Raw genomic sequence first — 576,716 nt, 5'->3', positions numbered from 1 at the left:
GGCCAGGTCAAATAATTATGCTCCCCGGACACAGTCTCTATACAAATAAAGTGGAAAATCACAACATACATTTTTTTCTCCCCGATTGATTTATTGATTAATTAATACAAATTTCAAAGTGTAAACGGCCATTGTTCAGGTAATATAGTTAAGTTATCACAGGTACTGTCTGTGTCGAAAGGAAGTGAAAAAATACTAACATATACTTTTGTGTTTCGGATAGTTCACCTGGACATACGTTTTACGTGATACAATAGAGACAGTTAGTAACTGTATGCACGTCCAGTCCTTGTCCCGCTTCTGTACGGGGTCGAGTACGAAGTGAAATGGATCTTCGAAGACAGTTTTATGACCGGATGCCCTTCCTGACGTCAACCTCATCAGAGGATTAATGAGAGGAAATGAATGACGTGATATATGACTGTATAAAGGGAGAGGGTGAAATCTGGTGCCGGCACATAGCCTACTCCTGTCGAATAGCACTAAGGGACCTACTCAAGGCTTAATGTCCCCATCCGACGGACGAATCACCAGCAACAGCGGCATTCACCCTCACTACACATGAACACTACGAAAAGTTTGGGAATTGAATCGAGGCTATCTGCACGCAATCTAGTGATCTGAAATTGAACATCACCACCTCCCCTACTCTGCCGGCCAGCATACCGATGGTGAAAATACTTTCGACCAATGCGACTCCAACCAGCTCACCACGGTGTCAAAACTTATAGACCTCCCGCTTTAACAATCAGACACCGGGCTGGCTAGAGATACTTAGTAACTAAATTATATATTAATTAATTTACTCAGGGTACAGTCTGTATACAAATAAAATGGAGACACACCACATATCTTATATATCCGGGACAAATTTCTTAGAAATAAGCTTTATAATAGGGATACATAGGGGTCACGTAGCACAGTAAGGTTATTCAAATACAGTCTGCACACAAATAAAATGAATACTCGAAACACACATTTTTCACTCTCAGGTAATTTACGTGGGAGTGTGGTAGCCGAGTGGCATTGTCACTGACTTAACAACAATGTGGCAGTCGTTCGAATGCCGGCCAACGCAAGTGGGATCTTTTTAATGAATACGTACGTCGTTGCTGAAAATAAGAGGCTCTACGAACCATTCTTTAAAAATCTAGAGAAGAAATATAAAATCCTGTTTAGAAATTAGGAGGTGACTGGACTCCTGTTCGATGTACAAGAAGCTATATCTAAATTCTGGGTGAACTTCTTTCAGAGTTTTTGAATTAATTTGTTGGAACTAGAAAAAATACCATTAATATTCTCAGGAATTCTCTCCAAATTGTAAATCACCATTAGCATAGTATAAAAAATCACTAATGAACTAAATGTTTCCATTTAGGGATAGCTGCCCCTTTATGAGAATCTTGAAAATATCTTGAATCAATAAATAAGACACATAAAATCAAAATATTATTAAAATATTGCCTAAAAAGCTAATTACAAGGCTGTATCCTGACAGTAAGCCTTATGTCAGGGTAGCTGACCTATACTGTTTGATTGTTATCTTTCTCTAACTTCAAACACTTAAACTGCTCTGAGTTTTATGATCTTGTTTTAAAAAATTCAGATATTGCGGAAAAATATCAGTCATCATCATCATTACAAAAGGCTTCACCATGTCTCTGAAACTCATTTCGAATCTGCGTAACCTTGGCACCCCATGATCTCCACTGTCCGTTCTAGGATATTCTTGCGTGGCTTTCCTCTGCCCTTCTTATTCAGTGCTTTGCTGTTGACAGAAGAAGGCTCGGAGTGTTTATTTCTTTACGCACTTCATCTTTGGTTTTTCTATCGTCATCCTTCTCCATAGCCACATTTTCATCGCCTGTACTCGAAATGAATGTCTTAACAAAGTTTTCCTTTTGACAATGCTCTTTAATGTGAACGAGGTTTTACAGTAAACGTAGAACTGATTTTGAACTGGGTGAAAATGACATGATTTAAACGTTGCTTATTCCTATAAATTTCTGCTTTCGATGTAAAATGTCACTATGTCCTGCATTTTATGATTGATTTGTTATTATTTTCTTTACGTCGCACCGACTCAGATAGGCCTTATGGCGACGATGGGATAGGAAAGGGTACAGCCTCAGCATTTGCCTAGTCTGAATATAGGAAAGCATAGAAAACCATCTTCAGGGTTGCCGACAGTGGGATTCGCACACACCATCTCCCGGATGCAAGTTCCCACCTGCGCGCCCCTAACAGCGTAGCCAACTCACTGGTGTCCTGAATTTTAGAACATTAAGTCGTACATCCCTTTAAAAGCATCTGGTAACCCTACGAACATCCCACACTTCCTTCTTGACGTCGGGCAACGGTGGGTTGCAGAGCACGCTTTGAATAGCTGGACGTAATTGCTAATGAAGTACTGTACTCCAGGCAATCGAACTTCTCAGGACTAGATCGCGGATGTTCAGACATTTGTAGGTTAGAAAGCAAACTTAGTGAAGCGAGTAACCAGTATACACTACCCTGGACACAGGCTGTGCTATGAGGTTTACATAAACATTAGGGGTACGGCCTATCAGAACACCTAGAATTTATGTTACTCTCGCTACATTACGGAAAAGCATAGTAGACGACACTTCCTAATAACCAAATTAGTTTGTATTCTGATCTATTAAACCAAACCCTATGGCGTAACAGCCCCGAAGGGCCATGGCCTACAGATTACCAGGTGTCGTGTGGTCAGCACGACGGATCCTCTGGGCCGTTATTCTTGGCTTTCTAGACCGGAGCCGCTACCTCACCGTCAGTTAGATCCTAATTGTAATCACGTAGGCTGAGTGGGCCTCGAACCAGCCCTGAGATGCAGGTAAAAATCTCTGACCTGGCCGGGAATCGAACCCGGGACCTCTGGGTAAGAGGCAGGCGCGCTACCCCTACACCGCGGGGCCGGCATTCTAACCTATTGCTGCTTAAAAATCCAGGGTCTAGCTATTGAACGAAGCTTTCTCTTCGGCTGCATCCTAAACGGATCCCATTTTACCCACTCGACTCCTAGATATAAGGTTTTATAACATTCCCGACAGCTCCAGTCCACCATTACCAACAAATCTCCTGTTTTTGCAGACTCAATGCTACTGGTCTCAACTAATTACACATCAACACTGACACTGAGAGACAGCGGCTGATAAACATACGAATGGGCTCCTTGTTCAGCGCAGCTGTCAGAATGGTAGTGGATATATCGTCGAAGAGCAACCTGAATACTTGTAGACCAGATGATAATATTATAATTATATAACGTTTTTACACACATATTTGACAAACGATCGTAATGATGTTGTTTGAACCAGTTAAAAATAAAATGTAGCATTGTTTTATTTCAGAGAGAAAGACAGAATTCGAATCTGACAAATCGTAATCCACATTCCACATTATCACTCTAGTATCTACTTCTTCTTTCGAACAGGCTTACTTGGGACCACGCTTTTTTAACTCTTAGGCTTTCATCTTTGCCCAAGTATTGTCGCATCTTTTCTCGACGTAACTCCTGTTCCCCTTTCGTTCTTTAGTGATTCTTTTCCCTGAAAGTCACGGACGTTATTTCGTATTCATATATGTCTATTTTGAAATTCCGACAGCTCCAGTTCGTGTATGTCCTTCTCAGTCTACGTAGGGCAGAACTTCTTTAGTACCTATTATTATAACCCTATATTTATCTGTAAGCACGAAAGAGAAGTGATCTTAATTTAGAAAGACAGTCTAATTTATAATCACCTTGGCCTTGACTGTGCAGGAGCCATCAAGGGTGTGAAGGATTCACCTCAATACAGGGGTCCATAAACTTCTTCTCTCCTACATCGTGAGGTTTGCTGTAAGACCAGTGGTCCTGAACGTGGCGAACAAACTTTCGGTCAAACGAATATCCATAATTTTCATTGTGATTAGTGTTAGCACAGGATGGTTGCCAAGTTGTACTTCCTCTCAAAACAATGATGATCACCTACGGTCTTATCTCCGAATTTCACTCCCAACCATCATAAACGAAGTAATGTGCTCCATCTCTAGGTTGCAGATGAAGAGTCGGTTTCGGCGCACAAGTTGCCACGGCTCCGCCACTGCATTCGGAAGCGAAGAGGGGCTGGTACCAACCATCCGCTGTCCTGAGAATGGTTTTCCTTGGCTCTCCACTCTCCTGCACTAAGGCGAATGCCGTGAGGGTTCCAATTATAGACCACCCTCTCACCTTAATCGCACTTCTCCTTCTTCGATACAAATCTCCTGATCTGAGAGACAGCGTCACCGTCTAGGAGGCCCGCATCTCCCCTTCAGGGAGATACTAGCGAATGAAAACTATTCAGCATAGTCGTCCTATAACAAACTAATTGGTTTCTGTGCCAAGCCAGATGCGAGATCTAAATAATCTTCCTCCGTCACCATTAGTGTGTGCGTTTTGCTTAGAGAAAAGCAACACTTATAGAAATCGAACTAAGATCTTGCGTTCTTCTAGCAATGTATAAATTATGCCACTGAGCTATTATTCCTTGCATAACGAACACTGGTTACTATGGTTATAACTGTATTTCCACTACCACCTTTACAAGAACCAGACGGCCGGGCTCAGTGGCTCAGACGATTGAGGCGCTGGCCTTCTGAACCCAACTTGGCAGGTTCGATCCTGGCTCAGTCCGATGGTATTTGGAGGTGCTCAAATACGTCAGCCTCGTGTCGGTAGATTTACTGGCACGTAAAAGAACTCCTGCGGGACTCAATTCCTGCACCTCGGCGTCCCCGAAAACCGTAAAAGAGCAGTTAGTGGGACGTAAAACAAATAACATTATTATTAAGAACCAGGCGGCACTGACAGGCAAACAAAATAGTGGATGCAAATATTGAAAAGGGCGTAAGACAAGCATATGGATTATCACCGTTATTATTTTTTTTGCTAGGGGCTTTACGTCGCACCGACACAGATAGGTCTTATGGCGACGATGGGATAGGAAAGGCCTAGGAGTTGGAAGGAAGCGGCCGTGGCCTTAATTAAGGTACAGCCCCAGCATTTGCCTGGTGTGAAAAAGGGAAACCACGGAAAACCATCTTCAGGGCTGCCGATAGTGGGATTCGAACCTACTATCTCCCGGATGCAAGCTCACAGCCGCGCGCCTCTACGCGCACGGCCAACTCGCCCGGTCCGTTATTATTTAACATTGATAAATGGAATAAGGAAGACTCCGTGGCTCAGGCGGCAGCGCTCCGGCCTCTCACCGCTGGGTTCCGTGGTTCAAATCTTGGACACTCCATGTGAGATTTGTGCTGGACAAAGCGAAGGCGGGACAGTTTTTCTCCGAGTACTCTGGTTTTCCCTGTCTTCTTTAATTCCAACAACGCTCTCCCATATATTTCATTTCATCAGTCAGTCATTAATCATTGCCTAGAGGAATGCGACAGGCTTCGGCAACCGGCACAATTCTTATCCTCGCCGCTAGATGGGGGCTTCATTCCATTCCTGACCAGGTCGAATGAGTAGAAACAGGCTGTGGATTTTCATTTTCATTTTCAAATGGAAGAAGTCATAAAGGGAATTTTAGCTATCGACAATCATGGCATACATAATGATTCCAAACCGTACAATACCACACGACCTACAGATGATACAGCACTGATAACGGAAAGCAATGGTTTTTTTTTTTTTTTTTTTTTTTTTGCGTCGCACCGGCATAGATATGTCTTACGGCGACGATGGGATAGTAAAGGCCTAGGAATTGGAAGGAAGCGGCCGTGGCCTTACTTAAGGTACAGTCCCGGCATTTTGCCTGGTGTGAAAATGGGAAACCACGGAAGACCATATTCAGGGCTGCGGACAGTGGGGCTCGAACCCACTATCTCCCGATTACTGGATACTGGCCGCACTTAAAAAATATATGGACAAAGCACTAAATCACATGAACGAATTGCTAAAAGAGAGGTGCAGAATGAGAACTGACAAGAAAGAATACCGAGATAATGTCATCTACAAAGGATAATTACCAATGTGCTGATGGTTGGAAAAAACTAGATCTAGTAAAGGAATTCAAATACCTAGGAAGTCTGACCACATCTGGCGGAAAATGGCCTGGATTTCACAGGCGAAGGGATATAAAGGAAAGCAAGGGATATGAGCTAAACATTTTAGGATATATTATTTATTTATTTCTAAACATTAAACTCCTTTTCTTAATCATCGTTATCCGGTCGATTATATTAGCAGTATGCCTTATTTCTATCACTATGAGCACTAATGTGATTCAATGTATTGTTTCACTTAAGCCCTTGTAACTACATTCGGTGTGGACATTTTCAAAAAATGAAAAAAAAAAAGCGAATGAGGGCATTGAACCAAGGAACATATTACAGAAAGAATTATGTAAGTAAGTTAATTTCTCTAGGATTTGAACCAAAAAGGAAACGAGGAAAGAAACAAGAGATTTTAGGCGGGTTTTCCGGAACTGCATTTAGACCGGCCGTGATTTTCGAAATTGTATTTTCTTTAGCTTGATAGAGCTACCGAAGACTGACAATTTGAAATATTTCCCGGCCCTTTAATCCTTCAACTTTCGGTACAAGTGAAGAAATTGCTTAATTTTCCGTTTTCCCCTACTTTGATAAGAAATGTTTCAATATTAAAAACACATCCGTGATCAAAGGTTTCTTTTGTGTCTGCAGCCGCACTGACAAGTATTCGCTAAAAATTAAGTGTTAGGTAGATGTAATTTGGACTTTAATGGGTTTGATATCATTTAATTTTTTGAGGCAGCCGGCTTAATGAAAATCATGAGCAGTTCGGAGGATGTAATTAAGCTGACCTGAGGAGAGTTATTAACGGCGAAATATTGCAGATGTTCATTTGAGCCATAAACTGGAGTAGTTGCAAAAACGATTTTCTAGTTAGGAGGGTCACGCGATCCAGCGAAGCTCGCGTGTGAGAGATGTGCAGAACCAAAAACTTAAAAAATGAAAAATAAAAATCTGCAGAAGGTCATCTTCTCATTTGAGGCCCTCGACAGACGAACAACAGATATATACCTATGTTCGTTATTCGGAGACAAGGCTGGGTTGAGTAACACGGATGTCTGCCTCTTACCTGGTTCGATTCCTGAGAAGTTCACGGATTTTTACCTGGATCTGTGCTCTGCTTCGAGTATACTCATCCTGCGTGAGAAAGACTGAGAATCTATCTCATGATGGGATAGCATTCCATGGCGGAAGACACGCGTTTTACAGTTTTATTTTATTTTCTTGCAATTTGTTTTACGTCGCACCGTCTTAATAGCGACGATTGAATAGAGGAGGGCTGGAAGTGGAAAAGAAGCGGCCGTGGCCTTAATTAAGGTACAGTCCCAGCATTTACATGGTGTGAAAATGGGAAACAATGGAAAACCCTCAGCAGGGCTTTCGACAGTGGGGTTCGAACTCACTAATCTCCCGGATGCAAGCTCACAGCTGCGCGTTGTTTATGCTTTGCAGTGTCTACATTTAAAATGGTTGAAAACTTTCAGAAGACAACGCATGTGAAAAAAATCAGTTTTTTAAGAAGTGGTACCGCTTAATAAGAAAATTATTGGTAACCAAATATGATAATATAAATTATTCCTTTGTCCTTCCCTAAGCTCAATAACAAAGTTGCAAACCAAAAAACAAACAAAAAATGTTATGGCTAGACCATTTTGAAAATAGACCTTAATTTTGAAAATAATTGAGGCACTGACATGAGAAAGGTTGTAATAAGCTTGCCAGCATTGTGAAGCAGATGATATTGAACAAATTTCATGTAAAATCAAGGAGTTATCCATTTATCAGTTTTTTCCTATTTGCTTTACGTCGCACTGACACAGATAGGTTTTATGGCGACGATGGGATAGGAAAGGACTAGCAATGGGAAGGAAGCGGCCTGGCTTTAATTAAGGTACAGCCCCAGCATTTGCCTGGTGTGAAAATGGGAAACCACGGAAAACCATCTTCAGAGCTGCCGACAGTGGGGTTCGAACCCACTATCTCCCGATTACTGGATACTGGCCGCACTTAAGCGGCTGCAGCTATCGAGCTCGGTCATTTATCAATTTAACACATAACGTTATGCTAATTATGTTTCAGGCACAAATAGTGCGATAAAACACATTGTGAAATATCACTGTCTAATCAGTTTAAGCACAAATTTCACGGTAAAACGCAAGATGAGTCTCATCGAAGAAAAACGGCCTGGCCAATAAGTCCTTTTCTTCCGTTCACTGATGGTTGGTCTTCTTCCAAGTGGTTGTAAGTACTCTATGTTGTTGATCCCGTGACAGGACCGCCCTCTTTTGAGGATGTTGTGCCGTTTCCTAGCTTCTCTTTGAATGATTGCCTTGTCTTGACTGATGGAAGTTCAGCTCCTGAAATCGTTATCCAGTACGCAGTCCTAATCTTAAACCCCCCATGGCACTACAGCCCTTGAAGGGCCTTGGCCTGCCAAGCGACCGCTGCTCAGCCCGAAGGAGTGCAGATTATGAGGTGTCGTGTGGTCAACACGACGAATCCTCTCGGCCGTTTTTCTTGGCTTTCTAGACAGAGGCCGCTATCTCACCGTCAGATAGCTCCTCAATTCTAATCACGTAGGCTGAGTGGACCTCGAACCAGCCCTCAGGTCCAGGTAAAAATCCCTCCGGGTAAGAGGCAGGCATGCTACCCCTACACCACGGGGCCAGCCCTAATCTTAAGGTGTTGAGTATTTAAATATCTCTTGCCTCTCTGATCATTTCCCCAACCTTTTCTGGGTCCATTGTTGGACACACGTGATAGCTAGGTTTCTGGCACCTGAAGTATAATTATGAAATAATAGCTTTAAACAAGGTTTACACGCAGTTGACTGTCAACAAATGGCGAGCAGAGGCACGGGCTGACTTCTACCTCATGGACTCAACACAGGTTCTATCTTACGTCAATCCTAGGAGCAAATCTATTCTATCAGTTGACTTGCTACCTTTTCCATTTCATTGGCGTGATCGTTTATTAAGTTCTCCATAAAAATTAAATGTCTATGTTTTTAGAGTTACCACCTTTCTCATGTCGACGCCTCAATTACTCAATATTAAACAAATTTGTAATTGTTCATCGTTTACACAATATTTAGGGGCTGCCTGGCCGAGGCGGTAAAGGCGTGCTCGGTTCGCCCAGAAGGACGTGGGTTCGAATGCCCGTCAGGAAGTCGTAAAATTTAAGAAACGAGGTTTCCACTTCCGGAGGTGCATATGGCCCTGAGGTTCACTCAGCCTACACCAAAAATGAGTACCAGGTTAATTTCTGGGGGCAAAGGCGGCCGGGCGTAGAGCTAACCACTCCACCCCATCACGTGCCGTGGTTAACAATGGTGGAAGCCTTTACCTTCCACTCCTCCAAGGGCCTTCATGGCCTGTACGGAGGTGTCTTTGTCTTTTGTTACACAATATTTATTGTCTCACAATATTAGGCATAAATCAGGCTAAGATTGTCAAACAGAGAAAATTTAGCAGGCCACGCCTTTAACATAGACATATTTATTTATATAGAGCACGACAGAACTACCAGCCACCACAGAAATACGCAACATTTCGAAATATCCCTGCTCATTTTGTGTTTTTCAAATTTTAGGTTTCCGAATCATGTTAAAAATTCCTACCAAAATCTTCTCACCACCAAGAAATAGTACTGTCATTACTTTTACGAGTACTGCTCGATGGAAGTAGGAGAGGGGAGAATTTAGTGTGGGGAGGAAGAGGGGGGGGGGGAAGTGGGGAACATAAAGTTAAAATAAACTTGTTCGGTGAACGTTTTAGTTTTGTTGGGTACTTAACATTTAAATGGTAGTGGTGTTGAGAAAGACCTGCCCAGGTCTCGTAAACAAGACTCCACGCCCATCAGACTGAACAATTTGACAACACACGGGTGCACATTAACAGAGCATCTCACCGAACAGAACGTCCTTGAAGAAAGAGGGGCGGATCCGGCCAAAAAATATGTCCCAGATTTACAGCAGAGTCTGCTACCACACACTATAGCTTCGCTCCTCGTCGGGGCCAGGCAGCTTCAACTCAACGCCCTATGACGTCGTAATGGAGCGGGCACAGTGAGAGCAGTGCTGACCCTTTGCATTTCTCTTAATTGCTGTTACTTGAGCAAAATTACATTTAATATACCGTATGTTCATTTCACAACTTCAAACCTTGAATTAATTTCTTTCTTTCTTGATCCGTTCACAGTCGAGGGTTGATTTTAATTTTGAAAGCATTTCTTCTTCTTCTTCTTCTTCTTAGTCTGTTTTCCCTCCAGGAACGGTTTTTCTATCGAACTCAACGAGGGATCCCACCTCTACCGCCTCAAGGGCAGTGTCCTGGAGCTTCAGACTCCAGGTCGGCGGATACAACTGGAGAGGATGACCAGTATCTCGCCCAGGCGGCGTCACCTGCTATGCTGAACAGGGGCCTTGTGAAGGGATGGGAAGATTGGATGGGACAGGCAAGGAAGAGGGAAGGAATCAGCCGTGGCCTTAAGTTTGGTACCATCCCGGCATTTGCCTGGAGGAGAAGTGGGAAACCACAGAAAAACACTTCCAGGAAGGCTGAAGGGGGAATCGAACCCACCTCTACTCAGTTGACTTCCCGCGGCTGAGTGGATCCCGTTCTAGCCCTCGTACCACTTTCCAAATTTCGTGGCAGAGCCGGGAATCGAACCCGGACCTCCGGGGGTGGCAGCTAATCACACTAACCACAGAGGCGGACTGAAAGTATCTCTTGGCAGACAAAATAGGGGTCCACAAACCACGAAAAACGTAAAATGAAGCAATTTCCTGAATTGTGTCGAAAGTAGAGATGCTAAAATGCCGGGAAAGGTTCCAACTTCTGAGTCTAGGATAGCTCTATCAAACTAAGGTAAGGTAAGGGTGTATTCTGCCCCAAGGCAGGTTCGAACCTCCGCAGAGGTGTGCCTGAGCCGGAGTTTACGTACGGTACAGTGGCCAGTTCCTTTCCGCTCCTCCGTTCCCTTACCCCCCATCAATAGCGCGTGGCAACCCATCGAAATCTTGACCACGCCCAATGTTGCTTACCTTCAGAGATCTCACGGGATCCGGTGGTTCAAAACGGCTACGGCCATTGGTGCTCATCAAACTAAGAAAACGAATTTCGAAAATTACTTCCGGCCTAAATGCAGTTCCGAAAAAAACAGCCTAAAATCACTTGTTCCCTTTTTTTTATTAAAATCCTAGCCAAATTAACTTAATCATTCTGTAATGTGTTCCTTAGTTCAATGTCCTCATTCGTTTATTCACTTTTTTGAAAAATGTCCACAACGAATGTAGTTATAAGGGCTTATGTGAAACTCTGCATTGACTCATATTAGCGCTCGTAGTGATAGAAAAAGGCAAACTGCTAAATCTAATCGAGCGAATAAAGATTATTAAGGAAAGGATTGTAATTTTAGGAACAAATGAAGAATATATTCTCATACTTAAATACATTTTATTTTCATAAAATTCGTACGTCATATCCCTAGGATGTTGCTTAACTGAAGGGCTGGAACTGTGTTTTCTTTTTCCTCATATACAGCGAGGGATTCCACCTGTACCGCCTCAAGGGCAGTGTCTTGGAGCTTGAGAGATTTATCGGGGTACAACAGGGAAGGAGGGCCAGTAACTCGCCCAGGCGGCCTCATCTGCTACGCTGAACAGAGTCCTTGTGGGTGGCGGGAGGGAAGATGGAAGGACAGACAAGTAAGAGGGAAGGAAGCGCTCGTGGGCTTTAGTTAGGTACCATCCCGACATTTGCGTGGAGAAGAAGTAGGAAAACCGCGGAAGACGACTCCGAGGATGGCTGGGATGGGAATCGAATCCGCCTCTACTCAGTTGACCTCTCGAGGCTGAGTTTATCCCGTTCAGTCTTCGCACCACGTTTCAAATTTCTTGGCACGGCCGATAATTGAACCCCAACCTTCGGGGGTGGCAGCAAAAAAAACACTAACCACCACACCACAGAAGTGGGCCTTGAATTAAGCGAGTAGTTATTATTTTGTTTTTGTTTTTCTTATTGAGGAAAACACACCAATTTTGGGATAGTGCATAAAATGGCAACCACCAGTGGTTTTGAACATCCCCTCAAAAATAAATGAGTGGCCATGCGCAGCTGCTGTGGTCACGTCTCGTGCATTCATCTGGCTAATTTAAAATAATTTTCACTTCATCATTTTTTTGTTTTGATTTCTTTGTTTTTAATGGTTTACGTCGCACTAACACGTTTAAAGTTTTCGGCTACGGAAGAATGGGAAAGAGGTACAGTTGGGAAGGACGTGGACACGGTCTTAATTAAGGTACAGCCCCAGCACATCCCTAGAGTGCTCGTGATGGTGGGAAAACAGTGAAACCCGGTGACAATACACAGCTTACCCCTGTCGAATAACACGAAGAGGTCTGCTCAAGACTTAACGTCTCCATCCAACAGCGCCATGTGTCCCCACTGTGGGAGAAGTTTGCCATTGAACCCGCGCCTTTGACACGCTAGTAAGTAAGTAAACTCGTGTCCTCATCCTGAGGTGGTGCAGCTCTTTTCAGGCACACCCCCATTGGAAGTGAGCTGCATAACCACGTACCAGCCCTCCTGCCAGTTTTAAATTTCTGGCAGTACGGCGAATCGAACCCGAGAACGACAGCTAATAATACTAACCGTTACGCCACGAAAGCGGACTTTGGAACGCTGTCCAGTGATTAGAAATGGCGTAAGTTACCACCATCTCTCCCATCCTGTCGGTCAACATTCTAATGATGAGAAAGTGTTCCTTCCAACGGGAACCTAAACTAACCACAGTGTCAGACCATATTGACTTGACCCCTTAACGATCTTTGCCAAGAGGAGTGCCTCCTGCACCGGCTGAAAATTTGCTTATGCCGGCATGTTTACTTTGCTTTGCCCCTAGCCCCAGTTTCGCAAACCATCCCCCATTCCTCAGCTCATCCCCTAGGGAAATTTTAATGATTTCTATTTTTCTAGATATCTTAGAATAATCAGATCCTCTGCTACCGAAGTACAAGTTCCTAAGGTGCTAAGAAGTACCACATAAATGTATGACCTGTACTAGGAAGTTTTTGCCTTTTATTTCCTTTTTATCTCTTCTTTCCACTTTGGATTTGCTGGAAGAGATTGTTGCTGGGTTGAGTGCCTCAGACGGTTTAGCACTGGCCCTCTGACCCCGACTTGGCAGGTTCGATCCTGGCTCAGTCCGGTGATATTTGAAAGTGCTCAAATACCACAGCCCCGTGTCGGTAGATTTTCTGGCACGTAAAAGAACTCCTGCAGGACCAAATTCCCGTCTCCAAAAATCCAAAGTTCTGACACTTCAGGGAGAACAACTCAATGTTGAAAACATCCTAGGGATATGAGGTATGAATTTTAAGTATTAAATTATAATAAAGTATGAGAATATATTCCTTATTTATTCCTAAAATAACTATCCTTTCCTTAATCATCGTTATCCGGTCATTTAGATTACCTGTTTGCTTTTATTTTTACCACTAGGAGCACTAATGTGAGTCATTGCAGAGTTTCAATTAAGCACCGCTAGGAGCGCCAATATGAGTCATTGCAGAGTTTCAATTAAGCACCACTAGGAGGGCTAATGTGAGTCATTGCAGAGTTTCAGTTAAGCACCACTAGGATTGCAGAGTTTCAATTAATCATCACAACGAGCGCTAATGTGAGTCATTGCAGAATTTCAATTAAGCACCACTTGGAGAGCTAATGTGAGTCATTGCAGAGTTTCAACTAAGCACCACTACGAGCACTAATGTGATTCATTGCAGAGTTTCAACTCAGCACCACTAGGAGCGCCAATGTGAATCATTGCAGAGTTTCAATTAAGCACCACTAGGAGCGCTAATGTAAGTCATTGCAGAGTTTCCATTAAGCACCACTAGGAGAGCTAATGTGAGTCATTGCAGAGTTTCAATTAAGCACCACTAGGAGAGCTAATCTGAGTCATTGCAGAGTTTCAATTAATCATCACAACGAGCGCTAATGTGAGTCATTGCAGAGTTTCAATTAAGCACCACTAGGAGAGCTAATGTGAGTCATTGCAGAGTTTCAATTAATCATCACAACGAGGGCTAATGTGAGTCATTGCAGAATTTCAATTAAGCACCACTAGGAGAGCTAATGTGAGTCATTGCAGAGTTTCAACTAAGCACCACTACGAGCACTAATGTGATTCATTGCAGAGTTTCAACTCAGCATCACTAGGAGCGCCAATGTGAATCATTGCAGAGTTTCAATTAAGCACCACTAGGAGCGCTAATGTAAGTCAATGCAGAGTTTCAGTTAAGCACCACTAGGACCACTAATGTGAATCATTGCAGAGTTTCAATTAATCATCACAACGAGCGCTAATGTGAGTCATTGCAGAGTTTCAATTAAGCACCACTAGGACCACTAATGTGAGTCATTGCAGAGTTTCAATTAAGCACCACTAGGTCCACTAATGTGAGTCAGTGCAGAGTTTCAATTAAGCACCACTAGGTCCACTAATGTGAGTCAGTGCAGAGTTTCAATTAAGCACCACTAGGACCACTAATGTGAGTCATTGCAGAGTTTCAGTTAAGCACCACTAGGTCCACTAATGTGAGTCAGTGCAGAGTTTCAATTAAGCACCACTAGGTGCGCCAATGTGAGTCAGTGCAGAGTTTCAATTAAGCACCACTAGGTGCGCCAATGTGAGTCATTGCAGAGTTTCAACTAAGCACCACTAGGAGAGCTAATGTGAGTCATTGCAGAGTTTTAATTAAGCACCACTAGGTCCACTAATGTGAGTCATTGCAGAGTTTTAATTAAGCACCACTAGGAGAGCTAATGTGAGTCATTGCAGAGTTTCAATTAATCATCACAACGAGCGCTAATTTGAGTCATTGCAGAGTTTCAATTAAGCACCACTAGGAGAGCTAATGTGAGTCATTGCAGAGTTTCAATTAATCATCACAACGAGCGCTAATGTGAGTCATTGCAGAATTTCAACTAAGCACCACTACGAGCACTAATGTGAGTCATTGCAGAGTTTCAACTCAGCACCACTAGGAGCGCCAATGTGAATCATTGCAGAGTTTCAATTAAGCACCACTAGGTGCGCCAATGTGAGTCATTGCAGAGTTTCAACTAAGCACCACTACGAGCACTAATGTGAGTCATTGCAGAGTTTCAATTAAGCACCACTAGGAGCGCCAATGTGAGTCATTGCAGAGTTTCAATTAAGCACCACTAGGAGCGCCAATGTGAGTCATTGCAGAGTTTCAATTAAGCACCACTAGGAGCGCTAATGTATGTCATTGCAGAGTTTCAGTTAAGCACCACTAGGTCCACTAATGTGAGCCATTGCATAGTTTCAATTAATCATCACAACGAGCGCTAATGTGAGTCATTGCAGAGTTTAAATTAAGCACCACTAGGAGCGCCAATGTGAGTCATTGCAGAGTATCAATTAAGCACCACTAGGTGCGCCAATGTGAGTCATTGCAGAGTTTCAACTAAGCACCACTACTAGAACTAATGTGAGTCATGCAGAGTTTCAATTAAGCACCACTAGGGCCACTAATGTGAGTCATTGCAGAGTTTCAATTAAGCACCACTAGGTGCGCCAATGTGAGTCATTGCAGAGTTTCAACTAAGCACCACTACGAGCACTAATGTGAGTCATTGCAGAGTTTCAATTAAGCACCACTAGGAGCGCCAATGTGAGTCATTGCAGAGTTTCAATTAAGCACCACTAGGAGCGCCAATGTGAGTCATTGCAGAGTTTCAATTAAGCACCACTAGGAGCGCTAATGTAAGTCATTGCAGAGTTTCAGTTAAGCACCACTAGGTCCACTAATGTGAGCCATTGCATAGTTTCAATTAATCATCACAACGAGCGCTAATGTGAGTCATTGCAGAGTTTAAATTAAGCACCACTAGGAGCGCCAATGTGAGTCATTGCAGAGTATCAATTAAGCACCACTAGGTGCGCCAATGTGAGTCATTGCAGAGTTTCAACTAAGCACCACTACTAGAACTAATGTGAGTCATGCAGAGTTTCAATTAAGCACCACTAGGAGCGCCAATGTGAGTCATTGCAGAGTTTCAATTAAGCACCACTAGGAGCGCCAATGTGAGTCATTGCAGAGTTTCAATTAAGCACCACTAGGAGCGCTAATGTAAGTCATTGCAGAGTTTCAGTTAAGCACCACTAGGTCCACTAATGTGAGTCATTGCAGAGTTTCAATTAAGCACCACTAGGAGCGCTAATGTAAGTCATTGCAGAGTTTCAATTAAGCACCACTAGGACCACTATTGTGAGTCATTGCAGAGTTTCAATTAAGCACCACTAGGTCCACTAATGTGAGTCATTGCAGAGTTTCAATTAAGCACCACTAGGAGCGCTAATGTAAGTCATTGCAGAGTTTCAGTTAAGCACCACTAGGACCACTAATGTGAGTCATTGCAGAGTCTCAGTTAAGCACCACTAGGACCACTAATGTGAGTCATTGCAGAGTTTCAATTAAGCACCACTAGGAGAGCTAATGTGAGTCATTGCAGAGTTTCAATTAAGCACCACTAGGAGAGCTAATCTGAATCATTGCAGAGTTTCAATTAAGCACCACTAGGAGCGCTAATGTAAGTCATTGCAGAGTTTCAGTTAAGCACCACTAGGTCCACTAATGTGAGTCATTGCAGAGTCTCAGTTAAGCACCACTAGGACCACTAATGTGAGTCATTGCAGAGTCTCAGTTAAGCACCACTAGGAGCGCTAATGTAAGTCATTGCAGAGTTTCAGTTAAGCACCACTAGGACCACTAATGTGAGTCATTGCAGAGTTTCAATTAAGCACCACTAGGAGCGCTAATGTAAGTCATTGCAGAGTTTCAGTTAAGCACCACTAGGACCACTAATGTGAGTCATTGCAGAGTTTCAGTTAAGCACCACTAGGACCACTAATGTGAGTCATTGCAGAGTTTCAATTAAGCACCACTAGGAGAGCTAATGTGAGTCATTGCAGAGTTTCAATTAAGCACCACTAGGACCACTGAGGATATTGAATCAAGGAATGCATTAAAGAAATAATTATGTAAATAAGTTAATTTGGCTAGGACTTGAATCGTAAAGAAAACGGGTAAAGAAACAATCGATTTAAGGTTGTTTTTACTGAACTGCATTTAGAACGGAAGTGATATTCGAATTTTTGTTTTGTTTGATATAGCTCTCCAAGACTCATAATTTGAAACCTTTCCGGGCCTTTTGGCCCTTCAACTTTCGGCACTATTGAGGAAATTGCTTAATTTTACGATTTTCGTAGTATGGGGACATCTTCTTTGTCTGATAAGAAATATTTTCAATATTAAAAGCGTAAAAGTTGTTACTGAGACGTAAAGTGAATAACATTATTGAGAGATTGTTTGTGCTTTCCCAATTCAAACTGAACAATGCCAACACTTCGGGTCAATCATATCTCCTATATGTTAGTCACACGAGAATGTTAACCACCGTATCTCAAGCATCTTGCAGTGCATCACTTGTTCAAGAAACATTCGGTCAGGTATTTTTGTACCACCGTCCTAAATAAGGCGACTGCATCTAAGAAGGATCTCCTTATGCACGGCCAGTAAGAATTATCAATGAAGCAGACCTGTGTTTACGTCACTCTATCGTTGCTGTGACGTAATGTGTACACCTGCATGTTTGCCTCGCCCCCATGGCCGTAATAACCTCCATTAGGAAACAGGTGAGCGGCTCAGAGCACAACACAGCTTTCCCCTCCCACAGACACAAAATGGACCGTCAATATTCCTCGTGCTGCCATAAACCTTAATAGAATTACTTGGTGTTTTCACTCGATTAACACGTGATAACTTACTAAATTAATTTAAGACAAGAAATCTAAGTAACTCTCGTTACAAACCTTAAATGAGGTAGTCCAGTTTCACCTACAAGATAGCTTCAAGACTTCGCCCAGAGAGGCTTTATTATACTGGCAGCTGTAAGAATAGCCGCCTCTGTGGTGGTTAGTATGAATAGCTGCCACCCCTCCCCACCCACAGACCCGGGTTCGATTCCCAGCTCTGCTACGAAATGTGAAAAGTGGCATGAGGGCTCGAACGGGGTTCATTCAGCCTCGGGGGATCAAGTGAGGAGAGGGAGATTCGAACCACACCTTAGCCATCCTCGAAGTGGTTTTCCGTGGTTTCCCACTTATCTTAGAGGCAAATGCCAGGATGGTGCTTAACTTAAGGCCATGGCCGCTTCCTTCCCTACCGAGCTCGATAGCTGCAGCCGCTTAAGTGCGGCCAGTATCCAGTATTCGGGAGATATTAGGTTCGAACTCCACTGTCGGCAGCCCTGAAAATGGTTTTCCGTGGTTTCCCATTTTCACACTAGGAAAATGCTGGGGCTGTACCTTACTGAAGGCCACGGCCGCTTCCTTCCAACTCCTAGCCCTTTCCCGTCCCATCGTCGCCATAAGACCTATCTGTGTCGGTGCGACGTAAAGCAACTAGCAAAAAAAAAAAAAAAAAAAATAGCTTCTTTCCCTCTACCTTGTCTATCCCTTCCAATCTACCCAACCCCCCACAAGACCACCTTGCAGCATAGCAGGTGAGGCCACCTGCGTGAGACACTGGTCCTCCTACCCAGTTGTATCCCCAACGCAAAGTCTCACGCTCAGGACACACTCTTTCAGGCGGTAGATGTGGAATCTCTCGCTGAGTCCGAGGGAAAAAATAAACCCTGGAGGATGAACAGATTACGAAAGAGAGAAAGATAAAAGGATATGCAGTCTCAAGCACTGACAAACAATGTCATTCATTAGAATCGTGAGCAAGGAGACGAGCTGCTCGACTAAGCGGTCTGTTCCTATCTGTCAGTAGAGAGGTGGCGCGGAATAACATTAGTGGACGAATTAGTTTGAGTTGTGTTTTTGAAAGTATGAAAGATCACAATATGAAGATAAACTTGCAATTCAAGAGAACAAACTGTGTACCGGTGAAGTTGAAGTGCGGTTTGGTTCACGCAGCTGTGAACTTGCATTCGGAAGCTAGTGAGTTCGAACCCCAATGTCGGCAGCCCTGAAGATGGTCTTCCGTGGTTTTCCATTTTCACACCAGGCAAATTCTGGGGCCGTATCTTAATTAAGGTCACGGCCAGTTCATTTCCACTTCTAGCCCTTTTCTTTCCCATCGTCGCCAGAAGACCTATCTGTGCCGGTGCGACATAAAGCAAATTTTAAAGAATTGATTGATTGATTGATTGATTGATTGATTGATTGATTGATTGATTGATTGATTGATTGATTGATTGATTGATTGATTGATTGATTGATTGATTGATTGATTGATTGATTGATTGATTGATTGATTGATTGATTGATTGATTGATTGATTGATTGATTGATTGATTGATTGATTGATTGATTGATTGATTGATTGATTGATTGATTGATTGATTGATTGATTGATTGATTGATTGATTGATTGATTGATTGATTGATTGATTGATTGATTGATTGATTGATTGATTGATTGATTGATTGATTGATTGATTGATTGATTGATTGATTGATTGATTGATTGATTGATTGATTGATTGATTGATTGATTGATTGATTGATTGATTGATTGATTGATTGATTGATTGATTGATTGATTGATTGGTCATCATTCTTGTTCAAGCACTTGTCCAAACGGTACATCGAAGCATCGAATCCGGCATGGAAGACATATGCGTCCAGTCCTAGAAACCACGACCTGCTGAAAAGCTGCGTCGTCGCTGAGACGCTTACCACCCAAATACTTTTTCGGCAGGCCGAAGTCTGGGCTATAGGTAAGACAGTGCGGTACTTCTCCCCCAAAGCGCCGTAACATTCACGCGTGCTATTGGCAGCGTGTGGCCTGATACTGTCGTGCAGCATGAGGACGCGTGTTGAGGAATGTCTATGTCATTGCCTGAGAAATACTACCCGCAACGCTCCAGTGTGTCACAGTAAGTGACAGCATTCGGTAAGGAAGTCAACCAGTCTGACGCTTGGTTACCTCAACTGAGGTAGCCCAGTCTTATCTGTACTAATAAACGGAAATCGAAGTAAAGCGAAGTATATACAGATATTTACGCAAGAATGTGGGATCTGCCAGAAAAATGAATGTATACAGATGGGAGTGAAAGGCGTGAGGAACTCTAGAATGTATAAATAATGCCGAGTAGGTTTAACAGGTGTAAGATATAAAACGAGGAAATCGCTAGCCTTGTGCTAGATAATCTTCGTCAGAGAGTACAGTAATCTTTAAGGTACACGCTCAAAGCAGTCCCCTAGATTGTCCACAACACGTTGCTAGGGAGACCTCAGATACTAGTCGCCTCAACATGTGTGAATTTTGCAGTCCCATGTTTCACAGCGTTGGCAATGTCTTCTCGTGCCCCATGAAATGGTTCTTTAACTTTGAAATCGAAGTCAAAAATCGCCCGGAGACGAGTCCGGTGAGTATGGGGCTTGTTCCATTATTCCCATCCTCAGCGCTGAAGTTACCTCCGTACAGGTTCTGCTGCATGCGGTCTGGTGGTGATGGTTCGTTTTTCAATGTCTGTTTCGACTTGTAACTCTCGTAATGTCCACGTCCATGCACTGGGAAATTACTGCACGTGACACATCAGTGCGGACAGTAATAGGTTTGCACGTCGCTGAAATGCTGCTCCCCAACTCGCAATTGTTCGGTACAGAAAGGCATCATTCCCGAAAGTTTGCACAAGCTCTCGACGACATTCCCTGATATTGGAAACCCGCCGAACGGCCAGTCTGATTTAGGCACGCTGGTCTTGCCTCACCACATCCATTCTGCATGGAGCCTGACTCACGTCTGGAGTACCATCGTCCTGTGCATGGTACATGTCCGACACACCGCCATCTGGTGCTGTGTACGAGTGTCATGCTTTCCAGGACTAAAAATAAAAATAAACTACTTTTCCCTCTGCGAAAATCAAACAATCATAAATGTGTCTCCCGGTTATGGCCACCAATCAACGGCTGCCAATTCAGATTGCAACCAGCTATAAGACATAGCCTACATGGTTGCTAGGTAACATTACCTTACATCACTGCCTTGCCGGTTGCTAGGTAGCATTACCTTACATCACTGCCTTCCCGGTGGGTAGGTAACATTACCTTACATCACTGCCTTCCCGGTTGCTAGGTAACATTACATCACTGCCTTCCCGGTTGCTAGGTAGCATTACCTTACATCACTGCCTTCCCGGTTACTAGGTAGCATTACCTTACATCACTGCCTTCCCGGTTGCTAGGTAACATTACCTTACATCACTGCCTTCCCGGTTGCTAGGTAGCATTACCTTACATCACTGCCTTCCCGGTTGCTAGGTAGCATTACCTTACATCACTGCCTTCCCGGTTGCTAGGTAACATTACCTTACATCACTGCCTTGCCGGTCGCTATGGTTACACTTCCGTCACACATTTTGTCGCGTTACGTTACGCAGATGTTTCGGATCACCCCCAGCCATAAAACATATTTATGTCAAAATGGACAAAATGTAATGAAGTGCTTTCAGACACTAAACTCGTAAAACATTACACCTGACAATTTGATATCAACGAGATCCTAAAAATACATTTTTCTAATGTTGAAAATATTTCTTAGCAAAGTATGGGTCCCTATACTACGATAAATGGAAAATTAAGCAATTTCATCAATTTTTCCCAAAGTTGAAGAGGTAAAGCGCCCGGAAAGGTTCAATTGTCAGTCCTGGATAGCTCTATCAAACTAGAAACAAACAACATTCGAAAATCCCTTCGGCCTAAATACAGTTCCGAAAAAACAGCCTAAAATCGCTTGTTCTTTTACTCCTTTCTTTTTTATTCAAATCCTTGCCAAATTAACTTATTTACATAATTATTTATGTAATGTGTTCCTTGGTTCAATACCCTCGGGCGTTTTTCGAGTTTTTTAAATGTCCACACTGAATGTAGTTATAAGGGCTTAAGTGAAACTCGTGCCTTTGCTGGCAGGGCCTAGTGTTTACAGTGCACTATGTCTTCTGGTACAGGCTAGAGCAATTTTGTTACTTTCATTGATCCGTCTCAGTCTTATCCTTGGCTTTGACTAAATGAAAGTGACTGAGGTATGAGCGATGCTAGTAATGCCATTCTTTCTGCAGACAGTCCCTGCTATGAATGGTGTGAAAATGTTGCTCATAGGGTCGGTTGGTGCATGCATTTCAGTGGGCTTGGCAGACTGATATGTAATAGCAACTTCTGGCTCGGTGAAGAAAGCAATGGGAAACTACCTCACTCCTCATTTCCCTAGTACGCCTCTTCAGTGATGACTAGGCCATCTATGACAGCTGATGCCAGAGCTGTTGAGGATCCAACCAGCCTTAGGGCTGAAGACTGAACATACATACAAGTGAAACTCTGCATTGATTCACATTAGCGGTCGTAATAGTAGAAAAGGGCAAACTGCTTATATAATCGACCGGATAATGATTAAGAAAAGGATTGTAAATTTTAGGAATAAATAAAGAATATATTCTCAAACTTAATTATATTTTATTTACCCAAAATTCCTAGCTCATATTCCTAGGATGTTTTCAACATTGAGTTGGTTGCCTAAAGGGCTAGAACTGTGGATTTTTGTCTATTTATCCCGAGGCTCTTAAATACAAGGCTAGTAGCAAAACTCGCGGGAACCATGTCTGGAAAGAACCGATGTTCTTTGTGTCCATGAATCATGTTGCTAGAGTGGTTTCCACGTTCAATGTGAGCGGCCTTTATTGACCACACAACTATTTCGTGTTTCACGGCAGGGATGATCTTCTCAGAAATGTTTGAACACTCTCATTGTAAAATTGAGTATCTCCTTGTAGCTAGAGCTACCCATAATTTTAGAATAGTCTCAGATTTATGAACTCCTTAAATTAAAATATAATCTAATTTAATTATCACCAGTAAAATCTGACTCTGGTGATAGCAAGAAAAAGCTAAGCTATCATAAATTGTATTCCTTTCATCAGCACAGAAGAGAGTTGAACATCGTGCTCGGATCCTCCTTTCTCCTCCGAAGTGGATTTCCAATAAATAAGAACGATAATTGTGTTTCCTAGCTGTACATTGCAGAAAAATGTTGTTCTGTGCGAAGACTACATAATTACCCTCAAGATTTATGCCTCACGAAGCGAGGTATTGTCTGCAGTATGCTAATGCTCTCTCTTTTTCTCTCCCGGTTACCCATAATTCACAGGGAACCATTCACACTGCTGGCAGTGCAATAATAAAGTTCTCAAGATAACGATATGTTGCATAATTATATTTTCTTTCTCTTCTCTTTTCAAATATCACCGCAGGCATAAACTAATTACTTAATAGAGTCTGCATAACTTCAGAATAGTATATAGTAAGATATTAAATTACTACAGCTGCTGGGCAACTTAGTGCAGGTAACTCCTTATGTTAACCGAAAACAGAGAAAAAGGATACGTTTTAACAGCCTAAGTTTGGAGAAAATAACTATTCTATTTTTATAAAGGAATGTTGATCATTACTGTAGCACCATCACATCATTTGATACACTATTAAACAAATATTAATCATTGTATGTCAGACCCTCAGGTTTCATCAGCTCATTGTGAAATACCTTCAGAGCCAGCCTTCTCGGCGGTTTGGAGACGTGGGAGGAGTTCAGTGAGAAACGAAGGGAAAGACTGGGACGTCATGTGTACCAAACCTCAGTGGTGATCCACGTTATTCTCGCGTGGTTCGTTGTGAGTGATTGAATTAAATCGAACGCAAACACCCAGTCCCAAACGATAGGAATTAATGCTACGTTACTATAACCGACTGAGAGTCGGAGCCGGATTCTTCTGAACCGGTCACTACGCTGACCACTTAGCGAAGGTGCAGGACACAGCTACGTCTTCATTCACTTGAATTCAGCAGGCATTCGTGAGCGCGGAAGACCTCGGATGAGCTGGCTGGAAATTTTGGAGATTTGGCTCAATATTTCACGGACAGAACTACTTCAAACAGCACTCAACAAAAATTGTCATGCGGACATCCGATGACGAATTGGCACTCAAAGAGGAAGAATAATTTATATTCAGCTTCTCTTCTTCATAATGGTCGAACGCTCCAAAGATATCGTGTAACATAACATCTGTCCGAACAGTCCCAAGTAAAAACCGCTGCTACCATGGAGCATGAAGGATTATGTTCAAAAGATAAACTTCAGAGGAATTATAGACATCGTCGCGTACGAGCAGCACTAGCATCTTCACTGAGCTCCAGAAAGTAGCAAGTTTTAGAAGAGGTTCACTAAGTGTTGTGGCATTAAACCTAAAGTTGCTTATGGTCTATATGTTAGATCCAACTATCCGGTTCAAGAACTCCATCGAACAGAATGTTTATCATTACTGTAGCACCATCATATCCTTTGATACACTATTAAACAAATGTTAATTTATTTTAATATGCGTAACTTTCTAAGGGTTCATGGGGTAAAGTCTCAAACAAATGGGGAATCATTACATTCAATTTATCAAGACTTCATTATTGACAATATTGAATGATATCATATCGGGCAGTAAGGTTTCGTCAACTCATTGTCAAATACCTTCGGAGCAAACCTCGTCGGGGGTTTGGGCACGTGGGAAGAGCTCAGTGAGAAATGGATGGAAAGATTAGATTGATAGAGAGAAAAGAGAGATATACTAGTCATATCTTTCATACTAATGTGATCGTCAAAACATCCCATCATCACAATGGAAGGTTCATGGATTACTCTTCGGATTGAAAAAAATTATGTGTTGCCCTGTCAAAACTGAGTTTCTCTGCAGACTACCTGCGTGATATTTTTGTGCCTGTGATAAGGGACACTCTGAACATTTCGCATCACTATTTGTTACTGCGGAGTGCTTTGTTGTGCGGCTGTGAAACTGGGTCTTAGCAAAACAGGATATAAAACGCCCGGAAGCAATCGAAATGTGGATATGTACGAGGATGCTGAAAATAAAATGGACGGAGATAAAGTGAAACGAAAATTTCTTTAAGGAAGTAGAAGCAACAAGGGGGCTGATCAGAAGTATAGAAAATAGGAAAACCAAATTATTCGGTCACACACAACATAATAACAAATTCCTCACGAAGGGAAGATGAAGATCGAGGAAGAAGTATCTGGATTCCGTGATAGTCAGAAATATACTGACTTGAAACACTCAGCAGAGGAGAGAAAAATGTGGTTGAAGCAACAAAGCCTTACCGATGATGATGATGATGATGATGATGTTGATGACGTTTGTTTGTTATTTAAAGGGACCTAACAACTAGGTCGTCGGCCCCTAATTGTACGAGTTGAACGAAATGAAAATTAAAACTTCAATATGTATCCACTGACTAGTCTAAAACGAATGACAATCGGAGGATCTTATTCACAACGCCTTAAATACTGGGATGATCCTTATCTAGAGGGTCCAAAATCCAGGTCAGCGGTCCCTCATCATGGTACTAATCACAGGTAATGAAGACCCGTGGTAAGTCACACACAATGGCACCACTCACAGGTAACAAAATGCAATGGTGTTCCGCACATAAGGGTACTACTCTCAGGCAACGCAGACCCACTGTTTTCATCACAGTGGTACTTATCACGGGCGCCAGTCAAACCCGTGGTTTTTCTCACAAAGTGGTGTCAACCACATGCAACGTAATCCCATGGTGTTCCTTATTAGGTGGTACTACTCACAGGTGACCCAGATCCATTCTGAACACGATGACACTTATCACAAACAACGCCTAGACCCGTAGTGTTTTACGCATAATGGTACTACTCCTAGGTAACATAGACCCATGGTTTTCCTCGCAAGGTGGTACTAGTCGCAAGTAACTCGACCCTTGGTGTTCTACGCATAATGGTATTAATAACAAGTAATCACATGGTTATAATATCTTCTTTTTTTTTGCTATTTGCTTTACGTCGCACCGACACAGGTAGGTCTTATGGTGACGATGGGACAGAAAGGCCTAGGAATTGGAAGAAAGTAGCCGTGGCCTTAATTAAGGTACAGCCCCAGCATTTGCCTAGTGTGAAAAGGGGAAACCACAGAAGGTTACAATATCATCATCCCTTGGTCGCCCCTTTTAGTCACCTCTTACGACATGCAGGGAATACTGTGGGTGTATTCTTCGTCTGCTTCCCCGACCCATAGGGGATAAAGCCTTACCTTTAGAATATGAATGATTTTATATTTTTAGTATTAGAAAAGGTTTTACTTATTTTGAACTGATCTGACGAATTTTATTAAAATTGGTAATTATTTTATTTTATCTCTGTTCATGTTGGATTTGTTGCTCTTTCAGTTTCAGAGTAGCTTTATTTCTCTCTGTGCAGAAAACCAGCGGGGTTGTTTTGTGTGTGCGGTTTATTATACTTAAACCTCTCTCTTCCCCAACAGTATTAAATTAGTCAGATCATCATTATCAAAGCCCCTAGGATTATGTATTAATAGGTTGAAATGAAAACTTACTGAAGCGAGAAACAAGTATACCCTACCTGCACAACAGTTCTGCCATGAGATGTGCACGGACATTAGGGGGATTATGTTACTCTCAATACATTACGGAAGGGCGGGTTACGAGCCAAATTAGTTTGCATTCTAACCTATTACTGTCTAACATAAGGAATCTAATCATTATCACAAACAGAGAAAAAAGAGAGGATACCCATAAAATGAGAGAATAATGAACGTTTGAACATCAATTCTTTCTCCTCGCTGAAACGTGATACGTCGATAAAGGCGGTTTAAACATGATGCCTTACAAAGGAATGTTTTATTTAATCGCCAAAGACAATTCTGCACATTAATATTATCGTGGAAACAGACTGATAAAACTAGCCGCTGAGAGCTAAGGAATTCTCATGACAAATCCCACGCAATCTTGGGAAAAATTCCTGGTAGTTATCTTGTATTCTTGGTAAATTCGCAAAATATTTCATTTCACAGGTAGAATGTTAGGGCGAGTATACACCTGTTTTAAAGTCTAAAGTTTATACTCCGTGTATGTCATGAAATACAACAGTAAAGTGAGGTATTTGGAACTGTCTCGGGTTGGTATGCACGCAGCGTAAAATAGAGGAATGCCTGTCTAATCTGCACGCACGCTAGATACGAGTAAGGCTAGAAAATATTGCAATCCTCAAGCAGCAAACAATGAAACGATTCCCTCCTTATATACAAACACACATAAAAAGGAATTTCACCATCATAAATTCTTTCATATTTATTTATTTATTTATTTATTTATTTATTTATTTATTTATTTATTTATTTATTTATTTATTTATTTATTTATTTATTTATTTATTTATTTATTAAAGTCTGTCTTTAGCAGTAGCGAAGTTAGGACTCTTGGCACTCTCTTACACTTAAAAGTTTTATCTTACTTCTTTCCATATTCTTTATCAGTCTCCGTTGCTCATTGACTTCCTTTAGAACATCTCAGTTCGTCTTTTTCTTGAGTCCAGCATGTCGTCGTCATTTTCCTCCAAATCCACAATTCAGTTGCTTCCAATTAAACTATTACCTTTTTCTAATAGTCCAGCTCTCACAACCTTAAATTAGTACACTCCAGACAAAGTTTTTTACAAAAGCCTTTCTTTTTTTTCTAAACTTCTGTGGGTATTTGTTAGAACATTTATTTTATTTTGTGAGGCCTGTTTAGCAAGAGCTACTCATCTTTTCATTTCTTTGGTGCCTCTATTGTCTTCAGTTATAATGCTTCCTAAGTAGCAGAAATGTTGAACTTGTTCTACTTTAGAATTTCCTATTCTTATGTTTGTATTAGCTCTGCTGTCATCTTTGCTCACAACTAAAATGTTGGTTTTCATACTATTTATATTAAGTTAGTAATGTTTCAATGTATCACACAGAACATTCAACATTCTATTTAATTCCTTCTATGGAAACGTCATTTGAAATGTAATACTGTGTCCGTCAGCCTAACTCCAACATAGACTTTAGATCCAGACGAATATTTTCATCCTGGCAGGATGTTAACACTTGTACACAGAGGCAGTAACAAACTTCACTGCGTGCAGAAGAAATGGGACTCAATTTTAGGGTGTTCTATTGAGAACAACACACACAAGGAAGTTGACCTTGTTTTGTATTGTACTGTACCTCGTCGCAACCGGTCCGTGGTCCAGTGAGATAAATCACGGGAACGCGAGCGAACGCTATGCAGAAAGCGCTCTTGTATACAGGTGTAGTGAAACGGGTGGAGTTCAGTAACCTGGCCGCCAGACCGCGACAAATTACTATCACGGTATACCAACTTCCTTGTCTTCGTTCGGGTGACTCAGCCGCGAACCTTCTTACTTTAACACTCGTGTTGTGGAGGTAAACAAAACCCAGTGACAATATCAACAACACACTTGGTCTCCTCTAGACTCTCTCGCCTCCCACCTCACCATTTCGATCTTGTCCTTTTTTCTATAACAAGAACTACAACTAATAACCCTTGCATCTCCTTTAAGTTGACTCCACGACATCTAATCTTCCGTCTTTAGCTTTTTATTTCCGACTAAATTAACTGAAATGACCTTAATACTTCAAAAGGATCGTATTTCGATCACTTGTTCTACCTACACCAACGGCAATTAATAACATTTTTAGGAGGCTCACCGTTTAAATATTTAACGTCATTAACGGTAAACAGATCAACACTGTATCATTATCCGATTTTCATTTGGATGATTATTATTTTCCATTTCCAGAAATTAATACTCCGTAATTTTGAATTTCACTTCACTGTTATAGAAGTCTTCTTCCCAAATAACAATGCAATCATATACACTTATGATGAATGCTCAAAAGTGCTCCTCAAGGATCATACATTGGCCTCGTGGTATATCATGTGTATATATATTCTTGACACCATCAACGCCCTATATTATATCATAAGTATTTCTAATAAATTACTCTGTCATTTCTGTGCACAGAATGCCAGATTCGATCCCCGCTGGAATCTGTGATATTTGAAGGTTTTTAACTCCACATGTCCGTGCTGTTGAGCTCCAGCACTTTAATAACTCTTGTAATAGACAATTTAGGTTCCCCCTCACCCGTTACTTACAGTATTCTGACAAACGAAGTAAAATTAATCCATAAATTATATAACAACAACAAGGGATACAGCGAACATTCTCTTGAAAACCAAATAATAGAAGAAATTATAACGAAACAAGCATGTTATATAAGAAAAGAATAATAAAAAGGACGTACAAAAAACAAGAACAGAAAAAAGACCTAGGTATTTTAAATGACCTATACAAGTCATGCAGCATAATAATTAAATGCAATCGCAAAGATTTAATGAAAAATTTGCGTAAAATAAATTAAAATATTCCGTTACCCTTAGCGTAACGCGGACACTTAGAAATTCGCCCATAATTTACAAAATATTCAATAATAAAGGGTGTACCGCAATAATAGTCACAAGGCAATCACTACACCCCGGAAGTTTAGGCTGTAACGTAACAGTTTAGAATGCAAACTAATTTGGTTATTAGGAAGTGTCCACCACCCGGTCTTCCACAGTGTAGCGGGAGCAACGTAAATTCTAGGGATTCTGTTTTACATATCCCTAATGTCTATGCAAAACTCATAACTTAGCTGTTGTCCGGGCTGGACTATACTTGTCACTCGATTCAGTAATGTTGCATTCTAACCTATTTACTGCAAATAAATCCATGCTCTAGTCAATCACATATAAATGCACACAAGAATTAAATATTTCCACTGTAACTTACAGTAGGTTGAATAGTAGGCCTACAACGACTTTCTACTGACATAGCATTGTAAATAGAACACCGTCACATACAAATTCAGGATAACTGCGAGACAAAAGAGAGGAGCTGGTAGACGACCGATGGTATGACTTCTAAATATTGAAGACTAGACTAGCATCCATAACACAGAATAATTCTTTAGATTAGCCTAGGAAAATGGTACTTTCTCTGGAGTGATCGCCATTCTTTAGGCAACCATATATGCCGCCTGAAGAAGAAGATTCTTATTCAAATCTGGTATATGACAAAACTATTGGTAAAAGTGGTTTCTGATGTTTTATGTTCTACACGGCATTTCGTTGTGTTTTGACTTCTCTGATGAATTATATCAGGCAGTGTTTATCATTTCTGAAGATGTGAACGAAATTGATTAATTTCCTGTGTTTTGTGAAGGTGGGGGACTTCCAATAATTTCCCAACATGGTGGAGTAACTCCTGATTTATAACGTAATCTATGCATGGTAAAGTTCTTGGGTCCCATTCTGAGACACACCAGCTATCTCCAGAAAATCTTTGAAGGAACAATTTTGGGGAAAGTATAAGTGACCGATAAAGACATTCCTACTTCAGAAACACAACAGAAGAAATGAGGCCCACATCATATCGTTGCTGGGCAAAGGAAACCTCTTAACTCCTTCGGAGTGAAGTCTAGAGAAGAAGCCCAAAAGTGGGCGATCAGCAATGGCCGGAGAACTGTTGGTGGCATTTTCATTGCTTAATTATAGTCCAATTATTCGACCATTGGAGTCTTCTATTCCCTTCTCAGGCAACGCGGCAAGCCTTCGCAAGACAGATGCAAAAACGTGGTTTCACCATGAGTGGAAATTACGAGGTTTTCATTGCCTAGCAGCGATATGCCATGATGAAGCGAACTGGAGAGGACCGACGAATGTGATCTGGCGTATAGGAAATGAAGATAACCCATGGAATTTTCAATATTCTGCGTTAGGAACCTGCACTTCAAGTTTAGGGAAAGTTAACCGTTTTGAATTATTTTTCATGTAGTTACATGTAAGTAAAATAAGAAAACTGGAGGTAAATTACGAATCTACAAAGGCTAATGCATATTCTTTAAAGTTATTTGAAAGCACGAAGTAGCACATACTGTATCAAGTTAATAAAGTGATCGCCAGAAAGTCCACTCCAGTAAACTCAGCGGCTATTTTCTAGGAAAGTAGACTAATTGTTGGTTCGGATCACTAGTAGATTGACAGAAATGTAAGACCTGCGCTAGCATCCGGTGTAAATAACTGGATAAGTAAGGTGGTTAGACCTCATTCTGACGGTCTAAGTGACGTTAAGTGTCTCAATATCTGTATTCCACTTCGAAAACCACAGAAGGTAATACCTCTGGACACTAGATTAGGCCAATCGAACGACCTCGTTTCTGATTCGATTTGAGTCAAATTATCGCTCAGAGTGTTTGATGAGGATGTGGATGAACGGTCGAGTGGTTAGAAGAGAGACGGAACTAATTTATAATCCTGTTATTGACTAGTAAAAGAGTTTCTGGATTCATCTGGCTGAGTACCCGACCAACATGAAGTAAGAATACATCTCGCTGACAGAATCATGCTATACTCGGCTTTGGAAAGGATACTTATTTTGATTATTTTCCCGTAGAGTTTATGTAATGAACTCAGAAAATTGTAGGTTACTAAGAATCAACAAAAATTAGTGCCTGTTACCAAGGTAAGCAAGGTTTTACTGGGAGGAAAGAAAATTGAATGTATCAGATTTTCTGACGACATGGTGTTCTGAGCAGAAACTGAGAAAATGATGAAAAAATTGCTGGAAAAATTGAGCCGATCGTGTGAAAAGTTTGGTATGACAATTAAGAGAAATAAGACTAAGGCAATGATCATGAGTAAGAAGAAGGATGTAACAGCAAAGGTAGTTCTCTCAAGTGCAGAACTAGAACAAGTATCTGCATTCAGATATTTTGGAAGCACAATCAAAAGTGATCTGTATTGTTTGGGTGAGCTGAAGAGCAGGATAACAATGGGCAAGGAAACATGCATGAAGCATACTGATGAGTGGGGCGTGGAATATGCACCTTGAGAATAGGTTAGTGAAATGCATTGTATAGAGCGTTGCTCTTTATGGGTGTAAGATTTGGACTTTCAGAAGGGAGGAAGAAAGAAGATTGAAATCTTTTGAAATGTGGGTATGGAGGAACATGGAAAAGATCAACTGGCAAGACAAATTAATGAATGTAGTGGTATTGGAAAGGGTAGGTGAAGAAAGGACGAATATACTGCACACCATTCAAAAGAGAAAGAAGAATTGGTTAGAGCACTGTTTACGAAGGACATGTTTATTAACACAGCATTGGAAAGAAAAGTGGCAAAGAGAAGGTTGAAAGGAATAAAGGGGCATGGACAGTGTGAAAATTAATGGAATATATTGAAAGACTATAAGGATGATGGAAGGCAGATAGGTTTGAAAAATGCATGTGAAAACCTGCTGATAGGCAGAGAAACGTTGATGATGATGATCATGGTGATGATGAATATTAACTGTAATCAGTGTAGAACCCTGATTTTTATCCAGTAATGGGTTAAAATGCAAACTAATTCGGTTATTAAGAAGTGTCGTGTACCCGCATTTCTATAATGGAGCGATAGTAACATAAACTCCAGGGGTTCTTATGTATTACACCTCTAATGTTATTGCAAATCTCATTGCATAACCGTTCTGCAGGTAGAGTATACTTGTTACTCGACTCAGTTGCATTATAACCTATTACTGGCTAAGGATTCGGGCTCTAGAATTTTTAAGTAGTGACGAGTGTACGCAACAGCAAAGTGCGTCTAGAAATCTAGTCCTTTCTGCCCCACAAGGTTAAGTGTTTTGGAATAAAATAATATGAGGAAGGAATCGTCTGTGGCCTTAATTAAGGTACAGGCATAGCATGTGTCTGTTGTGAAAATAATGAAACCTGGTCTTCAGGTCTGCTGAAAGCTGAGTTTTCCCGAAAGGGAAATAAGGTGGTTAGACTCATTCTGACGGTGTGAGTTACGTTAAGCGCCTCGATATCTGTATTCCTCTTCGTAAACCACAGAAGGTAATCGCTCTGGACACTAGATCAGGCCAAACTGATGAACTCGTTTCACGATCGATTTGAGTCAAATTACGTCGAAGGCAGCGATCGACCGACCCCAGTGGGGGCACCAGACACATTACCTCAGCTGCTTAGAATACAGGGTTTGTTTAAAATTAGGCCGTTGGCTCCTGTTGTGCGGGTTGCGTACCTTACATGCGTTTATGGATATACCATCCGCACAGCATAGCCACTATGTATAAAATTATTATAGCGAAATTTTCTTAACTGCATGACCAGCTTTTTTCTTAATAATTTGCTTTAAATTTGTTTTAAAAACCGTGCCAGTAATATTCTAATGGAAATGTATTTTAATGTTTTTAAAGAAATTGGATGATTAGATGATACGATGTGGCATTATTGCATCTTTTATATCGTTTCTATGAATGATATCCTATAATCTTTTATCATACGTGTTAGCTCACGACAAGAATACTTTTTAATATCTGCGAAATTGATAACTTTATGTGTGTGTCAACAATTTCTGATGAAATTTAATATATGGTCACAGAAACGATATTTCTATGTTAAAGAATCATAAATGAATAATTTTTAGCTTTGTCTTGGTGGTTTAGCAGGGAATACTTGCCGAATTGTTTCTGTATCCACCGGAGAAAAACAGAATTCAAAATAGAACCTAAGCTTCTTGTATCCAGGAATTTTATTAGATTTTCTTTTCACCTCACGTACTTAAGAATAAAAGATCTGATTTTCAACAATTCCTCTTCGTTTCTCTGTCATTTTGCTGCTGTCTGTCTTCTTTCTCTCTTCTCACCAATCTCAAGAGGTCCTGAGACTGGACTGACTCCACATGTTCTACGCTCGAGTGATCCCTTCATCTTATCCTACTTGCAGCTTCCCTAATGCGCATGCGCCGACGCCATGTTGGAGGACGTCCCAGCGACGTCCGAGGACGACGAGGAAGAAAATAAACAACTACAAGATGTCACTAGAATTTGGAGCGAAGGTAAGCCTACACACAGTCCTGACTTTTGCAGTAGTTCGATGAAATGGAATGCAGAACTGCTTTGATGTAAACTACAATATTGTCTGTTTAACTTCTTTCATACAGTTGAAGGAGAAATGATTTTTCTGAAATAATACTTTAATAGCAATTTTTGATATAATCTACATTTTATCGTTTATGCTTTCTTTCAAGCAAGGTTAACCTCGAACTTGAAATTAATATTTGGAACATAATAATTGTTTTGCCATTATTTCCCCCTATTCCTACGGCTATTTATCTCATGGTTTCAAACACCAGGCCGCTATATCAGGGACTTCGACCAATCAACAGATTTCCATCATCACAATTTTGTCGTTTTCGTGTTATCACTTTCAATTTACCGATCCTGCGTGCATTTTTGTGTATAAATTCATGAAAATAAGCACTGAAACATTTTCTATAATCCATTTGATCGCAGGGTGACAAATAACTGCTTTATTCCTATGAAGCCGACGGCCGATATTTTTGGAGTCTGGGGCCCAAAGAAGTATTAAATACAAAATTAATACAGTATATTTCAGTGCTGAAAGTGTGACTCTCCATGGCACCTATGTATTTGATTTGTTTAGAGCTATACACTTTTATTGTTTAATTTGTACTTACTCGCTGAATAGTCAAAGAAAATTCACCTCGAATTCCAGACTTCCTCTAGCTTTCATTGTGTTACTACTGAAAATTTATGGTAGTAAAGCATTCACAAAAAGTAAGTTATCATTAGTGAATGAATATTGAATTTTCACAACCGCATTGTAATCGAAATAGACTTTCAACGTATTAGATCGTGTTACGTACTGGTCCGGTTGGCCACTTTTTGTTCTGTACTTAACATCTCTTCAACACGTACTAAATGTACGTAACACAACCTAATAGGTTGAAAGTCGATTTCAATTATCACTGGTACATTCCAGTGTAGCTCAGGGTAAGATATAATGACAAGTGTCTGGATCCTGTGAAGATGTACGGGGAATAGGCCTAAGAAGTTACTGAGAAGCTTTAATGGGAAAAATGAAAAGTTCTGCCAATGTGACTTGATGGTCCAATTAAGGTTTAAAATTCGGCATGACGAATATGACTAATCGAGTGCCAGGTAATATATATCCGTGAGAGAATTGACGAGTATAGTAGGGGTAGTATCAATAAACTTAGGAAAGTTTTTAATCAGTTTAATGATAGATTTATAACTCTAAAATCAGGGTCGAAAATTGATTATTTACCATGTTCAGTTTAAGGACTTTGTTTTAATGAGGTTTTATCACTCAAAGTATCGAATATTATAATTGAAGATGTGATAATTTATTTATACTATCGAATAGAATGAGAGACAAGTAAAGTCTTTGTAACCACAGTTTATCAGATGCAAATATACGCGGTCATTATACTCAGTTCAATTTTCGAGCAATGGTGTGAGTGTATGGATTATTGTATTCTTGCAAAAAAATTGCAAATGTATTTTGATGGATCTTGACATATTTTTCATGATCAACAAACAACAGCAAAATGGGTTTCACAACATAGATGTGATTTAACCCTTTATAGGTCACTGGTAGAGTAATTCTTCACTGTTATAACTTATTGCAAATTCTGTCAGTATCCAAACTATTTAGATCCTAAAGAAACTGCCACCTTTTTTAATGTGACGTTAATAACACTGTTATTATTATTATTATTATTCTCTGTGAATAGATTGGTTTTTAAAATAAACACATCAAACTTTATTTCTACGTAAATATAGATTTAATTATACGGATATGGTGGATCAATCCTTCAAAAATATTAAAATGTTAATAATAAATAATGTCATTTCTTTCATGTCCATTCAAATGCTAGAACTTTTACGAGATCTTAATAATATGTCTTAATTTGTTAATATGTTAGCAATTAAGAATACTGCAAACATTTTGATTTTATAGATATATTTAATAGATAAACATTTCAGAAGTGTTGATCTATACCTGCGGCCATAGTATATTTGAACAACATAAACCCGCAAATAACTGGGTAAATATACTTGTAAATGTGATATGGGCTTTCGGGCGTATGCCGTGTCAAGAGAACAAGGTGCGAAAGCAAATCTCGACTGTTCACGAGAAAGACTTCTTCTTATTCTTCTTATTCTTACTCTTCTTCTCTGCGAAACGTAAAGCGTTGCATCTTGTTCTCTTGACACGGCATAAACCTGAAAGCCCATATCATATCTACAACTGGATTAGAAATCATACTGCTTTATCAGTCGGTGAACGCCGTGAGGAAATAGAAATGATTGACAATGTGTGCGCTGTTCGACCTCTTCCTGGCACGTCCAAGAATGGAAACGTCTGCCGAAAACGGTAAGCAGTAGGAGAATTGACATCATATCCTACAAGGAGTCAGAGGGTGTTGAAAATATAATAGATCCCACAGTTCGTTTTGAAATCTGCACGACCAACCAGAAGACGTTGATAGGGAAACGAAGCTTTTCTGAGAACTGACCATAATTTATTATAAAGATACATTTTTATTGAAGGACATTAAAGTGATATGATTAATGATAGGAGCTCGAAAGACTATTCCTCGGTTCATTGTGAATATTTGGAAGGAGTTGAATATAGAACTTCCGGAACTACAAACTATGTCTCTGCTAGCTTTTCCAGGTTCAATTTCGTTACTGAGAAATCACTGCTACGTGGTATAACTCATAGTTTAAAGACATTATGAAAATATTTTAATCAACAAAATTAATGTAAATCAAAATTATAATTTAATTTGTTTCGTTATGCTTTGTCCATTGTGGCAAATTTCAACTGAGGGAAGTTTTGTAAATAAAATGAACACAACTATTATTTAAGAGAAAAGAATTTATCATGACAGTAATCAATTAATATTTCTTAAACACAGTGACAGGTTTATTTTTCCCTAAAGTGTTAAAATAAAGTGGGCGCTACTTTCGAGGTATTTGGGCCATAATCTCGCCTTGTATTGTATTAATAGCCTCATTTGAATCTCGACGCTACTTGAGAGTTAAATGGTCAGGTCCAATTCTCATTTTCACTGGACGGCATTATCGTAAACCCTGTTATTATTATTATTATTATTATTATTATTATTATTATTATTATTATTATTATTATTATTATTAATAATAATTAATACTATTCCGTCAAGCCATCCGACACGGTGTTTTCCCAACGTCCCTTACAAGTAAAAAGATTACAGGAACTAAGTGGACAGAGGAGAGAAAGCTGGCTCATAGTCAACAAATGAAGGAGTATTGGAAGAAGAAGAAAGCAACAACTTTACCGAAGAGTAGATACGAGCCCCGTGGTCCTCACTAGGCCTAAAAAACAAAGGAAAATTATTATTATTATTATTATTATTATTATTATTATTATTATTATTATTATTATTATTATTATTATTATTATTATTGTGCTTTCACGGCCACATTGGACCACTGTAGTCAATTTCTGTCCGGTTTTGTATGATTTTTATGTTTTCTTCTTTTCTGTTCTTCCAGTACTTCTTCATTCTATCTGATCTTCGTTGTCGTTCTTCTTCTGAAAATACCCTTTTAGTTGTTTCTCTATAACCACATTTTGGTAGGAATCTAATTTTACTATTCTTCAATTTATTTACTTTGTTTGATTTATTCTTTAAATCCTCCAGCATTATGTCTAGTTCTTTCAAGTCTTCTTTTATTTCCCTTATCCGGACAGGTTGTTGTTTTTGTTTCCAAAAATTTTCTAAAATTCTGCGTATTAACCTGTCTTGAGGGGTTCTCAATAGATGACCAAATAATGACATTCTCTTCTTTCTTATGAAATCCGTTATAAGTTATATTTCCTGATACACTGCTGCATTTGGGATGATACGCCATTCTGCTTCTTTTTCGTACACCCTGTATAACATAAGTAAGTTGCATAATAACAATCAGTTAAATAAAATACTAGACTCCCTCTCAATTGAGAACACAGCATCTATCTATTCAAAATACGTAGAGACTTCAATGAGTGGTTACATGAGGATCCTTTGAGATCAAGATTATTCAATTCCATTTACGAAACAAATACCCTTGTGAATCAGCATTGGAGTATCACCCTCTGATTTTCAAGATCAAACGTTAAAATCCGAAAAAGGGAGTCGGATTTTCTAAGGACAGAAAAAAAGGTTTCATCCAGCTGTCCATGTCGAAGAATATGGGCATGTAAAAGGTATCTGGTCGCCCAGCGGGAATTAATTTTTCAAGATACGGGAAGAGTAAAACGGAACGTTAAAAAATACCACGCAGGCAGCCTGGACGGCATCATATCAAAATACCAGCACACAGTAGCTGAGGTCTTACGATCATTCGAACTGAGCCTTAGTGGACTGCGTGTTAACAACTAATGTCATTTTCAGCGTTTAGATCTTGTTCCTCTGCCTTCGCTGGCAAGACCTAGTATTTACAGAGCACTATGACATCTAGTGTGGACTAGAACTAATTTGTTACCTTCACTGATCTGTCTCAGTCCTATCCTTGGCTTTGACAATATAAAAGTGACTGAGTAAGGTATGAGCGATGTCATTCCTTATTCAGCCAGTCCCTATTATGAATGTTAAGATATGTGTCACTTAAAGGGTCGATTTGTGTGGGTATCAATCAATCAATCAATACTGATCTGCATTTAGGGCAGTCGCCCAGGTGGCAGATTCCCTATTTGTTGTTTTCCTAGCCTTTGCCTAAATGATTTCAAAGAAATTGGAAATTTATTGAACATCTCCCTTGGTAAGTTATTCCAGTCCCTCACTCCCCTTCCTATAAATGAATATTTGCCCCAGTTTGTCCTCTTGAATTCCAACTTTATCTTCATACTGTGATCATTCCTACTTTTATAAACGCCATTCAAACGTATTCGTCTACTAATGTCATTCCACGCCATCTCTCCGCTGACAGCTCGGAACATACCACTTAGTCGAGCAGCTCTTCTTCTTTCTCTCAGTTCTTCCCAACCCAAACATTGCAACATTTTTGTAACGCTACTCTTTTGTCGGAAATCACCCAGAACAAATCGAGCTGCTTTTCTTTGGATTTTTTCCAGTTCTTGAATCAGGTAATCCTGGTGAGGGTCCCATACACTGGAACCATACTCTAGTTGGGGTCTTACCAGAGACTTATATGCCCTCTCCCTTACATCCCCACTACAACCCCTAAATACCCTCATAACCATGTGCAGAGATCGGTACCCTTTATTTACAATCCCATTTATGTGATTACCCCAATGAAGATCTTTCCTTATATTAACACCTAGATACTTACAATGATCCCCAAAAGGAACTTTCACCCCATCAACGTAGTAATTAAAACTGAGAGGACTTTTCCTATTTGTGAAACTCACAACCTGACTTTTAACCCCGTTTATCAACATACCATTGCCTGCTGTCCATCTCACAACATTTTCGAGGTCACGTTGCAGTTGCTCACAATCTTGTAACTTATTTATCACTCTATAGAGAATAACATCATCCGCAAAAAGCCTTACCTCCGATTCCACTCCTTTACTCATATCATTTATATATATAAGAAAACATAAAGGTCCGATAATACTGCCTTGAGGAGTTCCCCTCTTAATTATTACAGGGTCAGATAAAGCTTCACCTACTCTAATTCTCTGAGATCTATTTTCTAGAAATATAGCAACCCATTCAGTCACTTTTTTGTCTAGTCCAGTTGCACTCATTTTTGCCAGTAGTCTCCCATGATCCACCCTATCAAATGCTTTGGACAGGTCAATCGCGATACAGTCCATTTGACCTCCAGAATCCAAGATATCTGCTATATCTCGCTGGAATCCTACAAGTTGAGCTTCAGTGGAATAACCCTTCCTAAAACCGAATTGCCTTCTATCGAACCAGTTATTAATTTCACAAACATGTCTAATATAATCAGAAAGAATGCCTTCCCAAAGCTTACATACAATGCATGTCAAACTTACTGGCCTGTAATTTTCAGCTTTGTGTCTATCACCCTTTCCTTTATACACAGGGGCAACTATAGCAACTCTCCATTCATCTGGTATAGCTCCTCCCACCAAACAATAATCAAATAAGTACTTCAGATATGGTACTATATCCCAACCCATTGTCTTTAGTATATCCCCAGAAATCTGATCAATTCCAGTCGCTTTTCTAGTTTTCAACTTTTGTATCTTATTGTAAATATCATTGTTATCATATGTAAATTTTATTACTTCTTTGGCCTTAGTCTCCTCCTCTATCTCGACATTATCCTTGTAACCAACAATCTTTACATACTGCTGACTGAATACTTCTGCTTTTTGAAGATCCTCACATACACACTACCCTTGTTCATTAATTATTCTTGGAATGTCCTTCTTGGAACCTGTTTCTGCCTTAAAATACCTATACATACCCTTCCATTTTTCACTAAAATTTGTATGACTGCCAATTATGCTTGCCATCATGTTATCCTTAGCTGCCTTCTTTGCTAGATTCGATTTTCTAGTAAGTTCCTTCAATTTCTCCTTACTTCCACAGCCATTTCTAACTCTATTTCTTTCAAGTCTGCACCTCCTTCTTAGTCTCTTTATTTCTCTATTATAATAAGGTGGGTCTTTACCATTCCTTACCACCCTTAATGGTACAAACCTGTTTTCGCATTCCTCAACAATTTCTTTAAACCCATCCCAGAGTCTGTTTACATTTTTATTTACCGTTTTCCACCGATCATAGTTACTTTTTAGAAACTGCCTCATGCCTGCTTTATCAGCCATATGGTACTGCCTAACAGTCTTACTTTTAAGACCTTCCTTTCTATCACATTTATTTTTAGCTACGACAAAAACAGCTTCATGATCACTAATACGATCTATTACTTCAGTTTCCCTATAGAGCTCATCTGGTTTTATCAGCACCACATCCAGGATATTTTTCCCTCTGGTGGGTTCCATCACTTTCTGAATCAGCTGTCCTTCCCATATTAACTTATTTGCCATTTGTTGGTCATGCGTAGAGGCGCGCGGCTGTGAGCTTGCATCCGGGAGATAGTAGGTTCGAATCCCACTATCGGCAGCCCTGAATATGGTTTTCCGTGGTTTCCCATTTTCACACCAGGCAAATGCTGGGGCTGTACCTTAATTAAGGCCACGGCCGCTTCCTTCCAACTCCTAGGCCTTTCCTATCCCATCGTCGCCATAAGACCTATCTGTGTCGGTGCGACGTAAAGCCCCTAGCAAAAAAAATGTTGGTCATGCTTCCTGTCGTTCGCATTTCCTTCCCAATTGACATCTGGCAAATTCAGATCTCCCGCTACAATCACATTTCTTTCCATGTCGTTTCCCACATAGCTGACTATCCTATCAAATAATTCCGAATCCGCGTCAGTGCTACCCTTTCCCGATCTGTACACTCCAAATATATCAAGTTGCCTATTACCTTTAGAAATGAGCCTTACACATAGAATTTCATGTGTCTCATCTTTAACTTTTTCGTAGCTTACAAATTCTTCTTTCACCAGAATGAACACTCCCCCTCCCACCCTTCCTATCCTATCTCTACGATACACACTCCACTGCCGTGAGAAAATTTCTGCATCCATTATATCATTTCTCAGCCATGATTCAACTCCTATTACAATATCTGGTAAATATATATCTATTAAATTACTTAATTCTATTCCTTTCCTTACAATACTTCTACAGTTCAACACTAACAATTTTATGTCATCCCTACTTGATTTCCAGTTCCCTGTTCCCTTATCACCGCTCCCTAGGCCATCCCGTTTCCCTGAATGTACCTCCCTCTTACCCTTCCAAACAAATTTCCTAACTTATACGTACCACTGCGGTTTAAATGAAGGCCATCGGAGCGCAGATCCCTATCTCCTACCCACCCATTAGGATCCATTTCAGTGGGTTTGGCAGACTGAGATGTAATAGCAACTTCTGGCTCGGTGAGGAAAGCTACGAGAAACTACCTCACTCATCATTTCCCTGGTACGCCTCTTCAGTGACGCCTGGGCTGACGGTGTTCCTGTTGAGGTCAAAACAAGTCTCCGAGCTCAGCACTCAACATACGTACGTCTGCCGGCCTTGACATATCCTGCCGGTATCCCTTGAGCCCATTTATTAATGGCTTATTATGCTCTTCACCCAAATGTGCCGTCAGTTTTCTGGACTGTCTCTCCAATTTAGACACCTCATAGTTTTTTATTTCTCGTCTAATTCAGCTTTGATTTTATTTACAGGGGTATTGAACTCTCTCAGATCTTGCTGATCTTTATTTAGAACTGTCGCCTAGGTGGCAGATTCCGTATCAGTTATTTACCTTGACTTCTTGACTTTATTAAATGATTTCAAAGAACTCGCAAATTTATCAAACATATCCCTTGATGATTTATTCCATTAACTAATTCCTCTACCTATAAATCCCCTTTCTGGCAACTGTCTCTGCTGCATAGATGCATTAAGGTTTGACGACGGTATTATGGTGTGTGAGTCTGGCTTGATAGGAGTGGGATTTGGAATTAAAAGTTTCCTGCCATAGTCTGAATGCAATCTTCATCTTCTGTGCTCTTTTTTCGATACCTGGCTTCTTGTTGTTGTAAGAAGTCAGAATCTGCGCTAGATATTTGATTTTGTGGACTCTCTTTATTTATGTCACTATACTTGGTCTTCATTGTCCATGTTGGTTATTTGGGATCTATGTTCATGTACTTAGTTTTATTATTATTATTATATTATTTCGATTAGGCTGACTAAGGAACACGATATTCAACTATTGCGTTAGGGGTGGGTTGTGACGTTTGCCCAGTAATTGCGCATCATCTGGCTCTGTTGTTCTTTCCTCTCCTTCGTCCTGGGGTAACCTGTCTTCCTTCTTGGAGGTTTGACCTGGAACCTAAGCATCCCCCTTGTCCGGTCTTGTAAGTCTCTTTCTGTTCCAACCAGTTCCTGAAGATCTTTGCTTACTTCCATCAACCATGGTGAATTGGTCTTCTTCTCTTGCCAGTAAGCGAGAATCTGGTTGGTCAATCTGGCATGATACATTCATTAGACGTGTCCATAAAATGCTCGGCGTCTCTTCCAGGCCACGTCCGTGATTTCTTACAGTATTTGTAGAGCTCTTGTTTGTGTCGCCTTTTGTATTCGTTCCTCTCCCTGACTGTTACTAATATCTTCCTCAATATATTTCTCTCCTGAGTTTCGAGCTTGTCCGTGACTCCCTTCCTGTTGATTATCACACATTCTCAAGCATATAAGTCTTCACGGCGGATGACTGTCTGGTAGTGCTTCATTTTCAATCAATCAATCAATCAATCAATCAATCAATCAATCAATCAATCAATCAACTAATCAATCAATCAATTAATCAATCAATCAATCAATCACTACTGATCTTCATTAAGGGCAGTCGCCTAGCCGGCAGATTCCCTATCTGTTGTTTTCCTAGCCTTTTCTTAAATGATTGAAAAGAAATTGGAAATTTATTGAACATCTCCCTTGGTAAGTTATTCCAATCCCTAACTCTCCTGGCTAAAAACAAATATTTACCCCTGTTTGTCCTCTTGAATTCCAGCCTTGTCTTCATATTGTGAACTTTCCTACTTTTAAAGACGCCACTCAAACTTATTCGTCTACTGATGTCATTCCACGCCATATCTCCACTCACAGCTCGGAACATACGACTTAGTTGAGCAACTCGTCTCGTTTCTCCCAAGTCTTCCCATTCCAAAGTGTGCAACATTTTCTAACGCTACTCTTAGAAACGAAGTTTATTAATTTCAATGAATTTGTGCTTGAACTATTTGTTGTTGTTGTTGTTGTTGTTGCTGTTGTTGTTTGGGGTATGATTCCGTAGACTGGTTTGACGCAGCACTCTATTTCACCCTATCCTGTGCTAACCTTTTCATTTCTACGTAATTACATTTTTACCGTCTACACTGCCCTCAAAAACTAACTCAACAAATGCAGGATGTCTTCAGGTGTGTCCTAACATTTTCTTTGGATTTTTCCAGCTCTTGAATCAAGTAATCTTGGTGAGGGTCCCGTACACTGGAACCATACTCTAGTTGGGGTCTTACCAGAGACTTATATGCCCTCTCCTTTACATCCTTACTACAACCACTGAATACCCTCATAACCATGTGCAGTGATCTATATCCTTGATTTACAATAATATTTATGTGAATACCCCAATGAAGATTTTAGTGTTTCAGGAGAGACACATTTTATCGTAGTTGTTTTTGGTCAGTTGGTTAGCCAGTTCTAGCTTATTAACTCGAATTAATAATGCTACTCTTTCAGAGAGATTACGTTCCAGCCATTATCTCAGGTACTTAAATCTGTTGGTTTTCTTGATCGTTCCTTGATCCAGAGGCAATGTACAAGGAGATTATTATTATTATTATTATTATTATTATTATTATTATTATTATTATTATTAAGGGGTATCAGAATAATGATTGCATTTAGCTAAATATTTTTTTAAATCCGTATAAGGAACAATTCAGTTAATTTGCCGTCATTTCCCTTAGAAACGAAGTTTATTAATTTCAATGAATTTGTGCTTGAACTATTTGTTGTTCTTGTTGTTGTTGTTGTTGTTGTTGTTGTTGTTGTTGTTGTTGTTGTTGTTGTTGTTGTTGTTGTTGTTTGGGGTATGATTCCGTAGACTGGTTTAACGCAGCAGTCCATTTCACCCTAACCTGTGCTAACCTTTTCATTTCTACGTAATTACATTTTTACCGTCTACACTGCCCTCAAAAACTAACTCAACAAATGCAGGATGTCTTCAGGTGTGTCCTAACATTTTGCGACTTCTTCTGGTCAAATTTCACAAAATCGTTCTCCAATCAGCAATTCGATTCAGTATATCTTTATTCGTGATTTGATCTATCCAGCTCACCTTCAGCATTCCTCTGTAACACCACATTCTATTGCTTCTGTAGTCTGCATTTTATATCCTCCTTATTTCTACCATCGTAAGTTATTCTGGTAACCGAGTAACAGTATTCATTCACTTCTTTTAAGACTTCATTTCGTAATGTAATTATTTCCTGCATCACCTGACTTCGTTCGACTGCAATCCTTTACTTAAGTTTGGACTTCCCTATTTTCATCTAGTACTGCTTCTCCAAAACTTTGTCCATACCATTGAGCAATATCTCCAGATCTGCAAACTCGGATAAAATATATTTGGACTCTCACAGCTTTGATTTACTCTCTTTGGATTGTGATTCATTTTCCAAAGTCCTCTTTGATTTACTTTACCACTTGTTCAATAGTGAACATTGAGTGGACAAACTGCAGCCTTGCCTCATTCCTTTCTGGATTGTTGCTTATTTTTCATAGCCTTCGATTCTTATCACTGCAGTCTGATTTTTTAACACATTGCAAATAATTCTTCGTTCTCGGTGTCTGATCCAGAACACCTTCAGAATCTCAAATAGCTCGGTGCAATCAACATTATCGAATGCCTTTTCTTGATCTACGAATTGTGTGTACGTGGGATTGTTTTTCTTAATTCGATGTTCTAAGATCAGACGTAAAGTCATCATTGCTTCACGTGTTCCTGCATTTGTTCTGATCGTCTCCCAACTCAGCTTCAGCTTCTTTCTCCATTCTGTAAATAATACGTGTTGAAATTTTGCAAGCGTGAGGAACTAAACTGCTATATTTATCTTAACCGAATTATTCAATCCTGCCACACATTTATCAAACAAAATCATGATATTCTTCATTTGCGAGATTCTGATGGATCAACTTGTAAGTTATTCTGGTCGTGTAGCACTCAAGACATTGAGATAAAGAGCGGGGTTGAAGCAAACTAACATTATGAGTGCTACTCGGGACCAGTTCGGTTGCTATGAAGAAAAAAGAACCTGTCTTGGTATCAGCCACCAATCTAGCAAGTGTTTGTTTATGTAATCAAAAGGACCGTGAATGCTTCATTAGGTCTCATCGAGATGTCGGCTGTGATAAAATCGCTACAACTTGGAGCAGGAAACATTATGGGCCCAGAGATTGCTATACGAATTACTTTATCATGTTCAAGAAAATTTTCCGCTTGTCCGTCTCTGCAATGTGGTTAGTTTTATTGAACCCTGTGTTGTGTTTCTGAGTGATTAACCAACCAACATGACGGTCGCAATTCACTCTGGATGCACTTTGTTAGAACAAGAAACGAAAATATATATCTTTGTCTGCCAGACACCGTCAAATATAGAGTGTATGTGCTATTAGTTCACAAGGTTCACAGTATATTCTTCAAATAGTGGCGAAATAAATGTTGCAAAGTTGCCCATGGCGCAGACAAAGAAATCACTTCTAACTATTAGAAAGGAGGTATTTGAAGTGTTTTATTACAATGACTACTCATAAATTATGCAGTGAATGTACCTTAAACTCAACAATAATAATAATAATAATAATAATAAGAGGAATTTTGATGATAAGGAAGTCTCATGACCTGTACCAATACTCAGAGAAAACCTGACACATTTAGGAAAAGACGTTTAAAATTTTGTGGACATATTCTCAGAAGGAGTAATCAGAGATCGACCAAAAGAATTCTGAACCCTGCCCTATCAATGAAAGTAAAAAATAAATTGGCTGCTCGAAGTTGGAAAAGATCTTCAGGAAATAGGCATCACAGATGACATTGTGTTAAACAGATCTAAGTTCAGAAAATTAGTTGACAATCATCGCTGTAAACACCATCCAAGCTCTACCACCAACAAAACCTGATCAGGAGAACGCAAGAAAAGCCACAGCGAGAAGATAAAGAGATTTTGGGAGAAGAAAAAGGCAACGACATCAGGTAAATAAAACAGCGCTCCTTAGTTGGGCATAACGAAGAAATAAATGAAAATAATAATAATAATAATAATAATAATAATAATAATAATAATAATAATAATAATAATGACATGAAGAATTCCGTATACGGCACAATTCTGAGCTCCACGAACATATGGAGAGCCTCTCTGATTGTGCTGGGAAAAGGAGATTAGCTTTCTATCGTCATATAGTAAGACTCCCTCCCAAAAAACTGACCAATCTCCTGATCACCTTTTGGCATAACAAGAAAACTCGTACCACTTTTCTGACAGAAACAGAGAAGGACATTGGAGAACTAGGAATATCAGATCTTCAAGATATACGGTCTGTACGGCATGCCCTGAAAGAAGTCCATGGATTTCAGGAGAAACTCCGGAAGTAAAGTACCCCCTGGACAAATGAAAGGAAGGCGTTACACCGGCAGGAAATGAGAGAATGCTGGACAAAGATCAAAGCTCAACACTTGAACAAGCGTAGTCCAAAATACGCCCATTCGAACCAACAAGAAGACATTACAATACTACCATTAATCCAAAATGTCTTTATGGGTGAGAAACGCTAATTTTGAACAGGAAAGCAGTCACTGAAAACATTAAGAAAAAGGAACGTAAAATCATAAGGAAAATTCTAGTCCCAAAACTCGCCGAAGGACAATACAGACTCAGAGGCCGACAGGAGACCAAACAGTACACAAATATTGACAGTGACATTAGAAAACTCGAGTTAAGATTCGATGGATATATTTAAAGAATTAATCCAGACTTACAAAGCCAATAGTCGAATCCTACAGAAACAGGAGCAATGCCAAAACAGGCACAATGAAATGGATTGGTGAAATCAAAACCGATTTGAAATAGGCAGGAATTACACCAGCAGATTTGCAAGACAGGACTGGTCATGGCAACAAGTAGACTTTTATTTTAGAATGCTTTATAACCTTGTCTCCTGGAATATCTTAAGTACATTTGCGTACAGAAATGTAACTTTTAGGGAATATATTCTTCTTTTTACATTCAAAGTCAGTTAACATGGAAAGACCTAAATATACTCTAGCCTGCAAAACCGTTCTGCTATGATATTTGCATATTCATTAGGGGCACTGCCTATTAGAATCCCTAGGAATTATGTTACTCCCTCTACATTACAGAAGAGAGGGCTAGAGGACAATTCCTACTAAACACATTAGTTTGCATTCTAATTTATTACATCCTGAACATCGGTGCTCTATTATTATTATTGTTATTATTATTATTATTATTATTATTATTATTATTATTATTATTATTATTATTATTATTATTAATAATATATAATATATAATATATATATTTGAAACCAGAATGCCTTTATGCCAGCGAATGCCTAGCACTGCACTACAAGCTTGATAAATTAGAAATATTAGAAAGAAGAATTATAAGGAAAATATTAGGTCCTCTAAGAATTGCAGAGTTTTGGAAAAAAAGAAGTAACAATGAAATTTACCAGAACGTAGAAAACATATCAGAAACAATAAGAAAAAGGAGATTGCTATTTCTTGGACACATTTACAGAATGGATGACAAGAGACTAACTAAACGAATCTTCAAGTACCTTTGGGAAAAGAAATAAACTACCACCTGGATTCAAGAAGTCAAGAAAGACCTGGAAAGGAACAACATACGAGAAGAAGAATTATTGGAAAGAAAGATTTTTAGGAAGAAAGTCTTACAAATCGAAGGATTCCAAGGGAGGAAGGAAAAGAAGACAGGCACAAAGTGGACTGAAGACAGGAAAAAGAAACACAGTGAAACAACGAAAGAATATTGGAAGAAAAGGAAAGAACAACTAAGGAGGAACAATTGAAATTGTAACGTGGTCCTTAGAAGGCCGGAACGCAAGAAGAAATATATATATATATATATTTATTAATAATAATAATAATAATAATAATAATAATAATAATAATAATATCACGTTTTCCATATCTGAGAGTCCCTTTTTGGCAATTTTGTCTCAGCTGAATATAAACACTCAGGTTTGACTACAGTTCTGTAATACCTAATAGGAGAGTGTTTTCGATTTTTAAGAGTTCTGACGTAGTCTGAATGTGGTGTCCATCCTTCTTGCCCGTTCTTCAACAGCTTTCTTTTCATTGGTCTTTGTAGTCAGAATGTCGCCTAGGTATACGAATTTCTTAGCCCTTTTGACGTCACCATACCTGGTCTTCATGGTCCATGACGGACCAGTGACATGTTCACACACTCTATCTTCTCAAAATATATTTGCAATCCTGATTTTCTTTCTGCTGATTTCTTGAGAACTTCAATTTGCTTAGTTGAAATTTGTAGGGTCCTTGCAAAAAAGAGTATATCATCAGCAAATGCGAGGCATTAAAATTTAAATCCGGTTCTTCTGTGAATTTGGAAAGCTCAACTGACTCATTTCTTTTCACCAATTATTATTATTATTATTATTGTTTCGTATAGGGCGCCTATGGATCACGATATTCAACTCTTGCGTTTGGGGACGGTTATAATGTTTGCCCAGTAATCGCGGATCTTCTGTCTGTGTTGTTCCTTCCTCTCCTTCGTCCAGAGGATACCTCTCTTCCTTCTTGGTGGTTTGTCCTGGAACCTAAGCATCCTCCTGAGAGAGGTCCGGTCTTGTAAGTCTCTTTCTGTCCCTCCAGTTCCTGTAGATCTTTGCTTACTTCCTTCACCCATGGGGACTTGGTCTTCCACTCTTACCAGTAAGCGAGAAGCTGGTTGGTCATCTTGGCATAATACATTCTGTAGACGTGTCCATAAAATACTAGGCATCTCTTTTTGGCCACGTCCGTGATTTTTCACAGTATTTTAGAGCTCTCGGTTGGGTCGCCATTTTTATTCGTTCACTTCCTAGACTAGTCCCAATAGCTTCCTTCTTCGTATAATTCTCTCCTGGATTTCGAGCTTATCCGTGAGGCCCTTCGTGATAAATATTAGACATTCCGATGCATATCAGGCTTCAAGGCGAATGACTGTCTATTAGTGTTACGGGAGAAGCATTCTTTTTTGTAGTTGTTCTTGGTCAGTTGGCACCATTATTATTATTTTCGTTTCTTCTGTGCACGGACCACGTGTGACAATCATTGCAGTATGTTTAACCTTCTCTGCTTTCACTCTCGGCCACTTTCACCTACTCCCTTCTTCTTCTCTTCTGTATAGGACCGTCATTTTCTCACTAGTGTTTCCCCAGTCTCCTGGAAACCGCGGGACTTTTTGGCGAGTTATCTAAGTTGATTTCAGTCCGTGATATAATCTTCATTGTCCCCTCCCCCCATATTCTTCAAGTCCAACCTCACTTCTCTAAACCATTTCAGCATTGTCTTGCTCTTCCAGAATATTTCAGAAATTCTCTTCGTCAGTCTGTTATTGTCCATCTTCAACAAGTGTCCATAGAACTGTAACCTTTTCATTCTCACCAGTTCAACGATTACTTCAATTCTTTGATGCAATTATTTGCTATATTTGAGTCTTCTCTCCCAATTTTTTACACTTGGGCCCAGAATTTTCCTTAGCATTGACTTTTATCATCATCATCATCATCATCATCAACATCATCATCCTGATCAAATATGGTAAGATTGAAAGTACGCCCACTTAGTAAATTATAGTTATACTCCTAACGCTGAACGTATACCCATGCGGCAGCTTCTGATCCCAAAACTTGACCCACCCTCGTGACAATGAGTGTTGTCAGTCGGTTTCTTTACTCTGGACACAAGGGGCGCGTGTCGTTCAAAAGGCAAGTGAGCGCCTTCAAATGCATGGTTGTCATATTTTGTGTGATTATTTAAACATATTAGCATTTAATTTATTCTTAAGATAATATAAATATAAAAACCCGATCATAAACCACACTAATATTTGGTTTCGTGCATAACCCGTGCAGTGGTCGCAGATGTTAAAAGGAAGAAAGAAAGAAAGAAAGAAAGAAAGAAAGAAAGAAAGAAAGAAAGAAAGAAACCAACAAACAAACAAACAAAAAAAGAAGGAATTGGCAAATAAACTCGACAAGGAACTTTAAATAGCCGTAAATGATCCCCATGAGGTATTTTAAATACAAATAGCAGGTCTTCCTAAATACTATGCTTGAATTCATATCAAAGTAAACCTATTAAAATATTTATTTTATGCAGCTAATATCTTTGTCTCGCTTTCAGTAAAGAAAGAAAAAGTAAAATCACGAATTATGGACAGGGGTAATAATAATAATAATAATAATAATAATAATAATAATAATAATAATAATAATAATAATAATCCTTGCCTATGTTGTTCCTCGTAACGTATTCGTATGCATTACATACCAGCCGTTGACTTTGCTTACTAAAGCACTATCGTTCGTGTGCACTGGCAAATTTAATTCAGGATCTTCTAGGGCGTCAATTTCCAAGTTTGATTCCCACGGTGGCCTCCACATTATCGCATGAAGCTACGTGAAAAACAATACACTTTTCATATATGAATTAATGGAGGAAATATTGCAAGACTTTCAAACAGCGAACAAAGCACGTGCCAATTGTCTGAGCGAAAAAAATACTGACTTCTATTTTGAGAGGTACATTGGCATCAAAGCTATAAGGATTTCTGCTGGAGAATGAGGACTTCCGTTTTATAGTCCACTACCGTCATAAATGGCAAGCAAATGGCTGAGAGATGAAACGTTTGCCGAACTGTTTGAATGCCATGGGTATGCGTTGTCCATCTCAGCTATATTCTCATGAGAGCTTTAATCTACAACACTGCCATCTGTAGGAAAGAAGATGAAGTGAAAATATAATTCTAATTATTGTGTCATGATTAGCGGAAGTATGAAGAAAGCGCTCATTAATGTGACGCTATTCCAGATACTGGAAGCCTAATGGCATACGTTTAGTATTTAATACACATAGCATGTGAAGAAGGAGTTTGCCGTGTCCATTCGAGTACATGTTGTTGATGAGAAAAATAAATATGAGCAATGTTACGGACGCCTTTGCGGCTAAATGCCTCCATGTTTGTCAATATTGGTCTAATACTCTTCATATCTCTGTGATGCATAATAGGCAGTGTCAGTGAGGGCCGTTAAGAGGTCTAATGACCATATCTTCAATTATGAATCTAGTTCAGAAACTGTGCCTTAAGTAAATATCAGATAAGTTTACAGTTGGCATCTAAACAAAGCTGCGTAAACTTAGTATGCATACTGGAACGTCGCTCTAAATGTTAAGTATTTTACTGAAGTTCTCAAGCATCAAATATACAGTGATAATTGCAAACATCCCTGTTTATCGGCGCATCACCGTGTTTCGTTGTTCCAGACTTCCATAGTTGTAGCTCAGACAAGTGCTATTTCTGGAGCGCGCTGGTCTCAGATCGAGCGGCAGGTAGAGAAGAGGGAAGCCAGTTCAAGGCCACCTGTGTCTGTCGGTTACGGCGAGAGATGAGACGAAAGCTCGTCCGGTGAGTCATAACCCTCTCTTATAAACTATGTGGGCCATGCTGCGGTTTCCAGAACAACTTCGACCAGAAACAAACAAAACAAGAATAATAACGTTGTTGTGTTCTGTTTGAACGCAGTTTCGGAAACAGGAATGGAGTTCTGTTTGTCTTGAGATTCATGGGTAACAAAAATTCTCCGTTGGCGAGGTAGAGAATTGTAAGTTAAGACCACAGTTATCCGAACTTTCGTCCAGTGTTTTTCCTCCAGTTTTACCGTAGCCTTACGTTCCTCGACAAGGGGTACATGTAAAGAAAAATTTTAAGACGGTTTTAGTGTTCGGGTAGAACGCTTATATCGCCGAGAATATTTAACTTACGATCTTGTTTAACGTCTCAATTGACAGATACAAAAAGAGGCTAACTCTTGTAAAAAACAAAGGTAAATATGCAACGTAGTTTACATGAAATAGCGCTTCAAAGTGAGGCAATATGTGTGCTAAATATGTGACGTCACACACATACTCTGTTAAAAGATGGCGCTGTGTTGACTCGTGCGCTCAGTTGGAGGTTAGCTGTCGTTGTGAATACATCGTGATCAGTTGTATGAAATAACAAATTTAATAATGGAAAAGAAAGATTTCATTAGGATGCGGCAAAAAAGGTGCAAAAGGAAGACTTGAAACGAGGGAAGTGAATGATGAAGAAATAAAACAAATGAAACGAAAAGAGCATAATATGTAGGCGTTACTATGAGAACTTGAAACAATGAAAACAATTTACAATAAGCAACTAGTTTGAAGTACATGAAGGTGCATCTACATCAAGTGCGAGTTTGTTAGATGACAAGAAAAGTAAATTATTTCTAATAAGTAAAGCCCAGATTTTTATGCAGTAACAGGTTGGATAGCAAACTACAGTAATTTGGTTAGTAGGAAGTGTCGGCCACCCGCTCTTCCATAATGTAGCAAGAGTAACATAAATTATAGGGGTCCTTATGGGCCTTACCCCTAATGTTTATGCAAACCCCATAGCATAATAGTTGTGAAGGTAGATGATACCTGCTACTCGCTTCAGTAAGTTTGCATTCTAACCTACCAGTGCATCAAAATCCGGGCTCTACAAGTAAGTGTATGGGACCCTCAAAACCCTGCGGCCTACCGCCAATTTCTTTTGTCCAATTATCATAAGTTCAAAATATTTTATGTGTGTAATGTCCTTAACCATATTATTTTATCCATGGTCCATGGTGTCCAACATCCACTGACACTTCTGCATTTCAAAATTGAAAAACATAAAGGAAAAGTGGGGATAATTTAATTAAACATTATTTAATCAGCACAAAAAAATAGTGGCAAATGCAATGAATAGGGGAAAATGTTGTACATTGAAACAGTTTCATTATCTTTGATCTTATTATAAATTCTTTGGAATAGTGGAGCTGAGTTGATTACTTTGCCACTCTGGGCAGCACAATTTGTTTGTGTTTTCAGTCCCAATTTAATTAAATATGAAATGTTTTGTTACTTGAGTGTACTTTGGAAATGCTTTCAAATAGGCGTATTAGTAGTTCTTACGGGTACAGGGTATTTGAAGCATGGAGAGCGGCGCGCTTCCGCCTGTGCCATGAAGGCTTTGAAATGTCATAATAAAGGGAAATTCAGAAAGATAGGAAACCAAGAAGTATACTGAAGATGGAAAGGATTTAGATACCGTCCGGGAGAGGAGAGCCATGTTCTTGAGACATATCTAGAAGGAACCCGGGAAGACTCACCAATCAGATAGTAACATTCTTTCAGATCAGGAAAACTACTGTGCGCTGGTATCAGGAGGTGAAGAAGGACGTAGAAGAAATTGGAATACAAGGAACGGAAATAAGCAACAGATATGCTTACAAGTCGAAGATCAAGACCACCAAGAGGTTTCAAGAAATAGTTACGTCCCATAGCCAAGCGCCGTGAATAGAAAAGAGGAGGAGATTGAAGAGTGAAAGAATGAAGGACAACTAGACGCGGAATAAAGGCAAGAACCAGATGAAGCTGAATTGGAATTAACGTAGTCGACAGTCGGCCAAACGAAAGGAGAAGCAGAAGAATGAAAAATTCTAAGTTAATAACTTATTTCCGACGTTCTGTGACCAGTGCAGATTAATGATCAACGACCCATGGTTTATTGAAATAATATTCAAATTATGTTGAAATAAGTTGAAATAATGGCTGAATGGTCAGTGTTCAGGCCTTCGGTTCAAAGATTCCCTGGTTCGGGGATTTTAAAAGTGTTTGATTAATTCTTCTTGCTCGGGGACTGAGTGTTGATATTCAGACAACACACTACACTACCAACCATCACAGAAACACGCAATAGTAATTACATAATTCCATATAAGGTTGGCGTCAGGAAGGGCATCCGACCGTAAAACAACAGGACCACAGCCACATGTTCTACACAGTTCGCACGCGCGACCCCACAGATCTGGGAAGAACGGTAGAAGAAGAACGTGCCTTATTATTTTTAAATTAAACTTCTAGGACATCTGTCTGGAAATGTTTGACAACAATTTTGATATATTTAGTGGTTTTCCAGGAAAACTATTATAAAAAAATATTAAATCAGCCTTACAGTTGCTTAGAATGGATTGTGACAATTCTCACCCGAAACTTCAGTGATGTAATTGTGTGTGGTAGGTATTTCTTGTTGACGCCAATGAGCGACCTGCGTGTATAGGGATTAGTTTTTGTCAATGGTTTAAGCCGCACTAACACACGGAGATTTCTCGGCGACGCAAGAAAGGGAAAATGATAGGATTGGGAAGGCACAGTCCCAGAATGAGCCTGGTGTGAAAAAGGGAAACCACGGAAAACCACCTTCAGGGCTGCCGACGGAAGAATTCGAACCTACCGTCTACCGAATGCCAACTCGCGCGACCCTAACCGCACGGCCAACTCGCTCAGTGTGCGTCGGAATGTGAACCTAGGGAAGGTTTCCATTCCCGGGCGGGCCACCTAGAAGGTAACGCCTTCTCTCTGGCTCGGAATGTGGTGCTGACGAAGATAATAAGGAGGTAGGAAGAGCGTGAAATCCGGTGTCGGTACGTGGCCTGCTCGTGTCGAATAACACCAGCCATTCTTGACCATACACTCCACCTTTACAATACAAAGTGCCTGTCGTTATTAAGATAACATTAAAATTCGACACATGTTTCTTCCTTTATCAGGACATCCTTAGTCAAAAAATAAATGTACAGACCTTAAAATTATTGAACATACTTTTAGACATCCCCAGTCGAAGAATAAAACTACAGACCTCGAACATGTTCAATATCCTTGTTACAATTTTAAGGTCTGTACATTTTTTCGACTGAAGATGTCCTGATAAAGGACGAAACATGTGTCGAATTTTAATGTTATCTTAATAAAGACAGGCAATGTATATTGTAAAGGTGGAGTGTATGATCAAGAATTGCACAAATAGTTACTTACGCCAATACGGGCTTTACGACGAAGTTTATTTCATGTAACCAAGGGGTGTGTTCAATGCTGAATGTCTCCATCCGACGGAGGAATCACCATCAACAGCGGCATAGGGCCTCACTCCCAAGAACACTGCAGAGAGCTCTTAGAATTGAATTCAGTTTTCTGTCACGCAATCTAGCGATTAGAAATGTTATACCACCGTCTTTCCTGCCAACATTCAGGTTTGTTTACCCCGCCAACGGGATTCGAATCTACTACCCACGGCGTCAGACCGGAGAGACTTCACATCTCAACACTCATAGCCACCAACCTGGACAAAGAGTCAGTATATGGAAGAGATACTTCCTTTAAAAACCTGTTCCAAATTAATCGCAACTGAACTTGTCACCAGACCACTCGTGATATAATAGCGAGGAACAATATTTCAAGCTTGTTACCATTTCAAATAAGCCAACATGACATGTGTACGTTTGCAAGTAAACATCGAGCTATTGCATTGTATTTTAATGATCGAGGGAAAAAAATATGACATAAACCAACTGCCCGCCTTTCTCTTTCTTTTCTTTCTCTTTTTTCTCTCAGTCAGACAGCAGCGATGTTGTGGTAGGCTCTGGACCTTACGCAATGGGCGGTAATTAGAGGGAAATGGTCAAGTAATGCGTTACTTCCTATTGAAAGTAATAGAAGTTTAGTGTATACGTCGAGAACAGCATCTGGTCGTAAAGAGGATAATAATAATAATAATAATAATATAATATAGCTCTCACAGAGAAAAGATCAGACACTCTACCACGGTTATAAAGCCAGGGGGACTTTGCAATTCAGAATGTCTAATACTGAATAAGAAAGGAGAAATGGATGAGCTAGAGAAGAAAGAAAGAAAGAAAGAAAGAAAGAAAGAAAGAAAGAAAGAAAGAAAGAAAGAACAATCTTGATAAAGATCTTAGGATGCGAAGAAAGAAGTGATGGTACATGGAGGAACAGGAGAAATGAAGCTCTATAGAGACACGAAACGTAAGAGGAGATTTAAGATTTATGGACACCTCACAAGAACAAACGAGAGTCGACTAACAAAGAAAATATTTAAGTACAGCATCAAATTAAAAGCAATTGCTAAGTGAGTAGAAGAAACAAGAAAAGACATGGAGGAAGTTGGCATCAGTCTAAAAGAAATCTTTAATAGAGATATGTTTCGAGCTAAAATAGATAAATCCAAGGAGTTTCAGGAAAAACAAAATGAAAAGTCCAAGAACCACAGTGAAACGATGAAGTCCAGGCAGAAGAAAACAGACTAACCAGCAAGTTTACCGTGGTCCAAATTAGGCCCAACTCAAAGAAATTAGAAGAAGATTATACCATTAGGGTACACATGTCACTTGAAAAGACACAATGTATAACGAACATCATTGAATCTCCCTTTGCACTACATTTGCAGCAGCGAAGGATCAGGATAACCATCAGGTTGAAGCACCTGGGAGAATCGCTGGAACCCAATTCAACTCAACTCAACTCAAGTTAATAAACTAGAACTGGCATAACAACTGACCAAGAACACCTACAATAAAAAGTGTCTCTCCCGTAATACTCAAATCAAGCACTACCAGACAGCCATCCGCTCTGAATCCTTATACACTTCAGAATGTCTAATATTCAACAGGAAAGTACTGACGGACAAGCTCGAAATGCAGGAGAGAAAAATATTGAGGAAGATATTAGGACCAGTCAAGTTAGGGAATGAGTATGGAAGACAACTCAACCAAGAGCTCTACAAATACTGTGAAAAAATCACGGACGTGGCTAAACATTTCATGGACACGTCTACAGGATGCAACAGGCCAGGGTGACCAACCTTTTTCTCACCTACTGGCAATAGAAGAAGACGAAGTCACCATGGTTGAAGGAAGAAAGTGAAGATCTGTAGGAAGTGGAAGGGCATCTCTCAAGAGGATGCTTCAGCAAATGAGGTTCCAGACAAACCACCAAGAAGGAAGACAGGTAGACTACCCTCTGGACAAAGAAGAGGAATAAACAACAGAGTCAGAGGATGCGCAATTACTGGCCAATAGGTGAAAGCCGTGGTCCTTAGTCGCCCTATGCGAAACAAGAAGAAGAATAAGAAGAAGAGAGAGAAAACTGTTTTACCACCATTCCTATCGCCATAACGGTCAACATTCTGATCGTGAACTTTTTTTCACCACCAGAAATCAAACTCGCTAACCACTGTGTCAGACCAAGGACAGATACTTCACTTCTTTACAATCATGGCCACAAAACCGTACGAAGAACGATTAATAGAGAGAGAGAGAGAGATTTTCTTTACTAACCCGTTCCAAATTAATCGCAGTTCAACTTGTCATCACTTATAAATTAATCGATATACGCCCAGATATTTTTGTGGTCCCTAAATCTATGAAACATTTTAGATTACTTCAATTAAACTTAATAGAGACTGGAATGAGATTGGGTTCCTTGGACAGTAAATAACGCCTGCTGCTAAAATACACCAGTAGGCAAATCCAGTAATAATTTAGGCTTAATTATCTTACGATTTATCTATATATTTTGTTACTGATTATCTTAATAAAACCAGCAACATGCTATCAAAGAAATGTAATCATTGTGTACACAAAATTACACTAATTGTGAAACAAGGGCGAAGAAACAATGAAAAAACAAAAGAATATGCCACTAAATACCTTCAATTCCTCATGTAAAGCCCGGATTTATATGCAGTAACAAGTTAGATTGCAAAACTAATTAGGTTAGTAGGAAGTGTCGGCAACCCGCTCTTCCATAACGTAGCAAGAATAATATAAATTATAGGGTTTCTGATGGGCCGTACCCCTACTGTTCATGCAAACCCCATAGCACGGTCGTTGTGAAGGTAGACTATACTTGCTACTCGCTTCAGTTAGTTTGCATTCTAGCCTATTAATGCATAAAAATCCGGGCTCTACTCATAAGAATATTCCATATATACCTTCCCTGTTTGAACACCATGTATCCTTTTTTCACCATGTGGCTAACACGGTCATCACTAGAGATGGGAATTATAGGCAGCAATTGGTTGGAATACAAACGAATTTAACCAAGGCGCAAGTGTCTACTACCCGCACAACAGATCCGCAGTGAGATTTGCATAAATATTAGCTATCTGAACTATCAGAACCCCTACAATTTATGTAAATCACCTACAGAACTATATAACGACTAGATGGTACTTGTTCAAATAATTCCCATCTCTGAAACATGAAAATGAAAATCACAACCTGTTTTCCAGTCATTTGGCCATGTCAGGAATGGAATGAATAAAGCCCCATCTAGCGTTGAGGTTAGGAATTGTGCCGGCCGCCGAAGCCTATCGCACTCCTCTGGGGCAATGATTAATGACTGACAGATGAAATGATATTGGAGAGTGTTGCTGGAATGAAATAATGACGGTAAAAGCCGAAGTACCCGGAGAAATCCTGTCCCGCCACCGCTTTGTCCAGCACAAATCTCACATGGAGTGACCGGGATTTGATCAACGGAACACAGCGAAATTTTTCAATATTTTTAAGCTAGTTCCATTAACCATGATGCTCCTGGTATCTGGAAAGATAATACTATGGGGATAAGACACCCCTATGGATGGGGTCGCTGGGATGAATAATTTCAGTCAATGTTCAGCAACAATAGACATGGGGTTTCAGAAAGGGCGATGAAAGAAAATGTCTAAAATAACCGAGATTCGTGTTGAATCTACAGTTTTCGTGGTCGCTAGATTGATCGGTGACTGTCTCAATGGCAGTTGGAATCATGCACGTCATACCTACAGGGCGACATGTAGATACATACACTTATATCTTATTTGTATTATTTATTTGAAAGGAATATCGAATTCCCAGACAATCTGGGCTGCCACAAGAACAAAATGTAACGCGAAACAAAATAATCTATAATTAAATCTTAATATTAAATACATAACATTAAGTATAAAACTACAAAATATTTCGTTAAAAATGAATCAGTCCGCCTTTGTGGTGTAGTGGTTAGTGTGATAGTGTGATTAACTGCCACCCTCTGAGGCTAGGGTTCGATTCCCTGCTCTACCATGAAATTTGAGAAGTGTACGAGGGCTGGAACAGAGTCCACTCAGCCTCGGGAGATCAGCTGAGTAGAAAGGTGTTCAATTGCCACCTCAGCCATCTTCGAAGTGGTTTTCCGTGGTTTCCCACTTCTCCACCAGACAAATGCCCGGATGGTGCACGGCCGCTTCCTTCCCTACACCTTGTCTATCGCTTCCAGTCTTCCCATTCCCGACAAGGCCCCTGTACAGCATAGCAGGTGAGACCGCCTGGGTGTGGTACTGGTCATCACCCCCAGTTGTATGCCCCGACCCAAAGTCTCATGTTTCAGGACACTGCCCTTGAGGCGGTAGAGGTGGGATTCTCGCTATGTTGTAGGAGAAAAACCAACCGTGGAGGGTTAACGGATTAAGGAACGACGAAAGGAAGAAATATGAATCAACTTCATAACGAGGAACTCTACAAAAATCCGCTTCACACATTATTTTTTTTTGCTAGTGGCTTTACGTTGCACCGACACAGATAGGTCTTATGGCGATGATGGGATAGGAAAGGCCTAGTAGTTGGAAGGAAGTGGCCGTGGCCGTAATTAAGGTACAGCCCCAGCACTTGCCAGGTGTGAAAATGGGAAACAACGGAAAACCATCTTCAGGACTGCCGACAGTGGGATTCGAACCCACTATCTCCCGGATGCAAGCTCACAGCCGTGCGTCCCTAACCGGACGGCCAACTCATCCGGTCACACATAATTTAAAGGTAATACAAATCTTAAAAGTAAACGTTAAAATGTACCCCGGCAGCGTCGTGTACTACAGCTAGTTATGAGTATTTTGATAACCATAAGAAAACTGCTTGCCAGATGCAAGGCTGAGAATCAACCAATCCACGAATCAAAGCCCATAGCCCCGAAGGGTCATGGCCTACCAAGCGACCGCTGCTCAGCAAAACGACGAATCCTCTGGTCCTTTATTCTTGGCTTTCTAGACCAGGGCCGCTATCTCACCATCAGTTAGCTCCTCAATTGTAATCACATAGGGTGAGTGGACCTCGAACCCGCCCTCAGATACAGGTAAAAATTCCTGAGCTGAACGGGAATCGAAGCCGGGGTCTCCAGGTAATAGGCAGGCACTCTGCTCCTACACCTCGTGGCCGGCAATCAATCAATCAATCAATCAATCAATCAATCAATCAATCAATCAATGAATCAAATACAACAAAACAAATAAATAGCACCGCAAATGATTGCAAAAAGTGAAGTTGTTTAGAAACGGTAAACAGGTCTGCACTCCTTTTTATTTTCACTTTTTAAAATAGAATTTACGGGATCGGCAGTGGGTCAGCGTGGGAGCCGATTCATTCGTCACACCCAGGGCGTAAAGAACTCCTACCGCCCGACACGACAAACAGGTGGACCTCGTGAAGATAAAAAAAACCGGAGACTGTTAGTCATGTGTCAGGCAGAGAAAGTGTTTCTTACTCACTTTTTGTCCCCCACTTTACCGATCAGTATCAGAGTAAAATGAGCTGATATCTGATTGTAATCAGTAACAGAAATGTCTGAACGCTACTGTGTAAATTAAATATATTAAGTATATCCGTTAGTCAAAGCATCACGCTTCGTTGTTCTGTAATCACGATTGGTCGTGCTCTGGGAAGACAGTGAACAGGATTTTGCCTGTCAAAATGCCTATCGCTGTCAATCTGTAACACGTGTCTTGTGTCTGACTAGTCATGAATGGCGGGGTTTCCCCTCGTTCACGTCACGAAATTAAATAAACACAAGTGAACAGAGTTTCTCGCTGTAAGCATCCTTATAACGAATTTACAACTTTGTTCGTTTGGACGTAAACCTTCGATTTACTTTCCTGTAGACACCAAAAGTTAAAATGTTCTTAACAAGATTAGTATGGGGCGGTTATTATTGTGAAAGGTCTGCCACTAATTAAGAGGAAAAAAATTGGCGCTAGGTTGTCACTACTGTATTGTAACGGCCGCAGCTTTTTCAAAATATCGTATACTTACTATTTGTTTTCGCTGTTTCAGCTAACCTCGAATTGAGCACGCGAATCAACACAGCGCCATCTTATAACAGAGTATGCGTGTGACGTTACGTTCTTAGCACAATGTTTGCCTTACTTTGAATCACTGTTTCATGAAAATTACGTTTGAAATTTTGCCCGCCTGGAATAAGCTTGATGTCCAGCGTCAAACAGAAGAGTGGAACAACCGACTAGCGCAATGCGGCCTGCGCCTCAACAAGAAGAAGACAGAATACATTGACATCAGATCCTCGAGAAGCGAAAACAGATAAAGAAGAAGAAGAATTTTGATTTTGAATCATGACAATTCCAAGAAAATCAATATAAGTCCGCGTCTGTGGTGTAGTTGTTAGTGTGATCACCTCCCACCACCGGAGGTGCGGGTTCGATTCACGACTCTGCCACGATATTTGAAAAGTGGTAAGAGGGCTGGACCATTCAGCCTCGGACGTCAAGTGAGTAAAGAGGGGAGGTTCGATTCCCACATCAGCCATCCTCTAAGTGGTTTCCCACTTCTCCTCCACGCAAATGCCGGGATGGTATCTAACTTAAGGCCACGGAGGCTTCCTTCCCTCTTCCTTGCCTGTCCTTTCCAATCTTACCATCCCCCAACAAGCCCCTGTTAATCATAGCAGAGAGGCAGTTGGGCCAGGTACCGTACTGGTCCTCCTCCCCAGCTGTATCCCAGGCCTAAAGACTCACGGTGTAGGACACCGCCCTTGAGGCCATAGTGGTAGAACTTCCCGCTCAGTCCGAGGGAAAGACCAACCCTGGAGGGCAAACGGATTAAGAAAGAAAGAAAGAAAGGGTTATATGAACGCTACTGATCCACGAAATATCACTGCAATATTTGTCACATGTGAAAGGTAATCATTGATTTACTCAAATAAAGTCTCGAATCCCAGGTAGATTAAGAAATACCGTCGTTACTAGCAAGAAATATGAATACGTACTTATGAGCTGTAAACAGGAGTCCATCATGTTGCATTCCGCTGCTCGCGCCGTCTTTTGTTTGTTTCTTGAGGTCCAGGGCTGGCACCGATGAATGGGAGTGCCATGTCTGTGAATTCTTATTATCTTTGTGCATTTGTCTAGCGCGGACAGTTCAAAAAGCAAAATGGAGGTGAACAACATTAAGGATGTTATCGCTTTTTTTGACGACAAAAATCACCATGTAATAAGGAAATTACAAGACCTAAATCTCGTGCCGAAGCAACCGGAAAATAGCATGATCCCTGGACCAATAGATATATTACTTTATTAAAGGAACAGCACTATTAGACAATTGACAGTTGAAGTGACACGACACCAAAGCATTACCGTGAGCAAAGACATGACACACGAAAGTGTTGTGTTACACATAAACAAAACACGGAAGCCCCGCGACGCAGAAAAAATTGTATATAGCTGTAAGGCAGTAAAGTATGTATTCTGTAAAATTAAATATTTCCATTATTTCTTAATCTACCTGGGATTTTAGACTTTATTTGAGTAAATCAATGATTACCTTTCATATGTGACAAATATTACAGTGATATTTCGTGGATCAGTAGCGTTCACGTAAACAAAGAAAGAAGATCATGATCAAAAGTGTCTACGTAATTTGGCATGTTTAGAAAATTATTTATTACGCTGCATCACTTAACTGTCTGTTTTTATCCAGTAAGTAGACAGTGTACCAATCAGTGCTGCTATTTCCGGAAGTGAGAGTAACTTTCACGCGAAACCATCAACGTAGAAACATTATATGCAATGAATAATTCAGATTTTGCACAAAGTAAAACCGTCTACAATATGCCAAAAGCAGCTACACGCACAGACCGTAGATAACTAAATGGATAGCCAAGAATATAAGGACATGTGTCACTTTTATCTTCTTTCTTTCTTAATCCATTTACACTCCAGGGTTGGTTTACCCCACGGATTCAGCGAGGGATGCCACCTCTACCGCCTCAAGGGCAGTGTCCTGGAGCGTGAGACATTCCGTCGTGGGATACAACTGGGGAGGATGACCAGTACCTCAACCAGCGGCCTCATCTGGTATGCTGAACAGGGGCCTTGTGGGGGATGGGAAGATTGGAAGGGATGGACAAGGAAGAGCGAAGAAAGAGGCCGTGGCCTTAAGTTAGGTACCATCCCGGCATTTGCCTGGAGAAGAAGCGGGAAACCACAGAAAACCACTTCCAGGATGGCTGAGGTGGGAATCGAATCCAACTTATTTTTATTTTATTTTTTTATTTTTTTGCTAATTGATTTACGTCGCACTGACACAGACAAGTCTTATGGCGGCGATGGGACAGGAAAAGCCTAGGGATGGGAAGGAAGCGCCCGTGGCCTTTATTAAGGTACAGCCCCAGTATTTGACTAGTGTGAAAATGGGAAACCACGGAAAACCATCTTCAGGGCTGCCGACAGTGGTATTCGAACTCACTATCTCCCGGATACAAGCTCACAGCTGCGCGCCCCTAACCGCACGGCCAACCCGCCCGGTAATCAGGTTATTTATCTTTGATTTTATAATAGACCGTAATGTTTCTTTACATATGTATTATCTTGTAATTTACGTGATGAAATGTAAGATAGGGCGTCGAGCCCTAACTTCGCAACTCCTAAAGTCATATAAATAAATAAATAAATAAATAAATAAATAAAGAAATACGTAAATAAATTAACAAATAAATAAATCCTTTAAAATAGCAGTCTATCGATACCTAAAAATATCGAAAGAAAAAATCGATACTGAAATATCGAAATTCGATAGAAATATATCGATATTTACTCAAATCGATAATATCGCAACATCCATAGTTGGGTTCCATATTTAACTGAAATAAACTCCGGCTCTTTTCTGTGGTTTCAAAAATAGCACAGGTGGAGAAGGGCACCCCGCTGGAGTGCAGGGCAGGCCCTGGAGGCAGGCGGCTCGCTGGAGCCAGCGAACACGGCCCCGGGCACTCAGCTCTACGAGGTCACTGCTCTCGTCGCCTCCAGACAAAAGCTCAGCGAGCGAGCGAGCTCCACTCTCCTCTCCATATTTATTCATTAAAGGAAGCCAGGGCGGGCGGAACGGGATCAGATCTAGCGTACCTGGTATTGTTCCTCAATTCTCCACTTTCAATCAGAGATGTGGCCACCCGTGTTCCTTCATCTTTAGCGGGACCGCCTCCCCGCACTGGCCCTGATACAGCAATCCGTGAACTGTATTCATGGCCAAGTGTTTTAGCAAATTCCCACTCGTAAAGATTCTCCGCTACACGGAAAAGCTAAGAATTATGGATATGTCTTTGGCTTAGAAGACAAAAGAGTGGAATGAACAGAAACGACGATAATAATAATAATAATAATAATAATAATAATAATAATAATAATAATAATAATAATAATAATAATTGTACCGGGTGGTACACCTCCACGCCGCTAATTCAAATATTGCGCCAGTTGAAACTTCTCTACAGGAGAAAGCCTGAACTTTAACAAACTGTATTAACTCAACGGTTTCTCGGAAGATGTCACTACTGTAAATTTGGTAATTTTGAAGTGTTCTGAACTGTGTCTATTTTGATTTGTGTTTGTTTGCTCCGTATCAAGAAGTTTGAACATTCTCTAACAGATGTCGCTACCCAAAACTATAGTAACACACTCTGGTGCAATGGAATGAACTTTCTTGAAGAAATATTGTATTCCTAAGTTTTATTTTTACTAAATTTTGTTCTGTGGTTTGTGGGTTGGCAATATAAATCCTTTCTTTCCGCCCGTTTTGAATGTAACCAATCAGGAATTTATGTAATTAATTTTCCACCAATAAGGTGTTTCTTCCTCGTCTTGTGTATTAGTTTTTGCTGTTATCCAATAAAAACGAAAGGGTATGTCTACTCATTCCTGAAAGGTCTCGAACGTTCCACGAGGGTATATAAACTGCTGATTTTCTTGTCTCGGGGCCACTTCAGTAACATCTTTCTTAGTGTCTGAATATGTAGCAGGGGGCGGGAAGCGCCTCTTTCTTCAAGCAGCAGTTCATCTACAAGGTAATGGCCTGTTAACATCTTCATTTCTTGCTAGCTCAGCAGTTTAACTCTCGGCGAGGGTTCGAAACCTTTAGTATGTAACCTACCTTTTAAAAATGTAAATTATTTTCTGTCTATGTAAAATCTATAAATTATAAATCTATAAATTACTGTAAAGCGGGGATAGAGAGTGCTTCACCCTCTCGAACTCCCCTTCATTTTTGAATAGGAGGTGACTGCGTTTTCATAACCGTTCTTCTTTAATGTAGTTAAGTTTTCTCATACATGTCACCTCCCTAGCTTGGGATTAGCCCTGTATGATCGGCCTAGCGCCACATAGGTTTTAGACAAAACTTGGTGTAGGAGTGCAAGTTATCGCCTCCATTTATTTTGTATTTTGGGCCATTTACTTAACCCGTTTTGTTTTCCTTCCTGCGAAGGCCCAGTAGATTGGGTACTAGTTACCCCTGTTTCCTTGTGTGCCTTAAGGGTAGATAGAAATGAAATTTGTTGTAGCCTTTGATAGGCTTGTAAAATTGAGAGTGGGTCTGCTCTTTTTCTTAACATTGTAATTAGGAGCAACTGCTCCTCGTACTTAGGGGTTTTCTGCCGTTCAGCAATTGTGGTTGTGAGCTGATAGCTCAGGAATTAAACTTGGGGCTCGAAGCCCAAATCTTGTAACGAACTGTAATTTGTTAATTTGTTGATCTGCTACTTGGTACCTGTTATACTCTGTTAATTGTTGATTTTGAAAAGAAAATATAACCTTTGTTAAAGTTTTAAATTAACTTTAATTTTGTAGTTGAGACCTATTCCAGCCCGCACCTTCTTTCACCTCTAACTACCACAGATACCTCCGCTACAATAATAATAATAATAATAATAATAATAATAATAATAATAATAATAATAATTAACCCCATGGCACTACAGCCCTTGAAGGCCTTGGCCTAGCAAGCAACCACTGCTAAGCCCGAGGGCCTGCAGATTACGAGGTGTCGTGTGGTAAGCACGACGAATCCTCTCGGTCGTTATTCTTGCCTTTCTAGACCGGGGCCGTTATCTCACCATCAGATAGCTTCACAATTATAATCACGTAGGCTGAGTGGACCTCGAACCAGCCCTCAGATCCAGGTAAAAAAACCTGACCTGGCCGGAAATCGAACCCGGGCATCCGGGTGAGAGACATCACACTACCGCTACACCACAGGGCCGGCTAATAATAATAATAATAATAATAATAATAATAATAATAAATTACACAATGCAGTTTTCAAATCCGAGGGAATAAAATTAATACATTCATATGGTACGAACACACACACACACACACACACACACACACACACGAGAGCAGCCATGCTCCCCGCCCCGCGGGGTCTGTGGGGTCCTTATTACCGCCACTGAGTGCTGATATTGTACTAACTCTGCATTGTTCGCGTGCACACACACACACACACACACACAAGAAATGAAGAAAATCCTCAGCCTGTTTGCAGTCAATCGACCGGGTGAGGAACGGAATTAATGAATCCCCCACCAATCCCCGGTTAGTTGTTTCCTTTTTGTCCCAAAGTTACTTGAAAATCCTTTTTGTTAATCTGGAACCGTCCATTCTGTAAATATGTGAAAAAATTGCAATTTCCTTTTTCTTATGGTTTCTGTTATGTTTTTGTAAGTTCCTGTATATTTCATCATTATATCTTAATATTCATACTTCTCTTGTCTTCACAAGGCCTAAGATTTCTCTTTTCCAGTACCTTAATTATTAATACAATTATTAGCGGAAATACGCTCAAAATGTCGTTCGTCGCGGCTAACAAATTTGTATAGCGCCACAGCAAGTAGCGGAAACTTTGAATGTACTGTGAGCAAGGGTATCAGGGGTATTGGTGTGTATTTTTTGTTTTTTTGCTGTTTTTGCCAAAATCATAGACAGTGAGGTATGATTCACCCGGTTGCCGCGTGCATTCGTCAGTCTGGCAGGCTCTTTAGTGTCTGTTAGTTTCTTAGTGTGTAGTCAAATACTAAATGATTCTTGATTTATAAGCACTCCTTACTTATATTTAATTTTAATACATGTGTAATATTATCATTTTGGTAAAGGTTTTAATTATAGTATTGAAGCAAAATCTCAAACTGATATTACCGCACTTAAGTTGGAAAACTGTCAACCTTTGCATCTCTATCAAAATTCGCTCAGAGAGCATCAGAAAACTTACAAGTTCTTTTTCAGTTTTGATGCGTACACACACCCTCCCCTCCCCCACTCTTCCAATTCCAAATCGCCACTACTGGTCCCTTAGGGAACGAAATGGAATCAATGTGCAAAAATAATATTTTTGATAGGGGCAAAATTTTGGCCACGGCGGCCATTCAGCGTTCTGGGGAAGATAGAGACGTTAACTTTGTTTTCTGTTTAGTTTGATCTTAAGGAATACAACAAGACGTACCTGTAAAACCAGCATTTTTGGATTTTTTGTGTGAGCTGATTGTAGGGTTATGTCTGGGATGTATAATATACGATACGTCCGGTACTATAGTGAGTTTTGACATTTATACGGAGCTGCCACCTATATCTTGCAATAGGAAACAACACAAACATAAAAAAACAAAATGTATCAAGTGTGATACAACAGGTCACCCCAAGTTACACTAAGTGCCTCAGTCAGAAAAAGATTAAAATACCTGACGTATCATGTGCGAAACTGAACCGCCTTAAATAAGCTACCCAGTAATATTCTGCCAAGGATGTGTGAAGTGATCTAGACTGAGCCTAGACGACGCCCAGCTACCACAGGAGTCGCTGTGCTTACTGTGATAGGAAAAAGAACAGACCTACCAGGAACAGCTGCATTAGGTTCGATAACTACTTATGTCTCGAACATGCAACTGTTGTGTTATCCGAATGCTTGGAGAATGGAGAAAGTGACTAAAATGTGGTGAGAGATGTTAATTCTTTATTATGTACAATATATTACGTGCTTATCTGTGACTGGCAATATTTATTGTGGCGATCCCCTGGGTCGTTATAGTGATTATTCCTTTGACATTGATCTATAACATTACGGCAGTTTTGGTAGTTGTATATACTTCCAGAATGATTAAATATACTATATTTTAAATTAGTTATTGTACCTCAAAAATGCATTTTCTGTGTTAGTTTTATGTTAACAACTCCCAAATCTATATATATAAAACAAGAGCTTTGTCTGTACATTGCTCAGAATTTTAAAATAATTCTATTTCTGTATAGCTCGTGTCCAAAGTAACAAGGAAATCCACTTTTTAATTTTCCGTAATGTCTGTCTGTCTGTCTGTCTGTCTGTCTGTCTGTCTGTCTGTCTGTCTGTCTGTCTGTACGCGGATCACGTGAAAACACCTGAAGATAATTTAATGAAAATCGATACGTAAAGTCGGGAAATAAGCCGCTACAATCTAGGCCTTGACTAATTTTATTCACGCTGAGTGAAATGGTAGTTTAGGGGAAGGCCTAAAATTTAATTCTGAAATATTTATGTTATTAGTGGGCCTACGGGTAAATTCTACATAACTAAAGTTACGTAGTATTAAATGTCCGATCATCTGTGTCTTACACATTTTTACCGCACCGGCTATGATAACAGAGATGTTCATGAATTTGTATTTTTGTTGCTAACTCCACATCAGCGCCGAGTCACGAGAAAATAAGTAAACAAAACAGATTTTGATGAAAATCGGTAGGTTAAGTCGAGGAATAAGGAAGTACAGTCTACACTATAATAATTTTATAAGATGTCCTAATAAAACAGAGTCGGAAGAAAACTAAATGTGAAGGCATACGATATAATAAGCTCATAAAATCGATCAACAATGACATAACATTAACCATGACAAATCTGCCTGTGGTCCTACAGTTAACGATGTTTGTTGTTTAAAGTGGCCTAACAGCTAGGTCATCGTCCCCTAACGTTACGAGGTGCATCGAAATGACACGATGATTAAAACTTCAAAATTTATCCGGTGACTAGAATCTGAAACGAATGATGATGACAAAATGACCATGGATCCAAAACAGTCAGTGGATTCAGTTCAGAATTCCTTATTTTCGGAGATGATGCTTGTTGTTCAAAGGGGTCCAAAATATAGGTCACCGGCCCTCATAATAGTAAACACTGGTAAAGGAGAACCATGGTGTTCCTCCTACAGTGGTACTAATCACACGTAATGTAGACCCACGGTATGTCACACACAATGGCACCATTCACAGGTAACATAACCCCATGTTTCACATATAAGGGTACTACTCACAAGCAACGCAGACCCATAGTGTTCCCCACATCGTGGAGCTAATAACGGGCCACGTATGCTCATGGTGTCTCTCACATAGTGGGACTAATCACAGGCCACGTATGCTCATGGTGTCTCTCACATGGTGGGACTAATCACAGGCCACATAGGCTCATGGTGTTACTTACATCGTGGTACTAATCATAGTCAATGTAGACTTATGGTGTATCACACATTATGGTAACACTCACAGGTAACACAAAACCATGGTGTTCCTCACATACTGATACTACTCTCAGGCAACGCACACCCGTCGTATTCCTCACATAGTGGTACTATTTGGGCGCCAACCAAAGACGTGGTGTTTCTCATAAAGTGGTACTACTCATAGGTGACGCAGCCCCATTCTGAACACAGTGGAATGCACACGCATCACAAGCAACGCCCAGACCCGTAGTGTTCCTCGCATAATGGTACTGCTCCTATGTAACGTACTGTAGATGCAATGATACTAGTCACAAGTAGTCTGTTGGTGCTTCCCTTTGTCGCCCCTTCTTACGACATACAGGGGATACCGTGGGTGTATTCTTCGTCTGCGTCCCACGCCGACAGGGGTGTGGTCCTACAGAGGCCTTAACGAAAGAAGAATAAGAAAGTAAAATACATTACTAGCTTACCGAACAAAAAACGTGTCACCCCTGGAGAAATCACTACAAGCATCATTTCATACCGTGTGACTCCGCCTCTGGGCTTGATAACCGCCTGGATTCGCTTAAGAAGTGAGTCCACAAGGTTGTTCAGGTACGTCGCATCCAGATTAAGCCACTCGCGCTATTCTACCACATTGCGGGGATGCTGATTTCGAGATGTAGTAGGGCGGGTGAGTGTTCATAAAACCAGTCACATATGCGTCCAGCCCGATAGACTTTGGTGTTGTCATCTTGAAAAATCGGGGGTTTCAGTAACACACTCATCATGTTGATGTTGACTGAAAGGCAACACCTGAACATCCAGAATGTGTGAAAATGGGAAACCACGGAAAACCATCTTCAGGGCTGCCGACAGTGGGGTTCGAACCTACTATCTCCTGAATACTGGATACTGGCCGCACATAAGCGACTGCAGCTATCGAGCTCGGCATGTTTGTTTGTTTGTTTGTTTGTTTGTTTGTTTGTTTGTTTGTTTGTTTGTTTGTTTGTTTGTTTGTTTGTTTGTTTGTTTGTTTGTTTGTCTCTGGTTCATGTCAGTGGTCACCTCAGCGAGCAGGCTCAACCATGATACGAAAAACACCCCCAAAACTTCGCAGACCCACCTCTGGCTTGAAGGTGACCTTGCACACATCAACGAAGAAATGCTTCATTTGGCCCTTCGGTGCACTCGATAACGTGCGTTATTGGAATACGTGCAAAAACGTGATTCGTCAGACCGCATTACGTTCCACCACTCAGCTACTGTGCACGTTCCATAATTTCAAGCCCATTGAACACGCGTAGCTTTGTGTGCCAGTGTGAGCAGTGGCCTCTTGAGAGGTGATCGACTCCAAATATTCAGACATGCAGTTCTCGTCTCAATGTTCTCTAGCTAACAGGTTGGGACGGACCTTCATTCACTGACGGCAGTAATTCCTGAAGCGATGTTGATTCAGAAGCCGTGAAACGCGTCCTCCAGTCACGATCTTTTTCCGACCATGATATTTTGACGTCGTATTCTGACACCATTGCGTGTAGACACGTTGAACAGTCCGCTGCGAAACACCAACAAATCCAACAACTTCACTCAGCTTATGTCCATGGGCACTGGAAAACTTTAGTACCCCTTTTTCCAACTCTGTCACATCCTTGCATCTACCAAAGTTAGCGTACTCTGTCCGCTTGAAACAACAATGTCTCACTGATCGCCACTACCTTGTGCTCACGTAGAGACTTTGCGCGTGCGCACGAGGGTCGTTCGCTGTGCCATCCGTACAGGCTTAACGATCCATCTGTGCTTGCCGCAGAGCTTATTGACACAAACGGTAGGGTGGGGTCAATAATGGCACCACTATTATTTCAAAACTGAATACGGTCAACATCATTGACCATCAGCTTCAGGTAAGAATTAGTCTTCGGCTGAGTGTAAGGTTCAAGGAGAAGCAACAATTAGGGTGTAAGACGAGGACTGTGTTAGAGGAGTACAGTCTGATCGGTCTCATAAACGACCCCAACTCGCCATCTGAGGGTTAATTCCTGCTGAAGCTCATACTGGATTCTCATAGTACCGTCTTACTAAGCCTGCTAGAGTCAGAAAAGAATTCTTCCAGTTCCTTGATGAGACAGGTCATTAATTCGACACATTCCAGTCCTACCAACGTTACCTGAGAAAGCACAGCCGCCTTGATAATGACACTTCAAAGACCATTAACACATTCTTTCACCCCGCATTCAAATCCATTTTAATCCAGATTTTGTCACGTCAAATTATTTATCGTTGTTACACTCCTCTTGGAGGAGAAGAACAAGCCCAAGAATCTCATACGATCTTTATCGGGAACTGTCAACTGCTGCCAGAGACGAACATTTCTAAGATGTTCCAGTTGAACTGAAATGACTGCAATATGTTATGTTACACGCCGGGAATACCTACACCTGAAATGATAGATTAACCATGTTCAGTGAGGAATGTAAGAAAGATTACCAAACAGTGGACGATTAATTTTTTAAAAGAACATTAGAAATTAGCGGGCGAAATAGCTTTAATTTGTAAAATCTTCTAATATATAAAAATTAATGTTTGTTTGTTTGTTTGTTTGTTTGTTTGTTTGTTTGTTTGTTTGTTTGTTTGTTTGTTTGTTTGTTTGTTTGTTTGTTTGTTTGTTTGTTTGTTTGTTTGTTTGTTTGTTTGTTTGTTTGTTTGTTTGTTTGTTTGTTTGTTTGTTTGTTTGTTTGTTTGTTTGTTTGTTTGTTTGTTTGTTTGTTTGTTTGTTTGTTTGTTTGTTTGTTTGTTTGTTTGTTTGTTTGTTTGTTTGTTTGTTTGTTTGTTTGTTTGTTTGTTTGTTTGTTTGTTTGTTTGTTTGTTTGTTTGTTTGTTTGTTTGTTTGTTTGTTTGTTTGTTTGTTTGTTTGTTTGTTTGTTTGTTTGTTTGTTTGTTTGTTTGTTTGTTTGTTTGTTTGTTTGTTTGTTTGTTTGTTTGTTTGTTTGTTTGTTTGTTTGTTTGTTTGTTTGTTTGTTTGTTTGTTTGTTTGTTTGTTTGTTTGTTTGTTTGTTTGTTTGTTTGTTTGTTTGTTTGTTTGTTTGTTTGTTTGTTTGTTTGTTTGTTTGTTTGTTTGTTTGTTTGTTTGTTTGTTTGTTTGTTTGTTTGTTTGTTTGTTTGTTTGTTTGTTTGTTTGTTTGTTTGTTTGTTTGTTTGTTTGTTTGTTTGTTTGTTTGTTTGTTTGTTTGTTTGTTTGTTTGTTTGTTTGTTTGTTTGTTTGTTTGTTTGTTTGTTTGTTTGTTTGTTTGTTTGTTTGTTTGTTTGTTTGTTTGTTTGTTTGTTTGTTTGTTTGTTTGTTTGTTTGTTTGTTTGTTTGTTTGTTTGTTTGTTTGTTTGTTTGTTTGTTTGTTTGTTTGTTTGTTTGTTTGTTTGTTTGTTTGTTTGTTTGTTTGTTTGTTTGTTTGTTTGTTTGTTTGTTTGTTTGTTTGTTTGTTTGTTTGTTTGTTTGTTTGTTTGTTTGTTTGTTTGTTTGTTTGTTTGTTTGTTTGTTTGTTTGTTTGTTTGTTTGTTTGTTTGTTTGTTTGTTTGTTTGTTTGTTTGTTTGTTTGTTTGTTTGTTTGTTTGTTTGTTTGTCTCGAATGAACTCAAAAACGACTGGACCGATTTCGCTGAAAATTTCACAAGTTGTTTTTTATTACTCCTGAGAGGGTTTAGGATGTACTTTGAACGATTAGTAATTTTATGTAATTATCCAATTTAATTTAATGACAAAGCTGCACCAAGATTTGGATTGACCTTGATGGACAGATTGTCGCTAGGTGACAGCGACCTACTCTGCATCATGACAGTCCGGTAGGAAATGCTATATATAGGAGGATGGGAACACGGCGCCATGTTTTATGAAGTACCTTTCTTGCGAGGAGGTTCGTGATCGTGACTGTATATAGGAGGATGAGAACACGCCGCCATGTTTTATGAAGTACCTTTCTTGCTAGGAGGTTCATGAGCGTGGAGGTATATAGGAGGATGGGAACACGGCGCCATGTTTTGTGAAGTACTTTTCCTGCTAGGAGGTTCATGAGCGTGACTATATATAGGAGGATGGGAACACGCCGCCATGTCTTATGAAGTACCTTTCTTGCTAGGAGGTTCATGAGTGTGACTATATACAGGAGGATGGGAACACGCCGCTATGTTTTATGAAGTACCTTTCTTGCTAGGAGGTTCATGAGTGTGACTATATATAGGAGGATGGGAACACGCCGCCATGTTTTATGAAGTACCTTTCTTGCTAGGAGGTTCATGAGTGTGACTATATATAGGAGGATGGGAACACGCCGCCATGTTTTATGAAGTACCTTTCTTGCTAGGAGGTTCATGAGTGTGACTATATATAGGAGGATGGGAACACGCCACCATGTTTTATGAAGTACCTTTCTTGCTAGGAGGTTCATGAGTGTGACTATATATAGGAGGATGGGAACACGCCACCATGTTTTATGAAGTACCTTTCTTGCTAGGAGGTTCACGAGTGTGACTATATATAGGAGGATGGGAACACGCCGCCGTGTTTTATGAAGTACCTTTCTTGCTAGGAGGTTCATGAGTGTGACTACTGTATATATATAAGGTTGGGAACACGCCGCCATGTTTTATGAAGTACCTTTCTTGCTAGGAGGTTCATGATCGTGGCTATATACAGGACGATGGGAACAGGCCGCCATGTTTTACATCTTCTCCTAAACCACTGGGGCAATTTCAACCAACCTTGGTACACCAGTGACTTACTATGTAAATACAAACTGTGGGGATATATCACCCCCTAACATCCCTAGGGGTGGAAAAGGGAAGCGGGTGGTATATAAAAATAATCCAGAGTTTTCGGGGTTGCAGAGAGGAACAGTGATACTCTGGACGCCATTTAAGTCAAAGTTCAGCCCCATCGGCATGGAAGTGGGAAAAAATGTCCAAAAAAAGACCAAGATTATGGATGTATGTGTGTATGTTCCAGCATAGCTCTCAATTAGACTTGGAAAACACATGACTTACTACCCGTAAAAATACTGTGGGGATAAGACACCGCTAGCGCCCCTAGAGGAGGGGTTGATATGTAAAAAATAAGCGAAAAGGACCGATATTATGTCGAATCCATGGCTTTCGGGGTCGCTGAGATGAATTCTGACACTCTGGATGCAGTTTAAAGCCAAGTTCAACCACCATAGGCATGGGGGATGTGGAGGAGTGAACAAGAATATGTCCAAAATGACCGATATTTGTGTTGAGTCCACAGATTTCGGGGTCTCTGGCCTGAATGGTGTCAGTCCCAGTGGGAGTGGAGTACGTACATACAATTAAAACGTACTTTTATTATTCGTTTAAAAGGATCAAGTAGTGATGGGATAATCTAATATTAATAATCGAATAACCTCTATCGGAAAAAGTAATCGATTGAGTTTCAAATACTATTCAGTTGTGTCGCATAGAATAATCGGATGAGACATACACAAAGTTCTAATTTCCTTGCAATGAGTTGATGACAACATTAATATTACTTTTCACTCTATTATTACGAAAGCATTCAATATTTAATTGCCCCAATCATTCGCAAGAAAATTCAAATGAGTAATCGAAAAAGTAATCGAATTGAAAAACTATCGAATAACCGAAAAATTCGAATGAAAAATAATAATCGAGTAAGGGTTTATTTTGTATTTGATTATCCCACCACTAGGATCATCTACTTCCCTGACAATCTGGGCTGCCACTAGGAATTTGTTTAACGCGAAATTATGATCTCAAAATAAAAATAAAATTTAAACACTTAACAATAACTCTAAATTTACAAAAGAGTTCACAAACTATCACTCAACGTTACAATATATAAAACTACAAAAAATCTCTTCAAACAGTTAATACAAATAATAAAATTAAACACTCAAAGAAAGTGCCGGAGCAGAACCGGGTACTGTCCCCAGAAAGTAATGAAAATGGACCTCAAAATTTCCAAACTGCTGTATTTAGCTGGAATAATAACATCTGACTCCTCGATTAGAATGGAGATGTTTTTCAACTGCTATAGTGCTGCTAATAACAATCATAAGAATATCCCCTCAGCGCTCGGTGACATTCAGTTTTTTCCAACACATGGCAGACTATTTAAATGAAAAACCTCACCCCAGTGATTTAAACCACGATCCATCGAGTCCGTGCTGTATCGTGTAGGCTGGAGTTACTCACCTGCGCAGGCCACTGCTTGTGAAACGTTGATCTTACAAGGAGAGGCCAGACTCTGCGTCCAACCGATTTCAACGAGCTTCGATTCGTCTGTAGGAGCACACTCAACAGTAACTCGCGTGGAAGGTTTTATATCAATCCCTTCCCTTTCCGAAAAATTGAGGTCAAATGTCTTGCCGAATGATCCGTTTCGGACCTAGAGGAGGTGATAGAACACTAAAAGGCGAACGCATTCCCCATCTATTGTTTCCTACCCTTTTCTTAAATGATTTCAAAGAAATTGGAAATTTATTGAACATCTCCCTTAGTAAGTTATTCCAATCCCTAACTACCCTTCCTATAAACGAATATTTGCCCCAATTTTTCCTCTTGAATTTCAACTTGATCTTCATGCTTTTAAAGAAACCACTCAAACTTATTGATGTCATTTCACGCCATCTGTCCACTAGCATTTTGGAACATGCCACTTAATCGAGCAGCTCGTCTCCTTTCTCCCAAGTCTTCCCAGCCCAAACTTTGCAACATTTTTTAAACGCTACTCTTTTGTCGGAAATCGCCCAGAACAAATCGAGCTGCTTTTCTTTGGATTTTTTTCCAGTTCATGAATCAAGTAATCCTGGTAAGGGTCCCATACACTGGAACCCCAGAACACTGTTTTTAAAATCTCTCTACATATAGTTTCTGTTATTTTATTTACCGAGCTCGATGGCTTCAATCGCTTAAGAGCGGCCAGTATCCAGCATTCTGGAGATTTAGAGTTCGAACCCCACTGTCGGCAGCCCTGAAGATGGATTTCCCTGGTTTCGCATTTTCATACCAGGTAAATACTGGGGCAGTACCTTAAATAAGGCCACGTCCGCTTCCCTCCCATTCCTAGGACTTTCTTCTCTCATCGTCGCCATACAACCTATCTGTGTCGGTGGGACGTAAAACAACTTGTGAAGAAAACGTATTTTATTTCTTTCTAATGTTTCTTGATCTCGTGTATCTACCTGGTTGTTCATTTTTTCTCGTAAAGATACTTCATAATGTTATTTGTTTAACGTCCCACTAACTACTTTTTAAGGTCTTCGGAGACGCCGAGGTGCCGGAATTTAGTCCCGCAGGAGTTCTTTTACGTGCCAGTAAATCTACCGACACGGGGCTGTCGTATTTGAGCACCTTCAAATACCACCGGACTGAGCCAGGATCGAACCTGCCACGTTGGGGTTAGAAGACCAGCGCCTTAACCGTATGAGCCACTCAGCCCGGCTAAAGATACTTCAATACTTGTTTTGTATTTAAATGGTATTGAAAATTATTGGCCTTTTTCTAAGTTTCCTTCGACTTTGTACCAATTTTTTATGCAAAACTTTTCCTTAGTTATCTTTTTGATACTTTATGCTCCAGCCAGGATTATACAACACGGTTTTGTACCTCGCATGACGTTTGCAATTGAAGACATGGATGGAAGAAGGGCGTAACTCAAAAAACACTCTTTTGAGATAAATGAGTTTAAAGAATTACAACATCAAACACTTTTCTCAGAAATACAAAATTGTGGTATTTTATACTTAACTACATTCTTGATTATTTCATAATATGTACATCAAAATTATTTATACATTTTTTGGTTTGTTGTCAATTTTGTATTTTGGAGTTACGCCCTTATTCCATTTTCAAGAAACATTTTCATTGAATTAATGTGTTTTACATTGTTGGAAGCATGTAGACAAGTTTTACAGGTTAGAACATTTGACAGGGCACAACATATTATTAGGGGAGTCACTATATCGAGAATTTCCTACTCCCACAGATTCAGCTCTCCGGAAAATATTTTCAAACCATGCACGTGCACCTGCGCGTACAAAGCTTACTAAATCTTTAACAACTTTTAATTTTCTGGGTTCAATACCTACACGAGGGACTGGAAAGCTATCCAAATTATCTTACAGACCATATATCCTTCAATAACTGAAACTTGTCATGAAACGTAATATTATAATTCTGGCTTCCTGATACAGCTCCTTCAGGAGAGTGACATAATATGACATACTTTGGAATTGAAAACTGAAGTCCTTTTGTTTGTGGTGTTGCAAATGACAGTGGGCTGAGAACGGCAGATCATTCTGATAGTAAGGATTTATTATCCGAATCATCTGAGGTTTTATTTGGTAAATATTCACTCTCATCTGCTGAAATATCAGATGTTTCTCCTCCTGACATTACTCCTGCGTCAGCTGTTTCGAGTCTGATGAGTGATAATTGCTGGATCGCCCTAAGTCAGCATTGGAGCGTATTTTAATTCGGGCATGAGTAATATTTGGAAGAACGGCGCAACTCAATACAGCACATCACACGCCATCTATTGACACTACCGATAAGCCATTTAGGTAGTATCTAGAAGAGCCTCCAAGAAACGTATATACGCAATTTACCGAATAACGCCACAACCTGACTTAAGCCCTTCTTCCATCCATGTCTTCAATTGGAATTACATTTACTCTCTGGAACAATGAATAAGCAAAATTTCAAGCCATTCTGAACACACATTTTATTACCTAATTGGATGATTGTAGAGAATTTTAATATGTTAGGTAGACAATTTAAAGGCTGAATCAAAATTGTGACAATTAATTAAAAACTGAATTATGTTAGTGTCGCGCAGCTGTGACCTTGCATTCGGGAGATAAAGGGTTCGAATCCCACTGTTTGCACCCCTGAAGATGGTTTTCCGTGGTTCTCCATTTTCATACCAGGCGAAGGCTGGGGCTGTACTTTAATTAAAGCTACGGCCGCTTCCTTCTCATTCCTAGCCCTTTCCTGCCCCATCGTCGCCAAAACAACTATCTGTGTCGATGCGGCGTAAAGCAACTTGTGAAAAAAAAAGTAGTGTATGTAATCCTTTAAGGACGAGAACTGACCGTCTCAATTATGCCGATAAATTCTGACTCGGTTTCAATTTCGTATGGATTGTTCCCTACAAATATCAATTTTACCTTCAGAGTATTGATTACTTTGAAATTTCTATCAAAATATCGTGGATATATTGGTAAATTTAGATTCGAGTTAACGTGTGGGGCGTTTTCGATTTCTCCTTTCGCTTGAAGCAGTGAGAGGTGGAAAGTAAAACCAGATTGCTCTTCTCATGGAATCCCTTGACATTCTGTGCGACTGTGTCTGGATGTCAACACTCAAGGTCCTTACCATAGAAGGAAACTGATACACCGCAGAGCGCTGTCCCGTGTCTAGCATATAATGGAACTGACCGGTGTGTCTGGGAAAACATTGCAATTCCTGGTAATGTGGATCTGTCTTATTTCTATCAGTGTAAGATGCCTGACGCCGTACTGTCTAACTCTGTCTTGGCTGTTCGTAGAGTAGAAGGCTTTGTAGTGCAGTGCGAGAACAGAGTATCAGTATACCAGCATAATCGTAGCGCCATAATACTACTTGTAGTTCGGACCAAACACTGTTTCAAGAATTAAACTTATGATTTACTGGAACATATTTCACTTCTAAATGGATTATTTATATAATACAAGAAAGAAGAATTTCACAGAAGGTTGATGTAAGGAAGAGCATTCTATTGTAAAACAGAATCAAGTCAACATGTGCGATATCACACGCGCAATCCCATCAGAATATAGCAAAAGCGGGAGAAGAAGAAGAAGAATTTCCCAAGCCATATATAATAGGCACCTCCATCAGGTTATGACTAAGCAAGTTACTGTGTGGTTTTGGTCACATAGATAACACCTTGCATTCGGGAGATAGTGGGTTCGAACCCTATTGTTGGCAACCCTGAAGATGGCTTTCCGTGGTTTCTTATTTTCTCACCAGGCGAATACTACAGCTGTACCTTAATTAAAACCCCGGTCCTTTCCCATCCCATCGTTGCCATAAAACCTATCTGTGTCGGTGCGACGTAAAACAAGTTGCAAAATAAAGACAATGGTAGGAAGGGTTGCAGTCGTGTGAATACTTGAATGCTTTTTTATTTTATTTCATTTTTGCTATTTGCTTTACGTCGCACCGACACAGATATCTTATAGCGACGATGGGATAGGAAAGGCCTAGGAATGGGAAGAAAACGGCCGTGGCCTTAATTCAGGTACAGCCCCAGCATTTGCCTGGTGTGAAAATGGGAAACCACGGAAAACCATCTTCAGGGCTGCCGGCAGTGGGGATCGAACCCACTATCTCCCGATTACTGGATACTGGCCGCACTTAAGCGACTGAAGCTATCGAGCTCGGTACTTGATATTTTGGAAAGTTTTGGAAGCAGCCTTTAGTTCGTAACGAAGTCAGGATTAAACCCAAAGCATTGCGCAGACAGCGACATTCGACGCTAATCGCTAAACCAGAGAGAAAGTAAGTAATAAAAATACAACTGAAACAAGTAATGTTACTGGCTTGTATTATTTTCATTCGCCTAGATACGACGTAGGTAATAATCGAGTTAGAACCGAGATTTGTTACAGCGTTGCTCAGAATAATACTGCCATAAATAACACTATTTAAGTTATTCCCACGACATATACATATACTTGTCAGTATATACAAAGACTGTATAGTAAATCATGAATTCCCCTGAAAGTTTTTTATACTGAGAATTGTTGACTACTGTACTGCGAGTGTATACGAGAAGATTATCTTAAGCCAATATCTTAGACATAATTCTTCTCAGAATTTTATGATCAAGTGTTAAGAGAAGCTACAACGATCGGAGTATCAGTATACCAGCATAATCGCAACACCATCACACTACTTGAAATGCGACTCACCGTACTACCGATACGTATGATGCCTTATTAGGTTGTATAATATATTGCACTAAGATAGAAAATGTTATTTTAGGATCATTTACTTTTACTCAAAGGGGAAAAATCGCTCTCGGTAACTCGTTCATTCGTATCCAAGGTTTGATGTCTGTGTTCCGGTAGGGGAAATCTTCAGCTGCAGATCACGGGCACTGAATTAGGTTCTGTTTCCTGTAACCTGCACCTGAAACAGTCAAATAGTGGAAGATTTGTTCTTGAAATGTAAAAATGGCCCTGACCGCTAAAGTAATTCATGTCGGGAGGGAAAGAGACACTGACAAACTCCCGACTTCAACGAAACTAAACGCAGCTGATGTTTGTGAAACGTGAATGACCTGCGCTGCGCTAGCTGGCATTTAGAGATGAAGAATGAGATCTTGCTGTTGAACATGTACTTGTAAACCAGGAGCTTGTCCTCACTGCAGCTGCGGTGTGGTCTTACTGATTCACTACCACGCCGGATTCAACAAACAATCTATGTGTATTGAACTCTTCTGGATCACATTACAAATACGTAATCTATAAGAATGATCCTGTAAATAAGGTTACTGCTTCTTATTAAACAAACTTCATCTTTCAATATATATTTTTAAATAAAAATAAGTATCAAATATTAACGGCCAAATGAAAATGAAAATACTCAGCCTATTTCCAGTCATTTGACAGGGTCAGGAATGGAATGGATGAAACCCCATCTGGCGGCGAGGATAGGAATTTTGCCGGCTGCCGAAGCTTGTCGTACTCCTTTAGGGCAATGATTAATGACTGGCAGAGGAAATGAAAATATATTGGAGTGTCGCTGGAATGAAAGACGACAGGGAAAACTGGAGTACCCGGAGTAAAACTTGTCCCGCCTCCGTTTTGTCCAGCACAAGTCTTACATGGAGTGACCGACATTTGAAGTACGGAATTCAGCGATGAGACCCCGGCGTGCTGCCACGTAAGCCGCGAATCAAATGCCAAATATTCAAACTTAAAAAAGATTGCAACGTTGCAAAGTTTTGGCTGGGAAGACTAGGGAGAAAGGAGACGAGTTGCTCAACTGTTCCGAGGTTTCAGTGGAGAGATGGCGTAGAATGGCATTAATAGACGAATAATTTTAAGTGGTGTTTTTCAAAGGTGGCAAGATAACAATATGAGGATAAAGTTGGAATTCAAGAGGACAAATATTCGTTTATTGGAAGGGGAGTTAGGGATTGAAAAAATTTACCAAGGGAGGTATACAATAAATTTCGAAATTATTTGCAATTATTTAAGAAAAGACTAGGTAAAAAAACATATAGGGAACCTGCCACCTGGGCGACTGCCCTAAATGCATATCAGTGGAGATTGATTGATTGATTGATTGATTGATTGATTGATTGATTGATTGATTGATTGATTGATTGATTGATTGATTGATTGATTGATTGATTGATTGATTGATTGATTGATTGATTGATTGATTGATTGATTGATTGATTGATTGATTGATTGATTGATTGATTGATTGATTGATTGATTGATTGATTGATTGATTGATTGATTGATTGATTGATTGATTGATTGATTGATTGATTGATTGATTGATTGATTGATTGATTGATTGATTGATTGATTGATTGATTGATTGATTGATTGATTGATTGATTGATTGATTGATTGATTGATTGATTGATTGATTGATAAAATATGAAATGCTCCGTTTAATGCAGCTCTCGAAGCCATACTATCCTATGGTAACCTACTGCACCCTACAACTACTCTAATCTGTTTTTCGTATCCCCCACCGTTCATGCCACACAAACTTCTCTGAGAAACTAAATGACCAAGTCCTAAAATCTCTTCTTCTGGTCACATTTTACCAAGTCGTTCTCTCCCAGCAATTCGATTCTGTATCTTCTCATTCGTGAGCTTCTCTTCAGCATTCTTCTGTAACACCACATTTCTAAAGCTTCTACTCTGCTTCCTTCTATGCTAGTTCTCGTTCACTTCCATACAATGCCACGCTCCAGACGAAAGCCTTCAAAAAACAATTTCTAATTCCTATATCAGTGTTCGAAGTGACCAAATTTCATTTCTGAAGAAAGGCCCTCCTTACTACTGGTAGTCTGTATTTTATGTCCTCCTCTTTACTTCTACCATCGCTAGTTACACCTCTACCCAAGAAATAATATTCCTAAATTACCCACATTCATTCGACTGCACTCCATAACTCTTGTTTTGGACTTATTTAATTTTATCTTGTATTTCTTCTCCAACACTTCAGCCACTCCATTCAGCAATTTCCCCAAATATTCTGCAGACTCAGAACAAAACAATATCATCGCCAAACCTCAGAGTTTTTAATTTCCTTTCCTTGGATTGTAATTCCCTTTCTAAATTCCACTTTAATTCCCTTAACCACCCGTTCTATATGGAATATAAAATATTAATATATATTTGACTTCTTTCTGGCCTTTTCCAATTATCTGTTGTTTGTACTTCATGTGCATTTGGGCTAGTTTTACTGGAGGATGCCCTTCATGGTGCCAATCCTATGTAGAGGGATGTATTTAACGTTGGTTGGTTGGTTGGTTGGTTGGTTGGTTGGTTGGTTGGTTGGTTGGTTGGTTGGTTGGTTGGTTGGTTGGTTGGTTGGTTGGTTGGTTGGTTGGTTGGTTGGTTGGTTGGTTGGTTGGTTGGTTGGTTGGTTGGTTGGTTGGTTGGTTGGTTGGTTGGTTGGTTGGTTGGTTGGTTGGTTGGTTGGTTGGTTGGTTGGTTGGTTGGTTGGTTGGTTGGTTGGTTGGTTGGTTGGTTGGTTGGTTGGTTGGTTGGTTGGTTGGTTGGTTGGTTGGTTGGTTGGTTGGTTGGTTGGTTGGTTGGTTGGTTGGTTGGTTGGTTGGTTGGTTGGTTGGTTGGTTGGTTGGTTGGTTGGTTGGTTGGTTGGTTGGTTGGTTGGTTGGTTGGTTGGTTGGTTGGTTGGTTGGTTGGTTGGTTGGTTGGTTGGTTGGTTGGTTGGTTGGTTGGTTGGTTGGTTGGTTGGTTGGTTGGTTGGTTGGTTGGTTGGTTGGTTGGTTGGTTGGTTGGTTGGTTGGTTGGTTGGTTGGTTGGTTGGTTGGTTGGTTGGTTGGTTGGTTGGTTGGTTGGTTGGTTGGTTGGTTGGTTGGTTGGTTGGTTGGTTGGTTGGTTGGTTGGTTGGTTGGTTGGTTGGTTGGTTGGTTGGTTGGTTGGTTGGTTGGTTGGTTGGTTGGTTGGTTGGTTGGTTGGTTGGTTGGTTGGTTGGTTGGTTGGTTGGTTGGTTGGTTGGTTGGTTGGTTGGTTGGTTGGTTGGTTGGTTGGTTGGTTGGTTGGTTGGTTGGTTGGTTGGTTGGTTGGTTGGTTGGTTGGTTGGTTGGTTGGTTGGTTGGTTGGTTGGTTGGTTGGTTGGTTGGTTGGTTGGTTGGTTGGTTGGTTGGTTGGTTGGTTGGTTGGTTGGTTGGTTGGTTGGTTGGTTGGTTGGTTGGTTGGTTGGTTGGTTGGTTGGTTGGTTGGTTGGTTGGTTGGTTGGTTGGTTGGTTGGTTGGTTGGTTGGTTGGTTGGTTGGTTGGTTGGTTGGTTGGTTGGTTGGTTGGTTGGTTGGTTGGTTGGTTGGTTGGTTGGTTGGTTGGTTGGTTGGTTGGTTGGTTGGTTGGTTGGTTGGTTGGTTGGTTGGTTGGTTGGTTGGTTGGTTGGTTGGTTGGTTGGTTGGTTGGTTGGTTGGTTGGTTGGTTGGTTGGTTGGTTGGTTGGTTGGTTGGTTGGTTGGTTGGTTGGTTGGTTGGTTGGTTGGTTGGTTGGTTGGTTGGTTGGTTGGTTGGTTGGTTGGTTGGTTGGTTGGTTGGTTGGTTGGTTGGTTGGTTGGTTGGTTGGTTGGTTGGTTGGTTGGTTGGTTGGTTGGTTGGTTGGTTGGTTGGTTGGTTGGTTGGTTGGTTGGTTGGTTGGTTGGTTGGTTGGTTGGTTGGTTGGTTGGTTGGTTGGTTGGTTGGTTGGTTGGTTGGTTGGTTGGTTGGTTGGTTGGTTGGTTGGTTGGTTGGTTGGTTGGTTGGTTGGTTGGTTGGTTGGTTGGTTGGTTGGTTGGTTGGTTGGTTGGTTGGTTGGTTGGTTGGTTGGTTGGTTGGTTGGTTGGTTGGTTGGTTGGTTGGTTGGTTGGTTGGTTGGTTGGTTGGTTGGTTGGTTGGTTGGTTGGTTGGTTGGTTGGTTGGTTGGTTGGTTGGTTGGTTGGTTGGTTGGTTGGTTGGTTGGTTGGTTGGTTGGTTGGTTGGTTGGTTGGTTGGTTGTTTGTTTGTTTGTTTGTTTGTTTGTTTGTTTGTTTGTTTGTTTGTTTGTTAAGACGGAGACACGCACCTTATCACCGAGGAATTAACCACATCCAACAAGACCCAAAACCCTTTGAAACAAAGGCTGCCACGCTGATTATTCGTCCAAAGATCCAAACTGTTTTTTTCCTATTTCGTTTTTAAACTTGAATTTGTTTCCCATACTTCGTCTTACATGCTTGCTGCTATTTCTTATTGGATGCAGCGTTTTTGCATTTGAAAGCTGCTGTGATATGTAATATTTAAACATACAAAAATGCCAATATCCTCAGTTGAGATCGAACCCACCGCTGTAGGAACAGAAGGCTAAGAATTTATCGACTGTATCACTGCGGTCCGCTAGTCTAACAACTGTACATCATTACTGTTTCAATTCAATGTATATCATGTAATTCCACATCACAGTCAAGCACATTTTCTATCAGATCACAAGGCAGTACAACCTGAAAGTTCTTCTTCTTCTCCTTATTTACGATGAGTCCTGCCAGGGACCACGTGTCAATTTTAATTCTTCCTTCATTCTTGTTTCCTCTTCCGTTCTTTTGAGTATTCCTTCATCATTGCACTACGCTTTATTCTTCCCTCCTCAGACCACTTTGGACCATGTTTCCTTGCCATTCTTCCTTGGCATCCTTCCATTCTTAAAATTTTCTTTTTTTATCTCTCTTTCAACAGTTTCCTCTTTTATTTTATTTCTTTCTACATCTTCCTTGATCTCTTGTATCCAGTTCGGTGTTGACTTTTTCTCCCAAAGCCTAAATTTCTATGTTAATCATTTTTCTTTCAATATACAAATATATACTCATACATATACCTTCCTTATAGACCGTTATGCCTTTCAGCGTTCAGTCTGAAAGCCTCTGCAAATTTACTAAACACCACCACAACCCTCTATTTTTATCTAGTTATGTGACCTCGTTTAGGTCTAGGCTCTTATCTTTAAATCCTCAGATATTTAGTCTGACCATCATCGTCTTAGTCTCCCCTACTTCTCTTACCCTACATAAAGAAGTCCATTATTCTCCTAGGTAACCTCCTCCATTCGCCCCACATGACCCCACCCCCGAAGCCGCTTTATGCATACAGCTTCATCCATTGAGTTCATTCCTAACTCAGGCTTGATTTTCTCATTCCCAGTACCCTCCTGCCATTGTTCCCACCTATTTTTACCAGCAAATCATTCTCACTACTTTCATGTCTGTCACTTCTAACTTATGAATAAGATATCCTGAGTCCACCCAGCTTTCACTCTCTTGGTCTGAAACATCCTTAGCGAAATTATTTATGTACTGCTTTATAATACAATAGAATCTCGTTTATCCGACGCGAGCAGGCCGATGAGACTCGGATTAGTGGCAATGTCGGTTAATACGGAAGAATAAAAAACCAACACCGCGAAGGTTTACAGATGTACGATTATTGATAGTGTTGATGTTCACAGCAAAATTTGAAATTTGAGAAAAAGAGATGTTGATAGAAATTTAAATTTGTTTTTAAAACTCTGTAGCAGACTTGCTTGCCGACTGTCAACGCATGCTCTGTAAAAGTAGCAGGTCAGTGTTGGGAGTTTCTTCTTGTTGCCGCTTTAGGTATTTCAGGGCTGTTTCCAGGGTTTTGAAACCTTCGCTCTGTGTTTTGCAGCGCCAACTTCATCAAATTTTTCTTCCTCCTCCGTTTCTTTTTCACCAATAATTAAGGTGACAATGCGACATTTAGTCACTTAAAAACTGGTCCTCAAGGGAAAACCGCTCATTGAGGTTTTCATCAGCCCCATTCATCAGAAACGACACACTAGAGGATAGTCTAGGACGGATATAAGTAGAACCCGGGCAGTAATAGTTTAGAATGAAACCTAATTTGGTTATTAGAAAGTACCAACCTAGCCCGCTCTTCCGTGGTATAGCCAGAGTAACATAAATTCTAGGGGTGCCGATGGGCCGCACCCCTAATGTTTTATGCAAAACTCATATCATAACTGTTTGCATGGTAGACTATACTTATTACTCGCTTCGGTAAGTTTGCATGCTAACCTATTTCTGCCTACAAATTCGGGCTCTAAATATGACTTGACCGGGGAAGAAATGAGTTTGTGCAAATTCTTGAGTGTAATCTTAGTTTTAAGAACGTGTAGGGTATAACAGAAAAGCGAAGGTCAGATGGGCAGGAATAAGCTGTAGGAAGAAACATCGCAACTATTTGCTTCTTACAGTTCGATAACATAAAATAAAAATAGAAAATACAATGTATTAACTTCCCAAAACAAGCTCCTAAGTGACATAAAATATTCGAATATCCTCCATTTTAAATACAAGTTGGTACATTTAAAGTTATTCAGAATTTAAAGTAAGGAAAAAGGGCAAAACCGTTTATATCTAGGCTGGGTAGGCTCCTGAAAAGATGGCAGGTAATAGTTTCGTCCATTTCTATGTCCACCTTTCAGTTCCGTTTCTTGATACGGGATCGAGAATGAAGTGGGGTGAAATTATATAGCATGTTTTACTGTTGGATGCCCTTCCTAACGCCAATCTCGGTTGAAAAGCTAATGAAGAAGTGAATGGAATCGGTTGCGCCCTATGAATAGGAGCTGTTCATACATTTGCTTGGAAGTGAACATGAGAACCGCTGATAAACATTCTCAGAACAGTCGACAGTGGGGCTCGATCCCAATGGAGAACTGGGCTTCATAGTCTTAGAGTTTAACATGTGCGGCCACTCCACTTTCTGTACGATTTTCAGAGACGATGGGATGCCCTAACTTTTATCCCCTAGGCGTTCCTGAACGTACCTGTAAATCTTTCGACATGAGAATGATGTGGGTATATTTTGAGCACCTTCAAGAACAGGAGATTGAGACAAGATCGTACCCATGCCTTCTACTCAGAAGACCAACGCACTACCCTGTGAGCCCAGGCCTACCAGACGACCTGTAGGTGATGATGGATAAAGCACGTTTCTAGCAAGCTCTATAATGTGAAAGAAAAATACATCGTCAAAACGTCACAAATCCTTGTCAAACAGACTATAAGTACCAAATCCTCTTGAGTGAATTAGCAAAAGCAACCAATCTACATAGTCAACGAGATTTCAATGCAGTGATAGGTTCGATTTCACCGAGTAAAAGGCTTCATCTCGCCGCTAGTAAGCTCCGTACGAAGAGTTGCGTAAATAATAGAGGTTTTAAAGGGCAATGCTCCTAATGATTATACAACTCTTTAAACAGGAACGTTGTGCGGCCTTGAGGAAGCTTCCTACCCGTTGAAATCTAAGCTATTACTACTTTAAAATCTGCTCCCTGATAATAAATTTGTCATTTTTGAACGATAATGTTTCTGACCTCACATCCCTCTCGTATTTTGCTGTTAGGTGTCAATCAGCCTGAAAATTTGGATCTTCGATACTAAATGGCACAGAATGTCCACCCGCAGGGTATCCATTTCCTAAGGGAAAAATTAAACACACGTGCGTCTAGATAACCAACTAACCTTCTAGAATTGCGTGAGGAATAATATCATTCCATTAAATTTTTCAAGACCGCAAATTTGATTAATTTTAATTTGTCGGTTAACTTGAAGTAATCTCTTGTATGGCACGTCCGGGGTCGTGTCATGGCACAGAGCTTAAAGAATAAGAGATAGCAAGTGAGTGTTGAGGTTAGGATACTTAGCCTCTCTGTTTTTGTTGAGTAATAGCTGTACAAGGTGATCAGCGATGAACCCTGCATGAATGTTTCATGCTCAGCACACAGTGTATTAATAGCCTCGTACTCCAGTCTAGACTCGATGTCAGCCGTGCAGAACGCCGCTGTCAGTTCTCACCGCGTGTAGCCAGAGGGAACTCCAACAAGAAACCAGCACTGCAGAGAAATGTTCTGCCAAAACAGTTTCTTATAAATGTGAGGGACTAAAGTAAACCGCGGATCGGAAAGAAAGATCACATTCCTTTGCATTCCTTTGACAGGTACTGTAACCTTTAGCTGATAACTAGAACTCCAGATGTTTAGGGATTAATAGTTCAGAATGCAAACTTACTGAAGCGAGAAACAAGCATATGCTTGTCCGGACAACAGTTCTGCTATCAGATCTGTATAAACATTAGGGGTCCTTCCTCTTAGAATACCTAAAAGATACACTGAGTGGCCAAAACTCACGGGAAGGGTTGTCCCATTAGAAAATGGGCCGTGTATGACCCCTGAGCGTTGCGGATACCTGCGGCGTAGCTGAGCAGTCTGTCACAGACACCAGCGTCGTGAAGATCGCAACACGTCTCGAGTTAACCGATTTTGATGATCATCGGCACACGGCGCATGGGTCATAGCATTGCAAAGATTACACGCGAATTCGGCATTCCGAGGGCAACCGTGTCGCGGGTGGATTTTCAATATTGCAGAGAGAATGTTATCAACGGCGTAAACCACCGCAAAAAGACCACAGGTGTTTAACGAACGGACATCACGCCACCTCCGCAGAACCATACTGGGCGCCCGACAGGCTACTGTGAGTGAGATCACCGCCCAATTGAATGCTGGGAGTCAGAAACCCATTTCTACCAGAACTGTAAGGAGGCAACTGCATAGCATAGGATTCACCAGCCGACGACCAACTCCCCTCCCTTTGCTGACACCTCGACATAGAGCTCGACGACGTGCATGGCCCCACGACATAGGCAATGCACCATGGAACAGGGGCGACGCATGGTATGGTCCGACGAATGCCGGTTCCAGTTGTATCGAGCTGATGGGCGCGTGAGAGTGTGGCATATACCCCATGAAGTTATGGATCCTGCGTGTCAACAAGATTGTGTCAAGGCGGCGTTCTCATGGTCGCAATTGTCCGGCTGAAAGGAGCGCTGACAGATGCATGTTATGTAGAAATTCTTTCAGCCCATGTGCATTCATTTCTAGCCCCAGATGACCCTGATGGAGATGCCACGTTTCAACAGGACAATGCGCCCTGTCACCGTTCTGTGGTGGTACGCAGTGAAGTTACGACTTTGGATTGGCCTTTCAGATCCCCTGATCTTAATCCATTCCAGCATTTATGGGATGCTGTCGATGCTGCTGTATGTTCGATGAACCCCGCATCAACTACACAAGTCCAAATGTAGGTAGCAATGCAAAATGTGTGGGTCCAGATCCCTCCAACACCTTGTAGATTCGATGCCTCGCCGTATTGCTGACGTTTTGAGGGCTCGCGGAGGAGTGACTCGTTGTAACATCAATTCAGTGTCTTCCGTTGACTTTTGGCTACTCTGTGTATATTACTAGCGGAAAAGTGGGGTAGATGACACCTTCTACTCGACAAATTATTCTCTATTCTAACCTATTACTGCCTAAACATCCCGGGTCGAATGAAGAACAGCATCCTTCACTGTAAATCTCAGACGGAGTTTATTTTTGTCCGTAAAGTCAGAGTGTTGCTACATGTATACATTCTTACTTCACTATCGAGTACTGGCGATTGTTCATAGATGGCAGAACAGCGTGATGGAATTGAGTTTTCTCTGAGTAACGTCGATAGTCCACTGTCTATGTTCATAATGAAAATTCTCTCGAGGAACCTGCGGCAATAAATGCCGGAGTAAAGACAAAGGAGGCCATCATTAAGATAAGTTACTGATTTTTAAGTTCCTAAGTATTAAACAGATATATTTAAAAGTTCTAAATATTTGAGTGTGATTTGATAGAATCTGATGATATTCTTATAAGAAGGAAACATGTCATTCTTTGTATAATAGTGTGTATGTATGACCGGGCTAGTTGGCCATGCGGTTAGGGGCGCGCAGCTGTAAGCTTGTATCCGGGAGAGAGTGCGTTCGAATCCCACTGTCGGCAGCCCTGAAGATGGTTTTGCGTGGTTTCACATTTTCATACCAGGCAAATACTGGGGCTGTAATCTTAATTAAGGCCACGGCCAATTCCTTTCAACTCCTAGCCCTTTCCTATCCTATCGCTGCCATAAGACCTATCTGTGTCGGTGCGACGTAAAGCCACTAGCAAAAAATATGTATGTTTGTTCTTTGTTTAATAATGTGTTGTTTTTTAATGTATGTTATAGTGTAATATTTATATTTAATGCTCTACGGCTATGGACCCAATCTCGGCATTCGGGAAAAGCGTGGGTTCGAACCCCACAGTCAACTGTCCTGAGAATGGTATTATATGGTATACCATTTTCACTTTCAGGGAAACTCTGGGACAGTTCCTATTCACAGGCCACAGCTTATTCCTTCCACCCCCTTACAAGGTTTCATTCGCCATCATTTTTCTCATCTTCATTAGCTCCTGAACTGAGGTTACCGTCAGGAAGGGCATCTTGACGTAAAACTACATCATATACATTCATCTCACATCATCTCCGAGCTCTATCAAGAAACGGAACTAAGGGATAGACAAACAAACAAACAAACAAACATTAGAGTCCATACACAGTCTCACTGTCAGAACTACAACTGAAAAATTAATCACGTTTTACCTATTTTTTAAGTTTCACGAGTAAATGAATCAATTTAGTGTCAGGATTTGCATGAACTTCTTGTTCTTCAGTGCAATGGTAATTTCTTTTAGGTTGGAAAAGGGCTAGTATTGGGAAGGTAGCGGCCATGGCCTTTTTTTTTTTTTTTTTTTTTTTTTGCTAGTTGCTTTACGTCGCTCCGACACAGATAGGTCTTATGGCGACGATGGGACAGGGAAGGGCTAGGAGTGGGAAGGAAGCGGCCGTGGCCTTAACTAAGGTACAGCCCCAGCATTTGCCTGGTGTGAAAATGGGAAACCACGGAAAACCATATGGCCTAAATTAAGGTACAGCCTAACAGTTATAACATGAATGGCCAAATGTGTATAATATTTATTTTCAACATTATATCCCAGTTGAGAGCCAGCACGATGACTGCGCAACGTACTAGCCTTCGGTTCAAGAGGTCCCAGCTTCGATTCCCAGATGGACGAGCAGTGGCATTTTAGAAAGGGTGTTTACCCTAAAATGGCAGTGGGCAGGCCATGTTGCTCGGAGAACTGATGGTAGGTGGACAAAGCTTGTGCTTGAGTGGAGTCCGAATGATCATCTGAGACCAAAGGGAAGTCCACCGGACAGATGGGATAAAGACATCCGGAAGATTACTCGGATCAATTGGCAGAACACCGCTCAAGACCGTCCCAGATGGAGAGACCTCATGAAAACCCACCATGCTTCGGACATAAAGAGGCCACATCGTAAAAACGATTGAATATGGCTGATAGTGATAGTTATTTTAATTCTTCTGGTTCGGGGAATAGGTGTTGCAGTATGGAGGAGATATACACTTGTTCTTTTAATGTCGAAAACATCTCTTAACAGACAAAGTAGGGGTCCCCATTCTACGAAAAACGTAAAATTAAGCAACTTCCTCAATTGTGACGAAAGTTGAAGGGCTGAAGGGCCCGGAAAGGTTTCAAATTGCGAGCCTTGGATAGCTCTACCAAAATTTGAAGAGAAAAGTCTAAAATCACTTCCGGCCCAAATGCAGTTACGGAACAACAGCCTAAAATAACCTGTTTCTTTACTCGTTTATTTTTATTCAAACCCTAACCAATTAACTTATTTACATAATTCCTTTTGTAATGTGTCCCTTGGTCGAGTACCCTGACGCGTTTTTTTTTATTTTTGAAAAATGTCCACACATGGTGTAGGCCACTTATAAGGGCTTAAGTAAAACTCTGCATTGACGCACATTAGCGCTCGTAGTGGTAGATAAAGGCAAACTGCTAACCTAATCGACCGGATAACGATGATTAAGGAAAGGATTGTGATTTTAGGAATAAACGAAGAATATATATATTCTCATACTTCATTATTAAAGCCCGGATTTTTATGCAGTAACAGGTTAGATTGCAAACTAATTTGGTTAGTAGGCAGTGTCGGCCACCCGCTCTTCTACAATGTAGTAAGAGTAATATAAATTATAGGGGTCCTGACGGGCCGTACCCCTAATGCTCATGCAAACCCCATAGCATGATCGTTGTGAAGGTAGACGATACTTGCTACTCGCTTCAGTAAGTTTGCATTCTAACCTATTAAAGCATCAAAACCCGTGCTCTATTTATTATATTGTATTCACCTAAATTTGGTAGCTCATATCCCCAGATTGTTTTCAGCACTGAGTTGCTTTGCCTGAAAGGATAGAACTGTCGATCTTTCTTTCTCTCTCCGAAAACCCTAAACTACTGTTAGTGGGATGTAGAGCAAATAATATTATATTATTATTTCGTTTTCTTTTCTGAATCTCTTTACGTACCAGGGGTGGTTTTTCCGTCGGACTCAGTGAGGGATCCCACCTACCGCCTCAAGGGAAGTGTCCTGGAGCGTGAGTATTTAGGTCGTACATAGAACTGGGGAGATCCAGGTGGCCTCACCTGCTGTTCTAAACAGCGGCCTTGTGTGGGGATGGAGAGATCGGAAGGAATAGACAAGGAAGAGGGAAGGAAGAGGCTGTGTCCTTAATAAGTTAGCTACCATCCCGGCATTAGCCTGGAAGAGAATTGGGAAACAACGAAAAACCACTTCGAAGTGGTAATCGAACACCCCTCTACTCACTTGATTCCCCGACGCTGAGTGGACCCCTGCCCAGCCCTCGTACCACTTTTCAAATTTCGTGGCAGAGCCAGGAATTGAACCCGCGCCTCTAAGGGTGGCTAATCACACTAACCACTACACCACAGAGGTGGACATATTTTTTCCCCTCGATCAAATTATTCCCATGTCGCAAAATTATACCTACATTCATAAAATAACTGAACGTCAACTTCGTTACTCAAGGAAAACATACAAACAGGTAAAAAGAATAAAAGTGGAGCTAGCTCTTGCAAGGTGAATCATCACAGGAGGCTTTGATTGGCAGCTTGTAAGCCTTCCTCATAGCCGGCGGCAAATCTCACTCGTTCGTTACTTGCCGCTAGAAGCCGCCACCAGATCTGCTAATTGCACTCGGGGAAACAAAGAAAGGTCACGACGCGCTTAGCTTCTTTTCAAAAGGATTCCTGGCTTTTAAAGACTGATTCCATCACTTTATTCTCCCTATTATATCGTTAATAACATACACACACACACACACACACACACTACTACTACTACTACTACTACTTGTACCTTCGTGCCAACGAGTCTGTGAAGCGAGGCAGACTCGCTGTACGAAGAATGTTTTATACATGGTGGGTTTACAAGATAAAGACAAAAACAGTTTTACGACTTTTTGACATTTTAACATGCTCTAAGCGATTTATTACGCTCTGTTTGTTGGTGATATCCACTGCGGTGAACGAGGTCATTTTCTAGACAATGCTGTGAGATAGATGGCAGAAAATGGTATGATTGTAAACGGGAAAAAAGGTTGGAAGTTTCAACAAAAGGAAAAATCCTCTCAGTTTTAATTACTGTGTTGGTGGGGTGATAGTACCTTGTGAGGATCACTGTCAGTACCTAGATGTTAATATAACGAATCTTCTGCTATTTGCTTTACGTCGCACCGACACAGATAGGTCTTATGGCGACGATGGGACAGGAAAGGGCTAGGAGTGGGGAGGAAGCGGCCGTGGCCTTAATTAAGGTACAGTCCCAGTATTTGCTTGGTGTGAAAATGGGAAACCACGGAAAACCATTTTCAGGGCTGCCGACAGTGGGGTTCGAACCTACTATCTCCCGAATACTGGATACTGGCCACACTTAGGCGACTGCAGGTATCGAGCTCGGTAAATAATAACGAATCTTCATTGGGGTATTAACGAGGTGGTTAAGAAAGGTTACAGATCTTTTCACATGGTTATGAGGGTATTTAGGGGTTGAAGTAAAGAAGTAAAGGAGAGGGCGTATAAGTCTCTGGTAAGACCCGAATAAGTGTATGGTTTCAGTATATGGAATTCACACCAGGATGAAATGAAATGAAATGTCGTGTGGCTTTTAGTGCCGGGGTATCCCAGGACGGATTCGGCTCGCCAGGCGCAGGTATTTCTATTTGACACCTGTAGGCTACCTGCGCGTCGTGATGAGGATGAAATGATGGTGAAGACAACACATACGCCCAGCCCCCGTGCCATCGGAATTATCCAATTAACGTTAAACTCCCCGACCCGGCCGGGAATCGAACCCGGAACCCTCTGAACCGAAGGCCAGTACGCTGACCGTTCAGCCAACGAGTCGGACTAACAGGATTACTTGATTCGGGAACTGAAAAAGATACCATGGAAAGCAGCAAGATTTGTTTTGCGTGATTTCCGACAAAGGAGTGGTGTTACGAAACTGTTGCAAACTTTGAGCTGGGAGGACTTGGGAGTAAGGAGACGAGATGCTTGACTAAGTGGTATGTTCCAAGCTGTCAGTGGAGAGAGGGAGTGGGATCATATTAATAGATGAATAAGCTGCAACGGAACTTGTAAAAGTAGAAAAGATCATAATATGAAGAGAAATTTGGAATTCAAGGAGAACAAATTGGGGAAAATATCCATTTATAGGACGAAGAGTAAGGGGTGGGTGTGTGGATTGATTGATTGATTGATTGATTGATTGATTGATTGATTGATTGATTGATTGATTGATTGATTGATTGATTGATTGATTGATTGATTGATTGATTGATTGATTGATTGATTGATTGATTGATTGATTGATTGATTGATTGATTGATTGATTGATTGATTGATTGATTGATTGATTGATTGATTGATTGATTGATTGATTGATTGATTGATTGATTGATTGATTGATTGATTGATTGATTGATTGATTGATTGATTGATTGATTGATTGATTGATTGATTGATTGATTGATTGATTGATTGATTTTCATTCATTCATTCATTCATTCATTCATTCATTCATTCATTCATTCATTCATTCTAAATTATGCTTTCTTGCTAAGTCTCAATAGAAAGATTCATGCTGATAAATTACAGCAAGTGACTCAGTTGGTTAAATCAGATTTAACTGTGATCTGAGTAGTGACTTATTTGGACTTAGTGCGTTTTTCCTGTTAAACTTTATTGTTCTTTGTGAATTACTCTCATTATGGCTTACCTTGAGGGCATCAGAAGACCGAGTTAACTTGGTACAATGAGCACTTTTTTTTTTTTGAACGTGTTTAAATTGCATAATATTGAAGATAAAATATTTCCTTTTCTGAGAGCAGGTTTACGCGATGAATTACTAGGTAAACTTTCAAAACTCCCTCTCAATTTCTTAAAATTGAATGCTGTACCGGATTTTCTTCTAGCTTTCAGACACAGCAAAACTTGTCTTAAACGGAATCGCAAGGCACCAGGACATTTTCTGCTAAGTCAGGTTTCTCTTTAATGAAGGTGGAGGATAACATAGTGTATATTCTCTATTTATTCGCTTGAAAACAAGTCAAACGTTATCAGAATACATTAAACTCATCCGCAATCTGAGCACTTTTCTTTCCGGTACAGTAGATACTCGAATACACGCCAAACACTATCAGAATACAAAACATTAATGAATTTTCTTCGAATGAAATTAATACATTTTAGTATCAATTTAGCGTGCCTAAAATATGGTTTATGATGCCTAAATACCTTCAGGTTATTAATAATAAGACCCAGACAGGTCTTCTAGAGCTATATCTCGCCGCCAAGATCGAACCATTGGCAAGATCTATTAGGGATTTATTATTATTATTATTATTATTATTATTATTATTATTATTATTATTATTATTAATAATATTATTATTTATTAATATTATTCGAATAACCCTTTTGAGTGTACGATAAATCAACTTTGGTTACTTTTATTTGCATTTAACTTTCTTCGTTTCCAAACTTCCTTCATTTTCTGAGAATGTTGTTCCTTCTCCTCTTGAGTCCATTTTCTTCCAGTTGTTAATTTCCTTCTCTCCTGAAATCCTGCCTTTCGTGTTACTTCTCTGAATCGTGTTCTGTTTTCTATTGCATCTTTTTTAATTCCAGCGTTTTTCATATCCTTTTCAATTTCGAAGAACCACCTTGGCTTCGATTTGTAACTGTTCAATAAGATGAAGATTTGTTTATTGAATCTATTGTTAATCATTCTATAAATGTGTCCAGAAAACTGGAGTGTTCTTTTCCTCATTACAGTTGTCAGTTTTTCAACTTTTAAATATAGCTTTCTGTTTGATCGTAGTCTAAATTTGGCATTGCTGTTTCTTATAGGTGCCAGTATTTTTCTCGAAATTTTATTTATTTATTTATTTATGTATTTATGTATTTATGTATTTATTTATTTATTTATTTATTTATTTATTTATTTATTTATTTATAGACATAAATCGTTGGGAAATTTTTGTAATGCTAGTATTTTATCTGGTGATTTTAAGCTTTCGCTTGATACTGCAGCAAGAAATTTATCTTAAGATACAGTTAAGAATTACTTACGCTTATGAAGTCAAATATGAAGCCAAAGTTTCGTCCAAAAAATCGTGGAGTTGGTGATGGATCATTGCAGGTCATCATCAAGACAAACTTCTGTTATTGGAAGAGCTAACTCTAGTAGTAAGATATTAAACAGGAAGAAGAGCCAGCATATGGACCTTAATTTCGTGTCAGAAGACCTGAAACGTGAACTAAATGACGTACAGTTGTCGTACAAGACGTAATCTCTGTGAATGGAAGTGTCTACCTTGTTCTGGAGATAAGACGAGCCCAATTAAAATGTAGCAGTAAGGTCTATGACCTCACGGACACGACCATAAATATGTGCTCTTGTCTTGTTATATGAGACTTTCCAACATTACCAAGCTCCACGTTATTTTAATGAGCTTGCGTCTTGATTATTTACTACTCTGCCCTCCTTTGTACGCCTCTTTAAACTCACATCCTACTTTTTTTTGCTGTTAGCAAAGTGCAAAATGTCATCTGATTTTTCAAAATTTAGAACGTGAGAAAGTGTACGTTTTTTCAGGTCTGAAAAATCTTTACACAGATCTAAAAAGCTTTTGGGATTGAGAGTAGGACCTTTTACCCATCTAGAATAGCGTTTCTTTTATGTTAACTAAGAGGGATAATTTCGTGGTTGACGGCTGTAAGAAATACATGCATTATGACTACAGAATGTCCCTCGATCCATTTCTAGACTTACAATAAGACGTTGATAATTTCAAAGTTGTAAATATAAACCTAAACCATCAGATTTTGTAAATATTCGCAGAGTTTGCTCTGTTACCTTCTGCAAGACAGTTTAACGAAATCTGTTCTATGCCGAGTAGTAAAAATTTCGCTAATCTTTTTGTAAAAAGTTCTTCAGTTTGCTAAGAAGGAAGACATACTTTCCATGTCGACTCAATCAAACGTAATTTAAAAGCTTTTCAATCTAACACACAAGTTAAATATGAATATCGTCCAGATCCATGGCTAAATGGTTACCGTGCTGGCCGTCAGTCACAGGAGTCCCGGGTTTGATTCCTGACAGGGTCGGGAATTTTAATCATAATTGGTTAATTCCTCTTGCACGGAGGCCTGGTGCATGTGTCGTCACCATCATCATCTCATCCTCATCACGACGAGCAAGTCGCCTACGAAAGGCCTGCATCTGGCGAGCCGAACTTGTCCTCGAACACTCCCGGCACAAAAACAAAACGTCATTTAAATATAAATATTACAACATAACACACCTGTAAATAAAACAAATCATTAAACAAGGAATAAAATTGGAAGACACTGAACTGGCAGCCGGTTGGAATCGAGCCCATGAAAAAGCCAACGGTTTTTCAAACGCAACGCAATGTATGCTGGAGTTGAAACACGGGAGGTCTTCACGAAGATAATTTCGAAATGTCAAATTCATTGTTGTCTGGACAGAAATAAACATAAATATTTCGAAATATTGAATGTGACTTGATAGAACCTGATGATGTCCTTCTAAGAACGAAACATGCCATTCTTTCTTTCATAGCGTGTATTTTATTCCTTGTTCAAGTTACTCGGCACTAAGTTCCTAGACAGGGAATGTGAGAAACGAGAGGAATAGCAAATCTGAGTAATTGTGTCATAGGAAAAGAAATCTAACAAAGGTAAAAACAGAAAGTATGCATTTAGCTAGTAGAAAAGACATACAAGGGAGATATTCCCGAATTCTTTGTTCCCTTTGTGGTGGTGGTGATTTTTATTTTCAGAGGAAGTGCAAATTAAGTGCAGACAAAAATGTGTTAAACGGGGGAATTTGAAAATGAGTTTTCTAATATTACGCCGAAATGGTCAGAAACATTTTAAAAGGGATCGTAAGCTCCCTGCGTAACACAATTGATGATGATAATGATGCTTGGTGTTTAAAGGGGCCCAACATCTAGGTGATCGGCCCCTAATGGTACGTCATAAGACGAAATGTAATGAAAAATGAAAAGTGTAAAATCCTCCACTGATCAGAATTCAAAACATGAAGAAGAAGAATGAATGGATGGAAATGAATTTAAAACAATCAGTGGATCCGACCCGCAATGCCTCACATTCACAGAAACTGGCGTAAAACAAGATTGTTACTGACCATGGGACTGCACAATCCTGAATCGATTATGCCTGTTGTCTAAAGGGGTCCAAAATCCAAGTCATCCGCCCCACATAATGGTACTTATCACTAGGAAAGTAGAACCATGGTATTTGTCATGTTACGATACTAATCAAAAGTAGCGTAGACTCGCGGTATTCCACACATTATGGTACTATTCACAGGTAATGAAATTCGCACATGTAATACAGACCAATGGTGTTTCGCACATTGCGGCGCCATTTACAGGCAACGCAAACCTACTATGGTATTCATCACAGAAATGTACTAACCACAGGGGCTCGTACTAGCCCGTGGTGTTCCTCACAGAGTGGTTACTAATCAAAGGCAAGCCAGAACTATGGTGTTGCCCATCCATGGTGTCGCTCATATAGTAGTACTAATCACAGGTACTGTAAAAGTCGGAAGCGCACTCTGTTGCTACTAATCACAAACCTATTGTGTACCTAACATAGTGGTACTACGCGCAAGTAAAAGCGACCCATGGTGTTCCCCGCGTGGTGGTACTAATTACAAGTAGTCTCTTGGTTCTAATCCGATCATCCCTTGGTCGCCCCTTTTAGTTGCCTCTTACGACAGGCAGGGGATACTGTGGGTGCATTCTTTGTCTGCGTCCCCCAGCCACAGACGTGGACAGAGAGAAAAAAGGAAAGAGCCGTCACTTCGAAAAATTAAGCAACAGACGAAGAAAGGCAAGGGCCGCGAAGGGCGTGAAAATGGAAGACTACCTAGCCCCCGGAAACCTAATAGCGCCAATGTAAAAGAAATGACAAATCCACTACACTCAGCGATAGAGCATCGGATGCAAAATATGAATACTGCGGGCTGTTTATGCAGAACTAACTCATAGCATAACCGCGGCGCGTCTGATCTTCCATTTCTATTCACTCATTAACATTTATTTGAATTGGTCATTTGATAAACAACGTAAATCAATTTTCCTTCAAAGTGTGTAAGGAGTAGATTCATATTTTATAGTCATAAATGCGCATTTTACTGCACATAATTCAGGCTTCATCTGCATTATTGAGTTAGGAATCGACTTATGTGTTTAAGTAACACTGTAAGTCTAAAATTTCAGCCGTTTCTCTAGAAAACAGTGCTAAACAGATTATTGCTTCACAATATATTCCTCCATGACTAGAACTCCTCTACTTATTTCTCCATGGCTTCATCAGCTTGTAAATGTATCAGAGGTTACTAGTGCGGTATTTTAGAAAACGTTCACATATGGATTGTTTCAGTTTATGAGACACATTGGAATTATCTGTTTGTTAAATGGACGTGTCTGAACTTGCTGTAATTAAACAGCCTGTCAGCAAGAAAAAGCACGAAAAGGTGTAACCAATAGATCACAATATGAATCGGAGTCACCACGAAGTTATCGTTGAAGCCGGGGATTCATTGAGAGACTCCAGGTGCATACCTACAATACAAGTCACAAATTCAGCGCATCTGTTGATGGTTCAGCTATTAGGGCCATCCATGAGAAAAAGACTGAGGACATACCGTATATAAATTTCAACCGTATGTACAAGAATATGATGTTCAGCTCTTTTACCAAGACATTTTTGCAGGACCAACCTTTAGTAAGGAATCTATTACAGAGCAAGAGATGTTAGGCTGAGAATATAAATGGTATTTACATGTTCTTTTTTCAATAAACCTGGTGCAGTGATCTCGACAAGTTAATTATCAACCTGAAACTTGCGAAACACCATAAGTCATTAATTTGAAAAGCAATTTCCTCTTCATTAGAGCACTGAATTGCTTTCTTATTCATATTATTCTTAAGGAAAAGGTATGAATCATGCTTTGTAATATTTTCACATTTTAAAAATGATATCGAAAGGAATCAGGAGGTTTCTTTAAATTTCCTCGAAAATATTAATTGTTGACATGTATTATTTCTCATGCTCTATATTCATTCACTAGCTTAAAATCTTTCTGATCAATCCAATACTTCACATTACTTACTCTGTCTGATATAAAAAATGAAATACTAGTTCAATATGTTAATGTGTATGCTTGTTTCATAGATTACAAAAAAAGCATTTAATTGTGTCAGGCATGAAAAGCTGATGGAGGTTCTCAGATCAATTGGTATTGACCGTAATGATCTACACATAATCAGTAAGCTGTACTGGAATTAAACTGCAGATGTAAAAACCGAGCAAGAAACTTCAGAAACATATTCTCTTGGATGAGGTGTCCCTCAGGGTTGTCTTGTCACCTCTTTTGTTTAACAAATTTATTCTGAGATAATTTTTAGGGAAACGCTGACAGAATATGGTGGAATCAAGATAAATGGGGAAGTTATATTAACAACATCAGGCATGTGGATGGCACTGTTGTCATAGCAGATGATTTACCCACCTTTCAGTGAATAATAAATCGCTTAGTTTGCAGCATAGTGAAGAATTTGACCTATATGTCAACCCTCCAAAACAAAAATTACTGTGATTTCTGAATAGTCAATACGAGCAAATCTCACAATGAAAGGTCATATAGTAGAGCAAGTGCCCTCCTTCAAATACCTGGTGCACCAGACTGAACGACCCATGCAATACCGAACGAGAAATAGAATTTAAAATTGAGTAGGAAACGGAGCAGTTCATCGCCATGAATAAATTATTTGTAAGCTCAGATCACAGTGCGCAGCTACGAATCCTCATGATTCGCTGCTACATTTCCTATGTGGTTGTGAAAGCTGGACCCTCGATCCAAACATTAAAAACCGTATAGATGCCTTGGTAAATATATCTGTATCGCCGTGTCTTGCGTATACCATGGACTTTGAAATTTTCAAATGTCGAGGTCCTTCGTCGGATAAAAAAACCTTTCTATGACACCTATACAGAATGGATCCTAATAGATTATCCCATAAGATCTTCAAGGTTGCTAACAAAGGTAAAGCTACTGGATTCCCTTGGACCAAACAAGTGGACAAAGATCTTGCAGAGCTTAATATTAATCAAGCCGCCATTACTGACAGAAATGCATACCGTTTAATGGTCAAAACTAAACCTCTCCTAACATCCCTTACATCAGCTAGCCACAAAGGAGCCTGGAATTGGTCAGAGGAGCGCAGGAAAGAATTCAGCAATAAAATGAAGGAATACTGGGCCAACAGGAAGGCTCAAGAGGCCACTAAGAACACAATCCAGTACTCTAAAAGGGGCAGACGACGACAACAAAAACACAGCTAGAACACAAGCACCGTGGTCCACAGATGGCCTAAACGCAAAGAAAAAAAACAAAGGAAAACGCAATAGCTAAGACAAGTCATGAGGGGCGAACGGTATCAGTTATTACAGCTAATTATTGAAGGAAAGATATAAGGGAAATGGTTCGTTGGTAGACGGAGAAATTCATAGCTAAAGGACATTCGAAGATGGCACCTATGAACATCAGAAGAAGCTTTTCATGTTACATTGTCAAGATCAGAGCTGGCTACTAGATCACCAACCTACCTTCTTCTTAAGAATAAGAAGAAGAAGCTCAATATTCAATAAGTACAGAGGCAATATTATGTATATATAACATTCCTCCACTCCGCCCCCCGCCCCACCAAAAAAGAATACAATAACAGCATTACCAATTATAAACTTCCATGTTTTAATATTTGTACATGTTATTGAAATTGTAACCTGACTGCATTGCGGACCCTCATTGGAGGACGGACGGTTTATTATTTCTCTTATAGATCTCTCTATCGCTCTCTCTGGAAAGAAATTTCACAATTTCATCACGATTATTGCTTTGTATCGTCGTTCCCATTTTCTCTACATACTCAGTACACAACCAGACCTATGATGGCGCCACCGTTATAACGTAACCTTTTTTTACAGGAAATGTTGTAAGTCTGGAACTATCCAACAAACCTGGTCAAGCCATCAACAGAACGGCTCTTCTCCTGAAATCATAAACTTGTCTTTCTGCAAGCCTGCAACAAGCCAGCTATCGTCTTTCATCTATTAATGCTCTGTTGCACTGCGGGTAATCTGATACTCACGTGCTCGTGCAGGCTTTAGTCCCGGAACCAAAGAGTTTACGTAACATAACATTTTTCGTTAAAAACCTTCTGAAAGAAACTAACTCTAGAATAAAGCTGTGTGCACAAGAGAGGGGTGATGGTGCTTGTGTTATGTTTCTACCGACAGCAGTCGATAACAACTCCGGAGGAGAACTCCAACCGTGTAATTGGCTATCGTGTACGATTTGTTCCACAGTTGAGCCAGAAATGCACTCCAAGACAGTCTGGTACACAGCACGGCAAGCTCTTTCTAATGCAAACTCAAGAAGTGAATGAGATTCTTATTAAAACTACTGTCTGGGAACGTATCACTTCCTTTTCATGAAGGCGATTCAATAAATAAAAAATTAAATTGACCTTTATATGTAAATATCCAGTCCCTTGGCTGAACTGATTTAGACGGCCGTGGGTTCGATTTGCGTTCGAACCGAGATTTTAACGGGTATACATAAGGGGAGTATAAGCGGCCATTTTGTTCAAAAATTTTAACTTTTTACGCAGAAAAATTATTTGGAATTTTCTGATTAATTCAGTGTGTGATTTATTCAATTTATTAATTTAATTTAATTACTTGCATAGGGCATTTTTAGGAATTCATAAACCATTGCTCAGATAAAGATGAATATCTCAAGAACCATAAGGCCTAGAAAGCTGTGGTTTGATTTAAAATCTAGTGCAAACCTAGGTGCATAAGTTGGTAGGACTGAAATAACAGTTGTTATTCATGTTTAAATTGTGCATGCGACATTCTGGTTCTGGAGCTGAAGTACTGGGTGAACTTTCATTTCTAACCTCACTGTAGTACCGATCTCCTTAGATTTTTACTCTCTTTAGTCCTCATTTTGCTCTTGCCATTATCAAATACAACAATTAACAAGATCAACAGCACAAACACGAAAAAATGCACACGTACGATTTGCACTTCTGTACCTTTCTTGCCACTTCGTGGTTTTCTTTTTTGATGTTTTCGATGCCAAAACTCTTCGAGGAGGAAGAGGATGCACTCGGACAATGTAGAAGATGATGAAGACTACAGTTCTGTTGTTCCTATTAACAAGCGAGTTTAATTTTAAATTAAATTTTCATTGCAATTTCTGGGAAACCTACTTTTTTTTTCAGACAAATAACCCATTTTCTCAGAAACTGTAGAAGATAGACTCCTGATTTTTCACAGTTCATTTAAAATGCCTTTAGAATGGTATAGATATCTTGTATATGTTCAGTAAAATGCACTGAAATGTAAGGAAAAACTGTAATAAAAAACAACAGGAAAATCTATCCTAATTCTTAGAATATATAGCCTACTGCAATCAATGGAGAGGAGTAAGTACATAAAATACGTATAATTAACCTGCAAAAGTTTCATAATAATTTTAATTTCTTGTGGCTATTTCTAGCCGAGTGCAGCCATTGTAAGACAGACCCTCCGATGAGGATGGGCGGCATCTGCCATGTGTAGGTAACTGCGAGTTATTTTGGTGGAGGATAGTGTTACGTGTGGTTTGTGAGTTACAGGGATGTTGGGGACAGCACAGATATCCAGCCCCGGGCCATTGGAATTAACCAATGAAGGTTAAAATCCACGACCCGGACTGGAATCGAACCCGGGACACTCTGAACCGAAGGCCAGTACGCTGACCATTCAGCCAACGCGTAGGACAAAAGTTTCATTAAGTTGCATGAAGTACGTCTTGAGAAACACTAGCGGGACAGGTCATTCGTACTCACCATGATTCCTATGGCTCTAGGACTGTGTATTTGTCTTAATATTCTTCCAACATCAGCACGAATACGCAATAGTGGATATATCCCTCTACATTGGGTTAGTGTCAGGAAGGGCATCCGACCGTAAAACTAAGCCAATTCCACACCCAGTTTCTACCCCCAAAACATTTAGGAATAAAAATAAGATCTTTCGTACGTAAAATGAATCCCCAACACGACTTTTTCAAGTCATTTTCTTGAGCACTTTCCTGTACGCTCAGCCCTACACCAGACATGAATACAGAGGTATTTCTCGGGTGAAAGGCTGCTGGGCAAAGACCTATCATCTCTATTCGATTATGATGCTTATTGTTAAAGGGACCTAACATCTAGGTCATCGGCCCCTAATGGAACAAAATGAGACGAGATGTAATAACAATTTAAAAGTCCAAAATCATCTACTGACTAGATTTCAAAACGTGATGATGAAGAATGCATGGATGAATATGAATTTAAGACAATCAGTGGATCCGACCCACAACGCCCCGCCTTCCCAGAAACTATCTGAAAAAATAGTATTACTGACCAAGGGATTACTTCTAAAGCACATTCTTTAAGCGATGATGTTTGATGTCTAAAGGGGTCCAAAATCCAGCTCAACGGCCCCTCATAATGCTACTTATCGCTAGTAAAGTAGAACCATGGTATATGTCGTGTTGTGGTACTAATCAAAAGTAGCGTAGACTCACAGTATTCCACACATTTTGGTACTACTCACAAGTATCGTACGTCACACAGGTAAAGCAGACCTATGGTGTTTCTCACATAATGCTGGGTACTAATCACAGGCAACGCAGACCCACGGTGTCGCTCATATATAGTGGTACTAAACACAGGTACTGTAAACCCATAGTGAATCCCCTCTCTCCTGCTACTAATCAGTCTAATCACAAACTTATTGTGTACCTAACATGGTACTACTCGCAAGTAAATGTGACCCATGGTGTTCCCCGCGTGATGGTACTAATCACAAGTACTTTCATGGATCTAATAAAATCATCCCTTGATCGCCCCTTTTAGTCCCCTCTTACGACAGGCAGGAGATAATGTGGGTGTATTCTTCGACTGCGTCCCCCACCCACCGGGGGTCATCTCTATTCCACTTACTGCCAAGGTTACTGGTGGAGGAAGGACTTATCTGGACCCCTCAAAGGACCTTCTAGTCTATTGGGAAATGTTGTCTTGATTACATGATGACATCCATCCTGGCATAAAAGAAATCAGTATCAAGCGCTTGAAACCAGAACTTCATTAACTTTACCGAGAGTTGCGATGATGCTTCATCAATGGCGCAAAGACAGGTCTGCAGAAATCACTCTGTGGTAGGTTAGGATTGTATGGATAATATCTGTTGTTGGAGCGAAATCACTGCAAGTACCTAGGTGTTTGCTTTTTATTTCCGAATTTAGTCAACTATGGACCGAATAGAACTTAAGGCTTGTTGGCCTTTCTTCTCTTTTCTCTCCAAAATCTCTTCATTCTTTCGCTTCTCATCTTTCTCTTCTCTCCGTTCGTTTCTCCGCTTTAGTGGTTTCTCTTTACATGATTTTAGACCGTCGACTCTTCTTATGAACTCTCTTCTATTGTGGATCGTCTCTTCCCATCAATTCTTCTTCTTATTCTACTACTACTTCTTCAAGTGCAATATCTAGTCCCCCAGACCTTGGCGATCACCCTGGAGAAAGAACGCATTTCCTTAGCCAACTTGAAGAGTTGTTCGGTGTTTGTTCAAGTCCAGTCTTTGATGGGTTGTAGCCATGACATCGATGGTCTACAAGTTCTTCATTCCTTGTAAAATGAGGTGTAGAAGCCCGTACCATGGCCTAAATAAGCTGTTTCCCTGGCTTTTATGATGTTTACCAGCTCATACTCAGCTCTAGCACTCCTTAACAGTTCATGATTGGTTACAAATACTGTCCAGCACTCTCCTGTGTAACCACATTTCAAAGCCTCCAATGTGTTCATGGAGGAAGCTTTGACAGTCCAGGTCTCTACTCCATAAAGTAGTGTTGACCAGAGATAACATCTCAACAGCTTTTGCCTTTGTTTGAGTTTTGGAATATCATCACAAAAGAATGACTTCATCTTTTGAAAATATTATCTGAACATCTCAATACTGCGTCTGATCTTTAACCGGAGGAAATACGGAAAAGTACCTAACATGGAAACATAAAGGTAACGGCTAGAGAAAGAACAGAACCATGAGGGCGTATAAATGAAACATTCCCTATGCCCCACAAACCTAATACCAGTACCGCCCTGGTCGGAATAGAACAAACATTCGGTACGGGAGATCAGATAAGAAAAGTTAAAGTGATGAGACTCAGCTAGATTCCCTGAGGTCACCATCCCACGCTTCGAAGGTCAGACTGCTTGTTGATTATCCTTCACGTAGGACAGGCGGAGGATACTCTAGATACTACTTTGTTAGGAGTACCACAGGTGTCTGTTCTGGGACCTGTGATAAAAGTAAGTTACTTTTTACACCCCTGAATGGGAGTGACGGGCAACCCACGTGTAGGCGCTAATTACGTGGAGCCCTCGTTGAAGACAAGAACATCAAAACGAGCGTACAGACCGCTCAATCTAACCACCGACATGTCGAGCCACTCCACGTAGCGGGAGAATTTTATAAATGAGAAGGGTAACCTTGTGAAAACTGAAGATAGCTTTACTACTCAATCTACAAGCAAAGAGCTCGTCAGTTCTACTTATTCTGGATTGACTGATTGATTCGTGGAGTACAATTCTCTCTGAAAGTCACCGTAACACATGCCTCCTAAATTATAATTGAATACCTTACAGTATACAATATAATTATAATTTCACACATTGTTTCCTACCATGATTTTCTTCAAACTTTCTTCTGAATCTCTATAATGCTGAAAAGCCACTATCCATGATCCGTGTATGGAAGAAAGTGAGAAATATTCACGTGAATCAAAACGCACAAATGTTCAAAATTTTAGATTAATAGCATTCAGAATAATATTTTTTAAAATGTGTATGTTCCTAAGAAAGAAAATGGTGTCGAACTTCCCTTCAAGAAAATCAAATGATTGTAAACATGTCGTTCAATAAATAAAACTCTAACTGGTAACAATTAATTTATTTACATTTAAAGAATCGTTTTTGGAATTTGGAGTCAATCGTTTAGTATAGAGGATGGTTGTCTAGTTGTACTTCCTCTAAAAACAATAATCATCATCACCACCACTCAGACATTTAGCTATGGCGTTCTATCAATACTTGTCATATCAACCTGCAAGATCACTTTCACCATCTGTACTCTAACGTCCCTCATTGAAAACATGTCTCTCAGTCATTACTTCAAATCACAGCCTGCACGATGTCTTGACCGGTGTCATTTAAACAACGAGTACTTTTGTTATGTTTAGACACAACGAATGCATTGTTATACAAAGTATTTCTGTTAAAAACTTGTTGTTTAAGAAATTCTGTTTTTAAAGGATGGATTTGGTACTTTTCAGCATTTAAACTCCAAACACTGAAATACAGGGTCTGCCTGGCCGAGGCGATAAAGGCGTGCTCGATTCACCCGGAAGGACGTGGGTTCGAATCCCCGTCAGGAAGTCGTAAAATTTTTAAGAAACGAGATTTCCACTTCCGAAGGTGCACATGGCCCTCAGGTTCACTCAGCCTACACCAAAAATGAGTAGTAGGTTAACTCCTGGGGGCAAAGGCGGCCGGGCGTAGAGCTAACCATTCTACCCCATCAAGTACTGAGGTTACAGATAGTGGAAGTCTTTACCTTCCACCCCTCCAAGGGTGTCCGACTAGTTGGCTGAATGGTCAGCGTACTGGCCTTCGGTTCATAGGGTCCCGGGTTCGATTCCCGGCCGGGTCGGAGATTTTAACCTTCATTTGGTTAATTCCAATGGCTCGGGGGGCTGGGTGTTTGCGCTGTCCCCAACATCCCTGCAACTCACACACCACACATAACACTATCCTCCACCACAGTAACACGCAGTTACCTACACATGGCAGATGCCGCCACCCTCTTCGGACGGTCTGCCTTACAAGGGCTGCACCCGGCTAGAAATAGCCACAAGAAACCAAAAAACCTCCAAGGGCCTTCATGGTCTGTACGCAGATGACTTAGCTTGCGTTGTATTTAAATACGGTAGGTCAGTTTTCCGATGATCAACATAGATAGATCTTATTGTGACCATGGTTCAGGAAAGGGTTAGGAGTTGGATGGAAGCAACCGTGCGCTTAATTAAGTTCCAGCTCCAGCATTTACCTGGTGTGAAAATGGGAAACCACGGAAAGTCATCTTCAGAGCTGCCGACAGTGAGGTTCGAACCCACCATCTCCTGAATGCAAGCTCACAGCTGCACACGGCAAACTCGCTCAGTTATTCTTTTTTATTTTTAAACTACAAGTTTTCACAGAAATACGTTGTATAAGAATGCATTTATTTTTCTAAACATAACAAAAGTTCTAAAAAGAATTTTCAGTTTAAATTTTGCACTCTGAGCGTGTATCCCCTCTCCTTTGGGATTTGTTACCTTCTGCAAATACACTCAAATCTCAGTCGGTCTTTTTCTGGAGCAATTACTTGATGATCATGTTGATGATGATGATGATGATGATGATGATGATGATGAAGATGATGATGCTTGTTTAAAGGGCCCTAACATCCAGGTCATCGACCCCTAATGGTACGAAATGAGACAAAATGCAATGACAATTTAAAAGTACAAAATTTAACCACAGACTAGAATTCAAAACGTGGTGATGAAGAATGGATGGATGAATATGAATTTAAAACAATTAGTGAATGTGATCCGCAACGCCTCACCTTCTCAGAAACTTTATCACTGTCCAAGGGACTGCACAATCCTGAATCGATTATGTTTGTTGTCCAAAGGGGTTCAAAATCCACGTCAACGGTCCCCCATACTGGTACTTATCGCTAGTAAAGTGAAACCGTGGTATTTCTCAAGTTGCAGTACTAATCAAAAGTAGCGTAAACTCACGGTGATCCAAACATAATGATACTACTCACAAGTATTGTATGTCGCACAGGTAACGCAGGCCTATGGTGTTTCTCACATAGTGGGTACAAATCACAGGCAACGCAAACCAATGGTGTCGCACGGGCAACACCCAGATCCGTGGTGAGTCTCACTATGGTACTAATCACAAATACTGGAAACCCACAGTGAATCGCTCTCTGCTGCTACTAATCACAAACCTATTGTGTACCTAACAGAGTGGTAGGTCCTACTACTCGCAAGTGAAGGCGACCCATGGCATCCCGGCGTGATGGTACAAATCACAAGTAGTTTCATGGTTCTAATACAATCATCCCTTTGTAGCCCCTTTTAGGCGCGTCTTAGGACAGGCAGGGGATACCGTGGGTGTATTCTTCGTCTGCGTCCTCCACCCACAGAGAGTAGAGAGAGAGGTAGAGAGAGAAAGAGAGGAAGAAGGTATTCGTCACTTCGGAAAATGAAGTAACAGATGAAGAAAGGCAAGAGCCACGAACGTCGTGAAAATGAAAGACTCCCTACGCCTTGAATGTTCTAATACCATCGGGGTCGGAAAAGAACAAGAATTGACCAAGGGAGATCGGTCAGGATAGATGAAAGTGAGGAGCCTGGTACAAGTAAGTGGAAACAATGCCAGGATTCAAATAACGGCCTGGTAGTCGCGAACCCACGCTCTCAAGTTGAGAGCCCCAGGGCCCCTTTTAGTCTCCTCTTACGACAGACAAGGAAGGAAGACGGAACGTGGGAAGGCAAAGAACTAGATGGGCAGACTGATTTGCGAGATGGGGAGGAAAACAATGGACAAGAACAGCAAAGATAAGGCAAGAGTGGAAAGAGCTGGGAAAAACTGTGTGCAGAGATCACTGACCTTACGGGATACACCTTTGCTCAAGCCCTGTGATAACATAGGTCGATCAAGACACATATTATAGATATTGTGCAGCAGTGAAATATGCAACAGTGCGCTTCCGCAAAGAGACCTGGAGATCACCTCTCTGATCACTACGGCATAATACAGTAAAATTGATAAAAATAGGTTTTTATGAAGTGGTGAATATAAAATTATCATCCTCGCGTACACTGCGGAAAGAAGCCGAGCAAGTGTAAAATATGTTGAAGTACGCTCTCAGGACAGAGGCGAAGAATACAACATACAACTGTACGCTTCGACGAAGAGGATACCGTGATGGTCATCTTCTGTGCACTCGGGAGAATAGCAAGACGAATGTCAGACAGACTTTTGCATGCAGTAGTGATTTAATAACTCATCACGTAACACATAGTGGAAGGAGGACATGCACCTGCAATGTATGTCAGGAGAATTTCAACTGAGGATAAGCTCAAGAAATTACAAGAAACGTCTACAACATTCGGAGAAGAAGCTATGCAGGAACGAAGAGTGCAAGTTAACGCTTTTACCTAGAAACAACCTGAACCCTCCCTGGGATAAAAGTGTACACGTGTCATTAATGCAACAGTGCGTTTTCGCGAATTGTTGTTCCAGAAAAACACAATTTCATTCACTCGGGGATGAGACTACACAAGTGTACAAAATGCGGTAATACATTATCATGAAAAACTACAGATTAACCAATATAATAATGCTTTTCAGGACCTGCTCACCTGATGAGCTAAACTGAGCACTGTCCCTGCATTGCAGGAGGCCATAGCCCTTAGGGGATTCATACGGCTAATTTATTTATTTTATTTATTTTACGACAGACAGGGGATACCGTCTGGATCCCCCACCCACAGGGGGTGGAGCGATTAGTTGGAGTGTAAGTATTTCAGTGCTGTACCTCCACGAACACTTGCGGTCACTTTGGTATCTTCAGACTCAGCAGACCGTTACCAGAATTACGTGTACGGGAGAAATATTAATAACGTTCTGTTGGTCACATCCACTTGCGGTGAACAGAAATGGAAAGTTAACTGCTTACTCTGACATAATTGCTGTATCAGGAACCACCGCACAGGAAGAGAACCGCTGCACCATTCTCATCTTACTTTCGTCCCATTCTGGCTTTTATGGCCTTCAAGCTCTTCGTGTGGTCACTCAGCCACTCTTCAGATGTCACGCTTAGCGGGAATAGTAACAAAGGAATGACCTAATTTGGAACGTTGACTTAGAACGTGATGAAATTTCCTCCCAAGTGGCCACAGCTTGTGACCACCGGACCTGGAACTTTGTACTAGTCTCCCTAGCTTAATCACTCCTGCCCGATTGCCCTTCACGGATCTGTATCTATTCCCAGCCTAAATCCAATCTGTACGAGCTGGCTTTCTGAACCAAAGTTCTTGGCTTCGATCCTGCCTCAAGCCAGTGGTAATCGGAAGTGTTCAGATACGCCAGCCTCGTGTCAATAGGCATACACGCATGTAAAAGAACGCCAGTCGGATAAAATTCGCAGGACACCAGTATCTCTGAAAACCGTGAGAGTAGATTTAACCCAAAGTGGACTGGTACGCGCTCGGTCTTAGGGGTAAATACCCATAAACGTACTGGTCCACATCTGTAGCCCCATTAGAGTATTCGAAAAGCGGTGGAGAAATGAAGAAATAGAGCAGTTCCTGTGGGCTTGCTCAATTAAATATGGCTTCTTTTTCTTCTTTTCTCATCCTCTTTTTCTTTCTCTTATTTTCTTCTTATTCTGTATTAGGAGAAACCGTGAAAAAAATGAAAAATATCAGTTGCTCAGGGCTTACTTGATCATATTCCTTCTTATTGTCTTGCTTTTTTCTCCCACTTCTTTCCTTCTCCTGTAGGAAAATCAGTGGAGAAAGAAAAAAGAAATGTTGCTAAGGACTTACTCGATCAAATATGGCGTCTTTCCTTCCTTTCATTCTTCCTTCTCTTTATTTTTTCTTCTTCTTTATACTATTATAATTCTCTTTTAAGAAAAACGAGGCAAAGGAAAAGAACAATGGCTGAGGGCTTACTAAATCAAATATGACTTATTCGTTTTTCCTTTTTTTCTTCTGCTTCTTTTTCGTCTGCTTTAGAATAAAGCGGTGGAGAAAGTCAGAAAAAGAACAGTATCAAGGGCTTACTCCATCATAATGGCTTCTTTTTCTTCTTTTCTTCTTCTGTATTAGGAAGAGCCGTGAAAGAAAGAAAAATAACAGTTGCTAAGGGTTTACTCGATCAAATATAGCTCCTTCTTCTTATTCTTCTTATTCTTCTTCTTATTCTTCTTCTTCTTCCTCTTCTTCTTCGTATTGCAATACCTTATTCGTTGCAGACAAGGCAATTTCAGACTCGTTCGCGGCATTTCGGAACAGTCCTGCTGAAGGCATTTTGACTCCAGTCTATTAACACCAACGCTGCACTTTAAAAATTTGGCGGATTCCTATGAATGCCAGTGAACATGGCAGTTGGATTCATATGGGTTAAAATTATTATTATTATTATTATTATTATTATTATTATTATTATTATTATTATTATTATTATTATTAGACTCAGGATTTTTACGCTGTAAAAGGTTAGAACTACACCTAATTTGGTTAGTAAGAAGTGTCGGGTAGCCTGCTCTTTCGTAATGTGATGAGAATAACAAATGCGAGGGGTTCTGATGGGCCGTAACCCTAATATTTATGGAAAACGCATAGCATAACAGTTGTGCAGGGTAGAGTATACTTGTTACTTGCTACCTATTACTGCATAAACACTTGGAGTCTAATTATTATTATTATTATTATTATTATTATTATTATTATTATTATTATTATTATTATTATTATTATTATTATTATTATTATTATTATTATTATTATTATTATTATTATTATTATTACATATCTTACTCCCCAGACTCCAGTTGCTGACTGGTCCTGAGACGAAGTGCAGGGGCATTTATGTTAGCTTAAATTTCACTGCCCCCTGCCTCACTAGATCCACGTACTTATGCTAGTATCATGTTATGACTTTTTGTGTCCTTTCTCCTTTCATCAAGTCTTGATCTCTCCTCTCAACGGAGTTTATTAGGCTTGAGAGTCGTCCACATTCCTTCTCATCTTCTTCTGCCCCGCCCTAATCATACCTTCTCATATCTTCCATTTCCTCTACGTCTTTCAGGTCACCTTTCCCTTCCCTTTCCTTCTTGATCCACCCATCCTCATCTTCCCTCATTTTCTCTTTCATTCCCTTGCTTCCCTTCCCTTACTTTCCCTTCTCTCCCTCTATCTCCCCTTCTCTTACCTTCTCTTCTGCTATTGTTCCCTTTCCTTCCCTTACGTTCCGTTACCTTGTCTTCAGCTCGCTTCCTTTATATTCTTTCCTTATACTTCCTCCCTTTCTTATGTTTCTTCTGTTCTCTTTCTTGCCTCTCTTCCGTTCTCCTCTTTCCTTTTATTTCCTACCTTTTTTATCTTTTTCCCAGTTCCTCTCTTTCTTACCTCTCTTCTTTTCATCCTTTTCTTTTATTTCCTCTCTTTCTTACCTTACTTCTTGCTCCCTTTTTCCATTTAATTCCTCCAATCCTTACCTTCCTTGTGTTATCTTTCGTTTTCTCCCTCCTACCTCCCTTCCTTCCTTCAGTCCTCTTTCTTCTCTTCCATCACCTCCCTTCTTTAACTTCCTTCTCTTCCCTTCTTTTCCCTCCCTTCCTTTTCCCGCCTTCATTTTCCTAATTTTCTCTTTCTTTTCTTCCCTTTGTTTAGTTTCCATTTCCCCCTTCCTTACCCTCCTTCTCTTTCCTTCCCACAAGTTGGACAAACTGTACACATCACAAGGTAAACAAACACCTGTGAGGGCAGCACACGTCCTGACGACAGAGATGTGGTCGTCCCTTCTCACCAGCCTGAGGGCCCACCTCTCGTCACGGCCAGCGCGCGCGGCCTGGTTCATAACCCGGCTAACTCCTTCTTGGAAACACTAAAAGAGCACTTAACTTCTAAAAGTAAAGAGGATAATAATTTCATGTTTTAACAACAAAGAATTAATGAGCTTTCAACTGGTAAGGCTTCACTTCTGGGATTATAATGTCGTGTAACCCCCACAGTCTGCATGTATTAAGTAGACACTTCCTTGAGAACAGGCAGAGTCCGTCCTGGAGACACTGCGGTAGAACTCTGTCCTTATCATCAGTGCAGGATTAGAATCCTGGGACGAGGCAGGAATAGAACCTGGCATCCCTGAGTATGGGACAAACTACCGCTACACCACGAGACCGGGACGCTATACAGAGTCTATCAAAAGTCAAAGGCAAAATTTCATGAATGAATTCCCCAAGAGAGAGAAGAAAAAACAGCGTATGACAACAAGGATTCATTATTACAGAGTTGCCCGAGTGTGTATTTACTGAGGGTACGCTAACACGTCCTGGAGACAGCACTTCCAATTAAATCGGCCGGATTGAATACGGCACATGTTTTTAAACATTGAGTATTCTGAAGTATTGAACCAAGGGCCTTCGAACGGCATAATGAAGAATTATATGATGATGATGATGATGATGATGATGATGATGATGATGATGATGATGATGATGATTACGAGGTGTCGTGTGGTCCTCTCTGCCGTTATTCTTGGCTTTCTTTACCGGGATACTTATCTAAAGGCGGTCCAAAATCCATGTCACCGGCCCCCCATAATGGTACTAATCACTGGTAAAGCAGAACCATGGTGTTCCTCCTATAGTGGTAATGATCACAGGCAACAAAGACTGTTGGTGTATCTCGCAAGGTGGTACTAATCACAGGTAATGTAGACCCATGGTATGTCACGCACCAATCGCAGTTAACACAAAGCCATGGTGTTTCGCACATAGAGGTACAACTCACAAGCAACGCAGACCCATGGTGTTCCTCACTTGGTGGAAATAATCACCGGCCACGTATACTCAGGGCGTCGCTCATATAGTGGTACAAATCATAGGCAATGCAGACCATGGTGAATCGCACATTATGGTAACGTCCACAGGCAACACAAGCCCATGGTGTTCCTTACATAATGGTACTACTCTCAGACCAATGGTTTTCCTTAAATAGTGGTAGTAATCACGGGGGTCAGCCAAACCCGTGGTGTTTCTCATAAAATGGTACAACTCATATGTAACATACCGGGCAAGTTGGGCGTGCGGTTAGGGGCGCGCAGCTATGAGCTTGCATCAGGGAGATAGTGGGTTCGAATCCCATTGTCGGCAGCCCTCAAGATAGTTTTCCGTGATTTCCCATTTTCACACCAGGAAAATGCTGGGCCTGTACCTTAATTAAGGCCACGGCCGCTTCCTTCCCACTCCTAGCCCTTTCCTATCCTACCGTCGCCATAAGACCTGTCTGTGTCGGTGCGACGTAAAGCCACTAGCATAGGTAACACAGACCCATTCTGAACACAGTGCAATACACATTATAACCTCCATCATAAGCAACATCCAGGCCACCGGGCGAGTTAGCCGTGCGTGTAGAGGCGCGCGGCTGTGAGGTTGCATCCGGGAGATAGTAGGTTCGAATCCCACTATCGGCAGCCCTGAAAATGGTTTCCCGTGGTTTCCCATTTTCAGACCAGGCAAATGCTGGGGCTGTACCTTAATTAAGGCCACGGCCGCTTCCTTCCAACTCCTAGGCCTTTCCTATCCCATCGTCGCCATAAGACCTATCTGTGTCGGTGCGACGTAAAGCCGCTAGCAAAAAAAAACAACATCCAGGCCCATAGGTTCCTCACATAACGGTACTGCTCCTATATAATAGACCCATGGTTTTCTTCGCATGATGGTACTAATCACAATTATTCTCGCGGTTCTAATTTCATCATTCCTTGGTCGTCCCTTTTAGTCGTCTCTTACGATAGGCAGAGGATACCGTGGGTGTAGTATTCGTCTGCGTCCCCCACCCACAGGGGGAAGAAAGAATTAAGTCGTTATACCCCCAACCACTCCTACGTGTAGCACAATCAGAGAAGGAAATCACATAGTCAACTACTTGCTACCTTTCAGCGCCGTATTCCTTACTTAATGTTCACCAAACTGCAAGATCACCACACTATTTCCTGCTTCGCCCCTTTTAGTAGCCTCTTACGATAGGCGGAGGATACCTAATTAGAGGAAGCGTGTGTCACTTGGGTGTTAAGTCTCCCAGAACGAAAGACAAGACAATCCTCACAAGTAAAACATCGTAAAAGACGTTAACATTTATCAGGATTCCCTTTCATTTGCCGTATTGAGTTGAACGAAATCAAGTGCTATGGCAACTATTTTCTCATTATCTTCGCATTAAGTTTTCATTCCTTGTAAACATGTATGGTGGACGACAGGTTACCTAGGAGAATAATGGATTATCTGATAGAGGGTAAGAGAAGCAGAAGGAGAGTGGTGGTGGTGGTGGTGATAATTGTTTTAAGGGGAAGTACAACTAGGCAACAATCCTCTATTAACATTAATCAAAGAGAAAAATGGAAGGGATCCGATACTTCAAAAAATGAAGGTATCGGCCAAAGGAAGACAATGGCCACGAAGGGCGTGACAATTTAAAACTCCCTAGGCCTCAAAACCTAATTAGGTCAGGGTCGGAAAAGAACAAGAGTTGACCAAGTGAGGTCGGATAGAATAGATGAAAGTGAGGAGCCTGGCGCAATTAAGTGAAAGTGACTTCAGGACTCAGCTAAGGGCCTCGCGGTCGCCAACACACGCTGCCAATGTGAGAGCCCCTGGTACCCCTTACAGTCACCTTTTACGACAGGCAGGGGATACCGTGGGTGTTATTCTACCACCCACATGGGGAAGTAGAGAGAGACCAAGACGAAGATGGTTACGCTCAGTTTCTAACGATTTGAAGATACGAGGTATAGAACTAAACGAGGCCATAGAACTAATTACAAACAGAAAACTGAGGCGGCGGTTAGTAAATTCACAGAGACTTGCAGACTGATCGCTGAAAGGAGTCTGTAAAGAAGATATGTATGCGTTAATTTAATTATTATCTATGTATTTATTTATATTTACTAATTTCATTATTTATTTATTCATTCATACGTATTCATTGTATGGATCCCATTCCTTGGCTGAATGGTCAGCGTTGAGGCCTTCGGTTCAGGGAGTCGCGGATTCGATTTCCGGCCGGTTCGGGGATTTTTAATCACGTCTGATTAACGTTTACGGTTCGGGGACTGGGTGTTTGAGTTTGTCCTCTTCATATTCAGACAATACACTACACTTCCAACCAACACAGAAACACGCAATAGTGATTACATCCCTCAACATATGGTTGGGTCAGGAAGGGCATCCGGTCGTAAAACAGAATCAGATCAACATGTGCGATACAGCTTGCACCCGCGACACCACAGGTGTGGAAAAAGTGGTAGAAGAAGAAGAAGAAGAAGAAGAAGAAGAAGAAGAAGAAGAAGATATATTCATGCTATGAATTATTTTTTCTTCTTCATCTACTTCTTCTTCTCCATTCTTTACGACGAGGCCTCCTAGGGACCACGTGTCAATTTTAATTTCTCCTTCCTTGTTGTTTTCTCTTCCTTTCTTTCCACTATTCCTTCACCATTGCACTATGCTTTATTATTATCTCCTCAGACCACGTTGGATCGAGTTTCCTTTCCATTGTTCCTTGAAATCCTTCCATTCTTACACCTAATTTTAAAAATATCTCTTCCCATAGTTTCCCCTTCTCTTCCTAAACCTTTCCTTTGATCTTGTATCCAACTTCCTGTTGACTTTTTCTCCAAAGGTACTTCAATAAGTATTTTGTCAATCTGTTATCATCCATTCTGTAAATATGTCCAAAACATAGCAACATTATTTTTCTTATCATTTATTTTCTTTCTTTCTTTCTTTCTTTCTTTCTTTCTTTCTTTCTTTCTTTCTTTCTTTCTCCTTTTACCCTCCAGGGTTAGTTTTCTCTCAGACACAGCAAGGGATCCCACCTCTACCGCCTCAAGGGCAGTGTCCTGGAGCGTGAGAGTTTTGACCGGGAGGATTCAACTGGGAAGAAGGACCAGTGCCTCGCCCAGGCGGCCTCACCCGCTAAGATTGGAAGGGGTAGACAAGGAAGAGGGAAGGAAGCGGCCGTGGCCTTAAGTTAGGTACAATTCCGGCACTTGCTTGGAGGATTGCTGAGGTGATAGTCGATCCTCCTACCCCCCCACCTCTGCTCAGTTGACCTCTCGAGGCTGAGTGGACCTCGTTCCAGTCCTCTTACCACTTTTCAAATTTCGTATCAGAGCCGAGAATCGAACTCGGGCCTCCCGGAGTGGCAGCTAATCACACTAACCAGTACGCCATAGAGGCGTTTATTTTATGAGTATTTTACTCACTTTTTGATGTGACGGGAGCTGCCCACCAAAATGCTATCCTCCCTTGCTGTAATAATTATCATTACTCACTTGTAACTTATTACCTAGCGTATCTTTCATTTCAGTTGATCAGACTTGCATCGGTCAACATTCTAGCGAGATGGTGCCTCACCTTTTACAACCTGTATTATTTTCACTGTTTAGTAGAATTGAAAATGCTAAATGTGATGCCTTAAAAGTGTGACTGCGGATAATGATTGCTTAAGACAGGAGCCACGAACATTAAGGTATGAAATTTTACAGTTAACATGTGTGTGTGTAAGTTAACGTTACGACATAATATATCCATGAGAGTAGTTTACGTGTCCCGTCTGCCGTCGTAACCTATCACGCAACCGGGCGGCTCTATGGATTATGACGAGTTCTATTACACGCTGCATCAGACGTTGGTAAAGAAGATAAATACAAATTGCATCCTCTGTTGATTTATTGACCAACATTGTTGATAACGAGACATTGCGCTGCAGATGAGGCAGTACAATAAATATACTCACCGACACTAAAGAAAAGTTAAGCAGCTAGAAGGAGAGGGGAAAATGAACTCCTCACATAACCTCTGAATACGTGATTTTACGTGACTGATAATAAAATCAAGTGAAACGAAAGACTAGAGATGGGATGATTGAATAACCTCCATCCAATTATTCAGATAATCGGATAAAATAATCGAATGAGTTTCAAATATCTTTCAATTGTGTCGCATAGAACATTCGGATGCGTCATGAATCAATTTTTCGGTTTAAGTGTGCCGGATGGATAATATATATATGCTATTTACTTTACGTCGCACCGACACAGATAGGTCTTATGGCAACGATGGGACAGGAAAGGGCTAGGACTGGGAAGGAAGCGGCCGTGGCCTTAATTAAGGTACAGCCCCAGCATTTGCCCGGCGTGAAAATGGGAAACCACGGAAAACCATCTTCAGGGCTGCCATCGAAAAATAATCGCATGGACAAAATATTTACTATTCGATTTCCTCATTCATTTGAATGAACAATCGAAAAATAATCGGATGGACAAAATATTCACTATTCAATTGCCTCATTCATCCGAAGGCAGTTCCGAATGAATAATCGAAAAATAATCCGATGGACAAAATATTCACTATTCGATTCCTTCATTCATTCGAATGGAGTTTCGAATCAATAAGCGAAAAATATTCGGATGGACAAAATATTCACTGTTCGATTGCTTCATTCATTCGAATGGAGTTTCGAATGAATAATCGAAAAATAATCGGATGGACAAAATATTCACTGTTCGATTGCTTCGTTCATTCGAATGGAGTTTCGAATAAATAATCGAAAAATAATCGGATGAACAAATATTCACTATTCAATTGCCTCATTCATTCTAAGGCAGTTCCGAATGAATAATCGATAAATAATTTAATGGAAAAATTCACTATTCGATTACACATTCATTCGAATGGAGTTTTGAATGAATAATCGAAAAATAATCGGATGGACAAAACATTCACTGTTCGCTTGCTTCATTCATTTGAATGAATAATCGAAAAATAATCGGATGGATAAAATATTCACTGTTCGATTGCTTCGTTCATTCGAATGGAGTTTCGAAAGAATAATCGCAAAATAATCGGATGGACAAAATATTCATTGTTCGACTGCTTCATTCATTCGAATGGAGTTTCCAATGAATAATCGAAAAATAATCCGATGGACAAAATATTCACTACTCGATCGCCTCATTCACTCAAATGGAGTTTCGAATGAATAATCGAAAAATAATCGGATGGACAAAACATTCAATTTTTGATTGCCTCATTCATTCGAATGAATAATCGAAATATAGTGTATAAACGAAGAAAATTAAATAATCGGATAAGCTATTATTTTGTATTCGAGTATCCCATCACTACGAACAAATGCTCCTTTGTCAGTACGTCGTTGCACCACCTTGTACGTGGATGCATGCAGTGATTCGGTTAAGAAAGATATCATACAGGTGTTGTGCCCTCTCCTGAGGCAAGCTGGCCCACAACAGTTGTAGCTGGACCTCCATATCCTGGATGTTGGCGCAGGGACGGAGTTGAGGTCCGAGCTGGTCCCACACATGTTCTATCGGGGATAGATCTGGAGATCTTGATGGCCAAAGAATTACCTCAACATCATGCAGGCAGTTCATAGATACGTGCCATATGTGGACGAGTATTGTACAGTATCAGTCAATTACTCAATCAGTCACCAATGATCTGCGCCCAGGTGGCAGAGCCCCTATGTGTTGTTTACCTAGTATTTTTTTTAAATAATTGCAAAGAATTTGGAAATGTACCGAACATCTCCCTTGGTAAATTATTCCAATCCCTAACTCCTCTTCCTATAAACGAATATTTTCTCCCAATTTGTCCTCTTGAATTCAACCTTTATATTCATATTGTGATCTTTTCTGGCGAGCTGGCCGTGCGGTTAGAGTCGCGCAGCAGTGAGCTTGCATTCGGGAGATAGTGCATTCGAATCCCACTGCCGGCAGCCCTGAAGATGGTTTTCGGTGGTTTTCCATTTTCACACAAGGGGTCTGAACCTCAGTTCAGGGCACAGGCTGTTTCTTCCCATTCCTGGCTCTAGCTCTTTCCTATCCCATCGTCGCCATAAGACCTATCTGTGTCGGTTCGACGTAAAAAAAAATTAGAAATAGTTCTAGCCCTTCTTAGGTAAATAAAATATAATAAAGTATGAGAATATATTCTTAATTCCTAAAATTTACAGTCCTTTCCTTAATCAATTTTATCCGGTCGATTAGATAAGAAGTTTGCCTTTTTCTACCATTACGAGAGCCAATGTAAGCCAATGCAGAGTTTCACTTAAGCCCTTATAACTACACCGGGTGTGGATATTTTTCAAAAAGTCAAAAAATACCTGAGGGTATTGAACCAACGAACACATTATAGAAATAATTATATAAATAAGTTAATTTGACTACGATTTGAATCAAAAATAAAACAAGCGATTTTAGGCTGTTTTTCCGAAAATGCATTTAGGCAGGAAGTGACTTTCGAAATGTGTCTTTCTAGTTTGATAGAGCTATTCCAGACTCACAATTTTAAATCTTCCCGGGCACTTTAACTCTTCAATGTTCAGGACAGTTGATTAAATTTACATTTTACCCATACTTTTTCGGCTACGAAATATTTTCAACATTTTAAAAAAACCTACTTCTCCTGCTTTCCTACCTCTCCCGAGAGGTTAATACATGAGAGATATTTGACCCTAAGTGAGTCTGTCTCCGTAATATACTTTCAACAAATGTGCTTTTCTTCTATTATTTCTCCACACAACAAACGACAGTTCTATTCATATTTATCCCTTTGACCCTTATTCTTATAGATACCTATTACACATCACACCATACCTCTTACGTATGTATACGTAAATGTTCATTTATTAACAAATTTTTGCTAATTCCGCAGAATTCCAGTAATATTATTTTGGTCCCACATTCTAACATGTCCGTCTGTTTCTCACCACCTAACACCCGAACAGCTAATTTCTTTTTCAGCGTGTCTTCTTCGTTGTGAATCTCATTGTCCCTCTAGTCTCCCATTCCTATTCTATTTTGTAACCCTGAAATGTTTTCATAAGGGAATTCTACTGACAACAGGCTTAACCTCGGATACCCTAATAACTTTGTCCCGGAAGAAGGCAAAATCTGACGGCCTACAATGTCGTAAGCTCGTAAAACCTAAAAACGCTGTCATTCTAGAGCCCAGATGTTTAGGCAATAATACGTTAACTTGTCGAGTAGGATGTGTCGGCTAGCCCGCTCATCCGCACTGTAACGGGAGTAACATAACTTTTAGGGGTTCTGAGAGACCGAGCCCCTAATGTTTATGCAAATCCCATAACATAACTACTGTTCGGGAACGGGAGTAACATAACTTTTAGGGATTCTAAGAGACCGAGCCCCTAATGTTTATGCAAATCTCATAACATAACTAATGTTCGGGAACGGGAGTAACATAACATTTAGGGGTTCTGAGAGACCGAGCCCCTAATGTTCATGCAAATCCCATAACATAACTACTGTTCGGGAACGGGAGTAACATAACTTTTAGGGATTCTAAGAGACCGAGCCCCTAATGTTTATGCAAATCTCGTAACACCTCTGTCGTCCGGGTTGGAATATACTTGTCACTCGCTTCAGTAAGTTTGCATTCTAACCTATCAACGCCTGAACATCCGGTCTCTAACAGTTAAACTCAGTGGCTATTGTTGTTAGTTGAAATGTGGTCCATCGCTTGTGCTACTACAGCACTGCAGCAATTACAAAAACTAAACCGTCAACGAACGCGCAACAACTATTAAATAAATAAGTGTATAAATACAAATTACAGAGCATTCACATGAATGAATGTTGTCGAAAGTTACCTTACAGTGTATTTTTCTTTCTTGAAGTACCATCTGACTGCCAGAAGAAGCTTCTTAACATTCATAAATTAAAAAGAAGTTGTTGAGTCAACATTTGCTTAAAGAGACGATGATTAACATTAAAAGATTACGGAACTCAAGTGACAGCTTACACACAAACCTTCTTATGGTTATTAGCAGAAATGATTTTCATAATTTCACGGAGAACGACTCCAACAAACCTTGCCAGCACCAGTGATAATCGCAACCAGCAAAACATCTGGCTCATGGCACTTTGCATAATACTGTACACACTGGTTTCTCGGAAAAGTTCCCTGTATTTTAATGAGTGGAAAGGGAACAAAATTGTACACATTTAAACCGCTTGGAAATAGAGGAGAGTCAATAGATAACTCAGGTAGGAGAACAGAAGAGTTATATGAAAAGTAATCGGACCCGCAATCCTTACTAATATATTGTGCTGGTCACTTTGTTTGTGTATCGTCCCCTCAAGTGATAATTCAATAGTTTCTTTGACGTTTCTTGGAAGATAATTAACTGTTTTCGTAATTACAGACGGGTAAACTTGGCATGTGTTGCATGTAAACTTCGGAAAAGCATTATTTTCAAGTTATATTAGACACATTTTTGAAACCAGCAATTCGTTTCACACAAGGAAGTTCCGGGTTACGAAAGGTTATACAAGTCAGACTCAAACTGCAGCTCCATCAAGATTCAGGAAGTCAAATGGACTGTATCGCTATTGACCTATCCAAGGCTTTTGACAGAATATATCATGGGACACTACTGACGAAAATTAGCGCCACTGGACTAGACAAAAGTGTGATTGTATGGGTGGCTAATTTTGCAGAATATCTGTCTCAGAGAATTAGGGAAGGTGAAACATTATCTGATCCTGTAATGGTTAATATGAGAGTTCCTCAGGGCTGTGTCATTGGACCTTTATAATTTCTTATATATAAACGATACGAGTAAAGAACTGGAAGCAGAGGTAAGACTTCTTGCTGATTCTGTTATACTGTATAGAGTAGTAAATAAGTTACAGGATTAAGAGCGGCTACAAATAAAATTATCGAAGAAGTTGTGAGACGGACAGCAGAAAAGGGTGTGATGGTAAGTGGGATGAAATGTCAGGTTGTAAATTTCACCAAGAGGAAAATTCCTCTCAGCTTTAATTACTGCGTTTACGGGATGAATGCACATCATATGAACCACTGTAAGCACCTAGGTGTCAATATGAGGGAAGGGATAGGACTGAGAAGGCACAGCCCTATCTAGTGTGAAAATAGAAAAGCACGGAAAATCCTCATTAGAGCTGCCGACTGTGCGATTCTAACTCACCATCTCCCGAATGCATGGTAATACCTAGTCGGCCGAACCCTGTAGCCAACTTGCTCGGTATTATTACTATTATTATCCATCCAGTAATGCTCCTTGAGCTGAAAAGAAAAATAATGGTGAACTAATTCTGTGATGGCTGCAAAATTGAACTCAGTTGTAATCACGATGCTGAGTACAAATGAGTTCCAGTCCTTTTATAAAGATTTCAATCCTCTGTAATAGAAGCGGGAATCGAATCTGGGTCAACCGAGTGAGATATTACTATGTTAACCCTAGAGGCTAATGTTGCAGCTAGAGACGATGAACAAAGTAGAATCACCAGCAGACCGCAGTTGTAATGATTAGCTCCAGAACTCAATGTCCTCGAACTAGGTCTCGAACCCAGGTCAGTGTCCATCGCCCACGCTCTTCGCCTAGCCAGCACAGGCTTGAGCAACTCATTCACTATGCTGTGCGCCCGTTCATGACAGCAGAACGTTGAGAAACAGAACTTACATAAGCTCCCGCATGGCGCACTATGCTAGGCTCTCGGCTAAACACAAAGTCGCATATTCGCTCGCATTATTCCAAAAGATGACCTCATCTGAGGAAGTGCTATCTCGAGGAACGCACCAGATGGGGAGGCTCAAGTGTACTTCTCTCAAAAGCTCGCGACACAGATGAGTCAACGTGAAAGTGTATTAAGTAAGTTCACCTCGAGACTGGAAGCCCGTCAAATGTTGAGCAAACAAAGTTTAGAAATTGTCTCCTTGAGAAAAATTTGGTAGATACAGTACAGGTCAGAGATTCAAACCACTAAATAAAATGACAAAAATTATGTAAAACAAAACCTTATACTACAGTGGAACCTCGATTTCTGAAATCACCTCGTGAACTAGTTATCGAAATTTTGAGATATAGTGAATACAGTTTTCGACCATGTATAACACATAATTGAATCATATGTATCTACGGGCTTATACTGAATACATTACTGTTAACAGGGTTTAAAAATATACAAAAAAAACTCTATTTTACGGCATCACATTAATTATAACCCTTATTATAGTAACTTTTTAGAAGACAAGTTAGAGTTCATACAGTAGGGAAACAAGAAACGTAAGTATGTCGGTTAACACCTTTGGAAAACATCCGTTAGTCTCTTCTGTTTGTTACTGTTAACCTTTCCTCCCTTTACGTTGAAACTTCTCGTCAATATCACGCAGTCGAGATTCGTAAATGGAGTTTGTCATCTACGACTTCGGAGGTTGCTTTCGTAATTAACTCACATCCGAGAAACAGCGAGGCTTCGCCAATTTTCCGATCACTGAGAGTTTTAATTTTTCGGTTTCCCGTCATATTAGTTCCCAGCATCACTCTACCGGTAACCCTTTCTTTATTTGTTACAGTAACCGTACCTCACAAACCACAGTTAATGTTGCACAAAATTCGAGTCACAGAGTATTTTTGGCTTCAAGGGAGGAAATGCTTGCTTCGAGATATCGAGAAATTCGAGATACTGAAATTTCGAGTAATGGAGGTTCGAGATATCGGGGTTCGACTGTACTATAATTTCTCAACAAATTATGTTTGTAAACAAATAAATAGATAGCGATCTCGTTAAGGGATCAGTCTTAACTACATTTAGGATTCTGAAGACCACAGAGCACAGTAGCGGTGATTAGTGAGGGCGAGAGGGGTGGTCGCCCCCCCCCTCCCCCTGCCACTTTGTAGAGAAAACAGAACATTTTTATTCCATCTCTCTCTGCTACAACTAGGAATTATTTAAAAAAAAAGCTCATTTTTACCCTCTTGTTGTGTCTTATCAGCTAAGTCTTTCCTTTTCTTTTATTAACACAATCATTAGCGGAAATACGCATAAAATATCGTTCGTCGCGGCTAACCGATTTGTTAAGCGACATAGGAAGTAGTGGAGACTTTGCATGTGCTGTAAGCAAGAGGAGCAGGAGTATACGTTTTTTGTTTTGTTTTGTTTTGTTTTGTTTTGTTTTGTTTTGTTTTGTTTTGTTTTGTTTTGTTTTGTTTTGTTTTGTTTTGTTTTGTTTTGTTTTGTTTTTGTTGTTTTTGTTTTGTTTTGTTTTGTTTTGTTTTGTTTTGTTTTGTTTTTCGCCAAGATCATGAACACTGAGATATAATTCACCCGCTTGCCGCGCGCATTTGTCAGTCTGGCAGTTAGTGTGCAGTCAACTACTAAATGATTTTTAATTGTATAATCATGCCGGACTTCTATTTAATTCAATACGTGTGTAATATTGTTTCTTTGGTAAAATTTTTATTGTAAAGTATAGAATTAAAATCTCAACAAACTATTATTATCGCGCTTAAATTGGTAAAATGGCAACCTTCACCTCTGCCGAAATTCACTCATTACCATTTTCTATTTTTTTTCAGTTTCGTTACCTTACATCCCCCCTCCCCCCTATCCTAATTCCCGAGTGCCGCTACTAATTCAGCAGAAAATTTCAGTTATTCTTTCGTTCTTTCGGTAATAGCAATGTGAAATTAAAATCGCATTTACATAGATCTAATAGCAAAATTATATATACATTATATATAATAAAATTAATACATTTATTTTAAATCGATATAAGGTAAAGCATTATATACATTTTGTTTGGGACATCAGTGCATGGTGCAGCTTCCCATGCCACCCCATCCTGTGCTAACCATTTCATTTCTAGGTAACTACTACATCTACTCGAATCTGCCTGTCATATTCACGTATTGGACTTACCCATACAGTCCTTACCATCTACACTTCAGTCAAAAATTAAGTGGACAAGTCCTGGGTGGTTTAAGATGTGTCCTATCTTCTGATCAAATTTCGCCATTTCAATTCAGTATCCCTTCATTGTGTGTCGATCGACCCATCTCACCTTCTGTGTCTTTCTGGATGCACCACATTTCAAAGGCTTGTATTCTCTTTCTTTTCCAGTTAGTTATTGTCTGATAATTATTATTATTATTATTATTTGGTCTGTTATATTTTATCCATCTAGTGTTGAATGGCCTTCTTCGTTTTGAACTACTCATTATCATTACTTCCCTGGTGATTTCGTGGTGTGATCTGCTATGTTTCAATGATGTACAGTGGTCAGTCCTAGATTTCTTGGTCTTTTGTCCAGAAACTCTAAATGAACAGAACTCAATTTCAATTCGGTATACACGTCACATAATGCACCGCAACTTACAACTTAGGCCTATACTCTCTTGTAAAAAAAGACCGCCAGTACAGAAACCCGGCATCTGCAGTTACACGTGAAATTTGAACCACGGGGATATTATATATCCTTCAAAATGTCCCACATGCATTGACCGGTTTCGAACCACGGCCGCAGTACTGAGAAGCTCATTACTAAGACACTCAACTATGACGCCCGCCCCACCAATCTAAGGAGAAGACGATATATCCTCCTTGAAAGAGTTAAGTCAAAAAAGTTAAAAAGTTCTCATGGGAAGCATTCTTTTTATAAACAATACGAAATCACTGATTCAAACCAATCTGCATTGTATGAAACATTTTAAAAATGGTTTTGGTCTGGTTTTTTTAAATTCAAAATATTAATGAAGGTTCTGCTTTCGATTTGAACAAGCGTTATTTTCTGATGTGGACCAGTCAAACCCCAAGTGGTGTAAGTCACATCCGTGTACTGTTAACTAGTAAGATTTAACAGTTCTCTTTAACAAAAGTAACTGTCTAAATTTACTACCAATCATGAGCGAAATAATTTCCACGTCCACAGTGCCAACGGAAATTACACTACACACAAGACAATCTGATTAATATGGTTGAAGCTATTATTAACAATATTTGCAATACTAACAAGGTTTAACTGATGACCGTTTTGTATTCTTAAATAATATGAAAGTAATATCTGGCAGTTACTTCAATATTATGACGAAATTACTTATCTTGTTAGTTTCAAAAGATAGAGAACATTGACCTTAGTAGGTTACAGAAAAAAAATTACAAAACTGAAATAATTGACTTATCGGGTTTGTTTTCGGGATGAGCGAAATAACGAGGGGGAGAATTAATGACGGTTATCAAACCCAGGCTACAACTGCTAAACAGTACCGCTCTGTGGTACACATACCTATTGCTTCCCGATATTTTAATACATTCCTTAATAGCTATCATACCGGGCGAGTTGGCCGTGCGCGTAGAGGCGCGCGGCTGTGAGCTTGCATCCGGGAGATAGTAGGTTCGAATCCCACTATCGGCAGCCCTGAAAATGGTTTTCCGTGGTTTCCCATTTTCACACCAGGCAAATGCTGGGGCTGTACCTTAATTAAGGCCACGGCCGCTTCCTTCCAACTCCTAGGCCTTTCCTATCCCATCGTCGCCATAAGACCTATCTGTGCCGGTGCGACGTAAAGCCCCTAGCAAAAAAAAAAAAAAAATAGCTATCATAAGAATTTAGCGAGCTCTACAGTGTATTTTTTTTTTTCCTTCAAAGGAAAACACTTAAATTGCAGACAAAAATTCCAAGATTAAGCGCAATAAAGCCGATATAATACACATTCCTCAGTAACCCAGTGTGTTGTTCTTGAATCTCGGTCTAAACGATCGAGGAAGCAAAGTTCTTCCTTAGTGGTCAATTTCATGGATAGGTGTATATCCCACGTAATCGCGTGATTGTGTCTTAACCACCTGCCGTCAGCTTCTTGGAAATCGCAGTCTAATATCTTGCTCGTTGCCAAGTACAGATATGCTTATCCTAGCTATTATCTTCCGAGAACTGTTCTTAAAATAAGAACTAAGATTACTGCTTGAATCGACCTCACTGGCGGTGCGTGTACAAGGTGCTGTAACTACAATACTCTGGGGCAGATCCAATTAAAAATATTTAAAATGGAACAATCAATAAGACAGGTCGTTCCAGGAGGGCAGTGCCGGATTCTAAGGTCCGAGAGAGATTGCAAGTAGATGGCAAAGCGACGGAAGGAAGTGAAGTGAAGTGTCGTGTGTGGATGAATTTTGTACCAGGATAGAGTCAATCAATCAATCAATCAATCAATCAATCAATCAATCAATCAATCAATCGATCGATCAATCAATCAATCAATCACTACTGATCTCGACATTTAGGGTAGTCGCCCCGGTGGCAGATTCCCTGTCTGTTGTTTACCTAGTCTTTTCATAAATAATTGTAAAGAATTGGAAATTTATTGGACATCTCCCTTGGTAAATTATTCCAATCCCTGACTCTTCTTCCTACAAACGAATATTTGCCCCCACCACCACCACCACCACCACCACCACCACCACCAATTTGTCCTCTTGAATTCCAACTTCATCTCCATATTGCGATCTTTTCTAGCGAGTAAGCCACGCGGCTAGGGACGCGCAGATGTGAGCTTGCATCCGGGAGATAATGGGTTCGAACCCCACTGTCGGCAGCCCTGAATATGGTTTTCCGTGGTTTCCCATTTTCACACCAGGCTAATGCTGGATCTGTACCTTAATTAAGGCCACGGCCGATCCCTTCCAATTCCTAGGCCTTTCCTATCCTATCGTCGCCATAAGACCTACCTGTGTCGACGTGATGTGAAAGCAAGTTGTGTTTTATGACACATAGAAAAATTCAAAAATTACAAAAATCAGCCTTTAAAAAATAATATATTTCGTTTTTATAATACATTTCATTTCTTAATCTCATCCTGAAGAGGAGAGCCATGTTCTTCGGACATATCTACAGAATGAGTTCGGGGAGACTGACGAATCAGATAATAAGATTTCTTGAGAACATGAAAACTACTGTACGCTGGTATAAGGAGGTGAAGAGTCCGACTCGTTGGCTGGATGGTCAGCGTACTGGCCTTCGGTTCAGAGGGTCCCGGGTTCGATTCCCGGTCGGGTCGGGGATTTTAACCTTCATTGGTTAATTCCAATGGCCCGGGGGCTGGGTGTTTGTGCTGTCCCCAACATCCCTGCAACTCACACACCACACATAACACTATCCTCCACCACAATAACACGCAGTTACCTACACATGGCAGATGCCGCCCACCCTCATCGGAGGGTCTGCCTTACAAGGGCTGCACTCGGCTAGAAATAGCCACACGAAATTAAATTAAAAAGGAGGTGAAGAAGAAGGACCTGGAGGAAATGGGAATACAAGGAACGGAAATCAGCAACAAGTCGAGGATCAAGACTACCAAGCGTTTTAGATCCCACATGGATCAGAATCAGTTCGGTTCCCGAAATGGCGTTGGTACACGTGAGGCACTCTTCTCGTTAAATGTGTTGTTACAGAGGTGCAGAGATATGAATGTTGATGTCTATGCCTGTTTTGTAGACTATAAAAAAGCTTTTGATTGTGTCAGGCACAATAAGCTGATAGAGATTCTGAGATGAACAGGTATTGACTCCGGTGACTTACGTATAAATGTCAAAACTGATCAAGGAACTTCAGAAACTGCTTCGATCAGGAAAGGCGTCCGCCAGAGTTGTGTACTGTCACCTCTGTTGTTGAACATTTACTCAGAGGCAATCTTTAAAGAAACATTGGAAGACTATGGTGGGATCAAAAATAACGGGAAAATGATCAACAACATCAGATATGCAGATGATACTGTTGTCATAGCTGATGACATGCCTGCCCTTCAGTGCATGATAAACTCCTTAGTTCAGCACAGTGAAGAGTTTGGATTATATGTTAACCCCTCAAAGACGAAACTGATGGTGTTCTCTAAAAAGACAATTCGGTCAAATCTCACAATAAAAGATAAAATAGTTGAGCAAGTGTCTTCTCTCAAATATCTGGGTACCATCTTGGATGACCAATGTAACTCCAAACGGGAGATAATATCTAGAATTGAGCAGGCCAGGGAACAATTCATAACCATGAAGAAATTCTTTGTGAGGTCAGATCTCAGTCTCCAACTACGAATTCGTATGATCCGCTGCTATATATTTATTTTCTGTTCTCCTATATGGATGTGAAAGCTGGACTCTGTATCCAATCACAGAAAAACGTATTGATGCCTTCGAAATGTTCCTGTATCGCCGTCTCTTGCGGATAGCCTGGGTAATGAAAATCTCAAATGCCGAGGTCCTTCGTCGGATGAAAAAGCAAAAAGAATTACTGCCCACCATAAAACAGAGGAAAACGCAATATCTAGGACATATCATGAGAGGTGAGAGGTATCAGTTATTACAGCTTATTATCGAAGGGAAGATACAGGGGAAGAGATCTGTTGGGAGAAGAAGAAATTCATGGCTGAAAGACCTTCGAAGATGGCACTGCTGTACTTCAGAAATGGCATTTCATTCTGCGCTGTCAAGATCAGAGCTAGTTACGTGGATCGCCAACCTTCGCTCGGAGACGGCGTCTTAAGAAGAAGAAGCCAAGCGCCGTGAACAGAAAAGGGGAGATTGCAGAGTGAAAGGATGAAGGAGAACTGGACGAGGATTAGAGACCAGACGAAGCTGAATTCGAAATAACGTGATCCATACTCGGCCAAACCGAATGAATAATAATAATAATAATAATAATAATAATAATAATAATAATAATATATTTAGGAGGTCTACACTGTCTTTCATTTTCTCGCAATCCATGAGCCTTTTTTTACTTTCGACTTATTGGAACTCTTTATCTCCCCTGTGGTTGTTGTAAAAGGCTACTAAAAGGGGTACTCACTCTCTCTCTCTCTCTCTCTCTCTCTCTCTCTCTCTCTCTCTCTCTCTCTCTCTCCTTCTAAGACCAAGAACAAATTCATCAGTCTATGCTTTTCTGTGTAGCAGAGAAAAAGTAGGCCTACGAGTGCGATGATTTGTTTTCTTGCGAAATTATTCTTCAACATTCTTACCATTATCATGTTGATGATCAAAGGTTCACGCTACTATACTTCCTGTGGATAATTGTGTGGTAATAAATTCCTCCGTCTCCTCATGCAATGTTTATATTCCGCTCACGCACTCGTTTTGGCAGAACGGATGAAGATGACACAAGACAAGCACTCCGCTGTCACACTGATGATGAGGTTGCTATCAGTGTCCGGAATGACCCCAGACAGAGTCGCTCTTCTGACCCTTGACGTCACATAGCACTCGTGTTTCCGGAGCGGCCGACCATCTAACAGACTATTCCGCTTGGGATCACAAGGAGAGATCAGGGATACAGCACCACTCACCATGTGTACGAGGGTCGGCTTACAGCAATAGAACATCAGGGGCGGAAGAGTCCAGCAGTTCCATAATATCAACAAGTATTCCATTAGATGTATTTAATAACATTGGTATTACCCGTGCTTCGAATGGATGCTTTTCTTACTTAAGTTTACTTTTCATTTGTATTTGAAAATGAAAATCCACGGCCAGTTTCCAGTCCAATCTAGCGGCGAGGACAGGAATTATGCCGGCTGCCGAAACCTGTCGCACTCGTCTGGGGTAATGACTAATGACTGGCAGATGGAACGAAATGATATTGGACAGTGTTGCTGGAAAGAAAGATGACAGGGAAAGCCTGTCCCGCCTCCGCTTTGTCCACCACTAATCTCAGGTAGAGTGGCCGGGATTTGAACCACGGAACCTAGCGGTGAGAGGCCGGCACACTACTGCCTGAGCCACGGAGGGTCTTCTTTTAATTTGAATATTAGAGATTCAATTGTTTCTTCTATTCCTTCTTCTTTGAGGTTTTCTGACACCTTTTTAAATCATATTATCCAGCTTTACGTCGCACCGACACAGATGGTCTTATGAATCATATTATCCAAACAAAATCAGTGGCAGTCTTTATCATTTCTTAATCTCAAAGCGCTACGCAATTTCCAAGTGAATTATTATTATTATTATTATTATTATTATTATTATTATTATTATTATTATTATTATTATTATTATTATTATCGTCGTTGTTGTTGTTGTTATTATTATCATTATTATTATTATTATTCACATCTTTATGCCCAACTGAGGAGCACGCTCGAAGTTATGATTTTGCCTTCTTCTCTTCCCAAAATATCTTTATCTTCTCACTGAAATTCTTCTTACGTTCTTCTGTCCAGCTTTTATTAGTTCTACCTTTTGGCTCCGCGAAAGAATGGTTATTAGTCAGTGTTCTGAAAGCAGATTATTATTATTTTTATTATTATTATTATTATTATTATTATTATTATTATTATTATTATTATTATTATTATTATTATTATTGCCTTGCCTATGCTGATGACCTTGCGCTGCTATCTACGAATACTGACACAGCAACAGAACAGCTGAATGTACTAAAACTACAAGCAGAAAGAGCAGAACTACAGATTTCTTTCGAAAAAAACTAAATATATAACAAACATCAAAATAGCCCCTCGGTACCTGAAGACAGAACTCGGTAAAATAGAAAGAGCTGATAGCTTTAAGAACTTGAGTGAAATAGTGCAATTGAAAGCTAATGAAAGAGAAGCAAGCAACACCAGACGGGAGAAGATGGCTGCGGCTTTTCGTAGGACATATCCTGTATACAAGAAGAAAACCATCTCCAGACGAGCTAAACTAAGGAACTACAATACAGTGATTAAAACGGAATGTCTGCTGTATGCTAGTGAATGCCTCCAAATGACAGGGAAAGCGGGACTGAGAGAAGCTGAGAAATTCGAAAGAAAGATCCTTCGCAAAATAATAGGTCCAAAGATTGTGGATGGACAGTACAGGTTGCGAGGAAGGGAAGAACTTTACCGTGACAATGAAAGGCTAACTGAGTCCATGATAAAACGGAGACCTAAATTCTATGGACATTTATTTAGAATGGATGAGAAGAGACTAACGAAAAGGATTTTCTCAATACTAGACAGCAGACCTAAAGTGTCGGACAAATGGTTCTGGCAGGTGAGGAAGGATCTCAAACAGGTGGGACTAAATTCAGAAGACATCTCAAACCGAACAAAGTTTAAGTCAGTAATCGACAAATTCCAGGGGATTCCATGACGAATCAAAACATAACCGTGGGTGGACGGAAGAAAGAATACAGGCTGCCAGAGAAAGGATGCTAAAGTTCTGGGCTGTGAAGAAGGCTTCCAGAAACATGTAACTGTTACCTAACGTGGTCTCTAATGGCCGTAAACAAAAACATATTATTATTATTATTATTATTATTATTATTATTATTATTATTATTATTATTATTATTATTATTATTGAGAGCATACTAGAGAACATCTATGGAATGTATTACAATTGTGGCTTAAACTCCTACAGGAAACTAATGAGGTGCTATATGTTCATTAGTGCTAAATCAAATTGGAAATTAATTTTATATTATGTGACCAGCAACTGACGAGATGGAGTTCTCTTCAAAGGATAAATAGTATCAAACTTCCTTTTGGGAAAATCAAATAATCCTAAATGTGCCTTTCGAGAGATACCTCTATCGAATTAAGAGTCAGTGCATCGAAACAGAAAAACTGAATCAGCGCCTATGAAACACCACGAATGAAATGATCAATCTCTAGAGTATGATGAGGTGAGGCCTCTTTGATAAGAGAGCCTTCTATATGTCTCTAAGTCATGGTCATCTATCAGCGCTTCGCATCACCGCCTACACTGTTGCTAGGTAACATAGCGTTACACATTTTGTATCCGTAGATTTTGCGACGCAAATTTTCAGATAACCGTAAGACATATTTATGACAAGCATAACTATTATTATTATTATTATTATTATTATTATTATTATTATTATTATTATTATTATTATTATTGCATAAAGGTATCAGCTTTCCACTGAAAGGATTAGCTGATAAGACAGCAGGGCTTGTACAAATGAGCTTTTTCTTAAATAATTCCTAGTTTCAGCCGGGTGAAATAGAATAAAAATGAAATGCAAAGTGGGAGGAGACAACTGCCGCCCCCCCCCCCCCCCCCGCTCGTCCTTACTGATCACCGCTACTGTGCTCTACGGTCTTGAAATTCCTAAATGTAGCTAAGACAGGTTTCTTAACGAGATCGCCATCTACTTATTTATTTATTTATTTACAAACATAATTTGTTGGAAAATTATATCTCGAACCTCCATTATTCAAATTTTCGGTATCTCGAAATAACTTAAATTTCCCGGCCTTTTGTCCTATTCTTGACGTATATTTACTTCTCTAGTACTCAAAATTAGGTTACACGAATTTCTCGATTTCTCGAAGCAAACATTTCCTCCTTTGAAGCAAGAAATACTCTGTAACTCTAATTTTGTGCAACATTAATTGTGCAATACGGCATTTGTGGTTTGTGAGGAACAGTTAACAAGTAAAGAAAGGATTACAGTGTTGCTTGGAGCTAATATGACGGGAACCGAAAAATTAAAACTTCTAGTGATTAAAAAATTGGCTTGTTGATACTCAGCTCAACCAAACCATGCGTTTAATATCAGGGACAATCAGATGCACTCCAACATACTGGCTGCCATCGTTAAGTCACATACCACCTCCATCCGTGTGAAGAGAACAAGCACTTATCAAGGTACACAATAATATGTGCAACAATTCTTCTCTTCCTGTACATCTTGACCTCCCTGTTATTAACAGGAAGATACTTCGCTCTCGCCACCCTCCATTGAATACTGCAAGGAAGCTTGCTGAAAGTAATTTCAACATGATTGACAGCTGGAAGCAATTATGGAAGACCTCTGCAACACCAGAACAGCAAACTATGCCATGCATCACATCTAAGCCACCAGGTTTTGAGCTCGCCAGAAAAATTTGGTGTACTCTAAACCGAATCAGAACTAATTGTGGTAGATGTGCAGACTCCCTTTATAAATGGAAGAAAACTCCATCTCCCGAGTGTAGTTGTGGTGCTGAAAGACAAACTGTTCAGCATATTATCCAAGAATGTCCTCTATCAGCCTTCTCAGGAGATCCTGATGGCTACTCAAAACGGCGTAAATTATATTAGACATACCAATCTGACATTTTGACTTAATGTGTTCAGACGTGAAAATAATTTTATAATACTTTTATTGTGATGTGATTGTAAACCATACGATAAATAAATAATCCCCGGTGTGAATTAATTACTGGTCACGTACGAAAGCAACCCCCCGAAGTCGCGGATGACAAGCTCCCTTTACGAATCTTGGCTACGTGATATTGACGAGAAGTTTCAACGTGACGGGAGGAAAGGTTAACAGTAACAAACGGAAGAGACTAACGGATTTTTTGCAAATGTGTTAATGGAGGTATGTTTCTTGTTTTCCTACTCTATCCTGTCTTCTAAAATGTTACTGTAATAAGTGTTATAATTAAAGTGATGCCGTAAAATAGAGGTTGTTTGTATACTTTTAAATACTGTTAAAAATAATGTATTAATTATAAGCGCTATACATGAGCAGAAACGATATTCTCTATCTATTAGGTCATCAGCCCATAGGCTGGTTGGATCCTCAAATACCACCACCAAAGGTTATGCAGTTATAAGGAAACCCCAAAAACCAATGGCAGCACCAAAATGAGGCGTACTAGGCAAGATGAGGAGTGAGGTAGTTTGCCATTGCTTTCCTCACTGGGTCAGAAAGTACTATTGCAGCACAACCGACACTATGAGCAGCACCTTTCATAACACTCAGATGCACTAGTCGTGCTCCGAATGTCATTACTCAGCACTACCCATACCCCAGCAACTTCCATATTGTCACAGCCATGGATGTTGACTGGGACTTCGGTGGAAGCTACACTTTACTCTGTCCTGTGCCAAGAGATGGATGCAAAAGTATTGCATCCATCAAGAAATGACAGCAGGCAGACGATATTCTCTATATCTCTAAATTTCGATAACTCGAAATAAAATTTAGCTCCCGAGATGCTTCGAGATATCGAAGTTCCACTGTACTTGAGTTAAAAGCAGACCTGTATGAAGTACTCTTTCTTCTTGGACAACTGCACATCTGTTTGTCATACAAGCAAGGAACGCAGCATCCTCCAGCAGAAGCAGATAAGAGTTTATCAATAGAAGGCTATGTCCCACACTAAGCCTTATCACAGCGGTACCGTCCTACATTGGTCGATTCGATCGACAGCGGCTCCGGTAAGTCGGCACCAACATTACACAATGCACTCACTGGCTGACGATAAAGGCTACAGTTCATACGTAACAGACATCTGTGTGCAGTTAATGGATTGCAAATACGTTCGACACCTTGGGGAGGGGGGCAGGTGTACATGAAATACAGTATAACGTGGAATGTCCAGCTTAATAATAACAAAACATCCAAACACTATGAAATAAGTAATGCAGAATACGGAAATGTTGGCAATATATTTGTCGACGTAACATACACTAACTGACAGAGCAAATGCAACACCAAGAAGGAGTGGTCAGAACTTTATGCCAATTGCAGGGTAGACTGACGTCACTGAGGTATGCTCATGATGTGAAATGCGCCGCTGTGCTGCACACGTAGCGAACGATAAATGGGACACGGCGTTGGCGAATGGCCCACTTCGTACCGTGATTTCTCAGTCGACAGTCATTGTAGAACGTGTTGTCGTGTGCCACAGGACACGTGTATAGCTAAGAATGCCAGGCCGCCGTCAACGGAGGCATTTCCAGCAGACAGACGACTTTACGAGGGGTATGGTGATCGGGCTGAGAAGGGCAGGTTGGTCGCTTCGTCAAATCGCAGCCGATACCCATAGGGATGTGTCCACGGTGCAGCGCCTGTGGCGAAGATGGTTGGCGCAGGGACATGTGGCACGTGCGAGGGGTCCAGGCGCAGCCCGAGTGACGTCAGCACGCGAGGATCGGCGCATCCGCCGCCAAGCGGTGGCAGCCCCGCACGCCACGTCAACCGCCATTCTTCAGCATGTGCAAGACACCCTGGCTGTTCCAATATCGACCAGAACAATTTCCCGTCGATTGGTTGAAGGAGGCCTGCACTCCCGGCGTCCGCTCAGAAGACTACCATTGACTCCACAGCATAGACGTGCACGCCTGGCATGGTGCCGGGCTAGAGCGACTTGGATGAGGGAATGGCGGAACGTCGTGTTCTCCAATGAGTCACGCTTCTGTTCTGTCAGTGATAGTCACCGCAGACGAGTGTGGCGTCGGCGTGGAGAAAGGTCAAATCCGGCAGTAACTGTGGAGCGCCCTACCGCTAGACAACGCGGCATCATGGTTTGGGGCGCTACTGCGTATGATTCCACGTCACCTCTAGTGCGTATTCAAGGCACGTTAAATGCCCACCGCTACGTGCAGCATGTGCTGCGGCCGGTGGCACTCCCGTACCTTCAGGGGCTGCCCAATGCTCTGTTTCAGCAGGATAATGCCCGCCCACACACTGCTCGCATCTCCCAACAGGCTCTACGAGGTGTACAGATGCTTCCGTGGCCAGCGTACTCTCCGGATCTCTCACCAATCGAACACGTGTGGGATCTCATTGGACGCCGTTTGCAAACTCTGCCCCAGCCTCGTACGGACGACCAACTGTGGCAAATGGTTGACAGAGAATGGAGAACCATCCCTCAGGACACCATCCGCACTCTTATTGACTCTGTACCTCGACGTGTTTCTGCGTGCATCGCCGCTCGCGGTGGTCCTACATCCTACTGAGTCGATGCCGTGCGCATTGTGTAACCTGCATATCGGTTTGAAATAAACATCAATTATTCGTCCGTGCCGTCTCTGTTTTTTCCCCAACTTTCATCCCTTTCGAACCACTCCTTCTTGGTGTTGCATTTGCTCTGTCAGTCAGTGTATTTAATTGATTAAAAGTACTAAATTACAGTTAATATCCGCGCGAGAAAAGCCATCCCAAATGTACCATGCTGGTCCGTTAATAGTTAGTTTAATCGCTTGACTGTTGAACGCAGGCATGCAAACTTGCATGAATTGTGTCGTACAGTTGCCGGATGTCAGCTTGTGGGATGCAGTTCCATGCCTGTCGCACTTGGTTTGTCAATACAGGGACGGTTAATGCCGGTTGTGGATGACGCTGGAGTTGTCATCCAATGATGTCCTATACGCGCTCGATTGGGAATAGATCGGCGGATCGAGCAGACCAAAGCAGAGCACGTTGGGTTACAACAGCGGAATGAGGGCGTGCGTTATCCTGCTGGAAATCACCCCCTGGAATATTGTTCATGAATGACAACACAATAGGTCGAATCACCAGACAGACGTCCACATCTGCAGTCAGGGTGCATGGGATAATCACGAGAGTGCCCCTGCTGACATAGAAAATTGCTCTCCAGACCAGAACTCCCGATGTGGGTCCAGTGTGTCGACGCCGCAGGCAGGTGGAATGCAGGTTCTTACCTGGCCTCCTAACCAAATCACGACCATCACTGGCACCACGGCAGAACCGGCTTTCATCGGAAAGCACAATGGACCTCCACTGCATCCTCCAATGAGCTCTCGCTTGACACGACTGTAGTCGCAGACGGCGGTGGTTTGGGGTAAGTGGAATTCATGCCGCAGGTGTCTGGTTCGGAGCTGTCCTTCAAGTAACCGATTTCGAAGAGTTCGTTGCGTCATTGTGGTGCCAACTGCCGCTCGAATTGCTGCTGCAGACGCAGTCCGCTCCGCCACAGCCACACGCAGAATACGGCGGTCTTCCCTCTCAGTGGTGACATGGGGACTTCCGGAGCCCGGTTTTTTTACGAGCGTACCTTCTCGTGACCAGTGCTGCCAGCACGAATGCATACTGGAGACATTCCTGCCAAGTCGTTCTGCAATAGCACGGAAGGAAAATCCACCTTCACGTACGGCCTCGTTCAACCACAGTGAGCTGTTGATATTGTCCTCTTGGTCGTCGTAAAAGCATTCTTGACCCACTCACGATTTCTCCGTCCAATCTCACAGGTAACTAACGCTCTCGCACAGTACAGCCCGTATTTAAAGCAAACCTGATGTGCAACGTCATGAGGCCGCTACTAGCGCCACGATAATGCGATTTTCGGGAAATTTGAATCAACGTCACATTTCAGATCTATACATACACCTACCAACGTTCGTTAATCTAGCACAACCCCTTCTTGGTTTTTGTATATTTATTTCCGCCAGTGTAATAATAATAATAATATAACAAGTCCAAGCACATTTCCATCCATGTCAAATTAAAACATTACTGCACAGTAGTCAGAACGGAGTGCCTCTATGGACCAGAAACACTGACACCTTGAAAAAAGGGGAAGAAAGTTCCTTCGAAAAGTATTGGGTTCAAAGAAGTTGCAAAATGACCAAAACACTTTCTGGTTGAGCTCAAATCAGAAACTCTATAAAAGTATCAAAAATATTACGACGACTAGGAGGAAAATAAGACTGATTTATTCATTCTGGACTGAGGAGTAGAACGGACTTCACTTGATACAAGCTCTTAGTTACAGGAAGAAAGCGCACAGTGAGAAGATGGCGCTACTGACCGAGTGTACATAGACAACACTAGTAGCAGAACGTGGTTCATTTGATACAAGCTCTTAGTTACAGGAAGAAAGCGCACAGTGAGAAGATGGCCCTACTGACCGAGTGTACATAGACAACACTAGTAGCAGAACGTGGTTCACTTGATACAAGCTCTTAGTTACAGAAAGAAAGCGCACAGTGAGAAGATGGCGCTACTGACCGAGTGTACATAGACAACACTAGTAGCAGAACGTGGTTCACTTGATACAAGCTCTTAGTTACAGGAAGAAAGCGCACAGTGGGAAGATAGCGCTACTGACCGAGTGTACATAGACGAACAGTAGTTGTCATGGTTACAATAGTTTCCAGAAATTGATGACACTAATTTCAGATAGTCCAAAAATATATCCATGTTAAGGGGTCCCAGAATGCCCTGCCTCTACAATGCTAAATTATCAATGTTTGATGTACCTTTTCTCAAAAACTATCCACGACAGACGTGTGTTTAGGAGATGTACCTTGAGTAGTTACTGAAGCGTACAAAATTATTTTTTTGCTAGGGGCTTTACGTCGCACCGACACAGATAGGTCTTATGGCGATGATGGGATAGGATAGGCCTAAGAGTTGGAAGGAAGCGGCCGTGGCCTTAATTAAGGTACAGCCCCAGCATTTGCCTGGTGTGAAAATGGGAAACCACGGTAAACCATCTTCAGGGCTGCCGACAGTGGGATTGGAACCCCCTATCTCCCGGATGCAAGCTCACAGCCGCACGCCTCTACGCTCACGGCCAACTCGCCCGGTCGTACATAATTATATATTTGCCTCAGTGTAAATATATATTTTCTAATGGGTCAAAAAACATACAGTTTACAGAACATAATTTTCATTAAGGCAGGGCCTCTCAAACGCCCAAAATCTCACGCGTGCAAATCGAGGCGCAAGAGCTCCGTGCACTGTGCATCGGTCGCGCTCGGCTTGTCTCGGACCAACGCTTCGTCTCTGGGCTACTCGACTAAGCTCGGCTCTACACGGCGCAACTCAGCTCGGATTTGGAGCGCAACGGGACAGGTGTGGAAGAGGGAGACAGGGGGAGCGAGCAAGACAGGCGTGAGGAAAGAGAGAGTAAGCGCTATCGCTCCAAATCGAGGAGTGGGGGGGGGGGGTCTGCACTCTGGTCAACCAAGCGAAGTCGTCTTTTGCACCGTGCACAGTGCATGCACCAAGCGCATGCACTCTGAGAGGCCCTGCATTAAGGTGACTAGACATTTGAAACCTAATTATTAGATACCTTTAGTACTTGTAGAACCCTTGAATAAACTAACTGTGAAAGTGTCAAGTTCCCACATGTAGTAGAAGCTGAGAAAAGTTATATTAAGTTGTTGAAAAAGCAAACTTTGGGAAAACAGCCTTCAAAGTTAGAATGTCAAAATAAGCCCCTCCTATAACTCCCTCCCCACATCAAACCGTTCGAGCAGTTTTCTTTTTCTAGCTCTGTTGTTTCCTGGCTTCCTTGCTTAAACTCTGGAAGTTTCGGTTAGCATTTCGGAGTCATTCCTTGTCACCTCGTAAAATGGTGTCAACGGTTCGACACCCGATACCCAATCCTAGCTTTTTCAAAATCGTACTTCTTGTTACATTTCCTTCAATGAATGTTGCCACCGCCATCAAATACTCCGAAGTGAAGGGTATAGATAATGTCTTGAGAATCCGACTCCAGATGACAATGTTTAAACTCTCGTTTGGGTTTTATGTCCGTCTTTGCATATTTTTTTTTTCAGCAGATCAGGGTGTGTTACGTCTCAGAAAGTTGGCTTTATCATTTCCATCACAACAAGAAATAGACAATGTGGATGGTTGTACCTTTTCCCAGCTATCAAACCACCGATTTCATTACTGAATTGCTACGAGCATTTGAACTCCGTCAGCTATGATGGCTAAACAGCTGACTACTTTTCATGCATGAGCTATTTTAAATATGTTTTTGAAGTACTTCCACTTATCATAGAACAGTGATGTATGTGGCATTGGATTCCAAAGTTAATTTTAGATTTTGCATCCGGGAGATAGTAGGTTCGAATCCCAATATCGGCAGCCCTGAAAATGGTTTTCCGTGGTTTCCCATTTTCACACAAGGCAAATGCTGGAGCTGTACCTTAATTAAGGCCACGGCCGCTTCCTTCCAACTCCTAGGCCTTTCCTATCCCATCGTCGCCATAAGACCTATCTGTGTCGGTGCGACGTAAAGCAACTAGCAAAAAAAAAAAAAAAAAGATTAAAGTACGAAAATTGATTTTGTGTCCCTAAATCTCAATTCCGAGTCCCCTTAAAGCAGAGAAACAGGTCACAGAAGTACTGACATGGAGATATAAAGTGTGTATAATGTATGAAGTATTAAACATATGTTATTAAATATCCTAGAATGTCATCTTTAATAACCATCATAATTATTGTCGCCATATTCACCATTTGCCTCGAGCACTCGTTTAAAAACGACATGTAATCATTCCTACGTAGTAACGGACTGGCAGCCTCAGAGGTCGGCATACCCGCTTTGTCCCACCGCTCAGTGCTGCACATGTTCACCGGGCAAGCTCGCGACATTGCACATCTGGACACGTCTGGTCTAGACAAAAAGGTAACAGGTAACATAGATATACGGTATACTCGGTCACCGAACATACACAGAACCTCGTATCTGGGACGTTTAAATTTACAGTTCCCATTCTTTCTTTGGACTTTAGATATTATTTCGCTTTTCCCACACCTGTGGGGTCAGGGATGTCTACTGTGTCGCACATGTGTTTTATGGTAGGATGACCTTTCTAACGCCAATCCTGTATGGAGGGATGTAATGACTATTGCGTGTTTCTGTGGTGGTTGGGATAAACAATAACACCAAGTCCCCGGCCCAGAAGACTTAATCACCCGCCATTAAAATCCCCGACCTGGCCTGGAATCGAACCCGGGATCCTCTGAACTCGAACGAGTGAATGCTGACCATTCAGCCAAGGAGTTCCTTATGTTGTATTCTTTTTTTTTCCTTAAAACAATTAACATCACCACCTTGTCAACCGCGTTTCTTGGCTCTTGTTTCCATCTGTACTGTTTTAACAACACATGCCCTTGGAATAAATTCCTTCTTCCCTTCGTTGCTGTTAGATTCTGTTAATGAGGCGTCTGCAAATTTCCTTCTCTTAATCAGAAACGTACCCACACTGCCTTAGAGTTTAGATACAAGCAAAATGAGCACATAGCACGCATTCATTCAACGTCTTCAAAATACTTGAAATTAAATGAAATGTCGCATGGCTTTTAGTGCCGGGATATCCCAGGACGAGTTCGGCTCGCCAGGTGCAGGTCTTTCTATTTGACCCCGTAGGCGAACTGCGCGTCGTGATGAGGATGAAATGATGATGAAGACAACACATACACCCAGCCCCCGTGCCATTGGAATTAACCAATTAAGGTTCAAATCCCTGACCCGGCCGGGAATCGAACCCGGGACCCTCTGAACCAAAGGCCAGTACGCTGACCGTTCAGCCAACGAGTCGGACGTCAAAATACGTCTTATGTCAGAACACAGACGAAATGACTTTACAACTGGAAGCCTAAAAACATCCCATCGCTGAATTACTATACAGACAAATTAATCTGTCCACTAACTACTTGTTTAATGAATTTCTTTCTTTCTATCTTTCTTTCTTTCTTTCTTTTCTTTCTTTCTTAATCCGTTTACCCTTCGGGTAGTTTTTTTATCTCGGACTTAGCGAGGGATACCACCACCTCTAGCACCTTAAAGGCAGTGTCCTGGAGAGTGAGATTTTCGGTCTAGGATACAACTGCGGAGGAGGACCAGTACCTCGCCCGGGCAGCCTCACCTGCTATGCTGAACAGGGGCTCCGTGAGGGGACGGGAAGATTGGAAGGGATAGACAAGGAAGAGGGAAAGAAACGGACATGCCCTTAAGTTACGTACTGTCCCGGCATTTGCCCGGAGGAGAAGTGGAAAACCACTTTGTGGACAGCTTAGACGGATCAGCGAATAATAATAAAAGTTAGAAGTAACAGATGTGAAAGTAGTTAGAATGATTGCTGTTACAATCAGGTGGGAAAAATGGTAGGAGGATGCTCGAAATGAGGAGATAATGGCTTGTGAGGAATAAGCATGATGGATAAAACTGTACGTATAAATCGGCTTACCGAGCTCGATAGCTGCAGTCGCTTAAGTGCGGCCAGTATCCAGTAATCGGGAGATAGTGGGTTCGAACCCCACTGTAGGCAGCCCTGAAGACGGTTTTCCGCGGTTTCCCATTTTCACACCAGGCAAATGCTGGGGCTGTACCTGAAATAAGGCCACGGCCGCTTCCTCTCCCATCGTCGCCATAAGACCTATCTGTGTCGGTGAGACGTAAAGCAAATCGCAAAATAATAATAATAATAATAATAATAATAATAATAAATAAATAAATAAATTGGAGGGTGGCTTGATGTTTGCCCGGTACTCGCGCAATCTCTGGCTACATTTCTCCCTTCTCTCCGTCCGGCTCCATGGCTAAATGGCTAGTGTGCTGGCCTTTGGTCACAGGTGTCCCGAGTTCGATTCCCGGTAGGATCAGGAATTTTAACTATCATTGGTTAATTTCGCGGGCACAGAGGCTGGATGAATGTGTCGTCTTCTTCATCATTTCATCCTCATCACAACGCACAGGTTGCCTACGGGCGTCAAATCAAAAGACCTATACCTGGCGAGCCGAACATGTCCTCGGACACTCCCGGCACTAAAAGCCCTTCTCTCCTTTGTCCAGAGGGCTCCCGTTTTCTTACAAGGTGGTCTGTCCTTGAGTTCTCTTTCGTTTCCAGTTACTCCCAGTGCCTGTATGTCTTTTTTCAGTTATCTTAGTCATTGTATCCTTATCTTCCTGTTCTTCCAGTAGTTGATTAGGTCATTCTAGTCGGATTCATTCTCGTGACATGCCCATAGAAAGTCAGACGCCTCATCCCAGCTACGTCCGTGATTTTTTTTCTTTTTTCAGTATAACAGTATAGCTCCTGGTTTGGTCGCCGTCTGTACTCGCCACCTACTTTGATCCGTCCTAGTGACTTTCTCAGCTGGACCTCCAGTTTGTCCAACAATGCTTTCCTGTTCAGTATCAAGCATTCTGTGGCGAACAGGGCTTCTGGGCGGATAACTGTCTGGTAGTAGCCAACCCAGTGATGTAGAAGTAGCGTGCTTGTGTCTTATCCCAAGGCCGTGGGTTCGTTTCCCGGCCAATTCAAGGATTTTAATTCTGGTCTGAGGAACAGAACAGGGTTCACTTAATAAGAGACTAGCTGTAGCACCTGCCGTCATATAGCATGTGCAAATTTAGCTAACTCCCCATCTATCGGAATTGAGAGGCAGCAGAAGAGACAAATCACATCACAACAATGGTCAATGTCATGTTATTGTTGATCAGTTTCTTTGAGCCATCGATATTGTAAGTCTTCACATTTAGTTTTCTCCTGACTCTGTGATATTAGGGCATATAATGTAAAGGGGGTCATTCCTTCATTCGTGAGTCCCTCTTGTCTTATCCTTCAAGCGAGCATTCCTTCTTGGTTTACTTCTCATTTTTTAAATCATTTTTCATGTCGAAGTGTGCGGTTTTACACCTTAAGACAATTATGACAAAAACCATCGCCAGTCAACACCACTGAAGAATATTTCCATGTTAGCAATGCTCGACGTTGATATGAAGCAACAAAAGTCTAAGTCGTGAATTCTGTTATTATAGCCGGTACGGTAAAAATGTGTAAGACATATATTATCACTATCACTATCAGCCATATTCAATCGTTTTTACGATGTGGCCTCTTTAAGTCCGAAGCAAGGTAGGTTTTCATGAGGTCTCTCCATCTGGGACGGTCTTGAGCGATGTTCTGCCAATTGATCCCAGTAATCTTCCGGATGTCTTTATCCCATTTGTCCGGTGGTCTTCCCCTTGGTTTGAGATGATCTTTCGGACCCCACTCAAGCACAAGCTTTGTCCACCTACCATCAGTTCTCCGAGCAACATGGCCTGCCCACTGCCATTTTAGGGTAAACACCCTTTCTAAAATGTCACTGACCTTTGTGACTGACCTGATGTAATCTGCTCTCTTCCTGTCTTTCTTCGTCAAGCCTAGCATGAACCGTTCCATAGCTCTTTGGGTTGTTCTGAGTTTTTGCTTAACAAACTCGCTCAATGTCCAGGTTTCACAACCGTAAGTCAGTACGGGGAGAACACTCTGGTCAAAGACATATATTATAGAAAATTAAATTCTATATAACTTTAGTTAGATAGTTTTTATCGATAGGACCAATATTAACATAAATATTTGAGAATTAAATTTTAAGCCTTCCCCTAAACTACCATTTCACTATGTGTTAATAAAATTATTTGTAGCCTAGATTGTAGTGCCTCACTCCCCGACTATGCATACCGATTTTCATTCAATTCTATTGAGCCATTTTCTCGCGATGGTCGTTCATACACACAGAGATAACGGTAAATTTAAAACATGTATTTTCTTGTAACTGTGGACACGACCTGTATAAACATACCATTCATTTGGAAATCTAAGCAATGTACACACAACACTCTTACTTTATATATATAATACATCCAGTATATAGATTTTCTCAAGTTCATAGTCACAGAAAGAAAGCGCACAGTGAGAAGATGACGCTATTGACCAAATGTACATAGACGAACAGTGGTTGCCATGGATACAATGGTATCGGGAAACTGATGACGTTACAGTCGTACCTCGATATCTCGAACCTCCATTACTCGAATTTTCAGTATCTCGAAATAACTTACATTTCCCGACCGTTTGTCCTATTCTTCGCGTGTATTTATTTCCCTATTACTCGAAATTCAGTCACATGAATTTCTCAATTTCTCGAGGCAAACATTTCCTCCCTTGAAGTAAAAAAATATCCTTGTAAGTAGAATTTGGGCAACATCAACTGTACAATATGGCATTTGTGGTTTGTGAGGAACAGTTAACTAGTAGAGCCTCCGTGGCTCAGACGGCAGCGCGTCGGCCTCCATCGCTGGATACCGTGGTTCAAATCCCGGTCACTTCATGTGAGATTTGTGCTGGACAAAGCGGAGGCGGGACAGGTTTTTCTCCGGGTACTCCGGTTTTCCCTGTCCTCTTTCATTCCAGCAACACTCTCCATTATCATTTCATAGCATTTATCACTCATTAATAAAAATCACCTTGGGAGTGGCGATCCCATTGTAATAACAGCCTATATATGTTTCATTCATCACATCCCTGACCCGGTCAATGACTGGAAAACAGGTTGTAGGTTATCATTATCAGTTAACTAGTAAAGAAAGGATTACAATGATGCTGGGAGCTAATATGACGAGAACCAAAAAACTAAAACTTCTAGAGATCGGAAAATCGGCGAAGCCTCGGTGTTTCTCGGGTGTGAATGAATTGACGAATTAATTGAATTGACGAGAAGTTTCGACGTGAAGGGAGGAAAGGTTAACAGTAACAAACAGAAGAGACTAACTTTTTTTTTCCAAATGTGTTAATGGAGGTATGTTTCTTGTTTCACTATTGTTTCCTGTCTTCTAAAAAGTTACTATAATAAGGGTTATAATTAAAGTGATGCCGTAAAGTAGAGTTTAATTGTATATGTTTAAATACTGTTAAAAATACAGTAATGTATCCAGTATAACCTAAGTCCGTAGATACATAAGATTCAGTTATGTGCTATACATGCTCAAAAACTGTAATTCCAAGTAGACCTCCAGCACAAAAAGTATCCATATCAAAAACGAATGGAACATCAAACAGAGACTGAAATAATCTGAAAGCAATAATGATTTTCACACGCCTAAGAATACAGAAGTACCAGAGATTAATTTTTAAACAAAGTAATATCGGCGAAACACTCAAAGCTGCATTGAGTCATGACTTTATACATTACTTAGCTTATCAAGACGGTTTTATTGTACGATAAGAGGCATACTCCGTTCCAGAAAGGAGTGCAGGCTCCTGCATGGCGGTGTGATAACAATAACAACAATGATAACCTTGAGCAGATACTGCCTGACAAGTAGTCTTCAATCGCCAATCTTACTGGAGCCGGGATTAAGAGCGCGACAGTTGATAAAGACAGGCTGCCCACATCGACAGCGATCACAGAACAGCTCCACCCATCCTGCAATCGCATTTAGGGTGTGTGGCTTGTGGTCGCAATTGTACACGGAGCGTTAACGAAAATTTCTTCATTCCGGCCTCTTTTTCAGCTTCTTGGAGACGGAACTTGGTAATAATTTGGCCCAGTTGTACGGCCGGATACCCTTCCTGAGCGACGCTTTGCATTTAGTTTTGTGTGTATCTGTAATAGTTCGCAGAGAGAGAGAGAGAGAGAGAGAGAGAGAGAGAGTGTGTGTATTAAGTTGAACACAAAACCATGCAGCCTTCTTCTTTGCTCGTACTGGCCTAGTAAGGACCTCTTCACTGAACTTTGATCTGTGCCCAGTGCTCCTTCACTCGTTGCTGGTGTTGCTCTTTTCTTTCCTCTGTCCACGCCTTTCCCGTCTTCAACGTTGGCCGTTCTTGAAAACCCTGGTGTTCTTTTACTTTCCTCCTGACCGAGCTCGATAGCTGTAGTCACATAAGTGCCGCCAGTATCCAGTATTCGGAAGATACTTGGTTAGAATCCCACTGTCGGCAGCCCTGAAGATGGTTTCCCGTGGTTTCCCATTTTCACAGGAAGCAAAAGCTGGGGCTGTACGTTAATTACGACCACGGCCGCTTGCTTCCCACTCCTAGCCCTTTCCTATTCCACCGTCGCCATACGACATATCTGTGTTGATGCGAGGTACCGGTAAGGAAAATTGTAAAAATACCAACTCCTGAGTGGGTTGCCTTCTTGTATATCTGCATAAGTGATCCCCCTCTCCTGTAGCTCCCTTTCCATCTCCTTACCTCCTTGAACCAAGTTGGCTGAGTCTTCTTATATTTAAAATATGCAACGATCAGTTTCGATAATCGTGATCTGCATTTAGGGCAGTCGCCCAGGTGGCAGATTCCCTACCTGTTGTTTTCCTAGCCTTTTCTTAAATGATCGCAAAGAAATTGAAAAAAATGTTGAACATTTCCCTTGGTAAGTTATTCCAATCCCTAACTCCCCTTCCTATAAACAAATATTTGCCCCCAATTTGTCCTCTTGAATTCCAACTTTATCTTTCCTACTTTTAAAGACACCACTCAAACTTATTTGTCTACTGATGTCCTCCCACGCCATCTCTCCACTGACAGCTCGGAACATACCACTTAATCGAGCAGCTCGTCTCCTTTCTCCCAAGTCTTCTCAGCCCAAACAATGCAACATTTCTGTAACGCTACTCTTTTGTCGGAAATCACCCAGAACAAATCGAGCAGCTCTTCTTTGGATTTTTTTTCCAGTTCTTGAATCAAGTAATCCTGGTGAGTGTCCCATACACTGGAACCATACTCTAGTTGGGGTCTTACCAGAGACTTATATGCCCTCTCCTTTACATCCTTACCACAACCCTAAACACCCTCATAACCATGTGTAGAGATCTGTACCCTTTATTTACAATCCCATTTATGTGATTACCCCAATGACGATCTTTCCTTATATTAACACCTAGGTATTTACAATGATCCCCAAAAGGAACTTTCACCCCATCAACACAGTAATTAAAACTATTTGTGGAACTCACAAACTGACTTTTAACCCCGTTTATCATCATACTATTGCCCACCGTCCATCTCACAACACTATCGAGGTCACCCTGCAGCCGCTCACAATCTTGTAACTTATATATTACTCTGTACAGAATAACATCATCTGCAAACAGCCTTATCTCTGATTCCACTTCTTTACACATATCATAGATATATATAAGAAAACATAAAGGTCCAATAATACTGCCTTGAGGAATTCCCGCCTTAGCAAGTGGCCATAATATGCCATTCTCCTTCTCCGCATGACATCAGAGATCTTATGGAGATGAATATACAATTCATGGTTATGCCGACGTCTATATTCATCTTTGTCTTTAACTGGGCCACGAATTTTCCTTAAAATGTTTCTTTCTTTACTTTCCAATATGTTTATCAGGCCTTTCTTGTTCATAGCAACGCATTCCGCTGCATATAAAGCATCTGGTGTTACGACAGTGCAATAATGTCCGAGTTACACGTTCATTATTATTATTATTATTATTATTATTATTATTATTATTATTATTATTTACGATTCCTCTCTCATCAGACCACTTTGGACCGGATTTCCTTTTCTTTCTTGCCTGGAATCCCTCCATTTTTAAAACTTTCTTTCTGAAAATCTCTCTTTCTACAGTTTCCTATTCTCTTATTTTATCTTTTCCATATCTTTCTTGACCTCTTGTATCCACCTATCCACCTTAGGCCCATATGAAACAGTTTACCTTCCTGTCTTCCCAAGACTTCTTCATCCTTTCTCGGTGTTCTTGTTTTCTTTCCTCCGTCTATTTACTGCCTGATTTCTTCTTGGCTTTCTCTAGAACTTTACCGTGAGATATTGCTTTCCTAAAATCAGGCGTCAGTAGCATTGCCAACTTCCTCAAATTGAAAAATCGTACATAAATTCAAAATAAACCATATTCTTTATCGTAAAACCGTACAGTACTAATATTCACCCAAATACACTAAGAATTCAATAGAATGCGTGCAATAATAAGAAGTAGCAATACTTTACGGAAACCTATTACTAGAAGTAAGAAAATACAATATATACACTTTTTCCTTTCGTCACATTTTGGATTAGGACGCAGCCACTTCCTATATTGTATATACTCTTCCACGACTGTCTGTACGTTTGTTTCCTTCTGGCTGTTTTAACCAAAAGTTTTAAAGTTTTGGGTGACGAAGTACCTGCTTTATTTTTAGAATCAGAAGTTAATTTCTCTGTACTTATTTAACATTCAAAATAAACGCCGAAGAAAATTATATATACTTAATTTAAACATAGTAAGTTAGTCAACAATAAATTGAAGCACTGCACTGTCACACAAAATAATTTGATGATGATGATGATGATGATGATGATGATGATGATGATGATGATGATGCTTGTTGTTAGGCCCCTAATGGTACGAAATGTTATGACAATTTAAAAATCCATATTCCTCCACTGACCAGATTCCAAAACGTGAGGACGAATAACGAATGGGTGGATATGAAGTTAAAACAATCAGTGGGTCCGACCCGCAATGCCCCACATTCCCAGAAACTAGTGTTAAATGATAGTATTACTGACCAAGGGACTGCTTATATAGCACAATACTGAATCGATGATGCTTGTAGTCGAAACAGGTCCAAAATCCAGGTCATCGGCCCCTCATAATATCGCTAGGAAAATAGAACCACGCTATTGGTCATGTTTCGGTACTAATCAAAAGTAGCGTAGACTCGCGGTATTCCACACATTATGCTACTATTCACAGGTAATGAAATTCGCACATGTAACACAGACCTATGGTGTGTCGCACACTGCGGCGCTATTTACATGCAACTCAAACCTATGGCGTTCCTCGCGTAAGTGGACTAACCACAGGGACCCGCACTATCTCGTGGTGTTCCTCACATAGTGGGTACTAAGCATAGGCAAGGCAGAACCATGGTGTTGCTCATATAGTGGTATTAATCATAGGTACTGTAAAATGCATCCTGAGCCACACACTATCCCTACTAATCACAAACCTCTTCTGTACCTAACATAGTGGTACTACGCGCAAATAAAAGCGACCCATGGTGTTCCTCGCGTGGTGGTACTAATCACAAGTAGTTTCATGGTTCTAATACGATCATCCCTTGGTCGCCCCTTTTAGTCGCCTCTTACGACAGGCAGGGGATACCGTGGGTGTATTCTTCGTCCGCGTACCTAACCCACAGGGGGTTCTGTGTTTGGTCCGCGAGAGGTATTTTATTTCCCTCAAGTCCGCCGGCAAGCAGGTTAGGAGCCCCCTATCCGCCACATGGGACGCGCCACGTGGGAGTATCACCTCTCCCCCTGCTGCGCCAGCGTAGTATGTTCGTGGTAAAAGAATTTGTAACTGCATCACAATATTATTCATAAGTTTGAAGAACATAAGATTTACAACTAGGCGCTGCACTGTTACATGTACAGTATAATGTTACACCACTCTTGACACTGGGTAACAACGATTGACGGAGTTCGGTATGGACCCATTCAAGAGTGTGATTGAACAAATATACGAGATCCACAGCTGATAAAGTTTAAAGTAGGGTAATCCCGGCCGCAAAATGAGGTCGGTAGATGCACAGTAGGTCTTGGCCCTCAGGTGGCCCCGGCTGGTCCGTGGTCCAACAGCTCTGCACTCTGACCGGCCAACCGAGCAGAGGAGGGGTGGCCACGGCTCTACCGTGGCTTTACGCCTCTGCATTCGGGAGACGGGTCAGGGCTGGACCCCACAGCAGGTTTTCCGTGGTTCCCCATTCTCCTGCACTAAGGCGAATGTCGGGACAGTTCCTAGTATAGGCCACGGCCGCCAACCCCCTCACCGTAACAAATCTCCCGGCCTGAGAGACAGCGTCACCTTCTCAGGGGCCCGCCTTCCCCTTCAGGGGAGGAATGAAAACGTTTTAGTAGTAGTAGCCGCAGAATGAGACCGAAAATTTCCATGTGTCAGACTATTCAGGCGCTTCATTGGTTGATCTGAAACGAGCTCAAAGGTGAATCACAATATTCAAAGCTTGGGAGTCCCCTGGAGAAACGGAGACCACGCCATACATGCCCAGGAAATGAAGTATGCTCAAACAGGAGAAAAAATAATTTTGCAAACAAAATCTGAACATTTCCAATAATAAAAAAATGTTCATTTAGAAATTTCGCTGAATGTATATCACGTTTACGGTTTGACATTTGAACCGTACACCTAACATAGACGGTTGAGAACCGTAAGTGTACGGTTCAAACCGTACGGTTGGCAACGCTGGGCGGCAGCGCGCCGGCCTCTCACCGCTAGGTTCCGTGGTTCAAATCCCGTTCACTCTATGTCAGAGCTCGGGTACGTTTTTCTCCGTGCACTCCAGTTTTCTCTGTCATCTTTAATTCCATCAACACTCTCCAATACCATTTGATTTCATCTGTCGGTCATTATTCACTGCCCCAGAGGAGTGCGACAGGCTTTGGCTGCCAGCACGTTTCCTATCCTCGCCGCTAGATGGAAGCTTCATTCATTCCATTCCTGATCCGGTCGAATGACTGGAAACAGGCTAAGAATTTTCATTTTTCATATTGCTTTCCTGAACTATTTTATATTTGACATTTTTTCCTTTTTAATGTTGAGTAGTTTCAAATCTTCGCCGGTTTCTTTTAAAAATACGGGTTTGAATTTTTTATATACACAGTATTCAAAATTTTGATTTGTTAATATATCTTTGCCCATTCTGTACAGCTGGCCAAAGAAACCCAGCAGTCTTGTTGTGATGCATAGCATCAAATCTTATTCTGGTCTCAATTTGTATTGTTTATGACTAGAGCCCGGATTTCCATGCACTATCAAATCTCAAAATATGCATGCATTCATGCACTATCATATGGCAAAACATCCACAATAAACTAGAAAATATGCACTATCAAAATTCAGTTCCTTTTGAAACATGAACAAAAACTACCCTAATTTCTTCAAATAGTCTTGATTTAAGCTCATCCGTTTATCATTCAGCACATACTTAAGCACAGAAAATTATCTTTTTAGGTCACGAGAAGAGATAGATGCATAATTCAATGAAGACATTTGGACAAAGTGAGGTCAAATTGTACATCTTTTGCATTTTCACCACAATACGTATAAGCTTGACGAATTCAAAATCAGGATTTGAACGAATTCGTTTGTTCAACTTCTCTATCTGCGGCAGCTGCTTCTCCATGCGATGATTGCAGACACATTTGAATGTCATCAATAAGTGGTAACGATTGCTTGCTGCGATAACACAAACGTGTGACGATTGAGAGTTCCGGGTAGGACATTCCAGGATATCAACGGTAGAGGGTTCAATGAAATACCAGAATTTGTAAGCTGCTATCCCAGTAACGCGGCGCCACAGAAGTGCGATACAAGGTTTCTTTTGTTCGTCTAACAGACGAAAAATGAGCCGTCAATAATTAATGCACAATTTACGGTTCATTTTATAGCAATGTACAACTGTAAAACTGGGACACCTTATTCCTAAGAATTAGATTTCGACGTGGGGCCTTCCGACTTACGTCATTGTTTACTCAAGCAACATATAAGAAAGTGTTTGGTTAATTGCATTATACTGTAGGACCTGTACCGTATGTAGGCTACTAACTATGGTTGTCACATAGGATGCCAGGAATACATTCTCTCCGTCTCTCAGTAATAGACATACTGTAGCCTACAACGCGGAAAATTGTCCCAAATTCTGCAAACTAACATTCAGAAAATGCACTATGATGCAAGTTAACAATATATATGCGTCAAAGTCAGAATAAAAGTCATATTATGCAATATTAAACGTCCAAATATGCATTATGCATGAATTTTCTCCGAAAAATGCCAAAACATGCAAACATGCACGGAAAAAGAAAGGTTATTTGGAATTGTTAAGCCGTAAAACGAATATTTGCAAAGTTTGAGAAGTGTAGCTAGGTTATTTAAAAACATGCATGTGCATGGAAATCCGAGCTCTATTTATGACTTTCTCCCCTTAACTTTCCTAAGGATTCTCTATAGCTTATTCTTCTAGTTCTAACTGGGACGGTATTCACTCTGTTGCATAAAAAGCTGCTGGAAGGTTTGTAGTGTCTCAATTTAGCATTCTTGGATACTGACATTTTGTTGTATATATTCGACATTGCGTGATGAGCTTTTTCCATTTCGTAAATAACAATTCAATGTCCGACTCCTTGGCTGAAAGGTCAGCGTTGAGGACTTCGGTACAGAGGTTCCCGGGTTCAATTCCAGGCCGGGTCGGGGATTTTAATCGCACCTGATTAATTCTTCTGACTTGGGGACTGAATGTTTGTGTTTGTGCCAACACTTTCCTCTTCAGACAACACACCACACTACCACAGACGTGAATACATCCCTCCATATAGCGTTGGCGTCAGGAAGGGTATCCGGCCATGAAACAAGGTCAAGTCCACAGGTTCGACACAGTTCACAACCAGGATCCTACAAGGTGTGGCAAAAGCGGTAGTATATATATTCACAGCCTGTTTCCAGTCATTCGACCAAGTCAGGAATGGAATGAATGAAGCCCCATCTAGCGGCGAGGATAGGAATCATGCCGGCTGCCGAAGCCTGTCGCACTCCTCCGGGGCAATGATTAATGAATGAGAGATGAAATGAATTAGAGAGGAGAGTGTTGCTGAAATGAAATATGACAGGGAAAATCAGAGTACCCGGAGATAAACCTGTCCCGCCTCCGCTTTGTCCAGCACAAATCTCACATGGAGTGACCGGAATTTAAACCACGGAACCTAGTGATAAGAGACCAGCGCGCTACCACCTCAGCCACGGAGGCTATCTACTGTATATATGCTCATTTTAAAAATTTGCCCTTTCAACACTTCCCCTTAAGTGGATTTTCAAGAAAAAGTTATGTGTGTTCCTCTACTTTTACATGAGATTCCAAATACCAATTTTCACTTCTGTAACATGTTACGTTTTTGAGATATACTCATTTTAAGAATTCACCCCCTTTGTCACTCCTGTTCACCACCCCATAAGTAGATTTTCAAAATAAGTGTTTCTTTATTTTTAAGGAGATTCCAAATACCAAATTTCATGACTGTAACATCTTTAGTTTTTGAGATATAAGTATCCTTTTAACAATGTATTTAACCCCCTTTTCACCTTTTTTCACCCCCTTAACCGGATTTTCCGAAAACAAAAAATACGTATTTCTTTATTTTTAAAGGAGATTCCAAATGCCAATGTTCATGTTTTTAAACTGTTCAGTTTTCGAGATAGAGATACACTCATTTTAAAAATTCACCCCCATTTTCACACCCTTAGCGACGAAATATCCAAAAATCCTTCCTTAGTGAGCACCTACATTTTAATATGAATGTATCTCCAAAATTGAATTTCTTTATGTTTAGTAGTTTTGACTCGGCGATGATGAAATAGAAGTTTTATTATTATTATTATTATTATTATTATTATTATTATTATTATTATTATTATTATTGAGTTAGGGCCTACTAGGGACTACGCTCCAATTTCAATTCTTCATCCTTTGCTGTTGTTCCTTCCACTATTCCTTCATTGTTTCACTATGTTTCTTTTTTCTTTCTTCAGACCACCTTGTGCCGGTTTTCTTTGCCTCTCTCCCTTCGAATCCTTCCATCTTTAAAACTGTTTTCCTGAAAATTTCTCTTTTCATTACTTCGTCTTCTCTGATGTTGTTTCTTTCCAAGTCTTTTTTGATCTCTTGACTGTGCCGAAAGCCTGCAATCTAACATCTTGGAACTTGAAAATAGGTGCAATGAGTATGGTATGAAAATTAGGCTCTCGAAGACTAAATTGATGTCAGTAGGTAAGAAATCCAACAGAATTGAATGTCAGATTGGTGATACAAAGCTGGAACAGGTCGATAATTTCAAGTATTTAGGTTGTGTGTTTTCCCAGGATGGTAATATAGTAAGTGAGATTGAATCAAGGTGTAGTAAAGCTAATGCAGTGAGCTCGCAGTTGCGATCAGCAGTATTCTGTAAGAAGGAAGTCAGCTCCCAGACGAAACTATCTTTACATCGGTCTGTTTTCAGACCAACTTTGCTTTACGGGAGCGAAAGCTGGGTAGACTCAGGATATCTTATTCATAAGTTAGAAGTAACAGACATGAAAGTAGCAAGAATGATTGCTGGTACAAACAGGTGGGAACAATGGCAGGAGGGAACTCGGAATGAGGAGATAAAGGCTAATTTAGGAATGAACTGGATGGATGAAGCTGTACGCATAAACCGGCTTCGGTGGTGGGGTCATGTGAGGCGAATGGAGGAGGATAGGTTACCTAGGAGAATAATGGACTCTGTTATGGAGGGTAAGAGAAGTAGAGGGAGACCAAGACGACGATGGTTAGACTCGGTTTCTAACGATTTAAAGATAAGAGGTATAGAACTAAATGAAGCCACAACACTAGTTGCAAATCGAGGATTGTGGCGACGTTTAGTAAATTCCCAGAAGCTTGCAGACTGAACGCTGAAAGGCATAACAGTCTATAATGATAATGTATGTATGTATGTATGTATGAATCCAGGTGGTTGTTGACTTTTTCTTCCAAAGATACGTTTTGATCTTTTTGGTTAGTCTATTGTGGTCCATTCTGTAAATATGTCCAAGAAATAGCAGTCTCCTCTCCCGTACTGTTATAGATATGTTTTTTTTTTATGTTCTGATAAATTTCGTTAGTACTTCTTAATTTCCAAAATTCTGTAGTTTTTAGAGGGCCTAATATTCTTCTTTCTAGTACTTCCAACCTTTCAAGTTTATAATCGAGTACTGAGCATTCACTGTCATATACGCATTCTGATTTCACAACTGTGTTGTAGTGCTTTGTTTTAAGATTTTTAGATAAACATTTTTGTTGTATGTATTTTTTGTTATACCATATGCTCTTTCCATTTTTTGTAGACCTATCCTTGCCTCTATAGCAGATTTTTCCAAACCATTTTCTTGGATTGTTTCCCCAAAATATTTGAATTGCTTTACCCTTTCGATTGAATCAACATCTGTTCTTAGCAATTTTGGAGCTTTTTTTTTTTAATATTCGTCATGAATTTTGTTTTCTCTGCCGAAATTCTTAAGCCTTCCATGTTGGCTGTCTCTTCCAGAAGATTTACTTGCATTGCTACATTAGTCAGGCTTTCAGAGAATATGGCAAAATGATCTGCAAATGCTAGGCAATTTATTGCAACAACTTTGTTCTTTCTCCCCAGCATAAGTGGTAATATATTATGGCACTTCAGTTTTTCGTTCCGAATTCTCACAACTTTTTCCAAGATACAGTTGAAAAGGAGTGGAGATAATCCATCACCTTGTCTGACATCTGTTTTTATTTTAAAAGGTCGCGATATCTCACCCACAAATTTAACTTTTGTGACTGGGTCTGTAAGGGTTTCGCGGATCAGGTTTGCCAATCTGGTTTTAACTCCAAACTCACTATATCTTTTGAGTTCATTTGTCTGTTACAAATTACTGACTTCAAGTTGAATATCTGTTCAGAGCAGGACGTGTCCTTTCTAAATCCAGCTTGATATTCACCCAGTGGACTGTCAAGTGGAGATTGTGCCCTGTTCATTAATATTGTTGTGAATACTTTATAAGCAATTCGTAGAAGAGAAATACCTCTATAATTGTCGACATCTTGCTTGTTACCCTTCTTATGTAATGGGTGTATTAGAGCCACTTTCCATTCTTCTGGTATCTTTTCTGTTTTCCAAATTTCTTCAAAAATTATTTGTAAATCTTCAATGACCATCTCAAAAGTTCAACTGTTATGGAAACTTCCCCACTAGCTTTATTACATTTAGAGATTTAATTGCATCTTTAATTTCTTCGACAGTTGGCGGAAAATCAGATTTTAGGTTTTCATGAATCTCTGGAAATTTTAATTTGTGGTTTGGCTACGGAATTTCAGTATGTTTTCAAAGTGTTTTATCAGTATTTCACAGTTTTCTGCATTGTTAAGGCCAGTTTTATTATTTTCATCTCTGAAACAAATACTTGGAGAAGGTTTGATAGAAGTTTCGTAAAAGTATTTTGTACGAAATTATCCCGTGTTTCCAGTAGCTGTGATTTTTCATAGGATCTTTTGACACTCTTTATAATTCTTGCTGTTTCCTTCCTTTGTAGTTTAAATAACTCATAATGTTCATTCTTTCTAGAACATTTCTATATTCTCCATGTTTTCGTTCTTTCCGTTAGCGCTTCTTTGCAAATGTCATTCCACCAGACCTTCTTTTTTGTTTTAGCTGACCCAAATATCTTTCTTGCTGCATTGCTAATTTTTTGACTCTTCTTGTCAATTACCACGTTGAGTTATTTTAATTTCTTTCTGAAAATTCGTAATTGCTTCTTGGGAAATGTTGAGTTTATAGTATTATATTTCATTTGTCTTTTTGGTTTCTTTTGTGTTTTGGTTGGTAACAGTTTCAGCTTAATTTTCGAAGGATAGTGGTCAGAGTAAATATCCCCACTTCTTATTACTTCAACATTCATGACTTCTTTAATATTCTTTTGAGATTTTGCTACATGGTCTAATTGAAATTCGCCTAACATCGGATTTGGAGATCGCCAGGTTTCAGATTTTCTTGGGAGTTTCTTGAAGAAGGTTGACTTTAACTTCAGTTGGAAGGATTTATACAGATTAATAAGCCTTATACCAATCGTGCTGGTTCTTTTTTGTGCTGGATGTTCCCCTACAGTTTTTCTGAAGATCTTTTCTCTGCCTATTCGAGCATTAAAATCACCCAGTATTATGATAACATTTGATTTGGGGATTTTAGATATTTCATTGTCCAGTAGATCGCAGAATTCTTTAGTTTTACTAGGATTCTTCTTGTTATCTTCGTTTATTGGTGCATAACAGTTGACAAATGAATACCTGCCGGCAAAAGCGTTGTAACCCTCACTTTTCTAGAATGCTGGGTTTCCGTGCATAAACGATGTATGCGGTCAAAGTAAGGCATGTAGGAAGTTATGTTGGCAAACTTGAACATTAAGCGCCTTTTTTCTTTTGTTTAAATTTCGCCACGGGTCGTGCGGGTGCAGAAACGTTGTATCAATGGACAAAGTTGCATTTTGAGGGTTACAACGTTTTTGCCGGCAGGTATTCAAGGGTGTACTTTTTGTTCTTGCACTTAATTGTGAGAAGAGATAACCTTTCTCAACTTGATATGAAATCTAATACATTATCAGCCATTGTTCTATGAACATAGAGATGGTGCCTAGTAGTGGCATTCCTTTCATAATTTTGATTGCTGGTTTACCCTTAAAGATTCTATACCTTTCCGTTTCAGTCACATTCTCTTCCACAAATTTTGTCTCTTGAACTGCTAGAATTTAGATTTCATGTTTATTTAACAATTTTTCCAGTTCTTTCTGTTTGCCAGTTTTAGCAAAGAATTTATATTCGGGGTTCCTGCAAAGAACATCCTCTGAAATTTAAGTCTGGAAGGATTCCAAGGATGCTCCGACTCATCCTCATTGCAGATGTTGGGACTCTTCAGAACCCTAAGTCCCGATGCATTGCATAGCGCAATGGTAGATTTCTCATTCGAGCTGCCACCTGGGGTAATGCTATCCTGAAGCGGCCTTTCCATTCTGCAATTGAAATTGTACACTGTACAGGGTGGGAGCCGAAATTCCAAGTTAAGATCGGATTGTTAGTCCGAAATGATTATTTTTTCGTATGGTTTACTCCACTAGGTTTTTCCCCTCTGTCTACCGTTGGGAACCGAGATTCTTCCTCCGCCTTCGATACTGTTGACCAGTTTTCACCTGTAACCCTAGGCAGGGGCCCTTTAACAGAGTGCCACCAGATGGTCCTTAGTTTTTTTCACGAGGCTGATACTCCTCCCCTTCCTCCTTCCCCATAACTTGCAAGATGAGGCCCCAAGCTTGGGACCGGTATAGCGGAATTATTTTTTTTATTATTATTAGGCTATTATTATTATTTCGTTATGCCCATTGAAAGAGCGTGTTTGAACTTGTTTGTTGGCTTAATAGTTTTCGTCTTCTTATCCTCCCAAAATCTCTTCATGAATGCATTGTGTTGTATTTTGCGTTCTATGGACCACTTCTTACCGGTTTTCTTTTTTAGGTTTCTCCATGAATTTGTGCTTGGCTACTATAGTACTTAAGGCTCCACGATCTTCTGAAATGTCGTCCGTGACATTCATTTCTATGAGGTTCGCTTTGGTTTCTTCTAGTCAGTTTATTTTGACTGTTTTTAGTTGATTACGTTAAATAACATTTTTATGAGTCTGTCGCTGTCCATTCTATAGCTATGGCCGCAGAATTTCAGGCTTCGCTTGCGTACGGCACCAGTGAAGCTGTCAGTTAAAGAGTAGAGGTCGACTGTTCTTTTAATCCACATTCCAGTTTCTCCCGTGGGACCATCAATTTTCCGGAGAATTTTCCTTTCTTGCTTTTCAGTTTGTATAATATTTTAGAGTGACCTCCAAGGGATGTGGTTTCTGAGGCGTATAAAGTTTCCGGCAAAACAACTGTCTTGAAATGTCCTAAGTTTGCATTACGCGACTTGACACTCTTGTTGTGGTAGAGCCTAATTCCACGTTAGTCTGCACGCCTTATGGAGTTCAGTGGCTCTATGTTTTCCCTACTGTGTAGGAAATCAAGGTATCTGAAGGACACCTGTGAAATTGTGCCGTAATCCATCTCTGGCGAAGTTTTCTTGCTATGCTGATGTAGAGTTTCCACGTACTGTTTTTTGTTGTTGTACGATATCTGGAGGCCTGCCTTTGATGCTATAATGTGTAATCTCTGCACGCTGTATCTGATGTATCTCTGGTCTTAGTAATGATTTCTAGATCATCAGCAAAGGCTACACATTTCACCTTAACCTGGCTTAAGTTACTTTCTGTTAGGACTTTAGGCCGGAGTCTAAGGCAGGCCTTCGTGACAGTGAGTAATTATTCAGGTAGATTATTCCACCCAGCACTCACCGGGAGTCGAGTCTCGGTTTTCAGGATGAGAACTTAGCAGGCGAGAGACTGTGGCAATCACTCCCTCTCCATTATTATTATTATTAAGATTACGGTATTTCTTCCTAATGAACCCGTTTGTCTGGTCTTAGTTGTACCTGTTTTCTACAATAAATGTTTGTTGCGTTCTCGGCGGATAATAAAATTTCGTAACAGCACTTGCCACTTGTTGGATTCCCTCGTTTGCTTTGCTTTCTTCTTTTTTTCTTTCTGAAATAAACATGTGCAGCTCATCAGTACAGATTGTTGAGTCGCCCGAAGGTCTGTCTATCTTCACCAGCACAGTGCGACGCACTCTCACAGGAGATAACTGTTTCGTGAATGGAAGACTTTTAAAAAGAATAAGAGACCACACGTCTCTTCTTCGTCTTCTACTGCTTCTTGGTTGCATTATACTTCTTAGCCGTAAGGAGGGATAAGGGGGAGGGGCACTGGCTGAGTGAGCCGTGTACGGAGGGGAAGTTTTAAGAGTGCGCGCTGTTGAAGAGAGAGGAGAGGGGGGCTTTGGAAGTTAGAGTGCGGCGGCTCAGATTTCAGTAGCGTCTTAGCCGGCAGTGTGGGTTGATGCGCTTTGAACGAACGATCGATCGAACGAACAAGTGAGTGTAGTGCTCTGCGATAAACAACTGTTCCAACAAGTGGTTTCTCTTCCTCTGCAATGAGCAACAAGTCTTGACCGTGTGCGAACCGAGGAATAAAAATAAGCAAGGCGAGTGGACTGAAAAGTAGCAATGGATACTGTCAGAAAGAGAGACCACTTGTGTTTGGAATCGCGCCAGGAGAATGCCCAGTTCATACCATTGCAATTTGCATCTCATAATAAGACACCATTAATCAGACTCTATTTTTCTAGCCCGTTCTTCAAAGACGTGTGAGTTAAACGGGGTCACCAATGCAATACATTCCTTTAAGTGTGTAATCATTCTCTATTTTTAAAAACAGTGCAATATATTATAACACAAAACTCTTCGAAATACTTTATATTACACGTGTGTAACGCTCAGTGACTTGAAAACAGGGCGTTCAGAAAGTAAGAGACGCTATGTCGGTTTGCCGGGGTAAACAGGCGTGTGAAAGAACGGATCTCGTTAATTGTATTCATCCGTAGTGAGAAAACATTATTTTCATTCCTCTATTTTTGTTTGTGTTTCCTTATTGAAGAGAGCACAATGCCTTCAGAGCTGGACGCACGCGCGGAAGGTGACCCTTGGGCATCCACCGAAGCAGGTGAGTCTGCAGTCGAATGAGTCACTTTTAAAAAGTCACTGTACTGGAACTCCACTTCCCTCATCCTCCCGCCTTACCGGCTAGCAATACCGCAGGTGTTTAGCAGAGAAATTTGACCGTTTCTGTGTGTGCAGGTGTATTGTGTTATTTTAAATAACATAAAGACAGCATTAATATGCCGAGTGTTGCGTTTTAAATTTACAAAATGTATGCGCATACGTGAACTCAGTGCTTCATAATTACTATGAATTTACTTAATATATCTATATTATTATTATTATTATTCGCTAATCGGCCAAGTAGGGACCACGTTCAATTTTATTATACGTTCTGGCGTTTATTCAAAAGTCACGAAGTTTGTTCTGAAAAGTCTCGTTTGTGGGAGTCATCTGGTCGTTGGTTCATTTCTTCGAGGTCTTTCTTGACATTAATGTACCAGGGACTTTTATTGTTACTTTTTTTGTTCTGAGTCAAAATTATTAAATCGTTTTTGTTCATCAAGACACGTCAATCCGTCGTAGGTGACCGTAGAAGCAAGCTCTGTGTTTGCGCACTATGTCCGTGATCTTCTCTGTCTTAGAGTAGAATCGTCTGGATTTTCTTATGTAGATCCCGTTTTATCTAGTTCGAGCCCAGTATGTTGTGGAGAATATTTCAGTCTTTTTCTTGCTCTAACTAAACGAGTGCACATATCCGAGAGAGGATGAGGCATTCTAACGCACACAGAAATAACAGCTTAACGATAGTGTTGTAATGACTAATTTTGGTATTTATAGAAAGAACCTTTTATTTATATACATAAATATATAATATAAATAAAGCTACCTCAGTAGTAGTATTAATAATAATAATATAATGTTATTGTCTTACATCCCACTAACAACAACATTTTAACGGTTTTCGGAGACGCCGAGGTGCCGGAATTTCGTCCCGCAGGAGTTTTTTACGTGCCAGTAAATCTCCCGACAAGAGGCTATCGTATTTGAGCACCTTCAGACAACCGCCGCACTGAGCGAGGATCGAATTAGGCTAATTGGGCTCAGATACCTTGAGCTCTGCATCTGAACCATTCAAACCGTCAGGCCATGAAAGGGATTGAACTTTATTAACAATACTTCTTTCTTTAAAAATAAATTTCCATTATATGATCATATCTGCTGAGTCTAGCGCACGCAGGTCGATTGGATCCTCAAAACATAACACCAAATGTTATAGGGAAACCAATTGCGATGCCATAATGAGGCGTTGAGTGAGGTAGCTTGCCATTGTTTCCCTCAATGTTACTTATATCATTCACAATGAAGATATCAGTGAGATAATACACAGTGAATTTTCAGATGTTCGGTCAGCTTCGTTTCAAACGAATTTAGTCAGCCTAGGCAGAACTGTGACATTCCAAAATGTTTAATACGGCGATATACATATCGATTAAAATGTTAAAATAATAATAATAATAATAATAATAATAATAATAATAATAATAATAATAATGTCCACTTCTGTGATGTTGTGGTTAGTGTGATTAGCTGCCACCCCTGGGGGCCCGGGTTCGATTCCCGGTTCTGCCACGACATTTGAAAAGTGGTCAGAGGACTGGAATGGAATCCACTGAGTAGATGGCGGCTCGATTCCACCTCCGCCATCCTCAAAGTGGTTCTCCGTGGTTTTCCACTTCTCTTCCAGGCAAGCGGGGATGGTACTTAACATAAGGTCACGGCCGCTTCCTTCCCCTTTCCTTGTCTGTTCCTTCCAATCTTCTTCCCATCCCCCCACGAGATCCCTGTTGAACATAACAGGTGAGGCCGCCTGGGCGAGGTACTCCTCGCCAGTTGAATCCCTGATCCAAAAGTCGCACGCTCCGGGACACTGCCCTTGAGGCGGTAGAGGTAGGATCCCTCGCTGAGTCCGAGGGAAAATCCAACCCTGGAGGGTAAACGAAGTAAAAAAGACTGATAATAAAATACTAATACGCTATTTGTAGCCTCTCGTATGGTTACTTGAAGGAGCGTTTTCAGATTCTTTGACAGCATTCTCCTTTTATCCATTTAATAATAATAATAATAATAATAATAATAATAATAATAACAGCTTTACGTCCCACTAACTACTTTTACGGTTTCCAGAGACGCCGAGGAGCCTGAATTTAGTCGCGCAGGAGTTCTTTTACGTGCCAGTATATCTACTGACACAAGACTTGACCTATTTGAGCACCTTCAAATACCACCGGACTGAGACGGGATCACCTGCCAAGTTTGGTTCAGCAGACCCGCGCCTCAATCGTCTGAGCCACTCAGCCCGTCTTTTTTTAAAAAAATCCAATTTTTGCCTGACGACATAATGTCAAAGCTGGTCGCAGTCTTTATTATTAAATGTTAATTTTCTTCGTCTTTCTCCCCTTTTCCCAATCTCATAGGGTTCGCACTAAATGGCCCCGTTCTACGGGGGGATGCTAACCCTATGGCGAGGGATGCATTCACTGTTACGGTGTTTGTGTGATGAGGTGTGAGTATATGAAGATGTGTATCATAAAACACACAGACCCCGAACTCGAATCTTCAACCAACCAAACCAAATCTTCACCCGTTAGGAATCGAAACAGACACAGTCTGAACCGCTAATCTGACCACGCATTCTAGTACCCGGCGTTCCTGAATTGTTGGAAAGATGTTTCACTTGTCTGGCTACATAGTTAAATCGATAGAATCTTAACAGTCTTTAAGTGTAAGTAAATTTACTGACTTCTTAGAAAACCTTATTAGACAGACAGTACTTAAAGAAACGATATACCGGTACCGAGCTCGATAGCTGCAGTCGCTTAAGTGCAGCCAGTATCCAGTAATCGGGAGATAGTGAGTTCGAGCCCCACTGTCGGCAGCCCTGAGGATGGTTGTCCGTGGTTTCCCATTTTCACACCAGGCAAATGCCGGGGCTGTGCCTTAATTAAAGCCACGCCCGCTTCCTTCCAATTCCTAGGCCTATCCTATCCCATCGTCGCCACAAGACTTATTTGTGTCGGTGCGACGTAAAGCAAATAGCAAAAAAACTATATTATTATTATTATTATTATTATTATTATTATTATTATTATTTAGAGTCTCCATGGTTCAGGCGGCTGTGCGCCGGCCTCTCACCGCTAGGTTCCGTGGTTCAAATCCCGCTCACTCCATGTGAGATTTATGCTGGACAAAGCGGAGGCGGGACAGGTTTTTCTCTCGGTACTCCGGTTTTCCTCTTTCATATTTCATTCCAGCAAGACTATCCAATATAATTTCATTTCATCTGTCATTCGTTAATCATTGCCCCAGAGAAGTGCGACAAGCTTCGGCAGCCAGCACAATTCCTATCCCCGCCGCTAGATGGGGGCTTCATTCATTCCGTTCCTGACCCGGTCGAATGACTGGAAACAGGGTGTGGATTTTCATTTTGATTGTTATTATTTACAAAGGATCATGTATAAACATTCCAACGTTGCTTACGGTAATATTAAAGCAGTGTTGCCAGGCATCCGAATTTTCGGTTGAGTTTCCAATTTTTAAAAATATTCCAGAACATACGAAATTAAGTGGAAAGCTTCCGATTTATCTCCAGTCTTCACTTCACAGATAACAGTAACCAGATGGAAATATTATCCGCTGTGTACGAATACAATACCGTCTTAAATTTTCCTTCTGCTGCTAATCGGATTTAAGAAAAGTTAGAATGCAGACAATACTCGTGTATTGTGCTGAAAACGGGTCATTAAGGCGCCAGTGGTATTACTACAGTCTCTCGCATGTATGTAGTCTTAAATGTCAGTTGCTCGAACCAAGGTATCAATACAAGACCAGTCATGGCATTCTGAAAGGGTTATCGAAGATCAAGGTTTTCAAACTTGTAGCAGAGTTTCTACGTCTGATGAAGAACAACATCGATAAAGACGGGGTGAACGAAAAAGGAGATACTGTATATTAATGAGTGAAAATGTCGTCAATATTTTAGTGTTGATTGTATGATCATTGGATTTTAAAGTAACCTTTCACCCTTAAATGCACAGCATTGCATATGTGCAAAGGATAACTTACTTGCTTGTTATATCAGCTTTACGATTTTACAAGCGTGCAGACGAACTCGCTAGAGGTCGCTAATGTTTTTAAAAAAACAGTCTTTAATTTTAAAATTTTTCTTGCTAATTAGCTGGAGTGAGTAGTTAGTTAAGGTAAAACAAATACAATGTTGTTTACCTCAGAGAAGTCATGAACAAGGTTGAAGTGTGGCAGTAGCTACAACAATATTACAGCTTTGAATATACTGGTACGTAAAATATTCAAAACTCTTAATATTTTGACTGATCCAAATAAATAAAAATGAGAATGAGAAACAGTCATATTTAAAACAAATAATAAATTGGGCATTTAAGGGTTAAGTTTTCCTGCCCACTGAACACAAAACCAAATTTATTAAACACTAGTAAATGCCTAAAAGAAAATTATTTGATTAAATTCCCTTTGAGAAAATCAAATATTCATAAATATATCTTGGAAAAAATGTGTGATACGATGTTACTTAGCAACCGTGCAGGCTGTGATGTGAAGGATTGATGGATGGCCATGATATACAGATCCATGGCCTGTGCAGCTAGGTGTGTAAGCCTACTGTACTAGTGTTTTATAAATATGTACATTATCTTGTGTTCTTCGGACTGGAAAATATAAATGTTATTTTAACTATTATGATGGGAATAAAAAGTGTGTCGTCCACCTTAATCAAATTGAATTTGGAACTCCATCAACAGCATATTACGACATACCATGTTTATTATCATCTTTCGAAATTTTGACGAAATATTCAGAAATTTTAGTAAGCCTCCGTGGCTCAAGCGGCAGCGCGTCGGCCTCTCACTGCTGGGTTCAGATCCCGGTCACTCCATGTGAGATTTGTGCTGGACAAAGCGGAGGCGGGACAGGTTTTTCTCCGGGAACTCCGGTTTTCCCTGTCATCTTTTATTCCAGCAACACTCTCCACTATCATTCAGTTCATCTTTCAGTCATTACTCATTGCCCCAGAGGAGTGCGACAGGCTTCGGCAGCCGGCACAATTCCTATCCTCGCCGCAAGATGGGAACTTCATTCATTCCATCCCTGACCCTGTCATTGACTGGAAAACAGGTTGTAGGTTCTCATTAATTGAGATATTTTAGAGTTAATCTTTAGAAATATTATTTTTTGGACCTGGCAACACTGCACTGAAGTAATGGTTTGCCGCTATTCATTACATGAGCATCATCAAACCACTGGGTGCTTTATGGGTTCCCTCCTAGTAACCTGAAATATTCTAGCTCGTGTGATATTGTGATTTATTTTCAGGTGCTCACTCTTGATTACAAATGTTCTTCAAGGCCTTTGTCGACGAGATATTTGACATGTTCCATCGATGAAGTGTCTTTTGATCAAAGGTGTATTTATTTTGCCATTACGATTAACTGATACTATGTGGTATAAACACACCTTTCTAAATTTTTTGGGTCAAGTTGTCTGTGTGACCTTATCTGTTAAGGATTTCGCTATAGATATCTGTAATATTCGCAAAGAAAAGAGAGAGAGGAACGGATTTTGATATGCTCTCTTATCATTACTTTATTACACTGGGAATGACTCACGGCAAATTAGATTGTAAAATATCCATACACTGCAGGTGTTTCAACCCTGCGCTGATATGTAGGGGCGATTGGGAATTGGAGAGGGGGTCGCAAAATATGTACAGACAACAGTTTCTTGAATATAGAGGGCGTGGGGGTGGGGGTGTAAAGGCCTATATATCAAAACTGAAAAGGAAAAACCAAAGCTACAAAATGGTAATTGTTTATGCTCTGAGGGAATTTCAATAGAGAAATAAGGATTCACAGTTTAGTAACTTAAGTGCAGTAATAATAGATTTTGGGATTTTGATGTAATACTCTGCAATAAAAGGTTCACCAAAGGAACAATAATACACATATATGACAATTCAATAGAAGTACGACATGATTATGCGATTAAGTCGTTTAGCATTTGACCACACAACAAGAAACTAACAGACACTAGAAAGACTCCAGACTAATGAATGCGCGCGGCAAGTGGGTGAATCACACCTCAAGTGTCCATGACCTTGGCAAAATAATAATAATAATAATAATAATAATAATAATAATAATAATAATAATAATACATCTGCTACTCTTCCTCAGAGCACATGCAAAGTCTACATTACTTGCTTTTGCGCTATACAAATCGGTTAACCGCGACGAACGATATTTTGTGCGTATTTCCGCTAATAATATTCAAACAAAATGAGTGTATCCGTGAGATAGTGGTTTTGAATCCCACCATCGGCAGCCCGGAATATGGTTTTCTGTGGTTTCCCATTTTCACACCAGGGGCTGTACCTCAATTAAGGCCACGGCCGTTTCCTTTCCACTCCCACGCCTTTCCTACCCCATCGTCGCCATAAGACCTATCTGTGTCGGTGGGAAGTAAAGCCAATTGTACAAAAAAATGAAAATGAAGATAATAATTAGCTGATTAGACAACGAGGGTTGTACAAACTGCTTGTTTTAATAATTCATATAATTCCTAATTTCAGCCGAATAAAATGCTATAAACATGTAATGTGTTCTCCACAAAATGGGGGGAACTGACCCCCACGCCCCCCGTAATCGCCGCTACTGTAAATATATATTATGCCTGTAGGGGGGCTACCGAGCTGGGTAGCTGCAGTCGCTTAAGTGCGGCCAGTATCTAGTATTCGGGAGATAGTAGGTTCAATCCCCATTGTCGGCAGCCCTGAAGATGGTTTTCCGTGGTTTCCCATTTTCACACCAGGCAAATGCTGGGGCTGTACCTTAATTAAGGCCACGGCTGCTTCAGTCCAACTCCTAGGCCTTTCCTATCCCATCGTCGCCGTAAGACCTATCTGTGTCGGTGCGACGTAAAGCCACTAGCAAAAAAAAAAAAAAGTAGGGGGGGGGGAGGCTCTTCCGAAAATTTGTGGAACGTAACGCGACAAATTCCGTGACGGAATTGTAAACATAGCAACCGTGCTGGCAGTGATGGAAGATATGTATGGTCAGATAATGTTACCTAGCAACCGTGTAGACTGTCTTATCGCTGGTTGCCATCTGAAATTAGCAGCCGTTGATGGAAGGCCACGACCGGGAGACATGTTTATGATCGCTTGATTTTCGCAACGGGAAAAGTGTGTGTGTTTTTTTTTTTTTTTTTTTTCGGTCACTTTGAACCAGTTTCTCTATGCTGCCTGGCATGACCATACTTAGTTTTCGGGTCAAGTATTGAACAGTATTAGTCAATGCACATCACTCTTGCACCACAAATATAAGCTCTGTGAGGTCAACAATTCGAACACCATTAGTAGTTTAATGCACGATTGTATGCTCTTGTTGGGTTGGTGGAGGTTTCTTGCCGATATATGAAATGTACCCCCTTCCCGATATCCAAAGCGTTGCCAAACTTAGACACCATACAGCGCATAAACAACACCTGTTGTGCATTACCAGACATGGATCATCCCTTGAAATAGCTGCCCTCTTCTTCTCCTACCTCTTTTCTCACACCTGTGGGGTCGCGGGTGCGAACTGTGTCGCACTTGTGGATTTGGCTCTGTTTTACGAACGGTGCCCTTCCTGACGCCAACCCTATACGGAGGAATGTAATCACTATTGCGTGTTGCTGTGGTGGTTGGTAGTGTAGTGTGCTGTGTGAATATGAAGAGGAGAGTGTTGGGACAGACACAAACACCCAGTCCCCGAGCCAGAAGAATTAATCAGATGCGATTAAAATCCCCGGCCCGGCCGGGAATCGAACCCGGGATCCTCTGAACCGACGGCCAGTACAATGACCATTCAGCCAACGAGTCGGACTTGAAATAGCTGCCCTACCGCACAATATTCTAAGCGTTGTCAAAGTTGTTTTGAACCACCCTGTATTGACTAATATGCCTGTTAGGTTATCAGCCCCGACTCTGTAGAGTAATGGTTAACACTGTTAGCTCCATGGCTAAATGGTTAGCGTGCTGGCCTTTGGTCCAGAGGGTTCCGGGTTCGATTCCCGGCCGGGTCGGGGATTTTAACCTTAATTGGTTAGTTCCAATGGCTTGCGGGCTGGGTGTGTGTGGCGCATTCAGCATTAGAAATCATCCTAGGTAGGGCCCTCATCTTGACAGACATCCAGGTCGCCTACGAGAAAAAGACCGGGTTCGATTCCTGGTACACGCAGCTCACCTCCATTGGGTGGTGTGCCTGGAAATTGCTGCACCAGCTCGGGATGAGGACACGAGTTCACTAGCCCGGAGGCTGGTTAGATCCTCAAAAAGCACTACCAGATGTTAACTGAAAACGTGAAAAAAAACGAAGGCAACGCTGAAACGAGGAGTGAAGAAGTTTACCATTGCTTTCCTCACTGGTTCCATTTAACTAAGTCAGGGTAGGTCCCAGAATTTTGGGACCTACCGGATTCTTGCCCTCTGTCCTTGTGTACCGGGATATACTGTATAAAAGTTCCGTATTTAAAGACAATATCGAAAACGTGTCCCATGCCTTTACGCACATGTTTGTTGAATATAGGTTGATGTCCAACTGTTGTCCCATTTCTCATTAGGGTCGGACATGAAGCGAGATGAATCTTCGTAGCAAGTTTTTTTTTACCGCCGGATGCCCTTCCTTATCAGAGAAGTAAATGAGATTAAATGAACGACACGATATATGACAGTAGGAACGGGGAGGGTGAAGTTCGGCGTCTACTGCTGTAAAATAGTAGGCTTAACATCCCCATCCGACGGATGAATCACCCTCTGCATCGTCATATGCCCTTACTCCATATGAAAACTGCGGAGAGGTTTCGAATTTAATCGAGGCTTTTGGCACGCAATCCAGTGATTAGGAACTGTATATCACCACCTCTTCTGCCCTGCCGGACAACATTCTAATGGTGAAAGTGTCTCCACCATTGGGACTCAGACCAGCCAACCACGGTGTTAAACCATATAGACTTGACGCCTTAGCGATCACGACCACCAGGCGAACTTATAAGACTACTGCAATTAATACATTCAAATTACCCCCATATTATTTTCTGCGGACTACTTACATTAAATGTCCTGCTTACCTTCATATAGCAGGGATTTTCTAGTCTACTGTTCAGTTCTCCCAAACCTAGCTTATCTGTATAAGCACTGTGCAATCGCTCAAGAATGCAAGAAAAAAAAAAATGAATATGTGTGACACGATGTCACCTAGCAACCGCGCAGGCTGTGATGTGAAGTATTCATGGCCATGACTTACAGATTCATGGCCTGTTCAGCTCTCAAAGTACTGTTGCTAGGTAACATCACGTCACACATTTTGTTTCATGACACGATTTGGTTACACAAAACTTTTCGCATGGCCTCCTAGCTTTAAGACATATTCATGTCAAAAAGTATGAGTGCATGTCATATTATAAGTTTCTCAACAACAATTGAACCAATAGATTTTATGTTTGTTATGAGTATCTGCAGAATTTGTATCTACATGAAATATGAATAATATTTTGCTGCATATAAGTTTTGATAGGTATAATGTTGAGAGATAATAGGCAAAATAGTGAGTCAGCTATCATGTGGTATTCAATGATGGAAGTACTACAAAATTATACGTCAGTTAAAATAAATCCCTGTAATAAGCTAGACAGAGTGCTTTCGCAGTGGAAGCATATCCTAAAAGGAACGACTGTTTATATTCCTAAGGATTATGGGTTTTATCAAATACAGTACTGTACTTGGTAGGATATGTAGTAGCCAGAACAAAGTTAAGTATTAGGCTAATGTTTAAGGAATAATCCAACAGATAGAGAATGTATTCTAAATTAATAGTACTAAGAGCATGAATATGTTTAGTTTAAGGCATTAATAACAAAATACTCTTCTAATGACATAGGGCCTGAACAGTCTCTTTAGTGTCAGCAAAAGGATTATGACTAAGTTACAATATCCCCTCAAATAACGATCTTTGCAAAATCAAGTAAAGTTAAATGACTGACATTACAGAATATTCCCGGATGAAAATAACCTCCAAACGAATGTCACTTCCGCGCAAGTAAATTTTCTATGAATTTAAATACAATAAAATACTCGCATCCCACGCCTGAAACTGGGGAAATTCATTAAATTCGATACTATTACATTCTACAATTATTTTGCACTAAATATTGTTTATTTGTCTTGGACGTTAGCAATGTTATATTCTCTAAGACAACATGTATCTTCCCCTTCCTAGGCTTATTAAGTATTTACTTTTGTGTCATAAATCTTATATAGGCCTAGTTATCCCATAATTAGGCCTACTATAGATTTTATGACTGAATTAGATGAGTGAATGACCGCATGAATTAGTGAATGGATGATTTCATAACTGAATTATTGTTGTTGTGCATGATTGATTGAATAACACTCTTCTGACACGATCACGGATAGAATTTAAATACCTGCAATTCATTCCGAAGAAACATTCTTTGTTCAAAAGGGAAGTTACTGTCATTCTTAATTAAAACTAATGTATACAGCACCAATAATTGGAAAAGCTTACATTATACTTCGCCTATAATGAGGCCGTAGATTTCCTTTTTCGATTAGGAAAAGAACTCACAGAATAAGACACCCATCTAGAGGAACAAATAAGTTCACCTAACGGATAATTGCAGCAATAGTTGAAAAGAAGTCGACACCACTAATAAAAGCCAATGTTTACATCGGGAGCCATGACACAAACTCAGCCGAGTCCAGTAGAGCCAACTTGATGACATACAATTAATGAGCTCCATAATTCATAGAATAAAAGGAACCCTATTGAAAGTTCAGATATTCTTTGGAAGCACTGATCACTCGCTTCATCGAGCACGACAGGTGCATAGCTCAAAAACAAAAAATACAAACCAATATGAAGAACAGATGTAAAAAAAAGAAAGGAAAAGAAGATGAATTTAATAATGCAAGGATCAGGGCCGCACATATGCTTCTCCAATCTAAAGTGTAGGCAAAACCCCATTGTAAATAAAATCGGCATACTTTGAAAAATATAATATGAAATGGAAAGAGGTGTCTCGCCCCTACCTGATAGTGATCCATTCAACAGAAGCTACCATGATGCACGACAGTGGCAGGCTTAGCCAACTTGACTTGGACAAGAGAGAGAGGTGTCCCCTCTCGGACAAGCACAGTGTAACATTTTTTTTTTGCTGGTTGCTTTACGTCGCACCGACACAGATAGGTCTTATGGCGACGATGGGACAGGAAAGGGCTAGGAGTGGAAGGAAGCGGCCGTGGCCTTAATTAAGGTACAGCCCCAGCATTTGCCTGGTGTGAAAATGGGAAACCACGGAAAACCATTTTCAGGGCTGCCGACAGTGGGGTTCGAACCCACAGTGTAACAGACCCGAGACTAGGGTGACCAACTGTTGAGGGAATTTTTTCTTTAGAATTGGTTTTACGTCAGACCGATACGCGTAGGTCTTATAGCGACGATGGGATAGGAAGAACCTAAGAGTGAGAAGAAAGCGGCCGCGGCCTTAATTAACGTGCAGTCCCAACATTTACCTGGTGTGAAAATGCTGAACCACGGAAAACCATCTTTAGGGCTGCCGACAGTGCGGTTCGAACCAACTATCTCCCGGAGGCAAGCTCACAGCTGCGCGCCCCTAACCGCATGGCCAACTCGCCCGGTAACTGTTGAAGGATGGAATGAGGAAAAAGACGTTCAAAAAGGGGGAACATTCCACAGTTCCACAATTTTGGAGAAGAGCTACATTTTTAGCTCTAAATGTAACGTTTTTCAAAGCATTTTGTTGTCATTTACCAGCCCCCACCCCCCTTTTTAACCAAAAGTATTCTTCTTTCTTCTTCTTCTTCTTCTTCTTCTTAATCTGTTTACACTCCAGGATCGATTTATCTCTCGGACTCAGCGAGGGATCCCACCTCTACCGCCTCAAGGGCAGTGTCCTGGAGCTTCAGACTCTGGGTCGGGGGATACAACTGGGGAGAATGACCAGGCGGCCTCACCTGCTAATCTGAACACGGGCCTTGGTGGGGAATGGGAAGATTGGAAGGGATAGACAAGGAAGAGGGAAGGAAGCGGCCGGGGCGTTAAGTTAGGTACCATCCCGGCATTTGCCTGGAAGAAAAGTAGGAAACCACGGAAAACCACTTCCAGGATGGCTGAGGTGGGAATCGAACCCACTTCTATCCAGTTGACCTCCCGAGGCTGAGTGGACCCCGTTCTAGCCCTCGTACCACCTTTCAAATTTCGTGGCAGAGACGGGAATCGAACCCGGGCCTTCGGGGTTGGCAGCTAATCACACTAACCACCACACTACAGACGCGGACCAAAAGTACACTCTCTGAAGTAATTACATAGAAAAATACATTTCAGTCATCGTTATTATATAATTTATTTTCCAGTCTGTGGCTTGAAGACCATTCATATAAATGAAAAGTCAACAAATTCCGATATAATAAAATTAATATTGAACATGTCCGCCTCTGTGGTGTAGTGATCAGTGTGTGAGAATATACAATGCCATGACCTGTCTCTTTTCTGAGCGAGTGGCATATCTTCTCCTCCTTTTTCACAACTTTATAGTGATGTATCAACAGCATATATCTTTCAAACTTGGTCGAGTGGATCGCCTTTTCTGCCCGATTCTTCTCCTTCCATTTCCCCTTCTTCAACTCACAAGGGGCTCATAAACTGTGCGACATTAAGTGGCGGCCACTCTGCCTCTGACGTCTGTCCCACTTAAAGTGCCTGCCTTCTCTCTCTCTTTTATTTCCTATCCGATCTTTCATTGATCATTTCTTATTCTTTTCCAATCCCAGCCGGGCTGAGTGGCTCAGACGGTTGAAGCGCTGGCCTTCTGTCAGCAACTTGGCAGATTCGATCCTGGCTCAGTCCGGTGGTATTTGAAGGTGCTCAAATACGTCAGCCTCGTGTCGGTATATTTACTGGTACGTAAAAGATCTCCTGCGGGACTAATTTCCGTCAACTCGGCGTCTCCGAAAACCGTACAAGTACTTAATGGGACCTAAAGCAAATAACATTAAGTTACCGGTATTATTATTCCAATTCCAACGTTATTGGGTGCTTCGTTAGGGAATCTCTCAGAGCTCTTGTATGACTTCAAAATGAAACTATGTTTGAACAGCTCCAGACAAGTTTCCTTTCTTGTGTAATGTTGACTCATTATTTGCGGCCGTCTAGTTCAGTTGAAACTTACCAGCCGCATCACTCATTCCCAGGCTGTGTGCAGGTTTCTCTGAAGAATCTTACCGTAGAGTAGCCTCCGTGGCTCAGGCGGCAGCAAGTCAGCCTCTCGCCGCTGGGTTCCGTGGTTCACAACATGTGAGATTTGTGCTGGACAAAGCGGAGGCGGGACAGGTTTTCCTCCGGGTACTCCGGTTTTCCGTATCATATTTCATTCCAGCAACACTCTCCACTATCATTTCATTTCATCTGTCAGTCATTAATCATTGCCCCAGAGGAGCGCGACAGGCTCCGGGAGCCGGCTCAATTCCTATCCTCGCCGCAAGATGGAGGCTTCATTCATTCCATCCCCGACCAGGTCACTGACTAGAAAACAGGTTGTAGGTTTACATTTTCAACTTTTCCGTAGAATTGGGCTAAACCTTAGACGAGTTATATGACATGCTTGTACCATAAAATTAAGAAAGATGATTATTAGAATATTTTCTTGCTTGTTGAGAAGTATATAGTTCCTTGAACTCGGTAACGTGTTGAAAGTAAGTTGCTATCATTCTTTGGTTATTTCTTAACGTAACCTTGCCTTTGACTTATCGGGTGTTATCACGGCTAACGTTAGCTGTGTTTTGTAAGTTCATAGTGATCGCAAAGTTGCTTGAATCACTTCTTGAGAAGTCAGAAAGGGTAAATGTTATTAAGAAACATGACACTAACAGGTCATGATGTAAAATTTACTCTTAGGAACTCTCAACTAAATAATAATAATAATAATAATAATAATAATAACGGCGCATGGCCTGGTGCAAATCTTTCGAGTGACGCCTGCGCGCCTGTGAGGACGTGGCCCTACATATGCTGAATTCTAATGCTGAAGACGGCACAAATACCCAGCTCCCGAGCTATAGGAATTAACTAATGAAAGTTAAAATCACCGACCCGGTCGGGAATCCAACCCGGGGCCCCTAGGACCAAAGGCCAGCCTGCTAACCCTTTAGATATGGAGCCGTACAATGTTCGCCTCTGTGGTTTAGTGGTTAGGGTGATAAGCTGCCACCCCCGGAGGACCGGGTTCGATTCCTGGCTCTGCCACGAAATTTGAAAAGTAGTACGAGGACTGGAACGGGGTCCACTCAGCCTCGATAGGTCAGCTGAGTGAAGGGGGTTCGATTCTCACCTCAGGCATCCTCGAAGTGGTTTTTACCGTAGTTTTCCACTTCTCATTCAGGCACATGACGGGATGGTACTTAACTTAAGGCCACGCCGTTTCGTTTCCTCTTCCTTGTCTATCCCTTCCAATCTACTACTACGCTAGTTGCTTTACGTCACACCGACACAGATAGGTCTTGTGGCGACGATGGGACAGGAAAGGGCTACAAGTGGGAAGGAAGCGGCCGGTGCCTTAATTAAGGTACAGCCCCAGCATTTGCCTGGTGTGAAAATAGGAAACCACGGAAAACCATTTTCAGGGCTGCCGACAGTGGGGTTCGAACCTACTATCTCCCGAATACTGGATACTGGCCGCACTTAAGTGGCTGCAGCTATCGAGCTCGGTAACCTTCCAATCTTTCCATCCCCCCACAAGGCTCTTGTTCAGCATAGGAGGTTAGGCCGCCTGGTCGAGGTACTGGTCCTCCTCCCCTGTTTTGTACCCCAGACCCAAAGCCTAACGCTCCGTGACTCTGCCCTTGAGGCGGTAGAGGTAGGATCCCTCTCTGAGTCCGAAGGAAAAACCAACCCAGCCGGGCTGAGTGGTTCAGACGGTTGAAGCGCTGGCCTTCTGACCCCAACCTGGCTGGCTCGATCCTGGCTCAGTCCGGTGGTATTTGAAGGTGCTCAGATACGTCAACCTCGTGTCGGTAGATTTACTGGGACATAAAAGAACTCCTGCGGGACTAAATTCTGGCACCTCGGCTTCTCCGAAAACCATACAAGTAGTTAATGGGACGTAAAGCCAGTAACATTATTATTATTATTATTATTATTATTATTATTATTATTATTATTATTATTATTACTATTTACAATCCCAACGTGAAAAAACACCCAACAGTGCCAAATGGACTTTTCTACGCTCTACAAAAATCCAAATACTTTTACTGGTTTTGAAGCCGTAGCCTTGGACGCGGAGGCCGAATTCTAATACTGAGATGTTTTCATTCCGTACGGAGGGCCTCCTAGAGAGTGACTCCCGTGTAAGGCCAGCTGTGTTGCGGTGATTTGAGGCGCACGTGTGGCTTTAGACTATACTTCTCCACGCAGCCTAAAACTCATTCGTACAATGCAACACCTCGTCTTGGGATTTCACAATATTGCCTTCTGTCCTGTAGGAGACGTGAGATCATGGCCCGGACATTCCTAGACTAGCCGGATGTCTAGCAGTGCCCCCGCATTTGCCACATACGGAGTTGTACGTGAATCACGATCCGAACATCTTGGCAAGAGATTCATGATGAGTAAGGGAAGTCTCCATACACCTGCTGGTGCCCCACATTTGGCGACTGCTGTTTACTTATATCTTGACCTGAAGTGGGCGCTATTTCTCTACGCAACTCGCTTCGTGAAAGTTGGACTTTGTCCGTGATTCAAGCAGTTCTACACTGTATAGATTTGAAGACTCAGCAGCTGTTTCGTGATTAATGTAGATCCTTGCACAGGCCAGGTAAAATGTAGCTAGCCTCCACCGAAGTCTCGCCAATCGTATATAGCTCTATATGGCTCTAACAGCACGGAGGCGCCGGGCGGAGTAGTTCAGACAGTAGACAACCTTGGTTGGGTTCGAACCCGGCTCAGTCCGGCGGTATTCGAAGGTCCTAAAATACGTTCAGCCTTGGATCGGTAGATTAAAAAAACTCCTCCTCAACAAAATTTCGGCACCTCGGCGTCTCCAAAAACCGTAAAGGCAATTACCAGGACGTAAGACCAGTACCGGTAAAATTATTATTATTATTATTATTATTATTATTATTATTATTATTATTATTATTATTATTAGAAAGATCTTTTTGAAGACTTTCGTCTGAAGCGTAACATTGTATGGATAGGAAAGATGGTTTTCAGAGACGCCGAGGTGCCGGAATTTAGTCCCGCAGGAGTTCTTTTACGTGCCATTATATCTACCGACACGAGGCTGACGTATTTGAGCACCTTCAAATACCACCGAACTGAGCCAGGATCAAGCCTGCCAACTTGGGGTCAGAAGGTCAGCGCCTCAACCGTCTGAGCCACTCAGCCCGGCATGGATGATAATAGTTGATAAAGAAAGAAAATTGAAGCTTTTGAAATGTGCTGTTACAGAAAAATGCTGTAGGTGGGATGGATAGATCGAATCACGAATGAAGAGATTCTGAATCGAATTGTTGGGAGGAAGTCGGTTTGTTTAAATTTCACGAGAAGAATAGACAGAATGAGAGGACACGTCCTAATACACCCAGAACTTATTCAAGTAGTTTTTGAGGGAAGTGTAGGCGTTAGGAACGGTAGGACTTATTATTTTAGTCGCACAGACACATGACGACGATGGGATAGTGAAGGGTTAGGAGTGAGAAGGAAGCAGCCGTGACCTTAATTAAGGTACAGCCCCAGCATTTAGCTGGTGTCAAAATGGGAAACCACAGAAAAACATTTTCAGCGCTGCCGACAGTGGGGTTCGAACCCACTATCTCCTGGATACTGGCCACACTTAAGCGACTGCAGCTATCGAGCTCGGTAACGGGAGGAGTAGACCAAGGTATGAATATGACAAGCAGATTAGAGCAGATGTAAGATGAAACAGTAATGTAGAAATGAAAAGTTGAGCGCAGGAAAGGGTGGCATGGAGAGCTGCATTAAACCAGTCTATGGACTGATGACTCTAAAAACATTATTATGATTATTGTAATTATTAAATACTTCTACAGCTATTAGAGACCACAATTAGCAACTGTTACGCATTTTAGAAGACCAGTGTCGTTGCATTCTCACTCTGGCAACCTGTCTCATTTTCGCTGTCCATCCTATTATTATTATTATTATTATTATTATTATTATTATTATTATTATTATTATTATTATTATTATTATTATTGTCATTTATTATTGACATAAATATATCTTGGAGCTTGTGGTCAACCGAAAAAGTGTGTAACAAAATATGTGACGGTAGTGTTACCTAGCAACCGTGCAGGCTGTGATGTAAGGTACTAGTAGACGGCCAGACAGTGTTCCCTAGCAACCGTGCAGGCTGTGATGTAAGGTACTAGTAGACGGCCAGACAATGTTACCTAGCAACCGTGCAGGCTGTGATGTAAGGTACTAGTAGACGGCCAGACAATGTTACCTAGCAACCGTGCAGGCTGTGATGTAAGGTACGAATGGATGGCCAGACAGTGTTACCTAGCAACCGTGCAGGCTGTGATGTAAGGTACGAATGGATGGCCAGACAGTGTTACCTAGCAACCGTGCAGGCTGTGATGTAAGGTACGAATGGATGGCCAGACAGTGTTACCTAGCAACCGTGCCGGCTGTGATGTAAGGTACGAATGGATGGCCATACAGTGTTACCTAGCAACCGTGCCGGCTGTGATGTAAGGTAGGAATGGATGGCCAGACAATGTTACCTAGCAACCGTGCAGGCTGTGATGTAAGGTACGAATAGATGGCCAGACAATGTTACCTAGCAACCGTGCAGGCTGGAATGTAAGGTACGAATGGATGGCCAGACAATGTTACCTAGGAACCGTGCAGGCTGTGATGTAAAGTACTAATGGATGGCCAGACAATGTTACCTAGCAACCGTGCAGGCTGTCATGTAGGTGTATGCATGGTCAAATGTTACCTAGCAACCGTGCAGGCTGTGATGTAAGGTGTGAATGGATGGCCAGACAATGTTACCTAGCAACCGTGCAGGCTGTGTTTTATGGCTGGCACTTATCTGAAATTAGCAACCGTTGATGGATGGCCATGACCGAGAGACATGTTCTATGATCATTTGACACCATTTTATGAGCATCTTCTCGGTTACATTGGTTAAAATGGAATTATTATTTCAATTATAAGAACAAGTTGCTGTTCGAGCTGTTGGAGTAAAATTCCAAATGATATAACGAAAACAATTCATTTGGAATAGTATCAAGAGTTGAGAAAGACGGGCCACATTGCCAAGAGACCGGATGTGCCGACTTGAAGAGGCTAGTCTTTTTTTCTTTTTTTTTCTGTCTCCGTCTTCCAAGGAGCGGCTTTTTAAAGAAGCTCAAAGACCTCTCACATCTTTGGAGGACCACTCAAGCGAAGTGAGAATCGATTCTTGACTCTCTGAACGAGAATCTTGACTGTCATATATTAAACGGAAGTAATGGTTGGAGGGGAAAGGAAGACAGGCACGTGGTATTATATATAACTCGACTACATTCTTCCTCGTCTGGGTGACTCTCCGTGGAACGTCCGGTTTAAACTTAGCTGGAACGACGACAGATCCTTCACCTCCTAGTCTGGAGCCTCCAATCTCCAGTTCTCATCTCCCCACGGTACAGGGAGTACACGGTTCTGCGTGACAATCAACAAGATGTAACCATTAAGGATTATCATCAACAATATTGCGAGGTATGTAGAGAAAACATATACAGAGATATTCACCATAAGTTTCCATCACTTAATAGAGATAATTTCTGTATATTATTATTCTTTTTCTTATTATTATTATTCGTATTCTTATTCTTATTATTATTATTTCGGACAGCGTGACAGATCATTGGTCTGGATTTTATAACGGTCACCGAGCCTGTAGCATAGGGCGCCTGCAGCGCATTCTACGTTCGACAGTGGCGGAAAGGTAAACTAATTAATATCCCGTATAGTGAGAAAGATATTGGTCTGGATTTTTCAGATCCGGCTAGTGACAGAACCATTGGGCTGGGAGAAAACCAAAGTTCACCAGGTTAAGGTCTAGCATTTTCTTTGGCGACAACAGCCCATTTTTTGTTCGATAGTGGAGAAACGCCTTTACAGCCTTGCCCAGGCAGCCTCTTGCTGCGTAAGTAACTAATTGAATATTGTGTTACCATAGCTGTTGGGGGCTCATTGGTATTATGATAAAGAAAAGAAAGTCGGTAAAAGGAGGGGAAGGGGTAGTTTTTTCTTGCGGGTATTTTGAAAATTTTCAGCTTTATTTACAAGTACTTCAAACAAAACTTTCTTTGAATTTAATTTTGTATGTATATATCATGCCAGATTTTTTATGGAGCCAACCTTAAAGGAGATATTCACTAATTCATTATTTCTATTGCCAGGTTCGCGGCGAACGTCGTTGACATGGAACTAGTGTTGTCATTGGGATAGTGGTAGTTGTAGGTGTGATTGTCTTTGTAAGGTGTTTAACCGCGTGATCGTGAGCCCATTTTAATCAAGAACATAATGAAGACAGTTGGGATGAGAAGAAACAAGTGATGATGCGTGGCCTCGTCATCAACAATGAACCACTCCCACTGGAACAACTACAGCACTATCTTTTCCAATGCTCTTGATAACTTGGACCTACCTGACAGACGACCTGAAGGTCTGAGCAACGATCCACGCTCGTACTGTCCTAGAACATTGTTATAGAGTTTATCTCCTAGCAACCACACCTGCACGTTACACTGGGATCTGATAATTGCCAGATTTGCGCTCATTTCAGATGAGTTGTGTCCGGCTGCATGGTTAAATGGTTAGCATGCTGGCCTTTGGTCCAGAGGATCCGGGGTTCCATTCCCAGCTTGGTCGGGGATTTTAACCTTCACTGGTTAATTCCGATGGTTCGGGGGCTGGGTGTGTCATTAGGTCTTCATCATTAGGACCCCATTCTCGTAGACGTGCAAGTCGCCTACGCTGCGTCAGCTCAAAAGACTTGTACTAGTCCTCTTCGGAGTCCACACCCCATTGTTGTTATTCAATCTATAACCTGAAGATGTCTTCCTTGACAGCCAATAGGATATAAAGAAGCTGAATGTCAACCAGCACAGGATACATCCGGAGAAAAGAGGATTTGAACTGAAATCACTGAGTGGTTTTACTTAAATATCTTAAAGCAGTGCCTTCATGTTTCTTTTTTTAGATCTGACTGCACTTTGTGGAAGTTCATAACTGTCTCGAAATGATGATAAACTATATCTGATTTGTGACGTGATATGCGGACTTGACGGCGCCATACTTATTATCCAACACCTACAATAACTGATAAATGTCTTTCGTGATAACTGTTGAGTCAATAGATATTCTTAATACCAGGAACTACCAGATAACAGTCCGATGGGAAGTTAAATGATTGAGCAATTATGATTATTTATTAAAGAAAACTAAAATCTTTTCTCAGTACTGGCCAGCAAGTGCCGTAGAGTTCATGAGTATACGTAGCCTCGAGCAGCTCATCACACTTCCAAGTGCATTCATTATAATTAATGATATCTTTCCGATCTTTTAATGTTTCACATGCTAGGAGTAGGCTAATAACGACGATCAATCGACCAATCAATCAATTACTACTGATCTGCATTTAGGGCAGTCGCCCAGGTGTCAGATTCCCTATCTGTTGTTTTCCTAACCTTTTCTTAGATGATTTCAAGGAAATTGGAAATTTATTGAACATCTCCCTTGGTAAGTTATTCCAGTTCCTAACTTCCCTTCCTATAAATGAATATTATCCCCAATCCGTCCTCTTGAATTCCAACTTTAACTTCATATTGTGATCTTTCCTACTTTTAAAGAAGCCACTCAGACTTATTCGTCTAATAATGTCATTGAACGTCATCTCTCCTCTGACTGCTCGGAACATACCGCTTCGTCGAGAAGCTCGTCTCCTTACTCCCAAGTCTTCCCAGGGTCAAGTTGCCAGGCTGAGTCGCTCAGACTGTTGAGGCGCTGGCCTTCTGACCCCAACTTGGCAGGTTCAATCCTGGCTCATTCCTTTAGTATTTGAAGGTGTTGGAATATGTCAGCCTCGTGTTGCTTGATTTACTGGCACATAAAAGAACTCCTGCGGGACAAAATTCCGGCACCTCGGCGTCTCCGAAAATCCGTAAGAGTAGTTAGTGGGACGTAAAGCAAATAACATTGATAAATTATTCAGCCTCAAGCTTACAGCGTCTATGATGAGGCTGAGACAGGTAAATAAATATCACAAACGTATTGTAGCCCACACCAGTTATTGCCAGATGTTCCCAGCGAAGTCGCACTAATCATCATCATTATAATCGGTCTTCTCCACGTTTCCCTGCCTTCAGCCGATCTTTTCGTGAGGTCATATCTTCTTCTCACGTTAATGTTGTCTACCAGTTGGAACCTTTTTCTTCCTCTCTCTCCCTTGCCATGTACCGGCCCCTCCACTGCATCTGGCAGTCTCTCTTCAGGCCAGTTCATCTTTCACCTTTCGTAGCATCTCTCTTCTTAAACTCTTCTTAGTGCATTTTTATTTTTCACTCTCACCTTCCAATTCACCCCTCCATCTTTCTCCATACCCACATTTCAAAGGCTTCTATCCTTCTTTCATCCTCTTTCCTACGTGTTCATGTTTCTGCTCCATACATTAGCACACTCCAACATAGAACTTTGTTAGTCTATTTTTTTATATCTTTATTTAGTGGCCCACGCGTCGTCTTCGTGCTCTAGCAGCTATAGTGATTATCTCCTTTGAGAAATACATATCTTTGGAAGGTATTTAAAACTGTCCGCTTGGTCGATTTCCTCATCCTCCAATGTAATGGTTATCTTTTCCTGTTTTCCTGCTATGATCATATCTTTTCAATAACAGTGCTAAGTAGGTCTACCTTGCAGGAGTGGGGTAACATGAATTCGACCCCGGAAGCAAACACTGGTCCCCGAGCCTTTCGGACTGCTACTACTAAAACGTCGGGAGATTTGTTACGGTGAAGGAGATGCACGGAGAAAGTGAGGGGGTTGGAACTGACCTGGCATTCGCCTTAGTGCAGGAGAATGGAAAACCACGGAAAACCATTCCCAGGACAGTCGACGGTGGGGACATGAATGGGATTGTAAATAAAAGGTACAGATTTCGGTACATGGTTATGAAGGTATTTAGGGGTTGTAGTAAGGATGTAAAGACATGTATAAATTCCACACCAAGCTTGTAGCTGTATTTTCGATTGTGCCTATCGCGTATCGTACTCAAGTCTATCTACGCAGGTAGCACACATACTGTGAATGAGGCTCTGATGATTGTAAACATTGCATCCAAAACTATTGAACAATGAAAATCCACAGCCTGTTTCCAGTCATTTGACCTGGTAAGGAATGGAATGAATGAAGCCCCCGTCTAGCGGCGAGGATAAGAATTGTGCCGGCTGCCGAAGCCTGTCGCACTCCTCTGGGACAATGATTAATGACTAACAGATGAAATGAAATCACATTGGAGAATGTAGCTGGAATGAAAACTGACAGGGAAAACCGGAGTATCCGGAAAAAACCTGTCTCGCCTCCGCTTTATCCAGCACAAATCTCACTTGGAGTGACCGGAATTTGAACCACGGAATCCAACGACGAGAGGCCGGCGCGCTGCCGTTTGATCCACGGAGGCTACCCAAAACTATTAATTAACTGTAAGACTTAAACAGCTACTCTAAAAGAAACACACTTCACAAAGTGAATCCTGTAATTTTGATTTGCTGGAGCATTTTCATTCTGAGTACTGTTCATTCGCATATAACTGTCTGTCTGTGGGCTGTGTGTTTTTTAAAAGGGGGATATATTTGGAAGCGAGGAAAAGCAGGAGGCATTAAATTACGAATGAAAACCTTGACTCGCATTGGTAGTGCACCACAGGGTAGTGAATCGCCTGATAAGTGCGGAGGGAAGATGATCCCTAACAATGTACTGTAACCAAACCAAACCAAACCCCATAGCACTACAGCCCTTGAAGGGCCTTGGCCTACCAAGCGACCGCTGCTCAGCCCGAAGGCCTACACATTACGAGGTGTCGTGTGGTCAGCACGACGAATCCTCTCGGCCGTTATTCTTGGCTTTCTAGACCGGGGTCGCTATCTCACCGTCAGATAGCTCCTCAATTCTTATCACGTAGGCTGAGTGGACCTCGAACCAGCCCTCAGGTCCTGGTAAAAATCCCTGACCTGGCCGGGAATCGAACCCGGGGCCTCCGGGTAAGAGGCAGGCACGCTACCCCTACACCACGGGGCCGGCTAATGTACTGTAAGGTAATCAGTAAAGAAGGTCAAATATGTGCTTGATCGTTGGATTTCCGTAAGGTCACAGAAAGCAATTTATTTTTCCTTCGGTCCGACGTACACAAGTCCAAGGCAATAAGTTACATGATTGTGAGCAACTGCGAAAAGACATAGACGTGAGATGGACAGTAGGCAATGGTATGATGATAAACGGGGTTAAACGTCTGGTGGTGAGTTTTACTAATAGTAAAAGTCCTCTCAGTTTTAATTTAATTTCGTGTGGCTATTTCTAGCCGAGTGCAGCCCTTGTAAGGCAGACCCTCCGATGAGGGTGGGCGGCATCTGCCATTTGTAGGTAATTGCGTGTTATTGTGGTGGCGGATAGTGTTATGTGTGGTGTGTGAGTTGCAGGGATGTTGGGGACAGCACAAACACCCAGCCCCCGGGCCATTGGAATTAACCAATGAAGGTTAAAATCCCCGACCCGGCCGGGAATCGAACCCGGGACCCTCTGAACCGAAGGCCAGTAAGCTGACCATTCAGCCAACGAGTCGGACAGTTTTAATTACTTCGTTGATGGGGTGAAAATTCCTTTTGGAGATCACTGTAAGTACCTAGGTATTAATATAAGGAAAGATCTTCACATAAATGGGATTGTAAATAAAGGTTACTGATCTCTGCACATAGTTATGAGGGTATGTATAGGTTGTACTAAGGATGCGAAGCAGAGGGCATATAAATCTCTGTTAAGTCTCCAACTAGAGTATGGTATGAGACCATCACCTTACTTGATTCGAGGACTGGAAAAATATCCAAAGACAAGCAGCTCGTTTGGTTCTGGGTTGTTTCCGACAAAAGAGTAGCGTTACAAAAATGTTGCAAAGTTTGGGCTGGGAAGACTTGGGAGAAAGGAGACGAGCTGCTTAACTAAGTGCTATGCTCCGAGCTGTCAGAGGAAAGATGGCGTGGAATGACATTAGTAGACGAATAAGTTTGAGTGGTGTTTTTAAAAACCTGGAAGTTCATAATATGAAGATAAAGTTGGAATTGAAGAGGACAAATTGGAACAAATATTCAATTATAGGAAGGGATGTAGGGATTAGAAGAATTTACTAAGGAAGATGTTCAATAAATGTCTAAATTCTTTGCAGTTATTTAAGAAAAGGCTAGGAAAACAACAGATAGGGAATCTGCCACCAGGGTGACTGCCCTAAATGCAGATCAGTAGTGATTCGTTGATAATTGAGCCACCTCTCTCTTGTACTCTGTGGACAGGCAAAGTAACTCAAAATGAAACTGAATGTTAACATCGCTTCGCCACTTTTTGAACTTGTAGGTTTCTTCAGATTTCGTCCAATCTCAAAGCGGTGTTTGTTTACTTGTTGCACTGCCTAGCTGTTGGGGTCGGAGGTGCATTCATGCTCCAGGATTGACAAACCGTTTAAGACCCTTTCTATCGGTCATGCTTTGCGGCCATATTCGTGTTTGCCCGCGAGAGTGATTAGTGTTAAAAATTGCAAGTTCTACCAGAGCAATCCTTAGATCATCATCATAGGAAAATGTCCCCTCTCTTAAGGGGAGGGACGGGCCATCTTGAAGGTTACGCCTTCATTTTTGCCAGGAGATTCGGCGGGGTTCAGGGAGAAGCGACGGAGTCCGGAAAGAGGATAAAAGTGGCTTGAGGGAAGGGGAGAATTAGGTAACTGCTTTATTATTTATGTATTTGGGGTGTTGCACGATTTTCTTTTTTTTTCTTTTCTAATTAGGATCATATTGGTAATACAGTGCTTTTTTAACAAAACTTTCCAATCTACATTTTTCTATAGAATTTTATACAAGTGTTGTTTTTATATTGGGAGCGTATTAACTACGTAATGTACATTTGTTTTTGGAAAAAAGATAACACAGATTTATACACAGTCTACATTAATAAATACAGATTAACGATTTTTCGCTAATTAAGGGCATATTGATGTTACAGTGGAACTGAATGAAACTCTACAATTTGTATACTTTTTTTCCATGTGAGGAACATATGGAGAACTAATTTTTTAGAACAGGACTTTAAAAGCATACATTAACACCTACTAGCTCTCATACATTGTGTACATTATGTTTTCTTAATCCGTTTACCCGCCAGGGTTGGTTTTCCCTCGGACTCAGGTTGGTATCCCACCTCTACCCTCACAAGGGCATTGTACTGGAGCGTGAGACATTGGGTCGGGGGATACAACTGGGAGGATGACCAGTACCTCGCCTAGGTGGTCTCACCTGCTGTGCTGAACAGGGGCCTTGGTGGGGGATGGAAGATTGGAAGGGATAGGGAAGGAAGCGGCCGTGGCCTTAAGTTAGGTACCATGCAGGCATTTTCCTGGAGGATAAGTGGGAAACCACGGGAAACCACTTCCAGGATGGCTGAGGTGGGAATCGAAGCCACCTCTATTCATTTGACCTCCCTAGGCTGAGTGGACCCCCTTCCAGCCCTCGTACCACTTTTCAAATTTCGTGGCAGAGCCGGCGGTGGCATCTAATCACACTAACCACTACACCACAGAAGCGGATTGTGTAGGCCTACATTATACAAGGTATATTAGACTTGGTAATTTTTTGTACCAACTCGAGGTATTTTGTCTTTTTATATAATAATGTTTCTAAAAAGTAGCCTACCCTACAGAGTACATTTTTAGCAATCCTTGACCTCTACAGACGAGTTTACAGTACTGCACATGTGATTGAAGGCTGTGTTGAGTTGCTCTTGACTGGCGTGTACTGCGTTGTCATAAACACCTTCCATGATTCCTGTCTACAATTATTTATATGACCTGTTACTTTCCTCTTTTATTTTTCTCGTACGCGAGAAAGACGCTGAGTGTTTCTGCTAAGGTTATACAATTGCCTATGTAAGCACTGCCACAAGCACGACCGGCGGTTCTTATCGCTTATAGCCTTCGTTACTTACCAGGCTACGCTCGTAAAGAATACAATAATGTCTGATAACGCGCCACGTCTGTTGATTGCTTACAAGCAGACTTGCAAGTTCTGAGTAACACAGTCAAGGTGTTAGCTTGAAGCAGAAGAGTCGAACAAGAATGAAACATCCCTCTTCTTCTCTTTACGCTGAAGCCACGGGTTGGATCCTTGGTCATTACAAGGATTTAAATTCTAAGGGCTGGGAAGAGATGCATTGAAGTGAGTAGCTGTCTGGTATGAGAGGTAGCAGATCTGGTGTAGCAAGCCAGGCAATACGGCTGAAGAAATGCGACGGTGTTCATGTGACATTGCATGATCTACACACTATCTGAATGGACAGCAGTCGCCTTGGGAGGTCAAGGCGTTTAATTGCCTGAATGTGTCAAGTTTTTGTTTCTTGTTTTTTTCATTCTCTATTTAATAAAATATAATGTTATTGGCTTTACGACCTACTAATTAGTTTTACGGTTTTCCGGAGACGCCGAGGTGTCGGAATTTAGTCCCTCGGGAGTTCTTTTACGTGCCAGTAAACCTACCAACACGAGGGTGACGTCTCAGAGCATCTTCAGATACCACCGGACTGAGCCAGGTTGGAACCTGCCAAGTTGGGATCAGAAGGCCAGCGCCTCAACCGTCTGATCCACTCAGCCCGGCTTTTCATTTCTCCTTTGATTACCGGTCGAGTTGGCCGTGCGCGTAGAGGCGCACGGCTGTGAGCTTGCATCCGGGAGATAGTAGGTTCGAATCCCACTATCGGCAGCCCTGAAAATGGTTTTCCGTGGTTTCCCATTTTCACACCAGGCAAATGCTGGGGCTGTACCTTAATTAAGGCCACGGCCGCTTCCTTCCAACTCCTAGGCCTTTCCTATCCCATCGTCGCCATAAGACCTATCTGTGTCGGTGCGACGTAAAGCCCTTAGCAAAAAAAAAATAGCTCTCCTTTGATTCCTTTTCTCCTTTTTCTTTCTTCTGCTTTTGTTCCTTCACCTCTACTCATACTCTTCTTCTCCTTCTCACCCTACTCTTCTTCCTCGTCGTTAGAGCCCGAATGTTTATGACAAGTCATATTTTATTATTTCCATGGAAAATACAATTACAGTGACTAAACTTATCTAATTTTCATGGGTCATATAATGTCATATGTTTGTGATATTCTGGTAGCTTTTCATATTATCTTCATATTTCCCCATGAATTTTCGTGTTTTTATCAAATTTTATCTTTTTATTCCATTTTCGCATACCTGCTTTCAGTTGTCTCAAAGACGGACTTTTCACATATCCTAATATTTGTCTGTATTTTTTTTACAATTATATTTCTTCTTCTTCTTTCGGTGCCTATCCGTTTCGGATGTTGGCGATCATGATGGCTATTTTCGTCTTGTTTGTGGCAGCGCGGAACAGTTCAACTGATGACATATTGCACCAGCCTCTACGATTGTCAAGCCAAGATATTCTTCTTCTTCCAGGACCTATTTTGCTGTTGATTTTCCCCTGGAGTATTTTTTGGAGTAGGTTGTATCTATCTGTGTTGCGCATAATATGTCCCAGATACTGCAGCTTTCGGCCTTTCACTATCTTGATCAACTGAGGTGTTGTGTTCATCCTTATCATTACTTCCACGTTTGTAATTCTCTGGGTCCAAGATATTCTCAGGATCCGCCTATAAAGCCATGTTTCAAAGGCCTCCAGCTTCTTCTCTGTGTTTTTATTTAAGGTCCGTGTCTCTACACCATATGAAAGAACAGAAAATACATAACAGTGCAGAAGTCTGATTTTAGTCCCTACAGTTAGATTGTGGCTTTTAAACACATTACTCATTTTCTGGAACACACTTCTTGCTTTTCCAATGCGTACCTTGACTTCTTGTGAGCAATCCCAGTCTTCATTTATTATAGTTCCAAGGTATGAATATTGTTTTACCCTTTCTATACTCTTTTGATTTATAACCAAGTTTATTCCGGAAATATTTTCCTTACTTATAACCATGAGTTTTGTCTTTGCGGTGTTTATTTCAAGCCCGTATTGGCTGCTGACTCTTACAATTCTATCCATTAGTGATTGTAGCGCTTGGATAGTATCAGCAAATACAATTGTATCATCAGCATACCGGATGTTGTTTAATCTCACTCCATTTATCAAAATTCCTTCTTCTATATCTTCCAAGGCAATTAGGACGGTAAGCTGTATAAAAAGAGACAGACGGGTCTAGAGCGACAGAAAGGTGTGCCTCACCTGAACTCTAATGATTTGCCGTACATCAAATATGGTCCAATAACATCCTGCGATGTTGAACGGTCTGTTTTTCTCGTTACAAGTCAACGTGGCGTGAAAATAGATCATTCCTATTTCAAAATTTTAAAATATACGAGGGTCGAGTCATAAGTCATGGCAACTCCTTTTTTATCTCGCGAACAGGAGACAACACGGAAAATCTAAGATATGCATTTGGAAATATAGGGCATGTACTTATGCATAGTGCCTGAAGACAAATTCTGACTTCAGGAGATTCTCGTAGGAAAGTGACAAAACACAGGCCATTGGTAAACATTGTTTTATTACGGTATAGACAGCAAATACACAAGACTACGTACAAAGGACAGGTCTCCACTGGTTACAGACCTTTGAAATAATCACCCAAGGTTTCTACGTGTGACACCTCTCTCCGAAATGCTGTTACGATGTCTTCTTTGTCAGCAAACCGTTGTCCACATAATGGCTTCTTGACTTTGGGGATTAGATCATAGTCACACACCTAATGCTTCCCGCAGCTCTGCATGGCATTGGCGTGCATTTCTGCCGCGGAGAACTGCTATTTTAATATACGATCGTTGCTCCTGCTTGTTGACTTCCATTTTGTGACGCTCTCACTCGCACACTGAACTTGGGGCCATTCTTAGACACACACTGCTTTTTACATACACCATCTAGTGGCATCATACGCAAGTACATACCGTACGTTTCCAAATGCATATCTGAAGATTCTCCGTGTTGTCTCCTGTTCGCAAGAAGAAAAAAAAAATAGTTGCCATGACTTATGACTCGAACTCCGCATATAATTTGCTATTGTAATTATTTCTTATCGCTGGTCAAAATGTGACATTTATTTCATTCTGCGCAGGGTCGAGAGTTACCTCTTGATTGAGTAATTAAATAAATTCGAAATATAATAATAAAATTTATATTATTACTTATTTATTATTGAATGTTCTAGATTTTTAAAAGCATAATTTCAATATAATGTTAATTTTAACAGCGGCAAGATTTTGAAGATTTTGAAAATGTGACCAAAAAACTTTAAAGATATTTCAATACATTTTTAGGTCATAAACATCCGGGCCCTCCTCATCATTATCTTGCTCTCAACCTGTTCACATTTTTTCCATTCTTCTGTTTTCCTTTCGCACCCCTTCATTAACACTATTTTCTTCTTCATCATCATTCATACTCTTCTTCTTCCCCACATTTTCTTCCTTCTTTTTTTGTACTTGTTTTACCAATACATTAATAGTAAGATTTACTATTTATTATGCCTGCTGAGTGGCTCAGACAGTGTGGTTCTGATCCGAACTTGGAAGGATCGATCCTGGCCCAGTCCGGTGGTACTTGAAGATGTTCAAATACGTCAGCCTCGTGTCGGTAGATTTACTGGCACGTAAAAGAACTCCTGCGGGACTAAATTCCGGCAGCTCGGCGTATCCGAAAACAGTAAAAGTAGTCAGTGGTACGTAAACCGACTCATTGGTTGAACGGACAGCGTGAGGCCTTCGGTTCAGAGGGTCCCGGGTTCGATTCTCGGCCGGGTCGGGGATTGTAATCGCATCTGATTAATTCTTCTGGCTCGGGGACTGGCTGTTTGTGTTTGTTCTGACACTTCCCTCTTCATATTCAGAAAACACACCACACTAACAAACAACCGCCACACAAACACGCAATAATGATTACATCCCTCCATATAGAGTTGGGGTCAGGAAGGGCAGCCCGCCGTAAAATAGGCCAAATACACATGTGCGACACAGTTCGCACCCGCGACTCCAAACATGTGGGAATAGCGGTAGAAGAAGAAAAAGGTAGTGGGATGTAAAGCTACGTTTTTTTTTTTTTTTTTTTTGTATTTGCTTTACGTCGCACCGACTCAGATAAGTCTTATGGCGATGATGGGAGAGGAAATGGGTAAGAGTGGGAAAGAAGCGGCCGTGGCCTTAATTAAGGTACAGTTCCAGCATTTGCCTGGAGTGAAAATGGGAAACCACGGAAAACCATCTTCAGAACAGCCGACAACGGGGTTCGAACCTACTATCTCCCGAATGCAAACTCACAGCTGGATGACTCTAACCGTACGGCCAACTCGCCCAGTATTATTGTTATGCAAAGAAAGGGACTTAATAAACTACAATTGACAGTAGATTGAACCGTGAAATGACGTACTTAACATGGTACATGCAATACATTATATAGAAATATACGTAAATTTTCAGGATATTGGAGTATTTTGAGTATTTTCTTGAATAAACTTACAGTTTTGAGAAAAGGCTCCAAGACTGTTGAAGGTAACACCAATTATGAATTTCCCGTTTTTTTTAAAATATGTACCACAGTCTATTTTCTGCGGTCTGCATTTTATTTTATGAACATGGTCTAGTTTTTCTTCTGAACTGTTCAGCTCCCCACAAGCTGGCTTGTTCGTCTAGGGATTATAAATGCCACCTAATCTGACAGTTTTAAGAAATGACTGCTTAGTTACGAGGGAAATTATCTCAACGGCGCTTTAAATACACAAATGGTGGTGTCTGACGAGAAATTTATGTTGTCTTGGAACAAACGCCTTCCACGCTTTAGTTTTATCAGTAGACATAAAAATTAACACTCCCTTCAGTGATAAAGCACAGACTTTAAATTTCTCCAAGCTCTTATATGCAGTATAGTAGTATTTATTACTTGATAACAGCCATACATTGCTGGAATTAGAACACGAAATTTATTGAGAGACAAGTTCGTGAGGTCATACCACAGACGCCAACCTTTGAAGCGAAAAATATTATATTAACATGGATCTTACGGAATAGTTTAGCATCGACAAAAAAAAAATAAAAAAAATGACCGTAACTAGGCAACCGTGTACGTCACATGGATTAAAGAACGACGCCATTTTGGTGGACGGAAATGCAAGTTTCTGGAACATGTCGATATTGGGCGTATTAGAGCTAAACAAAGTAATGAAGAATACTTTTAACGGGAAAACATTATTTTTTTTACAATTCTGAACCCTACGGAAGGAAGAGGAAATTAATTATTGGACATAAAATTATGCGCCCTGGTCCTAGTTCATTTTCCCATAATGACATAGTCATTTATTCTTTGCATCACTACCCTGAGCTCGTGATTAAAACCACCAAAATGGCGTCGTTCTAGCATCCATTGTTTATCATTGTTTATGATTTCCTTTTGTGTGCTGGTTAGCAACGCCAAGAATTTAGAAGAAGAAGATGAAGCGCAGTGCTAGAACTAGCTGCGGTCTCATAAATACTCTTTAGTCATCTATGTACAGGAGGACCCAAAAGTCCGTTAACATTTGAAGAGGCAATACTTCACGGAATATTGGACGTAGAGAGGTAATAACTGACGCACATGATTGGCATGACATAGGGTTTTATGGGCATCAACAACGAATGCACACACAGGCCAACAGATGGCGCTGGACAGCAACACGTCAGTGATACCGCATGAGACCCGTCCATGTGCGGTATAAGAGGAGAAAACTCGGCCACAAATTCCAAAACAATCCAGCCTAGATTAAAATTTCTTCCAGAAATAGCACTCAAAGTCTCAATAAGCTGACGGGCTAAAATTCTCAAGATGCAGGCGGGCGAGACGGTCCCTGCTGCGTGGCACGTTGACGTTATCATTATGGCACTGCTAGTGAAGCCTTATGTACTTGTTTTTTGGTGTCAATAAAACCCCATGCCATGCCAATCATGTATAACAGTTTTCACCTCTCTACCTCCAATATTCAATAAAGTAGTGCCTCGTCAAATGTTAACGGACGTTTGGGTCAGCCTGTATATTACAGGATGTAAGCAGCATCAGCTGTTTTAGCAACATAGGCTCTTAGTAACGCGCTGCTTGTCTCATAATATCAAACGCTGAAAAGTTTCTAAGTCTAAAAACATATCCGTGATTCGACGTTTCTCTGTGTAGCTGATAAAATAGTAACTTTTCTTTTAAGTTTACTTGCCCTATTAGAATTAAGGGGAGCCCTAATTTCTCAATGTTAAAAATGCATAACGATGTCCCTCCTGCATCATTAGAACTTCTGCAGCAAGAGTCATGAACTGTTTTGAACGGATTTTGAGTTCACTGAACCAGAATTCAGTTATTGTTATGATCTGAATAAGATTCTTCTCCTTCCACTATTTTCTCCCACGATTAGTACGATTGCGGGTTCAAATTCTGTTTCACGGCCGGATGCCCTTGTAAGAGTATACAAAACATAAGTTTTCCTCAAATAGTCTTAACAGTTTACAATAGCGATTCTGCTTCTTCTTGAGCATTATGAATGTTTTTGAACATTGAATACAAATTTGGTTAATGATTGACATACAGTATATAATGGAGATATTCTTTTTCCTCAATTTCGGCAGTGTAAGAAAAATACGTTTTACATTAAATACAAATTTGGGTCTTTATAGGCTACTGTCCTTTCGAGTTTTATTGACAACAGTAGAGATAACAATTAATCTTCTTTCCTCCGTGGGGGGGGGGGGGCGGTAAAATAAAACCCGCGATATTCTCTGCCTGTCGTACAAGGCAACTAGAGGAGGGAGGGGAGCGTAGGTTGGCGACCACGGGGCCCTTAGCTGAGATCCTGGCATTGCTTCCACTTACTTGTGCCAGGCTACTCACTTTCACCTATCCTATCCGACCTCTCTTGGTCAACTCTTTTTCTTTTCTGACCCCGAATGTATTAAAGCACTCGAGGCCAGCGAGTCTTTAATTTTCACGCCCTTCATGGCCCTTGCCTACCTTTGGCCGAAAAGTTCATTTTTTGAAGTGTCGGATGCCTTCCATTTTTTCCCCCTGATTAGTGTTGAACAGATGACGATTGCCCACTTGTACTTCCTCTTAAAACAATAATCACCACCATCACCACCACAGCCATGGCCTTTCAGGGCTGTTGCGCCAAGGGGTTTGGTTTACTTTGGTTTGCTTGGTCTCGGAGGGAAGGGGACCGTACCAAAGTGCCAACACTAACTTGCTGCCCTAAAGAGTAGGTTCTCGCCACGCAGCCGAAGAATCTATGTGCTTTTTCCTCAATTACTTTGGACATTTGCGCAGAAATTGAGTATTTTTTGATATAGAGCCAGTAGTGCGATGTGGTGCTGTCCATAGAGTACGTAGCATCCCTCTGTAGCACCACATCTCAAATGCTCATTCTTATCTACTGTCTGTGTGTCATCAGCATATGTGGCGACTGGAGAAAACAAATGGGTGAGCGATGACTACTCTCAATTTTAGCGACGTGGATTGGCAACAAATTCTTCATACGCAAAGTAAGGAAGTTACGCCTAACAATTCGTATGTTTCGCTCAGTCGTAGGATGTCTCTTCCTCCCAGTGATAGATGTCCAGTCGACTTGGCGTTCTGCCCGAAGTGCACATGACGACATGCTGCTATCGATATTGCTGAGCCGCTACATTCCACTTGCTGTGACATGCACTACCGCCTGTTTCATAAGGCATGACACCGTGTCACGTCGCGTTATAGGCGCCTCACTCACACCCACGTCCAAGAAATTAGGAACAAGAAACCTGTCGCAGTGTTCCACGAAAAGAATGTCCACATTGACTGTCAGAATTACTTCAGTGTGCCAAAGACCCCTAGCGCAAGCCTTGTTGAAGATACTGCCTTCCATTCTTCTTACAATTTACTTTTACGTCGCAAATTTCGTCATAAAGATGGTCCACTCCATTGTGTTCTCTGGTCTTATAACTAATATTTTACCCGCCAGTGAGGATGAGATTTCCATTTTTTCCGGAAGGAAACAATTTTGTGCGCCAGTCTCTTCGGGTTCATCCTCTTCAGACGACGCTCGTTTTTTACATAATTATGTCTTATGGTTGGGGCTTATACGAACATTTGTTTAACTTGAAGCGACAAAATGTTTGACGGAAATGTAACCTAGCAACCGTGCAGGCTGTGATGTAAGGTATGGATGCATGGTCAGACAATGTTACCTAGCAACCGTGCAGGCAGTAATGTAAGGTATGGATGGATGGTCAGACAATGTTACCTAGCAACCGTGCAGGCTGTGATGTAAGGTATGGATGGATGGTCAGGCGATGTTACTTAGCAACCGTGCAGGCAGTGATGTAAGGTATGGATGGATGGTCAGGCGATGTTACTTAGCAACCGTGCAGGCTGTGATGTAAGGTATGGATGGATGGTCAGGCGATGTTACTTAGCAACCGTGCAGGCTGTGATGTAAGGTATGGATGGATGGTCAGACAATGTTACCTAGCAACCGTGCAGGCAGTAATGTAAGGTATGGATGGATGGTGAGACAATATTACCTAGCAACCGTGCAGGCTGTGATGTAAGGTATGGATGGATGGTCAGACAATGTTACTTAGCAACCGTGCAGGTAGTGATGTAAGGTATGGATGGATGGTCAGACAATGTTACCTAGCAACCGTGCAGGCAGTGATGTAAGGTATGGATGTATGGTCAGACAATGTTACCTAGTAACCGTGCAGGTAGTAATGTAAGATATGGATGGATGGTCAGACAATGTTGCCTAGCAACCGTGCAGGTAGTAATGTAAGGTATGGATGGATGGTCAGACAATGTTACCTAGCAACCGTGCAGGTAGTAATGTAAGGTATGGATGGATGGTCAGACATTGTCACCTAGCAACCGTACAGGCTGTGATGTAAGGTATGGATGGATGGCCAGACATTGTTAACTAACAACCGTGCAGGCAGTGATGTAAGGTATGGATGGATGGTCAGACAATGTTACCTAGCAACCGTGCAGGCAGTGATGTAAGGTATGGAAGGATGGTCAGAAAATGTTACCTAGCAATCGTGCAGGCAGTGATGTAAGGTATGGATGGATGATCAGACAATGTTACCTAGCAACCGTGCAGGCAGTGATGTAAGGTATGGAAGGATGGTCAGACAATGTTACCTAGCAATCGTGCAGGCAGTGATGTAAGGTATGGATGGATGGTCAGACAATGTTACCTAGCAACCGTGCAGGTAGTGATGTAAGGTATGGATGGATGGTCAGACAATATTACCTAGCAACCGTGCAGGCAGTGATGTAAGGTATGGATGTATGGTCAGGCGATGTTACCTAGCAACCGTGCAGGTAGTGATGTAAGGTATCGATGGATGGTCAGACAATGTTACCTAGCAACCGTGCAGGTAGTGATGTAAGGTATGGATGGATAGTGAGACAATGTTACCTAGCAACCGTGCAGGCAGTGATGTAAGGTATGGATGGATGGTCAGACAATGTCACCTCGCAACCGTGCTGGTGGTTATGTCTTATGGCTGGTTGCCGTCTGACATTAGCAGCCTTTGATTGATGGCCATGACCAGGAGACACATTTAGGCTTTGATCATTTGATTTTCGCAAAGGGAAAAGTGGTTTACTTCTTTTCAACGATCGGTGGACCTGAGGTGGAAAGCAAAACCCTCAGATACTTTATTAGGTCTCATCTATTTTTGAGGAATCTGCTTTCGATTGTCTCATGACATATCTTCCTTTTTTTACGTCGCACCGACACAGATAAGTCTTACGGGGACGATGGGACAGAAAAAGTCTAGGAGTGGCAAGGAAGCAGCCGTGACCTTAAGAAACCATCTTCAGCGCTACCGACAGTGGGGTTCGAACCCACTATCTCCCGGATACCCCGCAGCCACTTGCTCGGCAGATATTCCAAAGATATTTGACGATCTGTTTGGTTAACCTGTTGTCATCCATTCTGTATACTGTAAATGTCCAAAAAAATATCAATCGCCTTTCCTGCATTGTATCTGTTATGCTTTCTATGTTCCGGTATATTTCATAATTACTTCTTGATTCCCGGAGTTCTGTAATTCTTAGTGGACCGAGTATGCTATTTTCCGTATAATTTTTCTTTTCAGTTCTTCTAATTTATTCAGCTTGTACTTCAGTACTGGACATTCACTAGTGTTGTGGTGTTGTATTTTGAGCTGTTAGATAAACACGTTTTGTTGTAGATATTCCTTGTTATTCCGTATGCTCTTTCCATTTTGTATCTTTTCTTCTACAGCGGACTTTTCCAAACTATTTTTCTTGAACTGTTTTTCCCAAATACCTGAATTGCTTTACCCTACTTATTCGACCAATTTCTGTTATTATAATTTCCGGAGCAATTTTTTATATTTGTCATAAATTTGTTTTTTCTACAGAAATTCTTAAACCTGTCCTGTTGGCTAGTTATTTCTTCCAACAGATTATTATTATTATTATTATTATTATTATTATTATTATTATTATTTATTATTATTTTACATCGTTATGCCCTACTCAGGAGCACGGTTGAACTTGCTTAGCTGATGTGTTGGTCTTCTTTTCCTCCCAAAACCTCTTCATCCTCTCGCTGAGCTTCTTCCTTCCTTCTTCTGTCCAAGTTATAGTAGCTCTGGTGTTGGGTTTGTCTTCAAAGTGGTGATTGTCGATTTTGGTTCTGAATTTACATCTGTCCTGTCCAGTGTCTTTTGAGATGTTGATTTCCTGGAGATCTGTTTCAATTTCACGAAGCCAGCTGTTCTTGGATTATTATTATTATTATTATTATTATTATTATTATTATTATTATTATTATTATTATTATTATTATTCCGACTTTCTTTTTCCTATGTGTTCAAGTTCATTATTCTGCACTGTAACCTGTCCTCATCCATTCGCCTAACATAACCCCTCCATAGAGTTAATTCCTAACTTATCCTTTATCTCCTCTTTGCGAGTGAACTCCAGACATTGCTTCCACCTCTTTGTGTCAATAATCATTCTCGCTACTTTCATCTCCGTTACTTTTAACTTATGAGTAAGATACGAAGAGTAATTCCAGCTTTCATCATTATATAACACTCGATTTGTACTCTATTGCAAAGAACACAACTTAAAACGCTGAAAGATTATTTCGAATACTCTCCAGCCAGATCAAGTCCTCGACATAAGTCCACAGCGATGCTCAAACTCAGTTTATCCAAGAAATTTGCAATTAGAATGTTCTTAACTGAAGTCGCTTTCGAACTGAGCTCGCTGTCACTGGGTTAGGTGCTGACACCTGCGGGGTGGATGTGGTAACATTCTACAGGAGCTGTTTTATTACATATTTTCTGCTACTGTTGCCTCATTCTGTTTGTCCAGCCAAGCTCTTAACTCAATGACCCAGCAGTAAAACTTGTTTTCTTGCAGATAAAAGGCTAGTTAACTGGGTTTCCATGCCTGCTATTGTTAAAGTAATATTACAACACTGTATTCAAAGCCATTTCACTAGCGAACGCTGTTATTACAGTTTTATACCGAGTTTCCGAGAAGAAATATGATCGCGTTTCAGCACGACTCGAAGCCTTTTCTATTATACTCCTGCTTCAAATGGAATTCCGGAACTACTGTACTCTGCAGTGTTCTCGCACGTGAGATGCAGAGATTGCAAAGTAAATTAAATCTAAACAAGGCCACCACTCCTGTTATAGCCTATAGGTAGGGTAGCAGATGTTTGCAAACATCATAATACCGCAGAGATCCATAAAAGTTTTACAAATTGTTTTACGTCGCACCGACACAGGTAGGTCGTACGACGGCGATGGGACAGGAAATTGCTAAACGTGAGAAGGAACCTACCGTGGCCTAGATTAAGGTACTGCCCCAGCATTTTCCTGGTGTGAAAGTGGGAACCACACAAAACCACCTTCAAGGCTGCGCACATTGGAATAATCACATAAATGGGATTGTAAATAAAGGGTACAGATCTCTGGACATGGTTATAAGGGTATTTAAGGTTTGTAGTAACAATGTAAACGAGAGGGCATAAAGTATCTGGTAAGACACCAACTAGAGTATGGTTCCAGTTTATTGGACCCCCACCAGGATTACTTGATTCAAGAACTGGAAGAGAAAAAAACCAAGAAAAGCAGCTCGATTTGTTGTAGGTGATTTCTGACAAAAGTGTAGCGTTACAAAAATGTTGCAAAGTTTGGGGTGGGAAGCCTTGGGAGAAAGGAGACGAGCTGCTCGACTAAGAGGTATATTCCGAGCTGTCAGTGGAGAGATGGCGTGGAATGACATTAGTAGACGAGTAAGATTGAGTGGTGTCTTTAAAAGTAGGAAAGATCACAATATGAAGATAAAGTTGGAATTCAAAAGGTCAAATTGCGCCAAATATTCGTTTATAAGAAGAGGAGTTAGGGATTGGAATAACTTACCAAGGGAGACGTTCAATACATTACAAATTTCTTTGTAATCATTTAAGAAAAGGCTAGGAAAACAACAGATAGGGAATCTGCCACCTGGGCGACTGCCGTAAATGCAGAGCAGAATTAATTGATTGATTGATTGATTGATTGATTGATTGATTGATTGATTGATTGATTGATTGATTGATTGACAGTGGGGTTGGAACCCACTATCTACTGGATGCAAGCTAACAGCCATTTCGATTATCTTTGAAGGCCATCATGTCAAATCGACTGGTGCTGCCTGCAGCAGAGAGACCGTGGAGCTCCCCGAAGATGTGAAGTCAGAGTCCCTTAACGCTTGAGCGATGGCAGATCGTGTTATATGATGGCTTGTATTTCGGAGACCTGGTCTTGGAAGCCAAGAATAACGGCCGAGAGGATTCGTCGTCCTGAACACATGACACCTCATAACCTGCAGGCCTTCAGTCTGGGCAACGATCGTTCGGTAGGCCATGGTCCTTCGGGGCTCTTGCACCATGGAGTTTGGTTTTTTGGTTTGTATGTCAGACAGCTTCGCCGTGAGAACGTGACCAATCATTCCTACCTCGTCATGCCAAAGCCGACCACAATCATAAATATTTATTTATTTATTTATTTATTTATTTATTTATTTATTTATTTATTTATTTATTTATTTATTTGCTGGGGCCATTCGAGTATCACGTTACATTTAGCAATGAACTTTGCTTTCATTTCATTTGAGTCCAGAATTCCCTCATTCACTGAGCGTTCCCGTGTCTTCTTTACGGTTTTTTTTCTCCATTTTTCCCGTTCGTCACTATCTTTTTTTCTTTCGAAGAAGGTATCTCTCAAAGAACTCCTTGTGTTTGATTTGTAGCATTTGGACGTCTTCTTTGCGGTTTCTAAACCAAAGTATCGTGGTTTTGGATTTTGAATAAAAACGAAATTGAAAGGAAGATAGTTTTTGTTGACCTGTTTCCATCCGTTTGAGGTCACCATAAAATTGTGCTCGTCTTGTCTGTAATTTTCTCTATTTTGTTACAGAATTCCTTGTTAGAACGTTTTTGGTGGATGCCATTATACTTGTAGTTGGATTCCATGATTCTCCTAATGATCCCAGATTCCCTAATCAGATTCAAAGAAGTTGAAAATGTATTGAAAACCTCTCTTGGTAAGTTATTCAAATCCCTAACTCCTCTTCCCGTTATTTGCCCCAATTTGTGCTCTTAGATTCCAATGTTATCTTCCTATTATGATCTTTCTTTCTTTCTTTATGTTTATTGTCCAGGGTTGGCTTTTCCCTCGGACTCAGCGAGGGTTTCCACCTCTACCGCCTCAAGGGCAGTGTCCTGGAGCTTCAGACACCGGATCGGGGGATACAACCGGGGAGAATGATCAGTACCTCTCCCAGGCGGCCTCACCTGCTGTACTGAACAGGGGCCTTGGTGGGGGATGGGAAGATTGGAAAGGATAGACAAGGAAGAGGGAAGGAAGCGGCCGTGGCCTTAAGTTAGGTACCATCCCGGCATTTGCCTGGAGGAGAAGTGGGAAACCACGGAAAACCACTTCCAGGATGGCTGAGGTGGGAATCGAACCCACCTCTACTCAGTTGACCTCCCGAGGCTGAGTGGACCCCGTTCCAGCCCTCGTACCACTTTTCAAATTTCGTGGCAGAGCCGGGAATCGAACCCGGGCCTCCGGGGGTGGCAGCTAATCACAGTAACCACTACACCACAGAGGCGGACATTATGATCTTTCATACTTTTAAATTCAATTCTCCAAATCTTCGAGGATTAAGAGATAGGGTTTCGGCTAGATACATTACTGCTGGCTTTGGGAAAGGCATTTTTTGTTGTAGATCGTGCGTTTGGTACGCTATTCCGAGTTTGCGTATTCGTTCCTTAAGTGCTTCCTTGTACAATCCATTTTTTTTAATTATGATCTCACGTAGGTACTGCCAACGGCCGTAGCCGTGTTGAAACACCGGATCCCGTGAGATCTCCGAAGTTAAGCAACATTGGGCGTGGTCAGGAGTTGGATGGGTTGCCACGCGCTGTTGGTGGGGGGTAAGGGAATGGAGGAGCGGAAAGGAACTGGCCACCCTACCGCACGTAAACTCCGGCTCAGGAACGCCTCTGCGGAGGTTCGAACCTGACAGCGGGCAGTATAACCCTTACCTGCCTACCTAGGTACTTACATATGTCCCGGTATTTCTTCCGGAGCTTTGGTGGTGCGCCTGCAGGCCAGTATTATTATTATTATTATTATTATTATTATTATTATTATTATTATTATTATTAGGCCTATTATTATTTGTTTTACGTCGCACCGACGCAAACAGGTCTTTTGGCGATGGTGGGCGTGGTGGTGGTGGTGGTGATTCTAAGGAGGAAGTACAACTAGGCAACCAGTCTCTATATAACACTAATCGGAGAGAAAAAATGGAAGGGATCCGACACTTCGAAAAACGAAGGTATCGGCCAAAGAAAGGCAAAGAGCACGAAGGGTGTGAAAATAAAAGACTCCCTACGCCTCCATACGTAATACTATGGGGGTCGGAAAAGAACAAGAGTTTACCAAGGGAGGTCGGATATGATAGATGAAAGTGAGGACCCCGGCACAAGTAAGTGGAAGCAATGCCAGGACTCAGCTAAGGGCCCCGTGGTCCCAAGTTGAGAGGACAGGAAATGGCTAGGAGTACAGTCCCAGTATTTGCTTGGTGTGGGAATGGAAATCTTCAGTGCTGCCAACACTGAAGTTCGGAACTAGCTCGATCTATGACTTCAGGTTTGCTTTGTACAGGTGATCTCCCCTTCTTAAAACAAAAATGACATCGACCTCCAAACCTGTGAACACTGTAGGTCTGCACGACTGTTGTGTTCAAGCCAGTCTCCATTCTGGAACTCGCATGTTCCATTCACGCTTACTCGAGTTGGTCTCTGGTCGTTTGCCCTGGAGGTTGATGTGAGGCGAGGCAATTCAGCTTGAATGGTCGGCCCACACTCGTCGCGCGTGATTCAGTCTGTGGACCCAAGTTACTACATCGAAGTAAGCTACGAAGGACAGACAGGTGACGTGTTCTACTTAGTGGGAAGCTGTGTGGGCTACCGTCCTAAAGAATTCCCATAACGGAGCGTTTCTCGTGCGTGATTCACCAACTATTTCACATCTAGTCGCAATAATTCTGCCCCTCCAAATATTGCCCTACTTTGTCAGCTCTTCCTGTTCAGTCTATAAGCATGCAAACGATTGCAATTTTATGTCACGGTTAATATTATGATAAAAACCATCCCGCTGTCTGGCTGAAGGGCCAATCAATCAATCAATCAATCAATCAATCAATCATTACTGATCTGAATTTAGGGCAGTTGCCCAGGTGGCAGACTTCCTTGTTGGTAGTTCACGTAGTCTTTTCTTAAATAATGTCAAAGAAGTTGACATTAATGAAAATCTCTCTTGATAAATTATTCCGGTCCGAAATTCCTCACCGAGCTCGATAGCTGAAGTCGCTTAAGTGCGGCCAGGATCCAGAATTCGGGAGATAGTAGGTTCGAACCCCACTGTCGGCAGCCCTAAAAATGTTTTTCCGTGGTTTCCCATTTTCACACCAGGCAAATGCTGGGGCTGTACCTTAATTAAGGCCACGGCCGCTTCCTTCCCACTCCTAGCCCTTCCCTGTCCCATCGTCGCCACAAAACCTATCTGTGTCGGTGCGACGTAAAGCAAGTAGCGAAATTCCTCTTCTTGTAAACGAATTGAATTCTACATTTACCTCCATATCGTGATCTTCCCTACTTTTAAAAATATCACTCAGCCTTATTCGTCTACTAGTGCCATTCCATGCCAGTGACAGCTCTGAGCATACCGCGTGGTCGAGCAGCTCGTCTCCGTATTCCAAAGTCTTGCCAGACCAAAGTTTGTAACATTTTCGTCACTACTCTTGTGCCGAAAATCACAAATAAAAAAACGTGCTGCCTTCTTAGGACTTTTTCCATTTTTCCAGTTCTCCAACCAAGTAATTCTGGTGAGGTTCGCAAGCACTGGAACTTTACTCTGATTGTGGTCTTACCAGAGACTTATACCTATATGACGAGACCTGTAACCTTTACTTAAAATCCCGTTTTTATAAATAGCCTACTCCAATGAGGATCTTCCCTTACATTAACCCGAGAATGGTGGCGCTGGGTCACCATGACCCAACACCACACATTTCTGCTTTTAATTCCTCATCCGGCCAGTGACTGCACTTCTTCTTCTTCCTCCTAGTACCTTCCTGGCGCCCCCCTCTCTACACAACGTGGCAACCATACCTCTGTTGGTGCCCATTCCTTGTGCACTGTTGACATGTCCGGGTCACAGTGACCCATTGCCACTAGTTTCGTGTGCACTTTGTATTCGCTATCATACTATTAATTTGTTCGTACATCTGTATTTTATCAAAATTGCATCCTTAATTTAACTGCAATCAGTGCTCAAGTAGTATGTTTTTCGTAATTACAAATATGGGAACAGGCGTATGGTTCGCAGGAATTTCCTGAAGTACAGTAATTTGGACAGGAATTTGTTGTGTATCTTAATGAGATTGAGACTGAAGCAGATGAGTCTGCCAAAGGGATTGAGGTCTGATTTCTTATTTATACTCGAAAAAGACGAGGGAACTTACACAAAGGGAACATACCATTCGGAAGGCTCTCGAAGAAGGAAGAGATGTGAGTTTTTTCCCAGCAACAAGAACACAAAAACAAATAATTCTTGTCCAGTTTGTAACAAACTTTTGTGGAAATCACAGGAAGTTGGTATGTAATGAGTGCGTGTAATGCACACAAATGGACGCTCTGTTGTCTAAATAAGACAACTAGGAAGGAAATTTGTATAACAGTATTCATGAACACCAAGCATTTTGGTAGTTTCTTGAGCTAGATCTAATAGGTGTAACTTTGCAATCCATTTCCTTCTCATTTAATACTGCTGTTGTAGATTAGTTAATAAACACATTTCATTTTTATTTTAATTTGAAAAATCTGTAAATATATATCAATTTTTATGCAGTAAGAGCGCAACTAGTGCTGGGTTAACACCTCAGTAATTAGAGAGAGTCCCTTGAGGTACTTTTCCCCCATCAACACAGTAATTAAATCTGAGAGGACTTGTCCTATTAGTGAAACTCGCAGCCTTCTCCTCATCATCGTCATTTTCTCGATGATTTAATAGAGATCCTGGTTCGATCTCAACCGGAAGATGTTGGTCATTTTGTGACTTGTTTGGATCCTAGATTTTTCGAATGAACTTCTTTTCTCTATTTTCAATGTCTGAGCCTGCCACCCTTGCCATTGTTTCTGGTCCATAAATCCAATCCGTTCTGACCACTGTGCAGTCATGCTTCCGTGGTTTCCCATTTTCACACAGGCAAATGCTGGGGCTGTACCTTAAATAAGGCCACGGCCGCTTCCTTCCCTCTTCCTAGCCCTTTCCTGTCCTATCGTCGCCATAAGACCTATCTGTGTCCGTGCGACGTAAAGCAACTTGCAAAAAAATCTACCGTCATGGCAAGGGTCCGGATGTTTATGACCTAAAAATGTTAGAAATATGCGAGCATGTATGGCCTAAAATGTATTAAAATATGACAATAAATGTGACTTAAAAGTTTTTGGTCACATTTTCTAAATCTTCAAAATCTTGCCGCCGTTTGAACTAACATTATATTGAAAATACGCTGTTAAAGTCTAGAACATTCAATAATGATAATAAGTAAAATATTAATTTCATTATTATACCTTTCTTAATACGTTTACCCTCCAGGGTTGGTTTTCCCTCGGACTCAGCGAGGGATCCCACCTCTACCGCCTCAAAGGCAGTGTCCTGGAGCGTGAGACATTGAGTCGGGGGATACAACTGGGGAGGAGTCCGACTCGTTGGCTGAATGGTCAGCGTACTGGCCTTCGATTCAGAGGGTCCCGGGTTCGATTCCCGGCCGGGTAAGGGATTATAACCTTCATTGGCTAATTCCTATGGCCTTGGGGCTGGGTGTTTGTGCTGTCCCCAACATCCCTGCAACTCACACACCACACATAACACGCAGTTACCTACACATGGCAGATGCCGCCCACCCTCATCGGAGGGTCTGCGTTACAAGGGCTGCACTCGGCTAGAAATAGCCACACGAAACTATTAACTGGGGGGGAGGACCAGCACCTCGCCCAGGTGGCCTCACCTGCTATGCTGAACAGGGGCCTTGGGGGGGAGGGGCTGGGAAGATTGGAAGAGATAGACAAGGAAGGGGCCGTGGCCTTAAGTTAGGTACCATCCCGGCATTTGCCTGGAGGAAAAGTGGGGAAACCACGGAAAACCACTTCTAGGATGGCTGAGGTGGGAATCGAACCCACCTCTACTCAGTTAACCTCCCGAGACTGAGTAGACCCCGTTCCTGCCCTCCTACCACTTTTCAAATTTCGTGGCAGAGCCGGGGGTGGCAGCTAATCACACTAACCACTACACCACAGAGGCAGACTCATTATTATTATATTTTGAATTTATTTAATTACTCATTCCAGAGGTACTATCGGCGATCAGAATGAATTACAACAGCAAAATGCATATATTTTATATATTTTTATATATATTTTAAAGTTTCGAAATGGGAACGATCTTCTATTTGCACGCAACATTGACTTGTAACTGGATAAACACCGATCAACATCGCAGGATGTTAATGGGTCATGTTTGAAATCATTAGAGTTCAATTAAGGCTCACTATTCTGTCGCTTTATACGCACCTGTCTCTTTCTATACAGCTTATCTTTCTAATTCACATATATATATGTGTGTATTTGTAAGAAAGATAATTGTAAGAAATTACAGACCACATTTCGGAGATGTGAAAAAACTGAAAGCAGAAATGCGAAATGGAATGAAAAGATAAAAATTCAGGGGGAAATTTGACCATGATATGAAAAATTAGCGGAAAATGACCAAAACTTTAAAAGAGCCAAAATATGACCGTAGATAAAATCATGCTTAACTTGTATTTTCCATGGAAATAATATAAGTAAATAAAATGAAAAAATGAAATGGCGTATGGCTTTTAGTGCCGGGAGTGTCCGAAGACAAGTTCGGCTCGCCAGGTGCAGGTCTTTCTATTCGACACCTGTAGGTGACCTGCGCGTCGTGATGAGGATGAAATAATGATGAAGACAGCACATACACCCAGCCCCCGTGCCATTGGAATTAACCAATTAAGGTTAAAATCCCCGACCCGGCCGGGAATCGAACCCGGGACCCTCTGAACCGAAGGCCAGTACGCTGACCGTTCAGCCAACGAGTCAGTAAATAAAATAAGACGTCATAAACATCTGGGCCCTAGTAATGGCATAGTCTGAAGACCATCTCTATCCTCCGCACCCATTTTTAAAATCTTAATGCCTTTTTTTCGTTTCCACTTGGAGCGAGAATTTCTCCCAGGTATTTACATTTATGAACGCGATGGATTATTATTATTATTATTATTATTATTATTATTATTATTATTATTATTATTATTATTATTATTATTATTATGATTATTATTATTATTATTATTCGTTTCGGCTGTCTGTGGACCACGTTATTTCAACCGTTTGCATCCTAGAGGTTTAATTCTTTGCCACTATTTCCGCATTCGCTTTCTGTGAGTCTCCTTTCTTTTATCATGTTTTCAACTTCGGCTTTTCTTGGAATCGCTGGTATGTTCGAACTTTCTTCTGAAGAAGAACACGTTCATGGATGTCTTCATGAGTGATTCCGTATTTCTTGAAGGTCCTTTTCAACTTCGGTGAACCAGGGTCCCTTGGTTTTCTTGTTTACAAAGTAGGATTAGATCCGGTTGGTCAATCTCTGCGAGCTCATACGTGTTATGTGGCCATAAAAATTAATCCTCCGTTTCCAAACGGCGTCCGTTATCATTTCCACCTGCAGGTACAGTTCATTGTTATGCCGTCTCCTGTACTCACCATTTTCTCTGATTGGTCCTAGGATCTTTCTCAGGATTTTTCTTTCTTTGGCTTCTAACTTTTCAATTAAACCCTTCCTGTTCAATAAAGGGCCTCTAGACGAATGACTGAACAATAATGCCTAAACTTGGCCTTGATGGACACTGATCTCTTATTGTAGATATTTCTAGTTATTTGGTATGCCACTTCCAATCTTGTTGATTCTAAATATGATAGCTAGTTTCTCAGAATTGTTAGGTTCTATCCACTCCCCTAAGTATTTACACTTTTCTGCTCGTTTTATTTTCCCCTGTTCTAAAATTAACTCTCTATGACCCGGTTTAATATTCGTTATAAACTCTGTTTTTTCAAAGGTGACCTGGAGGCCAGCCTTTACTGCTTGGGTTTTAAGTATGTTGATTTGTTTTGCAGCGGTATGTAGGGAATCAGAGAATATCGCAAGATCATCTGCAAAAGCTAGGCAATCTATCGCCAGGCCAGTTCTCTTGTATCCTATTTGAAGTCCTATCCCGAACTCTTCCTTAGACATCTCTTTGCGCCATTCGCGAATTATTTTCTCCAGTACACAGTTGAAGAGCAGAGGCGATAATCCATCTCCATGCCTTACACCCGTCTTGATTTCGATGTCCGAAATCTCTTCCCTGAATTTCACTCTAGAGGTTGTGTTGGTTAGAGTCTCTTGGATAATTATTGCTCTCATTATTATTATTATTATTATTATTATTATTATTATTATTATTATTATTATTATCATCGTATAGTTGTGGAGACTGGCAGGTACGTGAGAGAGAACTGAGCAGATTTTGTTTTAGACCAGTGGGAGCGGTTGACGGTAATGGGGGTCATCCTATCCCCGGACCCTCGCTAACTGTACTGTACCTGTTTAAGAGGCGGGAAGTCACAAAGAGAAGGATAATACCTGAGCTGACAAAGTACCTGTAGAACAGAACGGAATGTTTTCTCAGTCCTTTGAAGGAATGAAAGCAATGACTGTATTTAAAGGTATCTGTGTCGGAAACTTGACCAAGCGTAGATCCTTCAGACATTCCTGCTCTACTTTACATTCCGGCCCGTATTGTTAAACACGCCAAACAAAGAAACTGTGCAAACAAATTATGTTAATTTTCATTTATTTTGTATTTTTGTTTCATTCAATTCTTTTGCATTTCTTTTTAATTTCATTTCTTTGCTCTGCTGACGTGAACAAGCATTTCCAGTGAGGATATCACTAGAAATGAGAATTATAGGCACTAAAAACAGTTAAAATAGGCAGGCATATAGGCTCTTAAATGACCCAAAATAGGCATAAAAATTTCTTATAATTTAACAACACACTCAATTACTATAAAAGGAATTTACAACAAGCAACTTTTCCAAGTTTTCCGATAACAATCTTCTTCTCCTGTCATACAAAATACAACCTGTGTCAATGAAGTTCGATGAATAGTCCTGTACTATCAACATAGATGAGCAATGCACGACAGTGACCTTAGTCCCATCCCATAACTATGCACCGTTGAGATCGGCAATACATGTCCTGAAAACTTTGCAAGAAGGCTTCCTTTGGGATGGTGTTCAAGCCTCATCACGTTTCGTTGGATGTCAGGAATATCGTCAAATCTCTTTCCTTTCAATGCAAGTTTTTTCCGACGAGGGGATCCCGGAGAACGCCATTCCATGCTTTGCCGTTTCGTTTCAGGGTCGTACCTGAGACACCAGGTTTCATCCTCAATGACGATACAGTTCAAGAAATTTGGTGTCGCATCCGCCGTTTCGACAAAATCCTGTGAAGCCTGCTTCTGATCGTCAGTCAAGTGAGGTGGCACATGACGAGAGCACGTTTTCCTCTTCCCTAACTTCTGGGTAACGATTTGTCGCACTGATTCACGGTTAATTTGCAGTTCATCCGCTATCATGCGCACAGTTAATCGCCGATCGTTCGTGATTAATGTCCTCACCTTCTCAATGTTTTCGTCACTGACGGCGGTCGCCGGTCTTCCGATACGGGGGTTGTCAGAAACACTTTCCCGGCCTCCTAGAAAACGGGCGAACCACTCGTACACACACTTCAAGGACAGTACTTGATCTTCATAAACACGCACCAGCATCGCATGCGTTTCTTTCGGTGTCTTGCGAAGTTTAAAACGAAAGAGTACATTGATTTTTTGGTCGTTCATGTTCCTGTTCGCAGTTCAGAACCAACGCACTAAACACGCACTGTGTCAAACAGGTCTTACACGGCACGCACACGATGCTCAACTGAACACCGTTGGGAGCAGGTGGTCAAAACCTGCTGCTACGCAGGTGCAGCGTTGTGTGTCGCCAGTGTTGCGGGATCGACCGTTCCGAATTCATTCGCCGAACTTTGTTGTCACAGGTTGTATTTTTTTACTGGGAGAAAGAGCTCTCAGCATGACATGAAGTGATTGGACAAACAGCGAAACCACTTCGTCTGGTTTTAGTTCAGTTGTTTCATCTGCCTCACCTCATAGTACCCTGGCCACTTTTACCATCGCTTTCCATCCTGGATTCCGCTGCAGGACTCTATCGAACATTTCGCTGACAGTGGCTTACCTTCCCAGAGGTTCGGTTAAAACTTCCCGACTTCTTCCACAATCCTAAATGACTCCACCATGGGGCCTGCCACTCTTTTCCAACTCGGTGATTGCTCATGGCAGCTTGCTGAAGTTTGAAAATGCTCCTGTTTATGCAGGGGGATATTAGCTGCCACCATTGCAGTGCATAGATCTGAAGTAAATTGTTGTTGGTCGCTGTTCACAGCGGACTGATAAAGGCTGCGTTGATACAGCTTTCTGTACTCGTGTCAGATGCATTGTAACTGAATTATTTGTTGTGTTTGAAAAGTAATTTTCAGTTTCTACAGACTTTTTTAAAAGTTCAAAATTAGATAGTTTTGCTCATAAACTGCCGGAGAATGGCGTTCCCCCTTCACTACATTCCTGCTGTTGGTGTTTCTTGATTTAGCCTATACAGTAGTTTTACATCTCTCCCGTAGCAGATGTCAGAGAAAAAATGTACATCTACTGAACATTCAGGCTTATTTATGCCTGCTAAATAATGACCTAGAGCCCGATTTTTATTCAGTAATAGGTCAGAATGCAGACTTACTGAAGCGGGTAACAAGTATAGTCTACCCTACACAACGGTTATGCTGTGAGCTTTGCATAAAGAGTAGGGGGTTTGACCCATCAGAACCCCTAGCATTTATGTTACTCTCACTACATCACGGAAGAGCAGCCTACACGACACTTCTTAATAACCGATCTGCACCTGAGTGTTATGAATGGGCAAGTCATCTGGCCGGTCGTGCTGCAATAGCATTTTCTAGGCCAGTGAAGAAAACAATGGGGAACTACTTCACTCCTATCGCTTCCATATAAAACCGCAGACAATATCTGGTGGTGCATTTTCAGGACACGAGTTGGAAACTTTACAGACACCCATTAGCCTCCACACCGTGCCCATTACTTCTGTAATTCTCTTCCTTTGTTTATTGTAATCCTTCCACTAATTTCGCAAAATTCTAGTAATATTCCTTTTGTTTGACATTCTGATATTGTCATCTGTTTATCAATCTCTCCTTCTACCGCTTTTCCCACATCTGTGGAGTCGCGGGTGGGCTCTGTGTTGTACATGAACATTTGGCCCTGTTTTACGGCCGGATGCCCTTCCTGATGCCAGCCCTATATGGAGATATGTAATCACTATTGCGTGTGTCTGTGCTGTGCGTGAAGAGGGGAGTGTTGGGACAAACACAGACACCCGGTTCCCGAGCCAGAAGAATTAATAAGACGCGATTAAAGTCCCCGACTTGGCCGGGAATCGAACCCGGGACTGTCTGGGCCAAGGGCCTCAACACTGACCATTCCGCCAAGGACTCCGACATCATCTGTTCCTTATTGTCTCTCACTATGCTTAACCAACCCATTTTCTACATTCTGAATCTCTTTTAACCAACCGTCTCGCTTTTCTTGATGTGAAATACAGTACTGAACATTTGTCCCGTTGTTGTCCAGAGGTGATATCTTCATGAGGCAGAACAAGATGAGGCTGTCCATGTTCAGAAATACCTGTTACTACCTGCTTGGAGCTCCTTAACAATGGCTGTCCTTCAGCCCTGCACCGCCCTGGGAGGTAACTCACCAACAACCTGTAGCGTTCCTCTCAAAGGGCCCATGGCTTTGTGCCTTCCCTTAGGGCGGGGCATTTTTTCACTCAAACAACCCACCAATTAAAATTCCCCAAAATATCCTAGTCACTTGGTTCTTTCACGCGATGTCTGTCACGGAGCGTGAATTAGTGTTTCTAGATCTTACTAGCACTTTCCTCTGTTTCGGGATCCTTCAGTAACATTTGTAACTGTTAGACAGTGTAATGCTTTTAAATCAATCAATCAATCAATCAATCAATCAATCAATCAATCAATCAATCAACCAATCAATCAATCATTAATGAATGAATGAATGAATCAATCAATCAATCAATAAATAAATGAATAAATGAATGATCTGCATTTAGAGCAGTCGCCCAAGTGGCAGATTTCCTATCAGTTGTTCAGCTTTTCTTAAATGTTTTCAAAGAACTTAGAAATGTATCGAACATTTCCTTTGATAAATTATTCCAATCCCTTACTCCTTGCCCTATAAATTAATATTTGCCCTAATTCGTTCTCTTGAATTCCAAATTTATCTTCATGTTAAGATCCTCCATAAATTTGAAAGTTTCACTCAAACTTACTCGTCTACTAATGTCATTCGACGCTATCTCTCCACTGACAGCTCGGAACATACCATTTAGTCGAAACTCTCCTCTCCTTACTCCCAAGTCTTCCCAGCTCAAAGTTTACAACATTTTCGTAATACTAGTCCTTTGTCGGAAATCACCCAGAACAATCGTGTTCTCCCTTCAATCTTTTCCCGTTCACATGTTATAAAGTGCGACCCATACAATGGAACCATACTCTAAATGGGGTCTCACCCGAGACTCATACACTCGTTAGATTTTCAGACACATCTGAATATCATCCTTCTTTGAAATTTTAAAACCGAGTGAATTGGCCGTGCTGTTAGCGACGCACAGCTGTGAGTATACATTCGGGATATGGTGGATTTGACCTCCACTGTCGGCAGCTCTGATATCCCATTTTCACACCTGGCCACGGCTGCTTCCTTCCCACTCGTTGCCCTTTCCTATCCCATCGTCGCCATAGAACCTAGACTATCTGTTCGGTGCGAAGTAAGGCAACTTGTAAAAAAAAAAAAAAGCTGAATTTCTAAATATGTTAAAACTGTCTGCTTTCTAAATTTAAAATTCTTTGTTTTTACACTCTGTGTTTTTCTTGTTTCAGGTGAGTTGGCGTTTGATGATCTTTAGCCCAGTTAACTGTTCACATATGTAAGTTCCTACTTCATTATTTTTAATGTGTTTATACGAAACGAGTTCATTGTACATGGTGTACCAAAACTCGACGGCAAAAATTTAGGAATGGATTCCTCACATAGGAAGAAGGAAAAACGTATACTTACAGATTTATTCAAACTTCGTGACACAAATTAATTTTAGTAGACTAATAATTTACATGTCCTCATGCAATCATCCAGTCGTCTGATCAACAGAGGTTCGCCATTAACATCTGGGCAGGCATTGTTGGTGATTCCTTTTCGGGATCCTACGTTCTTCCAAATAGGCTTACTGGACAGCACTACACGAATTTCTTGCCTGATTGCTTGGAAGCCATGCCGCTTTCATCCCGTCGACAAATGTTTTTCATGCATGATGGTGCTCCTGCACATTTCAGTCTGCTGCCCGCAGGTACATGAATACCCAATTTCCTGAGCTCTGGATAGGTAGAGGAGAACGGATTGCTTGGGCACCACCACGCTCTTCTGACTTGAACCCCCTGGACTTGGACACGTTAAGTCTCCCGCGTATGCGACTCCTGTTCCTGATGAAGCAACTTTATGTGAGCGCATTGTGCAAGGCAGTGCGCACTACACCAGGCATTTTGATCACGTGCGTAACTCCATGCGACGACGAGCGGAGGCTTGTATTCAGGCTGAAGGTCGTCACTTTGAACATTTCCTCTGATACATGCTGAAAGTGTTTCAACTGCCGTTACAGACGTACGGTGTAAATGTACACAAGTTTGAATAAATCTGTAAGTATAGGGGAAGATCGGGAGGTATCGGACGGCGGCTGGTATCGGACAATTCACAGATGTCTTTGTTAGCAGCATGTGGCAGAACCTGTTTAGCTACTCACAGGTCCGCCTGCATGTTTGAAGGGTGGGTACATCCTATTCAGTCGAAAGGCAGGGTCGTTTACGAGTTGTGGTGTATTTTTGTCCTTTGTGTGATTTTCGGCCGGCACGGATTTATTTTTACCAAGAAGTAGCAGCAACAAGGATAAGTTGCATTAAACTTTAGGTACATTAGCAGAAACAGTATTCCTTACTCTGTAATATCGTAGGTTTAGAATCAGTTTCTTTTCGAACGTTCTCGTTCAGTTCCGGTTGTTTCTTAAGGGAGTCATTCGGGCGGTATCGGACACGAAACTGGCGTGCGGTATCGGACACATAGGTTGCAGTTCCGTCCGGGTTAATGAGAGTACTATCCTTTGTTTTAGGTAAGTATGGGGAAGATACGAAGATAATCGGAAGAAAGCAATATAATATTAGCCGTGAATAGTGTCAGGGACAATAGAATGAGTATTAGAGAGGCCAGTCAATGTTCCTCTGTTCCACAAAATCAAGTTAGATGATAGAAGCAAAGCTCTTGAAGCTGGTAAAGAGATTCCAATAAAAGTGTGTACGGCGAACAGTGAGATTTTTCAGAGAACATTCTCAGATGAAGAAGAGAATGACCTGTACATGCATATCAAGGCCCCGACAGTCAGCTCATGCCACTCATCAAAACAGAATTTTTAAAACTTGTGTATCAATATGCTGAGGAATTGAGAGCTGAACATAGATTTAATAAAACTAAAATGATGGCAGGAAAGGCCCTTTTTATGATTTTATGAATAGGCATTAAGACCTCCGTTTGAGGACGGCTGAGTCTATCAGCTTGCAGCGAGCAGTAGGCTTCAACAAGGAGCAAGTGGACATATTTTGGATAAATTAAATGACCTTGTGACTAAATATTTGTTTAGTCCATCAAGAATCTTCAACGCTAATGAGTGTGATATTTGCAGAATGGCTAAACGTTAATTTGTTTTATTTTGAATGTGAAAAAAATAAATTTTTGTTAAAAACGATTGACCGTCCGATACCACCCTCCATTTTTCAAACCTACGAAAGTGTAATGACCTCCTTAATTTGTTAATATTGTCCGTGTTTTTAATTGTGATTAAATATATTCTAGTGAGTACGTTGATACAATAATATAGATGCTTATAAGATGCATTACATGAATTTTTTTCCTATTCTATAAACAAATTATGGCAGAAAAGTTAAACTGTCCGATACCTCCCGACTTCACCCTACTTCTCTGGACCCATGTTGTCATAAACTTTTTTTTCTTTTCTCTATGTGAAGAATCCATTCCTAAATTTTTGCCGTCGAGTTTTTGGTACACCCTGTGCACGTTGGTGTTGTTGAGGATTCAAATACACCGTCTTATTTCCCCAATCCTTTTGATACAATAGCCTATTTTTCAACATAATCTCCATTCATTGCTACAGCCTAATGCCACCGTAATGTGAGGGCCTGTATGCCTGCATGGCACCACTCGACTGGTCAATGTCAGAGCCACCGTCATGTTGCAAGTTCTCCATCATCCCGCGGAGTGAATCCTTCATTGGGACAAACAGATGAGAGTCAGAACGCGCGAGATGCGGGCTGTAGGGTGGATGAGGAAGAACAGTCCACCGAGCTCCTGTCGGGTGCACAGACTTGTGTCAGGTCTCTGTAGACATTCTGCAAGCGCCTATGAATATCTGTGATGCCCTGGTTTTTCGCCAAAAAAAAAAAAACCTCGGTAACTACTCTCTGATTGGTACGCACCTCCGTTACAGACGCCATTTTGAAGGCTAGTTATAGCGCTGCCATCTATCGGAAATTAATGAAACTCTGCGAGACGAAGCGGGAATATTCAAAGATGTCCCAAAGAAAATTCAATTTTTAAACCGAAATTGACGGAGAAATAAAATGTGTTGTGGTTACATATTGAACGCCCCTCGTAGAAATTTTCTGGTGTTTACACGCGATCATACTGTTTGATTGCTGCCTGAGAGACTGATTACCTCGGAATGAGCAGAGGTATTTCAATCGCCTTGACAAAGAATACTGCAGGGTATTCGAAACGTAAGCAACCGTACGGAACGTACAGAAAACAACAACAGGGTACAACCCCGAAGAACAACTAAATAATGTGTACACGTGTTTATTACACACCCTCGCTCGCTCGGTATTTTCAAATTCTCAGCCTTGGAACATTTTGCACCAAGACGTAAAGATAAAACTTCTCCAAACTTTGGTACTACCAATACTTGACTACTGCGACATTGTCTTCGTTGATGCGACCCTTGACCAAACCATGAAACTTCAACGATCATTGAGCTCTGATCTTCGATTTGTTTTCAACTTGAGGTATGATGCTCACTTAGCTACACACTTCTTTCCTGGCTGAAACCCTAGAGCACCGGGCGAGTTGGCCGTGCGGTTAGGGGCACGCAGCTGTAAGCTTGCATCCGGGAGATAGTGGGTTCGAACCCCACTGTCACTAGCCCTGAAGATGGTTTTTCGTGGTTTCCCATTTTCACCCCAGGAAAATGCTGGGACTGTACATTAATTAAGGCCATGCCGCTTCCTTCCCATTCCGAGGTCTTTCCTATCCCATCGTCGTCATAGGACATATCTCTGTCGGTGCGACGTAAAGCAAATAGCAAAAAAAAAAAAAAAAAAAAAAAAAACCTAGAGGCGTCGGAAGTTCCACGTGCTTACGTTGATATATCGAAAAAACCAAACCAAACCCCATGGCACTACAGCCCTTGAAGGGCCATGGCCTACCAAGCGACCGCTGCTCAGCCCGAAGGCCTGCAGATTACGAGGTGTCGTGGGGTCAGCACGACGAATCCTCTCGGCCGTTATTCTTGGTTTTCTAGACCGGGGCCGCTATCTCACCGTCAGATAGCTCCTCAATTCTAATCACCTAGGCTGAGTGGACATCGAACCAGCCCTCAGGTCCAGGTAAAAATCCCTGACCTGGCCGGGAATCGAAACCGGGGCCTCCGGGTGAGAGGCAGGCACGCTACCCCTACACCACGGGGCCGGCTGATATATCAACTTAGAAGGAAAATCTACCCAAATGCATTTCTTCAAAATTCTATTTATTATCCTCATTCCGTAATTGTAACACAAGATCATGCTCTTCCCTCGCCATTCCTGTCAACCTGTATAATAGATCCTGGGTCTGGACTTTGGAGTTCACTTCCAGCTGCTGTCAGGAACTCGAAGACAATATCAAAATTTAAGGCTGCATGCAGAGAGAGATTACCTGCTGAATACCGCTGATTGTTTCGCGTGAATGGTGCCGTATGTTAGGTTGTGTGACTGTGGTAGGTAGGCTAGTGACATTGTCATTTTACTGTGCAGCTGAAGAACACTTGTTTCTTTTAATTAATATCTATCATTATTATTATAGTGTAAATGTTCATAATATTTAGTTTTCTACTCATGTACATAGACTACTTCTTATGGCCATACTTATATTTCCATTTACTTTATTGTGGTCACTTTATGCTTTGCTTATATTTTTCAGTTTGTATCTTACTTTTCCATTGTGACTGTGTCTTTCTTTTTACCTTTATGCTCTGGATTTATTTCATTTTATTCTATTTTATTTGTTGAACTTTCTTTCTTCATTATATGTTGCTCAAATCTGTAATTTTCAGCTTATCTCTGATTTTATAATAGAATAGTACATTCCTGTTATATATGCGTTATCTGTAAATTACGTGGTTAAGTGTGAGAGGGGCCACGAGCCTTAAATTAGCCACTGCTTAAGTCAAATAAGTAAATAGAATCAATAGTAGTGGCTTTAACAACTTTACTTCTAAGCGCATGCTGGGATCGTGTCTAATACAGTTTACTCTTCATCCTTCGCAGTACAAAGCCCAGATACTCGCAATTGTGCTGTACTACGAATAACTCCTCCACCCAGGTTATTGTGCTTGGTTTGTTCTGAAGCTAATTTGCATTGAGGAGCCGTATGGAATATATACGCAGTTCGAGCCCCGGGGAGGGCACTTTACCGCTCTGTAATCTGGGTGCCACCTCAAGGTCTCCTCTCTCTCTGTTCGCTATTGTCTTTCTCTCTCAAGACGGCCGCTAATGACTCACGGCGCCACTGAGTCCAGTTCCGTGGAGTTCGTACAGGAGTCAACATGTAACTTGCACCCAGTGGTACAGGTGTGTGCACTGGGAAAGTCACATTCATTTCCCCTCATTTAGACGTGTATATCCTCAGCAGACGTGTTTACGTAGTCATTTGCACATTTGATCCATTTTTCCCATTAGACAATTCAACATTCTCACAGCGTTCCATGAAGGTAGAGATTCCATTTTTTTAAATTATTATTTTGTTCTCTAGTAGGGCCTTTTAGGGACCACGTGTCAATTTCAATGCTTCATCCCTTGTTGTTACTTCTTAATCTTCTCCCTGTGTCTACTTTTCCTCTCGTGCGACCATTTTCAGCTTGTTTTCTTTCTTTTTCAACCTTGGAATCCTTCCATTATTAAGATTTTCTTTCTGAAAACGCTCTCTCTCATTCTTCTCCTTCTATATTGCTTCTTTCCAAATCATTCTTAACGTCATAACCCAGGTTGTTGTTGATGTCTTGTTCGAAAAATATTTTATGATCTGTTTGGTTAGCATGTTGTCATCCATTCTGTATACATATCCAAAAAAAAAAAAACATATCAATCGCCTCTTCCGTATTTTTCTTGTTATGTTTTCTATGTTCCGATATATTTTATCACTACTTCTTGGTTTCCAGACTTCTGTATTCCTTAACGACCTATGTAATTTCCGTATGATTCTTCTTTCCAGCACTTCTAACTGATTCAGCTTGTAATTCAGTACTAGACATTCACTCACGTATGGGAACTCCGACTTGACTACTGTGTTGTAGTGCTGTGTTTCAAGGATTTTAGATAAACACGTTTTCTTTTAGAATTTTTCTTGTTATACCGTATGCTATTTTCATCTTGTGAATAGTTTCTTCTTTAGCGGATTTTTTGGAAATGGGTTTCTTAAATTGGTCTTCCAAATATTTGAATTTCTTTACTTGCCTTATTCGACCAGTTTATGTTATTAGAAATTCTGGAGCATTTTTTGTATTTGTCAAAAAATGTGTTTTCTTCCACAGAAGTTGTTATTATTTATGCAGATATGTCTTATAGCTGGAGGTCATCTGAAATTTAGCGATACAAAATGTGTCACGCCATGTTACCTAGAAACCGTGCAGGCTGTGATGTGAAGTACTGATGGTTGGCCATGATTGAAAAAAATATATATAGACGGCTCTTTTATCAAAGAGACCTCATTTCATCATACTCTAGAGAAGTGATTATTTCATTGGTGGTAGTTTCAAATGCTCTGAGTCAGCTCCCCAGTTTCTATGCACTGAATCCTACACTTGTCCGCTCCCCATTCCTTATAGATGTCTCTCGGAAACGATTCCTTAGGTGCAAATAAATTAATCATTTAATTTGAGTTGCATTTATTGAAAGACGTATTTATGATCATTTCATTTTTACCACGGGGAAATTTGACATCATAATAATAATAATAATAATAATAATAATAATAATAATAATAATAATAATAATAATAATAATATCGCCTGAACTACCGTATAGGCATTTAGGTAAAGGCGTGTTCGGTTCTCCAAAAGGACGTGCGTTCGGTTCCCCGTTAGGAAGTCGAAAATTTTAAGAAACGAGATTTACACTTCCGGAGGTGAACGTGGCCTGAGCCTACGCCAAGAATGAGAGCCAGGTTGATTACCTGGGGCGAAGGCGACCCCCACCAAGCGCCGAGGTTACGGACAGTGGAAGGCTTCATCATCCACCCCTCCAAGGGCTTCCATGGCCTGTACGCAGATGAGTAGGCGATGGATTTTTAGGCTGTAATAGATTACAATGCAAAGTAATTTGGTTATTAGGAAGTGTCGACCGTCCCATTCTTCCACGCTGTAGCGAGAGTAACATAAACTCAAGGGGTTTTGATGGGCTGTACCCCTAATGTTTATACAAAACTCGTAGCATAACCATTGTGCAGTTGAGTATGCTTCTTAGTCACTTCAGTAAGTTTGCATTCTGTCCTATTACTGTCTAAATATCCGAACTCTAGAGATGCTCTTGTCTTTAGATGGCAAAGTAAACAGGATCCCTCTTAGGCGTGTATGTCTTGAGTTTTAATTAATTTTGTCAGGTACACACCAAATGTGAGACCAGAGATGTTTTGCAAGCCGGCATCGTACGACACGGAGTGCCTTTATTCCTCCCTTCAAGTATCAGTCCGGCTCCATGGTTAATTGGTTAGCGTGTTAACGTTTGGTCACAGGGGTCCCAGGTCCGAGTCCCGGCAGGGTTGGGAATTTTAACCATAATTGGTTAATTCCGTTGGCAAGGGGACTGGGTGTATGTGTCGTCTTCATCATAATTTCATCCTCATCACGATGCGCAGGTTGCCTACGGGAGTTAGATCGAAAGACCTTAATCTGGCGAGCCTAACTTGTCCTCGGACACTCCTGGCACTAAAAGGCATGCGCCATTTCAGTTTTTCGAATATCCGACTACTAGTGTCAGTTTTGAACCCATGTTCTTCTGTTTCGGAAGCCAACACTCCACTACTGGACCACAGAAAGTGATACCAAATCATTACTTCTTCTAGCGGACTACTAATCCATTGTTAAGCGTTAACCATCAGATAAAGGTTCGTTGACGTGGTGCAGCCGACTCCCCCCCCCCCTCCTCCCACCCATCCATTATGGCTAAGTAGTCCCTCACTTGGCAGAGTCTTGAACTCTCAACATCTGGCTGATCCAATCGCTGTAATTTCCTCCGCCTACACCTCAGGCAATCGGGATCAACGGCATTTTAGCAACTCCCGCCCTCCAGTGCAGTAAAAATAAACTCGTCACGAACTACCACGGAGAAAGTGGGTAAACAAACCAAGGAACTGCTTCGTGGGAATATTAAAGGTAATGATCCTCAAGGACCGGACTCTGTGATTACCGCCAGGAAATCTTCCTCTCAGAGCAAGGGCAGCCAGTGACTTTTAAGTGGACCCCGCAGGAAACAAGGTGGCACAGCGAAGTATTGATTAAACCTAATTAGAACGTATTTCGTTGGGCGCTCGCCACCACACTTCCTGAAAGAATGTACGGAGTTCAACTCGACGCAGGTGGATTTCCACTGTGTCCAGTGCGTGGTGGTAGGAAAGAGATCCGCTTTTAAAAGGTTTTAAACTGAGTTTATTCCGTGTCCGCAGACACATTGAGACTTGATAAAGTGTGAAACAGAATAATAATAATAATAGTAATAAAACTAAAGAATGGATCTAGCCGAATGGGCTTAATAAAGAACCAGATAACGGAAGGGCCAGAAAGATTAGTACAAAATAGACATAATAGAAGAACGACGTCTTACAGAACAAAGACCAGACATTATACCACAGTTATCAAGCCAGAGGGACTTTACAGTTCAGAATGTCTGATACTAAATAAGAAAGGGGAAATGAATGAGCTAGGGATGAAAGAAAAATCCTGAGAACGATCTTAAGACCCGAAGAAAAGAGAAGGGATGGTTCATGCAGGAATAGGAGAAATGAAGATCTTCACGATACGTAAGAGGAAGTTGAAGCTTTATGGGCACTTCACAATAATGGACGAGAAAATCTTTAACTACATCAAATTAAGAGCACTACTAAATGGGTAGAAGAAACGAGAAAAGACATGGAAGAAGTTGGTATTAGTTAAACAGGAATCTTCAAAATATATATGTTTGGAGCTAAAATGGATAAATTCAAGAAATTCCAGGAAAAGCAAAATGAAAACTCCAAGAACATTTGGGCAGAGGAGATGAAGAGGAATCACAGTAAATGATGAAGTAGTTCTGGGAAAAGAAAAAAGGACTAACCAGCACGTCAATTGTTTACCGTGCTCCTAAGTAGGCCAAAATCGAAGAAAGAATGAGAATAAAGACTAGAGCATGGATTAGGGAAACGAAGAAGGATATGGAAAGGTTAAACATCTCGGAGCTCCAGCTGTTAGAAAGGAATACATTTAGGAACACAGTGAAAAATTTGGAAGGGGTTCAAACCGCAGGAAGAACTAAGAAGACCGCAAGAGTCGAGCAGAAGAACAACGGAAGCAGACAGCGAACGCATGGATGAGTATTGAACACAGAGGAAACCGAGGAGGAAGAGAAAGACATGAAATTGTAGCGCGATCCTAAGTGGTCCTTTCGCTTGTAAATAATAATATGAAGAATAATAAGATTAGCACTCAATCTATGCTTGACCAAGGATCCTGAATTTTACAAAAATGCTAGTAAACGTAATGTTACAACTTGAAAAAATGAATAAATAATTCGTATGCACAGATAAAAAACTGCTCAGAGGAAAATGCAACACATCATTTGGGATTATTACACAAAGTAGGCTAGATCAGTTAGGAAATATAAAGGTGGTGTTACCGAGAACTTAACAAGTCTTTGATAATGCTTCGTATGATGTTGTTTAATGTATTTCTGGGGATACATAACCCTTTCAACCGAATATCAATCCTGTAACTGACCAGTGTTCAAGTCGGATGTTCGGTTAAATATGGGAGGCACGGTTCTTAAATATCTGTCAGCCTGAATCACCTGTTCAATATCTCTTTCAAAACGTACAGTGGAATCGAATACTAAAGCGGTGTGCTTTCTTGGATGAATAGGAATGATGTAGGCTCCTTTGTTTGACCCATAGAAGACACACTTACGTAGTACTTCGTAGTAAACTTGCCGCTTCATTTCTCTTAATACCGGGCGAGTTGGCCGTGCGGCCAGGGGCGCGCAGCTGTGAGCTTACATCCGGAAGATAGTGGGCTCGAACACCACCTGTACCTTAAGGCCACGGCCGCTTCCTTCCCATTCCTAGGCCTTTCCTGTCCCATCGTCACCATAAGACCTATCTGTGTCGGTGCGACGTAAAACAAATAGCATTTCTCTTAATGCTGAAACTAGAGTTGATCTCGCCCTGTGATTGCAATTATTCCTTTGCAGGGCTCCCTTGGGACAGATACCAAGCATGTCCCATTAACTACTTCTGACGGTTTTCGGAGACGCCGAGGTGCCGGAATTTTGTCCCGCAGTAGTTATTTTACGTGCTACTAAAATTAGCGACACAGGGCTGATGTACTCAGCACCTTCAAATACCACTGGACTGAGCCAGGATCAAACGTGCCAAGTAGGGGTCAAAAGGCCAGCGCCTCAACCGTCTGAGCTACTCAATCCGGCTAAGGAAAATAATTAGAGAGCACAGAAATTCTTCGACCTACGCACCCTCTCCAGTCAAAAAATATGCAAATTAGTTTCATATGAATGTAGTCGGTTCTCTGTGCAAATAATTACCATGAAGAAAGTGCTTTTCGTTTCTATTATTAAGTAGCACTGTGTAGACCTTACCTGGTGTTGACGGGCCGGTAGCAGGGTTGCCAGTTGGCTGGTAATTGCCTGATTTTAGGGTAATTTTATGAGCTCTGGGTATTTGAAGGGTAATGAGATAAGCGGGTCATTTTCGGGCATCGAGGAAATATCACAATTTTATTTTCTTTCGTTTTTTTTTGGTTACAAGTTGTTTCAGGCCCCACTGACACAGATAGGTCTTATGGCAACGATGGGATAGGAAAGGGCTAGTCATGGGAAGGAAGCAACCGTAGCCTTAATTAAGGTACTGGTCATTTGCCTGGTGTGAAAATGGGAAACCACCGAAAACCATCTTCAGGGCGCAGCCCGCAGCTGTGAGCTTGCATTCGGGAGACATCCCTATTCTATTTCAGTATTCTGTAAAGAGGCTATAATCAGCAAAAGAAAGAAAATTATTGGAAAATTCAAAACATAAATTCACATTTTGATGATCAAAATCCATATTTTTTAGAGTCCACAATATTCGTTATTACAGAGTATGCTACTATTTTTTCATATATCTGTGGGACCTGAGAAGGAGCCGAGGGGAAAGTTTAGCAGCCGTCTCACAGACGTATGCCACGAGTTAAGGGATAAGTACATGGTGGAATTTATTTTGTTACAGGAGTTGTTACCATTATTTAGATTCTTAGCGTTATTTAGATTCTTAGCGGATAAGGCCGGGGCAGGTTCAGTAAATATTTACATATTAGTGTTTGTGCAAAATATTATGAAATTCCGTTCAGCGGTTTGGATGAGATGTTCTGGTAACAGACCAGCTGATCATTTGAGCCCGAAATTTTAGGCAGTAATGGGTTACAATGCAAACAAGTATGCTCTAATCTAGGTAGGATGTATGTTACCCTCGTTATATTACGGAAGAGCCCGGAATGTTAGGCAGTTACAGATTAGAATGCAAAGAAGTACACTCAAGCCTGCACAATGGTCATGGTATGAGTTTGACATAAACATTAGGAATACGGCCCATCAGAACCCCTAGGAGTTATGTTACTCTTGCTACATGAAGGAAGAGAGGGCAAGACGACATTTCCATATAATCAAATTAGTTTTCATTATTGCCTGAACACTCGGGCTGTACTGATCATATTTGTGAACTAGTGAGAGAGCGAAAGAGGGAGTAAGAAAGAGGCAGGGAAGGGAGATGAAAGTCCACCAGCAATTAACAAGCTCTGGAAGACGGAACTTCAGTAACTTGATTATAGAGCTGGCTGGCCAAGTCGAGGAGTTGTTTATTTAAGACGTGAACCGCGACTCTACTCTGCCTTGCACAATCATTAAACATGGAACTCTACAGAGCGCTCTCTTACGTGCTCATTTCAATCACGGAATATCAATTACACACACATTTCTCTCAGTCATTTTCATCGTATCATTATTAGTTAATTCGTTAATAAAACAGTGTCCAGTAATAATAACCAATGCTAGACTCTGTTAGAGTAATAACATATTGCAACCACTGGTCCACCTTCTTTCCTGTTGGATTCTGCACAGCTGTTGCAGGCTCCAGATGGCCGAGTGGCAGTTAGAAAATGTATTGGGTATCTGTTCAAGTTTTCATTCAAAAATATATTGATCAACAACAGTCTTTCCTTGCAAAAATTTTCCATCTGTTATAAATCACATATTTGTACCCTTTCTTGGTATATATTAGATATCCTTGTCACCTCTTAAAAATCTTTTTTAGTTCTCCTTTTCTCGACTAATAGTTCCTAGAATCTCGTCGCGTTTCTTTCATCCAATCACGAGTAGATTACGAATGCAGTTACCAGCTCATCAAAACGCAAGTATCCAGTCTTTATGATGAAGCCAAGCAATCACCTGGAGACTTCAATGATGGATGAGAACAAGATCTGAGCGTCGGACGAAAGGGCGGCTTGATATATGGACATATTCTGTCAGTCCGTTAGGTGCCGACTTGTCACATTTGCTCCATCATGTTGAAATCTCCCGATGTCATGTTTTAATGACACTGCTTGGTTCGCAAGATTGTGGGCCACCGGCCAAACGGTAGTTGCTGACTTATCATTCACAGTTCTACTTTACTGTTGACAACAATTAATTAGCCTTGAGTTACTCAACTACCTCGAACATTGACAAATGACTCAAGTCAGCTTCTTCAGTTGATACTTCACCACACGCTCAGGAAGCTCATGGATAAAACATAGTGATTGCTCCGTTCAGTGGGCGTGTATCTTATCGTGCTTGAAATTATCAATTTCGATTACAGCCACCTCAGCGGATCATACAGTAGGAAGTCGGCCATTCAACTCTGAGACCTGGTGAAAATTGTCCTGGACAAAAACAGGGAGGGATTTTTTCTCTCCGAGGAGGTCTCTAGTTCATATATCTTGGAGCTACATGGACGTTCATCACCCCATACTGCACTTGGCTGTAATCTTATTATTATTATTATTATTATTATTATTATTATTATTATTATTATTATTATTATTATTATTATTATTATTATTATTATCCGGTTTCTTGGCTGAATTATCACCATTGCGACTTCGTTTCAGAAGTTCCCGAGTTCGATTCCCGATTGGTCCGAGCATTTTAGCTGTGTCATCGTCCACTATGACTTCTTGGAGCCATGTATGGCACGAATGAATATTTTCACTAAACCTGCTGAGAAGGATTTTTATTTATATAATTAGCTTTGCATCGGACCGACTCAGATAGATCTTATGGCGACGATGGGATAATAAGGGGTTACGAGTGGGAAAGAAGCGTCGTGGCCTTAATTAAGATACATCCCCAGCATTCGCCTGCATGGAAATGGGAAACTACGTAAAACCATCTTCAGGGCTGCCAACAGTGGGTGCTGAGAAGGTAGAGAAATGTGAATCAGTATGTAAGTATGTATCGCCAGTGGTACACGCCATCGCGAATGTGGTCTCGATTTTTAAAAGAACGTTGTTTTATTCTAAGAAAGTCATATTGATTCCTGTACCAGTACACATGTGTGACTAAAAATATGAATACAGATCCAGAAAAGGTGTCCCGAAACAGCTGGACTAAACTGATTTAGGAATACACATACAGTAAGTTGTTTTGTCACAATCACAATAGTGCTGTAATAAATTCTGACCTGGCGAGTTAGCCCACTGTCGGCAGTCCTTAAGATGGTTTTCCGTGGTTTCCCATTTTCATGCCAGGCAAATGCTGGGGCTGTACCTTAATTAAGACCACGGCCGCTTCCTTCTCACTCCTAGCCCTTTCCTGTCTCATCATCGCCATTAGACTTATCTGTGTTGGCGCGACGTGAAACAAATGGTAAAATAAGGTAGTAGTAGCGTACCGGTAAATTAAAAATTGAAGTTATTGAAACCTTTATAACTTGACTAATGTTATTATAACTGCTGTTCTGATTATTTTGAATTACATTTTATTTTATTGGATAAAGCAATTTTTCGTTGGTTTACTTCTCCTGAATTCTATGGACAGCCGCGTCAAGTGATCCTGCGACGAGATAAGTTTATTTCAAATCTCCGCTGCGTTCCCCGGAATTCGCGAGCTCACACTAAATTTACAGTGTAGCTCCTCAAGAATTGAGCGGCGGTGATTCGCTTATTTTAAAAAATCGCGAAGGCTATCTCCTGTCAGGTTGCTAGAGAAGGAATGAACGTATCACTGTTGAAATAATGTAAGTTAAAATGAAGAAATAAAATAAAAAAATGGGTAACTATAGGCAGAAAAAACTCAAACCCCATAGCACTGTAGCCCTTGAAGGGCCTTAGCCTACGAAGCACCTGCTGCTCATCCCGAAGGCCTGTAGGTTACGAGGTGTCGTGTGATCAGCACGACAAATCCTTTCGGCCATTATTCTTGGCTCCTCAATTCTAATCACATAGGCTGAGTGGACATAGAAACAGCCCTCAGGTCCAGGTAACAATCCCTGATCTGACCGGGAATCGAACCCGGGGCCTCCGGGTAACAGGTACCCCTACACCACTGGGCCGGCAACTATAGAAAGAGAGACTATTGAAAAGAAAGTGTAATAAGTGGAAGGATTCCAAGGAAGAACGAACGGAAACCTGGTAGAAAGAGAAGAATAAAGTATAGAAAATGATGAAGGAACTAGAAAGAGAGAAAGAAAGAAAGAAGAAACGGCAAGAAAGGAGGAATTGAAATTCACACGTGGTCCATGGCAGGCCTTATCGTAAAGAAGAAGAAGAAGGAGGATAAGGAAAAGACGAAGAAGAAGATGATGATGATGTTGATCGTTGTTGTTTAAAGGGGCCTAACATCTAGGTCATCGGCCCAACGTAAAGAAGAGAAGAAGAAGAAGAAGAAATAACCGAATAAATTTATGAATGAATGTTTATAGAAATAAGGAAAATATAATTGTAGTAGTACGTAAGCCTGTCAAAATTACTGTCCATAAAATGATTGGAAATTCTAAATGGACTATTAATATACGTTATCATTACACTCTCTAGGCTTTATACGGCATTTGAATGGAATCAAATTATTATTATTATTATTATTATTATTATTATTATTATTATTATTATTATTATTATTGTTATTATTATTATTATTATTATTATACGTGAATGGTCCCTTTTGGAACACACGAAGCTTTATTTATGATTTCTTTTGCGGAGGATCCAGGATGCTTTCATCTGTTGACTAAAGATCCTTTTCCGTTCTTCCGTCCACTTGGTACCTGCTCTTTTTGGTACTTCATTCTCTGGAGTAACTTCCCAGTTGTCAATTTTCTTTCTGTATATATTTCGATTCAAAATGTCTTCACAGAGAATTTGTGCGTTCTTCATGCTTTTATTTGTTGTATCCAAGGAAAATTCTTCAGTTTGTCAACTCTTTCGAGAACTTGGTGGGTTAGTCTATTTCCTGGAAGCCTCTTAACTGTCCATAAAATTTCAGCCTTCTTTTCCTGAGGTCTGCCGCAATATTAGATAATTTTTCTGTGGATTTCCGGGTTTGGAGGCGGTACCCTTCTCCCGTGTGTCTTGGTCCTAAAATTTTCCTCATGATTTTTCGCTCTTCTTTTAGGGTATTTTCCAGCTCGCCCTTTCTATGAAGCGTTAGAGTTTCCCCTGCATATAAAGCCTCACGTTTGATTACAGTATTGTAATATTTAATCTTAACGTGGAGAGACATACATTTTTGTTGTAGATTATTATTATTATTATTATTGTCCGACTCGTTGGCTGAACGGTCAGCGTACTGGCCTTCGGTTCAGAGGGTCCCGGGTTCGAGTCCCGGCCGGGTCGGGGATTTTAACCTTCATTGGTTAATTCCAATGGCCCGGGGGCTGGGTGTTTGTGCTGTCCCCAACATCCCTGCAACTCACAACCACACATAACACTATCCTCCACCACAATAACACGCAGTTACCTACACATGGCAGATGCCGCCCACCCTCATCGGAGGGTCTGCCTTACAAGGGCTGCATTCGGCTAGAAATAGCCACACGAAATTATTATTATTATTATTATTATTATTATTATTATTATTATTATTATTATTATTATTAAATACATCGCAGTTTGAAAATATCCCGGTGACAATGGTCACTTACAGTAATGTAATAATAAATTAAAGTTAAAACATAATTATCCCAAAACAACAAAACAACAACAAGAATACAAGCAATTCCATGGAAGGAAAATATTACAAGAAATACTACTAGTTTATCATTCTAAATCCAGCATCATCATATACAATTACACACACAACTGAATTATTTCCAGTCCCTTACACTATGACTGAGATTACTAGTTGAGTGCGGTTGTACTTTGACGTCCTTGGATCTGAGTACTCATGAGAAAGCTACGTACAGCTGTCCAAAACACTGGAGTAGGGAGGTTCATCCCAGCCTTAAAGTTTGTCCTGGTGGCTTATTTGTCGTGTCAGAGAAAATTTAGAGGAAATTGCTTCCAGTTAAGAACGAATGATATGCGCGGAATCAGAGGTGCTAAATCTATTCTTGGAATACAGTACTTTCTTCCTGAAGCCGAATCCGTCTTAATTTCTGCATTAATATTATTTTTGTGTGGCTTTATTAACCTCATCGCACACTATGGAGTCATTGCTAATGTACGTTATTTGGTCACCTTTCAAACTATTCAGAACCTTGTTTGTTTCTTGGGCAAAAAATTGCTACTTTGGAAAACATTGTACTCTCACTTGGATGAAAAGAAGAAACCACGTGAATCTCGAAGAACATTTTTTGAAATCTGGTTTTGTTGAATCTCGATAATGCTGTTTGGCGTAGTCATCCGTTTCCGTGTTTTAGAAGCCCTTCAGTGAAGATAAGTTAATTTTGGGCCATGAACTAGAATATTTAAAACTTGACTGGATAAACAGGTGTTCTGTAACAGTGAATAAATACTACCAGGCACCAGTGTTGCCAACTTAGCGGATTTTCCGCTAAATTTGGCGGAATTAGAAGACTGTCGGCGGAGAAATATATCATTTAGCGGACAGCGGATATTTTTGGTGGAATTCTAGATTTATTATAGCGGAATTTAGCGTTTTATCAATTTTACGTTTTTTTAAATTTGTACTCCAGTCTGTCTCCGAGCTGTTCCGTATTTCTTGTCAGGAGCTAGCAGTCACATGAGGAAAATATGTTATTTGGATATGATGTTATGAGATCATGGTATCATAAATCTGTAATGCGTGGAGAAAGGTTACTTATCTCTTAGTTGACGAATGACGACAGATAATGAAACTGTGAAAGAGTAGCATTTATATTTATGCTATGATGCAAGACCATTTAATGAACTGACCTGTTCTGTGTGTGGCCCTTGAGGTAGGGGATTCACCTAGTTTGCACCCGGCAGTAAAACGCCTACAAGTTTTAGCTCGCCGGCTCGCAGGCAGGGAGTTAATCCCAGTGAAACTCACTGATCAGGTGAGTGCAGATGTTTACATTTATTATTATTATTATTATTATTATTATTATTATTATTATTATTATTATTTCTTAATCTGTTTACCCTCCAGGGTAGGTTTTTCCCTCGGACTCAGCGAGGGGTCCTACCTCTACCGCCTCAAGGGCAGTATCCTTGAGCTTCACACTCTGGGTCGGGGATACAACTGGGGAGGATGACCAGTACCTCCCCCAGGAGGCCTCACCTATGCTGAACAGGGGCCTTGGTGGGGGATGGGAAGATGGGAAGGAATAGACAAGGAAGAGGGAAGGAAGCGGCCGTGGCCTTAAGTTAGGTACCATCCTGGCATTTGCCTGGAGGAGAAGTGGGAAACCACGGAAAAACACTTCCAGGATGGCTGAGGTGGGAATCGAACCCACCTCAACTCAGTTGACCTCCCGAGGCTGAGTGGACCTCGTACCACTTTTCAAATTTCATGACAGAGCCGGGAATCGAACCTGGGCCTCCGGGGGTGGCAGCTAATCTTACTAACCACTACACCACAGAGGCGGACTATTATTATTATTGCTCGTTTTTATTGCTCATTATTTGCAATCGGATTTCTTGGCGGAATTTTAGCGGATTTTTGGTAGTATTTAGCGGATCTTGAAAATATAAGTTGGCAACACTGCCACGCACTGTCGGAAACCTGTACCTATAAATTCGATGAAAATGACTGAGAGAAATGTGTGTTGAATTGATATTCCGTGATTGAAATGAGCACGTAAGAGAGCGCTGTGTTATTTCATTTTAGTACTTTCCACGGCTTTAAATTTAACGTCTGTTTTATTTTCATGCACAGCACTGGCTGCTGTAGCAGAGTTGCCTAGATGGAAAACACGAATACCACCCAAGAGGGGAAAAAATAAAATGTTAAACGTATTTTCTGAACACAGTGTATTATGCAGGGTGAATGGAAGTTAATGTGAGTTCTCCGAAGAGCTCGATGCTGCGATTAGTGTGCACAATACAGAGTCCATGTTAGGCAAGCGCCAGGCTTTTGAATGGCCCACTAATTGACTAGATATCTCGGTAGATAGCGCCACTAACAGTGAGTGCAGCATTGTACAACGGTACAAGGCTTGGCAGATAAAAAAAAAGGAAAATAATTCAAGAAAAAAATCTCTCTACATCTATAGGTGCTATAAATGCTGGTATAACTGTATTTGTTGCCATCTGAGATTTACTGCAAAGGAGGATAGTACTGTTTCAATATTTTCTCTTCTTCGTCTTCTTTTGTTTTGTTGATGGTATCGCGCATGCTGTGGAGCACTTGGTCACTTGCCCCCCCTGCCGGATGTATTCATTATGGCGTGGTTGGTAATGTTGTGTGGATATGAACAGTACTACTGTACACTGAGAAAAACAAAAAAAACACATTTCCCAAACCAGAGGAAATAATAGCACGAAGCTAAAATCCCCGATCCGGCCAGGATTCGAACTCAGGACTCTCAGGACCCAAAGAGCAGTATAGGCTATCCGTTCCTTTTATTTGTATTTAATGATCTATAGGATGTCTTATGAATGAATGCAGCGCTACCCAACATTACCACAAATGCATATCCCATTTAAAGTGATTTTAAAATAATAGCTGTTGCCTTAAATACTGAAAATTGTGTTCATTGCCGATCTTCACGAAAAATAAATTAGAAATGAGGTTATTGTTTAGGGAAGGAAAATTACAACATTTAAGTACAAACCACACATTTTATTTCACAAAATTTATTATACAGAAATAAGTATACCTTCACAAAAATAAGTTGTAAGAAATTTCCCCTTGGGAAAAATCAAACGATCAAAAATAATTATGTTCTTCAATGATATATGTGACGCTACATTACCTAGCAACCATTCCATGACCTGTGCATCTCTCAAGGTGCTGTTGCTAGGTTACACTTCCGCCACACAATTTGTTACATACACTATTTCGTAACACAAATTTTCTGATCAACTCGAACTCTTAAGAAATATTTATGTCGAATTGATTATCAAATATTTAAGAAACTCTTATTTTTTTCTATTGGCTTTACGTCGCATCAACGTAGACAGGTCTTATGGCGACGATAGGTCAGGAAAGGGCTAGGCCTGGAAAGGAAGCGGCCGTGGCCTTAATTAAGGCACGGCCCCAGAATTTGCCTGGTGTGAAAACTGGAAAACACGGAAAACCATCTTCCGGGCTGCCGACAGTGGGGTTCGAATCCGCTACCTCCCGAATACTGGATACTGGCCGCACGTAAGCGACTAAAGCTATCGAGCTCAGTAAACTCTCAATTTAATAACAGCTCTGCTTCCCTAATATTATTCAAACTGTACTAATTTTCGGGTGCCTAACTTGTATATTTAATCTTAATCTTTTTCCGCCTGATTATTTTCCGCGTACCCCTTAATGCCAAGCGCGTACCTCCAAATGTACGGGTATCACCAAATGGATTAGGTCGCCGGATACTTCCAGAGTCCTATAACTTTCTGCCAGAAGGGTTGCATAAATGAAATGGCGTACGGCTTTTAGTGCCCGGAGTGTCCGAGGACAAGCTCGGCTGGCCAAGTGCAGATCTTTTGATTTGACGACCATATGCGACCTGCGCGTCGTGATAAGGATGCAGTGATGAAGATGACAACACCCAGCCCCCGTGCCAGCGAAATTAGCCAATGGTGGTTAAAATTCCCGACCTAGCCGAGAATCGAATCCGGGACCCCTGTGGCCAAAGGCCAGCAGGCTATGGAGCCGGACAGGGTTGCATAAATCCTGCTTAACGAAATCGTAGTGCAAGATACAAGATCGTTAAGAGCTTGTTCGGGGAATTAAAATCTGTCCTTTATTAGTGCTTACCAGTCCGTTGCCAACTTAGAGGATGACCAATTCTTAAAATCACTGGCTTGGAGCCAAGATATAATCACGGTGTAAAGTCTCGTTAAAGCAAGGAAGCTTGTAGTTTTCTGTGGTTGTTGAATCACAATATATATTGAATGGACTTTTCAGCGGTGTTACTGTCCATTTCAAAATCATTGGCCAGAACCCGAACCGCAGTGCAATTGCAATGAAAATCCATTGCGCTGTCACGACCTGATTCTCATTTCCATTGCCAGAAGTTGTGCTTCAGTTTCTAAAATTTATAGAACTTATGTCCTTCTCGGAGAACCAAGATTATCTTTTGTGACTCAAAGCGAATCTTACCAGTTGATCTGGCAGAAAGGAATTCGAACAGGTCCGAATCAGGGCGACGTCGGCAAGTTTTGACTTAGAATAAGAACCATGTGATGGGCATTGGCGAAATCAAAAAATATACTGACTCACTCTGGGTTAGGAATGTTATCGCTGACATTTTTCGTAATTCTAAATCCAATTTACACATCTTCAATTCAATGTACTGTGCGTCTGTGATATAATAATTAACATACAAATATGGAAAGAAGTCGACATCAATGTTACATGCTGAGCCTCGTGAGCTTTCATAAGAGCACCAGCGCCTCTGAATCCTCACTAGGATGATCTGATCAGAATCCACATCCATGACTTCCAAATCATTTTCTTCCACTGAGGCAGTAGGCCTGAGACTCCAGAAGACTTAAATTCCAAACGCTGTCAATAACTCCGCATTCGTGAACCTTTTGTGATACTCACAATTCTGTTATTTTTAAGCCATTTTACTGTCCACATTTATTGCAAGATTTTGCGAAATACTCCTTCGCCGTACAATTTTCTCGAGTTTTCTCTATTCGATTTGCTTTTACGCATGCTTGTAAAATTCACCGAGACGAAACAAATGACACCCCACACGGCGCGCTACCACGCAGGAGTTCAGAGCTATACTAATTGTTAGCCGAGTAGCACAGTGGTTTTTGTACTTCAAGATGGTGGTGATGTTGCGTTACTCGATGACGTCATACCGAGGTTAGAAAGTGGTTGCTAAGTACATTGGTCCACCAGCCTATCTGTTGCACTTTTCGTCTGGAAATAATATCTATTTCAAAACGTCATGTTTTTCAATACTCCCCAGCCCAACTAACGTTTGCAAATTATGTATTTAAAAAACAATCTGATAGCAAGTAAAATAATTTTAATGTACATAAAAATCCACAGTTCAGCCAGGCAACTCAATGTTGAAAACATCCTAGGGATATGAGCTACGAATTGTAGATATATACAATATAATAAAGTATGAGAATATATTATGTATTCTTAAAAATTGCAATCCTTTTCTTAATCATCGTCATCCGGTCGATTAGAGTAGCAGTTTGCCTTTATAATTTGTTTATATTTTTTATGTATCTATTCAGGATCAGCAGCATGACGCCGAATTAAAAAGATCCGAGCTATGAACAAAGGACACAAATATACACAATGAAACTGTACAATCATATATAATACATATTTACATAACAACGACATTAACAAAGGAAAATACATTTCCAGTAAATCAATGCATTGTTTCACTTAAGGGAAGTTAGGACTGAATTTATTTAAAAAATAGTAATTATTGATAGAATCGAATGAAATTTGGTTTATGGTCTCCTGATGGTGAAGTAAGGCCATATACCAATTTTCAGGAAAATAGCAACAGAATTTTCTGAGAAATTAACACTTACAATTTAAAATTTTTAAAAATTGATAAGCATAAAAAATCCTCCAGCCGAACAGTAACTTCAAATATCACATTGAAATCTGGTGTACAGGCACTTCAAGGTATGGAAAGAATTTTTTTTTTTGCTAGGGGCTTTACGTCGCACCGACACAGATAAATCTTATGGCGACGATGGGATAGGAAAGGCCTAGGAGTTGGAAGGAAGCGGCCGTGGCCTTAATTAAGGTACAGCCCCAGCATTTGCCTGGTGTGAAAATGGGGAAACCACGGAAAACCATTTTCAGGGCTGCCGATAGTGGGATTCGAACCTACTATCTCCCGGATGCAAGCTCACAGCCGCGCGCCTCTACGCGCACGGCCAACTCGTCCGGTGGAAAGAATTTTAACAGAGAGAAAGTCTGCATATGTAGTCCATGAATGTGTTGGAAAAAAAAGTGTTTTATGTGTTAATGTTTTTCTCAAATTATGCTAAAAAATACCCCTTTTGAAGGCTACTATCTTCTAAAGATTTATAAAAAGAAATCCTGCTGTTAATATCAAGACAATACAGGTGTTAACAACCCATGAAATTCTCATGGAATTTGAAACCAAATTGGTTCAGCTGGAACATTCTAAATACCTGAAAATGTATTTATGAAAGAAAACACATTTTTGTAAGTAAAAGCTAGCGAATGGGGACTCAACCGGACATTTAAATGTCACGCGAGTACTTTAAAAATGGCGGAAACCGAAAAATACCACCGCCAAATGATCCGCAGGAGTCCGGCGTACAATCATATGCACAAATTGGAAAATCGATCAATTTTACTTTTTCACCAAAAACTCAGTCCCAGCCTCCCTTAAGCCCTCATAACTACATTCGGTGTGGCAATTTTGCTAAAAAATGCATGAGGGCATTGAACCAAGGAACACATTATAGAAAGAATTATGCAAATAAGTTAATTTGGCTAGGATTTGAATAAAAAAGGAAACGACTAAAAAAACAGCGATTTTAGGCTGGTTTTTTTTCGAAACTGCATTTAGGCCGGAAGCGATTTTCGAAATTTGTTTTTTAGTTTCTCAGAGCTATCTGGACTCTAAATATGAAATCTTTCCGAGCCCTTTGGCCCTTCAACTTTTGCCACAATTGAGGAAATTGCTTAATTCTAAGTTTCTTGTAGTATGGGAACCCCTACTTTCTCTGCTAAGAAATGCTTTCAACATTAAAAATTCTATTGTATTCGAGCTCTGGTGAGATTAGTTGCCATTGGAGTGGATTCCAGAACCTTATAATCTGTTTTTCTTCCGTGTTCTCGGTGTAAATTGCACGGTATCAGGTTTCTAGCGTGCACCTGTTTCCCGATTAAACAGCATAACCGGGCAATTAACTTGCTGAATACCCTGTACCGATAGGATTGTTGGAGAACTGTTGCACATGTGTTTTATTTCCAGAAGAACCAGAATTAAGATGGGAGATAAAACTGAATTCACTTGTAAACTGATCCGTTCTACAAGATAACCCTTCCTTGTTTTGCTCGTGCGCGCGCGAGCTACAGACCTGTATTGAATGCTGCCGAAGTGCCTGCAGTACAGGCAACCTGTTAGATAAGACTGTAATGTGGGTTGCTGAATGTTAGGAGGTCAGTATCTGACTGCGGAACTTGAACATGCAGTACTTGTGATTTTATACCTTTCTTTGCCATGTTAACTTTCTCTGCCGATCGGAAGTAAATTGGCAGTCTCCGTACCCTAAGGTCTTGGGTTCAAGCCCGGCAGAGGTAGAACTAACGCCGTCAGTCCTCCATCTTGTACGATATCGGCAAGTTACAGATCTCCGGTGACATTTGTTGCTTACCCGATAAAATTAATTAAAAATTAGCCACAAGGTGGCCAATAAAGGTGCTTTACTCTACCATCTGGCAGGTAGAGTAAAACGTAACGCTGAAACTGACACGAAGGCTGTCTATATGAGCTCAGTCCGGAATGTCTGCACAAGGAAACTTAGACCATAGACCTACTATTATTATTTCGTTTCGCCAACGAAGGACCATGCACGTCTTCACCCCTTGTTCTTAACTTTAACCTGTTCTATGTCCGGCTTCATGGCTAAATGGTTATTGTGTTGTCCTTTGGTCACAAGAGTCCCGGGTTCGATTCCCGGCAGGGTCTGGAATTTTAATTTAATTTCTCTGGCATGGAGGCTTAGTGTATATGTCGTCTTCATCATCATTTCATGTCCGATTCGTTGGGTGAATGGTCAGCGTACTGGCCTTCGGTTCAGAGGGTCCTGAGTTCGATTCCCGGCCGGGTCGGGGATTTTAACCTTAATTGGTTAATTCCATTAGCTCGGGGGCTGGGTGTTTGTGCTGTCCCCAACATCCCTGCAACTCACACACCACACATAACACTATCCTCCACCACGATAATACGCAGTTACCTACACATGGCTGATGCCGCCCACCCTCATCGGAGGGTCTGCCTGACAAGGGGCTGCACTCGGCTAGAAATAGCCACACGAAATTATAAATTATTATTATCATCATTTCATCCTCATCACGACGCGCAGGTTGTCTACTGGCGTCAAATCGAAAGACCTCCCCCTGGCGAGCCTCGGACACTCCCGGCACTAAAAGCCATACGCCATTTTTTTACCTGAAACCTCCCATGAAACCAAATTGTCTCCTAAAGTGGATTCCGCTTCTGAATATCTTCGTGTGTGTGTGTGCGTGTATTGTAGGTCTGTTACCAACCCAGTGAACCAGCTTCCCAAAGTATATACAGAAAATATATAAGAATACTATTGGTAAATCTCCCTTTGTACATTCAGGTCACGTGATCATATAAAATAATCCTCCTTTGTTTTAAATTAACTCAGTGAACTTTTCTAAGTGCCTGTATAGTTCTTGGTTAATTGTTACACTGAAGTCTCCATTTTATTTGGAAGGACCAAGGATTTCCCTCAAGATCATCCATACTCCAATATTCTAATTTTGTATTAGAATTTTCTTATTCATTGCAAGGTATTCAGCTGCATACAAAAACTTCTGGTCGGATGATCTGTGTAGTAATGTCTGATCTTGGCATTGAGGGATACAGATCTGTTATCGTACATTCCTCTCGTTTAGTTGATGCGCAGTTTCTGTTTCTAGGTTACAAAATCTTTCTCGGAGATGGATTTAATCCGTATGTCTAGCTTCGTTTAATTTTCCCCTCCCCCATTTCTAACTCCCTGGACGCTGGTTCGATATTATATGTGAACTCTTCGTTTATTATGTTTGGATTGAATGCCCGAAACAAGGATAATTGTTTCATCTTACATCCTTTTCATCATTTGCTGTGTTTGAAGTCGCACTCAAAACATTCAGTTTTCGGTGATGAAAGAGCTTGGAAGGTCCGTATCGTTTAATCAGGTACGGATCAGATATTTATTTAACTTGGCATGAAATTGGGACAGCCTTAACTGACTGTGTGGGTGACCGCATATTACAAACAAAGTAGTTTAATTTCACGTACAACAATCAGGCCTGCGTGATGACTCGTAACTAAGTCAGCAGATATCCTGTAGTTGATCATTCGTTACGTATTCAGTAAACGCATGTTTAGCACGTTTTGATCTTGACCGGAAACGAACGTTTCATCAACAGTAATTCAGTCTGTATATTTAAGTAAGGATAAAACTTATCATTCTTTTGTATCATGTGTTCTGCGTGACTGCGACGTGACTGAATTGGCTAAGAAATACTGAGTTGATAGTTACTTTCAACACTCGCTCAGTGCATTATTATCACAGCTCGTATGTTTAAGCAGTAAGAGATTAGAGTACAAACTCATTTGGCTCGTAGGAACTGTCGTCTAGGCCGTAGTGTATTGAGAATAACATAATATATAGGGGTTCTACGGCTAGGCCTTATACCTGGTGTTTATGCAAATCTCATAGCAGAAAGTTTGCATTTTCTATTATTGCTGCCTAAACATGGGATCTCTAGTTATTATTCCTACTCAGTTTCCAACAGGAGCTCTGTATCATCGATCTGATATTAGCGTGCTTGGAACATTCCTTTTTCCTTCTCTTTCTAAAATTCTCTGTTACACTCCAGAACGGTTTCACTGCCATTTGACTTAGCTTTCCTACGTTTATTTCCAATATCTTCACTGTAAACAATAAGGATGATATATTACAGTCTTGTCTGACTAAAATTTATTATTTATTTACTGTCTTGTATTATATGGCGTGACTCAGGCTATGAAGCCTGCTATTCTGTCCGACCATACATACACGTACATGAAGAGTTAAATATACACTAAATAAGTTATCTACAATTTAATATCTTAAGGTATCACTTAAATGTTTTAATTAACCTAATAACTTGGTTAGTATCTAATCCAGTGTATGTTATGAATAATTATTATTTATTAACCAGGTTTGACAGAGTTTCTTAAAGCGGAGTTGGTTTGACACGCTCCTAATTTCAGCAGGTAGGGAATTCCAAATTCGACTGGCGGCGACTACAAATGATCTACTGTAACCAGTTGAGCCGTGAATGGGAACGATTAGTACTGAGGTGGATGATGATCTGATAGGAATACTAGAAGATGATGCTAGGTAATGGAATTGTGTGGCAAGGTATTCAGGAGTGTTGAGGTTCAGTATACGATGTAACAGAGAAACAGTGTGTAAATTTCGTCGCTCTCTTAGCGTTCTTTGTAGAATTTGGTGTTAACACGGGATTCTTACCTCGCTACATGTTCACCCGATTTGGAGTGCGCTTACTTCGTGAGTTTTCTACGGAAGTTTCATTACTAGTTGATCGTTAACACTCGACCTTGGTGATCCAACAGACCTCCTCTTAGTTACTGGAAGCCTGTCTTTGTACGTGCTCAGAATATCCACACATTGGTATGTATGTACTGGAAGTCCAACACAATGGAGACTGGGGACAATACTAAGTCAAACCTCCACTCACTGCACGTTATATTTGTAAGAGTACTTCCAAATTGGCGTGTACGCAAGAGAGGGAGTAGAAGAGCGCACGGGCTAGATAACACTTCTTCCGAAGACTTTCTTCTGTCCACCAACAGGCTGACAGATATTGGCAAAGACAGGACTGAAACACCTTCTTAGGCTCCAGAATGAAGATGAATTTGAGGTCGCTTATCACTAGCGAAAGGATTTTCAAGTGCATCACCTTTTTAAAAATCTAGCTATTTTCATACAGATAAGTCGATATATGTATGCGGGGGACATAAAATGAAACGAAATAGACACTTTTCCTGGACCTTTTGCACCTTTTTTGTATGGTTACTATATTTTGCCACGTTTTCCCTTCTGTTTCATGTTTCAGCACCTTTTCATTCGATATTTATTTCCGTTTTTAAAATATTAGACTTTTTTCCTTTCTTCAACAGATTTTTAACATTTTGTTTGATCAGAACTCAACACTAGTTAATATTTATTAAAATCTAATTGATGGAAACCACAAGAAAACTTTATACCATCAGCAATGGCTAACATCAGCAAGAATGGCCAATCTGCAGCTGTGAAATCAAATGAAAATTTAAACAATGAATTTGCAGCGGTTCAAACTAAGTTCACCTAGTACTGGTATGAATTTAACAGTTCCACCTATCGACTGTGTACTCTCTTGCTGGCCGTTTTACCAGTTCGGACCAGAGCGTGTTTTTCACAACACAAAATCATGTAGAAGGTTAAGAAGGAGGTATGGAGGAGGAACAGTGGAAGAAGTTAGGGACAATCCGGATAGATTTGCTAAAGACTAAGTCAAATTAAATTTGAAGAACAATGCACATGTGGACACCTTTGCAACTTCGACTGAACTCCCTTTACAAGTGGTGACAAGATATCCTCCATTGGTTTCTGAAGATGTCGAGCGGATTTTGTCGCTATGTAAGGATCTACTGAGCGCAAAGCATCAAAAACTTTGAAATATTGTGTGTAATCCAATATAACATGTTGATTAATTATTATAACCGAGTAAATGTGATAAATAAAGTTAATGTAACTGGTTTGAATCTTAATAAAATGATTTCATCAACACCTTTTTATGAACCTCTTTGTATGTATTTTCAGAACCATTTTGCCCCTTTTATGACCACACTTTACACCTTAAAATCCTTTTCCTACTTTTTATCCTATTTCCTAATGTTCAGAAACAAACTTTGCACTTGTACATTTTCCCGGCTACACGGAAAGAGCATAGAATCGCGGATATGTTCTTGGGTTTAGAAGACGAGAGAGAGAGTACTCCTCTTAATAGCCTCTTACGACATGCAGGGGTTACCGATAATGCATACCTTGAATCAACCCGCAGGAGAGATAAGGAGTTCTGATAAATAGAAAGAAAAATTAGTGCATCCACAAAACATTGATAAGGCTCATACATTGTGAGACAATGAAAGACATTCTAGACCTCGTAATTATTAGACAACCGTGAGGAGGTAGAATGCCTGTCTCTTATTCCAAGGCCCTGAGATCGATTCCCTGCCATTTCATGTATTTTAATTCTGGACCGAGGAATAGAACAGGGTTCACTTGATACGAGATTTTCTCAAGCTCCTAGTTACAGGAAGAAAGCGCACAGTGAGAATATGGCGCTACTGAGCGAGTGTACATAGACGAAGAGTGGTTACCATGGTTACAGTAGCGTCGGGAAAGTTATGACAAATTCCAAAATGGACCCCCAGCCCAATAGAACGTTGCGACTCATGACGAGAGCCATCACTTTACTGTTCACACCGTGATTTAAACTCTGTGCGTTATTTATGTTAATTACAAACAGTAGTTCTAGGTCTGAAAACAGCTATCAGAGCTGTATTATCAGCATACCTGATGGTTAGAGGCACGACAAATGTGAGAAGAAATACTTTAAATCAGGAGGAGGAAGAAGATGCAGAATAAAAATAAGACGACGACGACTTACGTAGAACCGTAGAATCATAGTTTCCAACGATGAAATGTACAAGATTTCGAGTGTAACTGGCTACATGAACACTGAGCATTTTTCCCTATGAATAAATAATCAAGAAACTCCCAGTACGATGAGGAAAATCTATATACATTAGTGGAGACAGTGATAAAATAGGTTTATTTGTCTGAATTGAAATGTTATATGGCTTTTAGTGCCGGTAGATCCCAGGACGGGTTCGGCTCGCTACGTGCAGGTCTTTCTATTTGACGCCTGTAGGCGACCTGCGCGTCGTGATGAGGATGAAATGATGATGAAGACAACACATACACCAAGCCCCCGTGCCATTGGAATTAACCAATTAAGGTCAAAATCCCCGACCCCGCCGGGAATCGAACCCAGGACCCTCTGAACCGAAGGCCAGTACGCTGACCGTTCAGCCAACGAGTCGGACTGTCTGAATTAATAGGTATGCATTAATATCCTGAAGAGATTAAGAAAGTTGTTTTCGTATTTGATCCACCTTCGTGTCATATTCTTCTTCTTGTAGTACCGTCTTCTGTCGTGAACTGTTCTAATAAGCTGTTGTAGAATTGATCCGTCCACTTTATTATGAATGATAAATAGAACCTGGATATTTAGACAGCGATAGCTTAGAATGAAAACTTACTGAAGCGAGGAACAAGTATACTCTATGCTGCACAGCGGTTATGCTATGAGTTTCACATAATCATTAGGGGTACTGCCCATCAGAACCCCTAAATTTATGCTACTCTTGTTACATTACGCGAGAGCGGGCTAGTCGACACTTCCTAACAAAACCAAATTAGTTTGCATTCTAACCTGTTACTGCATAAACAACCGATGTCTACTTGTAAAAGAGCCAGGAAGTCGATCTCCTGACTTTTTCTCTGCTTCGCACGATCTTCCCTTCCATTAGAAGCTGAGGCAATTCATATCTTCCATATCTAATGACATTGCTAGGATATGCAGTTTTTCTTATTTTAATGCTGTCACTGCGGTCTCTTGATGATCATAGGAGCATAGGAATTCTTGTTAGGTCGTCCATGCTATCGAATGTTATCGAAGATATTTTTAGCGGATATCTTATACCCACATCTCCAAAGCTTCCAGTTTATGCGCAGTAGCTGCTTTGAGAATCCGATTCTACTGCACGTAGCAGAACAGAACAAGCATGCCACTTAAAAATCTCATTCTTAGATTTAAATTGAGTTGAGGGTCACGGAGTAATTGTTTCATTCGCACAAACTCGTTTCCCGTTAACTCAATTCCAGTCCTTATTTCTACATCCTAATTTACCCGGTTGTCGATCCAACACCACAGCTACTTGAAACTCTTTACTCCTTCAAGAATTTTACCGTTCATTTTGTTTGGTAATAGAACGTTGAGACTCATGGCGAGATCCATAACTTTACTGTTCACACCGTGCTTTAAACTCTGCGCGTTAATTATGTTAATTATGTACAGTAGTCCTAGGTCTGAAAACAGCAAGGAGGGCTGTATCATCAACATATCTGATGGTTAGTGGCACGAAAAACGCGAGAAGAAATACTTCGATTCTATTTTGAGATATCTTAACAAATCGTGTGATAATATGTTTGTATATTGAAGCGAATTAAAGCGATAAAGTCAAATTAAACCGAATTTCAATTACATATTTTTGCGATAAGTGCGAAAATTCCAGCGAAACTCGTGGAAAGATTGGTTGACAAAGATGGAAGAACCAAGTTTTACAATCAGCCAAAATCCCTAGCAATATTTTGTTTTTAAACTGTGCGTCTATTGCAGTCGTTGGCTTTAAATTAGGATGCTCCAGTTATTCACATTCCCATTTGCTGGTTTCAAAAATAACAGAATTGAAGTGTAGGATGTATGTAACTGTTTTAGTGAACTAGCCAGTGAAGGGTTTGATGACTCGTTGAAAGTAAAGTGACACTTATCTTGCAAAGTGTTTTTGCCTTGGTTGTAAACAAAATTGAAAAGCGCATGTCCTCAAAATGATCCCAACATGTTATTTGGAGTTCTGAATAATCCGTTTCATCCAACTAATGTAATTCACACAAGTATAAGATATTTTATAATTGAAAACTCACAAAAATAACCTGGCTTTGAAATATTAAATAGGAGGAAAAATGTTTCCACAAAACACAAACGCACATATCTGTAAACGTATGTTCATAATGTTATAATTTATATTGAAATTTTCTGTGTTTGACAGACTGGAAAGTTTTTATGTCCTATTTGACTAAGTCGACACTAGAATGTGTGGCTTCGTCCTTAACAACTTAAAATGTTAAAACAGCGTGATGGATGGATACCTTGGTTTTAAATATATAGATCTGAAACAAAACCTCTGTTAACAATTTGAAATAGCGAATGGAATTAATGTATCTGAACATCTCAAATGCTGTATTCACATCTATTTAAGTTCCCCGTTCGTCCGTTATCACAGAGAGGCCTTTGTTTCAAAGTACAATTTAATTATATCAGTGACCGGTGACGACCACTAAAAGAGATCTCCTTTATAACATGCGGTGTGTTATATTCACAAAGTAAAGAACGAATACAAGGGCGTAATCATAATTATAATATATATTGCTAATCTTAATTAGGACCGTAGTAAAAACACTGTTGCTCTTTATACATCCACCACAGAAGAAGAGGCTGCGTCGTTTGGGTCACGTAGCTATCAGCTTGCTTTCCGGAGATAGTGAGTTTGAAACCCATTGTGTGCAGCCTAGAATATGGTTTCCCGTTTTATGCGACAAGTGACAGTTCTAATGCTACAGTTGCATATAAAACCGAACTGGCATTAATTCCTATATTATTAGACAAGTCATTTACTTGAACAAGAAATAGAAAAGGACCTAATACCGAGCCTTGGGGTACTCCATGTTGATTATGAAGTTCAGTTGAAGGAATTTCTCCCACTTCTGAAAACATTTTACTTTCTCTAGTCCAGAGGTTGGGTGTAAGCCGAAAATCTGAAAGGAGAGAGAAAGAGATAAGTTCAATGTTTTTAAATGCACCATATATAAACATGTAATATAAAAATATCATTTTACACCTGCATATCTTAATTAAGTCCACGGTGGCTTCCTTCCCAATCCTATCCCTTCTTCATTCCATCGTAGCTATAAAAACTATCTATATCGGTGCGACGTAAAAGCAAATTATAGTACCGGTATGTATATCTACCTTTCACAACGCTAATTCACAAATGACATTAAAAATGGTCTTAGAAAGTGATTAAGAAAAATTCAAGCGACAGGGCGAGTTCTGTATAGTTATTGTTATGACGTGTGGCCTCCGGAGAAGCGTGGTGCAGGTCTTTTGATCTGACACCCGTAGGCGACCTGCACGTGATGAAATGATGGTGAAGAGGACACATACATCCAGTCCCCGTGCCAGGGGAGTTAACCAATTATGGTTCAAATTCTCAGCCCTGCCGGGAATCGAACCCGGGACGCCTGTGACGAAAGGCCAGCACTCTAACCTTTTAGCCACGGAGCCGGACAGTTCTGTTTAGTGAAACAACGTAAGAAGTTGCTTCCTTTACGCGTAATCCCTCATAAATTATTGCGAAAAAGTAATGGCTCTATTAATGCTTATCAATACTGATCGATCATGGGCTCACGATTTCTGAGGGGCAGTATTAATAGCCCGCAGTGACCGACAAGTGACAGTTCCAATGCTACAATTGCATATAAAACCGAACTGGCATTAATTCCTATGTTATTAGGCAAGTCATTTACATGAACAAGAAATAGAAAAAGACCTAAAACCGAGCCTTGGGGTACTCCATGTTGATTATGAAGTTCAGTTGAAGGAATTTCTCCCACTTCTGAAAATATTTTACTTACCCTAGTCCAGGGGTTGGGTGTCAGCCGGAAAACTGAAAAGAGAGAGAAAGAGATAAGTTCAATGTTTTTAAATGCATCTTATATAACCTTGTAATATAAAATTATCATTTTACACTTGCGTACCTAACGCATCTGCAGTTGGCAGTGATAAGAATCCAGGGCTTTGCAATCCATAAAGGAGTGAGACCAGGCTGAAGTTTGTCGCCCCTCCTCAGTGTTTATACAAAACAGGTGTTAAAGGAAATCAAAGAGGAATTTGGACACGAAATTGCAATCCAAGGAGAGGAAATCAAAACTCTGAGATTTGACGATGATATTGTTATTTTGATCAGAGTCTGCAGAAGATGCCTTTCTTGAGGAAAAAACGATCAATTTGAATATTGACAATAGAAATTAGAAAGTTTTTTGAAGACCTTTGCTTGGAGATTGGTGGCATTGTATGGAAGTGGAAGGCGGAAAATAACTAGCTGAGAAAGAAAGAGAATAGGAGCTTTTGAAATGTGGTATTACTGAAGAATGCTGAAGGTGAGACTGATAGATCGAACCGCTAGTAAAGAGATACTGAATCGAATTGGTGAGAGGAGATCGATTTGGCTAAATTTCACGAGAAGAACAGATAGAATGATAGTTCACATCTTAAGACACCCAGGAATTGTTCAGTTTGTTTTTGAGGGATGTGTGGGTGAGTCGGGTAGGGGTATGGGCAGAGCAAGTCATAAATGTGGGGAAACTGCAGCCGGATTTTTGAAATTGTACTTCTCCGGAAAAGGGTATTACATATTGTAACTAAATCTCCTACTATGGCCTACTCTAGACCTACATTAATTAACCTGTCCGTTATGACAGGTGAATACGTATATTTATAATGTACGTCTTAAAGTACAGTACCAGTCAAAAGTTTAGAACCACATAAAGAAATAACGAAATGTCATCTAGAACCTAAAATAGTGCCACTAGACATCTGTAATTTTATTTATGAGCTCTCGTATCTAATAGGATATGTGTTGCCTGATTTCACTGAGTTAATCCAAGTACCATAGAACCTAAGAATGTTTAACTCCTGGAAGGTCACACCAAAAAATTAAACATTTTGGTAATATAATAATGTACTCTATACTGGAATTGGTTTCATTTATCACACCAAGATATTTTGTACACTTAGCAATAGGTGAGGGTCATTTTAGTATATGTAAATAAATTTCGAAAATATGCGGTACCGTTTTTTGCATGTTTTACTTTTTTCGAAGCAGCGCCAAGATGGTTGATTTTTCAATGACTTTGTCATGTATGGCCCAAGGTCTCGGGGCGAGCTATCGGCGTCAGACTTACCTGCACTGATAGTATCATTTGCACTCTGCAGATGGCATTCAAGAACACATTTCTGATGCTTAATGATTGAATAAAAAAATCAATTCAATACGATATAGAAGTTACGTAGAAATGAAAAGGTTAGCACAGGATAGGATTTCATGGATTTGATGACCCAAAATCATCTCAGGCGTCTCACCCTGTTACTTCTCCCCTTACTTCCCTATCCCGCAGAGGTCACGAGCACTAGGTATGTTGTTCCTTCCTCAATTAATCATAGAACCATCAGATTAAGAGGGAAACAGAGGATGATGATATCTGGAAATATCCCGTTATCGAAGCCCAGATCATTGATGACATTTTAAAAATTCAACCAGTTCATTAACACGGGGACATCGACCGACCATTTCATCTGTAAGCTCGACTGCGCGGTGACGTAACTTTAGTCGTGACGGGAAGAAACTGGTCTGGCTTCACTTCCGGAACGCCAGACAAACTGCTGAAATACTTACCGGAAGTAGACCTGACTGTCTGACTGCCTGCATCCAACAGGGTTCGTAAATATAGAGACAGCGATAAGCTGATGGCTTTTGTCCGAACAGCACGCAGCAGGTAGGAAGTGCGCTCTGCTGACTGCTGAGCGCTGATATCTTCTCTATCATTACAGAATATTTTCTGGTCCGAACACCATGACCAACATCCTCGTGATAAAAATAATTTATTTCTATTTTAGGTATCTCATTGATGGCTGGCTGCACTTTGTCACTGTCAAATCAAGGGATATCATTCAGGAGATCCATTCAATCGTACAGGATGGACCGTAAGTCAGAGTAACGCTGGGAATTGTTTAGAAACAATACTGTGTTTGGGTTATCAGTCCATAGACTGGTTTGATGCAGCTGTCCGTTCCACCCTATCCTATTCTAAACTTTTCATTTCTACGTAACCACTCCATCCTACATGTGTTCTAAAGCGCTACCCCTACCGTTCTTATCGCCTACACTTCCCTCAAAAACTAACTCAACAGGTCTTAAGATGTTCCCCATCATTCTATCTCTTCTTCTGGTCAGATTTCACCAAATAATTCTCCTCTCTCCAATTTGATTCAATATGCCTTGATTCGTGATTCGATCTACCCATTCCACTTTCAGCTCTCTTCTGTAACACCACATTTCAAAAGCTTCTATTCTCTTTCTCTCTTAGTTATCGTGCATGCTTCTCTGCCATACAATGCCACGTTCCAGATGAAAGTCTCCAAAAATATATAATTCGTATATCAATTTTCGAAGTGAGAAAATGTATTTTCTTGAGAAAGACCTTCTTTGCTTCTGCCATCGTAGGTTATGTTACTATCAAGTAACATTATTCATCTACTTCCTCTAAGTCTTAATTTCCTAATTTAATATTTCTTCTGTCACCTGACTTTGTTCCACTGTACTCCATTACTTTTGTTTCGGACTTATTTATTTTCATCTTCTACTCCTTCCCCAAGACTCTGTCCATACCATTCAACAATTTTTCCAGTTGTTCCGCAGACTCAGATAAAATAACAGTATCACTGGCAAATCTCAGAGTTTTGATTTTCTCTCCTTGGATCTTTTCTTTATTTTACAATTTATTTTATGTCTTATGGTGAGGATGGGTTAGGAAAGGGCTATGGAAGCCGCCGTGGCATTAACTAAGGTACAACTCAAGCATTCGCGCGGTGTGAAGATGGGAAAGCACGGAAAACCTTCTTCAGGAATGTCGACAGTCGTTGGAACCCATTATGTCCCTAATACAAGCTCACAGCTGTGCGGCCAACTTGTTCGGTACCTTGGATTTTGATTCCCTTTCCAAATACTTCTTGGATTTCTTTTTCTCTATAAGCTTTGAAAAGGAAATAGGACAAACTTCACGTTTATCTCACTCCTTTCTGGATTGCTCCTTCTTTTCCAAAGCCTTCGTTTCTTACCACTCCACACTGATTTGTGTACATATTGTAGATAATTCTTCTTTCTTCGTATCTGATCCCTATCATCTTCAGAATCTCAAATAGCTTGATCCAACGAACATTATCAAATGCCCTTTCTAGATCTGCGAATGCTTATAGGCCTACGTCAGCTTGTCCTTCTTAATTCGGTCCTCTAAGATAAGACGTGAAGTCAGGATTCCTTCATCTAAAGCCGTCCAGCGTCGTGGCTAAATGGTTAGCGTGCTGGCCTTTGGTCACAGAGGTCCCTAGTTCGATTCCGAGCAGGGTCGGAAATATTAACCATCACTGCTTAATTCCGCTGGCACGGGGACTGGATGTATGTGTCGTCTTCATCATCATTTCATCCTCATCACGACGAGCAGGTCCCCTACGGGCGTCAAATCAAAAGACCTGCAACTGGCAAGCCTAACTTGTCCTCGGACACTCCCGACACTAAAAGCCATACGCCATTTCATTTCTAAAGCCAATTACAATGCGCAATTTATTACTTGTACTTTGATCATATTTCTTTGAAATCTTATGCTGTAGGAAGGATATTTTAAAAGGAACTGTTATTTTCGAACATTTTTACTTGAATGCAGAGCTCCACCTATGTAGATGTTTTCATCAACTCCACTGCTAGAATACCACTCAATAGAACGTTAAGTTCCGCTGTCTAGTGATGAGCTTCGCGAGGTAATGAGAGTTGTGCTTTAATTGGTGAGAGATGGATGTGAAAGTTCCCCAGGAACATTACGGTGTACATGTAAATTGACTGCGTGACCCGGATACCTTATTAGAAGTTGTTTTGCATTCGCCTCTCTCATCTGTCAATAGCCTACCACCAAAACTCATTTCTGCAGAACCTGAATAACTACTCAGTCGCTAACTCTTGACCTATTTACCGATAAGGAAACCCTACTCTCTAAATTACAACCAAGTTAAAAGGTAAACAGCTGTTCAGACACTTTGTGCCTGCCAAAGTCTGAATTTTTAGGTAGTTATAGGTTAGAATGCAAACTCAATGGAGCGGGTAACAAGTATAGACAACCCTACACAATGGTTATGTTATGAGCCTTGCATACACTTTAGGGGTACGGCCCATCAGAACCCCTAGAATGTATGTTACTTTTGCTACATAACGGAAGAACGGGCTAGACGACCCTTCCTAATAACCAAATTATTTCTCATTCTAACCTATTACTGTCTAAATATCCGGACTCTGGTAATACCACTATAAGAGCCATGTCTGTGTGTAAAGAATAAGAAAGTATTTCTTGTTATTTCTCGCCTTCCAGGGTCTTTTAGCATGTTCAATGAAGCCGGGATATTAATTTTAATTTTACGAAACTGCCTATCAAAGAAGGAAGCCCCATAAGAATCAGAATACTCACCAACATAAATTATATATCTGCTATAAGAAATTGCATTCAAATATTTCGTTTGATATTTGGCAGCATCGCCATTACAATGTCATCTCTAAGACAGGACGGTAGGCAGAATTTCTTACAAAAAATCTTTAAAAATCCTTGGTATGGTACATCGAGTTCCGAGTAGAAGACTACAAACCTTGATTGATTCTAAGTGATATTTGTCTTCGAAGAAATTTACTGTGTGTTCATAAATACTCTTATTTTCTTGTTGTATCTCTGCAACCAGTTCATTTCCCAACACAGTATTACGGATATTCAGAGAATTGTACGAACATCAAATGAAAAAAATTCACTGAATGTTTCCCGTAGAGCGTGTAACTTTTCATAAATAGCCAGTCAGTTTTTCGCATGAATTTCTGCGTGATTTCACAAAAGGAAACCACTTGTGATATTTCGTGAAATAGATTTTTCACAGTCACTTTAATTTTCCAGTAATTGTTTTCTAAAGTTATCCGCAAAATCATAATTAAAGTGATTTGTGTTTTATCTTAATCAGAGATAGATTTATAAATAGCCATAGTATTGGATTAATCATGGCATGGCTTCTTGGCTATACGTCCTCATGGTAACCCAAACAATTTTAAACTTTCTGACGATGGATGTAACGATGGCGTTGAAAAAGGAAGTGCGGTTCGATTCCTCCTCGGAAAGTCAAACAATTTTAGAAACGAGATTTCAGTGTCATTCGTGGCACATGGTGCTGAGGTTCACTCAGCCTGCAACAAAATTGAGTATCAGGATAATTCCTGCGGTAAAAGGTGGCTGGGCGTACAGCTAACCACTCTACCCCCACCAAGTGCCGAGGTTATGGAAAGTGGAAATCTTTACCTTCCGATCCTTCATGGCCTTTCAAGGCTTGTATTGAGATGATTCTGTCTTGCCTTCTACTTGATCGTTTGTTTTTCTGTATTGAAATTGCTCTCTCAGAGTTAATTAATTAATTAAAGTAACGGACATGAAAGTAGGGAGAATGATCGCTGCTACAAACAGGTGGGAACAATGGAAATGGATACTCGGAATGAGGAGAAAAAGGCAAAGTTAGGAATGAACTCGAGACTCCTGAAGTTGTATGCATAAACCGGCTTCGGTAGTGGCGTCATGGGAGGCGAATGGAGGAGAATAGTTTCCCCAGGAGAATAATGGACTCTGTTATGGAGGGTAAAAGAAGTAGAGAGAGACCAAGACGATTTAAAGACAAGAAGTATAGAACTAAACAAATAGAGAATTGTGGCGGTGATTATTAAATTCCCAGAGGCTTGCAGACTGAACGCTGAAAGGCATAGCAGTCTGTAATGTTGTTTTATTTAAGTTTTTATTAATCTAATTACTTTACAAGCAAGTGTTTGATATCATTTTTGTTTATTTGTTTTTCTAACTTCATCGCTTGAATTCTTGATGTTGGGTCTGCCAGAATGATTCTTACGTAGTTTTCTTGTATTTACTTGCACATATATGAATTTATTTCATTATGTATATGGTATTTACGTTTGAGCCTCTATTTTATGCGCTTAGACTTACCGAGCGAGTTGGCCGTGCGGTTAGGGGCGGGTAGCTGTGAGCTTGCATTCGGCAGATAGTGCGTTCGAATCCCACTGTCAGCAGCAGTTTTTATTAATCTAATTACTTTACAAGCAAGTGTTTGATATCATTTTTGTTTATTTGTTTTTCTAACTTCATCGCTTGAATTCTTGATGTTGGGTCTGCCAGAATGATTCTTACGTAGTTTTCTTGTATTTACTTGCACATATATGAATTTATTTCATTATGTATATGGTATTTACGTTTGAGCCTCTATTTTCTGCGCTTAGACTTACCAAGCAAGTTGGCCGTGCGGTTAGGGGCGGGTAGCTGTGAGCTTGCATTCGGCAGATAGTGCGTTCGAATCCCACTGTCAGCAGCTCTGAAGATGGTTTTCCATGGTTTCCCATTTTCACACCAGGCAAATGTTGCGGCTGTACCTTAATTAAGGCCACATCCGCTTCCTTCCCATTCCTAGTCCTTTCCTGTCCCATCGTCGCCATAAGACCTGTCTGTGACGTGTGACATAAAACAGCTCGTAAAATATCTCCTGCTTCTTTCTTTTGTAAGGGATCTCCCTTTTCTCACTAGTCTCCTGGAAACTGCGGAACGTTTTGACGAGTTGCCTAAATCGACTTCTGTCCATTATATCATCTTCCGTAAGCCCCATCCTAGTCAACTCCAACCTCACTCAGCTCTGTCTTCCACTTCCTGAAGAATTTAAAGATTCTCCTCTTGAGTCTGATACTGTGCATCCTCTTTGGAACTGTAACCTTCTCTTCCTCATCAGTTCAACCACTCCTTTTGTTCTTTGAAAGAATGCTCGGTTCAATTTGAGTCTCCCTTCCCTTTTCCTTTTTACATTTGCGCCTAGCATATTTCTTAGCACTTTTCTATCTCTCATCCGGATATCTTAAAGCCCACCTTTACCAATAATATCCAATGTTTCTTCTCCACACATGTACTCAGGCTTGACAACAGCTATTTATTTCTTCTTTCTTCGATTTTGGCCTATTTTGTACCACGGTAAACAATTGACTTGCTGGTAAAGCCTGTTTTCTTCTCCCAGAAATTTATCATTTTCTGTGGTTCCTCTTCGTCTCCTCTGACCACATGTTCTTGGACTTTTCATTTTACTTTTCCTGGAACCCCTTGAATTTATCAATTTTAGCTCGAAACATATCTATATAAATAAAGATGTAGGGGGGTCCGCTGTCTGTAATTTCGTTTGATTTGCCAGTGTTTCAGATTTCTATACATTTTTGGTCAATTCAAGACCGCATCAGTGGTTTTTTGCTTTCGTGTGTGTTTGTCCGTCTGTCTCTTTGTCTGTCCGTCTGTTCCACCATCACGGGGAATACTCATCCAGGAGCAGGTTTAGATATGCATATAATTTCAAAATCACTTAACAGACTGGGGATTTATACGAAAACAAGTACGGATTCATTTGCTAGTCTTTAATAAAGTTTCCTTTTGGATTGATGCCCAACTTCCTCCATGTCTTTTCCTGTTTCATCTACCTATTTAGTAGTTGCTTTCAATTTGATGATGTAGTTAAACATTTTCTTTGTCAGTTCATTCTTGTGAGGTGCCCATAAAACTTCATTCTCCTCTGTGAGCTTGCATTACTGAAAATGGTTTTCCGTGGTTTCCCATTTTCACACCAGATAAATGCTGGAGCTGTACATAAATTAAGGCCACGGCCGCTTCCTTTCCACTCCAAGCCCTTTCCTATCCCATCGTCGCCATAAGACCTATCTGTGTCGGTGTGACGTAAAGCTACTAGCTAGTCATTCTCCTCTTACGTTTGGTGTCTGTCATCTTCTCTGTATGTCTGTATAAATCTTCATTTCGTCTCTTCCTCCATTTACCTTCCTTAATTTTTTCGGGTCCTGAGATCTTTCTCAAGACTTTCCTTTCTTTGTTTCTCTCTTTTCTTCTTTCCTCTCTTGCTCATCCGTTTTCCCTTTCTTATTCAGTATCAGACATTCTGAACTGTAAAATCCCTCCGGCTTGACAACCGTGGTAGAGGGTCTGATCTTTATTTTTATTTATGTTATTTTATTTCTTTATTTATCTCATCTTTGAACATTTGAATACGTATTTTATTGGTTTCCTGGAATTCACTGCGTTCTATTTATTTATTTATTTATTTATTTATTTATTTATTTATTTATTTATTTATTTATTTAACTCCTTCCCCCAATCCCTCCATTGTGCTCACTTCCAATGGTGCGGTATCGTTCATAACTCTTAAGTGGAGTACAAGCGTGAGGCCACTTGTCTCGCTCTATGGCGGAGTAATGTGGGTGGACTACTTGAAGAGAGAAAGGAGAATCCTTCCTCTCTCCAAACTGGTCGTCCGGTCTGTTCAGCTCAGCTCGGCGAGTCATTCATACCGACAGTAGATCACAGCCTCGGGCGTGGGTGGGTGGCTCGGAGATGATGACGTGAGATCCTGTCAGACCTCTCTTTCCAGCCGAATGTGCCAACTTTTCTCCTATAATGAGTAGGTATTAATAAAAAAATAGTTAATGGCCACAAATTAGTGTCCTTATTTTATTAAACCAAAACGTGTGGAAAATTGTAATAGGTTTACGGTTATTAAAGACACTTCAATTTGCGTAGTACTTGCATAGATTTTGATCATTGACACGTTACAACCTGATGATGACAAACAATGCATGTCAAAATAACGAAAGCAGTTTTTCACAAGAAATCGATCCGATAGGGTTTGGAGTTGCTTCATTCTCAAGGTTTAAATTACTGCCCCGGCCGAGTAAGTGGCTACGCAGTTTGGTCACGTAGCTTGCACTCGGGAGACAGTGAGTTCGAACCCCACTGTTGGCAGCCCCGTGGCTTCCCATTTTCACCACCTTAATTTGAAGTCATGGTCACTTCCTATCGCATCGTCACCATAATAACTACCTGCATAAAGCAAAATCGTTATTTAAAAATTGCTGTCTGGGAATATTCATCTACGAAGCATCTGTCGGCCTCTCAGTTTCAATATCGCGGGTTCAAACCCGGCACAGGACAAAAAATAAGTCCATTCTACACCTTACGATGTCGACATGTAAAAGATTTCTGGCGACTCAAAACACGGCATATTGATTAAAATCTGCGAGATATCGCCCAATAGGGATCCGTTTCTTTACCATCTTGTTGAATGAGGTGGAGCGGCGAAATTGACTTTTAGGCAGCCTATATAGCGTCCAAACAAAATATCCACCCATGGTAGCTGTGGTCATATGATGATCGCTTCTACATGTGGATAAAGCCCCGTGTTGCGGGGAATCCCCTTGAAGGGGCCATCCCTGTGTGGGAGGATGAATTCACTATGGCGTGTTCCTATGGTGATTTTTAAGGTGATATGTTGTATGTGTATTGTCATGAATAGAACACTGTTTAATGGCCTAATTTAATTTATGATGAACCATTTAAGACACACACGTATATACACGGAATTATATTTGAGAATTAATGACAACAGTTCCCCAATTAGTGCTTATTTACAAAGTCTCTTGTCCTCTTCACAGCAGGTAGTCAGGCTCTTCTTTTCACCTCGAACGACTAACCCTTCCGTAATCTTGAAAGACAACTCCCCTTTCAGTTCGCTTCGCAAGTTCAATCCACGCAATAGCTACGCGTACATAATTTCGAACAGACCGTGTGTAGCACTCATAATGCACGAAGAGGCCTCCTTGGCTCAACTACAGACACGTCCGTCACTCACACTGCTCCACACAGAGAACTTCTCCACAAGACACAGCACAACTAAACAAACTCCAGGCTAATTCGTGTACTAAAGTTATTCCACGCGATTTCCTCGCTGGCAGTTCAGAACAACCTATAATCGTAGGATATTAATTACAAACTGATTGATGCACTAGTTTTTGAGATGGTTTACCTTATTCTTATCAAAAGTAAAGTTGCGAGGAAAGGCCTTCAAAGAAAGGTCTGCAAATATTCAACAACAACTTTGCTGTTAATAGTTTTCCAAGAAAATTAAACTAGTGAAAATTAATATTAGTCTTAGCGTGAATCCGTGGCATACAGTGAATTGTGATAAGTTTAACCTAAACTGAAGTTAGTCTAGTCTCCACTTGTCGCTGCAAGCACTCTCCTCTCAATGTTGTTGTTCTCTTCACTTCCTTGTAGTGTTTAGATCCCATCAAGTGTGCCTTCCTTGGTCTTCCCCTTCCTTTATTTCCTGGCATTTTCCTTCAAAGACGTTTAGTAGGAAGTCATTATGTCTCAAGATATGACCTACAAATTTTAACTTCCTTCTTTCCATATCTTTTATTAGTCTCCGTTACTCACTGACTTCCTTTAGAAAATCTTGATTCGTAATTTAATTGAATCCAGCATGTCCTCTTCATTTTCCTCCAAATTCACATTGCAGTTGCTTTCAATGAATTACTTCCATTATTCCAATCGACCAGCTCTCACAACCATAAAATGGTACACACCAGGTAAATGATTTTACAAAAGCCTTTCTTGTTTCTAAACTTATATGAGTATTTGTTAAAAGACTTCTTTTATTTTGAAAGGCCTGTTCAGCAAGAACTATTCTTCTTTTCATTTCCTTCGTGCATCTTCAGTTATAATGCTTCCGAAATAACAGAAATGTTGCACTAGTTCTGCTTTGGAGTTTCCATGTTTGCCATCTTTGCTCTGAACTTGTAATGTTTCCATGTATCACACAGAAATTTCAGCATACTATTTAAGTCCTTCTCAGAGTCTGCTACTATGGAAATGTCCTCCCCAAATCTAATACTGTGGATTCTTTTCCCAGTTATCTTTATTCCTTTAAAACACATATTGCTTTTACAATTTAAGAAATCCATAGTTCTAGGCCTTCAGATAAGAAACTCAATTTTGAAAGCATTCTAGGGATATGAAATACTACTTTTAGGTAAATAAAATATTATAATAAAGTATGAGACTATATTCTTTATTTATTCCTAAACATTATAATCCTTGTCGATTAGGTTAGCAATTTGCCATTTTCTACCACTACGAGTGCTTATGTGAGTCAATGCATTGTTTCAGTTAAGCCCTTATAACAACATTCGGTGTGGACATTTTTCAAAAATCAAACAAATATCTAAGGGTATTGAACCAAGGTACACATTACAGAAAGAATTATGTATTAATTTAATTTGGCTAGGATTTGAATCAGAAAGGAAATAAGTACAGAAACAAGCGATTTGAGGCTGTTTTTCCGGAACTGCATTTAATCCGGAAGTTTCTTTGTCCAACCCTTGTCCCGTTTCTCTCTGGGGTCGGCTATGATGTGAGATGAATCTGTCGTGGCGGGGTTTTATGACTGGATGCCCTTCCTGACATCCACCTCATCAGAGGAGTTAATGAGGTGAATTGAATGGCGTGATATAGGATAATAGGAAGGGAGAGGATGAAACCCGGTGCCGGCACGTAGCTTACTCCCGTTGAATAGCACCAAGGGGTCTGTTCAAGGCTTAACGTCTCCATCCGCCGGACGAATCACCATCAACAGCGTCATATGCCCTCACTCCATATGAGCACTGCGGAGAGGTTTGGAATTTAATCCAGGCTTTTTCCACGCAATCTAGTGATTAGAAATTGTATACCACCACCTCCCCTACCCTGCGTTTAGACCGGAAGTGATTGTCGAAAAAAGTAAGTTCGATAGAGCTAACTAAGGCTCACAGTTTGAAAATTTTCCGGGCCCTTTAACCCTTCAACTTTCGGCACAATTGAGGAAATTACATAATTTTGCGTTTTTCGTAATATAAGGACCCCTCGTTTGCTAAGAAATGTTTTCAAGATTAATAGTTGAAAAGGTATGTTAAGAGTGGACAACCCTGCCTCACTCCTTTCTTAATTTCTCCCATTCTCGCACTGAAATTAGAGCAACTTTAACCAGTCTCTTCTTCAGTATGAGTCAGGCCATCTCCAAGCACTCGGCACGAGTAGCAAGACGTTAGCTTCTAATAGTGTTCTGATCGCGGGCTGCAAAAACAAATGGCCATGAGTCAGTATCCCTGCAGAATCCGCGGGAAGTCTTCTTGCCTTCCTAACGGTTATTCACCTTGCATGGTAAGATCTCATTGTAGTGAACTTTCACTGGTGTTCAGTTACGTGGGAGTTCAGTCAAGGTGAAGTTCGGCCCGTGAACTATGAATGGACATTTAGACAAGGTAACTAGCGAGTGACGTAGAGGATCCCCTGGTGGAGCATTTAGGAACTTGGTGGGAGGGCCGCAGCGCTCTCGATGACGTCACATCAACAAGTGGCCGGCTGGCTGGCTTGTTTCAGGAGGCTGTGGGAAGGATGGACATATATGGAAGTAGACGAGGTGCGTTGGACTTCCACAGAGACTAGATGGAACCAGTCCTTTAGAACACAAACATACGACCATCGTGATAATGTAGGACAGGGCAGTATAAACATCACAACTGGGAGAAATCCCGGTAGCAATAGCATCCCAACACAAATTAAATTAAAACGTATATTACATAATAATAATAATAATAATAATAATAATAATAATAATAATAATAATAATAATAATAATAATAAAACGAACATCAATAATTATAGAGGAATTAGCTTGATACCAGTTGCTTACAAAAATTTTTCCAAAGCCTTGCTCACTAGACTTGAGAAACAAGCAGACCATCTAATTGGTGAATACCAGGCAGGTTTTCGAAAAGGAAGATCTTGTACAGAACAAATCCTTAATCTCAAAACTATCCTCCAAATGCGAAAAACCAGACAAACAGTCATTACTTTTGTAGATTTCAGGAAAGCATATGACTCTATAGACCGTCAAACACTTTTCAATACTCTAGAAGAATTTCAAGTGGATAAAAGAACAAGAGAATTAATCAAACAAACATTAACTGGCACTACTTCAAAAGTTAAATTCCTAGGCGAAATATCTGAGCCTTTTCCTGTTAACACCGGGGTCCGTCAAGGAGATGTTTTATCGCCGTTACTGTTTAACTTAGTATTTGAGAAAGTAATCAGGACCTGCGAAAAGGAAACTAAAGGAATAACCCTTGGAAGACTACGTAAAGACAGAATTCACGTGCAATGTCTGGCCTTTGCTGATGACATAGCAATCCTTTCCAATAATAGGCATGAAGCAATTCATTCCATTGAAAAACTTCATGAAATTGCCATCAAAACGGGACTTCAAATTTCATATGAGAAAACTCAGCACATGGAAGGAGCCTCACGATACTTAGATGGACAACCTATGATAATTAAATTCGGCAAAATTGTTTAAGTGAACCAATTTAAATATTTGGGAGAAATTATTCAGCCCTCTGGTTTAAACCGCGAAGCAAATAAAGAAAGAATTTCCAAATTACAGAAAGCATACAGGATCACTTGGAACAGGTATAATAAAAAATCAATATCTCGGAATGCAAAACTTAGACACTATAATACAGTGATCAAACCTAAAGCGTTATATGCATCAGAAACCTTAATCATTGGTGGCGGAACTTAACCAAAGATATTGAGAAACAAGAAAGGAAAATTTTATGAAACATTTTTGGCCCAGTTTGCATAGATGGAATATGAAGAAAAAAATCATCCCAGGAGATATATTGTCATTCTGAAAAAAATTCTCACACTTTTCGGAAAAGACGATTGAAATTTTATGGACACATTATCAGAATGAACACTAACAGGCTAACTAAAAGAATTCTCAACCTGGCCCTTTCGTCTAAAACCAGGAACAGCTGGCTTCCTGAAATTGAAACAGATCTCCAGGAAATCAACATCTCAGAAGACATTGTACAGGACAGATGTAAATTCAGAACCAAAATCGACAATCACCACTTTGAAGACAAACCCAACACCAGAGCTACTATAACTTGGACCGAAGAACGAAGGAAGAAGCTCAGCGAGAGGATGAAGAGATTTTGGGAGGAAAGAAAGGCCAACACATCAGCTAAGCAAGTTCAACCGTGCTCCTGAGTAGGGCACAACGATGTAAAAAAATGCATTTTCCGTGTACTGGAAGAATTCAAAGTAGACAGGAAAGAAGGAGAATTAATCATGCAAACAATAACATGCACCACTTCAAAGATTAAATTCTTAGGGGAATTGTCTGAACCATTTGATGTTAAAACAGGAGTCCAACAAGGAGATGGTTGTCCTCTTTATTAATTAATGTTGTTTTTAAAAATGGATTACAACATAGGGAAAAGAAGGTGGCAGACAGGAAGCGAATGTATCCATTGAAAAATCCATGAAGTTGCATCCAGAACAGGACTCCAGATCTCATACAAGAAAACTCACTACATGCAAAGATCTCTTCGGTAGTAGATGGACAACCAATGAAAACCCAATATGGCAAATTGTCCCAAATGTCTAAATTCAAATACCTAGAAGAATTCATCCAACCTTCAGGACTGAATTGTGAAGCAATTAAAGAAAGGGTATTTAAACTGCAAAGAGCATACAGACTCACTTGGAAAGATATAATAAAACTTCGTACCTCGAAATGCAAAATTAAGACGTTATAACACTGTAATCAAGCCTGAAGTACTATATGCACCTGAAACTCCGATCATTGGGGGCAGATCGTTGATTACGGATGTAGAAAAAGAAGAAATAAAAATCTTAGGGAAATTTTTTGGAACAATCTGGATGATAAGGAAATCTCATAACCCGTACCAACACTCAGAGAATATCTCAGACACATTTCGGAAAAGACGATTGAAATTGTATGGTCATATTCTCAGAAAGAGTAATCAGAGATTGACCGAAAGAATTCTGAGCCTTGCCCTATCAATGAAAGTACAAACCAATTGGCTGCTCGAAGTTGGAAAAGATCTTCAGAAAATAGGCATCACAGATGACATTGTGTTAGACAGATCTAAGTTTAAAAAAATTAGTCGACAATCACGCTTTACACACCATCCAAACACTACCGCCAGCAAAACCTGGTCAGGAGACCGCAAGAAAAGCCACAGCGAGAGGATGAAGAGATTTTGGGAGAAGAAAAATGCAACGACATCAGCTAAATAAAATAGCGCTCCTTAGTTGAACATAACGAAATAATAATAATAATAATAATAATAATAATAATAATAATAATAATAATAATAATAATAATAATAATAATAATAATAATACAACTGTGCTTGCGGTGAGCAGTTACAGGCAGTTGAACATTTTGCCTTAGGGTGAACACTTCGACTTTTCCAGAGCACGTTGACTGATGTCCATCATCCATCTAATGAAGCCGCCCAGTGGATTTCTAACCTAGATTAGGATTTGTGGCTAATATTACGATCTTTTAATGTTACTATATCTTGCTACGATTATGTACGTATGATTATTATCTTTATTACGTCATATAGTAAGTAAATAATAAAACAGTGTCTAAACAAGAAGTTACATGATATCGGAAGAAGGGGATTTAAGAACTATATGAAAATTAAAGATTACTTATGAGTAGCGTCATGTAATGAGTGATACACAATGAATCACATAGGAATTTGCGCAAAAGTTAAAAATTTAAATCAAAATGTTCTATTACAAACAGTATGGCACAATTATGGCAACGCGGTTGCACAGGAAATCACTCAAGATTTACGGAATATAACTAAAATCATCCCATTATAAACAGGGTTAGATAATAATTACAACGCATTCGCACCAAAATTCACTCATAACTTACAAAATCATAATACCTTAACACTGTATTTTGCAGTAGATTGAGCTTAATATTGTATTTACAAGAATATCACGTGGAAATTTATACATAATAATGAAGATATTGAATTTATTTCTTGAAGTGTATATATTTTCGGAAATTCTTGCTAAGACAGCTGCAATTATCAACAGATTGCTTGCTTTAGAAACGAATATTTATCACAGACGGAATATTTAAATATCTACAGTAAATAAACTCGTGAGGAATTTTAGGAAAGATATGGAATGTAAACTACTTCGTTTGAAACAATTACATCCATGGAATGAATAGATGTATATTACACTGTCATGTGACGATCAAACAGTGAAGGGAATTGCGCTTCTTAGGATTCAAGGAACCGTTTCAAGAGAGAAATAACTTCCCTGAGATTTTAAATTATTAGGGAGCGCATGAGCTGTGATAATCTGATTAAATTCTTGAGTTTCCCAAGAGAATTATCTGTGGTTACACATGATGACGATAGATCAACGTCACTAAACTATAAATAACATAAAAATTTCGTAATTGGAAGCAATTAATCTCGCTAGAAATATTAACCATTTTTATAGGTTCTTTTTAGATGTATCTCCAATTACTGATGAGAGAATACAATCATAATTTAATAATGTTCGCTAAAATAAAAGTATGATTCACTCTACCACTCTTCTTTATTTTGAACCATAACTAGTGGAAGATTTATTTTAAGAACTTTATATGCTAAAGCTAATGCAATTTTTTCGAAGTCATTGCCAAAGTCGTAGCGGCAACAATTTTGGAAACACTGGGACGAATTTTGACGTTCATTCTTCCTCCTAAAGTTACTTAGTCTTCATGTCAAGAATTGTATATACAACTGATGACGTAGACTTTAAAATTAAATGAAGGCAGAAGGTAAATAGAGCAAGAATGATGGCATGTTACATGCAAAGCTGCCTGGCTACTGGGTTGTGTTTGTGTCTCCTGTGTGCGTCGCGCATTGAGGTCACCGAAGCCAGACACCCTGCCTGAGTAGTGTCTTATCTGTGTGGAAGGTAAACTATGTCTGCTCGACCTTTACCTGATAGCAGAAACACGCTTCTATATCACAGCATAACAAGGCAGCGAGGGGGGCCACGTGGCTGTAACAAAGTGGGCTGCTTCAAACTACAGGGTGTTCCTAAGGTTAGGTTACATTCCTCCATGGTTACTAGAGATACACAGAGAAGAAGAAGCCCACATTACTTCCTGTTCTCACTGTGATTGTACAAGTTCCCTCCGAATTTGAAAGAAATTTGATGTTTTATTTATGAGCATAAACAAAGAGAAAATCAAATTCATGATAATTGGAGGAAGCGACCATCAAGATAGGGGGAGAAATTATTGAACAGGTGAATAAGTTTAAGTATCTTGGAAGAATTGTGACTGAAGACCTTCACTCTATAAGATACATAAAATCTCAAATTGTCTTAGCCAAGGAAAGCTTCAACAAGAAGAAAAAACTGGTTCGTGGCCCCCTAGAGAAAGATCTGCGGAACAGACTTGCAAGTTGTTACGTATGGAGTATAGCTCTATATGGCGCTGAAACATGGACATTAAGGAAGGAAGAATAGACAATAATGGAGACATTTGAGATGTGTATATGGAGAAGAATTGAAGTTTTAAAGCTGGGAAGATAAAATATCAAATGAGGAAGGTCTGAAGAGAGTGGGAGAAGTGAAGAGCATTCTGACCGTAATGAAAAAAAGAAGAAAAATTGGATAGGGCATAATCTAAGACATAATACTTTACTACGAGAAGCAATGGAAGGGATGATAAAAGGAAAACGAGGAAGGGGCAGGAAACGATAGCACTTATTATACAGCATTAGGAAAAGAAGTGAAGGAAAGGGCACAACATCGAGAGATATGGAGGACACACCTGCCGGGAGGCAGAACAACCCATGATGATGATGATGATGATGATGATGATGGTTTATTTAATATCTCTATTTAAAATGAAATGGCGTCTGTTTGCCCGCCCTCCAAAACGATTTAGTGTCCAAATCGCTGGGCAGAATTTCATGACATTTTGCACAAATATTCTCACAGGGATCTCTCACGAGGTTAAGTATTATTTCAGAATATTGCCTTGAAAACATATTCATTGGGAAATTGCTTACAAAAACCTTCGCACTCGTATATTTTCTCCGCTTCACGGCAAAGCATAGAATTATTGATATGTTTTTGGACTTAGAACACGAGAGAGTGAGCACAGATTCTTTGAGTGTTCCCCTATTTGTAGCCTCTTACGACATACAAATAATACACACTTTGACTCCACCCGCAGGAGAGATAAGGAGTCCCGATAAATCGAAAGAAACATGAGTCTATCCACAAAACAGTGATAAGGCTCATGAATTGTGAGAAAATTAAAGACATTCTGGACCTCGAAAACATTATTTATTATTATTATTATTATTATTATTATTATTATTATTATTATTATATAATGCGGTTTGCCCTCTAAGGAGCACGTAGAACCATTATTTAGCACTGGTCTTCTTTTTCGTCTTATCTTCGCAGAACTTCCTCATCCCTTCACTGGTTTCCCATTTTCGCACCAAGCAAATGCTGGGGTTGTACCTTAATTAAGGCACGACCGCTTTCTTATGGCTCCTAGGCCTTTCCTATCCTATCGTCGCCATAAGACCTTATCTGTGTCGGTGCGACGTAAAGTAAATTGTTTTTATAAAACATCCTTTCATTATGAGCTTGTCTCATCTCTTGTGTTCAAGCATTTTTTCGTTTTAAGTTCTTGGCTCTTGGGTTCCTGTATGTGAACTTATGTTAATTGATTTTCTGTGTGGTAGTGACGGAGTTTGCCTTTGGTGGAAAGCCACTTCTTATTGTACATATTCCAAGTGGTGTACGCTTTACGTAATTTTTCTACACGTGTTATATTAGTATCAGCTCAAACAACAGAGGAAGCAAGGGAGCAAACTTTTGAATTAATAATAATAATAATGTTATTTGCTTTACGTCCCACTAACTACAGTTTTAAGGTCTTCGGAGACGCCGAGGTGCCGGAATTGAGTCCCGCAGGAGTTCTTTTACGTACCAGTAAATCTACCGGCACGGGGCTGTCGTATTTGAGCACCTTCAAATACCACCGGACTGAGCCAGGATCGAACCTGCCAAGTTGGGGTTAGAAGGCCAGCGCCTTAAGCGTCTGAGCCACTCTCAGCCCCGCAAACTCTTGAATTAGACAAACAAACAGCTAATATAGGTCTTCACATCTCCTAGGAAAAAACAAAACAAAATTAAGACACACAATAAACATCTACATAAATAACTCAAAGTCCAAGAACAAAACACTGAAATAGTAAAAAAATTCAAATATCTCTGAGAATGTTTGATTGCTGTGGAATGCAAAGCATTGGAATTCAGGAAAAAATAAACTTGAACTGGCCTTCCAAATAACAAAAGATACAACAAGAAAAACCTTTTATGGGTGTCCAAAATTAAACATTATACAACAGTGATTAAACCAGATTCACTATACCCAGCAAGTTCCTCACCAGTGGGATGTCGCGACCAGACAGATTTAGGATAGAGTCAGTATAGATTTAATGGAGTTAAGTAGTTTGTTATAGGGTTAATTTAGATGTAGGGGGTGCCCTAACATGTGGGCTGGTCATCCGCCCATGTTGGAGGCAGCTTAGTAGATGTAGTTAGGGGTGCTGCCTTGCCTTGCATGGTGTCTGGTATCCCGCCCGTGTGGGGGGACACCAAGTTAGTTTTAAGTTTAGAGGGTTGTATGGTTGACCCTTACATGTGGACTGGTCATCCGCCCGTGTAAGTGGCCGCTTAGTAATTTAATTAGTGTGTCTTTAGTTTTGTCTGTAATTGTTCACTTTCATTGGCTTTAATGGTTCTTTGCTTTATGTAATGGCATTGTGGACATGCATCTGGGATAAATGCCTGTAATGCTCAATAAATTACTTACCTACTTACTCACTATACGCAGCAAAAGCACTAAACATGAGTTTTAAAGGCCAGATGGAGAAACTCTAACTAAAGATCATAGGACCATTATTTCAAGATAATAAGATAATATACATCAAGAATGAAACATTCTACACGAAAATTGAAAAATTCTCAGATCCTGTACGATAAAGAAGGATAAATTTTTACGGTCATCTTCTCAGAATGAACTCGAATACATTAAGCAAACACAACTTTGACTTCTTCCGTAACCGCAAAACAAAATCCAACTGGTTTAAAGAAACTGAAGAATACCTAGTAGATAAAAATTACAGAAAATTCACTATTCGATAGAACAGATAAAATAACAATTACAGACGAAAATATAAAGTTCCAAGACAAATCTGCATTAAAAACCAAACCTATTATCTTGGAACTTTACAAAGAATGAAGAAATACCGGGCACTAAGAAAAGAACAACCCACAGAGGAATGACTGATTCAACGTAACCCAAAGAGGGTGAAAAGAAAGAAAGAAGAAAAAGAACTAAAAAACTACTATTCCACTTCCACTGTTCCCGATAATTTCACCTTACTACATGAAGGGCTCAACTTGTGTGATATTGATGATGATGATTATTATTATTATTATTATTAATATTATTATTATAGAAGTTGAGGGGTGGTAGGATTGAACAACATATTTTTACCGATTAAACTACTTCTGTATTCTTAAAAAACCGTGTGTCGCTTGCAAGAGAGGATGGTGGAGTTGTGGATAAGAATCGCTACTAAACTTCAGCATGGAACGATAATAGCTCCAAAGCAACACGTGTTAAGAATTACGTTTTGAAGCCGCCCGTAGCTACTGATACAGCAGCGGTCGGAAACTGTAGTGAGAACTCCTGTAATGTATGCAAACCAACATCGTAAGTGTCTATTTATAGCACTGCGTCTGTTTTTTTAAGATCTCGAAGGAGACATAATGTACCCGAGGAAATGAATGCAACCCATGGCTCTTGGTATTGGTCACAACTGAAGTTAATTCATGAACATGTGGCGGAGAGCATTTTTCTCTACAGACTGGCGTCGATGAGAAGACCGCAGTGTTGACCTTGAAGGATAGAAGGATAGAATCACTACTACTGAAAAACATGTGCAATAAAAACAAAAATAAATCATGATCAACACGCAAAGAAATTCAAAATTATCTGCTTGACAACATCGAAATCTTCCGAAAAAATGTCACAATTAAGTGTAAATGAAATGGCGTATGACTTTTAGTGCCGGGAGATCCCAGCACGGGATCGGCTCGCCAGGTGGAGGTCTTTTGATTTGACGTCCGTAGGCGACCTGCGCGTCGTGATGAGGATGAAATGATGATGAAGACAACATATACACCCAGCCCCCGTGCCAGGGAAATTAACCAATGATGGTTGAAATTCCCGACCCTGTCGGGAATCGAACCCGGGACCCCTATGAACAAAGGCCAGCACGCTAACCATTTAGCCATGGAGCCGGACACATTTAAGTGTGAATTAACTCTGAAAACAGTTAAATATCTCATGTCATACTTAACTTTGGAATTTGAAAGGAGTATTGGCACACTGAAAATCTGTGGAGGAAGTGGGTAAATAGGTCTTCCACGATTGAATTTTGACGGGAATCAATCGGTATAAAAATGTTCGATGTTTCAGTTGAAAATTAATTATAGGAGTGGTAACTTAGAATATCGTGTTCTTTTCGAGCTTTTTTTCAAATTCACAAGTCGAGCGTGCGTTCAGACACTTTAATAACAAACAAGAAACAAGAGTGAAGGGTTTGAACTAAACCATATGAGAAAAGTCATATGAGGTCCAATTGCACGATCTTTAATTTACTGGAACAAGTAGAATCTCAGCTTTGAGACCCGCCGCAACTTCCACAGATGCTATGTATATTCATTGCTCATTTACGGCGCGGAAACATGGACTCTGAGATCTAACACCATTAGGAGTATAAATTCCTTCGAGATGTGAGTTTTCCTAAGGACGTTACAGATCACGCCTCCAATACTCAGGCGCATGAGGAGAGAACGAATGTTGATATGTACAACCAAGAAAGACTTGGGCGTATTATGGGGATCGGAAAGTACAACCTACTAAAATTGATCATGCAGGATAAATTGATGGTCGCATAGGTTGCGGTCGAAGGAAACACTTTGGACTGAGGAACTCACGGGATTGGACAGGACTAGACTCGAGTAGACTGATGAGGATAGCAGAACATCGTACAGACTTCACTGTGATTGTGGCCAAGTTTCAGTAATGTAGAAGACACTACACGAAGAAGAAGTGATGCTTAATACGACTTCATAAAAATCAACGGACACTCAAAGTGCCTATGGAAATGGTACAGTTGAGGAGGGATCAGGATGATGTATGTATTTTGTTAGGTGAGTACAGTTTCACTTAATACAAATATTTAGTTTAATTTTCTCCTTTTCCCTTAACTGTTACACTTAGGAAAAACGTTTCGTGTGTGTTATCGTGAACCTACACTGTCATATCATTTACAACCATGCTTATAGGGACTAAATGCAAGCTACTCCATATATTTAGCCATTCTGGCAATGAATTCTAGCTAATTTTTGTCACCAAGTGTTGACATCACTGGTTGCTGCGTCGTGGATGTCGAATCACTGTCCAAAGTTCCGCCCAGGATAATTTCCTCCGTCGACGTCCTGGTTTTCTTTCTATTTTGCCATCTGTTTCAAAGTATATTTCTTTTTTCTGAGGAAATGGGCTAAATAAGCTGTTTTTTTGAGAGGGTTAAGACTTCTCTTGATTTCGTGACACGAATTAGTAGCGTCTCATTGTCGATCTTGAAAATTCTGTGATTTATCGACATTTCAAAATCCTCTGAACACTGTCTAATGGCACAACACGATACACCAACGAGATGCACACACGATTTTTTAAATTTCAGAAACTCTTTTCTTGGAGTGATTATTCTGGTTTTCATGTCGATGACTCCGCTACTACTGTCTTACAAACAGGAAGCAGAATTCAAGCATGACTTTGTAACATTGACTGTCGCTTTCTGTTAAAGGAAAATAATAGTAAATTTAGCTTTTCATAGGATACAATCTTTAGAAACAGTTCTATTCAAAAGTGAGACTGCAGGTGGCTCGTGTTATGTTGAATTGAAAAGATCATTAGATGCCTTTTGAGCACAAACAAGTCTTCTTTTATGTGTCATCCGTTCAGCTGTCCTCTTCAGCTACACGGGAAACTCATTAGCATATTAAGGGCGATGGAATACCGTGTTATTCTTAATATCTTAGCTACACAGACACATCTTGTGTCTTCAGTTAAACCACTCGTAGACTAATCGATAGATTATGTCACGGCTTCGAGAAATCATTTGCAGTAGGAATGCTTCTTCATTCCTGGCTCATCGCGTCTCCGACAAGTTAACTAAGTACGAAATTGTGGATATATTTGACGACGAGAATATCGTCCACATGAGAACTCGCACAAAGTGTGTAGATGAATACTGAAAATGAAATCCTACAATCGGTTTTCCAGTCAGTGACTGGGTCAGGAATGGAATGAATGAAGCCCCCATCTTGCAGTGAGGATAGAAATTGTGCTGGCTGTCGAGGCCTGTCGCACTCCTCTGGAGCAATGATAATGACTGACAGATGAAATGAAATGATAGTGGAATGTGCTGTGTGCTAACCTCTTAATATCTACCTAACTACTACATCCTACGTCTACCATGACAGGGAAAACCGGAGTACCCGGAGAAAAACCTGTCCCGCCTCCACTTTGTCCAGCACAAATCGCATATGGAGTGACCGGGACTTGAACCACGGTATCCAACGGTGAGAGGCCAGCGCGCTGCGGCTTGAGCCATGGAGGCTTCTAACTGAACTATAAGGCTAGGATTTGAACCACGGTATCCAACGGTGAGAGGCCAGCGCGCTGCCGCTTGAGCCATGGAGGCTTCTAACTGAACTATAAGGCTGAAACTCATGGCCCAGTAAGGGCTTAGCTTAGCTTGGGTACAACTTGAAACCTACTTTTTAAGACCTATCAGTTATGCAATTCCTGCTACAGTATGGTTGTGTGGGTTAAGGTATTCTCAAACCTAGGTCAAGAATGTGATGGTCCAATAAATAATAATAATAATAATAATAATAATAATAATAATAACAATAATAATAATAATAATAATAATAATAATAATAATAATAATAATAATAATAATAATTTCGTGTGGCTGTTTCTAGCCGGGCGCAGCCCTTGTAAGGCAGACCCTCCGATGAGGATGGGCGGCATCTGCCATTTGTAGGTAACTGCGTGTTTTTATGGTGTAGGATAGTGTTATGTGTGGTGTGTGAGTTGCAGGGATGTTGGGGATAGGACAAGCACCCAGCCCCCGAGCCATTGGAATTAACCAATGATTTTTAAAATCCCTGACCCGCCTGGGAATCGAACCCGGGACCCTCTGAACCGAAGGCCAGTACGCTGACCATTCATACAACGAGTCGGACAATAATAATAATAATAATAATAATAATAATAATAATAATAATAATAATAATAATAATAATAATAATCTTTCTTTCTTAATCCGTTCACTGTCCGGGGTCGGTTTTTCCCTACGACTGATTCCACCTCTATCGCCTTGAGGGCAGTGTCCTGCAGCGTGAGACTGTGGGTCGGGAGAGACAACTGGGAAGGAGGACGAGTACCTCGCCTACGTGGCCTCACCTGCTATGCTGAACAGGGGCCTTGTGGAGGGATGGGAAGATTGGAAGGGACAGGCAAGGAAGAGGGAAAGAAGCGACCGTGGCCTTAAGTTAGGTACCATCTCAGCATTTGCCCACCCTTACTCAATTGACCTCTCGAGGCTGAGTGGACCCCGTTCCGGCCCTCGAATCACTTTTGAAATTTCGTGGCAGAGCCGGGAATCGAACCCGAGCCTCCGGGGATGGCAGCTAGTCACACTAACCACTGCAACACGAAGTCTTCTCCGTACAGGCCATGAAGGCCCTTGGAGGGGGGGAAGGTAAAGGCTTCCACTATCCGTAACCTCGGCACTTGATGGGGTTGAGTGGTTCGCTCTACACCCGGCCGCCTTTGTCCGCAGGAATCAATCTGGTACTCATTTTTGGTGTAGGCTGAGTGAACCTCAGGGTCATGTGCACCTCCGAAAGTGGAAATCTTGTTTCTTAAATTTTACGACTTCCTGACGGGGATTCGAACCCACGTCCTTCCAGGCGAACCGAGCACCAGGCCAGGCAGCCCCTTCTACAACACAGAGGTGGACAATAATAATAATAATAATAATAATAATAATAATAATAATAATAATAATAATATGGGTTGGAATTGTAATTGGTGGCATATCTCGAATAAAGACGATCGAAAAACAAGAAAGAAACATTCCCAGGAAAATCTTAGGACCAAAATACGAAAATGGGATTTAGATGAAAAAAAATCACATGAAATCTATCAACTTATAGGAAAAATCACAGATACAATCTGGAAATTGTGATTAAAATTTTGTGGTCACTTATATTCAATGGATAAAAACAGGCTCACAAAGACAATTTCAAACTTAGCCGTCTCGAAGAAAAATCACAAGAAAATTTTAAAAGAAATCAGTGAATACCTAAATGAAATTGGCATTAATAAGAAAACCATTCAACATGGAATAAAATTTAGAATCTTGATTCACAAATACAAATTTTCTGTAAAGCCCGCCCGATTAATACAGGATGATTTAAACAACGTAAAAAAAGAAAACAGCGAGAGGATGAAGAGATATTGGGAGGAGAAGAAGAAAAACTGAAAAGAGTGCATTATAAGTTCACGCGCGCTCCTTAGTTGGGCATAAGGATCAAGAAAAATATGTTCGGAAAAGAATGGCATTAAGGAGGGGGCGACAACATTGGAAATGGTGTTTCAAATGACGAGGAACACCTACAATAAAAGGGTTCTATCTTATGGGGCTAAACTGAGGCATCTAGACGCCCTTGTTAAACCTCACGGCCTGTATACAGCACAAACATTTGATATAGTTGGAAAAGGTGTGATTGAAGAAGAACCAAACCCCCCAAACCCCATCGCACTACAGCCCTTGAAGGGCCTTGGCCTACCAAGCGACCGCTGCTCATCCCGAAGGCCTGCAGATTACAAGGTGTCGTGTGGTCAGCACGACGAATCCTCTCGGCCGTTATTCTTGGCTTTCTAGACCGGGGCCGCTATCTCACCGTCAGATAGCTCCTCGTGATTGAAGAAGAGAGGTATAAAAATGCTAAGAAAAATTCTGGACACAAACGTAAAATTTAAAAAATGGGGAGAGGAGACTCAATTCTAACAGAGAATCGTACCGAAGAGCAAAAGGAGACGTTGAATTGATGAGGAAGAGAAGGGAGACTTGTTGAGGCTAGACTTGACTATGACGGGGTTTCTGGAAGATTACATCATGGACACAAATTGATTTAGATGACGCGTCAAAGAGTTCCAGGAGACTAGGAAAATACTAATGAGAAAAGAAGAGCAGAAGAAGGAAGTAGGGAAAAGGATGAAAAGATAGTGGCAGAAAGTGAAGGTAGAGAAGTACTGTAAACATTGTGAAATGTCGTCCATAGAAAGCAGAAACGAAAGAAGAAAACAAGAATGTTATTTCGTTTTACGTCCCAGTAACTACTTATATACGTTTTGTAGATGTTGAAGATTAAAGAACAATTTCTCAGTTATTTCATTGCTATTTGAGATTCCTTCAGTACCCGACAACCCCGTCAATAAAATTAACCCTTTACAGTCCATCATGATATTTCTGAACGGGATAGTCTATTTGTAATCCTTATGCATCTATACGACATCATGGTTATGGCAGTCGGTAATACTGAAAGAGCTCAGAAATTGAACATGGACATACACCACTAGCAGCACGTTGAAATACAAATGGAAATCACATTGACGGTTAGACAGAGAGGTGATGGGGTTTCAAGGGTTTTTAAGGACATGTCACCAAATCTTTCCCACTCCCCCACCTATCTGTTAAAACCAACAGTAGTTCAGAGGAAGTCAAGCACACAGGGCACATATATCTTTGACCTACAAGCGAAGGAATGATTCCTTCAGGTATTAATACATTGATTCACTCTTATAGTGCCTGATCATATCATCCCCTGTATCCTCAGTATCGTATAAAAGAACTTCAAACACTTTTCTTTTTTGCTAAATATATAGTCAACAGTTCTGGTCCTCTCTTCGTTCCCTGCGGAGACCTACCTCACAATGCCCGCCACATCACTGAGATCAAAGCACCATTATTCTGGATTGTAATGTTCCTTATTTAAAGTCTCCCATCTTGTCACTTTGCCAGATAAGTTGAAGAATTCGATGTTCTTGTTTACCCAGTTTTCATCCTGAGACGTTACTCTGACGTCAAGTATAATTATTTTCGGTTGTTGAAAACCGATGACAGAGTAAAGAATGTAAAACAAACATGATAAAACGAGGCTGTATCCATTTCATTTCAGATAATTCCAGTCTTAATAGTGGAACGGTGTTTACATAGCTCTAAATGTGGTACACATTAATCTTAACAATGTGCGTGACGGGGCAGAGTTTATTCTTGTATGGTGCATCGAGATTACACCAGCCACGAACCAGTTCTCTTCACTGCTTACTAACACGATCGCCTCTCGAATGTCTGGCTTCACAACTGAGTGGACATTGCCTTGGCATCGGACCTCGAGTTCGATTCCCAGTTCAGTCGTGCGCTTTTGATCGTAATTGATTAATTCTGTTGGCATGGAGGCTAAGTGTTTGTACTGCCACCAACATTCCTCCAAGTCAGACACTACACCCAAGAGAATCCTCCACACCAACACGCAGCTTCAAATACACGGCAAACGCCTCCCAACCTCTTTGGGAAGTCTGCCCCATCCCTTGAATGACCAGCTGCAGTAGATGACATTTCTCTCCTCTCTCCCATTCGCTTTATTACCTCGTCGTTTGTGCCCTTATCTGTCCAACTTAACCTCAGTGTCCGTCTGTAAGTCCATAGCTCAAATTGCCTCTAATCTGTCTATTTCTCTTTTCTTTATGGTCCAGGTCACAACTCCATAGAACAAGATGGAGAAGTCTAATGTTTAGATGCAAACTAAGGTCTCTGCTACAGAATACACTCCTCGTTTTATTGAATGAATTGTTGGCTTGGCCGATGCCGGTCTCAGTATAGTCAGTGTTGTAGTTCACATTTGTTCCTAAAAACTTGTATTTTGTCACCTGACACTTGCTGTACTGTTTCCCATTGATCGTCAAGCTCTCTCGGTGTTGTATTCGGAACACTGCCATAAAACGTATCTTACTTACATTAAGTAATGGATCTTCGTTGGGGTAATCACATAAATGGGATTGTAAATAAAGGGAACAGTTCTCTGCACATAGTTTTGAGGGTATTTAGGGGTTGTAGTAAGGATGTAAAGGAGAGGGCGTACAAAGCGCTGGCAATAGCCTAAATAGAAGATGGCCCCAGCCTACGGGACCCTCACTAGGATTACTTGGTTCGAGAACAGGCAAAGATCCAAAGGAAAGCTGCACGATGTGTTTTGGGCGATGGATGCCACGTGTGTGCTGACACGATCTAATGTATTGAAAGTGTATTTGGAGTACAATGCGATCGTAAGAAATCAATATTATTTAAAATATATTTTTACGAAACGTATATTATTTATTAATTGTTACAAAGTGTCTCAAATTGTTAGGAATACTTTGCTGGAAAAATAGTACAGAGAAAAGAAAGCTGTGCTCTTTCAGATTATCCTAAAAAAGAAAAAGGTGAATATGTTACTAAGTGTATAAAATATAAATGTAAATGAATCACTGAAGTCGAAATATTGTCTCCCAGAATGTGTGTGCGCTGTATCGTCGTGACTTTGTTGTTAAACACGAGGCAGTAGTAAACACGGAGGAAGCCAGAGAGTGGTCTAAGCTGGTTTACTCTTGGAAACGAGCGAAAGCTCTTCCTTATATGGCGCGCTATTTCCAGAGACTCGGCCACAAGGAGACAAACAAAACTAGTGCACTCGGCGAGCGAACAAAAAGACGTAGCAACAGAACGTTTGAAAAGAATCGGAAGAAGACGTTTGACATGAGAACTCAGACTTAGGCGCGTTCATCGCGGCAACACTGAAACATGTTAAAGAGTAAAACTGACGTGCGAAACTCCAATAAATCAGGTTACCCAGATTCAAACTTTTGTGTAACTCATGCGTTCACTTTCGAGCTTAGAACTCCTGAACTAAAGATCCAGCTCAGTTGACTGAGGCACCGTTTCATTCGAAATATGGGGGATGTTTGTTTTTAATGGTGACGATTTTGGAGTATTTAATTTGGTTTGCGATTTATAACTAAAGCTTGGATGTTGAAGCTGTAGTAAGTTAGAATTCAAACATACTGAAGCAAATAACAAGTATAGTCTACCTGGACAACAGTTCTGCTATGAAATTTGCATAAGCATTAGGGTCCCGGTCTATTAGAACCCCTAAAAGATATGTTACTCCCGGCACACTACAGAAGGGCAGGTAGACGACAGTTCCTACCAGGTAAGTTTGTTCGCATTCTAACCTACTACTGCCTAAATTTCCAGGCTTCAAACTCCGCAACCGAGATTTTAAGGTGGATAAAAATCTCTAACGAAGCAGTATTTGGCGTCTTACTTTTACCTAGCAAAATGGCCCAAATCTCAAAATGAAAACACGACAAGAGATGGGTCTTACATTTGAAACTGTCAGTTCTTTTGAAAAATGACGATGCGACCGGCTAAATACAAGGATTGCCCAAATGAAACTGATATCTTTTAATTCTTGGGTTCTGCAATGCGTTTTTTGTTTTGTTTTGTTTTGTTTTGTTTTGTTTTGTTTTGTTTTGTTTTGTTTTGTTTTGTTTTGTTTTGTTTTGTTTTGTTTTGTTTGTTTTGTAATACGTGAACATACAAGAAACAAAGAGATATATTTGCCTAAATATCGTCACCTCGTTGATTCAAGCTGTGCCTGTGGTTGATATCCCGAGCTACAGCGTCCGTTGTTGGCGGCGGAACCATTCATAAATGCCATCTCGGAGTCACCGTTGCTTGCGAACCGGCATCCCTTGTCGGTTTTTACTTCGTGTAATGAAATAGTGTCGTGTAACAAAATGTGTTACCCAGCAACAGCACCTTGAGATCTGTATGTCATGGCCATCTATCAATACTTAGCATCACAGCCTGCACAGTTGCTAGGTAACATCGCGTCACACATTTTATTGAAAGACATATTTATGATCATTTACTTTTCCTAAAAGGAAATTTCTTTAATTGCTTTTTGTTTAATTCCTTCTCAGCCGGCCCTCCACTGTGCCTAATCTGGTTTTGGCACTTTCATCCCCAGCACCGTCTGAACAATGTACAGTGTAATACACACTCATTCCCATACACATCCTTCACACGGTGGTAAATTTAGGCTTCACTAACAGGACTCTCTTTGTAGTTATTTTTTTGTTTTCCGAATTGAGCCTCTATGGACTGCGTGTTCTCATTTTCAGTGTCTCTGTCTTGTTCGTCTGTCGGCTTTGACATCCTGCCAGTATCTCTTGAGCCTATCGATCAGCGCTTTCTTCTGCTCCTCTGGAAAAAGGGCCTCTCCTTATTCTGGGTTCTGGCTCCACAATAACACCCTGATAGCTTTTCACCATCCTTCTTCAACTAACCCTGGCATTGATTTTATCCTCCACAATGCCCACCTCTCTGAGATCTTTCTCACACACTTAGAACTAACTCAACTTAGATGCCTTTGATTTCAGAAAATACCAGATTTTCTTTGTGAGCCGGACATTATTCATACGGAAGATATGCCCATAGAACAGCAATCTTCTCTTTCTAACTGTTGTTGTTATCGGCTCCATCTTGCTGTAAGATATACTTCTTTATTGGATTTTAGTCTAACCTGCCCGTCAACCCATCTCTTGCCCAATATCTTCCGGAGTAGCCTACGTTGTGTTTTAAATAGCTGATTGACTTGTCCTTTTCGATTCGTGCACACAGTCTCCGAAGCATACAGTTATTATTATTGCACTGACTTGACTATCTGACGTCTCTTTCATTTCACATAAGTCAGACTCTTGCCGGGTGATGTCTCGAAAACCCAACGCCACAGTCCTCCCCTCCCCAGCCCGTCAAGTGCTAAGAACTTTTAACATGCATTTCAGAAAACATGTGATATCTTCGAAACTACTGGATGGATATTCTTTAAATTTGGCCAAAATGTAGATTATAGTTGTAAGACTAATAGATTCAATGTGGTCGGAAACTTATTTAGCGTCTTTTCTAAATTAAATTCCTACATGTTTTAAAATATCCTTAAATGTGCAAGCTGATGTGAAAACGGGAAAATATCGTTCGAATTTTACGTCTCCTGAATGCAATATAACACATAGGCGGGCGACATTTCAGCCAGCACTCTTGATGATTTAAATACCCTTTAGCCTTATTTTTTTCAGAAGAAACGTAATTACTAATAGAGCTATGAAACAAGTCAACATATTCGACTGCTAAGTGTTAAATTAATGGTGTGTAGATTATTGTTGTACGTCTCATACGATGTGAATAAAATAGGTTCTATGCGATGGAATCTTATTTAACTGCCTTATCAAAATTGAATTCCTACATGTTTAAATATTCCCAAATTTACAGCCTGATATGAAAATGGGAAACCATGGTAAAGGAGTTAGAATTCACCGTCTCCTGAATGGAAAGTAAACACTATACAGCCGACATTTGCAGACAACACTCTTGGTGGTATAAATACACTTTAGCCTTAATGTTTCCAGAAAAACATAAGTCCGACTCGTTGGCTGAATGGTCAGCGTACTGACCTTCGGTTCAGAGGGTCCCGGGTTCGATTCCCGGCCGGGTCGGGGATTTTAATCGCTTCTGATTAATTCTTCTGGCTTGGGGACTGGGTGTTTGTGTCCGTCCCAACACTCTCCTCCTCATATTCACACAACACACTACACTACCAACCACCACAGAAACACGCAATAGTGATTACATCCCTCCATATAGGGTTGGCGTCAGGAAGGGCATCCGGCCGTAAAACAGGGCCAAATCCACTTGTGCGACACAGATCGCACCCGCGACCCCACAGGTGTGGGAAAAGCGGTAGGAAAAGAAGAAGAAGAAGAAGTTTCCAGAAAAACATAACTGCTAGTAGACTTATATAATAAGTCAACTTATTCAACCGCTAATGATTAAATTAGTGGTGTCTGGGCCTTCTGCGTTAGACATTTCCAACAATGATCAGAGAGTTGGTGGATAATACTCACATATAATCGCATAGAGGAGAATACTGCTCAGCTGTATGGTCTCCATCTTGACTGTAACAAGTTTGCTAATGTAAGTGAACGTATAAGCTGAATATGGAGAAGAGAGAGGTGACTTTCAAAGCAATTGCTATATTAGTAAAGCGGACATCTTTATTGTTCAAACACGTGTTTAGCCACTATCCCGGTTAGGTCAAGAGTAATGGTAACCTAACTTATTGCTGCTACTGCACCGGTTAACCTTTTCATGTTTTCGGCAAAGCTGAGTTCCTTATATTTCATGTCCTCTGTCGGATTAGAAATGGCTCCTTGTCGTGACCTGTTTAAAAATCCATACTGCTGCCATCTGTTGGTTTTTCTGAACACCAGTTGACTTTCCGAAGACATTTAAATCTGAATTACGCGAAGACGTCTCAGAATATGCTCAGAGTTTTAAAATTTTGGTGGTTTTCTTTGGAAGACTCGATTTTTGCTGAATGGGATTGATTCCCGGGTGGGTTGGGGATTTTAGTAGCGCCTGATTAATTCTTCAGGCTCGGAGACTGGGTACTTGTGTTCGCCTCCGTACGCATAATACACCTCACTGAAACACGTTAGAGTGGAGCACATCACACAAGAAGATCATCTACATATAGAAAAGAAGAGATTTGTCTGTACATTGCTCAAAATTTTAAAAGAATAGTATTTCAGTATCGGCCACGTCTACAGTAACAAGGAGATGTACTTTTTAATTTCATGTCATGTATGTATGTACGGGAATCATGAGAAAATGGACGAAGAAAATTTAATGAAAATTAGTAGTAAAGTCGGGGAATGATTTAGGTTATAAATAATTTTCTTCACGCTGAGTGAAATGGTAGTCTATGGGAAGGCCAAAAATTTAATTCTCAAATATTTCAGTTATTAATGTTCCTGTCAATAAATATTACATAAAAATTATATAGAATTACATTTCCGAACATTTAGGTGTACGCCATACTTTCTTTTTTTTACCTTACCAACTAATAATAATAATAATAATAATAATCGTATGGCCTCAGCTACCGTGTGCAGACATTTCGATTTGACGCCAACTGGCTGTCTGCTCGTCAATTTCGACGTTCCGTTTTACTCTAGGTCCGCTAGATGGCAGACAGAGTAAACCGGATCTCTCTTGGGCGTCTATGGCTGAGATTGAATTAATTTTGTCGGGTAAATACCAAATGTATCACCAGAGATCTTTTACATGCCGACATCGTACGACATGGAGTGCCGAATGGACTTTTTTCCGCCCTTCAAAAATCCGACTACCTCTGCCGGGTTTGAACCCGCTATCTTGGGATCCGGAGGCCGACACTCTACCACGGATCCACCTTACCAACTATGATACTAGAATTCATGAATTTAGACTTTTGTTATTTAGTCCATATAAACACCAAGCATTGTTAACACGGAAATATTGGTTAATCGTGTTGACTGGCAATGGTTTTTGACATGATTGTCTTAAGGTGTAAAACCGCACACTTCGACAAGGAAAAATGTGAAGATGATCATAAAAAATGAGAAAAATCATACAGGTGCGATCGGTTGAAGAATAAGACAACGGGGAGTCGTCAAAGAAGGAAGAACTCCTTTAACATTAGATGCCCCAATATCACAGAGTCGGAAGAAAACTAAATGTGAAGGTCTACGAAACATTACATTGACCATTGTTGTGATATGATTTGTCTCCTCTTCTGCCATTCATCTCCGATAGATGGGACTACTGCTGTGTCCGGACTAAAACAGCCTACCTGAATGAATGTTGGCGTAAAGTACCCGATTGTCCTGTTAACCGGTACTGCAGATAGTCTGTCCGTAAAACTGAGCTTAATCAACTTGTAACACCAAGCCAAAGTAATTTTAAAAAGAGAAAGAATATGGCGACCGACTAAGAATGGTTCCTTTTCGTCACCTGTTTAAACATCCGTCACCAAAATATAGCACAACAGTGCGCAGAATTGATGACGGATGAGGCACCAAATCCCTAAAACAAAGGAACGCCTCCCACGGGCCTAATATTGCTAGTCGAGTTTTTCTTGAATATTAAAGTGAAGATTGCCTATGTAAAATACCTGAGAGGTATGCAGTATATTAAACGTAATTGTGTTGCATGTTGCATCGGTAGGCGTTTAACATAAAAATACCTTCTTTCTATTACTCTGTATTATCTAAGTCTTGACGGGGTCAAATTGCCACATGGTGTGATTTGTCTCTTCTTCTGCCACTCATCTCCGGCAAATGGGATTATTGCTGCGTTCCGAGGAATTTTAATCTATTGGTCGCCGTAGGCTGTCACTATTGTAACCGCCGCAGGGTTTGGAGGGTCTCGTAGACTTACTTATTAAATTGTGTTCTCTCTTTCAGTTTGTCATAGTAACGCCTTTATTCCTTCATCATTCACTTTTGTCGTTTCTGCCAAATCCTAATAAAATATTTTTTCTCCATTATTCAATTTGTTATTCTATACACCTGACCACGATGTATGCACAACGAGAGCTAACCTCCAACTGACCGCACGAGTCAACACAGCGCCATCTTATAACAGAGTATGCGTATGACGTCACATATCTAGCATATATTTTGCCTTAATTTGAAGCGCTATTTCATGAAAACTACGTTTCTGATTATTTATTTATTTATTTATTTATTTATTTATTTATTTATTTATTTATTTATTTATTTATTTATTTATTTATTTATTTATTTTGCAACAGGTATTCTCCTCTTTTATCTGGCAATTGAGACATTAAACATAATCGTAAATTACATACTCTGGGTGATATTCGCGTTCTACCCAAACACTAAAAGCGTCTTAATTTTTTTCTTTCCATGTATCCGTTGTCGAGGATCGTAAATCTACGTTAAGAAAAGAATGAAGAAAATAAAAAAACAAAGCATTGAAGTACTCAAAACTTTTAGAAGCACATTTTACAAACAATGATATAAACATGATACTGTGAACAGATTGAAGAGGTTTTTTTTAGTAAGGGAAAGAAAGAAGCATCATGTTTGCTAGAGTAAGGTTGGCTTTAACAGTTCCTGTCATGAAATCTACCTAAGATTAGAAGCAGGCAACAACCAGAGCATGACTTATGGTGCTCCTTTTCTAATACATAAGCATGGTTTGAAGAGCTCTCAACACTTGTGCAAGGCCAAGGATCTTTGCTGAATGAGGTTAGAAACCTCTGCTCTTTGCCCGGTAGAACAGAGCACAACAAGAGATTTTCCATAAGAATGGACGTGTCAAGTAGATTCACTCATAAATACGGATAAGGATTGCTACAGGGGACCATAACTTAGCTCAGCACTTCCCTAAACATAAATCATTTAGAGAGACCACACACCGTAATAGGTGCCTGCTCCAGCATACGACAGCCATCAATTTATAATATTCCGCCCGGCAATCAGCATGGCCACATGTAAGGAAGTGCGCTGGCGTGCTAAAGCTTTTGTAGTTCAGCGGGCATATTATTTACATCCTTCGTAACTAGACACTTCAACTCACACCCTCTTAAGGATTTGGAAAGCTATGCTGTTCGAATTTGTTTAAATATAATTAGTGTTTACAGTGGTCATCCTGCGTGCCGATTTTCCTCGCAAAATAATAATAATAATAATAATAATAATAATAATAATAATAGCTGCAGTCGCTTAAGTGCGGCCAGTATCCAGTAATCGGAAGATAGTGGGTTCGAGCCCCGCTGTCGGCAGCCCTGAAGATGGTTTTCCGCGGTTTCCCATTTTCACACCAGGCAAATGCCGGGGCTGTACCTTAATTAAGGCCACGGCCGCTCCCTTCCACTTCCTAGGTCTTTCCTATCCCATCGTCGCCATAAGACCTATCTGTGTCGTTTCGACGCAAAGCAAATAGCAATAATAATAATAATAATAATAATAATAATAATAATAATCCAAATCCCATGGCGCAACAGCCCCGAAGGGGATGCTCAGCCCGAAGGCCTGCAGATTATGAGGTGTCCTGTGGTCAGCACGACGAATCCTCTCAGCCGTTATTCTTGGCTTCCTAGACCGGCGCCGCCATCTCACAGTCAGGTAGCTCCTCAATTGCAATCACATAGGTTGAGTAGACCTCGAACCAGCCCAGAGATCCAGGTAAAAATCCCTGACCTGGCCGGAAATCGAACCCGGAGACTGCGGGTAGGAGGCAGGCACTCTACCCCTACACCGCGGAGCCGGCAATAATAATAATAATAATAATAATAATAATAATAATAATAATAATTTGGAATGCTATTTCTAGCCTGGTGCAACCCTAAGTAAGGCAGACACTCGGACGCGGATGGGTGACATCTGCCGTGTATAGAAAACTGCGTGTTATTATAGTGGAGGATAGTGTTATGTGCGGTGTGTGAGTTGCAGGGATGTTGGGGACAGTACAAACACCCTGTCTCCGAGTGAAAGGTATTAATCATTTTTAAGGTTAAAATCTCCCACTCACACGGGAATCGAACCAGGGGCCCTCTGAACAGAAGGATACTACGCTGACCATTAGCATGCCTGCCTCTTATTCCAAGGACCTGGGTTCGTTTCCAGGCCTGTTCAAGGATTTTAATTCTGAACTGAGGAGTATCAGTGTATTCGTATTTATTGAACATAACAGGTGAATTAGCCCCAATACATGTTCTCAAGGCACATTTCCATGCATGGCAACTCACATCGAAAGAAAAGAAGAGAAATACAAGATTCCATGGGCTTGCCATGAGGTCCATTCGGTACTCCAGAAACGTGACAACTGAGGAGAAGAACGGGATTCACTTGATACGAGATGTTCTCAAGCTCTTAGTTCCAGTAAGAAAGCGCACAGTGAGAAGATGGCGCTACTGACCGAGTGCACATAGACGAACACTGGTTGCTATGGTTACAATGGTGATAGACCTCCAGCGCAAAATCATATCCATAATAATACAAGCTACTATAGGCTACTGTTAATGTATTCGTAAACAGATATGTTCACTGCTGCATTCTATTCTAATTCTGAATATTTGTTTGTTCTAGGTGAGTGACTCTTCCTTGATCCAGTTGGTGGTCTTCTGATAAAGTTAGTAAGTAGACATATACATATTTAAAACAGAAGACTTACTGCTTTGCCGTTGAAGTTCTGAGATTCAATACCGACAGAGGCACGGAGATTTCTGAAGGGTGGAAAGCAAAGTCTATTCGGCACTCCATGTCGTACGACGTAAAATACGTAATCTGGTGATACACTTAGTGTTTAGCTGGATAAAAATAACTAAAATCCGGTTAAAGGTCGCCCAAGGAAAGAAGGATTAAGATGATTACACTGGGTTAGTTTCCGTGGTCCTTAGATGGGCAAAATCGAAAAGAAGAAATAAATAGAAATGTCACCATGCCTTGTGTCTATGACCAGTTTCACATTGTCTTGCGATGTGTAGAAGTGCCAGCTCCCCCGATTTAAGCCCTACTTTTGGTCCTTCCTCCCTCTTTCCTCATCGCAGAGACTTATCTCCCAATTTTGAGAACAGATTTAGTATTCTTTTTGAAAATCCCAGGTTTGATGTTCACTGGGCACTGGCAAGACAGATGCAATCAGCTGGTGGTGTTCTTAAATATGACATAATCTCTAACGTAATGGTTTTTATCATTTCCACATAGCAATGCCCAATGTGAGTCTATTTTTAAATATATTTGCAAGGACAAAACTAAAATCAGATCAAAGCTTCTCGAAAACTAATTCTGGAAAAAATTACTTAAAACCCGTTCACGTAGATCAGTGCATTGATCATTAATCTAGTTTAGGAATTTATGAAGAGGGATAAGGCAGTTACAATGAAGAGTCTTGTGTTTTAAAGCTCAGATACATGCAGTGTTACGATATTTATAAAATAGATTCAATTGTTCAGTATAAATTAATTTAAATTAATTATTTAAAATTAATAAGAGAAATTACATAATTGAGTAGTATAATGTGTTAAATATTCTTCAAAGTTACGTCATCAATAATGTGTCGTAACATGTCGGGATATGCCGCAAAAAATCCCTCCTGATTTTTGGCCTTTGAAAGTTGGCACGTCTGGGTGTGCCAAGTTTTTGCCAAGTGAGTGTAGTTTCAAATTCAGAATAGTAGCCTATTATTTCTGCATCCCCCCCCCCCATTCTTTGTTTATTCCCTATCTTGTTTTACGATCATATTTCAAATTTCTAATCCTTAGATATACTAAAAAATAGATTTATATCAGTCATTTTGTTCCAAATGTCTTCATAAATGGGCTCCATAAATCCTAGTTAATCACCTTTATTATACACATTGTCGTCCGGCTCTATAAATTTACGAATACGCAAGTGGACATAAATATCTTACATACTGGCCGAAGACATTCCAACAATGAACAGGTTTGTTCCCATGGTAACACTTCTCGCCGACCTTGTAATATTGCGAATCTTGTTAATTAATTATGTTACATCACACCGTCTCCTGGATACTGAAATATATCATTGTGTAACTTTTCAGAAGAGACAATTACAGTTGATTGCTGTACACATGTTAGACTAGTGATGGATTTGCTGAGCAAACCTTTGATGACATCGCAAAGCAGATCTTTCTTAACGTACCACAGTGGCACATTCCTAAATCTTTCGAATGCTCACAGGAGTTCCGTTCTAGGAATTATCTCCTGATAATTGGTAGTTTGTGCTAAGAATGTCGCGATTAGACAGTAGCCGAAAGGTCAGAACAAGGTTTTCTTGGCATTATCTCAAGAAAGACGAGTGGAGATATGTGTAGATACGGTAACTCAAAAAGTACGTCTTTCTGACGTATTGTAGGTGAACAGGATTCCTGTACGTTTCCATAATATTGATTATAGTTTTTAGAGGAAGTACAACTGGGCAACCATCCTTTATTAACACTAATCTGAGGGAAGAGATGGAAGGTAAGGTAAGGGTTATTTTGCCCGAAGGCAGGTCCGAACCTCTGCAGAGGTGTTCCTGAGCCGGAGTTTACGTACGGTAGGGTGGCCAGTTCCTTTCCGCTCCTCCATTCCCTTACCCCCCACCAACAGCGCGTGGCCACCCATCCAACTCCTGACCACGCCCAATGTTGCTTAACTTCGGAGATCTCACGGGATCCGGTGTTTCAACGCGGCTACGGCCGTTGGCTAAGAGATGGAAGGCGCCCTACAATTCAAAAAATGCAGGTATCGGCCGATGAAACAGAAGGGCCACGAAGGGCATGAAGATGAAAGAGTGGCTAGAGGTCTGTTAGGAAAGATGAAAACGAAGAATCTGGAAAAAGTAAGTGGAATCAAGGCGAGGACTTAGTTAAGTGCCGTTTGGTCGCCAATCCACAATCCACAGCCCCTGGGGTTCTTCTAGTCGCCTTTTACGACAGGCACGGGATACCGTGCGCGTTATTCTATCCCCACCCACCCCCACCCCCATCCCAACAGGGTTGATTCCATGGTCAGCAAAGTCATTTAAGGGAGAGAGTAGGTAAAATAATACCCGAAGGCAAATGTGGATAGCTTCTGGACTTCTAAAAGTATTTAACTGAAATTTTGTATGCAAATTTTTCAGCACTCTGTTTGAAATTGCGGTCCGTTTTTATGACAGTTTTGAAAATTTCAAAATGAATTTCCAACCAATGTTTTTCTTTAGAACGAGTGTGTATTCTTTCCTGATAAATTCGTCACACGTTTATATAGCCTTAACTTAAAAAATCTGTGGAACAACACTCAGAAAGGGGCCGATGACCTTAGATTTTAGGCCATTTTAAACAAGTATCACCATCATAATTCTGAGAAAGAATAAAAAGTTAATTAAAATGATAAATTTGATTTATTTTTAATTCTGTTTTTAAAATGTCCATATTACAGCGATGAAGCTTTTGAAGTATAACCTTGACAGTTGAAAGATTTTCGTTGTGAAAATTTCACCTAAAACTGCTCTTAAGCAATTGTCAAGCGTGCAGTGAGGATTTCCTAATTCCATTTCATCAGTGGTACCAACTAATGTGTCTGATGTTAATGAACGGCAACTCCGATCTTGCTATATCAAATTCACGTCACCGCTTCCACGCTAATTCTCTCTCTCTCTCTGTATACAAGCACAATCATCTTTGTGAATATTGACAGCTCTCCTTTATTTCGTCCGAAGAAAATGGATAACTATATGGACCTCCTCCCGTCACCACTTCTTCAGTAAGCACAATTTTGAATCTGTGTGCAGGTTTTGGTTTACCGACTTGTGCACTTGTGTGCAATCTATCGGTGTGACTTCAAACTATCGGATATATCAGTTAGGGCGACTTACTTATTGATTTACCTTTGTAGATCTAAATGCGTATGATGGAAAAGACCTGGATCCTTATACGGAGATAAACGCTCGGTGGACAATAGAGCTGGAATATATTTCATTAGAGAATTCCAAGAATCTAAGCTTTCAAAGTGAACTGAAACGAACCCAGCCATCCCAAGGACAACATTCCAAGCGGCCAAGAGCCGTAGAGTGGACGATATTTGCTGCAGATTACGTAGAACGGACCTCCTCGTTAACACCTTTACTCAGCCTGATCATACCATAACAAGATTTCCGAGAATACTAAACGTAACATGTATTTCTGTCGAGTTGAGAGATTCTTGTACTATCATCATTTTCTCTTAACGCACGTAATCTTCGAACAAAATTCGATCGTGTTATCATCTCTGAATTTCTCTCTAATTTCGTGCTTATCGCAACATAAATGAATTTCGCTTTAAATTGGCCTTATCTCTGCAATTCGCAAAAACAAAAATCACTCTTCTGCTTAGTAGAATTATATAATTCGTTAAGATATATCAAAATTACACCGAAATACTTTATCGCCTCTATCGTTAACGCAAAAGAAAACCTGCAGAACAAACAAAGCAACCCTTGGCGCTTTTGTCTGCCAGGGTGACTGCTGCCCATTCGGATGGCCTGCAGGTACTACAGTGCACGTGGTCAGCGTGACATCCTCAGCCCATTGCTTGGCTTTCTCTTCCGATTCCGCTGACTCTCTTACCAGATAGCTTCTCAGTCCAGGATAATTAAAATCCTTGAAATTTCTAGGAATGAAATCCAGGACCACCGGATAAGGAGAAGGGCACACTACCGCTACCTCACGAGGCTAGCCAAATAATCATATATCTATTTATAATGTATGAAACAGTGTTTCGGAACGTAATCCTAGTAATTCGGGAATAATGTCAGGATTCGGCTGGAATGAGTAGGGAAAATCATTGTCAGGATTAATTGATGAAAAACTCCCACTGACCTGAGTCAAATCATTCAACGGCGACTTTCATTTCTTCCCATGATAATAGAATTTTTTCTCCGACGCACTGTGGACATATTTTCCTGTGTAGCATACATTATTACAGGCTAACATTGTTGTGAATGGTTGTCGAACACCCACTGTTGTATGCAGTGGGTAAGGACGGGGAATATTGGGCGTTAACACAGCCGACAGGTAGAAGACACTCGCACCATATAGGGGCATGTCGAACCTGTCCCGCCAGCGTGGAGCAAGCACGGCCCATAATACAGCTAAGTAACGGCCGGTCTGTTAGACTTTTAAAAAACATGAGTGTGTTTGTGTATGAGAAAAGGGTTGTGGCGCCTTCTTGTAGAAGGTTGCGAAAGCATTCTCTAACCTAATATGTCTCAGAGAATCGGTGTATTGTTTTACTCTTTTTGTTCTTCACGTTGTTGTAAGGGCTAAGTGTGCGAAAGGTGTGCCACAGGGATCACGTTTGAGCCCCTTTTTATTTGTAATTTGTGTGAATGACTTGCGGAAAGCATTAAAACATAGCAGTTGCCGCCTTTGTGCAGATGATCTTCAGATTTATTGTAACTTTTATTCACAATTGTGCATGCGGCCACTTGCAAAATACATTCTGACTTTCGATGAAACAGTGACTATCCTAAAAAATCCCTTAAAAATTTCAGTCTATAATATTTGGAAATACATGAAATATTAATGAACATAGCTTTTCGTTGGTTAATTGTCATTTTTAAATAAAGATATATTATACACCTATTAAAACATTAAAGTCACTTTACATTATCGAGTCACAAAATACGCCGAGCTATCAGCCAAGTGTCATTGGCTTTCATCAGGGGAAAGCATGTGAAGTTCTGCTGCTCAAAGTAAGCACAGAAATTCTTCAAGGAACGTGAAAGTTACGACCATATTATTCCCTACTAACTGGACTCGGGTATCGTCGCGCTTTTTCGTTCTGAGTCGTTAACATAAGGTAGTTTAATCCAGATATATTTATTTTCATAGAAGAAATATTTATTTGTTAAAAAGTAGACCTGTATCGACAAATATTTTAAATGATACTGGTGTACGACATTAAGAAACCTGGGGTTATATGCCCTCTCCTTTACATCTTTAGTACAAGCCGTAAACACCCTCATAAACATGTGCAGAGATATATATCCTTTATTTACAATCCCGCATATGTGGTTACCCCAATGAAAATCCTTCCTTATATTCACACCTAGGTACTTACAGTGATCTCCATAAAGAAACTTTTACTGCAGTAATTAAAACTGAGATAAACAATGGTGCAACTAAACGTTTGTCGACAAAGGAATGACTGTACAATTATTTGGAAAGCGGCCACAAGAGTACCTGTTCCTCATATGGAACAAATTGTTACATGTGGAGGACGCGGTAGGCGGGACGCCTGAAGCCCCAGGCAATAACCTTGTTCTGAAATGGATGTTGTTGTTGCTGCTACAATTTCATGCACGCGAAGTTGCTACGCGATCGTAACCGCCCTTGGCCTTCTGTTAAAGCTACCGCTCTGTAACATGACAGCAGGCGGCTGTGTCTGTCTGCCCGGCTCACTGTGTGTGTGTTCTCTTATGTTACATATTACATTACAAACGTGTGAAGAATACAGACATAGCTGCAGCAAACAAAACAAAATAAATCGAATACTTATCATCTCCTACCTGTCAAGCATACCAGCAGTATACTGAAATCTAGACTGAAGAATTTGAAAAAACTTCGAGGTTTGTCCCCTCTCCTTTTCATTGTTTTTATAGAACAGGAAGTAAAGGAAATCAAAAAGGAATTTGGAAAGGGAATAACAATCCAAGGACAGGAAATCAAAATTCTGAGATTTACTGATGATATTTTTTTATCTGGTCCGACTCGTTGGCTGAACGGTCAGCGTACTGGCCTTCGCTTCAGAGGGTCCCGAGTTCGATTCCCGGTCGGGTCGGAGATTTTAACCTTAATTGGTTAATTCCAATGGCACGGGGGTTGGGTGTATGTGTTGTCTTCAACATCATTTCATCCTCATCATGACGCGAGGTCGCCGACGGGAGTCAAATAGAAAGACCTGCACCTGGCGAGCCGAACCCGTCCTGAGATATCCCGGCACTAAAAGCCATACGACATTTCATTTTTTATCTGGACAAGATCTGGAGAAATTGCTGAATGGTATGGACACAATCTTGGAGAAGGCGTATTGATGAAAATAAATGAATCTAAAACAAAGGTAATGGAGCGCACTTGAAGGCAGTTGATGTTCGAAATATTAGATTAGAGAAAATGAAGTCTTAAAGGAAGTAGATGAATATTATCATCACCACACCATTCGTCACATGCTAGCCGACGAAGATATACCAGTCTTTAGGAAGTCTCTAGAATCGCTTTACAAGAGAGCACGAGGCGAATATACATCATAGCCTTTAAAGCCAAATAAGAAACTGGCTTCATACTAGATCAAACTGTGAGGTTTGAACTGAGTTCAGTCCAGCCACAGGAGGTTGACAACGAGAAGAAGGCTATCTACGAACCTAGTGCCCTACTGTACAAACAAGTGCAACCTTAAATGTATTGAGGTGATTGGATTGAATATGAGTGTGTGTGGAACAAAACCAAGTCTTTTTGTAAGGACCTGCAAAATACTAGGCATCCCTAATAATACCACAAAAGATGCTACAATCGCGATAGTTAAGGGATGTGGCGCGATCTTAGGACATCACTTATATGCTACACAATAATGTGTTATTGTCCTTAATTATTTATGCCATTTTCCTATCTTCTTCAGCAATTGTATAACCATATTTTGTGTCTTTGTTATGCACTGTCTCTGTGATAATTTTGAGGAAGCTAATAAAAATATTACCTTATTATTACATACATACATCTTCATTATAGACTGCTACGCCTTTCAGCGTTCAGTTTGCAAGCCTCTGTCAATTTACTAAACGTCGCCACAATCCTCTACTTGTAACTACTTCTGTGCACTCATTTAGTTCTATATCTCTAACTTTAAATCGTTCGAAAATGAATCTAGCCATCGTCGTCTTGTTCTCCCTCTACCCCTCTTACCCTCCATAACAAAGTCCATTATTTTCCTAGGTAACCTATCCTTCTCCATTCACCTCAAATGACCCCACCACTGAAGAAAGTTTGTGCGTACAGCTTCATCCATTGAGTTCATGCCTAACTTAGCCTTTATTTACTCATTCCGGGAACCCTCCTTCCATTGTTCCCACCTGTTTATAAGAGCACAAACATTCTCGCTACTATCATGTCTGTTAGTTCTTTTTTATTTTTCATTATTATATATTAATTCATACATTCATTCGATTAGGCGATCTTAGGATCTCATCTAATAGTTTCTTCCTCTTCTTCTTCTTCTTCTTCTTCTTCTTTTTCTTGTCTATCCAAAACTTCTTCATCCCCTCCCTGTGTTGTTGTTGTTGTTTTATTTCTTCCGTCCACATACTGGCTGATCTGTTCGTGAATGTCACTGGAAATTTACCATCAATTATTGCTTCCCTAAATTATTTTCTATTTACAATTGGCCCTTCGTTTAATGTACTTAAAATGATCACTAGTTCCAAATCTTCTTCAGATGCTGTTTTTTTGTAGTGTTCAAACATTTCTTTTGTTAGTCTGTCTGTTCATTCTGTACAGGTGACCAAAGAATCTTCTTCTTATTTTTTTCTGACGATTTATATAAATATTGTTCTGGTTACTATGATTCTTTCTTCGTTGTGGCCAACTAAGGAGTGCGATTGAACTTATTTAACTGATGTCATTGCCTTTTTCTTCTCCCAAACTCCTCATCTTCTCGCTGCCACTTTTCTTGCGATCTTCTGTCCAGGTTTTGTTCGTGGTAGTGCTTGGATGGTATGTGAAGCGTGATTGTGACTGATTTTCTGAACTTAGATCTAACACAATGTCATCTCTGATGCCTATTTCCTGAAGATCTTTCCCAACTTCGAGCAGCCAATTGCTTTTTCACTTTCATTCATAGGGCAACGTTCAGAATTCTTTTGGTCAATCTGCGATTACTCATTCTGAGAAAATGTCCATAAAATTTCAGGCGAACTTTTCCTAAATGTGTCTGAGATTATCTCTGAGAGTTCGTACAGGTAACAAGATTTCTTTATCATACAGATTTCCCCTGTACAGACTGGTCCAAAAATTTTCCTTAAGAATTGTCTTTCTTGCTTTTCCACATCCCTAATCAATGATCAATGTTTCAGATGCGTATAGTGCTTCAGGCTTGATTACAGTATCATGATGTCTTCATTTTTTATTTCAGGATATAGATTTTTTATTATATCTGCTCTAAGTGAGTCTGTATGCTCGATACAGTTTAGAGACCCTTTCTTTGTTTGCTTTATGATTCAGTCCTGAAGGTTGGACGACGTATCCCAGGTATTTGAATTTAGACACTTGGGATATTCTGCCATATTGGGTTTTCATTGGTTGTCCATATAGCTACCGAAGAGACCCTTCCATGTATTGAGTTGTTATTATTATTATTATTATTATTATTATTATTATTATCATTATTATTATTATTATTATTATTATTATTATTATTATTATTATTATTATTAATCCGATTTGTTTAGCAAATGCCTTGCTATACAGTAGTCAGCTCTCAGGATACTTATTTTTTTCTCTCTGCGTGAATATCTCTGTTACGTCTGGATGATTTGTTGAATGGCGCCATTGTGGCCAGGTTCTGAATGCATCCATGTGTGTCTGTTCTGACAACAGACTGTCGGTCTTACGTAACACTCTCTCTCTCTCTCTCTCTCTCGGACCAGACAGGTGCTGCAGGGCTGATTAGCTTGTGAAGCACAGAGCTACTTAAGTTTGGCGGAGTTTGAAAGGCTCAGAGTATCAACTTCAAATGATATCAGCTACTTACTATACGTCTCAACTAAGATGTTTTTTGCCAGTATACAGGCTGCCGCAATAAAGTACGGCCAAACTTTCAAGACTTATTCCTCACACGTAGAAGAAAATGTTATATGGACATGAGTGCGGAAACTATTTATTTCCACGTTAGCACTCATTTTCTACAACTCTACATAGCACCTTAATCATAGGAAAGTGCGGCTAGTATCCAGTATTCGGGAGATTAGTAGGTTCGAACCCCACTGTCGGCAGCTCTGAAGATGGTTTCGCGTGGTTTCCCATTTTCACACCAGGCAAATGCTGGGGCTGTACCTTAATTAAGGCCACGGCCGCTTCCTTCCCATTCCTTGGCCTTTCCTGTCCCATCGTCGCCATAAGACCTATCTGTGTCGGCGCGACGTAAAGCAACTAGCAAAAAAAAATCATAGGAAACACACAGGAATACTATATACCAGTACAGCACATAAAACTCTTTCTCACATGAAATGTTCAAAGTACAGTAAAACCTGCCTTTAGCGGAACCTTTATGAACCGGAAAACTGTCTATATCGGAATATTTTCCGCTCCCGTGGATTGTGGTTTAATATTCATGTAAGTTTAACTGTATTTAGCGCAACCTGTCTGACGCGGAAACGGAAGAAAATGTTTCTATGTTAACGGAAAAAGTATGTAAACTTTCTTCCTAAACCTTTTCGCAGACGTGCCAACTCTCCCAATTTAAGCGGGAGACTGCCTATTTTTGGCCCTTCCTCCCTCTCTCCTGACCGCAGAGACTTTTTTCCCCATTCTAAGAGCAGATTTCGTATTCCTATATTTTTTGAAAATCCTAGCTGGAGGAAATTGATGTTCAGTGGGCACTGGTAAAGCAGACGGAATCAAGTGGTGGTGTTCTTGAATATGACGGAATCTCTAACTTAATGCTTTTTATTTTATCGTTTCCACATAGCAAAGCCGACTGTGGGACTATTTTTAGCATATTTACAAGGACAAAAACTCGATTCAGATCAAAGCTTCCCGAAAAAAAATTCTGGAAATAATTTAACCTTTAAACCCTTTCAGTATTAGATAATTATGGTACAGTCATGAATTTCCTATGAAATTATCCTTATCTTCCACTCTTACATTTTTATGTAACCAAGATATGGAGTTGAAATAATCAATAAAGGACAGCAGAGAGGAGAAAAAATTGAAGAAAACTTGAACACAGAAAGCCTATAATTTATCGTCTGAGCTATTTAGCCTAAATTACTGCCATCCACGTCAAAAGAACGGTACAACCAGGAATAAAAAAGGTCCAAAATAGTGTATCCTGGATGGTTCTACCCACTGATCTCTATACATGGATGGCTGGTGGCTTGGGTAGCAGTAAGCCGAATAGAAGATGACTGGCGTAGTAAGATGGCATCGAGCGCACGGTGCAGTAGACCCATTGAATAGACCACGAGGAGCGCGTTTGCTTTGTTTTGCTTAGTTCAGTGACGCCAACCCCTTTGATTGTAGTTCCACGGGTGTTCTGTGCTGGGTTATATCAAAAGAAATAGTAGTGTATTTTATGAATTTAGGTTTGTTGCCTTGTAGTATGCTTGTAAATTCGTTCGTTCGTAATCTGTTTATCCTCCAGGGTTGGTTTTTCCCTCGGACTCAGCGAGGGATCCCACCTCTACCGCCTCAAGGTTAATGTCCTGGAGATTCAGACTTCCAGTCGGGGACACAACTGGGGAGTATGGTCAGTACCTCGCACAGGCGGCTTCACCTGCTATGCTGACCAGGGGCTTTGTTGGGGGATGGGAAGTTTGGAAGGGATAGAGACAAGGAAGAGGGAAGGAAGCGGCCTTGGCCTTAAGTTAGGTACCATTCCGTCATTTGCCTGAAGGAGGAAGGGGAAACCACGGAAAACCACTTCCACGATGGCTGAGGAGGGAATCGAACCCCCCTCTACTCAGTTGACCTCCCGAGGCTGAGTGGACCCCTTTCCAGGCCTCATACCACTTTTCAAATTTCGTGGCAGAGCCGGGAATCGAACCCGGGCCTCTGGGGGTGGCAGCTAATCACACTAACCACTACACCACAGAGGCGGACACTGCTTGTAAATTACAAAATTAAATTTAAATGTGCATGTATTTATGTGAAATCCGAATGAAGAAACATCCTACCGGGTATTAACATACCACAGTGTTCAGCTTATGGATGTACAAACAGAAACGATCAGCAGAAGGAAAAATCATTTCATCGGTGAGTTTTATACTGTACATAATAATCTCTCTAGGGTAGTGTTTTGAGTTTTAGGTTTATTGCATCTTATTTCGCATATTCTGGGAGCAAAATGGCAATTTTTCTAGGTTTCCTTTCTCGAAACCCGAACATCTAAGATCATGAATTAGGAGTATCAGGCGGGAGATTTGGGAGCCTTCTAAAACAGCTGTTCTCTGCTCCCATCACTTTGAGGAAGACTGTTTAGATAAAAATGGACAAGCTGCACGGCTTAGAAATGATGTATAGCCAACTGTTTTCAATTTTACTGAACATTAACTGCAAGTAAAGATTTACTTATATTTTTATTTGTCATAATTAAACTGGCGGTTTTGATGAAATAATTGACGTGACCTTATAACAATCTTAGAAAATGAAGTCTGGAGGAATTCTAGACCTTATTTACATCAGTAATAATTATGGGTTTCAGACACTGGAGTGGTGGGAGAAGGCAAAGTGTGGTGGGTGTTTTAGGCTATCCCATTATACTAGTTATGGTATTTGGGGCTCATTTAACGGGTGTTACATATTTCTGATGATGACCATCAATATTGCTTTGGTAGCTGAATTTAATTAAATAGGTCTGTAATAGTAAATTAAGCTGCAGGTAATGTGATATATTGACAAGTTTTGAATATTTGCTGGTTTTATGAATGTGTACATTTGCTTCAATTATATTTTAATTTGATAAACTGCGCGTTATTTCATAGAAACAGGAAACAGGAATTCATTATCAAGCACCGATTATGGTATGTCGAATCTAGGCCTGTATAGTGAGGTACGTTTATAGGTACATCATTTTAAGAATGCATAATTTCGTGACATATACAATTTACAGCAATGTTTCCAGAAACTGATTTTCACTCGTATTGTGTTACCGATCGCTAATTGCATGTATTCAACACCTAAGTTAATATTAGTCGGCCGTTATTATACACTCATTTTTATTGCTATCCCGGAGATTTACTGACCTAGGAACGACGTGTCAGTGATCCCAATGTCCTTATGCTTTGAGTGAACATGTCCCTATATTTTTAATTATTCCAACGCGCCATTAATTGCGATTTAAAATTGACTATATTTTCATTGCTTCCCCATAAGGAGAGCTCTAGGACGGGTACGCCAACATGGCGAACCGCGCGCTCAACTTGGCGTACTTTCTCCTGCAGCGGAGAGCTGCCATCAGCGATCCATGTATAGAGATCAGTGGTTCTACCTTATGTCATGATTAGACGCCGGATTTTAGGCAGTAATGTGTTAGAATGCAAACTAATTTGGTTAGTAGGAAGTGCCGACCTACCTGCTCTTCTATAATGTAGCAAGAGTAACGTACAATCCACAGGCTCCGATATACTGTGCCCCTACTGTTTATGCAAATCTGATTGCATAACCGTTCTGCAGGTAGTGTATACTTGTTACTCGCTTCAGTACTTTGGTATTCTAACCTATTAATGCCTAGGAATCCAGGCTCTAGTCATGAAATTGTAGGACCAGCTTCTTGACTGTATGATCAGCCTATTGATCTTAGTTTCAGCGAGCCTCAATTTCGATTCCCGGCCATGTCGGGGATTTTGAACTGTTAATTTCCTTGGTTCGGGGTCTGGGTGTTCATGCTGTCCTAAACAACCCTGCAACTCATACGCCGCACACAACACGTAGATACTGTCCATCTTCGTCGAAGGGTCTGCCTTACAAAGATTGCACCAGGCTAGCAATAGCCACACGAAATTATTATAACGTTATAACCAGGAAAAATCTATACCAGACACTCTACCTTGATGATTCTCAGTAGGGCCTAGTAGGGCCAGGGTATCGATTTATTTATTTTTAAATGGTGAAATTAAGGCTATTGGGCCTTTCTTACACTTAATGATTTATACATTTAGTACCTTGCTGTCGAACTGTAGCAAAACAAACGTTATAACCAGGAAAGCATACTCAGTGATATTGGTAACCAGTATTCGTCGTGTGTTTCCTCACGTTATTACACTGCCTTCTATACACAGTTTCCGCTGTCTTTGACTGACGTTTTGTCTAGGCCACGGCAAAGCCCCTTACACATGATAACGTCACCGAAGGCAGCAGAATTTTTTTTAAATTTTGTTGTAAATCAGCGATCATTTTGTTCGAACGTAGATCTTGGCAGGCGGGGTTATCTAATGACATGGCATGGGAATGTTATGTGCTGGATCACCTGGCATATTGTTGGGCGTACATCACGATGCTATATATATTTGTATTTATCTCCCCTGCATGTCGTAAGAGGCTACTAAAAGGGGAGCAATCAAAAGTCTGTACTCGCTCCCTCGTCTTCTAAGCCCATAAACATCTGGCGAGTTGGCCGTGCGGTTAGTGTCGCGCGGCTGTGAGCTTGCATCCGAGGGATAGTGGGTTCGAATCCTACTGTCGGCAGCCCTGAAGATGGTTTTCCGTGGTTTCCCATTTTCACACCAGGACAATGCTGGGGCTGTACCTCAATTAAGGCCACGGCCGCTTTCTTCCAACTCCTAGGCCTTTCCTGTCCCATCGTCGCCGTAAGACCTATCTGTGTCGGTGCGGCGTAAAGCCACTAGCAACAAAAAAGCCCATAAACATATCCACGATTCTGTGTTTTTCCGGAGAAATGTACATGTTTGTTTGTTTGTTTTTTGTTTGTTCGTTTGTTTGTTTGTTTGTTTGTTTGTTTGTTTGTTTGTCTGTTTGAACACATACATTTCGAAATGCCTCTCCTCCATAAACAGCCCTGATTACGGTGTTAAAAATATAGTTTCGTTGTAAACACCCTGTTTTTCTTGCAGGGACAAAGACCTGGCTATTTATTTGTCTGTTGATTGAAATCTGTGTTCTAAAGAAATGGTGACATAATTGTTTTTTGTTGAGAGCGGTGAAAGTTGGTCTGGGAATGTTTTAAGAAGCTGGCTCCAGTGGCGGTCATACCAAGGACACCCAATCAACAGCCTCCCGCAACTACCTGCAGCTATAATTACCTCTCTGAGAGCTAGCAGCGGGACACCTCCCAGCTCACACGTATACCAGCTACCTCTCTCCCTCTGTTGAACACTGAGACCGAACCTTGTCCCAGGAAATTTTTATTGTCAAGAGACGTATTTGCTTGTCAGAGAGTCGCAAATGCCACTGCGGCATCCCTACACAATAAATGATGTTTAACGGATTTATTATTATTATTATTATTATTATTATTATTATTATTATTATTATTATTATTATTATTATTATTATTATTATTATTGCTTGGTAGGCGACCTGTGAGTCTGTAAGAATGGGACCCTACCTAGAGAAAGAATTGCAAGGGATGACCACAACTCCTCTAAGCTACTCACAGCTGAAGATGTTAGCTAATGGCGAAATAACATGGAGAGCTGATACAAACATATCTTCAGTTAGATGTTGGGCATTTCATGAATAGTAGGATGTCCATAATTGTCTCAATAAAAATTAATCCATATCAACAGAGCCCGGATATTTAATAAAAGGATAGAATGCAGGTGTTGTCTAGCCGGCGCAATGGTTTTGGGATGAGCTTTGCGTAAACACTAAAAGGATGCACCGTATAAGAACTCCTGCAATTTATGTAGCCCGCACAACTGTTATGCTGTGATATTTTCAGAAACATCAGGGAGACATCCTATTAAACTTATTGTAATTTATCTCGAAAAAACACAATTACATCCACTCGGAGGTGAGACTACACAGGTGTACAACATAAGGAAATACGTTCTCGCGAACAAACTAGGAAATAACCTACAGAATAATACTCCTCAGGACTTGCTCATCTGATGAGTTAAACTGAGCATTGTCCTTGCATTACAGGAGGCCATAACCCTGTTTTTTTTTTTAAATATTACTCTTTAGAAAATTCTCCCTACACAATCGTAGAACGGGAAGTTGGTGATTTGTATTCCAACATTTCGGCATTGACGCACAGTTCTGAGACGGGTGAGATCCAAACTTTTGACGCACCCAGTAGATTGTAGGCGTTCCATTCTATTTTAAAATGTCACAACATGGTGATAGATGTACACCACAGTATTCACATTAATTGATCCAAGTTCAGTTTATCTTGCCAGGTTCTGTACACCCCAACGCCCACGCACAAATAGATAACCTAGCCTATATCTAATGCCACATTTCCGTGTGTATTTTTGAGCTTAATGAAGCAAAGCCCTGCTGAGGCGGTCTGGGATCACATTAACGAACCCTTACAAGGTTCCTTGTGGTTGGTTGTGTGAAGCCCTACAACAGCGAGAGGGAAGGGGTGGGGGGAGATGAGTTAAAACCAGTCCACATTTCTCTAGACACGCTTCATGTGGTCCCTAATAGCTTCTTATTACCCAAACATTGAGTTTAGGACTACTTAATAAGAAAAGCAGATCAGTTTGTTAGGGTTTGCTGCACAATGGCGTTGACAGCCAACTGATGGAAACGCTGTCTGTCTGTTCAGAAGAAAGAACAGGACTACAACTGACATATTTGTCACTTCTCTGAGCCAAGAAAGAGACCTATTCATTTCCCCAGAATATGCTGTTTGACATGATAGTGATACGGATAGTATCCAATCTTCCATGGAATGTTGTTCAGGAATGATTGATATATAGGGAACAATTCACCCCATAACATTTCCATTTGCTATCTGACGTAGGCTTGCGACTAAATAAGGATACAAAGCAGAATTTGAGCGCTAGGAATATTAATTCACTTCCAGTCAAATACAGTACAACCTGTCCTCAGCGGAAACCCAAAGGAGCGGAATTATTTCCGCTGTGTACAGGATTCCGGTTGATAAAGGTGGTTAAAAGATAACATAAAATCATAAGTGCATATCTCCGTTAGATAATCCATCTGTAGATTTATGTGATTTTGTGCGGTAGTAGATGCAATAATGACCCTAATCACACACTTATGCACACTAGTTCATCAGCTCTTAACACAGATCTGTTCTTGCTTAGAACTTCCTCACAGTGTACAGTAGTACAGTGTATACACTTATATAAGGGGAGTGGGAAAGCTATCAGTGGATCCAATTCGTAATGCCTTATTTTCTGGGATGATGCTTGTTGTCCAAAGAGGTCCAAACATCAGGTCACCGTCCCCTCATAATAATACTAATCACAGGTAACGTAGACTCATGGTACGTCACGCATTATGCCACCACTCACAGGCAATACAGACCCATGTTGTGGGACTAATGATGGCCGCCGGCTAGTTGCATGGTGTTCCTCACACAGTGGTACACTCATAAGTAATGCAGACCCATTCTGAACACAGTGGAACCAACATATTCGAGTGCAGCGTTCGGCAGCTTCTCGCCTCGCTGGAATGCACACGATGGTACTAATCACAGGCAACACCCAGACCCTTGGTGTTCCTCACAAAATGGTACTACTCCTAGGTAATGTAGACCCATGGTTTTCCTCACGTTATGATACTAATCACAACTCCTTGTGGTTACAATTCAATCATCCCATGGTCGCCTCTTTTAGTCACCTATTACGACAGGCAAGGGATACCGGGGGTATGTTCTTTGTCTGCGTTCCCCACCCACAGAGGGTACTTTAGAGGCGATAGGCCATATCAGTAGGCGTCCAGGTTATATAAACCATCTTCTTCATAGTCTTCGTTCTCGTCTTCATCGCCATCAATTTTCTGTTCCTTTTCTTGAAGGTGACGAACTTTTTGATGTTTTCCAACACCGCCTATGTCTCAACTTCTGCATCAATGTCCGTGTAATCTTCTGCACTGACATTGCCATAATTACGCTGTTCGAGAATTCGTTGTAGCAATCAGTATCTCGGCCATCATAGATCTATGTGGCGTACACAGGTACAGAAAAGGTTTAGAGAGGAAATTTTTCATATTTTTTCCCGTTATAGTTCCCAATCTTCCTTCCGTTTCCGTGTTAGACAGGTTACGCTAAGTGCAGGTAAACGTACATGAATTTTTTTAAACCATAATTCACGGGACTTGGGAAAATATTCCTATATGGACTGTTATCCTGTTCATGAAGGTTCCGCTAAAGGCAGGTTGTGCAGTATAAATTGTCGCTATAGAAGTTAGTAGATTTCAGACCGAGTCTAATGATTCGAGAATCGAGTACCGGCGGTATGCCTCCCTTTACCCTCATCTGAAAACGTGCTTTTGAGGATAAGCAAAGTGATTACTGAAAAATTTAAATGCAGCATATGTAGGGTGGTCGGAGATAACGTGAACCGAGTATATGAGCGCCGGCCGTTTTTCGTATTCTTCACGTGTATTTATTTCTCTATTGCTCGAAATTCGGTTACACGAATTTGTCGACGATTTGTCGAAGCAAACATTTCCTCCCTGGAAGAAAGATCTACTCTGTAACTCCAATTTTGTACAACATTAGCTGTGCAATACGACATTTGTGGTTTGTTAGGAACAGTTAACAAGTAAAGAATGGGTTACAGTGATGCTGAGAGCTAATATCATGCGAGCCGAAAAATTAAAACTTCTCATCATCATCATCATCATCATAGGTTGTTCTGCCATCCGGCAGGTCCTGTCATGGCTGTGACCTCCATATCTCTCGATCTTGTGCCCTTTTCTTCACTTCTGTATAATCTTTCTTTCTTTTTCTAATGCTGTGTAATAACTGGTATCGTCTCCTTTCCCTTCCTCGTTTTCCTTTTATCATCCCTTCAATTGCTATTCGTAGTAAAGTGTTGTGTCTTAGATTATGCCCTATCCAATTTTTCTTCCTATTTTGGATTACGGATATCATGCTCCTCACTTCACCCACTCTTTTCAGAACTTCCTCATTTGATATTTTATCTTCCCACTTTACTCCTTCAATTCTTCGCCAAATCCACATCTCAATTGCCTCTATTCTTCTCTGTTCTTCCTTCCTTAATGTCCATGTTTCAGCGCCATATAGAACTATACTCCATACGTAACACCTAGCAAGTCTGTTCCTCAGATCTTTCTCTAGTGGGCCACAAAGCAGTTTTTCTTCTTGTTGAAGCTTTCCTTGGCTAAGGCAATTCGCGCTTTTACGTTTGTTATAGAGTGAAGGTCTTCAGTCACAATACCTCCAAGATACATAAACTTATTCATCTGTTCAATAATTTTCCCCCCTATCTTGATTGTTGCTCTTTCACCTTTACCTCCAAGTATCATGAATTTGGTTTTCTTTGTGTTTATGCTCGTTCCATACTCTTCACACTTTTTGTTTAATTCTCTCTAATGATCGGAAAATTTATTTATTTATTTATTTATTTATTTATTTATTTATTTATTTATTTATGATGAGCAACAGCATAAGGCCGAAATACAAAGATCCGAGCTATGTAAAATAGATATTAATCTAAAATGAAAGATATATAAATATTTACAAAGGACACAAATATACACAATAAAAACTGTACAATCATATATAATACATATTTACATAAACAACGACATTAACAAAGGAAAATACATTTACAGTAAATACAGGAGCAGAACAGGAAAGAACAAGAAGCAAAATTAAGTTATTTGAGAAATAGGCTATCATGACAGAAGGAACAAAAAGTTACGAAGATGTCTAGGTTCTTGTTGATAGATAAGGCGAAGCCTCGCTGTTTCTGGGATGTGAATTTATTACCGGTCACGTACGAAAGCAACCCCCCGTAGTCACGGATGACAAGCTCCATTTACGAATCTCGACTGTGTGGTACTGACGAGAAGTTTTAAAGTGAAGGGAGGACAGGTTAACAGTAAAAAACAGAAGGGACTAACAGATATTTTCCAAAGGTGTTAACGGACTTATGTTTCTTGTTTCACTAGTGTATCCTGTCTTCTAAAAAGTTACTACAATAAGGATTATAATTGTAATTGTGCCGTAAAATAGAGTTTGATGTATATTTTTAAACACTAGTCTATTAAAAATAATTTATTCAGTATAAGCCCGTAGATACATATGATTCAATTATGTGCTATACATGCTCAAAAGCGGTATTCTCTATATCTCAAAATTTCGATATCTCGAAATGAAATTTAGCTTGCGAGGTGATTCGAGATATCGAGGTTCCACTGTAATTTGAAAAATAATTATTGGATATCTCATACCGTTGTCGTTTTATTAGCCAGTCACTTCGCCTCGCGGACGAATTCAAACGGGACTTGCGAGTCTGTGTTGCCATGAAATAGGCATCAAGCAAAGCACATCGTAGGCTTCAGCCGGTATCACAGTAATGTACTTGCTATTGAGCGATCCTCTCAGCAAGGAAATCCGGGTTCAAATCCCTTACCTGGCTAAAGGTTGTTTTCCTTCGATTGGTGCTATTTATTCGGTCTTAATCCACGTGCAGCTTTAGCAATACTGCCCCTCAAAGTCCATTTGAATTCGCCCTTGAAGCGATTTGATTGACTGACTCCAACAGCTGATAATATAAAAACTGGGCGACATATCGATTCTCTTGTACAAGTTATTTATCAGTATGATCAATCCTCTTCTGCTCACGTTGTTTCCGACAATCTTGCCGTGAAACTGACACACTAGCAGCCTAAACGGACAATAACTGAGGCTATACGATAATTTTACCATTATTCTTATTCTCACCCTTTTTCCTTATCCTTGTTCCTACCTTCATATTTATTCTCATTGTCATATTATTCTTTTTTTTTTTTTGCTATTTGCTTTACGTCGCACCGACACAGATGGGTCTTATGGCGACGATGGGATGGGAAAGGCCTAGGAATGGGAAGGAAGCGGCCGTGGCCTTAATTAAGGTACAGCCCCGGCATTTGCCTGGTGTGAAAATGGGAAACCACGGAAAACCATCTTCAGGGCTGCCGACAGTGGGGTTCGAACCCACTATCTCCCGATTACTGGATACTGGCCGCACTTAAGCGACTGCAGCTATCGAGCTCGGTCATATTATTCTTAATAACATGTAAAATCTAGGGAGATCTTCTCTGAAACCCCCTGTGAGTGAAACGAATTCCTCGTCCGTTAATAAGGTGTGGGTCATTGTAGGTGGATCATGTCCAGTGTGGGTGAGGTGAGATCATCGCTGGCCTCAGTGACGTATCGTCTGACTACCTTTAATCATATTCGGCTGCGAAGATTTCTCTTACCAAGACCTCGTATCGACTAGGATAAAAACAGACCTTTTTCCCGTCTTGCCAGTCTGTGTTAAGGCAGTGTGATTAACGTTCCTTTAATCACCAATGTGTCGGAATTTTTCCCCAAAATTGGATTATGTAACGTTTTCCTTCGCAACTTATTTTACGTCGCAGGTTTTCGGTGATACTGGCAAGAAGGATGGTAAACTCCCGGAGTTTGCCTCGTTGGTAAATGGGGAAAAACCGTCGGAAATCTTCAGGCCAGCTAGCGGTGGGACTCGAACGTAAGATCTCTTAAATGCAAGCTTACAGTTTCATGTCCCGAACTGCGCATCCTACTGGCCCAGTGGCTCAGATGGTAGAGCGTTGACCTTCTGATCTCACGTTGGTAGCTTCCATTCCTGGTTAGCGCAGTGGATTTTGAAGGTGCTGAAATTGGTCTACGTCAGCCTCTCGTCGGTGGATTTACCGGCTCGCAAATAGAACTCCTCCGGTTCACAATTCTGGCACCTCGTCGTCTCAGACAACCGTAAAATTAGTCTGACATAATAATAATGTACGTATGTCCTCAGCCGGAAGGCTGGTTGAATCCTCAACAGCTCCCCATTAACTGTCATCACTGAAGAAGCGTACCTGGAAAATGAACAGTGAGGTAGTTTCCCATTGCTTGCTCACTTTAATGTATGCAGCATCGCTGATACCTCAGTCACTTTCATATAGTCAAAGACAAGGATAAGACTGAGTCAGATCAATGAAATAATAATAATATCGCTGCCTAGAGCTAGCGAGCCTGCCCTTCAACCTGCCGGCCAATTGAGAGAATTTACCTGGATCTGATGGCTGGCTTGAGGTCTAGAAAGCCAAACATAACCGCCGAGGGGATTCGTCATATTGATCACGTGTCATCTCGTAATGTCGTAATGTACAGAATTTCGGGTTGAGCAGCGGCCGCTTGGAAGGCCAAGGCTCATAGCGCCATTGGAATTTTTGTTATTATTATTTGACAAGTTGCTTTACGTCGCACCGACAGAGATAGGTCTTATGGCGACGATGAGATAAGAAAGGTCTAGGAGTGGGAAGGAAGCGACCGTGGTCTTAATTAAGTTACAGTCCCAGAATTTGCCTGATGTGAAAATGGGAAACCACGAAAAACTACCTTCAGGGCTGCCAACAGTGGGGTTGGAACTCACTACCTCCTGAATGCAAGCTCACAGCTCTGCACCCCTAACCACACGGCCAACTCGCCCGGTAATTATTATTTGGTGTTGGAACTCACTACCTCCTGAATGCAAGCTCACAGCTGTGCGCCCCTAACCACACAGCCAACTCGCCCGGTTATTATTATTATTATTATTATTATTATTATTATTATTATTATTGTTGTTGTTGTTGTTGTTGTTATTATTATTGTCATCATGAAATATTTTCCTTCCTATACAGAGAAAGAGTACCTGTAGTCACCTTGAAACATCCCAATGAGAACAATTTTATTATCGACACAATTCAATTGGGTGTTCACAACCAGTCAGCTCACTGCACTGATGTGTGTATAATGCTGTCTGCTGACCTCGCCGATCAAGTCTACTTCCTGCACCAAAGGTGGAGTCGCAGTGATCGAGTCCGGGGCAGGATATCCTGATGACGTTCATCCTTCACTCACAAATATGGTCCTGTCAATGGACTAGTCCCTTTTAAGAGCGGCATAACGATGTGGTATCGCCAAAATATACTGGTAATGGTTATTAATCTATATTTTTAAACTGCACTCTGGAAGACTTGAGGCAACTACAGTAGTGCAGTTAGTAAGTTGTTCTTATGTTCTCAAGATAGCGGGTTCGATTCTGGTTGAAGTGGTGGGCCATTTGAGGATGTCTAAATGCGATGAAACCACTGATAACAATCGACGGCTATGAAAAGGAAGCAGCAATACAGAAAGAAGTGTGGCAAGGCTGCAGTTTGTCCCCTCTCCTTTTTAATGCTTCTAGAGAACAGGCAGTAAATAAAATCAAGACAAATTTGGAAAGGGAATGGCAATCTAAGGAGACGAATTCAAAACTCTGAGAGATTTGCTGATGATATTATTCTGTCCGAGTCTGTGATGAAAATGTAGAATAAGAAACCATACACTTTTCGTGTCGGGGTGTCGATACTTTTTTCCTATGGACGTTTCTTTTCATTTGAAGGGTCAACGACAGAGATATTTCATTAATGTTATTGAGTCATCAATTCATAAACTGGTGTGATGCAAGTGTCCATGCCATCCTATCCTGTGCTAACATTTTCATTTCTCTGTAACTACTACATCCTACATGTACTCTAATATGCTTGTCATATTCATGGCTTGATCTTCCCTTACCGTTCTTACCGCCCACACTTCCCTCAAAAACGAACTGAACAAGTCCTGTGTGTCTTTAGATGTGTCCTATCATTCTATCTCTTCTTCTCGTCAAGTTTTTCCAAATTGATCTCCTCTCACCACTTCGATTCAGAATCTCTCCATTCATAATTAGATCTATCTGTCTATCTCCCCTTCATAATTCTTCTGTAACACCACATTTGAAAAGATTCTATTCTCTCTTTTTCTGAGCTAGTTCGCGTGCATGTTTCACTTCGATACAATGCCACGCTCCAGACGAAAGTCTTCAAAAACATCTTTCTAATTCCTTCGAATGTCGATGTTTTGTTTTCCTGTAGGCGATCCTTTACATTTTAAAGTCAACGACAGGCAGAAGTACGTGGGAGCCCACTGAGATAATGCTGAAACTTACCATAACATTCCTCACAATATCTATTATAACATGAAAGATAGAAATGCACCAATTTTACCATGTCAAGTCAAAGCCCTTCTGATTCTAATGGATTGCAATTTATAGTTTTTAGACTTCTGGTTTCTTGTAAGGAAGTTTTTGAATATGAGAAATTTTTCAAGGTCTTATTGAAACATGTCGTCATGTCGGTACACATTGTTCCTAAACTATTCTACTTAGAGATATGAAATTTTGCACACTAATGTACGACTGTGCTGCGATATTAAAACTCTAGAATTTTTCATTCCTTCTAAATTGTGTTTTTTATAAACCTTTTTTGTTGCTAAAAGTTACAATATTTTAAAATTAATTTTTAATTTATAACTGAAGACATAAATATTTAGCAAATGTTAAAATTCTAGAGTTTCAAGACTTTCATGCATCTATGAATGTGTGGTGATAATTTGGAAGCAGTGGTACCAATACTTTAGTAGCAATGTGTACCAACATGACGACATGTTTCAATATGACCTTGAAAAATTTCTCATATTCAAAAAATTCCTTACAAGAAACTAGATGTCTACCTTTTCATATCTCCGTAACTTTTCTTAAGAAAGGCCTTCTCTGCCTATGTTAGTCTGTCTTTTATGTCTTCCTTACTTCTGTCATCGTTGGTTATTCTACCAACCAATTATCAATATTCATTTACTTCCTCTAAGACTTCATTTCCTCCTCTAATATTCCCTGCATCGCCTGACTTCGTTCGTCTGCACTCCAGCTCGATAGCTGCAGTCGCTTAAGTGCGGTCGGTATCCAGTATTCGGGAGAGAGTGAGTTCGAGCCCCAATGTCGGCAGCCCTGAAGATGGTTTCCCATTTTCACACCAGGCAAATGCTGGAGTTGTACCTTATTAAGGCCACGGCCGCTTCCTTTCCACTCCTAGCCCTTCCTCTCCCATCGTCGCCATAAGACCTGTCCGTGTCGGTGCGAAGTAAAGCAACTTAAAAAATACACTTTTAAATATTTTCCCGCCTGGTGGCCATGATTGTAAAGGCATTGAAGTCTATTCTGTTTGACACTGTGGTTAGCCGGTTCGAGCCCCGTTGGTCAAAAACGACAGGATTTGGGAAGTGGTAGTATACAATTTCTAATCATTAGATTGCGTACCTAAAGCTTGGATCAAATTCCAAACCTCTCCGCAAAGCTCATAACGCTGTTGATGGTGATTCTTCCGTCGGATGGAGACGTTAAGCGCTGATATTCGACAGGAGTAGGCTATATGCCGGTACCTGATTTTACCCTCTCCCTTCGTACTATCATACATCGAGTCATACATTTCATCTCATTGACTCCTCTGATGAGATTGACATCAGGAAATGCATTCTGTCATAGAAACTTCATACCCGAACCCTCAGAGAAACGGGACAAGGGTTGGATATACAATATATTTATTTTAATCTTGTACTCCTTCTTCTCGACTAGATAAACAATTGATAGTGAATCTGTCACGTGGGTGGCAGCCCTAAATTCATATCAGTGGCAAATGAAATGCAAAGCTCGAGAGAGTAGAAACCGTGACGTCCACAGTTGCTCTAAACGATACGAGGAAATGGCACAGGTAACAGTGGTACACGTGGAATCAGGAAACTGCAATAAACGAAACGTATCGTAAAAGTAATTGTATTGTCTAACGGGTCAAGAAAGAAAGCCAGTCTTGAAGAGTTGTTGCTATGAAAGGTGTAATATGGACGGACACGTTCTAGAGGGAAAGTGGCAGTAAACCTGCAGGTAGATGGTTACTAGGCAACGTACTGGTGGACGCGCCGTGTTGATGACAGCTCAAAGTGTGCGCTGTCCATACCAAGGCGAAGGAGGAGGATATCTCGTGAGATTGACAGCTCACGTACGAACATAGCGGTACCTCGCGGTCACTTCTGTGTAGTGATCGCATGGAACACTGATGATAAGTCCGTTGTTACTTTGAGGGAACCCATGTAGTGATTTACGTTTTGTTGTAACAGGCATGCACTCCGCCTCGTGGCTTTAAAATAACACTCTCCGACATACCAGAAACTAGGTCCTGAAACTTCCATACTTCTCCGCCAGGAGAATTGTGACGTGGTACGGTACCTAATTAGTAGAAATCGGATTTCGGGCTAAAAGTCAATTTCAGGGCCGGGTGACTACCTGGACTTGGCGTCATCAATTTCCCGACACCATCCCCCAGTGGGTGGGGGTGGTAAAATAACACATACGGTATCCCCTGCCTGTCGTAGGAGGCAATTAAAAGGGGCCCCAGGGGTTCTCTACTTCAGAGCCTGGCTTGGCGACCACGAGTCCTGAGCTGTGTCCTGGCATTGCTTCCACTTGTGCCAGGCTCCTCACTTCCGTCCATCCATACCTTACATCACAGCCTGCACGGTTGCTAGGTAACATTGTCCGACCATCCATCAACACCTTACATCACAGCCTGCACGGTTGCTAGGTAACATTGTCTGACCATCCATCCATACCTCACATAACGGCCTGCACTGTTGCTAGGTAACATTGTCTGACCATCCATCCATACCTCACATAACGGCCTGCACTGTTGCTAGGTAACATTGTCTGGCCATCCATCCATACCTCACATAACGGCCTGCACTGTTGCTAGGTAACATTGTCTGACCATCCATCCACACCTTACATCACAGCCTGCATGGTTGCTAGGTAACATTGTCTGGCCATCCATCCATACCTCACATAACGGCCTGCACTGTTGCTAGGTAACATTGTCTGACCATCCATCCATACCTCACATAACGGCCTGCACTGTTGCTAGGTAACATTGTCTGACCATCCATCCATACCTCACATAACGGCCTGCACTGTTGCTAGGTAACATTGTCTGACCATCCATCCACACCTTACATCACAGCCTGCATGGTTGCTAGGTAACATTGTCTGACCGGCCATCCATACCTCACATAACGGCCTGCACTGTTGCTAGGTAACATTGTCTGACCATCCATCCATACCTCACATAACGGCCTGCACTGTTGCTAGGTAACATTGTCTGACCATCCATCCATACCTCACATAACGGCCTGCACTGTTGCTAGGTAACATTGTCTGACCATCCATCCACACCTTACATCACAGCCTGCATGGTTGCTAGGTAACATTGTCTGACCGGCCATCCACACCGTGCATGACCATCTGAACGGTTGCGAGGGTTACACTTTCATCACACATTTTTGACGCTAAATTCCTTAACACATTTGTGACCCCCGAGCCATAAGACATGTTTATGTCAAAACCTAGCTGCCCGGTTCAAATTCAGACAGTTGGAAATCCTGCTATTGCGTGTAAAAAATAATGAGAAAGATGTCTTCATATTGGTTAAGATGCGTGTCGTGATTATAAGTGATTGGTGCCCGCATGGGTTAACTGACATGTGCTTCACAAAATATAGACTAAGTGGTGAGAGAATTATCCTACATTCCTAACTGTAGTCCAGAGTTTTGCAGGCTTCTGATGTTTATGCCTCCAGTTTAGAAGAGTAATTTATGTTCGGCCATACAATAAAACGCTAATTACTGTATCTTAATAACATACGTTGAAGTACTGCCATTAATTAATGTTGTTTTTTCAACTATCAATTTCCAACTAATCATATCCGATATCGATTAGTATCATCGGTAGAATATTCCTCAAGCCCTGAAAGCAGCAACCTAAAATGGCAAGCGGAGTTTTGAAAGCGACATTGATACTGAATCACGAACAAGCTGGAAATAGCGGCAGAAGTGTTGAATGTTACTAACAGTTTACTGCCACAAAAGTCAAGAAAGTTGTATGGAAAATTTCTATGCGCAGTTCGTAGACTGTAGAAAAATTGAGTTCATTTCCTGTGTTTTAATGTGTCTTGTTTTGATGTTAAAATCTCCAAACAGAGGCCTTCTGTTGAACTAGTCGGGAACACTTATGGTCAATATACATCATGCATGCCATCTGTCGCAGTAGTCGCTAACAAGCTGAATGGACACTGTTTCATTATCAATAAAGTAATAAGATAACATATTTCATAAAACTCAAAACTTAGACATTTAACTACGGTAAAACAAAAACTAAAGTTTAATACTGAATACAGCGTCAGGAAGGGGACATGGTCGTAAAACAAGTCCACAAGTACGCAGAAGTACACGGGTGCGAACTGTGTTGCACATGTGAATTTAGCCCTTGGGATGTAATCAGTATTGCGGTGTTTTATGGTGTAGTGCGTTGTCTGAACATGAAGAGGAAAGTGTTGGGACAAACACAAACACTCAGTCCCGGAGCCATAAGAATTAATCATAAACGATTAAAATCCGCGATCCGGCCGGGAATCGAACCCGAGACCCTTTGATCCGAAGGAGTCAACGCTGAGCATTCAGCCGATGAGTCGGGAGACCTGATATTCCGTCATATTGAAGGGAAAACTGCTGAATTAAAAGAAGAATCCAAGAGTTCAAGTTAAGAATTTGATGTCCTTGAAACATAAAAAATGTAAGGTAGAAATTGTGTAATGTTAAAAATTAAATGAGCATGATTTTGGGATGGACTGAATGCGTTGACATTATATGTGTTTATTGTTCACATTCTTTAATAAAGGAAATAGGTATCTAAATAAAGTCTGATAATAATGTATTCAAATAGCTATTGTTTAAAGAAAAGGGAGTATGCATTGTACCGGAACCAGGAACTGAAAACCCCCCTGTCGTTCACCTGTCTCTCTGTATGGGCCAAGATGGGGAGGGACAGGTTGGAATGCACCTGATCCCGGCCCTTGAGGAACCCCTCCTGAAATGCTTGAAGAGAGCCGATCTACTTTGTTCACTACCTTGCTAACAACATATTTCCCCTCTCTCTTTCCCTGCACCGCCGTCTCGACAGAGTTCAAGGATAGCTCAGGTAACATGCCAACCAGAGCCATTCATCTCGGTCAATTCTTAACATTCTAGGCCACGAGATTAGTGTCTTTAATGGAACCAACATTAAAAGCTTTTCTTGATAAGTCAACACACACATACATATTATACAAGTATCCACGTGTTTCTTCTCTGCTTTCTCTGACCTGAACACACATACACACTCTCTGTCTCTTTCTCTATCTCTCTCTAACTGTGGATAGGCTCTGGAATAAAACTCCCGATTACCGTGCTTTAGGCGTGGACCTACATAGAAATCAAAAAGGTATTCGGAAATGGAATCATGATTCAAGGAGAGATAATGAAAATACTAACATTTCTGGTGTTATTGTTATTTTATCTCAGTATGCAGAAGAACCTAGAGCCTTCGAGGCTCAGGCGGTAGCGTGCCGGCCTCTCACCGCTGGGTACCGTGGTTCAAATTCCGGTCACTCCATGTGAGATTTGTGTGCTGTTCAAGTGATGCTGCATTGCCTCAGGAGAGGCCTGATACAGGTCTCTTCTAGTTGACGCTCATGCGTTTGCTCAAGGCCGAGCAACGAGCAGTTCCACATGTCCTCACTCCACATGACCGCTGTGGGGAGGTTTGGAATTCAACCCAGGCTTTTGTAGTGCAGTCTAGTGATTACCAATTGTATGCCATCACGTCGCCTACCCTGCCAACCAACATTCTGATGATGACTTTTTTCCTTCAACGGGACTCGAACCAGCTCACCGTGGTGTTAGACCTTGAAGATCATGATCACCGTGAACAGTCCTAAAGAAAAGATGAAAAACTTCGCATTGTTACATTTTGTTCGCTACACGAGAGAGCCAGTACAGATTCTTTGGTTGTTCCCCTCTCAGTAGCCCCTTACGTCATGCAAGTGGTACAGATAATTCATCCTTTGATTCTACCCACAGAGGAGATAAACAGTTCCAATAAACTGAAAGAAAACTGAGTTATCTAGAAAAGAATGGCAAGACTCGTGTATTGTGAGAAAATAAAAGACAGCCATGTGATGTTGAAGTATCGTGCCCGTCTCTTATTCCAAGGCCCTGGGTTCGTTCTGCGACCAGTTCAAGTATTTTAATTCTGGACTGATGAGTAGAACGGGCTTCACTTGGTACAAGCTCTTAGTTACAGGGAGAAAGCGCACAGTGAGAAGATGACGCTACTGACCGAGTGTACATAGACAACACTGGTAGCAGAACGTGGTTCACTTGATACAAGCTCTTGGTTACAGGGAGAAAGCGCACAGTGAGAAGATGGCGCTACTGACCGAGTGTACATAGACAACACTGGTAGCAGAACGTGGTTCACTTGATACAAGCTCTTAGTTACAGGAAGAAAGCGCACAGTGAGAAGATGGCGCTAATGACCGAGTGTACATAGACGAACAATGGTTGTCATGGTTATAACACTGTCGGAAAACTGGTGACGTTAATTCCAGACAGGCCAAAAATATATCCCTGTTAAATAGTCATAATAGAATGTAATTTAATTAAAACGGGTGGTACACGAAGAACGAATTACAGAGGAGGTGAGATGAGAATGATTTGGCGAAATTTTGACCAGAATTAGAGCGATGTTGTTCATTTAGGTTTCTTTTAGAGAAGTGTAGATGGCAACAACAGTAGAGGGTAGACTAAGACATGATGATATGAAGATGTAGAAATGAGACCTTTTTTCTTTTCTGGTGGTGGTTAAAACGTCGTAACTGTAAAGGTTTTCGGCGACACAAAGGTGGGGAACGGAGTGATACGGTCTTCTTTGAGGTACTGTCCAGTCATTTATGTGGCGTGAACATGGGTAAACCATCAAGCATATTCATGTTTGCCGACAGTGGGGTTCAATCCGCTCGTCTCCAGTATCAAGCTTATAGCAACACGATAGGCTGTGCACTGAACTAGTCTAGCAATGTTTCCTCATAAGAGGATAATTTTGTTCTTCTGCTGCTTCATTTTTTCCTTTTACAACTTGCTTTACGTCGCTCCGACACAGGTAGGTCTTATGGGAACGATGGGACAGGAAAGGGCTGGGGGTGGAAAGGAACTGGCCTTGGCCTTAATTAAGGTACACCTCCAGCATTTTTCTGGTGTGAGATTGGGAAATCACGGAAAACAATATTCAAGGCTGCTGACAGTGGGATTCGAACCCACTATCTCCCGAACGCAATCTGACGCTTCTTCGGGTGCCTATCCGTTTCAGCATGACAGCATATCCTGTAACTGATCTGTTCAAAAGTCCCTCTGGACTTGTACTAAACACCGTTCGCAAGTTCTTCAGTCAAGAAATTCTTATTCTTCCAGGTCCTCCTTTTCCTTCTGTCATCCCCTGGAGAACTGATAGTTATGTTTGCACGTTCATCATGATATGCCCTAAACATTCGAATCGACTAGATTTGACTGTCCCAATAATCTCTTTCTGCTTTTCCATTCTTTCCAGAATATTACCATTTCTTATGTGGTCTGAGTATCCGACGATACAGCGATATTTTATAGGCTTCCAGCTCTTCTCTCACTGTTTACGCCAAGGTCTAGGACTTCACTCCATACATCAGTACTGGGAAGCCATAACAGCTCAATAGTCTTCGTTTACATTATATGGATAGATCATGAAACTAAATAGCTTCAGCATCCTCAGAATCGCCGCCTTGAACTTTTTCTATTAGGCACTTAATCTAGAACCCGGATGTTTAGGTTTTCTTAATTATATATGTTCGTGGCGTCGACCTCTGAAGATCTTTTTTCACTACTTTCACTATATGTTAGGAACCTGCGTGTAAGTGTAATTGCGAAAGTGTAGAGTGTTGAATGTGAGGAAAGCAAGGTTAAGGACGACACAAACACCCAGTTCCCAGGCCAGGGAAATTTATGATTTACAATTAAAAACCCCTGAATCGGTCGGGAATCGAACCCGGGTCCGCCAGTGACAGACGGACGCGTTGCCCCATACAGCGCGGGAGGATGTTTAGGTTAGAATACAAAGGAAATTGTCTAGTACGAGGTGTCGTCTTCAGTAATGTAGCGAGAGTAACATAGTCTCCAAGGGTTCTAATAGTTCGTGCACCTAAAGTTTATGCAAATCTCATAGCACAACTGTTCTGCGCTGTAGAGCGAGCGTGGTATTCGCTTTAATAAGTTTTCCATTACTGGCTCAACATCCGGACTCGACTTATGATTGACCCCAATTGCCCTTAATTTCCCCAGGTATGTGCACTTATGCACCCTTTCTAATTGGTTGATTTTTAACCGTCATCTGCCCAAAATGACTATCTTTGTTCTTGGAATGAATAAATTCTTCCCCGGTTCATGTTGATCGACAGACCATAATTTTGGCTTGTCTGGACAATTCTGTTCAACAATATCTGCAGGCCCCCTGAAAACACTGCTGTGTTACTGGCACATCGAACATTGTTGAAGCATTGTCCATTATGCCTTTGCTGGCGAGATCTAGTGTTTACACTGCACTGTGTCTTCTGGTATTGACCTGTCTGTCTCATCCTTGACTTTGACAATATGAAAGTGAATGAGGTATCAACGATGCTAGTAATACCATTCCTTATGCAGCCAGGCCCTGCTATAAATGGTGTGAAAAATGTTGCTCATAGAGTCAGTTGGTGCAATGTACTTCAGTAGACTTGGAAAACTGAGATGTAATAGCAAGTTCTGGCTCAATGAGGAAAGCAACGAAAAACTACCTCATTCCTCATTTCCTTAGTGTGCTTGTTCCTTGATGCCTGGACCATCTGTGACAACTGTTTAGAATCAAACCAGCCTTCGGGCTGAATACCCAACATACACACATTGTCCATTAATAATTAAACCTGTTCTGATCGTTAAAGCGTCAAGCTTATGTGGCCTGACACCGGGGTTTCGAGTCCCGTTGGTCGAATACATTTTCGCCATCAGAATATTGACTGGCAGGCTAGGAGAGTTGGTGACATACAATTTCCAAACACTAGATTGCGTACCAAAAAGCCTGGGCTCAGTTCCAAACTTCTCCGCAGCGTTGACATAGAGCAGGGCCTCTCAGAGTGCACGCATCTGGTGCATGCATTGTGCACGGTGCAAAAGACTACCTCGCTTGGTTGACCAGAGTGCAGACGCCCACTCATCGATTTGGAGCAATAGCGCTGTCTCCCTCTTTCCCCACGCCTGTCTCTCTCTTCTTCACTTGCTCCGTAGCGCTCCACATCCGAGCCGAGTTGAGCCGAGCTTAGCCGAGTAGTAGCCCAGAGACGAAGCGTTGGTCCAAGTCCAGCCGAGTGGGACCGATGCACTGAGAAGAGGAACTCTGCACCCCAGTTTGCACGCGTGAGATTTTGGGCGTTTGAGAAGCCCTGACGTAGAGAGAGGACATATGATTCGTCCGTCGGATGGGAACGTTAAGCTTTGAGCAGATCTCTTGGTGTTATTCGATAGAAGTAGGCTGCGTGCCAGCACCGGCTTTCAGCCTCTCCCTTTTTTCAACTCATTAACTCTGATGAGGTTAACGTTAGGAAGGAGATCCGGTCGTGAAAATTCGCACCAGGCGAGTTGGCTGTGCGGTTAGGAGCGTGCAACTATGAGCTTGCATTCAGGAGATAATGCGTTCGAATTCCACTGTCCGCAGCCCCTGAACATGGTTTTCCGTGGTTTCCCATTTTCGCACCAGGCAAATGCTGGGTTGTACCTTAATTAAAGCCACAGCCGCTTCCATTCCTAGGTCTTTCCTGTCCCTTCATCGCCATAAGACCTATCTGTATCGGTGCGACGTAAAGTAAATTATTGTGAAAATTCGCTGCGAAGTTTCATCGCAATCCTAACGTATACCGTAGAGAAGCGGGACATGGATGGACATTCATACACGTTGCCCATTAATAATACTGACTCTGTGAATAATGAATGTTGAATAATTTACACTCTAGTTAATTGATTTATTAGTATCAGCTGGGTTCGCTGTCTGCAGAGCTTCTTCAGAGATTCTGCTGTAGCAAATACATCAGACGAGCGTGGCGCTGTTGCGTGACAAACAACAGAGGAAATTAAGAAGACAGGAAAAGAAAAAAGAACTTAAGACCTGGTTACCAGTTCCATGAAGGGCTAATGATACCTCATTTTCTCCGGTATTAAAACCGGATCGATTATCTTGGAATGTTATATTTCAGAATTGAGACTCCTTCCAACGACAGACATTTTGTCTCGGCGATAGAACTGGGCTCCGAATATCCCACGTGGAAGATGAGTTGTTGTTGTTGCTGGTTTTTTCCCATACCTCGCCTGATTTCTACCTGACTTGTTCAGCCTTTTAAGTCCATACACGATGTGGCCCAAGTTTTTTGCTCTCGCCTGAGGGTTGGAGAGAGGGGAGAGGTGAGGGCATTCCCGTGATTATATTCTCCCCTCTCCAGGGTCATACATCCTAAATTTATTAGAGGGACAACACCAACTCACACGATTCACGCAACAAGCCGTGTTTATTTTTCTTCTTTAGAGAGCAGCGTTGCCATCTTTATATACTCCAGAGTTTCTCAATGAATTGAGAGCTGTCTTCACGTGTAGCTCAATGTAGTCTGCTGTTATGTAGAATTTACAGTACTGTATACATCGGATACAGCGTGAATTTGAAATGCATGGTCGATCAAACGGCTTCTCCTCTTAAGATCACACGTTCGATCCTTGGTTTTTTTTTTTTTTTGCTAGGGGCTTTACGTCGCACCGACACAGATAGGTCTTATGGCGACGATGGGATAGGAAAGGCCTAGGAGTTGGAAGGAAGCGGCCGTGTCCTTAATTAAGGTACAGCCCCAGCATTTTCCTGGTGTGAAAATGGGAAACCACGGAAAACCATCTTCAGGGCTGCCGATGGTGGGATTCGAACTTACTATCTCCCGGATGCAAGCTCACAGCCACGCGCCTCTACGCGCACGGCCAACTCGACCGGTGATCCTTGGAAATACCGTTGGACGTTTTTCCTTAGAAATAACACGTTAAAGGATTTTCAGGCACAAATATTTTAGAATGCATACGTATTTAACCAAGGCGCAAGTGTTTTCTACCCGCATAACGGATCTGCAGTGAGATTTGCATAACTATTAGCGATCTGAACCATCAGAACCCCTGAAATGTATGCAGCTCCACGGACATAAGTGTAGAACGGCTAGATGGTACTTGCGCCTTGTTCAAACATGTTTGTATTCTAAGCTATTTGTGCCTAAAAATCCTTTCCTATAAATAACTCATCACGCAACTCAATTACTCTCTTCTGTTAGGTCATCATCCCGGAGGTGATTTGGATCCTCAAGTAGCAACAATGAAGTCTGTGCTGTTGTGGGGAAAATGCAAAACCCAATGGTGACGCCAAAATGAGACTGGCTTGTCACGATGAGGAATGAGGTAATTTACCATTGCTTTCCTCAATGAGCGAGAAATGGCATTATGCGTAACAGCTTATACAACGCAAACACGTTATATTAGTGCTCCGAATGTCATTGACTTGGGTGGAAGCAATGTTTTGCTCCGGTCTAAAAACACCAACCTAATACGAAAATACTGTATTCATCATGAAATGCCACCAGGCGGATCCGTTACCCTACACATTGTGTAGTCCGCCCGGGCAAGGAAGAGGATTGCCTCATTGCAGGAAGATTTCGAGTGTCCAAACAGAAGTACTGCAGTGCCGCGTGGTGATAACGTAGAAAAATATTCAGCTTATACAATCCCGTATTTGAGTGCTGGTTCAATTCTACTGCAAGATTTATAGGCACCTGTAGCGTAAGTGAAAGAAGGGAACAAAATTTTTAAAAGTAATTTGGAATCAAAACAAAATTATGGAATTAAAAGTTAGTAAAGTTACCCTACAAGAAAGGAAAAGTGAATTACTTACTATTTATTTATTTATTTATTTATTTATTTATTTATTTATTTATTTATTTATTTATTTATTTATTTATTTATTTATTTATTTATTTATTTATTTATTTATTTATTTATTTATTTATACTTCAAAGGTATTTTTATTCATTGAATATCGAATTTTCACGACCATACTGTTATCGAAATCGACTTTCAACCTCCCCTCCGGTTGGTCAGTTTTGTTCTGTACTTAATATCTCTCCAACACATACTATGTACGTATAATATTTCAGTCTTTTTATTCATTTATACTTATCTAAATTTTCTATTATCTGGACCGATAGATATTAAATCAGGAGTTTCTTAATACTTGATCATCGATATTTCGTTTAAAACTACTCCTATATCATAAACTTAAATCTATTGTACTTACAAATGTAATAATTTTCCTTTTCCAACTCATTGACTCTTTTATAATATTTTACGTAAAATTGGGAACTGAAGTTCGTCAGTTTCTTAAAAAAAAAAACAGCCAGGCTATCTATTAACTAGAGTGCAATATAGAAATAGTTTTCAAACGGGTAAAGAACAATTGAAATGTTAGAAATCACTCCTCTAAGAAATGAATACCCATCGCGTAACATATATATATTTGCAAGCTGCTTTGTCTTATGGCAACGATGGGACAGGAAAGGGCTAGGAGTGGGAAGCAAGTGGCCGTGGCTTTAATTAACGTACAGCCCCGCTATTTGCCTGGTGTGAAAATGGTAAACCACGGAAAGCCATCTTGAGTGGGGTTCGAACCCACTATCTCCCGAATACTGGATACTGGCCGCCCTTAAGCGACTGCAGCTATCGAGCTCGGTGCAACATCTGTTGAACCTTGTGCTAGGGTAACAGTCTTCTTTAACATGTATCAAAATTATCCATATCAGGTGATTACTTGTAAGTACATAATCACGATGTCCCAGGAACCTTACGTGAACGACTCTCGACTGACGACTTCGTTCACCTCAGACGAAAAGAAAAGAAAAAATAATATATAACCGTGACCACGAAGTGGAGGGAGTCGAAGGCTCCGACAACAGACCAATAAAATACAGTGTTTATGATCTTGCAGTAGAACTAAATTCTGCACCACTGACCAGAAAAGAAATAACAACACAGCTCTATGTTGCTGTTACCCTCCATATTATTGCACAATACTCTGATATTTCGTAAACGTTGCAAACTTTTGACTGGGAATACTTGGGAGTAAGCAGACGAGATGATCGACTAAGTGGCATGTTCCGAGCTGTCAGTGGACAAATGGCTTGGAATGATATTAGTGGATGAATACGGTTGAATGTTTTTTAACCCTTAAATGCACAGCATTGCATGTGTGTAAAGGAAACTTTGCTTGCTTCTTATATCTTCTTTACGAGTTTACAGGTGTGCAATTACTTCTGAAGTGTGGCAATAGCTACAGTAATTGTACAGTTTTGCATATACCGGTACGTAAAACATTCAAAACTAAACATTTTACTGATCCAAATAAATTTAAAAAATATTTAATTTGACATAAATATTTTAAATATATTTTTCTGATAACAGTGTATTACTTTCGGAATGAAAAACCATATTATTTGAAAGAACTAATAAATCGCGCATTTAAGGGTTAAAAGTACGAAAGACCATATTGAAGATACAGTTGGAATTCAAGAGGAACAATTGGGGTAAATACTCTTTTATTGGAGTAAGAATTTACCAACGGAGATATTTGATAACTTTATACCATCTTTGAAATCATTTATAGAAAAGCTAGGTAAAAAACGGTTAGGGAATCTGCCACCTGCACGACAGCCGTAAATGCAGATCACTAGAATCTGGATTGGTAGTCAGTAACGGGTTAGAATGCAAAGTAATTTGGTTATTAGAAAGTGTCGACTAGCCCGCTCTTCCGATACGTAGAGTAACATAATTCCTAGGGATTCCGAAGGGCCGTACCCCTACGGATTATGCAAGACGCATAACATACCCGTTGTACAGGTAGACTATACATGTTACCCGCTTCAATGAGTTTGCATCCTAACCCATTACTGTACTGCCTAAAACTTCCGAGTCTACAGACCAAAGGCAATTTATTTAGTTAGTTAATTACTTTATCAATGTTCCAAGTGAGCAAATTTCTTTTCTTAAGAAAGGTCTTCCTTGCTTGTGCTAGTCTGCATTTTATTTCCTCCTTACTTTTGCCATCCTTAGTTATGTAACTATCCAAGTAACAATATCTATCTACTTCCTTTAAGACTTCATTTCCTAATCTAATAGTTCCTGAATCACCCGACTTCGTTCGATTGCACTCCATTATTTTTGTTTTAGACATTTATTTTCATCTTGTACTCCTTACCCAAGACCCTGTCCATACCATTTAGTAATTTCATCGGCAATTCTCAGGTTCCAACTGGATTGTATTTAATTCATCGCAGTGATAAATTTAGCATGGAAAGATTTAGAAATGATTAATTATATTTTGGAGGGGCTGCCTGGCCGAGGCGGTAAAGGCGTGCTCGGTTCGCCCGAAAGGACGTGGGTTCGAATCCCCGTCGGGAAGTCGTAAAATTTAAGAAACGAGATTTCCACTTCCGGAGGTGCATATGGCCCTGAGGTTCACTCGGCCTACACCAAAAATGAGTACCAGGTTAATTCCTGGGAACAAAGACGGCCTGGCATAGAGCTACCCACTCTACCCCATCACGTGCCGAGATTAACAATGGTGGAAGCCTTTACCTTCCACTCCTCCAAGGGCCTTCATGGCCTGCACGGAGGTGACTTTGCTTTGCATCATATTTTGGACTGAAAACCTAAATATCATACAGTTTTCTTCAAAAAATATACGCATAACATTAGCAAAAATGAAAAATGAGACACAGGATGCAAAAAGACTGACACTCGCATATAACAATGTTATGCTGCTGATTTATATTCAGGATATATGTGGCATTTAACGTATGTTAAACATCGAAGGAACTGCCTTATTCTTAATCTCCTCTTGCTTAACATCAAATAATTTGGATCAATATTATTTTCTTGTGAAAAGCCAGGTTGTATCATTTTATTGGAAGTTTTGACTGTCTCATTTTCAGGATCCGTTACCCTTCTTTTATGTTCGAACGATTAAACCGTAAGTTGTTCTCAACTGATAGGACTTCAGAAGGAGATGAACTTGCACCACCGAGTGAGAATGGCACTTGTTTACATCTGAGAAGTACACAGTAGTGTAACCTGGCAACCAGCAAGTAACACTTTATGATCACCTTCAGTTTTTTTTTTTTTTTTTTTTTTTTTTTTTTTCGGGGGGGCCCCCGAAGCCCGCTCCCCCCGCGTGACCATCGACTCAATCTACATGGCCTCCGACATGCTATTATTTCTAAGAAGAAGAAAGAGATAGCAGGGAAGAGTGGGAAGTGATACAAGGAGTATCTGCCGGTAGAGGTAGCTGCTATATATACTAGTGTTGTGGAGATATGTACTGGAGATAACAAGTGCAACGCAAGACTTCCGGGACTGCAAACCGCATGCGCATCACATCTCAGGGTGACGTCACCGCAGGTTGACCTGTTCCGAGAGAGCCAAGAAGCAGCCTGTCAATGGGATTGTACCGGCCAAGTCGAGTGAATATCTTCCATGGATTTATTTATATATCGACCTCGGTTAATGTTAAGGCCACACGATACATTCACCGCGAGACAGCTCACCTCTTCCCAAGCGGAACTCTCTTTGTTGTTGTTCCATGATGACTATCATTGTTGTTGTTGTTTAAATCTATGAGCCTCCAAAATAAGCGCTAGACCTTTTGCCTTTAAAGTAATATTATCCTCAAAACGTTATCTTGAAAGGTCTTCTAATAGTTTTTTTTTTCCTTTTTTTCCCCTTTTTCTCGCACTGACACAGATAGGTCTTATGGCGACAATGGGACAGGTAAGCGCTAGGAGTGGGAAAGAAGCGAGCGCGTCCTTAATTAAAATACAGTCACAGCATTTGCCTGATGTGAAAATGGGAAACCACGGAAAATCATCCTCCGAATTCAAGCTACGTGATCGAAACCGCGCCGCAACTTGTTCCGTAATATTAATAATAATAATAATAATAATAATAATAATAATAATAATAATAATAATAATGTCCGGCTCCATGGCTAAATGGTTAGCGTGCTGGCCTTTGGTCACAGGAATCCCGCGTTCGATTCCCGGCAGGGTCGGGAATTTTAACGATCATTGGTTGATTTGCCTGGCACGGGGGCTGGGTGTATGTGTTGTCCTCATCATCATTTCATCCTCATCACGACGCGCAGGTTGCCTACGGGAGTCAAATCAAAAGACCTGCACCTGGCGAGCCGAACCCGTCCTGGGATCTCCCGGCACTAAAAGCCATACGCTATTTCATTTTTTTCATAATAATAATAATAATAATAATAATAATAATAATAATAATGGTTTTATGCCACACTAACTATATTTACGGTTTATGGAGATGCAGAAAGGTATCAGAATTTTGCCATGCACGAGTTATTCTTCATGCCAGCAAATTTACCGACAGGAGGCTGGTGTAATTTGTTCACCTTCAAATACCACCCGTTTGATTCACTCACATCGGCTATTATTATTATTACTATTATTATTATTCATAATACATGTTCATTGAAGTATATTATGCCTTCCATTCTTCAGTCTGCAAGCCTCTATTTGTAACTAACTCTGTGAGCTCGTTTAGTTCCACACAATTAAATAAGCCGGTTTATACGTACAATTTCATCCATCAAGTGTATTCCTCACAGACCATTATCTCCTCATTTCGAGCATCCTCCTGCCATTGTTCCCAGCTGATTGTACCAGCAATCATTCTCGCTACTTTCACATCTGTTACTTCTAACTTCTTATTATTTATTATTCGCTGATCGGTCTACTAGGGACCACGATAAGTTTCATTCAATTTTCGTTCATCGGATCGGGCCACTTTGCATCACCTGTCCATTTCTCATCTGGGAAATTCCAAAAATTCGCGATATTTGTTCTGAAAAGGTCTTATTTTGCATCTTCTCGTCGTTGTTTCTCGATGTTAAAATAACAAGAATAATTTTCGTCAAAATTGCTAAAAATTAGATTTGTCCATCGAGAGTCGTTTGTGCTTTGTGTACGTGATCTTCTCTGATAGATTTCTTGTCTGTATCTTCTTATGCAGATCCGGCTTTTATAGTTGGGCCAAGCATGTTGTAGAGAATTTCTCTCTCTCTCTCTCTCTCTCTCTCTCTCTCTTTTGCTCTAACTTAGCGAGTGCACATTTTTGAAAGACCATAAGACATTCTGACAATGTTGTAATGATTAATTTTGGTGTTGTTTTTAATTTACATTGTGGTACTTAGGTTATTTTTTGAAGAGTCTTCGTCGCAGAATGTGCTCCTCCTCATAGCACGTGTCCTATCAGCTGAGTTCTGCTATTTACTGTCAGTGAAACGGGTGATGATGCATGATATTACATAAGAACCCAACCACAGGTGAGCTTATCCTGGAACAATGCGCCTTACCTGACTGAGCCTGTTCTTTGAAAGCGCAAAGACCGACACCACCCACTTAGCAAAGAGATTACCTACAAACTTCTGTGAAGTTTTAGCATGTGCAAACACACCTTTCTTTTTTTCTTCTTAAAGCACGCTTTGTTTGTTCCGCGATAAACGTTGGGAAATTTCCCTTCGGGAGTACTTCCACTTAATTTCGCCAGGTCTTTTACACATACGAAACATTATTTGTTCTCCTCCAAAGTGGACCATGAAGAAGTTGTTGCGAATGTGGATCTGCATTTTTAGGGATAAGAAGAAAAAGCCATCTGCCAGTTCTAACACAGTAATCTTTCATTCCTCAAATAGATAGATTTTTTCCTTTCACCCCTTCTCTATCGGAAAATGCTCGGCAGGGCTGACAGTTTTGAACAACATTCAACGATTATCACGAATAATAATAATAATAATAATAATAATAATAATAATAATAATAATAATAATAATAATAATAATAATAGCACGCATGTTTAGGCAGTAATAGGTTGGAATGCAAACTAATTTGGCTTGTAGGAAGTATTGTCTAGGCAAGTGTTGCCAACTTATATTTTCAAGTTCCGCTAAATACTACTAATAATCCGCTAAAATTCCGCCAAGAAATCCGATCTCAAATAATGAGCAATAATAATAATAATAATAATAATAATAATAATAATAATAATAATAATAATAATAATAATAATAATAATAATAATAATAAAGAATAATAACAATAAATGTAAATGTCTGCACTCACCAGATCTGTGAGTTTCACTGGAATTAACACCCTCCCTGCGATCCGGAGAGCTAAAACTTGTAGGCGGCTTAGTGCCGGGTGCAAACTAGGTGAATCCCCTCCCTCAAGGGTTACAACAGAACAGGCTAGGGATGGTCTTCCTTCATAGCGTAAATATAAATGCTACTCTCACAGTTTCATTATCTGTCGACATTCATCAACTAAGAGATAAGTAACCTTTCCCCACGCATTACAAATTTATGATACCATGATCTCAAAACATCAATTCCAAATAACGTGTTTTCCTCATGTGACTGCTAGCTCCTGACAAGAAATACGGAATAGCTCGGAGACAGACTGGAGTACAAATTTTTTTAAAAAAACGTATAATGGATATAACACTAAATTCCGCTATAATAAATCTAAAATTCCGCCAAAAAAAACCGCTGTCCGCTAAATGATATATTTCTCCGCCGACAGTCTTCTAACTCCGCCAAATTTAGCGGAAAATCCGCCAAGTTGGCAACACTGGTCTAGGCCGCTCATCCGTAATATAGTGAGAGTAACATAACTTCTAGGGGTTCTAATAGGCGGTACCCTTAATAGTTATGCAAACCTCACAGCAGATCTGGTGTGCAGGCTAGAATATACTTGTTACTCCCTTCAGTAAGTTTGGATTCTAACATGTTAAGGCCGAAACATCCGGGCTCTAATAATAATAATAACTATCGATGGATATAAAATTAAGACACTATAACGTAGTAGTCAGATCATCAGTCCTCTGCGCTAAAGAGCCCTCGATGTACAAGAAAATAAGTTCCTGGGAAATAAATGTCCAAGGATACTACCACCATATGGAAGGTGGTAATGATGGTGGTGATTATTGTTTTAAGAGGAAGTACAACTAGACAACCATCCTCTATATAACACTAATCAGACAGAAAAAAATGGAAGGGATCCAACACTTCGTAAAACGAAGGTATCGGCCAAAGGAAGACAAGGGGCACGAAGGGCGTGAAAATGAAAGCCTCCCTAGGCCTCGAATGCTCTAATACCGTCGGGGTTGGAAAAGAGCAAGAGTTGACCAACGGAGGTCAGATAGGCGATGGTACAAACCAAACCGTGAACTCTAACAACACCAAGAAAACTTTGCAGGTGCAATCAGAAGAAGACGGCTGGCTTTCTACGGACACCTGTACAGAATGGACTCCCACAGGCTGTTTTATAAGGCCACTGGATACAACGATCTCCCAGAACTTAATGTTAATGAATACGCATTAACTAACAGGAGTTAATTTTTAAATATCGGAAACGCATCCTTCCTAACATCCCTTACAGAAGCTATCCACAATTAGACCAGGAAACAGTAGAGGCTAACAAAAAGGCTTAAGGTAGCACCACCAAGAACCCCAGAAGAGCCAAACAACGACAACAGCTAGGCCATCACAAGCATCATAATAATAATAATAGTAATATACTGGGAGAGAGTGAAGGCAGAGAAGGCTAAGAATACTGCAAAGATTGTCAAAGGTGGTCCATAGATGAACCAAACGAAATATTTTTTAAAAATCTGCCTTCTTGGCTGAATAGTAGGCTGCAGTTGAGATTGTCCCTAGGTCGAATCCTGGTCAGGTCGAGAATTTTAACTGCTTATGGTTCATTCCTCTGATCTCTGGACTGGATGTTTCATTCGTCTCAATACATACAACATACAACAAAACGCTCGCCACAGAAAAATACAAAAGTGATTAAATCTCTTCACATATGGCTGATGTCTGGAAGGTCATTCGCCCATAAAACTGGGCCGAATCCACTGACCTGCTGACTCGAAGAAAGTGGGAGTAAAGGCCGGGAAGAAGAATTCGTCATGAGATGTATTTCAGCCTGAATACTGGCTAGATACACAACAGCGCTACAGTCAACTGTCATAGATAGCCTTGTGTCATTAAAGAGGTGAAGTGAGATAATTTCCCGTTGCTTTCCTCAGTCAGCAAGAAGAAGAAGAAGAAGAAGAAGAAGAAGAAGAAGAAGCTTCTCATCAGTCTACGAAGGACCCTGAAATGTACACGCCAATGCCTCTGTGACCATTCACAGCAGGGACTGCTTGCATAACGAATGGTATTACTAGCATCAACCATATATCAAATCAGTCTCAAATTGTCAGAGCCAAGATCAAAGATATCTTTTCTTGTCCATGCTACAAGCCACAGTGTGCTTTGTAAACACGGTACAAAAACAAAAATCAAATTTTGTTAAACAGAATTCAAGTTTTGCAATTTGTTCGCCCTGTATTTGTTATCCGATCACATTGTTCAGAAAGAATTCTTAGACTTTGTTAAAATTCAGCGCAAGGCTGTGGTTACCCGGCTGAGTGGTGCTGACGTAACAGAACTTCTGCGGGACAAAATTCCAGCTCCTCTTCATCTCCGAAAGATATAAAGCCCATCAGCTTTGTCAGTGCCGTTCGTTTGTGCGCCTCTTTTATAAGATTTACCTTCTTCAATATACGGTATGTATCATTATTACAAAACATATGTGTTTGTACTCTGTGGTCTGTGTACATCACGGGAACAAATCTCAAAAAGAGGTGCTTGTGAAGAAAATCGCTCTATGTTCTCACAATTTTGTTCTCGTGTTTCATTGATGGTTCGGAGGAACATACTACTATTACTTTATTTGCATTAAATTGGTCTTGGTGGAGCAGAATGATTGAGGGCAATCGTGACAACAATTCTGCACAAAAAATAAAAGCGATTCAAATCGTCCAACGTCCTTGAATGAAGTCAGTGATTCATCCATCCGTTACTGCATGGATAACAATCGTGTTGTGGATACAAGAGTCTTTCTTTCTATTATCTCTTTCTGTTTCTTTCTTCCCTACCTTCTTTCCCATCTACATAGGCAGGCAAATGTTTGTTTGGGAGAACAGGTGGGCGGATAACTCGGTGGGCGAGTGGACCTGAGTGGGTAGGTATGAGGCTAGGCGCGCTGTCTGTTGGCTTCTACCCACTGCTACTGCTGTGACCAGTCGAGGCAGCGCTTTCGTCTGTGCGGGCGCACAGGTCGGCCGTACGTTCAAACACCCCCGCAGATTACAACACGGTGCATGTCAGATATACCAAGACTATAGTGGATTTATTTTAAAACGAACGGGTGTTCATCGCTGATTAATCTTTCATAAAAACGAATTGTTTTCCATACCTTTATCATTCATTCTGAGATCGTGTTTGTGTTCTTAGGAATTTTGAATTTGAAAACAAACAAAATATACATCTCTACGTTCCGTGGTGAAATAAATGACTGAAGACCATGCGATTGATGCCTGTACAAGTCTAATCTTTGGGGCAAAAAACGAATGACTGTTTTGGGCATGATATAAAAGTTCGTGAGAATGAGCGACTGTGTTTGTGTTGGACTGTTTAAGAATTTACCTGATACAAAGCAGTGGATTAATAAAATAAAAGTGAAGTTCCTGTTTTTTTAAATCATACTGTGCCCTCATAATAAAAAGTGTTAGTAACTATTGTACTGAATAACGATTTTTATATATCGAATCCTCTGTTGAAATACAGCGCTTAGAGTGAACTAGTGAAACTCGTTTTAAATATATTATTGGACAATGATTTCAAAATTTCGAACATTTAGTTAACGTAATTCTGGATGTTCCAGTGTGATCTGTTTAGAGTGAAATGTGACGTTATATCAATTTTGAATCAGTCAGGAGAGGAAGTTTCCGGTGAATGCAAAGTATGTTGTTATATTTGCTGACATAAAAAAAGGAATAATTCATTATGGTACTCATTCGCAAGGATTTCTGACCTTGTGACTATATATTTCCGTTCCACACAAAGTTCATCGAAAAACCTGGGTGATTAAAAATGTAGCGTTTTTTTATAAAGACCGTGTGATTTTGTGAGAGTGTTTTGTTTTCGTACTGAGGTGACGTAATCTTGAGGAGGAAGGGGAGAAGTGCAATAACGGCATCTGGTGAATAAAGCTTCAGAACTTTATCTATCGCAAGATGACGGTTTACAGAAGGCCGGGGAGCGGCTTAAGTCTCAGCGTTCTGGGTGAGTGTTTCCAACATTAAAAAAAAATACCTTTATCTATAGAATAAAAATTCAGAAAGTTCAGTATAACAATTAACATTCGCTAGATAGAACTGATATTCATATGGAAAGAAAGTTGAAAGTATTGAACGTCAGATAAGGTATCCCAGGTCAGTGAAGATGAAATCATTCACAAGCTACCAAAATCGTGCTGCAGTGAGAGAAAACAAGGTCGACTACGTAGCGCAGCTAGTTAAGACATGCTCAAGGCTATGTGATCGAATCTCTGAGCAGTCAGCAGCACGGATCTAACAATGTTTCCGGCATTATCATGCCTCTTTTAAGACTTCTTTAAGCTAATGGACAGTGCAGGGACATAACGTATGTGATACGGACCCGCCTGCCAAAATAAAAATTCGGGCCCCCCTCAAATTAAATGTTAAACATATGGATAATTTAATATAAATTTAATTACATCGGTTAGAAGTAACGGACTCTGTGGTGTACTGGTTAGTGTGATTAGCAGCCACCCCCCGAGGGCCGAGTTCGATTCCCGGCTCTGCCTTGAAATTTGAAAAGTGGTACGAGATCTGAGTCCACTCAGCCTCGTGACGTCAACTGAGTAGAAGGGGGGGGGGGTCGATATCCACCTCGTCCATCCTGGAAGTGGTTCTCCGTGGTTTCCCACTTCTCCAGGCAAATGCCGGGATGGTATCTAACTTGAGGCCACGGCCACTTCCTTTCCTCTTCCTTGTCTGTCCCTTCGATCTTCCCACAAGGCCCCTGTTCAGCAGAGCAGGTGAAGCCGCCTGGGCGAGGTACTGGTCTCCCTGTCCAGTTGTATCCCCGGCCCAAAGTCTCACGCTCCAGAACACTGCCCTTGAGGCGGTAGATGTGGCATCCTTCTCTGATTCCAAGGCAGCGTTACCAACCTCCGAGATGGTCAGGATCGTTCAATAACCCCCCAAAAATCGTATTTTTTTAAAGAGAGAAACGTGCAACTTAAAATAACCATTAATATATTCTCTATGGAAATAATTAGCCTATTCCTGATTTTGACTTCATTGAGATTAATTTTGTTAATTATTCTTTTACAATCAGCGTTCGAGTGATGGGGTGAAGAAACAAAGTGAAAATTCTGCAAGTGCAGGGAAACTCACATTCACCAAATGTGTTTTTCACCTCCTGTAACTTAGCCCACAATTAATCTACATCAGAGCAGGCTTTAATATCATCGTTGAAAATGAAATGGCGAATGGCTTTTAGTGCCGCGAGTGTCTGAGGACATGTTCGGCTCGCCAGGTGCAGGTCTTTTGATTTGACTCCCGTAGGCGACCTGCGCGTCGTGATGAGGATAAAATGATGATGAAGACGACACACACACACACACACACCCACCCCCGTGTCACAAAAATTAACCAATTAAGGTTAAAATTCCCGACCCTGCCGGGAATCGAACCTGGGACCCCTGTGACCAAAGGCCAGCACGCAACCATTTAGCCATGGAGCCGGTCATATCACCGTTGATATTGCCAAAGGGTAATTTCCTCCAGTCATCCTCAATCTACTGAAGGCGAATGCTATGATCTACTGATTACAGTACAGGCGTGATACCGTGAGGTAACTCGGAAACGAAAGAGCCCATTCTTGGTACATAAATTTCCTTTGAGAATCTCATTATTCTAAAAGCCTCTCCCTCTCTTAACTTGCACGAATAAAAGAAGTAACAAAAATCTACGCATTTTAAGGGAAAACAAGACAAAATTTACGATACGTTCTAGGATCCTACAATAGTACACAGCATCGAATTATCGTACATATACGATCCAGATCGTACGGTTGGCAACGCTGGTCCGAGAGAAAAACCAACCCTGGACGGTGAAGGGATTAAGAAAGAAAGAAAGAAAGAAAGAATAATAATAATAATAATAATAATAATAATAATAATAATAATAATAAATACACAATAACCTCGTTTATCCGGCCCTCATTAATCCGAATCTCCCGCTTATCCGGATCGAAAATTATAAAAATTTGTTTTTACTTGTACAGTATTTCTTTTACGGGGTCGACTCTTCTTGAATGTGTTTTTCGCCAAGGATGTTTAAGGACCTAATGTAACAGCCTTGTTGCAACGAATGGACCAGGGTGAATTGGAAAACAACAAGCAGTTTTACAGGAAGCAGCTGGTCAGTAAGCTGATTAAATAATGGTGTAATTTCGGTATTGAAAATAAAAAATATGAATGGCATTATTTATATGATCGCATCTGTATGGGATCAAGTTAGTGAAATGACAATCATGGTCTTCTATCTGTGCATCTATCCCTGAGGTTTGTGAAGTTGTGGAAACTTCTGAGTTCCTTGACACATTTGCACGTATTTCCGGATGCTCAGACGTAGATAAGAACGACGTAAATGACTGGTTGAAAAATGACTTTAATTCAGGCTACGGTATAATGGCAGATTAAGAAATGATTGCCTCCTGTTCTTCGGCAGGTAATGGCAAGAGTGATGGTGAATTCGAAAATGAAACCAGCGCCACATCAGAAGAAACTTTTTTTTTTGCTAGTGGCTTTACGTCGTACTGACACAGATAGGTCTTATGACGACGATGGGAGAAGAAAAGCCATCTTCAGGGCTGATGACAGTGGGATTCGAATCCACTCTCTCCCGGATGCAAGCTCACGGTCTATTTAGTCTTTCAGTGATTCTAGGACGGTTTGTTAAAAAAATATTGTCCATCGATAAAAAGGTCCATAATTGATGGTTTAGGCCACTGACAATTTGTTCCACCTTTTAATGTCTAAAGAAGTTTTCTCCATGTTTTTTTACTTTACGTCACACCGACACATATTGGTCTTATGGCGACGTTGAGATAGGAAAGGGGTAGGAGTGGAAAAGAATTGACCGTGGCCTTAATTGAGGTACAGCCCGAGCATATGTGGTGCGGAAATGAATAACCACAGAAAACCATCTTCAGGACTTCCGGCACTGGGGTTCGAGCCAACTCTCTCCTGAATGTAAGATGTTACCCAAACCGCGGAGCCACTAGCTCTGCAAAAATGTTTCTAGATGCCATTGATACCCTTTATACGTGAGTAGACTACAAAACTAAAAACAAATTTCTCAGATCCGTCCGTTTTGCTGGAGTGATATACTTCATTTCTGTTTTATTCTCTCGGGAATTACCTGTCGGTGAATCACGAGACACTGATAGGTCTCTAAGTTCAGCCAACTTTGAGTAATCATAAAATCAAGTCCTTAAATGATCATGATCACTCCAATAATTGCAGGCGAAGGCTTACCCTAACCCGCAATACATTCTGTACTTAACAGGTTGCTAAGCGACCAACACTTTCATTAATATTCTGATATACGGTATGTGATTTCCATCCTTAGTAATGCCATTGCATTCAGCCATGTTTGATTAATACCTGTCAAGCCAGAGAGTATACACTTCCTCTGATCATAGAAGAATACTATTCCCTGGTAGATAGTCCTTGGTTCTCTGACCTCTCCTAACCTCTAAACATATTCAAGAGATGACAGGGCGTTTCTAATAACTTACATGCTTCTACGAGGAAAAAAAGTCTACGTACAAACAGACCCCATCATGACAAACGTCTTAGACATTATCTGGAAACACTTATCCTAGCCACACTAGACAACTAGACAACCGTTCTATATAGAAGAAATGCAGTTAAAACTACCACTGCCTTCTACGACACAGTACCAAGCTTTACAATAAGAACTGCAGGATAAAAAAGCGAATAATGGATAGTCTTTTACTAAACAGACGACATGATGACATCAGAATGGATGAATTCTGACTACGAACTGCAGCATACAATAAGGTGCTTCTTATTAATTGTTCATAAAACGATTGAAAAGGGCAGGCAAAACAATATGAGTAGGCCTACGACAGACATATCGAGACGAGTTATCTGAGCTATTTGTAACGAATGCTGGCGAGCAGTACCGGTCCTAAATCTCTATGAAAAAAACACTGTGGATATACTGCCCGTATTCATGCACAAAATAACAGTGGGTGTACAAAGACACAGCAGAAGTGGGTATCTAGAAAGAAGAGATACAGGACTGAACAACATTTAGGAAGAAGGTTTCGGGAGTGAGGGATGCACCCGAAAAGCTATTGGCCAAGCCACGGAACATCTCGCAAAGGGAAGGGCAGGTAGACTGTGTAAACATGGCCTACAGATGGCAGTATCGAGGACTAATTCTTCTGCGCGAATAGGTCACTTAGGACCACACGGAATCAACATTTGATGAGCTTTCCTTCTTGCCCGATAGTTTTTCATTTTCATGCATTGTTGTAATTTCTGTTCCACCGACCAGATTTGATGATCCTAATTCAGTGAGGTGTTTCTCTACTTGCTTATACCATTCTGATCTCGTACGTTTGATTTGCAAAAGATTGTGTATTCGATAAGTAAGTTTATTGTTATTCATTATTTTCAAATAGCTTGTAAATTTAATTCGCCGCCGTCTCATTGTATCAGTAAGTTTAGGTATTTTTGAATATATTTCCGAGTTGGGTTTGGGGTGATATATTCCATTTTTAATTCTTGGCTCTCAGATTTTTCTCAAAATTTTTCCTTTCTTTAATCTGTAATTGTTACTTTAAATTGTTATGATATAAATTGAGCGTTTTCGAGGCATAAAAAGCTTCAGGTTTGATCACTGTTAAATAATAATAATAATAATAATAATAATAATAATAATAATAATAATAATAATAATAATAATAATAATAATTTGACTCAAAACCAAAAACGGCAATGTCATGGTACGTTAATGTCAAGAAAGATCTTAAAGAACTGGACTTGCAAGCAGAAGATGCAGAAGACCGAAATCTTTTCAAAGCAGCCATCAAGACTTTTGGGACTTTCCGGGACGAAAAACGGTCAACTGGTGCTAAATGGACAGAAGAACGTCGTGCTAAACACATTGAGCTAATGAAGACGATGTGGATCAAACGAAAAATGAACAAATGGCAGAATGTAAAGTGAGGCTTATCGTGATCCCTAGTTGGCAGATTAGCGAAGTTTAATAATAATAATAATAATAATAATAATAATAATAATGTTCGTTACAAACCCCTTCAGCTACTACTGGCCATACAAGATGCCATAATGCTGTAGATTTTCCCTGAGAAGTGAGTCTTCAACGCGTCGTTAAAATGCAGCCAATTGATACGGCCTCTCCCATTCCGTTGTCTCCTCGCACACTTTATCGATGTTTAAGATCCTAAAGTTGAGTAACATTGGCTAAAAAATTACCCAAAGAAGGATATTTACTCCTCCTTCCCAAACGACCTTCTTGTTTCTCTGGTTAACTGGTCACCCCTACCGTTGAAAGATACGTTGCTTTCACCATTATTTGTAGTATTGTACCTGCATTTCTTTCTGCCACTTTAAAGTACATTCCTTACTATTTATGACTGGTTTATACGCCGTAGATAAGATAGTGAACACTGCTTCTCATTACGAGAACAAAGGACCAGAAATGCAAAACATCTTTGAATACTCAAATGTCACAAATACGAGAAGGCAATTAGTCGGCTAAACTGGGACACTACTTGACCAAGACTTGCTTTCATAGTGGGCTGCATGGAATTACAGACGAGGAAGCCAAATAGGATATTTTCTTAATAAATACAATTTCGCCTGTACATTGTACCGATAAGTAACTGAATTACCTGCGTTTTGGCGAAATGGCGCTGTGGTAGGCCATCTGAATTTAACAATTCAGGGACGTACAGATGGGACCCTAGAACATTTGGCAGTGTCTCTCTTCGGCGAACGATACAGGAATATGTTCCCCTACAACACCCCTATAGAGACTTACAGCAAGATAAAACACCGGTTACTAATTGGTCCAATGAACAGCCACGGACATGAGGATGCTCACCTCGCCCCCAAAGTCACCCGATCTCAATCCTATTGAGCACATTTGGGATGATGTCGAGACACAGATAGATCTTATTCCGACGATGGGATAAGAAATGGCTAGTAAATGGGAAGGAAGCGGGCGTGGCCTTAATTAAGGTACATTCCCAGGATTTGCCTGAAAATGGGCAACAACGGAAAACCATCTTCACGGCTGCCACCAGTGGGGTCCGAATGCAAGTAAAACTTCACGATACGACCGAACGAGTAGGCCATGCGATTAGGAGCGCGCAGCTGTGAGATTGCATTCGGGAGATAGTGGGTTCGGACCCCACTGTCGGCACCCCTTAAGATGGTTTTCCGTGCTTTTCCATTTTCACACCATGCAAATGCTGGGCCTGTACCTTAATTAAGGCCAAGGCGGGTTTCTTCCCACTCCTAGCCCTTTCCTATCCCATCGTCGCCTATCTGTGTCGGTGCGACGCAAAGCAACTTGAAAAAAAAACTAGATGTCGTAAAGAAAGTGGAGATGACTGGTTTTCCAACTCATGGATTCAGTTATAGTGCACAGTTTGTTTAGAACCAGACGTAGACCTAAGTTGTCAATACCTTCGACACGGAAATGATGCAGAAGTCTAGAGAAATTTTGATCAGGAATATTATCAGTCGTAGTAATGCCATTCCTTTGAGTGAATGCGAAGCGCTCTTGGCTGTAGGCCAACAACTCGCCTGATCAGCAAAGCATGTCTTCCTTGCCTCTCTCTACGAAGAACAGGTACGTAGGTATTAGATTACAAGAATCGACTGACCGCTCCAGTGGTACCAACGTAACTAATGTGAGACTTCCGAGAGACGGACAGTCTCAGAGGAAATATTAACAAGGTAATATATCTCTCTCAAAGGAGACTTCAACTAGTTTAATTCGCCTGCTAGAAAGTGTATTGCCGACATTCAGAGGTTTGGCGTCATCATGGGAAAATAAACCATTGGTTTTGCTTGCTCATGTGACAGCGTTGTCAATATTAATGAAACTGGAACCTTCTTATGGTGAATTCGTCCACCCCAGTGTTTTCAGCAGTCATATCTACTGACATGTAGCAATAGATTTCAGAAGAGTCTCTATCAGCCATCAATGATCTGCTGTCGCGCAGGTGGTAGATTTCCTATCATTTGTTTACCTGACTTTTCGTAAATATTTTCAGAGAACTTAGAAATTAATCGAACATTTCTCTTGATAAATTATTTCAGTTCCTTACTTCACGTCCCATCAACTAATATTTGCCCCAATTTCTCCTCTTGAATTCAAACTTTATCTACATATTATGATCCTTCCTGCTTTTAAAAGCGCCGGGCTGAGTGGCTCAGACGGTTGAGGCGCTGGCCTTGCAACGCCCACTTGGCTGGTTCGATCCTGGCTCAGCCACTCCGGTGGTACTCAAACGTGCTCAAATACGTCAGTGTCGTGTCGGTAGATTTACTGGCACGTAGAAGAACTCCTGCGAGACAAAATTTAGGCACCTCGGCGTCTCTGAGTCCTAACTTTGCCACTACAAATAAAGGCAAATATAATAATAATAATAATAATAATAATAATAATAATAATAATAATAATAAAAAAAGTAGTTAGTGGGGCGTAAAATGTTAGGGTATAGGGGATGTCATGGAGCCAAAAGTCGATCAGAGACGTGGAGTTGTGATACATTCATGGAACTTTCTGGAGCTAAATATGCCACACTATCTAATTCTCCACCCATGCCATACTTCAATTTAATGTTCACTTTTTCTCTGCCAAGATATTTCGGCTAGTTGATCTTCCTCAAGGGAGGGCAATTCATGTTCAGTTTCAAAGAAGGAATTTCTGATCCACGAGATTTTCTCAACCAGAGGCGGAAAATATGGTCTCGTGTGGATGCTAGCAATTCCAAGTGTCTAAGAATTACATCACTGCCTTGTAGTATTTCTTCTTTTTCCGCAGCTAACTTGTACTATCTTTCGGCTAAATTAAGAGTTACTTATACTGTAAGTTACACAACAGTGAAGACATATTTAGTATAATGGTCTATGAATTGTGTCTACAATAACAATTCGCTCTTCAAATACTTACAACTTATGTACATTATTATTGCGGACCTCTTGAATTATCCTCAACGCCCTCCAGATGATGATGACGATGATGATGATGATGCTTGTTTAAATAGGCCTAACATCTATCATCCACTGACCAGAATTCAAAACGTGATGACGAGGAATGAATGGATGGATATGAATTTAAAACAATCAGTGGATCCGATCCGCAATGCCCCACATTTCCATAAACTATCGTACGACACTCCGAAGTGGACCGAGTAAAGAAGTCTGTCTACCTGCCTACAGTTCCGTATTATAAGAATAAATACGAACTGGACGACATAGAAGTGAGGTGTCTCATGATCGGTGCGAGAGGGACAGTCCCTAAGAAGACGACAGAACTGATTAAGACCTTTAACATCAGTACCAAGGAGTTCATCGACTGGGGGCTGAAAGTGCTCAGGGGTTCTCTTTTGATACTCAGACACCACTTATATTCGCCAGACTGAGACTTAATTGACTTTTTAAAATGAAAATGCTTGTGTATTCTTTTCTTTGGCAGCCTCCGAGTGGAGGAAGATTTTGAAAATAAAATATACTGACCAAGGGACTCCTTCTAAAGCACAATCCTCAATCGATGTTTGTGATCTAAACGGGTCCAAAACCCAGGTCAACGGCCCCTCGTAAAGGTACTTATCGCTAGGAAAGTAGAACCACGGTATTTGTCATGTTGCGGTACTAATCAGAAGTAGTGCAGACTCGCGGTGTACCACACATTATGGTAGTATTCACAGGTAGTGTAATGCGCGCGTGTGACCTATGGTGTTTATCACATTGCGGCGCCATTTACAGGCAACGCAAACCTATGGTGTTCCTCACATAGTGGGTACTAATCATAGCAAGGCAGATCCATGCTACCGCTCATAGAGTGGTTCTAATCACAGGTACTGTAAAACTCACCCTGATGCACACACTGTCCCTACTAATCACAAACCTATTGTGTACCTAACATAGTGGTACTACCTCAAGTAAAAGCGGCCCATTGTGTTCCCCGCGTGGTGGTACTAATTACAAGTAGTCTTATGGTTCTATTTCGATCATCCCTTGGTCGCCCCTTTTAGTCGCCTCTTACGACAGGCAGGGGATACCGTGGGTGTATTCTTCGCCTGCGTCCCCCACCCACAGGAGGATGTGTGTTAGGTCCGCGAGAGCTATTTTATTTCGCTCAAGTCCGCCAGCAAGCCGATTAGGACCCCCTATCCGCCACCTGGGACACGCCACGTGGGAGTATCACCTCTCCCCCTGCTACGCCAGCGTAGTAGGTTCGTGGGGATCTTCATTTCACATTTAAATGTATACACTGCAGTTATATCCACAATATCGTAGATAATCTAATATACGACCTTAATCCTTTTAAATTTGAAAATTTTTGTGAATCTCTGTTTCCTCATGTTTACGCTTTGATAACTTGTTCACTGTTTGCCTCGTCTCTTTCTTCTAGTATCAGTTTCTGCTATCAGGGGCAACCATAAAATACGTCCACAAAAATGACATAATATTTAACCCACTCCCCCCATTGTAACTCAAACTGAAGTGTATTTAGAATCAACAAATCAGATACTTTAAGATGGTTTTCCGTGGTTTCCCATTTTCACACAAGGCTGTACCATATTTAAGTCCACGGTCGCTTCCTTCCCACTCCTAGCCCTTTCCTATCCCATAAGACCTCTCTGTGTCGGTGCGACGTTAAGCCATTTGTAAATTTATTTATTTATTTATTTATTTATTTATTTATTTATTTATTTATTTATTTATTTATTTATTTATTTATTTATTTATTTATTTATTTGTCTCGTGAAACATTTTTCGGGGAGACATTCAATTGTACGTAGGCGGCTGAATTGACCGTTTATTTGATGGACTTCCACGTAAACAAATTCCACCTTCGGAGCTATTTTCCCATCCACTTGGGTTGGTCACTCGTCAGCATTTTCTACCTCAGTGTCGTGATGTCACGAACAGAAACGTTGTTGTTGTGTGTATGAACATTATAACACTCCTCGGTATAATGAACTGGTTTTGTCCCAGTCAATGTCGACCACTGTTCGTTCTCTCGAGCTGACATGACGTGGCTTCACTGGAAGAATTTCAAGGTTTCTTCTCCAGTCCAGTTTCGCAGCGCTGATTTAAATAATATCCGCCGATGAAAGCTTTATGCCACCCGTAAGTGTAGTTAATAACTTATTCCTTATAAAGGGTGAGGTATTTCAAATATCCCGTCTGTTGTGTTTTTCAAGGACAAACTCAATTCAGTGTAGACATTTATTTATTTATTTATTTATTTATTTATTTATTTATTTATTTATTTATTTATTTATTTATTATGCGTGAATGGTCCCTTTCGGAACACACGAAGCTTTATTATGATTCCGTTTGCGGGGGATCCAGGATGCTTTCATCTGTTCACTAAAGATCACCTTCCTTTCTTCCGTCCACTTGGGACCTGCTCCTTTTGGTACTTCATTCTCTGGAGTAACTTCCGAGTTGTCAATTTTCTTTCTGTATATATTTCGATTCAAAATTTCTTCAGGTTGAATTTGTGCGTTCTTCATGTCCGCTTTTGTTTGTTATATCCAAGGGAAATTCTTCAATTTATCAACTCTCTCAAGAATTTGGTGGGTTAATCTGTTTCTTTTTTTTTTTTTTTTTTTTGCGTCGCACCGACACAGATAGGACTTACGGCGACGATGGGATAGGAAAGGTCTAGGAATTGGAAGGAAGCGGCCATGGCCTTAATTAAGGTACAGTCCCGGCATTTGCCGACAGTGGAGCTCGAACCCACTATCTCCCGATGACTGGATACTGGCCGCACTTAAGCGACTGCAGCTATCAAGCTCGGTTAATCTGGTTTCTGGAAGCCTCTTCTTTTCCTGAGGTCTGCCGCAATATTAGATAATTTTTCTGTGCATTTCAGGGATTGGAGGCGGTACCCTTATTTATTTATTTATTTATTTATTTATTTATTTATTTATTTATTTATTTATTTATTTATTTATTTATTTATTTATTTATTTATTTATTTATTTATTTATTGTTACACTTCGTACACAAGTGTGGGCATTCTTTTTCTTCTTCTCTACCTTCATTTGTTACGGCCTCTGAAGGACAAGGGTAGCTTTGTTATGGTTTGCATTTTCTTCTTTTTCTTCCAGAACCTCTTCGTCGTCTCCTTCTTTCCTTCCTTTCTCCCTTCTGTCCCGTTCTTCAGCTGATAATATCCTCTTCTGTTGTCTCACCCGTTGGTACTTCTCTATGCTGTAGCTTTCTCTGTCGCTGAGCTCTAGCATATTGGTTTCTCCAGTTCTCTGTGCCTTCCACCTTGATCCCCATCTCAGTCCACATAACCCACTTCGTTCCCGTCTTAGCTGTTGTCTCCCATACTATCCAGGTCCATCTCGCTTACAATCTTGCTCTTTTGAGTCTTATCTCTTCGAAGATTGCCCTCATCTTCCGGTACAGTTCATCCCTTGACCTTCGTTCCCATCTTTCAACTCTTCTTCTTTGTTTTTGGTTCCAGTATCTTCCTCAGGATTTTCCTTTCTTCTTCCTCCAGTTGATTTGCCACATGCCTTCCTAGTGTCATTGTCTCGACCACGTTCAGTACCATGTTTCTCACTATTGCTTTTTAAAACCTGAGCTTTGCGTCCGTTGATATGTTTCCTGTATTATACACTTCTCTGGTCGCAAGGCAGGTCGTCCCAATCTTTTGTCACCCTTACTGTTATCCCCTCGCTGTCCAGTTCCTTCCCGTTACATATTATCCTAGGGTCTTAAAAACTTAATTCTAGATAATAACAAAGCTTTCAGAATTGTCTGTATAGTCTTAAGCACTTAGGTTGCTTGGATCCTCAAACAGCTCCAAAAGGGTTATGCGGTTATAGGCAAACTCCAAAAGCCAATGGACGCGCTACAATGAGGCATACAAGTTTACCGTTGAAAATTCAGCCAGTGTAAACATTTTTACTGAGTTCTTGCTAATAGTCTCTTCACGATATTCGGGTATCAGTTTAATAATATTTCCACGTACTGTCACTTATGATTGTAGTTGAAAATCAACTCTACAAAGCTTTATGAGTTGAAATATTATTCACATATAAAGAGTGTCCCAGAATGAGACAGAAGGTCAAAGAGGTTGGGTGGGTACGACAGATACGTGCGCGCCACTGGCCCAAAAACAAATGTACATTAAAGTTTCCTATCTCGGAAATCATTCGAAACAGGGCATATATTGTCTATATGAAGATTTTTGCTTCAAATTATATTTCCTGTCATATTCCTGAATAATGACCATTGCTCCTGGGACACCATGTAAATACATTATTTTGAAAGACAAAGCGAGAGAATCATGTGGGGAAAAAACCAAACGGTCACACAGTGATGTATGGAGGATAACATAAACAGCAGGGGATTCACCAGCTATGCAGACGAACACATACACCGAGCTCGATAGCTGCAGTCGCTTAAGTGCGGCCAGTATCCAGTATTCGGAAGATAGTAGGTTCGAACCGCACTGTCGGCAGCCCTGAAAATTGTTTTCCGTGGTTTCCCATTTTCACACCAGGCAAATGCTGGGACTGTACCTTAATTAAGGCCACGGCCGGTTCCTTCCCACTCTTAGCCCTTTCCTGTCCCATCGTCGCAGTGAGACCTATCTGTGTCGGTGCGACGTAAAACAACTAGCAAAAAAAACGAACACATAAGAACAATAGAAACAAAATGTAAAATTATTTTTAAAATTTTAAATAATAAAATTAATAAAATTCGTCATGTAACTCTAGGGAAAAGGTAGGCCTACTGGATTTTCATAAAATGTACTAACGTACTAGAAATTTAAAAGAAATTCTAGACCTAGTCCGAAAAAGAAGAAATGTACCGTTCAGACACTGCAATATACCTGTAAAAGACATGTTTCATTCTACAAGAAAATCCGTCAGATACTATCAAATCACCCAAATTTTCGTTTTCTTTATGCGTTTCAAGTTTATGTTTAACGGAAATTTCATTTTTAATTAGGTTTAGTTTTTTTCCTTCGTAGTTTGCTAGCTAGCTGAATATTTTTTTAAGAAAAAGAAGTCTTTTCTCGGGCAGTCAGTCAAACAAAAACTCAAATCATTTAATTAAATATGAAAAACACCTCGAAACATCCAAATTTCAAAACCCAACCCTCGGTATTTAAAAACCATCAACAGCAAAATAAACATCCTGAGGATGTACTTGTAGAACGAAACATGTCATTGCACTTATAATTGTCCAGAGTTCCGTGAGTTACATTTCGTGTTTCGTGCTACGTCTAAAACTTTTTAAAATTTTAGACAGATTTAAAAGTTTATAACTTGAATTAACTGTGTCAACAATGACAAAATCGCTTCCTTCTTAACAAACCAGTACGAAAGTGCTAAATGTGGCAACCGTAGCAGGTAAATCGGCACCTTCCAAGGACGGCAAATAGAACCAGGATCAATAAAAACAATCATGGTTCTTATTTTGTAATCTGACGTCACTTTTCACGGTAACTTTCCCATTGTCTAAGAAATGAAATGCGTTATAAGCAATCCGCATTGAATATTAACTACTATATACAGAGAGAGGCATTCCTCGGCAGCGCGCAGATACAACTACAAGCCATTCAATTCTGAACACTGCATTGTGTCTTCATTTTATTAACATTCAGCGCTCACCTCACCTAGGTCTTGGTCATCAGCCAGTAGCTCAAAGTAATGGATGATTACTCTCAGGAATGTCAACAATTCAACAACCTGCTGGGGGTGGTGCCCCCTTCCTACGGTTCTTCTTGGAGACTCTGATCATTGACACGGACAGGTCAAGGCAAGTACAGGCGATGGAACTCGAATGTCTTGATGATGTTGGCAAAGGATTGCGGACGGACAATCTTCTGCGTCTATGGGTAATGTGGTCATTTTTCTTGCACCAAAACGCGGGACACATTCTGCTCTCTTCACCTCGAAAGGTGGAATTCATTGGCCAAAAATCGTAGAGGAAAATCCAGTACGTCTCACATTTCTCAGCATGGTTATTATTTATATTTTAAACATGACATATTGCTATATCTTATCTCACACTACGGCTAGGTTAGTTGCAATATTTCCCATTGTGCCAAGTCTTTGTGAGAAAAAAATATGCTATTCTTTCATGTCCGAAGGCCTCAACGCTGAGCATTCATCCATTCTTCTTCTTACTATTCTTTCTCCGTTAGAGTCTTCTAGGAACCATATGACAATTTAAATGCTACATCCTTTCTTGTTCCTTCTTCTTCCTCCAATACTCTTTCATCTGCTCACTATGGCTCCTTTTCCTCACCTCGGACCATTTTGAGCCTATTTTCTTTCCCTCCCGAGCTTTGCTTTCTTCCATTTGTAATACTTTCTAAAATCTCTCTCTCTCTGTTGCTTCCTCTTCTCACATGTTGTTTGTTTCCAAATCTTTCTTGATTTCATGAATCCAGGTTGTTGACTTCTTGTTCCAAATATAATAAAGATCTGTTTGGTTAACCTGTTGTCATCCATTCAGTATAAATGTCAAAAAAATATCAATCGCCTCTTCCGCATTGTAACTGTTGTATTTTCTTTCTTCCGGTATATTTAATCATTACTTCTTGATTTTCAGAGTTTTCTAGTTCTTAACCGATCGAGTATTTTCAGTATAATTTTTCTTTCCAGTACTTCTAATTTATTCAATACTAGACATTAACTCGCGTATAGGCATTTCGGTTTGATTACTGTGTTGTAGCGGTGTATTTTAAGGTTTTTAGATAAACTTTTTTTTGTTGTAGAAATTTCTAGTTATACCGTATGCTGTTTACATCTTGTGTATCCTTTCTTCTACAGTGGATTTTTCCAGAACATTTTTTGAATTGTTTCACCTTCCTAAGGGCTGGTATTATAATAGAGGTTTAAACCGTCGGTTCAGTTTAAACTTCGGTTTATCTGTTAGTGGCGTATTATAAAACTTAATCTTAACTAGAGATTAATTTTACTGCCACTCATCTACCGTTTAAACTGAAGTTTAAGAATACATAACCTTACAACATGGCAGAACGCATGGATCTCGAAGATACTTTTGAGGTTTTTGAAGAAATACTAAGCGATGATGAAGTGGTTCATATTATTGAACGACCTCGGGCACTACGAGTTTTTCGAGCAAGGGAACGTCACTTTCATATATGGAAGGAAACAGAGTTTTTAAATAGGTTTAGGCTTACAAAACAGACTGCCATAACCCTATTTCAGGAAATTGGTGCTAGAATAAAACATGCAAAACGAAAAGGTAAGAATGTACAAATGACTTTTTGAACTGTTTCAATGTCAGAAGTGTAAATTTTAGAAAATAAAGTAACTTCCTTCTATTTCGGAAATCATGCTGTAGAAACCCTCAGTCAGCTGCGGTTTTATGCCTGCCGTACTATGTTTATTACGATGGGAGATTTCGTAGGAATTCATAAGGCCACTGTTTCACGGACTATATAAATAAATATTTCTGTACTAATTGCACACGCAATTCTATTTCCTTACAAGTAAAATTAGGACAACGTTTATTGTTTTTATCCGCCATTTTTTTCCCTACAAGAAGTAAACAAAACATTAACGACAGTCATCTTTTCTCGCAAGTCACTGCTACCAAGATCGTATATTTCCTTCTTCACCTCAGTTTAACTTAGGCCGGCCATTATAAGACTCAACATCGGTTTAAACTCGAGTTAGAGTTTAACTCAGTCTTCATTTTAAACCTTCATTATAATATCTGCCCTTATTCGACCAAGTTGTGTTATTATAAATGTCTGAGCATTTTTTTTATATTTGCCATGAAATTGTTTCTTCTACAGAAATTCTTAAACCTGTTATTATTATTATTATTATTATTATTATTATTATTATTATTATTATTATTATTATTATTATTATTATTATTATTATTATTATTATTATTATTTCCTTCTTCTGTTAATATTTACGCAAAGCTGACAACCTCGCTGCTTTCACCATAAACAACATTAACCTAAGACTTAATTTAACCGGGCGAGTTGGCCGTGCGCGTAGAGGCGCGCGGCTGTGAGCTTGCATCCGGGAGATAGTAGGTTCGAATCCCACTATCGGCAGCCCTGAAGATGGTTTTCCGTGGTTTCCCATTTTCACACCAGGCAAATGCTGGGGCTGTACCTTAATTAAGGCCACGGCCGCTTCCTTCCACCTCCTAGGCCTTTCCTATCCCATCGTCGCCATAAGACCTATCTGAGTCGGTGCGACGTAAAGCCCCTAGCAAAAAAAAAAAAAAAAAAAAAAGACTTAATTTAACGAAACCTTTGGAGAAGATCGTTAACAATCGGGAACCTAAGCCGAATCTTCAACATATCTCGTTTGCACCATAAAGCTGTCGTGTTCCAAGTACAACTCGTAACGAAATGCGTTACTAATTCTTACGCACGATCCTTCAGGGGCCTCATCATCACCATCAAGGCTGCAGCCGTTCTTAACCAAGCAGCCGGCCAACCTACACAAACTACTTCTTGTCATCTTTCATTTCTAATGTCTACCGAAAAATCAAGTTCGCCCCCATGAAGTTCATCTCTCTCTCTCTCTCTCAGAGACCGTGAGATTAGCAAGCACGAACTGTTCCCATGATGTAGTGCACGGATAAAATGAAATACAAATCCGACGTATTGATTATAACAGGCATGTCCAAACTTTTCTACTTCCTGGCACTCTCTGTTACAGAAGATGGTTCAATAGACATAATTGTGTTTATGTTCTTGGGGCCATCAGCAAGTGGTATCACTTTGGGAGACCTAGCAGGTTTTTACATGGAAATGCTTTTTCTTTCGGCTGGGGTCTATCTGGATTTAGAGTCATCAGATTCCCGACACCACTGTAACCATGACAACATGGGTGAATAAAACTATAGCTCAGACTGTAGTTTCTTATTCTCCAACTCTACATACCGATTTCATTAAATACTGCTTACCCATTTTCTCGTGGCTAGGCGTTGATATGGACTTAGCAACAAAAATACAAATTCACGAATATCTCTGTTACCAAAACCGATATGGTAAATATGTATAAGACATAAATTATCAGAAATGTAATTTATATAACTTTAGTTATGTGGTAATTATCGATAGAAGCACTAATAACATAACTATTCGAAAATTATATTGTAGGCCTTCCCCTAAACTACCACGTACACACAGACAGAAATTACAGAAAAGTAAAAACTGCATTTCCTTGTTACTGTGGGCATGACCGATACAGATATACCATTATTTTAAATTCTGACCAATTTACAGATAAAACTCTTATTTTATATATAGAGAGAGATTTTTGACACAGTATGATTTTCGTTATAAATTTGTTTGCCTAATTACTACATTCTTCTTCTTCTTCTTCTTCTTTTTCTACCGCTTTTCACACACCTGTGGAGTCGCGAGTGCGAATTGTGTAGCACATGTGGCTTTGGCCCTGTTTTACGGACGGATGCCCTTCCTGACGCCAACCCTATATGGAGGGATGTAATCACTATTGCGTGTTTCTGTGGTGGTTGGTAGTGTAGTGTGTTGTGTGAATATGAAGAAGAAAGTGTTAGGACAAACACAAACACCCAGTCCCCGGGCCAGAAGAATTAATCGGAGGCGATTAAAATCCCCGATCCGGCCGGGGATCGAACGCGGGACCCTCTGAACCGAAGGCTTCAACTCTGACCATTCAGCCAATGAGTCAGACTTTGCCTAATTACTACATTAAATATTATAAGTAAGCCTAAGAACTGTTTGTAGACAAATACTTATTTGTTTGGCCTTAGATGAAAATAATGTTTTATCGACATCGTTTTCTGAATGGTCGGAAATGTTGAGATATTTGCAGATATACGTGCATGGAGCTGGCGTGAAAGGTCTTTAAACCGAAGCAGGAACAAGCAAACTGGAGTGGATTGCTAAATGAAGTAACCTAACTTGGTAATTACGTGCGACATTATCAGCTTACCACAATAGTTACCGCACCCTTTAATTAAGGAAACTTTCATTGCCCTTGGCCAAATTTAACGCGACGTCACAACGTGATACGATTAATGTTGGCTGTTGTTTGCAGTCCCTTCGCAAACTGCGAAATTGAATACATATTTGTGTTATTAAAGACAAGATTTTTTTACAGATAGGTCTTATGGCGACGATGGGAGAGGAAAGGGCTAGGAGTGGCCCTAATTAAGGCACAATCCAACAATTTACCTGGTGTGAAAATACGAAAACACGGATAATCATCTTCAGGGCCACCTACATTGGGATTCGAACCTACTATCTCACAGCTGCGCGTTTCTAATCGTACGGCCAACTCGCTCAGTAGAATATCATCACAGTTAATAAAATTGTATTTACACTTTTTATTGTTACTTGGGTAGTAGAATAACAGATTACGATAGAAGGAGGACATAAAATGCAGACTAGCACGAGCAAAGAAGGCCTTTCTTAAGAAAAGAAATTTGCTCACTTCGAACACTGATATAAGAATTAGCAAGATGTTTTAAAAGACCTTCGTCTGAAGTGTAGCATTGTATGTGGTACTTGGACAGTAATTATCTCAGAAAGGAATAGAATAGAAGGGTTTGAAATGTGGTGTTACAGAAGAATGCTGAAGGTGAGATGAATAGATCGATTCACGAATGAAGAAACTCGGAATCGAATTGGTGAGGGGGAACGATTTGGCAGAATTCGACCAGAAGAAGAGTGTGAGTGATAGGACACAACTTACGACACCCAGGACTTGCTCCATTGGTTTATTGAATTGAATTGAATTTATTGATAATGATGATATACATGCCACTGAAGCTGAAAAGCCCCTTTATGTAGCGTCTACTTATAACACAATACAAGTTTATGAATATACTAACTACATTTTATAATATTAAAATATCAAATTAAACATTAAACTTAAAATTAAACTTAAAATTAAAATACAGATACCAATTCCAATAAAGTTAAAACATAAATCATATAAGAAGTAATAAAGTATATCATTCGATTTTTTAATATTTTAGGCTACAAGAATCTCAGGAATATAAAAAAACAGAAACAATTTTCTTAGAAATATACATATTTCTTATTATTGGACACAAGAATACCTGATCTCAGCCCCTTGCGTACTCCTCCAGGAAGATAGATGTTAAGGACTGCTTTAGTTGGGTGCAGTTCCTGTTATTTGCGAAACGGTGAAGGTTAAAGACATTGAAGATACGGGATGCAGTGCAAACAAAAGATTTGTTAAATTTAGTGGTACGATGAAGGGGAATTTGAAGGGTAGTTTTTGTAAACCTATTATCTCTGTTATGTACTGACTCCATAGATTTAAATGCATTATATAGGTAGGGTGGGGTCTTCAGTTTGAGAATTTTGTGCGTAGCAACGGCTACTGAGATTTCCCGTCGTTCATGGAGTTTCAACCATTGCAGCTGAATGTAATAGGGTGTTATGTGTTCATCACGCCTGGCATTTGTCACGTAACGAACACATGCGTTTTGCACCCTCTGTAGTTGTATTTTCAAAGTTTCGGATAAGTCGTTGTATACGACTGATCCATAGTCAATTATGGGGAATATAAGACTTTGAAAAAGTAGTTTCCGCATAAAAGGTGGTGTACATGACACGTTACGTTTCAAAATATGCATGGATGACACAACTTTTCTGATCACATTTGACGTATGATCAGACCAGGATAGGGTTCTGTCGAAAATGAGTCCTAGATTGTTAACGGTGTCACTATAATGGATATCTGAATCTAGAATTTTTATTGGTGGGAGGGATTTGAGGTCAACAGTTTTCAGGAGTTTTGAGTAACCTATGCAAATAAGCTGGGTCTTAGCCACATTTAATTGGAGGTTATGATTTGCGCTCCATTCGATCAATCGAGAGATATCATGGTTGAAATGCATGAGAGAAATGTAGGTGGTAGAAATGACAGAAGCAGCCCAAGGTATGAATAATGCAAATAATATAATATTATATATATATTTCTATTTCTAGCCGAGTGCAGCCCTTGTAAGGAAGACCCTTCGATGAGGGTGGGCGGCATCTGCCATTTGTAGGTAACTGCGTGTTATTGTGGTGGAGGATAGTGTTATGTGTGGTGTGTGAGTTGCAGGGATGTTGGGGACAGCACAAACACCCAGCCCCCGGGCCATCGGAATTAACCAATTAAGGTTAAAATCCCCAACTCGGCCGGGAATCGAACCCGCAATCCTCTGAACCGAAGGCCAGTACGCTGACCATTCAGCCAACGAGTCGGACAATATGGCAAATAGATTAGTGTAGATGTAGGATGTAGTAGTTTGTCGTGGAAAGCTGCATCAAACCATTTATGGGCGGATAATCCAAACAACAATCCTAGACATCTTCTTCGCCGAAAACCTTGTTTCTCCTTGAGGAAACTTTTATGAGCTATTTTAGCCTTCCATTGATATTTTGAGAATATTTTGTAAAGCCATTCCTCTGTATTTAATGAAATAGTTGTAATTATTGCAATTGAATCTTGATTTGTTGAAATGACCCCAACAAGCAATTTTTGGAAAAACTATAGGAATTGGTTGCTTAAATTTTGACAAAATGGCAAGATAAAATTCATGATTTGATGTTTCACTACCTTAATATTTGTAGACTGATGCCCTTTTTAACAAAAAAATACAAACATAAGATTAACCAAAAAGTGTTATAACATAATTTTTCCCCGAAGATACATTTAAATCATAGGTATTTCACTGGTATATTCCTTTGTTTTATTTGCCACTAACCAAACTAAAACATACTCAGTGCAAGGATAGAAATAACAAGACATCTAGCACTCTAATTAATTGAATTCTTGTGTGTTAACATCTGCAGCCTACTGCAGAATTCTCTCATAGATCACAGAGAGATCACTGGGCACATATGCATTAAGTTTCACGAAAGCTCGGAGTTTTGCTGCTTTTATGGAAACTTTATCAGTTTGATATGCACTCGTGTGTGGTAAATGAACCGGTCCTCCCCGAACGGGTGTGATACAAGGCCGTTTATATGCAGCAAGGCTTTGACGTGTCCTCACGTATCTTGATTAAAAATAAAATAAAATGAAATGAAATAACTCACTGACAACTATTGACTACTGATGGGCTGTACCCCTAATGTTTATGCAAAACTTATAACATAATTCTTGTGCAGGTAGACTATATAGTTACTCGCTTCAGTAAGTTTGTATTCTAACTTAATACCTATTGTCTTAAATTACTTTCTAAGAATCCAGACTACTCATTACTCTTTCCTGTCTCCCCGTGTTCTTTCTTCAGAACAAGCTATTTTTATGGTGCGGTGGTGGTCGTGGTGATTAATGGCAACCATCTTCTTCTTTTTCTACCGCTTTTCCCACACGTGTGGTCGCGGGTGCGAAATGTGGTGCACATGTGGATTTGACCTTGTTTTACGGTCGGATGCCCTTCTTGATGCCAACCCTATATGGAGGTATGTAATCACTATTGCGTGTTTCTGTGGTGGTTGGTAGTGTAGTGTGTTGTCTGATTATGAAGAGGAAAGTTTTGGAGCAAACACAAACACCCATTCCCCGGGCCAGAAGAATTAATCGGAGACGATTAAAATCCCCGACCCGGCCAAGAATCGAACCCAGGACCTTCTGAACTGAAGGCCTCAACGCTAACCATTCAGCCAATGAGTCGGACTAGGCAACCATACTCTATATAACACTAATCAGAGAGAGAAAAAAAGGAAGGGATCCGACATTTCGAAAAAGGGGGTGAAAATGAAAGACTCCCTAGCCTAACAGCGTCGGGGTCGGAAAAGAACAAGAGCTGACCAAGAGAGGTCGGATAGTACAGTATAGAAGAAAGAGTAGGTAAGGGTGTATTCTGCCCGAAGGCAGGTCCGAACCTCTGCAGAGGTATGCCTGAGCCGGAGTTTACGTACAGTAGGGTGGCCAGTTCCTTTCCGATCCTCCATTCCCTTACCCCCCAACAACAGCGCGTGGCAACCCATCCAAATCTTGACCACGCTCAATGTTGCTTAACTTCGGAGATCTCACGTGATCCGGTGTTTCAATGGCTACGGCCGTTGGCGATGAAAGAGTAGTCAGGCAGAAATAAGTGGAAACAATACCATCACTCAGCTAAGGGTCTCATGGTCATCAACCGTAGCTCCCAAGATGAGAGCCCCTGAGGGCCCTCTTACAAGCAGCGTATACCGTGGGTGTTAATGCACTGCCCCCACCGACTGCATATTCCACCATTCTTTGGAGTTAGATGTCTCAGAAGTGTTTACTTTCTTGGACAGAAACTTTCGAGAATTTTTTACTTTTTAACAATTTGAATGGCTTCTTTGATTTACAGTATATGTAGAAGTGTGTGTTCGTATATTTCACCTTGCAGTCAAAACTACCCACCTCAGACCACTGGTGTTTGTGTGTGGTAGTAGCCTCGAGTCTCCCATCGTGCACTATAGCGGTTGCGTGTCGGTAGCTGCGGTGGTGTGGGAGATGTGGGGGCTGAAAATGGCCGACTATATATAAAAAGAAACGTATGTATTCGTATATTTCACCTTGCGTTGAATAAAATTACACTGAATGATGTCAATTTATCAAAATGCCCAAGCCGGGCTGGGTAGTTCAGACGCTGGCCTTGTGATCCCAACTTGGCAGGTTCGATCCTGGCTCAGTCCGGTGATATTTGAAGACGCTCAAATACGTCAGCCTCGTGTCGGTAGATTTACTGGCACGTAAAAGAACTCCTGCGAGATTAAATTCCGACACCTCCGCGTCTCCGAAAACCGTAAGAAGTACGGTAGCTAGTGGGACGTAAATCCAATACCATTATTATTACTATTATTATTATTATTATTATTATTATTATTATTATTATTATTATTATTATTCTACGTCTCTGTGGTGTAGTGTTTAGTGTGATTAGCTGCCACCCCCAGAGGCCCGGGATCGATTCCCAGCTCGTCAATAAAAATTTGAAAAGTGGTAGGAAGGCTGGAACGGGGTTCGCTCAACCTTGGGAGGTCAGCTGAGCAGAGGGGGTTCTATTCCCACCTCAGCCACCTCCTAACTTAAGGACACGGCCACTTCCTTCCCTCTTCCTTGTATATCCCTTCCGATACCACCCCCCACAAGGCCCCTGTTCAGCATAGCAAAGTGAGGCCGTCTGGGCGAGGTACTGGGCCACCTCCCCAGTTACACCCCTCCCGACCCAAAGTCTCACGCTCCAGGACACTGTTTGACGCAGCAGAGATGGGATCTCTCACTGAGACCGAGAGAAAAAAACGAACTCTGGAGTGTAAACAGATTAAGAAAGAAAGATTTTATTACCGTATTACTATTATCATTATTCCCTTATCACAGGCCGCTGATGGGAGAGACCGATGCCCTATTTACACAGAACGATGATTCTGATAACATAGTTTCCAAAATTCTCATAAGCTGGTTACCGGTAATTGTTACAATAGTGGCTCATGCTGTTCTAATAAATCGTTGTTCATGGTATTTATTGTATTGCAATTGATTAACAATGAACTGTATTAATTTCTCGTTTCTAAGTCGTCTGTTAAAATTTCACCCTCTAAGACATTGTCTAAATTGGCACTTCTCATCTAACGTGGTGAGAAATTGCATCGCTGAGAAGTTGATAATTTTCAGGCATGTTAATTAGGAATGATGGATGCTATAAGGTCCAGCATGCCAGAGGAAGCAAGCAGGTTCTCGACAAATGACTGTTATTGTCCTCTTGACGTGGCGTTAGCTGCTCGCCGTCATGATGCAGAAGGCTGTGACGGGAGGTGCGTTCATGTAACATCGCTAAAAACAATACACTCCGTCACAATTTTATGGCTCAAGACAAGCGATGATGTCATACCGGCGCGACCAACCTATGAAACAAGTTGTTAAATGTTTCAGAAGGAACAGAAATGTCAAAGACAAAGGCTGCGTAATGAAGAAGTGTCTCTCAAGGATTTTTTTGTCCTCTGAACAAACAATGTATTGTAATCACGCTAAAGTGCTTTCTATTTGAGTAATCATAGTGTTGAACTTCTGAAATGCTATTATGTCACAGATATTCATCGCGTTAAATTCTCTTCGCTCTACTTTCCTTAAATTACAAAGACGTCACTGTCACCCGGACAAGTATGGGCCGATTTAAGCATTTCAGATTCAATTATTTTACAGAGCTACGTGTTTCTTGTTAAACTCGACGGGTTCGAAGTATGGCATTTAAAAGCGGGGACAAAAAATAAGCTTTGAATCTCATCATTATCGTCTTTATGTGAAGGCTTTGCCTTGTCGCTGCAGCCATTGATCTCTTCTCTCTGCGATCCTTTTCATCTCTCCATAACCTTGGCATCCCATCATCTCAACTACCTCTTCAACGATCTTCCTCCGTGGTTTCCCTCTGTCTTTCTTTCCCATCACCTCGCCTGCAAACAAGTTCTTTATGAAGTCATTATGCCAGAGAATGTGACCAAAAACTGATGCTTTTCTCCTTTTTATCGTTGTTATTAAATGTCTCTGTGTGTTTATTTCTCTAAGCATTGCCTCATTAGTTTTCTTCTCAATTCAGCTAGTTCCATAGCCGCATTTTCACTACCTCTAGTCGTTTCACGTCCTCCTTCAAGAGAGTCCATCCTTTGCAGCCATATAGCAGCACACTCCAAATGAATGTTTTGATAAACAATTTATTTTGTTTAGTATCTACGGATTTGTCCGCCTCTGTGGTGTAGTGGTTAGCGTGATTAGCTGCCACCCCCGGAGGCCCGGGTTCGATTCCCGGCTCTGCCACGAAATTTGAAAAGTGGTACGAGGGCTGGAACGGGGTCCACTCAGCCTCGGGAGGTCAACTGAGTAGAGGTGGGTTCGATTCCCACCTCAGCCATCCTGGAAGTGGTTTTCCGTGGTTTCCCACTTCCCCTCCAGGCGAATGCCGGGATGGTACCTAACTTAAGGCCACGGCCGCTTCCTTCCCTCTTCCTTGCCTATCCCTTCCAATCTTCCCCTCCCTCCACACGGCCCCTGTTCAGCATAGCAGGTGAGGCCGCCTGGGCGAGGTACTGGTCATACTCCCCAGTTGTATCCCCCGACCAAGAGTCTGAAGCTCCAGGACATTGCCCTTGAGGCGGTAGAGGTGGGATCCCTCGCTAAGTCCGAGGGAAAAACCGAACCTGGAGGGTAAACAGATGATGATGATGATGATCTACGGATTTATTAATTAAGAGCTGAGTCTTCTCCTCAAAGGCTTTCTTACACAGGGAAATTCTTCTTTTTATTACCACAGTGCATCTGTTGTCATCGGTAATAACTGATCCTAAGCAACAGAACTTGTGCACGTGTTTTATTAAAATATTTACAATTCTGAGGTGTGCCTATGGCTTTATTTTACATTTTCTTACAACCATAACGTAAGTTTTATTTACATTAATGTTAAGTTGAAAATCTTTTAAGATGGATGTTAAAATGTTGAACATGATCTGCATGTTCTTCTCATTGTCAGCCAGAAGTGCAATGTCGTCGGCAAATCTAATACAATGTACAGTTGTTCCATTTATTTTAATGCCGGGTGTTTTTGATTTTTAAATGTTCATGGCCCCTTCAATGTACAGATTAAATAGAAATGGTGATAAGGAACACCCCTGTCTTACTCCTTTCCTGATCCTCACCTTGCATACTGTTTCATTACTTTCAATGTTTATTCTTTGATTGATGTAGAGGTTTGGTGTTGCTTTTCTGTCTTTCCAGTTAGCGTACATTGTAAAGAAAGTTTCATCCCTTTCACTGAGAAACTGCAGAATCAAACGTGGAGATCTGAAGTGAAACAAGAACTGTCATTGGGACAGCAACCAAGTTCGAGAACTTTGTGATGGATAAAGTTTGCTCTCACGAACTACATTTGTTCTGTACCAAATTTAACTTCTCCGAATATATCACACTAGACTTTTGGAAATACTGTAAATGCACAGGCCGGAGTGAGTAGCTCAGGTGACCCCAACTTGGCAGGTTCGATCCTGGCTTAGTCCGGAGGTATTTGAAGGTGCACAAATACGTCAGCCTCGTGTCGGTAGATTTACTGGCACGTAAAAGAACTTCATGTGGGACTAAATTCCGGCACCTCGGCGTCTCCTTAAAACAATAAAACTGTAGTTAGTTGGACGTAAAAACCGATACCATTATTATTTTTATTATTAGTATTAATGCAGTAATGAGATAAGTTGTAGGCCTAACATGAGTTAGTCACACAATAAAATATACTGTTTCGATATAAGGCTCCTATGACGGCTGGGTAAAAGAATGTGATCAACTTACCTTAACAGTGCTTAAAATAAATGCGCAGGAGAACTAAACGAAAAATACAGTAAAACTAAAAAATACCCTCCCGTGTATAACGTTATCCCGGTTACTAGGCGCATTCTTGCGCTGTCACTAAACATTTCGTCTATCAAATGCCCCGTCATTCAAGAGATTCAAGAAGCTACAACATCCAATGGTCACATACACTTTCTGTGGATAAAAGGACACATCGGAATAAAGAACAATGAAGTTGTAGATCACCTCGCGAAAGGAAGTGTAATCAGTGGCATGTTTCAAGGGATACAGCTTCCTAGTAATGGGAAGAAGCAGTTCACCTGTGGGAACTAGTTCATTTGCTCTAGCTCCCAAGAAAGAACTACTTCACGAACTACTTCGCGAACTACTTCAAAATGTTTAACTTTCCCGCTAGAGCACTCTGCAACCGCTGAAGTAGTTCGTCCGCGAAGAAGTTCCTTCTCATTCCCTTCATACAAGGCTTCATCGCTTCGCGAGCTTTCCAGAACGAGGAAGTACACAAAGTGGACAACAGGTAGCACGCAGGTGCACTTCTCTATAACATTCGTAGATACTACAGAGATGAACGTTCCTATTACCGGTAATGTCAGTTCACACTCTCTTCCCCCGCCCCCAAACCCTCAGGAATGTATAGAAAAAATCTATTTCTTTTCAAAGATAATAAAAATGTCTGTGAAATTTTGTCGACTTGAAAATGAGATGTTTTAAACGCTGATCTGTTATCGCAAGAGCACCCTTTTCTTGGTGGTGATTTCATCCCCTGACAAACAAATTTATAACATCTGAGCGTTGGTCAACTTTTTCTCGCCGGTGGCGCTAAACGTCAGACTCCAACACTCTCGCTCCCAAGAAAGAACTACTTTACGAACTACTTCGCGAACTACTTTAAAATGTGTAATTTTCCCGCCAGAGCACTCTGCAACCGCTGAAGTAGTTCGTCCGCGAACAAGTTCCTTCCCATTCCCTTCACACTCGTGAAGTTCTACAGTTCGCGAAGTAGTTCTCGAGAGAGGAGTAAACACTTCACAGTTCGTGGGAGTGAAGTAGTTCCCGAGAACTAGTTCGTTCGCGAACTACCCATCACTACAGCTTCCACATACTGACTTTATTCTGCTAGTTAAAAGAAGAGCCTATACCCAGTGGAAAGATGAATTGGCAAGAACTAGTAACCAACGAGGAACACATTACGCAACACTGCAAACAACAATACCGCAAAAACCCTGGTTCTGGAAATACAATATTGCAAGTAGACATACAACAACCATCATCCGGATGAGGCTTGGACACGGATGCTACCCTCACCACCTCCACCGCATCGGAGTAACTACCTCGAAAGTTCGATCACATGACGATTACGATGATACGGATCTGAATGATATAGTATTTTCTTGTTCCAGGTATGAGCAACAGCTAACAAAGTTCCTCGCACAGCTCCGCTCACTACATATACCATTTCCTACAAATGTCAAATTTATTCTTCAAGACCACGGTAGCAACATCTACAGAGCACTGATCCAGTTTCTAAAAGACGCCAGTCTCACTATATAAACCCTGATGCAGAAGCCCCCAACTGAAATAGTTAATAAAGATAATCTCGTAACTGTTACAACTCATTAACAACTACCTTTCTACCGCACCCCGTAGCGATGCCATGACTGGCCTCACGGCGAGAAGACGTAGTATCATCCATATCCCTATCACCTATCACTACCAGCTGGCCAAATGGTTTATAACCAAAGGCCAAAGCCGGCCCCGTGGTGTAGGGGTAGCGTGCCTGCCTCTTACCGGGAGGCCCCGGGTTCGATTCCCGGCCAGGGAAGGGATTTTTACCTAGACCTGAGGGCTGGTTCGAGGTCCACTCAGCCTACGTGATTAGAATTGAGGAGCCGTCTGACGGTGAGATAGCAGCCCCGGTCTCGAAAGCCAAAAATAACGGCCGAGAGGATTCGTCGTGTTGACCACACGACACCTCGCAATCTGCAGGCCTTCGGGCTGAGCAGCGGTCGCTTGGTAGGCCAAGGCCCTTCAAGGGCCGTAGTGCCATGGGGTTTGGGGTTTATTATTGTAAAAGAATACCCCGTCTTATCGCTCTTCCTTCCAGTTTAAGACACACTTTTTTCGAAAGTAGTATGGGGAAAGATTTTCACAAGGGTGGGGTACGTAATCATATTAACGGGGTTGTAAGTAAATGTTGCAGATGTTTTCATATTCTTATCTGGATATTTAGGGGTTGTTGTAAGGATGTAAAAGGGAGGCGTATACGTCTCTGGTAAGACCCCAGTTAGAGTATGGTTCCAGTGTATGGGACCCTCACCAGGATTGCTTGATAAGAGAACTGGAAGAAATCCAAAGGAAAATAGCAGGACTTGTTATCGGTAATTTCTGACAAAACAGCAATGTTACGAAAATGATTATTTGGGCTCGGAAGACTTGGGAGTAAGGAGACGAGATGCTCGACTATGTGGTATGTTCGTAGCTGTCAGTGGAGAGTTGGCTTGTAGATAAACAAGCTTGAGTAAAGTTTTCAAAGGTAGGAAAGATGTATGTATGTATGTATGTATGTATGTATGTAGGGTATTCAGCCCGAAGGCTGGTTGGATCCTCAACAGGTTCACCATTAGCTGTCATAGATGACCTAGGTGTCACTGAAGAGGCGTACTAGGGAAATGAGGAGTGAGGTAGTTTCCCGTTGCTTTCCTCACCGAGCCAGAAGTTGCCATTGCACATCAGTCTGCCAAGCCCACTGAAATGCCTGCACCAACCGACCCTATGAGGGACATTTCCACACCATTCATAGCAGGGACTGGCTGCATAAGGAATGGCATTACTAGCGTCACTCATACCTCAGTCACTTTCATATTGTCAAAGCCAAGGAAGAGACTGAGACAGGTCAATGAAAGAAACAATTTTATTCTAGCCCATACCAGAAGACATAGCGCACTGTAAACACTACATCTTGCCAGCAAAGGCATGTAGGAAAGATATGAAATTGAAATTCAAGAGAAAAAATTAAGGCGAATATTTATTTCTAGGAAGAGGAATTACGTATTAGTGTAGTTTATTAAGGGAAATTCAATACATTTCCAATTTCTTTGAGAAATTTGTAGGGAATCAGCCCTAAATCCAGATCAGGATTGATTGATTGATTGATTGATTGATTGATTGATTGATTGATTGATTGATTGATTGATTGATTGATTGATTGATTGATTGATTGATTGATTGATTGATTGATTGATTGATTGATTGATTGATTGATTGATCGAGGGCATATTCTTCGGTTAATATTAAACCAAGTTCGGAAGACTTACCTCGTCGCTAGTGCAGACTTGAAGAGATCTGTAAACGTTACCTAGAGCTACAGGATAGGTAGGGTTTGTTGACATTCAGAACTCGTAATCCGCTTACCTTAACCTCACCACGGGGAGTCTGCAGTCTGTTCCGATTATAGGCGAGAGAGCGCCAATGTAGGACTTCTTGGAAACAAGTAGTTACATATCAATGTAGAAATCATGCACAAGTTTACTGGTTTAACTGAACAGTTCAAAGATTGCCTTTCACTTGTGCTTTGTATTGAAGCTTTTCGAAGGTGAAAAGGAAAGCGCTTTTCTTAACGCATAAATTAGCAATTCTGTGAAAACACTCATCTTAACCCGAAACAGCGCTTTCGAACAAGTAGGTACAGTATTTCACAAACGTATTGTACATTAAACTCAGAGCACTCAAACATAAAATATTATCAGCTTTTGCAACCATCTGCTAAACTCAAGACGCAAACATCAATACAACCATGGAATTCAAAATGTACAGACAGAATTAAAAAATATATATATATATACACACCTGCTGTATACCGGATGTTCCAATAATCATCATCTGTTTACCCTCCAGGTTCGGCTTTTCCCTCGGACTCAGCGAGGGATCCCACCTCTACCGCCTCAAGGGCAGTGTCCTGGAGCTTCAGACTCTTGGTCGGGGGATACAACTGGGGAGTATGACCAGTACCTCGCCCAGGCGGCCTCACCTGCTATGGTGAACAGGGGCCTTGTAGGGGGATGGGAAGATTGGAAGGTATAGGCAAGGATGAGGGAAGGAAGCGGCCGTGGCCTTAAGTTTGGTACCATCCCGGCATTCGCCTGGAGGTGAAGTGGGAAACCACGGAAAACCACTTCGAGGATGGCTGAGGTGGGAATCGAACCCACCTCTACTCAGTTGACCTCCCGAGGCTGAGTGGACCCCGTTCCAGCCCTCGTACCACTTTTCAAATTTCGTGGCAGAGCCGGGAATCGAACCCGGACCTCCGGGGGTGGCAGCTAATCACGCTAACCACTACACCACAGAGGCGGCTGTTCCAATAATACACGGTATAATGTCAGGGTCGGTTTCTTCACACATAGAGAAGGGAAAGCTGTATATATGAACATGGGTCCGGAAATGCATACTTTCTTGTCCTCCACGACCACCTTATCTGAACCCATTTTACTTTGTCTTTGGTGTACACGACTGTTGTGGACGATGAAGTAACACTTCACGGCAGAATTGTAAGGTCCTTTCAAACAGTTCCTACAACGCCGGAGGCAGGAGGTGGCATTTTGAACACCCCTTGAAACGTAATGACCTGCATACATCAGTACATGCAAGATAGCGCACAGCACTTGGGCAACTCTAGCCCACGACGGAGTGTGATAACTCGAAAAGTATGCCTTTCTGAACTGATTTTAATATAGACATTTTTCCTTCTCTGCATGTAAGGAATTCAACCCTGAAATCATGCCATGTATTTTTAAACACCCTGTATAGATTGTAGTGACGATTATTTGTCCACATTTCATCGTAACAATATTTCCTGTGTTATTCTATACGTAACGAAAGTAACAAAACAACAATAATAATAATAATAATAATAATAATAATAATAATACCAGAGGCACTTTATGCATCTGAAACACTGATCATTGGCGGCAGGTCACAAATGAAAAGCATTGAGAAACAAGAGAGGAAAATTCTCAGAAAAATCCTAGGACCAAAGTTCGAAAATGGAATTTGGATGAAAAAGAAACCACACGAAATTTTTCAATTCACAGAAAAAATCACAGATACCATCAGAAAGAGACGACTAAAATTCTACGGACACCTACACAGAATGGATAACAACAGGCTGACAAAGAAAATTCTAAATCTAGCTCTAACCCTGAAAATCCGCAACAATTGGTTAGCAGAAATTCATGAAGATCTACAAGAAATGGGTATTGAAGACGAAACCATTCAAGATAGAATGAAATTTAGAAGCTTAGTAAACAAACATAAATTTGCAGAGAAACCAACAAGAAAAAATACAGGCTGGACAGAAACACGCAGAAAGGAACACAGTGAAAAAATGAAGAGATATTGGGAAGAAAAGAAGAAGAAACATTGTGCAAAATAAGTTCAAACGCGCTCCACAGCTGGGCACAACGAATCAAATAATAATAATAATAATAATAATAATAATAATAATAATAATAATAATAATAATAATAATAATAATAATAATCGTTTGACCTAAACCCCGTGTGCAGACATTTGAATTTGACGCTATCTGGCTGTCTGCTCGTCGTTTTCGACGTTTCGTTTTACTCTAGGCTCACTAGATGGCAGACAGAGTGAACCGAATCTCTCTTGGGCGTCTATGGCTGAGATTTAATTAATTTTGTCGGGTAAACACCAAATGTATCACCAGAGATATGTTACATGCCGACATCGTACGAAATGGTGTGTCGAATGAACATATATTCCTCCCTTCAAAAATCCCACTACCTCTACCACTGAAGCACAGAGGCAGATAAAAACATAAGTAATGAAGTGAAATAATTTCCTTCTATAAAATAATGAATATCCCATAAATCCTTTTCATTCACATCTACTTACTAATCCAGACTGCAAGGATATCAAGTTATAATAACAATCATTACAAGATAAGAATTGCAGTATTTTTGCTTAAGCAGTAATTGGAAATTCTATGTTTGGCTTCCAAGTTTTTAATGAGGCCTTGATACTTCTTAGATACGGTAGTAACCATACAGGAAGCGAGTTATAGGAGGCCTTGGAGTGCAATGTCGATATAAACAAACAGAGACGTTCATAATGAAGAAATATGTTATGTAATAGCTTAATCGGTGACCGTACAGATTACAGAATGTTTAATGCGATCTAATAAACAAAAGGAAGTCATCTAGGGCGTATAGCTGATTGGATTGTCGCTGGCTTCTTACCAAAGCGGCCTATGGTTCGAATCCTAGTCATTACATGCGGGCTTTTGGAAATAAAAATCATGTAAAACAGGGGGTTAATCACGATATCAATAGTTAACGTTAAAAAAATTGTTGTAAGAATTGTTTTAATTTTTTAATTAGTCGAGTTAATTGCATTTTCTAAGTTTTATAGTGGTTTAGATTATAACTACAGTAGAGTCTGGATTCTTATGAAGTAATGCAAACTTAATGAAGCGTGTAACAATTTTTCTGTAGCCTGCACAACGGTTATGCTATGAGTTTTGCATAAATATTAGGGGTATGGCCCATCAGTATCCGTAGAATTTATGTTGCTCTCACTACATTACGAACGAAGAAGCTAGTCAACACTTCCTAACAACCAAATTCGTTTGCATCCTAACGTAGTACTACCTCAGAATTCGGGGTCTAACTGTAACGTATACGCATCGCTGTTATTTCGATACCACCAGACGAGTTGGCCGCAAGCTTAGGAGCGCGCAGCTGTGAGCTTGCATCCGGGAGATAGTGCGTTCGAACCCCACTGTCGTCAGCCCTGAAGATGGTTTTCCGTGGTTTCCCATTTTCACACCAGGCCACGGCCGCTTCCTTCCCATTCCTAGGCCGTTCCTATCCCAACGTTGGCATAAGACCTATCTGTGTCGGTGCGACGTAAAACAAATTGCAGTAAAAAGGTTATTTCGATTCCAGCAAATTCTGTTGCGAAACTTTACACTATTTCGAAGATTTAATAGAAGAGAAAGATCAGTTAAACCTGAAGAGAAAAGATATAAAGCAAGTTAATACTTTCTTATGAATGACATCAACGATACAGTCATATAACATTAATTAAAAATTATCATTATCATAATAATCTGTTCGTAGATTCGTTTGAAGCTGTAATCCGTGTCAGTCTGTCTTGTATGCTATTTAACAATAATCGATTTCTGAACGGGTCGAGGATTTTGACTGTATTTGGTTCATTCCTGTCGCTCGGGGACTCGGTCTTTGTGTTTGTACCAAATCCGAAAGGAACCTCCGTGGCTCAGGTGGCAGCGCGCCGGCCTCTTGCCGCTGAGTTCCGTGGTTCAAATCTCGCTCACTCCATGTATTGGTGCTGGACAAAGTGGAGGCACGACGGATTTTTCTCCGGGTACTCCGGTTTTCCCTGTCATACTTCATTCCAGCAACACTCTCCAATATCATTTCATTTCATCTGTCGTTCATTAATCATTGCCCCAGAGGAGTGAGACAGGCTTGGGCAGCCGGCACACTTCATATCCTCGCTGATAGATGGGGCTTAATTAATTCCATTCCTGACCCGGTCGAAGGCTGTGGATTTTCACCAAATCCGAAATATTCAAAATTGAGATAATGGTGGAAAGCATACATTGATAGGAAGCTCCTTTTGTGGGTCTCATCCCTGATGTACTGTACGTCACCTTCAGCATTTTCCCACAGTTTCACTAATTGGGCACCGTTGACTGTATTACTTTATTCGAAACTAAAGCTATGTTTGAACACAAGAACAGCATCAGAATATTACTCCTTTGTTTCAGCAGTACAGTATGAGGGAAGTTATAACGAAGTTTTCTCCCTTCTTTACGTGATGTCACCAGGGATGGAGGCCGGACGGGGGGTTAGCTTGGTGTGCGTATCAAATGAAGTTCACGTCCCAGGTAACCAGAGGAGTCTGAGAACGGAGTGAGTTATGTGTCACAGCCAGGAGAGATGGCGACCTTGATAGTTCATAGCAAGGAACAGGCTACATTCAGCTCCTATAGTTGGAAACAAATAGCCAACAGTTTGAAACCCCTGCTTATAATTGTACGACAAGTGCGCGCACTTGCGTACCTGGCATACGTTATGGATACAGTATCTGATATGTGAACACTGGCATAGCAATATTAATAGTGGCCGAAACAGAAAATATCAATTACCTCTGTCACTGTAAACTGTATCTAAAATCTGTACATATACAAATTGTGCGAACTAGCATTTACAATATGTATGATGAGGAATAAAAAGAGAATGTATTCACGAATTTCCAAATTTTGACAATTGGGAATAATTGATAGTAGAATGAGTTCTTGGTTCAAGGTACTTACAGGGGTTCCACAAGGCTGTGATCTTTCACCTTTATTGTTCATAGTTTACAGGGATCATCTCCTGAAATGTATTAAGTGGCAGGGAAGGATTCAATTAGGTGAACATGTAGTAAGCAGTCTGTCCTATGCTGAAGACTTGGTCTTAATGACGGATTGTGCCTAAATCCAGCAGTCAATATCTTGGAACTTGAAAATAGGTGCAGTGAGTATGGTGTGAAAATTAACCTTTTTAAGACTAAATTTATGTCAGTAGGTATGAAATCCAAGGGAAATGAATGTCAGAATGGGGATAGAAAGCTGGAACAGGTGGATAATTTCAAGTATTTACGTTGTGTGTTCTCCCAGGATGGTAGTATAGTAAGGGTATGTTTAGAGAACAACTGATCGCATAGCCAGGATTCTCCGCAAGCACAATATTAAGACCGTATTTGGAACATTCATGAAGGTAGAACAACTTCTTGGACCATCTAAAGATCGGAGACCAAAACTACAACATCCTGGTATTTACAAGATCCCATGCACTTGCGGTGAAGTTTACATCGGTGAGACCACAAGATCGGTATCCGCACGCATCAACTAACATGACAGATGCATTCACTTAACCAACCAGATAAGTCGGCACTAGCCCGGCCACGACGTCATGTTGGAAGATATCAAAGGACTGGCAATGGTTCTGAGATGGTAAGAGAAGTGATAGAAATACAAAAATATCTTCGTAATGTCAATAGAGATTCAGATTACACCCTCATCACAGCTTGGTTCCCGGTAATTGCTTCACTTGTTGAGGTGTACTTTGTCTCTTCTGCTACCACTCACCTCCGCTAGGTGGCATTGCTATTGCAATTATTAACGACTAATACATCGCAGTTGGGGAATATCCCGTGACAATGGTCACTTACAGTAGTGAGATGATAAAATAAAGTTATCACATAATTACACAACAAAAAGAGTACCAGTACAAAAAGTAATGTCATGAAAAGAAAATATTACAAGAAATACTACTAGTTTACCATTCTAAATCCAGCAACACCATATACAAATTCACACATAACTTAAGTATTTCCGGTGCTTAACACTACATCTTAAAATACTACTCGTTCGGGGCGTCGACCTAGAAAGATCTTTTGCCCCTACTTGCACCATATGTTATGAACCTGTGTGTATTTGGAAATTGCGGAAGTGTAAAGTGCTGAATGTGAAGAAAGGGACATTAAGGACGACACAAACACCCAGTCTCCAGACCAGGGATTTTAATCATTTACAATCTAAAACCCCTGACCCTGCCGGGAATCGAACCCGGGGCCGTCGGGTGACAGGCGGACGCGTTGCCCCCTACACCGCGGGGCCGGACAAAGATGTAGCAGAGCGTGGTTTCGATCCACGGACCACTGGGTTATGGGCCGAGCACGCTTCCACTGCGCCACTCTGCTCACATACAGTAGGTTGAGCTTACTACTAGCTTAATAAAACACCGACATATACAAATTCAGACGCACCTTTAAGTATTTCCAAATTTTACCGAGCGGTCCAGTTACTATTATCTTAGCTTTGTAAATTCATCACATTTTTATACAAACTGACACATACCTTAAATAATTCAGATGCGGTAGTACTTAAATTTACAGTGGGTTGAGCGTTTGCATTAAAATATGACACAATCATATAAAAATGTACACACAATTTTACAGAATGCTGGAGTCTGTTCTTGAAACATCTACATATTTTGGAAGGGGGTCTAAGATAGCTGCAGGTAATCCATTCCAATCATCAGTTCCCCAATATTCAAACTAATTTTACCATAGTTAGTTTTCTGTGATCTATCTTTTACTTTATGTGGATGATCTATTGTACTTATGAATCAGGGCCTTTCTAGTCTACTGTTCAACAACAGCGGGTTCACAACAGCTACTGTGGGCCGAAACAGTAATAGCCTTGATCATCCTGTTAAAACGCTAGAGTCAGTAATGGAGGGAGACGTTGCTAAATCGCGAAAACATTGCGCAGCCTCAAAGACTGTGCTCGCCGCTAATTCAAAGGTAAAATATTCTAGAACATTTTCAAATTAAACACTAAAGTCTCTTATGGCAAGATTAGGTAGATGACTTGTTTCCAGAACGCTACTAAACGAGTCGCATGGCCTCTAACGGTCCCATTCATTTCCATACATTCATAACATTGTGCGAGTGTGTGTGTCACCTTTAGAAAACGTATCCTGTATCACTTTAAAAGGCAAATTCGCACCTCGCGCTTGACATTTTCAAATACCTCCGTCAAGGCTGTCTACCTCCTTATATATATTATTTCTGTCAATTTTGCGGCCGTTTTACATGCAAATGAGAGCGACTTCTTAAGGCATGATGAGGATGATGATGATTATCGTTCACTTTTGCTCTATTAATCAAGTTTTCAACGTGATTGTGAGGAAGGTCATGCGTGGAACTGGATCCAGTCTGTCTAGCAACGGCGAACGGGTTTTTAATAGTGCTGGCAAAGCAGCGTAGAGCAGTTGTTTTCTTAATGCTTCAATGGTGGTGATGATTACTGTTTTAAGAGGAAGTAGAACTGAGCAACCATTCTCTATTAAACATTAATCAGAGACTATAAGTCTAACACTTCGAAGAATGAAGGTATCGTAAAAGGGTCTGGAAGGGTTTGGAAATGAAATACTTCCTAGGCCTAGAATGCTCTAATACCGTCGGGGTCCGAAAAGAACAAGAGTTGACCAAGGGAGGTCTTATAGGATAGATGAAAGTAAGGAGCCTGGCACAAGTAAGTGGAAGCAATGTCAGGACTTAGCTAAGGGCCCCGTGGTCGCCAACCCCCCACTCCAGATTTCAGAGCCCCTGGGGCCCTTTAAGTCGCCTCTTACGTCAGGCAGGGAATACCATGGGTGTTGTTCTAGCCCCATCCCCACCCACACGGAGATGTTACCTCTTTGCCGGGCCGCCTTTACATCCAGGAATTAACCTATACCTGTAATATTAAAAGAAGCATTTTGACAGATAGGGCTGGAAGAAGGGGCAATACCTGGCGTTGCCACATTCCTTTCCCCTTCCCCTCGCTTCTGACTCACTTATTTGTTCGTTCAGACCGCTGTGTTCTACGTAACTCACAAGTGAGAGGTTTGGCGACTCCAAGCCAGCAGGCTTATACCCATGGCAACCGCAGTGGGTTCCACCCACGTTTCCATGGCAACCATCCCTCTACTCCCTTCTCCCCATCCAGGCAGCCAGTGAACGGTCCTCCCTCTAGGAACTGTCATAACGCGTTTTTCAATTTTAAGACTAGAGTACGCATTTCTCATGGAGACCATGTGGAGGTGGAAATCTTGTTTTTAAGTTTTTCGACTTTGGCAGGTAATTTAACCCCTGAACTTCCGGGTGAATATTTTTACATCCCAGTAACTATTTTGTATGGTCTTCAGAGACGCTGAGGTGGAGTTCTCGGTGGAGTTCTTTTACGTGCCGGTAAATCTGCAGACACGCGACTGGCGTTTTTTGAGCACCTTCAAATACAAGTAAACTGAGCCGGGATCGAACCTGCCAACTTGCACTCAGAAGGCCAGCGGTATAGGGAATGGGGCTCGAAATAGAGGTTGCATAGGGTGGGGCTTAACCTCCACAGAACACTTCACAGATCTTAGCGCTCGCAAGGATTGAATTATTCCTTCACAGACCATTACATTCAGATCTTAAACCAGAATTAGGGTCGCATAGGATTGAGTTTAAACGCACAGGATCCGAAATATCTAGATCCTAGGCCTGGAATAGAGTTCCCTTCGAAATGATCTAAAGTTATATAAAACATACATATTATAGAGGAGGAACAGGACTCGCATAAGAGTGAGCTAAAACATCGCAGACCAATACATCTGGATCCTGGAGCAGCAAAAAGACTCAGTTTGACTCAATCTCAACAGACCAATATAACTAGACCAAGAATAGAGGATACATAACATTCAACGAAATCTTGATCCTATGCCCGGAAATGAGTTTGCTTAGTGGTGATGATTTTTTTAAGAGGAAGTAACACTACTATCTGAACAAATTCTGTAGAAACAAGAAATGGAAATAATAAACGTTTTGATGTTAGAAGAATCTGCTTTAGAAGAAAGGTTACACATGATGGAAAGAATGTGTGGCATCACTAAGAATTTTTTAAACAAGAAATACTTCCCAAAAAAATCATAAAGTAAGATACTACAATACTGTGCTGAGACCAGAATGTCTTTACGCTAGTGAATGTCTAGTTTTGGACTGTAGTTTAGATAAACTGGAATTACTAGAGGGAAGAATAAAGAGAAAAATCTTAAGGCCAATGGAAACAACAAAACAATGGAAAATAAGAAGTAATATACAAGAACATAGAAAATATAACAAAAACAATAAGAAACAAAGAGATTGCTATTGTTTGGACATATCTATAGATATCGACAAGCGCGCGGCTGTGAGCTTGCATCCGGGATATAGGGGGTTCGAATCCCACTGTCGGCAGCCCTGAAGATGGTTTTCCGTGGTTTCCCATTTTCACACCAGGCAAATGCTGGGCTGTACCTTAATTAAGGCCACGGCCGCTTCCTTCCAACTCCTAGGCCATTCCTATCCCATCGTCGCCATAAGACCTATCTGTGTCGGTGTGACGTAAAGCAACTAGCAAGAAGATATCGACAAAACAGATATTCTAGTACTTTTGGGAGAAAAAGTCAACAAGAAGCTGGACACAAGAGGTCAAGAAATATATGGAAAGAAATAAAATAAGAGAAGAGGAAACTATAGAAAGAAAGAATTTTAAAAATAGAATGGAGGAATTCTAAGGAAAAACGAAAAAAACAGGTCCAAAGTGGTCTGAGAAGAAGAGAATAAAGCATAGTGAAGTGATGAAATGAAATGGCGTATGGTTTTAGTGCCGGGAATCGAACCCGGTACCCCTACGACCAAAGGCCAGCACGCTAACCATTTAGCCACGAAGCCGGACAGTGCAATGATGAAGGAATACTAGAAAGAACGGCAGAGGGGAAGAGGAAAGAACGGTGAAGGATGAATTGAACTTGACAAGTGGTCCCTAGCAGGCCTCCTCGTGAAGGAGGAGAAGAAGAAGAAAACATTTGATGAGTGAATTTGAAGATGAATTAGAAAATAAAACAAAATATATTTTATTAAGCCGAAATGGACACAAACACACCTTGAGTAACAGAACACTTATGGACTAGGCTAAACCCCCTGAGACCCAGAAAAGTGTTTGTGCTAACACCATTGCGACACAAAATCTCTAGACGTTAGTTCGCCAGTTCCTGGTCAGATTTAACTTGGGATTGGCCTAAATTGCTGTGATTGTTGCTAAACTGTAAAATTGTGCTCCCTGGTGAAAGTAAGCTGCTAGTTTTCGGGTGTTGTTGGTGTGCACCGCGCCAGGTGTGGGCCGAGCGGGCCCGCGAGAGTGGGCGCTCGAGATGTGCGTGGGGTGCACACAGCCTGGGAGTGGCGGCAAGCAGCCTCCAGACCTCGTCAAGGTCAGACCCTGGCTTCATTCACAAACATAGCAACCTCACTTCCTGACTTCCAGCAGCTTCGAAATAGTTCAGGAAATAACAAGAGCTGCAGGAAGAACTCTCAGTAGAGCACCCACCCCGTGGTACAGGGTTTATGAACAGTGGAAGCCTTTACCTTCCACCCTTCCAAGGACCTTTGCTTTGCTCTTAGATATCCACATTCATAAATAGGAAGAGGAATTATAGATTGTTTTATTTATTTATTTATTTATTTATTTATTTATTTATTTATTTATTTATTTATTCTCCTTTCTTCGATTTTGGTCTACTTTGCACCACGGTAAACAATTGACTAGCGGGTTAGTCCCGTTTGTCTTCTCCCAGAACTTCTTCATTATTTCGGTGTGGTTCCACTTCCTTTCGTCTGACCAAATGTTCTTGAACTTAATATTTTGTTTTTCTTGGAACCCCTTGAATTTATCAATTTTAGCTCGAAACATATCTCTATTAAAGATGTCTTTTGGATTGATAGCAACTTTTTCCATGTCTTTTCTTGTTTCTTCTTCCCATTTAGCAGTTGCTTCCAATTTTATGATGTATTTAAAGATTTACCGGGTGACCTGGCCGTGCGGATAGGGGCGCGCAGCTGTGAGTTCGCATCCGGGGGATAGTGGGTTCGAACCCCAGTGTCGGCAGCCCTGAAGATTGATTTCCTTGGTTTCCCATTTTCACACCAGGCAGATGCTGGAGCTGTATCTTAATTAAGGCCACGGCTTCTTCCTTCCCACTCCTAGGCCTTTCCTATCCCATCGTCACCATAAGACCTATCTGTGTCGGTGCGACGTGAAGCAAATTCTAAAATAAAAAGCTAAAGATTTCCTGCTTTCTTTGTTAGTCGACTCTCGTTCGGTGCCCACGTATAGTGTCTGTCTGTCTGTCTGTCTGTCTGTCTGTCTGTCTGTCTGTCTGTCTGTCTGTCTGTCTGTCTGTCTGTCTGTCTGTCTGTCTGTCTGTCTGTCTGTCTGTCTGTCTGTCTGTCTGTCTGTCTGTCTGTATAGATCTTCGTTTCTCCTCTTCTTCCTTCACCATTCTTTCTTTTCTTCGAGCCCTAAGATCTTTCTCAAGATTTTTCTTTCTTCCTTCTCTCTCTCTCATCTATTTCCCCTTTCTTATTCAGTATCAGACATTCCAAACTATAAAGTCCCTCTGGCTCCATAACCGTGGTATAGTGTCCGATCTTTGCTCTGTAAGATATCCTTCTTTTTTTTCTGTACTAATCTAACACCATATTTCTGCCCCATCTCTTATTTTCTTCTTTATCATGCTCATTCGGCTGGATCCATCCACCAGTATATTTAAATTTATCTCACTTCTTGACTTTCCCATACTTTGATTCCAGATACTTTTCTGGATTATGTTTGTATTCTGTATACTCTGTCTTTTCATACGAGATCCTGAGTCCTGCTTTCTCTGTGATCTCATGTCATTTTTCAAGCATTATTTTGGCTTCTTCTTTATCTTCAGTTAACAATGACACAACATCAGCCTATTTATGTATTTATTCTTTTCGTTTTGGCCATCTGAAAACCACGTTAATTCGTATGAGCTTCGTTTCTCCTGCTCTTTCTCCTTGTCCAATATTCTTTCATTCTCATACTTTACAACCTTCTTCACTCTTCTGTCCATGATGATTTTGTTCTGAGCCTGGTTCTGCCCTGAAATCCTGTGCAAGGCTGAATGTTTGATTTAAAGGTCACTCTGGTATATCTGTGGTTCCTGTATTCCCACTTCTTCTAGATCCCTTCGTACCTCTTGGATCCTTCATTCATTGCTACAAAAAACTGTACTATTTCCAGTGTTCCTGGTCCATTTTCGCGATGTTTTCGAAGAATACGCTCCTTCTTTCCCGTGTTACGTCCGAGATTTTCTCTATCTTGATATTCAGTTCTTGCCTCTTGGTACGCTCGGTGACCGTCTTGTGTTAATAATAATAATAATAATAATAATAATAATAATAATAATAATAATAATAATAATAATAATGTTATTTGCTTTACGTCCCACTAACTACTTTTACAGTTTTCGAAGACGCCGAGGTGCCAGAATTTTGTCCCTCAGGAGTTCTTTTACGTGCCAGTGAATCTACCGACACGAGGCTGACGTATTTGAGCACCTTCATATACCACCGGACTGAGCCAGGATCGAACCTGCTAAGATGGATTCAGAAGGCCAGTGCCTCAACCGTCTGGGCCACTCAGGCCTGCTCTTGTGTTCTTAGCGGTCCCAATATCTTCCTGAGAATATTTCGTTCCACCATTTCTAATCTCTTAATTACTCCTGTTCTTACGAGGTTAGACGCTTCAGGGCAGATCACTGTCTGTTAATGACGCAATTTTGCATTATTTATTTATTTATTTATTTATTTATTTATTTATTTATTTATTTATTTATTTATTTATTGATTTTCGATTTGCTATAAGTCGCACCCACACAGATACGTCTTAGGGCAACGAAGGGGTAGAAAAGGGATAGTAGTGGGAAGGAAGCAGCCGCGGCCTTAATTAAGGTACAGATCCGGCATTTGCCTGGTGGAAAATGGGAGACGAACCATGCAAAACCATCTTCAAGGCTACCGACAGTGGGGTTCGAACCCAGTACCTCCCAGATGCAAGCTTACAGCAGCGCGTCCCTAACCGCATGGCCGATTAGATATTCCTAAAAGCCCCAGTTAAATTATGGCCGGGTCATCTACCTGTACAATTCTCAGTTCGCGATCCCTTCTACTTTCGGAGCAAGTCTGTAAGTACTGTTTTTTCATTGTCAAGATAAGGCTGTTCATGCCCCCTCAAAAACATATCTTAGCACTGTTCTACACTTTAATTGTGAGTAACATTACTATTCGCTACCAAGTCTCCCGCATTTTAACTTCAATAACTTGATAAGTTTATTTCTACTTTAAGCCGTAATGCAAATTGGTGGCAGTGACTGTGAGATTCACAAGTAGTGAATCGCGCACGCGTCCTACTTTACTGCTACCTCTCATTGAGAGAAGCGAGTGTTCAGCAAAACGGACTGGCCTCCTATATGCTGACTCGTTAATGAGTCGACTTGCAATAGCACACAATGCAAATTATTTGTGAAGGAGGCGAGGTGAAAGTAGCGCCAGCTTGAGTCATCAGGCCACGCGTGGCAGCAGCGAATAAATCCCTTTCTCTTTCTTCTCCTTTACCTATCTGAAACACTTTCATATTATCGTAAACCCATATCGATACCTGCACTTCTGAAGAGAAAGTACTCCCGTGTTTAGTGACAGCTTCCGCGAATGAACCCGTTGGGGAGGCTGAATATTTTCACCCACAGTAACTTCTTCTTCTTCTTCTTCTTCTCCATTTCCCGTTTCCGGTCTTCTGGGTCGGGTTGTGAACCAAGGACATCCACAGATTTATATTTTAATATTGAAAACATTTCTTACCAGACAAAATATACTTCAATTTCCTTCATTGTGCCGAAATTTGAAACGCTTAAGCACCCGGAAAAGGTTTGAAATTGTGTCTTGGATAGCTCTATCAAACCAAAAAAAATAATTCGAAAAATAACTTCCGGCCTAAGTGCAGTTCCGGAAAAACAGCCTAAAATCGCATGTTTCTTTACTCGTTTTTTTAATCCAAATCCTAGCCAAATGAACTTAAATACATGATCCTTTAAGTAATGTGTTCCTTGGTTCAATACACTCAGGTGTTTTTGATATTTTTTGAAAAATGCCCACCCGAATGTAGTTATAAAGGCTTAAGTGAAACTCTGCATTGACTCGCATTAGCGTTCGCAGTGGTAGAAAAAGGCAAACACCTAATCGGCCGGATAACTATGATTAAGAAAAAGGATTATGATTTTTAAGAATAAATAACGAATATATTCTCGTACTTTATTATTTATTTTTTTTCACCTAAAATTCGTAGCTCATATCCCTAGGATGTTTTCAACATTGAGTTGCTTGTCTGAAGGGCTAGAATTGTAGATTTTTCACAGTTCCCCCAGCACTAGGAACTGCGCGTCGGGTTTTTTTTTTTTTGGTGGGGGGGGGGATGCCCTAACCGTTCTTGAGGCCTCGACTCACTCTGAATCTGAGGGGCTTACCACACGTGACTACTGCCAGGATTCTTTCAGGCCGCCCCTGACATGGGTATATGGAGGGTTCCGCAAGGGAGTGTTATTGGACCTTTATATTTTCGTATATATAATATGCTATGAGTAAAGAACTGGAATCTCAGATGAGGCTATTTGTGGATGACGGTATACTGTATAGAGTAGCAAATGAGCTGCGGGATTGTGAGCGACTACAGGGAAACTTAATGTTTTGAGATGGACAGCAGCAGGACCGGCGATAACGGGGGAGGGGGGTAGAGGGGCCCGGGCATAAAAAATGATTTTAAAATAAAAATCTAAATAAACTGTCAATAACAGTACACACAAATCCGTAATATGTTTATTGCAATAAATACGAAAGAATATGCACCAATTTTGCACCAAAGTGGCACCACGATTACTCCACAAATGCATCACAGTGCTCGCTTTGAACGATACACCAAAAATACTCAAAATTTGCACCACGATTATACCAATTCTGTATTATTTGTGGGAGGGGTAAATGCGAAAAAATATGCACTAATTTTGCAACAAAGTGGCACAAAGTTTAGGCCTAATTGGTTAATTCCACTGGCTTGGAGCGCGCGTGTGTGTGTGTTTTGTCCTTGACATTGTAAACCATCTTAGGTACAACCCCATCCTCACAGTCATACAGGTCGCCTACAGGATGTCTACTGAAAAAAAGGCCTGTACCGAACGTTATCGAGGATTATGTGAAGCCTGTGGCGCGATTGCGAGGCGATCGCCCCATCGTGTTGCGTGACAACACACGTTGTTATGTCGCAAACATTGTCGAGCTCTTGTTGCAACGGTGGCATTGGGAGGTCTTGGTATATCCTCCGTACTCACCAGACATGAGTCCTTGTGACTTTTGACCTATTTCCGAAGTTGAAGGAACCCCTCCCAGGCTGCCGATGTCCTGACGTGGCAGTAGGGCGCTCCGTCGCTGTAATCAACAGAGAACGGTCGCCTACGGCTTCCAAACATTTGCAAAAGGTGACTACATTAAGGAATGTAATGCAATTGTATTCTACTTGTTAGTTCATTAAATATTGCCACTACTTTATTATCAACCCTCGTAGTTCTCAAGCTTTGAAATGTTATTTCCACATTATTTCCATTGATGTATGCGAGACGGGCATTGTGTGCATGTTATTGTCGTGGGTGGCAGAGTCTATACTACTCATACACACACCACGTGCGGATGTCGTCATCAGAATCATCTGGAAACATTTCTCGTGAACTAGAACCGGATGTCAAGCAGCAGACACTATTACATAATCGATGATTGTTAATTTCCCGTCGATTATATTAACTCTTGTCAGTGCGGGCATTAAATCGTGACACATCTTTATCATTTTAAATTGTCTTAGCAATGTGCGTGAGGGAATTTGCGTGTAATTAGGGCCGTCCAAAGTGTGGCTATACAGAGGAAGCTGCAGTGAGTTTCCCAGTACTAACGCTTACAGCTCTCTACGAAAACGGCTGGGTACAGAACAGTTCATTAGGTGCACGTCACCTGTCTCCAAGCTTGGGAATTCTTATCCCGCGGTATTTACAAATGCTTAAATGTAAAAGAACTGTGCCGCCAATTTATTTATTTATTTATTTATTTATTTATTTATTTATTTATTTATTTATTTATTTATTTATTTATTTATTTATTTTTTATTTTTTTATTTATTTTTTATTTATTTATTTATTTATTTATTTATTTATTTATTTATTTATTTATTTATTTATTTATTTATTTATTTATTTATTTATTCCAGTAGGTTTCTATTAGCTCGCTCTGTGTCGAGCCCCCTGCGTTCATCCCACCACTTTGCACCAGTCATCCATTTCTCATCCCGGGAAGTTTGGAAAGTCGCGATGCTTGCTCTGAAGAGTCTCGTTTGTGTGAGTCGTCTGGTCGTAGACTAATTTCTTCGAGGTCTTTCTTGACGTTAACGTCCCAGAGAATTGCTGTCTTTTGTTTTGAGTCAAAATTGTTCAAGTGCGTTTTGTCCACAGAGAGTCGTTCATCCGTCGTGGGTGGCCGCAGAAGCGAGACCAGCGTTTGCACATTGCGTGCGTGATCTTCTCTATCTTACTTAGAGCAGATTTATTGTCTGCATTTTCTTATATAAAGCCCGTTTTTATAGTTTGGACCAAGAATATTGTAGAGAATATTGCTCTCTTTTTGCTCTAACTTAGCGAACGGACATTTCTGAGAGAGGACGGGGCATTCTGACGTACAGAGAGATATGTATTTTTAGTTTTTTACAATTGGCTTAAAGTCGCACCGACACAGATATGTCTTATGGCGACGATCGGATACCAAAGAACTAGGAGTGGGAAGGAAGTGGCCGTGGCCTTAATTAAGGCACAGCCCCAGCATTTGCCTGGTGTGAAAATGGGAAACCACGGAAAACCACCTTCAGGGCTGCCGACAGTGAGGCTCAAACCCACTATCTCCTGGATGCAAGCTTATAGCTGCGCGGCCATAACCGCCTGGCCAACTCGCCCGGTAGAGAGATGCCGGCTTGACGAGTGTTATAACGATGAATTTTGGTATTATTATTATTATTATTATTATCATGTCCGGCTCCTTGGCTGAATGGGCAGTGCAGTGCTCTTCGATTCAGAGGGCCCCGGGTTCGATTCCCGGCCGGGTCGGAGATTTTAACCTTAAATTTTAATTCCCTTGGTTCGGGGACTGGGTGTTTGTGCTGTCCCCAACATCCCTGCACATCGCACATAACACTATCCTCCACTACAATATCACGCAGTTACCTACACATGGCAGATGCCGCCCATCCTCATCGGAGGGCCTGCCTTACGAGGGCTTGACTCGGTTAGAAATAGCCACATGAAATTATTATTATTAATTTTATTATTATCATTATCATCACCATTATTATCACCATCTTCTTCTTCTTCTTCCCCTCTTCCCCTTATAGCCTACTTGGAACGACGTGCCCAATTTCAGTTCTAAAGCCTTTGATGTTTCCTCTTCTTTCCTTCCTTCCCAATACTGCTTCATTCTTTCGCTCTGCTTCTTCTTTCTCTCGTCAGACCTCTGCCAGTTTTCTCTTCCCTTTATTTTTCCTTGGAATCCTTCCATATGTAACACTGTTTCTAAAAATACGTCTTCCTTTGATGTCTTACATTATTTCATCCCAAATATTTCTTGACTTATTGAGTCCAGGTTGTTGTTGACTTTCTTCCAAAGGTATTTTAATATTTCTTTTGGTTCTGTTTTTATCGTCCTAAAATATGCCCAATACTGGCAGTCTCCTTTTTCTTATTATTTCCGTTATGTTTTCTACGTTCTAATAACTTAGATTTCCTTATTATTTCTTAATTTCCACAATTCTGTAATCTTCGTTGGACCCGGATTTTTCTAATGATTGTTCCTTCTAATATTCCAAGCTTATCTAATATATAATTTAATACAAAGCATTCACTCGCGTATAGACATTCCGGTTTCACGACTGTGTTATTGTATCTTACTTTAAAACGTTCGGATACGCACTTTTTACTGCAAATATTATTAGGAATACCATACATCATTTTCATCTTGCTTTGCCCTAAGTTATAACAGACTCTCCAAAACCATTTCCTTGAATTATCTACCCTCAGATACTTAAATTTCTCCACTTTCCCTACTCGACTAATATCTGTCATTAAAAAGTTTGGACTACATTTAATGTTTGTAATAAATTTGGTTTTCTCTATAGAGATTCTCGAACCTGTTTTTAAAAATATATTTATTCCAGAATTTATCGTTACTAGGCTCCTGAATTTTAGGCTTATATTAGAATGCCTTTTCCATTGGAGTTGTTAAAAATTCGGTGAGCTGCCGTCGCTAGTTTTCGAAATGTGCCCGAAGAATTTAATCCCTCGTTTTTGTATGATGTCTGATATCCCGGCGCATGTTTTGTACAGTATTCTTTGTTACTGTGTCATAAGTGTCAGCGTATTTTCTAGGTCCGAGGATTTTTCTTCTTGATTTCTTCGATGCATTTTCTGGTTGTCAATCCTAGGCATTCTGAAGTGTATAGGCACACTGGTTGAATTACTGTCTGATAATAGCTTAGTCTAAACTGAGATAGTTTTCTTCTTGTATGTGTTCCTCGTAAGGTGGAATGCAAGCTCCATTTTCTTGTCTCTCTCGTGGTTGCATCTTTCTCGAGTCCGTTGAGTTCTATGATCTCATCAAGGTACTTGAATTTAATAACTTTATTACTTTACCTTTCTTTATTGTCATGAAAAGAGCCCGAATGTTTAGACTGTAATATTGCAAACATACTAAAGTAAATAGAAAGTATACACTACCTGGACAACAGTTCTGCTATGGGGTTTGCATACGCAGTAGGGTCGCGGCCTATTAGAACCCCTGAAAGTTATGTTATTCCCGCTACACTACGGAAGAGCGGATAGACGACCTGGTAAGTTGGTTTGCATTCTACCCTATTACTGGCTAAACATCCGGGCTAGAATGATTGCTGGTGAAACCGAACTCTATTGAACGACGTATAGCTTGTCAGATAAGCACCGAATATCAGTCAGTCAAGATACTAAAGGTTAATGCTTTGCTGATGCAACCACTCTCTTCTTTCATTGGCTGTTCGTTTCAGTTCCATGTAATTGTCACAACCTAACCTCTTCTCGATGTCGTCCAAATACTTCATCCTAGGTCTTCCTCTCCCTTTCTTTCCCAGCACTATTCTCTTCAAGAATGTTAGTGATGAAAGTGTTGTGTCTGATGACATGTCCAATAAATTTTTAATTTCCTGTTTCCCATTTCCTTTAATAATCTCCTCTCTTCTTTAACTTCCCTTAAGATTTCCAGGTTGGTTTTTCTTTCCGTCCAGCTCGTTCTGGTCATTTTCCGCCATATCCACATTTCAGCATCTTCAATTCGATTCCTTTCTAATTTATCCAGACTCCAACTCTCACTTCCATACTGCAGTGTATTCCATACAAACGATTTTGCAAAATATTTTCTGACATCTATATTCATGTATTTGTTGGTTAAAATGTTTTTCTTAGTCATAAATGCCTGTTTTGCAAATGCTATTTTTCTCTTTACTTCCAGGAAGCATCCATTACCCTCTGTTATCTCACTACCAAGATAACAGAACTGTTTCACCTCATCAATTCTTACGTCATCAGTTTTGATATTGGTTCTAATTTCTTCCATATTTTTTCGTACTGCCATTACTTTCGTTTTCCGTTTGTTTACTTTTAATTTCCATAGTTTAAGAGTGTCCCAGAGGATTTTCAACATTCTATTCATTTATTTTCCTTAGTCTGCAATTAAAGTAACGATGTCATCTGCAAATCTGATACAATATATCCTTTCACCATTGACTTTTATTGCCTTTGTCTTCTCCTTCATGATCTGAATAGCTTCCTCAATGAACATATTAAATAAATACAGTGATAGGGTACAACCTTGTCTAACTCCTTTTCATGCCGATTTCGCGCAACATAGAGTGCCTAGTGGATATTTTTCTACCTTTCAATAATCCGGCTACATCTTCTGCGTTTGAATCCACGGTCTTTGTATGAGAAGACCAATACTAATTACCACTGACACACAAAGCGAGTAAAAATTGTTAGGAATAACATAAGCCATTTCCATCTTCCGCATCCTTTCAGCTAAACCATTCCCTTGAATTATTTCCCCTCACATACTTAAATTGCTTCACTTTATCTACTCGACTAATATCTGCCATTAAAATTTTTTGGAGCACTTTTATGTTCGTAATGTGGACCTGTTTGACTTCAGAATAAAGGTAGGAATATGTGAAACAATCTGACTTTACGTCCGGTCTTAGCAGATCGAATAAGAAGGACAAGCCCTCCTACGTGTCATTCGTAGATTTAGAAAAGGCATTCGACAACCTTGACAGGTCCAAGTTATTTCAGATTCTGAAGGTGATCGAGATCTTCATGTTGTGATCGTAGACTATAATTTAGTAAGAGGACTTCTTTGTAAAACCATTATGTCCATTTTCGTTCAGGATATGCCGTATTTTGTACACCCTGCACGTTTAATACTTTGTGAAGCCCTGGTCGTTCTCCCAGTCTGTGTCTTTGAATAAGAATGGGTGTGTTTACAAGTGAGGTTTACAGGTGTAATAAATCACCTAGTTTGTTTCCTCCTTCGGGAGACTTGTCATAGATAAAACTGTAGCGGAGTGGGGTTCGTTAAAATATTACCAATTCGTTGAAAAGCCTGTAAGCTGACATTTTAAAAGTGTATGGTTCCCGGAGAAGTAGCAAGGGAAAATCCATGAAGCACAAGGGATATTAATAATTAATGAACAGAGTAATGATATAAATAAATTGTATGGAGAAGCCTGCCACATATAACTTGGGGCGACGTAACTTGGGCGACTGCTATATTCAATTTGTGTCATTAGATCTTGGAAGTAGCGACGATTAGGGGAGGTGATGGAGGGGGTGTTAGTCGCCCCCCCCCCCCCCCGCCCACTTTGTGGAGAAAACATTACATTTTAATTGAATTTTAGCCGACTGAAATTATGAATTATAGGAATTATATTGAAAAGCAATTTGTACAAGCCCTGTTATATTATCAACTAATTATTTCTTTAATTATTAACAAAATGTTTAGCGGAAATGCGGACAAAATATTGAACGCCTCGGCTAAGCGCTTTGTCTAGCGCCACAGAAAGTATCGGAGACTTTGTATATGCTGTGAGGAAGGGTACAAGGGGTATATTTTTTTTGCCAAGGTCATGGACACTGAGGTATGATTCACCAACTTGCCGCGCGCATTCATCAGTTTGGCAGTCTCTTTATTGTCTGTTAGTTTCTTAGTGTGTAGTTAAATACTAAATGATTTGTAATTGTATAATCACGCCATTCTTCTATTTAATTGTAATACGTGTGTATCATTGTTCATTTGGTGAAAGTTTTATTGTAGAGTGTTGAATCAATATCTCAAAAAACTACAGCACTTAAGTTGGTAAAGTGTCAACCTTTTACCTCTCAATCGAAATTCGCTCAGAGAGCGTAAAAAGCTTTCCATTTTGTAGCCTTTTCTTTCAGTTGTTATGTTTATACACACGCACCCCTGCCCCCCCCCCCCGATGGCTATATCAAATAAATAAATAAATAAATAAATAAATAAATAAATAAATAAATAAATAAATAAATAAATACTGATCTGCATTTAGGGCAGTCGCCCAGGTGGCAGACTTCCTATCTGTTTTCCAAACCTTTTTTTAAATGATTTCAAAGAAATTGGAAATTTATTGAACATCTCCCGTGGTAAGTTATTCCAATCCCTAACTTCCCCTTCCTATAAACGAATATTTGCTCCAATTCCTCCTCTTGAATTCCAGCTTTATCTTCATATTGCGATCTTTCCTACTTTTAAAGACACCACTTAAACTTATTCGACTACAAATGTCATTCCACGCCATCTCTCCACTGACAGCTCGGAACATACCACTTAGTCGAGCAGTTCGTCTTCTTTCTCCCAAGTCTTCCCATCCCAAACTTTGCAACATTTTTGTAACGCTACTCTTTTGTCGAAAATCATCCAGAACAAATCGAGCTGCTTTTCTTTGGATTTTTTCCGGTTCTTGAATCAAGTAATCCTGGTGACGGTCCCATACACTGGAACCATACTCTGGTTGGGGTCTTACCAGACACTTATATGCCCTCTCCTTTACATCCTTACTACAGCCCCTAAATACCCTCATAATCATGTGCAGAGATCTGTACCCTTTATTTACAATCCCATTTATGTGATTACCCCAATGAAGATCTTTTCTTATATTAACACCCAGGGAACTTCCACCCCATCAACGCAGTAATTAAAAGTGAGAGGACTTTTCCTATTTGTGAAACTCACAACCTGACTTTTAACCCCGTTTATCATCATACCATTGCCAACCGTCCATCTCACAACACTATCGAGGTCACCATGCAGCCGCTCACAATCTTGTAAACGTATTTATTACTCTGTACAGAATAACATCATCTGCAAACAGCCTTATCTCTGATTCCACTTCTTTACTCATATCATTTATGTATATATAAGAAAACATAAAGGTCCAATAATACTGCCTTGAGGAATTCCCCTCTTAATTATTACAGGGTCAGACAAAGCTTCACCTACTCTAATTCTCTGAGATCTATTTTCTAGAAACAGAGCCACCCATCAGTCACTCTTTTGTCAAGTCCAATTGCACTCATTTTTGTCAGTAGTCTCCCATGATCTACACTATCAAATGCTTTAGACAGCCCTCAAACCCGGGTACGTTTCGTTGTCTATAAATTTGACCGTCCCACCACTTCTAATTCCCAATCACCGCTACTGCATCGTGCTATCGCTATATCACTTCGTTCAACGCTTTAAGACTAAATCTGAGCTCTCACGACATACACTGCTGAAAAAGAAATCGATGATAATGATGATGATGCTTGTTGTTTAAAGGGGCCTAACATCTAGGTCATCGCCCCCGAATGGTACGAAGTGAGACGAAATTTAATGGCAGTTTAAAAGTCCAATATCATCGAAACCAAACCAAACCCCATGGTACAACAGCCCTTGAAGGGCCTTGGCCTACCAAGCGACCGCTGTTCAGCCCGAAGGTCTGCAGATTACGAGGTGTCGTGTGGTCAGCACGACGAATCCTCTCGGCCGTTGCTCTTGGCTTTCACTCAGCCCGGCATTGAATCACTCATTTCTCTACTCCGGTGGAGTTCGGGTTTACCCTTGTATGTACTCCGGTACCCATCACGAATCTAGAACGGGAAAGTGGATGATATAAATATTTTGACAAAGCAAGTCATACAGGAGAAATGTGGCAAAAGGAAGTGAAACAAATGACAAACTCAACTTGATATCCATTCTATGATTGCCAAGACACGTGTAATGTGAAGTCCTCGGAGAAGGAGGTGGAGCGGCAGGGTATGGGGCATTACGCACCAACATATAAAGGATGACCCAAAAGTCCATTAACATTTGACGAGGCAATACTTCACGGAATATTGGAGGTAATAATTGTCACACATGATTGGCACGGCATGGGTTTTATCGACAATGAGTGCACAAACAGGCCAACAGATGGCGCTGGACAGCAACACGTGAGAGAGGGATGGATACAGAGTAGGTCTCGGCCCTATCGTAGCTGTACGCCTTTGCATTCGGGAGACGGGGCAGGGCTAGCCCCAACCGTCGACTGTCTTGAGAATGGTTTTCAGTGGTTTTCCATTCTCCTGCACTAAGGCGAATGTCGGGAGAGTTCCAATCCCCTCACCTTGTCCGAGCATCTCCTTCACCGTCACGAATCTCCCGGCGTGAAGACTGGGTCAGCATCTAAAAGGCCTTCAGGGAAGGAATGAAAACGTTTTAGTAGTAGTAGTAGTAGTAGTAGAAGTAGTAGTAGTAGTAGTAGTAGTAGTAGTAGTAGAGGGCGTCAGGTGTGCCGGTAATCGCGGCAAGTTCACACCAGAAAAGACACAGTTAGTGAAGCTTTATTTACTTAATTTTGGTGTCAATAAAACCCCATGTCATGCCAATGATGTGTGTCAATAATTACCTCTCTCCTTCCGTGAAGTCAAAGTGTTAACAGACTGTTGGGTCACTCTGTACATGAAAGTGCACAGTGCCTATGACCTGTAGTTCTACCTGCTTCTAAAGTGAGGCAATGACATCTACAGCTCAATGTCTTCACCTCTATTGCATCATAAGTGAAACTTTTTCCTCCCCTTCCCGACAGAAAGGACCAGCGCAAGACATTAATATAGCAGGAAAAGGCCTGTTCTCTAAACTAAAAAAAATAAAAGAGATCGCACAAGCTTTCACTAACAAGATCTCCACCGATACATTGTAGGTGGCTTTGCAGGTGTTCGGGAAGTGTTTACGACCTGACACAAAACTTGGCAGAGCATGAATACCTTTGAAACACTCCATTACCGTACTCTAAGTCGAAATAATCATCCCAACGTACAGTATCAATCAATCAATCAATCAATCAATCAATCAATCAATCAATCAATCAATCAATCAATCAATCAATCAATCATAATTGAGCCTGGGTAGATCGGACACTAGAGTCTGGGTCCTCTGAGCTTAATTTGGCAGATTCGGTCCTGACCTAGTCCGATGGTATTTGAAAGTGTTCAAACACGCCAGCCTCGTGTTGGTAGATTTACTAGCACGGTAAAGAACTCCTGCGAGACTAAATTCCGCCACCTCGGTGTCTCCGAAAAACCGTAAAAGTAGTTAGTGGGACGTAAAAATCAGGAACATAATTATTACAATCATCATTCTGCATTTACCTGGTCTCGTCTTAAATCATTTCAAAGAACTCGGAAATTTAGCAAACACTTTCATTGATAAAGCCAACGGCCGTAGCCGTGTTGAAATACCGGATCCCGTGAGATCTCCGAAGTTAAGCAACATTGGGCGTGGTCAGGAGTTGGATGGGTTGCCACGTGCTGTTGGTGGGGGGTTAAGGGAATGGAGGAGCGGAAAGGAACTGGCCACCCTACCGCACGTAAACTCCGGCTCAGGAACACCTCTGCGGAGGTTCGGACCTGCCTTCGGGCAGAATAACCCTTACCTTACCTTTCATTGATAAATTATTCCACGCCGCCTCTGTGGTGTAGTGGTTAGTGTGATTATCTGCCATCCCGCGGAGGCTAGATTTCGAGTCCCAGCTCTGCCATGTAATCTGAAATGTTACAAGGGCTGGATTGGGGTCCACTAGCTGAGTAGAGGGGGTTCGATTCCTACCTCAGCCATCCTCGAAGTGGTTTTCCATGGCTTCCCACTTCTCCTCCAGGCTAATGCCAGGTTGGTACCTCACTTAACACCACGGCAGCTTCCTTCCATCTTCCTTGTCTGTCCCTTCCAATCCTTCCATCCCCCACAAGGACCCTGTTCAGCATAGCAGGTGAGGCCGCCTGGGTGAGGTACTGATCATTCTCCCCAGTTGAATCCCCCGACCCAAAGTCTCACACTCAAGGACACTGCTCTTGGGGCGATAGAGATGGGATCCCTCGCTGATTCCGAGGGAAAAACCAACCCTGGATGGTAAACGGATTGGGAAAGAAAGAAAGAAAGAAAGAAAGAAAGAAAGAAAGAAAGAAAGAAAGAAGTCTGTTTTCCACTCCCTTCTTCCTCGTCCTTTAACAGTCTTACCTACAGTTACATATTGCAATAACTGTACTTACTCGTAGTTAAAGGAAGTGTTCAAAGTGTCGACCTTCTACTATTTTCTTGCTCACTAAAAACAACTGCACTTTTACCAAACTATCTAACAACTCTTCTTCACCTATCTACGGCATTTAATACGGTAGATCATGGGATACTACTAGCAAAAATGAGTGCAATTGGACTAGACAAAAAAGTGACTGAATGGGCGGCTATATTTCTAGAAAACAGATCTCAGAGAATTAGAGTAGGCTAAGCTTTATCTGTCCCTGTAATAATTAAGAAGATAATTTGTCAAGGCAGTATTATTGGACCTTTGTTTTCTTATATATATAAATGACATGAGTAAAGAAGTGGAATCAGAGATAAGGCTTTTTGCGGATGATGGTATTCTGTACAGAGTAATAAATAAGTTACAAGATTGTGAGCAACTACAAAATGACCTCGATAATGTTGTAAGATGGACAGTAAGCAATAGTATGATGATAAACGGGGTTAAAAGTCAGGTTGTGAGTTTCACAAATGGGAAAATTCCTCTCAGTTTTAATTACTGCATAGATGGGGTGAAAGTTCCTTATGGGAATCATTGTAAATACCTAGGTATTAATATAAGGAAAGGTGATAGTAAGGATGTGAAGGAGAGAGCATATAAGCCTCTGGTAAGACCCCAACTAGAGTATGGTTCCAGCGTATGGGACCCTCACCAGGATTACTTGATTCGGGAAGTGGTAAAAATCCAAAGAAAAGCAGCTCGATTTGTTCCGGGTGATTTCCGACAAAAAGAGTAGCGTTACAAAAATGTTGCAAAGTTTGGGCTGGAAGGCTTGGGAGAACGGAGACGAGCTGGATGACTAAGTGGTGTTCCGAGCTGTCAGCGGAGAGATGACATTAATAGACGAATAAGTCTGAGTGGTGTCCTTAAAGGAAAGATCACAATATGAAGATAAAGTTGGAATTGAAGAGGACACATTGGTGCAAATATTCGTTTATAGGAAGGGGAGTTAGGGAGTGGAATAACTTACCAAGGGAGATGTTCAATAAATTTCCAATTTCTTTGCAATCATTTAAGAAAAGACTAGGAAAGCAACAGATAGGGTATCTGCCACCTGGGCGACTGCCCTAAATGCAGATCAGTAGTGACTGATTGATGAAAAAAGTTAGAAGGCAATGACCAAGAAAGTACCGCAGATGATGGGAGAATGGCTAGGTAGAAGAAGTAGTTAACTATTAAGAGTTTTTCAGAAATGTGTACTTGTCTATATTTTCGGAGATTCGGCACGAAATACTCCTAGAATTTATGTTACTCTCGCCATATTACGGAAGAGAAGGCTAAATAACTAAATGAATTTGAACTCCAACATATCACGGCCTAAAAATTTGGAGTCTAATTGGATAAGTCGTATTTGTTTATTCTGTTAGAAGTTGAGTGAGGAATTTATCGGAAGGAACTGTCATCGAAGCTCCACCATCGTTCAAATTCCATAATAGTACACGCACTTCTAGAATGCTTCTCTGTGATTGAGTGTTCTGTGCTCCCTGGTCTAGTAAAATACCGTTCCTTAGGGCTACTGTTGTGGTTAGTTTCCCGTCGCACAGGTGCCAATAACAGGTCTTGGTAATAAAAACAATCTTCTTGGACATGGCATGGAGAAGAAAAACGTGACTGAATCGCGTTTAACTTGCGAGCCTTTAATGTCCCAGTATGCAAAGTTTGCTGCAGGTACAATTCCAAAGACTTCACTAATGAAGACATGTTGAATATTATTAAGCCAAAATAGATGCATCCCTTCGGGGAAACATTGCCTCTAACTTTGTATTCAAACACCTGATTGCTCCTGATTACGAACAGCTACTAGTGGATTATTATTGCTTGGGCAGGGCACTGGTAAGATGGATATCGATCTTTAGGATCAGTACATAAGTCCAGCAGAAGCTGGTTTAGCCGACAATTAATCAAGTGCTTCATTCCGGTTCACTGTTCCATCAACCAGCCGTGAGAGTTCAAGCTTCCGCGCAATTCTGCAGGTGCCTTTGCCAGAGATGGTGCGGCGTACACACAAGGAAACTCTCAGATGTTCGGGTCAACGAATTTATTGACACTTCTTCTAATAATGCAATTTAGGGGAGATGGGAGGGAAATATTGAAGTTAGCACACCTACATCAGATGAAACTTTTATTTATTTATTTATTTATTTATTTATTTATTTATTTATTTATTTATTTATTTATTTATTTGACTTTAGCAGTGGCGAATTTACGGCTCGTGGCCCTCTCTTACACTATATTTCTTTCTTTCTTTCTTTCTTTCTTTCTTTCTTTCTTTCTTTCTTTCTTTCTTTCTTTCTTTCTTTCTTTCTTTACCGAGCTCGATAGTTTCAGTCGCTTAAGTGCGGCCAGTATCCAGCAATCGGGAGATAGTAGGTTCGAACCCCACTGTCGCCAGCCCTGAAGATGGTTTTCCGTGGTTTCCCATTTTGACACCAGGCAAATGCTGGGGCTGTACCTTAATTAAGGCCACGGCCGTTTCCTTCCCATTCCTAGGCCTTTCCTATCCCATCGTCGCCATAAGACCTATCCGTGTCGGTGCGACGTAAAGCAAATAGCAAAAAAACAAAAACAAAAAAAAAACCAAACCTTTCTTTCTTAATCTGCTTACCCTCCAGGGTTGGTTCTTCCCTCGGACTCAACGAGCGATCCCACCTCTACCGCCTCGAGGGCAGTGTCCTGGAGGGTGAGGTTTTGGGCCGGGGTATACACCTGGGGAGGAGGACCAGTACCTCGCCCAGGCGGCCTCACCTGCTATGCTGAACAGAGGCCTTCGTGGGGGATGGGAAGATTGGAAGGGATGGACAAGGAAGAGGCAAGAAAGCGGGCGTGGCCTTCAGTTAGGTACCATCCCGGCATTTGCCTGGAGGAGAAGTGGGAATCCACGGAAAACCACTTCCAGGATGGCTGAGGTGGGAATCGAACCCTCCTCTACTCAATTGACCTCCCGAGGCTGAGTGGATCCCGTTCCAGCCTTCGTACCACTTTTCGAATTTCGTGGCAGCTAATCAGACAGAGGCGGACTCTCTTACACTTAACCACATAAATTACAAGTTTATACATAAATATGCCAACGGCCGTAGCCGTGTTGAAACACCGGATCCCGCGAGATCTCCGAAGTTAAGCAACATTGGGCGTGGTCAGGAGTTGGATGGGTTGCCACGCGCTGTTGGTGGGGGTAAGGAAATGGAGGAGCGGAAAGGAACTGGCCACCCTACCGCACGTAAACTCCGGCTCAGGAGTACCTCTGCGGAGATTCGGGCCTGCCTTCGGGCAGAATAACCCTTACCTTATACATAAATAAAAGAGATGTGATATGTTATTAAAAGACCAAGGATTAAAAAGCTAAACAACACATATGGAGAACATATAAAGAAGAATTAAAGGAAAGCTCAACAGATAAAACAGGATAAAAAGAAATCCGGAGTATAAAATAAAAGAGAATGAGAAAATGTCATAACGAAAAGTTACATCATCATCATCATCATCATCATCTGTTTACCCTCCAGGTTCGGTTTTTCCCTCGGACTTAGCGAGGGATCCCACCTCTACCGCCTCAAGGGCAGTGTCCTGGAGCTTCAGACTCTTGGTCGTGGGATACAACTGGGGAGTATGACCAGTACCTCGCCCAGGCGGCCTCACCTGCAGCGCGTCGGCCTCTCACCGCTGAGTTCCGTGGTTCAAATCCCGGTCACTCCATGTGAGATTTGTGCTGGACAAAGCGGAGTTGGAACAGGTTTTTCTTCGGGTACTCCGGTTTTCCCTGTCATCTTTCATTCCAGCAACACTCTCCAATATTAGTTCATTAATCATTACCCCAGAGGAGTGCGACAGCTCTAACAGGCGGCACAATTCCTATCCTCGCCGCTAGATGGTGGCTTCATTAATTCTACCCCTGACCCTGTTACGGACTGGAAAACAGGTTGTAGGTTTTCACTCTATAACAATAAAAATATAATAATAACCTAATATTAATTATAAGAAGAACAGTGTTCTTCAGCTGTGTAATAAAATGCCAATGTTAAAAGCCTAAGTAGCCAAAACACACAATCTATCACGTCACACGAAACAATCACCGGCATTCAACAGGTAATCTCTGCATGCAATTTTAAATTTTGTTGTTGAGTTAGAGTTCCTGACAGCAGCTGGAGTGAATTCCAAAGTCATGATCAGCCACAACGAAGGATCTATTATACATTGAATAATGGTTGATTACTGGCTAACGAAAGTGAAAAGGATGTTCCATAGAATAGGAATGGGAGACTACTGGTGTAAAGAGATTCAGAACAAAGATATTTTTTTACAAGTAGCTTTACATCGCACCGACACAGATAGGTCTTATGGCGTCGATGGGACAGGAAACATTAAGGTCCGATAGTACTGGCTTGAGGAATCTCCCTCTTAATGATTACAGAATCAGATATTATAAATATGAACCTAGCTCTTTAAGACTTTAGGCTTTTTCAATCGTGAAAATTACCAGCGTTTCGCCCCAGTGTAGCAGTAGACTCATCAAGTTCGAACAAGGGCGCCCAGAGGGGCTAGACCTGGGGGTATGTAGTATTCTTAATATTTTGGAAGATGATGGCGACTTGTATTCCACGGTAGAATACCACACATGGTATCCCCTACCACTTCTACGTAATACCGATTTTAAATCATTTTCTTGAAAGAAAAACACTTGACTATATTCGATTTTTTTTTCCTTTCCCTGAGAGCTAGGGGGTGGGGTGGGGCGCGTCCCCACATTGCCCCCGGGCATTGGCGCCCATGATGTCGGAATACTACACCTTTCCAAGACGCTGGCGCTAGTGCGCCGTTGAGACACCACTGCAAGCCTCCTATGGAGGTACAGAGTCAATAAGAGTGCGGATGGTGTCCTGAGGGATGGTTCTCCATTCTCTGTCAACCATTTGCCACAGTTGGTCGTCCGTACGAGGCTGGGGCAGAGTTTGCAAACGGCGTCCAATGAAATCCCACACGTGTTCGATTGGTGAGAGATCCGGAGAGTACGCTGGCCACGGAAGCATCTGTACACCTCGTAGAGCCTGTTGGGAGATGCGAGCAGTGTGTGGGCGGGCATTATCCTGCTGAAACAGAGCATTGGGCAGCCCCTGAAGGTACGGGAGTGCCACCGGCCGCAGCACATGCTGCACGTAGCGGTGGGCATTTAACGTGCCTTGAATACGCACTAGAGGCGACGTGGAATCATACGCAATAGCGCCCCAAACCATGATGCCGCGTTGTCTAGCGGTAGGGCGCTCCACAGTTACTGCCGGATTTGACCTTTCTCCACGCCGACGCCACACTCGTCTGCGGTGACTATCACTGACAGAACAGAAGCGTGACTCATCGGAGAACACGACGTTCCGCCATTCCCTCATCCAAATCGCTCTAGCCCGGCACCATGCCAGGCGTGCACGTCTATGCTGTGGAGTCAATGGTAGTCTTCTGAGCGGACGCCGGGAGTGCAGGCCTCCTTCAACCAATCGACGGGAAATTGTTCTGGTCGATATTGGAACAGCCAGAGTGTCTTGCACATGCTGAAGAATGGCGGTTGACGTGGCGTGCGGGGCTGCCACCGCTTGGCGGCGGATGCGCCGATCCTCGCGTGCTGACGTCACTCGGGCTGCGTCTGGACCCCTCGCACGTGCCACATGTCCCTGCGCCAACCATCTTCGCCACAGGCCCTGCACCGTGGACACATCCCTATGGGTATCGGCTGCGATTTGACGAAGCGACCAACCTGCCCTTCTCAGCCCGATCACCATACCCCTCGTAAAGTCGTCTGTCTGCTGGAAATGCCTCCGTTGTCGGCGGCCTGGCATTCATAGCTATACACGTGTCCTGTAGCACACGACAACACGTTCTACAATGACTGTCGGCTGAGAAATCACGGTACGAAGTGGGCCATTCGCCAACGCCGTGTCCCATTTATCGTTCGCTACGTGCGCAGCACAGCGGCGCATTTCACATCATGAGCATACCTCAGTGACGTCAGTCTACCCTGCAACTGGCATAAAGTTCTGACCACTCCTTCTTGGTGTTGCATTTGCTCTGTCAGTCAGTGTAAGAATCTTCCAGCTGGCTTTGATTTGCCCCGCAAAACATGGGTAGCCCTCAACAGAGTACGTACTAACTACGGGAGATGTGGATCAATGTTGTTTAAATGGGGTATGAGATCATTTCCAGCCTGTGACTGCGGTGCAGTTAAGCAGACCATCAACCATATTGTCACCGAATGCATTGGAAGGGCATTCACTGGATCTAGCCAGGACTTTGTGGTGGCTTCTTCTGAGGCCGTACAATGGCTAGAGAACTTAGATCTAAGTCTTTGAACCCTTTTGCTTGCACGATTGTTTTCAATGTTATGTGTTCATCTTGTAATTATGTATATAATATTTTGTGCTGTATATTTAATCTTTGTATTGTTTTGTGTACGTTACCATACGCTAATAATAATAATAATAATAATAATAATAATAATAATAACTTCTATTTTCGGTAAACGTGCTTAAACCGTCAGCAATTAATGACGGAATTTTAGTAAGTATCCCCATGCTCCACTGTCTAAGCCTTCAGTAGCCAGGCTACGCTCGACCCGCTCCACCTGAAATTGAAATTGTCACACAGGGCATCCAGATGGTATCGACTCAGGTGTACATGCATTTCGGCTGCCAAGGTCATACGGTGTTATTATTCATTACCCCAAGAGTTGGAAGTAGGAGGGGGGGAGAGGGTGTGTGTTTGAGCGTTCCCTTACGAGAAAACATCCCACTGGACGACCCTGTTAAGTGAAACTGTTGTGAATGAGTTAGGGTTGTCCAGATCGAGATGTGATACAGCCATGTTTTTTCTTATGTCTAGTTATTTGATATTCTGAGCGCGGAATGTGTATAAATCATGGAGTCTCCCCTCCCTTCGTATAAGGCACATTTTCGCTGTGACAGGTGTTAGAGCAGCAGGTAGTCGTCAGACGAACTAAACCTCGTAAAACAGAACGCGTGGCGGCGCGGACAACGCCCTGCTTGTCTCGGCTACTGTTCGTTAGAAGACTTCCAGCCCAGATAAATCCTTGTCAACACCGCTCCACTTAGCCTCGGACCAGATATGAATGAACCTCGGAGGAGAATCATACGTCATCTTGAGTCTGGTCCTGTCAAACATTACATCACGACAAAACGAATTGCTTTAATTACTTGTTGGGGGATAGGGTTGTGGTTCGAGTTAACTCAGCCTTGATCCTCTCATTTTTTTTTCAATCCATACGAGTTTATATTAGAAAAATATGTTGACTGTCTTGTATTTTTAGAGAATGCAATTTCCTGCTCAGTACCTTCGGAACAAAGGATTCCGAATTCCCATCATGACTCCCGCATAGGATCCATCAACACATCTCATGAAATCGATACGAATTTATGTTATTAATAAGAAGAAGAACGCCGGGCTGAGTGGCTCAGACGGTTGAGGCGCTGGCCTTCTGACTTGAACTTGGCACGTTCGATCCTGGCTCAGTCCGGTGGTATTTGAAGAAGTTGTGGATAAATTTGTGTAACCATGTGTAGTATATGTTGATGCTGGATTTAGAATGTTAAACTAGGTACTAGTATGTCCTGCAAAATTTTCTTTCTATGAAATATCTTGTTGTCCTCTTGTTGTTGTTGTTGTTGTTGTGGTTGTTGTTGTTGCTGGATAATTATGAAATGGAATGGCGTATGGCTTTTAGTGCCGGGAGTGTCCGAGGACAAGTTCGGCTCACCAGGTGCAGGTCTTTCGATTTGACACCCGTAGGTGACCTGCGCATCGTGATGAGGATGAAATGATGATGAAGACGACACATACACCCAGCCCCTGTGATAGCGAAATTAACCAATGATGGTTAAAATTCCCGACCCTGCCGGGAATCGAACCCGGGACCCCTGTGACCAAAGGCCAGCATGCCAACCATTTAGCCATGGAGTCGGACCCAAGCCATCGGGTTAAAATCCCTCGCCCCAGCCGGGAATAGAACCCCGGAAGCTTTGGACCAAAGGCCAGCACACTAACCATTTAGCCATGGAATCGGAAAGAGGAAAAGAAGAATAAGAAGAAGAACGGCTTATTGGCTAAATGGTCAGCACAGTGGCCTTCGGTTCAGAGGGACCGGAGTTCGATTCTCAGCCAGGTCGGGGATTTTAACTTTGTTTGGTTAATTCCTCTAGCTCAAGAATTGGCTGTTTGTTTTCTTATTAATATATATCTTCATGTTCAGTACTGAATACATCCCTCCACAATGAGTTTGCGTCAGGAAGGGCATCCGGCCGTAAAACTGAGCCAAATAAATAAATAAATAAATAAATAAATAAATAAATAAATAAATAAATAAATAAATAAATAAATAAATAAATAAATAAATACATAAATAAATAAATAAATAAATAAATAAATAAATAAATAAATAAATAAATAAATAAATACAGTGCCAACCCTAGTTGATTGATAAAATAATCCATCCATCCATCCATCCATCCATCCATCCATTATCTAAAGCCTAAGCCTTGGCGCTGCAGCCACATCCCACGGCCTTCAGGAGTCCTCTTCATCGTGACATAGGAAGCAAAACCTAGCTGAGCGATTATGTTCCTAAGGTATGAGAGACGCGGTCTTCCTCTCAACTTCTTCCCTAGGACCTTGCCTTCGAAGACATTCTGGAGAAAAGTGTCATGTCGTAGGAAGTGTCCAAGAAATTTAGCTTTCCTCTGCACTATTAAATAAATTAAGGTCCGTTTCTCATTAATGTGATTCGTGATTTGGATATTAGTCTTCTTTTCTGTCCAACTCATCCCTGTCAGTCTTCTCCAGAACAACATAATAATAATAATAAGAAGAAGAAGAATTTGCACTGTTGAATTTTATTTCCTGTGCACTGTAACAAAAAATAGTAGTAAGTCAATTCATGTGTTTTCTGCTAATGCATACTTCTCTTTTCTTCCAGGTGAGTGCTATGAGAGCAGTTAAGGTGATTAGAAAGTTCTACAGTAAGCAGACAAGTGCCCATGAGGTAATCACGTTATTCGTTAATTAATAATTATATAAATTATTGTTTAAAATAAATTGAATAACGAGATCTTGCCTGAAAGTCGACCGCGAGATCTGTCTTAGATATCTGGACCTGAAAACATTGGCCAATAAAAATGTTGTCTATTCATAATTATGTTTATCATAATCCAAATCATTGGTGAACAATAATTCACTCCCTTGTTATTTACTGTATATCTCAAATCACAATGCAAATTATCCACAGTTCTTCGGACATGCAGCTCAATAGCTCCTAGCGATATGACCTACGAATTTGAGCAATAAAATATGAGAATATATTCTTTATTATTATTCCTAAAGATTACAATACTTTTCGTAACCATCGCTTAAGCACCACTACGAGTGCTCATGTGAGTCAATACAGAGTTTCACTCATGCACCACTACGAGCGCTCATGTGAGTCAGTGCATTGTTTCACTTAAGCACCACTACGAGCGCTCATGTGAGTCAATACAGAGTTTCACTTAAGCACCACTACGAGCGCTCATGTGAGTCAATACAGAGTTTCACTTAAGCACCACTACGAGTGCTCATGTGAGTCAACACAGCGTTTCACTTAAGCCCTTATAACTACATTCGGTGTGGACATTTTAAAAAAAAAATCAAGAAACTCCTGAGGGCATTGAACCAAGGGACACATTACAGAAAAAATTATGTAAATAAGTTAATTTAGCTAGGATTTGAATAAAAAAGAAAACGACTAAAGATACAAGTGATTTTAGGTTGTTGTTCCAGAATTGCATTTGGTGATTTTCTAATTTTTTAAAAATTTGACAGAGTTATCCAAGACACAATTTGAAACCTTTCCAGAGCCTTTATCCCATTCAACTTTCGGTACAATTGAGGAAATTGCTTAATTTTACGTTTTTCCGCAGTATGGGGACCCTTATATTGTCTGTTGAGAAAGGTTTTCAACATTCAAATGTGCAGAAATGCCTCAAGATTCTACGCCATGACGCAATGATTAAGAGGAGATGGACGAACGAAAAGCAGCCACTAAGATCTACTCTGACAAGACTCGCAATTTAGAGCTTTCATCATAAACGATGTACTAATAAGAAATTTAATTGAGGGACAGAGAGAGGGAGTGTGCATGTGTGTTTTTATGTGAAAAACAGGTCTACTGTGACAAGTATTACACAACTGTGTGTAGCAAGAGAGTCAGATAGATAGTCGATTATAGTAAAAACTGAATTTCATAATTTGTACGTAATTCCAAATAATCTGTATATAATATATTGGCTTGTAAAAATTAACCCGTGGTGTAGGGGTAGCGTGCCTGCCTCTTACCCGGAGGCCCCGGGTTCGATTCCCGGCCAGGTCAGGCATTTTTACCTAGACCTGAGGGCTGGTTTCGAGGTGTACTCAGCCTACGTGATTAGAATTGAGGAGCTATCTGACGGTGAGATGGCGGCCCCGGTCTAGAAAGCCAAGAATAACGGCCGAGAGGATTCGTCGTGCTGACCACACGACACCTCGCAATCTGCAGGCCTTCGGGCTGAGCAGCGGTCGCTTGGTAGGCCAAGGCCCTTCAAGGGTTGTAGTGCTATGAGGTTTGGTTTGTAAAAATTAACTCCCGTGGTAATAAAGTCGGGAAGCAAAGTAGGCTTTGACAGCTGTGCATTCCGTCCGACCAACCGAGCAGAGGGGGGGGGGGGTGGCTCTATGTCCCTGTATTCGGGAGACGGAGAGTGGTGGTGATTGTTGTTTTAAGAGGAAGTACAACCAGGCAACCATCCTCTATATAACACTAATCAGAGAGAGAAGCAAATGGAAGAGATCCGACACTTCGAAAAAAATACAAGGGCCACGAAGGGCGTGAAAATGAAAGACTCCCTAGGCCTCGATACCTAGTACCGTCGGGGTCGGAAAAGAACAAAGAGTTCATCAAAGGAGGTTGGATACTATACATGAAAGTGAGGAGCTTGGCACAACTAATAGAAGTAATGGCAACCGAAGGCCAACCCATGCTGAATAACTGAAAGTATTTAGTCCCCCTTTTAGGCGCCTCTAACAGCAGGCAGGGGATACCGTGGATCTTGTATGTATTCTATCGTCTCACAGTATGGTATGAGGCAAACTTAGAGGCCTGCATAAGTCTTTTCCGGTTTCACTAAGAGATGGCGCCAGCGAACAGTACACAGCGTATGAATTTGACACACACGTCAGTTTGTTCGTCTGACATTAACTTACCAATACACACGTGTTGAGTCCGCCAAACACTAGTGTCTGTGTTGTATCGTTCAGTGATCATGTCGACGTTTGTGCCTGAAAAAGAACCTTTTGCTTTTCTTATTTAATCAAATTGTCGAAATCTTGTCTCACATATTCTAATCGATGGAGCGTGTTCACCATATGTCTCTACCAGCAAAAGGAAAAGGCTGTGGAAAGTCATCGTCTCTATGCTGCAGTGTCATCTTATGTCTTACAAGCTGGTTGACAGCCGGCAGAACTTTGCCATCCGTGATGTGAGGATGGAGCGTCAGTTATGTGCTTGTGTTGGTTCATCGCCAGGTGTAACACATCATTTATATATAAAGGCCATAGACGAAATCACACCTACATTTTGAAATATTTTCTTGGCGTTTTTATTGTTATTGGTTTTTATTAAAAAATCCACAGCTTGTTTCCAGTCATTGGACCGGATAAGGAATGCAATGAATGAACCCCTATCTAGCGGCGAGGATAGGAATTGTGCCGGCTGCCGAAACCTATCGCACTCCTCTGGGACAATGATTAATGACTGCCAGATGAAATGAAATGATAGTGGAGAGTGTTGCTGGAATGCAAGATGACAGGAAAAACCGGAGTACCCGGAGAAAAACCTTTCCCGCCTCCGCTTTGTCCAGCACAAATCTCACATGGAGTGACCGGGATTTGAACCACGGAGCCCAGGGGTGAGAAGACGGCGCACTGTCGCTTGAGCAACGGAGGCTATATTGTTTTTTATTATTACATTAATATTATTTGCTATCATTTGTGTTCCAAATTCGGATTGAAAAAGAATTATTGCGGTCGGTGGATGCAGAGTGGGTCTCAGTCCACAAGTGGCCAGGGCTGGTCAGTGGTCCAGCAGCTCTACACACCGACCGACAAACCGAGCAGAGGAGGGGTGGCCGCGGCTCTACCGTGGTTCTACGCTTCTGCATTCGGAAGACGGGACATGGCTGGACCTCACGACAATGCTCCGTCTCACACAGCAAAACCAGGAAACGAGGAAGTCGGAAAATGGCTCGACGAACGATTTGCCGCAAAAGACAAGCAGCTTGTATGGCATGGTATTCATAACTTACCTGAAAGATGGGTGAAGTGTGTAGAAGCCGATGGCCAATATTTTGAATAATCAAAAAACGAATGTTCCTTGAAAATTACGCGTTTTCTTTACACAAAACCCGGCAAAAACTTATGCATATACCTGGTAGTGTCCTGTTTGGTCCAGCCAATGCATGGTGACCATGATCAATAATCACGTTGAATTACAAGCTTGATTTGATTTGATTATCGTGTAGGAAGTAAAGTGTGGGCTAACTACTGTTCTCATACGCCTCGATTTTTTTTCTCTCATGAAACTGCTTACATATACCTTGTTAAACTTGAACGACTTCCTGTTTCCGCCATTACTGTACCATACTTTCGTGTCGTCAGATGTAATGGTATAATATTTCAATTAATTGCTACCCACTGCACTAGTCAGGGCTCGAAGCGGGACCTCTCCATGTATGGTCGGGCACTGCCCACAAGGTGTCTACACCATATGACGTATGATTCATCGTCTCGCTAATAAAGACACTCCATCACTCCAGTTACAACCATTGTGTGTGTGTCTGAGCGTGACGCTATGGTCGTTAGTATGGAGATCTAGAAGGCAGTGACATTTTAACGGTGCCCCGACTTTTGAATAGTGGAACAATACTCTCTCATACTCGGTGTTTAAACCAAGACTAGGTGGGTGCTTACTATTGTGATGCTTTCAGGATCAAGTCCCTCCACAATCGATAGGCTTTTTAAAGGTGCTATATAAAATTCATAAATTGTTGTACTCATTCCAATAATATTTGATAACTAATAATTTGTGAAAACGAATTTTGTTTGTTTGTAATGATACAGTATGGATATGTTTTGGGGTTGGGAGTCTTTCTAGAATCGCCTGCCTCTAACCTGGGCTCTCTGGGTTCGATTCCCAGCCAGCTGAGGGATTTTTACCTGGATCTGAGGGCTGTTTCGAGGTCCACTCAGCCTACGTGATTACAGTTGAGCAGCTATCTGACGGTGATATAGCGGCCCCGACCGAGAGGATTTGTCGTGCTGACCACACGACACCTCGTAACCTGCATGCCTTCGGGATGAGCAACGGTCGCTTGGTAGGCTATAGCCCTTCGAGGCTGTTGCGCCATGCGTATTTTTAGTATTTCTGGAATCCCCCTGTGGGTGGGAGTGGTAGAAACCATTGACGGTATCCCCTGTCTGCCTTAAGAGGCGTGTAAAAGGGGCCATTTTTATTAACTTGGGAGCGTGGGTTGGCGACTACGGGGCCCTTATCTGAGTCCTGAAATTGATTCCACTTTCTTGTGTCTGGCCCCTCTCCTTCATCCGACCTCCCTTAGTCAAAATTGTTCTTTTCCGACTCCGACGGTATTAAGAGCATTCGAGGCCTAGGGAGAGTTTAATTGTCACCTTCTTCGTGGCCCCGGTCTTTCTTTGGCCGATACCTTCATTTTTCGAATTGTCGGACCTCTTCCATTTTTTTCCACCGATTAGTGTTAAGAAGATGGTTGCCAAGTTGTTGCCAATTTGTACTTCCTCTTAAAACAATAATCACCACCACCTCTTTCTAGAATTAGCATCAACAATTTCCCGGCGCTATTGTTACCATGGCAACCGCTGTTCGTCTTCTCACTGTGCGCTTTCTTCCTGTAACTAAGAGCTTGAGAAAATTTCGTATCAAGTGAACCCCGTTTTACTCCTCAGTCCAGATTTAAAATCTTTGAATCGGGCGGAAAACGAACCCAGGACTTTAGCATAAGATACAGACACGCTACTTCTACTCTACAGGGATGTATAATAATAATAAAGTTTACATCACCGGGCGAGTTGGCCGTGCTGTTAGGAGCTTGCATCCGGAAGATAGTGCATTCGAACGCCACTGCCTGCAGCCCTGAAGGTGGCTTTCCGTGGTTTCGCAATTTCACACCGGGTAAGTGGTGGGACTGTACCTTAATTAAGGCTACTCCCGCTTCCTTCCCACTCACAGCCCTTTTCATTTCCCATTGTTGCCGTAAGACCTGTCTGTGTTGATACGACGTAAAGCAAATTGTAAAATAAAAAATGAGAAGTTGACCTTATGTCCTGAGAAGAGTTGCTACGCTGACGTGACTTTGGTTTGGACATGTGGCTAATTATGACCCTAGCAGATGATTCGCAGGAGACAATAAAACACTGAGGGATATGGGTCGGTCTCCTCATGTTACCTAGCAACCGTGCAGGCAGTGATGTAAAGTAATGTTACCTAGCAACCGTGCAGCCTGTAATGTAAGGTAATGTTACCACGCAACCGTGCAGGCAGAGATGTAAAGTAATGTTACCTAGCAACCGTGCAGGCAGAGATGTAAAGTAATGTTACCTAGCAACCGTGCAGGCAGTGATGTAAAGTAATGTTACCTAGCAACCGTGCAGGCAGTGATGTAATGTTACCTAGGAACCGTGCAGGCAGTGATGTAAAGTAATGTTACCTAGCAACCGTGCAGGCAGTGTTGTAAAGTAATGTTACCTAGCAACCGTGCAGGCAGAGATGTAAACTAATGTTACCTAGGAACCGTGCAGGCAGTGATGTAAAGTAATGTTACCTAGCAACCGTGCAGGCAGTGTTGTAAAGTAATGTTACCTAGCAACCGTGCAGGCAGAGATGTAAAGTAATGTTACCTAGGAACCGTGCAGGCAGTGATGTAAAGTAATGTTACCTAGGAACCGTGCAGGCAGTGATGTAAAGTAATGTTACCTAGCAACCGTGCAGGCAGAGATGTAAAGTAATGTTACCTAGGAACCGTGCAGGCAGTGATGTAAAGTAATGTTACCTGGCAACCGTGCAGGCAGAGATGTAAAGTAATGTTACCTAGCAACCGTGCAGGCAGTGTTGTAAAGTAATGTTACCTAGCAACCGTGCAGGCTATGTCTTATGGCTGGTTGCCATCTGAAATTAACAGCCGTTGATGGATGGTCATGACCGGGAGACATATTTACGGTGTGAGGTTGGCGAGGTCTAGGGAGTCTTTCACTTTTCAGACTTTCATGGACCTTCTTCTTCTCCTTTGACGTTAAGAGGGGATGCTCTTCAAGTTTTGTTTCCACTATTCGCCACCACGTATAACTTCCGCTCCTCCAGGGACCTTGACTGCCCGTAATTTAGATGACTGAACTTAGGCGAGGCTCACAATAACGCGAATATTTGGGGAGCTATCTGAAGTGAAGGCTTTAGGAAGGTAATGCTGGTGGCAGTCAGTATGAACAGTTCTGCCTAGGAGACTGTCAGTAGCCAAGGTTTTATTTTGTTTAAATAAGTGGAGTCAAGTTTCCCTTTGCGTAAATCAGATGATCATAAACAATGCCCTTCAATAAAAGAAACTCAAATTGATAAGGATTAACGTATTTGCATCTAACGAATCGTTTTCGAGACACATTTGTATGGAGTTTGGAGTCGACAAGTGTTGTATTCAGTACATCGAAAGGAGGGGAAGGGGTGAGGGGACTGACTCAGGTCCTTTGAAACTATCACGAATGAAATATTCAGTTCTCTAGAATATGATGCCTCTTTGATAACATGTCTCTTAGTCCATGGCTAAATGGTTAGCGTGCTGGCCTTTGGTCACAGGAGTGCCGGGCTCGATTCCCGGCAGGGTCGGGAATTTTAACCTTAATCGTTTAATTTCGCTGACACGGGAGCTGGGTGTATGTGTCGTCTTCATCATCATTTCATCTTCATCACGACACGCAGGTCGCCTACGGGAGTCAAATCAAAAGACCTGCACCTGGCGAGCCGAACTTGCCCTCGGTCACTCCCGGCACTAAAAGCCATACGGCATTTTTTTCTTACAAGGGGGGCATTCCCTACTCGTCACCACCGATTTCGCTCAAATTTATAGAATATGCAGGGCTTAGCTATAAAGGAAAGTACCCGAAGTGGGAACTCCAGATGGCCAAGCGTATAGAAAATATAAATAAAAATAAAAATGTTGACGCGGCTCTCGCACCGTATAAGCCACTTACGTTAGTGCACACGCCGATTAGTAGTTGGCGTAGCGGTCAGAGCTTGGACTAGTAATCGGATGGTCTTGGGTTCGACTCCCCGTGTGGAGACTGTTTTTCTGTCAACTTTTATATTATTCATTTTCCAATTAAGCAAGGAGGCGAATAATTCATTTTATTTATTTATTTTATTTATTTATTTATTTATTTATTTATTTATTTATTTATTTATTTATTTATTTATTCCCAAAAGGCATAGAAAAGGTAAAAAATCGGGATTTCTTTGTCAGACTTGTTTCTACCTGCGCCAAGAATCTATTGTTTGTGTACAGTCGCAAGGAGCAATTTTCACTTGTTAGGTGAAAACGAATCTTAGAGCGAAACGACTATTCACGTTTATGGCATATTCCCCAAGGAGGGGAGATAGCCAATAAACGAGAAAAACGAAGAATTTCTGTTTGAACACGTCGGGAAAGTTCGCAACTCCAAATTTTCTACAACTGTGCATTCATTAAAAAAGGACGTCCTATATATATATATATATATATATATATATATATACATAAAAATTGAGAAAAATATTCTCCACACGGTGAGTCGAACCCACGACCGTCGAATTACTAGTCCAAGCTCTCACCGCTACGCAAACTACTGCAAGGCGTGCGCACTAACGTAAGTGGCTTATACGTTGCAAGAGCCGTGACAACATTTTTATTTTTATTTTCTATACGCTTGGCCGTCTGGAGTTCCCACTTCGGGGATTTTCATTTCTAGCCAAGCCCTACATGTTTTATAAATTTGAGCGAAATCGGTGATGACGAGTAGGGAATGCCCCCTTGTTAGTCATGGCCACCCCACATCACAGTCTGCACAGTTGCTAAGTAACCTAGCATCAAACATTTGATATCGCTATTTTCATATGACCCGCAGTCATAAGACATGTTTACCGTCAAACAAAGAAAAGCGATCGATATCGCTTACGACAGATTCTTCAGAACTCTCAAGATCCCCAGCAAGGACAAGCGGATGTTCGGTCCCATGTAGGCGCATCTGTATGGTTAAGGAAGTATGTACAGCAACGTGTTTCCCGCCTTCTTGTGCAGGCGTAGACTAGTTTGGTTCTTGCATGCCCTTCTTTTGTTTAAGTCGTTAATATGCAGATGGCCGTGCTTTCATCGCCTACAGTGTCTTTCTTGACTTGTGTGGTAGGTGGCCGCAACACCTGTTGGAGGGAAATTCACAGAGGCGTAAAAACGGGAACTGTCTTGCTACATAACACCACAGCATCCTCTTTGTCTTACATTGGCGTATACGGTTTTTGAGCGACATCTGTCAATTAATGTACAATATCTGGTGTGCCAACTTCATACACTACATGAACCGATAACATATCTTCTTCATGTGCCATGTCGTTACAGAACATTGGCGATCAATAGCATGATCTTTTGTTTGTTCATAGCTGTTCTGAACAGAGTAAGCTTTGTCACCCCAAACCACTGCCTCAAGTTGCCGAGCCATGATGTCCTACTTCTCCCCGGACCACGTTTTCCATTAATTTTCCCTTGGAGTATTACTTGCAGAAGGTGGTATTTAGAGTTCCGCATCATATGACCAAAGCATTCTAGCTTTCTTCTCTATGGTAGTGAGAATTTCTGGTTCTTTGTTCATACGGTGCAAAACGTCTATAATGGTCATTTAAGCTGTCCAAGGTATCTTCAGCATCCTTCGGTACGTCCACATTTCAAACATATGCAAGGGTACAAATGAGTGCATCTATTAAAAACACTACTTCATTGTTATAATCTAAAGGTTTTATAAATAATGTATGAATTGGAAGTCATACAGTGGGAAGTAATCTGTAAGTATGTCTTACGTTTGTATATAAAAGAAGAGAAATCCACAAAATAATTTTCCTCTCTTCTGAAAAATTACTGATTTATTGCTTATATCTTTAATCCTGAGAGATCTTTAATTGCTACAATGGTACTAATATCAATTCTACTACTACAATTTTAAAAAAAAATGTTTTCATCCCTCCCTGAAGGGGGGAGGCGGGCCTCTTAGATGGTAACGCCGTCTCTCAGCCGAGATGCTGAAGGAGATGCTCGGAGAAGGTGAGGGAGTTGACGGCCGTGCGCTATACTAGGAACTGTCCCAGCATTCGCCTCATTGCAGGAGAATGGAAAACCATTCTCAGGACAGCCGATGGTTGGGTCCAGCCCTGTCCTGTCTCCCGAATACAGAGGCGTAGAGCCCCGGTAGAGCCGTGGCCACCCCTCCTCTGCAGTCCAAAGCTGCATCCACCGACCGTAATATTTTTTTAAAATCCTAATTTGGAGCACAAATGATAGCAAATAATATTAATGCAATAATAAAAAACAATATAGCCTCCGTTGCTCAAGCGACAGCGCGCTGGCCTCTCACCGCTGGGCTCCATGGTTCAAATCCCGGTCACTCCATGTGAGATTTGTGCTGGACAAAGCGGAGGCGGGAAAGGTTTTTCTCCGGGTACTCCGGTTTTCCCTATCATCTTTCAATCCAGCAACACTCTCCACTATCATTTAATTTAATCTGTCAGTCATTAATCATTGTCCCAGAGGAGTGCGACAGGCTTCGGCAGCCGGCATATCCTCGCCCTAGATGGTAGCTTCATTCATTGCATTCCTGACCCGGTCGAATATCTGGAAACAGGCTGTGGATTTTTAATTAAAAACAATAACAATAAAAACGTCTAGAAAATCTTTCGAAATCTAGATGTGATTTCGTATATGGCCTTTATATATAAATGATGTGTTACACCTGGCGATGAACCAACACAAGCGCATAACTGACGCTCCATCCTTACATCACGGAGGGCAAAGTCCTGCTGGCTGTAAACCATCTTGAAGTTCAAATGTAAGACATAAGATGACACCACAGCATAGAGGCGTGATGACACACTATTTCCACTGCAATCTCACCTTTCAAAAATGTGTTGGTTATATGTTTATTGAGGGGAGGTCTTCTGTTAATACAGTACTCAACAAGCAGCAATTTACCACTCCAGGTCACTAGTTTAATGTAAATCAAGCCTGAAATTTTATTCATTTGAATGAGCTCTTCACAAGTTGGCGAGGGGCTGTGCAACCTGTTGAATGGGCCTCGTGTTTCACGGATTAAGACTGAGACGAAATTAAAATTACTGTACAAGTACTGTCTGTGCCCATCCTAGTATTAGAACAATGGGCACCTTGAAGTAACCCACATCAATCGCAGGTCATTACTAGTTCATATTATTTGTTTGCGTCATGGAGTACTTTCACTGCTGCCCTAGATTTCAGTGAAGCGCCTCCGGGGCAGATCAAAATCTGGTGAGTATTGAAAGGGGAGGAGTGGGAGGGGGCACATCTCCACGGGGGAGCTGAAGACAAAGCCGTCTGAAATACAAGAGTATAGCGTGTTCTTCGTCGTGAAAGGAACTACTCTGATTGGATCTCTGCTCGACAACAAGTTCTTTCTTTAAAGAAAACTCACTGGGCTGGCTTTTTTACGCTCTACTAAGCACACGCCGGCTGGAATCTCGTTAACCTTTTAAATACCCATTCCCTTGCGAAAAGTGGATCCTATATCTCATTCCAATAATAATTCAGAGTCATGGTGAGCTCTGTAGTTTAAGAAGTCACCGTTATACTAGCAGTAAGCCTGTCCGTGGATGAAAATCAACCTTATTAACTAGATATATCCCTTAACTTAAACTCGACCTACTATCAACTTTTAACAAATGTTCCTCTCGTGTTGTAATTCCCAAAAACTTTCCCTTGGTAAACATTTTTTTCCTCAGAAACATATTTGAGAACAATATAGAATAAATGTGAGGATTTCATAATCACAATAGTAGGCGTACAGTAGGTAACTTATTTTAACAAAACCAAGGGTGTATGGTTGAAATAAGAATATAGGACAACATTGATATATACAAAAATATTCACACTTCAACAAATATCAATGTATTACCTGTTTTAAATCCAAACTGTTGGCCAGAAGTAGAATTTAAATAAAATTAATTAAGAAAAAAGCTAATCCAGAAAGAATAGCTGCCCGTGCAAAAGGGCAGCCTCACAGTTAGTTTCGACATAAATATATCTTATGGCTGTGGAACATCTGAAAATTTGCATCGCGAAATTAGATATGCAAAATGTATGCTACGTAGCAACCGTGCAGGCTGTGATGTGGAACTATTGATGGATGGCCATGACTGAGAGACACATTATCAAAGAGGAGAGTTAGAGTACAGATGGGCGATGTGATCTTGCTGGCTGTGATGTGGAGTATTGATGGATGGCCATGACTGAGAGACACATTATCAAAGAGGAGAGTTAGAGTACAGATGGCGATGTGATCTTGTAGGCTGTGATGTGGAGTATTGATGGATGGCCAAGACTGAGGGACATATAATCGAAAAGGGGTGTTAGAGTAGAGATGGTCGTGTGATATTGCAGGCTGTGTTGTGAAGTATTGATGGACGGCCATGACTGAGAGGCATATATTCAAAGAGGAGCGTTAGAGTACAGATGGCCAATGTGATCTTGCAGGGTGTGATGTGAAGTATTGATGGACTGCCATGATGGAGGGCATATTATCAAAGAGGAGGGTTAGAGTACAGATGGTCGATGTGATCTTGCAGGTTGTGATGTGAAGTATTGATAGATGGCCATGACAGAGAGACATATTATCAAAGAGGAGCGTTAGAGTACAGATGGTCGATGTGATCTTGCAGGTTGTGATGTGAAGTATTGATGGATGGCCATGACAGAGAGACATATTATCAAAGAGAAGCGTTAGAGTACAGATGGTCGATGTGATCTTGCAGGCTGTGATGTGGAGTATCGATGGATGGTTATGAGTTAGATACGTGTTATCAAAGAGATGCGTTAGAGTACAGAAAACTGATTCATTTATGGAGTTTCATAGGCCCTGAGTAAGTTTCGTCCTTTTCGACGTACTGAATACTACACTTGTAGACTCCAAATCCATACAGATTTCTCTCGATTCATTAAACACAAATAAATTAATTGTTATCGATTTGAGTTTCTTTTTTATTGAAAGACTTATTTATGATCCTTGGATTTTTATCTAAGGAATTGATGTTCATGAAATTTTCATAGAATACGTTTGTAAATAATAGCAAAGGTAGTCTCAAAAAACCTATTGGATATACTATTTTAAATAAGACTAATACATGAAAAAAAAAGAGATTTCCTTGAAAATTTGAGATCCATATTTTACTTCATACAGAGGACCGCATTGGGACCAGGTTCACGTTTCACACAGGCTGTATAGGATACACATATTTAGGTCAAAAGTTTTGCCAATTTACGAACCTGTTTATTCCAAGGAAATGTATCATTGAGCATGGCCTGCTGTAATAATGAAACCATTCATCAAATCTCCATGCTCGATGTATGGGCTGAAGACGTTGACATTAGCGTGATTTGCGAGGGCTTGGAGGTCGCCGTGAAACTCGATTAACTGTGACTGCATCAGTAAACAAGCGTGACTTCCGCCACGGTGCAGTTCTACGGAGCGCGACTGTTTCCGGGCCATTGTCACCTATGCAAGGTGTTAATAGAGCAGATACGTGGTGGGAGATTGATAGCTTTAAAAGCTCTCTTGTTGTTTCCGCTTGCCTACACTACCGGAACACAAACATGGCGGCAATGCGCAATCAGCCGGGTAGAAGATAAAGAGAAAGGGTACCGCCCAAATATATGTAAAAGAAAACGGAATAATTTCAATTTTGGATTCATTAGTTGACACATTTAAAGTACTTTTCCTATCCATTGCTTTTCATGCCATATACCACGAATCTTTCCCCACACGGACATACTAATTAATGTCCACATTTCTTCATCAGTAATAAACTAATTATAATTATTTTCACGAGATTTTAATCCTGATGTAAACATGGTATGTCTGCGCCTCCGCCAAAGAAAGAGTTGTGATTCGCTGAGCGTGTAGTACTGACCTCCACCCTGTCAACGTCTCATGTTCGGACGTACAGGACTGCGCATCGCATACGACAACAGTGCGAAGATCTGAACTGAATAAACGACTAAAACTGGATCCTGTTCACTTAGTTTATTGAAGACCTTCACAGTGTACAGCGTATGGTCTTTTCTGAGCGGTTTTCCTCTTTTGTGTTTCCCTACACGCGATGGTCCTACCTCTTGCTCCATTTCTCTCACTATGAATACTGACTCACTGACTGCTGGAAGATGCAACACCTTATCTCCACGTTGTACAGCTTAGGATTTCCCCCCACTACGAGAAGACTTCCTGCATTACACCACGCCTTGTGCCTTCATTTCTTGTTATTTAATCACTATTTTATAAACAGGCATTGTATATACAGTATACACTGGTATATATGATAAGCATATTTTAATTTCATGACGTACTCTTCCAAAGTCTCTAAATACACTGACTGACAGTGACAATGCAACACCAAGGAGGAGTGGTTCGAAAGGGATGAAAGTTGGGGAAAAAACAGAGACGGCACGGACGAATAATTGATGTTTATTTCAAACCGCTATGCAGGTTACACAATGCGCACGGCATCGACTCAGTAGGATGTAGGACCACCGCGAGCGGCGATGCACGCAGAAACACGTCGAGGTACAGAGTCAATAAGAGTGCGGATGGTGTCCTGAGGGATGGTTCTCCTTTCTCTGTCAACCATTTGCCACAGTTGGTCGTCCGTACGAGGCTGGGGCAGAGTTTGCAAACGGCGTCCAATGAGATCCCACATGTGTTCGATTGGTGAGAGATCCGGAGAGTACGCTGGCCACAGAAGCATCTGTACACCTCGTAGAGCCTGTTGGGAGATGCGAGCAGTGTGTGGGCGGGCATTATCCTGCTGAAACAGAGCATTGGGCAGCCCCTGAAGGTACGGGAGTGCCACCGGCCGCAGCACATGCTGCACGTAGCGGTGGGCATTTAACGTGCCTTGAATACGCACTAGAGGTGACGTGGAATCATACGCAATAGCGCCCCAAACCATGATGCCGCGTTGTCTAGCGGTAGGGCGCTCCACAGTTACTGCCGGATTTGACCTTTCTCCACGCCGACGCCACACTCGTCTGCGGTGACTATCACTGACAGAACAGAAGCGTGACTCATCGGAGAACACGACGTTCCGCCATTCCCTCATCCAAGTCGCTCTAGCCCGGCACCATGCCAGGCGTGCACGTCTATGCTGTGGAGTCAATGATAGTCTTCTGAGCGGACGCCGGGAGTGCAGGCCTCCTTCAACCAATCGACGGGAAATTGTTCTGGTCGATATTGGAACAGCCAGGGTGTCTTGCACATGCTGAAGAACGGCGGTTGACGTGGCGTGCGGGGCTGCCACCGCTTGGCGGCGGATGCGCCGATCCTCGCGTGCTGACGTCACTCGGGCTGCGCCTGGACCCCTCGCACGTGCCACATGTCCCTGCGCCAACCATCTTCGCCACAGGCGCTGCACCGTGGACACATCCCTATGGGTATCGGCTGCGATTTGACAAAGCGACCAACCTGCCCTTCTCAGCCCGATCACCATACCCCTCGTAAAGTTGTCTGCCTGCTGGAAATGCCTCCGTTGACGGCGGCCTGGCATTCTTAGCTATACACGTGTCCTGTGGCACACGACAACATGTTCTACAATGACTGTCGGCTGAGAAATCACGGTACGAAGTGGGCCATTCGCCAACGCTGTGTCCCATTTATCGTTCGCTACGTGCGCAGCACAGCGGCGCATTTCACATAATGAGCATACCTCAGTGACGTCAGTCTACCCTGCAATTGGCATAAAGTTCTGACCACTCCTTCTTGGTGTTGCATTTGCTCTGTCAGTCAGTGTATAATAAAATAAAATAAATGCGACGTGCTAATTTTGTTCGAGCTCGCATACAGTCGAGTGAGTGGAACGGTTGCTTCTCCAATGAGTTATGTCTATGTCCTCGTACGAAGGCAAGGTGCTCCGCCTATTTGTTTACATCAGTAGCAATCTCTTGTGAAAAGAAGTATAATTGAACTTTATGATAAATGGTAATCCCTTTGAAATAGTCCGTCGAGAACGAAAGCATTGTTTGAATAAAATTTGTCGACAGTTTGTTTGATAGTTTATTGCTTCCACCATCAAGTACAGGAAATGTACACTAGGTATTTTCAGTATTAACACAAATACTGGCACTCTAAACACCGTTCTGGAAAGTTTTAGCTAAAACCCCTCTCTTTAATAGAACACCTCCACTACCTAAATGAAACTTAAACAAGTGAGGGAAGATAAAGACGCTGGAAAAACTGAAGGAAAAAAGAATCTGATCTTGTTCTAAGATCTTCACTTTGTGTACCCACTATGTTAGCCAAAAACCCGAAAGTACAATTAGTTATAATAAGTGGCGATGGTGATATTCTTATGGCTAGTGGCTTTACGTCGCACCGACACCGATAGGTCATATGGCGACGATGGGATAGGAAAAGCCTAGGAATGGGAAGGAAGCGGCCGTGGCCTTAATTAGGGTACAGCCCCAGCATTTGCCCGATGTGAAGATGGGAAACCACGGAAAACCATCTTCAGGGCTGCCGACAGTGGGATTCGAACTCACTATCTCCCGGATGCAAGCTCACAGCCGCGCGCCCCTAACTGCACGGCCAACTCACCCGGTGATTATTCTTTTAAGAGGAAGTAAAACTAAGGGATCGTCCTCTATTAATACTAATCAGAGAGAAAATGGGAGTGGTCCGACATGAAGGAATCGGCCGAACGAAAGGGACACGTGGTCGCCATCCCATGGTTCAATCAAACAATCAATCAATCATCTACAGTACTTTTCGGTCTGTCGCCCATGTGGCATATTCCTTATCAGTTGTTGTTGTTGTTGTTGTTGTTGTTGTTAGGTAACTATGTTTATCATCTCACTACTGTAAGTGATGTTGCCACCGGGATATTTCCCAATTGCGACGTACTTGTTAATAATGAATAATAATTGTTAGCTTTATTCTTAAACATTCTCACCCTTGATAATTTGTTCCAATCCCTTATTTCTCTTGAATTTCAACTTTTATCTTCATATCATGATCTTTGCTACTTTTAAAAGGTCCGCTTTATCTTATTCGTCTACTAATGTCATTCCACGCGAACTCTCCACTGACAGCTCGAAACACACTACAAAGTCGAGCAGCTCGTCTCCTTACTCGCAAGTATCTCCATCCCAAAGTTTGCAACATTGTCGTAATCATCCACAAATAGCCTCATCTGTGATTCCAGTTCTTTGCTCATATCATAAGAAACTATACAGGTCCAATAACACTCCCTTGCGGAACCCCACTATTAATCATGACAGACCAAGATAATACTTCACCTACTCTAATTCTCTGACTTCTATCTTCTGGAAATTTAGGCAAAGCTAGAGAATCCTTGGTCCCCTTTTAGTCGCCACTTACGGCAGGCAGCGGATACCACAAGGGGGAATAGTAATTCAGTCTTTGTAAGACAGACCCTCAGACGAGGGTGGGTGGACCAGGCGAGTTGGCCGTGCAGTTAGGGGCACGCACCTGTGAACTTTCATCCAGGATATAGTGGGTTCGAGCCACACTGTAGGCAGCCCTGAAGATGGTTTTCCGTGGTTTCCTTTTTTCACACCAGGCAAATGCTGCGGCTGTGCCTTAATTAAGGCCACGGTCGCTTTCTTCCCACTCCTAGCCCTTTCCTATCCCATCGTCGCCATAAGACCTATCTGTGTCGGAGCGACGTAAAGCCAATTGTAAAAAAAAAGTGAGGGGGGTGGCATCTGCCGAGTATAAGAAACTGCGCATCGTTGTTGTAGAGAATTGTGTTGTGTGTGTTGTGAGAACTGTAGGAAGCAACCTGTCCCCGAGCCAAGTCAATTAACCATTTAAGACTGTAATTCCTCGATCCAACCGGGAATCGAATCCAGAGCCCAATGGCATGACGCTGACCACTCAACCGTGGAGCCGAACATTACAAGGAAAGGTTTAGTACAACTCTGAGCTGTCCTTCTCCTCGTACGTCAGCTTAGTGAGTAGTCTATAATTAATAAAATGGCCTCAATGAGTGACTCTCAAAACGTTTTTTATGGGTACTACAGTATTACAGAGCTCCCTAGTTGAGGCGGCAAGGGCATGTTCAGTTCACCCGGAAGGACGTGGGTTAGATTCCCCATCAGGTGGTGGAAATATTTAGAAACTTTCATGACCCTGAGGTTCTCTCAGCCTGCACCAAGAATGAGTACAAGGTTAATTTCTGAGGGCAAAGGCGGCCTGGCATAAAACTACCGTGTCTATCTTACATCGTGTCGAGGTTACGGATGGTGGAAGACTTTGTCTTCCGATCCTCCAAGGGCCTTCATAGCCTGTTCGGAGATGGTGTGTTTTATATTATTATTTTATGTTTTATTTACCGTTATTATCAATTACTACTGATCTGCATTTAGGGCAGTCGCCCAGGTGGCGGATTTCCTACTGTTGTTTTCCTAGCCTTTTCTTAAATGATTTCAAAGAAATTGGAAATTTATTGAACATCTCCCTTGGTAAGTTATTCCAATCCCTAACTCCCCTTCCTATAAACGAATATTTGCCCCAATTTGTCCTCTTGAATTCCAACTTTATCTTCATATTGTGATCTTTCCTACTTTTCAAGACACCATCCAAACTTATTCGTCTACTGATGTCCTCCCACGCCATGTCTCCACTGACAGCTGGGAACATACCACTTAGTCGAGCAGCTCGTCTCCTTTCTCTCAAGTCTTCCCAGCCCCAACTCTGCAACATTTTCGTAACTCTACTCTTTTGTCGGAAATCGCCCAGAGCAAATCGAGCTGCTTTTCTTTGGATTTTTTCCAGTTCCTGAATCAAGTAATCCTGGTAAGGGTCCCATACACTGGAACCATACTCTAGTTGGGGTCTCACCAGAGACAAATAAGCCCTCTCCTTTACATCCTTACTACAACCCCTAAATACTCTCATAACCATGTGCAGAGATCTGTACCCTTTATTTACAATCATATTTATGTGATTACCCCAATGAAGATCTTTCCTTGTATTAATACCTAGGTATTTACAATGATCCCCAAAGGGAACATTCACCCCATCAACTCAGTAATTAAAACTGAGAGGACTTTTCCTATTTGTGAAGCTCACAGCCTGATATTTATCCCCGTTTATCATCATACCATTGCCTACCGTCCATCTCACAACATTAGTTATGTTAGTTATGTCATCCTTGTCGCACCCAAAATGTTGTTTTCTTAGCCTCCTTCCGCAGACCTGAGGATCAATTCGCGATCCACTCGTACAACTACACTACTATTACTAAGATGTTTTCATTCAGGGGAGGTGGGCCTCTTAGATGGTGACGCTGTCTCTCAGACCGGGAGATTTTTGGCAGTGAAGGAGATGCACGCAGAAGGTGAGCGGGTTGGCGGTCGTGGCCTATACTAGGAACTGTCCCGGCATCAATCGCATTAGTGCAGGAGAATTGAAAACCACGGAAAACCATTCTCAGGACAGTCGACAGTGGGGACCAGCCGTGAGGTTCAACCCTGCCCCGTCTCCCGAATTCAGAGGCGTAGAGCCTCCCTCATCTGCTCGGTTGACCGGTCAGAGTGCAGAGCTGTTGGACCACGGACAAGCCGTGGCCACTTATGGACCGAGACCCACTCTGTATCTACCGACTGACTCGTACAACAGTTAGTTATGCTAGGCAAGATTTGTTAATTAAGTAGCGGAGGAAGAGAGTTTGCTTACCGCTCGAGTCGTCATTTCCCCACTTAGTGGGCTGTACACACTGCCGTTCCTCGATTTCGCTTCCTTGTTAACGGGTTTCCAGAGGAAGTGTACGTGGCAAAGACAAGACAGGAGTTCATCAAGCGAAAAGTGTCTCATTTCCTTTCTCCGGTTCTCACATATAACTCAGGAATGTGGAGTAGCTTGCTGTGATCTAGGACGCAACTGCGTGCTACGCACCAGACAGTATAACGGCATGCTTGATGTAGATGTGCGCCCCGCCTTCCACTTTGTGGAGAAAAAATTGTAGTTTTGTTCCATTTTACCCAGCTAAAACTAGAAATTATAAAAAATACAATTTATACAAATCCTGCTGTATATTACCTAATTCTTTCGTTTAATTTCTTTAAATATTAAAAAATACTCAGTAGAAATACGTACAAAATGTTTTTGGACGCAACTAACCGATTTTTCAGTACCACAGTGAGTAATGGAGACGCGCTGCGACGTGTGGAAGCGCTATTGGTATCTAATGGCACAAAACCTTAGTTGCATACATGTGTAATTGTTCTTTTGGTAACAAGTTTATTGTGTAATGTCTGTCTGTCGGTCTGTCTGTCTGTTAGGTCATCAGCCCAGAGGCTGCTTGGATCCTCAAATAGCACCACGGAAGGTTATGCGGTTATAAGAAAACCCCAAAAAACCAATGACAGCACCAAAATGAGGCGTACTAGGCAAAATGAGGAGTGAGGTAGTTTGCCATTGCTTTCCTCACTGGGTCAGAAAGTACTATTGCAGCACGACTGACGCTATGAGCAGCACCTTTCATAACACTCAGATGCACTAGTCGTGCTCGAAATGTCATTACTCAGCACCACCCATACCCCAGCAACTTCCATATTGTCACAGCCATGGATGAGACTGGGACTTCGGTGGAAGCTACACTTTACTCTGGCCTGTGCCAAGAGATGGATGCAAAAGTACTGTATCCATCAAGAAATGACAGCAGGCAGCATATTGAATCGAAATCTCAAAAAATCTATTATTACTGCAGTTAAGTTGGTAAACTCTCAGCCTTTACTTCTCAGTCGAAATTCACTCATAGAGCATCCAGACTAACCATTTTGTAGCTATTGTGTTTCAAGTTTGTCTACACTCCCCCCACCCCCACACACACACCTCACTCTACTTCCCAGGCCCCGGTTCTATTTTGTTTTCTTTAAATGGTTGTCCCCCCCCCCCTTCTGATTCCCAATCACCGCTACTGTGTTTACAAACCATCACCTGGTGGGCCCAGCCACTCGAAACGTTGCACGTAAAATAATTTAGAAAGTAGAATCGAAATTGGTTGTAACGAGCCCGAAGGGATCGCCAATCGATGGTCGTTATAGCCGATAATCGCACAAACCGGGTATTTTTGTTGTTGCTAAAATGTCACATCTGTAAGTTTTGAGATGCACACGTATACGGTTAATTAACAGAATTAAGTTAAAACTTCAAGACAAAACGGAACTGAGCTAAGTACTGTATTTACAGAACACTATTCGTGAAGAGAGACTGAGGGGAATTTCACTGGCTTTCACTTGAAGAATAGGTTCATTGGTCGGCACATTATTTGTTGTTTGCTGCTTAACCCTAGAACTGCTTCACGTTTATCTATCAAATGCTGTAGTAATTTTCCACAATGCTCAAAATAAAATATAGTTTCTGAAGCCATACCGTAATTATAACTTAACCTTATCATTCATCAATATAAGGCTGAAAGACTGGTTTATATATTTTTATAAAAAATCATTGTCATTTTTAATGAATCATTACTTAACGACCATTTTTCAGTTATTTCTGTTCAATTTATCTTAGTTACAGAAAAAAAACCCATCGCGTTGGCTGCCATTTTGCTCAATGCAACCTTAATGTCAGCATGAAAGTACTTCCAATTCTGCACCCAAATAATAACCTTCGATCGTCAATTGTTTCTCAAAGACTTTCAGAATGAAAGATAAAAAAGTCCGGTAGCAACATTAAGTGAAATTAATGCAATCTGCTGATTTACAATAAATCGAAGTTTGAATTCGCAGACCGTCTCTCGGAGAGACGATCGCACTTGATGAAACAGAACACCATCTAAGTAAAGATTCCTCAATATCTTTGTACTCAGATGATCTGACCCACTTGATCTTTAAATAAATTTCTTCGAAAGGAGACTGTATCGTCTCTCTGTCCTTCCAAATTGTAGAAATGATACACCCTATTCTTCGCAATACTGACGTTTGTTTCCCCACTTTCTAATCGCCGTGTAATGTGTGACTTTTCTTCAATGTTAAATGCTTTTCTTTTCTTCTAGGACATTTTCACAGCGATGTAAGCCTTGACTATTTAGCAGACTGATTTGAAATCTACAATAATGAGTGTTACATTGTTGACACCAACCCCCAAATACACTGACTGACAGAGCAAATGCAACACCAAGAAGGAGTGGTCAGAACTTTATGCCAATTGCAGGGTAGACTGACGTCACTGAGGTATGCTCATGATGTGAAATGCGCCGCTGTGCTGCGCACGTAGCGAACGATAAATGGGACACGGCGTTGGCGAATGGCCCACTTCATACCGTGATTTCTCAGCCGACAGTCATTGTAGAACGTGTTGTCGTGTGCCACAGGACACGTGTATAGCTAAGAATGCCAGGCCGCCGTCAACGGAGGCATTTCCAGCAGACAGACGACTTTACGAGGGGTATGGTGATCGGGCTGAGAAGGGCAGGTTGGTCGCTTCGTCAAATCGCAGCCGATACCCATAGGGATGTGTCCACGGTGCAGCGCCTGTGGCGAAGATGGTTGGCGCAGGGACATGTGGCACGTGCGAGGGGTCCAGGCGCAGCCCGAGTGACGTCAGCACGCGAGGATCGGCGCATCCGCGGCCAAGCGGTGGCAGCCCCGCACGCCACGTCAACCGCCATTCTTCAGCATGTGCAAGACACCCTGGCTGTTCCAATATCGACCAGAACAATTTCCCGTCGATTGGTTGAAGGAGGCCTGCACTCCCGGCGTCCGCTCAGAAGACTACCATTGACTCCACAGCATAGACGTGCACGCCTGGTATGGTGCCGGGCTAGAGCGACTTGGATGAGGGAATGGCGGAAGGTCGTGTTCTCCGATGAGTCACGCTTCTGTTCTGTCAGTGATAGTCACCGCAGACAAGTGTGGCGTCGGCGTGGAGAAAGGTCAAATCCGGCAGTAACTGTGGAGCGCCCTACCGCTAGACAACGCGGCATCATGGTTTGGGGCGCTATTGCGTATGATTCCACGTCACCTCTAGTGCGTATTCAAGGCACGTTAAATGCCCACCGCTACGTGCAGCATGTGCTGCGGCCGGTGGCACTCCCGTACCTTCAGGGGCTGCCCAATGCTCTGTTTCAGCAGGATAATGCCCGCCCACACACTGCTCGCATCTCCCAACAGGCTCTACGAGGTGTACAGATGCTTCCGTGGCCAGCGTACTCTCCGCATCTCTCACCAATCGAACACGTGTGGGATCTCATTGGACGCCGTTTGCAAACTCTGCCCCAGCCTCGTACGGACGACCAACTGTGGCAAATGGTTGACAGAGAATGGAGAACCATCCCTCAGGACACCATCCGCACTCTTATTGACTCTGTACCTCGACGTGTTTCTGCGTGCATCGCCGCTCGCGGTGGTCCTACATCCTACTGAGTCGATGCCGTGCGCATTGTGTAACCTGTATATCGGTTTGAAATAAACATCTATTATTCGTCCGTGCCGTCTCTGTTTTTTCCCCAACTTTCATCCCTTTCGAACCACTCCTCCTTGGTGTTGCATTTGCTCTGTCAGTCAGTGTACGTAAATAACAAAAAAATCAACATTGGACGTTTTAGGCGATACATTTTCTTCGAAAAAGTGATCAAAATATGCCGTTTTATATGATATATCGTACTAAGCAATTTTTTAAATAGTCTTTATACTGGATATAGACGTGACCGTTAGATTTTTCCATTATATCCAGTATGTCGTTGTAAGCGATGTCGCAATGAACGGTATCGACTGTAGTAGTAGCCTCCGTACAGATCATGAAGACCGCTCGCTTACAACCTTGTCTAACCCCTGCAACTACTTTGAATCAAGACCCTGTAAAAATGCTAAATAAATAACTTTGTAGCCTATCTCCAATACTACTACTTCTAAAAAAAATGTTTTCATTCCTCCCCTGAAGGGGGAGGCGGGCCTCCTAGACTGTGACACTATCCCTCAGGCCAGCAGATTTGTATCGGAGAAGGAGATGAAGGTGAGATTTGATTTTCCTTCGTTTCGACCGTCTTTGAACCATGTTTGACAATCTTTGGCGGTATCTTTTCATTCTTTCTGTTACTTCTTTCTCCTGTATAGGATCTCCCTTTTCTCACCAGTGTTTCCTCAGTCTAAATTACGCAGCTGTTGAAGTCTTCGCCACTAGATGTCATGAAAATTTAGTACAACTGGTAAGAAAATTTGTGAAATCTGTAATTGTGTTTTTCTCACAATACTGTTCTCTTAATAGTAACAGTCAATAATTAGGATCTTTTGAAGTATTGCACCTAGATGGATTAACTCTTTTTAATGTTCAGTATCGAATAACACTTTTAGAACCACAAAAATCACAGGAATGAACATTCGGGCGTTCTTTTCACTCAGCGGGTCACATATAATATCTGTGTCCCTTTACTGAATAATGTTAAGCTACATGTTTATTTTAGACTTTGGATAATGAACTCTTAAGGTATATTTGGTGACTGTGAAGAATTAATTTGAATAATATTGTCGTCAGAGTCTTGTAAGACTGAGTTTCAGAACGGGCGTTAAATCTGTAATGGCAGTGCTGAGAAAGCAAAGTCATGAGGTGCAGAAAATCAGTGAACGCAGCGCAGACAAAAGAATCTTAAAGAGTGACATGTCTAGATACTCCCTTCACCTGCTCAAACAGCTCGGTTTGTTACACTCATTAATTATACAGTCGCTTCAGTGAACAAATACTGCTGTTGTTCCTTGTCTTCGTCTTCTCAGAAAAGCGTTCCACTCGCCTAAACTCGCATCTTTATGCAGTTCGCTTCTCCTACCGAGTTAAACCGTGCAGCCAGTTAGAGCATGAAATAATAGCGGAAGTGAAACTCCCATCTTTCTTTTTTGCTTCCATAGCTACAAGTGTGTATTAATAAACAGAAGTCAAAGTGGAACAAGGTACGTATGAATTGAATCGAAAATTCCCTAAACTTTCCGAGGAAGACGGTCAGAAAGCGGGAGTTAGAAACTACCGCCCAAACGAAAAACTGCAAACGTAAGCATTTTTTAAACCGGAGCGAAACCCTTTCCGAAGCATTGACCTATATGATTCGTATCGAACCCCGAAGAAACGTTACGGAAATTTTCGAAATATTAAGGAGGTTTTTAGTTTTCATTTATTTAGTGTTTTACTTTTAATGTGCCAACGGCCGTAGCCGTGTTGAAACACCGGATCCCGTGAGATCTCCGTAGTTAAGCAACATTGGTCGTGATCAAGATTTGGATGGGTTGCCACGCGCTGTTGGGGAGGGGGGGAGGAGGGGTAAGAGAGTGGAGGAGCGGAAACGAACTGGCCCCTCTACCGCACGTAAACTCCGACTCAGGCACACTTGTGCGGAGGTTCGGACCTGCCTTCGGGCAGAATACACCCTTACCTTACTTTTAATGTCAGGAGGATCCTAGGACATTTTCGCCGGGCTACGTGGCCCAAGCGGTTAAGGCGCTGGCCTTCTGACCCCAACTTGGTAGGTTCGATCCTGGCCCAGTCCGATGGTATTTGAAGGTGGTCAAATACGTCAGCCTCATATCGGTTGATTTACTGGCACGTAAAAGAACTCCTGCGGGACTAAATTCTGGCACCTCGGCGTCTCCGAAAACCGTAAAAGTAGTTAGTGGGACGTAAAGCCAATAACTTATTTAGAACATTTTCGGCTCGCCTGGTATAGGTTTAAAATGAAGGTATCAGCCAAAGATAAACAAGGGTCACGAAGGGCTTGGAAATGAAAGACTCCGTAGCCCTCGTAACCTAATACCGTCGGGGTTGGAAAAGAACAAGAGTTGACCAAGGGAGATCGGATAAGAAAAATGGCAGTGAGGAGCTTGGCACTTGAGGAAGCAATGCCGGGACTCAACTAAGGGCCCCATGTTGACAATCCACTCTCCAAAGTTAAGAGCTCGTGGGTTCCGTTTTAGTAGCCTCTTACGGCAGGCAGGGGATATCGTGGGTGTTATTCGGCGGCCCCCATCCCCAGGGGGTTCTGACTGTGAGATGATGATTCTGACGATGATGGAGAGGGTGAAACCCGACGTCGGAACATAACCTCCCAACCGACGCAGCGGACGAATGACCATCAACAGCCCTCACTCCATATGAACACCGCGTGAAGGTTTGGGAATTTAATCCAGGCTTTTGTCATGGAATGAAATGAAATGGCGTATGGTTTTTAGTGCCAGGAATGTCCCAGGACATGTTCGCCTCGCCAGGTGCAGGTCTTTAGATTTGACTCCCGTAGGCGACCTGCGCGTCGCGATGAGGATGACGTGATGATGAAGACGATACATACACCCAGCCCCTGTGCCAGAGGAATCAAACCCAGGACACCTGTGACCAAATGACAGCACTCTAACCATTCAACCATGGAGCCGGACTTTGTCATGGAATCTAGTGATTGTAAAATGTATACCAACAGCTCTCCTACCCTGCCAGTCAATATTCTAATGGTGATTTCTTTCCCTCCAACGGGACTCGAACCAGCTAACCAGGGTGTCATACCATATAGGCCCGACGCCTTAACGATCCTGGCTAGTAGGCGGGCATTAAGGAGGTAAGGAAGCCCCAGTGGCAGCAGGCAAAGGGATCTCATACAAATACGGTACAGAGTAAAACATTATTATTATTATTATTATTATTATTATTATTATTATTATTATTATTATTATTATTATTATTATTATTGTCCGCCTCTGTGGTGTAGTGGTTAGTGAGATTAGCTGCCACCCCCGGAGGCCAGGATTCGATTCCCGGCTCTGCCACGAAATTTGAAAAGTGGTACGACGGCTGGAACGGGGTCCACTCAGCCTCGGGAGGTCAACTGAGTAGAGGTGGGTTCGATTCCCACCTCAGCCATCCTGGAAGTGGTTTTCCGTGGTTTCCCACTTCTCCTCTAGACAAATGCCGGGATGGTACGTAACTTTAGGCCACGGCCGCTTCCTTCCCTCTTTCTTGTCTATCCCTTCCCATCTATCTATCTATCTATCTATCTATCTATCTATCTATCTATCTATCTATCTATCTATCTATCTATCTATCTATCCCCGCAAGGCCCCTGTTCAGCATAGCAGGTGAGGCCGCCTGGGCGAGGTACTGGTCATCCTCCCCAGTTGTATCCCCGACCCAGTGTCTCACGCTCCAGAACACTGCCCTTGAGGCGGTAGAGGTGGGATCCCTCGCTGAGTCCGAGGGAAAAACCAACCTTGGAGGGTAAACAGATTAAGAAAGAAGAAAGAAAGATTATTATTATTATTATTATTATTATTATTATTATTATTATTATTATTATTATTATTATTATTATTATTATTATTATTAGTTTCTCGCTGGCTCCGCCCGCAATGTATGGTGGTGTTCGTTACTATCCTCGCGGATGTATTTGCAAAGTTTCGAGTTAATGAAATAAAGCACATGATCTGCTGTGGTAATAGAATGTAATATTATGTCAACAAAACACTTGAAAATACAACCCACAAAGAAATTGAATTAAACGTTCCTTGGAACAACACTACGCGCCGAACTGTTAAAAAGTCCTTCAAAGATCTTCGTCATGGAGACAAATGTACTCATAACTTTTCTCAGAATCTACTAATTTAAGTAGTTAATACCTCAAAAGAAAGCGCTTGATCCACTGGGTGTTTTTAGATCAAAACAAACTGCTTCAAAGAGACAAAAAATTGAAAAATTCAATAATTTCAGTGATTTATAGTACCTGATGACAAATCTGTTCATGAATACCTTTCAGTTAAAAAAACGAAGGAAATCGACCGGATAGAATGGCCGGACTGACTGAGTTTAGTTTTCATAATTTTTTAAATATATGGACTTCATTTTCTCTTTTCCCACACCCTGGTGGGGTCGCGGGTGCGATCTGTATCGTTCCCGAGGACTTGGCCCTGATGTACGGCCGGATGGAGGGATGTCATCACTATTGCGTGTTTCCGTGGTGGTTGGTAGTGTGGTGTATTGTCTGAATATGGAGAGGAAAGTGTCGGGACAGACACAAACACTCAGCCCCGTGTCAGAGACCCCAAACTGACCGAGAATCGAACTCGGAACCCTCTGAACCGAAAGCCTCATAGCTGGCTATTGAGACAGTAGTGAACCGGACTAAAACATTCTTCAGCTCGTCCCAGCTATTTCTAGCATCTCCAGGTTCGTTTCGATTTTGAGGGGGGGTTTTCGGCCGGATGCCTTTCCTGGCAGGACGTACTCTGAATAACCCGCCGCGCACGAATAATCGGGAGTGTACTTTAATTTACGGCTGTGAAACCTCGGCCTTTTTAAGGTCGTGACATCAAAACATTTGAACATGTACCGCATAAATTTTGATCCATCTTGAACATTAAATGGCAGGACCATTTCACCAATCTTACAACTTTTGGGAAAGTGCACATCAATAGCATAGAAGCTACCGTCATCATTAGATGGATAGGGCACGATACCAGGTTTACTCACTGTATCCTTTACTGGTGAACTTTTTGCTCGGGAATAAATAAATAAATAAATAAATAAATAAATAAATAAATAAATAAATAAATAAATAGATAAATAAATAAATAAATAAATCTCTCATTTCGTCATTGTCATGTTATATGGGAAAATGAAAGCTGCAAGCTAGATGCATCATTCTATATAGGAATCCCGTAAGTCTGATTAATAGAATGGATGTGAGGACACTGGAAACTTTTGAAACTCTCTAAATAATTGATTTTCGTTTTTTTTTTTTCAAAGTAACTATTGTTGGCTACAACTCGTATTGAGAATCCCCAGTATTCAAGAAGTCTGTCCTGTCCATTGAATCCCATGGGAATGGAGTGCCTCGAGATAAGAAAGTCACATTTCAGGTGTCACAGTATAATTACTTTGTGTATTCTTGGGACCACTTTGGTATAGTTAATACTACTCAGTACGTTGATGGTCTTATAAGTCTAAAACCTCGGATTTCGTAACAGTAGTCATTGTGATGCCAGAAATAAGAGCGTGCAAACATAATCTTCTAATTAATATACAGGAAATGGAGGATTTGAAAAAATTAGAAGGATACATACCGAATGAAGGAGAAATTGAAAGATTCTCGAAAACCGTGCATGGCAGGGATATGACTGACAGAGAGATTGGTTAAACATGTTGTTCATTTCAGAATAATTTCTACGGTGTGTTGTTTCATAAAAACGCAATTTTCTTAAGTTTCTAGCGATGTTTTCATAATTGACTTGGAAATTATTTTCTAGATGAATATTGTAATTCCACATATTATTGTTAGGAACATATGCCATGTTATGATTAAAAAATCTTCGTTAATTTTTGAAATCCCGCAAGTCATAAAGATTTTAACCTGTCTTCCAATATTGTTATATTTATGCAAGCAAATTACATACTTCCATGGCATGATGATTCAAAATTTAAATTTCAGAAGCAATAAAAGCATATAGACGCCTTTGCTGGCGGGACCTAGTGTTTACAGTGCACTATGTCTTCTGGTATGGGCTAGAGCAATCTTGTTACTTTCATTGATCTGTCTCAGCTTTATCCTTGGCTTTGACAAAATGAAAGTGACTGAGGTATGAGAGATGCTAGTAACGCCATTCCTTCTGCAGCCAGTCCCTTCTATGAATGGTGTGAAAATATTGCTCATAGGGTCGGTTGGTGCATGCATTTCAGTGGGCTTGGCAGACTGATATGTAATAGCAACTTCTGGCTCGGTGAGGAAAGCAACGGGAAACTACCTCACTCCTCATTTCCCTAGTACGCCTCTTCAGTGATGCCTAGGCCATCTATGACAGCTGATGGCGGAGCTGTTGAGGATCCAACCAGCCTTCGGGCTGAGGACTAAACATACATACATACATACATACATACATACAAAAGCATATAGAAGTTCTCTGCGTAATTAATTTAGTTTTTTTTATTTTCCCACCAATTAATTTACAATACTTGACTTATGGGGTTTTAAAAATAACCGAATCACGTACGTCTCGTGGTCACTCCCATCCATCTACGGCTGCTAGGTAACATTACCTTACATCACAGGCTGCACGGTTGCTAGGTAACATTACCTTACATCACAGGCTGCACGGTTGCTAGGTAACATTACCTTACATCACAGCCTGCACGGTTGCTAGGTAGCATTACCTTACATCACAGCCTGCACGGTTGCTAGGTAACATTACCTTACATCACAGTCTGCACGGTTGCTACGTAGCATTACCTCACATCACAGGCTGCACGGTTGCTACGTAGCATTACCTCACATCACAGGCTGCACGGTTGCTACGGTAACATTACCTTACACCACAGCCTGCACGGTTGCTACGGTAACATTACCTTACATCACAGACTGCACGGTTGCTAGGTAACATTACCTTACATCACAGCCTGCACGGTTGCTACGGTAACATTACCTTACATCACAGGCTGCACGGTTGCTAGGTAACATTACCTCACATCACAGTCTGCACGGTTGCTAGGTAACATTACCTTACATTACAGACTGCACGGTTGCTGCGGTAACACTTATGTCACGTCACGTTACACACATTTTCGGCTGACCTCCAGCCATAAGACATATTTTCGTCAACATTAAATTTACACAAGTATCGTCTCTTAATTCTGAGGTGCACTCGCTGAAAACCGTTCTCTATGGCGCTACATTTTCTCCGCTGGCATTAGTACATTTAAATAAGAACGCCACAGGCACGAAGATGCTAACCAACAAATTCGAGAGCTCTATCAAACTGTATCGAGGTCGACGCTGATGAAAATCGACCAGTTTAGTCATCGAAAGCATATTCATAAACCAACTTGAGTACGAAGAAGATTGCTGGATGAAGATGTGTACTGGGATACGAGTCCTAGGTTAGAATGCAAACTAATTTGGTTAGTAGGAAGTGTGGACTAGCCCGCTCTTCCGTAAAGTAATGAGAGTAACATAAATTTTAGGGGTTCTGATGGGCCGCACCCCTAATATTTATGGAGAACGACTAGCATAAACGTTGTGCAGGCTAGAGTATACTTGTTACTCGCTCCCTCATGTTCTTGGTTTCTGCCCGAAAGGGGAACTATTGCGAAATAACAGTCACTATAGGATCAGGAGTGGTATTGCAGAACTTCTCCAAAAATCTGGCAGATTTTGAAGTCTTTGAAGAAGTTCACTGTCCAGTAAACGTGCAGACAGGAAGAGAAACACCGGTGTTGTTATTGATCCGACGATAAGGTTTGAGAGTAACAGTTTGCAACCCAAAGAAGAAGATTATGAAAAAAAAAAAAAAAAAAAAAAAGAGACAATAAGAATCATGTTCAAAGTATTTTAAGGAAAGCATCACATACCCGGCAGTTGCTGGGAAGTGACTAGGTTACACATCGGTGCGCGAGGATCTATCACAAATTTTTCAATTTATTTTCTCCTTCGTTTTGGTATTCCTGCCTCGTTCTTTAAAAGATATTAGCTTAAATGTTTTACGTAATTCATTGTCAATAGTAAATCACCATTGATACGGTATATGCAAATAAAAATAAAGTATTCCTCATAGGGGATAGCTGTACAATAGGGGAATTTCATAATTTAAAAAATATGTAGGCTCCTTCTACCAAAGATAATAGTACGAAAATTGGAATGGCATTAAATATAATACTGTAAACTTGATGTCATTACCGTACGGTACCCCTTGTTATATGGCAGCTATCACTTGTGGATTTTCTCTCTACATTCTAATTTATTACTGCATAAAAATTTTGGAGTCTGCAGAAGACATTTGTTTTATGCTGTAGCACTTTTCTTATTTTGAGCTGCGAAGCAAAGGAGACTATTAATAACTCTTCCTACCATCAGAAATCCTGTCAAGTTTGATCAAATGATATTTCGTCCATACTAGATGATCCTATTTCTATTTTTAAGAAATCAGTCCCGCCAAGTAGTTTGCAATCATACACGCTGTAATTCTACTGCTTCTTTTATTATTTTTGTAACCTACAAGTTTAGTAGCTCTGTGTACTACAAGATGCTTCCTTCTGGAAAGAAACCGGTTATTCCTCACTTTTAGAAGAGAACTTGCCAGTTTTTTATTGAACAAGATTACAGGGCAATTTAGCTCCAGATAATAACCCAAACATGATATAGTTTTAGGATTACCAGACGTTTTTGGGACGTAATTTTTCAATTATTCACGTATCTTTTTTTATAGTCCGTGAATTAAGATTCACTTTTAGATTATGTAAACCACTATGAAAGAATCGTTACTCTATGCAGTAATAATAAAGTAACGCTTTCGATTTCGTTCCTTTTACACATATTTGTAGCAAATTTTCTTCGTGATTCAGTTTATTATGTATTATCACTAAGGTTATCAGCCCCATACGTTTCCTTCGGATGGTCTTGTTCATTATTTATGCCTAGGAATATTCCTTTTAATGAGTTCAAGAATATGATTTTTGTTACGATCCCAAGAGTATTCCTATCTTAGCTGAATGGTCCGCGTCGCAGTCGCTTCAAAGGGTTCTTTGTTCGATTCCCGGTCGGGCCAGGGATTTTTAACCGCGTTTGGTTTAACTCCTCCGTCTCTGGCACCTCATAGAAACACACCGTAGTAAAATACATTCCTATAAAAAGGAGCTGAAATCAAAGAAGGGCATCCGGTCGTAAAACAGGGACGAGTTCACGTCAGCTGTAGTTCTTAACTACGAACCCACCAAGATGGGGAACAGTGCAGGAAGAGAATATGACTTGAACAGTTGTTTTGTTTTTCGTGCAGTAGAGTCCCGCTTATCCGAGTAAACAGGTCGGATTAGCGGGAGTTTCGGTTAAAGCGGAAAGAGGAGAAAAAAACAATATCGTGAATGTATTATTGATACAGTTCATATTTACATCCACTGTACAATACAATTGAACACTTGAGCATAAAAGAATGATGCCACAGATTTAAATTAGTTTTAAAGTTTGTAAGAGAGTCTTGCTTGCCTGCCGACTGACTTTTCTCACACCGTCATGTTAGGCATTCCTGTAGAAGTAACACAACAGTACTGGAGAATTCTCCATGTTGCTCCATGAATTTCAGTGATTCCTCAAGGGCTTTGAGTCTTTTATTGTGTGTTATTTTAGCACCACCTTCTTCAGCTACGTTTTCTTTCTCTTCTGTTCAGTTATCACCGTTGTTGTCCGACTCGTTGGCTGAACGATCGGCGTACTGGCCTTCGGTTCTGAGGGCTCCGGGTTCGATTCACGGCCGGGTCGGGGATTTTAACCTTAATTGCTTAATTCCAATGGCACGGGGGCTGGGTGTATGTGCTGTCTTCATCATCATTCCATCCTCATCACGAAGTGCAGGTCGCCTACGGGAGTCAAATAGAAAGACCTGCACCTGGCGAGCCGAACCCATCCTGGGATATCCCGGCACTAAAAGCCATACGACATTTCATTTTCATCACCGTTGTTAACAATCACTTCAAACTGATCATCAACTCACTGAGGTCTTCATAACTCACGTCTGCACATCCGTCTCCATATTTCTTCACTGTAAAAATTTTTCAATAAATATGTCTTAATGGCTGGTGGTCATCTAAAAAATTATGGTCATAAAACGCGTAACGGAAGTGTAACCTAGCAATCGTGAAGGTTGTGATGTAAAGTATGAATGGATGGCCAGGTACTGTAACCTAGCAACCGTGCTGGCTGCCATGTAAAGTATGGATCGATGGCCAGTTGTTGTTACCTGCAACCGTGCTGGCGGTGATGTAAAGTATGAATGGATGGCCAGGTACTGTAACCTAGCAACCGTTCTGGCGGTGATGTAAAGTATGAATGGATGCCCAGGTACTGTAACTTAACAACCGTGCTGGCGGTGATGTAAAGTATGAATGGATGGCCAGGTACTGTAACCTAGCAACCGTGCTGGCTGTGATGTAAAGTATGAATGGATGGCCAGGTACTGTAACCTAGCAACCGTTTTGGCTGTGATGTAAAGTATGGATCAATGGTCAGACAATGTTACCTAGCAACCGTGCTGGCTGCGATGTAAAGTATGGATCGATGGTCAGACAATGTTACCTAGCAACCGTGCTGGCTGCGATGTAAAGTATGGATCGATGGTCAGACAATGTTACCTAGCAACCGTGCTGGCTGCGATGTAAAGTATGGATCGATGGTCAGAAAATGTTACCTAGCAACCGTGCTGGTTGCGATGTAAAGTATGGATCGATGGCCAGTTGTTGTTACCTGCAACCGTGCTGGCGGTGATGTAAAGTATGAATGGATGGCCAGGTACTGTAACCTAGCAACCGTGCTGGCGGTGATGTAAAGTATGAATGGATGGCCAGGTACTGTAACCTAGCAGCCGTGCTGGCGGTGATGTAAGGTATGGATGAATGACCAGACAATGATAAACAGGCTGTGATTTAAAGTATGGATCGATGGTCAGACAATGTTACCTAGCAACCGTGCAGGCTGTGATACAAGGTATGGATGAATGACCAGACAATGATAAACAGGCTGTGATTTAAAATATGGATGGATGGCCAGACAATGTTACCTAGAAACCGTACAGGCTGTGATGTAAGGTATGGATGAATGACCAGACAATGATAAACAGGCTGTAATTTAAAATATGGATGGATGGCCAGACAATGTTACCTAGAAACCGTACAGGCTGTGATGCAAGGTATGGATGAATGACCAGACAATGATAAACAGGCTGTGATTTAAAGTATGGATCGATGGTCAGACAATGTTACCTAGCAACCGTGCAGGCTGTGATGCAAGGTATGGATGAATGACCAGACAATGATAAACAGGCTGTGATTTAAAATATGGATGGATGGCCAGACAATGTTACCTAGAAACCGTACAGGCTGTGATGCAAGGTATGGATGGATGGCCAGACAATGTTACCCAGAAACCGTGCACGTTGTGATGTACTGTATGGTATGAATGGATGGCCAGACAATGTTATCTAGAAACCGTACAGGCTGTGATGTAAGGTATGGATGGATGGCCAGACAATGTTACCTAGAAACCGTACAGGCTGTGATGCAAGGTTTGGATAGATGGCCAGACAATGTTACCCAGAAACCGTGCAGGTTGTGATGCAAGGTATGGATGAATGACCAGACAATGATAAACAGGCTGTGATTTAAAGTATGGATCGATGGTCAGACAATGTTACCTAGCAACCGTGCAGGCTGTGATGCAAGGTATGGATGAATGACCAGACAATGATAAACAGGCTGTGATTTAAAATATGGATGGATGGCCAGACAATGTTACCTAGAAACCGTACAGGCTGTGATGCAAGGTATGGATGGATGGCCAGACAATGTTACCCAGAAACCGTGCACGTTGTGATGTACTGTATGGTATGAATGGATGGCCAGACAATGTTATCTAGAAACCGTACAGGCTGTGATGTAAGGTATGGATGGATGGCCAGACAATGTTACCTAGAAACCGTACAGGCTGTGATGCAAGGTTTGGATAGATGGCCAGACGATGTTACCCAGAAACCGTGCAGGTTGTGATGCAAGGTATGGATGAATGACCAGACAATGATAAACAGGCTGTGATTTAAAGTATGGATCGATGGTCAGAAAATGTTACCTAGCAACCGTGCTGGTTGCGATGTAAAGTATGGATCGATGGCCAGTTGTTGTTACCTGCAACCGTGCTGGCGGTGATGTAAAGTATGAATGGATGGCCAGGTACTGTAACCTAGCAACCGTGCTGGCGGTGATGTAAAGTATGAATGGATGGCCAGGTACTGTAACCTAGCAACCGTGCTGGCGGTGATGTAATGTATGAATGGATGGCCAGGTACTGTAACCTAGCAACCGTGCTGGCGGTGATGTAAGGTATGGATGAATGACCAGACAATGATAAACAGGCTGTGGTTTAAAATATGGATGGATGGCCAGACAATATTACCTAGAAACCGTACAGGCTGTGATACAAGGTATGGATGAATGACCAGACAATGATAAACAGGCTGTGATTTAAAATATGGATGGATGGCCAGACAATGTTACCTAGAAACCGTACAGGCTGTGATGTAAGGTATGGATGAATGACCAGACAATGATAAACAGGCTGTGATTTAAAATATGGATGGATGGCCAGACAATGTTACATAGAAACCGTACAGGCTGTGATGCAAGGTATGGATGAATGACCAGACAATGATAAACAGGCTGTGATTTAAAGTATGGATCGATGGTCAGACAATGTTACCTAGCAACCGTGCAGGCTGTGATGCAAGGTATGGATGAATGACCAGACAATGATAAACAGGCTGTGATTTAAAATATGGATGGATGGCCAGACAATGTTACCTAGAAACCGTACAGGCTGTGATGCAAGGTATGGATGGATGGCCAGACAATGTTACCCAGAAACCGTGCACGTTGTGATGTACTGTATGGTATGAATGGATGGCCAGACAATGTTATCTAGAAACCGTACAGGCTGTGATGTAAGGTATGGATGGATGGCCAGACAATGTTACCTAGAAACCGTACAGGCTGTGATGCAAGATTTGGATAGATGGCCAGACAATGTTACCTAGAAACCGTGCAGGTTGTGATGTACTGTATGGTATGAATGGATGGCCAGACAATGTTACCTAGAAACCGTACAGGCTGTGATGTAAGGTATGGATGGATGGCCAGACAATGTTACCTAAAAACCGTGCAGGCTGTGATGTAAGGTATGGATGGATGGCCAGACAATGTTACCTAAAAACCGTGCAGGCTCTGATGTAAGGTGTGGATTGATGGCCAGTCAGTGTTACCTAGCAACCGTGCAGGCTGTGATGTAAGGTATGGATGGCCAGACAATGTTACCTAGAAACGGTAAAGGCTGTGATGTAAGGTATGGATGGATGGCCAGGCAGTGTTACCTAGCAACCGTGCAGGCTGTGATGTAAGGTATGGATAGATGGCCATGACCGAGAGACATTATAAGACATATTTACGTTCATTTGTTTTTCCCAAACGAAAATTTGTCACCATTTTTATCCGACTCCTCCTCACTTGTGTCGAATAACGCGGAATGTTCGATAAGCGAAGTTCGGTTAAGCGAAAGTTTATTCTACTTATCCCTCTTCTCCCTCACACGTTTCGAAATATCTCTGCACGTGAATTTTTAGTAAATCTGTTATACATGAGTTCTCACTATCGAACACTAACTTTGAAAGCCTATTAATGATTCACATAATGACAACAATCACTGCGTCTATGACGCAATATATGCTGTTCTAAAGCGACGTAGCCCAGCGGCCAATCACAGCGGGTTCTACTCCATTCATCTCAAGTACCAGTCTTGTAATAAGTAGCATTTAATACACTGGACCCTATTAACATAACATGATGGAAGTACTATCATTTGTTATTCTAAAGAGTTTCTTTGCCGTGAAAGTGATCTCTTCACGGTCTAAACATTCTGCACAAATTATTGCTCTCCAAATTGATTACGCTTGTGCCCGTGGTTCATGTATTCATGAGCAAGGTCATATAAATGATATATGTCTACAACGATTTCCATATCGTGAAAGAAGAACATCTTTAATTGGGTAATTTCTAACAAAGAAGTACACTGTGATAGATACAGCAAACTGATAAAGTCAACACTGGATTATCCTGTAAAGATTAGACCACATTGCAGCTTAACCGGGATGAGAAAACTTTGAAGGAAATTGTAGCACCGAAATAAAACTAATTTAATAGCAGTTTTTGTTTAATCGGCGTTTGAAAACTGTAATCGGCGAAACTAATAAGTTTCTCAATGCCATCCCAATAATTTTTATAAAATTATTGGCATCAAGTTCTAAAAGTCCTTGTTGAGCACTGAAGAATTGTTTGGTTTATCCATTTTTTTTTAAAGAGCAGGGTAGGCTGTATTGGAAAGACAGTTGTAAGTGAATACGTCCCTCGAGATTACGGACAATCCGATTTAGTGAAATATCGATATTACACTCGATATCGATACCTAATGTTAGTATTGATATAACGACATTAACAAAATAAAATATCGATATTTTTCGATATGATTTTTTTTTTCAAAATACAAGGATTAGAAATTATATTGAATTACGTTAAATTTGGGATCACGACAGTTCCAAGAAAAACAAAAATAATTAAGAGAATCAAACTTATGCTGTAACTGTCAAAATATTGTGCGTAAAATCATGATGTAATGTTTGTTCTGCTTCCACTGAACTTGATATGTTTAGAACACTGTGACACGTCGCTAGTTTTGTCAAGTACATCCACACTACAGCCTAGTAGTCGGCGGAGCCATTTTCGCAACTGAAAGTAACTTTCACGAGAAAAGACCTATAATAGGAATAATTCAGTTTTACCTGCAAAATAAAAACGTCTACAAGATGCAACAGACCAACAGCAAATAAACTTACGCACACAAAACACAGAATGGATAGCGAACAATATAAAGACAAAAGTTCTTGTTATCGGTACTAACCTCTTTTCTATATCAAAATACTTTGTGCCTTTCTTTTACGATAATAGACTACTCTTGAAGTGTACTATTAATTATAATTTTCAATGCATTGTTCGACTAATACCACTTCATATCGATAAATATCGCAACACTCCTACTCGAGATGGAAAGTTAACGGGTTTATCTACAAAGACCTTTGGAAGTATTCACTTACCAACTTCGAGTGTAACCCACATGTGGCATGCAAGAAGTACAGCAACGCTTACGGGACTCGCCCCGTATTTTCTATACCTTGCATTTGGGCTAGTTCTCTTCGTCTAGACGCGTTTTATCTTTTGCTATCCGTAGCTAATACACCTTCTCCTCCCACCCCAATTCCCATGCGCCGACATTGTGAATGTCCACTCTTCACACAACTTCACTCGCGATTATTTTATTTTCCAATTTAACCTGTCGACTGCTATTTATTGCTCAATTGAGATTGTAGCCTGGTTCGTTACGAGTCGTTTGATACCACTACGATCGTTGAATCTCGAGTTACATTGCCCCGACCAATTCGTGCCTTAACATTCCCCCTTCCCGCGTATCGATAGATGGCGTCACTCGCTCCTACTCAGAGTCAGGTAGGATATTCTGATCCTTCACCTGTCGATCATCGCACTGCACTTTGTCTTGTAATTTATAGGTGCAACGAAAATCACCTGGAAAACCTCTTCGCTACATAACAGCATAGATTTTGGACTTAGAAGACGAGATAGTGAGTACATCTTTGGTGACAGGGGGTCTCGAGTTCGATGCCCGGCAGGGTCGGGAATTTTTAACCATCATTGGTTAATTTCGCTGGCACGGAGGCTGGGTGCATGTGCCGTCTTCATCATCATTTCATCCTCATCACGACGCGCAGGTCGCCTACAGGAGTCAAATCAAAGGACCCGCACCTACTGGACCAATTTGCTTCGTTTTTATTGTATTCTCTTCGGAATTACCAGCCGGTGAATCATCAGACATTGATAGATCTCTAAGTTCAGCCAACTTTGAGTAATTATAAATTCAGATCATTAAATGACCACTCCAGTAATTGCAGGCGAAGGCTTGCCCTAACCAGCAATACATTCTGTACTTAGCAGGTTGCTAAGCGACTAACACTTTGTGATTTTTCATCCTTAGTAATGTCATTGCATGCAGCCATGTTTGATTACTGCCTGTCAATCCAGAGAGTATACACTTCCTCTGATCACGGAAGAATACTATTCTCTGCTAGATATTCGTTGAGTCTCAAACTTTCCCAGCTTCTAAATATATTCAGCAGATGGCAGAGCCTGCCTAATAACACACATGCTACTAAAAGAAAAAGTCTACGTACAAAGAGACCCCATTATGACATACGCCTTAGACGTTATCTGGGAACACCAACCTAGCTACACTAGAAAGATTGAAGGCCATGTATCTTTAAAAAGTTCTCTGCCTGAAATAAAACGCTCCTTCGAGACTAACCTATGTGCTCACGAGACAACCGTTCTATGTAGAAGAACTATGATTAAAAACACAATTGCCTTCTACGACACAATACCAAGCTTTATATCAGGAACTGCAGGAGAAAAAAGCGAATATATGGATAGATTTTTACCAAACAGACGGCATGATGGCGACAGAATGGATCAATCAATCAATCAATCAATCAATCAATCAATCAATCAATCAATCAATCAATCAATCAATCAATCACTACTGATGTGCATTTAGGGCAGTCTCCCAGGTGGCAGATTCCCTATCTGTTGTTTTCCTAGCCTTTTCTTAAATGATCCCAAAGAAATTGGAAAATTATGGATGACTTCTGACTACGAACTGCGGCATGCCATAACGCGTTTCTTTTTAAATTTTCATAAAACCACTGAAAAGGGCAGGAAAAACAATATTCACCTGATTGAGATTTTCTCAAGCTCTTACTTACAGGAAGAAAGGGCACAGTGAGAGTAGATGAGAAGATTTTAATCGCGTCTGATTTATTCTTCTGGCTCGAGGACTGGGTGTTTCTGTTTGTCCCAACACTTTCCCATTCATATTCAGCCAGCACACCACACTACCAACCACCACAGAAACACGCAATACCGATCACACCCCTCGATGTAGGGTTGGCGTCGGGAAGGGCATCCGGCAGTAAAACAGGTCCTAATCCATACATGTATACGTGTGTGTGTATGTGTGAGAGAGAGAGAGAGAGAGAGACATTTCGCACTTGCCACCCCACAGATGTGGGAAACGCGGTAGAAGAAAAAAGAAACTTCAAAGTCATTACTTCACAATTTCATTTCAGGGAAATTCCTGGCCTGCTGTAACACCTCTCAGTAACGTCAGAAGCTTTCTGTCGTTTTTTGTATAACCTTCGTCATGTCCTCTAACGTGCCATATTTGGGCGTCTACCATTCATAAAGAGGGAGAAGATGGGAACACATTCGCTTCTCCTATTAAGGTGTAATGAACAAGTACGTAGCCTGGAGCTTATTACCTCTCAGATGAAGTTTTCAATTTTATGAAATGAATAATGTATTTGAGTCGATTGAATCGAGCGAACAAAATAACAACGCTGTCTTTAAAAAGAAAACGGGAAGCAGGAGATGCTGCACGATTTCATTTACTGCTGTTTTATTTGGAAACTGAACTCTTGTTTCGTACTTCAAGGATGAAAAAAGAATAGGTGGGGCCGCAGGAGACGTAACAATAGCAATAACTTTAATTTCAGAAAGAAAATAATGTAATTCTGGCAATTACCCTTGGTACAACATAATCGGCAGAGCAGGGGTGAAAACGTCTGGTCTGGTGACGTGTATTATGTTTAATATTTAAAACATTTCTTAAGAGACAAAATAGGGGTCGTCATACTACGGAAGACGTAAAATTAAGCAATTTCCTCAATTGCGTCGAAATCTGAAGGACCCGGAAAGGTTTCAAATTGTGAGTCTTGGATAGCTATATCAAACATTTTTAAAAAAAATCGAAAATCACTTCCGGCCTAAATACAGTTCCGGAAACAGCCCAAAATCGCTTGTTTCTTTACTCGTTTTCTTTTTATTCAAATCCTAGTCAAATTAATTTACAAAATTATTTTTGTAATGTATTCCTTGGTTCAGTACCCTCAGGCTTTTTTTATTTTTGAAAAACGTCCACACCGAAGGGCTTAAGTGAAACTCTGCATTGACTCACATTAGCGCTCGTAGTGGTGCTTAAGTGAAACAATGCATTGACTAACATTAGTGCTCGTAGTGGTGCCAAATACTTTTAAAGTATTTGGTGGTGCCTGCTTAAGTGAAACAATGCATTGACTAACATTAGCGCTCGTAGTGGTGCTTAAGTGAAACAATGCATTAACTAACATTAGCGCTCGTAGTGGTGCTTAAGTGAAACAATGCATTGACTAACATTAGCGCTCGTAGTGGTGCTTAAGTGAAACAATGCATTAACTAACATTAGCGCTCGTAGTGGCGCTTAAGTGAAACAATGCATTGACTAACATTGGCGCTCGTAGTGGTGCTTAAGTGAAACAATGTATTGACTAACATTAGCGCTCGTAGTGGTGCTTAAGTGAAACAATGCATTGACTCACATTAGCGCTCGTAGTGGTGCTTAAGTGAAACAATGCATTGACTAACATTGGCGCTCGTAGTGGTGCTTAAGTGAAACAATGTATTGACTAACATTAGCGCTCGTAATGGTGCTTAAGTGAAACAATGCATTGACTCACATTAGCGCTCGTGGTGGTAGAAAAATGCAAACTGCTAATCTAATCAACCGGATAACGATGATTAAGAAAAGGATTGTAATTTTTAGGAATAAATAAAGAATATATTCTCGTACTTTATTACATTTTATTTACCTAAAGTTTGTACATATCGCTAGGATGTTTTCAACGTTGAGTTGCTTACCTGAAGGGCTAGAACTGTGTGTTGTAATCATTAACATTGGCGATTATTGTCCATCCCTTAATTATGAGGAGCAAGGTCGACCAACGTTCTTGCTATCTAGAGGAAACTGTACTTACATGTTCTTGGCCTCTACAGCTGCTGTTGTATTTATCAAACACTCTACCACCCACAGCCATACGACTTGCATGCAGAGTGGATCGGCCCAGATGTTGTACAAATTGGCAGCATCCCATCACGCTAAATCACGTCATATTCCCGTGTTAGAACATGTGAAAGGATATCTCTCTTCTCTGCATAACTATCCGGCTCTTCATCATCCTCATCTGCCAGACCAGCATTAAGTCAAATTAAGGCGACACTCCGGAGATAAAAAGATACTTTTACCTAATGCATGGATTTGTACGAAAGTTTGTAAGAATGTCACCTACATAAAAGTAGAAATATCACGAACATTTCTTTGATATACAATTAATAGTTTTCCCAATTTAAAAAAAAAATTAAATTCCATTGATTTCATGAAATTTAATTAGTAATTAGGTAGATAATACATATTTTAAGAGCACTACATATCGATTTTTCTGTAGGCCCTACATAATTTATATAAGGAGATTTATCGTACTAAAGTTTGTGTAATTCTTATATTCTAAAATTTTGAACTTACAAATCGCTACTACTTGAAAAAATTCTGCAATCAGAAATTCCATGCGCAGGTTTCTTAATATAGCTCTGATACATAGCCTATACCATGCAGATTTTGTTACATTTGGCAGAATATTATGGGAGAAAATGGGATTTAAATGTAAAAATTATAATTGGCAAACAAAGCATTACTACAGTGATAAATTGTTTGAATTCAGTGGGATAACTTCGTGACAAGAAAAAAGAAACTCAATCTTTTCAAATTCAGTCATTAAATTTTTTTACTGAAATGACCAAAGTATCGATGTTTATCTCCGGAGTGTCGCCTTAAATTTTAACTTAATTCTGTTAATTAACCATGTGAGTGTACGGCCTAAAACTTACATATATTACATTTTTAGTAACTGAAAGGAACCCGGCTTGTGCGACAATCACTTATAACGATCGTTAATTGCTGGTTCCTTCAGAGTGGCTCTAACCGGTTTAAAATATATATTTCTATCTGCACATTCTGAATTTTCGGCCAATATTTTACTTTTCTCTCTATGGTTTTCTCTGGTTTTCCCATTTTCGCGACCAGGCAAATGCCGGGACACTTCCTATGCAACAGCCGATTGCTTCCACTTCCCTACTCGGTTTCGTTTATCATTCATTTCGTTAGATTCTTAACTGAGGTTAATGCCGTAAAACATATCACCTCATCCCCGCCCCAGTATCAAGAAACGAGTAACGGGTAAACAAACAAACAAACTTAGCTTTTCCCACCGTACCCCCGCCTCGTGGTCATGATCATTAAGGGTTCATTGCAGTCTGCATGGTCTGACACCGAGGTTAGCCGGTTCGAATTCCATTGGTTGAAAATTTTTCACCATCAGAATGTTGGCCGGCAGGATAGGAGAGGTGGTGATATACAATTTCCAATCACTGGATTTCATGCCAAAATCCTGGATTCAGCTCCAAACCTGTCCACAGTGCTCATATGGAGTGAAGGCATATGATGCGGTCGGTGATGATTCGTCGGTCGGATGGTGACGTTAAGCCTTGAGCAGACACCTTGGTGCTATTCGATTAGAGTAGGCTATGTCCCGATACTAGATTTCACGCTCTTTCTTCCTACTATTATAGGCTATATCACGTCGTTTCATCTCATTAACTCGTCTGATGAGGTTAGCGTCAGGAAGGGCATCCGGTCGTAAAAAGTCGATATGAAAATTCATCTCACTTCATACTGACAGTAATAGTAATTATTATTGTTCTAAGAAGAAGTACATCTACGCAAAAATCATCTATATAACACTAAAAAACAAACAAACAAACAAACAAACTCCATGGCACTACAGCCCTTAAAGTGCCTTGGCCTACCAAGCGACCGCTGCTCAGCCCGAAGGCCTGCAGATTACGAGGTGTCGTGTGGTCAGCATGACGAATCCTCTCGGCCGTTATTCTTGCCTTTCTAGACTGGTCTATATAACACTAATCAAAGGAAAAAAATGGGAGGGGTCCGACACTTCGAAAAATGAAGCTACCGGCCAAAGCACCACGAAGGGGTGAAAATTAAGGACTCCCTAGGCCTCCACACGGCACAAGTAATTTCAAGCAATGCCAGGACTCAGCTAATTGCCCCGTGGTCGCCAACCCACGCTCCCCAGGTTAAGAGTCCGTGGATCCCCTTTTATTCGCCTCTTACGAGAGGCAGGGGATACCGTGGATGTTTTTCTACCGCCCCCACCCACAGGAGGTGACGCGGTTGATGGCGATTCGTCCGTCGGATGGAGGCGTTAAACCTTGTTGTTTTTAGACAGGAGTAGGCTATACCGATACAGGGCTATGAGTGGGAAGGAAGCGACCATGGCGTTAATTTAAGTACAGCCCCAACATTTGCCTGGTGTGAAAATGGGAAGCCACGGAAAACCATCTTCAGGGCTGCCGACATTGGTGGTTCGAACCCACTATCCCCAGAATGCAAGCTCACAGCAATGCGACCCTAACCGCACGGTCAGCTCACTCGTATATCTCCTTTCAGGTATTATATATCACGTCATTCACTTAATCTCGTTAATTCCTCTGATGAGGTTACGTTAGGAAGGGCATCTGGTCGTAAAAACTCGCTACGAAGGTACAACTCACGTCATACCCGTTCCCGTAATGAAACGGAAGAAGGGTTGGACACACACACATGATGACCAATCCCCCTGTCTTCTTTTCTCTATTTGTGAAAGTATCATCTCTAATCTATTGGAGTGATCGACATTTCTAAGTCTGAATAGGTTTCAGTGCTGCATCAGTTACAGTCATTATTGCTGACATATGCTGTAAATGTGATAACGCATCCATTCTTTGACAGAACTCGCACCATTATAAGTGAACTAGTAACGTCACTAGCCGCATATGTCTAAGAACGAATGAAGACCAGACGGAGCTCATAAAATCACCACTTGAAAGATATCGCGTTTGAACTCGGTGACCCTCCGTCTTCCTTCCTCTTTCTCTTCTCTCTATCCCTCTGATCTCCATCTCACGACCTACACATCAAAAGAATGAGATTGATGTTACGGCAGTCATGATGCTACTCAATAGACTGTGGTAGGAATCGGTCCATAAAGAAGTCCAGGAACTTGCTGCAGATGGTGAAGATAAGATGTTACCGCCCTTGTTATATCCGGGTGGAGATCATCTTGATTTCTCACGATTTCCCCTTGGGACTCGAACCCTGGCCACCGCACCCACGCACCACTGGGCTGTGCTGTGCACCTGACTAAGAGGAGAACAGGTGTGCGAGCAGCAGTGCGTAGGAGGGCGACCACTTGATTTATAGCCGTACTCAAGTGGAGTTACACTTGAACCTCATTGAGGCCTGCGAGTTACACTACACTGCGCAACAGACTGGACCACTTCAATCTATCGCAGATGGTGACAGTGGTGGTGTTAGGCAACCACGAGATCTCTTATTCTTGTGCCTAACGAAGAAAGCAATTACTGAAAATATGGTCAGTATCATAAAAGAAATGTATGACGGCTCTTTACCATAAAGGAGCACGCCTTAGGGGAACAGTAACACGTTCAACCATCACAGTAGGTTTACCCCAGGGTTCAGCATTGGGTCCATTTCTGTTTGTGCTGATAATGGACGTCATCTGTGATACCAGATAGGAGCTCCTTTCTGCACGTGAGTTAGTAAGCGTGGCTGACAATGAAAACGATCTACAACAGTGTGTCTGGCTGTGGCAAGAAAGACTGGGAAGAAAGGGTCTTGAGATCAACCCGAAGAAGACAGATGTAAAGGTTAGCAGAAAATAGACAAGTTAAATTAATATTAGGGACACCACAGGAACGAAGCTGATCCAGGCAGATAAATTTAGATACCTTAGCGGAATACTGAGTTCGGAGGATTACTGAGAACAAGAGGTGAAACTTAGAGTAAAAAGCTGGATGGAACAAATGGAGAGATGTGGCTGGAGCGATACTGATAAAAGGATGCCAAAAATTCTCAACGTAAAAGTATGTACGGCCATTTAAGACCGGTTATCATCTATGGATCAGAAATATGGGCTTTACGTAAAAAGAGAGAGAACGGGAATCAGGATGTTAAGATGGGTTTTGCATATTTCTGTGAAGGACAGGCTTCGAAATGAAGGTATAAGAAAAAATAGTTGGAGAGGCAAGTATTAGTAAAGTCATCAGAGAAAGAAGGTTAAGGTGTTTCTGGCGTGTAAGAGATAAGGAAGAGCCTTTCAAGAAAGCATGAAGGATGCCTCTGGGAGGAAAGAGATCCAGAGGAGGACAGAGGATAAGTTGGGGATTTGCATTTAAGAAGGACGTCGTAAACAAAGGGCTGACAAAAGACGACACAGTGGATTGAAAAAAAAAATTGGAGATAGTTAAGGCAGCCGACCCCTAATGTTGAAGAAGAAGAAGAAGAAGAAGAAGAAGAAGAAGAAGAAGAAGAAGAAGAAGAAGAAGAAGAAGAATTGGGTAAGCATCCTAATCGGAAGAGAGAAATGAAGAGGTCCGATACTTCGAAGAATGAAGATATCAAACAAAGAAAAGGAAGGCTCCGAAGGGCATGAAAATTAAATATTACCGAATGAGTAGACTGCGTGGTATGAGCCGCATAGCTGTCAACTTGCGTTCGAATACCACGATCGGCAGTCTTGAAAATAGTTTTCCATGGTTTCCCACTTTCACACCAGACAAATGCCTGGACTGTACCGTAATTTAATCCCCCCACATGGCGCAACATGCCCCGAAGGGCCTTGACCTACCAAGAGACCGCTGCTCAGCCCGAAGGCCTGCAGATTACGAGGTGTCGAGTGCTCAGCACGACGATTCCTCTCGGCCGTTATTCGTGGCATTCTAGACCGGGGCCGCCGTCTCACCATCAGATAGCTCCTCAATTGTAATCACGTAGGTTGAGTGGACCTCGAACCAGCCCTCAGATCCAGGTAAAAACCCCTGGCTTGGCTGGGAATCGAACCCGGAGCTTCCGGATAATAGGCAGGCATGCTAAGCCTACACCGTGGAGCGGGGCCGGCACCGTAATTTAGACCACGACGATTTCCTTTTCTGTCCTATCGTCATCGAAAACCAATCTGAGTTAGCACGGTGTTAAACCTCTTGCAAATAATAATAACACGGTTCTCAAACATAATACCATCGAAGCCGGCAATGAACAAGAATCGACCAAGGGAGGTCGGACAGAGAAGATGAAAATGAGGAGGTTGACTCAAATTAGTGGAATCAAAGCCAAGTTCACCTAGGAACCAGTAGTCGCCAACCCAGGCTCCCAATATGAGTCCCTGGTCCCTGGTTAAGTCTCCTCTTACGACAGTGAAGGGCTACCATGGATGCATTCTACAGCCCGCAGCCAAAGGTAGAAATGAAAATCTACAGCCTGTTTCCAATCATTCTAGCGAGTCAGGAGTAGAATGAATGAAGCCTTCATCTAACGGCGAGTATAACAGTTGTGCCGGCTGCCGAAGCCTGTCGCACACCTCTTGGGCAATGATTAATGAATGAAAGATGTAATGATATTGGAGAGTGTTGCTGGAATGAAATACGACAGGGAAAACCGGAGTACCCGGAGAAAACCTCTGCGCCGCCTCCGCTTTGTCCAGCACAAATCTCACAAGAAGAGCCGGAATTTGAACCACGGAACCCAGCGGTGAGAGGCCGGTGCACTGCCGCCTGAGCCACGGAGGCTCACTCACAGAGAGAATCAAAAGCAATTGTACTACAGTACCATAAATTCCTCTTGCTTACAACATATTAAAGGCAATTTCTAAGCCTGTTAACTCCTTCTAAGAGACGATATTGTGCAGCGATAGTTGCAGTATTAGCAACCTCACACTCTAGGCAATTACTGGGCGAATAATGAGCCTTAAATAATAATAATGATACTTTTATCATCACGATATATGTTCTGCATTCTTTTCTACTGTGCTGGCCGATAAATTCGTTCTGCCTGGTAGATTATGGCAACCAGTTAAAGAGCAAATACTGCCTTAAGCTAATGAAATGAGTTTATTGCGTCACGATAATGAAGATGTGTGTTTCGTGATGGTAGGGAGCTCCCCGCTTGTCAGAAGGAATCAGTATAACAGTAATAAGGCCCGGTTCTCATCAATCACCAGTGACCTGGATTCTGAACCCGCCCCATTGTTCTGCAGAACAACTTAAATATACTTTAAGATTCCTCTCAAATGAGATATCTCACACGGTAACTGTACTCCAGATCTGATACCCAGCGGGGAGAGAGAGACGACACATTTGGGTCTAACTCCCCAGGAAATGTGTAGATTATTTTCTTCTTCTTCCTATTCTTCGTCTATAAACCAGCACCGATAACGGGTATCGCTTCACAACGCGCCAAGTTGTATATTGGGGGCTACGGTTTCATACAATATGTTTAAATTTATAGAAAATAAGTAAATCAGATTAAGTTACTGTAGGTGGCTCCTCTGCTTTTGTTAAAGAGTGTATCTCGCTGGACAGTAGTCACTAGATATCTTCATTGATCGTGGTGGTTAGGACATTATTATTATTATTATTATTATTATTATTATTATTATTATTATTATTATTATTATTATTATTATTATTATTATTATTATTATTCAACTTCGCTAATCGGCCAACTAGGGACCACGATAAGCCTCACTTTACATTCTGGCATTTGTTCATCCTTCGCTTGATCCACATCGTCTTCATTAGCTCACTGTGTTTAGCACGACGTTCTTCTGTCCATTTAGCACCAGTTGCCCGTTTTTCGTCCCGGAAAGTCCCAAAAGTCTTGATGGCTGCTCTGAAAAGATTTCGGTCTTGTGCATCTTCTGCTTGTAGGCCCAGTTCTTTAAGATCTTTCTTGACATTGACGTACCATGGCATTGCCGTTTTTGGTTTTGCGTCAAATATATTGAAGATACGTTTCGTCCATCGAGAGTCGATCATCCGTCGTATATGACCGTAGAAACGAACTCTGCCTTTACGCATTGTGTCCGTGATCTTCTCTATCTTAGAGTACACTTCTTGCCTGGATTTTCTAATGTAGATGCCATTTTTGTAGTTTGGACCAAGTATGGCGTGTAGGATCTTTCTTTCCTCTCTAAATCCGCAAGCAAACATTTCTCGGACAGGATAAGGCATTCAGATGCATACAGTGATACTGGTTTGATGACAGTGTTATAGTGACGAATTTTTGTGTTCAGGGAAAAACACTTTTTTTTGTAAAGGTTGCGGGTGGTTTGGAAAGTGACTTCCATTTTCTTGATTCTTGCTGCTATGGCCTCTTTGTCAAGTCCATTTTGCTGAATCCATTCCCCAAGGTATTTAAATTTACTAACACGGTTTATCGTTCCATATTTGGTGTTTAGTTGTGCCGTATCATCTTTGATATTTGACATTACTTCTGTCTTTTGAAAGGAAATTTGTAAACCTGTTTGTTCTGCTACTTCCTTCAACACATTGATCTGTTCTGTTGCACTTTCGAAATTTTCTGCCATAAGGGCTATATCATCAGCGAACGCCAAGCAATCTATTTCCACTCCATTTTTCTTTGTCCCAATCCTTACGGGTTTGTAAAGGTTTCTTTCTTTTAACGTCTTTCGCCACTCCTGTATTACGTTCTCAAGTACGCAGTTGAACAAAAGAGGTGACAGCCCATCTCCCTGTCGAACGCCTGTCTTGATCTCAAAGGATTATTATTATTATTATTATTATTATTATTATTATTATTATTATTATTATTATTATTATTATTATTATTATTATTGTCTGTCTGTCAGGTCATCAGCCCAGAGGCTGGTTGGATCCTCAAATAGCATCACCAAAGGCTATGCAGTTATAGGGAAACCACAAAAACCAATGGCAGTACCAAAATGAGGCGTACTAGGCAAGATGAGGAGTGAGGTAGTTTGGCATTGCTTTCCTCACTGGGCCAGACAGTGCTATTGTAGCACAACTAACCCTATGAGCAACACCTTTCATGACACTCAGACACACTGGTTGTGCTCTGAATGTCATTAATCAGCACCACCCATACCCCAGCAGTTTCCATATTGTCACAGCCATGGATGAGACTGGGACTTCAGTAGAAGCTACACTTTGCTCTGGCCTGTGCCAAGAGATGGATGCAAAAGTACTGTAACCATCAAGATATGACAGCAGGCAGATTATTATTATTATTATTATTATTATTATTATTATTATTATTATTATTATTATTATTATTATTATTATTATTATTCTCACTCCGTCGTCTTCTAATCCCAAAAACATATCGATGATTTTTTTGCTTTCCCGCGCAGTAGAGAAATTTTTACATGTCTTTTTTCATGGACAAGGAAATATGTTTGTGAATCGCTTCACGTGATGCAGGCTTTGATATATCTTTTTGCACACATTTGTCACGTGCTGAGACCAGTTAAATGTTCCGCTTATAACCACACCAAGAGTAAGTGATTGTCTTGGATATGGCACCATATCTCACTAGTTGTAAGCATTGTCTGTGACTTCATGTTGCGCAGAGAGAATGAGGCGCACGGAACTTAATAAGTAACTCGTTTAATACATTGATTCACCCCCCCCCCCCCGTGAGTGAGGGGCGCAGACGAAGAATGCACACACGTATCCCCTGCCTATCGTAGGAGGTGACTAAAAGGGGCGACCAAGGGATGACGTCACTAGAACTATGTGATTACTTGTGATTAGTACCATTACGTGAGGAACACCATGGGATAGTACCACCTTGCAAGGAAAACAATGGGTGTTGCGTTACATAGCAGCAGTACCATTATGCGAGGAACACTACGGGTCTGGGCGTTGTTTGTGATAAGTGTCATCGTGTGTATTCCACTGGGTTCAGAATGGGTCAGTTTATGAGAAACACAGTAGGTCTACGTTGCCCGTGATTAGTACCACCATGTATGAATAGACTACCATGGGTCTGCGTTGCCTGAGAGTAATACCAATATGTCAGAAACACCATGGGTTTGTGTTGCCTGTATGTGTTACCATAATGCGTGATACACCGTGGATCTTCATTACCTGTGATTAGTACCATTTTAGCAGGAAGACTATGGTTCTGCTTTAGCAGTGATTACTATTATGAGGGGTCGGTAACCTGGATTTTGGACCCCCTTGAACAACAAGCATCATGTCTGAAAATAAGGAATTGTGAATTGGGTCCACTGACTGATTTGGATTCATGGCCATTTCATCATCATTCGGTTTAGATTAAAGTATCATTTCGTTGCACCTCGTGTCATTGGGGGCCGATGACCTAGCTGTTAGTCCCCTTTAAACAACAAACATTATCATCATCATCATCACATTAATTCACACGCGAAGCGCCAACTCGGTAGACACGAATGCAGAACGTATACAATATTGTGTGATGTTAAAGTAGAAATCATCTTGCGGGGGGCTCCTGTCAGGGTTGAAGTGATATAAAGAGCCACTTGTGGCAGAACAAAGTAGTTTGTAGGCCGACAGTTCAATGTCGTCGTAAGCGTAACAAGTGGTAAATGGTTTCGGTACAGCTGTGCTGTTTGGTGAACACGCGATGTCACAGGGTCATTATACTGGAACACGTGATTGCCAGTTTAGCGTATCACATACAAAGCATTATAATCTTAGTATTAAAATAACAGGATACAAGTAGTGAAGTATAAGTAAATCCGTGGTGAACGGAGGCTCCTACAGCTGGCAACTAAGGGTTTTCTTTCAGCCAGTCCGACTACTTCTGGAGTGACATCAATACAATCCAGCCATTTTCTTGCATAAGGTCGAACAGGACACTCGAAGGCGATATGGCTGATAGTCTGTCGATCGATTCCCTAGTCACATTCAGGTGATAGTTTTATTCCCCACTTCACAACCGCGTCAGCACAGCGTCCATGATTGGACCTTATTCTGTTGAGACTGTTCGAGATGTACTTTCATCACCGCCGTCTCAATCTCTAAATAGGATTGAGACGGCGGTGACTTTCATATAACTAGCTAACTCATTGCCTGCTATTTGGAAATAGCAATCCAACATGTCGTGTTCGAGATGTACTTTTATGTAACTAGGCAACCCATTCATTGCCTGCTATTTGGAAATAGCAATCCAACATGCCGTGTTCGAGATGTACTTTCATGTAACTAGGCAACCCATTGCCGAGGAATCTGTTCATTTTCCCACCAGATGGAAAAACATGTATCCACTCGCGCTGCAATGAACATCATGCATCATGCAAATAGATCATAATTTATGTAAGCATATAGAAATAGTTTGATCAAATTAATAGACATAGGAATCGAAAAAGTAGAACAAATTTACAGTGATTATTTCTTTGTTTTGTAAGTGAAATTACAAGCAGATGTAAAAAGAAAAATGTAAATAACAAAACAACTAAAAATAATGAAAAAATTTAATAAAAATTGCATAAAGAAGAATTAATTAGAAACACCTTTTATTTATTGAGGCGTAGCAGCACACGCCGGGTATTAACAACTACTACTAGTTTTACTACTAATAGTCTAATAATAATAATAATAATAATAATAATAATAATAATAATAATAATAATAATAATCAAGAAGTTGGCTGCACGGTTTCGGTCACGTAGCTATCAGCTTGCATGCGGGAGATAGTGGACTCGGACACCCACTGTCGGCAGCGCTGAAGATGATTTTCCGTGGTTTCCCATTCTCACACAAGGCAAACGCCGGGGCTTCACCTTAATTAAGGCAACACTCGCTTCCTTCTCACTCATAGCCCTTTCCTATTGCATCGTCGCCATAAGACCTTCCGTGTCGGTGCGATGTAACACAAATTCCCTATTAGTTGTTTAGCTAGTTTTTAAAATAACTTCGAAATTTATTGAGCACCTTCCTTGGTGAATTACTCCTCTTCCTACAAACTAATATGCGCCCCAATTTGTTCTCTTGAATTCCGACTTCATATTCATATTATTGTGATCTTTCCTACTTTTAAAAACACCACTTACACTTATTCGTCTACTAATATCATTCCACGCCATTTCTCCACTGACAGCTCAAAACACACCGTTTAGTCAAGAAGCTCGTCTCCTTTCTCCTAAGTCTTCCCAACCCAAAGTTCGCAACATTTTCGTAACGCTACTCTTTTGTCGGAAATCACCCAGAACAAATCGAACTGCTTTTCTTCGGATTGTTTTTTTCTTTAGGTCTCGAATCAAGTAATCCTGGCGAGGGTCCCATACTGCTACTAAAATGTTTTCACTCCTCCCCTGAAGGGGGAGGCGGGCCTCCTAGACGGTGACGCCGTCTCTCAGGCGAGGAGATTTATTACGGTGAAGGCGATGTGCGGAGAAGATGAGAGGGTTGGCGGCCGTGACCTCTTCTAGGAACTGCCCCGGCATTCGCCTTACTGGAACCATGTTCTATTTGTGGTCTTACGAAAGACTCATAGGCCCTTGGCCCTCTTCTTTACATCCTCATTATAGCTCCTAAATACCCTCATAACCACATGGAGAGATAGGTGACCTTTATTTATAATCCCGTTTGTGTGACTACCCCAATGAAGAAAGTGAACCTGAAAAACCACAGCCTACTTCCTGTTTCAACTGGTTTAGGAATGGAATGAATGAAGCCCTCATCTAGCGACGAGGATAGGAACTTTGCCAGCTGCCGAAGCCTGTCGCACTCCTCTGGGGCAATCATTAATGACTGACAGATGAAATTTAACGATATTGGAGAGTGTTGCTGGAATGAAAGGTGACAGAGAAAACCGGGATACCCGGAAAAAAACCTGTCCCGCCTCCGATTTGTCCATCTGACGTGGAGTGACCGGGATTTAAACAACGGAACCCAGCGGTGAGAAGGCGGCGCGTTGCCGCCTGACCCAATGAAGATCGTTCCTTATTATTAACACCTAAGTACTTACAGTGTCTTCCATGGGGAAGTTTCATCTCATGAACGCACTGGGTGTCTGAGACCTATCACAGGAATCGCCCCTCCTCACATAAGAAGGGAAGTAGCAGCGAAAGTTGAACGTCGGAAGCAATCAACCGATCCACGTCACCCTCTTTATGGCCATCAAATGCAGGTCGTTAGACTCAGGTCAAGGTAGAGGTTTTCTTTAAGAACAACCATACCACTTGTTGATACGCCAGAAAAACGAAGGCGTGAACTGTGGCAACAGCAAGTACGTAATCCTGACTTTAAAGGAAGAACCTTCTGCAGGTTTCCGCCTTCCATATTCTGTCTGAAAGATCCTCAATCGACTGAGAATTAGTGTTTCGAAGTGCAAGTCTAACCTAGTTAAGTGGGGTTATGTACAAGAAGACATGACCTGTGATTGTGGACTGCTACAGAATGAACACCACCTTCTGGTTTGTCAGCATTTACCATCACTGTGCACAAAGGAAGATGTTTTCAGGCAAATGATAAAGCTGTCCTTGTAGCCGAATATTGAAAAAAAAACATTATTTAGCGGTGTATCTGGACACGGAAAATAATTACATAAACAACATAGTAATTAAAACAGAAAGGTCAGATAGGAAAGATGCAAACTAGGGGACTTGCAAAAGTAAGTAGAAGCAGTCGCATACTCAGCTAGGGTCCCCTTTTAGTCGCCTTTTACGACAGGCAGGAAATGCCGTGAACGTATTCTACCACTCCCATCTACAAGGGAAGTTGGACGGTAGAAATGAAAGAGCAGCCTGCTGTAAGTGGAACCAACTCCGGATTCAGCTCACCTAATACGAACCTCCTGGAGGACGGTCAGATCTGCTAAACCTAATTACCAGCCAGTCACTCTTAACGAGGATGCATATTCATTCAGGTGTATGGATTGCGAAAGTAATTATTGTGCAGTGATAGTGAAAACAAACAAAGCATGAAAACCTTAATATGTAAAAGCGTGGAAGGGAACTAAAGGCTGAATAACGAGTTACAAGACCTGCAATTAGGAGCAATGTTTCTACACACATTTACATATCACTCACTGGCAACGAGTTCAAGGATGAATGATTAATGCCTCAGGACTGAATTCCGCAAGTATAGGGCGTTATTCTAAGCCAGTGACGACACTGGGAAATACTAGCTGAGCTTTGTTTAGGATATGTGTTTTTATCCCATATCCGACGTAGTCGTTTATGGTGCACAGTAATTTTCACCATATTTTTATCTCTCCTTGCTTTTTTTGGTCGAAATACACGAACAATTATAAGGGGATATCAAAAATTTCCCATTCGACGGCCGTACAGTCCTGAATCGGGATACTAATTAGGAAAAATCGCTGTGAACATTGAAACACTCATCTCACCGACGAGTCGGGTTGAAGATTCCCGTGAGCTAAAACATCGTGTCCTGCTGCGTGAAGAAATCCATAACCACGTGTTGCACATCCTCGTCCGAACAGAAGCGTCGACCCTTCAAGGCCTTTTTGAGGAGACCGAAGGCGTAATAATCGCATGGGAAGAGATCAGGACTATAGGGCGGTTGTTGTCCGTAGTGGATGAAGCTGGTCTCTCAGATCGACCGGCGACCCGCACGGAAGTTGATGCAAGAACAGAATAATACCACGTTGGTCCTGTTTGGACGCATTTGGTAATAAAGTCGCCATAGGCACCTCGGCACTACACGACTGTCACACTAATGCCTCTGTCTACATGTCCTTGCTTATATACCCGCCTCGCAGTGGCGCTGCATTGCATGTCCGCTGCAGCAACGCCTTCAAACGGAAACTTTTTGATCACGCCTTATATATTGTTGTCGTTAATATGTTGGCAATACGTGTGGCTGTTGTGTTATGTTTAGAGACTGGATGTTTAGGCTGTAATAGATTAAAATACAAATATACTAAAGCAAATAACAACTATACTCCACCCGGACAACAGTTCTGCTGTGAGAATGGCATAAACATTAGGGGTTCCGGCCTATTATAACCCCTAAAAGTTATGTTATTCCCGCTACACTACGGAATAGAGGGGTGACGACTGTTCCTATCAAGCAAGTTGGTTCGCATTCTAACCGATTACTTACTATTACTTCGGGCTCTAGATGTTGCTGAATTCGGTAACGTCAATATCACTCTGCATGACAGGGAATCAGATGATGCTGGTGGTGGTTATTGTTTTAAGAGAAAGTACATCTAGCCAGCCATCCTCTATTAACACTAACTAGAAGGAAAATGGAAGAAGTCCGACACAAAGGTATCGGCAGGTGATAGGGAAGGCTCATTAAGGGCGTCGAAATGAAAGACATCCTAGACATCGTACTGTGTAGAGTAGTAAATAAATTACAGGATTGTAAACGACTGCGGAAAGACCTAGACACTGTTGTGAGACGGACAGCAGGCAGTGGTATGGTGATGAACGTGATGAGTAGTCTGGTTATAAGTTCCACCAAGAGGAAAAATCCTCTCAGTTTTAATCGCTCTGTTGATGGGGTGAAAGTATCTACAGTAGGTTGTAAATAAAGGTCACAGATCTTTTCATGAGAGTATTTAGCGGTTGTTGTAAGGATGCAGATGACAGGGCGTATACATCTCTGGTAAGACCCCACTTAGAGTATGGTTCGAATGTATTGGACTCACACCAGGACTATGATAGAACTGGAGAAAACCAAAGACAATTAGCACGATTTGTTCGGAGTGATTTCCGACAAAACAGTTTGGGGTGGAAAGACTTTGGGGTAAGGAGAAGAGCTGTCCAACAAAGTGGTATGTTCCGAGCTGTCAGTGGAGAGAATGATATGCAAAGACATCAGTAGACGAACGCGCTTGAGTGGAGATTTTAAATGTACGAATGCTCATATTCTATATACTGTAGGCCTATAAAATAACATGTGCTGGCTGACTGATACATCATCGCCGAGCCCAAAACTACTGGACGTAAAGGAATGAAATTTTGGGGATATATTTATATTACAGTTTAAGTGCGCACTACGGGAGGATTTTTGGATATTCCGTCGCTAATAGGGTGAAAAGGGGGTGAATTTTTAAAATTAGGATATCTGTATCTCAAAAACTGAACAATTTAAAGACGAGAAAATTGGTATTTGGAATCTCCTTTAAAAATAAAGAAACAAGCATTTTTTGTCTTCGGAAAATCCACTTTAGGGGGGATTAAAAGTAGTGAAAAAATGGGGTGAATTTTTAATATGAGTATATCTCAAAAACTTAACACGTTTCAGACGTTTTTTTTAAATTTGGAATCTCCTTTAAAAATAAAGAAACATGCATTGTTTGCTTTCGGAAAAGCCACTTAACGGGGGTGAAAATAAATGAAGAAAGAGTTGAATTCTTTTTATGAGGATACTTATGTCAAAAATTGAAGATGTGACAGAGGTGTAAGTAGGTATTTGGAAACACATATTATTTTGTTTTTGACTTGAGAGAGGACTGTTTCTCGCATGTAGAGTTCCATGTCGCATGTTCCAGAGTTATGTAGGCCTACGCCAGTAGCCTGGTCATCTTAGGCAATACGACACACGTGGTCTACGGAGAGGTTGTGCGGTAAATTAAACGCAATTTTTCGGTGAGAGAGAAAAATGGAACACTGCGAAAAATGGAGGTATCGGCCAAAGAAAGCCAAGGCCCACGAAGGGCGTGAAAATGAAAGACATCGTAGGCCTCGAGTACTCTTATACCGTGGGGATAGGAAAAGAACAAGAGTTGACCAAAGGAGGTCGGATAGGATAGATGAAAGTGATGAGCCTGGCACAAGTAAGTGGAAGCAATGTTAAGACCCAGCTAAGGGCCCCGTAGTCACCGACACTCCGCAGTTAGGAGAGCCTAGGGCCCCTTTTAGTCGCAGGGGATATCGTGGGTGTTATTCTACCGCCCCCACCCACAGGAGGAGACCAAGGGAGGTCGGATAGGATATATGAAATTGGGGAGCCTGGCACAAGTAAGTGGAAGCGGTGCCAGGACTCAGCAACGGGTCCCGTGGTCACCGACACTCCGCAGTTAGGAGAGCCTAGGGCCCCTTTTAGTCGCCTCTTACGACAGGCAGGGGATGCCGTGGATATATTCTATCGCCCCCACCCACAGGGCTCTTAACCATCCTAGAAGATAAGGGCGCGCACTTCCAGTTAATCGAACCCGTGTTGTGAAGTTCTAACCGCCATTGAAGACGATAATGCTTCGTAAATTATTTGTACGTTATTGAACCTTAAGTAACTGAAGCTTTCTAGCAAGAGCTGTTAGTCGTATTATTTCGCACAGTAGTTTTTTGAGACACAATGGCAATGTTGAGATCATTCAATTTTCCCATTAGCCAGTGGATAGCAAAGAGGTCGATTCTCGAAGCTTGCACGGTCCTTGAGCTTTGCCTGTGAAGCATGACGTCACGCCCGAGGTAGTCCACTCTAATTGGTTGGTTCTGCTGACATCCTTCTGCTCAATGAAAACTCTTACCTTACAAGCATGCGCACACACCTTCTTGCTGCTTGCCAACGAACTGACCAATTATGAGTGATGTAACAGCGAGCGTTACATTGTGTATTATAGTACTTGAGCGTCCAGTGAATGTCTTCACATTTAATGCAGGTGTCTTGGTCTCTCAAGATAAGTCTTTTGTTTGACCTGATTTCTAAGTAGATTCCGTAATGATTGCACGCACCTTCATAATCGATGCTTATTACAGATCGGTTAAGTTCATTAATTAAAAATCTGCTTCGTAACGTTGCGCATAAGGACGCAAGATAAGATATTCAGCATTACAAATGCCTGCTGCTTTTTTTTTCTTTTAGAAAGATGGGTCGGCGATTGCAGAGTGGGCCACGGCTGGTTCGTAGTTCGACGGCTCTGCGCTCCGACCATCCGAGCAGAGTAGGGATGGCCGTGGCTCTACGCCACTGTGGCGCAAGTGTAACACACTGATATAACTTGAAGACAATGTACTTTAAACCATGGTATGGCTATGAAGTGTTTACATCCATTTAGTATTAGTATTATTATTTACGGACGATCGTATTATTTGTGAGGTTATGTCATGAAACATTTGCTCTATATGCATATATTAATATGAGTTTAGTTAATGTAAGAACACGTAATTAATAGTATATAATTTATTACTCCCTGTATATATGATGTATAATCCACTACAATATTGTGCAACACACTGTAATCTCCAGAATGGCGTATATTTGACACCGGATGGTTGTAGAAAGTCCTTTACATTATAACTAGGCTATTAAGCACTTTAGAATTTACGAGAAGATATATGAAATATCATTCTCGAAGCCTGGCCAGGCAACAAATATAAAGAGGCGGTCTTGATGGTGGAGTTGAGTTATTGTTTAACAGTTGTTGTTTTAATGTGACTTGTGTAAAAGTCGTGCTAGCGAGTATTTGAAGTATGTGAATTGGTTTTGTTGAGTTGGTAGTTGGCATGCGTCTGGTGCAGCAGTCTTCTTCTTCGTGATGGGCAGTTGTTCAATATGGTAGTTTATTGATGTGTGACAAATGTAAAACAGTTTGTAAATAAATTAGTGTACACAACTGAAGCATTTTGTGTGCGTCTTTGTGGATACATCAACTGCTTTCGGGAGACGGAAAACGGCTGGTCCCCACCGTCGGCTGTCCTGAAAATGGTTTTCCGTGGTTTCCATTCTCCTACACTAGGGCGAATGCCGAGGCAGTTCCTAGTATAGGCCACGGTCGACAACCCCCTCACCTTCTCCGAACACCTTCACCGTATCACATCTCCCTAACCTGAGAGACGCCCTTACTGTCTAGGCGGCCCGCCTTCAACTTCAGGGACAGAATGCAAACGTTTTAGTAGTAGCAGTTGAAAGATGCGTTATTGTTTTAAGAGAAAGTATAATTGGACGACCAGCCTCTCCCAACAATGATCACAGGTGGTGGTGTTGATTATTGTTTTACGATGAAGTACAATTAACCTGGCGAGTTAGTCGTGCAGTTAGGGGCGCGCAGCTGTGAGCTTGCATCCGGGAGATGGTGGGTTCGAACCCCACTCTCGGCAGCCCTGGAGATGGCTTTTTGTGGTCTCCCATTTTCAAACCAGGCAAATGCTAGGGCTGTACCTTAATTAAGGCCACGGCCGCTTCCTTCCCATTCCTAGCCCTTTCCTCTCCCATCATCGCCATAAGACCTATCTGTGTCACGGCGACGTAAAGCAAGTTCTTAAAAAAGAAAAACAATTGGGTAACCATCCTCTATTAACACTAATCAGAGAAGAAAAACGGAAGGGATCAGACACCTGGAAAAATGAAAGACAAGGGCCACGAAGGGCGTGAAAATAAATAAAAAAATCCCTAGGCCTCGAATGCTCTAATAGCGTCAAAGTCGGAAAAGAACTAGAGTTGACTAAAGGAGGTCGGATAGGATAGATGAAAGTGAGGAGCCTGGTACAAGTAAGTGGAAGCAATGCCAGGATTCAGTTAAAGGCCCCGTGATCGCTAACCCACGCTCCCAAGTTAAGAGTCGCTGGGCCCCTTTCAGTCGCCTCTTACAACAGGTAGGGAATACCGTGAGTGTAATTGTACCACCCCTACCCACAGCGAGACCAATGGTAACGGACAGATGCTAAAATAATAGAGTCCTTTGTCTTTACATTCCACTGGTAATAACAATAAAGTTATCTAGAAGTATCTATTGTCTGCCATCTCCGTATGTCTATTTAAAGAACGCATAACTATGTATTTAACATCTTCTTCTGTTTTTCCCCACATCTGCGGAGTTAATTTGGCTCTGTTTTACGGCCGGATGCCCTTCCTGGCGCCAGCACTATGTAGAGGTATGTAATCACCATTGCGTGTTTCTGTGGTGTTTGATAGTGTGGTATGTTGTTGAAGAGGGTAGTGTTAGTTGGGTCAAACACAAACATCCAGTTGCCGAGAATTAATCAGGAGTGATTAAAATTCCCGTTCCGGCCGGGAATCGAACCCGAGACCCTGTGAACCGAAGGTCTCAATGCTGACCATTCAATTAAGGAGTTAGACATATACGAGGGTCGAGTCATAAGTCATCGGAACTTTTTTTTTCCCTCGCGAACAGGAGACAACACAGAAAATCTAAGATATGCATTTGGAAATATAGGGCATGTACTTATGCATAGTGCCTGAAGACAAATTCTGACTTCAGGAGATTCTCGTAGAAAAGTGACAGAACACAGGCGATTGGTAAACATTGTTTTATTATGGTATAGACAGCAAATGAGGCGTCTAGTATCAAAACCGGCCAAGTCACAAAATTTACGAAAATGAGTTATGGTTATCAATTTGAAGTAGAAGTATAGCACTATCAGGTGAAACAAGAATATGCTTTAAAATCGTCCATGTCTTCATGTTATAGAGCACTGAATTCTCGGTCGTGCAACAGAATCGGCCAAGTCATGCAGCCAGTGAATTCAAAATCGGCCAAGTCAAGGAACGAGCGACAATCTTTATGATGCAGCATTATTATCTGGAACCTTGTGTTGTTACATTAAGCAACAATGTGATAATATCAGTAGGCAAAATCGTTCCTTGTAATGTATATTTTTTGAAGTCATAATATTTTGTTTTTTGTTCGTTTGCAACACTGATTTACGTATTGACGGGCTTCTTACCGTCATTGGCGCCAAAGCAATCCTATTTCCGGTATGCTCGTATTTTGTCATTATTGTGTGCTGTAACGTGGATATTGTTCCGAGTGGTGAACTGAAAGATTTACTTTCATACCTTGTGAAATTGTACAAAATTCCAACAAAAACGGCCAAGTCAAAATTTAAATTAACAAAAAAAGATGGGTTAATTATGAGTCAGATTTCTCAAAACAGCGGAACTTAAATATTAAACCATTAAGGATATAACTGTGAAAAAAAATCTTTTCTGACCATCATTGCTTTGTCTCTACAGGTTTTTCGTCCATATTGAAAAATATGCCTTGAGTGACTTGGCCGGTTTTGATACTAGACGCCTCAAATATATAAAACTACGTACAAAGGACAGGTGTCCACTGGTTACAGACCTTCGAAATAATCACCCAATAATTCCACTGTGCGTTGCTAGCGGTGGGGCAGGCCCTGAATACAATTCGCTGCATGTGTATCGCTAACGTGTGATAACTCTCTGCTGTTACGATGTCCTCTTTGTTAGCAAACTGTTGTCCACGTAATGACTTATTGACTTTGGGGATTAGATCATAGTCACGTGGGCCCAGGGACTTCCATTTTGTGACGCTCTCACTCACACACTGAACTTGGGGACATGCTTAGACCCACACTGTTGTGTACATACACCATCTAGTGGCATCATACGCAAGTGCATACCGTACCTTTCCAAATGTATATCTTAGATTTTCCGTGTTGTTTCCTGTTCGCGAGAAAAAAAATAGTTGCCATGACTTATGACTCGACCTACGTATTTTCCATCTAGGATTGCAGCAATTCCCTTCCATAAAACCGGAACAGAAGTTTAGGCCTTCGAGACAAAAACTCGGCGGACTATCGACAAAAAGAGCTTTCATTAAAGCAAACATAATATAATGACAGCTCCAAGACTACACACAGAGTAGGCTATAGCGTATTACTGCCCAGCTACAAATGAAATCGAACAACGATCTCTTCCCGAACCAACATCGGTTTATACTGCAGAAAATAGTAATAGTGAATAGGATCCACTGATTGTTTTTCTTTCACCATCATTTTTTCATCGTTATTCGTTTTATAGTCTAGTCATTGGATGAATTTTGAATTTTCATTTCGTTCACATCGTGCCATTAGGGGCCGATGACCTAGCTGTTAGGTCCCTTTAAATAACAAACATCAGCATCATCATCACCACAATTTCTACGGGATTCAGACATCTGAGTTCCCAGTGATCAGATCCACAGACATTGTTAATGACAGTGCTTCCGTACAACAGCTTGAGTATTGATTTCAACTTCTGGTGCCTTCACAGTGTGTATCTAGTTACAGTTCCATACACAAAGATTAATCAGTGTCATACTTATTGATGTTGTACAGTATATTATAAGCTAGCTGTATGGTCGGTTGGCTAAAAGCCAAAATTAAAACAGATAATGACTACAGTAAAATACATCGATTTATCGTACTGTGGTTCTTCTGTTCGGAACCTAAGGTTTCTTATTACCCCAAACATATTTTTCAGACGACTGTACTTTGTCAAGACACTGTGATGGAGTTTCGTTTCTAACTCTAAGTTTCTAAGTTTATTGTATAAAATTCAGTAGAAGATACATGTGACATGTTATACTGAATGTTAAGAATGGACCAACGCATGAAAGAGCCTAGCTGTTCTACAGAAATATAATTCTGAAGCGCACACAATGGAATCCACACACCAGAGCGTGCATCAGCAAAGACAGAATAGGAAGTGGTATTCTTAGCGGATCTGGCATTAGTAGACCTACTTCTGTCATCTGTTTTTGTACAACGTGATGGTTTCTTCTCCAGGAAGGGCAGGAAAGTAACTACTTCTTCTTCTTCTTCTTCTTCTTCTTCTTCTTTTCCTGCCGCTTTTTCCCACACCTGTGGGGTCGCGGGTGCGAACTGCGTCGCACATGTGATTTGGCCCTGTTTTACGGCCGGATGCCCTTCCTGACGCCAACCCTCTATGGAGGGATGTAAGCACTATTGCGTGTTTCTGTGGTGGTATACACCCAGTCCCCGAGCGAGAAGAATTAATCAGAAGCGATTAAAATCCCCGACCCGGCCGGGAATCGAACCCGGGACCCTCTGAACCGAAGGCCAGTACGCTGACCATTCAGCCAACGAGTCGGACAGGAAAGTAACTACTTGATGGTGGGATATTGATAGTGGTGGTTACTGTTAAGTACAACTGGGCACCCGTGCTCTGTTAACACTAATCAGAAGAAAGAAATGGAAAGGGTCCAAAAAATATAAATAAGATAAACAAGAGCCGCGAAGGGCGTGAAAATGAGACTCCCTGCCCTCGGAACCTAATAGCGTCGGGGTCGGAAAAGAACTTAGAGTTGACCAAGGAGGTCACATAGAATAGACGAAAGTGAGGACCTTGCCACAAATGAGCGGAAGCAATGCCAGGACTCAGCTAAGGGCCCCGTGGTCACCAATCCTCTCTCCCAAGTTACTGGCCCATGTGGCCGCTATCAGTCGCTTCTTACGACAGGCAGGGGATGACGATGACGGTCTAAAATACATAGTTATGCGTTCTTTCAATAGACATACGTACATGACACAGAATAGATTCCTCTAGATAACGTGTTGTGTTGCGTGTTTGAGTCATCAGTCCAGAGACTGGTTTGATGCAGCTCTCTATGCCACCCTATCCTGTGCTAAACTTTTTAATTTCTGCGTAACTACTGCATCCTGCATCTGCTCTTATCTGCTTGTCATATTCATACCTTGGTCTACCCCTACCATTCTTACCGCCCACACTTCCCTCAAAAATCAATCAAACAAGTCCTGGGTGTCTTAAGATGTGTCTTATCATTCTATCTCTTCTCGTCAAATTTAGCCAAATCGATCTCCTCCCACCAATTCGATTCAGTATCTCTTCATTCGTGATTCCGTCTATCCATCTCACCTTTAACATTCTTCTGTAACACCACATTTCAAAAGATTCTATTCTCTTTCTTTCTGAGGTAGTTATCGTCCATGTTTCACTTCCATACAATGCTACGCCCCAGACGAAAGTCTTCAGAAACATCTTCATAATTCCTGTATCAATATTTGAAGTGAGCAAATTTATTTTCGAAAGCTCTTCCTTGCTTGTGCTAGTCTGCATTTTATGTCCTCTTTACTTCTGTCATCGTTAGTTATTTTACTACCCAAGTAACAATATTCATCTACTTTCTTTAAGACTTCATTTCCTAATCGAATATTACCTGTATCACCTACCTTCGTTGTTGTTAGAATGTAAAGATATAGGGCTCTATTATTTTTACATCTCTCCCTTAGCCTTGGTCCCGCTGTGAGTGTAGAATAACACCCATAGTACCTTCTGTCTGTCATAAGAGGCGACCGAGGAAAACTTCGTTATTCATTTCGAGGTACCGAATTGTATCCGTGTATTGTTTGAATACACGGAGCAAAATTGTTTCGGTTGGACTGAAATCTTCTCGACTCTCCGAAAACCGCTAATATTTATGAGAAAGAGTGCAAATTGTTAGATGAAAAATAGAAATAATTGGATAATTATTACCGGAAAGCGAACTAGTGTCTTAGATTGTGTGTGTTATTCATATCTGTATATTTATTTATTTATTTATTTAATAAATGTGCCACCAACAGAGACACGCTCCAATTATAGGTGGCTTTTACAAATTATTTGAACAATTAACATAGAAATACCAAAAATAAGAAAATGTGAAAACGCTATGTAAATGAGATGATAATGCTCTGTATGAAATGGATGAAACAATATCTCATATACAGAAGCCTGTTAATAAATCAAACAAAAAATTTGTAACAAAAATCATGTAAATATTATACATATAAACAAATCACTTCGAAGAGAAAAATTCTTTTAATATATTTACATATGTGTCATATTTATAAGCAAAGTCAAGATCTATATGATACTTATTAAGTTATTGTAAGTTTCATACATATTGATAAACGGAGAGTTCTTAAAAAATACAGTTTTGGAGACTGGAGTAATAAACAATTGCCGAAATCTTAAATTTCCTTTTCTAACATTAAAGCATAACTCGTGAAGCGAACTATTATCGTCGATTAATGCATTAACCATCTTATAGAGATAAATTTGTTGAGCAATTACACGCCTACTGGCTAGCGATACATATTAAATTCATTCAACAAAAATCCATATGAAACATAATTTCTAAAGGGGAATATCTTATATTTTTTATAATAAATATATCTTAAAAATCGTTTCTGCACCCTTTCAATTTGATTTTGATAAGATTTATAATATGGAGACCAAATTATACATGAATACTCAAGTTTTGATCGGACAATACTATTGAATAATAAGGTAAGTGCATACTTGTTAGAAAAATCTCTTGAATTTCTAATTATAAAACCCAATTTCTTATAGGAATCATTAACCATTGTGTTAATATGCTCCTTGAAAGATAAATTTCTTGTAACAATTACCCCTAAGTCATTAACAGAGTGAACAACTTTGAGTTCTTCATTATTAATTTTATATTTATAATTCAATGTATGATTGATTGACTGCGGTTTCTAAGATGAAATTCTAAAAGAATTCAACTATATTAGGTCCACCTATTCAATACACTTCTGCCATTTACTGAATGGTCTGTTTAAAAGTTACATAGTTGTTTAAAACACCTTGGACATGTTTCGACCTGACTTACAGTAGAGGTCATCAGCAGCAAAATAACAAAGAAGAAAGACATACGACTAAAACAGTGATACATGAAAATCCCAAATAAAACATAGTCGAAAATGCAATGGGAGTTTATGCTAAAATGTGCATAGCTTCAATCATCATCATTAGTCGCTGTGCTCATTACTGAGCGTCGTAACCGCGTAACTCTTATCATTTCCCTGTTTCAACCTTGACAAGATGTCTCCATGCTGAGCGGTTTTCACATTTCTTTAAAATGATCTGAAGTGGTAGACCAGTGATCTTCTTCGTCTGATCTATCCACCTACTTGATGTTCTTCCTCGTGTTCTACTGCCTTCGATTTTGCCTTGCAAAATGACCTTTTCCAAGTTCTTTCCGTCTCTTCTTAAAATGTGGCCAAGGAACTGGAGGTAACACTCACTCACACTGGAAGATGAGTTCGTCCAGAATGGAAACATTAGTTCTTCTTTCTGTCCAGCGTGCACGTACCAACACATCTCAAAGGTATCAATGCGCTTTTTGTGTTTAGCATTCACGGTCCAGTCCGGCTCCATGCCTAAATGGTTAGCGTGCTGGCCTTTGGTCACAGGGGTCCCGGGTTCGATTCGCGGCAGGGTCGGGAATTTTAACCTTAATTGGTTAATTTCACTGGCACAGGGGCTGGGTGTATGTGTCGTCTTCATCTTTTATCCTCATCACGACGCGCAGGTCGCCTACGGGTGTCAAATCAAAAGACCTACATCTGGCGAGCCGAAGATGTCCTCGGACACTCCCGGCACTAAAAGCCATACGCCATTTCATTTTTCATTCACGGTCCAGGTCTCACAGCCGTACAAAAAGACGGAGAACACTAGTGATTCTACCAAGCGTATCTTCGTGGCTTTTGATATTGCCCGGTTCTGTCAGATCTTAGTAAGTTTAAGCATTGCAGCACGACCTAAGACAATACGTCTTTTTACCTCTTTATAGCTTCAATATTAAAAATATATTCAACAAGTACAATGGAAACTGTTAAAAATGTACATGGATTGAAACTTGGACAAAATAAATTGAGAGTGTGGGTCCAACCGTATTTAGTACAATATTAGTTGGCTGGAGGAAATACTTAAATAATAGTGAAGACAGTTGATGATTGCTCTAATCTGTCATGTTTCTGGAAAACGGGGTGAAGTTTTTAAAAGATCCGTTGTATTGCATCACAGAGAACACAAGTATAGCCAGGATGTCCTCTTTCCTCTAGCCCTATGCTTGCATAGATCAGGTTGGGTCGGTGTTGACCTCCACACTTTGTTTTGTCCAAGTTTGAATCCATGTGCATTTTTAACAGTTTCCATTGTACATGTTGAATGTATTTTTTAATATTGAAGCTGTGTACATCTTAACATAAACTCCCATTACATTTGTTGACCGTATTTTTTATCTCGGACTTTTATGTATCACTGTTTTTGTTTTATGTCTTTCTTCTTTGTTATTTTACTGACGATGGCCTCTTAGCCAGGTCGAAGGTATTTTAAACAACTATGTGACTTTTAGACAGACAATTTAATAAATGGCACAAGTGTATTGAATAGGTGGACCTAATATAATTGAATTCTTTTAGAATTTCATCTTCGATATTTGAAGTCAATACGGAACCGGAATGAAGTTTATTACTTGTAATGATTGCGATTTCTTGTGTTATTTGCAGACCTCGCTGCTATCAGGAGGCTTCTGGAAAGTGAAGCTGCTGGAGGAACCTGCCCTAGCTGCAACATGCCATTCGACAAGGGAAAGAAGAGGAAGCTCATTGACACCTGCGGCCACGAGCGCTGCTACTCCTGTATGTTTCGTAACGAAGCCTGCCCGTTGTGTTCTGCAGACAGTAAGTACTATTATTATTTAATCTCACTCCAGGCAGCATGTAATTTTAAGGTTATCTTAAGGCAAGCTCGCATGTGTTCTGGAATGCCAGTAGACTGGGGAAGGCAGTGAACAACAAATGTAAAAACCAGTGGCGTATACTGCCAAGGCTATCAGTGAAGCCCAAACCTCAAATGAGAACGATAAAAATCTAAAGCACATTATAATCTAGTGTAATCTAAGCATCTGACTAATTGTTCCATTTACAAAACTTGAAAGCAGTGAGAGAAAAACATCGCACGTATTTCTGAAAGCAAGCATCGGAGACTGATATTCTAGTCCAAGCGTTGCGTCCCTCTCCCCCTTGCCTCACCTCGCGCAGCTTGGTGCTGAATGTCATATGTGTGCTAGGCTTCGCTCGGTCAGATCGCCACTGCTAACGAACAACCATGCGTTCATCATCGCATATACTTCCTCATCTCATCCTTTTGACTTAATTATATAGATAAGAGTGTTGGTATTTCACTCCCGTTTACTTCTACGTCCTTGTAGGAAGACACTGCAGGGCTGCTGTTAAAGGAGTATTATAATTTTCTTTTGATAGGTAATTCTGCTAAAATTAAATGCAATCTTTCAGGTTTAGTGTTCTCTTTTGTTGGCTGGAATAGAACCCGTGATCATGGGTCGGACACCACCACTGCTCTCTCGAGGAAGCTAAGAAACCGGTGAACGATGGGTATGACTGCTGGTAGTGCTGTACAATTCAAATACGTCATAAACACCCAGCCCCCAAGCCAGGGGAATTAAAAGAGTACCAGGAGGTTGGGTTTAAAAATTGAACCGGGGCCATCGGACCAAAGGCAAACATTCTATCCATTGAGTCTTTAATTTGCTAAACCTTAGGCTACCATCTCCACTGATCAGGCGTTGAGTATTGGCAGTGGCAGAGGCTAGGGCAGTAGCTTGTGAAACAACCTGACAACACGGCAGGCTACTCCGTTGGCTATTGGCTGCAGCTCAAAACGCTCAAGGCTTAACATTCACTAAACCGACTATCGAAAAGGGGTAACTCAAGTCTAGTGCTAGCCCACGCCTTGATCCCAGCATACGCTACTGGTAAAAAATCTTACGGGTAAATGTTCGTTGAGGGTGTTCAATATGACGGCGTGGGTTTTACTTCTTCGACCAATAGGCTGAGTGAACCTCAGGGTCATGTGCATCTCCAGATGTAGACATTTCATTTCTAAATTTTTATACTTTCTGATGGGGAATCGATCCCACGCTCTCCCGGGTGAGCCGAACTTGTCTTTCCGCCTCGATTAGACAGCCCCTAAATACAGTACTGTATATACAATTTATACAATTCTCACCATTTATACAATATATGCAAAGAAAATAAAGTATTCCTCATTGGGGATAACTGTACAGCAGGGGAATTTCAAAATTTAAAAATATGTAAGCTCATTTTATCTCAAGGTAAATAGTGTGAAAACTGGAATAGCATTAAGCACATTAATATCAATTTGATGATGTTACCATACTGTACCCCTTTTTCTAGTGCAGCATCCCTTGTGGATTTTCTCAAACTGAAAAAGATTAAATGAAATAAGTAATATGAAAATAATGTGTAAAATATTTCAACTGAAATAGTTTTCTTTAAGATATTCATTTATTTCAATATTGCACCATATTTTATATTGCTTTAACTAAATAGAAGTATGTCACTGTTAACAATCGGCTTTCTTCCACTATTCGTTCACGAAGTAAAATAAACTTCTCCAAATTTTCTACGGCCATGGGATGTTTTTGTACGCGAAGGGCGATCTATCTTCATCACAGGAAATTACTCGTTAATACTTCAGCAGTTGATATTTTCCTTGATAGGCGTCTACAGAAAGATTTTTTTTTATCGCCTCAATATTTTTCATCAATTTCCATCTATTGTTCCCTTTGACGAGATCCATTTTGGATTTAACAACTTCTATAACATCTACCGTCGTTTACGAAGAGCTTTCCCACTTCCGCCTTGTATCTTGGCTGTTTAAACGTCACGTTAGCACGTTTCTTCGACGAGTCAAGCTTCTAGTTTCACGTAACTGTTGACAGTGTAAACTCCAATATTGTACGTGGAGTCCGGACCACTGGGAAGTGATTTTTCATTTCAAAACTTCCCGTGCATTGACTGAGATTCGAACTGAGGCTGCCTTGGTGGGAAGCCCATCATAAGACTCACACACACCTTCAGAGGAATGGCGGGATGGGTAACAAACACAGCCTGCAGTTTTGGTTACGTATACTTCTCACTCATTCATCATCATCACTGGTGATCTGCCTATCGGCAAGTCTTCATATGAATTCTGCACGCTGTTCTGTCTTCAGCCATTCTCTTTGTCTTCCAACAGCTTCTATTCACCTTTACACTCTCCACTAACTGATACCTCTTCCTTCCTTTCTTCAGTTTCCCTTGTATCCCTTCCAATGTTTCGGTTATTAAACGTTTCGTCGCAAACAGTGGCCTAACCAATTTTTCTTCCGTCTTTGAATGCATTCCAATATCGTTCTCCTTCCTTCATCAACTGTTTTTAATACCTCTTCATTCGTTAATTTTTCCTCCCAGCTGATTTTCTCCATCTTTCGCAAGATCCACATTTCAAATACTTCTAGTCTTCTTTCTTCCTCTTTTCTCAACGTCCAAGTCTCAGCCCCATAAAGCGCCACACTCCACACAAAGCACTTCACTAACCTCTTTTTTAAGGTCTTTATATAGAGGCCAACTTAACAGTGTCCTTTGTTTCATAAAAGCTTCCTTCGCCATTGCAATTGCACAAATTTAACAATAATATATCAAACACCGCTGCTACACCACACGCACACACGTCTGTTGGTTATGTCCGTAACCACGTCTTATTTTTCTTTTAAAGTTTGCATTTTAATCCAACGAACTAACCTTCCGTTGAATTGTACCAGTGTGTAAATAGTCTGGGACAACTCTTCCAACATTCATTCTTTTCACTTTCAAAAATAGAAAGAAAATTCATTGTTGAAAAACAAGCCATGTGTTCCACACCGGCCGAGTTGATGCGTCGCGTCTTGGGTGTTATACTGTAGGTAACGCAGCGAGAGATCTATATAGTCGGTCATGGTTCCACTAACAGCGTCCTCAATCTAACCCAAGCGGGAGAACTGAGAACTAAATCGCTCGCCAGATGTCATCCAGCTGCCATTTAAAACGTGTTTATTGTTCTACTTGCCTGACATCGTCGAGCGGAGACTTCAAACATGAGTGTTATTGATAGCCAATTACGGTACTTAAAAGTCATAATTTACTGTTCGAATCTTCTCTTTGCTGGGATGGGCTGGTAACCAACTTGCAGGACTTATCTTGAACTGTAAGATTAACACAACAGCAGATTTGCATGGAACTCTTGTTTGGCTCAGCGAGCAGCTACGGCTTAAAACAGAGCTGTGCGTTTGGGAGACGGTGGGGTGAGAATGGTTTCCGTAGTTTTCTATTCTCCTCACTAAGGCGAATGCCGGGAAAGTTCATTTTATAGTCAACGGCCACTCTCGTCTCACCTTCCCCGCACTTCAAATCACTGCAACATATCTCCTGGCCTGAGAGAGGCTTGTCGTACCACATCAGAATACGTAGTGAAAACTTTCAGCACGTAGGTTGTTTGGCTTCTTGTGAGTTGCTAGGTTGCATGAAAATAAATTTGAACAACACGTTTATATCATTACTTGGCATTTATTCTTAAAATTCACTTGCGTTCTGGGACTAATCAGAGGATTTTTTTTTTTTTTTTTGCTAGGGTTTTTACGTCGCACCGACACAGATAGGTCTTATGGCGACGATGGGATAGAAAGGCCTAGGAGTTGGAAGGAAGCGGCCGTGGCCTTAATTAAGGTACAGCCCCAGCATTTGCCTGGTGTGAAAATGGGAAACCACGGAAAACCATCTTCAGGGCTGCCGATAGTGGGATTCGAACCTACTATCTCCCGGATGCAAGCTCACAGCAGCGCGCCTCTACGCGCACGGCCAACTTGCCCGGTCAGAGGAATATTGATCAATAAACTATTCCTTTATAAATTTATACATACACTGAAAAGTTATACAAGTTAGAATGAACAACATGAATTACATTGCCTACAGTCGAGTCAGTTTGGTACAATAGTAGGGCCTAACCTATTGTAACCTATTAATAATAATAATTTTGTGTGGCTATTTCTAGCCGAGTGCAGCCCTTATAAGGCAGACCCTCCGATGAGGGTGGGCGGCATCTGCCATGTGTGGGTAACTGTAATTAACCAATGAAGGTTAAAATCCTCGATCCGGCCGGGAATGGAACTCGGGACCCTCTGAACCGAAGGCCAGTACGCTGACCATTCAGCCAACGAGTCGGACTTGTAACCTGTTGAAAAGATTAAAGTGAACTATCGGCATTTAAAATTTCCATTAAATTCGAGTGTTACAGTATAAAGAATAAAAATAATTAGTTTTCGTCTATTAAAAGTAAGACGAAAGAATGGCTGTTAAGGGACGGGATGGCGAATGACATTGTCATAGGCTTCCCATCAAGGCTATCGCAGTTCAAATCCCGTCAGTGCACGTGGATTTTATGAATGAACTAGCTGATGTACCCGTGCTTCGCTACGGGATTCTCAGAAAGACTGACTTTGTGGTTTTCTTAACCTGAAATCAACATAGGTCATTACTAAAACGTAAGTATGAATGTAGCGATTAAAAGCAATGCTATCATATGAAATACTCGATCAAATGGAAAGCCGCACGTTTTATCACTTTTAACGAACAGTGCTGCGGTTAGATTGCGGTGCCAATCTAATAGTCCAAAGTTCCAGAGCTGGGATGACCAGGCCGCAGATTGCCATGAACACTCATCTGCCATTATTCCGCTAAATATGCACACTGTTCATTCCAATCAATGCCTCAGAGAAGGGATTGAATAGCCCGAATGCTATGATGATCCAGTGTGTTACGTACCAGTAGTATCAGAAAATTTATAAACCAGGGGAATGGCATGCTAAAGAAGAAAGTTATCTAACTCCCCAGCTACTTCCCATCAATATTCAGACAGGCTGTTACACTCTGTACGACTGGGCGAGTTGACCGTGTGGTTAGCGGTGCGCAGCTGTGAGTTTGCATCCGAGAGATAGTGGATTCGAACCCCATTGTCGGCAGCGCTGAAGATGGTATTCCGTGGTTTCCCACTTTCACACCAGTCAAATGCTGGGCCTGTACCTTAATTAAGACCTAAGGCACTCCTAGCCCTTTCCTATCCCATCGTCGCCATAAAACGTATCTATGTCGGTGCAACGTAAATCAAATAAAAATACTCTGTACGCAGCAGTAATCCTATCTACCGGAGATGAGGGGCAACAGAAGACACAAAGCACATCACGACAAACAATGGTCAATGTAATGTTATTGTTGATCAATGTTATGAGCTTTCTATATCGTAGGCCTTCACATTTAGTTTTCTTTCGACTCTGTGATTTGTAAAATATTTTATACCATAAACTGTAGTTTCTAATTCTCCGACTCTACATACCGATTTTCATTAAATACTGTTTACCAATTTTCTCGTTACTCGGCGCTGATATGGATTTAGTAACAAAAATCCAAAATCATGAATATCTTTGTGATCATAGCCAGTACGGTAACAATGTATAAGACATGAATAATAGGAAATGTAATACTATATAACCTTAGTTATGTAGCATTCATCGATTATACCTCTAATAAGAAATATTTGAGAATTACATTTTAGGCCTTCCCCTAAACTACCATTTCACTCAGCGCGAATAAAATAATTTACAGCTTAGACTATAGCGACTTATTTCCTGACTTTGCATACCGATTTTCATCAAGATAGAACTACTAATAACAACAATATTTGAGAATTAAATTTTAGGCCTTTCCCTAAACTACCATTTTTCTCAGCGTGAATACAATTATTGATAGCCTAGATTGTATCAACTTATTCCCCAACTTTGCATACCCATTTTCTTTAAAATACGACCACTAATAAAATAAATAGTTGAGAATTCAATTTTAGGCCTTCACCTAAACTACCATTTCACTCAGCGTGAGTAAAATGATTTACAGCCTAGGTTGTAGAGGCTCATCCCCCGACTTCACATACCGATTTTCATTAGACTACTAATAACATAAATAGTTGAGAATTCAATTTTAGGCCTTCCCCTAAACTACCATTTCACTCAGCATGAGCAAAGTGATTTATAGCCTAGATTGTAGAGGCTCATCCCCCGACTTCACATACCGATTTTCATTAAATTCTCTTCAACCGTTTTCTCATTATGCGTGTACATACATACAGACAGACAGAAATTACGGAAAAGTAAAAAGTGCATTTTCTTGTTACTATGGACATGACCGATACAGAAATACCGTTATTTTCAAATGCTGAGCAATGTACAGACAAAACTCTTATTTTATATATATAGATGTCACGTCCGTGTGATTCGGATCCCACTTGGGAACTCGTGACTATTATCATATCAACAGTTGCGTAAAACGAGAAGCCTGCTTGTGTTCAGTGATTGTTGAAATATTTTATTCTTATGATGAATTTTATTCAAATCACAAAATGGACTTTAAATATTTTCGATGTTCCTCCTTTTTATTATATTTTGTAAATATAAATTTTGTTAATTGCTATGGCATTGTAATAAGATTAAGATTTAACAAAGTATATTAAGTTTAAGTGTATTAATGGTCAACAACTTATTGTTATAACTTCACCCCAGCTTTCCTTATAAAGAGTCTTCTTTTAAATTGTATTATTCTGTTCGTTATTGTTGTAACCTTTACTACTGTTTTGGCTCTTTTTGTAGCACATCCCTCCAAGAAGGCACTCGGCTGTCCTGAGCCTATTTATGGTGAACTGAAAGGGGCACAGATTCGACCCAAGGTTAAAACAAATGGCCACTTCACATCTTATATGCAGGTAAGTCTGTTATTACATTATTAACATTTTCAACTGATGAAAAGTAAAGTAAAAGAGAATGACAGCGTTTTGATAAATGAGGCTTACAGTTCTTTTTATGTTGAAAGGAACTTAACACAATTGGCCTCTAAAGCATTAAAATAAAGAATAATAATGCTATTGGTTTTACATCCCACTAACTGATTTTACGATTTTTGGAGACGCCGAGGTGCCAGAATTTTGTACCGCAGAAGTTATTTTACGTGCCGGTAAATCTACCGGCACGGAACTTACGTATGCCTGTTTGAGCATCTTCAAATACGATACCAGCGGACTAAGCCAGGATCGAATCTGCCAACTTGGGCTCAGAAAGCCAGTGCTTTAACCTTATGAGCCACTCGGCCCAGTTCAAAAGAAAGAGAAAATTACCCACTTCACTATTTACTTTAAAACAGTAAAGAACAACAAAGAATGCAAGCCTTTCCTGTCCCATCGTTGCCATAAGACTTATGTGTGTTGGTGCAACGTAAAGCAACTAGCAAAAAAAAAGAGAGATTGGAACTCTAAAGCAGAATTCAATATTAGATATAATATCAAACATGCAGACATATATAACTTACTCAATGTTTTCCAAGTTGGCAGGTTCCATCCCTCTGTGCATCAGTGGTAGTGCAGTTACTTATGGGCATAAAAAACATAAACATAAACATAACCAAAAACATTATAAGAATACTGGTATATAAAAACACTCATTCTTGAGTTCTTAATGAAAAGTATCAATAACATTAAAATTATTGTGTTGTAGAGAAGTTTGGAAATTGTGGCAATGCAATTCTTTCTTGTAAACTTTTAATGTGGTGGATTTTTTTTAAGAGTATTTCTATAAACTTTATATTTGTTATTTTAACCCTGACAGTAACACCATAGGTTTTTCTGACGTGTTGTGCGAATGAATGCCATCTATTCCTCTTAAGGAGGGGAGAGTTATCCCCTCCACCACCTCTATTCCTTGTTCATTCCATCTGGTAACTTTAATGTAACTTTAAATAATAGGCTTTGAGTGACACGTCTTCGAAATGTGTGGTGTAACTAAAGCGATATTTATAGACGTGTTACTGTCAGGGTTAAAGGCTGAAGAAGACCCATAGGGCAGAAACATATATCTTTAATGTGTTTTTTATCAACATTTAATGTATTGACCTGGGTGGACTACTGTAATTACATATTTTGTTTACTGTAAACCTTAAAATTGTAAGCCTCAGAACATACAGTTATGTATGGAGTTGAAAGTACTGTATGTTATTTGATGTTATAAGACTATTTTTTTGAGTTGTAATGTACCAGAAATATTTCTGTAAACAATATTGTCTGTTGATCTTCACATCTTAATACTGCTGTCTTCAGATAGCTGGACTCTGTCCTCATAAGTCCAAGTTCTTCTACATCCATCACTTCTCAGCCCCTGACGAGCTCCTTTCTGCTTCCCAGCCTTGTCGGGAGGGGCGGCAGGCATCAATACTCCCTGAGGGGCTGACGTGATCAGGGAAGTGTGAGAAAAAGAGAGCCAGATGAAGACAGGCAAAAGAAAAGAATACAGATTAAGATGAATACATGTGGCAAAATACTGGGAGCACATGCCTGTCGATAAGTGTTAATACCTGCACCTCCCTGCTGAACCTAGGAAATAGAAAGGAGCTCATCGGGTGCTGAGAAGAAATGGATGTAGAAGAGCAGAGCTAGATTAGGAGAGACCCTATCTCCCTGAAGACAGCAGTTTATGAAGACAAAGAGATTGTCCTCATCCTCTTCTCCTCTGTCTTTGAGGCTATTTTTTAAATTAAGGACAGTTTGCCAATTAAATAAGAAGCACTGCATTTTATTTTTTATTCCTTTTTATTCCATTCACAAACCTTCAGCTACTTCTCTACATAATTTCCATGCTTATTGAAACAACATACAGTATGTCATAGCATGGAACAAGTTTTTGCAGACCTTCATCAAAGAAGTCTACTGCCTGGAAGGAAAACCATTTCTGAATCATTGCTATCGTCAGTGTAAAAATGCTTGTTAGCAAGGAACTTCTTCAGATGCAGAAAAATGTGATAGTCACTAGGCGCTGTTCAAACACAAGCGCTCGTTCATCTTTTGGCTGGCAGCAGTTCAACCATCCTCCGTACAACCTCCACCTTGCATCTAGAGACTACCTCCTCTTTCAGCAGCTGCAAGTGTTTTCACACGGACCATGAAGAGGAAACGGCCATTCAGAAATTCCATTCGTAAGCGGCAGATTTCTTTGATGAGGGTCTACAAAAACTTGCTTCACGTTATGGCATGTTTGAATGAAATGAAATTCAACAGCCTGTTTCCAGTCATTCGACCGGGTCAGGAATGGAAATGAATTAAGTTCCCATCTAGCGGCGAGAATAGGAAATGTGCCGGCTGCCAAAGCCTGTTGCATTCCTCTGGGGCAATGATAAATGACTGACAGGCGAAATGTTAATGGAGAGTGTTGCATGAATGAAAGATGACAGCGAAAACCGGAGTACCCAGAGAAAAACCTGTCCTGCTTCCGCTTTGTCCAGCACAAATCTCACATGGAGCGATCGGGATTTGAACCACGGTATCCAGTGGCGGGAGGCCGGTGTACTGCCGCCTGAGCCACGGAGGCTTACATAAGCATCGAAATTATGTGAAGAAGTAGCTAAAGGTATGAAGAATGGAATACAAGGGTATCATTTCTATCTTTCTGTTCAAGACTTGAACTGTCACTTGTTTATTCCTTCTTGTGAATCTTCCTTATAGCTAGTATTGTCTGTACTGTCGATTGAAGTACGACTCCTGCTCCTGTTTTAGACACGCCAGGACTCGGCCACACCTCCAGGTCCCGTCTCAGAATGGCCAAGCCCCAGTCGTCTGCCAAAGTCAAGACCATCGCCCGCACGGTCACTGCGCCAGAACGACTCCTGCTGCGGTGCCCAGGGCAACGTCATGACACAGAGTGAGTCAGCTTCCCTTCATGTAGGTCAGTGGTATTATAAATGAGCACTTGTTCCCAGCAGTTGGTCCACCTCATTTCCATGAGTAGGAGGTAGTGTTGCAAACTCAAACAGTTTCATTGTATTCTTCACTTCATAAATTATTTCAATAGTTTGTTTATTTTATATTTTCCTGAGTTGTAACTTGCTTCAGATTCAATAAATGAAGCTCTTGATAGGAATATTCCCTGTGAGCTATGCATAGTGTACAGCAGAGATTAATCTGGGTCTGTGTGTACAGCATAAATTAATATTAAAAAAAAAAAAAAACCTGTGTCATGTATATTCCACAGAGGGTCTTGACATGCCAAGTGCGGTGACCAACTCACCCAAACTTCCTAGGAACTCCTATTACAATTCATTTTTGTTTATCCCCTGACTTCCACGTCAATCTTTTATATCTCTTTTACAGCAGCTGTAATGGAATTTTTTCTGTTCACTCGAATACCACAGAAAAACCAAATACAGGCTGATTGTAAGCACATCCAATACCTTGTCATGTTTCCTTTCACTTTTGCAACATGTAGTCTTTTCGGCATTGAGTCTGCCAGTTTTTCCATATATTTCTTATCCATCTACACCCATAACTTCTTCAGTACCTCTTGTAGCTCCTTGATTTTTGGTGATTGTTTGTCTTGAACATGTATTTTATACAGGTATAAGTCAGTCAATGGACATTCAAGAACAGGTATTTGGTTGAAAGTGGACCACTTCTGCACCACCTTTATTCTGTGGGCAGGGACACCATCTTGCATGAAGTGGTGACACTGATTATTATGGTAAAAATTCAGGAAATGATCTTGCAAATCCTCAAGATATCTGCTTCCATCTGATGTATTTGAATACTGCAAAACTGCCCGTAAGTGCTTTCATTGGAAAATATTACCTTCTGCCAGTGCTCTGATATAGAGTGCTGATGTGCCCTGCAGAATTGTAGCCTTATCTTGTACATCACCTCAGCGAGATGCGTTTATTGGGCAGCATGTGAGCTGGAATTTTCTAATCTTTTCTGGAGCCAATGCTGAGTGGTCCGAGTTGACATCCTGGAGCAATCTTCAATTGTGCAGCAATAACCCATGGATTGGCCATCACTTCATGTTTTAAGATTATCTGTCCATATTGTACTTTTATTTTCCCCACCTGAGCCTACTTTTCTCTTTGATTTTATGGTAGGTAGCAGTCATATTGCTGCCTTTTTTTAGGTCATAAATAACCTTTTAAATCTGTAGCTACATGAATGATAGACATGCTTTGCTCTAACAACAAAGCATGAATCTTCTCTTCATTGAAAGTTTCTTTCACCCCATTAATGGTAGCGCTCAAAGATACAGAATGATGAGAAACACAAGAACAACAAATGAGTGAAATGAACGAAGAAGAAAAAAAATCTTGCTGACAGACAAAGGCCGCTATAACAGTAGTGTACTACAACCATGCAGTCAGCAATCACACGAGGGGAAACTCCACCTGCTTTGTTTTGCGCTGGATACACGAGGGAGAAGTTCACCCAAAATTCACTAAAGAATTCACACAAGTGAAGATTTCCATTGGGACCACTTTATTTCATTAACAATAAAGACCCAAAATTCAAATGATATATTATTCTGCCAAACACTTTTTACAACATCAGAGTTTAATGTAGAATAAACATACGCTTTAAAATCTTACCACAGTTGATCTGCAATTTCTATCAAGTATCAACAGTTTATTGCCCGTTGATAAACACTGAACTTTCTTCCAGACATTTGTGAACCATTGTAAAAAAAGAATGATCTTCATCAGCGCAAAAATTCTTTCACTGTAAGAACTTGAGCATGGGTTGCTTAGAATGAAGAATTTAAGGCCTGGCTTATCAATTTGTTTGTTTCTTATATCACTGAATATACTGATCCAACTTTGTTCTATGTATCCTAATTCTGTCACTCTGTGTAACACTTTTAACTATAAGAAATGTGAAACTCATATGAAGAAAGTTCATTTAAAACTGTTGGGTGTTCTCTTCCAGGCTGTCCCACCCCACCTCAGAATCGTCGCAGATTCTTTCTAAGTCCCAAATCCCTGCGTAGCCCATGGGGTCAACGTGTAATAGCAGCACCAAGGACTCCGGCTGACAGCATCGATAACCCTTCTGCACTCTCAGGTAAACTAACTATGGACAACTTTCTAAAATCATATATTGTTATTTCCCATAGATGTACTTGGAGTAGATTCCGTGAGGGATGCCCGAGGCTTTACAGCTGCCATTGACCTCATTTATTCTGTTAGTGTTAAATTGAGGTATGGTACATGAGTTTTTCACTTCACTGAAATATGTTTAAACATTCTCAACAAGAGCCTCCGTGGCTCAGGCAGCAGCGCGCCAGCCTATCACCGCTGGGTTCCGTGGTTCAAATCCCGGTCACTCCATGTGAGATTTGTGCTGGACAAAGCGGAGGCGGGACAGGTTTTTCTCCGGGTACTCCGGTTTTCCCTGTTATATTTCATTCCAGCAACACTCTCCAATATCATTTCATTTCATCTGTCATTCATTAATCATCGCCCCCGAGGAGTGCGACAGGCTTTGGCAGCCGGCACAATTCCTATCCTCGCCGCTGGATGGGGACTTCAGTCACTCCATTCCTGACCCAGTCGAATGACTGGAAACAGGCTATGGATTTTCATTTTCATTCTCAACAAATTGGGACTATTGCCACAACAAGCCCTCCCACTTGACTGTCTCAAGGTCTCTGGACAGCTGTTCAGTTAAAAATTAGGGGTTTGATGTTGGGGTTTAATATTAACAAATACAGTATTGAAGTTAATTTTCATTAACCCATCAGCAACGGGAAATAATTGAGTGCTGCTTTACCCAGCGGACAGGTGATTCAGATGTAAGTACTAAGAAAATGCAGCAATCTCTTTAAAAATTCATTGTTACAACAGTTTAACTCAGATTATTTTCAAGTGTTTACATTAGAGACCCAAAATAATGTAGTTCAGTGTTCTCTCCAGGACCTTTCTAATGGGCGCACTGCAGAGTCGTTTTCACTGACCGCCTGGCTATCATAACCTGGATGTGTGCTAGTTGCATATTTCAAGTTGCTTTACGTTGCACTGACGCAGATAGGTCTTATGGTGACAACAGAATAGGAAAGTGCTAGGACTGGTAATGAAGCAGCCGTGGCCTTAATTAAGGTACAGCCCCAGCATTTACCTGGTGTGAAAATCGGAAACCAACCATCTTCAGGGCTGCTGACAGTGGGGTTCGAACCCACTATCTCCCGAATGCAAGCTCACAGCTGCGCGCTCCTAACTGCACGGCCAACTCGCTCAGTTAACGTAATATTAATACATATTTGAGTCATTGTGTGTTCCAAATTAAAATGTAAATACTGTGAAACTGTGCGTTTAAATGAAAAATCTTCATTATTGTCAGCATAATGGCGCGAGTTACATCAGAGTTTAAATGTCTGCATTGGTGTGGAATTGCATGCAAGCACTTGATTCCACGGGGCGTAACAAATCTGTCTGACTCTCCACAGCAACCGAGTGATTATGAACGAGCATTAGAACACTAGAAGTTCAGAATACTCTGTTATGTCTTCTTGGTGATAACACTAAAATAATTCATTTTTCAGTTAATGTTTACCTGTCTAATATTATTGTTAATGGTCTGAAGGGAATAAGTTGAAATTTTATCGTATTTATTTTTTACATAGTATTCCCTGCCTGGCTACTCATTCCTGCCACCCAGCTGACAAGCATTTCTGGGGAGAACACTGTAGTTTACATTCATTAATTTTATATTTATCTTATAGTGTAGTAATGGAGAAGAGACCTTCCACATTTTGTATGGAATGAAAGTGACATTCTTGTATTTGCCTGGGTTGTTTCACAATGCAATTAAAACTAGGCCATCGTTGCTTAGGGAACTTTAGAGCAGAAGAACCAGGAACAATAGTTCAAAGATTCATTTAGCACAAGTCCCAGGTTAATGGGACGATTAATTCACGAGAAAGAGGGCGTATCAATTTGGCTTGTTTTGTCGTCCATTACTTGGCCATGCTTACCACGTCCTCCCATTCCTCAGTGTTATGCGTCCACTCTCACTTCCCTCAGTTCAGTCTGGTGTAGTGCTGTTATTGTCCGATTTATGAAAACTAAATTACCTACTTCTCTTTCATTCAAACTGCACCGTGCCATTCAAGCAGGCAGGCCATGTAACAAAGAAGTGCTTGTTCCCTACTCACATGTCAGTGCTTGTCCTACATCAGATATTAGAGATTTACTTCTTTGCCTGAAGCCCTAAGTGAACTTTAAGACATCATATCATGACAAGAAGATCATAACCATAATTTTTGTTATTATATGTAATCTGTTTAATTCTTATTTGGTTGAAGATGGCTACTAAGTAGCTGAAACTAGCCCCAAGATTTATATAATATCATTTACTTCATATATTGTACTGTCTTGTCAATTTATTCTTACTGTCAGGAGAACCATGTGAAATTGAACTAACATGCACCAGAGTTGGCCTGAAGCCTGCCATTCATGAAATTCTGTGTTCTGTTATATTGTCAATCCTTGTACAAGAATCAGAAAACACCATTTATTCCATTAGCTTAGGTTGCCAGAGTCATCATTTATCACATCTATAAGCAAACATGGAATACAAGTGAGAGATCCCTTGCCTTCATAGCCAGTTGATGTGTTTGTTTAAGGAATTACTATGTAATATTTACAATTCTAAGTATCTACTTGTTTACATTATTACTTGCACAACTTCTGCTGTGAATAGAATATGAGAAGCCATTAGCATGAACAGGCATAGGCACCAATTTCATTTACAAGGCAGAAATACGTTTGTTCCTTGCAGTTCAGAATCTGTTTGGTAAATTTCTTGATATCAATATGATAGTCCATTGGCATGTTGACATAGGAAGCTGCTCTTCTTCCAGACAATATAAAAGAACTAAAAATTTGTGTTTATTACTGGGTACTGAATTCTTGTAGTATTAGTTTTCAGATCCAAAATTTCCTAGATACTTTTCCAATGTAGGTTTGTTTGTCAGAGGGAACTGCACTTTTGGATGCAAAACTGCATCCGATTCTAATCTATCATCTTCATGGAACAGTTGCAGTCAACAGTGGGAAGCAATATTGATAGGCTCCATTTTGCCACTTCTGTCATACTTCAGGATGGTCATTCTCATTAAAATATTTGCTGTTTAAGACTTCCCACATGATATTTACCTTTTCTGTAAATCACTTTTTGTGTCTAAATGATTGACAGGAAAAGTTAAAAATCATGTGTGGTGTCTAAAAGTATATTCTCGTTTATTGACACTGGTAACACAGATAGGTCTTATGGCAATGATGGGATAAGAAAGGCCTAGGGGTGTGAAGGAAGCGGTCGTGGCTTTAATTAAGGTACAGCCCTGTTAATAACGGTTGCAGATCTCTTCATATGGTTATAAAGGTATTTAAGGGATGTAAAGGAGAGGGCATGTAAGTTGCTAGTAGGTACCTCCCTCCTCTTAAGAGTCTAGTTCCAGTCTTTGGGACTCTCACCAGGATTACTTGACACAAGCACTGAAAGAGATCCAAAAGCAAACAGCACGATTTGTTCTTGGTTATTTCCAGCAAAGGAGTAGTGTGGTGAAGATGTTACGTGGCACTCTACCCTACTTCAGAGTGGGGTGGGTCTAATCATTCGAATCGGCCCTGTGATTGTGGGGCAGCAAACCTGCCTCTTACGTGGAGGCCCAGGGTTAGACTGCTGGCCAGGCCAGGGACTTTTTTACATTGATCATAGGGTTGGTTCAAGGTTTACTTAGCCTCTGTGAGAACAATAACTGAAGAACCATCATGCAGTGAGATAGCAACCCCTGTCTATGAAGCTAAGGGTAATGGCAGAGAGGATTCATTGTTCGATAACATGTCACCTTGTAATCTGCTGAGCAGCGGTTGCTTGGTAAACTAAGGTCTATCAGGGCTGTAGCGCTATCAGCAAAGGTTCATACCTTGTTATTCTACACCAAAGCTGCCCTGGTTCAAATCTTCGCGAATGTATACCCAGACATCTTGCAGCCGTTATCAAAATACCATTTCACATAAAACTAGCTTGCCTCCTTGTCATTTTTGTAAACAGTAGAACCTCTGTTATCCGAAACACTTTTAATCAAAATGAGCAAAAAATTATATTTTTTACTAAAACAGATTAAAGAAACATCGTCTGTTATGTTATGACAAAGTGGATGAGTAACAGAATACGTGGATTCTGACCTTGACTGCACGGCTAGAACATGATGTGAAAATAAAAACATTGAAAAGAAACTAGGATACCTTTTCAAAAGAATTAGTACATAGTGTATAGTTATAGTATATGCACTCTAGGACATCAGTTTATTTTTGTACAGTAGTTTGTGTTTATAAAATACTTTGTTAAAATTGTATGGGTATTGTTGTTATTTATCTTCACCTAAAAGGTCAACAAACATTTCTTAATCTCTAAAAATTATATTTTAATTATTACCCAAAATGTTTGTTAAGTGAAACCATCTTGCCGCCCTTTGTTCCGGTTAACAGAGGTTCTACTGTACTAAGAAAATGTTGGAATCAGTCTGATCTTTTTAAACTCTTCTTATAAATAATCACGTTATTTATTACTGGACGCAGAATCTACACGCTATCAGAAAGGAGACAGAGCTAAGATTGCCTATAAGTAAGAGAAATGTTTTAAAACTTTAGTTTAGGTAGTTGTATTTGTTTTCAGCATCGATGACCACATCCACCGAGGGCCGCTATTGGCCTAGTTATGTTCTGAGCAAGATAAAATCCTTGTGGTCAACAGGAGGAAGCAGTGCTGGACTCAACCAACTTGCAGGCAATGACTGCATGGAGTGCTGTATTGTATTGTGTTGTGTTTGCTCTCTCTTGAAGGTTTCTTCTGTTAGCACCAGTGAGATCACAGTGTGCATGTGTTACTAACACAAACAAGTTAACATGGTAGCATTTATGATTTATCATTCGTTGAAAATTCATACGTGTACATTACCAACATTTATCAAAAAGTATTTTATATAAAGATAGGAACATGAAAAGGAATTTCAAATTTTTATTTTTATAACTGTTAGCTCTTCATTCTGCCAAAACTAAATTGAGTAAATAAACGTATACACTATATGAAAGAGAAAACATATGGCAACAGTACAATGAGTGGCCAAAAGTCATGGGAAGACACTGAATGAGATGTTAATTACGAGTTGCTCCTCCGTGAGGCCTCAAAACGGCAGCAGTATGGCAAGGTATCAAATCTACAAGGTGTTGGAATCGTTCTGGAGGGATCTGGACCCGCACATCTTGCACTGCTACCGACAATTGGTCTTGTGCAGTTGGTGCTGGGTTCATGGAGCGTATACCAACATAGACAGCATCCCATTAATGCTCAACTGGATTAAGATCGTAACTTCAATGGAGTGCGTGCCATCACAGAGCGGTGACATGGCATCTCCATCAAGATACTCTAGGGAGGGATGCAGATGGTCTGAAAGAATGTCCACATAATGTGCACCTGTCAGTGCTCCCTGCAGCCGGACAATGGGGCCTAACTGCGACCCAGAAAAGAAGTGAGCCATCTCCCGCCTGGACACAACCTTGTTGACATGCAGGATCCATAGCTTCATGGGGCATACACCACACTCTCACGCACCCATTAGCTCGGTACAACTGGAACCGGGATTCATCGGACCATACCACATGCCACTACTGTTCCATGGTCCATTATTCGTGGGCCCATGCATGTCGTTGTGCTCTGTGTCGAGGTGTCAATAAAGGGACACGAGTTGGTCGTTGAAGCCTATGCGGTGCAGTTACCTCCTTACAGTCCTGGTAGAAATGGGTTTCTGACTCCCAACATTGAACTGGGCAGTGATCTGACTCACAGTAGCCCGTTGAGCGCCCAGTATAGTTCTGTGGAGGCAACGTGATGTCCGTTCGTTAAACACCTGTGGTCTTCCTGTGCGATGGTTTATGCGGGTGGTGACATTCTCTTTGCGATATTGAAGATCCACCCTCGACACTGTTGACCTTGGAAACCCAAATTAGCGTGTAATCTCTGCAATGCTATGACCCGTGCGCTGATGATCACCCCATGTTCAAAGTCGGTTAACTTGCGACACGTTGCCATCTTCACGACACTGGTGTCTGTAACAGACTGCTCAGCTATGCCGCAACTAGCCATAACGCTCAGTGGTCATACACGGCACATTTTCTAATGGGACACCCCTTCCCGTGACTTTTAGCCACTCAGTGTATTACACGTGCAAAAGAATGTAATTCTGTTACCGGTAACATATGTTTCCTCTTTGTTTACTCAATTTAGTTTCGGTAGACTGAAGAGCCTAACAGTTATAAATTCGCTTAACACATTAAAATTACAAAAGAAAGAAATTTGAAACCTGAAAATAAAAATTTAGAATCGTTAAATCCATATCGTAACATCAAAATTAAACTAGGTTAAATATACGGCAACTAAAGTCAGGTTGAGGTCCCTATGAGGTCATGGATCAAAGGATATTTGTGGCCGAAACTTCAACCAAAGAATAATTTAGTTAATACCTACTAGTGGACCCGTGCTTCTCCGCAGCATTCCTTACAAATAGGTCAGACAACTCGTCTTGATATGCCTGTCACAATCGTGTAGTTTTGCCTGCCCTTTTCAATAGTTTTATGAATATTTAATACCGGTACATAATAACTAATTCATTCTTAATTTAGTTTATAACACTTCCTTCCGTGCAATATTCTCTGTGCTGTGGCCCTATCTGAATTGAATACAATCTTGCCCACCAAGACAGTGCGACATACAATTGGCCGTGCCTGAATACTGGTTCGGGAAGAGAGACAACGCAAAGAGAAGACAAAACAAAACAAAAATATTCTTCATTTTATCATTTCCTTCTGATTCAGATTATTTTGCTTTTATAATAATCCTACTTTACAAGTTAGGTAAGATACTCACTGTCTTTATTTTTCCTTTCTAGCTTGACTATGTTGCCCGTTTCTTATTTTGATTATTTTTCATGAAGTTTGTTTGTTCATTTATGCTAGATAATATTACTAATACTTATCTGCAGTATTGCTATAGAATGACTTGAGCTTGATCTTTGACATAACTGCAATTTTAATCTCATTCAATTACAACTGAACAAATTTCTATGTTTTCAAGCTTGACCAGTATCATTCTTGTTTAAATGTCTTGTGGACAGCTTCTGTTAACACAAGGCTGTATACAGAGTCACATGAGTCAGGTGATGTAGGGTGCAACCCCCAATGCTACTAGAAGTTCAGCACAATCTAGTTAAAGCTCATTCAAAAACACTTTGAGAGTATGAATTTTATAGCTCTAGTTTTAACAACAAATTGGAGTGCACTTCATAAATTCTTATGTCATGATCTCATTCAGGAATTTCTTTATAACATTTTCTTGTTATGATATGCTCCTGAGGTTTTATACTCTGACACGTACGGTTCCAGTTTATATTGCTTGTACTTGTATTAATAACATGCATGGCAGATGGTTTGTTTGTTTGTTTGTTTTTTGTTTTGTTTTTGCCCTGTGGTACTTGAAACTATCAGTATTCATACATAATATTTTGTTTTTATGAAAATGATTTATATTGGTTAATTGAATAGTTAGTATTATTATTTTAGAATAATTTCTAAAAACATTTTTCAAAATATGCTATAATGATGTTATTAAAAAACTGATGTATTGTTTGGTTCATGGAAAATTATTCAGTGGGCCAAATATGTCATCAATGTGTATGTATGTTGAGTCCTCAGCCCTAAGGCTGGTTGGATCCTCAACAGCTCTGCCATCAGCTGTCATAGATGGCCTAGGCATCACTGAAGAGGCGTACTAGGGAAATGAGGAGTGAGGTAGTTTCCCGTTGCTTTCCTCACCGAGCCAGACTTGCTATTACATATCAGACTGCCAAGCCCACTGAAATGCATGCACCGTCTGACCCTATGAGCAACATTTTCACACCATTCATAGCAGGGACTGGCTGCATAAGGAATGGCATTACTAGCATCACTCATACCTCAGTCACTTCCATATTGTCAAAGCCAAGGATAAGACAGAGACAGATCAATGAAAGTAACAAAATTGCTCTAGCCTATACCAGAAGACATAGTGCACTGCAAACACTAGGTCCTGCCAGCAAAGGCATATGTCATGAATAACAAAATATATTTTAGAAAATCATATTTCAGGTTGATGTTGATTACAATTTTCACAAGGCCCTAATGGGTTGTTTCACCAAAGGATTTTTAAACAAATTTATCTATTTTTTTTAGTTAGCTAGACCTCTCTAGAACTGTGTGTTTCACATCTCTGTATTTATAACCTACTTTAGTGTTCCTTTAGATAGTATACTTGTATTGATATCAAGAGTTGCATGTGTGTGCGCGTGCGCACAAGCCTGCATCTTTAATGACTGTAGACTCATCGTGTATTTTGTACGGTTATTTTTACAGATGATGAAGGTGGAACGATCAAGCCGGTGTCTCACGGGAAGAAATCGTCCCAGAACGATCTCTACATGCGGCTGGGACTTTTGCTGGGGGATAATGCTCGAAGGGCTGCTAGAACTGCCCAGTCACCACCTCGACGGCCAGGGTCAGTTGCCAATCGTAGCTCTCACAGCCATGATTCGTATTCGTCTCTTGCCAGCCTGGAAGCTCATACGCTGGCCTCGTCCAATACTAGCCCAGTCTCAACTCTTACAGGTAATGATTAACTTTCTAGAGCCCTCTTTCAGTGCTAACAAATGAATGTTTAATAACAACAAAATGTAAGAATGGATGTATAAGTTAATGATCTTTTCTTTCCTTCTCCAAAAAAAAAGTCATAATTACTAACTTTCAATTTCTTCCTGAAGGTTCCTCAGAAGCAGATGTACACAGCCATTCTCGGACGATGAAAGATCCGTCGTCTGACAGCATTACATCTCTCATGTCGGTGTCCGGTCAAAGTAATTGTTCCTCCAGTCCCGTAAGCCGCCGACATTCAGTCACAAGTGAGTATTGTTACTTTGTAAAGAAAGTCACTTGGAATAATATAAACAGGTTAATTTCATTTCTTTCTCCCTGGGAGGTTACATGAGATGTCCATTATCATAAGTGATTACCACAGTGAATTAGCTACTGTCTTTCAGTCTGGATGACTATAGTTCAAATCCTGGTGGATCCTAAGTTGGAATTTTCAGTTTTAACAAGGATGATCATGTCATCAGAACGGCACGTAGTCTTAACCCTAGAACTTCAAAGAGGTGGAGGAGGGCTTTTGAACCCTCTTATAGCTACAGTGAATGGTAGGACGAAGAATCATGTGAGAGTAGCATTATCAACAGCAAATCCCCTTGAAACTCACTGTACTAAATTGATCCTTAAATATGGAATAGCCGATAGAAGGTCTGTAATGACTGTAGCACTTCAGACTGACATTTGCCCTCGTTGTAGTACATATCCTATTAAAGCTGGTCCTATTACCAGGAATAAGATTACTACACCTGTTGACCAAGTGTGTGCATAGTTATATAAGAACCATAATACTCGTATATACCTCAACCCACATGCAGATAAAGACAGATGAAGTAAAAGGATGCTCCACTTGCATGTAAGGTTCATAGAAGTCACCCGTAGTTAACATCATGATAAATATGAGCTACACTAGAGAAAGCTAAATCTACATTTGCAGTGTAATGTATAGCCAGGAATAGGCTGGTAGCAATTTGAATTACTAAGCATAGACCAAATAGGGATCTGAAGTTTCACGTAACTTTCTTCCTCATAAAGAATTTCATTGAAGAACTTCAAAAATGTGATACCTGCCTTGAAAAAGATTCTTCAGCATAATTTCTGTGTATCATTTTGTGAAATTTACGACATTTTTGTTAATTGAACTAATTATATACTAAAACATTTTCTTAATATCATAGACTGTTTTAAATGCATAATACCCTTTTTGTTCATATTTCCATCTTTAAAACTTTAATGTGGTTTCAATGTACTGTTTTTTGAGTTCATGATACAACCAAACCAAAAATGAGCCAGAGCGGCTTCAGTACCCTCAGAAATAACTTTGATAAGTTTGAGATAGTTACTGTTACTCCAGATTAATAATTGTAATAATAATGATGTCTGTCTGTCCAGCCTCACAACCTGGCCAGGTCGAGGAGCTGAACGTGTTCAAGAATAGAAGAACGTCCATCCGAAGATCAGCCAGAGCGGGGTCTGTGAAGGGGCCTATCGATCCAAAAGGTATCCTATTAATATTATAATCAGTGATGTCTTGGAAGGAAATGGGAAGGGAATAAATACAAAGAATAAACACAATGGCAGATCAGAGAGAGAACAAGAGAAAGGAACATCATTATACAGTGTATACATTATTTATATTTATTTAATTTTCTTGTATTCATATATTTACAACATGCTGACAAGTTGTCATATTTTGGGTAAATTCCTGTTTCACATTAAGTTTCTGAGATTTCTGCAGTAAAAAAATCGGTATCATTTTATACAAGGGGTGCTTATATGAGACCAATGCCATGTAAACTTTTAATTCCAAGACATCAATCAAATCATGCCCCCCCCCCAACCTCGTTATAGTAACCATTAAGTGAGATGCACATGTACCATCTCGCCATCAACTTTTGGAAGACGTCCTCAAATCCATTTTTGAAAGATGCTTCAAAATCGCCTCTAAAGGGGAACGAGGGGGTGGCGGGTGGAGACACCATAGAGATGCCTTTCTTGACAAAGAAAGTTGTAACAGATGTTGCCATATTCAAATGGTCCTTTAAATGGTATAAGCATTAATCACAGATATGTTCAGCATTTTTGTGAGTTCTCTAACAGTCACACGAGAGCCCTCGGTCACAAATACAGCCGTAATATTGATTTGATAATGATCTCTGTAAGGATGGTGATGGGGGCCCTCTCCCCTTCTAACAACTCACAACATTCTTTTCAAATTTCAAAAGCTTTATGCCAGTGTAAACATGCAGCATGAGACATTGTAGACTCACCATAAGCTCTACAAGATCTTGAACCACTAGCATTGATACACTGAGTTTATCACATTGCTTGGCCAGCAGCACACCCAGCTTATCTGTCTCCCATTGACTCATCGCTCCCTGCCCGACTCGTTGACTGAACGGTCAGCGTACTGGCCTTCGGTTCAGAGGGTTCCGGGTTCGATTCCCGGCCGGGGCGGGGATTTTAACCTTAATTGGTTAATTCCAATGGCACGGGGGCTGGGTGTATGTGTTTTCTTCATCATCATTTCATCCTCATCACGACGCGCAGGTTGCCTCCGGGAGTCAAATAGAAAGACTTGCACCTGGTGAGCCAAACCCGTCCTGGGATATCCCGGCACTAAAAGCCATACGACATTTCATTTCATCGCTCCCTGCTCTGCGGCATAAGAATAAGGACAGCACTTCTCTCACTATATCCATGCATGATATGAGAAAAGAATTAAGAAAATAAGCTCGTACCTTATGAAGGAGATGTTGGAAATGTTCTCCTCCTGCATTCACACATTTCTGGCATCATCTTAGGAAACTCCGATTGACACGTGCAAGTTCATCTTCCGTAATTGAGGCTATTTCACTTCAGATATGTTCTTTCAGTTCATCCAACGTGTGAGGGTTTCTTGCATACACTTTATTTTTTAAGCTCTCCCATAAATAAAAGTCACAAATAGTTAAACCTTGTATGGTTTCGATTTTAACATTTTTGTAGCCCGCCATGCTGAACTCTTCGAAACCCCAGCTTTTTGTCCAAGTCATTTTAGGGATTTTGTAGACGTATATTCTAATCTTTCTGTGATTTCATTTACTTTTTCCTCATTAAGTACACGTTTTTGAACACTTCGCTTCTTATCGAGTAAAGTACCAGTTCCTCTGAATTGGTTTATGAGTTTCCGCACAGTCTCTTTATGTGGAGGGCGTACACCTGGAAACTGTGTTACAAATCACCTAATGACTTGCCTGCAAGACTCGGTTTTCACATAACTAACGTACATAAATACTATTTCCTCTACCATGTACACACGTGGAGGTAATGAGAATTAAACCCCGAAGTAACACTCCACAACTCGAGAACAGTTGGAGCGACAGGTCAATGCTTAATGCACGTTCTAAGCACGGACCTGAACTGCGAAGTGTGGCCGTTCTCGTGCTGTCACTGTACTGAGTAATGGGATAGGTAGAGTTTCATGAGATAGAGTTTCATGTGGTGTGCTGGTATGTTCTGTTCATGTGTACAGTATTTCCTGTGATTAACCCTAGAACTGGCAATCTTAAATCTTGTGGTGGCAGCCATATTTAGTAGCTTTTACCTGTCTAAATAACCATAATTGGTTAATTCCACTGGTACGGGGGCTGGGTGTATGTGTCGTCTTCATCATCATTTCATCCTCATCACGACGTGCAGGTCGCCAACGGGCGTCAAATCAAAAGACCTGTATCTGGCGAGCGGAACATGTCCTTGGGCACTCCTGGTACTAAAAGCCATACGCCATTTCATTATTTTTCTTTTTTTACCTGTCTAAATACAATACAAAATATCCACAAGGTATAAAATAAATCTATGAAATTTTATATATCTACATTATAATGATTGTCGTGTTGACACAAAATTGCATAAATATTTTGACTAGAAAAATGTACTATCTGTTCAAAAATAGGAATTCCAAAATTCAAATTACTAATGTAATTTTGATCTTATGTACACAAAACTGAAACATATCACAAACAAACTGAGACATAAAAATTGTCGTAATGAACCCGTAATGCAGTAGCAAAAGTTTCATCACCCAGAGATATTCTTCGAAATATTTGGGAAACTGTATTGGTATGCCTTAGACCAGGGATGGTGAACCTTTTCCAACTAGTGTGCCATTTTAAGTCTGGTTTATTATTCTCAACTATCTACTGTGCCACTTGTTTTTTTTGTCTGTAATGGCCACATCCATCACCATCACCGACTTCCATCCCTAATTCCAAATGATGTTTCATAATACGCTGTATACATATATGTACATTGTAAAATAATACATTTGATTGCATGTTTTGTGGTCGTATTCTGCCAATACCGCAAAAATACTTAGTAGCTATGTCATTAATGTTGGGTCGTAACTTGTATTCAATAACACACGAGAAGCACTTAGATCTGAACCAAGACGGTTTCTAACTGTTGACTTCAGAAAGTTAATTGTAGAAAACAACTGTTTGCAGGCGTATAATGCCCCAAACAAGGTAAGTAGCGCTGGAGCTAGTTTCTTCATGGCCGAAAACATCTGTGGGAGGCTGTTTTACTGTTCAAATATTAAATTCTCCGGTTTCTGGAGAGAGTATTCACCATCAACTGCATACTCGATTTTCACCAATGCTTCACCAAGTTGTACGAATTTGTTCACTCATGTACTGCTTTCTTGGAATTCAGTCAGCTCCATTTCTAAACTGTGTATGTCTAACCACTCAAAATATTGACCTTAATATCACTCATTTGTGCAATTTGAGGTTTTGAAACGAAGTGCGGTAGGATAATCTCTCCGCAACTATTTGCCTTTAAAAAAATCAAAACAACAAACAGTAACACACTAAGAATAATGTGATGCTGGCAACCACACACAAGCCAAACTTCACTAATTCATTGATTTGAGTAGCGAATGACTCGTCGGCCGCATCTGACAATTCTCTCACTTGACTTCCGTACCTATCATTGTTGCAGTGTTGCCATAATGCATGTCCGAATGGAATTAGAATTTAGATTTTCAGTATTTGTTTCTTAAACCCGAAACACTACGACTCTACGATGAATGAGATATGTATAGTCTATAGTACAAGACGTACATTAAAACGTTAATACGTGCATGTGGCGTGCCACCGAAATCGTGTTCGCGTGTCACCTAGCGACACGCGTGGCATAGGTTCGCCATCCCTGCCTTAGACCTTAGACCGCTTTGTTGCAATCGGTTGCTGTTTTGCAGGCTCGCCATCACTTTCACTTTCCGATATTTCATGGAAAGAAATAGCTGATAAAAATTCCAAATCCTACTCAGAATCTGTTAGTTCATTCACTATGTCCTCAAAGTCAGTTCCGTTACTTTCATCTTCCGACAAAGTTCGTCATACTTCATTACTAATTTTCTGTAATGAAGATGCCACATTTAGACACACACTGTACTAAACATGCATATAATGAATCAAATAATATATATACAGAAGTAAATAACTCACACCGAAGGAAAAACTGGGAAATAAAATGAAATAGAATAGCAAAGCTGAGCCCGAAGATTTGTTTACAAACACTACACCAATGGCGCTCAAACAGACGGTCGGAAAACTGCACTCATTGAATTGCACTGAATTTGCACGCAAAGAGATTGTAAATATGAACAAAACTGAACTCACAGCTGCTGGGACATGGAGAGCGACAAAAAGTAGATTATCGTGACATCTGTTGAAGAATTGAGGAAGTTACGTGATGAAATACGAACACGTTGAACATTCAACAGTGCCACTACAGCGGGGATCAAAGTGTCGAATATTCGACAGTTGCCGGTTCTAGGGTTAATGTACTATGTAGAGTTGTAGAAAATTAGTTCTAACAAGGAAACGAAGCATTTCTCAGTCTATGTCTATATGACATATTTTCTTCTACATGTGAGGAATACAGTATGTCCCGAAAGTTTGGCCGTACCTTATTCTTACACACTGTACATGACTTGATTTGGCATTTATTTCTTCCTTTGCATTACTTAAATAATTTTATGATACGCAATTGCTGATCTCTTGTGTGTTTCAGTCCGTTTTGCTCAGTATCGTGCTCCTCAACTGACCTTGAAGCCGTTATTTTTCGAGGTTCCTCTGCAGGAGCCGGACCCTCTCTTTGTGGGCCGCCACTGGCTAATTCGTGAGCTGGAGGAGGCTCTGGGTTCGGCACATCCTGGTGTTCTCATCACTGGTAACCAGGGTACTGGCAAGACTGCCCTCATCCTTCAACTAGTAGAGTACAGTTGTTTTGGTCGGCGGAGAGACCCAGCTTATCAGCAAGGTAAGGAACATGTTTGACATTTTTGGAGTTCAGGTACTCGATCACCTCCATCCCTCAGAAAACTAAATATTTAAGGGATGTTTTGAATGAATGAATGAATCAATCAATCAATCAATCAATCAATCAATCAATCAATCAATCAATCAATCAATCAATCACCACTGACCTGCGTTTAGAACAATCGCCCAGGTGCTCTATCTGTTGTTTATCCAGTCTTTTCTGAAATAATTTCAAAGAATTTAGAAATTCATCCAACAAATTCCTTGGTAAATTATACCAATCCCTAATTCCTCTTCCTATAAATGAATATTTCACCCAAATCGTCCTTTTGAATTCCAACTTTATCTTCATACCATGATCATTCCTACCTTTAATAGACATATAAGCTTGAGTAGAGGTTTTAATGTCATTCCACGCCATCTCTCCATTCACAGCTTGGAACATGCCGCTTGGTTGTACAGCTTGTCTCCTTACTTCCCAGTCTTCCCAGCCCAAACTTTGCAACATTTTCATAATGCTACTCTTTTGTCGAAAATCACCCAGAACAAATTGAGCTGCTTTTCTTTGAATTTTTTCTAGTTCTCAATTCAAGTAATCCTGGTAAGGGTCCCATACAATGGTACCATACTCTAAGTGGGTCTTACCAAGTGATCTGCAAGAGCAGGCATTCACATTTCTCAGCGTATTATTGAAAATTACATCGTCAGCATCACTGTTTTCAGTAGAAGTTGTAGTGAACTCATCCTCTACATCATTGTTACACTGTGAATTATTTTCACTACCAATATTAACAAGTAAATTAGCTTTTTCTGCATCACCAGTAACTCTAACAGAACCTGCCATGTTTACAAACAAACTCGAAATTTGTGTAGAGTTCTAAAAAATTAAACGACTGCGAAGATATGTGGCATCTCTCATAGTAATAGTTAGCTCTGGGCGAAACCGAAAGCTACCTCTTCCTGCTATCTTTTGACAAGGTAAATAACCATGATGAAATCCATACTGTGGGCATTTCAAATCCCACGGCATACCATTGTGTTCTACACGCTGTGACCATTATAAGAATAAATTGACAAAAGGGTCCACTGTTTCAATACAGTATATCAAGTAAATGATATTACAGAAGTCTTGGGACTAGTTTCAGCCACTTAGTGGCCATCTTCAGCCAAATAAAAATTAAACAGATTATGAGATAACTAAAATATATGTATATCAGACAAAGACAATGTTGTAGGAATAATTTGCCTGAGGTCCTAAGTCAACTTAAAGACGTCATATTGTGACAAGAAGATCATAACCTTAATTTTTGTTATTATATATTTTAATGTTATAATTATTCCTACAACATTGTCTTTGTCTGGTATACATATGTTTTAGTTATCGTTAATAGAAATATAGCAATCGATAAATTGGAAAAACTCATTGGGAAAAATTACATCGCGAGGATTTTAAGGAACATTCTGAACAAAATTTCATACAAATAGATGACAATGTTGATATATCAGATCCAATAGAACAAACAAACGGAGTTTTACAACGTGATCCACTTAGCCTGCTCCTATTTAACATAGTAACTGCAGACATAACTCAGAGCATTAGAACTGAAAACGTCAAATTGTACGCAACGTGGTGCTTGTATCCATTGAGTTAACGAATCTCCAGGAGGCTTTCAACAACTTACAGTATGGGCAACTGAGAACGAAATTCAATTAAATGAAAATAAATCTGTGTCAATGACTTTCAGAAAAGGAGGCAAACCGGCAGCTAACGATGTTATAATTTATAAAAGAGACACACTATCGATCATAACACATTACAAATATTTGGGAATCACATTACAGACTCACGGAAATGTATAGAGTATCCATGTTCGGGAGAGAGTTATCGCTGCTTTATCAACTATGAACAGTATACCGAATTTACAGAAGGTATCATTAAATACTGCGTTAAAAATTTTTAAGTTAAAAATCACCCCAATAGTGACATATGGTTTGACATTAATCTGGGACCAACTAAGAAAGAAGAATCTCAAGAAAATCGAAAAATTATAAGCAAGATTCCTGAAAAAGGTCTTGTGTATTTCAAAGTATACACCCTCACGTCTGGCATATTTTCTCACCGGAGAATCCTTCTACATTGAGGATTTGAGGTACGACCTATGCGTGCCATCAACAGAAGCATACCAGAGTCTACTCCGAGAACTGCAAGGAAAAAGAGAAGAAATATTTCCTGAATTTTACGCTACAGATGCTATGGTCAACAGAGAATGGATAAAAGCCAATTATACATTGAGGCACACCATGACGCGTTTTGCTGTTCATGGTTTTCACCACCATATCTGCACGAGAGACATCTACCACCAACCGGATGAACTATGCGTTTGCAAACTTTGTGATAACCCATGTGACAGATATCACGTAATGACACGTAAGCGCAGAGAAATATCTCTGACAAAATCCTGTGAAAATGCTTAAGAGTATGTACTTATGCACACTGTGCAAAATTAAATTAAATTAAATTAAATAATATGTTTAATTTTTATTTGGCTGAAGATGGCTACTTAAATGGCTGAAACTAGTCCCAAGACAATATCATTTACTTGATATATTGTATTGAAAAAATGGACCCTCTTGTCAATTTAATCTTATAATTGCACTTCAGTATGGAACAAAAATGAAATTTAGAGCTTATAATTAAGCACGCTGTGACCGTAACAGACCAGTGGGCGCACCGTTGCATTGCACGCTCAGCATCCAGACAAACTGTACAGAATTTGTAGATTTTGATGGAGTTAAAATGTAAGTAATGTCCCCTTTCTGTATAGCTTAATGTTGCCTAATATTGTTTGCAAGTTTTAACCCCATTTCTTCTTATCAGATGTATATTTTTAAATTAATCTAATATACTTTTTTGAAATTAATTGTTATATTTCATTTCAGCTGATCCTTATGTATGCAATGGAAAAGATAGGCCATCAGGTTCCCAGAGTATCTACTGCCAAATCAATCTAGTCTCAGAGAGGATACGTCATCTTGCCTCTCATGTTGTCGCTTACCATTTCTGTCAGGTAAGCACTTGCTTAAAATTGTTCTGTTCTGTTACACTGATGCAGTCATTCCAGAAACTGTCAACCTCACTCACATTAGCCTTTGAAATTCTGCATCCATAGTGTCTTATACAGCGCTATAGTTTGATCCACGATGTAATGCTGCTACTACAAAACTGCACTCTAATTTTCTGTTTACACTGAAAAACAAAGCCAATAAAAAGTGAAATTTCTCTTTTCAGGCTGACAATAACAACACGTGTTTGGTGCCAGATTTCATCCATTCGCTAGCAGCCCAGTTATGTCAAGCCCCACAACTGCTTGCTTACCGCGAGTATCTCCTCAGCGAGCCTCACCTGCAGGTAAAGTGATCAATAAGAATAATAATACCTCAAATACTATTAGATTGATAATATGCCAGAATTATTCCCTTAAAGGTTAATCCTTCATGCACCAGTAAATTTATGTGCACAAGTGCATAAGTCCATTTTCCAGCCTGGACTTTGAAATCTGTATCAATCACTCTGGTCTGGCATTTTTTTAGTACAGTGGGACCTCAATATATCGAACCTCCATTACTCGAATTTTCAGTATCTCGAACTAACTTAAATTTCCCGGCCGTTTGTCCAATTCTTCACATGTATTTATTTCTTTATTACTCGAAATTCCGTTACACTAATTTCTCAAAGCAAACATTTTCTCCCTTGAAGCAAAAAATTCTCTGTAACTTGAATTTTGTTCAACATCAACTGTGCAATACGGCATTTGTCGTTTGTGAGGAACAGTTAACAAGTAAGGAAAAGGTTACAGTGATGCTGGGAGCTAATATGACAGGAACTGATAAACGAAAACTTCTAGTGATCCCAAAATCGGCAAAGCCTCCCTGTTTCTTGGGTGTGAATTAATTACTGGACAGGTACGAAAGCAACCCCGGCAGTCGCGGATGACAAGCTCCGTTTACAAATCTCAGCTTCGTGGTATTGATGAGAAGTTTCAACGTGAAGGGCGGAAGGTTTAACAGTAACAAACAGAAGAGACTAACAGACTTTTTCCAAAGGTGTTAAGGAAGGTATGTTTCTTGTTTCACTACTGTACGTACTGTAACCTATGTTCTAAAAAGTAACTATAATAAGGGTTATAATTAAAGTGATGCTGTAAAATAGAGTTTGTTTGTATATTTTTAAATACTGTTAAAAATAATGTATTCATTATAAGCCCATAGATACATATAACTCAATTATGTGCAATAAATGCTCAAAAACAGTATTCTCTATATCTCAAAATTTCAATAACTCAAAATAAAATTTAGCTCCAGAGGTGATTCGAGATATCAAGGTTGCACTGTATTTCAAACATTATTTTCTCTGTAACCATTACAGTTATTTGTGAGCTTCTACATCAGATTGGGTTGACTTTTGACATTTATATACTAAATTAATATAAAACTAATATAAAGACATAGCTTGTTCAGGTTGTCCAGCTCCTTGGCTGAATACTGATTACATCCCTGCAGATAGGGTTAACGTCAGGAAGAGCATCTGACCATAAAACTGGGCCAAATCTTGATGTGCAATCTGGTGGTGGTAGAAGAAGAAAATATTAATTGATTTTTTTTTTTTTTTTTTAGAAATAATGACCAGATTGTCAGAGCCTCCGTGTCTCAGGTGGCAGCGCTCTAGCCTCTCACTGCTGGGTTCCGTGGTTCAAATCCCAGTCCCTCCATGTGAGATTTGTGCTGGTAAAAACGGAGGCGAGAGAGGTTTTTCTCCGGGTACTCCGGATTTTCCTCTCATCTTTCATTCCAGCAACACTCTCCAATATAATTTAATTTCATCTGTCAGTCATTAATCATTGCCCCAGAGGAGTGAAACAGACTTCAGCCGCTGGCACAATTCCTATCCTTGCAGCTATATGGGGGGCTTCATTCATTCCATTCCTGACCAGCTCAAATGACTGGAAACAGGCTGTGGATTTTCAATGACCAGATTGTCATTGAAACAAATGGTTGCTGTACATATTTTTGTCGCAAAAGCAAAACAATTACAGGTACAACTGTGGAGAACATGTTATTTTTAATGACAAACACTATGAATAAGCAACACAGTAATTATATACTAGGCTGTAAGGATATTTTTTAGTGCACAAGCTTCCCTTCCAACATCTCAATGTTGCACAGCCACGTTTAGAGAGCAATACAGTGTTCTCTAGGGCATTTCTAATGGGCCATTTTCACTGACCGCCCGGCTGTCATTGCCTAGATATGAACTACTTACATAATATTTCAATTTGCTTTACGTCGGCCTGGCACAGATAGGTCTTATGGCGATGGTGGGATAGGAAAGGGCTAGGAGTGGGAAGGAAGCAGCCGTAGCCTTAATTAAGGTACAGCTCCAAAATTTACGTTGTGTGGAAATGGGAAAGCACAGAAAACCATATTCAGGGCTGCCGACAGTGGGGTTTGAAGTCACTATCTGCTGAATGAAAGCTGCACGCTCCTAAACGGACGGCCAACTCACTCGGTTTATGTAATATTAATACATACTTGAGTCATTGTGTGTTCTAAATTAAAATGTAAATTATTTAAATGTAGACTTGGTGTCCTCATCCAGAGGTGGTGCACCTCTTTTCAGGCACACCCCCGATGGAGGTGAGCTGCATGTACCATGTGAACCACATACCAGCCCTCCCGCCATTTTAAATTTCTGGCAGTACCAGGAATCTGACTTGGGCTCCCGAGGAATTATTTAAATGAAAAATATTCATCATTGTCAGCATAATTGCACGAGTTACATCGGAGTTTGAATGTTTACCTTATCACGCAGTGTCGTGCGCGAGCAGTGTCTGGATTAGCGTGGAATCGCATGCGAGCACTCGATTCCGTGGGACGTAACAAACCCGCCTCGCTCTCCACAGCAACTGAGTAATTAAGAACGAGCAGTAGAACACTAGAAGTTCAAAATACTCTGTTATGTCTTCTTCGTGATAACCCTAAAATAATTCAAATTTTCAGTTGCTCTAATATTATTGTTAATGCCCTAAGGGGAATAAATTGAAATGTAATCATATTCATTTTTTACGTAGTATTTCCGCCCGGCTACTCATTCCCGCCACCCAGCTGACAAAAATTTCTGGGGAGAACACTGCAATGTCAGAGATAATCTTCTAACCCTTGGAAAATATTGAACATAATTGAATTAGGCAGTATTTCTGCCATGTAGGGACACTTGATCGTAACTAAATCTTCAAGTACCTAATCTTATAAAACACTGTAATGATGTGCATAGTTCATTCCAGAATTTTAATGTCTTGTCAAAGTCTATTGCACACTATGTTAGCACTCTTCCAATGTCTTAACCAACTGTTCTGAATTATGATGAAAGAGATTTGATGCTTTGTACCAGAAATGTACACTTAAACTTTCTCCCTGATCTTAACGTCTCTTTTCATGAACATCTTTTCTCTTAGTTTCTGAGTTTTCTACTGTTTATGTATCATTTTCTGACCTAGGACATCAGGCAAAATGATTTGAAAGTGGCCTTTTAATATATAATTGATTGTCGTGTTTGCATATGAATGTTATACTTCAAGCAGTATTATCTTACAATATTCCAGGGAGCGGTGGCACTCAAGGAGTGTATAGCAGACCCTGACCTGGCTCTGTTACGTGGCATACTAGAGCCTCTCAGCTCATTGAGGCGGGTGGGGAAGGTACCTGGTGAGAGCTGTGTGGTGCTCATCGATGCTCTGTGTGAGGCCGAGTTCCACAGGCCCGACCATGGAGACACGTTGGCCAGTTTCCTTGCTAAGCACACTCAGGACTTCCCACCTTGGCTGAAAGTTGTAGCCACGGTACGGACACAGCTACAAGAAAACACGGCACAGCTGCCTTATCATAAGATCAGGTGAAGCAAAATATTTGTCATGTTAACTACTTGCATTACAAACGTAATGAATGTAACCATTTTGCAACCATCTTCATATTTTCATATTTCAATATGAAATACTTCACTGAATTTTACAGTTTTATTCGTAACTTACTGGTGTTTGATTTGAACATTAATTTTTTCTTTCACAGCATGGACAAAATGAGTTCAAATGAGAACCTGCAGAAAGACTTGCTGGATTACATCAATTTCCGTCTCAATAATAGCCCATGCATACAGAGTAATGTGGCTTCCACATCAGGCAAGCTGGACGGCAGTTCAAGTTCCCAGTTCCGTTTCTCTCAACACCTTCTGGGATTGTGTCGCGGTTCCTTCCTCTTTGCCAAGCTCACGTTAGATTTGTTGGAACGTGGTCATCTCGTTGTCAAGTCATCAGGCTACAAGGTAAGTGGACCATAGGATACAGCCAATGTGTCCATCAAAAAATATCAGCTCTATCATCTAATATTCTTGTCTATTTGTAACCATCCGATATTCACTAGAGACTTACAGTACATTTCTACTTGTTAGGCAGCACGGAGAAAATATAGATGTGTAGTGAGTCTTTTAAACTTGATGTCTTTTAAACGTTGCCTTGCTTACTCCATGGTGCTATGGTCCTCGGAGGACGTTGGCCTCTGGTCAACTCTATCCTCTTCACATCTCTGCCATTTCCTCACTCCCATAACTCTCAAGTCTGCCTCCACATCATAAAGCCATCTCCTAGCATTCTTCTTCCACCAGAATGTCCCATTAGAGCCGTTTTTTAGTATCTTCCTCCTTCCAGCCATTGCACACGCCCCCACCATCTTATTCTTCCCATTTTAACCAAGGCTACCATGTCAGGTTCTTTATACTTCTTCCTTGGTTCTAATTATCCATGTCTCTCCTCCTTTCATGGTGCCAGATATCTTCCTCAACACTTTCCTTTCCCATACATTCAGTTTTTTCTCCTTAGCCTCAGTCGGTACCCATGCCACACTGCCATACATTAGGACTAATTTGATTGTTGTTTTATAGAGAGTCAGTTTTAATTTCCTGCTTAGATTTTTTTCTGCCCAGGGGAGAGTACAGTGCTCTGTATGCTCTATTGTCAGCCCTAATACAATTTGTTATATCTGCCAACACTTTGTTTTCTGATGTTACAACTGAGACAAGATATATGAAGCTGTCTACTGCTTCAAAGGTCTACCCTCTTGTTTCTTCTTGTCCTTTCAGTACCCATGTAAATGTTATCACTCATTTTAATTTTCTTTTTGAACCTTATAATTAAACCTCTATTAAAGTTGAGTTTTAAGATTGTATATATAATTAATATGATTGTAATTTTATGATATAGATTTTTATAAATCGATGCCTTATTTAATAACATTTTATTAATTGTTCACTTTTTAAGTCTATCTGCAGATGGATCAAAGGTAGAAATATCTAGCATGAGGAAGGTAGGCAAAAGTAAGTGAGAAATTCCAAAGAAAGCCAGTCAGTAAATTAAGGATATAGAAAAAGAATGGGTAAAAGAAGGGAATACCTGGGAACAAGTGGGAGTAAAGACGTGAAAAATCAAACACCTTGGTGAAATAATGAAGGCAGGCCAGCTAAGAAAAGTGAAAAGCAGACTTACCAAAATAACTTCAAGGAATAACAGATGTGGATATATATAGTACAGTAGATGAAAGAAAAACCGGAAGCTACATACGCAGCAGAAACACTTTTTCACCTGAATAAACAATCAAAGGCTGACAGACTTCAGAAAATTGAAAGGAGGATTGGAAGAACCTGCATCAACAAAAAATACCAGAAAGATGGACAGTGGCGGATAATACCTAACAAAGTCGTGTACAAAGAGCTAGAACCCATTACAGATACTATGCATGAGAGGAGACTGGGATTCTTTGGACATATCGTGAGGATGCAGGATTCGAGACTTCTGAAACAACTAGTACAACACAATCTCGTCCCAAAAAATACCACAACAGGATGTAAATGGATCAGAGAAATAAGAGAGGATCTGAAGGAAATAGGCCTTACAACAGAAGACACCACAAATAAGATAAAACTAAATACAAAACTCAAGAATACAAACCTCCGCTTTACCCTTACGCGAAACAAACCAACAACACGCGTATTTTCAACTGAGGAAAGGGCACAAAGGTCAGAGCGTCTGAAGAAGTACTGGGAGGACCGCAAAGCCAGAACAATCCCTTCAAAGAGACCTGAACGATGGGCTGACTAAAGTGATCCTATGCGGTCATAAAAGGAGAAGAAGAAGGAGGAGATGAAAGAAATAGATCAGAATGAATCATTGTAGAGCCCACAACAAAAAGATGGGATGACTTTGGAAATAACCTGAAAAGATTTTGTCAAGTGGCAGCAAAACCTTTCTGGACTGTAATAAAGAATTTTAGAAAGGGAGGGAAAAGTGAAACGAATAATGTATATGGTAAATCAGGTTAACACATTGTAGCTCCCAGGGAATTGTTTGATAGATGGAAGGAATATTTTGAAAATCTTCTCAGTGTAAAAGAAAATCTTTCTATTGAAATCCTGAACAATAGAGTTCATAGAGAGGTGAATGACGACGGCAGTGAAATTATGCTAGAAGAAATGGAAAGGAGGGTAAATAAACTAAATTGTCATAAATCAGCAGGAATACATGAAATTATACCTGAAATTGTGGAATATAATGGGAAGGCAGGGATGAAATGGCTTCATACTGTACAATAATGGGATCAGCATTGAATGTAAGATACCTTCTGATTGGACAAAAGTAGTAATTACATCTATTTATAAGCAAGGGAATGGAAAGTATAGTAACAGCTATAAATGTAGGGTGTATTTGATTGATCAATATACTGTATCTGGCAAGGGGTTTGCAGACATTTTGAGGAGGGTGCGATAAATGGCTGAGGGTAAGTTGGATGAAGAGCAATGTGGTTTCAGATCACAGATGAGCTGTCAGGACCAGATTATATTGATTTTTCGTCCCACTAACAACTTTTATGATTTTAGGAGCAGAACCAGATTTTTAGTATCCACCAAGTAATTGAAAACTGGTACGAGATGAATAGACGGTTATGATTATGTTTCATAGATCTAAAGTAGGCATACAGTATGACAAAGTGCCAAGGGAAAACTGATTGTAGAATGAGTTCTTGGTTCAAAGTACTTACAGGGGTTAGACAAGGCTCTAAACTTTGACCTTTGTAATTCATAGTATACATGGATATTTTACTAAAAGGTATAAAATGGGAGGGAGGTATTCAGTACGCTGGAAATGTGGCAAGCAGTTTGGTATGATAATTATGAAATTAGTATTTCTGAAAATAAATTGACTTTGATAATTTTTAAAGCAATGCTGTTCATTTTACAGGTGCTTCCAGTGTCGTTGGCTCAGATCTTCCTCTTACACTTCAATCTTCGCTTTCCAACCCTCAAGTCTTTCGAGAAGGTGGCTCCCATCCTCAGCGTGTGTTTGGCAGCTCTGTATCCCCTCACCCTGCTTGAGATCTACTACTCCGTCAATGCTCTTCACGTTGATAAGTTCCTACCTTGGGACGAGTTCCTACAGAGGTTTAAGGTGAGCAGCCTATTGGTTTGTAGACTTTAGGTCTGTAATAGAAGTCTGCCCGGAATAGCCTAAGAGATTAAAAACAAATGGATAAATCTTTATGTCGGCTTGCATTCGGGAGATAGTGGGTTCAAACCCCACTGTTGGCAGCCCTGAAGATGGTTTTCCGTGGTTTCCCATTTTCACACCAGTCAAATGCTGGGGCAGTACCTTAATTAAGGCCACGAACACTTCCTTCCTACTCCTAGCCCTTTCTTGTCCCATCACCATAAAACCTATATGTGTCGGTGCGGCATAAAGCCAATTGTAAAAAAAAAAAAAAAATAATGGATAGGCCTAGATCTTTAAATTATCAGGGCTATTTTTAAGTGAGAACAGTTTTGCAATAAAGTAACAGTTACTGGGTAATTTATTTTTCATTCAATTCCACACACATTTAACTACTCTTCCAAATAGTCTCCATTTTTTCAAACATTTACTATATCATAAGATAATTGTAAACCCTCGTCGTACAGTGAGATGATGACCCTAATCTAGAAAACAAAGAATAATGGCCGAGAGGATCATCGCATTGATCACGAGTCATGACCTTCAGGCTGAGCTTCTTAGGCCAAGAAGGCTCATTACAGCTGTAGTACCATGGAGTTTGGTTTAGTATGAAATCCTCATCATCAAAGTCTAGTGCATGCAACAAGAGTCATGTCTGAACCATTGTTTTCACTTCCTCATTGGACCGGAAATGCTTCCTGGCGAGGAACCTTTTCAGGTGAAGGAAGATATGGTAGTCTCTAGGTGCAAGGTCAGGGATATAGTGGGGGTAATCAAATTGTTTTTGGCCAAACAACTCAATGCAAGATTGCGTTTGGACTGCAGAGTGAGGTCTTGCATTGTCATGAAATAACGCAGCTGTCCCATCTTCGCCATAAGACCTATCTGCGTCGGTGCGACATAAAACAAATTGTGGTCTTTCTATTTGATGCACGGGATACCTGCCCATCTGGATAAGCAGGGACGACGATGATGCCAGAATACTGGATACTGACCGCACTTAAGCGACTGCTGCTATTGAGCTCGGTCTCCTCTGTTCTAAGAACCATAAATGCAGAAATCAACACAATATTGAATTCACAATATTTCAGTCTATTATATTCAATGTATAGATGCTCTGTAGCTCAGACGGCCTCTCACTGCTTGATACCATGGTTCAAATTCCGGTCACTCCATGTGAGATTTGTGCTGGAGAAGGCGGGACAGGTTTTCCTCCGGGTACTCTGGTTTTCCCTGTCATCTTTCATTCCAGCAACACTCTCCATTATCATTTCATAGCATTTATCAGTCATTCATAATCAGCTTGGGAGTGGCGACCCCATTGTAATAATAACCTATATCTGGTTCATTCATTACATCCCTGACCCAGTCAAGGACTGGAAAACAGGTTGTAGGTTTTCATTTACATATACAATGTAAAAATACCATATTTCTCTGAATCCAAGAAGACTTTTCTTTCTCACAATCTCATGTGAAAAATCAAGGGTCACCTTGCATTTGCGACCTAACAGTAATGAACACCACTGGCAGCTACCGTGCTAATTATGCTGATTCCCTTCACCCCTCCGTACGCGCACAAAACTCGACCTTCAATGTCCATGTTTTTATTAGGCCTATAGGCTACATCGCTTGCCGCGGCAACCAATTGTACAGTGCCTCTTCATAACGTCACTGGTTCTTGGGAAATAGTGAAGAGAGAATGACATTCTACTTAGCGGAAGACAGGCTCGAAGCGTGGGTGACCGACAATCCCCTGAATAGATTTAAAGATGTCACCTGTATTAGCCTACACAAAAATGTTTCTCAAATCTACAGAATGGCATCAAACCATGTGAGCCTTCAAATTCTTAGAAAGGCCATGGCTACTCAGTTATAATGCGTCCACTCTACTTGACACTTAGAAAATTAACAGTTTTACAGACAGCAAGAATGTTTTCGTGATGGATCGTCGCATTGTAAAGACATGAGGAACAGACATTGCCGGCAAATTTTCAACGGGTTCTCTTTGATACTACGATGCCAATTTTAATTTAATGGTTATGAAACTCGCAGAAATAAATAATAATTGTGCAGCTGCAAGAAAATATGGCATAGCTAAAGCCAATGTTCATCGTTGCCGTAAAGACAAAGATAGTCTAGAAATGTATACTGAACAAAGAAAGGCATTCATATGATTTAACAAAGCACTTTTTAAGCCCGATTTGTTTTTTTTTTTGAAGGAGAAAGTGGGAGTCGTCTCGGATTCGGAGAAACACAGTACTTCGTTGTTAGGGAAATGTGGACAGTAGATGGGTAATAATGTCAGTATCATTTGTTTTGCTACATATAATATTATGCTTGTTATGTATTTGTTGATGACAAAAATAATACCGTTATTTGTATTTTGTTTCAGATGTTATCTGGATTTCTTGTTAAAAGACTGGACAACACGTATATGTTCTTCCATCCATCATTCAGAGAATGGCTGATCCGTCGGGATGAGGGGGAGAGCAACAAGTTCCTGTGTGACCTTCGCATGGGCCACGCAGGTATCGCTTTCCGGCTGTCTCGAGTGCAGGCCCCTCTGGATGCAGAGAAAGCTCTTGAGTTAGGTCATCACATCCTCAAGGCTCATTTGTACAAGAATATGACACTTCACAAATACTCATCAAGAGATCTCCAGGCTCATTGGGTAGCAGCCAGTGCTGAGGACGTGTCAGCAGCCCTATGCACTCTCCGCAACATCTACAGCCCCAATGTCAAGGTAACTATATATAGTGACCAACTTCTCACATTTCCTGGGTTGTTTAGATCCTCCCTGTCACGGTATTGATATTTTTGTTCCTCCCATATTTCATTAACAATCATGATCACAAAATTTCATTTGTATATTATTTCCACCAAGAATGGGAAAATAGAAGAATGTGGGTTGAAAATAAGTGTAGTGAAGAGTAAAACCCTTGTTATGACTAGAGGGGAGAAAGAAGGGAAAGGTCAAATTAGACTTGCAGACAAGCCCCTGGAAGTAGTGGAAACATTTAAATACCTGGGGAGTGAATTAATGGAGAATGCCCAACTGGATGTTGAAATTAGTAAGAGGATTCAAGCTGGAAGCTGTTTCTATCATAGTGTAAGAAGCATGTTATGGGACAAAGATGTGCCAACGGAAGCAAAGGAAACTATGTACAAGATGTATTACGTACCCATAACTACTTACGGGGTAGAAACTTGGACAATGACAAAGAAGGATGAGAGTCGAATACAGGCAGCCGAAATGAAGTTCTTGAGGAGTATGATACAGAAGAGTAGAAGAGACAAAATAAGGAATGAGAAAATCCGGGAAGAAATTGGAGTGGAAAAAATGATTGATAGAATTGAGAAGAGCCGACTAAGATGGTTTGGGCACGTAAAGTGAATGCGTTATGAAAGAATGCCAAAAAAGGTGATGGAAATGCAAATGCAAGGAAGGAGAGGCTGTAGATGACCACGATTGAGATGGACGGACACAACCCAACGCAGTATTATAGGAAGAAACCTGGACTGGGACACAGTGTTGGAGGAGGAGGGGTGGAAAGACCAAAAAAATTGGAAAAGAACCATATTTGCCCCTACCCGGCTACAGCTGGATAAAGGGAAATGATGATGATGATGATGATGATGATGATGATGATTTCCACCAAACATTTCTGATATAGACTGCCATCAAGACCATCTACAATATATCAGATTTTAATAATACTGGCCTTACATCAATGTTTGATATTGCAGATGGTCTTCCTGTGATTATTATCACTTAACATTTACACTCATCGATTAACTTAATTTATTTCAGACGTCCGTAAATCAGTGTAAAATAACTGAATCCTGATTTTGCAATCAGCTTGTATGACGTGTTTTCCACTCCAAAATGTGTTAAAAACAGGAAGCATAGAAGGAAGTTATGATACACCAAACCTTAATAAGATCGTAAGTTTCCTTAGAAGCATCTCAGGCAGAAATCTGTACAATGAAAGAAGTTTTCCACAGATGAGCACCAAATGAACTTTTGAAAGAAATCACAGCAGCCTGTAACTAATTCGGCCCCTGTTAATGGTAACAACTGTTTTAGATTATGAGGAGTTTTTGAAATTTGCATTCGAAAATAAAAGATAGCACTTAGTTCTGCAGCATCAGTCAACAAATTCGGGAATGTAAGTTAGTATTAAGAAATATGCCAATGTGTACATTTTTATTCTGTACTGTGATTTGTGTATTATTTGTTATCATTTTGTTTAAATATTTCCATGAATATTTGCTGGAGTTGATATCTCACAGCCAAAATAATGTACATTTTTATTGTGACCAAATCTCCCTTACAACTTGTTTGGTCATTACAGGTTTCCCGCCTGTTGCTGCTGGCTGGAGCATCTCCTGACCACCTGACAGAGTTCCTGGGTAATGCTCCTGCGCTGTGTATGTATGCTCATGAAGGCGTAGCAGACATGGTGTCCCTACTGCTAGAATTTGGGGCCGACGTGGAGCTGACCAACAGTCAGGGCTGCACGGCTCTGTCCCTGGCGTCGACGCGAGGGCACTGCGAGGTTGTGAGACAACTGGTGGCAGCCGGAGCGAGTCTGGGCCACGCAGACACTGCCGGTCAATGCCCCTTGGTACACGCAGCTCGTAACGGGAGACTGAACGTGGTGGGGTACCTACTGGCCTGCGACTGGGTCCTGAGGTCACCAGAACAGGAGGTTGAGCTGGGTGAAGCAGCACAACAAGCTTTGGTAGCTGCTGCAGCTCAAGGGCATGTTGAGGTGTGTATTATACTTATAAGAATATTGTTCTGTTAATATTTTTCAATCAGTGTCCGGCTCTATGGCTAAAGGGTTAGTGTGCTGGATTTCGGTCACAGGGATTCCGGGTTCGATTCCCGGCAGGTTCGGGAATTTTAACCATCACTGGTTAATTTCCTTGACACGGGGGTTGGGTGTATGTGTTGCCTTCATCATCACTTCATCCTCATCACAACGCGCAGGTTGCCTACAGGCATCAAATCAAAAGACCTGCACCTAGCGAGCTGAACATGTCCTCGGACACTCCCAGCACTAAAAGCCATGCACCATTTTATTTTTAATCAGCACAGAGCACAAGAATGCAAATACTATTAGTAGTCAAATAATTCTTATTCTTCTCAGTACTTGCATTGATTTTCTCCTCCCTCACAATACCTACAGCTATATCCCATACTTATTAATGAACGTAAGTTTTCGTGGCTCATTGTATTAACATAAAGAAATAAATGAACTGGATTAAAGCCACTATATATACATTTATTAATAATAAAGCCAAGCTTTCAGCCAAATTGCATTGGCCTTCATCAGGGCATGTGAAGTTTTGCCTCCGACAGTGAGCAAAGAAATTATCTGAAGGAACATGGAAGTCATGCCCGTACTATCCACGGCCTACCCCACTAACTGGACTCAAGGATCGTGGCGCTGTGCTGTAGTGGTTGGGAGTGAAGTTACTGATGCACCGCCCTCTGTCGACAGTTTGAGTGCGTCCCGCTGTGCCATGGTGGTGTTATGTTCCTTCAGATAATTTATTTGCTCACTGTCGGAGGCAAAACTTCACATGCCCTGATGAAGGCCAATGCAATTTGGCTGAAAGCTTGGTTTTATTATTAATAAATGTATATATAGTGGCTTTAATCCAGTTCATTTATTTCTTTATGTTTATATCCCATACTTCTTTCTTCTTTACTTTCTTTCACCATTTTTTTTTACCTCCATCCATTTAAGGTATTCTTCCACATCCTCCATCCACTTTGTTCCTTGGTGTTCCTCTCTTTCTTATTTCAATAACCTTTCCATGCAGTACTTTTTATTGTTGCTGTTCTCCCTTCCTCGACATACTGCACATCTCATGAACTAGCCTATTAATAAATTTCATTTTTTGTTTCATACTGACAAGTAAACAAAATATATACCTTTGTGCAATATTGTTGCTTTTCCACCAATTCAGTATGTTACAATTTAACTCTAATTAAGAAAGAGTCACATAAATGTAGTACAGATTTTGCTCTATGTGACCTTCAGCTACAAAAACATAATTTATATTGAATATTTTAAAAAATAATGTGGTCACATAGACTGAAACATTCATCATCATCATGAATCCCTTCCAGTGAACCTGGTAGGATGTTTTAGAATTATTTGCCTCCATTTGTTATGGTGTTTTCTCTATAGGACATCCCATGTTTCTCCTCTCTTCTCTTATCTAGTCTAACCACTAGGGCGTTCAATCGGTCTTCGTCCTGGAATGATCTTATCAAAAATACTGCCTTGGAGTTCAAGTCACCTGAATCCACTTAATGTGTCCTAGCCACTTCAACCTTGCAGTGCTCAGCCTTTCTTCTGTGGTCAGGCTGACCTGCAGGTCTCTTCATATCTGATCATTACTAATTCTGCCTTTTCCTTGTTTTCTGTACAGCTGATCTAAGGAACTTCATTTCACAAGCTTGCAGTTGACTTACTTCTTTTTTATGTATCATGTAACTCCCCAGACTATATGTCATGATGGGCAGTAGGTAAATCTTAAAACATAGTCTGTTTAGTCCCCTATTTATTTATTTATTCGTATCAGAAGCAGCATTAATACTATAAATACATAATATATACTCTTACTGAATTATACACATTATAGACAAAGTCACACTTATAAAAAAAGAGGTCTATATTACTTTTTCCCAGAAATTGGCGACATCCAGTGCATTTTCTGTTGCCTGAAGTAGATCTTGTACTGTGCATGTTTTAGAGCACTTACTACACTGCAACAAATGAGACGTCGTCTGGATTGCACCACACTCATACAATGAGGACTCTATGTTGAAACCCCACTTCTGCAGGTTGCTTTTACATCTTGTCATGCCTGCCCGTAATCTGTTCAGTGATCTCCAAGTACTCCATTTCTCCACGTGACCAGGTGGTAGTTCTTCACTTGGTGTCAGCCATTCTTCACGCCACATATCAGTTTGGGATTGCTGAGGTATCCCGTTAAGAGCCTCTGTTGTTCTGAGGAAGCTTTTCCTTGATTTGAGTCTTGGAGTAACTGGCCTGTATCATTACAGAGGGTGAGCTTCAGATGTTTCCGCCTTCTTCCTCTCGTTTTTTGCTGCAACCTCTCGACGGATATCAGGAGGGGCAATACCAGCAAAACTGTACAATTTGTCCAAGGAGTAGGTTTTAGTCCCCTGAGGAACTCCCTTGTCGCATACTATGTTCCGTATTTAATGGAAGAAATCGGATCCTTTTTGCACCCTGTTCAATACTTCATTTTTGGCACTTCCGTCATTTGATATTGTACTCCCAAGATATATCAAGGTATTCACACATTCAATCTTCTCTCCTTGGAGTTAGGTTGCAAGGTGTATATGATGTCCTGCCAATTTTCATTACATGTGGAATACAAAAGATTGAAACTACATGTAAAGAGGAGTATTAAGGAAGAAAGGGAGAAATGTTGGGAAGAGTTTACCATCAAAATTGAGCAAGATAGTCAAGGAAATCAGAAACTATAACACAGAGTAATAAAATTGAAAAGAATAAATCAAGAAAAAAATAAAAGCATTAGAGAGAGAAGATGGATCCATAGTACATGACGAAAAGGGTCTTCAGAAGGTGATGGCAAAGTATTTTGAAAAACTTTATCATGAGGATGACTGCTCAGAGGAAGCAGGAGATACAAAAATGGAAATAATACATAGAGAAGGAAAAGAAAACCTGACAACTTGGTTGGAACTTGAAAGGGCAGTGAAAGCAATGACCAAAGGTAAAGCAAGTGGAAAAGATGAATTCAATGCTGATATGAATAAGGCAGCAGGAAAGATTGGACTACAGTGGCTATACCGAGCCTTCAGTGCTGAAAGGATGAAAGGATACCTGAAGATTGGCATCAAGGAAACATTGTACCATTGTTCAAAAAAGGAAATAGGAAGAAATGTGAAAATTATAGAGGTATAACCCTATTATCACATGGGCTACAAATAATGGAGAAAATCATATACAAAAGGCTGAGGAATATAATAGAAACACGGTTAGAGGAAGAACAATATGGGTTCAGACCGAATAGATCAACAATAGACTTGATATTTACAGTGCGAACGATAATGGAAAAACATCTGGTAAAGAACAAGGAAATCATATTCGTATTTTTGGATTTGGGAAAAGCTTATGGTACAGTTAAGAGAAAACATGTATGCGAATGCCTACTGAAAAGGAATGTCCCAAAATCATTAATTAATAAGATAAAAATGTTGTATCATGAGAGTAAAAAGTGTACAAGCGGGGAGTCGTGACTCTGAAACATTTTATATAAAAAAAAAAAAAAAAGAGGGTCTCAAGCAAGGAAGTGCACTGTTGCTATTATTGTTTATTATATTGATGGATGAAATCATAAAACATGTAAAACAGAGTATCAGTAGTGATGAAGTGAATGCTTTGGTATTTGCAGATGATGTGGTCATTTGGAGAAAGGGAAAAAAGGAAGCACAAAGTAGACTGGATGTTTGGAATGGAAATCTGAAGGAGTTTGGAATGGTAATTAGTAAAAAGAAAACTGTGGAAAAGAGAAGCCAAGTGAACACAGACAGAGGACAGTTAGAGAATGTAGAACAGTTTACATTATCTAGGTAGCATTATTAATGGAAGTAATGAAATCAACCCTGAAATTAATAACAGACCAAGTAAAGGCACAACACTTTATCATCATGTCAGAGAGCTTTTATGGGAGGACAAAATACCCAAGAGAACGAAATTAACACTATATAAACAGTATTTCATACCAATTGTAACATACATACTAGAAACACTGGTAACTAATAAGAGACAAGATAGTAAGATCCACACAGTAGAAATGAAATTTTTAAGACCATCGGTTAAAAAGACAAGAAGAGATAGAATTCGAAATATTAAAATCAGAGAAGAGCTAAATATAGATCCATTAGTACAGAACATACAGAAAGCAAGACTGAGATGGTTCGGACATGTAAAAAGAATGGGAAAGGAACGGGTAGCAAGAAGGGTATTGGAAAGATAAGTTAAGGGAAGGAGACCAGTTGGAAGACCGAGAAGAAGGTGGATGGATCAGTTTTGGAAGGACATCAGAGAAGCTGGATTGGATGTGGCGGAAGTAATGGAGCAGGAAAAGTGGAAGGACAGAAAGGAGTGGAGGAGGTTTGTTAACCACTGGTGTGGGACATTGATCATGATGTTGATGATGTTTTGCTCTTGCTCACAGTTAACTTTTATTCTTTAATCTTGGTATTCCAAAGATCCAATCTCCTCTGAAAATCCCTCTCAGTTTCTCCCCAAATGGCAACATCATCAGCAAAAAGAAACACATTGAGATCTTCCTTATCTATTCCTCTGGTGCAGCTTGGCAGAAAAGTGTTATTTTGTGTTGCTTTCAATAGACTGAAACATGTACTACATTTATGTGATTCTTTCTTAATTAGAGTAAAAATGTAAAGTATCAGGTAAAGAACCGGGAATCAAAGACAAGGTTATCATGTGAGTAGTATGTTGTACTTTTTCTTGTCCTCTCGCCCTGTCATTTGCGACTATACAGGCCCCCTTCTGATATAACATGCAGGTGAAGTATAAACCCCCCACCAAGAACAGCATTATAATGGGCTTCTGCTGTACCACTTTTTACGTTTTCGAATTACCAAAAAAAATCTATGCTCTAATAAAACTAAACACACACAGATTAAGAATTTTACTCATAAATCACTTCAGTAAACTGCTTCATTACCAATTCCAAGACTAAATATGATGATGTTTTGTTGTAGATAGTGGAGTACCTCCTGGACATGGCCGAGGTGAAAGCTGATGCCTCAGACTCCCTGACTGGTGAGACCGCTCTCACTGTCGCAGCAGCTAATGGCTGCCATGCTGCCTGCACTGCGCTTCTGGTTAGGGGAGCCAGTATATCCGCTGTCAATCGGAAGGTAACTATTACAGTGATGTAACTTTTACCATCTTATTTCCTTTTAGGAAGCTGTTAATTAATTCACAGAAGCTTGCACACTGAATGTTAAGGGAATAACAGGCTTTAATGAAGAAGTAAGTATGTACACAGTACTTCCATAAGTTCAGTCAGTACTTTCACTCCATATAACTACTAAATAAAAATATGTAAACCCATTAATATACACATATTCTGAAAAGAAAAGAAAAAGCTACAGAATGAACATTCTCTTATTCAAAATGATCATCATGTGCGGCAACACGGCGGCAAAAACGTTGAGACCCCTCATCAATAGTTGCACGAATTGTATCCAATGGAATATTTTTGACAGCTGACGTGATTGATTTTTTAACATCTCAGTATTGCAGTGCAGTTTTTGACATGCTACCGCCTCAAGCTTTTGTCACAGAAGATAATTGAATGGATTGTGGTCCGGACTTCCACTTGTCCATTCAGCAGCGGCAATGAACCGTGGGACATTGGTTGCCAACCACTGCTGTGTCGTTTTTGTTTTGTGTGCAGGATTGCTATCTTCCTGAAAAATCCATGATTTCCCTTCAAACAGCATCAAATTGATACATGGTATCACCTCTTCCAATATTGTCTGGTAGTCAGCTGCAGAAGTCTACTCCACCTTTGCAAACATGCACCTCCAATGCTTCCCGCCAGGAATCCGCTCACCGCACCATGAGAGAAGCAGGATGATGTCCACACTACACACATGGAACTTTCTCTCTTGCTTCCTTGGAGGACCATGTGTACACACAATCGTTTTGCTTGTTAAACGACTCTTCCGCAGTGAATATTTTTTCATCTGTGAACAGAATTTCATGATACTGGCTCTCCTCATATGCCATTAACAAAGACTGGGATCAAACCCGGCGTATCTCTTTAATTTTTTAGTTAGTAAATGCAGTCTTTTGGAAGTTATAAGGGCGACAGTCTAGATGATAGACTGATATGGCCTTGTAATAATACTCAACATGACTTAGCTGTGTTGATACTGCTGCACGGCTGAAAGCAACGGGAAACTACAGCCATAACTAACTCCCGAGGACATGTAGCTCTCTTTGTACGAATGATGTACTGATGATGGCTTTCTTCCGGGTAAAATATTCCGGAGGTAAAATAGTCCCCCATTCGGATCTCCGGGCGGGGACTACACGTGTTGGTGGCCGAGTTCCGTACATTATGCCATTGCCATTGTACAGTACATCATGTTTTCATACTTACAGTACCACTTCAATACGGCCTTGCATTGCTTAAACGACATCATTGCTGCACTGTCATCTGGTGGAAAACGCGCGCCAAGATTGTCGTGCCTTTCACGTGACATTCATCATTTGTTGAGAAAACAATGGACCATGCTACCATGCAAGAATTTATGTTGTTTTGTTCCAAAAATATTAACTATCAAAGAGTGTGTACATTTTTCTGGACCCCTCTGTATTTATTTGTTCCTTTCCACGACTTAATTTCAATGCCTTGTTATGTTCAGGAGATGTCACCGTTGTTGCTGGCTGTAAAAGAAGGTCACTGGGCAGTAGCCGAGCGCCTCCTACAGCACCATGCACCACTAGAGCAGTGCGATCCCGTCGGCCGCTCGCCCCTCATGTTAGCTGCAGCCGAGGGACACGTCGGCCTTATTGAGCTGCTGCTTGATAAAGGTATGTGTTTTGTTTAAAGGTGCCTAACATCCAAGTCATCGGCTCCTAATGGTAAAAAATGATATTAAATGAAATGATGGGCTAAAATTTAAAATTTACCCACTAAAATAATAATAATCGTATGGCCTCAGCTACCGTGTGCAGACATTTCAATTTGACGTCATCTGGCTGTCTGCTCGTCAATTTCGACGTTCCGTTTTATTCTAGGCCCACTAGATGGCAGACCGAGTAAACCGAAACTCTCTTGGGCGTCTATGGCTGAGATTTAATGAATTTTGTTGGGTAAACACCAAATGTGTCACCAGAGATCTTTTACATGCCAACATTGAACGACATGGAGTGTTGAATGGACTTTTTTCCGCCTTTCAAAAATCCGACTACCTCTGCCGGGTTTGAACCTGCTATCTTGGGATCCGGAGGCCGACAGTCTACCGCTGATCCACAGAGGCAACTATATACCCACTGACTAGGAATTTTTTTAAGTGGTAATGATGAAAATGGTTATGAATTTGGAAAATAGTTAGTGGATCCACTTCATAATACCTTGTTTTTCTATAAAATGATTAAAACATGAATTAAAATGTAATAAAATAAGGCATTAACTTAAAAACTAAAATTATATTAAAACAAACATAGTCATGAGAATAAAAGCGTGGTTCACAAGTACAAATGGTAAAAACAAAGAATAAAAACAATTCCTCATAAATTGGTTAACGATGTCTACCGACTGCTTGACATGTCGTAGAATGAGTGAAATGATACTCGGAAGTTTTAGACTACGGTACAGATCGGCTAGGACCACGCTCTCCGTAAGGATATGTGCTACAGTCAGGTGGCCACTGCAAGTACACACCAGGGGTTCTTCTCCCTCCAGTAGGTAGGAACACATTGCTATACCATGGCCAATCCTAAGACAACACAACACCACTGCTTCTCTCTAAGAGACCTGAACAGAAGTATTCCATACCTTCGTTGATCCTTTAATCCCTCTCAGCTTACTGGAAAGAGGGCTGGCCTGCCACTCCTCTTCCCAGTGGAACATTAACAGATGTCTCAGCTGAGATCTTATATACTTAGAATGAACCTTGTGAGCTAACAGGGGCATTGTGACTGCCTCCTTGGCTGTCTGGTCAGCTAACTCACTTTCCGCTATACCCACATGGATTGGAAGTCAAGCATATATGATCGTGGTGCTTACTTCCCACAATCTGGCCAGCAGATCGTGGTTATGTTGCACCTGCTGGTATTGCGGGAAACATGGGGACCAAGGTAAATACAATTCAGAAAACAGGAAGTTAGATAGAATAATACAAACACTGTGGTCTATGTGGTTAGGAGAAGCAATTAAAAATGGAGACAAGAACAAATGTAAGCATTCTAAAGTACTACGAACAGGTCGCCCATGAGTGTCAGAAAGAAAGACCTGCAACAGGCGAGCCAAATGTGTCCTCGTCACTCCCGGCAAAAAAAAAAAAAGCCATACACTAAATAAGTAATAATTAGTATTATTATTCTGGCATAAGTTGACAACATGCAACCCAAAGTTTGTAACATTATAAGGAAGTGAAAATTATGCAAATCTTACTTGGAATTCCTTTTAGAGGAGAGATTTGTTCATTGTGATGTCTACGAACCCACCATCCCGTCCCCCAGAAGTAGATTTACTTTTATAACCTAATACAGAGTAGCACCCGCCATTGTCCATTGCTAAAGTAGCTACTTGCATTCCTATTGGCCAATGTGAAAAGAATGTGACGGCATAGCCATCAACAATGATCATTGGATTGCATTACCAACTCCGCTGAATACAAGCACAAATAAAAGCACCATGTAAAGCAAACAATGTGAAATACACAACAGCAATAATTTTACATGAAACTTACCTAAGTGGAGAGGCGGATACAGGGCTGTGGCAGCCTTAAGAAATCCATGCACTCTCGCGTCTAGGAGAAAGGAGCTCTTAACCTGTTCACTGCCAAGTTTTGATGACCAGCCGAACCCTCCGGGCCGGTTTTGAAGGAAGAAGCACTTTTACAGATCAAATTTTTAATAATACTATTTATGGAATGCATATCGTCCCCTCAGCCCCGCAGCCCAATGTGGGGTCGCGGATAAAGTGAAATTATATTTTACAACATATTTTTAAGGCTGGATGCCCTTCCTGATGCAAACCTCAGTAGAGAAGATAATGAATATGAAATGAATAATGGTGAATGAAACTGAGTAAGGAAGTGGAAGGAATCGGCTGTGGCCTATGAATAGGAACTGTCCTGGCATTTGCTTGGAAGTGCAAAAGCTGTCCTGAGATTTTTTATTTTTTTGTGGTTTCCCTTTTGCACCACAATCCACTCGCCTTCCGAATGCAGAGCTTGGCTCCATAGCGGTAGCATGTTAACATGGACAGCTACTCCGCACAGTGATACTATTACTGAAATATAATATAATATAAAATTGTTGATCTAAGAACTGATATCAAAATCGTTTACATTTGGGGCAAAAAGAATTTATCTGAGGAAGGGGTGACAATTCCGCATGAGATTCATCATTACTACTTTGTGTCGCACTTTCCTGTAGTTCACTATCGTCCCCTGTATATTCTCCATCTTCATGTTCAAAATATAGCTCTCCAGAATCACTATTTATGAGGAAACTTTCCGTTGTTCTTCTCTGATGAATTACATTGGGGAGTCTTGTATGCGAGATTTCTTTCTTTCATTTTCTTCCTTTCGAAAAGCCAGGGGGGGTCTCATACATGAGTAAATACAGTATTATTCCAGGTCTCTCCCTCCTATTGGTCTGTACCTTACAGACCTGTTATTGTGCTTATTTTTGTGTACAGATGTGCCAACATTCAAAAGTAAAAAATCACAAGGTTTATTGCGTCACTGTCCACAACAACGCGCTCCTATCACCCTACAGAATGCTCGAGACCTAAAAGCCACTTTGCGGCATATCCAAACATGTTACGATATATTACACTGATTACATAACTTTGAAGGATATTTAACACATTATACTATTCAAATACGTCATTTATTTATTTATTTATTTATTTATTTATTTATTTATTTATTTATTTATTTATCGTTAGGACACATAAATCTTCATTGTACCTACCTTAGGCCTCTTCATAAATTTCTGAACTAGATTTATACTCAAAGCACTGGACTTGTTGAACAGGTTTTAAGGTTAAAAGTTTTTCCAGAATTCTTTTCTGGGAAGCTTTGATCTGAATTAGCCGGCCCTGTGGTGTAGGGGTAGCGTGCCTGCCTCTCACCCGGAGGCCCCGGGTTCGATTCTCGGCCAGGTCAGGGATTTTTCTCTCGACCTGAGGGCTGCTTCAAGGTCCACTCAGCCTACGTGATCAGAATTGAGGAGCTATCTGGTGGTGAGATGGTGGCCCCAGTCTCAAAAGCCCAGAATAACGGCCGAGAGTATGCATCGTGCTGACCACATGACCCCTCGTAATCTGCAGGCCTTCGGGCTGAGCAGCAGTCACTGGGCAGGCCAAGGCCCTTTCAAGGGCATTAAGTGCTGTGGAGTTTGGGTTTAAAAAAAAAATCTGAATTGAGATTTTGTCCTTGTAAATATGCTAAAAAATACAGTTGACATTGCTATGTTGGAAATAATAAAATAAAAACCATTATGTTAGAGATTCCGTCACATTTAGGAACACCACCAGCTGATTGCATCTGTCTTGCCAGAGCCCACTGAACATCAATTTTCTTCAGATACTTAAAGAACAAGCAAAAACTTGGGATTAAAAAAAAACCCACAGAAACCCTAAATCTGCTCTCAAAATTGGGAGAGAAGTCTCTGCAATCAGGAGAGAGGGAGGAAGGGCCAAAAATAAGGAGTCTCCTGCTGAAATTGGGGGAGTTGGCACGTCTGTGTGTATAATATTATATTCCTTCCTTTATATCTTCAGATGTATAATTTTACACTTTTATGTCTCCTTTCTGCCACTTATTTATGCTTAAGAAAGTGTGTAATGCAGGGCCACTGAGAAGTGGATACTTGCAAGGAAATGATCCACATAACTCAGCAAGTTACTATGTAAATAGTCCTTAGGAAGCAATTATAGTATAATATTTTTGACAAACTTGATCTCTTCTTTCATTATCTGATTATAATAGGGCATTTTTTCATACTTTAAAGTTCTTATAACATTGCAGGAGCATGTATGCTGCGCCAGGACAGGGAAGGTCTGACGGCACTGGGTTGGGCATGTCTTCGTGGTAGAGTCCAGGCAACGCAATGTCTCCTGGACCGAGGTGCTAACGTCAACCACGCTGACAAGACTGGACGCACTCCATTAGACCTGGCAGCTTTCCAGGGCAATCCTGCTTTAGTTCAGGTAACACCATGATTTCAGTACAAATATGTCACCCTTCTCTGAGAATATTACATATTTTTCAACATTCATCCTGAGTAATACGGAATATATATGAAGGATCCTTCTTTTCTTCCTCTTCTGCCTGTTTCGTATATTCTCTGAGTAAGGTTGTCAATCGGTCTTCTACTTTATTACATTGTACCACCATTCCTCATACAAAACACTGTTGAACCTGACTCATCTGTGTTTAATGCTTCCTTTTACAGTATTTTTAATCTGTCCCTATTATAGTCTTTGTTCCTCCCTTTTTTTTTTTTCCTTCATATTTTCTTAAATATCTGCTTTGATATCCTCTCTTTTGCCCAAAACCTCACATGACACTGGAGAATATATTGCTAAGATTCTAACCTATAAACTAAGAAATTAGGACACTTACAAAGTTCAAGACAGACAGTGCCTTTAACATGAAGCTTGCATGCAAACTTTTAAGATATTTATCCTCATTCAGTGAAATTGGTTTGTCTAACACATGTTCTAAATCAGGTCACTGAAGATTTTTCAAATGTTGAATCATATCAAAGACTCCTGCAAAAACTTTGTCAGTTTCTTTTCTAATTACCATGTAGCCAATCAAATTCTAAATAAAATACAGAAAGAAAGAGACAGAAAATAGCATGCCTTAATCCTTTCTATTGAAACAAAATGGAGCTCTATTTGTAAGTTCTTAGGAAGCTTGCTAAATTTTGAAAACAGTATTCAGTCTACATCCATAGAAAGGGAGTGATCTTGCATTGATTTGGAGTAGCAGATTTTGGATGAAGCATTTTGGGTAAAGGTGCAACAAGGTCATAACCTGCTACATCCAATTTCTGAGGCAATTCAGAGACTGGAAAAAAAACAAGCCTACCATTTTAGAGGTGTCATACACTCTCTGCTCCTCAGAAAACCAAATAAACGTTTGTCTTCCCTAATGAATAATGAAGAAAAAGAAATGGTTTACAATAAAAGTGAATATAGAATACCCTTTTGTTCTCATCCCATCCAGTTAGCTGCCAATCTCTTACATCCCAAAATACAAGAAAAACATGTATCAGAAGAGAAATCACCCTGTGGGTGGGGGTGGTAGAATAACACCCACGGTATCCCCTGCCTGTCATAAGAGGCGACTCAGGGGCTCTAAACTTTGGAGCGTGGGTTGGCGATCACGGGGCCCTCAGCTGAGTCCTGGCATTGCATCCACTTACTGAATTGCCTCTGTGGATCAGCGGTAGAGTGTCGGCCTCCGGATCCCAAGATAGCGGGTTCAAACCCGGCAGAGGTAGTCGGATTTTTGAAGGGCCGAAAAAAGTCCATTCGACACTCCATGTCGTACAATGTCGGCATGTAAAAGATCTCTGGTGACACACTTGGTGTTTACCCGACAAAATTAATTAAATCTCAGCCATAGACGCCCAAGAGAGTTTCGGTTTACTCGGTCTGCCATCTAGCGGGGGCCTAGAGTGAAACGGAATGTCGAAATTGACGAGCAGACAGCCAGATGGCGTCACATTGAAATGTCTGCACACGGTAGCTGAGGCCATACAATTATTATTATTATTATTATTATCCACTTACTTGTGCCAGACTCCTCACTTTCATCTATCCTATCCGACCTCCCTTGCTCAACTCTTGTTCTTTTCCGACCCCGAAGTTTGCAAGGGCTAGGGAGTCTTTCATTTTCATGCCGTTCATGGCCCTTGTCTTCTTTTGGCCGATAGCTTCATTTTTCGGAAGTATCACCACCACCATCAGAAGAGGAAACATCTGAAGTTTTGGATACAGTGATGGAGATCGTCCAAGAAATTCCAGCTATCAGTGATCTGATGGAGCTGATGACCTGCCCGCGACTGCAATGCTGCGAGCCTCTGCACACCCAGTGTTCATGCTCATATGCGGCGCTCAGTAATGTTGGTAACCGCTCGCCCTTGCTCGGGCGTGAAAATGTAGCATCGTACGCCTCCATCGTACGCCTCTCGTACGGTCCTGCCGACCTCGGCAGCGGTCGAAGTGGAGATGTAACAATGGATGGTGAAGGGACCCGATCCCTAGTGAAGGCACGCCCGGCCGGATGAGAGCCCGTGCTCGGCGGCCTATGAAATTTTAGTTGGCGGCCACTCGGTCGGCCAACGGAGCAAAGTCTGTGTCTCGCAGGCCGCACTCGTCGGCGGCGGGCTACGACGCTCGGTTTCGGCTCTCGAGCCAGCCAGCTCCCTGGTTGATCCTGCCAGTAGTCATATGCTTGTCTCAAAGATTAAGTCATGCATGTCTCAGTGCAAGCCAAATTAAGGTGAAACCGCGAATGGCTCATTAAATCAGTTATGGTTCCTTAGGTCGTACCACTTTACTTGGATAACTGTGGTAATTCTAGAGCTAATACATGCAAACAGAGTCCCGACCAGAAGTGGAAGGGACGCTTTTATTAGATCAAAATCAATCGGTCGGCTCGTCCGGTCCGTTTGCCTTGGTGACTCTGAATAACTTTGGGCTGATCGCACGGTCCTCGTACCGGCGACGCATCTTTCTAATGTCTGCCTTATCAACTGTCGATGGTAGGTTCTGCGCCTACCATGGTTGTAACGGGTAACGGGGAATCAGGGTTCGATTCCGGAGAGGGAGCCTGAGAAACGGCTACCACATCCAAGGAAGGCAGCAGGTGCGCAAATTACCCACTCCCGGCACGGGGAGGTAGTGACGAAAAATAACGATACGGGACTCATCCGAGACCCCGTAATTGGAATGAGTACACTTTAAATCCTTTAACGAGTATCCATTGGAGGGCAAGTCTGGTGCCAGCAGCCGCGGTAATTCCAGCTCCAATAGCGTATATTAAAGTTGTTGCGGTTAAAAAGCTCGTAGTTGGATTTGTGTCCCACGCTGTCGGTTCATCGCTCGTCGGTGTCTAACTGGCATGGTTCGTGGGACGTCCTGCCGGTGGTGGCGAGTCGAAAGCGCGCGGCCGCCGTGGTTATCCGCGTGCGGTTCCTGCGCGCCGTAGGCGGACCCCGATGAAATCCTACCGCGGTGCTCTTCATTGAGTGTCGAGGTGGGCCGGCACGTTTACTTTGAACAAATTAGAGTGCTTAAAGCAGGCCGGCTGCGCCTGAATACTGTGTGCATGGAATAATGGAATAGGACCTCGGTTCTATTTTGTTGGTTTTCGGAACCCGAGGTAATGATTAATAGGGACAGGCGGGGGCATTCGTATTGCGACGTTAGAGGTGAAATTCTTGGATCGTCGCAAGACGGACCGAAGCAAAAGCATTTGCCAAGTATGTTTTCATTAATCAAGAACGAAAGTTAGAGGTTCGCTGAATACAGGAGCAACAAAAAAATATGGAGTCATGATTTACTGTGGAGAGCTGCTAAAAATATGTCCCCTATAAGTTAGTGGAAAAGTTATTGCAACAAAAGACAATTATACTCCACACTGTAACAATTCTAAGTGTTCCAGTAACTACAGCTGTGAGTGAATGAAACTGAAAAACATTCAACCTCATCAAAACCAAGAAAAGAAATAGACTGACAAATGAGAGGACAGTGAAATTGGTTTCTGTGGCTTAAAATCTCACCCTTTTCCAGGGACAAATCCCAAATGTTTGCAAAATGAACTAGCAGGATTTCCTTTCACTGTCTTCTTGTTCTGGAAGTGACAGTGATCATGATTTTGGTAGTATCAAATGTGTTGTAGTGTGCAGATAGATAGTATTAGGAAAAGGAACATCAATGTCGCATACAAAACTGATAATAATACTAATAAGATAATTTTCAATTCAGATGAAATACAAAGGGCACTAGGAAAGTTTTGCAATACGCAAAAAACGGTTGGCTGGACACCCCTGTTATGGTGAGGGATGAAAAGAGGGGTGAAAACTGGTCTAGAAGACAGCAAGGCACGACCTTCACACCAGTTGTTACCAGGCAGTGGGACTGAAAGCAAGTTAAGATGTCAGTGTGGTCTAAATGTGAATATCGCGCAGTTATCCGCTACAATTTTGCTCGTGGACAACAATTTTCCGCTGGTACAAAGAGTTCCAGAGTGGAAATTTTGGGGTTGAAGACGATCCTCGTTCTGGGCGACCGTCTGAATCATTGACTGAGGAAAACATTGAAGCTGTGAGGAATAAGTTGCAACTAGAGAGGCAGTTGACCTATCGGCAGGTAGAAGAGACCCTCCACATCCCTGCACCAGCTATTCATTCAATTCTACACGACCATCTCCATGTTAGAAAGGTTTGTTCCCTTTGGGTGCCCCATTCATTTTCAGAGGAACAAAGGGCACATCGAGTGAAATGGTGCTGAAAAATGTTAAAACAGTTTGAAAATGGGACTTCGCGTAACGTCAATAGTATCATTACAGGTGACGAAACTTGGCTTTATTATTACGATATCCCAACAAAATCCGAGAACAAGGTGTGGCTGTTTGAAGATGAGGGTACTCCTGAGACTGTGCAAAAGTCAAGGTCATTGAAGAAAAGGATGATTGCAGTATTCTTCACTAAACGGGGCATCCTGACTCGGGTTGTGCTAGAAACACAAAGGACTGTTACTGCGAAGTGGTACAGTGAGACTTGTCTGCCTCAGGTCATCCAGGCTCTCAAACAACTCCGTCCAAGGTCACGGCTCAACACTTGGCTCTTGCGTCACGACAATGCTCCAGCACATGGTGGTAATGTAACAGTGCATTTTCTTGCCAGATCAGAGTTGACTCTGTTTGATCACCCTCCATACAGTCCTGGTCTTGCCCCATGTGACTTCACACTCTTCCCAGAAGTGAAGATGAAGCTGAAAGGGCGGCGTTTTGCATCCGACGAGGAGCTTCTGGCAGCATGGGATCAAGAGTGTGAAAAATGTAACGGAAGAAAAGTGGCAGAGATGGTTCAGTGACTGGTTTTGACGTATGGAGAAGTGTATTGAGTGTGGTGGAAATTATCTTGAAAAAGACTAAAGCGTTCACTCACATTGCAAAACTTTCCTAGTGCCCATTGTAGAGAATAAATGTATATTTAATAAATCAGGAATTTACAAATTGACATGCCATACATGTAAACAACGATACATAGGACAGTCTGGAAGAACTTTGGCTATAAGGTACAGAGAACATGTTAATGCAGTCAAACATAAAAGATATTCAGCAATGGGAGAACAAATGGTTGAAAAGAATAATAAATTTACAGACATTTCTAATGACATGGAATTAATACATTTGGCCAAAAAGGGAAAATTCATGAATGTTTTGGAAAGTTTAGAAATTTATCTTGCAAAAAAAAAAAAAAAAAAAAAAAAAGTTAATCAAGTTTAAATGAGAGAAGTAGAGAAGATAACCCATTGTATAAACTAGCATTTGATCGTTTAAGGAAGAAAAAGCAGAAAAACTTGAAGATCCTAAATTTACTGAGGTATTCTCATTCAGTTCAACAAAATTTGATGTAATGATCATTTTCATAATATTTCATTAGTTTCTTTATTCATTGATATGGTGAATTAGGAAACAATACTTCTTTAAATTGTAAGAAAGATAGTGTTATATTGTTTTATTCCTTGAACTGACACCACTGATGAAGGGAATGGATGATTTTTCCTAAACATGTATGGTAAAATAAATAGTTTTCTATCATTATAAAATGTATTGACAAGGCGGACTCAAGTAGAAACTATTTTAAATAGTTCTTTAATAGATCCAGCTGCATAGGTTAGTATGGGTTCATAATAGTCTTACATTTGTGCTCGTTAAAAAAGGTCCAGTCGTGATTAGAGTTTTCACATGCTGTTGTTTAATAACTTGAATTTGAACATGACCTTCACTTCTCAGCAATAAATACTGCACACTGCCAACCGTTTACACACATGCTATGGAAATAATGGCTATCCTTCATGGAAAATCTATTGTACGTTCAGCATAACTGAGTCTGCAATTATTAATCTTTGTTTACTAGTTTTACTGCATCCGTCCAATTTTAAAATTTTAAATATTACTAAGACAATTTTTGTTAAAAATGAAATGTGTCCGTTAAGCGGGAATACCTTCCCCAGGATTTAAGGGGGAAAATTTTGTTGTGTCCATTATAAAAATTAATATGGTATTTCTATAACATCTTGCACAGAAGATTTTTTCATTAATGAAGGTAACCAATGGCTTAAAACTGTACAAGATTATCATGAACTAAATCCAAGATTTGAATCCTGACAGATCCTGGAAAATCTTATGGCATCAGAATGGTCATCCAGTCTTAACACTTTCCCCACTACCCTATTTTAACATGGAACCTGACAGTGAACTGGCTCTTTTTCCTAAATTTGAATACATCATTACACAACAGCAAAACATAGAAGGCTACATACCTGATTTTTGTATCATATGAATGTCTCAACCATCCAAAATGAATATGTTCATCAGGAAGTACATATCTAAAGTAATTTAATTATACTAGTCTTACGACAAACATAAAAAAATGTATGGGAAATAACTTCCACATTCAACTTTTACCAATACGCCTGCTCAAACAATAAAAATGAATCATTTAGCAACAAATAAACACAATTATATTTAAAATACAAAATTGACCTGTTTATGAATCATTTTTTTGGTATAATAGGACTGAAAACATTGGTCTATGCACAGTCCAACCTTGCACTCCTTGTACCATCATGTACTTTCTTTTCGCGGTATAGGTGAATCGTCATGCCTTTGCTGGCAGGACCTAGTGTTTACAGTGCACTATGTCTTCTGGTATGGGCTAGAGCAAGTTTGTTTCTTTCATTGATCTGTCTCTGTCTTATCCTTGGCTTTGATATTATGAAAGTGACTGAGGTATGAGTGATGCTACTAATGCCATTCCTTATGCAGTCAGTCCCTGCTATGAATGGTGTGAAAATGTTGCTCATGCATTTTACATGCATGTTGGTGCATGCATTTCAGTGGGCTTGGCTGACTGATATGTAATAGCAACTTCTGGCTCAGTGAGGAAAGCAATGGGAAACTACCTCACTCCTCATTTCCCTAGTATGCCTCTTCAGTGATGCCTAGGTCATGTATGACAGCTGATGGCAGAACTGTTGAGGATCCAACCAGCCTTAGAGATGAAAGCTGAACATACAACATATAGGTAAATCGTCAGCCTGTGTCTCTTCATCTAAACAAAAAATAAGCAGAAATTTCTGAAGAGGTGAAGTATTTCTATCGTTTGTATTCGGAGGAAATTAATGCAATTGATACGTTATTTAGTTCGTAAGCAGAGTACAGTATTTCTCACTGTCATCTATTTCTGAACCCGCTTCTCTGGTTAAAATATACAAGATATCACTATCATTGAGCTGACGTGAGGACATGTTTGTACAGTTTGAACTTGCCAATAACTGCTACATTCTAGTGGACACTGGATAAACTACTACCTCCAAGCAAGGGACGGGAACCATACGGAGCTGCCTATAAACACGCGCAAAAATCACGTCTGTATGGTGTACGGGCGCCATCCACAACCAGGAAAGCAGTGCGCCCATATACTGTACGGGCATAGTCTTGAAAGTGTTAAACCCTTATAGCTCCAGCAACCACAGGAATAACAGAGATAAGCTGATGGAATCTTGTTAATTGGAGGTTATAAATATATTTTCTGAACTGAGTGCTAAGCTGATATTCTTGTGTTTTGTAGCTGCTGATGGAGAGAGGAGCCATGATTGAACACGTGGATATCAACGGTATGAGGCCTCTGGACCGTGCTATTGGCTGTCGCAACACGCAGGTGGTCCATTGCTTTCTGCGTAAGGGAGCCAAGCTGGGGCCTGCAACCTGGGCGATGGCATCTGGCAAGCCCGAAATCATGTAAGTAATGTACTGGTAACCTCCATGTATTACTAGGACTTATGAGTAACTTCCTGTAATGAACGTAGGTTTTTATGGCTCATTGTATTAAAATAAATATGATAACTGGATTAACCTCATGTCATACTTTGATGGACACTTCCGCCCACGTGCACAGGCTACCTACAGATGCATATTTAAGGTTAACAAGCCAGCGAGGTTTGTTCTGTAAGTTTTAAAATGTAACCAACATGTCGGGAACTACCTCAACTTCATTTTGATATCATAAACTGTCAACTCGCGCCTGGAATAAGAAAAATAAAATGCACCTCGCCTGGAATGGCGCGGATGATGATTTTCATGATTGGCTTGAGAATATTGATGTTGAGATTCGCAATGAAAGTGTTCGAAGTGAAAATAATTCATCTTCAAATGATATTGGTGAAATTGAATCTGATTCTATTTCTGGAGAGCCAGCACCAACGGATAATTCAAGATTTATACAAGGTGCAATATCAACAGGTAGGAATGCCAGTAATGACTGCAATTGTGAACTTGAAGGTAATAAACCTACTGACGTTTCATGTAAGCCAGTTTATAAAATTCAGTCTTTGGTTAAGAGAAGGTTAGGAGATAAGCCAACAGAACTGTAAGTGGTCAATGAATTTCTAACCCCACAATTCTGGGATCATGTAACAAAAGGAACCAATGCTTATGCCTGAAAATATCTTGCATATCTGCCAAATTTCCCTCACACTGCTAATATATCCTTGACACCTCAGGGTCGATATACTCACTACTACCCATCAAAAATGGCTCCAACTCAGAAGAAATTACAGCAATCCAGGCAATGCAGAGTGGTGCAATACAGGGACACAGTACCTCAAATGAGTATGTGCACACCTACTCTTTTAGTGTTCCATACATGAGAGAAGTTCTCTAAACCATAAATGTAGGGCAGAATGCGAAAAAGAAAAAAGTTTATGTGTGTGTGTGTAACATCCATGCACATATTTTCACCTGCATTTCCATAAAATATCTGAAAAATAAATAGTATGTAAGGGCACAATTTTTTCCAAATAAATGGTAGGCTAAACAAAGCCGAGCTCACCACCAAATTACATTGGCCTTCATCGAGGCATTTGAAGGTCTGTTTCTGACAGTGAGCATAGAAATTCTTCAAAGAACAAAGATTAATCCCTGCAGTACTATCTGCGTCTCACAAGAAGTCGTAGCAGCTTGTAGGTACGGCATGAGTGACAGGTACTACACTCTAAGCTACAAACATTCGTTGTGACAGTGCGAACTCACTGAAACAGATGCATGTTCACTATTAACTTGTTCATATGCAGTACTTATAATATTATAGTAGGCTAAATGTGTAACTAAAGCATACCACTTTGAAGCTTCAGAACAGCACCTAATTTCACGAGAGTAATCGAGAATGGAACAGATGTTTATTGTCAGGCCTTGAGACTTGAGATAAGCGCATGCGTGGCACCCATATTTACCCTTCACACCCCTTTCGCTGCATTCACACGACTTCTCGTTAGACCATAGTAGATTTTCTGTGAAGGATAACAATTATTTCCATAGCAGGTGTGTAAATTCCACGTTCTTTGAAGAATTTCTATTTTCACTGTCAGAAGCAGACCTTCCCATGCCCGGATGAAGGCCAATTTAATTTGGCGGGAAGCTCAGCTTTGTTTGGCCTTGTAAAATATAAGTGGCTTTAATCCAGTTTTTTATTTATTTATTTTAGTAACTTCCTTTTTTCAATCTCCCTCTGGATTAAAAACTATATATTTGCTTCAAAATCATCATCATTCTCCTTTCTCCCCATTCCAACTCCTGTCATGTCAGGACTTTTTTGGCAATTCGCCACCTCTCTTCCCCCCACCTCTCTCTCCCTTCTTCCACCATACCTCTTCCATCATTTTATCCCAGTCCATATTTCTTTTCTTTGCACTCCTCTTTATTGAATCCTTTGGTTGTGTATCTTTATTCTTTAGTAGATTCTCTTAACAGGTAAATTAATGTTTCCAGGTTAATTCTGCTAAACAAATTGTTGGAGGACGGCAACTTGCTGTACAGAAAGAGCCGCTTGAAGGAAGCAGCCCACCGTTATCAGTATGCTCTCAAGAAGTTTCCAAATGAGGATCTGGGAGAACACACTGTGACATTCGAGCAGCTCAGAGTAAACTTCCTCCTGAACCAGTCTCGCTGCAAACGCAAGATGAATGTGAGTACTTGTAACTCTAATGTATTCTCCTATTGAGATCCTTCTCTCCTTTTCAGTTTCTCCCATGTTTGGCAGTTTTTGGAGGGTAGGCAAAATAGTAACTGTTAAAGACGGCAGTCAGTGTCCATCTGACAAAATTAAACTCATTAGTACCCCTTTCCTTGTCAGCTGATTACAAGATATTAGAATCATTTCGTATTGACGGTTTTCACTTTACAAAGGAAAATTTTGTATGTCCTCCTATTCAATACATAACACAACTCCATCATTAGATGGAGTAATAAAAGTCAAACATTTTTGACTCGTTAGAGCCATCTTCAGTGAAAAATTTGTGATTTTTCCTGTTTTTAATTATATCACACTAAGACTAAGAGGTCCACAACCTCACTATATACACTTATTGTTCGTTTCCATCTTATCTTATTTGTTTTCATTCTTTTCTTCATAGGTTTTAACACACTTTAGCTTCAATTATGTAAAAATGTTAACTTTTTTCACTAAAGATGTCTCAAACGAGTTGAAACATGTGAGACTTTTATTACTCCATCTAATGATGGAGTTGTGTTATGTATTGAATAGGAGGACATATTAAATTTTCCTTTGTAGTTGTCAGCTGATGACATAACGGAAGTAAACATAGTGGGACCGGCTGAGAGACTCCCTTCAACACCTCAAAACTTGATATCAAGATTTAACCTCAACTTCAGTTTTTCTTAAAGAATTTCCCCCATTCATCATATTTTAAATTTATCATCATCCACAAGTTATATAGAGTAAATAGTAAAAACCTTCAGCAACTTCTGCAGCATTTTGAAGAAAGAAGATCACTTTCTAGGATCCCTTACACATAGATTTTATTACAAATTTGAACATTGAGTTGTTGAGTGTTTTAACTCAATTAGAAGGAATATTTTATCTCATCATCATGAGTGATTTTTATTTCAATGTGCCAGTTTTCATATCTTTATACATGTTTCTTAGCTGAAGATGTTTAAAATCAGAGGAACGAACTATATTTACTAATTCAATTAACAACTCCTTTTCGAAAGAGGAAAAATTAGAACTACGACTCCATTTCACTTCATGCGCCATATTTAACAGCTGTACTCAAACAAAAGCACATTGGAGTGCCCTGTAAAACAGCATGTTCGTACCACTGCCTCCTTGATTCGCACCAGTTGGCAACGTTGGGAGAGTTAACAGTCGATTAGTTAACATTTCACAGGAAAAGTTTGAAGAAATGCAAGAAACGTAACAAGATGTTAAATTTTTAACTCGGTATTAACTAACTACTTGTTAGTATATATTTAACATGTGTTGATGAAACTGGGCCTTAGTCATTTAACTAGACTTTCAGGTAAAATGTGTTACATAGACTAGCCATAAAAAGCAAGTAAGTATTGGAAGGCGGGATTCTTCCTTCAACCAAAATATTAGTCAAAAATTAAGTTCCCAGAAGGAAACCGTAATTTGATTTCATCGATTGCTAATGTTAAAATCCTGTAAGCTTTTGGGCCTTTCGCCCCATTGTAGCAGTGGGCTAATCAGCTGGATTGGTACGCCTTTCCAAGACGCTGGTGGCTAGTGCGCCGTTGAGACACCACTACAAGCCTCCTTTCTAGAACAGTACAGTGACACTGCACTAGGTGAAGCATGTGCCTCCACTTGTATAAATGCCTGCTTTTATATCAATAATTAAGTTCCCAGAAGGAAACCATAATTTAATTAATTAACATCTCATTTATTAGCTAAGGTCCGCCTCTGTAGCGTAACGGTTAGTCTCATTAGCTGCTGTCCTCGGGGGCCCGGGTTCGATTCCCGGTACTGCAAGAAATTTAAGAGTGGCAGGAGGGCTGGTATGTGGTTGAAATGGTACATTCAGCTCACCTCCATTGGGGGTGTGCCTTAAAAGAGCTGCACTACCTTGGGATGAGGACACGAGTTTACTTTATTAGCCAAGAGTATGTGTAACATTACTGATCAATTTACAGTGTTGCTACTTCTTTCCTCACTTATTATTTTATATGTTGCTGATATATTATTGCTGTACGTACTGTGTAAACATTAGAAGAAAAGTTCCTCTCAGTCCCATTCCACAAATACTGTACTGTATTGTAAATACAGTACTTACTTAATCATCATCCTAAACCATCTCCAGTGTCCCGGGTGTGATAAGTGCTTACTTCACTTAAGTTTTTTTAAGTTTTAATTTATTCTCTTAATTAATCGTGTAAATGTACAGCCTAAAACTTCCAGGTATTACATTTTTAACAACAACACAACAGACTGTTTAGTGCAACTATTGCCTGCAACGACCATTAATTGGTGGTCTCTTTGGAGTTGTTATAACCTGTTTCGGCTGTGCTTATAACTCAGTTTTCCGAGTCAGCAGTGTCGAGGGTGGATCTCCAATATCGCAAAAGAAGGTTACCACCCACATAAACCATCGCACGGGAAGACCACAGGTGTTTAACAAACAGCCCATCACGCCGCCTCCGCAGAACCACACTGGGCGCTCGACGGGCTACTGTGAGTCAGATCACCGCCCAGTTGAATGTTGGGAGTCAGGAACCCATTTCTAACAGGACTGTAAGGAGGCAACTGCACCACATAGGCTTTACCAGCCGAAGACTAACTCGTGTCCCTTTGCTGACACCTCAACAAAGAGCTTGATGACGTGCATGGGCCCCTGAATATCGGCAATGTACCATGAAACAGTGGCAGCGTGTGGTATGGTCCGATGAATCCTGGTTCCAATTGTATCGAGCTGATGGGTGTACGAGACTCTGACGCATGCCCCATGAAGCTATGGATCCTGTGTGTCAACGCAGTTGTGTCCAGGCGGGAGTTGACTCAGTTCTGGTCTGGGTGGCGTTCTCATGGTCGTAATTAGGCCCCATTGTATGGCCGCAGGGAGTGCTGACAGGTGCATATTAAGTGGACATTCTTTCAGACCATCTACATCCCTTTCTGACCCTAGCGTACCCTGACGGAACTGCCATGTTTCAACAGGACAATGCGCCATATCACCACTCTCTGGTGGCACACAGGTGGTTGGAGGAGCACTCCAGTGAAGTTACAACCATGGATTGGCCCTCCAGATCCCTCGATCTTAATCCAATCAAGCATTTATGGGATGCTGTCCACGGTGGTGTACGCTCCATGAACTCCGCACAAACTACAGAAGACCACTTGTGGGTAGCAGTGCAAGTTGCGTGGGTTGAGATCCCTCCAGAACGATTCCAACACCTTGTAGAGTCAGGACTCGCACAGGAGCAACTCGTTCTTAACATCACATTCAGTGTCTTCCCATGGTGTTGGACCGCTCAGTATATGTGCATTAATCGGCAATCACCCACACATTGGTAGGTCATGCTATTACTCACATTGTTAGGTGGAACCTAACCTTAGCAAATTTCCACCTTACTTATTAAATCAGTTAAAAATTGAATTTTGTAGGAGATGAATCATAAGCATTGCCTGAAAAACAAGATCACGCATAATGAAGTAAGTACCACTTAACACAAACCATACCAGCAAAATATAACAAACAAATAACATGCAAAGGCATACTAAGTTTTCAACAACATTTTGTTGAATCGCTGTCTGTGTAGACAGTCTGTACACCTTGTAACAAATATGAAAGATGCCATGGTTCAGGCAATTTTCTCCAGACACAAAGATCTACGCATTTTTAATCTCTGATTCAGATATGCTACACTATCTATTTCGAATGATTATGTTTTATTGGGCAAGCTTTTTAAACATTAGCTCCTTTCAATAAAAAGTTAGAAGTCGCTGTTACTGATGAGAAATCTTTTGTTCTTCTTCCATTTGCTGGGTATAGTGGCTTACACAGTAGAAATTCTGATTTCAAGGTGGTGGGTTCCGTTTTGGTGGTATTTGAAGGTGCGTTAGTTGATTTGCTGGCAAAATGCGGGGCAAAATTTCCATCACCTCAGTACCTGTTAGTGGAACATAAAAACATTATTATTATTATTATTATTATTGTTATTGTTATTATTATTATTATTATTATTATTATTATTTAAATTGAATGGTGTTATGCATCATTTGACCAAGCAGCAAAATAGATTTTTTTAAAATTTAAATTATTGCTCCATCTGGTAACTTTATATAGTTAGTTGTTTGGACTTTTGTTCTCAACATAGTTTCACAGGAAATGAATTTTGACCAAATGCCAATCCTTCAGTCACTAATTTAAAGTTTTGCATCAAGTGACTAACAGCCATTTCTGAATCTAAATTATGCTATTTCATGCTGTATGCTGTTATTATTTAGATTATTGTTTGGGAACATTTTGTGTGAGCAATTTATAGTCTTCAGTCTTGCCTTTTGGATCTTCTGATGTAAGGAGTCTTCTAGTCCTACGACTTCTCTGACTTTTTCATTCCTGATTTTATCCCTCCTGGTCTCCTGGATCATTGTACATAGGAACTTCATTTCTGCTGCTTGGAGTTTCGAGTTGTCCTTTCTTGTTAATGTAGCAGTTTCCAAGCTGTATGTGAGAATAGGGGTGTAGTATGATTTATACTGTGTCATCTTGGTTTAGAGTAGTACTTGTTTATCCCATAGTAGTTGTCTTACTTGGAGGTAAAAATGTATTGCTTTGCTGATTTGACTGTTTACTTCATATTTAGCTAAGTTTTCCTTGGACATTTTACTACCCAAGTACTTAAATTCTGTGACACTGTCCAGCTTAGTGCCATTTAGCATGATTTCTGACTGATTGTCATCCTTCTGTACTTTCAACACCACCGTTTTAGCCTTGTTGATGTTTAATCTATATCTCTCAAACTCCTGACTCCACCCCTGAAGTCTCTCTTCCACATCTTTCTCTGAGTTACCCCAAATTACTGCATTATCTACAAATACAAATGCTTTAAAGTCTTGTTGCCCCTTTTCTTTTAGTGCCTTAATATGGTATCCATTACAATGATAAATAATAGGGGTGACAAAGCACTACCTTGTTGTACTCCCCTTTTTGTCTCAAACCAGTCTGACAGTCCAGAACCGATTTGTACACAGCTTCTGGTTTTCTCGTAAAGCACCTTAACTTTTGAAGTTAGACTGTCTCGAACTTTGAGCTTTCTCAGGCACTCCCAAATAATCTCCCCTGATTTGTTGTCATAGGCCTTTTCGATGTAAAGGAGCAGTAGATATAAAGGCTTCTCTTTTTCCCAATGTTTTTCCATTAGTTGGTACATTTCCCGTCTTCTGCCTTTCTTGAATATAGGTTCAATTATACCTTTCTTCCAGTCTTCTGGGATGGTATTTTGCTGCCGTACTACATTTAGGAGTCTATATAGTCATTGGATTTCTGGGGTTCCTCCTGCTCTCAACATGTCCACACTTAACTCACCTATTCCTGCAGCTTTCCCTTTCTTCATACTTATTAAGGCTCTTCCCTATCTCCAGCAATGTGATTGGTGGCTCCATATTTTTACTGGGCTTTTCACTTTTTCCAGATTCTTCTCTGTTTTGAATTACATTTGATGCCTCTCCATTCAGGAGCTTGTCAAAGAAGGCCTTGAATTCTCTCCTGGTTACATCTTCCTCTCGTACTACTGATCCATTGTCCTGCTCTATTACCTTGATGTCTTCTAGGTTATTTCGCTTGTTTTTAATTACTCTGTAAAGGAGTTTCTTGTTTCCTCTGCTGTCCTCTTCGAACTTTTCTACAAACTCATTCCATTTTTTCTCTTTCTCTTCTCTTCCTATCCTCTTAGCTGTAAGTTTTTTGCTCTGTAGAGTTCCTGTAGTTTAGTCATTTCTTGGCCACCTGGATCGTGTGCATCTCTTTGCTTTTCTTTGTCTAGCAACTTTTTTGCCCAATTTCTCTCTTTTATAGCCAGTCTGACTGCCATTCCACCTAGGTATCTCTTTTTCTTTTATGGTCGATCCTGTAACTCCACATAGGTCTTTAGTTTTACCCACCAAAGTATCTTAAAATTTTTTCCATTCTTCTTCGAACTGTATTCATTTCCCCTTTTGGCAAGTGTCTCTGTTTTCTTATTTTATATTCTTCCTTTAGCTTGGCTTCTTCTAATTTCCAAGTCTTCACTTTATGTTTTCTTTTTCTTTTCTTCGGGGTTGTGTCAGCCACATGATTTAGGTCTGCAATCAATAATCTACGATTGCTGTCCATACTCTCACTGGAGATAACTTTGACATCAGTTACATATTTCCCTCCTCCTTTGTTAGTGACGATATAGTCGATGAGAGACTTATGTTTTCCATCCCAGCTATATCTTGTTATATTGTGGCTGTCTTGTTTTTGGAAGAAAGTATTTTTGATGATCAATCCATTTCTTCTGCACAAATCAAGTAGTTGTTTGCCTTCTGCATTTCTGTTCCTGAAACCAAGTGGTCCAATGATTTCCTCATAAGCAAGTCTGTCTGTCCCAACTTGTGCATTTAAGTCGCCAATGATGATATTTTCTTCATCAATTTATATCTTCTAGATCTTGACAAAATTGTTCCTTCTCTTGAGCACTACATCCAACCTATGGTGCATATACCTGCACTACTGTGCAATTTGTGGACTCCAGTTGCATAGATAATTTAATGATCCTATCATTGTTATAGGATACTTCAGTAATGGCGCCCATGTATTTTGTTATCAGGAAAGCTACACCAAGCTTTTTCGCGTCCACTCCATACTAATTTGTATCCATCTCTGAGAATCTTGCTACCTGCCTTTCTCCATTTTGTTTCACTCATTCCCAATATGGATAGATTTTTCCTCTGCATCATATCGATAAGTTCTTCAGTTTTTCCAGTCAGGGTCAAAATATTCATAGTTCCAATTCTTACATTGTTCTTCGAACATATCTGTCTTTCATCAAAGCCATGTTGGCTTTCATACCTGCCAGATCTGCTCGAAGACTTTGTCAATGTTGGTATTATTTTTTATCTCCATCCAAGGCTTGTTTGATTGTTGAAAGCAATTCAAAGATGCTACCACTGGCTTGCTAGGCCTACCATGGATCTTTGCGTTGATACTTGATACTTTGTTATGCACTAGGTGGTCGGTGCCTGACACGCATTTCCTAACATCTAGGTCATTGGCCTGAAAAAGCTTATGTTCTATAGTCATAAAATTGCAGGCATTTGTGAAAGGTCTATAGACAAGGATTATTAATAATATAACACACAGTATGGTATTAGACAGAATATAATCCTGTACTTAAATGGACAATAAAATTTGTTAAAAAGTATCATATTATACACTGCATTGCATTTCGTAAAGTTGAAACAGAATCAAATCATTAGATGACAACTTTTTTGTTAGTCAAGTGATGCTAAACAAAAAGGAAGTGCAATAAAGCATAAAATGACTAAGTGCCATTATCTCGGATTATGACAGTATTTAAAGTAATACTAATTTTGATACTTTTTAATATATAATACTTTACATTTCACAGGATATGAATTAATATTTATGTATTTATTTAGTCTGATCCAGGACACCCTAGATTTGCCATAAAACACAGAACAATACAAAATAACAATTTTGAGGGAAGATAAAGAATATTAATGTTTTAAAAAAATTATAGGTTACAATTAACCGTGTTAAATGGCATGAACTCCATATAAATGGTTACGAAGAATCGAAACAGAGTATTTGATGAGTGAAACGACTTGTAGACTTCTAGCTAGTTTATATTTTTGTCGCCATGTGATGAAAGATTTGGGAATTGTTTCCCTTGCGCCAAAGAAAAGTCCAGTCACTGTAATTTTTTTAAGGTTATACGACTCAAGAAAGAAAGGGATGGTTGGATTATAGATGTCCTTTTTCTCATTGTCTACGTCAGTCGGCTGAGAGGCTGAAGATTCAAAGCGTACCGTAGGATCAATCATTTCTGCTTCGTTCCTCCGTCTGTCAATCGCTATAATATCAATCCTGCGAGTGCTGCCTCCTTCAGCGATGCAGTGGACTTCTTCGTACACTTCTAGATTTTTGAGACGAAGAGCATTAGCAATCAGGTTTCTGATGATGTTATGGCGTTTGATCCTAAGCAGTTCTCCTTGAGGGCAACTCCCCAGCACATGTGGTAAGGTTTCATACTCACTGCAGCGTCTGCAGTGGCCTATGCTGGTAGAACGTCCCGGCAGAGTACGTACTGGTGCAACCATCGCGGTCATCTTCAACGTCTCCCTCCATTCCGAACAAGTTAAACCATCTCTTCTGGTAACCCAAGAATTAGCAGCAGGAACTTGAGCAAATAACTCAACACCTCTTCCTTTCTGTGGATACGAACACCAAGCTTCACATTTGCATGTTCTAAGTATATCGCGCAGTTGTCTAACAGATTTCGTTGATGTCTCTTCATTGCATCTGTGTACTTGAAATCTATTTTTGGCACTTGGTCAAGTGGTACAAAATACCATCCAATTCATACTGGCTAGGTTTCCTCTCGCAGTATACACAAAATAATGTACATTTTAACCAGACATCAGATATTTAGGTCCCAAAAAGATACGTTTTAGGTGCCTATATAGGTGAAAAAATTATAAAATATGCTCTTGTTGTTTTAAAATAGGCTCAAAGAAATTAACAAAATAAATCTGAAGGAATACCATGCAAGTAGAAATAATGATGATGATTTAAAGTACTTAAAATAGAGGATGCAAGACATTATAATGTAGCATTTGTGTACAGTAGTTTAAATCTGGTTGAGATCATATCACTAGAAGTGGCAAACAGTTACAACACAACAAGAAATTTACTTACGCATCTCTGTCATTCTCACTGTGTTTCTGCCACAATTCTGTGTGCAGTAAATCATTAACAACATTTCCAAACATAGTGTAAGTTTATGTCTGGTCAGGACTAGTTTGAGTGTTTTTATCTGACACTCTGCTTTTGTAAACACAGAAAATGATTCAGTGAGACTGAATTTTGAAGACTAATTGTTTTATAGTGTTTGTTAAGAATGTAAAATTAGCATGAAAATATGTCAGATCCCTCAGTTTCTTCTCTTGCAGTACACTGGAGGTCATTTTAAGACACTGCATGTTGACAGCGTTTTCTGTACAATGGACCCATGGACCCCATCTTGTTAAAATAGGTGCTGGAGCAGGGGCAGATTTTGGCACTTTTCTTTATAAGCAGCAACTCTAGTACTTGGTTTTAAAAATACTTTCTTTACTGAAGAAATTTAATCATTCACTTTTGGGAACCAATTTATAATTTCTTCTGCTACTTAGTTTAGTGCGAGAGAAGTAACGGAGGTGACAATGAAATTCACAAATTCCCGGTTCCAAGCTTGTCTCACTACCCACACATCCTCCCCCTCACCTGCTTGTCTTGCATCTTTATCTTAGATCCCTTATGCAAAAACTTAATAATATAATAAACAATAGTATTCACCCATTAGTGCGTAGCGTCTGAAAAATCGGACGTCTTAAAAATGAGAAAAAGTACGAATTTTATGCATGGTTTTAAGCCCACAGTACTTTCTTTCACTTCAGAAAGGCTGTAGCTAACAGGAAACAAGAATACATTATTCTCAATTCTTAACGTTCATTGTTGAATCGCATTTGTAGCCAGGATGGTGGCAGGACAAAAATAACTTTATGCACTAATGGGTGTTTATTAATGGACGATGGTTAGAGAATGTAGAACAGTTTACATATCTGGGTAGCATTATTAATGGAAGTAATGAAATCAGTCCTGAAATTAATAACAGACCAAGTAAAGGTACAACATTTTATCATCAAGTCAGAGAGCTTTTATGGGATGACAAAGTACTCGAGAGAACGAAATTAACATTATATAAACAGTATTTCATACCAATTGTAACATACGTACTAGAAACGCTGGTAACTAATTAATAAGAGGCAAGATAGTAAGATCCACACAGTAGAAATGAAATTTTTAAGAACATCGGTTAAAAAGACAAGAAGAGATAGAATTCAAAATACAGTATTAAAATCAGAGAAGAGCTAAATATAGAACTGTTAGTACAGAACATACAGAAAGCAAGACTGAGATGGTTCGGACATGTAAAAAGAATGGGAAAGGAATGGGTAGCAAGAAGGGAATTGGAAAGAGAAGTTAAGGGAAAGAAACCAGTTGGAAGACTGAGAAGAAGGTGGATGGATCAGATTTGGAAGGACATTAGAGGAGCTGGATTGGATGTGGCGGAAGTAATGGAGCATGAAAAGTGGAAGGACAGAAAGGAGTGGAGGAGGCTTATCAACCACACCCGGGCGACTGGAGTGGGACATTGATGATGATGATTCATTTTATGAAATTTATAAAGTTTAAAGCAAAAAAAAAAAAAAGGGTTGTTATGGGCTCAGACAGGCAAAAATAGGTCATAACATTGAAATAGGTGCTATAAAATTTCATTTACCGTGGCGGTAGATACATAATATGGATAATTGTAACAGATAGGCTTGATAGGGTCTTACAGAAAACAATAGGTAAAATCCTAATGATCCGATGTCTAATGATAACACAACATTACATGCCCCAAAGAACGAAACAATACCTTTTTAAGAAGACAGTGGTTCAAAATGGAAGACAAACAAATTGTAGCAATATTGTAAAAATGATACTGTGGATCTCATGGCACGAGTGATTGCAGGTTTAAAATGTCATGATATGTGATCACTGGGTGGGAAAGGGTTAAAGCTGTTTTATAGTAATTTAACAGCTGTTAAGGATATATTACGAGCATGCCACCAAAGAATAAAGTTCAAGAAGTTGAAACTTACTGTTCACCATTTTTATCATGTTTCTGTTATTTTCACTCCATTTTTTTAATGTTTCAGGAATATGCAGAGGCTGTGGAACTGGCTAATCAAGTCCTGAAGATGAAGAGAGATTCGTTTGAAGCATATTATGCCCGAGCCAAGGCCAGAGTGGATTTGAGGTAAGGTGTGCTTAACACTGTCATTAACTTATGATAGTCTTAGGGGAAGAAGTTTGACAATATTTTTTTTGTGTGTTTCTATTCTCCTCTCTGGCTTCCTGTCATTTATGATATTTACATACAGGTATACCTCGTTAAACGCATTTTCAATGTCGACTCAGTTACTCCATCCGCTTACCTTATAAACATCAGTTCTGGACCTTTAAATTACCATTTAAATACTGGTGTTTATAAGGTCCATGCAAGACAGTGCTTAAATGATAATATCACTGCAATTACTGGCTCAAATGTTGTCAAACTTTCATACAACAAAAATAATTTCAATGGAATGTGCTACATTACAGCGAAAAGTATAAACTATGCACTATAAACTCACGTAGTAATTCTTGTTAGTGTCGAATATCTTGAAGCATTCAGGCATGTGAAGAACTACTTTGCAGACCTCGCACTCCCATATTTAGGTGTAATTTTGATATTTTGAAAAACAGGATTTATCCCAACAACTCCGGTGAATGGTATTTTGGTAGGATTCAGATATATTATAATCTTCTTCACAATCACTATTCAGTAAAAAAATATCCTCGACTTCTCTCTCGGTAATAGCCTCGCGCATGCTCATCTTTACTTGCTGAATACCCGTGACATCAGCTCAATGCTATCTTCAATTTATGTGGTTAATCCCCTAAACATGACTCAAATACAGCTGAAGAGGCTTTCTTCAGATATAAATAATGATTGTAATGCCATCTGTTGAGTTTTTTAATGTACTACCTTCCCTTTACCATCGATAAAGCAGGACGCTGCATTACCCCGTAGGTTCGACGGTTAGGTAAGCCAGAAAAAGGCTCGCGCATTCCGTGGATACGACGGTTAGGTAAGCCGGTGAGTTAATACAACCTTTCAGTTATTTAATCTGTCAAAGCATGAAATTTAAGTCTTAGAAAACACTACAATATACCTGTAAAGGAATACAATAACAGAATGATATATAAAATTCAGGAAACTCAATCATCAAAACACTACCAGTGTTTTGCCCCAGTGCGGCATGGGCTCATCAGTTGGATACCACATCTTCCCAAGACACCAACCTGCTAGCACACTGGCAGCGTCACCATTACAAATCAGCACGTGATAAGCACAAATGCTTTACTGTATTTTTTATGATAAAATAATATACAGTACAGACGACTCACTGCCTGAAATCAAAGAATTTAGTACAAATAAGTAACCTCACCCACATTCCAGACATACTTTGTATTAGAGTAACCTCTAGTGGGATTAATTAAGAGCTAAAGAAAAATAGTGTGAAACATTGTTTTACCAAAATTTAAATGAATTGACTAGCTCACAGACTGTGTACGACTAGTAAGTTCATTAATGTAGTCTTCTTCATTGTAAACATTATGGAAAAGGAGGTAATCAAAATGTTTCCGAGAGCAGAGGAAACCCATAACACTGGATGAAAAACCATCAAATAAGAAGAGATGTAGACATAAGCATACAGTTGACATATTCAGTTCTACATGAATTTTAGAATTAACTTGAAGGTCAACAAGAGAATAAGCAGAGAAAATAAAATGTGACGAGAATGTCAACGACTATGATAACACAGAAAAGGGCACCAATATTTTGTAGAAATTGGAAAGGATGTTGACCCGATGAGAATCAATGTGTTGTTCAGTCATCCAACTCGATATCCTAGCTAACGTGAAAAGAAAAATCAGCAAGTGAGTATTTTCTCTAAGAATAGTAAATAAGAAAACTTTTAAAATTATACCTTGACCTTATTGATCATAACGTGCTTGAAAATCTAGAAACGCACAACTCAAAAATGCCAGTTCATTTATAAAAGAGAAACATTCTCTATTTTTGCAGATTTTTACATACTCCCTTACCTTTGGTCGTAATATATAGGTCCCGCAAGAAAAGCTTGCCGAAACTGAAACGTCCGCAGAGACCAATATCTGTTGGCAAAGTTTAAGTTCGTTGCGGGGCTCCTGTGTGTCGCCCGGATGCTGATTATCGGGCTCATTGTTACTCAGTCCGGCTCCATGGCTAAATGGTTAGCGTGCTGGCCTTTGGTCACAGGGGTCCCGGGTTCGATTCCCGGCAGGGACAGGAATTTTAACCTTAATTGGTTAATTTCGCTGGCACGGGGGCTGGGTGTCTGTGTCGTCTTCATCATCATTTCATCCTCATCACGACACGCAGGTCACCTACGGGTGTCAAATCAAAAGACCTGCATCTGGCGTGCCGAACATGTCCTCGGACACTCCCGGCACTAAAAGCCATACGCCATTTCATTTCATTGTTACTCAACCGCTCACTGGTGAGAGGCACAGTGTACAGCGCTTTATCGAGCGTGTATTGAAAAGAAGCAAGAAGCGTGTGCATGTATTATTAATATTTTATTTATATTTCGTAGCTGAAAGAGAATTTGTTGTAGTATGATATTCAGTGTACGAAGCGGTGCCCCTGTTTCGTTCTAAATTAGGGAGTGCTAAAACTTTACACAGTCAAACTAGAGAAGTTATTTATAATGTGTATAAATTCATGAAAAACGAAATACATCCCACTGGAAACCTATGTGCTATTCAAAAGAAAGCGGTCGAAGCAACCGATTTGTCGGAAAGGTCCGTGCGGAAGGTAATACGGGACACAAAGAAGATCGAAGGGGGTGAAGTGTATTCATTGTCAAAGCCTGGAAAGAGAAGACCGAAGTCTGTCAAGAAGTGTGAATTAGATGATTTTGAGAAATGCTCTGATTATAACTACAATAAGGCATTACATACACGCGCTGAGATTTCACTCGAACGCTGGTCACAGTTCAGCTGGCCAGACTGCCAGCGCAGACGGTTCATTAAGAACTGCTGGTAGTAAGGCGATGTAGCGAAGTGAGGGGGGCGTGCAGTGCCACTACCGAGCTCACCCGAACACTGCCGAAGTTCTGCGCAGCTTTCTTTGGCAAGCTCTTCTTGCGGGACCTATACACTACCGCTCATTAATTTAAATACACCCAATAACTGACATCTAGTTCTCTGTAGATAAGGTCTAATACTGTGGGTACAGTTGAGGAAGCAAAGGAATAGTACAACAGTTGTACACATGCCATGATTTCTGTTTGTGGTCATCGAGATACAATAGTATCCAACAAACAATGTTATGTACATAAACGTTATGTACCTATCGGATATGTTTGTTTACCTATTTGCCGACGGGCGCCGCATTTGATGCACCTGTGTTGTTCCCTGTAGTGATGTGATATCTGCTGCGAATGGCAAGCATTGCTACGATACATAACATGTGGTTCCTGCATGTCAGTTCCTTCATGACAGTTCAAGTGTGCACATCGCTAGTATGGCTCCACGAGTGGAGATATCCATAGAAAAATGTGCTGCAATTGTAGCACTTAGCCAAGCAGGTTTATTTACTGTATTTGCCAAATTGCGAAACAGTATAGTGTGTCTATAGGGGGAGTGCATTACACCCTTCACCGCCAGAAGACAACGGGTAGCAATAAGGACATACCACGATGACCTCGTAAAACAACTAAAAGTGATGATAAATATATCAGAAGTACCAGTAAGAGAAATATATTCAAAACAGTGCCCCAAATTCATGCAGAATTGGTAGAAATGAACACGACAACAATATCTGTTGCAACAGTAAAAAGGAGACTGATTGAAGCCGGCTTGAAAGGATGTTTCACAGCAAGAAAACCCCTTCTAAGGCCCATAAATAAACAGAAGAGACTTGAATGGACTAGAAAACATCGTGATTGGACATCGGAAGAGTGGACGAAGGGGCCCCTTCTAAGGCCCATATATAAACAGAAGAGACTTGAATGGACTAGAAAACATCGTAATTGGACATCGGAAGAGTGGACGAAGGGGTTATTCACCGATGAATCGAAGTTCAATATTTTTGGAACCAGAAGGAGAAGATTTGTTTGCCGATTTGTAGGGGAAAGGATAGCCCATCCTACAGTAACCTACAGTTAACATGGTGGAGGTTCTATTATGGTTTGGGGATGTTTTGCCGGAGATAGAATTGGCGTCATTGTGAAAATAGAAGGATGTATGGATCAGACACAGTACCACCACATACTTCAGTATCACGCAGTACCTAGTGGATTGCGCTTAATAGGGAAAGGGCTCACCTTACAACAGGATAATGACCCAAAAAATCAGTCAGCGTACTGTACAAACTACATTGCATCAAAGGAAAAACAGAAAATACTGAAAGATATGGTATGGCCGTCCCAAAGCCCAGATTGTAATCCCATTGAAATGGTCTGGGATGAAGTGGACAGACGTATCAGGGAAGTTAATATATCCAGCAAGGAACATCTCTGGAATATTGTTAAAGATGTGTGGAATCATATAGATTCATGATACCTACAAAAACTGATTGACCGCATGCCTCGAGTTTGTGAGGCAGTCATTAAATCCAAAGGAGGATACTTTGATGAAAGTAAAATATAATGATTTGTGATTGTATTATATATGTGTAAGTTAATATAATTATCTTTTGTGAGAAATAATGTTTGATTTGTGTTGTAAATCTGAAATACCAGGGTGTATTGAAATTAATGAGCGGTAGTGTAACTTCATCATCATTCATGAATTAAAATGTGGGTATTTTGTTTACAAGTTTAAATAATTAATTCATAAATATTTCTTCTCATTTCAAATGTAAAGTATTCCTTTTCGTATTCACTATCCCTATTTCATCCATGTGAAATTCAACTCAATTTACACAGTTTTGTGTTATACCACAATTATTTCACAGAGCCAGTTAGTTGTGTAAAGCAAGGGATACCTGTACATTGTTGTCCTCTTTCTCCTCTACTGTATATAATTTTTTTTGTTACGCATTGCAGACAATTTGAAGAAGCGTTGGATGATATCCAAGAGGCATTGCGTGTCGCCCCACCCAACAACAGGGAAGTTAGGCGCGTCCTTGGTAAGGTGAGAGACGAAGTGCGAGCCGAGATGTCTGCTCCACAGCTGTCCGGGCACCGGGGCCTGGCCACTTCCGTGGACATGCTCAACGAGCCCGAGACTCGCATCTGAAGAGTACGTTACATCCAGAGGGAAGAGATTTGTTAAATATGTAGAAATTAATCGAGGGACTGCTTTTGAAGTTTGGATCATGTGTCAGCAGAATTAAGGTTGGATTTAGAAAATTCCCTATCAGTACAGTAGTTTCCTAAACAATTCATTCAATGGTTTGATTCTGTGAAAAGGGGAATTTTTCTATTAATTATTTTTGGAAATTTTTATGTGACTTTTCAAAGTGTCAGTTATCTTGGTGTTCACATTTAAGGGTCAACTCATTGTCTGTATTCACAGAGAACATTATCCGTTAAGGCCATTTGTCTTGTCATGTCATGTTGCACATGTTGACACATCCTGCTGAGAGGCCGAGTTAGAGATAAAGTTATGGTGTTAGTGCTCTTCTCCTAGGACACTAGCATTGAACAATGGCATTTTGTCAACAGAAGAACCTTGTTTGTCCGAATTATGGATTTTAAAATGTCCAGAAAATCCAGAAGTAAACTAATCAATGAATATAAGTTACTGACATAATATATAAAATCTTTTACTTTGACACCAGCAAGAAATAAAAACACTTGTTTTAGGCACTTACTACTGTACTCATTTTTATGTACTATCCGGCTCCATGGTTAAACGGCCTTTTGACCAAGGGGTCTCCGGATCTATTCCCGGCTGGGTAGTGAATTTTAACCTTGACTGGTTAATTAGGATGGCTCAGGGACTGCGTGTGTGTGCACGCCTTCTTTAGCATTACAATTCATGATAGGTTAGGACCTCTATCCTCACAGGTCGCCTATCAGGCCTCAACTCGAAAAACCTACACCACACCTCTGCGAAGGTCACACGCCATTAAGTATTTCCAGCCGCGCTGTTTCCTCCCGCACGAGTCATTACTTCTTCCACTGAAACTCCTCAGCCATCATGCCACAGCCAACACTACTCTCATTTTGAAACCAGACAGACTCTGACCTTTCAAGATGAAGGTTGCAGTGAAAACAAAAACATAACATCAACAAAACAGAACATACATATCTTTGCATTGGAAAAAGGGACAGTCTGGACATACTACGAGCCCAGATTAATGAGGGCTGGATAAATGAGGTCCACTTTCACTTAATATAAGTAACGAATGCAAAATCAAGCCAATACTAAAAAGAAAATATTATGCTATATTATTTGATAAATTCTTCATTGTTTCAGTTTCAATCAATTACTACTGATCTGCATTTAGGGCAGTCGCCCAGGTGGCAGATTCCCTATCTGTTGTTTCCCTAGCCTTTTCTTAAATGATTGCAAAGAAATTGGAAATTTATTGAACATCTCCCTTGGCAAGTTACTCCAATCCCCAACCCCCCCTCCTATAAACGAATACCCGCCCCAATTTGTCCTCTTGAGGGTCCCATACACTGGAACTATACTCTAGTTGGGTGAGACAAATATGCTCTCCCCCCCATATCCCCACCACAACCCCCAAACACCCTCACAACCACGTGCAGAGATCTGCACCCCCTATCCACAATCATACCCATGCGATTAGCCCGATGAAGATCCCTCCCCATATCAACACCCAGGTATCCACAATAATCCCCAAGGGGAACCCTCACCCCATCAACGCAGCAATCAAAACTGAGAGGACCCCTCCCATTCGTGAAACCCACAACCCGACCTTCATCCCCGCCCACCACCACACCACCGCCTACAGTCGATCTCACAACACTACCGAGATCACCCCGCAGCTGCCCACAATATTGCAACCCACTTACCACTCTGAACAGAACAACATCATCCGCGAAAAGCCCTCTCCTCGATTCAACCCCCCCACACACATCATTGATAAATACAAGAAAACACAAAGGTCCAACAACACTGCCTTGAGGAACCCCCCCCTCTCAATTCCCACAGGGATAGACAAAGCTTCACCCACTCCAACTCTATGAGTTCCACTTTCCAGAAACAGAGCAACCCATTCAGTCACTCCCCCGTCAAGCCCAATTGCACTCATTTTTGCCAGTACTCTCCCAGGATCCACCCTATCAAATGCCCCAGACAGGTCAACCGCGACACAGTCCAATCGACCTCCCGAATCCAGGACACCCGCCATACCCGGCCGGAATCCCACAAGTTGGGCTTCAGTGGAGTAACCTTTCCTAAACCCAAACTGCCTTCTGTCAAACCAGTTATTAATTTTGCAAGCATGTCTTATATAATCAGAAAGAATGCTTTCCCAAAGCTTACATACAATGCATGTCAAACTGACTGGCCTGTAATTTTTAGCTTTCAATTATTTTCTTAGCTTGCCTACCACAGTTATGAAAAATTGAATTATGTGGTGTCAACAGGTTAATGTTTTTTCATGAGCACCAACATGGAAGACCCTTTTACTGTACATCAGCTGACTTCAATAAAATGATACTGCCAGTAAAATGCATTTTGTGTGATCTGTGATCCTAACTTTAATTGTAGTTACTGTTGTAAAGTGTTTTAAAAATAGCCAAATGTAGATTACTATGTTTAATATTTATTTTTAAAGAAATGTGTCAATAAGATTGTTAGTTACTTTTGGAAATCTTTTAACTCGAGAAGATAATGTATAATAGCATATATATGAAGTGAAAACAAAGTGGTTTTACTGAAATTATTAGCGTTATGAAGATTTTGCGAAGTTTTATTAACTCTGTTTGAAATACAGTACATGGCAAAGATTCTAATGTATGTTCAGGAAAGGTGTAGTATTGTAATGAAAGAAATTATTCTAGTCCTCTCAGTTAACAGCAATATTATTTTGTACTGAGAAGTTTTATGTGGCATTCTTTCGCACCTTTTAAAATACGAGTGAACACATTTATATAATCACCAGCAGCAGTGTCTTAAAATACAAGATGAGTACGATATGTTGACTCCTGGAAATGACTTGAGCCAATTTTTGTAAACGAGTTTCTGGATTCTATAAAAATGGTTCTGTTGAAACTCGAAAACAGTACTGAAATGATGTCTAGCCTGAGGGAAACGAACATTATTGTTAGACCTAATATAAAAATAAATATCTAAGAGGAAATATTTTTAAAGAGAAAATAGAGTCTTAAAAGAGTCCAAGTGAAAACTTGTTTTCCTCTTAAATTGGATGAGAATTTGTTTCTGTCCCAAGTGGCATTCATTTTAGCTAGATAAGTGACAAATGATTGGAATCAACCCTAATACTGACCAGTTACATAATAAATATGGTACCAGTTCCAAATTACTATTGTGATGGGGGAAGGGTCGTTCTGGTAAGTAAATATGCCTATTCCGAGATAAGAGAGAAAAGAAAGTACCGTACCAATTGGTTGAAGACTATCATGATGGCAGCAATGTCGATGATTACATGGATTGATGTAGAACCCCCTCCTCCAACCAAAGATGGCGATCAAGTGACTTTAGCTAGAGGACTTACTAGCATGGTAATGTCTCTTTTTCTGGGCAGAATTGTGGGTGGTCCTGAACTTCAAAAGACCTAAACAAAATGAAACAATGGAGAAAGGAAAGTAAATAAGAAAAACAAAAACAAAAAAATCAATTGTGACTTATTAAGGTCCTTGCCCTGCCAAGGCAGTAGCTTAGAGATACTGGAGTGCCGTATGATCTGTGTGCTTGGCTTGCATGATCTGGTCCATCACACAGCTCTTCAGTTGATCTTACAAGGCTGAGTGAATCCCCATTCCAGCTCTCAGTCCAGAAACTGAACCAGTAACCTCTGGATAAGAGTCAAGTACGCCTCCCCTACACCTTGGGGCTGGATGTACTCCAAAAGTCTGACATTTGTTAAAACGTAACGATAGTTGGGTATTAAGATGGAGGAAGACATAAAAATGGATGGAATTACGAGTTTGTACAAGTAACAATAGGGGAAGAACCTTTACTGGAATTACCTTCTTCCCAGTTGAAGGTGTGCATATAGTAATCTTACTGCTTCCATTCATTGTAAGGATAACGATTTACTTCTATTTTTCAAGCCCTGATGGTAAATTACATAAAGTCTTATCATATTCCTGCCAAAATATTCCCATCTCAGCAGGGTTCAAACCAGAAGAGTAACTGCCTAATCCTATACAACTGATTGATCTTACATCTACCATGAATGCTAAATTAGAGCTTCACATTCATCCTCATCAGATGATGGTTCATTTCTTAAATTTTGTGGGATGTCTGAAAAGGCTCACTCTTGAGTGACAATCCCTTGCATAATTGAGCTGTGAGAAGTTGGAAGTAGCTCTATTCCTCTCTCTACCATTTGCTATGTTCCAGATGTTCCTACTGTGAAAAATCACAATTTTGTTTATGAAGCAAAATATAAAAAAATTGAGAAGCCAAAACAATTACGTTATTTACAATACACTGAACCTATCCCAATGGTTCTCAAATATTAATTTTATTTATTAATTTATTTATTTATTTACAATTTTATTAACAATTTTCTAGTGATGTGTTCTGTTTATGCCAACTTTGTGAAAGAATGCCTTTTAGATAAAACTGTGTTGTGTCTGTTATTAATGTTACTAGAATTTCAATCAGATTTTAAAATCCTTTTATTCTGAGGAGGACAAGAAACATTAATAAAACATTTATTCTCTTCCCAATGGAATGGAAAGTGTCTCGGAAACTGACAAGACTGAGGTGTAGAGTGTTTTGCCATAACCTTATTATGCAGATTTTTTTACTACTAGTGTAAACATTGTCCTGAGATCACTGCCGGCTAGTGACGTTAAAGTCAGCCTTCCTTATTTTTCAATTCCCTGTTTGTATAATTTATATGAAAAAAATGCAACTGTGTACAAAGTTGGTTATTGGTTTATCCTCCATCATTAGAGCTTTCTTTTATATAGCAACGTATTATATATAACAGCAAATTTGTATAACAAAATATATTAATATTAGAGTATAATAATAATTATTATTATATATCGGTTGTAATTTGCCATACATATTTATGTAAAGTTTCTCATTAGATTCTCAGACATACTGTGAATTTCTTTCTCTTTCTTATTTAGTGAAAGGACCAATGCACATCTTGCCAAATTCTCAATGTTTTGATGTAAAATTGAAAAGGAGCAAAGAAAAGTCAACTGTGAATGTTATGCTTTCAAAATTCAAAATTAAAATTTTATTTCCTTGCATTTGTTTGATTTTGTTTTCAAATGATCCAATCCTAAATGTATCCTTTTCCTTGATTGATAAATATTTTCCCAAGTAGATATTTTGTAAGAGCAAAACCAAAAAGAAACCCATGCCTCATACAACTGACTACGGACCTTCATCTATCAAGATGACTGCAGCCCAGTCCAGCCAGCAAATACTGGAGTGTCATATGGTAATCAAATAATAATAATGTTATTGTCTTTACATCCCACTAAATACTTTTACGGTTTTTGGAGACGCCGAGGTGCCGGAATGTAGTCCCACAGGAGTTCTTTTACATGCCAGTAAATCTACCAACACAAGGCTGGCGTATTTGAGCACCTTCAAATACCACCGGACTCAGCCGGGATTGAACCTGCCAAGTTGGGGTCAGAAGGCCAGGACCTCAACCGTCTGAGCCACTCAGCCCGGTGTCAAATGGTCAGCGTGACCCTTAGCCACACTGCTTGGCTAGGTTTGCCAAACAAGTAACATAAAAATTCAGGACATTTTGATGGAACAAGTCTACATGTCTCTTCATACCTTCCATTGTAGAAATAAAGACAGTAATATTAAAAATATTATTTGAGAATAGTGCATTAACAGCACAAACTAACATAAAACTTGACTTATCCTGTACAGTTAAACATAGTTGACATTCACAGAGTGAAGTGGCCACACGTGTTAATGCGTCACCGCTATGGGCCAAGCTCTGCATTCGGGAGACGCGGGCCCAAACCCCATCGCTGACCAGGAGTGGGCCCCGCCCCCACTTCCAGGCAGAACACCCGGACAGTTCTTACTCTGAGGCCACAATTCTTCTTCTCCTCCTCCTCCGCCACTATGATTAGTCACACTGACGCGCAGTTGCTGATGTGGGTCTGTCTCCTCCATTCATTTCTGTTGAATAGTAGGTCCTCCTCCAACTCCAGTTCTTTGTAATCCGAGATGCCAGAGTCCTTCCATCTACCTCTACTTCTGTTCCAGGGAGGCTCCTTTCCTCAAAATAACTTCCCCTCCTCACGATGTGGCCAATCCATCTTAGTCTTGACTCTTGGCAGGTCACCTTCACCCAGTCCCATACAGTTTTATTTCTGATTCTGTCTTTCCTTGGCACGTCACATGCCCATCGCAGCATTTCCATTCCTGCCACCTCCAGCTTTTTCTTAGAGGCTTTTGTCATCAGCACTGTTTCCAAACCACATGTCAAGGCAGGCGAATCACATAATAAGACCTTTGAAATTTGGTGGCATCTATTTGTCTCACAGGACTCCTGTAGCTGTTTTCCATGTATACCACCCAGACTGGACTCCTCTGCTGATTTCAACTTCTATTCGCCATCATTCGGCACCACTGAATCCAGACATCTGAAGGTTTCTGTTGAATTACAAATATTTCTTCACTACAAAATGCTGCATGTACAAATTAGAATGCTAAAATATCACCACTCCTAACCAGTTTGCACACATTAAATAATTCTTATAAAATTTAGTTTAGCCACTGATTTGTTTTTTGAATGTGCCCACGATGACTTTCTAACCGTATCTGTGCACTGCCTGCCACCGACTGTTATTTAGGTTTATGGGACGAAAGAGTAATAGAGAACACTGACTTCCCACGGAGGCATCTCTTGTAATCTGCGTGAAGATCCAAGAAAGACTTGTGGTTTGTGAACTAGTAAAAGCCTATGCACACTCTAGCAGTATACATGGTGTGTCTAAAGAGTACGGTGAATGGACCAACATTGCAATGGCAATGAGTGGTAACGTTGCATGCATGCATGCACGTGTGAATAGAGAGACATCTCGAGTGGAAGCAGGTTAGTCTGCAGTGGCATAAAAACACTCGGGTCATAGTGCGATGGAATACTGTATAATGTATTGTTACAAATTGGGAAAATGACTATGGAGGCGCATACGATGTTTGTGCAAGGGTGCGGAACAGAAGCTGTAAGCAGAAAATGTCGTCTATATATATAAAATAAGAGTTTTGTCTGTACATTGCTCAAAATTTGAAAATAAAGTATTTCTGTATCAGTCATGTCCACAGTAACAAGGAAATGCACTTTTCACTTTTCCGTAATTTCTGTCTGTATGTATGTACACGCATCACAAGAAAATGGCTGAAGAGAATTTAATGAAAATCGGTATGTGAAGTCGGGGGATGAGCCACTACAATCTAGGCTATAAATCATTTTACTCATGGTGAGTGAAATGGTAGTTTAGAGGAAGGCTTATAATTTAATTCTCAAATATTTACGGTATATTATTAGTGGTCCTATCGATAAATACTGCACAACTAAAGTAATAGAGAATTAAATTTCCTATCATTTATGTCATACATTGTTACCTTACTGGCTATGATAACACAAATATTCATGAATTTGTATTTTTATTGCCAAGTCCATATCAACGCCAAGCCACGAGAAAATGGGGTAAGAGACCTTAATGAAATTCGGTATAGAGTCGGGGAATGAGAAACTACAGTCTAAGTATAAACAATTTTATTCACCCTGGATAAAATTGTAGTTTAGGGGAAGGTGCCTAAAATTTAATAGCTGGGGAGTTAGAAAACGTTCTTCTTTAGCATGTAATTCCTCCGGTTCATACATTTTCCGATACCATACTGCTGGTACGGAACACAATTTTTCATCATACCTATGTTATTGGTCCTATCAAAAAGTACTTCATAACAAAAGTTACAGAGAATACAGTTTCCGACCATTTATATTTTATTCAGTTTTACCATACCGACTATGATAAGAGTGGTATTTGAGAGTCGGAAGAAAACTAAGTGTGAAGGCATACAATACTGAAAGCGCATAACATCGATCAACAATAACATTACAATGACCATTGTTTGTTGTGATGTTCTTTGTCTCTTATGCTGCCGCTCAACTCCGATAGATGGGATTACTGTTATGTACCGAGTATAATGACCTGACTGAATATTGGCAGAAAATAGCTGGGGAGTTAGAAAACGTTCTTCTTTAGCATGTAATTCCTCCGGTTCATACATTTTCCGATACCATACTGCTGGTACGGAACACAATTTTTCATCATAGTATTCCAGCTATTTGATCCCAAAAGATGTTTGGTGACTTCCCCGTCGCGTTTCTAGGGTAACGTTAAGAGCTATGCAATTTAATACGGTCTTGCTCATGACATGCACAATACCTACAATTCTGTATACAATGTAGAATTCCGTTGCGAAGCACGGGTACATCAGCTAGTATGATATAAATTTAATGGTAATCCGTATTGACAGTTGTTACTTAACATCTTATTTTCTTACTAGCAAATGTAACAGTGTTTCGCTAAGGTATTCTATCTTGTGTATGGATTCCTAAGTAAATTACTGTGCATACAGTGAGTAGCATTAGTGCTATCCAAGAAACACCAGGCGGAGGACCCCATACATTGTTTTCGATGTAAGGTGCGCGTTGGGGAGTTTTGATGATAATGGCAGGCCATTCACAATCGAGTTCGGGAATTTCTACTATAACGGCAGGCTCACTTGCCTACTGCTATTCACAATCGAGATGGGGAGTTTCCATTATAAACACAGGCCCCTTCTCCTAATGCCAGTCACAATCAAGCTGGAAAGATTTGATTAAAATCGAGAAATGCAGCTTTATTTAATGTATTAGTAATTGAGATACGACAAAATGTCGTAGAACCAAATTGAGCTGCAAATGTGTTATCTGTTTTGTGATATGACTTACCGTTTAGCCACCAATTACCCTGAAATGAACACCTGCACCATCATTAAAATTGGCTCCATATTTTGATATTTTTCTAGGCCAAAAAGTTACACAATTGAACATCTTGGGATTTTTCCTCAAAGGAAAGAGTGTCCAGGTTTATGGATTAGCACTCTCATACATACAGAGACATTAAGGAAGAAAGTAATACAATTAAGAAAGTTGGCATTAAATAAAGATAGGATAATAACTGAGGACAGCCAGATAGAACAAATATGTAAAGTGGATGTTTTGGAAAAATGAAATGTCCCTCAATTAATTGTGGTGGCACGAGTTACGGATTTAAGAAAGCGGTAACAGAGGAGAAATTCAGGCGCAGGGATTCTTGGGTAATCACATAAGAAGGTGTCACATGGTATTATTAGTTAAGCTTAAAGACGCAAGGCAGAGACAAGAAATTAAAGCAGAAAATGGAAGTAGAAGAGAAATACAGAAAAAATTATAGCAAGTTACAGAAAGCACCTTACGGTATGAAATAATGGGCTACACTCCACGGTACTGCTGAAATATTAACAGCCAAACTTAGCGCTATTTGAAGACGATTGTAACCTCCAATGGTATTTCGCAAATAGCCCAGAGAATGACACCTTTACATCTCTCTCACCCTCTATCCAAGGAACAACCAAGAGTTTACAGGAATGATGACGAAAATGGAATTATGTTACTTCCCTGCTGGCAAGCAGCCAGAAACACTTTCGCGGTAACCAGTAGATTCATTGTCGATCTTCAAGGGTGTTGGTCATACAATCCAGAGCATGAAACCCGCAGAAAATAGTAATTTTCTGCGTCATTTGAAGAGTAAGCGAAATTATGTACATAACAAAAATTGTTTGAAATGAAAGCAAGTTCCACATAATTTCCCAGCTAACACATTCCTGGTTGCCAGCATTTCACCCTAGTGTGCCAAGTTGGGCTCCTCAGTTGGTAAATGGCACACCCACCAAGACGCATGGCTAGTGCATACCGTAGAGGCCACTGCGTAGGCTACTTGGAACCACCGGCTAATGCACTATGAGAGACTTTTGTCTCATTTTCAAAAATTGATGCCTGCCTGGCCATCAGATGATAAAGATGTTGATTCCCATAGGCAACTTGAAATATTTGTTCTAAATGAGTACGACCAACTCGTGTCCCATTGCTGACACCTCGACACAGAGCTCAACAACGTGCATGGGCCCGGAAACATCGGCAATGGACCATGGAACAGTGGCGGAGTGTGGTATGGTCCAATAAATCCTGGTTCCGATATCCAAAGATATGTCACTCCTGGAAAGTGGTGTACTCATCTCAAATCCCCAACAATCGTTTAATTTCCTCTGTCATTCATTAATCATTTCCCCAGAGGAATGTGACAAGCTTCAGCAGCCGGCGCAATTCCTATCCTCACCGTTAGATGGAGGAATGACTGGAAACAGACTGAGGATTTTTTTCATTCTAAACCTTTAAGCAAGGTGTTGAAATGTTTACTGCAATGACAGAATCAGTGAACAGTGAGCTTGCCTGCAGCAATTTCTGAAGGTCGATGACAGAAGGTGAGAGTGAGGAATTTATCTGGACGTCAACTCCGACTACTGAAATGCCCATGTGACGCTAGAGATCTTTCAACAGATTAAGAGCTTCCAAAGTGAATGCATATATATAAATCGGTAAAACTTTCGAAACTTGGGTTAGAGGTTGAACATGCTGCGGATGCCACCTTTAAATCAATATAAAATATTATTCAAGTATGCTATATGTAGCATAAAGTAATTTTTTATTTACGGTACTTCAACAGATTATACACGTTTTTAACACCGCAGATGAATCTTACATGGATATTTCCTCCCTGTCAACATTATTAGGAGTTATGCATATACCTAACCTCAAATTTTACTGACAATACCTTTCATAATAATTATAAATAATAAATATGTTCAGCAAGTAGTCTATATAATCAGTACTATCGATGAACATGAGTGTACGAGTTTGGTAAAATATATATGGTAATAATAAGGCAGAGGAGAAAATAACATGGAAAGCTTAATCTATTTCCAATGTTGTCATTATTGATAAATAGGGTCATTATATTTATCATATTCTTACAGTTGGACTGGAAAACATAATACATATATGGTAATTTTTTGCCGGCTATTGCAGCTATTCCATTAGTTTAGTTGAATGCCGACAGATGCTGCTCACATGGCTATTTCTGAAATCGAGACTCCTTTCAAGCGTTTTCTTTGCTTACAAAGTGTGCAGGGAGGAATCCAAGCTGGCAAATTCTACGCCAGCGGTTTAGCGGACTACTCTGAACTACACGCGCCAGCCAGCGGGATCCCTGGTATTGCTGCGGCGAGCAGCGCTACAGCAAACTCTGGTAAGCTGTCTCCTACCTGTTCTCTCTCCGTCCAGCGAGGGCACCTACACAGGCGCGGCTCCCCAGAGGAGCTTAAAAACGTGTTCAGACAAGTGGACTGAGCAGCCTCTCGGGGGGTCTCACCCCAGGATAGTAGTGTTTAGTGCAGGTGCCTATAGAGGGCGGCTGAAGGTGTCCCCCGGACCAACTGGGTGCACCTAAGGGCCCTCAGGGGTGCCAACCTTTCGTAGCACCACATTTCGATCAAGGGGGCTTATAAGCCCCGCCGTAAAATCAGTGCAGTGCAAGTGTCTAGTGGAGAGTGAATATATATATATTCTGAAGAAGTAAGCAGTGACTTAGAACATTCCAGAATGTCTGTCACCACCACGTGCACCACCATCACCACTACTACCACCACCATTTCGCAGGCTGCCATGGACTACAGCACATATAGCCAAGCGCACTCCAACCCAGTTATGTGCTCCAGTAGTGAGCCGTTCTCAATATCCAGATACCACCACCTTCCTATAACCCCAGTCCACTCGCGTGAATCTTCCCACCCCGTTCCCAAATGCCCAATCTCTAGCCCCAACGAAAACAGGGACCAAGAACCGCGAACAAACATACTAGCGAGGGAGCAGTCATCAAACACCAATAACAGTACTCCCCCCCTGACCCCTCCCAACACCTCATCCAGCACTGAATTCTCCCATGTCTCAGGGGCCCGACGACCCATCTCAAACCCCCAGACCCTTAAAAAAAAAACCTCCGGAACCCATGCCTTCCTTCTCCTACGGCCATCACCCGAGTTCCGAACTCCACAGAAATTTTTCCACAAACTTCTTCAATTCAACTTTAATAGGGAAGAAATAGCGGACATTACTCACCAATAATGGGGTTACCCATAATAAAGATCAATGGGGAGGACGCCGCAAGTCGGATCACGGGTCGGTGGGATCAGCCCACTTCAGCTCAGCCGCCCTCTTGAAAGCCCTCTCTCCCCACCTACAATCAACCCCCCGTCACAGCCAATTCAGCTGCGTGATCTGTGGGGTGGACCCCGATATTCCAGAACACATTATTGTCCAGGAGCTGCATGCGGAGGGCATCCCAGTCCAGAAAGCCTTCCGCATTAGGAACAGCTCGGGCCCCACCTTCATGGTTCGGATACTCCTACCCACCCTCCAGGACGTGGATCGGGTCCTTGCTGATGGGGTATCCATATTCAGGCACCACCATAGGGTGGATCCCTCCCGCACACCAGCACCCCAACCCATTAGATGTGAGCGGTGCCTAACCTATAATCAACACGACACAGCACACTGCACCGCTGATCATCCGGTGTGCAGTCACTGTTCCCAATCCCACCCCACCTCCCGGTGCCCCAACGCCGAACTCTCACCGAAATGTAATACCTGCGGAGAACCCCACCCCACCTACTCCCTCAAATGCAAAGCCTGCCCCCAACCACCCGAAAACCGCCCAGAACTAGTTGCCGCACTCCGAACCATTGACTCCCCCACCCAACCTACTCAATCGATTTTCCCTCCCCCATCCCTCTGAGACATAGTCTGATTTGTTACAATCTCCATCCTGAACATCCACCCATTCCACCGACCACTTGTCCTAGCCCAACTCCAGGCAGCGGCCAACCAGACCCTTAACACCCACTTCCAAACCTCCCACTCCAGCCTAAACACCCACTTTCACTTCACACACCTAGAAAACTTAGTGTAACCATGGACCATAACCCAACACGACGCACCCAGCCTCCTGATCCCATCTCCATCCTCTTCCTCAACATCCAGTCCTTTCAATCCAAAAGACTACACCTCAAAGCCCTCACCACACAACACTCCATCCACGCCATTCTCCTTAACGAAACAATGCTCCGTCCCCATCAGTCAGCACACCTCCCTGGCTTCACCATCCATCGAGCTGATCACCCCGACAATACAGGCCACGGGGGCTCAACCATAGCCACCCGTTCAACTCTCCCAACCCACCCCCACACCCCACCCCACCCCCTCAACTTCCCAGAAGCCGTAATCACCACAGTATACTTCCGTTCCCGGATCCTCCACCTAGCAACCATATACCACCGGTCCAACAACCCCCTCCCCCTGGACTTCATAACCTACCTCAGAGACACCTTCCCCCACTTCATACTCATAGCCCGCCGAGCAATGAACGAACTCCAAAACCATCTGAGCGAACGAAACCGCTCCCTGATACCTTTTCCTGGCCACACACGCCCCGCCTCCAACACCAATCCTGATGTCCTAATAGCGCACAACTCCCTAACCCACATCATCAGGATACAACTACTCCCCAGCATTGGAAGTGACCACCTCCCAGTCCTTCTCCAAATCCCCTCCACCATGCCCCCCTCCTCCACCCCCTATGCAAATCCTTAACTTTTCCAAAGTCGACTGGCCCGCCTACCAAACCACACTTAATCAAGCCCTCAGAACCCCCGTCCCCCACCCTCAGACCAAGCGTCCATAGACAGTCTAAACACATTCATACTCTCTGCCATATCCTCAGCCTCAGATTCCAGTATCCCCACCACGCTCCACTCCCCGTCCCAGCCCCGCCTACCCCCACGCTTAGTCCACCTCCATAAACTATCCCATTCCTACGACCGCGAATTCATGTGCTCCCGAGATCCCTACTTCCTACACCTGCACCGCCAAATTCTCCGTACTATCCGAAACTACTTAGCAGCCCACTCCCATCGCTCCTGGTCCCAAACCTGCTCCAAACTCAATGCCCTACAAACCCACCCCTCCAAATTCTGGGCGAAACTCAACAGCCTCCTCGGCACCAAATCCTCCCCCCGTTACCCCATCATCCACAGAGGCATAGCTCCAGCAAACACCAAGGAAATGCTGGAAGCCTTCGCCCACTACTTCCGCCACCGTTTTAACACCCACAGAGACCCCTACTTTGACAAATTTGACACCCAACTGTACCTAAACCATGCCTCATCCCTTCCTCTCATCCCCTCCAACACCCATACCCTCTCGAACCATCCCCTCGACATGCCCATCACCCCAACTGAAATCCAATCCGTACTCTCCAAATCCCGCAACACAGCCCCTGGCTCAGACAAACCTCGCTACCTCCATATTCGCCATGCCCCTCCTATCCTATTATCCCTACTGGCAGATCTCTACACCTTCATCCTCCACACAGGATTCTATCCTTCCTCCTGGAAACACACCACAATGCTCCTATTCCCCAAACCAGGCAAACCCCCATCTGACCTAAGCTCCTACCACCCCATAATCCTCATAGCAGTCCTGACAAAAATCCTAGTCCGCTGCCTTCACCCCCACCTACAATCTTATCATATGCTACCTCCATCCCAGTTCGGCTTCCGCTCAAAACATTCCACTGAAGACCAACTCCTCCGACTCGTTCAAACCACCTCCAACAATTTCAACCGCGCCCGCCCTACCCTCCTGATCACCTTCGACTTCCATCTTGTTTTTGACTCCATCTGGCACCCCGCCCTACTATTCAAACTCATTTTCTTCGCCCACCCCATATCCTATGTCCACTTCATCTCCTCCTCTCTCTCGAATCGCTCAACCCAGACCACCATCAACAACCAACTCTCCCTCTCCTTCCCTCTCACACTCTGCGTCCTACAAGGATCACCCATATCCCCATTACTATTCATCCTCTTCGTCGCCGATATCCCCCAACCACCACCCCCTGTGCAACTCCTTCAGTTCACTGATGACACCGCCATCCTCGCCCCTTTACTTTCAGTCCAAGCCATCAACCGCTCCATCCAACCCTACCTCAACACCTTCCTCTCCTGGTGCAACTGGTGGCACCTAAAACTGAACCCCAACAAGACCCAGACCATCCTCTTCCGGCGCAGACATGGAAAAAGCAGCATATCCCACAATCCAGACCACCTCCAACTCCGGATCTGCAACTCCTCTATCCGAACACAACCCACACTGAAATACCTAGATATCATATTTGACCAACACCTAACCTTCAGCCCCCACTTCCAGTACCTTAAAACCAAGACCACCACCCGAGCCCGACTAGTGCGTCGCCTACCCGGGACCCGGTGGAGTCTCAAACCCACTCTCCTCCTCCACACCTTCAAAACATTCGTCCAACCCCCCATAACCTATGGCCTCACCACCTGGGCAGCCCTTGCCACTCCAACCCGAACCCATACCGCCCCCTACTTTCCATCGAACACCACACAGTCCACCACGCCCTTCGACTCCCATTCCGCTATCCCACGGAAGACCTACTGGAAATCTTCCCCTTCCCACCACTCGACTCCTACATCCTCACCCAATTCCAACGAGCCTTTCGCTGAGCCCTAGACCGCGACAACGCTTCCCACATCCAACTCCTCCATGGACCCACTCCCCCCAAACCTCACTTCACCCAAACACCATATCACCTTTCCTAGGCTCTTCCCCCACCCAAAGGTGATGCCACCTAGGAAAATACGGAAGCAATGACACCAAACCCATCACCCCAACTCCCATAATTCCTTGAATATCCAGAACCACCACCTCACACACACCCAAGAACAGCAAATCATAAAATAAGTGAACCATCGTTGACCTCCTCCCTCCCCTCAGTACAACCTATAACCGCACTAAAAGCAATGTACTAATATAATATAATCTGTGGCAGAAGCAGGTACTCTACAGCCCAAGATGCCCAACAGCTTAACAGCTACAGACTGTAAATATTGTAAATACCTTTTGGCAACTCAATCAATATTGTTTAAATTGTATACTGCAAAACTGTAAATACATGGCTGTAAAACTGTGGAAATATGGTAAAAATGGTAAATGCAAATGTCAAACTGTGGACATATTGTAAAATTGTCTATACAACTGTAAATATGGTAAAATTGTTAAAATCCCACACCACTTTGAAAATTCCACTATTCATGTGTAAAATTATACATATTGAAAAATTCCAATACACTGTAAAACCACATAATGGTAAAAGTCATTATCTATTGTAAAAACCCCATTATTGATGGAAAATCAGGGTAAAAATAATAACATATAATTGGTACATCGTAACAACCCAAATAATACTGAAACACCATTGTAACAACTCACACCGTTTGTAAACAAGCAATTGTATATTCAATGAAATTCAACTACATGGCAAAAGCAGAAATGAAATGTAAACAGAACACTATCAGAATATGTAATACAAAATTGTAAATATCCCACACCACTTTAGAGAATTTCACTATTCATGTAGTATATAATTACACATATTGAAAAATTCCAATGATGTAAAACCAAAAAGCTCACAATGGTAAAAGTCATTATGTATTCAAAAAAAACCATTATTGCTGCAAAACCAGGGTAAATTGTAACAATAATAACATACAATTGGTTCATTGTAACAACCCATATAATACTGAAACACCATTCAAACAACTCATACCACATTGTAAACAAGCGACTATATAATCAATGTAACTCAACTACATGGAAAAAGCAGAAATGAAAAACACAGTCAGAACATGTAATCCAAAATTGTGCAAATGTAATGCTCATTATGTTTGTAAAAAACCCCACTATTGCTGGAAAAATGGGGTAAATTATAACAATTGTAACCTGCAAAATTGTAACAACTGTAACACCATTGTAATAACTTATACCATACTGCAAACAAACAATTGTAAATGTAACTCAAGAAAATCACAACTACACGACATAAGCATAAATGAAATGTAAACAGAACATTGTCAAAACATGTACTGTATTTCAAAAATGTACAAACGTAATGCTCAATAAACCACCTCGTCAAGAGGCCGCAACACCCACCCACCTCCTCCACTGATTCAAACCTCTCCTCCCCCACCTCACAACTCCATCAAATCCCCAAACCCGCCGAATCTCATGGCCAGAGAGAAGGCGTTACCTTCTACTTGGCCCGCCCCTCCCCCTCGGGAAGGGGAATGAAAACCTTCCCCCGTCCCCCGATCCAAGCTGGCCAAGTGTTGGACTCGTATACGCTACTTACTAGGAACTGTCCCGGCATTCGCCTTAGTGCAGGAGAATGGAAAATCACAGAAAACAATTCTCTGGACAGCCGAGAGGTCCGGCCCTGTCCCGTCTCCCGAATGCAGAGGCATAGAGCCACGGTAAAGCCGTGGCCACCCTTCCCCTGCTCGGTTGACCGATCAGAGTGCAGAGCTGTTGGACCACAGACCAGCCGTGGCCACTTATGGGTTGAGAACCATTCTGCTCTACTGACCTCGGAGCAAATTTCATCACAGATGTCACGGTTGACCGTTTACCAACTTAAGTGCGGTAATAATATTTCATTTTGAGATTTTGATTCAATACTATACAATAAAACTTTCACCGAAGTAACGATATTTCACATGCATTACGGTTGAACAGAAGTACGGCCCTCCTCCGCGAACCATGTGATCTTGCCGCGCTGGGGAGGCTTGCGTGTCCCAATGAAGCAGATAGCCGAGCCGCAGGTGCAACCATATCTGATGGGTATCTGTTGAGAGACCAGACTAACGAATGGTTCATCGAAAGGGGGGATAGAAGCCTTTCGGAAGTTGCAAGGGCGGCAGTCTAAATGATTGACTGATATGGCCTTGTAATAACACTCAACATGGCTTAGCTGTGTTGATACTGCTACATGGCTGAAAGCAACGGGAAACTACAGCCGTAACTAACTCCCAAGGACATGCAGCTCTCTCTGTATGAATGATGTACTGATGATGGCTTCCTCCCGGGTAAAATATTCCGGAGGTAAAATAGTCCCCGATTCGCATCTCCAGGTGAGGACTACACAAGATGGGGCGATCATCAGGAAGATGGATACTGACATTCTGCAAGCCGGAGCATGGAATGTTAGAAGTTTGAATCCTTGTGGTAGGTTAGAAAATCTGAAAAGGGAGATGGATAGACTAAAGTTAGATGTAGCTGGTATAAGTGAAATACGTTGGCAGGAAGAACAGGATTTTTGGTCAGGCAACTACCGAATTATCAACACAAAATCAAACCGCAGAAATGCAGGAGTTGGTTTAATTATGAATAAGAATATAGGGCAGCGGGTAAGCTACTACGACCAGCATAGCAAAAGAATTATTGTTATCAAGATAGACACGAAACCAATGCCCACCACAATAGTGCAGGTCTATATGCCTACTAGTTCAGCAGATGATGAGGAAATCAAAAGAATATATGAAGAGAGAGAAGATTTAATACAATATGTAAAAGGTGACAAGAATCTAATTGTTATGGGAGACTGGAGTGCAGTGGTAGACCAAGGAAGAGAAGGTAATACAGTAGGAGAATTCGGATTGGGACAAAGTAACGAAAGAGGAAGTCGGCTGGTTGAATTCTGCACTGATCATAATTTAGTCCTTGCCAATACTTGGTTCAAACACCAAAAATGACGGCTGTAAATGTGAACGAGACCCGGAGACACTGGAAGGTATCAAATAGACTTCATTATGATTAGGCAGAGATTCAGAAACCAGGTGTTGGATTGCAAAACTTTTCCAGGAGCAGACGTGGACTCTGACCACAACTTGTTGGTCATGAAATGCCATCTGAAATTGAAGAAATTGAAGAAAGGAAGGAATGCAAGGAGATGGGATCTAGACAAGTTGAAAGAAAAGAGTGTGAGGGATTGTTTCAAGGAACATGTTGCACAAGGACTAAATGAAAAGGCTGAAGGAAACACAATAGAGGAAGAGTGGATAGTCATGAAAAATGAAGTCAGTAGGGCTGCTGAAGAAATGTTAGGAAAGAAGAAAAGATCAACTAAGAATCAATGGATAACTCAGGAGATACTAGACCTGACTGATGTACGATGAAAATACAAGAATGCTAGAAACGAAGAGGGCAGAAAAGAATACAGGCGATTAAAGAATGAAGTGGATAGAAAGTGCAAGGTAGCCAAGGAAGAATGGCCGAAGGAGAAGTGCAAGGATGTCGAAGGTTGTATGGTCCTAGGAAAGGTAGATTCTGCATACAGGAAAATCAAGGAAACCTTTGGAGAAAGGAGATCTAGGTGTAGGAATATTAAGAACTCAGATGGAAAGCCACTTCTAGGGAAAGAAGACAAAGCAGAAAGATGGCAGGGAACATATCCAACAGTTGTATCAAGGTGAAGATGTAGATAATTTGGTTCTGGAACAAGAAGAGGATGTTGATGCTGATGAAATGGGAGACCCAATTTTGAGGTCAGAGTTTGACAGAGCTGTGAGAGACCTAAATAGGAACAAGGCACCTGGAATTGATGGCATTCACTATGAATTACTGACTGTCTTAGGAGAAACCAGCATGGCAAGGTTATTCCATTTAGTGTGTAAAATGTATGAGACAGGAGAAGTGCCATCCGATTTTCAGCAGAATGTTGTTATACCTATTCCCAAGAAAGCCGGCATGACAAGTGTAAAAACTACCGCACCATTACTTTAGTATCTCATGCCTGCAAAATTTTAACACGTATTATTTACAGAAGAATGGAAAGACAAGTTGAAGCCGAGTTGAGAGAAGATCAATTTGGCTTCAGAAAAAATGTAGGAACACGTGAAGCAATCCTGACCTTATGTCTGATCCTAGAGGATCGAATCAAGAAGGACAAGCCCACGTACATGGCATTCGTAGATCTAGAAAAGGCATTCGATAATGTTGATTGGCCCAAGCTATTTAAAATTCTGAAGGTGATTGGGATCAGATACCGAGAACGAAGAATTATCTACAATCTGTATAAAAATCAGTCTGCAGTCATAAGAATCGAGGGCTTTGAAAAAGAAGCAGCAATCCAGAAAAGAGTGAGGCAAAACTGCAGTTTGTCACCCCTCCTTTTCAATGTTTACATAGAACAGGCAGTAAAGGAAATCAAAGAGGAATTTGGAAAGGGAATCGCAATCCAAGGAGAGGAAATCAAGACCTTGAGATTTGCCAATGATATTGTTATTTTATCTGAGACTGCATAAGATCTCGAAAAGCTGCTGAATGGTATGGATGAAGTCTTGGGTAAGGAGTACAAGATGAAAGTAAATAAGTCCAACAAAAGTAATGGAGTGCAGTCGAACGAAATATTAGATTAGGAAATGAAATCTTAAAGGAAGTAGATGAATATTGTTACTTGGGTAGAAAATAACTAACGATGGCAGAAGTAAGGAGGACATAAAATACAGACTAGCACATGCAAGGAAGAGCTTTCTTAAGAAAAGAAAATTTGCTCACTTCAAACATTGACAGGAATCAGAAAGATATTTCTGAAGACTTTCATCTGGAGCGTGGCACTGTATGGAAGTGAAACATGGACGATAACTAGCTCAGAAAGAAAGAGAAGAGAAGCTTTTGAAATGTGGTGTTACAGAAGAATGCTGAAGGTGAGATGGATAGATCGAATCACGAATGAAGAGATACTGAATCGAATCGGTGAGAGGAGATCGATTTGGCTAAATTTGACGAGAAGAAGAGATAGAATGATAGGACACATCTTAAGACGGCCAGGATTTGTTCAGTTGGTTTTTGAAAGAAGTGTAGGCGGTAAGAACGGTAGGGGTAGACCAAGGTATGAATATGATAAGCTGATTAGAGCAGATGTAGGATGCAACAGTTATGCAGAAATGAAAAGGTTAGCACAGGATAAGGTGGCATGGAGGGTTGCATCAAACCAATCTATGGACTGATGACTCACACACAGAAGTACGGCGTGATCATACAATTAAAAATCATTTAGTATTTGACTACACACTAGAAACGAACAGACACTATAGAGACTGCCACACTGATGAATGCGTGCAGCATGCGGGTGAATAACACCTAAGTATCCATGAATTTGGAAAAAAAAAGAAATACCCCTGCTCCCTTCCTCACAGCGCGTGAAAAGTCTTGACTACTTGCCGATTCGCTATACAAATCGCCAGTAGCGGCGGGGGGGGGCGGGCGAAACAAAATTACGGACAACAAAAATTACCCGGGTTAGTGGAATATTACATCTTACAAACTTCATATTTGGTCCGTATTGAAAATGTACATCAATTTAAGATTATTAAAATTTATTAGTCAACCTATTCAATACAAATGAAATTTGCAAAATTAGGACATTACATTCTATTAAACTAAGGTTTAAAGGGACATGTTTCGCCCTTTAAAAGGGCATCATCAGCCTTTTTACACTCGTGCTAAAGGTAAAAATCAGGATCCTGATTGTCGATATAAGAAAAAATATAAAATGAGAATAAAAAATTGGAATGAATATTATACAATATGTGCAATCATGAGTTCTTAAATGACAATTGACAATTAAATCATCATTTAAAATGTTGCGAAAAAATGGGAGTTGGTACGATAATTACATCAGCCATCTTAAAATAATCTTATAAAACAAACAAACTAGGCCTTAACCAAATAAATAATAAGAAAGTCTTTAGCAGGCAGGGTATATGCATGTAAACTGGAAGAAAAGCTACAAAGTGGTACATTTTTTATGCTCTCTGCGCAAATTTCCATAGAGAGGTAAAGGTTTTACCAATTTAAGTGCGGTAATAACAGTTTTTGAGATGTTGATTCAATACTAGACTACAGAATAAAACTTCCACCAAAGGAACAATATACATATACATTGCAATTAAATAGAAGTACAGCGTGATTAAACAATTAAAAATCATTTAGTATTTGACTACACACAAAGAAACTAACAGACAATGAAGACTGCCAGATGAATGAATGCATGCGACAATCGGTGAATCATACCTCAGTGTAATTGATCTCGGCAAAAAGACATACCCTTTTTCATAGCATATGCAACGTCTCCACTACTTAATGAGGCGCTATGCAAATCGGTTAGCCACGACAAACGAAATTTTGTACGTATTTCTGCTTTAATTAAGGAAAATAAACTAAAGAGCTAGCTGAAAAGATAACGGGGCTCATGCAATTTTTTTAAAATAATTCCTAGTCAGCCGGCTAAAATGGAATAAAAATATAATGTTTCCTCCACAAAGCGGTGGGGCGACTGCCCCCCTTTGTCGCCGCTACTGCAAATCATGACGAACGACATTTTCTGCGTATTACTGCTAAAGATATTGTTAATAATTAAAGAAAATAACAAAGAATTAGCTGATAATAAATACAACAGGGCTTGTAACTATTGCTGCTTTTTTTTTTACTAATTCCTAGTTTCAGCCAGCTAAAGTGGAATTAAAAATAATGTTGCCTCTGCAAATTTGGGGCGGGGAGTGTAGCAGTGTACTGCCTCACTGCCATACTCACCGCTTACGAATTCTCACAATAACGTGGATATTTAGATATTATTACTTCCAGGTTAATAAATTCCCACAGTATTTGCCATAATGTTAAGTGTAGTAACATGGAGATAGCAAATGAATAAAAAATATTCCTTCAATTCAACTTTATCTTTCACTTCTGTCTAACAAGGGATTTTTTTGCCACCATTATATATAGCCATTTTACTCGATAGACATTATATAGGATCACAGATTTCTATAATCTAGTACATAAGACACTGACACGAATGCTAGATATAAAGCCATCTTCCAATATCAGGATGACCAATCTACGGTTGATCTGGTCAGTTCAAATACGGTATTTTGCCTTTCCCGCATAGCCATGGCTCTGCCTTCCCGTACAGTGAATGTCCGACCCTTGGATCGTATGTGGCACCTTGTATAGTCTTGCTGGAATTTTGTAGAAAAATGTACTTTTAGAAATAATAATACGGAAATACAATGAAGAAAGGGGTATGCAATATTTTTGGTATATCTCCCATTTCCCCATCTTTCCACAGCCATTATTAATTTGTTTTACTCCTCTCAATTCAATATATTTTATTATTACTTTACATTTCAAAAAATTGATAGATGTACAGCCCTTCGGGCGAAAATTCGGCCCATTTATACAGTTTTCGCATCTCCTGATGTTGGCAATGTTGCAAGTTTAATAAAACTCGGCAAGTGAGGCAAATGTTGTTATATCCGACAAATTTGGCAAATGTCATTACAACGTTCACTTTCGTAAATGTTACAAGTTCGAGTTCGCAGTATGTCGTTGCTTGCCGTGCGGTACACTACCTCGGTCGTGAGTGTCAGTTAAGTGCGGCATTGGTGACTAATTGTGTTTAGTGAGTGTGTGGTGAGGGAGTAGTAAGCCATGGCTGCCGCTAGTGGAGGGCCATTGGCGGCGACAGGGGCTAAATTAATAGTGGAACAGTGGCGGCTCGTGCTGAATAATGTTGGTGGTTCTGCTCTGTGACGCCCAGTCCATTGCAGTAAGTGTAACAGACAAATCTAAATTCGTATTGCACACGGAAAATGTCAGCTGAGCTCGTGTGAATCCTTCCTCCAACCCCGCGGAAACGCTTTACTCCTATCAGTGTGAAGTTCTCAAAAATGTACCGAAATAATACAGGTAGACGTTCATCTCAATTTGTAAGACCCCGATTTCGAGGGACATCTACAATATAAATAACTGACTTGTACAAAAAACAACAATTAAAAATTTACAAAAATGAAGCCCCTCTTCCGCTTATCGAAAAAAAAAAAATGTTAACCTATCGACACATTCATATTTACAAAGGTTCCGAGACCTGCATACATCTTTGGCAGCCGGTTTTCTTAATGGAGGGGGGATATCATCTGATGGTACTAGCGTTTCTGTTTTCATTTTCATGACTACCTAACTCGGAAGAATTCACTACCATTACGGAGAAACATAGTCATGATTACTGTATATACTTGTAGGCCTAAGAACTCGCTCATTCGCTTCGTACGAGAGCAACTTTTCGGCCGTTGGATAGAATTTTGCTGAAGTCCTGGTCATTTACACCAAAGACAGAAAAATATACATACCCCCAATCATAAGGTACATTGTTTGAAGACTTAACATGGACAGTAAATTGATTTTGTGTTACTTAATCACAACCATCCTCTTTTATCATGCATTTATCCTGTATTTAAACTATTTGGGCTTTCTTTATACTGAACAGCCAACGGCCGTAGCCGTGTTGAAACACCGGATCCCGTGAGATCTCCGAAGTTAAGCAACATTGGACGTGGTCAGGAGTTGAATTGGTTGCCACGCGCTGTTGGTGGGGGGTAAGGGAATGGAGGAGCGGAAAGGAACTGGCCACCCTACCGCACGTAAACTCCGGCTCAGGAACACCTCTGCGGAGGTTCGGACCTGCCTTCGGGCAGAATAACCCTTACCTTACATATACTGAACAGAAGCATCACAACTGTACTGTAGTATCTGAGGATGTTGACATGTAAGAATTTTAAACCATATCAATATCCACACAGTTTTATAAGTTCTCTATTTACACTATGGAGTGCACTGGAGGGAGCTTTTCCCAAACAGCTGAGATTATAACATGCTCGCTCGCTGCAGAGATTCTCTCACGGACGGTGGCGCTGTCTAGTGTATTATTTACTAACTCTGTGGTCACGGGAATAGGTCAGACGTACTGCAAGGCGTGCAGTTCATACAGAACCTTATGGGCGACCCTTAGCCACCTATCGGAAGAAAGCTGTAGTTAAGTGTGCTCGCGTAATGTTCTGTCTCGTCGGCCTCGGTTCTGTCGGTTCTGTCGTTCACAGTTCTAAACAGGGTTGCCAGATCACCAGCAACTGTATGGGTATTGATCTTTGGCTCGACATAAACAATCAATATGAAGGATGGGATCGCTAATCGCTATATATTACTGTATATCTTTCATTGTGGTGGTTCTGCAGCTCTACAGATCGTATTATGGAGCCGCGCCTGTAGTGGAAAGTGAAATTGAGCTTCCCATTGAAGAGGAATCCATGTCTGATACCTCTACCGATACTGAGCAACAGCAGGTATCCCATTCAACTAAGAGTGACCAGCGACGTCTCAATACAGAAGTATCACCTCGTTCTAATGATGAACAACCTAACCACCAACCAGCAGTGCAACAAGCAGTACCTACACCGGAGTATTATAACAGGTTTCATCATGGGCCATATTTCGTATCTGTAGAATCTACGACCGATCAGAATATTGGTAGTTTACATCCCATGGCCCTTGGTCACCGTTTCTATGAACAACAGTTAAATGTCAAATCCATTCAGCGTAAAGGCCGAAACCGAATACAGGTGACCTTCCATACTGCTGCGCAAGCCAATGCTTTTTTGAACAACTCAGTCTTAGAAACTTTGAAAATTAAAGCCTATATTCCCTCCTCCCAAGTTCTGCGAGTGGGAATAATACGTGGGGTTGATAAGGGTATCTCAAATGAGGAAATTCTCCAGCATCTAGAATCTGTGGCTCCAGTTAAATCCATGCAAAGGCTAAATCGTAGGGTTGTCCAAGACGGTGAAACACATTATCTCCCTACAGGTTCCATTAAGATAGTGTTTCGTGCGCAAATGCTCCCTCAACAGGTTGCATACCTGCCAACTTTACAAAACCAAAAATCAGGAGATTTTGATATGAAAATCAGGAAAAATCAGGAGATACAATTGATCAAAACTGCTTATTCTACGTGTCTTGCACAATACAGTACTACAATATATATAGTAGGTTCGAATCCCACTATCGGCAGCCCTGAAGATGGTTTTCCGTGGTTTCCCATTTTCACACCAGGCAAATGCTGGGGCTGTACCTTAATTAAGGCCACGGACGATTCCTTCCAACTCCTAGGCCTTTCCTATCCCATCGTCGCCATAAGACCTATCTGTGTCGGTGCGACGTAAAGCCCATAGCAAAAAAAAAACAAAAAAAACAATATATATATATATATATATATATATAATACTTATTGTCTCAAAGCCCGATTGTAGCTATACGAGGCTACAGGGCTAAAAATTAAACACATCTATGTTCCCTCACAGAAAGTATGTGAATGAGATGATCGGTCCCTGATAAGCCTGCTGAAAATAGTATGAACGCATGTGTGAATCAGTTATGCACTTAGATGCCATTAGGCTACTTAGCAAATGCATAGATTAATATATTGCACCAAGTGCCCGTGCGATTATGCAAAGCGCAATACTATTTGGATCAAATAACCAGCTGATGAACCCGTGCTTCGCTATGGAATTCTCAGAAAGACTGTCCTTATAGTTTTCCCAACTAACGTCTAAATAGGTCATTACAATGACGCCAGCATGAATGTTGCGATAAAAAGCAATGTTGTCATATGAAATATTCGATAAAATGAAAACAGCACATTTTCTCACTTTTAGCGAAATGTACTATGGTGTTGATCTAACAGTTCAAAAGTTTCAGAGCTAGAATGACCAGGCTGCAGACAGCCGCGAATACTCCTGTGTAATTATTCCGTTTAAGTTTGCACACTGCTCATTCCAATCACTGCCTCAGAGTTAGGATTGAATAGCTGGAATACTATGCTGACCCAGTGTGTTACCTACCTGTAGTATCAGAAAATTTATGAACCAGAGGAATGGCATGCTAAAGAAGAGAGATATCTAACTCCCCACTCCCCAGCTACTTCCCGCCAATATTCAGGCAGGCTGTTATACTCAATATACAGCAGTAATCCTATCTATCGGAGATAAATGGCAGCAGAATACACAAAGCACATGACAACAAACAATGGTCAATGTAATGTTATTGCTGATCAATTTTATGAGCTTTCTATAGCCTATTGGAGGCCTTCACACTTAGTTTTCTTCCAAATCTGTGATTTAGAGCATCTAATGTCAAGTGAGTCCTCTTCTCTTTCATGACAACCTCTTGTGTTATTTAAGCAATTGTTCCTTCATGACTTTTTTCTCATTCTTATAATTATCTTCACAACTTAATCACCATCACCACCAATATTATTGTAGTTGGTACGGTAAAACTTAATAACACATAAATCGGAAATTGTATTCTCTGGAACTTTTGTTATGTAGTACTTTTCAATATGACCAGTAAGATAGGTAATTAAAAATTAAATTTTTGGCACCTTCCCCTAAACTACCATTTTGAACAGAGTGAATAAAATTATTTATAGCGTAGACTGTAGTTCCTTATTCCGCGACTTTACATAAAAATCTGTTAACCCATTTTCACGTATCCCGGCGCTGATATGGACTTAGCAAAAAAATCCAAATCCATGAATATCTCTATCATCATAGGCGGTAAGGTAAAAATGTATAAGACGTAAATAATAGGAAATTTTATAATATATAACTTTAGTTATGTAGTATTTATCGATAGGGCCAATAATAACAAATATTTGAGAATTAAATTTTAGGCCTTCCCCTAAACTACCATTTCACTCAGCGAGAATAAAATTATTTATGGCCTAGATTGTAGCGACTTATTCCCCGACGTTATATACCGATTTTCATTAAATTCTCTTCAGCCGTTTTCTTGTGATGAGCGTGCGTACGCACGTACGTACAGACAGACATTACGGAAAATTAAAACGCGCATACCCCCTTGTTACTATGGATGGTCGCGACCGGTACGCAAATAACATTCTTTTTAAATTCTGAACAATGTACAGACAAAACTTGTTTTATTTATATTGAGATAAATAAAAATTAGTCTGAATTGTCTCCAAATGGCTCGTAAAATCTCTAGAAAAGTCACTAGTAGTTATAGTAGTTATCATTGAAATTCTGTCACTAAATTACTAAGTAACACTCGATATCTAGCGACGAGTCTCTAGAATCGACCAAAGAGAATGGAATCGACTAGACTGATGTGAACGAACACCAACATAGAACGCGAGAACGAGAGATTGACAATCGATACACGTGTCGCGATATAAAGGTTTCAATAAACATCGTACATTCGCGAACATTTCTCGCATTCATAAACATCGATGTTTCGTTTGAAAGCGGCCAATGAGTGAAGGACTTCCGGCCACTGGCGTAAAGACAAGACCGACTCCAATCCTCAGACCGTAATATAAGAAAAACATGGCGGCCGAAGTAGCCGAATTGCTGGTATTGGCTAACACGAAAATATCACGTGCATTTTATATAAACGGCCGTAATTTAATATGATAAATGTAACATCGTAAGGAAAATCACTTTTACACATATGAAATTGCTTCGCCAACAAGTACGCATCACATATAATCAACTAGAATCACATATATTCTACTAGAAAAGAGACCAACAAGCTGATTATTTAGACATTTCAATTCGTCAAATAACGTTTTCTCTTAGATTTCACTTCGCTGGATAGATGAAAATACTTGATAAAACTGTTAAAATGATATTTCTAACATCATTTTGAATGTTTCAAAATAAATTAAGGTGCAAAATTCCTCGATTTATTCGCTCTCATGAGAACTGTGAAACACAAACATAACTTGTTGCCTGAGTTTTGAAGTGATAGATAATTTCTTAAATTCACCACCCAATGAATGGGAATTACACCCGAAATCATAATGTTATTCGTTTTACGTCCTACTAACTACATTTTTTACGGGTTTCGGAAACGTCGAAATGCAGAAATTTAGTCCTGCAATAGTTCCTTTACGTGCCAGTAAATCTACCGACACGAGGCTGACGTATTTGAGCACCATCAAATACCACCGGACTGAGTCAGGATCGAATCCAGCAACGTGGGATCAGAAGGCCAGCTCCTTAACCGTCTGAGTCACTCAGATCATTGCTAGTTTTTTGCTAATTGCTTTACGTCGCACCGACACAGATACGTCTTATGGCGACGATGGGACAGGAAAGGTCTAGGAGTGGGAAGGAAGCGGCCGTGGCCTTAATTAAGGTACAGCCCCAGCATTTGCTTGGTGTGAAAATGGGAAACCACGGAAAACCATTTTCAGGGCTGCCGACAGTGGGGTTCGAACCTACTATCTCCCGAATACTGGACACTGGCGCACTTAAGCGACTGCAGCTTTCGAGCTCGGTGTCACTCAGATCAAGTACACCCGAAATGATTATGTTAACATGATGTTAATATAATGTTGACATATGGCATAACAGCACTTCACGCAATGATAGTAACCTTAGTAATGAAACGTTCAGACACTAAAGATATAGCCTAATAGGTTTTTACCCATTAAATAACATGAGTGGAAAAACTCTATTGACTAAACATTGATATTTAACCACATGCACGAGCTTCAGTTCGGCACAGTCTGCTTGATAACTGATAGCCACAGCATGAATCGGAAGGTGTTGGTAGTGTAAAACCCTACGTTACAAACCCAACTAATCCCTCTAAGTCACTATTTCTTTTGTGTAACAGTATACAGATTGCTCCATCTGTCACACTTATAAGTTTTGTTATACTCCAAGATCCAGCCAAACATTTCCGCAGGCAAAGCACAGATTATTGTAAAATACACTTGCATCTTAATCACTAGACACTTTGAAGCACATAGACACTGACGGAATAACACAATATCAATTATATTCTATCTAAGTTAATATTTTTCGAGGAACACGAATAGTTTGGAAGTAGGGAACTAGATTTCCTAACCTCAGACCTATTCTCAAAATGATGTATGCACGCTACGGTTCTGCCATGGACTTCAAAATAATCACGATGTATATTCCTAATCGATTTCTCTTCTAATGTTCTATTTCGTAGGAAACTTAAGAATAGTTGTATGAGAGGCATTGCCATAGTTACACTAAAAACTGGTCCTCCTAGTGCACTCATGTTTTTTAATGAGTACAAATACGATCAAAACAAGCACATTCTCACATTACTGCGTATAATTACAGATCCTATGTACCCACCGACTCATATAAATACACTCGCACACTTATATTCTACAAAGAAACTAACATTTATCGTCAAATTTAATAAAATTACACCGACTACATACGATAACAACAAACCAAAACAAACCCACATTTCCAACAATTTCGGCTACTCGATTCGCCATTTTTGAACGATCGAGAGTAGCATTAAGGTCTGAGGATTGGAGTCGGTCTTGGTAAAGAACACTAACATAGAACGCGAGAACGAGAGATTGACAATCGATACACGCGTCGCGATATAAAGGTTTCAATAAACATCGTACATTCGCGAACATTTCTCGCATTCATAAACGTCGATGTTTCGTTTGAAAGCGGCCAATGAGTGAAGTACTTCCGGCCACTGGCGTAAAGAAGCTGAAACGGCGGGATTTGAAAATAAATGTTTGAAGTTCACCAAAAAATAAGCTAAAATCGGGAGAAATAATAGAATAATCGGGAGGCGGGAAAAACTGTCGAAAATCGGGAGTCTCCCGCCTAAATCGGGAAAGTTGGCAGGTATGAGGTTGCTTTATAGAAAGTTTATATGGAGGCTGAGCCTTTTATTTTCTCACCTATCCATTGCCGAAAATGTCAGCGATATGGACACACTATCAGACAATGTCAGGCAAAATATTCCCGATGTGGCAAATGTTCCCAACAACATAAAACCAATACCTGTACTGAACAATTCCTGCAATGTGTATATTGCAAGAAGGACCATATTACGGGCTCCCAGGATTGTCCTAAGCATAAATATCAAGTCAAAATCAAACGGTTTATGACTACAGAATATCTTTCATTTCCGGACGCAAAGGCTAGAACAGCGCTTCCAGTTTATTACTCAGACCAACAGGCAAACCAATTTCCCCCCCTTACCAACAGATCCTCAATCTCCACCTACAAAAAACCCACGAAAGCGCAAGTTTACCCAAGTTATTTTACAATCTCCACCCCCCACACCCGAGCCTGGATACGATAAGCAGGGATATTTAGCCATTCTTAGGAATGAGCACGCCGCTTCAGAACGTCCTACTCCATCGTCGAGTACAACGATAACAACTGAACTAGTGTTACATACACCAACTCCGCCACAACAACGTGAGCAGCGAAATCCTTTGGTCCACCAAGCCACAAGTTCTATCTCTACGAAGGAATACCTCCAACATGATATTCAACGTATCCTAGTGATGTTAATTCAACATTTAGGTCATGAGCCACAACTAAGTAATGTAATCTATAAATTGAGAGATCATATTATGAATATTACTACATGATCAGATTATTGCAATGGAACTGTAGAAGTGTCATTCCCAAGCAACACGAATTACATCTCTTAATAAATGCGACGCAGGCTAATCTTATCTTTCTGCAGGAAACGTGGTTTCGAACACATTTTTCCTTTCGATTACGAGGTTATCACGTCATACGTCATGATGGTAACGGTTATGATGGTGTAGCCACGTGCATTCAGAACACTTTAAGTTATACCACGCTAACTCTACAATATCTTATCCCACATACTTATGCGGTAGGGATAGTCAATAATAACATTTGTTTTCTGAATTTATATTGCCCCCCTCAAATTTATATCACCCAAAGACAATGGGCACAATTTTTTGAACAATTTACCCACTTTCAGCATCTCTTCGTGGTCAGCGACTTCAATTGTCACCACACC

At 40.9% G+C, this 576,716-nt stretch overlaps 1 protein-coding gene across 2 annotated transcripts; it reads left to right on the top strand.

Moving 5' to 3' along the window:
• Positions 1-164,638: 164,638 nt before the first annotated feature.
• rols (rolling pebbles) lies at positions 164,639-550,218 on the top strand. Of its 2 annotated transcripts, none has more exons than XM_067156406.2 (23): positions 164,639-165,301; positions 465,181-465,354; positions 472,209-472,321; positions 475,154-475,298; positions 477,341-477,475; positions 485,857-486,108; positions 486,261-486,398; positions 487,534-487,641; positions 492,199-492,447; positions 495,387-495,514; positions 495,736-495,855; positions 499,106-499,395; positions 499,569-499,821; positions 502,787-502,993; positions 505,425-505,775; positions 507,388-507,807; positions 512,841-512,999; positions 514,518-514,686; positions 518,862-519,043; positions 526,711-526,880; positions 528,906-529,101; positions 539,908-540,008; positions 544,891-550,218. In XM_067156406.2, exons 1-23 carry the CDS (start codon positions 165,244-165,246, stop codon positions 545,081-545,083), a joined length of 4,311 nt encoding a protein of 1,436 aa, XP_067012507.2. In that variant the 5' UTR covers positions 164,639-165,243; the 3' UTR covers positions 545,084-550,218. The 2 variants fall into 2 exon arrangements, with proteins under 2 accessions (XP_067012507.2, XP_067012508.1); XM_067156407.2 differs by lacking the exon at positions 164,639-165,301 and adding an exon at positions 332,592-332,751.
• The last annotated feature ends 26,498 nt before the right edge of the window (positions 550,219-576,716 follow it).

Source organism: Anabrus simplex, chromosome 12 (genome assembly GCF_040414725.1).
Source record: "Anabrus simplex isolate iqAnaSimp1 chromosome 12, ASM4041472v1, whole genome shotgun sequence".
NCBI lineage: Eukaryota > Metazoa > Arthropoda > Insecta > Orthoptera > Tettigoniidae > Anabrus > Anabrus simplex.
This window is presented reverse-complemented; position numbering and strand designations above follow the sequence as displayed.

What these genes read in the sequence shown, in the direction of transcription:
- rols (XM_067156406.2), top strand. Translation starts at nt 165,244, where the DNA reads ATGCCTTCAGAGCTGGACGCACGCGCGGAAGGTGACCCTTGGGCATCC. An exon ending in TAACCCTTCTGCACTCTCAG is followed by an intron (nt 477,476 to 485,856) that starts GTAAACTAACTA and finishes TTATTTTTACAG; the next exon opens with ATGATGAAGGTGGAACGATC. An exon ending in TCTACAGCCCCAATGTCAAG is followed by an intron (nt 505,776 to 507,387) that starts GTAACTATATAT and finishes TGGTCATTACAG; the next exon opens with GTTTCCCGCCTGTTGCTGCT.